This window comes from Moschus berezovskii, chromosome 5 (assembly GCF_049115385.1).
Source record: "Moschus berezovskii isolate FMDL1 chromosome 5, NW_MosBer_1.0, whole genome shotgun sequence".
NCBI lineage: Eukaryota > Metazoa > Chordata > Mammalia > Artiodactyla > Moschidae > Moschus > Moschus berezovskii.
In genome coordinates this window covers 16,277,589-16,854,304 of record NC_142464.1, presented here as the reverse complement: position 1 = coordinate 16,854,304, position 576,716 = coordinate 16,277,589, and positions in this window count along the sequence as shown.

Here is a 576,716-nt window from a genome sequence, read left to right as displayed (position 1 = left end):
AACTTAGAGGTCATTATTTAAAAGAAGATTGATCTAGACCCAGACAGATATTATAACCTTCTGAAAATCACTGGCAAGGAAGTAGAGGCCCTGCAATTAGAACATAGGTTTTCTGAGACTTATATCTGTATTTTTTTCCATAAAACTAACTACTCTTTCTTCTTCTTAGCTCTTAAATTGCATGTTTTTTTTAAATAAAAATGAACATATTCTTTCTTCTTTATATATATATTCCTCAGACATGAGAAATAATATTATGATTGGAAAATAAATTTGTCAGCCGAATTTATATGCAGACAGCATTTTCCTAGCTTCCTGATTCTAAATAATCCTTATACAATTGAACAAATGATTAGGCATTTTTCATATCTCAGGATATAAGACCAATATTGTTAAATCTTTAATCATGCCCGGAGGCAATACATCAAAGGAATCAACTATTGTAATGATGATGACTTCAATTAACTATTTTGTAATCCAATAATGCATTTCATTAGACTACTCTAAGAACTTTCCAGGCATTATTACCATAATCTTCAGTATTCCTATTTCATATTTATTTCAGGTCCTGAGTATAATAAATAGAAAACCACAGTCCCTACTGTCAGACGACTTTCATTTCTTAGTAGAACATACTGCAGAAAAATATGTGTTGACAAGGGAAATATTTGCACCAAAATTTTACTACTGTGGATTAGTGACAGGTCTGTTCTGGTTCTTTATCAGAAAGTAGAGACGAGGGAAAAACAAATGAGGGTTTGTTTCCTTTTTTTTTTTTTTTGGTTGTCAGGAAGCCAGAAAATAATGCCTGATAAATATTAAAATTGTTACAATCTCTGAATGAATGTGAGAGATGCACTTCTTCCACAAAATACATTTGAGATAGATAACAAATAGCATTCATGACCTTTAACTCTGGAGAGTTGAGACATTTACAAACAATAGGATTCTGGACTTTATCATAGTCTTATTATCTCAGTTAATTCTCTTAAATCTAAACTCTGTCTTATTCCACTAAGTATCTCCTTCTTAATTCCTCCTTTAACAGCTCTCTGTGAGTCTCAATATGTGTTTTGGTTTAATAATAACTGTCAACTTATTTAAAGGGGGAGTACCTGGCAATTCCTGGCAGGCAAAATAAATAAGTGACTGTATGCACATACACCTACTATTTTAAAGCTTAGTGGTCTCCCTGACTAACTAAGTTTTTTGACATGTGAAAACTCCACAGAAATTCAACTGCATCTGATGATTGTCTTAAGTGAAAGCATCCTGCTTATCTCCTGTGCTGTGCTTAGTCACTCAGTCATGTCCAACTCTTTGCAAACCCAAGCAAGGACTGTATCCCGCCAGGCTCCTCTGTGTATGGGGATTCTCCAGGCAAGAACACTGGAGTGGGCTGCCATGCCCTTCTAGGTATAGGGAAAAAAAAAAGATGACATTCACATTCAGTTTCTAGCATCATGAGAAAAACTCCAAAAGGAGAGAAAGTAGAGCTCATCCACAAGCAACTTAAGACAAATCTGTGACCACCTGGTGTCTAGGATTGCTGGACTCATCTCTGCACAAATGGTGACATTTCTGTAAATCTATGATGCATGGTTCCTTTATATTTTCACCCCTCTATCTGAAATGCACTTTATCTAAAGTATAGCTTAACTCCTTTCTCTCAAACACATAAAAACTGATCCGAATGACAAAGATGTGAATCCTCTAATTTGAACAACTATTAGCGTGTTACTGTGATTTTTTTGCTCCATTTACCAGGTAGAGACAAAAAGTATATAGAGCATAAATGACATACTGTTTATGAAATCATGTATTAGAAATTATTTTTCTTTTTGTTTGTTTTTAAATTTCAGTTGATGAATCTAATCATTTAATCAGTCATAGAACAAGGAAGATATGACAAAACTAGACAGCACATTAAAAAGCAGAGATGTCACTTTGCTGAGGAAGCCAATAGTAAAAGCTATGGTTTTTCCAGTAGTCATGTATGGATGTGAGTTGGATCAAAAAGAGGGCTGAGTGACAAAGAATTGATGCTTTCGAATTGTGGTGTTGGGGAATACTCTTGAGAATCCCTTGGACTGCAAGATCAAACCAGTCAATCCTAAAGGAAATCAACCCTGAATATTCATTGTAAGGACTGATGCTAAAGCTTAAGATCCAAAACTTTGGCCACCTGAGGTGAGGAGCCAACATATTGGGAAAGACCCTGATGCTGGGAAAGACTGAGGGCAGGTGAAGGAGGTGACAGAGGATGAGACGGTTGGGTGGCAGCACCGACTCAATGGACATGAATTTGAGCAAACTCCAGGATATGGTAAAGGACAGGGAGGCCTAGCGGTCTGTGGTTCACAGGGTAACAAAGAGTCAGCAATGACTTACTGACTGAACAACAGCAGCAAGAACAGTTTCTTTATTAAACCAAGTAAACTATAGACTATCATTGATTAAAACCATAGTATTTTGTTTTAAACACATTCCTTTCTGCCTATCTCCATGAGATATTTCCGAGAACTGCAGCTCCTAGCCTTCTGTACTCCTGTGTGCACGCTTACCCGTCATCTAATGATACTCTTCTCCTTGCTTCCTAGGTAATTATTTTAATTGTCTTTGTATACCTAGATTCAGCTAAGCATGTCCATTCCTTTGGTGCTGTCTTGAGCCTCTATCGTTAACATTTCTGTTCTTTTATCACCTTTATGCTGTAATTAAAAAACAATCATAGAAAAATGGAGATTATGATATAGCACTCCAGTTCACAAGGAGTTATGGCATTAAACCAGGCATCTGAGCAGGTTGCCAAATTGTGGATTAAAGGCCAGAAGAAAAAAAGCACTTTATATGTAACAGAATCTTGATCATTTGAGAGAACAAAACAAGAATGCCATTTTTAGAGCCAGACTACGCAACAAATGTGAAAAGACTGAATTATTTATCCCAAATTACTTTTAAACTACACATGTATGGGAATATATTCATTTCATTTGTTTTCAAATTGTTTTTCATAAAATTGTTCCTAGTATTTTCTTTCTATCTACTTTGATAGTTGGTAGTAATTATTCAAAATATTTGCTTGAATGTGGCATATATATATATACTCACATACATCTATGTATGTATATGTGTATATAATGGAATATTTTTCAGTCATTAAAAGAATGTAATGTCATTTGCAGCAACATGGATGAACCTAGAGGTTATCATACTAAATGAAGTAAGTCATAGGAAGACAAATGTCATATGGTATGATATCCCTTATATGTGGAATCTAGAGAGATGATATAAATGAAATTATTTATGAAAAAGAAATATACTTACAGACATAGACAACAAATTTATGCTTACCAAATGGGAAAAGGGGTGGAGGGTTAAATTAGAAGTTTGGGATTAGCAGACATATACTGCTGCTGCTGCTGCTGCTGCTAAGTCACTTCAGTCGTGTCCGACTCTGTGTGACCCCATAGACGGAAGCCCACCAGGCTCCCCCGTCCCTGGGATTCTCCAGGCAAGAACACTGGAGTGGGTTGCCATTTCCTTCTCCAATGTGTGAAAGTGAAAGTGAAGTCGCTCAGTTGTGTCCGACCCTTAGCGACCCCATGGACTATAGCCTACCAGGCTCCTCCATCCATGGGATTTTCTAGACATATACTACTATATATGAAATAAATAACCAGCAATGACCTACTTACTGTATATCATGGGGAATTATATTAAATATCTTGTAATAATCTATAATTGAAAATAATATGAAATAGAATATGTACATATGTATTCTATTATAAATATGTATTCTATATATAAATTACATATTCTATTCTATATACATACATATATATATATATGTATGTATAGGCTTCCCAGGTGGCACTAGTGGTAAAGAACACACTATATATATAGAAATATGTGAGTATATATATATATAAACATATATGAACATCAATCACTTTGCTGTATACCCAAATTGTTAACCCTGAGATTTGGTATTATTTGTTATTATATCATAACTTAAATCAGTTGACAAATACAATCAATGCTTTGTCCATATACGCAGATGACACCATCCTTACGGCAGAAATCAGAGAGGAACTGAAGAGCATCTTGATGAAAGTGAAAGAGGACACTACTTTGCCGACAAAGGTCTGTCTAGTCAAAGCTACAGTTTTTCCAGTCGTCATGTATGGATGTGAGAGTTGGACCATAAAGAAAGCTGAGTGCTGAAGAATTGATGCTTTTGAACTGTGGTGTTGAAGAAGACTCGAGAGTCCCTTGGACACCAAGGAGATGAATATTCATTGGAAGGACTGATGCTGAAGCTGAAACTCCAATACTTTGGCCACCTGATATGAAGAATTGACTCATTGGAAAAGACATTAATGATAGGAAAGATTGAAGGTGGGAGGAGAAGGGGATGACAGAGGATGAGATGGTTGGATGACATCACTGACTCGATGGACATGAGTTTGAGCAAGCTTCGGGAGTTGGTGATGGACAGGGAAGCCTGGCATGCTGCAGTCCACGGGGTCACAAAGATTCAGACATGACTGAGGGATTGAACTGAACTGATGTCACTTTTTAAATTTGTTCCTTCTCATTGACTCAAATTTTGTTAAACTTCTAACCAGAAATTTGTTTTCTTCATTATTTTCTTCAAAACAAAACAATTTCCCCTTTTACAATCTCTGTTTTATCTTCAACTTCTATTTTGTTGATAGAAATCATCCTTGCTAACAGAAGGTACTTTTGCTTTATCCTCACTTTCCTCTACTTCCTTTGGGCTTATTCTTTAGTTCTTTTCCAATTTTTTGGTGAAGATCATTATCCTTTTTTGTTTTGATATTTCTGTTCTCTAATATATACTTTTTAAATTATACATTCATTTTGCTTCAGCCTACAAGTTTTAATGTACAATAGTTTTATTTGGTTCAGTTTTACATTCCGTTTGAAACTTGAGGTATTTAGAGATATGTCCTTAAAATTCAAAGCAGATGTTTTCTTTGCTTATATTATCTTTATTGACATCTGATTTAATTGTATTGCTCGCTGAGTAAGTGTTCTGTATGATAATGATTTTGAACATTTTAGACTGCTTTTAGTGCCAGGTTTATAGTCACTTTTTATAAATGACCATGTGTGCTGTAGAAAAATTCGTATTTTCTTAATTTTAGGTGCAAGGTTCTATATTCCCAACAAATCATACCTACTGATTTTTTTTAACTTTGATTTTTCACTAATGAAAGGATTCTGTTAAAATTTTCAACCTATATGATGAATTCACCCATTTCAAGGGAGTTTTCTTGCATATTATTAGAAATACAAATTTAGAATTATTATGCCTTTGTGATGAATTGAATCTTTGAGTAAATTCTTTAGAATTTTCTTTTAATTGATTTATTCTCTTTCAGCTATATCTAATGTGCTATTTAATTCATATTTAAAGTGTTTTTCAACATTTGTATTTTTTATTTAAACATACTCTGTTTCTTTTTCAAATATGCTTACTGATTGCTTACCTTTGTCATTCTGATTTTCTGTTCTTCATGCATCCATTCAAAGGAATATATTTACATATATTTCAGATAGCTTTAATATCCAAAGTAGTCTAAATCTTTCCTTTGTTGGGCTAATTCTCATTCATGATATTTTGCTTGATTGTATATTAGTTGATTCTTCATTTTGAGCTCATATATATTTGATCACAAATTCAAAGGAATGTTGAGGCCTAAATTGATGAGATTTTTTTCTCCTCCCACAGGAGATTTACCCTGCTTCCCTGTGTTGTAGAGTCCACTGTGATATTTGATTCATGGCTCCACTTTTTTGCTTCCAGCAACACACTTAGAGCAACCATTCCTTGTGCTTACTCTTCAGCACTGGTTGAGATAACTTCTCATGAGTTCTCTGCTTTCTCGTGAGCCTCAAAATGCTAATTTGTGTGTAATCTGCAGTATGAGGTCCCCAAATTTATATTTTCTATTCAAAGTTCTCTTTTAATCAAGGGGTTGACACATTGAAATTTTGAAAGCTGTTAAAATTCATCTATGTAGTGTTAATTATGTGGATGTACTTTAATTAGTGGATATTCTCATCACATGACCAGTTTATTAAATAAGATATCGTGGATATATGGGTAGGAGTGAAATCTTTAAAATATTAGCTCTTTCTTTGTGATATGTGATAGCTGAGTATTAGTCTAATTCTTTATGATCCCATGGACTGTAGACCGCCAGACTCATCTGTCCATGAACATCTCCAGGCAAGAATACTGGAGTGGGTTGTCAATTCCCACTCCAGGGTTTCCTGACCCAGGAATCAAACCTGAGTCTCCTACATTGCAGGCAGATTCTTTACTGTCTGAGCCATAAGGGAAGCCCATTCTTTCTTTAAACCATATTATACTATACAATTTAAATTCTAAGCCCCCAAACTTAGGAACTCTCTTTCCTTTCACCTAAAATAAAAACTTGATTTAAATAGATTATATTTGTTGGTTTAATGAAAGAAATAACTGCATTAATAACTAATGCTTTGGAGAGTATTTATATAATATAGAAGTCTGCCATCGTATATCACTTTGGTGAATACAAAAATGTTTTATTGGAGGTCATCAGAGCCAGCATAAAAATCAATTACAATCAAAACAAACTGTAGGTGCACACATTTTAAGACTTGAATGAGATTAATATGCTTAATAATAGTTTTACTCTTTATACTTAATTTGAATTTTTAATAGTATGCAGATAAAGTTGAATATATAATTTCTATTCATATTTTTACTAAAAATACATGTATCATGGAATATAAATATAATTTGCAAAGATGTCTTAGTGTGTAACTTAATGTGTAGCAAGGTCTTCCCTAGTGGCTCAGATAGTAAAGCGTCTGCCTGCAATGCAGGAGACCTGGGTTTGATCCCTGGGTTGGGAAGATCCCCTGGAGAAAGAAATGACAACCCACTACAGTATTCTTGCCTGGAAAATTCCATGGGTGGAGGAGCCTAGTAGGCTACAGACCATGGGATTATAAAGAGTTGCACATGACTGAGCAACTTCACTTAATGTGTAATGTCACATCCATTCATTTATAACCTAAAAGTTCCAAGCTAATTTGATGTCTTAGCACTTACTATTTATTGGTGTAGCATACTTATATATGCCAGTTGATAGATGAATATTTTTTAATTAGTAAGAGAAAACCTAAGTATTCACTAGCAAATTCTTAAATCTGTTGCTAAAAGTCAATATTTTTAGCTGTAGGATGTATATATAATTTTTTCAAGTTTTTAAAATACAGGTTTAGAGATAGTTATTGAAGGAATGGGGCTTCCCTGGTGGTTTGGTGGTAAAGAACCTGCCTGCTGGTGCAGGAGATGGAGGTTGGGAAGATCCCCTGGAGAAGGAAATGGCAATCCACTTCAGTATTCTTGCCTCGGAAATTCCATGGATAGTGGAGCATGGTGGGCTATAGTCCATGGGGGTCTCAAAAGAGTTGGACACTACTTAGCAACTAAACAACAGTTCTATTTAAAATCAAATAGAAACTACACATTCTAGCACATAAAACTGAGCGTCCCCCCCATTCAAAGTCAACATATATATTAATACATAGATGAATAAATAGCTAAGTGAAAGTGAAAGTCACTCAGTCATATCCACTCTCTGCAGCCCCATGGACTATACAGTCCATGTAATTCTTCAGGCCAGAATACTGGAGTGGGTAGCCCATCCCTTCTCTAGCGGATCTTCCCAACCCAGGACACAAACCGGGATCTCCTGTATTGCAGTCAGATTCTTTACAAGCTGAGCTACCAGGGAAGATCCTAAAGAGTTAAGTAATTCTGATTATTTCTTTATAGGAACATTCTGCATCTTATAAACATAAATATACATTTCAGGGTATCTTAAGATACATTGATATTACAAAAATCACACTAAATATTTATTGCTTTATATATTATATCTCAACTATTGCACGGTCAAAGTAGTGTATCAAAAATAGTTACAATATTTCATTCTTTGTATCTCTGTAATAAAATAATAATCTCTATAAAATTGTTCTCAGACTAAAAACACAGTTGGTAAATTATGCTTGTATCCCCCAAATTAAGGCCATAACTAATACACTTGAGTTCTTTAAATATATATTTATTTTAGGTGATAATGTATATTTACATTTAAAGTTTTTTTTTTTTGAAGAAATCAGACATTTATTGAGTATATGTTCATTTAATAACACCAGAGAGTGAAAAAGATGATATGAACTCCCCCCAAAACAGAACAAAGCAACTTGAGATTATTCTCACGTTGTATCTGAATCTATAATCTTACACTCACCTTCTCTTTAATAAATGTCAAGACACACAAACTACTTGGTTCTCCTATCAAATTTTGTTTGGCCCCAGCAGAAATAAAAATTCTCTTGGTTCTAGAAGGAAGATACCATCTTTTGATCTAGAACGAACATCAACAACTATGTGCCAGGTAATATATTATATGTGTTTCATGCATTTAATGTCATTTGCCAACCAAACCTAATAGGTAACTACTAGCATTATGGCCCCTTAATATCAGAAAGAGATGCGGCAGATGGAATCTTCAACTCTTTATCCGCTATTAAGCTTGAATCCCTATAAACTCAAGGCTGGGAATGTAAAATATACATTGTAAAGATCTTCTTCCTTTAGACTTTGTATGTTACCTCAGCTTATGTCAAGCACATATAGTCCTGGGAGTCATGGAAGTTAAAAGTGAACACTTTAAAAGTGGCAGCTGCATAGCTCTCTTGAAACTTTTAAGCAAGGTGCTCTTTTTTTTTTTCTGAGAAAATCACTCTAGTGTCCAGAGTCCCTCCATTCAGTGTTGCCAAGTATCCATAATGACTGCTTTGCTTCTCTTGGTTATGAAAGATGTAGCGTGGTTCTTAGCTCAGCAGAAATGTTAGCTCCCTCCCCAAGCCAGCTTTACAATGTTTCTCCAGAGGCTTTCCTGATTGGCCAAACTAAGATCTCCAGTTCTTGAACATTTCCTTATGTCACTTAATCCCTAAAATAGGTTGCTTTCTTAAATTTTGAGGGATTGTGTTTTATGTAACTATAATCTGGTATGTAAATTGGAGAAGGAAACTGAGACAAGTAAAATGTCAAGCAATATTAGGAACATGCTTAAAGTTAGTTAACTATAGAGCTAGAACTTGAATCTAATTAGTGGGGGACCAGAGACCAAAATCTTAAATTATACAGCATTTGCAGGTAAATCAAGTATTTAAGAATATCCAAAACAGACATGTGACATTAGAAAGAGGTATTTGGGGAAATTTGATGAAAAACTAAATAATGTTTATAATTCAGTGAAATGTAGTACCTTATAAATGATCCCCATATAATCCCAGGAATCTGAAAACATATGAGACACGTTCCAGAAGAATGGATGAGTAAACTTAATCCTATTTGAAATTAGTGGCCTGTGTATATGTTTGAGTTATTCAATTTTATTATAAATACTGAAGTAAAACAGAGACTATCTTTTTGAAATCATCACTTAGAAATAATCCAAAACAAGATTAAGAAAACAAAATGCAAAGGGAATATGTGTGCATGCTAAGTTTCTTCAGTCGTGTCTGACTCTTTGCAACCCTATGGACTGTAGCCCGCCAGGCTTTTTTGTTCATGGGATTCTAGAGGCAAGAATACTGGAGTGGGTTATCATGCCCTTCTCCAGGGGATCTCCCCAACCTGGGCATTGAACTTGTGTCTCTTACATCTCCTGCATTAGCAGACACGTTCTTTACCCCTAGCACTACCTGGGAAGCCCCTTAATAAAATAATTTTTAGAAATGGTAAAAATAATCCCAAACATATTAATAAATATATTAAATATTAATGGAGTAAACATTTCAATTAAAAGGCAGAGATTCTTGGGATGTAAAGAAGTAAGACCTTTTTATAAGTTAGGCTAAAAATTTCCATATACATGGAAATCACGGAAAAGCAGGAATGGCTATATTAATATGGCATAATATAGACTTCAAGATAAGGATTATCACCAAAAATAAAGAGGGATAATTCTTTAGGAATAAATTGTAATATTATTTTTGAAAATAGTAGATTTTCCAACTAAACAAAACAAGAATTTGAAGAATTAAAGGGAGTAAAAGACAATTCAAAAATCATATTAGAAAGATGTAAAATTCCTTTGTCAAAGTCTGAAAAAACAATTAAGCAAAAGAAAATAAAGAAATATAATGAAGACAGAGACACAGGTTATCTGGACAACACTACCAACCACCTTGACCAACACTACCAACCACCTTGACCAACTGGTAATTATAGAACACTACACACTATGTGTGGATCGCAATAAACTGTGGAAAATTCTGAAAGAGAGGGGAATACCAGACCACCTGACCTGCCTCTTGAGGAACCTGTATGCAGGTCAGGAAGCAACAGTCAGAACTGTACATGGAACAGCAGACTGGTTCCAAATAGGAAAAAGAGTACGTCAAGGTTGTATATTGTCACCTTGCTTATTTAATTTATATGAGGAGTACATCGTGAGGAACGCTGGGCTGGAAGAAGCACAAGCTGGAATCAAGATTGCCAGGAGAAATATCAATAAACTCAGATATGCAGATGACACCACCCTTATGGCAGAAAGTGAAGAGGAGCTCAAAAGCCTCTTGATGAAAGTGAAAGAGGAGAGTGAAAAGGTTGGCTTGAAGCTCAACATTCAGAAAACAAAGATCATGGCATCTGGTCCCATCACTTCATGGGAAATAGATGGGGAAACAGTGGAAACAGTGTCAGACTTCGTTTTTTTGGGCTCCAAAATCACTGCGGATGCTGATTGCAGCCATGAAATTAAAAGACGCTTACTCCTTGGAAGGAAAGTTATGACTAACCTAGATAGTATATTAAAAAGCAGAGACATTACTTTGCCAACCAAGGTCCATCTAGTCAAGGCTATGGTTTTTCCAGTGGTCATGTATGGATGTGAGAGTTGGACTGTGAAGAAAGCTGATCATTGAAGAATTGATGCTTTTGAACTGTGGTGTTGGAGAAGACTCTTGAGAGTCCCTTGGACTGCAAGGAGAACCAACCAGTCCATTCTAAAGGAGATCAATCCTGGGTGTTCATTAGAAGGACTGATGCTAAAGCTGAAACTCCAATACTTTGGCCACCTCATGTGACAAGTTGACTCACTGGAAAAGACTCTGATGCTGGGAAGGATTGAGGGCAGGTGGAGAAGGGGACGACAGAGAATGAGATGGCTGGTTGCCATCACTGACTCGATGGACATGAGTTTGAGTGAACTCCAGGAGTTGGTGATGGACAGGGAGGCCTGGTGTGCTGTGATTCATGGGGTCACAAAGAATCGGACACGACTCAGCGACTGAACTGAATTGAACTGAAACTGACACACTATGAATGTGAAATGAACATGCTCTAAAATTATTTGGCCATAATACAAGTCTCACTTCATTTTAAATTACTAGGGTATCAACTCAGATCAAAATAAACTACAAAAAAAAAAACTGATTTTTTTTTTTGTGTGCAGGTGCCTTGTTTTGTGAAACTGGTCTTGACGTTTAAGATGTAACCACTCCCCCCACCTGCCAAAGTCTTTAAATATGTAAAATTGAGTAAGAATAATATTAATTTTTTTCTTAATTCAAACACAAATGTAGAACTTTGATTCTTAACTCTTAATAGCAAACTCTGACTCGAGGTTAATAAATCACAATAGGTTCGTTAAGTAGAAAAATATTAATATGATTGAGATTTACCCTTCAGTGAGGAAATTTTTTCTTTAAATATTAGAAAGTTTCAAAACTTTTCTTTAAAACATTGAAAAAAATAATGTTTTGTGAGAAGAAAATTTCTCTTAGTTTTTTATTTTGAGAAAACTATGGATTAGTGGAAAGTTGTAGCAATAGTACAGTGAGGTCCCAGGTACATGCACCCTTAAAATTTCCCTCCCTGATTACATCCTGCATAAACATAGTACATCAAAACCAGGAAATTGTCATGGTGAAACGCGTTGCATATGATTCTATGAAATTTTATCATGTGTACATAAATATTGAGGATATTCCTGTATTAGAAGATACAGAAAAAGTTCATCACCTCAAAAATATTTTGTGTTCCTTGTGTATAGTCACACCCATCACCTTCCAACCCACCATAACAAACCCTTGGCAATCATGAATCTATTTTCATTGCCATAGAGTGAATTTTGCAGATTGGACTCAAGTGAACAAACTGAGCATTTTAATTTTGAAATCTAAATAAGCTGCTGCATGTATCAATATTTCATTCCTTTTTATTGCTAAATAGCATTCCATGATCTTGTTTCTCTTCTCTCTTCCACCAATCTACATATCAATCCTTTTGATAATACCAGAAAGCATTGATTACTATAGACATTTAATGTTTTAATGTCTGGCTAATTCTGCTTTATTCTATTTCAAAGTTATTTTAGCCTTTAGTCAATTCTTTGGGTTTTTCTATACATTTAGAATAAGCTTGACTGTATAAACAAAAACACTGAGATTTTAAAAAATTTATTTATTTTTTATTGAAGGAATATTGCTTTACAGAATTTTGCTGTTTTCTGTCAAACCTCAACATGAATCAGCCTTAGGGATACATATACCTCCTCCCTTTTGAACCTCCCTCCCATCTCCCTCCCCATCCCACCCCTCTAGGTTGATACAGAGCCTCTGTTTGAGTTTCCTTAGACATACAGCAAATTCCCGTTGGCTATCTATTTTACTTATGGTAATTTAAGTTTCCATGTTCCTCTCTCCATACATCTCACCCTCTCCTCCCCTCTCCCCATGTCCGTAAGTCTATTCTCTATGTCTGTTTCTCCACTGTTGCCCTGTAAGTAAATTCTTCAGTACCATTTTTCTGGATTCCATATATATGCATTAGAATACAATATTTTTCTTTCTCTTTCTGACTTCACTCTGTATAATAGTTTCTAGGTTCATCCACTTCATTAGAACTGACTCAAATGAATGCCATTTTATGGTTGAGTAACAACTTCTTTATCCATTCATCTGTTGATGGACATCTAGGTTGCTTCCATGTTCTAGCTATTGTAAACAGTGCTTCAGTGAAAAATGGGATACATGTGTCTTTTTCAATTTTGGTTTCCTCAGGGTATATGCCTAGGAGTGGGATTGCTGGGTCATATGGTGGCTTTATTCCAAGTTTTTAAGGAATCTCCATACCATCTTCCATAGTGACTGTATCAATTTGCATTCCCACCAAAATTAAAAAACATCCCCTTTTCTCCACATCCTCTCCAGCATTTATTGTTTGTAGTCTTTTTGATGATGTCCATTCTGACCAGTGTGAGGTGATATCTCATTGTACTTTTGATTTACATTTATCTAATAATGAGTGATATTGAGCATCTTTTCATGAGTTTGTTAGCCATCTATATGCCTTCTTTGAAGAAATGTCTGTTTAGGTGTTTTCCCCACTTTCTGATTGGGTTGATTATTCTCTGGTATTGAGTTACATGAGCTGCTTGTATATTTTGGGAATTAAGCCTTTGTCAGTTGTTTCATTTGTTATTATTTTCTCCCATTCTGAGGGTTGTCTTTCAACCTTGCTTATAGTTTCCTTTGTGTGCAAAAGTTTTTAAGTTTAATCAGGTCCTGCTTGTTCACTTTTGCTTTTATTTCTGTTACTCTAGAAGGTGGATCATAGAGGATCTTGCTTTGTTTACCTCATCGAGTGTTCTGCCTATGTTTTCCTCTAAGAGTTGTATAGTTTCTGGGCTTACATTTAGGTCTTTAATCCATTTTGAGTTTATATGTGTATATGGTGTTAGGAAGAGTTCTAATTTCATTCTTTTACATGTAGCTGTCCAGTTTTCCCAGCACCATTTATGAAGAGGCTGTCTTTGCCACATTTTATATTCTTGCCCCCTTTGTAAAAAATAAGGTATCCATAGGTGCCTGGGTTTATTTCTGGGTTTTCTATCTTGTTCCATTGGTCTACATTTCTGTTTTTGTGCCAGTATCATACTGTCTTGATGACTGTGTCTTTGTAGTATAATCTGAAGTCTGGAAGGTTGATTCCTCCAGCTCCATTCTTCTTTCTTAAGATTGCTTTGGTGATTTGGGTTCTCTTGTGTTTCCAATGAATTGTGAACATATTTGTTCTAGTTCTGTGAAAAATGCCATTGGTAATTTCATAGGGACCTCACTGAATCTGTAGATTGCATTTGGTAGTATAGTCATTTTCACAATATTGATTCTTCCTACCCAGGAACATGGACTATCTCTCCAACTGTTTATGTCATCTTTGATTTCTTTCATTAGTATCTTATAATTTTCTGTGTACAGTATAGTTCTTTTGTCTCCTTAGGTAAGTTTATTCACAGATATTTAATTTATTTTGTTGCAGTGGTGAATGGGATTGATTCCTTAATTTCTCTTTCTGATTATTCATTGTTAGTATATAGACATGCAAGTGATTTCTGTGTATTGATTTTGTATCCTGCAACTTTGCTAAATTCATTGATTATTTCTAGTAATTTTCTGATATGATTTTTAGGGTTTTCTATGCACAGTATCATGTCATCTGCAAACAGTAACAGCTTTATTTCTTCTTTGTCGATCTAGATTCCTTCATTAGTTTTTGTTCTCTGATTGCTGTAGCTAGGAATTCCAGAACTATGTGGAATAATAATGGCAAAAGTGGACACCCTTGTCTTGTTACTGATCTTAGGGGCTTTCAATTTTTCACAATTGAGAATAATGCGTGCTGTAGGCTTATAATATATGATCTTTACTATGTTGAGGTGGGTTCTTTCTATACCCATTTTTTAAAGAGTTTTAATCATAAATGGGTGCTGATTTTGTCAAAGGCTTTTTCTGCATCTATTGAGATTATCATATGGTTTTTATCTTTCAGTTTGTTAATATGGTGAAACACATTGGTTGATTTGTGTATATCTAAGTATCCTTGCATCCCTGGAATAAACCCAACTTGATCATGGTGTATGAGCTTTTAGACATGTTGCTGAATTGTTTGCTAAAATTGTGTTGAGGATTTTTCCATCTGTGTTCATCAGTGATACTGGCCTGTAGTTTCTTTTCTGTGTGTTTCTTTGTCTGGTTTTGTTATCAGGGAGATGGTGGCCTCGTAGACTGAGTTTGGAAGTGTTCCTTCCTCTGCAATTTTTTGAAAGGGTTTTAGAAGGATAGGCATTAGCTCTTCTCTAAATGTTTAATAGAATTATCCTGTGAAGCTATCTGGTGCTAGGCTTTTATTTTTTGGAGATTTTTGATCACAGCTTCAATTTCAGTGCTTGTAATTGGGTTGTTCATAATTTCTATTTGTTCCTGGTTCAATCTTGGATGACTGAACTTTTCTAAGAATCTGGTCATTTTTTCCAGGTTATCTATTTTATTGCCACACAATTGTTCATAATAGTCTCTTATAATCCTCTGTATTTCTGCATTGTCTGTTGTAACCTCTCCTTTTTCATTTCTAATTTTGTTGATTTGATTCTTCTCTCTTTTTTTATTAATGAGTCTGACTAAAGGTTTGTCACTTTGTTTATCTTCTCAAAAAGCCAGCTTTTAGTGTTATTAATCTTTACTCTTTCTTCCATTTTTTTTTCATTTATTTCTGCTTGGATCTTTATGATTTCTTTCCTTCTACTAATTTTTTGTTGTTGTTGTTGTTCTTCTTCTTATTCCAGTTGTTTTAGGTGTAAAGTTAGGTTGTCTATTTCTTGCTTCTTGAGGTAGAATTGTATTGCTATAAGCTTCCCCCTTAGATCTGCTTTTGCTGTATCCCATAGGTTTTGAGTTGTTGGGTTTCATTGTCATTTGTTTCTAGAATTTTTTTTTATTTCCCTTTTGATTTCTTCAGTAACCTGTTGGCTATTTAGAAATGTGTTGCTCAATTGCCATGTGTTTGTGTTTCCTACAGTTTTTTTTTTTTCCTTGCAATTGATATCTAGTCTTATAGCATTGTGGTCAGAGAAGATGCTTGACATGATTTAATTTTCTTAAATTTACTGAGGTTTGATTTGTGACCCAAGATGTGGTCTCACCTGGAGAATGTTTCATGTGCACTTGAGAAGGTGTATCCTTCTGCATTTGGATGGACTGTCCTGAAGATATCAATGAAATCCATCTCATCTAATGCATTATTTAACACTTGTGTTTCCTTATTCATTTTCTGTTTTAATGATTTGTCTATTGGTGCAAGTGGGGTGTTAAACAGTCTCCTATTATTATTATGTTACTGTAAATTTCTCCTTTAATGTCCGTTAGTGTTAATCTTATATACTGATTTTGAGTCTTGTATTCAAATGTCTTCCTTTGTATGAGTTCTCACTATTTGATACTCCCTAGACTTAGTTCTCTGGTAGTCTAGGGTCTTGGATCTGTGCTCCCAATCCAAAGGCTCAGGCCTTAATCTCTGGTCAGGAACAAAGATTCCACAAATGGTTTGTTATGGCATTAAGTGAGACTAAAACAAATATTCAAAAACAAGAAAGTACGGATGAACCCCAGACAAATGGCAGTTACAAAATCAGGCAAATAATAATTAAAATAATGGAACATGCACATATGCATATATATCCATGAGCAAAGTCAAAACAGTCCAACAAAAATAAAGTACAGTAGATTGACCCGACAAACAAAGGAAATGAAAGATTATATTTACCAGTTAAGAACAAAACTAACTAAAGCACAAACTGGAAAACAAAACTAAAGCAAGGTGCCAAGTGGGGAATACAGTAATGAAAACAAAGCTAACAAATATGTTGAGTGGAAAGGAAAGAAAGAATAGATATGCAAAGTTAAGTAGAAGTAGATGAAGAAGATTTATATACTTTAAAGATTAACTGCAAGGGGCAAAGAACAGTAGGAAAGGCAAGCAAAGGAATAAATGTATAAAAAATATAAGAGGTTTTTAAAAAACTTAAAATTATGAAAATGAAGAAAAAATGGAAGAAGAAAGAAAAAAAGAAAACTACAGAACTGCAAAATCCCAAAGTATAGGCAGAGGTTTATAGCAAGAATAAAATGTGTGACTGAATATACAAATATACATATACACCTGTAAGCAAAATCAACAGTCCAACAAAAATAAAGTACAAAAGATTGACCCAGCAAATAAATGAAACCAAAAATTATAACTACCAGAACAAAACTAACTAAGCACAAATTGGAAAACAACTAAAGCAAGGTGCCAATTGGGGAATAAAGCAACAAAACTAAAACTAACAAATATGTTGAGAGGAAAGGAGAGAAAGAAAAGAAAGAAAGAAAAGATATGCTAAGTTAAATAGAAGTATATAAAGAAGACTTATATATGTTAAAGATTAACTGCAAGGGAGAAAGAACAGTAGGAAAAACAAAGGCATAAATGCAGAAAAAATAGTAATAGGTTAAAAAATTAAAATTGAAAAGAGAGAAAAGGGAAAAATAATAATAAAATAAAAAAACTCCACAGAACTGTAAAAGCCCAATGTAGAAGAAGAAGTTTATATAAACAAGAAACAATGTGACTGAGAAAAACAAAAAAAAAGCTCAAAATCTTAATTGGATTTCATCAGTTCAGTTAATTTCAGTCGCTCAGTCATGTCCAACTCTTTACAACACCATGGACTGCAGCACGCCAGGCTTCCCTGTCTATCACCAACTCCCAGAGTTACTCAAATTCATGTCCATTGAATTGGTGATGCCATCCAACCATCTCATCCCCTGTCGTCTCCTCCTCCCGCCTTCAACCTTTCCCAGCATCAGGGTCTTTTTCGAGTCAGTTCTTTGAATCAGGTGGCCAAAATATTGAAGTTTCATTTTCAGCATTGGTCCTTCCAATGAATATTCAGGACTGATTTCCATTAGGATGGACTGATTGGATCTCCTTGCAGTTTAAGGCACTCTCAAGAGTCTTCTCCAACACCAGAGTTCAAAAAATTCTTGGGCGCTCAGCTTTCTTTAGTCCAACTCTCATATCCATACATGATTACTGGAAAAACCATAGCTTTGACTATATGGACCTTTTTCATCAAAGTAAAGCCTCTGTTTTTTAATATGCTGTCTAGGTTGGTCATAACTTTTCTTCCAAGAAGTGAGCATCTTAATCTGATGGCTGCAGTCACCATCTGCAGTAATTTTGAAGCCCCCAAAGATAGTTTATCACCGTTTCCAATGTTTCCCCATCTATTTGCCATGAAGGGATGGGACTGGATTCCGTGATCTTAGTTTTCTGAATGTTGAGCTTTAAGCCAACTTTTTCACTCTCCTCTTTCAATTTCATCCAGAGGCTCTTTAGTTCTTCGCTTTCTGCCATAAGGGTGGTGTCATTTGCATATCTGAGGTTTTTTACATTTCTCCCAGCAATCTTGATTCCAGCTTGTGTTTCCTCCAGCCCAGCGTTTCTCATGATGTACTCTGCATATAAGTTAAATAAGCAGGGTGACAGTATGCAGTCTTGACATACTCTTTTCCTAATTTGGAACAAGTCTGTTGAACTGTTGCTTCTTGACCTGCATGCAGATTTCTCAGGAGGCAGGTCAGGTGGTCTGAATTTCATAGTGCCAATAAAATTGACAACTACAACAGAGGGGCATAAAAGCGATAAAAAAAGAAAAAAATCCAGAAGAATCTACAGAACAAGTCAAAAAATAAGAATATAAATGTTTTTCTTGAGTCATTGCTATCAGAGTCGTTTCCTATGCTGGGAATCACAGTCCACCTCACCTCCCTAGGATGCTCTCCAACACTGTGGTGATCTCTGCTGTTGGTGCAGCTCAGATTCTAATCTAGTCCTACACCTGTGTGTTCTTGCCTCCAATGTCCACAGCTATCAGAGCTAGAGAAGTTTCTTTTGTTGGAGCTCTCAATGACCTTTTATATATTCCATAGTCACAGAGTCTGCCTAGTTGATCATATGGTTTTAATCTGTAGCTTGTACAACTGGTGGGAAGGTTTTGGGTTTTATTCCTTAGCCACACTGCCCCTAGGTTTCAACTGTCATTTTATTTCCACCTCTGCATGTGGGTTGTCCATTGGAGTTTGCTCCTGAGGCTGCCCTGGAGGACTTTTGTTTGCCCCTGTGAGGGCCAGGTGTGGAGGTGGTGCAGCTGCTTTGGTCACAGGGGTTCTGGCAGCACCAGGTACTTAGGGGAGTTGGTGGCTAGGGCAGTAGGAAATATAGTGCTCTAGAAGGGTATGACAACATATTGGCCAAATACACTCCAGTATTCTTGCCCAGAGAGACCCCCTCCCTGAAAGAGAAGCCAGGCAGGCCACATTCTACAGGGTCACAAAGAATCCTACACAACTGAAGCAACCCTGCATGCATAGACGCAAAACTTTTTTGTCTGAGATACCTCTTCCCCAGTGAGAGCTGAGCTTTAAGGTGGCTCAGGTGCTCGGCCTACAGTGACTCTGGTGGTGCCAGGTGTGCAGGGACACAGATTGCCTCCACTGTCTGAGTTATGGCCCTATCAGAGTCTTTTTCTGAGCCTCTTGCAGCTATCGATCAGAAGGCCTCTTTGGCCAGTCTTTCTCCATAGCTCTGCCCGTTCAGGGACATAGAGGGGTCCCCTTGGCTGGGGTCTTATTCTGTTGATTGGCACATCATGCACTTAAAGGGGGCACCCAGTGTGGGGTCCTACTCTGCAGATCTGCATGTCAGGCACTTACAGGGGCACCCTGGGTGGTGTCCTACTCTGTTATTCAGTGCATCACTTAAAGGAGCACCCAGGGTGGAGTCCTACTCTGCAGTTGAGTGCATCAGGCATTTGATGGGCCAGGCTCCTATTGTTCAGCTGCCGATGCTGGCATGTGGGGAGGGAGAGGCTATGATGATGGCTCCACCCACTTCGCATGACTCAGCAGTATCTCCTTGCTTCCATGCCTCTGGCTTTCCTCAACTGGCAATTCCCACCATGATCTCCTCCCTCACATCCCCTCAATCCTTCTCTCCACAGTCAACAGCAGCCCTTGCCCTGGGATTGCTCCACAATCCCTAAACGCCAGCTCCCAGCTGCTGCATCTTCCAGGGGACAAGCATTCCTGTCCGGGGTATGTATTATTTCAAGGACTGTCTGATTCTAATTCCATTTTGGGCCACCACAGATCAGCTGTTTCACTTTCAGCCTTAAATATTTCTCCTTTGGCTCAGACAATTGCATCAATGTGGGGATCAGTTCCCCCTCCCACCAAGGGCATGTCCAGTCCTACAAATACTCCTGTGTTTTTCCACCTAGTTCCTTCATCCTACTGAGTTTTGCCTGGTTATATATATTCTTTTGTACTGGTCAGGTGCTCCTATCTGCTCTCAGCTGGTGTTCTGCACTCACGTCTGTGTCTAAAGGTGTATTCCTGACTTATCCATGGAGAGAGATGTACTCCACATCCACCTACTCCTCTGCCATTTTGTTCATCTCTATGTTGAGATTTTAATTGGAGTTCTGTTAAAATACATCATTTTGGGCAGAATTACATTTACTGTGATAAGTCTTCCATTTCATTTATTACCAAATTTATGTATAGAGAATTGCATTACCTTATTTTCCTTGTTGTGTTGTGTCGAACTCTTGGCGACCCTCCTCTGTCCTTGGGATTCTCCAGGCATGAATACTGGAGTGAGTTGCCATGCCCTTCTGGAGGGGATCTTCCCAACCTAGAGATTGAACCTGGGTGTCATGTCTCCTGCATTGGCAGGTGAGTTATTTTTCATTACTAGTACCACTTGGGAAGTCCATATATAGATGTATACACATATTTTTAATGTTCTCACTATGCAGGTTGGTTTGATCTAACATCACCTCTTTAGTTACTATCCCAGTGTTCAGTTGTTAGTTTCTTTTATTTCACTGTTCTCTTTTGCATAATGTTGTCTTGATAAAGATTTTTATGTTTTCTGCATTTATAATTTCAAGTGTCTCTTCTGCAAAATAATAAATGGTAATTTTATTCAACCTTTGACTAACTGAGATAGAACTGACTTTGGACCATTTGAGAAATATTTTTATTTTTTTCTTCCATTGAAGACACCTGCCTAAAGAATTTATCATTGGATACTTCCAAATAAATGGTACACAACTATCATCATTGAATAGTTTTCTAGGGAGTTGTACAAGTAAATATTTCTTTTTACTCATTTAACTTGAGATCTGGGAAAAATTTAGGCAGAAGAAAATAAAGCTCTTATGTCAAAATATCACATTTCTGTGTTTCAGTGTCTCAATCAGCAATATGGCAAAAATGGATGCATATTAAATCACTGGATTATGTAAATAATAATGAACTATTTCCAGAGTTATTATATATAAATGGAAGAAAAGAGTTATGAAAACAAAATCTCAATTTCACTTTTCAGTAACAAATACAATTGTAATAGTACAATACTTTGGAAGTCAATCTTTCAGGAGAACATGAAAATTTAATAAGAATACATTTTGCTTGTTTAAAAAGACATTAAAACTATGATAAAAATCTGTAATTATAGAACTGTAGATTATACAGCATTCAAGAGAACTACAGGAGAGATAGGAAGACTTCTTAAATGAGTGATGCAAAGAAATAGAGGAAAACAATAGAATGGGAAAGACTAGAGATCTCATCAAGAAAATTGGAGATACCAAGGAAATATTTCATGCAAAGATGGGCACTATAAAGGACAGAAAGAGTAAGGACATAATAGAAGCAGAAGAGGTTAAGAAGAGGTGACAAAAATACACAGGATAACTATATTTCAGTTCAGTTCAGTTGAGTCGCTCAGTCATGTCCAACTCTTTGCGACCCCATGAATAACAGCATGCCAGGCCTCCCTGTCCATCACCAAGTCCCGGAGTTCACTCAAACTCATGTTCATCGAGTCGGTGATGCCATCCAGCCATCTCACTATATTAGTAAGGTTTTAATGACCCAGATAACCACAATGTTGTGGTCACTCACCTAGAGTCAGATATCCTGGAATGTGAAGTCAAGTGGGCCTTAGGAAGCATTATTACAAACAAAGCTTCTGAAGATGATGGAATTCCAGCTGAGCTACTTCAAATTCTAAGATGATGCTATTAAAGTGCTCCACTCAATATGTCAGCAAACTTAGTAAACTCAGCAATGGCTGCAGGACTGGAAAAGGTCAGTTTTCATTCCAGTCCCAAAGGAAGGCCATGCCAAAGAATGTTTAAACTACTGTACATTTTTGTTCATTTCACATGCTAGCAAGGTTATTCTCAAAATCCTACATGTTAGGCTTCCATAGTACATGAACCAAGAACTTCCAGGTTTACAAGCTGGGTTTAGAAAAGACAGAGGGACCAAAGATCAAATTGCCAACGTTCTCCTGATCATAGAGAAAACAAGAGAACTCGAGAACATCTACTTCTGCTTCATTGACTGCTTAAGCCTTTGACTTGATCAAAACAAACTGTGGAAAATTCTTAAAGAGATGGGATCACCATACCTGTCTCCTGAGAAACCTTTGTGCAGGTCAGAAAGCAACAGTTAGAACCTTACATGAAACAACCAGCTGCTTCAAAACTGGGAAAGGAGTACAACAAGTCTGTATGTTTTCACCCTGCTAATTTAACTCATAGGCAGAGTACATCATATGAGATGCCTGGCTGGATGAATTATAAGCTGGAATGAAGACTTCAGGGAGAAATAACAACAGCCTCAGATATGTAGATGATACTACTCTAATGGAAGAAAGTGAAGAGGAATTAAGGAGCCTCTTGATGGTGAAAGAAGAGAGTGAAAAAGTTGGCTTAAAACTCAATATTTAAAAGACTAAGATGATGGCATCTGGCCCCATCACTGCTTGTAAAATAGAAGGGGAAAATGTAGAAGCAGTGACAGATTTTATTTTCTGGGGCTCCAAAATCATGGCAGATGGTGACTGCAGCCATGAAATTAAAAGATGCTTGCTCCTTGGAAGGAAAGCTATAACAAAGCTAGACAGCATATTAAAAAGCAAAGACATCAACTTGCCAACAAACGTCCATATAGTCAAAGTTATGCTCTTCCCAGTAGTCATGTATGGATATGAGAGTTGAACTATAAAGAAGCCTGAGCACTGAAGAATTGATGTTTTTGAACTGTCAAGCAGAATAAAACTCTTGAGAGTCCCTTGGACCGAAAGAAGATAAAACCAGCCAGTCCCAAAGAATATCAACCCTGGATATTCATTGGAAGGACTGATGATGAAGCTGAATTTCCAATACTTTCACCACCTGATGAGAAGAGCTGACTCATTGTCAATGACCTTGATGCTGGGAAAGATTGAAGGCAAAGGAGGCAGGTTCAACAGAGGATGAGATGTTTAGATAGCATTGCTGACTCAATAGACATTAACTTGTGTAGAATCCAGGAGATAGTGAAAGACAGAAGAGCCTGACATGCTTCATTCCTGCAAAGAATTGAAGAGACTGGAAAACAATGACAAGATGATAACGACAGTTAATTGGCCACCTACAATATAGTTTTCACTCACAGGATTTTTTTACCAAAACACTTGGCAGTAGGTATCAACTCTTATTTGTTTATTAAACAAATGAAGCTTAGGGATTTTAAATAACTTTTCCACTGTCACAGTTAATAAGTATAAGACTCAACTCAGGCTTATCTCTCCAAACTTGTATAATGCAAACCTAACTTCAAACATTATTAATTGTCACCTTAAAATAGGCTCCATTAGCTGTTTAAAAGATCATTTAATTTAGTGAATAACATTTAAATAAAGGAAAATAATATTTCTTTAGTTTTGCCAAGTCTTTCCTCTTCCTTCTTCTTCTTCTTTTCTTTTTTTTTTTTTTTGCGAAAATCATATGTATGATATAGTTTTCTAAATGAAGAATAAGTAATATTCTTACAAAGCATGATGCTTCACAAAGATAGAAGAGTGTATAAGCAAATTTTTCTGAAGTCCTGCTGCTTTCTTGAAGGCAGATTTATGATAAAGTGCAGATAAGATTATTTTAAATGCCTGTATGAAAATTCATATAAAAAATAGCTGAGCACCTTTTAGAGTAGAGAGTGCTAGAGTCTGAAATATAGGAATAGTGTGAGAAACATCCTGTACTATTAGTGTCTTAACTAAATATATCAGGATTTTAAAAATATCAAATGTTTATTTCAGATGTTATTTTTCACAAGCCATAAGAGGCATAATTTGATCCTTTGAACATAATAGAAATTTTGTACACATTTCCCTGAGCATCAAAATATAGATTTACTTTCTTTTTTACTGCTCATTCTCTTCTGTTTTCCTTCCCATACTGACCTATAGGGAGAATCGCTTTCCATCTATCTAGGTCCTAGTAATTATTATTATACTTCTTTTTTAAGAAGTATGAGATAACTTGTCTTAGGGAAAATGAAAAACTGTCTGTGTCCTCTGTGCAAAAATCTTGAAGACACTGAATTTATGATGCCTGGGAGAAGATTCAAGTAGAAAATATTTATGTTCAAGGTTAGTCTTCCTTTGAGAATTTATGACAACCCATCATCTCCAAATTCTAGAGAAAGAAAAAATATATATTTAATTCAAATTTTATGCTTTAAATTTTTGATTTGGTGAAAAAATTATTTTCTATTTTTGTTACAAACACAATAACATTTTTAGTAATATAAAATTTGAAATGTTTCTTAATTGAAGAATGGGGCCCAGTGACTGAGAAATATAGTAGAAGGGAAGAAAAGTCATTTGATATAGCATTATTATAAATGACAATTGAAAATTCCTGTAAAACCTGAAATAAAGTCAGTATTACATATAAGAGTTTTACCATGATTCTATTATTACTAACAGTAATTATAGTAGCTAACAATATCGCATGTGCATTGAGCTAAATAAACCAATTATCTCATTTATTTTTTATTTGGTAGAAATTTGAAATATTTTCATTATGTATATGATAAAATTGAGGATTACATTCAAATAACTCATCAACTGGAAAGAGACTCAGATTTGAACCTAACTGCACTACTTTCAAAACTTATGGTCTAAGCCAGGGTCTAGCTCCCTCTAAATGGTTCCAAGGTCAGTAGAGGCATGCCCACATCCCATATTGTTAAGACAAATATCCATTTTTAGACACTTCTCTTAACTCCATTTTCATGGATCTGCATTTTTCAGATATCATTTACAAACTCTGACTGACCTGAGAATAAAGCATTGCTGCTCCTTTCAGTTGACAACTGATAACAGTCTCTTGGCGTTTTCAACCTGAATTGGAGGAAAGTGTAATTTTCTCAAGCTGCTCGTGGGAGTTTAAACATGTAGTCTTGGAAGGAAAAGAGAAAATACTTTCATTGGTTATATAAAATTCAAACAGTGATATTTATTTTTGATATTTTCAAGGCCCCACTGCATATCACTTTGCTATACCAATAGCAAAGAAATACGAAGACCTGCGGCCAAAATACACGGAATAAGCTAATACTTTCTTTAGAAAATCTAAAGAGTGCTTTATCTTCTGACTCTAATTGCAACATAGCCTTATACAATTTTGTTAACTAGAATAGCCATGGCTCTGTCTTCAAAATACTTTACTTTGGTGATTCAAATCATCACACCTTCACAATAAAGCTAAATATTATTACTGACAAGTTACTCAACAGAAAACAATTCATAATTTTTGAAGCATTCTGATTTTTGTTGTCCTCACGTGTTTTCATGGGAAAGTGAAATAGATTTTATCAGTCCCCACTGTGGTTAGTTGCTCAGTCGTGTCCAACTCTTTGCTAACCTCTAGACTGTAGCCCAGCAGTCTCCTCTGTCCATCAGATTTTTCGGGCAAGAATACTGGAGTGGATTGCCTTTTCTTCCTCCAAGAGATCTTCCCGACCCAGGGATCAAACCCACGTATCCCAAGGTTCGAACCCATGTGTCCCATGTCTCCTGCATTGCAGGTAGATTTTTATGCACTGAACCATCAGGGAAGCCCCACTTCAGTTTAGTTCAGTTCAATTGCTCAGTCGTGTCCGACTCTGCGACCCCATGAATCACAGCATGCCAGGCCTCCCTGTCCATCACCAACTCCCAGTGTTCACTCAAACTCATGTCCACAGAGTCGGTGATGCCATCCAGCCATCTCATTCTCTGTTGTCCCCTTCTCCTCACGCCCCCAATCCTTCCCAGTATCAGAGTCTTTTCCAGTGAGTCAACTCGTCGCATGAGGTGGCCAAAGTATTGGAGTTTCAGCTTTAGCATCAGTCCTTCCAATGAACACCCAGGTTTTATCTCCTTTAGAATGGACTGGTTGGATCTCCTTGCAGTATAAGGGACTCTCAAGAGTCTTCTCCAACACCACAGTTCAAAAGCATCAATTCTTCGGCGATCAGCTTTCTTCACAGTCCAACTCTCACATCCATACATGACCACGGGAAAAACCATAGTCTTGACTAGACGGACCTTGGTTGGTAAAGTCATGTCTCTGCTTTTTAATATACTATCTAGATTGGTCATAACTTTCCTTTCAAGGAGCAAGCGTCTTTTAATTTCATGGCAGCAATCAGCATCTACAGTGATTTTGGAGCCCAAAAATTAAAGTGTGACAGTGTTTCAACAGTTTCCCCATCTATTTCCCATGAAGTGATGGGACCAGATGCCATGATCTTCGTTTTCTGAATGTTGAGCTTCAAGCCACTTTTTCACTCTCCTCTTTCACCTTTATCAAGAGGCTTTTGAGTTCCTCTTCACTTTCTGCTGTAAGGGTGGTGTCATCTGCATATCTGAGGTTATTGATATTTCTCCCGGCAATCTTGATTCCAGCATGCGCTTCTTCCAGCCCAGTGTTCCTCATAATGTACTCTGCATATAAGTTAAATAAGGAGGGTGACAATACACAGCCTTGACGTACTCCTTTTCCTATTTGGAACCAGTCTGTTGTTCCATGTCCAGTTCTAACTGTAACTTCCTGACCTGCATACAGGTTCCTCAAGAGGCAGGTCAGATGGTCTGGTATTCCCATCTCTTTCAGAATGTTCCACAGTTTATTGTGATCCACACAGTCAAAGGCTTTGGCATAGTCAATGAAGCAGAAATAGATGTTTTTCTGGAACTCTCTTGCTTTCTCCATGATCCAGCAGATGTTGGCAATTTGATCTCTGGTGCCTCTGCCTTTTCTAAAACCTGCTTGAACATCTGGGAGTTCACGGTTCACATATTGCTGAAGCCTGGCTTGGATAATTTTGAACATGACTTTACTAGTGTGTGAGATGTGTGCAATTGTGTGGTAGTTTGAGCATTCTTTGGCATTGCCTTTCTTTGTGATTGGAATGAAGACTGACCTTTTTCTGTCCTGTGGCCACTGCTGAGTTTTCTAAATTTGCTGGCATACTAAATGCAGCACTTTCACAGCATCATCCTTCAGGATTTGAAATAGCTCCACTGGAATTCCATCACCTCCACTAGCTTTGTTCGTAGTAATTCTCTCTAAGGCCCATTTGACTTCATATTCCAAGATGTCTGGCTCTAGGTCAGTGGTCACGCTATCGTGATTATCTTGGTCTTGCACTAATTATATGCTATTTCAAATGGAAAACTTACTGGCATCTCTTGATGGAAACAAAGATGACTTGACCCAAGAAAATAGACTTGTATGTAATACTGCATCACTAGATGTCTCTTTTCAAAGGTGTAGTTTCCAACTGCATGTTATTCACAAGGTATTGTAGAGAAAACAAAGGAACTCAGAATTTTTTTTATTCATTTTATATATGCAGAGAAATGTTCAGCCATTGAGGACTTCATCATATTTCACTTGCAGAATTCAAGAATCTAGAGCACAGATTCTTCAAGGCAAAGTTCACATGGAGAACCTCTACTACCATGTGGCCAGGTGTTCTCAGTGCAGATGAAAACACCTGGCAGCTAGTGGTCATGATACTCTGGTAAATTAGGATACCTGGGCTGTACTCTGGAGGACAAGAGAGTGATGTCTCAAGACACTGCAGCATTTCTACAATTACTCCACCACTGTCCTAGCAGTTTTAGCAAATTTTGAAATGCAAATAACTGATAGAGTGCCTACACCATTTCCTCACAAGGATTTGGTGAAAGTTGAGATTCCCCTACCTGTGAAGGTAAGATAATTTTGACTCATGCTTCTAGAAATGCAGTGATTCCATGACTTTAGAACAATCTGACTTCAGGACACTGGTGATGACTGCTCTATATTCTAAGTGAAATGAAGTGTAAGGTGAATTGAGTCTCTTGTGATTTGTTTTCATATCTTGATACTATAAAACTAGAAATTCATTCTTTGTTTTAAAGGAAGGAAATTAAGATGTTAGCTTCTACTAATCAAATATCTCTTTCTATGTATCTATACATCTATATCCATATATCTGCATAAAGATATAGATAAGCGACCATATTATATATATGTTTATATACATACATATATATATATACATATTGCACAATTACACTCATCTCACACGCTAGTAAAGTAATGCTCAAAATCCTCCAAGCCAGGCATCAGCAATATGTGAACCGTGAACTTCCAGATGTTCAAGCTGGTTTTAGAAAAGGCAGAGGAACCAGAGATCAAATTGCCAACATCTGATGGTTCATCGAAAAAGCAAGAGAGTTCCAGAAAAACATCTATTTCTGCTTTATTGACTATGCCAAAGTCTTTGATTGTGTGGATCACAATAAACTGTGGAAAATTCTGAAAGTGATGGGAAGACCAGACCACCTGACCTGCCTCTTGAGAAACCTGTATGCAGATCAGGAAGCAATAGTTAGAACTGGACGTGGAACTCAAAAGGAGTACGTCAAGGCTGTATATTGTCACCCTGCTTATTTAACTTATGTGAAACGCTGGGCTGGAAGAAGCACATGCTGGAATCAAGATTGCCAGGAGAAATATCAATAACCTCAGATATGCAGATGACACCACCCTTATGACAGAAAATGAAGAGGAACTAAAAAGACTCTTGATGAAAGTGAAAGAGGAGAGTGAAAAAGTTGGCTTAAAGCTCAACATTCAGAAAATTAGGATCATGACATCTGGTCCCATCACTTCATGGGAAATAGATGGGGAAACAGTGGAAACAGGTCGGACTTTATTTTTTTGGGCTCCAAAATCACTGCAGATGCTGATTGCAGCCATGAAATTAAAAGACGTTTACTCCTTGGAAGGAAAATTATGACCAACCTAGATAGTATATTAAAAAGCAGAGACATTACTTTGCCAACAAAGGTCCGTCTAGTCAAGGCTATGGTTTTTCCCGTGGTCATGTATGGATGTGAGAGTTGGACTGTGAAGAAAGCTGATCGCCGAAGAATTGATGCTTTTGAACTGTGGTGTTGGAGAAAACCCTTGAGAGTCCCTTGGACTGCAAGGAGATCCAACAAGTCCATTCTAAAGGAGATCAGTCCTGGGTATTCATTGGAAGGACTGATGCTAAAGCTGAAACTCCAATACTTTGCCCACCTCATATGAAGAATTGACTAATTGGAAAAGACCCTGATGCTTGGAGGGATTGGGGGCAGGAGTAGAAGGGGTGACAGAGGATGAGATGGCTGGATGGCATCACCAACTCGATGCATATGAGTTTGAGTGAACTCCGGGAGTCGGTGATGGACAGGGAGACCTGGCATGCTGCGATTCATGGGGTTGCAAAGAATCGGACATGGCTGAACGACTGAACTGAACTGAACTGATATATATATGCATATATATATATATATACATGCACAGAAACATAAACTAATAAGTGGCATTGCATAAAAATAAAACTGATGAATGATTTTCTATGTCTCAATGGGCTTAATATAAAGGTTAGGCAAAACTGAAAGCTATGATAACTCTGAGAGATGAACTTAAACATTGCTAATATTTACTGGATGGAGTCCTTTATATCTTCCTAAACATGGTGTCTTTTTCAACCTCAACCTTTTCTAAACTTATCAGTCATTGCAGATGCCACTTATGCTAGAATAAACAATCATTTTTACCCCAAACCACTGAAACCCTTCTGTTTGGAAATTTTGGCGATCCTGTAATTTTATATCCTCATGTAAAGGGATCCCTTCAAATTTGTCATGTTTTCCATTATTTAGTACATTCATTTTTTCTGTAGGCTTTAGTAGAGTATAAATTACCTATACATAAAGGCAGTAAATATATTGAGTAAGATGCATATCCAGTTTCAGAGAAATTGCAGTCTAGTGCACATATAGCACTGATTTCAGTGTCAGACAGAAATTTTATAATTATAATTATTTGTCCCAACACTTGCTAAAATATATGTCACAGATATTTTGTGAAGAGAAATCAGATGTTTGTGGTTTTTTTTACACTGTAAGGCACAAGATAAGCAGTCATGAATTAAAATCTTTAAATATAATATTTAATAATATAATTAAAATGATGTTACTAAATGAACAGCCTCAAATATTTCTCAATATTTTTCTGATGAATTGTAAAACCAATATTCTAACTTTTATTTTTATCTATTTTTCCCTCCTCTTTAAAAAAAAAAATTGTAGAAGCCAAGTGACTAATTTTTTCTGACCACAAAAGTCATCCAAGTTGAATTAATTTGTATTTTCAAACCTACTTGGTGTAACACATATTTGGCTTTGTGAAAAGACATCTCTTTACAAGTTACAATTATGCTAAAAAAGGAAGAGTATTATATTTTGAAGATATATTTTTTTCAGCAAACTTAAAACAAAAACAATAAAACTATAAGTGCACAAATCATCAGAGTTTAGTTTTACAAATTTTTGGGAACTAAATTCACCCATGTAAGAGTATACAGTTGAAGAAAGAGAACAAAGTTAGGAATACATCCTTGCACCCTTTTCTGTCCTTTCTCAACTATACGTCAATAGAATCATGCAATGTATACACTTTCGTATCTGGCTTCTTTAATTATTTATCTAGTAGCAATTTTTTCATTGTCATGTGAAGAGCCAACTCACTGGAAAAGACCCTGGTGCGGGGAAAGACTGAAGGCAAAAGGAGAAGAGGGAGGCAGAGGATGAGATGGTTAGACAGCATCACTGACTCTATGGACATGAATCTAAGAAAACTGAGAGACAGTGAAGGACAGGAAAGCCTGATGTGCTGCAGTCCATGGGGTCACAAAGAATCAGACATGACTTAGCGATTGAACAGCAACAACCATCTAGCAGTAGTTTATTCAGTATCATTATTATGCGATATTTTATTGCATGGATATAGCAAGGTTTGTTTAATCTATTCTAATGTTGATAGACATTTGGTTGATTCCAGATTTTGATTCTATGAATTGTGATGCTGTGAACATTCTTGTATATGTCTTTCCTAAAAGTATGGCTGCATATCTGTTTAGAACACGATGTACACTTCTGAGTTTGTCTCAATAATATGCTTGTGAGATCCGTCACATCTCTGTTCATGGCAGAAGTGCATTCATTCTCTTTACCCTGTAATGTCAGAATGCTTTGTTTTGATATGTGTTTTTCTTTCTGGTTTTCTCGTGGTTGCACATTTTTCTGATTTAGGTTGAATTTGTCTAGCATGATGTTTGCTCCAGAGAATGTCTGTTAATAGCCTACTTACTCTTTGCCTCCTTACTGCCACACAGAACATCTCCCTCAGTCCGTCAGTTTAACACTTGGCAATCAAAGTTTAGTGGCCCAGAACAATGAACTATTACTGCTGTCATCATGTGAAAACCCGAGAAAATACTCACTCTATACAAAGAGTTAAAAGACTTCTAGCATTTTTAATTAATAAGCTATTGAACTTATGGTTATTTTATTTCCTTTTTGCTTTAGAATCCTTTATAATTATGCAAAATCAATGCCTAATTTACTACAACTTTAAGTTTTTAGTGCTATTTTATCTCACATTTTGATTACCTTCCTGTGTTTCTAGTAATGTAGAAAGTTATGGGAAGAATAAAACATCACTTATTCAAAATTAAAGGTCATGTAAAACTAGGGAAAGAATCACTCAGTTGCATCAATCCTACCAGGTGGCTCTGGACTTATCACCAGCAAGCTTCAGGCTGGATGGTTCTTCAGACATGTTGACTTTATCTCTAGTTTAAATAATTAGTCAAGTCATTTATATTTTATCTTATCTTGATTTTAAGTTTCTGATACTATGACAGCTGTATTATATTCTTAACTTAAATAAAAGTTTATTACTTAAGTAAAATGTTACTGCTCAGGTACTATATTTATTTTTAATTCTAATCTTTCTACTATTAATATATAATTTCAACATTGCTTAGAGATGTTTGCCAATAGTGGTGTTAGAAGTAAGGGTGCTTAATGAACAGTATTTGTAGTACAGAATTCTCAAAAATATATAGATATCTTAAGTTACCTCAAGGATTATTTTAGATTAGGCTGAAAACACAAATGATCACAGTTGCCTTATGTTACCATCTATTTCATCTTTTCCCAAATTATTTTTGGTATAACATTATTGACGGTAGATTGGTATATTTCAATTCTGGTAGGGAAAACAGCAGGAAGGGCATTTGGGAATAATTAATTTAATATTGAAAAATTCTTGAGGATATTATCATATATGAACTGTCAAAGAAAACTTGTACCAGATAGAGTTAAAAAGGCAAGGAAAACTTTATTCAAGACTATTGCAATAGAGGTTAAAACTATTGTAATGGGGAGACATATCATACTCAACTCCACTGAAATCAAATACAAGAGGGTTTTTAAAGAATGAGGTGAGCTAATGTAAAAGTATTGGAGGATATTAGGGATGGAGGTTGGTCCATGTGATTAGGTCATCTCTGTTTGCTAATTGGTTTAATAAAGTTAGGGTCCTACTCCCCTACAGAGATTGGAAGATAGGGGCCCTATCTTATGATTATTTATCAGAGAGATGACTTTCAAGTCCTTGAGACTTGAGGTTGTAGAAGATTTACATTTCATGGAACAGAGGAAGAATTTCCAACAACAAATTTGCTACAGTAGATACTCTAAGAAAAGATAGGTCTGGGGAATATGGTAAAAAAACAAAAACAAAGTTTATTCAAATTGAGGATAAGTTAGGGCTTTCTTGGTCAATACAAATTATTTTCATACAAAGAGTCATGTACAGAATTATGTTTTTAATCCAGTAATGTTTCTCAAAAACAAAAAACCTAATTATCCTTGTAGCTAGTTATGTCTTGAATATGAAAATTGAACTTTACTCTAATTCCTGCTTAGACAGAATTATAAAAACATATAAGAAAGTATTTATTATATAAGGCCTATTTAATCTAAATATATTCCTGTAACTTCAATATAAATATACACTAATTTTCAGGCATAACATTTAAAACAATTTAAAATTCAATCTTAATACCAACTGCTTTCAATATCTCATATTTTTGAAATGAATCCAGTTATATGGGAATTTTTGCAAGGTAGACCTGATTAGTTTAATTTCTTCTGAAAGAAGAAGGCCAAAAGCAGTAACTCCTTCTGTACCACAGATAATTTCCAAGTTGCTATAATTTAGTGTTACTGTCAAATAATAATAAAATTCTTCAGCTACTTTGCATAACATGCAATGAGTATATTTAATCATTATTAAAATGATGCAAGACATTAGACAAGAAAACATGAGAAAGAAATCTTAAAATTACTTTTTGTATATTAATTGTCCACTGTTCAGAGATCTGTCAACACTTAGTGGTTTTGTAAGGATTATATAAGTTACCATTTCCTGTTTTGCTCTTAGTTATAAATTCTCTGATTTCCACAAATGTCTTACGTTCTCTCTCTGCTTGTCAAACTGTTATTTCTAAATTTCGCATTATTACCTACAATAAATAAATGATCAGTTCAGTTCAGTTCATTTCAGTCACTCAGTTGTGTCCTACTGTTTGCAACCCCATGAATCACAGCACGCCAGGCCTCCCTGTCCATCACCAACTCCCGGAGTTCACTCAAACTCATGTCCATCGAGTCGGTGATGCCATCCAGCCATCTCATTCTCTGTTGTCCCCTTTTCCTCCTGCCCCCAATCCTCCCAGCATCAGAGTCTTTTCCAGTGAGTCAACTCTTCGCATGAGGTGGCCAAAGTATTGGAGATTTAGCTGTAGCATCAGTCCTTCCAATGGACACCCAGGACTGATCATCTTTAGGATAGACTGGTTTGATCTCCTTGCAGTCCAAGGGACTCTCAAGAGTCTTCTCCAGCACCACATTTCAAAAGCATCAATTCTTCAGCGATCAGCTTTCTTCACTGTCCAACTCTCACATCCATACATGACCACTGGAAAAACCATAGCCTTGACTAGACGGACCTTGGTTGGCAAAGTAATGTCTCTGCTTTTTAATATGCCAACTAGGTTGGTCATAACTTTCCTTCCACGGAGTAAGTGTCTTTTAATTTCATGGCTGCAATCAGCATCCGCAGTGATTTTGGAGCCCAAAAAAATAAAGTCCGACCTGTTTCCACTGTTTCCCCATCTATTTCCCATGAAGTGATGGGACCAGATGCCATGATCTTAGTTTTCTGAATGTTGAGCTTAAAGACAACTTTTTCACTCTCCTCTTTCACTTTCATCAAGAGGTTTTGTAATTCCTCTTCATTTTGTCATAAGAGTGGTGTCATCTGCATATCTGAGGTTGTTGATATTTCTCCCAGCAATCTTGATTCCAGTGTGTGCTTCTTCCAGCCCAGCATTCCTCATGATATTCTCTGCATAGAATTTAAATAAGCAAGATGACAATATACAGCCTTGACGTACTCCTTTTCCTATTTGGAACCAGTCTGTTGTTCCATGTCCAGTTCTGTTGCTTCCTGACCTGCATACAGGTTTCTCAAGAGGCAGGTCAGGTGGTCTGGTATTCCCATCTCTTTCAGAATGTTCCACTATTTATTGTGATCCACACAATCAAAGGCTTTGGCATAGTCAATGAAGCAGAAATAGATGTTTTTCTGGAACTCTCTTGCTTTCTCCATGATCCAGTGGATGTTGGCAATTTGATCTCTGGTTCCTCTGTCTTTTCTAAAACCAGCTTGAACATCTGGAAATTCACAGTTCACGTATTGCTGAAGCCTGGCTTGGAGAATTTTGAGCATGACTTTACTAGAGTGTGAGATGAGTGCAACTGTGCGGTACTTTGACCATTCTTTGGCATTGCCTTTCTTTGGGATTGAGATGAAGACTGACATTTTCCAGTCCTGTGGCCATTGCTGAGTTTTCCAAATTTGCTGGCTTATTGAAGGCAGCACTTTCACAGCATCATCTTTCAGGATTTGAAATAACTCAACTGGAATTCCATTACCTCCACCAGCTTTGTTTGTAGTGATGCTTTCTAAGATCCACTTGACTTCACATTCCAAGATGTCTGGCTCTAGGTGAGTGATCACATCATTGTGATTATCTTGGTCATGAAGATCTTCTTTGTACAGTTCTTCTGTGTGTTCTTGTCACCTCTTATTAATATCTTCTGCCTCTGTTAGGTCCATACCATTTCTGTCCTTTATCGAGAGCATCTTTCCATGTAATGTTCCCTTGGTATCTCTAATTTTCTTGAAGAGATCTCTAGTCTTTCCTATTCTGTTGTTTTCCTCTATTTCATTGCATTGATCGCTGAAGAAGGCTTTCTTATCTCTCCTTGCTATTCTTTGGAACTCTGCATTGAGATGCTTATATCTATCCTTTTCTCCTTTGCTTTTTGCTTTCCTTCTTTTCACTGCTATTTGTAAGGCCTCCTCAGACAGCCATTTTGCTTTTTTGCATTTCTTTTCTATGGGGATGGTCTTGGTCCCTGTCTCCTGTACAATGTCATGAACCTCTATCCATAGTTCATCAGGCACTCTATCTTTCAGATCTAGTCCCTTAAATCTATTTCTCATTTCCACTGTATAATCATAAGGGATTTGATTTAGGTCGTATCTGAATGGTCTACTGGTTATCCCTACTTTCTTCAATTTAAGTCTGAATTTGACAATAAGGAGTTCATGATCTGAGTCACAGTCAGCTCCTGGTCTTGCTTTTGCTATCTGTATAGAGCTTCTCCATCTTTGGCTGCAAAGAATATAATCAATCTGATTTCGGTGTTGACCATCTGGTGATGTCCACGTGTAGAGTCTTCTCTTGTGTTGTTGAAAGAAGGTAAATGATAGACATGCCTATATCTACATATTCTATTAAAATTTAGTTTTCATGAAGTGATTTTACACTTTGTATCATAAATAATGCAAAAACAGCTGTTTTTAAATAATTTCTCATAGCTATACTATTTCAAATGTAAAATAATGTTTTCTTCTTTGATAAAATAAAATTAGACCACAGACTACATGTTGTTGATTTTTTAAAATAATCAATTTGTGTATCTGAGAATTTGTGCAATATCTCTCATTCCACAATGGTTCACATATTTGCTTCCTGTAATTTAATCAAATATGAATAAATTATGAGAACAAGTGAATGAACATAGATGAAACCTCTTTGGTTTCCCACGATGTTACTGTAAGAATTCATCATAGTTTTTAAACAAAGCAAAAAAAAATACATGTCAATGTATGGCAAAACCAACCAATATATTATTGTAAAATAATTAGTCTCCAATAAAAAATTAAAAAAAAATAAACAAACACAAAATAAACCTTTGTGGAGTTTTGTTTTTGGAAATACACATAATTATCTGGTTTCCATACATCTTTTATAAACATGATTTGATAAACACACTGAGTCACAGATTTAAAAAATTATCTGTGCTTTACCCTTTATGGATTTGTTCTAACTTAGATTCTGATCTACTTACTATTCTGGAGCAACCACGTGAGTCAGAGTTGCATCACAGTGAGAGTAACCTTGAGTTGTCTTCATATAAAGATCTTCAAAATTTTCAGAGAATTTGTCAAGTCTTTTTTAAAATACAGAATTAATTTTAAGCATGTGTATTGTTTGGCTCATTACAGTCCTCAATATTATCTTTAAAAAAGCAAAATAGAGAGCATGTACTACCTCCCTGACAATAATGGTGAAGGGTCTGAGAATTGCTCTCCTTGCAAGCTAACAAGATAATCTGCCACAGAGTTTCATAGATTCTGGAAGAAAGTAAAAGACTACTGGGTCAGAAACAAAAGAGTTTATTACTCACAGCAATAACGTTAGCCAAATGCATCAGCATTTGCCTGTGTGATTCCTCAGGTGTCATTTCTAACAATGCAACAAACACTGAGAGGACAAAATGCTACCTGCACTCGCAGCATAGCACCTTCAATCTTGGGGAACTTGAAGATAATTTGCAGTAAGGATGTCTGTGCTCCAGAGGGAGATGCTATTCTATCTTCCAAACTGTTCACTATAAAAACAGTCTCTTTTCTCTCTGTTTGGTTACCACAATAGGAGATAAATTTTACTCTATTTAACTACGAAGAGTAAAATCAAGATTACAATCTGAGCCAAAATCTGTTTTTTCCTACTGAGCTGAGTCAAAATGTTTTGACACTTGTTTGATGTTATCCTTAACCAGCTTCTTCTCTGCATTATGTTTGCAGTTGCTCGCCATGTTAATATTTAAATATCCACAGCCTGTGCCCTCTTATATGAGTAATGTGAGTCAGAAATCAAATGACTCTTGGACTTTCTGTTTAAGGGATGAAAATTACAATGGCTACAATAAGACATAGTATATGCATGTAAAAATAACAAAATGTAATAACAAATGTGAACAGAGCTAAGTGCCAAGGTAAATATTAGTGCTATATAAAGTCATTGATTTCAGATAAAACTATTTACAAAAATAAGTGCTAATGGACCATCCCTTCTAAAGAATGGGATGGGGAGGGAGATGGGAGGGGGTTCAAGATGGGGAACACATGTACACCCAGGGAAGATTCATGTCAATGTATGGCAAAACCAATACAATAATGTAAAGTAATCAGCCTCCAATTAAAATAAAGAAAAAAAAAGAGTATTTAAATAGAAGTTTTAGTTCAGTTGAACATAAAGGTATAACTTTCAGATGTCAACAGAATTAAATTTGTCAATTTGCTCTCAAAGTCATTTTAGAATATCACTGTCCAACAGGTGAACAATATGAGTCTCACATGCAACTTGAAAAGTTCTACTGTGTGTGTGTGTGTGTGTGTGTGCGTGCGCACGCATGTGCACTCAGTCATGTCTGACTCTTTGCAACCTCATGGACTGCAGTTCCCCAGGCTTCTCTGTTCATGAAATTTTCCAGGCAAGAATACTGGAGTGGATTGCCATTTCCTTCTGTAAGGGATCTTCCCAATCCAGGGAGGGAACCTGTGTCTCTTCCATGTCCTGCATTGGCAGGCAGATTCTTTACTACTGCACCACCTAGGAAAAGGTCTAGGAGGCACATTAAAAATAGAAACAGATAAATTTAAATTTGATACATTTAAGCCTATATATCAAAAGTATTATTCATATTATGTAGTCAACATAGAGGGCTTCCCAGGTGGTGCTAGTGGTAAAGAATCTTCCTTCCAATGCAGGAAATGAGATGCAGGTCTGATCCCTGGGTCAGGAAGAGCACCTGGAGGAGGGCACGTCAACCCACTCGTGTATTCTTGCCTGGAGAATCCCATGAACAGAAGAGCCTGGTGGACTACAGTCTACAGGGTCACAAAGAGACACAACACAGCTGAAGCGACTTGGAACAGCACAGTTCAGTCAACATAGAAATATTAATAAATTTATTTAAATTATTTCTTTATCCTAAATTTTCAAATTCCAGTGTGCATTTTATATTTTTGGTACATCTCAGCTTGAGCAAGACACATTGAAGTGCTCAGTACCCATAAGTGGCTAATGCCTCCTATACTGGACAATGTGAAATACAAAGTCCACTTTTATTTAACTGCTTCATCAAACTCTCAAAATGACTATTAAATTAAAATTGCATGATGTCAAGATACTTTCTATAAATCTACCTGAACAAATTTTTAGATTTAATCTTTGATTAAAACAGAGTGATACCACAGCAAGAACTTTGGATTAAGAGCCTAGAGTCACAAGCTGAAGTTCCTACATATTAGCTATAGGACCTTGAATGAGTCATTTAGACTCTTGTGTCTTATTCCCTATATGTACAAGAAAGGTTTTGGATTTAATGATTTGTAAACTAGTTTTAGTTCTAAGATTCTGCCAATCTATGTGGACCTAAAAAATGGATGGGGGAGGAAATAAAACATCATTAACTTGAAAAATAAGTAATCATGACTTTGGAAAATCAATGGCTATGCTTTACTTCACATAGCCACTAAATTTCCTTTGTATAGGGTCACATAAAAATCATATAAACATACATGGTTAATTTGACATAAAGCAATGAAATAGCCAGAAAATAAACATTTAACAAAAATTATAAAGATTACCTCATGTCTAGATTTGAGGATTAAAAGCCCATCAGGCTCCTCCGTCCATGGGATTCTCCAGGCAAAAATACTAGAGTGGGTAGCCATCTCCTTCTCCAGGGGATCTTCCTGACCCAGGGATCAAACCCAGGTCACCCACATTGCAGGCAGATGCTTTAACCTCTTAGCCACCAGGGAAGCCCTGTATAGGGTCACATAAAAATCATATAAACATACATAGTTAATTTGACATAAAGCAATGAAATAGCCAGAAAATAAACATTTAGCAAAAATTATGAAGATTACCTCATGTCTAGATTTGAGGATTAAAAGGTATATCTTTAGCTGTATATCATCAAAGTTTCTATTGAGCCATTGCATCTAATACAGAATCACATTTCTGTCTTCCAAAATGAACTCAGGTACAATGAAATAAGTCAAATGTAGTAGAAGAGAAAAACAATGTATTAAACATGCTGCAATCTTCCTAGACACATGCATTAACCTGTCTGGTTGAAGGTATTTGCTAATTCATTTAGCCCAAAACACTGTCCTGAAAACTCACAGCTGGTTACAAATTCAACCTTTTACAGAGCTATACACCTGCAGGCACCTGAAAGAAATATTCAAGTTCAACTTCAACTGCAATGGGAAGTTAATCATTAAGTTAACTTCCTCATTTTCTTGGACAATTGAGTCAATCATATTGAATTTTCCCTTTAATATTTTGGCTTTTTCCTGCCAAAATGTGATTTGGCCCTACAAGGAGAAAAAAATAAAAAGACCAGTATTATTTACTTTGCAACCATTGAATCTGTTATTTCTTTGCTGATGACCCACTGTGTTTGATTTCAGGGGAAAAAATTACTGTTCCCTTAATTTTTATGGCAATGTGGGCCTGCAAACATTCAGTGAGAATATGCCCTTGCCCCTTATTTAACCACTATAAATTGTATTACCAAAACATACTTTGTGTTATCTTTAAGAATAAATCCCATTGAATGACCACTGAAAAATCCCTCTATTATATAAGAGTGCTTGTATTTTATACATAAAGACAATGTGTATTTTTTTTTTAAATCCAGAATAGCTGACCTGCTACTTGTCTTACACTTAGGGAACCATGACTTTACTTCATGAAAAGTCAAAGACCTCAGAATAGTTTGGTATCCCAAAGTAGACAGAAATTCTCCAAAACCAAGAAGCACTGCTGGTGAAATAACAGACTTTTAGAATGTCCAATCCTGCACTCCTTAATGAAAGCTCAGGATAGACATTCATTCTACAGCCTTAGTACCTGCTCATTAATTTGTGTCCAAGGAGGTTTACATAATTAATATCTTTAGATGTAAACATTCAGAACAAAACAAAAGCCTTCTAGTCAAACCAATTACCTTTCAAGATTGTCTGTGTGTGTGTGTGTGTGTGTATGCATGCATGTGCTCAGTCGTGTTCAGCTCTTTGCAACCCTATGAACTGTAGCCCACCAGGTTCCTCTGTCTATAGGATTTTTCAGGCAAGAATAGTGGAGTGCATTACTATTTCCAACTCCAGAGAATCTTCCTGACCCAGGGACTGAATCTGCATCTCTTGTGTTTCTTGCATTGGCAGATGTGTTCTTTACCACTAGAGCCAACTGAGAAGCTGCTTTGTTTAAGATTATTTATGATCAAAATGGAGAAACTGACAACAAAAAAATATACAAACCTATGAACATTTTTTAAAAAGGAGTATTATGGCAATTTTAATAAACCTGCCTGAAAATATATATTCAAATTTTAGGAGAATTTACCTGTTATTTGCTATTTGTTTAGAGCTCAGGGACTGTCAAGTTTCATGTTAATGTATACATTTCCTTTTGTAGAAAAGATAACTCCAAGGGCTATGAACATAACTAGTTTGTATGTAAGTTAGCAACATTTTATAATATTCTTTTTAAAAAAGGACTTTCACAAGGGACTATTTATTTTTGTTGTTTAAATGCTTGTAGAGTCACCATTTGACTAGTTCATTAATCAATGAGTTGAATAAATTAATCAATACACACTCATGTATGGGAGTAATGTTTTTAATATTTGAAATTGATACTTTATCACTTAAAACTATCTTGAAAACTGAATTATTCATGTTACTCAGATGTCCTAAAAACTGCTACTGGGAGTCAAACCATACTTCTAAACAGTTTAGTCACTTGGGCAAATACCTCTCCTAACAGGAAAACAGGCTGTTCGCCTAAGCAAACAGGTGATTGCTTATATACTGACTTGCTCACTTTATTATGTCAGAAACTTTGGCCAAGCCCAGATAGTTTTCTGCTTTGAGCTTAGACTGTAAAATCCTGTAAACATACTTTCCTGATTTTACCCCCTTTGACACAACGAAACCATACGACCCTAGATTCACAAACCTGTGTACCCTCCTAACCATCCCTTCCCCAAAACCACAAAGATTCTGTCAAGATGCGTCTTCCCTTAATAAAAGTTCTGATAAACTTAGCTAAACTTGAGCAACAGGTTATTTGGGGGTCTTTTGAAAAGGGAGTTGACAGTTGATATTCTGGGCCAAGACTTGGCTTTGAATTGTTTTGAAGATGTTTCATGTTTGTGAGGATTATGTTAATTAGTGGGTGAAGAGCATGACTTTATCAGATAATAAAATTGTTCTGCTTCTCCAAAATATAAGGTCTATTCTTTAAAACATTTACTTTCCAGATTACCTTAATGATAATTAAAAAGCTCTAGATCCACCTAATTCTTACACCTACAGAAGTTAAGTTCTTTAGACAAGTGGGTAGGATAGTTGTTATGAAACTTTTTCCTGGAACGTCAATAGCTTTAGTTATTTTAAAACGTTTCCCCAGTGTATGCTTGTATGTAAAAATCAAGACTATGGCTGCTAAACAGAGTTTTGAAGTAAGTGAAGTTGCATAAAATGTTTAGATAATAATTTAATTAGTTCCTCCACCCACCCCTTTTTCCTAGTAGATATATTTTTAAGCCCATAGTAATGACTAATGGTTTTGAGAACCAAGGCTTTCAATTACTAAAATGGGCTCTTTGGAGAAAAGGTGTTTTGACATTGCATAAATCATAGCTTTTGAACTGTGGTGTTGGAGAAGACTTGAGAGTCCCTTGGACTGCAAGGAGATCCAACCAGTCCATTCTAAAGGAGATCAATCCTGGTTGTTCATTGGAAGGACTGATGCTAAAGCTGAAACTCCAATACTTTGGCCACCTCATGCGATGAGTTGACTCACTGGAAGAGTCTGATGCTGGGAAGGATTGGGGGCTGGAGAAGGGGACCACAGAGAATGAGATGGCTGGATGGCATCACTGACTCGATGGACATGAGTTTGAGTGAACTCCAGGAGTTGGTGATGGACAGGGAGGCCTGGCGTGCTGTGATTCATGGGGTTGCAAAGAGTTGGATATGACTGAGCGACTGAACTGAACTGAACTGAAATCATAGCTAAAATATTAAATATAAATGTGTTCAGTCACTCAGTTGTGTCCAACTCTGCGACCCCATGGACTGTTGCCCACCAGGTTCCTCAGAATGGGAGAAAATAATAGCAAATGAAGCAACTGATAAAGGATTAATCTCCAAAATATACAAGCAGCTCCTGCAGCTCAATTCCAGAAAAATAAATGACCCAATCAAAAAATGGGCCAAAGAACTAAACAGACATTTCTCCAAAGAAGACATAAAGATGGCTAACAAACACATGAAAAAATGCTCAACATCCCTCATAATCAGAGAAATGCAAATCAAAACCACAATGAGATACCATTTCACATCAGTCAGAATGGCTGCTATCCAAAAGTCTACATGCAATAAATGCTGCAGAGGGTGTGGAGAAAAGGGAACCCTCTTACACTGTTGGTGGGAATGCAAACTAGTACAGCCACTATGGAGAACAGTGTGGAGATTCCTCAAAAAACTGGAAATAGAACTGCCATATGATCCAGCAATTGCACTCCTGGGCATACACACCGAGGAAACCAGAATTGAAAGAGACACATGTACTCCAATGTTCATTGCAACACTGTTTATTATAGCCAGGACATGGAAGCAACTTAGATGTTCATCTGCAGACGAATGGATAAGAAAGCTTTGGTACATATACACAATGGAGTATTACTCAACCATTAAAAAGGATGCATTTGAATCAGTTCTAATGAGGTGGATGAAACTGGAGTCTATTATACAGAGTGAAGTAAGCCACAAAGAAAAAGACCAATATAGTATACTAACACAAATACATGGAATTTAGAAAGATGCAAATGATAACCCTATATACGAGACAGCAAAAGAGACACAGATGTATAGAACTGTCTTTGGGACTCTGTGGGAGAGGGTGAGGGTGGGATGATTTGGGAGAATGTCATTGAAACATGTATGTTGTCATATGTGAAACGAATCACCAGTTCAGGGTCAATTCAGGTTACAGGATGATCGGGGCTGGTGTGCAGGGATGACCCAGAGAGAGGATAAAGGGAGGAGGGAGGTGGGAGGGGGGTTCAGGAAGGGGAACTCATGTACACCCAGGGCGGATTCATGTCAATGTATGGCAAAACCAACCAATATAATATTGTAAAATAATTAGCCTCCAATAAAAAAAAAAAGAGAAAAAAAATAAAATAAATGTATGTTGAAATAAAAAAAAAAAAAAGAAAGAAAGAAATTTCTCAAGCAAGAATACTAGAATGGGTTGCCATGTCCCTCTCCAGGGAATCTTCCCAACCCAGCGATCAAATCCTTGTCTCCTACCCAGGCAGGTGGTTTCTTTACCACTGAGTCACCAGGGAAACTAGTTAAAAAAACATAGTATAAATAATAAATAAAGGATTTGAAGAACACACATGTGTACAAGCTAATTTCTGTCCCAATGGAATGCAATTTTCATTAGTCAAAGTCTCGAGAGGAAGAGTTGAACCGGAGCTGGGCTATTTGCTCATTGCTGGAGAGTGCCTTCCACCTAGGGCCACATAGGTTTGGTGGGAATCTGAGAGAATTGAGTTTGCCCTTTACTTCCTGTCATGGATCCTCCCCCGAGCAGCTTCACCTAGAGCCAGGCCCCAACCTGGCAGAAATCCCTGATTCAATGTAGGAAAATAAAACTCACTGTAGATTGTAGGTTGATAAAAAGTTCTGGCTTCCTGAGCCATGGAAATGCACACAATGTAAAGATTAAGAATGTTTACTTTCAATTCCCCAGAAACATCAAACTCTTTAAATCCCATGAGAACATGGTGTAGCCAGTTGTCTAGTTTAATTGCTCTGACTCAAGAAGGCCAAAAGGTTCCAGCCCAGATGAGGAGCCTAGGTGAAGTCCAAGGTGTCAGAAAGATAAAGAAAAAGAAAAATCCCTAGATTATTTAAGACACAGATATCTAGGGTCTATTTGGGTCTCAGAAAGATGTACTGCATTCTAAAATACTAGGCTGAGAACACAAGATCATTTCCATCCATCTCAAAGAAACACATTCCTCATTCTTTCAGAGGATGAGGGTCAGATCTCTCACCTTTGCATAAACAGAGACTAACCACTGTTCTCCATCATTACCTATAGCTGCCCAGGCACTCTTGCGGGATATTTAACTTGGTTTTCTTCATGTTGCAGTAGAATAAAGCCTGGACCAAGGACAGCCAATATTTATTGGTTATAATATAATTAACAAGAAATTTGTCTCTGCACCAAAATACTTCATAGTACATTCATTATAAAATTAATAAAAATGAATTTTAAAAAAACCCACAATTGTGAGTATTAAGGAAACCACTCTTATGTCCTATGGCAGAATGTGACACTCATGTATTAAAGTCTTCTATGGCCCCTTGAGGGCAAACTTGTAAAAAGACATGAAGTTTGTGATGGGGGTCAGGAAGACAACAATTATGGCCAATAGCAATGGCAGGAAGGCACAAATGTCAAAATTCCATAAAATGTACACATCTCAGTGGTGATGCCAACCTGGACTGAGGTGCACAAAGGACCGGCTGACTCAAGAGTCCTTACCCAGGGCTGTATATCATAGACATGGTATCAATCTTAACCCAACACTTAAGTTAGATCACACTTGGAAAGATGGGAAGGAGAACGCAGAAAATCTTGAGAAGAGACCTGAATTAAAGAATTTTTCAGAGTGCAAGTCATAAATAACAGAATTACCTCGCACTGACAGATTTGTTTTTTATCAACAGTACAGTTCAGTTCGATTCAGTCGCTGTCAGTCCGACTCTTTTCAACCCCATGGACTGCAGCATGCCAGGCCTCCCTGTCCATCACCAACACCCAAAGCATGCTCAAACTCATGTGCATAAAGTCGGTGATGCCATTCAAATATCTTATCCTCTGTTGTCCCCTTCTCCTCCTGCCTTCAATCTTTCCTAGCATCAGGGGCTTTTCCAATGAGTCAGTTCTTCAAATCAGGTGGCCAAAGTATTGGAGTTTCAGCTTCAGCATCAGTCCTTCCAATAAATATTCAGAGGGAACCTTCAAAGCTTCAGTTCAGATCAGTTCAGTCACTCAGTCATGTCTGACTCTCTGCAACTCCATGGACTGCAGCACGCCAGGCTTCACTGTCCATCACAATCTCTTGGAGCTTGCTCAAACTCATGTCCATTGAGTCAGTAATACCATCCAAACATCTCAACCTCTGTTGTCCCCTTCTCCTCCTGTCCTCAATCTTTCCCAGCATCAGGGTTTTTTCCAAGGAGTCAGTTCTTTGCATAGGGTGGCCAAAGTATTGGAGCTTCAGCTTCAGCATCAGTTCTTCCAATGAATTTTCAGGACTGATTTCCTTTAGGATTGAGTGGTTTGATCTCCTTGAGTCCAAGGGACTCAAAGAGTTTTCTCCAGCACCGCAGTTCAAAGCATCAATTCTTTGGCACTCAACTTTCTTTACAGTGGCCACAGGACTGAAAAGGTCAGTTTTCATTGCAATTCCAAAGAAAGGCAATACCAAAGATTATTCAAACTACTGCACAATTGCACTCATCTCACACACTAGCAAAGTAATGCTCCAATTTCTCCAAGCCAGGCTTCAAGAGTACATCAACTTTGAACTTCCAGATGTTCAAGCTGGATTTAGAAAAGAAAAAGGAACCAGGGATCAAATTGCCATCATCCACTGGATTATCTAAGCCTTTGACCATGTAGATCACAACGAACTGTGGAAAATTCTTCAAGAGATGAGAATACCAGACCACCTTACCCACCTCCTGGGAAATTTATATGCAAGTCAAGAAGCAACAGTTAGAACTGGACATAGAACAACAGACTGGTTCCAAATTGGGAAAGGAGTATGTCAAAGCTGTATATTGTCACCGTGTTTATTTAACCTATATGCAGAGTACTTCATATGAAATGCTGGGCTGGATGAAGCACAAGCTGGAAACAAGATTGCCGGGAGAAATATCAATAACCTCAGATATGCAGACGACACCACCCTTATGGCAGAAAGTGAAGAAGAACTAAAGAGCCTCTTGATGAAAGTGTAAGAGGAGAGCGAAAAAGTAGGTTTAAAACTCAACATTCAAAAAACCAAGATCATGGCATCCAGTCCAATTACTTCATGGCAAATATGGGGGAAACAATGGAAACAGTGACAGACTTTATTTTCTTGGGCTCCAAAATCCCTACAGAAAGTGACTGCAGCCCTGAAATTATAAAAGACGCTTGCTTCTTGGAAGAAACGTTATGAACAATCTAGACAGCATATTAAAAAGCAGAGACATTACTTTGCCGACAATGGCCCGTATAGTCAAAGCTATGGTTTCTCCAGTATTCATGTATGGATGTGAGAGTTGGACTATAAAGAAAGCTGAGTGCCAAAGAATTGATGTTTTTGAAAGCTTAGTTAGGTTCATTATAAATAAAGAAGTCATAATATTTTTGTGACTGTGAAATTCATAACTTGTCTGTAAACATAGGAAATTTTTCATTTCTTCCAAGTTTAATTTCTTTTGACTTCCTGGGTTTGGGAGGACAAGCTGATTCTGATGCAATATTGCACAGTCTACCACCCAAATGCAAGTTTTAAGGTTGTAAATATATAGCACACTTCCTAGGCAGATGATTTTTTTGAAGATCTTAATGGATAAATCTAAATTTATGAAATTCATCTTTTATTTTTTTAAATGGGTACCTCATTTTATTTAATAATTACATTACTTCCTGCTTTGCTATATTACATTAAAGGAAGTAGCAATATTAGTATTGATTTCAAAGTCGTAGCTTTTGTGGGAAGACTATTTTCCCCCTGTGCTTTGTATTTACTATGCTGCTTTGTCCATATTAATCTTCAAAAATTCTTTGCAAATTTTTAACATGAATGCAAATATCTAAACTCTTTCCTAGGCATTTTGTTTACTTTTGCTACCTTCGTTATATTTTATTTTAATAAGGCTTTTAATATGTTAATGACATTTTATTTAACAAATATGCATTGAGTACCTATTAGTAGAAAGGTACTTTTCTAGGAGTGTGGGTATACAGAAGTATAAAAAGCAAGGTTTATGTTAAATTAGAAGACAGAGAGCACAAAAATTATAACTGACTTATATTGTGTTTTAAAAGTATTACAATAGAAGATAAAAAGAACACAAGGAACAAAAGGAATATGGGTTGTGTGATAAAGCAATTTTTAAAGGAAATTCAGTTCGGTTCAGTCCCGTCTCTCAGTCGTGTCCGACACTTTGTGACCCCATGAATCACAGCACGCCAGGGCTCCCTGTCCATCACCAACTCCCAGAGTTCACTCAAACTCGTGTCCATCGAGCCAGTGATGCCATCCAGCCATCTCATTCTCTGTCGTCCCCTTCTCCTGCCCCAAATCCCTCCCAGCATCAGAGTCTTTTCCAATGAGCCAACTCGTCGCATGAGGTAGCCAAAGTATTGGAGTTTCAGCTTTAGCATCAGTCCTTCCAATGAACACCCAGGGTTGATCTCCTTTAGAATGGACTGGTTGGATCTCCTTGCAGTCCAAGGGACTCTCAAGAGTCTTCTGCAGCACCACAGTTCAAAAGCATCAATTCTTCAGCGATCAGGTTTCTTCACAGTCCAACTCTCACTACTATACATGACCACTGGAAAAACCATTACCTTGACTAGATGGACCTTTGTTGACAATGTAATGTCTCTGCTTTTTAATATGCTATCTAGGTTGGTCATAACTTTCCTTCCAAGGAGTAAGCATCTTTTAATTTCATGGCTGCAATCAGCATCCTCAGTGATTTTGGAGCCCAAAGAAATAAAGTCTGACATTGTTTCCACTGTTTCTCCATCTATTTCCCATGAAGTGATGGGATCAGAAGCCATGATCTTAGTTTTCTGAATGATGAGCTTTAAGCCAACTTTTTCACTCTCCTCTTTCACTTTCATCAAGAGGGTTTTTAGTTCCTCTTCACTTTCTGTCAGAAGGTTGTCACTGAGAAAGTGAAATCTGAGCAAAGATATAGATTAGCTGAGACAGTTTACATTATCTGAGACAAAATTTTCCCAGTTTTGCCCAGAGGCAAGAACACATGCCAAAGCCCTAAGGCAGGAGTGTGCCTAGTGGATTCTGGGAAAAGCCACTAGGCCAACATGGCTGCAGGAGAGTGAGCTGAGGAGCTCGAATCTAAGGGGAGAGGAGCTCAGAGTGTTGGGGAATGGGGAGGTACAGACCATGAGGACCCACTGAAGTATGTTATGGGTTTTAGCTTTTAATTTATTAGCAGATGAATAAAATGTTGAGTTTTCAGCTACAAAAGGTGTCAATCTTATTTTCATTTTAAAAAGAAACTTCTGATTTCTGAAACACTAATTCTTATAAGGAGAGAAATAAGTAGACAATTTTCTTTCCCTTTTTAATTAACAATTTAAATATTCTAGAGCAGTTTTCACTTCACAATAAAATTAAGAGGAAGATACAGACATTTCCCAGATATCCCCTGCCCCACGTATCTTCATACATTACTAATATTTGTTACAGATGATGAAGCTACATTACATTCAGTTCAGTTCAGTCGCTCAGTCATGTCTGACTCTTTGCGACCCCATGAATCACAGCACGCCAGGCCTCCCTGTCCATCACCAACTCCCAGAGTTCACTCAAACTCATGTCCATCGAGTTGGTGATGCCATCCAGCCATCTCATTCTCTGTGGCCCCTGTCTCCTCCCGCCCCCAATCCTTCCCAGCATCAGAGTCTTTTCCAGTGAGTCAACTCGTCGCATGAGGTGGCCAAAGTATTGCAGTTTCAGCTTTAGCATCAGTCCTTCCAATGAACACCCAGGACTGATCTCCTTTAGAATGGACTGGTTGGATTTCCTTGCATTCCAAGGGACTCTCAAGCGTCTTCTCCTGCACCACAGTTCAAAAGCATCAATTCTTCGGTGATCAGCTTTCTTCACAGTCCAACTCTCACATCTATACATGACCACTGGAAAATCCGTAGCCTTGACTAGACGGATCTTTGTTGGCAAAGTAATGTCTCTGCTTTTTAATATACTATCTAGATTGGTCATAACTTTCCTTCCAAGGAGTAAGCGTCTTTTAATCTCATGGCTGCAATCCATTACAATCACCTAAAGCCCCTAGTTTCCATTACAGTTCACCTTTGGTGTTTTGCATTCTAGGGGTTTGGACAATAAATATGTGATATATACATGCATCATGACAGTACCACAGAGGAGTAGTTTCAGATATCCTTTTTGCTCCTCCAATTCACCTTATTCCCCTTAAACTCAGATAACCTCTGATCTTTTTACTGTCTCTCCATTATTTTGCTTTTTGCAGAACGTCTTATAGTTGAACTCATACAATATGTTGCCTTTTCAGGTTGATTTTTTTCCCCTTTATCAAAATGAATTTAACGTACTTCCATTCTTTTATGGCTTAATATTTTATTTCCTTTTGTGCTGGATAATATTCCATTGTCTAGATATATCTCAGTTTATCCATTCACCTACTATAGGACATCTCAGTTGTCACCAAGTGTTGGAAACTGCCTAGAGCTGCTGTAAGCAACCCTGTGGAAACTGTTAGTCACTCAGTTGTGTCTTACTCTTTGCAACCCCATGGATTATAGCCCACCAGCTTCCTCTGTTCATGAAATTATTTAGGCAAGAATCCCAAAGTGGGTTCTATTTCCTCCTCCTCCAGGGGATCTGCCAAACCCCAGGATTGAACCCAGGTCTTCTGCATGGTGCATGCATGTGTGCCAATTCACTTCAGTCATGTCAGACTCTTTGTGACCCCATGAACTGTAGCCCACCAGTCTCTTCTATCCATGGGATTCTCCAGGCAAGAATACTGGAGTGGGTTGCCAGGTTCTCCTCTAGGGGATCTTCCTGACTCAGGGATCAAACCCATGTCTCTTAAGTCTCTTGCATTGGCAGGCAGGTTCTTTACCACTGATGCCACCTGCGTGGATGTAAGTTTTCAACTCTTGTGTAATTACCAAGGGGCAATATTGATGGTATGATTTTCCCTGTGACCTCCCCCCTTAGGACTCAAAAAATTGTTTATTTTTTCAATGTGTTTAGATTTTACATGTTGGAATAGAATGGTAACTTCCAAGTTCCTAATATGTGGAACTACAAACAGGAAGCTATTTTTTAAAATATTGCATTTGTTTGAGAAATAATATTTTGGAGATTAATTCTTTGTCAGTTGTTTCATTTGCTATTATTTTTTTCCCATTCTGAAGTCTGTCTTTTCACCTTGCTTATAGTTTCCTTTGCTGTGCAGAAGCTTTTAAGTTTAATTAGGTCCCATTTGTTTATTTTTGCTTTTATTTCCAATATTCTGGGAGGTGGGTCATGGAGGATCCTACTGTGATTTATGTCAGAGAGTGTTTTGCCTACGTTCTCCTCTAGGAGTTTTATAGTTTCTGGTCTTACCTTTAGATCTTTAATCCATTTTGAGTTTATTTTTGTGTATGGTGTTAGGAAGTGTTCTAGTTTCATTCTTTTACAAGTGGCTGACCAGTTTTCCCAGCACCACTTGTTAAAGATACTGTCTTTTCTCCATTTTATATCCTTGCCTCCTTTGTCAAATGATAATGGTTTGGAGCAAAGTTATGAGATGTGGTAATTCTAAAAGAGATCAATCCTGGGTGTTCATTGGAATGACCGATGCTAAAGCTGAAACTCCATTGCTTTGGTCACCTCATGTGAAGAGTTGACTCACTGGAAAAGACTCTGATGTTGGGAGGGATTGGGGGCAGGAGGAGAAGGGGACGACAGAGAATGAGATGGCTGGATGGCATCACTGACTCGATGGACATGAGTTTGAGTGAACTCTGGGAGTTGGTGATGGACAGGGAAGCCTGGTGTGCTGTCATTCATGGGGTTGCAAAGAGTCGGACACGACTGAGCGACTGAACTGAACTGAACTGAAGGAAAGCTGAATATGTTCTAAAGTTAGAGTGAATAGAATTTGATGATGGAGCAAACTTGAAACTGGAAGGTTGGAGTTAACTGCTGCTCTGTTTTATATTTGTTTTTTAATTAATAACTGAAAATCAATTATCAAAGTGATAAACAGCTTAAAGAATTATCAATGCTGATACTTCATTTTAAAGTAGAATTTATTTTATATTTAGAACATAGAAATGTATATATATATATTTTTTTTTTTCTGATAAAGTAATAAGAGATTCAACAGAACTAATTTTTGTCTTTTAAGAAAGACTGCGATACTTTTGGAAATATTAGGTAAGTTTGTTTCTGAACTAAGTTGGAAAAAGCATTATTTACAAAAATGTTTACATAGGATACCTTCTACATTGCTACTGCTTGGGTCATTTTACACTGATTATGTTTTGAAGCTAACAGTGATGAGAAAATCATGTCATAGAGAATAGTTTTTAGGTTTTAAAATTATTTGCCATTCTTCTTAATTAACTCGTATTTATTTATTTAGGATTAACTTCATTTTTAGTTCAAAATATTATCACAGAATCCTTCATTATTCGGGAATATAATTAACCAGAACAAATTAAATTTATAGGTTGCCAGTCATTTTTAAAAATTTATTTATTTTTTAATTGAAGGATAATTTTGTTGTTTTATGTCAAACCTCAACATGACTCAGCCATAGGTATACATATATTCTCTCCCTTTTGAAACTCCCTCCCATATTTCTCCCCACGCCACCCCTCTAGGTTGATACAGAGCCACTGTTTGAGTTTCCTGAGACATACGGCAGGTTCCCGTTGGTTGTCTATCTTACAAATGGTAATGGAAGTTTCCACGTTACTCTCTCCACACGTCTCACCCTCTCCTCCCCACTCCCCATGTCCCCAAATGTGTTCTCTATGTCTGTTTCTCCACTGCTGCCCTGTAAGTAAATTCTTCAATACTATTTTTCTAGATTCCATATATATCCATTAGAGTATGATATTTATCTTTCTCTTTCTGGCTTATGTCACTCTGTATGATAGGTTCAAGGTTCACCCACCACATTAGAACTGATGCAAATGTGTTCCTTTTTCTGGCTGAGTAATATTCCATCATGTATATGTTCCATCACTTCTTTATCCATTCATCTGTCACTGGACACCTAGGTTGCTTCCATGTTTTAGCTATTGTAAATAGTGCTGCAATAAACAATGGGATATATGTGTCTTTTTCAATTTTGGTTTCCTTAGGGTATAAGCCTGGAGTGGGATTGCTGGATCATATGGTGGTTTTATTCCTAGTTTTTTTTTTTTTTTAAGGAATCTCCATACCGTCTTCCATCGTGGCTGTATCAATTTAAATTCCCACCAACAGTGTAAGAGTGTTCCCTTTCTCCACACCTTCTCCAGCTTTATTGTTTGTAGATTTTTTGATGATGGCCATTCTGACCGGTGTGAGGTGATATCTCATTGTAGTTTTGATTGGCATTACTCTATTGAGCAATTTTGAGCATCTTTTCATTTGCTTGTTAGCCATCTGTATGTCTTCTTTGGAGAAATGTCTGTTTATTTTTTTTTTTCCAATTTCTGATTGAGTTTGCTGATTTTCTGATTGCTTTTCTGGTATTGAGTTACATGAGCTGCTTTTTATATTTTGGAAATTAAGCCTTTGTCAGCTGTTTCATTTGCTATTATTTTTTCCCTTTCTGAGAGTTGTCTTTCAATCTTGCTTATAGTTTCCTTTGCTGTGTAAAAGATTTTAAGTTTAGTCAGGTCCCACTTGTTCACTTTTGCTTTTATTTCTGTTACTCTAGGAGGTGGGTCATAGAGGATCTTGCTTTGTTTACCTCATCGAATGTTTTGCCTATGTTTTCCTCTAAGAGTCTTATTGTTTCTGGGCTTTCATTTAGATCTTTAGTCCATTTTTAGTTTATCTTTATGTATGGTGCTAGGAAGTGTTCTAATTTCATTCTTTTGCATGGAGTTGTCCAGTTTTCCCAGCACCATTTATTGAAGATACTATCTTTACCCTATTGTATTTTCTTGCCTCCTTTGTCAAAAATAAAGTACCCATGTGTGTATGGGCTTATTTCTTGGTTTTCTATCTTGTTCCATTGGTCTATATTTCTGTTTTTGTGCCAGTATCATACTGTCTTCATGACTGTAACTTTGTGGTATAATCTGAAGTCAGGAAGGTTGATTCCTGCAACTCCATTCTTCTTTCTCAAGACTACTTTGGCTATTCGGTGTCTTTTTTGTTTCCATATGAATTATGAAATTTTTTATTCTAGTTCTGGAAAAATGCCATTGGTAGTTTGATACGGATCTCAATGAATCTGTAGATTGAATTTGGTAGTATAATTATTCTCACAATATTGATTCTTCCTACCCAGAAACGTGAAATATCTCTCCATCTCTTTATGTCATCTTTGGTTTCTTTCATCAGTGTCTTTTAATTTGCTGTGTACAGTTCTTTTGTCTCCTTCAGTTCAGTTCAGTCACTCAGTCGTGTCCGACTCTCCGTGACCCCATGAATCACAGCACGCCAGGCCTCCCTATCCATCACCAACTCCCGGAGTACACTCAAACTCATGTCCACAGAGTCGGTGATGCCATCCAGCCATCTCATTCTCCATCGTCCCCTTCTCCTCCCGCCCCCAACCTTTCCCAGCATCAGAGTCTTTTCCAGTGAGTCAACTCGTCGCATGAGGTGGCCAAAGTATTGGAGTTTCAGCTTTAGCATCAGTCCCTCCAATGAACACACAGGACTGATCTCCTTTAGAATGGACTGGTGGGATCTCCTTGCAGTATAAGGGACTCTCAAGAGTCTTCTCCAACACCACAGTTCAAAAGCATCGATTCTTCGGCGATCAGCTTTCTTCACAGTCCAACTCTCACATCCATACATGACCACGGGAAAAACTATTGCCTTGACTAGACGGACCTTGGTTGGCAAAGTAATGTCTCTGCTTTTTAATATACAATCAAGGTTGGTCATAACTTTCCTTCCAAGGAGCAATCGTCTTTTAATTTCATGGCTGCAATCAGCATCTGCAGTGATTTTGGAGCCCAAAAAAACAAAGTCTGACACTGTTTCCACTGTTTTTCCATCTATTTCCCATGAAGTGATGGGACCAGATGCCATGATCTTTGTTTTCTGAATGTTGAGCTTCAAGCCAACCTTTTCACTCTCCTCTTTCACTTTCATCAAGAGGCCTTTGAGTTCCTCTTCACTTTCTGCCATAAGCGTGGTGTCATCTGCATATCTGAGGTTATTGATATTTCTCCCGGCAATCTTGATTCCAGCTTGTGCTTCTTCCAGCCCAGCGTTCCTCATGATGTACTCTACATATAAGTTAAATAAGCAAGGTGACAATATACAACCTTGACGTACACCTTTTCCTATTTGGAACCAGTTGGTTGTTCCATGTCCAGTTCTGACTGTTGCTTCCTGACCTGCATACAGGTTTCTCAAGAGGCAGGTCAGATGGTCTGGGATTCCCATCTCTTTCAGAATGTTCCACAGTTTATTGTGATCCACACAGTCAAAGGCTTTGGCATAGTCAATGAAGCAGAAATAGATGTTTTTCTGAAACTCTCTTGCTTTCTCCATGATCCAGCGGATGTTGGCAATTTGATCTCTGGTGCCTCTGCCTTTTCTAAAACCTGCTTGAACATCTGGGAGTTCACGGTTTACATACTGCTGAAGCCTGGCTTGGAGAATTTTGAGCATGACTTTACTAGCGTGTGAGATGAGTGCAATTGTGCGGTAGTTAGAACGTTCTTTGGCATTGCCTTTCTTTGGGATTGGAATGAAGACTGACCTCTTCCAGTCCTGTGGCCACTGCTGAGTTTTCCAAATCTGCTGGCATATTGAGTGCAGCACTTTCACAGCATCATCTTTCAAGACTTGAAATAGCTCCACTGGAATTCCATCACCTCCACTAGCTTTGTTCGTAGTGATGCTTTCTAAGGCCCACTTGACTTCACATTCTAAGATGTCTGGCTCTAGGTCGGTGATCACATTATCGTGACTATCTTGGTCGTGAAGATCTTTTTTGTACAGTTCTTCTGTGTGTTCCTGCCACCTCTTCTTAATATCTTCTGCTTCTGTTAGGTCCATATCATTTCTGTCCTTTATCGCGCCCATCTTTGCATGAAATGTTCCCTTGGAATCTCTAATTTTCTTGAAGAGGTCTCTTGTTTTTCCTATTCTGTTGTTTTCCTCTATTTCTTTGCATTGATCACTGAGGAAGGCTTTCTTATCTCTCCTTGCTATTCTTTGGAACTCTGCATTCAGATGCTTATATCTTTCCTTTTCTCCTTTGCTTTTTGCCTCTCTTCTTTTTACAGCTATTTGTAAGGCCTCCTCAGACAGCCATTTCGCTCTTTTGCATTTCTTTTCCATGGGGATGGTCTTGGTCCCTGTCTCCTGTACAATGTCACGAACCTCCGTCCAGAGTTCATCAGGCACTCTATCAATCAGATCTAGTCCCTTAAATCTATTTCTCACTTCCACTGTATAATCATTAGGGATTTGATTGAGGTCATATCTGAATGGTCTAGTGGTTTTCCCTACTTTCTTCAATTTAAGTCTGAACTTCGCAATAAGGAGTTCATGATCTGAGCCACAGTCAGCTCCTGGTCTTGTTTTCGCTAACTGTATACAGCTTCTCCATCTTTGGTTGCAAAGAATATAATCAATCTGATTTCGGTGTTGACCATCTGGTGATGTCCATGTGTAGAGTCTTCTCTTGTGTTGTTGGAAGAGGGTGTTTGCTATGACCAGTGAATTCTCTTGACAAAACTCTGTTAGCCTTTGCCCTGCTTCATTCTGTGCTCCAAGGCCAAATTTGCCTGTTACTCCAGGTGTTTCTTGACTTCCTACTTTTGCATTCCAGTCCCCTATAATGAAAAGGACATCTTTTTTGGGTGTTAGTTCTAAAAGGTCTTGTAGGTCTTCATAGAACCGATTAACTTCGGCTTCTTCAGCATTACTGGTTGGGGCATAGGCCTGGATTACTGTAATATTGAATGGTTTGCCTTGGAAACGAACAGAAATCATCCTGTCATTTTTAAGATTGCATCCAAGTACTGCATTTCAGACTCTTTTGTTGACCATGATGGCTACTCCATTTCTTCTAAGGGATTCCTGTCCACAGTAGTAGATATAATGGTCATCTGAGTTAAATTCACCCATTCCAGTCCATTTTAGTTCACTGATTCCTAGAATGTCTATGTTCACTCTTGCCATCTCCTGTTTGACCACTTCCAATTTGCCTTGATTCATGGACCTAACATTCCAGGTTCCTATGCAATATTGCTCTTTACAGCACCGGACCTTGTTTCTATCATTGGTCCCATCCACAACTGGGTATTGGTTTTGCTTTTGCTCCATCCCTTTATTCCTTCTATAGTTATTTCTCCACTGAGCTCCAGTAGCATACTGGGCACCTACCGACCTGGGGAATTCCTCATTCAGTATCCTATCATTTTGCCCTTTGTTACTGTTCATGGGGTTCTCAAGGCAAGTATACTGAAGGGGCACCAGAGGGCAGACAAACTGAAATCATAATCACAGGAAACTAGCTGATCTGATCACATGGACCACAGCCGAATGTGGTCCCCTGGAGAAGGGAATGGCAAACCACTTCAGTATACTTGCCTTTGTCTCCTTAGGCAAGTTTATTCCTAGATTTTTTTTTCTTTTTGCTGCAATGGTGAATGGGATTGATTCCTAAATTTCTCTTTCTGATTTTTCACTGTTAGTATAGAGACATTCAAGTGATTTCTGTGTATTGATTTTGTATCCTGCAACTTTGCTAAATTCCTGATTATTTCTAGTAATTTTCTGATACTATCTTTAGGGTATTTATGTACAGTATACGGAAAAGGAAATGGCAACCCACTCCAGTACTCTTGCCTGGAATATCCCATGGATGGAAGACCTGGTAGACTAAAGTCCATGGGATCCCTAAGAGTCGGATACGACAGAGTAACTTCACTTTCACTTTTCACTTTCATGCATTGGAGTAGGAAATGACAGCCCACTCCAGTGTTCTTGCCTGGAGAATCCCAGGGACAGAGGATCCTGGTGGGCTGCCATCTATGGGGTCGCACAGAGTCTGACATGACTGAAGTGATGTAGCAGCAGAATGCACAGTATCATGTCATCTGCAAACAGTGAGATATTTTTCTGATCTGGATTCTTTTTATTTATTTTTCTTCTCTGATTGTTGTAACTAAGACTTCCAGAACTATGTTGAATAATCGTGGTGAGAGTGGACACCCTTGTCTCATTCCTTATCTTAGGGGGAATGCTTTCAGTTTTTCACAATTGAGAGTAATGTTTCAGGTCAGATCAGTTCAGTAGCTCAGTCATGTCCGACTCTTTGCGACCCCATGAATCACAGCGTGCCAGTCTTCCTGTCCATCACCAACTCCCAGAGTTCACTCAAATTCATGTCCATCAAGTTGGTGATACCATCCAGCCATCTCATTCTCTGTCGTCCCCGTCTCCTCCCGCCCCCAATCCCTCCCAGCATCAGAGTCTTTTTCAGTGAGTCAACTCTTTGCATGAGGTGGCCAAAGTATTGCAGTTTCAGCTTTAGCATCAGTCCTTCCAATGAACACCCAGGACTGATCTCATTTAGGATAGACTGGTTGGATCTCCTTGCAGTCCAAGGGGCTCTCAAGAGTCTTCTCCAACACCACAGTTCAAAAGCATCAGTTCTTTGGCGATCAGCTTTCTTCACAGTCCAACTCTCACATCCATACATGACCACTGGAAAAACCACAGCCTTGACTAGACAGACCTTTGTTGGCAAAGTAATGTCTCTGCATTTTAATATGCTATCTAGATTGGTCATAACTTTCCTTCCAAGGAGTAAGCGTCTTTTAATTTCATGGCTGCAATCAGCATCCACAGTGATTTTGGAGCCCCCCAAAATAAAGTCTGACACTGTTTCCCCACCTACTTCCCATGAAATGCTGGGACCAGATGCCATGATCTTAGTTTTCTGAATGTTGAGCTTCAAGCCAACTTTTTCACTCTCCTCTCTCACTTTCATCAAGAGGCTTTTTAGTTCCTCTTCACTTTCTGCCATAAGGGTGGTGTCCTCTGCATGATGTTTACTGTAGGCTTATCATATATGGCCTTCACTGTATTGAGGTAGGTTCCTTCTATGCCCATTTTTTGAAGAGTTTTAATCATAAACAGGTGCTGAATCTTGTCAAAGTTTTTCTCTACATCTCTTGAGATTATCACATTATTTTTATCTTTCAATTTGTTAATATGGTATATCACATTAACTGATTTGTGTATATTGAAGAATCCTTGCATCCCTAGAAAAAATCCAACTTTATTATGGTGTATGAGCTTTTTAATAGAGAATAGTTTTAACGTTTTAAAATTATTTACCATTCTTCTTAGTTAAGTAGTATTCATTTCTTTGGGATTAACTTAATTTTTAGTTTAAAATATCATCACATAATCCTTCATTATTCTGGTCTATAAATAACAAGAACAAATTTAATTTATAGATTTCCAGTCTTATTTTTACTAAAACTATCAAATAATCTCTATCATAAACTTTTCTTTAGAATTATGTATAATTAATACAAATGAATAATCAGTGCATATTCCTTTCTTATTTTTTAAAAGATTTTTGGAATTTTGATTGCTACAGAAAAAAAAAAAGAACTACAGAAACAAAAACAGAGGTTCAGAGAAACCATAAACTGGATAATTATTCCTAATTATCTTATACTTGGTTGAAATTTAAAATGAAATTTGATAATGGAAGTCTGATAAACAATTACTGCACTTAGAAAGAGCAGAAACAGTAAATTATTTCATTGGTATAAACAAGATTTTGTCCCAGGAATCTCATTCATAACATTACAAATTTAAAGGAATTACATGTTAAATGATGTTTTTCTGAGATAATTTTCTAATAGTTCAAGCTCAATTAATACTTAATTTTCAAGGCCTGCAACTTAATGATAAATTCACTTTTTAAACAAGGCACCACATCACCTAACAAAGAATAATTTGACATTTTCAAGTATGTAGATTGTAAGGAATTCATAAGTACACAGTGATCACTGTACATTTGTATGTTAATGTTACCAGGTAATCATCTTTAACGACTGGAAAGATTAATACGTTTGGAGCATAAACCAGAGAAAATGTTCAACACTTCATAGTTACAGGAACATTTAGGACAATAGAAAAACATCTGCCCAGCAAATTGTTTTCCAAACACTGAAAATTATAAGTAATTATCAGAATTTCACTAGACTATATTCATAACTCTGACTTAGTGACAGCTTAATTGGTATTAAAATTCATTTTTCAACACCAGGATTTTGTGATAATCACTGCGTTCCTGTAATTTATACTGCTTCTTTTTCCTTCTCTGTATCTGCAGACAATATTTCAGCAATATATTTTTAAGAGGGTAATTAGGTTAGAATATAAAGTTGATCTCTTTTTTTTTTTTAAACTGGTGGAAAGAAATTTCGGGTTACTGTGCTTCCTTAAAATTTGTGATAGAAAATTTTCTCATTTTTAATTTTATTCTTTTATAAAATACTACCAGGCCAATCACGTCTCAGTATCCATTGAGTATAATTTCAATTGCATATGTGCATTAATAGTAAAAATTAAGACTAGTAAAAAGAAAGACAAGTAGAGTGAAGAATTATATGGCAAAGTACAGATTATGTACCAGACCAACTAATAGTCAAATCTTACCTCATCAACTACCATATAACATCTCTTAATCTCAGTCTTAGTTTCATCTGTGAAATGGAAAATATTTCTCCTAGAAGAGACAATAAAATACTGTATATAAACATGTCAAACACTCAATGATAACAATTACTACTGTTGAGCAAACATGCACTTTTGAAAAATAAAGGTTATATCCATTCACTATTATTCTTATCATGACAAAATTTATCTGGTGTTTTATTTTCATTAATATACACTTTCTATATGAAGAGAAAATAAAAGAGGATAAGATCAATGAAATATGTGAAAGTCAAAGATTGTTGGCAGAATGGCAATCAGAAATACCTGTGAGCTTTTAAATAAAATTAAATGGAGAACACAACTCAGCATCCCTGTGTGTAATGTATTTCCTTTCCGATTCTTCAAGCTGCGTTTTAAAAAGTAAAACAAAATGTATTTTTGACGTGAAGCTACATCCCTTTCTCCAATCTGCATAGAGAGGAATTGCATCCAGATAGCAAACATCAGTTAGTTGGTTAGTTCAGTCGCTCAGTCGTATCCAGCTCTTTGCGACCCCATGAATCACAGCACGCCAGGCCTCCCTGTCCATCACCAACTCCCTGAGTTCACTCAAACACATGTGCATCGATTCGGTGATGCCATCCAGTCATCTCATCCTCTGTCGTCCCCTTCTCCTTCTGGCCCCAATCACTCCCAGCATCAGGGTCTTTTCCAATGAGTCAGATCTTTGCAGGAGGTGGCCAAAGTATTGGCATTGCAGATTTAGCATCAGTCCTGCCAATGAACACCCAGGACTGATTTCCTTTAGGATGGACTGGTTGGATGTCCTTGCAGACCAAGGGACTCTCGAGAGTCTTCTTCAACACCACAGTTCAAAAGCATCAATTCTTTGGCAATCAGCTTTCTTCACAGTCCAACTCTCACATCCATACATGACCACTGGAAAAACCATAGCCTTGACTAGACAGACCTTTGTTGATAAAGTAACGTCTTTGCTTTTTAACACCCTGTCTAGGTTGGTCATAACTTTCCTTCCAAGGAGTAAGCTTCTTTTAATTTCATGGCTGCAATCACCATCTGCAGAGGAATTGCAGCCAGATAGCAAACAACAGTACTTACACTTTAATCAAAATGTGAAGTACTGGTGACAGGGTCCTGAAAACTGCAGAAAAATGTTTGATGCCTAATAAATTTTGAAATTTAAGTTTCAGGAAGAGATAAATCATAACAAAAGTAGGTAATGGCTATAAACATAACTTATACTCTTAATTTTAATCAAATGATACTGAAATAATTAAATCTTCAAGTAAAATTATAAAAATAACATAAAATAAACCCACACGATCTATGAAGCTACTTCATTAATCTACATTTTCCTGGGAGACTCTGCTTCATTTTCTTGATACACTTTGAGATTATTGTTCTTATACTGTATTTCAGGTTTTACCCAAAAGAAAATCACACACAAATTTCAAAATTTAAAACTCTACTTATTAATCTCTCATTTATTTACAGACATATGTTGATTACAAATGCTATTTAAATGTCAAGACAACACTGAGTGAAAACATTTTTTGAGGAGCAGTATAGTTGTGTAACTTGTGTTAATAAGGAAAGAAAGAGTATAAAGGAACAGTTTAAACAACTGAATAATATACTACATCATTATCATCATGATAATAATCAATAGTATCATTTCCAATCACTTACAATGATATGTATAGCATTAGGAGAGAAAACTGTTTTATTGATAGACAGATGACTGTCTGCAAAATACTTAAACATATTTTGAGTATAAAATAAAGAGTACAAATTTTATGACTGAATGACAAATTAGAATATTTAATTTTATCTCTTCCAAACTTTCGGTGGTAGTTACTATTTGCATGGTTACAATAACTAGGTGGGACAAATATAATAACTCTGATTTTTTTTAATGCCCACTTATTTGTTTATGAAATTTGGAAACTTAGTTGAAATTGGCAGTTGAGGAAGAATGAGAAATTTGTCACTCAGCAAACATTTCCCAGTGTATTGGTTATCCTCTTCTAGAACTGCCATATGACCCAGCAATCCCACTCCTGGGCATACATACCAGGGAAACCAGAATTGAAAGAGGCACATGTACTCCAGTGTTCATCGCAGCGCTGTTTATAATAGCCAGGACATGGAAGCAACCTAGATGTCCATCTGCAGAGGAATGGATAAGAAAGCTGTGGTACATATACACAATGGCGTATTACTCAACAATTAAAAAGAATACATTTGAATCAGTTCTAATGAGGTGGATAAAACTAGAGCCTATTACACAGAGGGAAGTAAGCCAGAAAGAAAAACACCAATACAGTATACTAATTCATATATATGGAATTTAGAAAGGTGGTAACAATAATTCTGTATGCCAGACAGCAAAAGAGACACAGATGTATAGAACAGTCTTTTGGACTCTGTGGGAGAGGGCAAGGGAGGCATGATTTGGGAGAATGGCATTGAAACATGTATATTATTGTATGTGAAACAAATCGCCAGTCCAGGTTCGATACATGGTACAGGATGCTTGGGGCTGGTGCACGGGGATGACCCAGAGGGATGGGATGGGGAGGGAGGTGGGAAGGGGGTTCAAGATGGGCAACACATGTACACCTGGGGCAGACTCATGTCAATGTATGGCAAAACCAATACAATATTGTAAAGTAATTAGCCTCCAATTAAAATAAATAAATTTGAAAGAATAAACATTTAGCAGTTTAAGAAAATAGAAACAGCTGCATATAACAAATAAACATTTAAATCATATTAAAACACGCTTACTCCTTGGAAGGAAAGTTATGACCAACCTAGATACCATATTAAAAAGCAGAGATATTACTTTGCCAACCAAGGTCCGTCTAGTCAAGGCTATGGTTTTTCCCATGGTCATGTATGGATGTGAGAGTTGGACTGTGAAGAAAGCTGATCGCCAAAGAATTGATGCTTCTGAACTATGGTGCTGGAGAAGACTCTTGAGAGTCCCTTGGACTGCAAGGAGATCCAACCAGCCCATTCTAAAGGAGATCAGTCCTGGGTGTTCATTTGAAGGACTGATGCTAAAGCTGAAACTCCAATACTTTGGCCACCTCATGTGATGAGTTGACTCACTGGAAAAGACTCAGATGCTAGGAGGAATTGGGGGTGGGAGGAGAAGGGGACAACAAAGAATGTGATGGCTGGATGGCATCACCGACTCGATGGACATGAGTTTGAGTGAACTCCAGGAGTTGGTGATGGTCAGGGAGGCCTGGCGTGCTGTGATTCATGGGGTCGCAAAGAGTCGGGCACGACTGAGCGACTGAACTGAACTGAAATTACATTAGCTTTTAAATATCACAAAGCAGTCAGCTATAGTGTCACTTTCACTGAGTTGTACTTTATTGATAGGAACTATACTCTTTTTTTTTTTTTTTAAGAAACAAGTGATTTAAAAAAGGGGGGAATACTATTATAAACAATGATAATTATAGTGCTTTCTTAGGTATTTTCAAAACACAAAACAATACATTTCTGATCTTTTTCATACATCCTTTATAGTTCAAGTTTAAATTTCTAATTCTTTTGTCATACATTAAGAAAATTAGGTGTATTTAGGAAATAACATGGACTGATTGCTAATGTTTACTTTTGTCATCAAAATTATATATTTCCAAGAATATATGTGAAGTTTATCTTACTAGTTTTGTGCATAATTAGTTGAAAGAAGATACACTTTGAATTAAAATTATTTCCCTTGCCAACAAGAAATGAGAGCATGGAAGTAAATATACTTAACTTTTCTATGATTTTTCTTTGAATTAGTAATAATCTAAACATCAGAATTTATACTCAGAAACCTGCATGTTCTGCTCATATCAAAATGTTTCTTCAGACTTTTCTAGATCTCCATCCTAAAAAATAATCCTAAAGGGTAAAAAAAAAATATCCTATATCCAAGCTCAAGAAAGACTGTAATTATCAAAGACAAAATGTTGACACTGATGACACAATCAGAACTTAGCATGACATACCTATAGAGAGCACTGGGCCATACACTTAGTTGTTCATTTATGAGATCACATCTTTATTAAATGTTTTTTAAAAATGAAAGGAGAAAATAAGTAGAATGCAAAAAATTTCCTTAAACTAGAATAACATTGTCTGAGAAGCTAAATAATAGAATAAGTCTGCTGCTGCTAAGTCACTTCAGTCGTGTCCGACTCTGTGTGACCCCATAGAGGAAGCCCACCAGGCTCCCCCATCCCTGGGATTCTCCAGGCAAGAACACCGGAGTGGGTTGCCATTTCCTTCTCCAATGTGTGAAAGTGAAAAGTGAAAGTGAAGTTGCTCAGTCGTGTCCGACTCTTAGCGACCCCACGGACTGCAGCCTACCATGCTCCTCCATCCATGGGATTTTCTAGGCAAGAGTACTGGAGTGGCTTGCCATTGCCTTCTCCAAGAATAAGTCTATATTTGTTAAATAAAAACAATAAAATAACCTGTTGGACCTAAGCATGGAAAAACAGAGAGAGAGAAAACTGAGAGGAGGTAAATAAATAAATGTAAACAACACCATGTCTTTAAATTAGGTTGTATAACATTTAAGCATGCAGTCCGTTCTCAAGCATTTTTCATATATACTCACTCCATTTCATTTTCATGGTCATTATTTTGTCTCAGATATTGGTCAGTTGGCTCTTAGCAACCAAACGTGTGGAATTTCTGTCTCTTTTCTCTGTATTCTACAAGGCATTCTACAAATGGCATTTATTTACTAATGGAAGAAATCTTTATATGGAAATGAAGATATTAATAGTCCACACACAGCCCATTGGCTTGTTTCCTCATGCAGCAAAATAGAAACCAGCATTCCTGTCTACTCACAGGGTATAATTGTTAATTGTCTTTGGTCAGCCAGCAAATGCTTCTTTCCAAAGTCCCTAAAACGTTTAAACTTTTAAATGACTTTTTCTAGTCACTCTTTATCAATAGATATTATTCCACTAAAGAACCACCTTTCTGTTTCCCACTTTTCCAAACTGTCATTCACTCAATATTACTTTCTCTGGCAATTATGACTTACAAAGTAAATTAAAACCAGATTTGCATTTTTCTAGGTCAGTGTTCATTGTCTTGGCAATGTCATCCAATCACATGGTAACAACCCTCCTCTACATGTAAATGGCTTCCAAAGATATCTCTATGTATTATTAACATATTGATCCACTTCTCCACTTGGATCTCCCATATAGATATTTTAAACACAACAAATACAAAGCTAAATTCCTGACCTTTCCTCAAAGCTATGCCATGTGTAGTATGTCCTATCCCAATTGATTTCAAGTTCATTTTCCATTTGCTCCGAATAAAAAATTTGGAATCATCCTTGATTCATTCCCCCTTCCAGCTTTTACCCATTGTGGCAACAATCTGTGCTGATTGTACTTTATCAGTATATTCAAAATACAAATATTGTAATTAATTCCGCAGCTACCCCATGCTTGACTAAACCACAATCATGTTTTACCTAATCCAACATAATAGTCTTTCTCTACCTTTTTTTCTGTGATGCTTCCTTCTCTGGCTATTCAGACTCCCTCTGAATAACATAGGGACCCTTGTTAATACACTCAACTTATTAAGATAATGTAAAATAATATTTCTTTCTCAAGATCCTTGGCTACAAACGCTAAAATATTCATAACTTCTTTGTCAATTTTGGTGTTTAAAGACATCATACTAGTGATAATTTGCTATTAGTACTGATAAGAAACCAATGCAATAATATTCACAAATAGGTAATACTGTCTGCCAGATTTTGAGAACCCTCTGCCTCCTCTATATTGAATACCTAACTAAATACGGATCATAACAATCTGGAAACACTACAAACACCACATTTCACAACTTCTCACCTAACGCAAGCTCAGGAGATGCATATTTATTTTAGCCATATCAGAGGCCAAGTGACCGAGAACCAACATCTCTCTGCTCCGTTCATTTATTCATAGATATAGGTTTGTCTATCTAGTGATTTAGGAAACAGTGAGAGACCTTATTATTTTGGGCTCCAAAATCACTGCAGATGGTGTATGTAGCCATGAAATTAAACAATGTTTGCTCCTTGGAAGAAAACCTATGACCAACCTGGACAGCATATTAAAAAGCAGAGACATTACTTTGCCAACAAAGGTCCATCTAGTCAAGGTATGTTTTTTCCAGTAGTCATGTATGATGTGAGAGTTGGACTTTAAAGTGCTGAAGAATTGATACTTTTGAACTGTGGTTTTGGATAAGACTGTTGAGTGCCCTTTGGACTGCAAGGAGATCAAACCAGTCCATCCGAAAGGAAATCAATCCTGAATATTCATTGGAAGGACTAATACTGAAGGTGAAACTCCAATACTTTGGCTACCTGATGCAAAGAACTGACTCGTTGGAAAAGACCCTGATGCTGAGAAAGATTGAAGGTAGGAGAAGAAGGGGACGACAGAAGATGAGATGGTTTGATAGCATCACCGACTCGATGTTAATGAGTGAGCAAACTCTGGGAGTTGGTGATGGACAGGGAAGCCTGGTGTGCTGCAGTCCAAGGGGTCACAAAGAGTTGGACACAACTGAGCAACAGAACTGAAATGAACTGATCTAGTGATTTTCAAATACATCTAGCCTCATAAATGGAAACTGCTGAAGACTGTTCATGGAATATTTTATATAAGGATTGGGAGTTACTAAAATTTCATTCATATTGTTTTACGCATATAGTGTCATATGATTCCACCTATCTACTAGGTTGCTAGAAAATATACCTTAGAATTATTACTACATAAAAAAGGAAGAATGCAGGTATTGTTGAATGGTAACACTCTTTGTGTATAGCAAAGCATTTTCCCTGATAGCTCAGTTGGTAAAGAATCTGCCTGCAATGTAGAGACTCCAGTTCAATTCCTGGGTTGGGAAGATCCCCTGTAAAAGGGAAAGGCTACCCACCCCAGTATTTTGGCCTGGAGAATTCCATGGACTGTAATAGTCCACGGGGTTTCAAAGAGTCGGACATAACTAAGCAACTTTCAAGCATTTTACTAAGCAATTCACATATACTATTTTCTTTAAATCAAACCACAAACATTTGAAGCAAGATGTTACTAGTATTTCTATTTTACAGTGGAGTACTCTCTTCGAAATATATAACTTATTCTAAGAAAATTAAGTAACATTTTGAAAAGTTCATAGTCCATCCAAGGGAGTGCCATGGTTGCAAATTAGTATAACATCAGAGTTGCAAAGACTTAATTTAGAAAGACTTTCTCTTGTTTTAAAAGTTGTGTTTTAGACTATATATTTTTGCACTATACTATTTACAATAGAACATATATCATATAGAGTAGATTCTATTTGTAATAACTACTAACTTCAAAAGGACAAGGGACAAAGGTGTCTTCTGTGTGTGTGTTTTTTTTCCCCAGTATCTCCAGTACACTAATGACTGACAGATTTACACGTCCAGGAAATATTTATTGTCTAAATGAATTTATGAAAGATTCACCTAAATATCCCTGGACTTCATCCAGAAAGTTTACATTAAATTTAAACAAACCATTTTGAAAGAAGATATCTCTTTTCTTAAATACAGTGAAAATCATCAGACTGCGATGTATTTACTCAGAGTTTAATATGTATAACGTGTTCTGTTGCAAGGTTGCAATCAATGAAATACATGTAACTTGACAAAGAAAATATAATTCTACTGGAAAACAAGGGAGGAATCCAGAATCAGCCCCACCAGATGTTATAATTGTTCTTGTGGTTTAAAAAAGCATTCGATTCATTGGGAGTTATATATTCTAGAATATGTTCTAAATTTATCTTTTATTACAGAATTAAGGCTGTATTTATTTAGTTTAGCAGCTTGTACTTCATTATTTTTTTGCATTCAATCTAGCATCATTCTCCTTAACTTTTTCCTCGGAAAGTTGCTTAACTATGTTGACATATTACATGATTTGTTCAGATTTCCATTTTGACAGATGGTCACAGTCCCAACCCTACTTAACTTATTCATCCACGTGGATCATGAAGTAATTTAAGTACCCTGATGTTGTCTCTTCACTGCAGATCTTCCTCCATCCTTCCCAAATGACCTCATCCTTTCATGTAAAAAAAATGCTGAAGTCCTTAGAGAAAGTTAAAAAGTGAAAATAAAAGTTGAAATATCAGTCTTACAGAATTTATAGTACATATGGGAAATTATAAAAAATATTTTGCACATACATTGTATAATCATATTATATACATATCTTGATAAATTTTAATTGAGCCTGGTGATTAGAGACATGAAAGAAAAGGAAACTCTGAGTGAGTTGACACTTGAGAACAAAGGGGATGATCCTGAGTGTAGGATAAGAAATAGTAGTTCAAAGGAATCAATGGAAATAATGCTACTCTCCAGAAAATTATGTTTTCCAAAATTTACTAGTAATTACCATTATAAGAGCTGGACACGATTGAGTGCCAGAACTAAACTGAACTGAACCATTATAAACATGCCAAGCAGTTACAGCTATCATTACTGAAAAAAGAAAAACTCTTTCTTTACCTCTCCCCAACTCATCAAGAAAAGAGAAGAAAAATTCTGGATCCAGTTAGTTCCTCTATAGTTATTTAGATGATATCATGTGTATCTAATCTGCCAAAAAATTTTCACATAGTAATGTATTCTGACTGTTATTATTGATGAACAACATGGAATTAGTGCACCCACCTTGCCTGTTAGAAAATCTGCAGGATAAAAGGAATATGTGTGTGCAAATCAGTTATCTGTTCATACTACGAGAAGCACAGTTAACCTCTTGCTTTCATGGGACATTTCTTTTTGCAGATATATTCTAGGTATAACTGAAATAATACCTCTTTCAACATCCTGCTTATGGTGTTAGAATAATTCCTCCTAACTACGAAAATAAGTAACAGTTTAAAATATTTAAAAAATTGAAGAACAGAAAATATGGATTCTAAATATTATTCCTTTGTTTTTAACACATATCTTTCCATTACTTCATTCTTAAATGCAATAAAACTGGTGAGTGCAAGGCAATATATTTGAAGGACTAATGGAAAAGTTCATCCCTAAATCATCTCATTTTAATAAAGTTGTCAAACTCAGTTTTCATAGGTCAGAATGATGCTTCAGTTAAAAAAGACCTGTTAAAAGATTTGTATGCTCATGACATGCATTTCACACATCATAAAGTTCTTCATTAAGAGGATTTGCCTATTAAATAAAGAATTTTGATATTAAATGGAAAAATTTAAACTTGTTAAAAGCTTTAAACCTTTTTTTTTTTCCAAATCAAGTGAGTATTAGAGGATTAAACTAGTTCCAGACTTGACTTGATTTCAAGCAAGTAACTCTTCCCAGTGAAAATTTTATCATATACATTACATCTAAAAGTGTGAAAATAAAATGTTTGTATGGTATTAACATTACTTTGCCAACAAATGTCCGTCTAGTCAAGGTTATGGTTTTTCCCGTGGTCATGTATGGATGTGAGAGTTGGACTGTGAAGAAAGCTGATCGCCAAAAAATTGATGCTTTTAAACTGTGGTGTTGGAGAAGACTCTTGAGAGTCCCTTGGACTGCAAGGAGATCCAACCAGTCCATTCTAAAGGAGATCAATCCTGGATGTTCATTGGAAGGACTGATGCTAAAGCTGAAACTCCAATACTTTGGCCACCTCATGCGGCAAGTTGACTCACTGGAAAAGACTCTGATGCTGGGAAGGATTGGGGGCAGGAAGGGAAGGGGACGATAGAGAATGAGATGGCTGGATGGCATCACCGACTCGATGGGCATGAGTTTGAGTGAACTCGGGGAGTTGGTGATGGACAGGGAGGCCTGGCGTGCTGTGATTCATGGGGTCACAAAGAGTCAGACATGACTGAGCGACTGAACTGAACTGAAGATCATCTTTCATTGGACGTTGTCATCAATATTGCAATCATAATGTTTGTATTACTAAAGCTGTTTCTTTATTCTTGGAAACACACACACACACACAAATTCTTCTGTAAGTTTTCCCCCCAAGGAATTTGCTGTGGTGATAATCAACTTTTGATAGGATGCATATAAATTTCTCCCAATTGCACACCTCTTTATATTTATTGCACACAGCTCTATATTTAAAAGTCTTCTGAAAATGACTTTAATGATTTTTTGGCAGAGACAAGTACAGCTAGCATCTGGACAATTTGAAAACCCAGGATAAGCCTGTGGAGCCAAAGAGATACAGATGGAGTCAAGGTAAATACACTTTATGAGTATATATGACTTAAAGTGTATGTGTTCAAAGTGAAGTCACTAAAGTTCCTGAGTTTCTGTCTCCCTATATGTAAAATATATATATAGACAAATAAAAATTTGTCTGGGCTTCAAATGAAATAATGAAAGCAAAAATACTATGCTATGTTATGAACTTTTTTGAATGTATAAGAGGATTTCAAAAGTAGCAAAATGACCACCCATTAAGTCAGATGAACGAACTCTTTTTAACATGCTGACTGAAAGCAGAGAGAAAAATTTAAATAGGAACAGCTCAATACGAGACAGACCTTAGAGACAACCCTACCAATCCCTTATTTTACAAGTAAAGAAAATGAGACTACAACAGCTAAGACATTTGCACAAAGTCACAGAGCCCTGGGCAGGGGCATAACTGCATTTAGAAGCCTTTGAGCAGAGCCTGAGCCATGAGATTTCAGTTTAGAATCATAAATAACTTACCAACAAAACAAAATCACATAATTTGCTCAATGTTATAATCCGCATACTACATTTTCGTGTTTTTACTGCACTGGTTTGAATCTTAAAAATTTCACTTCCAATAACTGTTTTATAAACTCTTTTTGTCAGTTTACCCATTTGAAAGCTGTGTCTTTACCATTTGTGTGTTTTATGTTCCTATAGCCTAAAACTAGTGTTTTAGTAATAATCATGTCTAGTCTTCCTCCTCTTTGATCAGTTCAGTTCAGTTCAGTCGCTCAGTCGTGTCCGACTCTCCACGACCCCATGAATCACAGCACGCCAGGCCTCCCTGTCCAACACCAACTCCCGGAGTTCACTCAAACTCATGTCCATCGAGTCGGTGATGCCATCCAGCCATCTCATTCTCCGTTGTCCCCTTCTCCTCCCACCCCCAACCTTTCCTAGCATCAGAGTCTTTTCCAGTGAGTCAACTCGTTGCATGAGGTGGCCAAAGTATTGGAGTTTCAGCTTTAGCATCAGTCCTTCCAATGAACACCCAGGACTGATCCCCTTTAGAATGGACTGGTTGGATCTCCTTGCAGTCCAAAGGACTCTAAAGAGTCTTCTCCAACACCACAGTTCAAAAGCATCAATTCTTTGGTGATCAGCTTTCTTCACAGTCCAACTTTCACATCCATACATGACCACGGGAAAAACCATAGCCCTGACTAGACGGACCTTGGTTGGCAAAGTAATGTCTCTGCTTTTTAATATGCTATCTAGGTTGGTCATAACTTTCCTTCCAAGGAGTAAGCGTCTTTTAATTTCATGGCTGCAATCAGCATCTGCAGTGATTTTGGAGCCCAGAAAAATAAAGTCTAACATTGTTTCCACTGTTTTTCCATCTATTTCCCATGAAGTGATGGAACCAGATGCCATGATCTTTGTTTTCTGAATGTTGAGCTTCAAGCCAACCTTTTCACTCTCCTCTTTCACTTTCATCAAGAGGCTTTTGAGTTCCTTTTCACTTTCTGCCATAAGGGTAGTGTCATCTTCATATCTGAGGTTATTGATATTTCTCCCGGCAATCTTGATTCCAGCTTGTGCTTCTTCCAGCCCAGTGTTCCTCATGATGTACTCTGCATATAAGTTAAATAAGCAAGGTGACAATATACAGCCTTGACATACTCCTTTTCCTATTTGGAACCAGTCTGTTGTTCAAGGAGGTGTATAAAAGAAATGGAATTTGATTCTTGTAATTTAGTAATGGAGCAAGTAAAATTTTAGTTGGGAAATGCATAATGAACTGATGATGTACAGGAACAAAACTGAAACACATTAATGATCTGCTAAAACATTATTCTTCTAGATACCCCCCTCCTCATTATAGAATATATCCTAGCCATTTATTTATGATAATGAAGTACTTTCAGGGAAAAATAAGATATTGTTTTGAAATGCATGCAATATATTTTACACTGTATTTGATGAGCTCATTTTAAATTTTAAATAAAATTGTCTTAGAATAGCACTGTAACTTCACATCTTTTTTGTTCATTTATTGGATATCTCTTATGTGCTTTGGAACACAGAAGGTGTTGAAGGCAAAATGATGATGAGGTAGAAGTGGCTCCTGCTTTGATAGAGCAAGCAGTCTTACAGGTAAGACTAATTAATGGGTCACCATGGTGGAGAATGTACAGAAACCTGCCAGTAGAGGTACAGGGCTCTCAGGAAGTAGATTTGAGGTTTGCTGACCAAGACTTGGGTGAGTACTAAGGAGGTTTCCATTATGTTACTGACATTTCACTTAAGACAAGGCTTGAGAAAGAGTGCTTCCAAACATGGTTACATTCAGGGAATAAAAACACATTTAGTATGAGTAGAATGGCAGGAAAAAAATTGTTATAAACTAAAAATAAATCATGATATGAAGTATAAGCCACACATTCATGGATTTGAATTCTATTTTCAGAATCACTGGAAGGCTAGGAAGGGGTTGACGTGCTCTTTCTCTTCAAGACTTTGACTATGTTTCTCCATATCTCATTTATGACTGATTCTATACTCCCTCAGCTTTGAAAACATCTGCCCTTCTCTGTGCTGCCATGAGCATAAATTAGCTATCAAAAGTACTGAAATGTGTCCAGAAAACTTGGAGAGATACTAAGTTGTGCTTGTTATTATTTAAAAAATCATGGAAAATAAAAAGCTTTTAAATGTTTTATTGGCTTTAGTTTCCATCCTCCAGCTATACTTTCCATCTACTATCATGCCTAAAAAAGGTAAATAGGGGCCAGAGTTTTAGGCTGTGAAGTCTTAGAGTTTCCTTTGTTCCAAGAGAAGATTTGACATTTTAAAAATTAACTTTTGCCCTAATATCTTGTCAGTTACGCAAACTCAAATGCCAACTGGAATTAGATAAGTAAATCAAATGAGTAAATTGGGTTATATATATATATATATTTAATGAATTAGTAGCTAAAATAACTAACTCTTTTTTTTATTTGGGAGAATACTTGGATATTTTGAATACAGCCAGGGTATTAGATGTTAATGAATATTAGGCTAAATATTAGGTGTAATAATGGAATTGTAACTATACAGAAAAAAGTTCTTTCAGTTTTTATAGAGATGTATACCAAAGCATTTAGATATGAGTATCATGATATTTGCATTTTACTTCAAAACGTTTTGCCAACCAAGGTAAGCATACACTTACTTTTAGTAAGAATGGAACAAAGAATGTTAGGCACTGTGCTTAACTGAGAAGTTATGTAAATTAGGAAGTTATTACTCAGTGTTCTTCACATGAAGAGATGTAGGCCCAGTGTTGGCCAGTTTAATTTTTCAGGAAAAGCTATAAATCCAGATTTTTATATGAAATCACCTGCATTTTAAATGTTGGTACTTAATTAATTAATCTTTAAACATTTTTTATTCCAAACAAAACAATCTTAAGACCCTTAAAAAAAAAAAAAAAGATCTCTGGGGAATCTCTAGCCGAGGCTAACGCACAGATATGGGAGAAATGTGTTCTGGGATTTGAAAAGGAAAGAGGCAAAAGCAACTCACCAAGGAGAGGTTTTGAATGCATTCCCTAAACTACGAAGCAGACTTGAAATGTTTCAGTAGTACATGCTCAAGACATGATCCCATGGAGAGATATTTTCCAGAAAGATGTTAATTTCAAGCCCTCTTTTCTCAAGAAACTTTGTGAGTAGATAAAAATATCAACTTATGTCTGTCTGTTTCTGGATTTTATATGACCCCTAGGATCACTGCCATAATATGGTAGCAGAAGTCCTCCAACAACTTCATTAAGTTTTATGCTCCTCTGGTGAGGCAGAATATAGAATGAATTAAATTTTATTAAGTGGCATAAAGAAAATCTGACATTTATTGTAAGCATTTTGTTGTGTGATACTTATATTTGCTACTGATATTTTACAATTATCATTTTGTCAAAATGCCAACTTTTAAAAAGTACTGGAGGAGACTAAGCCCAAGCATAGTGAGATCACTATGTGGGCCACTGTAGTAGTCCAACCTGAAATTGACTGAAGGGGTAGGTGGTCTGAGCTAGAAATATACTATGGGGATGTTGTTAAGACAGATTTGTTGCTGTTCAGTTGCTAAGGCATATGTCACTCTTCACAACCCCATGGACTGCAGTATACAGGCTCCTCTGTCTTAAGTCGTTATCTCCTGAGTTTGCTAAATTCATGTCTGTTGAGTCAGTGATGTTATCCAACCATCTCATCCTCTGCCATCCCATCCTCCTTTTGCCTTCAATCTTTCCCAGTATCAGGGTTTTTTCCAATGAGTCAGTTATCAGGTGGCCAAAGTATTGGAGCTTCAGCATCAGTCCTTCCAAATAATATTCATGGGTGGTTTCCTTTAGGATTGACTGGTTTGATCTCCTTGAAGTTGAAGGGTCTCTCAAGAGTCTTTTCTGGCACCACAATTTGAAAGCATCAATTTTTTTGGTGCTCAGCTTTATTTATGGTCCAACTCTCACGTCCTCAACATGACTACTATAAAAAAATCATTTAGACTTTAAAATCACTGTAGATGGTGACTGCAGTCATGAAATTAAGTCTCTTGCTCTTTGGAAGGAAAGGAATGACAAACCTAGATGATGGACTTAAAAGCAGAGGCATCAGATTGCAGACAAAGGTCTGTACAGTTCAGTTCAGACACCCAGTTGTATCTGACTCTTTGTGACCCAAGAAACTGCAGCACACCAGACTTCCCTGTTCATCACCAACTCTCAGAGTTTGCTTAAACTCATGTGCATCAAGTTGGTGATGCCATCCAGCCATCTCATCCTCTGTCATCCCCTTCTCCTCCTGCCCCCAATCCCTCCCAGCATCAGGATCTTTTCTAGTGAGTCAACTCTTCACATGAGGTGGCCAAAGTATTGGAGTTTCAGCTTTAGCATCAGTCCTTCCAATGAACACCCAGGACTGATCTCCTTTAGAATGGACTGGTTGGATATCCTTGGGATAGGCAAATGCAATTTTCAAAGAGCATTACTAGTGAGTTAGGTAATTCATGGTGTCATCCACTGAGCTGGAGAAGGCTGTTGAAGAAGCAAGTTTGGGTGGGGATTTTAGACACGCTAATTGGAGATACAAAGGAATTACTGATCGAGATACACATTAATCATTTAAATATAGATTTGAAGCTTAATAGTGAAATCTGATCTAGTGATACAGATTTAAGATTCTTAATTTAGTGATGATATATATAAAGCAGAGAAATTGTTGCATAATGTGCAGAAAAGAAAGATAGTGCATCAGTTCAGTTCAGTTCAGTTCAGTTCAGTTGCTCATTGTGTCCGACTCTTCACGACCCCTTGAACCACAGCACGCCAGGCCTCCCTGACAATCACCAACTCCCGGTGTTCACTCAAACTCATGTCCATCGAGCCAGTGATGCCATCCAGCCATTTCATTCTCTGTCGTCCCCGTCTCCTCCTGCTCCCAATCCCTCCTAGCATCAGACTCTTTTCCAGTGAGTCAACTCGTTGCATGAGGGGGCCAAAATATTGGAGTTTCAGCTTTAGCGTAAGTCCTTCCAATGAACACCCAGGATTGATCTCCTTTAGAATGTACTGGTTGGATCTCCTTGCAGTCCAAGGGATTCTCAAGAGTCTACTCCAGCACCACAGTTCAAAAGCATCAATTCTTCGGTGATCAGCTTTCTTCACAGTCCAACTCTCACATCCATACATGACCACGGGAAAAACCATAGCTTTGACTAGATGGACCTTTGTTGGCAAAGTAATGTCTCTGCTTTTTAATATGCTATCTAGGCTAGTCATAACTTTCCTTCCAAGGAGTAAGCGTCTTTTAATTTCATGGCTGCAATCAGCATCCGCAGTGATTTTGGAGCCCAGAAAAATAAAGTCTGACACTGTTTCCACTGTTTTTCCATCTATTTCCCATGAAGTGATGGGACCAGATGCCATGATCTTTGTTTTCTGAATGTTGAGATTCAAGCCAACCTTTTCACTCTCCTCTTTCACTTTCATCAAGAGGCTTTTGAGTTCCTCTTCACTTTCTGCCATAAGAGTGCTGTCATCTGCATATCTGAGGTTATTGATATTTCTCCTGGCAATCTTGATTCCAGCTTGTGCTTCTTCCAGCCCAGCGTGCCTCATGATGTACTCTGCATAGAAGTTAAATAAGCAGGGTGACAATATACAACCTTGACGTACTCCTTTTCCTATTTGGAACCAGTCTGTTGTTCCATGTCCAGATTATTTTAGTCTCCTCAGTTTCTATTCCTTTAGTCTTCTAGCCCAAGAGTGTGCATTTGACCCAAACTAGGGGGGGGGGATTGGAGGTGGGAGGAGACGGGGACGACAGAGAATGAGATGGCTGTATGGCATCACCGACTCGATGGACATGAGTTTGAGTGAACTCCGGGAGTTGGTGATGGACAGGGAGGCCTGGCGTGCTGTGATTCATGGGGTCGCAAAGAGTCAGACATGACTGGGCGACTGAACTGAACTGAACTGAGACCAATCATAATAGTGCACGTCTCCTGGTTATATTTATTGTTAAAAGGAGTATGCATGTAACCCAAATGATGGTAATCAGAGTTAAAACTAGAGCTGGGAATAAGATTCTTTTGTGATATTTTGAGCTGGGCGTATATGATCTTTGAGGTAGCTCTGTGTGGACAAAGCCAGATAGCAAGGGAAGAGAGTACAACAAACAGAAAGGCAGAGGAGAAGCAGTAAGATAGTCCTGAATGAGTTCAATATCTTGGTTCTATGTTTTCTCAAAGCCTATTTTTAATTGTCTTGATTGGCTTAAATAAAACCTTCCCCAATAATTCTATTAAGAATTAAAATATATCGAGGGCCAAAAGCATGAGATCATAGCTGCAGGGGCAGAGGATGGGTTTGGGTTTAGAAAGAGGTTTATTCATATATGTATTTATTTAGTTTAAAGTTAAACAAATAAGGTAGGTTTAAATGTCTTTAGAAAAGATTAAGTAGTAAAGAGGGAATTATAGTGATTCAAAGTAAATCTGTCAACAGGCTTAATTATGTAACTTACAAATAAAAAATAACTTAGACTTACAATAATATTTTTTCTTTAATAAATAGGGCTATTTTATCAAAATAATCATAAAAGAAAAATATTTTCCAAAAAAAATGACACTAAGTGTTCAAAATGAGGAATTTAAAGACTTGTTAAGAACAAACATCAATTTTAAATCATAATTGGGCATTCAGTGATTTTTTTATTTTGGATCTTTATTTATTTTATGTAAGCAAAGTAATATGCAACTGAAATTACAATTTAATTTTATTGCAATTAGCTGTGTATTACATATTAAATCTAAATTAACAAATTTCTTCAAATTTACTTATTGCAAGTTTGGGGGATTTGCCTTTATCTTATCTTAATATTTAGATAAAAACAAATACTAAATCTTTATTTAGCATGCTCTGCACGTGATCTTGACACTTCTAATTGATGTTAAATTCAGTAGAAATTTGGAAACATTAGGAACTGTGTTGATGTCACAGTATTATTTTAAGGGGAAAGTAAGCCATGCAAATATCCTGGGTTAGGTTGAATAGTTGGTAAAATCATCCATTTTTGTTTGCAGTAAGATTATGCTAAAACAATAAATTTACATTCCCACAAAATGAATTTATATTAGGAAATACTACTTTATGTACTAACTCTGAAGCCTGGGCTAAAACAGTAATAGGAAAAAAAAATTCTGTTTTGAAGATATTTCAGATGGTAGCAGGTAGTTATCCTCATCAGCAGTTTTCTCTGGAATTCTTATGAAGAAGGTAGCCAGCGTAAATGGCTCTTTCTACTCTCTTAAAGTCATTTGGCCACTTCAATTTCCCACCTGAAATTATGTCTCTAGAAATTACTATGAGTCTTATCCCTTTATATGCTTAGTTGCATGAAGCGACTATTTTAGATTTAAAATGATGTCATTACTAAAGTGATTCACACAAAATTTCATTAGTAAATAGGGGCATGGTATGACTCCATTTATTATTATTATTATTTAATAAAATCTGTCTTGGCCTTCTTATTTTCTTTAGCCAGAGATAAATTTCACAGAAAGTAGATCTATTATATTTACTATATTTTAGTTAAGAATCTATGGAAAAAGAATAAAGGTGCATTGTATTTGTTACAAAACATGTTTCCTATGCACTTTCCACTGAAAGACATATATTAATTAATTTAAATATGTACCTTATATTTCTTTAATAATAGGTCAGTAAACACTCAAACTTAATTTTTTGACTGTGTTACAAACAACCTTCTATTATGTTGATGGAATGTACTAGATGTTACTTTTTTAATTTAAAATAAATCTAAGTACTTCTAATGTGTATATTGGCCAATTTGCAATTATGATCTCCATGATGAGATTCTTCCAGGAAATGAGAGGTACATTATAATTTAAATGGAGTTGTAGATCTGGTTGATTTTAATTTGTGACCTAGAGGTCAATAGTTATTGGGTGTAATAACCCTCTGGTAATGGGGAAATTCAAGGCACATTTGTATAATGAGAAATCATAACTACTTATGGTTCAGGGTGATGATTTTTTCTTTGCCATTCTGATCTGCTGTGATTCTGCCTTCATTTTATAGGCTTCTTACCTCTAGAATTTAAGACATATCTTTACTAGGCAATGTTATAAAGCTAGTCTTTGATTTATAATAAAGTTTAAAATATCAGCTATATTCAATGCAGGGTTACTTTTATATGTGTGATATATGTAAATGTATGTTTTATTATCTTTCTTATAACTCTTGTAATTAGTATTTCCTAATACTTTTTCCCTAAGGATTGTCTTTTAGATAATCAGATTTTCCAAGTTATTTATTCATTTAACTAAATTAAAATTTTCTAGATTGAAGAAAATTAGGAGAAGAGCTGTCCTTGTCCAAACTTTTTATTGCACATCAGGACAAAAGTAAAATTTATTACAGCATTAGAAACTGGCATCGCCAAGTTAAATGAGAATTACACAGTGAAATAACATAAAATCTGATCTTTATTCATCATTCTGTGAATCAGAATTTAACCTTAAATTTAGAATAAATAATCAAAATATAGTCAAAACTTTAAAAAGTGAATGAAAAAGACTTTACTGTGTAGGAGGGCTTTTATTCATGATTAACAACAATAATAAGGATAATACATTTTTTTTCAGCTTCCCTACTGGCTCCCTGGTTAAGAATCCACCTGTCAATGCAGGATATGTAAGCCCCATCCCTAGGTCAGGAAGATACCCTGGAGAAGGAAATGGCCACCTACTTCAATATTCTTGCCCAGGAAATTTTTTGGACAAAGGAGCCTGGCAGAGGAGTTCATGGAGTCACAGAGAGTTGGGTGTGATTGAGCACGCATACAATATTAATGCATTTTTTAGCAATTATACTGTTATGTGATAATTACTCTGTAGGTGATTATCATGTAGTCTATCTATAGATACTATAATTATATCCATGTTAAAATGAGAAATTTGATATTTAAAAAGATCAAGTAGGTCAAAATCACTATTAGGTCGATTTAAGTCTGTGGCTTCAAATTCCATGCTCTATAAACCACTTTTATTTGAGCTGTATTTTTTTTTTTTTTTGGACCATCTATTTCAGACCTACTGAATCAAAATATCTGGTTATGGCAATAATAAGCAGCACTAGTATATCTACACTTGAATTTACTTTCTTACATATGGTAGCCTGCAGAAGATAGGACATATCAGTAAATAATTAATAGGGTCTAATTTACTTCAGGCAATGCACTAATTAATGGGACTACAGACAACCCAACAGAAGAGTGAAGATAAACTGTCTATTTTGGTAGAAAAATGCCTATTTTCCATGATACTCAAATGGTAAAATCTTTTGACAGTAATTTTGTTCAATTTTGCTTCTTCTGGTTCATAATGAATTCTTTATAACCTTAAAATGTAGATTTGGGCACTTGTACAATTTACTTATCCCTATGTCACTTTCACTTTTCACTTTCACACATTGGAGAAGGAAATGGCAACCCACTCCGGTGTTCTTGCCTGGAGAATCCCAGGGATGGGGGAGCCTGGTGGGCTGCCATCTATGGGGTCGCACAGAGTCAGAAATGACTGAAGCGACTTAGCAGGAGCATGTCAATAATCTGGGTGAACGAATGCTTGCAGGAACAAGAGCATGTGTTGCAAAAATCCACTCCATTCCCGGTTACATGGAACATTCCCTTCAATGTCTCCTTTTTTTTAATTTCAATTTTTTTTTAATTTATTTATTTTAATTGGAGGCTAAATACTTTACATTATTGTGTTGGCTTTGCCATACATTGACATGAATCTGCCCTGGGTGTACATGTATTCCCCATCTTGAACCCCCCTCCCACCACCCGCCCCATCACATCCCTCTGGTTCATCCCAGTACACCAGCCCCAATCATCAATGTCTTCTAAGGAATTTTGTAGGCACTAGTCTTGCTTTTCAAAACATCACAGTACTTGCAGTCATAATTAGAATTCTTTAATATCATCATTGCTTTCTTGAATTTTAAATAGCTACAATAGGTGAAGGGCTTCCCTGATTTGGGAAAGAATCCACCTGCAATTCAGGAGACCCCGGTTTGATTCCTGTGTCGGGAAGATCAGCTAGAGAAAGGATAGGCTACCCACTCCAGTATTCTTGGGCTTCCCTTGTGGCTCAGCTGGTAAAGAATCTGCCTACAATGCAGGAGACCTGGGTTCAGTCCCTGGGTTGTCAAGACCCCCCCCCCCACCCCGGAGAAGGGAAAGGCTACCTACTCCAGTATTCTTGCCTGGAGAATTCCATGGACTACAGTTCATGGAGTCACAAAAAGTCAGATAAGACTGAGTGACTTTCACTTTCAAGTATTAAAAAGAAACCCAGAAAAATCACCTGTTGGGAGGAATTTAAAAGAAATTAAAATCTGAAAATATCAAAGCAGGAATTTAAATGTTAAGTGCTTGAAATAAGGATGAAAGAAATATTAATTCTGTGTCAGGATTTTAAACAGCTTCAGTCAAATTGTTCGGTTTGGCTTATTGGAATCCTGAGAAAATATTCATATTATAAGGTTTTGTTGGTTAATTCATGACAGCTTCAATATAAGTGACTTTTCTAAGGGTGAAAACACACTTTAAAAATGCAGCAAACACAAAACCAAAAAACTAAGGTTAAAAAATCATTTCAATCTTGTGAATCAAGCTTAAAATAATAAGCTATTGACTATATCAATCTGCCTTTAGGAGCAACTGACTACTTCCTACCGACTGAAAAGACTTCTGCTAAAGTAAATAATCCTTTCAGAAAAGACTAATTTGCTTAGCTTCTCAAATCTTTCAGAGGAACCAGCACTAAATAAACCAGTACACTAAAACACACATATTTCGATACCACAAGAATAGAAGAGGTTCATTGTAGAATATGTAAAGAAAATGTAAGCAAAAGGAAAACAACTAAAAATCACCTGCTGCTGCTGCTGCTAAGTCACTTCAGTCGTGTCCAACTCTGTGTGACCCCATAGATGGAATCCCACCAGGCTCCCCCGTTCCTGGGGTTCTCCAGGCAAGAACACTGGAGTGGGTTGCTATGTCCTTCTCCAATGTGTGAAAGTGAAAAGTGTAAGTGAAGTTGCTCAGTCGTGTCTGACCCTTAGCGACCCCACGTACTGCAGCCTATCAGGCTCCTCCATCCATGGGATTTTCCAGGCAAGAGTACTGGAGTGGCTTGCCATTGCCTTCTCCGAAAAATCACCTACAGCCCTCCAAATAGATATGAAGATCACTCCTTGGTGTATATTAATTATCCCTTTTCCTCTCTACTCTCCAGGACTGATGGAGAGTGATAATGTCTGTCCTTTACTTTATAGTCTGTATTGTATCTTGCCATGTCATAAAATATTCTTTTGTAACTTTGTTTTTAATGGTATTATTCTCTTCCCCAATGGGGATTTTTAAAACACAATAACAATAGTAATAAAATAGCTTGCTGCTGCTGCTGCTTCAGTGGCTTCAGTCGCGTCCGACTATGCGACCCCATAGATGGCCCCACCAGGCTCCCCCATCCCTGGGATTCTCCAGGCAAGAACACTGGAGTGGGTTGCCATTTCCTTCTCCAATGCATGAAAGTGAAAAGTGAAAATGAAGTCACTCAGTCATTTCCGACTCTTAGCGACTCCATGGACTGCAACCTACCAGGCTCTACCGTCCATGGGATTTTCCAGGCAAGAGTACTGGAGTGGGTTGCCATTGCCTTCTCCCATAAATTATCTTATTGTTGAACAAAACAACCACAGGACACAGAATAATATGTAGGTTGTGGAATAGAGAACTTCTTCCAAGTTGAGTGAATGGGATGTACTAAATCTTTGTACGCTTCTTTCCTTATCTGAGTATGTAGATAAATGTCTACTGTCTGGTGAAGCTGTTGGGAGCATTCAGTTCAGTTCAGTTCAGTCGCTCAGTCGAGTCCGACTCTTTGTGATCCCATGAATCACAGCACGCCAGGCCTCCCTGTCCATTGGGTGAGTTAATAACTCTTAAATACAGTGACAAGGATGTATATATATGTATCTCCCTGGATAAGGAAATGGCAACCCACTCCAGTGTTCTTGCCTGGGAAATCCCATGGACAGATGAGCCTGGTGGGCTACAATCCATAGTGTCACAAAGAGTTGGACATGACTTAGTAACTAAACAACTACATATAGCTCAGAGGTTAAAGCGTCTAACTGCAATGTGAGAGACCTGGGTTCTATCCCTGTGTCGGGAAGAACCCCAGGAGAAGGAAATGGCAACCCATTTCAGTATTCTTGCCTGGAGAATCCCATGGACAGAGGAGCCTGGTGAGCTATAGTCCACGGGGTTGCAGAGTCAGACACCACTGAGTGACTTTACTCACTATATGTGTGTGTATATATATATATATATACTTTGTCTCTCACTCCATATATATATACATAAAATTGCCAACATCCATTGATCAGAGAAAAAGTAAGAGAGTCCCAGAAAAATATCTACTTCTACTTTATTGACTACACCAAAGCCTTTGGCTGTGTGGATCACAACAAACTGGAAAATTCTGAAAGAGATGGGAATACCAGACCACCTGACCTGCCTCCTGAGAAATTCATATGCAGGTCAAGAAGCAACAGTTAGAACTGGACATGGAACAACAGACTGGTTCCAAATTGGGAAAGGAGTACATCAAACCTGTATATTGTCACCCTGCTTATTTAACTTACATGCAGAGTACATCATGAGAAACACTGGTCTAGATGAAGCACAAGTTGGAATCAAAATTGCCAGGAGAAATATCAAGAACCTCAGATATGAAGATGACACCACCCTTATGGCAGAAAGTGAAAAGAAACTAAAAAGTCTTTTCATGAACATGAAAGAGGAGAGTGAAAAAGTTGGCTTGAAGCTCAACATTCAGAAAACTAAGATCATGGCATCTGGTCCCATCACTTCATGGGAAATAGATGGAAAAACAGTGGAAACAGTGTCAGACTTTATTTTTGGGGGCTCCAAAATCACTGCGGATACTGATTGCAGCCATGAAATTAAAAGATGCTTACTCCTTGGAAGGAAAGTTATGACCAAACTAGATAGCATATTAAAAAGCAGAGACATTACTTTGCCAACCAAGGTCCGTCTAGTCAAGGCTATGGTTTTTCCCATGGTCATGTATGGATGTGAGAGTTGAACTGTGAAGAAAGCTGATCGCCGAAGAACTGATGCTTTTGAACTGTGGTGTTGGAGAAGACTCTTGAGAGTCCTTTGGACTGCAAGGAGATCCAACCAGTCCATTCTAAAGGAGATCAGTCCTGGTTGTTCATTGGAAGGATTGATGTTGAAGCTGAATTCCAATACTTTGGCTACCTGATGCGGAAGAACTGACTCATTTCAAAGATTGAGTTATGCTGGCAAAGATTGAAGGTGGGAGGAGAAGGGGAGGACAGAGGATGAGATGGTTGGATGGCATCACCCATTCCATGGATATGAGTTTGAGCAAACTTCAAGAATTGGTGATGAACAGGGAGGCCTGATGTGCTTCAGTGCATGGGATAGGAAAGAGTTAGATACGACTGAGTGACTGAACTGAACTGATATATATATATTCTCAGATCCAGAGTTCAGAATCAAATATGACATGGCAATTACTAAATTTATTTCAGAAGTTACAATACTATTACTCCTGGAACAAACCCAGCTAAGGTTTTTGCTTAGTTCTTTTTGTGCTATTTTAAACTTATCTAGTGAGTCAACTTGTCCCATGAGGTGGCCAAAGTATTGGAGTTTCAGCTTTAGCATCAGTCCTTCCAATGAACACCCGGGATTGATCTCCTTTAGAATGGACTGGTTGTATCTCCTTGCAGTCCAAAGGACTCTCAAGAGTCTTCTCTAGCACCATAGTTCAAAAGCACCAATTCTTCGGTGATCAGCTTTCTTCACAGTCCAACTTTCACATCCATACATGACCACTGGAAAAACTATAGCCTTGACTAGACGGACCTTGGTTGGCAAACTAATGTCTCTGCTTTTTAATATGCTATCTAATTTGGTCATAACTTTCCTTCCAAGGAGTAAGCGTCTTTTAATTTCATGGCTGCAATCAGCATCTGCAGTGATTTTGGAGCCCAAAAAAATAAAGTCTGACACTGTTTCCACTGTTTCCCCATCTATTTCCCATGAACTGATGGGACCAGATGCCATGATCTTCGTTTTCTGAATGTTGAGCTGATGCTGGGCGGGATTGGGGGTGGGAGGAGATGGGGATGACAGAAAATGAGATGGCTGGATGGCGTCACTGACTAGATGGACGTGAATTTGAGTGAACTCCGGGAGTTGGTGATGGACAGTGAAGCCTGGCGCGCTGTGATTCATGGGGTCGCAAAGAGTCGGACACAACTGAGCAACTGAACTGAACTGATATCTTGGTTATGATAAGTGATACATAGTATCATTATCTTTGGATAGTTTTTTTTTTTCCTCTTGTCCTCTACATCCATGCTAAGTAGTACATGTTATTATAACTTTATGTTCTGTCTCAGTTGAAATGTACAAATAGCATATCAGTGTTGTCTTAATCATATTTGGTATATTTTTAGATAAACACTTGCTTCTCATTTTGAGCTGTTTATCTTTAGAAGTGTTTCTTCTAGATGCTTGTATCCATTTGTTACTAATATATTAAATCTTTCTTTGTGGTATACTTTGCACCTTTTCTTCATAGTCTGTTACCTTCCTTACCCCAACTTTTTCGTTTTATTTCTTCTTTGTAAGAATAGTGCATGGCATAAGTGTGTCTGTGTGTGTGTACATGTGTGTGTACATGTATTCAGTCAAATCTTACAAATGTATAGATTAATGAAATTTTTATTTCTATAGTTGACATAAAATGAACATTCCAAATTTTAATTAGGTATGTATAGAGTATTACATCACTATATTAATACATTTGAAACTCACAAAATATTAATATCTTCTGACAGTCTTCTAACCTGATTTTGGCTTCCTGTTAAGCCCTATAATTTCTGCAGTAACTCTATATTAATACATATCACAAAGTAAATGTCAGACATTCTGAAAGCAATTTTTTTGTATTATTTACTTCATTCTCATAAGGAGTAGATAGGTATTCTACTAATTGCTTGGTTTTCAAATCAGGCACACAAAGTTTAAGTAGTACCCAGTCCCACAGATCTAGGGCTGGCAGAGCTGGATCACCTTGCCCTCTTAACTACTTTCCAAGAGGACCTCTGCTACACTACATTATCCTGACACCTTGGGAAACCAACATAAAAGTAGTAAAAGATGAAGCAAGGGTGTAAATACCAGGAGCTGGAAGAAGTCTTTGAGATAATTGGCTTGAATACTTCATTTTTTCCATAGTGGACTGAGGTGAGGACCAGAGTGATTAAATATTTTGCTTGACATGTCGTCTAGGTAAGAATTTCAAGAATTTATGTTTGGTTGATGTTTTGGAAACTGCAAGTAAGATAGCTGGATATATTTAAATTAATTATTTGTATGACAATCTCTAGTTTTATTCTTTATATATTTTTAATATTAAAAATTCATATTTTATTGTTTAGGAGTCTCTGTTAATGCTTCCTTTAAGGAAAGATGCAAATAAGCTATCCAAGACTATTATTAGTTTTATTAAGCATAGAAAGTGATGGAGAAATTGTTTGCTGTGTATTATTACCTATAACAAATGCTCTATGCTGTGCAGCATATCCATTCACATATTTTCCCTCTGCCACCAGATTTGTAAATAATATTGATACAAACATTTTCCATAGATAAATCCTGCTTCCAGATAGCTTAACACATGCACACAAAATAGCAGGTTTATTTTTCTTCCTTCTTTTAGAATCAATACCGTGATTGTCAACAGAGCCTACTAAGGCTCTAAGAACATTCATTGCTTTTCAGAGCTGGAGGCAGAGAGAAAATATCAGCAAGGCCCTCAGCAGAATCATTATTCTCAATCTTTTTTATATACCTTGGTTCTCATATTAAAGGAATAATACATTTAGTGGTAAACTAATAATATTTGTTCTGTGTCAGGGCAGAAAAAGATTAAATAAAAGATGCAGTAAATAGAGCCCAAGTCCTTTCTGCTGGTGGCAATGGGAAAAAGCATGTCTTCACTTCCCTACCTCTTCCAGCTTCCCCATCGTTATTTCTCTCTCCACCCACAAAGTCATCTCAAGCTTGTTTCCAGGGCTAGCTGAGAGTAGTAACATACAGCAGTGAACTCTAGAAACAAACAGTGACTTCCTTATGGAAATTTCCTTGAATTCTGGAAGATATTCTAAATGTAAATATCACATTTGAATTAAGTATCTCCTGATTCTTTATTTCATTTGATTTATTCTGAGTTAACAGGTAATTGGAAAAAGAGACAGATGTATCAGGATCTACAGGCAAAACCTAGTACAGGGTAATATTTATAATCCCTCTGAAGTTAAGTCTTTGTTAGGACCCACTCCTCCTGTTTATTAGTCTGAATGGTATTCTTCCATACTCTCAAGTTTTGTAGTTTCAAAACATAGATTTTCCCATTTATTTTGATAATGCTATGTTTTTGATTCTTTGGTTTGAACTTTTTGCCTTTGATTTCACTCCTATTTTGTTTTTTCTCTTCACAGCACCCTCCCTTCCCATTCTCATAAAACTACCTACTGGTTTGATTACCTTTTCCCCCTGCTAACCCATCAAAGCTTTATTTAAAAGTTATCCAAGGACATTCTTACAAAGGACAGCACAAATCTGTGTCCTTGGGGGCTGAGGTTGAATATTTATAGCATATACAAATCTCTGTTAATTCACTTTAGTAATATCTACTGAATGCTTATCTATAAACTAAACACTGTGCTAATGTGTTAAGAAAATTAAGAAGAATATATACTGTCTTTGTTTTGGGAACCCCAATCTCCCTGGTGTCTTTTAACATTCAAGAAAAATGGGCAGTTATAGGATCTCCTCAAATAAAAATTCAAGTTTAAGGTTGCATAAGCTGGTTCCAAATTGGTAAAGGAGTACATCAAGGCTATATATAGTCACCTGCCTACTTAACTTACATGCAGAGGGGTGGTCCTAAGATGGTGGAGGAATAGGAGGGGGAGACCACTTTCTCCCCCACAAATTCATCGAAAGAACATTTGAACACAGCAAATTCCACAAAACAAATTCTGAATGCTGGCAGAGGACATCAGGCACCCAGAAAGGCAGCCCATTGTCTTTGAAAGGAGGTAGGGAAAAAATATAAAAGATAAAAAGAGAGACAAAAGAGGGAGGGACAGAGATCCATCCTGGATCTCTGGATCTGGAACGGAGTCTTAAAAAAGAAGTTTCCAAAACATCAGGAAACACTCTCACCGGTGAATCTGTGGCGAGTGTTGGAACCTCAGAGGGCAACATAACTGGGAGGAAAAATAATAAATAATTAAAACCAACAGATTATGTGCCTAAGGCAACTCCCAGCGGAGAAGCAGTGCAGAGGTTTGTATCTGCCACTAGCAAGCGAGGGCTGGGCAGGGAGGTGTGGACTGCATTGCTGAGAGTAAGGACCAGGCCTGAATGCCCTGAGGGCAATCTGAGGGAACTAACTTGAGACAACAAAGCAGACTGTGGGATAGCTATCCTGGGAAAAGCCCTAACCTAAAACACTGCCAGGCCTGCTCACAGAACAAAGGACTGAGCAGAGCTCGCCAGCTGCGGACCAGCCCATTCCCCGCCAAAGACAGGCAGGTGAGGACAGCCAGAGCTGGAAAGGGGCAATCGCGGCCCCAAAGAGGTATCCTGTACCAAATTGCAAGCAGGCATCGTTGCTAACCAAGACACTTGGATTCTGGATGGTCGACATACACCGGGAGGGTCGCAGCTCTGGCTGCAATCAGCTTCCCAGAGGAGACACACGGCACACCTGAGAAGGTGCACCAGTTGTACACCCAGAAAACCGAGTAGCAGGGATGGGGGAAGTGATAAGTCGCAACTCGCCAAGCACCTGGTCACCTGGGCTGCTTCGACCAGGGAAGGGCACAAAACACAGGCTAAATCAAGCCTGCGCCTTTGTGGAGTACCCAAGAACCTGAACCTGAGTGGCTTTGACCTGGAAAGTGCACTCAACCCAGGGCCCGTCTCAGACAGTTTCCGGCAGAGAAGCCTAGAGCCTGAGCAGTGTAGACTGGAAAAGCACACATGCCATGAGAGGGTGCAAACCCAGTGTGGCCAAGACACTGGGAGCACTCCCCAGTGTTATTTGTTTGAGTGTTCCTATCTCCCCACAGCAGGACTGAACAAGTGAGCCTAAAAAAGTGACCACCACTGCCCCCTTGTGTCAGGGCGGAAATTAGACACTGAAGAGGCCAGCAAACAGAAGCTAAAATAAACAGAGGGAACCGCTTTGGAAGTGACAGTTGCAATAGATTAAAACTCTGCAGTTAGCACCCATTACATAGGAATGGACCTATAGATCTTCAGAAGTGTAAGCCGGATCAAGAACTATCTGAAAATTAACTGACTCCACACTGTCCACAACAATACCAGAGAAAGTCTTAGATATATTTTTACTATTATCATTTTTTAAATATTTAAATTTTTTTTAAAAAATTAAGTCTTCTATTACTCCTTTAATTTTCATTTTTATAACCTACTCTTATTTTGCAAAAAAAAAAAGACCCTATTTTTAAAGCAAACCTCATATACATATATTTTATAATTTTTGTGACTTTGTTCTTTTCTTTAATATTATATTTTTGAGAATCTAACCTCTACTCTAGATTTTTAATCTTTGCTTTTTGGTATTTGTTATCAAATTTGTACCTTTAAGAACTCAATCTACACTACCCATTTTTACTTGGGAGCAAGATTACTGGCTGCATCGCTCTCTCCCCCTTTGGACTCTCCTATTTCCCCACCAGGTCTCCTCTATCTCCTTCCTCCCCCTTCTCTTCTCTACCCAACTCTGTGAATCTTTATGTGTGTTCTGGACTGTGGAAAACACTTAGGGAACTGATTACTGGCTGGATCTGTCTCTCCTTTTGAGTTCCCCCTTTATCCTCCTGGTCACCTCTGTCTCCTTCCTTCCTCTCTCTTCTCTGTGTAACCCCATGAACCTCTCTGCGGGGCCAGACTGTGGAGAGCACATAGGAAGTGATTACTGGCTAGCTTGTTCTCTCCCCTTTTAATTCCCCCTCTTATCCTCCTGGTCACCTCTGTCTCTCTCCTCCCTCTTCTCTTCTCCATGTAACTCTGTGAACCTCTCTGGATGTTCCGGGCTATGGAGAGCACATAGGAAGTGATTACTGGCTAGAGTGCTCTCTCCCCTTTTGATTCCCCCTCTTCTACTCCTGGTCACCTCTATCTCCCTCCTCCCTCTTCTCTTCTCCATGTAACTCTGTGTACCTCTCCGGGTGTCCCTTACTGTGGAAACTTCATCATTAACCTAGATGTTTTACCATCAGTGCTCTATGGATGGAGAAGTCTTGAGCCTAACGTAAGAATAAGACTGAAAACCAGAGGCAGGAGGCTTAAGTCCAAATCCTGAGAACACCAGAGAATTCCTAACTCCACAGAACATTAATCGATAGGATCTCATCAAACACCTCCATACCTACACTGAAACCAAGCACCACCCAAGCCCAACAAGTTCCAGAGCAAGACATACCATGTATATTCTCCAGCAACACAGGAACATAGCCCTGAGCTTCAATATAGAAGCTGCCCAAAGTCACAACAAACCCACTGACATCTCAAAACATTACTAGACACTTCATTGCACTCCAGAGAGAAAAAATCCAGCTCCACGCACCAGAACACTGACACAAGCTTCCCTAACTAGGAAACCTTGACAAGCCACCTGTCCAACCGCACTCACAGTGAGGAACATCCACAATAAAGAGTAACCCCAAACTGCCAGAAGACTGAAAGGCCACCCCAAACACAGCAATATAAACAAGGTGAAAAGGCAGAGAAATATCCAACAGGTAAAGGAACAGGATAAATGCCCACCAAACCAAACAAAAGAGGAAGAGATAGGGAATTTACCTGATAAAGTTTTCCAAATAATGACAGTGAAATGATCCAAAATCTTGAAAACAAAATGGAATTACAGATAATTAGCCTGGAGACAAGGATCGAGAAGATGCAAGAAATGTTTCACAAGGACCTAAAAGAAATAAAAAAGAGTCAATATATAATGAATAATACAATAAATGAGATCAAAAACACTCTGGAGGGAACCACCAGTAGAATAATGGAGGCAGAAGATAGGATAAGTGAGGTAGAAGATAGAATGGTAGAAATAAATGAAACAGAGAGGAAAAAAGAAAAACGAATTAAAAGAAATGAGGACAACCTCAGAGACCTCTGGGACAATATTAAACGCCCCAACATTCGAATCATAGGAGTCCCAGAAGAAGAAGACAAGAAGAAAAACCATGAGAAAATACTTGAGGAGATAATAGTTGAAAACTTTCCTAAAATGGGGAAGGAAATAATCACCCAAGTCCAAGAAACCCAGAGAGTCCCAAACAGGATAAACCCAAGGCAAAACACCCCAAGACACATAGTAATAAAATTAACAAAGAGCAAATATTAAAAGCAGCATGGGAAAACAACAAATAACACACAAAGGGATTCCCATAAGGATAACAGCTGATCTTTCAATAGAAACTCTTCAGGCCAGGAGGGAATGGCAGGACATATTTAAAGTGATGAAAGAAAAAAAACCTGTAGCCCATATTACTGTACCCAGCAAGGATCTCATTAAAATATGAATGAGAAGTCAAAAGCTTTACAAAAGCTGAGAGAATTCAGCACCACCAAACCAGTTCTCCAACAAATGCTGAAGGAGCTTCTCTAGACAGGAAACACAGAAAGGGTGTATAAAGTCGAACCCAAAACAATAAAGAAAATGGCAACAGGATCATACTTATCAATAATTACCTTAAACGTAAATGGGTTGAATGTCCCAACCAAAAGACAAAGACTGGCTGAATGGATACGAAAGCAAGACCCCCATATATGTTGTCTACAGGAGACCCACCTCAAAATGAGGGACACATGCAGACTGAAAGTGAAGGGCTGGAAAAAGATATTCCATGCAAATAGAGACCAAAAGAAAGCAGGAGTAGCAATAGTCATATCAGATAAAGTAGACTTTAAAACAATGGCTGTGGAAAGAGACAAAGAAGGACACTACATAATGATCAAAGGACCAAGAAGAAGATATAACAATTATAAATATATATGCACCCAACATAGGAACACAACAATATGTAAGACAGTCGTTAACAAGTATGAAAGGGGAAATTAACAACAACACAGTAATAGTAGGAGACTTTAATACCCCACTCACACCGACGGATAGATCAATAGAAAATTAACAAGGAAACACAAACTTTAAATTATACAGTAGACCAGTTTGACCTAATAGATATCTATAGGACATTTCACCCCAAAACAATGAGTTTCAACTTTTTCTCAAGCACACATGGAACATTCTCTAGGATAGATCACATCCTGGGTCATAAATCTAGCCTTGGTAAATTCAAAAAATTGAAATCATTCCAAGCATCTTTTCTGACTACAATGCAGTAAGATTATATGTCAATTACAGGAGAAAAACTATTAAAAATTCCAACATATGGAGGTTGAACAAGACGCTGCTGAATAACCAACAAATCATAGAAGAAATAAAAAAAAAAAAGAAATCAAAATATGCATAGAAACGAATGAAAATGAAACACAACAACCCCAAACCTCTGGGACACTGTAAAAGCAGTGCTAAGGGGGAAGTTCATAGCAATACAGGCACACCTCAAGAAAAAAGAAAAAACTCAACTAAATAACCTAATTCTATACCTAAAGCAACTAGAAAAGGAAGAAATGAAGAACCCCAGGGTTAGTAGAAGGAAAGAAATCTTAAAAATTAGGGCCGAAATAAATGCAAAAGAAACAAAAGAGACCATAGTAAAAATCAACTAAGCCAAAAGCTGTTTCTTTGAGAGGTTAAATAAAATTGATAAACCATTAGCCAGACTCATCAAGAAACAAAGGGAGAAAAACCAAATCAACAAAATTAGAAATGAAAAGGGAGAGATCACAACAGATAACACAGAAATACAAAGGATCATAAGAGACTACTATCAGCAACAATATGCCAATAAAATGGACAACTTGGAAGAAATGGACAAATACTTAGAAAAGCACAACTTGCCAAAACTGAGCCAGGAAGAAATGAAAAATCTTAACAGACCCATCACAAGCACTGAAATTGAAACTGTAATCAGAAATCTCCCAGCAAACAAAAGCCCAGGAACAAATGGCTTCACAGCTGAATTCTACCAAAACTTTAGAGAAAAGCTAACACCTATCCTACTCAAACTCTTTCAGGAAATTGCAGAGGAAGGCAAACTTCCAAACCTATTCTATGAGGCCACCATCACCCTAATAACAAAACCTCACAAAGATGCCACAAAAAAAAGAGAACTACAGGCCAATATCACTGATGAACATAGATGCAAAAATCCTTACAAAATTCTAGCAAACAGAATCCAACAACATATTAAAAAGATCATACATCATGACCAAGTGGGCTTTATCCCAGGGATGCAAGGATTCTTCAATATCCACAAATCAACTAATGTAATACACCACATTAATAAATGGAAAAATAAAAACCATATGATGATCTCAATAGACGCAGAGAAAGCCTTTGACAAAATTCAACATCCATGATAAAAACCCTCCAGAAAGCAGGAATAGAAGGAACATACCTCAACATAATAAAAGCTATATATGACAAACCCACAGCAAACATTATCCTCAATGGTGAAAAATTGAAAGCCTTTCCCCTAAAGTCAGGAACAAGACAAGGATGCCCACTCTCACCACTACTATTCAACATAGTTTTGGAAGTTTGGGCCACAGCAATCAGTGCAGAAAAAGACATAAAAGGAATCCAGATTGGAAAAGAATTAGTAAAACTCATTGTCTGCAGATGACATGATCCTCTATATAGAAAACCCTAAAGACTCTGCCAGAAAATTACTAGAGCTAACCAATGAATATAGTAAAGTTGCAGGATATAAAATCAACACACAGAAATCCCTTGCATTCCTATACACTAACAATGAGAAAACAGAAAGATAAATTAAGGAAACAATTCTATTCACCATTGCAAAGAAAAGAATAAAATACATAGGAATATATCTATCTAAAGAAACAAAAGACCTATATATAGAAAACTATAAAACACTGGTGAAAGAAATCAAAGAGGACACAAATAGATGGAGAAATATACCGTGTTCATGGATCAGAATAATCAATATAGTGAAAATGAGTATACTACCCAAAGCAATCCTATAGATTCGATGCAATCCCTATCAAGCTACCAATGGTATTTTTCACAGAGCTAGATCAAATAATTTCACAATGTGTATGGAAATACAAAAAACCTCCAATAGCCAAAGCAATCTTGAGAAAGAAGAATGGAACTGGAGGAATCAACCTGACTGACTTCAGGCTCTACTACAAAGCCACAGTCATCAAGACAGTATGGTACTGGCACAAAGACAGAAATATAGATCAATGGAACAAATTAGAAAGCCCAGAGATAAATCACGCACCTATGGTCACCTTATCTTCGACAAAGGAGGCAAGAATATACAATGGAGAAAAGACGATCTCTTTTACAAGTGGTGCTGGGAAAACTGGTCAACAACTTGTAAAAAAATGAAACTAGAACACTTTCTAATACCATACACAAAAATAAACTCAAAATTGATTGAAGATCTAAACGTAAGACCAGAAACTATAAAACTCCTAGAGGAAGGCACGGGCAAAACACTCTCTGACATAAATCACAGCAGGATCCTCCATGATCCACCTCCCAGAATATTGGAAATAAAAGCAAAAATAAGCAAATGGGACCTAATTAAAATTAAAAGCTTCTGTACAGCAAAGGAAACTATAAGAAAGGTGAAAAGGCAGCCTTCAGAATGGGAGAAAATAATAGCAAATGAAGCAACTGACAAAGAATTAATTTCAAAAATATACAACCAAATCTTGCAGCTCAAATCCAGAAAAATAAGTGACCCAATCAAAAAATGGGCCAAAGAACTAAACAGACATTTCTCCAAGATGACATCCAGATGGCTAACAAACATATGAAAAAATGCTCAACATCACTCATTATCAGAGAAATGCAAATCAAAACCACAATGAGGTTCCATTTCACGCCAGCCAGAATGACTGCTATTCAAAAGTCTACAAGCAATAAATGCTGGAGAGGGTGTGGAGGAAAGGGAAACCTCTTACACTATTGGTGGGAATGTAAACTAGTACAGCCACTATGGAGAACAGCCTGGAGATTCCTTAAAAAACTGGAAATAGAACTGCCATGTGACCCAGCAATCCCACTCCTGGGCATACACTCTGAGGAAACCAGAATTGAAAGAGACACATGTACCCCAATGTTCACCACAGCACTATTTGTAATAGCCAGGACATGGAAGCAACCTAGATGTCCATCAGACGAAATGGATAAGAAAGCAGTGGTACATAAAAACAATGGAATATTACTCAGCCATTAAAAAGAATATATTTGAATAAGTTATAATGAGGTGCATAAAACTGGAGCCTATTATACAGAGTGAAGTAAGCCAGAAAGAAAAAAAAAAACAATACAGTATACCAACACATGTATATGGAATTTAGAAAGATGGTAATGATAACCCTGTATGCGAGACAGCAAAAGAGACACAGATGTATAGAACAGTCTTTTGGACTCTGTGGGAGAGGGCAAGGGTGGGATGATTTGGGAGCATGGCATTGAAACATGTATATTATTGTATGTGAAACAGATCGCCAGTCCAGGTTCGATGCATGATACAGGGTGCTTGGGGCTGGTGCACTGGGATGACCCAGAGGGATGATATGAGGATGGCAGTGGGAAGGGGGTTCAAGATGGGGAACACATGTACACCCGTGCTGGATTCATGTCAATGTATTGCAAAACTAATACAATATTCTAAAGTAATTAGCCTCCAAAAAATAAACAAACAAAAACAAAACAGAACAAAAAAAGAAAAAAAAACTTATATGCAGGGCACATCACTTGGAATGGCAGACTGGATGAAGCATAAGCTGGAATCAAGACTGCTGGGAGAAATGTCAATAATCTCAGATACACAGATGGAACCACCCTTATGGCAGAAAGTGAAGAAGAACTAAAGAACCTCTTGTTGAAAGTGAAATAGGAGAATTAAAAAGTTGGTCTAAAACTCAACATTCAAAAGACTAAGGCCATAGCATTCTGTTCCATCACTTCATGACAAATAAATGGGGAAACAGTGGAAACAGTGGCTGACTTTATTTTGGGGGGGCTGCAAAATCACTGCAGATGGTGACTGCAACCATGAAATTAAAAGACACTTACTCCTTGGAAGGAAAGTTATGACCAGCCTAGATAGCATATTAAAAAGCAGAGACCTTACTTTGCCAACAAAGATTTGTCTAGTCAAAGGTATGGTTTTTCCTATAGTCATGTATGGATGTGAGAGTTGGACCATAAAGAAAGCTGAGTGTCGAAGAACTGACACTTTTGAACTGTGGAATTCGAGGAGACTCTTGAGAATCCCTTGGACTGCAAGGAGATGAAACCAGTGAATTCTAAAGGAAATCAGTCCTAAATATTCATTGGAAGAACTGATACTGAAGCTGAAGATTCAATGCTTTGGTCACCTGATGCGAAGAACTGACTCATTGTAAAAGACCCTGATGCTGGGAAAGATTGAAGGCGGGAAAAGGGGATGACAGAGGATGAGATGGTTGGATGGCATCACCAAGTCGATGCACATGAGTTTGAGCAAGCTCCAGGAGTTGTTAATGAACAGGGAGGCCTGGCATGCTGCAGTACAGGGGGTCCCAAAGAGTTGGACATGACTGAGAGACTGAACTGAACTGAACTAAAGCAAAAAAAAAAAAAAAAAAAGCATAAAGTGCCACGTGGTGTGAAGGGGAGCTCCATGTACTATTTCTACCTACACCTGTGATCCAGTTTCCAGGTGTGTGGCTGACAAGAGCAAATGCTCAAAAAATATTACACTGTGTTAACTGTGCCAAAGGTAGTGATTCTGAGTATCAGCAAGAGTCAGAGTAAATGGAAAATACTGTACAGCAACTCACTCAGAATTGACTGTTGGGGGAGAATTTCTTTGAAACAAAGTTAGAAACACAATACATGATGGGCAAATGGACCTTTCACTCATAGTTTAGAAATTATTTTAAGTACAGACGTGAGTCAATTAAAGAGAACCTTGTGTGCCATAGCTATTTTATAAATATGCTGATTTGATAACAATAACACATATGCTTGTTTATATAATAAGCCCCTTAATATAATAATTTTTAACCACATTCATTTATTCTATAAGAAGAAGGACTCAAGTTTTCATGGACGCTAGAACATTTAAAAAGTACAATGTGCAAAATGAAAGCAAAAGCGCTATGGAAATTTTTTAAATGTATACACTTAATTGTATTTTTATGGCAGTTCTTCACCATGAACATTTTTACTTCAAACCAAGAGTAGGTGTAGAAAAGTGCAGAGTTATTCACAGTAGATCCCTTTCCCTTTTCTTGTCTTTTAAGTGAATGAGTCAAGAAGAAAAACTAAGATAGGGAATTTGAGGTGTTAATATGGCAATTTGATCAATAGGCATTATGCCAAAATAGCACTTTGTGTGAACAACTAAAGAACGATACACTCAAACAATGGAGACAGCTGAAAGCCAAGTAAGGTAGAAATTTTATTTTGGAACATATAACCATGATATTGTTATTGGAGAAGCAGCAGGCTTAGCCAATTATGCTTTTGTGCAATCAGTAGATGTGGTGGTTTCCTTTGGTGTAAAAGCACAAAGTCAGCCTGAGGTTAGCAGAGTGGGTTTTAGGCTTTTTCCCAAGTTCTAATACTAAGAATAAATGGTGTGTGTTGACTAAGTCAGAGAAACAGCAAGAATAATGCCTTTCACACACACACTCACATACACACACACACACACACACACACACACACACACACACACATATGCCTTTCATATATATATGTTTTTGAGATCAATTTCCAATGGAGAAAATATTCATTATTGGGGACTGTCCATCTAAAATTACAATTCAGGATTAAATTTACATAAAATCTTCGGAGAAGGGGGAATGTATTTCCAGGTCAGTTCAGTTCAATCGCTCAGTCGTGTTTGACTCTTTGTGACCCCATAGACCACAGCACGCCAGTTCCTATTCAATACCAATTCCCGGGGTTTTGCCAAACTCATGTCCTTTGAATCAGTGATGCCATCCAACAATTTTATCCTCTGTTGTCCCCTTCTCCTCCTGCCCTCAATCTTTCCCAACATCAGGGTCTTTTCAAATGAGTCAGCTCTTTACATCAGGTGGTGTTTGCATCAGGTGGTGGAGTTTCAGCATCAATACCAGTAATTCCAATGAATATACAGGACTGATATTTAGGATGGACTGGTTGGATCTCCTTGCAGTCCAAGGGACTCTCAAGAGTCTTCTCCAACAACACAGTCCAAAACCATCAATTCTTCAGCTCTCAGCTTTCTTTATAGTCCAACTCTCACATCCATACACGACTACTGGAAAAAACATAGCTTTGACTAGATGGAACTTTGTTGGCAAAGCAATGTCTCTGCTTTTTAATATGCTGTCTAGGTTGATAGTAACTTTACTTCCAAGGAGTAAGCGTCTTTTAATTTCATGGCTACGGTCACCATCTGCAGTGATTTTGGAGTCCCCCAAAGTCAGCCACAGTTTCCACTGTTTTCCCATCTATTTGCCATGAAGTGAAGGGACAAGATGCCATGATCTTTTTTCCAAATTTTGAGTTTTAAGCCAACTTTTTCACTCTCCTTTTTCACTTTCATCAAGAGGCTCTTTAGTTCTTCACTTTCTGCCATAAGGATGGTGTCATCTACATAACTGAGATTATTAATATTTCTCCCAGCAATCTTGATTCAAGCTTGTGCTTCTTCCAGCCCAGCGTTTCTCATGATCGACTCTGCATATAAGTTAAATAAGCAGGGTGACAGTATACAGCCTTGACGTACTCCTTTTCCTCAGAATTTTCCAGTTTATTGTGATCCACACATTCAAAGGCTTTGGCATAGTCAATAAAGCAGAAGTAGATGTTTTTCTGGAATTCTTTTTCTTTTTCAATGATCCAACAATGGATGTTGGCAATTTGAGGTCTGGTTCCTCTGCCTTTTCTCAAACCAGCTTAAACATATGGAAGTTCATGGTTCACATATTGCTGAAGCCTGGCTTGGAGGATTTTGAGCATTACTTTACTAGTGTATGAGATGAGTGCAATTGTGCAGTAGTTTGAGCCTTCTTTGGCATTGCCTTTCTTTGGGATTGGAATGGAAAATGACCTTTTCCAGTCTGTGGCCACTGCTGAGTTTTCCTAATTTTTTGGCATATTGAGTGCAGTTCTTTCACAGCATCATCTTTTGGAATTTTAAATTTCTCAACTGGAATTTCATCACCTCCACTAGCTTTGTTTGTATTTTCAATGCATTGCAAATACTCTATGCAATTCTAAATGCCCCTAGATGTTATTCACTTGAATTAAAAAGAACATTTTGTCATTGACAATCTGACACAGCTAATACAAGGTACCTATGAGATGCATGCGACGAGTTGACTCACTGGAAAAGAGTCTGATGCTAGGAGGGATTGAGGGTGGGAGGAGACGGGGACGTCAGAGAATGAGATGGCTGGATGGCATCACCGACTCTATGGACATGAGTTTGAGTGAACATTGGGAGTTGGTGGTGGACAGGGAGGCCTGGCGTGTTGTGATTCGTGGGGTAGCAAAGAGTCAGACACGACTGAGTGACTGAACTGAACTGAACTGATGAGATGCAAAGGACAACTCAAAATGGAAAAAAAGCAAGTACTGACTCAGGGGACATGCCAGATGCTCCCTCAAGCTTGTGTCTCACATCATCTCTCAGACCCTCCCTATTCCCTCTTGATGAGTAGAAATCATGGGATAATAATTTTTTGCATATTTATTCAAACCATGGAAGAACAACTGTTAATAAAATATTAAGAAATATGTGTGACTATTTTTATTATTTCAGTGTGAAGAATTCTGATGAAAGAAACAATTGTACAAAAGCTAGTAACAGCAGAAAAAAATGAAATGTTTAACTATTAAAGCCTTTTTAGATAAATTGGGTAAAATATTTGCTGTATATGTTGGAGGGCTTGTATCTTTTACACAACAAACATGCATAAGTTAATATAAAAAACAAGAACCCAACAGCAAATAGAAAACAAACATTCACCGATTTTTTTTTTTTAAGAGAAAGGTAAATGAAAACTTTTGGGAAATAAAATGTTCAACGTCAAGCACATTTTTAAACATAAGATTTTTAAAACATCAGATTGCCAACTATGAAAAAGTCTTCAATAACAAGGTGTATTATTGATAAAAAGTCAAGGTCATATGAAAATATTAATAGCTCTTAGTAAATATGAAAAGATCTCAATTAAAGAAGCTCAACAATTATAAGTATGCATGGTTTCAAATCAAATTTATCTATAATCTCCAACTATTTATCCATCTCATCTATCCATCTACCTCATCTTACATGCTAGCAAAGAAATGCTCAAAATTCTCAAGATAGACTTTAGCAGTACATGTACTGAGAACTTCCCGATGATGAAGCTGGATTTAGAAAAGGTAGAGGAACCAGAGATCAAACTGTCAGCATCCACTAGATCATAGAAAAAGCAAGAAAATTCCAGAAAAACATCTACTTCTGCTTCACTGACTATGTCATAACCTTTGACTGTGTGCATCACAACAAACTGGAAAATTCTTCAAGAGATGGGAATACCAGACCACCTTACCTTCCTCCTGAGAAATCTGTATGCAGCTCAAGAAGCAACAGCTGGAACTGGACATGGAACAATGGCCTGGTTTCAAATTGAGAAAGGAGTATGTTAATGCTGTATATTTTCACCCTGCTTATATAACATAAATTATATGCAGAGTACATCACGTGAAATGCCAGGCTGGATGAAGCATAAGCGGGAATCAAGATTGCAGTTAGAAACATCAATAACCTTAGATATGCAGATGATACCACCCTTATGACGAAAGCAGAGGAATAGAGAGTTTCTTGATGAAAATGAAAGAGGAGAGTGAAAAAGTTGGCTTAAAACTCAACATTCAGAAACTAAGACCATGGCACCCAGTCCCATCACCTCATGGCTAACCGATGGTGAAACAGTGAAAACAGTGACAAACTTTATTTTCTTGGGTTCCAAATTCACTGCAGATGGTAACTGCAGCCATGAAATTAAAAGACGCTTACTCCTTGGAAGAAAAGCTATGACCAACCTAGACAGCATATTAAAAAGCAGAGTCATTACTTTGCCAACAAAGGTTCATCTAGTCAAAGTTATGGTTTTTCCAGTGGTCATGTATGGATGTGAGAGTTGGACTATAAAGAAAACTGAGTGCTGAAGAACTGATGCTTTTGAACGTTGGAGTTGGAGAAGACTCGAGAATCTCTTGGACTGCAGGGAGATGAAGCCAGTCAATTCTAAAGGAATTCAGTCCTGAATATTCATTGGAAAGACTGATGCTGAAGCTGAAACTCCAATACTTTGGCCAACTGGTGTGAACAACTGACTCATTGGAAAAGACCTGATGCTGGGAAAGATTGAAGGCAGGAGGAGATAGGATGACAGAGGATGAGATGGTTGGATGGCATCACCGAGTCAATGCACATGAGTTTGAGCAAATTCCAGGAGTTGGTGATGGACAGGGAAGCCTGGCATGCTGCAGTCCATGGGGTTGCAGAGTCAGACATGACTGAGTGACTGAACTGACTGACTAACCTATCTATCTTTCTAATGATGTGGATAGGTAAAAATTGAACAGCTCCTTCTGGATGTTTTTAGAAAGATGTGTGGGATTTCAGGGTGATTAAGATGAACCTCACTAGCCAGTATTGGGAGCCACATGTCTAATCACATCAAAACCAAGTTCCCTTACGTAACCATTTCCCTCATGAGGGATGAGATCAGTTGGCTTGAACCAGTTCATGACAGTTGATCGTGGATGTCAAGTTGTAACTGCTTATTCAGAGACAAATCAGCTTAGTATACTCCATGTTTACAATATATACAGTAAAATAATTATTACACATTACAAATTAGGATTTCTCTCTTTTTCTCTCTCCCACTTTTTCTCTCCTTAATCTACAGATTAAGATGACTGTTAAATATTTATCAGCACATCACAGGATGGAACCATTATAATTGTTTTAGATGACTCAGGATTTACCCTTGTGCATTGAGTTTTATGTAAGAGATACTACTAGTGAAGTCAAGGTTCTTAGCCATTTAAAACAGTGAATGAGTGTTAAACAGTCAGTGAACAGTGTCTACTATTGCAGTACAGAGATCAAGAATAGTAATAATTTCAATATATTCTGGACTAGGTTTACACATTTGAACTGTCATATTGAATTCTTAAGACTCCATTTTAAATATTACAGTGATTAACCAGAGGACTCAAATGAAGAAAAATAAAAGGTGTAGTGTCTAGAACACATGACACAAATGATTATGCAAGGACATATGAATGCTAAGAATGAAACAGGAAAGTATCAAAGAGGATAGAGTATGTTCCTCAAAGGTCCATTTAGAAGAGTGTTTTGACCTTTTCTAAAGAGCAGGGCTGGAATGTGCACATATGTATTCATGGAAACCAAGCTATATTCTTGATAACTTATGTGTCATTAACAGCATGATTATTATGAACTTGACTGGTTCTAAATCATTATAAATACTTTTTGTTTTCTAAACCATGTACAATTTGATAATCATCATAACATATTTTTGAAGATATAATATGATCTTTAAATCAGGTAAGAAAAAGGCATAATTTAACTTCATAAATCTCTTTATATGCCTATTCACATCAACTTCTATTATTATTCAGTGTAAGAATAAATAAATCAGTGTAAGATCAAACAATATTAACACTTGTATAAAAACACATCAGCCTCCACACTTTCTTGTGTAACACATTTCTATGTTAACTATGACTGAATATTTTGGATATTAACACTGAGGAATACAGTAGCTTCTAAGAAAGCATATTTTTACATAGTGCTCCTGTCAGCACAGTGAGAGAAACAAAAATGCTCTCTTATAGTCATTACTGCACACAAGAAACCAGTGCCATGTTCAGGACCAGGAAGGCAGTTCTTAACCCCAGCTTCTCATTTGCTTTTCCTTTGCATTCTCATAGCAGCAACAGCAAATGCTGAAATCTGTTCTCCCTTTTGTATTGGGTGTTTGTCACGCCACTTTTGCAAGAAAGTGAAGCAAATGAAAAGTGCAACCCATAAACAAATAATCTTCTTAACAAAACAACATCACGACTTCTACATATTATTACCTACATTGTACCATACAGATTGCTTGTATTTTGATTATAAAAAAAATTTCCTTTTGTTTGTTTAAATCAGAAGCATAATGGCTAAATGTACATGATTTATAGAGGGGTGTTTAAAGGAGACCATTTTAATTAAGAGAGTTTGGCATTTAAATAAGCTTTTACTTTGATAATGTATGTCCTTCTCTGTTAATATATGCAAATAAGAAAATAAGGAAGTAAAGATTTTTCACATTTTCATTTTAAACCAACCACTGGTATGCAAGTATTTATTGATTCCAATTCGGAGCTGTGTGTGGGTGAATGAGAACAAGGGCACTGCATTTCATTTTATGAGAAATTTTTACATAAAATCTATTTATACTTGAATTCAAATATTGGAGTTAAGAATCAAATAATCAAGAATCAAGTTCAGAGTCTACAAACTTAGGTGAAGACATCACTTCAACACACAAAATTCTCAGTTGTACTATTCAGAATGGAAAAAAAAAATAGCTGTCTCACTTTTCTTTGAAGTTTGAGCATCAAATAAGATACTACTATATACAATTCTAGTTTTAAAATATAAATGTGATATATACACCAAAAATTGTGCTATTTTTATAATTTACATATGAAGCAGAGATTTATTTTGATACTGGTGGGTGGGATTCACAAGGATTGTGAGAGGAGGAAATTGTTAATAGATATATTAGTATAAATTATAATTATCCTTCCACATGCTTTGTCAAGTGCAACAATAGAAGGAAGATTGCAGAACTGAATTTTAAAATATACTTCCCATGTATGTAAAATTCTAGCTTGTAATTAATTTCCCAAATTTATACTTTATAAAATTGGAATGAAAATAAAAGACCTAACAGTGACTTCCACTTACCTTACAGTCATTCACCTTTCTATTTGCTTTTACATTTGATTCATACACACATTCTTAAATATTTCAAGACACATTTTCTTAACTAAATTCAGGATAGCAATGAAAAGAAATAGTTTCTGCCATTGCATCATTTGCCCACTTCTGTGCAGCCACTTTGTTTGCACAATTATTTCATCCAAGGATCTTTCATGTACTGACATTTGGTACTCCTATGATCTTTGCATTCTAGCATGCTATATGCAACAGCTAAACACACATTTTGTATTTCATTAATTTTTTGTTGTTTAGCTGCCCAGTCGTGTCAGACTCTTTGTGACCCCATGGACAGCAGCACCCCAGGCCTCCCTGTCCCTCACCGTCTCCCAGAGCTGGAGTTTGCCAAGCTCATATTCATTGCATCGGTGATGCCGTCCAGTCATCTCGTCCTCTGATGCCCTCTTCTCTTTCTGCCCTCAATCCTTCCCAGCATCAGGGACTTTTCCAATGAGTTGTGTATCCACATCAGATGACCAAAATACTGGAGCTTCAGCATCAATCCTTTCAGTGAATATTCAGGCTTGATCTCCCTTAAGATTGACTGGTTTAATCTCCTGGCTGTCCAAGGAACTTTCAGGAGTCTTCTCCAGCACCACACTTCAAAGGCATCAATTCTTTGGCATTCTACCTTCTTTATGATCTAGCTCTCACAACCATAGGTGACAACTGGGAAGACTATAGCCTTGACTATACAGACTGCTCATTATTTAAACCTTTATTGCAAGGCAATAATGGGAAACAACAGTAGAGAAAGTCATCAGAGGAGAGGTTGAAAATGAAAGCGAAAGTCACTCAGTAGTGTCCAACTCTTTGAGACCCCATGGACTGTATATAGTCCATGAAATTCTCTAGGCCAGAATACTGGAGTGTGTAGCCTTTCCCTTCTCCAGGGGATCTTCCCAACCCAGGGATCAAACCCAGGTCTCCCACATTGCAGGCAGATTCTTTGCCAACTGAGTCACTAGAGAAGCCCAGGAATACTGGAGTGGGTAGCCTATCCCTTCTCCAGCAGATCTTCCTGACCCAAGAATTGAACCCGGGTCTCCTGCATTACAGGGGGATTCTTTATCACCTGAACTATCAGAGAAGCCTGGGGAGGGGTTAATTATTAAATAACTGATTTCTTATTATTATTTAAATCCTGAGCACACATTGAGGACAGTGGGTCAATTTTAGAATCTTTACCTGTTACCCTATATGCGAGAGAGCAAAAGAGACAGAGATGTATAGAACAGTCTTTTGGACTCTGTGGGAGAGGGCAAGGGTGGGATGATTTGGGAGAATAGCACTGAAACATATATATTATCATATGTGAAACAAATTGCCAGTCCAGGTTCGATGCATGAGACAGGGTGCTCAGGGATGGTGCACTGGGATGACCCAGAGGGATGGGATGGGGAGGGAGGTTCAGAATAGGGAACACATGTACACCCATGGCTGATTCATGTCAATGTATGGCAAAAACAAACAAATAGAATATTTACCTGCTAATTTGCTTGAAATTGTGATCTTAATTTTTCCCTCATTTCCCTCTAAATTTACAGATTTGGAAACCAGAAATGTATAGCTTTTTACGAATGAGGATTGATAGTGATCATCAACAGTTACACTTAGGCTTGGTTTACATGTCTGTATAACGTGTTGACTAATATTTGCCTTCCATTTCCCTTGTCCTCAGGGTCTGCTAATTAATGATTATCAACACTAATAATTTTGAGTTACAGGTTAGAAATGTTATTTAGATATATTTAAAAATAATATAAGAAGATGGGCATCCTACATTCTTAACTAAAAAATAAAAACAAAAAACAAAGTCAAAACAACATAAAAGCACAGACGTGTTCATCAGAAAAATGTCAATCCATATGGCATAGAATTCTGGTATGTAAATTACTTTGATTTCAAAACATAGCATGTGTGCTTAATATAACATATACATAAATAAATAATATCCATATAATGTAGACTGTTTAAGGTACATTGAGTATATGGGGAACCAACACTTGGGAGTACTGTTCATTCTGCTTTTCCTTTACCTCTATATGCATTGTTGGTCCTCAGGGGAAGGTCTTTTGCATCTGCTCACAACTTCCCTCCCTCTTTCTCTGGAGAAGGGATTCTGAATTGCTTTTCAGAGGATATATATTTTCAGATTACCCCTCCACATTCTAATGCCCTAATACAAGGAGTTTCCAACCACCAGTATAATAATAAATCTCTGCTTTAAAAAAAGAATTAGAGATGTCATTCACATTTAACCACTAAAAAAATGTATCCCAAGTTTCAAAAAGTGAATATATATATATATATAATTCATTGTGACTATAAAAGAATATTAACACTATTTCCATGATGTGATTGTTAATGGATAACGGTGTGGGAGAAAAAAAAAGAGTTTGTTAAGCTGTTAAGAAGAGCTTGTGTTACATATATTTCAGCTATGTATATCTGTTAAGAAGCTAAGAATTTTGATTCTCAAAATAAAATTGAGATCTATTTTAATTTTGTAATCCACTCTGTCCTCTACTCTGACTACTCTGACCATATAAGTAGAATACTACTTAGAATATTGCTACTTGTTTGGGGACTGAGTAACTTAAGATGTATAGAGAATTGGTGATATTTGAAGGTGAACAATAATGATGTCTATATTTTGAAATCTGATTTCTTCATAGGATGGCATCATTAATTACAGAAATGATCCCCCTCAAAAAAAGATAATAGTGTGATTTAAAAACATTTAAGTATTTCCTTAAGTGCATGAATATTCAAGGTCTATTGACTCTAAAACATATGAACCCAAGAGGAATTTCAACATTGGTGTGAGAAGAATATATTAGAGCTTTTATCACATTTATTTTATCCCATCTGGCTATTCTTTCAATTATTATCTGCATGTAATATGTATATCATGCATACTAAGTTGAGTTAGTCATGTCTGACTCTTTGTGACCCCACGGACTATATCCCGTCAGGCTCCTCTATCCACGGGATTCTTCAGGCAAGCATACTGGAGTAGATTGCTGAGCCCTTCTCCAGGGCATCTCCTGACTCAGGGATCGAATCTGCATCTCTTATGTCGTCTGCATTGGCAGGTGGGTTCTTTACCACTAGTGCCACCTGGGAAGCCCCGATATATATCATATGTCAATATAATAATAGATAATTGTATAAATAATTAACTAAACATTTACATAAATGTAAGCTAATTTTAAACAATTATAAAGTTAGGAGATCAGTGATCTAGAAAATTCCCTTTACACATTACCCAGGTCACAGAAAATTCAACAGAACTCTAGAAAATGTTAATTGTGTAAGAATTAACCTCAATTTAATCATTGAAAATGATGAACAAATCATTTACTTCTGTAGAAAAAAAGGAGAGATGCATGTTTCTTTAACTTTTCAATGGTATAATTATGATTTTTTAATACAGAATTGTGTAAATCATACACCAAGAATATGATTTCATTATATATGAAAGCATATTATCATGCAAGCAAAGCCCAATAGCCATGAAAACAAATTTATGATTTTTTTCTGGTAAATTTTCTTTTTTTTTATCTCTTTTAATAAGAAATTAGGCTATTCTTATCTTTTTAAAATCACTTATTTGTGAAAATGCCAGGTCTACTCTTCGGAAAAAGGCAAGATAATTTATGGGGTTCCTTTTTGCTTTCAAAAACCTGTTATTCTATTTAAAAATATGAATAGAGTGCTATTACTCAAAATTCTCCAAGCCAGGCTTCAGCAGTATGTAAACCGTGAACTCCCAGATGTTCAAGCAGGTTTTAGAAAAGGCAGAGGCACCAGAGATCAAATTGCCAACATCCGCTGGATCATGGAGAAAGCAAGAGAGTTTCAGAAAAACATCTATTTCTGCTTTATTGACTATGCCAAAGCCTTTGACTGTGTCGATCACAATAAACTGTGGAACATTCTGAAAGAGATGGGAATCCCAGACCACCTGACCTGCCTCTTGAGAAACCTGTATGCAGGTCAGGAAGCAACTGTTAGAACTGGACATGGAACAACAGACTGGTTCCAAATAGGAAAAGGTTTCAAGGTTGTATATTGTCACCTTGCTTATTTAACTTATATGCAGAGTACATCATGAGGAACGCTGGGCTGGAAGAAGCACAAGCTGGAATCAAGATTGCTGGGAGAAATATCAATAACCTCAGATATGCAGATGACACTACCCTTATGGCAGAAAGTGAAGAGGAACTCAAAAGCCTCTTGATGAAAGTGAAAGAGGAGAGTGAAAAGGTTGGCTTGAAGCTCAACATTCAGAAAACAAAGATCATGGCATCTGGTCCCATCATTTCATGGGAAATAGATGGAAAAACAGTGGAAACAGTGTCAGACTTTGTTTTTTTGGGCTCCAAAATCACTGCAGATGCTGATTGCAGCCATGAAATTAAAAGACGCTTGCTCCTTGGAAGGAAAGTTATGACCAACCTTGATAATATATTAAAAAGCAGAGACATTACTTTGCCAACCAAGGTCCGTGTAGTCAAGGCAATGGTTTTTCCCGTGGTCATGTATGGATGTGAGAGTTGGACTGTGAAGAAGGCTGACCGCCAAAGAATCGATGCTTTTGAACTGTGGTGTTGGAGAAGACTCTTGAGAGTCCCTTATACTGCAAGGAGATCCAACCAGTCCATTCTAGAGGAGATCAATCCTGGATGTTCATTGGAGGGACTGATGCTAAAGCTGAAACTGCAATACTTTGGCCACCTCATGCGACGAGTTGACTCACTGGAAAAGACTCTGATGCTGGGAAAGGTTGGGGGCGGGAGGAGAAGGGGACGATGGAGAATGAGATGGCTGGATGGCATCACCGACTCTGTGGACATGAGTTTGAGTGAACTCCGGGAGTTGGTGATGGACAGGGAGGCCTGGCGTGCTGTGATTCATGGGGTCGCGGAGAGTCGGACACGACTGAGCGACTGAACTGAACTGAACTGACTCAATCTTATTTTTCTTAGTCTTTGAATAATTCTTTTTAAAAATCAATATTTCTATGTCTATGTCTTCCAAGTAAAACTGAATAGTTCTCCCTATCAAGTGCTAGAATCTTGGCAGAATTAATTCAAAATTATTGTATCTGAAACCTGAAAAGGGTCATGAATGGGCTTGCTGAGGTGGAATTAGATTATTCTTCACTTACCATCTGATCATATTCATTATATTTAGCATAGTATTTCTTCTATGGAGATTCTTGGTTGCCAGTTTTTGTATATACTGTAGGAAGTTGTACTGATTAGATATTATGGGTAGTCAAGCAAATGTATTCTGTTCTGCATTAGGGGTAGCTGTTCTCATTTACACTTGGGAAGTGGCTTCTACAATCACAAAGAAACTACTGACAGTCACAGGTATTGTAGCCTGCTTAAAGAAAGATTTAAATTTTTGAATATAATTTATTTTAAAAATATGTTTTCATTTAGGGCAAATAGAAGATTGCCCAAATTAAATTTACTTTCTCTACGGAGAAAAGGAAGAAAGTACTATAGAGTGTAAAGTGTGACTTTACATTTTACGGTATGCTTTCTGTGGCAAGATGGGGATATACACTCATGAACCCAACTATGACTTCAGGGCAGGAGCCAATTTTTCAGTGGACACTGAAAAATGAAATTTTAGAAATGTCACTTGTATATACATTTCCTCTTCTTTCCCTTTCTTTTCTTTTTCTATAGAAAAACTGATAAAAAAGATATTTGTGAAACACCCTAACAAATTTAAGGATAGTTTCTCATACAAAAAATAATAAAAGTGTTTTGGTATCAAAAGAGATTATGACCATACTAAGCACATTTTGTGCATTATTCTATTTTCTTTTCATGAGCCATAAGTATCAGAATACAAATTCACTAGCTTTTCGAGAAGTTATAAAACTGAGGGATAATATTACCATCTGTGATTCACAGTTTAGACTAACCCTGAAGAGATAGTTAGTTCACCCTCCACACAGTATTTCTATGAAGTGACAGCAGTTTCTTTACATTTATAAGATGTCCCCAAGATAATGCATCAAAAATCATTCAGCAATATAGCATAGGATGAGTTTAATCTCAGCTTCTCAAGTTAGCATTTCTCATTATCACTATCAGTGGGAAAGAGTCAATCATTTACTGCTTAATTCAAGTTTATCAAACTTTCTCAGCTAAATTAATAATGTCACTTTTCAACAACAGCAATCTTATTTGTAGGCCTCACCTGAGTTCCTTGAAAAGCTTATTAATAGACAACTATTTAATACATCCAAGTCTTATTCTCCTTTTCTGAGTCTGGAAAAATTTCTAGGTTATTTTTCTTGAGGTTTTTTTATTGTGCAAGTGATGTTTCATACTTGGAAGCAAAAAATCAGAAATATAATACTCTATCTACTAATAAATTTAATTAAGAATTATTTTAGTATCTACTTTATACATATTATATTGCACAAGCAAACAGAAACATGTAAGACCCTAAACAAATAATATCTGACCTCACTCACCAGCAGGTATTTTTTAAATCCAGTCATAGAGAAAGATGTATATCAATAAATGATTGTATCTAATTCAGTTATGTTAAGCATCTGACCATAAATATAGTCAATATATGTGAAAAAATTCAAATATTTACATAGAGAGCTGAAGTAGCTCGAAGCTCATCTTAAAAAAATTGACAAAATTTAGCACATTTATTTGACAATTTTAGGTATTCAATAGATGTTTTTTTAATTGGAAAAGAATCCTCACCCCCATTGCCTTAATTGCCCAGATTTAGCAGAGTACCCTATTTTCTCCCATTATGTTTCAGGAACACAGGGCAAATTATACATGCCTAGCAATTGAATATGCTGAAAACAGCTTTGCTAATCAGATACGGGCTACGTTCCAGGCACATTCACTTGACATTTACCCTGAAGGCCTTTAACTTTCAGCTTTCCCAGGTGAGTGACATTCAGGATGTAATTGGTCGTTGAATTTTTCTGAGCTCATATTATCTTTAAATGTGGCTATATGAAAAGAATATCACAGAAATAAATGTATTTTTGCAAGTTGCATTTTCAGTGTTATTAGATGCATCTGTAAGTAAAAATGTTGTCTTTTCAGGCAAGTTAGCCTTTGCATTTCTATACTTAAATCTGCAAATTAAGACTGTTTTGAAACCCTAAATAGTATCCTTTCTATTAGAAATATGCCTGAAGGCTGCCAAGTGATTGGAACATCCAATATGCCTAATAAATAATAGATGCGTGTATTGACTATGGTTAATGTGGACCTTGTCTTCCTTCAGGATATGGAAAAACATTCAATTATTAATTTTAAAATTACATTCAAGAAATAAACAGTCTTTAAGGTTTAATCGGAATACAAGATCTATTGCTAAAAACTTGTAGTTTTTTTCTAATGTGTTTTCCTATATTTGTTTCTAATAACCCCTTCTAATATCTTCTTGTCTTTACATTTGGAATCTCCAAAATTCTAGGTCTTTCATGTCCTTTGAAATGATATGTTTTAAATATAGGATGTTACACATTATATGCACGTGTTTCTTATTTATTTATTTATATTGGCATTTTGCATTTTGTATTGTGAGAAAGTGTGATTACTTCTTTCTAAGCTAGATATTTTGATACTAATGAAATTAGTTTAGAGTTTACTCCTATTTGTGACTCTGCAGCTAGATTTGCAAAATACCCTATATTTTAAACAATTTTGTATATGCAAATAATAATCAGCTTTTATTATGTTTAAATTATGTGACTGGAAAAACATTTATTTTGTTCTTACTATATATGATAGAATTTTCTATAAATGTCTACAGTCTCAAGTAAACACTTTGCAATTTCCATGCCTGAGGGCCTTTGCTGGCTTCCCATTGTACCTATGAAACATTCTCATGATTGTTAACATCCTCCCTGTATTCCCTGTATTTCCCAGTTCTTTTAGTACTAACTTGCTGCACATCTTTACAGCAAAACAGCAATGATTCCATGCTTCTTACTCTCTGAATTGGCCTCTTTATCCTGGACTATGATATGGCATCCCTTCCTCATTGTTTCCATGGCAAAATATTAATACAAGTTTCTCTTCAATTTCATCATCATAACTATTTTCCCCTTACTATGTTCCAGGCAGTGCTCTAAGAACTTTGTTTGTTAAGTCATTAATCTTCAAATAACCTGATAAAATAATTATCACCACCACCTTCATTTTATGGATAGGAAAACCGAGGCACAGTGAAGTTAAACGACAGCTGGTTAGTGTCTTTGTTAATCCACTTGTGTTGCTACCAAAAAAAAAAAAATTGCATAAGTGGTTTAAACGTTTATTTCACACAGTTTTGGAGGCTGGTAAGTTCAAGATCTCACCAGACAGATTCTGTTTCCTTGTGTCCTCACATGGACAAGCAAGCTTTTTAGGATTTCTTTTAAAGAGATGCTAATCACTGATAAAGAATCCTCCTGCCAACCTAGGAAACATGGGTTCAATCCCTGGGTCAGGCAGATCCTCTGGAGAAGGAAATGACAACCCACTCTAGTATTCTTGCCTGGAGAATCCTATGGACAGAGGAAACTGGCAGGCTACAGTCCATGGGGTCACAAAAGAGTCAGACATAATTTAGCGACTAAACAAGAACAACAAATCACCTTCCAAAGTCCACACCTCCTAATACTATAATACCTGGAGTGAGAATCTCAACATATAAATTTGAGGTGAACACAAACTTTCAGTTCATAATGGTGGCAGAACAAATATTTGTGTCCAAATAATAAGCTTCCAGAATCAATATCCTTAACTACAGCCTTCTCTAACTACAAGCTCCAGCCTAAGAATAATTTTGTTTATGAAGTATCCTAATATCTTAAGACCAAAAATATTTTGCCTTTCACTGTAGAGTTTATACCCTTTACATTTCTACTTTTTCTCTTATAGTAATTGAGGTATTACTGTAATCATATGTGAATGTGAAATACACCAAACAAGTAAGACTTTGTTATAATAATAACAAGTAATTTATAACCAAGTATCAGCAATATTTAAAATTTGAAAGACCTTCTTGGGACCCTTCCCACGCACCTCTTGGCAAAAATACTCTTTTACCTCATTAATTTTCTTAAAAAGAAAAGCTTTATAAAAACAGCCTATACAAAATTAAATATAAAATGATGAAAATATAAAAAGATTAAACAGTGATTAAAAAGCATTACAAAGTAAAATGTCCCAAGGACATTTGTATATATTTGTCCTTTTATCACGAAATAGTCAGCAGTAGAGAAATCTGTACTGAATTACCTCCTTGACTTTAATCGAAATAGCAATTTTGACCAAATTCACCTGTAGATATCTTTTAAAATATTTGTTCATTTCTCTAATACCTTTATTTGTATTCTGTACATCTTTAGGTATTTAGTACACATTTTCCAAAATTCTTCCCAAGCCTAGAAAATAAGGCAGCCTACTTCTCCAGATTTGCCACACATTCATTGAGTTTCTTTTTCCTGCTTCAAATCAGAATTAGCTTGCCAAAGCAGATATGGTATTGTATACCAGGAATACTTGTTTGTTGCAGACAGACATTTTTTTTCTTAATATGGTAATATGATACTGATTATCTGGCCCCAGTTGAAGCTGAGAGCAATTAAATATCCAGCAGGTATTGCATAATTAGAATTTGGCAGCACAGAGCATAGAGTTGTAAAACAAATAATTAAATAATAATATGTGATCATCTGGAATTGAAGGACACATTAAGAAAAGACTGAAAAATTAAGTAGAAATTGATTAAAACCAATAGTAAAACAACATACCACACCTGTTTTAGAGGAGGAGAACATTAATTATTGGAGGTAGATTGAATTCCTCTAATCCTTATAAATAACCAGAATAATGAGAAAGATAAGCTCAAAACCTATAATTTAATCTCAAAGTATACTGAATCCAAGGACTTCCTATAACTCTTTTAATTTGAAGCCATAAGGCCAGAGCTGTCAAAATTCATATGCAAGGTCTGAATTGGTTGCTTGCCAATTTGTAATTGTTAGTAGGATTTACTATCTCACAGGCTTTAGAAATGAGATTGAGGTTATTTAATAAATTAGAGGGGGTTACTAAGAACTGGAAGGGAGCTCTTGGTAATTCATCTTCGTAAACCCAGGGGGATTGTCACCTGAAGAGCTGGTTCCTTATTACTCAGGAATAGTTCTTGCATTCTTGAAGTGTGTGCAATAACTTAATGTTAGCAAATTACATGTGAGGGAATGCCAATTTTTCTTCTTCCAAACATCTCCTTTCTACACACAACTACAGTCAGGATCTCTTATAAAGTTAAGAGTAAAAGTAGAAGACTTGCCTCACAAAAGCATTTCAAGCACAATGAAGGTAACATTCAAGCCCTTAGTCACTTACTGCTAAAGTTTAGTCACTCAGTCATGCCCAACTCTTTGCAACCCCATGGACAGTTTTTTCCAGTGAGGCCTCCAGATAAAGGCTTTGTAACTGACTAGGGTTGGACTTGAAAAACGACACATATGATTTGACCTCTTCAATTTTCCTGTACATGCTGCACTTTTGTTTTATTTTTTTTTTAATGTTTAAAACTTTTTTGTTTATTTTATAGTGATTAACAATGTTGTGTTAGTTTCAGGTATACAGCAAAGTGATTCAGTTATACATACACATGTATTTATTCTTTTTAAAATTCTCTTTCCCATTTAGTTTGCTACAGAATATTGAGCAGAGTTCTCTGTTTTTTAATGTTGAGTAATTATTATTTTTGTCTGGGCCATATTGAGTATTAGATCATAAGTTTCTGATACTATTTGATTTCCTAGATGCCCTGACCTGCCTCCTGAGGAACCTATATTCAGGTCAGGTAGCAACAGTCAGAACTGTACATGGAACAACAGACTGGTTCCAAATAGGAAAAGGAGTACGTCAAGGTTCTATATTGTCACCCTGCTTATTTAACTTATATGCAGAGTACATCATGAGGAACGCTGGGCTGGAAGAAGCACAAGCTGGAATCAAGATTGCCAGGAGAAATATCAATAACCTCAGATATGCAGATAACACCACCCTTATGGCAAAAAGTGAAGAGGAACTCAAAAGCCTCTTGAGGAAAGTAAAAGAGGAGAGTGAAAAGGTTGGCTTGAAGCTCAACATTCAGAAAACGAAGATCATGGCATCTGGTCCCATCACTTCATGGGAAATAGATGGGGAAACAGTGGAAAAAGTGTCAGACTTTATGTTTTGGGGATCCAAAATCACTGCAGATGCTGATTGCAGCCATGAAATTAAAAGACACTTACTCCTTGGAAGGAAAGTTATGACCAACCTAGATAGTATATTAAAAAGCAGAGACATTACTTTGCCAACAAAGGTCCATCTAGTCAAGGCTATGGTTTTTCCAATGGTCACATATGGATGTGAGAGTTGGACTGTGAAGAAAGCTGATCACCGAAGAATTGACGTTTTTGAACTGTGGTGCTGGAGAAGACTCTTGAGAGTCCCTTGGACTGCAAGGAGATCCAACCAGTCCATTCTAAAGGAGATCAATCCTGGGTGTTCATTGGAAGGACTAATGCTAAAGCTGAAACTCCAACACTTTGGCCACCTCATGCGATAAGTTGACTCACTGGAAAAGACTCTGATGCTGGGAAGGATTGTGGGCAGGAGGAGAATGGGACGACAGAGAATGAGATGGCTGGATGGCATCACCGACTCTGTGGACATGAGTTTGAGTGAACTCTGGGAGTTGGTGATGGACAGGGAGGCCTGGAGTGCTGTGATTCATGGGGTCGCAAAGAGTCAGACACGACTGAGCGACTGAACTGACCTGAACTGATATTTTATTTTTCTTTTATTTTGCAGATTTCCTAGATAATAACATTTTTCTTTCATTGCGCAAAGTTTTAGCAGACAGAGCTGCTTTAGAAGCTGTTTGCTTTAATGATTGACGAAACTTTGATCAATAGTGACAAAAGAGTGATGGACCTAAAATCCTAGATATTGCTTGATGTAATATAGAGGAAAGCAATTATAAGATGTAAGGAAATGTTGGTGTGGAAGTATGTTTAATATGGACAATCTTTGTTAAGCACCTTGTTTTCTTGAATAGATAAAATTATCATTCTCTAAGATTGAGAAAAGGATTAAGGATGTATTTGTAAAAATGAGTTTTAGCCCACATTGAGTCACTCGTGAATTCTACCAAAAAATTAAGGAAGAAATCACACAAATTCTCTGAAACCTCTTTAAGAAGACAGAAGCAGAAGGAATATTTCCTAACTTATTCTATGAGGTCAGCACTACCTTAACACAAGGAAATAAACAAACCATGTTTTAAGGAAAGAAAACTACAGACCAGTATCTCTCATGAATATAGATGCAAAAATTCTCAACAAAAAATTTTTTTAAAACAAATCCATAAAACTATAAAAAATATACACCACAACTAACGGGAATTTATGCCAGGTATACAAATATATTTGATATTTGAAAATCAATTAAATTTATTCATCATATCAACATTCTGAAGAAGAAAATAAAATGATCATAACAATAGATGCAAAGTAGCATGTGACAAAATTCAACACCTATTTAAGATTAAAAACTCTCAGTACACCAGAAAGAAAGAAGAACTTCCTCAATTTGCTAATACCTAAAATAAGACTATAGATAATATTTACTTGACGGGGAGAAACTGGAAGCTCTCCTGCTAAGATCAGTAAGAAGCCAAGACATCTCCTTTCATCATTCCTTTTAATATCATACAGAAGTCTTGACTAATGTAATAAAATAAGAAGAGGATTAAAAAAGAAAGATACTGGAAGGAGTAAATAAAACAGATAATAGGACCATATACACAGAAAATGTGAAAGAATCAACAGAAAAATTCTTAGAACTAAAAATAAATGATAGCAATATTTCAGGATACAAGGTCAGTATATGAAAGTCAAACACTTTCCTGTATATCAGCAATGAACAAGTAGGTCTGAAATTAAAACACCAATATCATATACATTAGCACTTCCAAAATGGAAATAGTTAGTTATAATTTTAACAAAATATGTACAAGCCCTATATGAGAAAAACTATAAAACTCTGAGCAACAAAATCAAATAACTAAATAAAAGATATTCCATGTTCATGGATAGAAATACTGTCAAGATGTAATCTTTTCCTTACATTATCTTTAAGTTCAGTGAATCCCAACTGAAATCCAAGAAAGAATTTTGACAATATTGACAACTGATTCTAAAGTTTATATGGAGAGGTGAAAGACTCAGAATAGTCAAAACAGCATGAACAGAGAATAAAGTCAAAACCCTAACACTCTCTGACTTCAAGGCTTACTATAAAGTTACAGAAATCAAGACATTTAATACTGGCAAAAAATAGCTCTGTGGAAAAAAATAAAAAACCCAGTAATATACTCACATAAATATAGTTAACTGATCTTCAGCAAAGGAGGAAAGGCAGTATCATGGAGCAAAGATGATCTATCCCATATATGATGTTGGAACAACTGGATTATGACATGCAAAAAAAGAAACAAAAACAAAAAGAAGATTAGAAACATCTTATATGCTGTAAGAAAATTAGCTCAAAATGGATCATGAATCTGAATGTAAGATACAAATCCACTAACCCCTAGAAGAAAACAGAAAACCTAAATGACCTTGAGTATGGCATTTACTCTTTAGATACAGTACCAGAGAAACTACACATGAAAGAAACAGTTAATAATCTGTTCTTCACTAAGATTCAAAAAGTTCTCTGAGAAAGACACTGTCAAGAGCATAAGATAAGCCAGAGTGGGAGAATATTTGGAAAGCACATATCTGATAAAAGACTGTTATACAAAGAACTATCATCTGATGAACTCTTAAAATTCAAGAACAATAAAAGAAATAACCTATTTTTAAATGGGCAAAAGACCTGAACAGATATCTCACCAAAGAGGCTGCACAGATGACAGGCATATAAGGAGATGCTCTGCCCTATATGCATTGCTATTAGGTAATGGTCAGGAAGTAACAGTCAGAACTGTACATGGAACAATGGATGACAGAGAATGAGATGACTGGATGGCATCACCGACTCAATGGACATGAGTCTAAGTGAACTCCGGGAGTTGGTGATGGACAGGGAAGCCTGGCGTGCTGTGATTCATGGGGTCGCAGAGAGTCGGACACGACTGAGCAACTGAATTGAACTGAACTGAATTGCAAATTAAAATACCAGTGAGATACCACTACATATCTATTAGAATGGTCAAAATCCAAAACACTGACAATGACAAATTCTGCAGAAAATGTGGAGCAACAGGAACTCTCATTTATCACTGATAGGAAAGTGAAATGGTATAGCCTTGTTGGGAAAAAAAAAAATACTGCGGTTTCTTACAAATCTATACATACTCTTAACTAATGATCCAGAAATTTCATGCCTTGGTATTTATCTTAAAAAGCTGGAAACTTAAGTCCATGCAAAAACCTGCATGAATATGTTTAGAGCAGCTTTATTCATAATTGCCAGAATTTGAAAGCAATCAAGACTTCGTTCAGTAAATGAATGGATAAATAAACTGTAGTACATCTAGACAATGAAATGTCACTCAGCATTGAAAAAGAAATAAGCTATCAAGCTTCAAAAGGACATCTAGGAAGCTTAAATGCATATTCCTAGGTGAAAAAAGCCAACGTGGAAAAGATACATGCTATATTATTCCAATATGACATTCTGGAAATGGAAAATGGTCAATGGTTTGTAGTGACTGGGAGGAGGAGAATGAATAGAGCACAGAAGATTTTTAGTGCAGTGAAACTAGTCTGTAGAATGCTACAACCATGGGTATATGTTATTATACATTTATCAAACCTCATAGAATGCATCACACCAAGAATAAACGCTAGTATAAACTATGGCCTTTGGGTGAAAATGATGAGTCAGTGTAGGTTCCTAACTTGCAACAGATGTACACTGTGATACTGGGTGTCGGTAGTGAGGAAGGTGGTGTGTGTGGGGGAATAGAGGATTTATGGGAACTCTGCACACTATCCAATCACTTTGCTATAAAGCTGAAACTACTCTAAAAAATGAAGTCTACTTAAAACTTTTAAAAATTTAAGACAGGATCTCCAGATACTTAAAATGTTTGTTAGTGGATGTTCTCTGTAGACTGGATATGCATCACATAATATTGCCTCTTAGGATCCTAGGATCAGTTCAGCTCAGTTCAGTCACTCTTGGAAATATTGAATAAAGAAAAATCTTAGTACAAACTGGGAAAGGCTCCTGAAACAGCGTTGTTAGACTATGCTGTGAATGTTCTCCACCTTCTCTAGGGTTCTGGGAATAATTACCAGGCTACCTTTGCTCTAAGGAAATTGAAATACTCAAATGTCTCTAGAATTATAGGAGACTGACACTAATTCCTAAATATCCAGAAAGACCTTTGCTGATCATTGTGATAGCTTATGTAGGGCAGTTACTGAAAGGAGTTTTGTTACACGTCTGACCCCAGGTAATCCTCTTTAGACCCCATAATAACCCCAAGCTTATTTTCAAAGTTCCAAAGTTGAGTATTATAGTTGCAAAAGGTATTTTTAGGTAGAATTATTCCAATTATTTTCTTGCTCTAATGTAAGAAAACAAGACCAGGAGCTGACTGTCGCTCAGATCATGAACTCCTTATTGCCAAATTCAGACTTAAATTGAAGAAAGTAGGGAAAACCACTAGACCATTCAGATATGACCTAAATCAAATCCCTTATGATTATACAGTGGAAGTGAGGAATAGATTTAAGGGACTAGATCTGATACATAGAGTGTCTGATGAACTCTGGACGGAGGTTTGTGACATTGTAAAGGAGACAGGGACCAAGACCATCCCCATGGAAAAGAAATGCAAAAAAGCAAAATGGCTGTCTGAGGAGGCCTTACAAATAGCTGTGAAAAGAAGAGAAGCAAAAAGCAAAGGAGAAAAGGAAAGGTATAAGCATCTGAATGCAGAGTTCCAAAGAATAGCAAGGAGAGATAAGAAAGCCTTCCTCAGTGATCAATGCAAAGAAATAGAGGAAAACAACAGAATGGGAAGAACAAGAGATCTCTTCAAGAAAATTAGAGATTCCAAGGGAATATTTCATGCAAAGATGGGTTCAATAAAGGACAGAAATTGTATGGACCTAACAGAAGCAGAAGATATTAAGAAGAGGTGGCAAGAATACACAGAAGAACTGTACAAAAAAGATCTTCATGACCAAGACAGTCATGATAACGTGATCACTGACCTAGAGCCAGACATCTTGGAATGTGAAGTCAAGTGGGCCTTAGAAAGCATCACTACGAACAAAGCTAGTGGAGGTGATGGAATTCCAGTTGAGCTATTTCAAATCTTGAAAGATGATGCTGTGAAAGTGCTGCATTTAGTATGCCAGCAAATTTGGAAAACTCAGCAGTGGCCACAGGACTGGAAAAGGTCAGTCTTCATTCCAATTCCAAAGAAAGGGAATGCCAAAGAATGCTCAAACTACCGCACAATTGCACTCATCTCACATGCTAGTAAAGTCATGCTCAAAATTCTCCAAGCCAGGCTTCAGCAATATGTGAACTGTGAACTCCCAGATGTTCAAGCAGGTTTTAGAAAAGGCAGAGGCACCAGAGATCAAATTGCCAACATCCGCTGGATCATGGAGAAAGCAAGAGAGTTCCAGAAGAGCATCTATTTCTGCTTCATTGACTATGCCAAAGCCTTTGACTGTGTGGATCACAATAAACTGTGGAACATTCTTCAAGAGATGGGAATCCCAGACCCCCTGACCTGCCTCTTGAGAAACCTGTATGCAGGTCAGGAAGCAACAGTCAGAACTGGACATGGAACAACAGACTGATTCCAAATAGGAAAAGGAGTGCGTCAAGGCTATATATTGTCACCTTGCTTATTTAACTTATATGCAGAGTACATCATGAGGAACACTGGGCTGGAAGAAGCACAAGCTGGAATCAAGATTGCCGGGAGAAATATCAATAACCTCAGATATGCAGATGACTTACCCTTATGGCAGAAAGTGAAGAGGAACTCAAAAGCCTCTTGATGAAAGTGAAAGAGGAGAGTGAAAAGGTTGGCTTGAAGCTCAACATTCAGAAAACAAAGATCATGGCATCTGGTCCCATCACTTCATGGGAAATAGATGGGAAAACAGTGGAAACAGTGTCAGACTTTATTTTTTGGGGCTCCAAAATCACTGCAAATGCTGATTGCAGCCATGAAATTAAAAGACGCTTACTCCTTGGAAGGAAAGTTATGACCAACCTAGATAGTATATTAAAAAGCAGAGACATTACTTTGCCAACAAAGGTCCTTCTAGTCAAGGCTATGGTTTTTTCCGTGGTCATGTATGGATGTGAGATTTGGAGTGTGAAGAAAGCTGATCGCCGAAGAATTGATGCTTTTGAACTGTGGTGCTGGAGAAGACTCTTCAGAGTCCCTTGGACTGCAAGGAGATCCAACCAGTCCATTCTAAGGGAGATCGATCCTGGGTGTTCATTGGAGGGACTGATGCTGAAGCTGAAACTGCAATACTTTGGCCACCTCATGCGACGAGTTGACTCACTGGAAAAGACTCTGATGCTGGGAAAGGTTAGGGGTGGGAGAAGAAGGGGACGACAGAGAATGAGATGGCTGGATGGCATCACCGACTCTGTGGACATGAGTTTGAGTGAACTCCGGGAGTTGGTGATGGACAGGGAGGCCTGGCGTGCTGTGATTCATGGGTCGCGGAGAGTCGGATACGACTGAGCGACTGAACTGAACTGAACTGAACTGAATGTCAGCACCATTATTATAGGATAATTTTTATATCCCTTATTATAATACTTATAATTATATATTATAGATACATAAGTATATTATAAATATAATTATAATAATTACTATATCCACCATTATTATAGGATAAGCCAAAAGCTATCATAGATTTGAAAATACTGATAAAATAAACCATTTAAAGATTATCAGGGTGTTGATTCATATTGTACACCCAAATATGTCTTTCCAGTATGTTGGAATCTTATGAAATATGTCCAGAACAATTAGGATGGGAAATCTTTCCAGGAAGCAGAACTTCAAGGAATATTTTAGTTTTCTCTTTACCTGGAAAATCAAGCCTGAGTAATGTATCTACATTTATGTATAGGCTATCATTTCTTTTTTGTTGCTGTTGTTAGATGATTATGGACTTTGAAGAAGTAATATGTGAGAACTGGATCAAGGTTGTTTGGAAAATGCATTTTAATAGTCTACAGCACAAAAATATAGGTGGCCTATGATTTATCACTGAAGTACTTGTTTGCTGAAAATATTTTTGGAAATCACGCAGATAAATTAACAGATGATTAACCCGACAATTTTTACTGGCTTCTGCCATGTTTGCTCAATGGTATATTTACTCATTCAGTCAGTATTAGGATTACTGGGGAGTTCTAAAGTGCTGAGAACTATTTTAGGTGCAAGGAATACAGAAGGAAATAAATCAGTCAAAACTCTTGACTTAAAATTGAGTGAATCAAATAGGCAACATAAATATATAGTATTTTGTCAGATAGTGCTCTGTTCAGAGTAAGGGGACAGAGATTAAATGAGAAAAGGTGATGGTTTAGACAGAACAGTCAGGAAAGAACTCTGGGAAGAACTCATATACTTGTGGATTTAATCATGTGACGGAAGTTACTACAGAACTTCAGTAACATGTTTCTGTCCTCTTCTCATCATATGAACCAATTTCCCTCCAGTAGAAACCAGCTATGAGCCCACTATGGCAATAAACACCATGAGATCCTACTGCTCCCTACAGCAGTTACACTATAACCTTTTCTGTTATGAATAGGACTATAATATTGCCCTGAAAAATACACGCTTACTCTGAATTTCTTTTTAATTTCCATGTCTGCTTTTCTTTCCTGCAGAATTATTGAACACTTTTGTGGTTATATTTAATGCCTTTGATTATATCATAGTACCCTATCCATATTGCTTCATATTCAGGAACTTATTTGACAGCAAATGGAAGAATTGTTCAAAATATTTGCTGATGTTATCATATATAACCTACTACCCAAATGTACCTAGCCTTACAGAATAAGGGATGCCAACATTAAGCAAGCAAGCATTCAAAATATGATCTGATTAGTGATTCATAGATGAGACAATTTTCCCAATGCCAAAATGCACATATTTTGCCTCTAAGATACCAAAGTGTGATATATCATTCAGTTCAGTTCAGTTCAGTCGCTCAGTTGTGACAGACTGTTTGCGACCCCATGAATCACAGCACACCAGGCCTCCCTGTCCATCACCAACTCCCGGAGTTCACTCAAACTCATGTCCATAGAGTCGGTGATGCCATCCAGCCATCTCATACTCTGTCGTCCCCTTCTCCTCCCGCCCCCAATCCTTCCCAGCATCAGAGTCTTTTCCAATGAGCCAACTCATCGCATGAGGTGGCCAAAGTATTGGAGTTTCAGCTTCAGCATCAGTCCTTCCAGTGAACACCCAGGATTGATCTCCTTTAGAATGGACTGTTTGGATCTCCTTGCAGTCCAAGGGACTCTGAAGAGTCTTCTCCAGCACCACAGTTCAAAAGCATCAATTCTTTGGCGATCAGCTTTCTTCACAGTCCAACTCTCACATCTTTAGCTGCCTTTAATCAGTTGAAAATCTGAATAAGAAAAAAGGAAGTGGCAATTCTTCCAGCTTGACTATTTGAGTTGGGGTATCAGTCTCTCCAAGCCTCTAGACTAAAAGGAACGGTTAGCATTTTCTGGATCTTGAGTCTGCCAGCTTTCAGACTGGATCTTACACCATCAGTCCTCCAGAGTCTTCAGATAACGACACTGCTCAGCCTCTATCAGTGAAATTTTCTCTGGTCTTCAGTATTACTCATTCTGTTTTTCATGACATCATTTTTTTTTCTTAGTGTTGTTAAGATGGTATTACAATGGTGCTAAGGAGATTTTTTAATTTAAACAGTTTACATTCTTTAATAAGGAATATTTTTTATTTTCTATTGTTACTTTTAAAACCCAAGTAAAGTGAACTCAACTCCTCTAGGGCCATAAACATTTACACTTTTATACTTTTCTTTGCAGTGTAATGTTTTTCCCTACTGTCTCTAGTTGTGTTTTTCTGATATTCTGAATGCAATGTATATACAATTCTCAGTGCAAAAGGCCCAGCACTTAAAACTTATTATTGGCTTGCTATCATGCTCTAAAATTTACTTTTGGAGATTATGAGTCCCAGAATTTTCAAAAAGCATTCCATTGTTGCTAACTCCTTTCATTTCTATTTTTTGAATTGTAAAATCACTTGTATAATAGAAAATAAAATCAGATGAGGAGGTGGAGGAGTTAGAAATTGAGAGAAATAATTAACCTCACAAGGTTGTGTTCTTGTCAAGCCCTACATCCTGAAAACATAGGAAAAACAGAAGATTCTAGGTTCCTCATCTGATCTTTGTTTCACAAAATAAATCAATGCTATGATGGGAGCTGGTAGATTTTTCTTATCCTAGTTCTATTTGTCTTAGAATTGCTACTACATTTTAAATTTAGTTATCTGTCACTTTTAATTTTCAGTGTTATGGAGGAGTTTTCATCATTTTCTGTTTTTGCAACTATGTGGAAACCAGTAAAATATCTAAAGGAATTCTAGCAAAATGCCCCTTTTCAATTGATAATTATTTTTTTTTTAAAAAATTATAATTGAAAGGTCAAAAAAAGTGAACGAGGCTATTGTTTAGATGAACCCAGTATCTATTTTTTCAGATTAGGAGCATCCACATTTTAAGAGAAGAAATTGTATTTAAACAAAATTAACATGGTCTCTTACTTCATTATTGTCCAATGCAGTGTGTGTGTGTGTATGAGGAGGATATTTTTATAATTCATAGACTTTAGATTGCCTTGAGGCCAATTTTATAAGCTGCTCCTAAAGTTCCTCAAGTTATTCAGAAACTATTTAGAAAGGACTTTTTAACAAGGTACAATTGTCTTGGATTAGAGCATTGTTTTTAAATTTGGTAAATGAAGAGTAGTCCTATATTGATTGCAATTTATTGACTATTCAATTGAATTATATCCATTCTTAAATAAATTTTTGCATTATTTTTAAAGTAAAATGCTCATATTTAGTCTTTAGCTCATTGTTTTAGCTCAAGAAATTCTCTATATTTTAGGTTCCTTTGGAAAAGGTAATCTTGACTGCCAGGAAACATTGTATTTCTCCTGCCAAAGTTACAAACACTATGCATTCTTGTTGAAATTTTATTCCAGATAGTAAAATTTGACAAACTGATGACAAACCTGGAAAATACACAGATAAAATTCAAATTCATACTTTCATTTTAGAAACTGCTATAGCTAGAAAAGATAAACATATTTCAATAACTGGTATTTATGTTCTTGCATTGTTTTCAGGACAATTGCATTGTTTTCAGGATGCCATTGATGCAGAATATTCTGTTGTTAAATCATTCTTAAAGCTAGAAAAATATCAGTGAACTTTCTCTAGATATATGATTCTCAAGTTCTGAAAATATCTAATAGACTAACTGACAATAATAACTTGGTTTATATATCAGATAAGTCATATATTTTCTTTGAACAAATAAAAAGATGTTGATTATAGAACTTAAGACCAAATATGTTAAAACTGCACATATAGTTTTTTGGATATTAAATTTAAAAGACATTAATTATCATAGAGTATGTAGGACAAACATTTGTTAGCAAAATGGATATCCTCCATAAAACTAATGAGCTGTATTACTGGCATATGAATTATAGTAAAATAGTGTACTTGTCTCTATGATGCTTATTATTAAAGAGACAGAATTTCTAGGATGAACTAAGTCATGTTCTACTCTTAGAACAGTGTTTATTAGATACTTAGCTTTTATTTTGGGAACTTATTTTATTATTGCTGTTCATTTTCATATTCTTTTCAGAGTTAATTGATTTAGCAAAATAACAAGATACTGGTAATTAAAAGGCCCAATAATAAATGACTTTAAAAAATAATAATAACATTTCTCTTCCCATAACACTCCTGTAGTTTTGACCCAAGGTAGTGGTGAAGCCCTGATCAAACAATGTGGTCATCCAGGGACACAGACTGCTTCCATCATGTTCTAGGGCAGGGATCTGTGAACATTTTCTGCAAAGGCTCAGAGTGTAAGCATTTTAGGCTTCACAGGCTATATGGTGTATGGTGCAGCCACTCAGCCCAGCCATTGTGGTCATAGACTCTATGCTATGAATGGACATGGTTATGTTATTATATATATATATATAATTATATAATATTTATATATTTTATATATATATATATATATATATATATTTAACAGGCAGAAGGGGGGAATTTGGCTTGTGAGCTGCAGTTTTCCAACTACTGTACTAGGGCAACGCTACTATTGCATGGTTGAAGTTTGGTCACCACCATGTCTGAGTTTCACTGTGAAGGAGAGGAAAGGAAGTATGAAACCAGTGTAGTGGTTTTATAACATCCAAACATGGAAGTGACAGATATCACATTGGTTTACATTCAATTAGCAAACATTTATTCACCATTTCTAACTATAAGGAAGTCTAGAAAGGATAGTTTAGCTGAGCAGTAATATTTCCAGCTACAGTTCTTTTTTCTTTTCAATGGAAAGTGTAGAGAAAGGATTTTAGTGAAAAACAGCTAACCTCTGTCACAATAGTATATAATTTGGTGAGAAAAATATAGAAAATTGATATCATAATATTCTCCTATCATTATCTAGACAAACAAAAAATAGTATGAAGAATGATGTGTTATTGATCTCCAAAATTTATAAAATTGGCTTTACTAAGATTTTATGTATTATAAAAACTATCTCTCATAACTGGTATCTTTGACACACTGAATAAATTAGCTCTGTTTAAATGCTTAACAACTGTTCTAGATATTACAAAATCAGTAGTTTTTAACTGTCAGCTCATTTTTTTCCCTGAGTTTGTGTGCCTAACACAGTCTTAAACAGAATTTATAATTCACAGTCTGCAGAAATTGATAAATGTATCTATGAAGTTTTGTAGAGAATTTATGCTATTTGAAACAGCTGAATGCAAACTGGGTTGATGAAGCTCTCCAGCTGTCAGTAGTTTGCTGAGGAGTGTCATGCTGCCCACAAATGTGTCAATGTTTTATTAAATATTTTTCCAAAATGCACACTTTAAATCTATTTTCACATTTTTTTAATCTAAATGACAATTAAGCACTAAAAAAGCACTCCTTGAAATTACTAGACTATATGAAGTTAGCTGCCTATACCTGTTCCATGAATAAGATTAAAATGCTAAGACTATATAATCATGTAGGAATGAAATGTGCTATTATGTGTTGTATTTTTATGCTTAGACCTAAAGTGTAAAAACTTTGGGGAATTATTTATACCAAGTCTATAATTGTTCCAATCACTTCACAATTTTTCATTAATATAAAATGATAATCATGTGTACTCACTGCTCTCAAATGGCAAATGCAAGGATACAGTTTTTGACTGTCATGCTGAATCTATATTGGGGTCCACAGACTTCCATTCTTACTTTTGTTTCATGTCGGGTTCCCTCTCTTTCAGTTAATTCGTTCAGTGCTTCACACACTGCATTTTCTCATATTTTTACTGTACTGTTAACAGATAAACCCCCGATCCCCGTTGAGATGTTAAATTACTGCCGAATTTTGATGCCATGGAATACAATATTCAAACTTACATTTTTTTTGTTTCATAAAAGTTTCCCTGTGTTGGTATGATTTGTCAGTACATGATAGGTTTTAAATTAATTTTTGCTTATCTGCCTGACACCAGTACAATGATGACATTTTCTAGAGCAATAAACAAATCTAACATAATGGGCTATTAAATAAAATCTGTCTTTTTGGAGCAGAGAAAAATCTCGTTCCTGTTTTATTTGAAAAGAATAACAATCTAATCATACATCTGAGTATGTGTAATATACTTTTCCAAAAGATTCTAACAAATTTCTTATATTTCTTTTGGAATGTGCATTATGTTCTGAATTAAAATAACACCATAATGGTAGATCCTGGTTTATTTACTCCTGTTTCCACATCACAGTGTTCTTGAGCACAACAAAACTATAAAAAATACTACCACACTACCATGGAAAAATAATGAGATTATGCAATAAACTTTAACAGTTAAAGTGATGAAGGGTTTGAATATTAACTCATTGGATGTACATAAGCATTATTACATTGGAAGTATAAATAATAAGATTTTGGCCTTAACTACTTTTCCCCCTCCATTAAGATAAATATTTTGATGAAGAAATTGAAACTGAAAAAGACTTTATCAGTCTTTATTAAATGATCAATACAGTATCCTTTTTAAAGCTTCTTTCTCACCTCCTCTTTTCTCTTAATGCGCCAATCATACTTTTATCATCCATCCAGATATTGCAGTACTTAGGCTCTCACCAGGTTATAGCTGGAGAGAATGAGGATGGTACTCGGCATGTAGAAAGGTGTCATCCAAGAGCATAAGGTGTTGCTGGTCTGTGTAGGTTGAAGAACTCTTTTTTAATCAGGGCTCTGTCTCAGCCTACCCAGACCAACAACACCTTATGCTCTTGGATGACACCTTTCTACAGGCAGAGCCCTGATTAAGAAAGTCTTTTTTATTCTCTGCATGTTTGGAAAATAATTCAGATTTTAAAGATATTTCGAAAGATACCTTCTTCTGCTTTAACTTGAAGCAAAGAGCAGTAAGGGTTGGTGACATCTTTTTATTTGAATGAACTACATCAATGATTCTCTGCTAGAGACACCTGAATCTAAGGAACAAAGGGGAGGATCATAAGATCAGGCAATGGATAAGATTAAACAGTGCACCATGCCTGGTGACATAGAGAAAACTTTTAGCTACTTAGAAAAATATTTTTAAAATTGGGCTTATAATTAATGCTGACATTTGAAAGGAAATATATTGAAAATAATTAGAATAGCAAGGAGAGATAAGAAAGCCTTCCTCGGTGATCAATGCAAAGAAATAGAGAAAAACAATAGAATGGAAAAGACTAGAGATCTCTTCAAGAAAATTAGAGATACAGAGGGAATATTTCATGCAAAGATGGGCACAATAAAGGACAGAAATGGTATGGACCAAAGAGAAGCAGAAGATATTCAGAAGAGGTGAAAAGAATACACAGAAGAACTATACAAAAAAGATCTTTATAACACAGATAATCATGATGGTATGGTCAGTCGGTAGAGCCGGACATCCTGGAATGGGAAGTGGGCCTTAGGAAGCATCACTACAAACAAAGCTAGTGGAGGTGATGGAATTCCAGGTGAACTATTTCAAATCCTAAAAGATGATGCTGAGAAAGTGCTGCACTCAATATGCCAGCAAATTAGGAAAACTCAGCCGTGGCCACAGGACTGGAAAAGGTCAGTTTTCAGGACTGGAAAAGGTCAGTTTTCAGGACTGGAAAAGGTCAGTTTTCACTCCAATCCCTAGGAAGGGCAATGTCAAAAAATGTTCAAGCTACTGTAAAATTACACTCATTTCACATGCTAGCAAATAATGTTCAAAATTCTCCAAGCCAAGCTTCAAAAATATATGAACGATGAACCTCCAGATGTTCAAGCTGGATTTAGAAAAGGCAAGGGAACCAGAGATCTAATTGACAGCTTCTGCTGAATCATGGAAAATGCAAGAGATTTCCAGAGAAAACATCTACTTCTGCTTTATTGACTACACAAAAGCCTGTGACTGTGTGGATCATAACAAACTGTGGAACATTCCTAAAGAGATGGGAATACTAGGCCACCTGACTTGTCTTCTGAGAAATCTGTGTGCAGGTCAAAAAGCAACAGTTAGAACCAGACATGGAACAATGTGCTGGTTCCAAACTGGGAAAGGTGTATGTCAAGGCTGTATATTGTCACCTTGTTTATTTAACCTATATGCAGAGTACATCATGTGAAGTGCCTGACTGTGATGAAGCACAAGCTGGAATCAAGATTTCAGGGAGAAATATCAATAACTTCAGATATGCAGATGGCACATCTTTATGGGAAAAAGAGAAGAAAAACTAAAAAGCCTCTTGATGAAAGTGAAAAAGGAGAGTGAAAAAGTAGGCTTAAAATTCAACATTCAAAAAACTAGAATCATGGCATCTGTTCATGTCACTTCATGGCAAATAGATGGGAAAACAACGGAAACAGTGACAGACTTTATTTTTGGGGCTCCAAAATCACTGCAAATGGTGACTGCAGCCATGAAACTGTTGGGGAAGTGTGTAATTTCCTCGGTTCTGTCTTGCTGCAGCAAAAATTTGAAGCGACAGATGGAGCAGTGTTATAGCTCAGTTTTATTGGCAAGCAAAGGAAAATAAAGTCTAAAGGTGGGAGGGTGGGCCAATGCAAAAGATGTGAAGAGAAGAGAAGCCCCCAGCTCAATTTTTGCTCCTCTTCTTATGTTTTTTTTTTTTCCTCTCCCTGAACCTGTCCCATGTAAACTGGGCCAGCCGGAGGGCTGTTTGTTTTAGGTGAGGTCCTCACTCAGGTCCTCGGACCTTCCTTTGTTCTATTTTCGAGGACTTTTCCCTTCTTTCTCTTTTAGCCACCACCAGTTTGGACTCTTTTTTCCTATTCTGACTACCTAACATTCCACCCTCAAGAAATGGGAGGCCCATTTCTTTTGGAATGGGGCATCGAGGTCTCTCTGGCTACTTCCTGCTGAGCTGGGCCAGAGAGGGGCATTGGGCCTCCCTCTCTTGCTAGTCTTAAGCCTCAGAGTCCTTATAGCAGTGTCCGTCCAAGGGTGAGTGATATTCTCTATGGTCGGCTGTACTTGTATATATCCTTATTGAACTGGCACTGCATGTTGTAGCCTGTTGACCTGGGCAGAGCCAAAATGGGCTAGAAAATTGATAATACATGGAGCCATCATAAGCAGCATGAATATGGTGATAATAGGGATTAGTAGGGGCATTAGCCAACACCAAATACCCCCTTACCAGGAGTAGAGAGAAACTGTAGCCACCCCAAGAACTGTCCAGCTCATTCTTTGAGATCCTGCTGGATCTAAATATTTTTTGGAGGTATTTACCCAGAAATGACACGTCTCATTCACGATGACTCAACTCCCTCCTTGTTCAGGGATCAAGAGATCTATCTCCTGTCTATTTTTTAGTACAACCCCTGCCAAGCAGTGTTGGCTCTTTAGAACTATCCTGAGAAATCTTATCCCCAGAAACTTAATCTTAGGTGTGTTCATTAAAATGGCACTCATTTGTAGTCCTGAATAGGTATGTGAGATCTTCCAGGGTCTCACAATGTACTGAGTTTCCTCTTCTGTTTTATTCAGTGCCTTGACTTGTGAGTAGTGAATCCAGGAGTTATGCCCTGGTACCCTAACTGCTGTTGGGGTAGAAAGTATTATAGGGTAAGGGTCCTTCCATGTGGGCTAGTGTTGAGCCTTTGGGGACCCATGTTTCCAGACTTTAATTAGTACTTGAGTCCCTGGAACATATAGTGGTGACTCTTTAGAATCTTTTAGGTCCTGGTTTACACCCCACAAGTGTATATCCTGTTGGAATTACCCAATGTCCATGGTATAAAATCAGAAGGTAGGAGGGTCCAGATCTAAAAAGAGGTCATTGACATAAACAGACGGTCTCCCATATAGCATCTCATAAAGACTAAGACCAACCTGTTCCTTAGGGGCAATATGGGTGCAGAAGAGAGCTATAGGTAAAGCCTCCTTCCATCCCAGGGAGATCTCCTGGGTTATTTTTTATTGCTGCTTTTAAGAACTGGTTGGCTCTTTCTACTTTTCCTAAAGACTGAGGCCTCCAGGCACAATGGAGATAATAAATAGTGCCCAATGCTTTAGAGACCCCTTGGGTGACCTTAGAGGTAAATGATGTCCCATTGCTGATTTGCAATAACTTGGGCAGACCAAATCTTGGAATGATTTCATGGAGTAGTTTTTATTTTACCACCTCCTAAGCATTCTCCTATATAATGTTATCAACCTCCATCCATAGTTTTTCAAGCACTCTGACTATCGGATCTAATCACTTGAAACTATTTGTCACTTCCACTGTATAATTTTAAGGGATTTTATTTAGGTCATACCCGAATGGTCTAGTGATTTTTCCTACTTCAATTTAAGTCTGAATTTGGCAATAAGGAGTTCATGATCTGAGCCACAGTCAACTCCTGATCTTTTTTTTTTTTCTGACTGTATAGAGCTTCTCCATCTGTGGCTGCAAAGAATATAATCAATCTGATTTCAGTGTTGACTATCTGGTGATGTCCATGTGTAGAGTCTTCTCTTGTGTTGTTGGAAGAGGGTGTTTGCTATGTCCAGTGAGTTCACTTGGCAAAACCTTATTAGCTTTTGCCCTGGTTCACTCTGTGCTCCAAGGCCAAATGTGCCTGTTACTCCAGGTGTCTCTTGACGTCCTATTTTGCATTCCAGTCCCCTATAATGAAAAGGACATCTTTTGGGGGTGTTAGTAAGAGAAGGACTTGTAGGTCTCCAGAGAACTGTTCAAGCATTCAAATAGATTCAAGAGATTAGATCTGGTAGAGTGCCTGAAGAACTATGGAAGTTCATGACGTTCTACTGGAGGCAGTGATTAAGACCATTCCCAAGAAACAGAAATGCAAAAAGGCAAAATGGCTCTCAGAGGAGGTCTTACAAATATCCGAGAAAAGAAGAGACATGAAAGGAAAAGGAGAAAAGGAAAGATATACACATTTGAATGCACAGTTCCAAAGAATAGCAAGGAGTGATTTAAAAAAAGTGTTCCTCAGTGATCAATGCAAACAAATAGAGGAAAACAATAGAACGGAAAAGGCTAGAGATCTCTTCAAGAAAATTAGAGATACCAAGGGTATATTTCATGTAAAGATGGGCTCGATAAAGGACAGAAATGGTATGGACCTAACAGAAGCAGAAGATATTAAGAAGAGGTGGCAAGAATACACAGAAGAACTGCACAAAAAAGATCTTCACGACCCAGATAATCACGATGGTGTGATCACTCATGTAGAGCCAGACATCCTGGAATACGAACTCAAGTGGGCCTTAGGTAGCATCACTACAAACAAAGCTAGTGGAGGTGATGGAATTCCAGGTGAACTATTTCAAATCCTAAAAGATGATGCTGAGAAAGTGCTGCACTGTATATGCCAGCAAATTTGGAAAACTCAGCAGTGGCCACAGGACTGGAAAAGGTCAGTTTTCATTCCAATCCCAAAGAAAGGCCATGCCAAAGAATGTTCAAACTACTACACAACTGCACTCATCTCACACGCTAGCAAAATAATGTTCAAAATTCTCCAAGCCAGGCTTCAGCAATATGTGAACCGTGAACTTCCAGATGTTCAAGCTGGATTTAGATAAAGGCAGAGGGGAAGACAGAGAATGAGATGGCTGGATGGCATCACCGTCTCGATAGATCTGAGTTTGAGTGAACTCCGGGAGTTGGTGATGGACAGGGAGGCCTGGCGTGCTGTGGTTCATGGGGTCGTAAAGAGTTGGACACGACTGAGTGACTGAAATGAACTGAACTGAACTGAAGAGGAACCAGATATCAAATTACCAATATCTGTTGGATCATCAAGAAAGCAAAAGAGTTCCAGAAAAGCATCTAATTCTGCTTTATTGACTATATCAAAGTTTTTGACTCTGTAGATCACAACAAACTGTGGAAGTCCTAAAGAAATGAATACAAGACCACCTGACCTGCCTCCTGAGAAATCTGTATGCAGGTCTAGAAACAACAGTTAGAACTGGGCATGGAACAACATACTGGTTCCAAATCGGGAAAAGAGTACATCATGGCTGTATACTGTCACCCTGTTTGTTTAACTTATATGCAAAGTACATCATGTGAAATGCCTGGCTGAATGAAGCACAAGCTGAAATCAAACTTGCCAGCAGAAATATCAATAACCTCAGATATGCAGATGACACCACCCTTATGGCAGAAAGCTAAGTACTAAAGAGCAGAGTGAAAAAGTTGGCTTAAAACTCAGTATTCAGAAAACAAACATCATGGCATTGGGTCTCATCACTTCATGGGAAATAGATAGGGAAACATTGGAAACAGTGCCTGACTTTATTTTGGGGGGCTCCAAAATCACTGCAGATGCTTATTGCAGCCATTAAATTAAAAGACACTTACTCCTTGGAAGGAAAGTTATGACCAATCTAGACAGCATGTTAAAAAGTAGAGACATTCATTTGCCAACAAAGGTCCATCTAGTCAAAGCTACGGTTTTTCCATTAGTCATTGTGGATGTGAGAGTTGGACTATAAAGAAAGCTGAGTGCAGAATTGATGCTTTTGGACTGTGGTGTTGAAGAAGACTCTTGAGAGTCCCTTGGACTGCAAGGAGATCCAACCAGTCCATCATAAAGGAGATCAGTCCTGAATATTCATTGGAAGAACTGATGCTGAATCTGAATCTACAATATTTTGGCCACCTGATGTGAAGAACTGACTCATTGGAAAAGACCCTGATGCTGGGAAAGATTGAAGATGGGAGGAGAAGGGGATGACAGAGGATGAGATGGTTGGATGGCATCACCAACTCAATGGACATGAGTTTGAGTGAACTCCGGGAGTTAGTGATGGACAGGGAGGCCTGGTGTGCTGCATTCCATGGGGTCGCAAAGAGTCGGACCTGACTGAGCAACTAAACTGAACTGAACTGAACTGAACTCAGCCTTCTCAGTCTGGGTGAGAAAGCCTTATCCATCCTGTGAATGTATCTGTCATGACTAATAGGTATTTATATCCTTGAGAAACTGGCATCTGGGTAAAGTCCATCTGCCAGTCCTCTCCTGGGTAGGTCCCACGTCGTTGGATGAGCTGAGCCAGCTGGGCTCTAGGAGCTCCTTGGGGATTATTTAATTGGCAAGTGGGACTAGAGGAGAGCACTTGCTTTATAGTGGTCCCTCCTTTTGGAACCATCCCATATGATCTTCTTGAAGCCCCTCACTAAAAGCTAAGGCTTTAAGAGTCTCATCTTCAGTATATGAAGGAGTTTCTGGTAACTTAGTTTATGGAACTAAGGTGGCAACCCCTTTTAGGTCATTGTTTTATAATCCTGCTCTCTTAGCTGCCTGATCGGCTGCTTGGCTCCCTCGTGCCATTTCCATGCTCCCTTTTTGGTGTCCTTTATAATGGAAGACTGAAACCTCAGTGGGCAGATGGACTGTCTCCAAGAGTCTAAGGATTTGATCACCATATTTGATTGGGGACCCTTTGGTGGTCAAGTGGCCCCTTTCTTTCCAAATAGCAGCATGTACATGTAACACCAGAAAGGCATACTTGGAGTCAGTGTGAATGGCTCCTGTTTTTCCTTTGCCCAGCTCTAATGCTGAAGTCAGGGCTATGAGCTCAGCTAATTGGGCTGAAGTACCTGGTGGTAAAGGTTTAGATTCTACTGCCTCAAAATTGGAGACTATCTCATATCCGTCTCTTCTTTTTCCATCAAGACAAAACTGTTTCTATCAGTGTACCAGATTTCCTCAGGATTGGTCAGAGGATCTTTTGACAAGTCCTCTCGGGTCTTTGTCCAGTGGTCCAAGGTTTCTAGGCAATAGTGAAAAGGGAGAGAGCCCTTGGGGGTAGGCAGGAGGGTAGCTGGGTTAAGAACCTCACAAGGGGATGTAGTCAGGCCTGGATATTCCATCAGCACTACTTGATATCTGAGGATCCTTTAATCAGACATCCATAAATGGCCTCTCCCATTTAGAAGTTGTTTCATTTGGTGGCTGGTAAAAATAGTTTGCCCCCAGGAAAGAGTTTTAAAGCATCTTCTATCAGAACTGTAATAGCTGCAAGATTTTGAAGGCAGGGAAAGATTTCTTCCCAATAAGGGAGTAGGACACTCAGGGACTGCCAGAAAGTGGTAGGAAAATATTTGTCCATCCCAGCAACAAAGAAGTGCTTGGGTGAATCTTTCTGTAATTGTTTTTCCTGTAGCACCCCAAATTGTTCAGGTTTGGGAGGAGAAGGCTCCTAAATAGGAGGTCAGGACAGAGAAGGTAGCCCCTGTGTTAACCAAGAAATTCTCGGACTTACCTGCCACATCCAGTTGCACCCTTGGCTCCAGCCCCGTGATGGTTATCTGTGACAGGCAGGCTGGCTGGAGCCGGCAACTTCCTTCAGTCTTGTTGAGCCATCGTGAGGGAAGGCTTGACTCTTGACCTTGAGGCTCTTGGGTCCTGAGGGCAGAGTGCCGCCCAATGTCCCAGTTGATGGCATTTGTAGCAGGCCGTTTTAGGAGACTTGTCACTGTTTGGACACTCTTTGGCCCAAATATGCCGCCTGTCAACAGATTAGGCATTTGCCTCGTGCCTTGTCCTTCAAGGACTCGGTGTTTGCCATAGGGTGTCTCTGGAGGGTGGTCAGCACATAGGCATGTCTTTTCTCTTTCCTTTTATCCCTTTCCTGGGCATTGGCCTCCCTCTCCTGTTCTCTGTTATAAAAGATATTGGTGGCTGTCTGGACCATCTCATCCAAGGCAGCAGGGTCCTGCTGCTGTAGCTGTTGTAACTTTATCCTGATGTCTGATGCACATTGGGATAGGAAATTGTCCTTTAAAATCACCTGTCCTTCGTAAAAGTCTAAGTACAAATTGGTAAACCTTTGGAGTGCCTCTTTTAGACTTTCCAGAAAGGCAGTGGGGTTCTCATTGGGTTCCTGAGTTATTGCTGAGACCAGGTACAGTCCCACAAGTAATAGGCTTTCTTCTATTTCCATGGGTGGACTGCCTTAGGGGTAAGTCTTTCTAAAATTTATCCTACCCAGTACTGTTGCAACCTGAGAGCCAGTCATCTCCAGGTCAGGGTGCAGATCTCCAGGCAGGCTGAGGCGTGATAGCCTCCTAGAGATCAAATCCCCAGGAAGGTTGAGGTAGGTTGGCCTCCTAAGAATTGAGTCCCTGGGCAGGTTGAGGCATGTCGACCTCCTGGGACCACCAGACTGGCGGATCCCCGAGCAGGTTGAGGCGTGACGACCTCCTGAGGACCAGATCTCTAGGCAGGTCAGCCTCCTGGGACCCAAGGCTCAAGTTGGGTGTCCCCAAGGCCCCCAGCATGACTAGTACTGGGTAGGATTAAGGGGTTGTAATCTTAACTCATTGCTGTTTTGTCCACCGCTGATGGGAATAGATATCATGATGCAAAGCAATCCAAGCCTGTGCCTTGAGACTGGGAACCTGGTGAAATAGACATAATCCTTATCCTCTTTGCTCTGAGGGAATGTAAGTCATTGATTTCTTCCCCTAGTCCTTCATAAGAGAAGTTTAGGGTGTTTTCAATAGTAAACATTTCATTGTCATAGACCCACTTTAGGTAATAACAGAAGTAATGACAAAGGGATGGGTTATCTGGTCCTGTTAGGTGCATTAAGAGTGTTTTTTAATAAGCTAGGTGGAGTGATGTTGCCTACAAGGGGGCAGGGTCCTGGTTGTAGGACTTAGTAAGTGGCTTAAGGACACAATGATAAGAGGCAACAGACCAGATGTTCCATAAAAGTGGAGTGGAAATTTGGTCTGGGGGTATGTTTGTAACTTCAGGAGAAGGGTGGCAAGGGTTTTGGCCCAAACGACCTGCAAGGCTAACTCCCAAAGTGGCAAACGTTATCCCTGGAAGCTGAATTGCCCTTGAAGGGATGCCACCAATATATGGACTTCCAGCAGGCATTGCGTGCCTGTCATCTGCCCTAGTGGGTTCACTGAGAGATGCTGTTGTTGCACATATTTTAGGAAAAATGGAAGATGAAGGCCTGAATATCTAGAAGGGTTGGATATTATCCAGAATTTCTCTCCCAAAGACCAAATATTTTCTGGCTGTCTCTCCTGAAGATTGTAGAGGCAACATTGTGGGCGCGAACAGGGCTCAGGAAAAGAGCAGGAAACAGGAGGGAAGCGGGCAAGGCACAACTTTTGCAAAAATGACATAGTCCCAGGGCATAACATAAACCAATTAAAATCAAATGGGTCCAAGATGACAAGTCAAATTCAATGAAATTTTGATCCTCAGTCTGCAAGCTAAATGACATCCCAGAGGTGCCAGGACAGTTCCAAGTCACTGTCAAAAGACAGAGGAGTGGGTTGTTCCCCAGTTGTGGGATGAACCTTCCACTCATTAGCATATGAATTCACCCAGCTTGCAAAATCTAACCACACCACATTCATGGCCACTGCAATCTCCTCTGTGATGGCCCACACCCTGTAGGGTGTGCTTCTCTTTGAATCGTAACAAATCCACCTCTTACCTATTGCTGTGTCTCTCACTGAATTTCTGTAATGAGACATCAGAGCCTGAGCTTCATAAGGTCCTGAAGCTAGGCACCATGGGTTTTGGCAGGGCTCAGGTCCTGGGAGAGAGGAGTTGAAGGACGAGAGGAAAGAGCAGTGGGGTAAAATGTGCCAAGGAATCCCCTTCATAACCTGCTGGAATATCTGCTAAATACCTGACCTATGCTCACCATTTTCATTGGCCTGATTCTTTCCACAAAGATTAAGGATGGAAGAATCCCCACCTGCTTGGCCAACAGCTACTAAGGCACAGCAGATAGTAGAGTCTTCAAGACACCCTGGGGGCAACCACTGCCACTCACATGTTGGCAGGTTATTCGAGGAAAGAAGAAATAAGAAATTGTAAAGGAATTAAGATTTTGTTAGTCATATGTACTTTTGGACATAACAGCGAGTACTTCCTACCCCAACCAGAGGTCTTCTGGAATCTCATACTGAGCTGTACGAGCTTTCTGTTGAGTTTGTTTTTGCTGCCCCAGTTTCCAGCACCCTGGCTTCTTGTCACTTCCACTGTGCTGGGGTTTCTTCACATTCAGCTTCCACAGTAGGAGCTTTTGCCGAGTTGGGCTTCTGCTGTGTTTGGCCTCCGCCTTGCGGGGGCCCAGGCTAAGGTTGTTTCAACCCGATTCAGTCCGAGAAATGGTACCGTAGCTGTTGGGGGAATTTGTAATTTCCTTGGTTCTGTCTTGCCGCAGCAAAAATTTGAAGCAACAGACAGACCAGTTTTATTGGCAAGCAAAGGAAACTACATCCTCCAGGCGTGAGGGCAGACCGACCCAAAAGACGCATAGAGGAGAAGCCCCCAGCTCAAGATTGGCTCCTCTTTTTATATGTGTTCTCCTCCCCTTGATCCTGCCCTATGTAAACTGGGCTAGCCAGGAGGGCTGTTTGTTTTACCTAAGGTCCTCACTCCAGTCCTCGGACCTTCCTTTGTTCTATTTTTGTGGGTTTTTCCCTTCTTTGTCTTTTAGCCACCACCACTTTGGACTCCTTTATCCTATTCTAACTATGTAAAAAAAATTAAAAGATGCTTGCTCCTTGGAAGAAAAGCTATGACTAATCTAGACAGCATACTAAAAAGCAGAGACTTACCTTGACAACAAAAGTCCATCTAGTCAAAGCTATGGTTTTTCCAGTATTCATGTATGGATGTAAGAGTTGGACTACAAAGGAAGCTGAGCACTGAAGAACTGATGCTTTTTAACTGTGGGGTTGGCAAAGACTCTTGAGAGTCCCTTGGACTGCAAGGAGATACAGCCAGTCCATCCTAAAGGAAATCAGTCCTGAATATTCATTGGAAGGATTAATGCTGAAGCTGAAATTCCAATTCTTTGGCTACCTGATGAGAAGAATTGACTCATCGGAAAGGACCCTGATACTGGGAAAGATTGAAAGCAGGAGGAGAAGGGGACCACAGAAGATGAGATGATTGAATGGCATCACCAACTCGATGCACATGAGTTTGAGCAAGCTTTGGGTATTGGTGATGGACAGGGAACCCTGGCATGCTGCAGTTCATGGGGACTCAGAGTCAGACACAACTGAGTGACCAAACTAACTATATTGAAAACTAAAAAGAAGAGCACACTTTTAAAAATGAAGAAAAAATTATTTGTATTTGTATATAATTTGTTCTATGTTCTCCAGTAGGATTAAAGGTATGACTTCTATTATACGATGTAAGGAATAATGAATAAATGACATAATATGCTGAATCAAGAAAATAGAGAAATAAATTAACTGATAAGAAGAGAAACACTACCCCCCCCCCCAAATATTGGAGGGATGAAAAAGGAAACAAAATTATCCATATAGAAGCCAGGTAAACAGATTTAACACTGCAGAAAGTCCAGCCAAATACACAAAGGATAAAGTTGAGACACATTGCTAAAATAAAAAATAAAAAGGCAAAGTAATATGGATGACTAGGATTAGAACGAACAATATTGATGATGAATTCCTTGGGATTTTTTATTGCCTTCCATATATCTCAGACAGAAAACAGCAGAGGTCCTCAATCAGGAACTGCCAACAGACACAGACAAAAATCTCCAAGAAAAGTCTAGGGCTGGGATAACAAGGGTCTAAGGACAGGATACCCTTTTGCCAATATCTATCCTTCCTCAAACTAATACAAACAGAAATCAATCCCCACACATTTCCCTAAGGGGCTGTTCATCCCTCCTCTGGCAGAAACAGGCAGTAATCCAACTCCCCTGCCTAGCAGTGTCTATGGCTCAAGGAGGATGCATATATTCCCTCTCCTATCAACTTGAATAAAGCAACCCTTCTCTGGTAGAGAAGACTGTGCTCCAATCTCCCTACCAGGGTACTGGTAGAGGGGTCAGTGGGAAGAAAAAGAAATGATTTTTGACAAATATGTGAAAACAATTTGTTGGAGAAAGGATACTCTTGAACAATGATGTAAGAGCAATTGTGTTGAGGCAAGGAATATGATATTATTCAGAAAGCCTGCTGACCAAGCCTTAGTTGAGGAATGTGTCTATCACACAAGTTAATTATTGCATTGGTTTCATGCTTAGAATTATATAACTTTAATGATACAATCATTTGCTCTCTTCTATGGAATTATTTCAATAGCTAAAGAGAAAAGAAACAAAATGATATTAACCAAATGTTGAAAATTATGGAAATCATGAAGTTTGTTCCTATATAATTATCAGTCAAGAGAATGTGTTTAAACTTTTATTTTTAAAAACTACACTCATTAATGAAAAGACCACTTTATCCATTGAGATATAATTATGTAAAATGCAACATATTTATTTAGTGAATAAATAATTTTTTTTATGTGGATTACCAAACAGAAGGAAAATCATACATACCACACATATTTTCACTTTAAAATAAACAGCTGTGATGTTAATGGAGAATGAAATGGCAACCCACTCCATTATTCTTGCCTGGAGAATTCCATGGACAGAGGAGCCTTGTGGCTAAAGTCCATGGGTTCACAAAGAGTTGGACATGACTGAATGACTAACACTTGTGATGTTAAGCAATTGCCACTTGTTTTCAACAAATGTTTTTGGAATAAGATTTTTGCACAGAGTAAACTCTGTGTGTGCTAAGTCACTTCAGTCATGTCTGACTCTTTGAGATCCTATGAACTGTAGTCTGCAAGGCTGCTCTCTCCATGGGATTCTCCAGGAAAAAATACCAGAGTGGGTTGCCATGCCCTCTTCTGGGGATCTTTCCAACCCAGGGATTGAACCCATGTCTCTGTCTCCTGCACTGGCAAGTAGGTTCTTTACCACTAGCACCACCTGCACCAGGTCAAGTAAAGACATGCCCAGAGAAGGAAGCTTTTCACCAAGCTTCTAGACAAGTAAAACAGTGAAAAAATCTGAGGACAGGAATTTTGAGGAGCTCCAAACTTGCACTGCCCTGTTCAGGGACCACTTAACAACTTGGTTTCAAAGTTACTGTAATTGAGAGGTCCTGGTTTTTAAGACTTCCACAGACCTAGGAATGAAATATAGAATTAGGACACTTCGGAGAAGGCAATGGCAAGCCATTCAAGTACCCTTGCCTAGAAAATCCCATGGACGGAGGAGCCTGGTGGGCTGCAGTCCATAGAGTTGCTACGAGTCAGACATGACTGAGCAACTTCACTTTCACGCATTGGAGAAGGAAATGGCAACCCACTCCAGTGTTCTTGCCTGGAGAATCCCGGGGACAGGGGAGCCTGGTGGGCTGCCATCTATGGGGTCGCACAGAGTCGGACACGACTGAAGTGACTTAGCATAGCAAAATGCTATGAAGATCACTGTTTTGGGATTCGGCCATTTTTAATTAAATAAACACTGCTGAAAACGTTGATTTTGATACTCTTTGCCATTTTCTCATGGCTTCTATTTAGGAAAAGACTTTTTCTTCTATCAAGATTAATGCTAAAAATTCATAGAAATTTCAGGATGGATTGGTGACTAATTTCAAATATTTATTTATAGTTTGCTATATGGTCAAAATTTCCTATACTAAATACTTATTTTTAAAAGTATTTTTGCTTTTATTTATGTGTTGTGTGCATATGTGCTATAACAAGGGAACAAAATTGTTCTTAGTACTAGGAGCATTACAATAAAACCTCTTTTTAGAAAGAGACTTTTTTCTATCAAGTTTAAATTTCTAGTAACATTTTTATTAAAATTTTTCTTAAATTGCATACCCTCTTACACTGTTGGTGGGAATGCAGACTTGTACAGCCACTGTGGAGAACACTGTGGAGATTCCTTAAAAAACTGGAAATAGAACTGCCATACGACCCAGCAATCCTACTGCTGGGATACACACTGAGGAAACCAGAATTGAAAGAGACACGTGTACCACAATGTTCATCGCAGCACTGTTTATAATAGCCAGGACACAGAAGCAACCTAGGCGTCCATCAGCAGACGAATGGATAAGAAAGCAGTGGTACGTGTACACAATGGAGTATTACTCAGCAATTAAAAAGAATGCATTTGAATAAGTTCTACTGAGGTGGATGGAACTGGAGCCTATCATACAGAGTGAAGTAAGTCAGAAAGAAAAACACTAATACAGTATTTTAACGCATATATATGGAATGTAGAAAGGTGGTAACGATGACATTGTTATGTGAGACAGCAAAAGAGAGACAGATGTAAAGAACAAGCTTTTGGACTCTGTGGGAGAAGGCGAGGGTGGGATGATTTGGGAGAATGGCATTGAAACACATATATTATCATATGTGAAACAGATTGCCAGTCCAGGTTCGATGCATGAGACAGGGTGCTCAGGGCTGGTGCACTGGGATGACCCTGAGGGATGGGATGGGGAAAGAGGTGGGAGAGGGGTTCAGGATGGGGAACACATGTACACCCGTGGCTGATTCATGTCAATGTATGGCAAAAACCACCACAATATTGTAAAGTAATTAGCCTCCAATTTAAATAAGTAAATAAAAGGACAGGAAAAAAATTACACACTTAAGCTTGATCTTATTAATCTGACAAAGCAAATAGGTCTATACAGTTAGTAGCATTTTCCAAATACATATTCTAGTTCTAAAAATGACACAATCATATTTGGAAATATAAGGAAGGCCAAATCTCAATGACCAAGTAAGGTTTTTTTATTAGGACATGATAAAAGATGGAAGACAGGGAAATTAAAAACTTAAGTATATTATGAAAGATTACATCTTCCACATTAAGGCAATAGAGATGACTTTCAGGTTCTAATTGAAGATTTAATTGCGTGAATCACTGTCTGTAACATACTATGCTGGACAGACTTGATTCAGAAATGCCTGACAGCTGTTTATCAAAGACTGTCATCTATGGTACTTGCTTCATGTTGCAAAAAATCAGTAAACAGGATATACCTCTAACAGATGCACAGCATGCCACTAATGAAAAGGACACTGATTTCATGAAGTTTTAAGCCACATGATAACTTTAACGCCTCTTATTCTTAGTTTTAGGTTGTCTTTCTATCAGGTTGCTTTGAGAATGATTCCCATCTTATTCCACATGTTGTATTTAAAGTGCTTATCTCAGTGTCTTTAAAGTGCCAGCTCAGTAAATGCTTAACAGTATGTATTCTTGGTAGTAGTAACATTATTTCATTTAATATTTTTATGAGTTTAAAATTCAAAGATACTACTAATAATTTTATTTTTAAAATTCACATTTATTAATTTAATTCATTATTTTTGGTCACATCATGCAGCATGTGGGGATCTTAGTTCCCTGACCAGGAATCAAACCTGTGTTCTCTGCAGTAGAAGCGTGGAGTCTTGTTCACTGGCCGGCAGAGAATTCCTTCCAAGTTACTACCAACAATTTTAAAGTAATTTCAAAATACATTTGATGTATATATCTTTAAACCCATTCAATGATACTACTTTATAATTTGTAGAGGTCCAAATGATTGATTGATATAGCTTAATGTTATACATTGATTTTATTAAAATTACTTAAGAAAATAATCATAATAGTTAATATTGTATTTTTGATAAACAAGGATTTGTTAACTATTTTTCAAAAACTGACAATGGTAAAATGTCTCAGGACTGACATTTTCTGAACCAGATAAGAATCATCTCAGAAAGATGTTTACATAATTAAAAATGGTTTTGCTTACCAAAACATACTAAATAGATTAAATTATATTTTGCAATATTATGTGGGAATAAATATTAATCTTAACATAACTATGAATGCTTATACATATTATTTTTTAAAAGATGTGTATATTAAAAATACTGGCCTACAATTCCATGAGAATATTGTTGTAATATTGTTAAAAATTTGCATGTAGATCTGATTGAAAAAGTAACCAGAAAAGCACACTACAATCCTTAGCAATAAAATTAGCTTGCCTTAACTGATTCCTGCATCTATCTCTAGAAAAATAAACCACATCACCACACTTTCTATTTTTTATCTTTTCATAACTTTTGTTTCTACAATGGGACTGTACATACACTGTATCTTGTCTACACTTCAGTTTTTAATTATAACAATAAAGTTTTAAAATATTCCGTATTAGTACATGAGTGCATGCAGATATGCCCCATGAGCATATCTGTGTGTGTGTGTGTGTGTGTGTATTATCAGATGCATTGGTTGTGTTCAACCTTTTGTGATCCCATGGATCATAGCCAGGCTCCTCTGTCCATGGGATTTTCCTGCCAAGAATCTTAGAGTACTATAGTTTATTTAATAATCACTTATTTAATTTATTAGCTCTATTATTTATTTCAATTGTATCCTAATTTTGCTATTTCATGCTAATATACATTATAATGGAAAACTTGGAAAACTTTTATAAGGGCATGCTGTCACTCCGTCCTATGTTCAACTCTTGCAATGCCACAGACTGTAGCCAGCCCCAGGCTCCTTTTTGAGTACATTCACAGGAAGTCATTGTAACAGAATTGCTAAGTCAACAATTTGTGAATTTTACACGTTAGTAAATGGTATTGGATAGCTCTCCAGAAAGTTTACCCCAATTTTCACTCCCAACTAATTGTATTTGACTATGCCCATTGCCCCATATTCCACTACAATATGAATATCTAAATTTAAATTATACTATCCTAAATGGGAGTATTGATACTATACTTAGAGCCTGAAAGCTCCCGTGTCATTATTCTGTACAGCTTTGGACTGTGATGTCTAAAATAAAGCATAGTCTCACAAGAAGTCTTTATTTTTCTTTTCTATGCATTCACGACCATTCTTGTATATCCTGTTGATCATTTAGGTATTGAGGGAAGTATAAGAAGCAGGGCTTATGAGTTTTACAAAGCTTTGGTTAAAGCTTGGATTGTGGCAAAGCTTGTTCAATCTACGATTGCTTAAAAATACTCTAGCTTCATCTGAGTGGGTAGCCTACATAAATTTCGCTTGAATTCCTTTTGTCATCCATTCTGCTTCCCCAGAATTGCGCCTATCAAGAATATTTGGAAATATCTAGAAGCCTGAAGCTTTCCCAAGGCTGCTTTATACTTGAATGCAAGGCAGTGATTGATATGATACGCAATATCCTCACAAGCTCTGCAAAATAAAGATTAGTTTCTCCACCAAAATAAGTTTAACTTTCACCAGGGGAGTGCTCAGGCAAGTTACAATAACTTCACATTTTTCCTCAGATTATTTTCATGGGCAATTGAATTATGCAACTATTGGGAGGTTGGTGCACTGACCCGCCCATGCTCAAGTTCATTTTATAGCACCTAAAAATGTCATAAATCACAAGACATAAGACAAAAGTTTTGAAGTGAATATTACAGCTATAAGATGGACTATTCATCACAGAAATAAAAAATGTTAAAGCCTCAGTGTTTAGGGATGAAACAACATAAACTTTAGTTTCAGAGATAATTGTGTAATTTCAGGTGTATTTCAATTAATTACATTAAAAATTTGTATAATGAGTCCTAAATTAGGTATTGGTATCCTTCAGGCTAGTAGTTTTTCTAAGCATAAAATTCTATTGATCCTGTGTCTAGCTTATTGTACTTGAGGATAGAGTACAATCCATTATCGAGGAAAGCAAAACCATTAGACTCCTCATGCATTCAATTAGGCTATTACTTTATCTGTCTTAATTGGTACTGCTAGTAGTATCTTATAATTGCTCTCTATATAGGCAGAAAAAGGGTTGTTAATAAGTCTTATCTAATTCTCAGAATAGCATTTAACTACTATCAGTAGAACTGTACACACATTCAAGATCAATACGTAACTTAAACTGGGTAAATATAATTTACAATGTGTTATATTGTATTTTATTTTGTTTTCAGAGAGCTTTCTTTCTGCTGCTTTTCTTTTCTTGGTGAATGATTATATAGGATATAAACTTGAGGTGTGGATTGATGACCAAATGATACTGAAGTTGGAATAATTTCAAACTTTTATGTTTGAAACTTTTATGTTATTCACAAACTTTTATGTTTAATTATGTCACAAGAAATATTCATTAAAAGAAAACCTCCACTTAACAAATTATATCGAATCAAACAAAAAGATTAGACCCCTTCTATCGGGGACCAGCCTCGATATGGACTCAGGGTATCCTCGGGATGAACAGCGTCAGTGTCAGCGAGAGAGAGAGAGAGAGAGAGAGAGAGAGAGAGAGAGAGAGGCTGATGATTCCTTGGTTTAGGCAGGAAACCAATAAAACCTCAGCATGGGGTTTGCTCTGTTTACGTGGGCTGCAGGCGCCCTCTCGAATCACTGGAGGCACCCCAGCAGGGCACCCCCTCGAGTGGGTCTTAGAAGCCCAGGCAGATAAGTAAACGCAGAGGGCCCAACACTCCAAGGATCTCAACCAGAAAAAGGAGAATAGAGAAAAGGATGGAAAAAGAGAAAAAATGACACGGGGAGACCAAGCTTTGGTGAGCAAGGCCTAAAACTTTATTTTCCAGTGTTGCTTTTATACCCTAAGTTGTGCAAATAATAATAGAGAAAGGGAGGTATAGAGTCGTGCCAGAATCACGCGGGGTCGGCAATCTTGACCCTTATCAGGAACAGGGCTTATTTTTGTATGTCTCGTGATATACAAAAGGTTTAGGTGGTTTACATCATCTTCTGGCCAGGAGGCCTGCTAACAGTTTATGGCCCTCTCTCCTAACAAAGGTCAGTCAGCTAGAAAAAGGCTTATATTCTTTCAAAGTGATTTTCCTAAAGTCAGGCGCTATTCTCCAAAGACACATGACAAGGTTACATTCCTATAAGGCAAGGGTGTAGTGAGCTACAAGAAAAGAATTTATTAACTTAAGATCTGAAGTGGTTAAATCAAAGGCTACTACTTATTTTCGCTATATGTGATTAATATATTTCCAAGGATACAATAGCAAATATGGAAACTTTGCAGCAAGCATTGATTCAACAATGAAATATTTTTTAGTCCTATTCTAATGATTTTAACTTCTTCAACAGGTTCCTGTATTTTATAGGATATTAGGCTTTCTGTCCTTGCATGGCTGGGAGGCTGTAAACAGTCACATTCGTAGTTGTAAGAGCCCGGACAAACTTGTCAGGCAAGTTAGAAAGCTATCAGGGGGGCTTGGATTGGAACACTCCTATTAAGCCGAGGAGAACTTTTTAACTACAGCTCTGAATTAATGTTTTCAGAGAAAGGTGGTTGGGGGGAAGCCCCCATAAGTATTAGAGGACTTGGTAAGAGACGTAAGATAGTAAGGCAGTTAGACTCCGGTTTTCTTTGGGGTAGATGCTCGGGTAAGTCCAGGGGATTCCTCGAGTTCTGATTAGCCTTTGCCCGTCAGGCCTCTTCCCCAATTGACCTTTGCCACGGGTAAGATTTCCCTTGCTGGCTCCCGACACCCTTCAACCTTCTTGAACTTATAAAACTACATTGCATTACGTAAACTGTGTAGAAAGATACTAAGACTAGAGATTGTGCTAAAATATATGATTTTTTAAAATGTTGATCTTTGTTTAACGCAAGTTTCCTGTGAATATAAATTGATTTTCCTGGATGTTTAATTCTATGAATGAGCTACTATTTTAACTCAGCTTTGTGTAATGACATAGTTTCTTTCAGAAAAATAACTTTTGCAGTGCCTAAGTATCTCAGTACCAAGTAAAGCAAACCCTGATACCCAGAGTGGAGAATGTTCTGGACCTGGTGAGGTGAACTCCTAATCATCTGCAGTGGAGGCTGTACTTCTGGGGAGATGGGGAGGGGGCAAAGAGTCCCCCTATTCAAACAAAGCATGCTTTGTTTGAGAAGCACGCTTTACCACTCCCTAGAATTGTTCATTAAATTCTGTTTCATTAAATTACAGCATTGCTGCAGCTGAAAAGAAATTGAGCTGTAAAGAAATGTAGATCCTAGAAAGATTATTTGACTTGTCCAAGGCCTTATCCAGCAGTTAGCTGCTAATACTTAATTAGATTTAGAATTCCTCAGAATGTCATTTAATTTTTTGGTGGGGTGTTTAGATCACTGAACCATGAACTTAATTTAGAAAAAATTTGCATAATATTGGGTTTTTTCAATCAATTTATACAACACATCTGACATGTTTTCAATCTGGATAGAGCATATTTACAGTTACTTTGCAAAAGCAGCTCTAAAATTATTTTATTCTAACACCAAGATGCCCTCACCTCAGAATTTATAATTTTTTTCAAGTATTTCTATTAGTTCTTCCCAATGGAAACTATGAACAGCCTACAGCATTTTTACTGACTTAAACTTTCTGAGCAGCATTTTGCTACTAGACTGGAAAATGAGTGAAGAACGAATTGGAAAAAAAAAAGATCATCTCTCCATTTTCCAGCTCAGCAAAATCCTTTAATGTTACATAAATTCTAAATGGTGTCACATGTGATATTTGAAGAGTGCTTTGGACTTGAACGCTAGATAAGTCTGCTTCTTTTTACAGAGAAAGTGGTTTGAGAACCTAGAGGACATTTCAAACAGTATTACAAAACCACAAGTATGTAATTATCTCATAGCTATTCTTTGTTTTGTTCAGTACAGTTTGGTAATTGAATAATATATATTCATTATGAGGAAAAGTCAGTTTCTCCTTAATAATCACCTCTATCAGTAATCACCTCTTTTTCAGTTTCTTTGAAAACAATTTTCACAGGAATTTAGCCACTTATCTTTTAGGGAAAGTAATGCAGTGTCTATGCCATATATAGAAGATATAATAGGGGCTGATATTTTAATTATTTTTTCCTAGTACGATAGGAAGAGAACATCCAAAAACTTCAATGTATTTGCTAGGATCAACTCTCCAAGTGTTTATCGAAAATGTACTTACAGATAGCTTAGGCTACCACAGGCCAGGAAAGTTTGGGAAAACGACATTCACCTAATACTTACTCCAGATGGAAAAATACCAGATAAACATCAATTCATATCGAATGGTAAACACAGCTTTAGAGAAAGAAAACCGTAATATTGTTTGAATCCTCTCTAGTTTTTATGTATTTGCTCAGTCCTTTAATACAAACCACATTCTAATATTTTGGTAGGAACATTTCTAAAATTTAGTGGAAATATTTTCACATCATCTGTAGTGTATTATATACACACTCAAATCTCTCAATTCAGCCTAAAATAAATACAAACTTCAAAGCAAAATGACACATAAAAACTAAATTTAAAATAATTCAAGATGGATAGAAATAAGTCATTTATGTATTTAATCTAGAGATTCATTAGCAAAATTATATTAGGGAAATCTATGAGACCAAGTGTTGGGTGATGACAATTTAGACAAGCCAAAAATACAACCGTCAAAGAACAAAATGGATAACTTGAATACATAACAAAATTTAAAACCTCTACTGTGCAAAAGACAGTCAAGAATAGGAAAGGCAAAATCTGAGAAAAAATACTTCCAAAATATATATCTGATAAAGGACTAGTATCTAAATTATACAGAAAACTCTTAAAATTGAACAATAAGAAACAAACACCCAGTAAAGAAACAGGCAAAGGATCTGAATAGGGAGTTTACATATATATATATATATATATATATACACACACACAGATGGCAAATAAGCACGTGTGAAAAAATCAGCATCATAGGCCATTGTGTGTGTGCATGTGTGCTAATAAGTCCACTTTAGTTGTATCTGACTCTTTGCAACCCCATGAACTGTAGCCTTCCAGGCTGCTCTGTCCATGGGATTCTCCATGGAAGAATGCTCCTCCAGGTCATATGTCATTAAGGAGTGGCAAATTAAGACAATGAGATATACACATTTTTAGAAGGGCCTAAATCTAAAACACTGAACACATCAAATGCTGGTGAGAATGTACAGCAATAGGAACTCCTACTCATTGGTGGTAGGTGTGCAAAATGGAATAGCCACTTTGGAAGATTGTTTGGTAGTTTCTACTTTTTCTCCATCTATTTGTTATGAAGTGATGGGAATGAATGCCATGATCTTCCCTTACTGAATGTTGAGTTTTAAGCCAGCTTTTTCACCCTCCTCTTTCACTTTCATCAAGAGGCTCTTTAGTTCCTCTTCATTTTCTGCATATCTGGGTGGTATCATCTGTGTACCTGAGGTTATTGATATTTCCTCCTGCAATCTTGGTTCCCACTTGAGCTTCATCCAGCCCAGCATTTCTCATGATGTACTCTGCATAGACATTAAATAAGCATGGTGACACCATACAGCCTTGACATACTGCTTTCCCAATTTGGAACCATTGTTCCATGGTCAGTTCTAACTATTGCTTCTTGACCTGCATACAGGTTTCTAGGCAGGCAGGTGAGATGATCTGGTATTCCCATCTCTTTATAAGAATTTTCCACAGTTTGTTGTGATCCACACAGTCACTGGGTTTAGCATAGTCAGTAAAGCAGATGTTTTTCTTGGAATTCCCTTGCTTTCTCTATGATCCAATGGATGTTGGAAATTTGGTCTCTGGTTCCTCTGCCTTTTCTTCTGGAAGCTTCAGTGCACATATTGTTGAAGTCTGTTTTATGCTTAGTCACTCAGTCATGTCCAACTCTCTGCGACCCCATGGACTTAGCCTGCCAGGCTCCTCTGTCCATGGGATTCTCCAGGCAAGAGTACTGGAGTGGGTTGCCATGCTCTCCTCAAGGGGATCTTCCCAACCAAAGGATCAAACCCAGGTTGCCCACACTGCAGGTGGATTCTTTACCATATGCGACACTGAATCCTAGCTTGGACAATTTTGAGCATTATTTTGCTAGCATGTGAAATGAGTGTAATTGTGCAGTAGTTTGAGCATTCTTTGGCATTGCCTTTCTTTGGGATTGGAATGAAAACTGACCTTTTCCAGTCCTGTGGCCACTGCTGAGTTTTCCAAATTTGCTAGTATATTGAGTGCAGCACTTTCAAAGCATCATCTTTTGGGATTAGAAATAGTTCACCTGGAACTCCATCACCTCCTCTAGCTTTGTTCATATTGGTTCTTTCTAAGGCCCACTTGACTTCACACTCAAGGATGTCTGGTTCTAGGTGAGCAATCACACCGTCACGGTTATATGAGTCATTAAGATCTTTTGTATATAGTTCGGTGTATTCTTGCTACTCTTCTTAATATCTTCTGCTTCTGTTAGGTCCATACTGTTTCTTTCCTTTATTAAAACCATCTTTGTATGAAATGTTCCCTTGGTATCTCTGATTTTCTTGAAGAGATTTCCGGTCTTTCCAATTCTATTGTTTTCCTCTGTTTGTTTGCATTCAACACTGAGGAAGGCTTTCTTATATTTCCTTGCTATTCTTTGGAACTCTGCATTCACATGAGTATATCTTTATTTTATTCCTTGCCTTTCAATTCTCTTTTCTCAGCTATTTGTAAATATGGATTTTAGTTAATAATGAAAGTAAAAGTGTTAGTCTTTCATTAGACTCTTGCTCCTTTTGAGAAAATCTCTGACCAACCTAGACAGTTTATTAAAAAGCATAGATGTCACCTTGCTGACTAAGGTCCATATAACCAAAGTGGTGGTTTTTCTGGTAGTCACATACAGATGTGTGAGTTGGGCCATAAAGAAGGCTAAGCACTGAAGTATTGATGCTTTTGAACTGTGGTGGTGAAGAAGAGTTTTGACAATCCCCTGGACAACAAGGAGAGCAAACCAGTCAGTCCAAAAGGACATTAACCCTGAATATTCATTGAAAGGACTGATGTTGAACCTGAAGTTCTAATACTTTGGCCACCAGGTGCGAAGAGCCAACTTACTGGAAAAGACCATGATGATGGGAAAGATTGAGAGCAGGAGGAGAAGCGGGCAATAGAGGATGAGATGGTTGGATGGCATCACCTACTCAATGGACATGAATTTGAGCAAGCTCCGGGAGATAGTGAAGGACAGGGAGGCCTGGTGTGCTGCAGTCCACTGGGTCACAAAGAGTCGGATATAACTTAGCAACTGAACCAAAATATCAATTTATGGAAGATACTGTCATCAGACCTACTAAGGATTCTGAATATAATAGATAAATAAATAAGGAAATATTTATTCTTAAGATGTTAAAATAAAATTTTTTTCCTATGGTGGAATTTAGTTGAGAAATAATATCTGTAACATATTATTCGACATCTGATTGAATTCTGAAAGAGCCAGAGAACTCTTTTTTCCTAAAGTAACATTGCTGATGTCCCTCTCTATTATGGATGGAATGTTTGTATCTCCTCTGAACTTATATGTTGAGATGCTAAACCCCTCCCCGCCATGTGATGATACTTAAAGATAAGGTCTTTGTGAGATAATTAGGTGTAGATGAGGTAGTGCAGGTGGGACTTCTATGGTGAAATAGTGAGTTCATAGGGAGAGACACCAGAGAGCATTCCCCACCCCAACTCTTGGCATGTACTCAAAAAAGATGCTGCGTGAGCACACAGCGGTGATGACTGCCTGTAAGCAATGAGAAAAGGCCTCAGAGTAAAAGCCAACCCAATTCTTAACTGCAGGAAATAGATTTCTATTATTTAAGCTCTCAGTATTTGGTATGATGTTATGGCAGCCTGAACAGACTATATCCTCCTCATACCCAATTCATTTTATAATTATTTATTCTCCATAACACACTCTCTTATAGCTTATTATGCATTTAGTCATCATTTAAAATTTTTCTTTTTTAACCTAGAAGGTAATCTTCTAGGAACTTGTCCCTTTTACTTTTTTCTACCTAGTAATTAGAACACCGGCTACTGTTGGTATTCAGTAAATTCTAGAGAAATAAATCAATGCAAAAATCAAGAAACTTAAGCCATCCTCTGCAGCATTAAATTTTTGGCTTACTTTTAATATTTTATAGTCATTTCCCCTCCTTTGTCTTATACATATATTCCAAGAATACATTTAATGATGAAAAATCTTAAGATTCCTTAAAAAAAGCATCTCTTTGCTGTCTTGTTTTATAATTATTAGAGAGCAAACGAGAGAGAGGGAATACGGTGCTGTTACTGATTGAATTTTGTGTGATAATACTAATATCATGAACTTTTGTGAGCCCTCAAGTGTAAAAGCTGAACATCAGTGATGACTTTGAAGCTCACCACATGCTCCTTCAAATTCAAGGTCCCATCTCCCTGCTTATCCTCCAAACTGCTAGGCTCTTCTCATTTTCCTTCACACTGCCTTCCTGCCCTCTATTTTACTTTATTTCTTCACTTTTGTCTTCTGATTGACAAATCTCTTTTTGCTTGCTTATTTTAATTCTATATTTAAGATATGGGATTTAGCTTTCCTTCATTCTTTATGTAATTCCAAAGTATAAAGTCTTTAAAGATCTGTGTCTATAGCTTTGCTGAAACTCATTTATAAAGCATACTCTTAAATGGTTTATATATATATATATATTTACAGTGGTACCACATGTTTCATTGTACCCAATTGGTGGCAATGCTAAGAAACTAGAGTTATTCCAAAACCATCTTAGGTTTACTTTTTACTGTAAGTGAATGGGCACAGGTGGGAAGCATTTTAGTATGCTACATGCTGCTGCTGCTGCTAAGTCTCTTCAGTCATGTCCGACTCTGTACAATCCCATAGACAGCAGCCCACTAGGCTCCCGTCCCTGGGATTCTCCAGGCAAGAATAATGGAGTGGATTGCCATTTCCTTCTCCAGTGCATGAAAATGAAAAGTGAAAGTGAAGTTGCTTAGTCGTGTCCAACTCTTTGCGACCCCATGGACTGTCCAGGCTCCTCCATCCATGGGTTTTCCCAGGCAAGAGTACTGGAGTGGGTTGCCATTGCCTTCTCCATATCTTAGAACTGTCTCTTACACATTGCCTCTGGCCCCAGACTTGGTTTTCTATCCTATAAAGTTGTAACTCTAGTTTTATATCTGCTTATTGCTCATGATTCAGGTCTTAGCTTTTTAGCTGGTTTGTTTTTTTGCAAATTTAGCAATGCTTTCAAAAATAGAAGCAGAATATCTCCCATCTTTTTTTATTCTAACAAAGTTAACTCTTTTTTTTTTTTTGTATCACAGTGCCCTAACTTCTTTTTCCATATTTCCCCAGTTAGGCTAAAATCCCTGAAAAAGTGTCGCAGGTCCAGGAAGGAATGCAGATACATGCACCCTCACACGTGCATCTTGCAAAGCTCCATTTGCTTCTCCCAAGAGTTTCCTGAGGTCCTCCCCAGGGGAACCCCTGAATACATTTTTGGGATAATCAGAAGACTTTCTTTCACTCTTTCCCAGGAATGTTTTCCCTCAGAGAACACTCCCTTAAGACTACAGATCACAGTGGCTCTTTCTCAGTCTTCTCACTTTTAGTAATCATGATCTGTGATGGTAACAGTGACACAGACCTCCTTCCAGGGTCCCTGGAGCTGGGAGAATTTATAGTCTATATTTATATTTTATATTTATATTTTTATATTACTTTATCTTGCTTCCCCTTCACTTGTCTAGCTTTCCCCACTTAGCCTCCTCAGGATTAAGTGTGCAAGACTCTTTTTTAAAGAAAAGAAACTAATTCTCAAACAGAAAGGACCATTTAATACTAGGTATCCTGAAATTTTACTTACATCTAAACAGGAACTAATCCATTTTTAAATGCCTAGATTTTCACACTAAAGAAGTCTCTGGTGGGCATTTCCTCCTTCTGTTCCTGACCTCACTTTCCTGCCTCACCAGTAACATTTCCTTCAGCTCTAGGTTCAATGCATGATATAGGATGCTCCTGGCTGGTGCACTGGGATGAACCAGAGGGATGGTATGGGGAGGGGGGTTCAAAATGGAGAACACGTGTACACCCGGGGTGGATTCATGTCAATACATGACAAAACCAATATAATATTATAAAGTAATTAGCCTACAATTAAAATAAATAAACTAAAATTTAAAAAAAAAAGAAAAGAGAAAAAAAAAGTTATTATTCTTACTGCTTTTCTTTGGGAAAACTGAACCTCTTCCACAAGAAGATCCCTTATTCTTTAGCACTTTTGTTTCTCCTTTTCCCTTAACAAAGTTTCATTTTTTTTTGATATGCTGCTGCTGCTGCTGTTAAGTCGCTTCATTCGTGTCCGACTCTGTGCGACCCCATAGACGGCAACCCACCAGGCTCCCTCATCCCTGGGATTCTCCAGGCAAGAACACTGGAGTGGGTTGCCATTTCCTTCTCCAATGTGTGAAAGTGAAAAGTGAAAGTGAAGTCGCTGAGTCGTGTCCGACTCTCAGCGACCCCATGGACGGCAGCCTACCAGGCTCCTCCGCCCATGGGATTTTCCAGGCAAGAGTACTGGAGTGGGCTGCCATTGCCTTCTCCGTTTTTAATATGGTCTCAACTAAAAACTAATTACAATCACCTTGTTTCACTTCTAGTTAGAGGTCAGGTTTTGGGATGATGAGAAACATAGATCGGGGTTGCTGTGCCCTGGTTCTATGGGCTATATTAATGAGTCTCTCTCTGACATTTCCCAGTATTTCTATCACTGAATACTAAGTCGACAGGGGCACAAAAGAGCTTTACAAGTGGTAGTGGTGACACTCTTCATTAAAAGGAATGACAATCTCTATTAATTTCTTCTGATTCCTTCTTTGGAAGAAGAATGGCTGAGTCTGTTAATTTCTCAAGTAATACTTATTACTAGATAATACTGTTTCCTACCTAATGCCACCTGGTCACAAGTTATCATTTATTTTCCGGTTTCTCTTCCCTCAGCTTTTGTTTTGTCCTTCTTCCTCATAACAAAAAGCTTTGCTTTCAGAACCCGAGGATTCTTCCCTTCTCTGGTCACTGGATAATCAACTACCCAGATCCCAACTAGTATAGACAAAAATCAGCCCTTGAGCATAGTTATGAATTGACCTGATTTGTTCCACAATAGGTATTAAAGTTTTTCTCTCTCAGCATTCATAAGTGATGGTGGATATTTTTTGATGATGGATATTTTTTTACACAAAACCTAATATCCAAAATGATTTTAAAATTAAAAAAAACCCTTTTACTTCTATTTATAAAACAATTAAAAGCAAACCAGTTTGAATTAATGTTCACTCTTTTCATGGTTGCATTCTGTAACCATGCATGTTTGCATTCTGCATGTACCTTCCTAAATCTTTCCTCCCTTAAGGACTCTCAGAAGTAGCATAGTCATAGATCTTATATAATGATGTTAAGCACAGAGAAAAAAAAAAACAACAGAAAAAATGATTGTGCATAAATAAAATAATTACCTTTTACTTTTTTATTCAGTATATTGTATATATTTAAATTGTGTTCTTTTAACTTTTTCAGTCTACTCACTGATCATTGCATCTCCCTCAGAGGCTTTCTACAGGCTGAAATTTTATTTATTTATTTTTATCTTTATTTTTTATTTTACAATATTATATTGGTTGGTTTTGCCATACATTGACATGAATTCGCCCCAGGTGTACATGAGTTCCCCCTCCTGAACCCCCCTCTCACCTCCCTCCTCCCTTTATCCTCCCTCTGGGTCATCCCCGCACACCAGCCCCGAGTATCCTGTAACATGCATTGACCCTGAACTGCTGATTCGTTTCACATATGACAACATACATGTTTCAATGTCATTCTCTCACATCATCCCACCCTCACCCTCTCCCACAAAGTCCCAAAGACTGTTCGATACAACTGTGTCTCTTTTGCTGTCTCGTATACAGGGTTATATTTCCATCTTTCTAAATTCCATATATATGTGTTAGTATACTGTATTGGTGCGTTTCTTTCTGTCTTACTTCACTCCAGGCAGAAATTTTAAAAGGTCATGAGGGAATGATGCTGAGATGATAGATTCAAAGAGTTAGAGGATAGGCACATAGGTACACACTTAGTTGAGGTAATATTAAACTAATTAGATGGTATCTAATATTTTCCAAAGTATATCAAGTCTTTTTGTACAAAGTTTTAATTATGTATTCTATTATTGAGTAATGTTTATCTTTCTACATGATATATATATAATATGTATATTATATTCTGCAAGATTATTTTATAGCAGTCATCCTTCACATGGAGTCCTCAGACAGCAGCATCAGTATTATCAGGGAATTTTTCAGAAATGCAATTTCAGTGACACCCCAGACCTCAGAATGGAATGGGCAACCAGGGATAGGTGCTCAAAAATGTGTGTATAAACAAGCCTTCCAGGTTATTCTGATTCAAAATAACTGAGAAAAACTGGTTTAATGTTTCAGGTCAAGAAGCAACAGTTAAAACTGGACATGAGACAAGAAACTGGTTCCAAATTGGGAAAGGAGTACCTCAAGGCTATATATTGTCACTGTGTTTATTTAATTTTGTGCAGAATACATCATGCGAAATGCCAGGCTGGATGAAACACGAGCTGGAAACAAGATTGCCAGGAGAAATCAATAACCTTAGATGATACCACCCTCATGAAAGAAAGTGAAGAAGAACTAAAGAGCCTCTAGATGAAAGTGAAAGAGGAGAGTGAAAAAGTTAGCTTAAAACTCAACATTCAGAAAACTAAGATCATGGCATCCAGTCCCAACAGTTCATTGCAAATAGATGGGGAAACAATGGAAACAGTGACAAACTTTATTTTCTTGGGCTCCAAAATCACTGAAGATAATGACTGCAGCCATGAAATTAAAAGACATTTGCTCCTTGGAAGAAAAGCTGTGACAACCTACACAGCATATTAAAAAGCAGAGACATTGCTTTACCAACAAAGGTACATCTAGTCAAAGGTATGGTTTTTCCACTAGTCATGTATGGATGTGAGAGTTGGACTATAAAAATAGCTGAGCACTGAAGAATTGATGCTTTTGAACTGTGGTGCTTGAGAAGACTCTTGAGAGTCCCTTGGACTGCAAGGAGATCCAACCAGTCCATTCTAAAGGAGGTCAGTCCTGGGTGTTCATTGGAAGGACTGATGTTGAAGGTGAAACTCCAATACTTTGGCCACCTGATGTGAAGAGCTGACGTCTTGGAAAAGGCACTAATGCTAGGAAAGACTGAAGGTGGGAGGAGAAGGGAATGACAGAGGATGAGATGGCTTGATGGCATCACCGACTCGATGGACATGAGTTTGAGTGAGCTCTGGGAGTTGGTGTTGGACAGGGAGGCCTGGCGTGTTGCAGTCCATGGGGTCAGACACAACTGAGCAACTGAACTGAACTGGCTTAATGTTATCCTAAGCCTAAATTATCAAGGCTTTTCTTCAATGAAGAAAATCTTTAATCTTTTTTGGTGCTTTTTCTATCCTCTGACATCATGTACACAATATAAAATAATCTCTTTTATGATTTATAGTTTTGTGAATCTATTGCCTAAAAATCAGCCCAAAGTATTAGAAGCTCTAGGCAGTTATAAATATACCTGAAAACATGTTTATTTTCTTCTAAGATTTTGCTTTTGTTTAATTTATAACCTTTCAATTTAAGCTTTTATTCCTATAAAGAACCTTGCTTACCCAACATAATCTAAAATATACTATAATTCAAATAGCATTGTGTTCTTCCTATCCTTGAGCTCTTATTGTTAAAGTCTATTCACATAGTTGTTGATGTGGAAAATATTTGTAGCTATAATTTATGGCTTCAAGTTAGGGAAAAGAGTAAATGTATCAAGATGATGATCTGAATCAAAATGTCTACTTCCCCTGTCTACTAAAACCCGTTAATATTTTAATATGTGTATATGCATAAACATATTGAAAAGACAAGAATGGATGATTTCAAGGGAACTGCATATTTCAATAAATAAGAGACAAGAGATTGGAAATTTGTATGTCTGAAGTCCTAGTACAAAAGACCAAAGATAAGAAAATTTCTTCCAAAGTATACTCCCAATATTTCTAATCCAGAAGTCATTGATTAAACAAGGTACAAGAAACTCAGCAATTTACATAGATCATCAGACTAAACATTCTTTGAAGAAGGCAATGGCGACCCACTCCAGTACTCTTGCCTGGAAAATCCCATGGGTGGAGAAGCATGATAGACTTCAGTCCATGGGGTCACTAAGAGTTGGACATGACTGAGTGACTTCACTTTCACTTTTCACTTTCATGCATTGGAGAAGGAAATGGAAACCCACTCCAGTGTTCTTGCCTGGAGAATCCCAGGGATGGGGGAGCCTGGTGGGCTGCCGTCTATGGGGTCGCACAGAGTTGGACACGACTGATGCGACTTAGTAGCAGCAGCAGCTAACTAGTCTTCCTTTTTTAACACTGAGCCTAAGGCAGAGATGACATTTGTCTTCATCACAAAAAACAAGCCTGACTTCCAAACACGGTCCTCTGACTTACTTGGAAGTGTTTTAATATAAGTTTTGGGGTTCAAGAAAATAAGAAGCACAATTTGCTACAGTTTTTCACATCCTATTCATAAAAAAAGAATAAAAGGAGGTGGAAAAATGGCATTTTGTTCTCCAGAGAGGTTGTACTGACAAGATATTAGGAGAGACACTGAAGTAGCTTACATTCACCCTGAGAGATGGGGAAACAGGCTTGTTGAACCCCATAACCCCAAATATTATCTCTTCCCAACAATGATGAGAAGCAGGCCACTGATATCTGTACTGGATATTACATACTTCTGTCTCAACTTGAAACCCAATCTACTATGTTGTACTTGAGGATTTGGGGGCTATGGCTTACGAATAACAAAGCTCCCTTGTTAGCTAGCTCCATTATAGGATTTTCCATTATGGGATTCTGAAAACACTGTGATGCCAGACATTACTCAACTTTCAATTCCCTTTGAGCTTTGTTGTTTTTTTAAATTATTATTATTCCAGTTCTGTCACCCTTGTTTTTTTTTTTCCCCACTCTGACAATAGCATGATATCCATTCATAGATAACAAAGCCACAAAGGCGGCACTTTCTCCTCTGATCGGCATCCCCCAATGTGGTGATCCTTCTCCAATTCTACCACTAGGAGAACGGATTAAAAATCCAGTGGGTACACAGTAATTATCTTTCTCTTTCTGAGTTACTTTGTTTTATATAACAGGCTCTAGGTTCATCCACTTCATTAGAAATGACCCAAAAACTGCAGCAGGCACATACAACAGAATACTACACAACAACTATGAAACATGAAAAATTTCATGTAAAAGGCTGAACTTTCTTAGATCCACAAATGATAACAAACATTTTTAATGAGAACATTTGTGGAATAATTAAAATATATGAGTTATAAAGCTAGTTTGAAAGGACCAGATAAGGATAGATACACAAAAATACCATTATTTTAATTAAAAGACTTGAAGATTTGTGGAGTTTAGGACCAATATAGATGGCAAGGTGTTGGTACAAATATCCCTATTTTAATCACACTTGTGTTTTCTTGGAAAACAGTGAAATATTTTTCTATTTTCAGGAAGGAGATAGGATTGTAAAAACTCTATTTTGAATTGTTTCTTCAGTTTTGTTTATTACCAAGTAATGCTCCCAATTATTTGAAATTTAAAGATGCTTGCTTCTTGGAAGAAAAGCTATGACAAACCTAGACACCATATTAAAAAGCAGAGACATTACTTTGCCAACAAAGGTCTGTATAGTCAAAGCTTTGGTTTTTCCAGTAGTCATGTTTGGATGTGAGTTGGAACACAAAGAAGGCTGAGCACTGAAGGACTGATGGTTTTTAACTGTGGTGTTGGAAGAGACTCTTGAGAGTCCCTTGGACTGCAAGAAGATCAAATCAGTCAATGATAAAGGACATCAACCCTGAATATTTATTGGAATGACTGAAGCTGAAGCTTCAATACTTTGGCTACCTGATGCAAACAGCCAACTCAAGAGAAAAGACCCTGATGCTGGGAAAGATTGAAGGCAGGAGGAGAAGGTGATGACAGAGGATGAGATGGTTGGATGTCATCACTGATTCAATGGACATGAGTTTGGTCAAGCTCCAGGAGATGGTGAAGGACAGGGAAGCCTGGAGTGCTATAATCCATGAGGTTGCAAAGAGTCGGACATGACTGAGTGACTGAACAACAACAAATGCCCCAAAAGACATCTGCATGACCTTGAAAAACACATGGCAGGTGTTAGTAACAACCCACGGATTTCTCAAACAAAGACAGCACAATAGGTCATTAAACTTTTGTCTTTTAGGAGATACCCAAATATATAAATTTTGGCATATTTCAGTGGATACAATTTCAATCACAAGGGACTTTCAGCAATTTATTAAATATTATGAGCATGTGCAGTCATTTCCAAGATAAGCAAGTAGAATTACACAGAGTATATTTGGAGACAGACATTAAATATAAATGATTAAGTGAAAGAAAACACTTTTCATGAGGCTATTTACAAACTGGCTTTTTATCTTAATGAATGGCAAACATAATTTTGACTAAATTAACAAAGCCTCTCAAAAATAGTAAATCAGGAAATGTCACCTGTTGCCCTTTTGAGTATAAGGAATTTTTATCAAAAAATTCCAAAAAAATAGTTAAAATTCTGTGATTTCATGTATCATAATAACACTTTGATGCATTCTGTAAATTGCCAAATTTCAATTCAAACAAGTATTTAACTATCGAGGTAAAACAAGCCCCCATTGACTAAATATGGAATTATATCTGTAACAAAAATATATATTTTTGAATTTTAACATACTGGAAAGATATTGCTAACATTATGGCAATGTTTAAAATATTTAAAGCTTTGAGATATCTGGATTAAATTTTTTAAAGCAACATAAAAAATAAAAACAATAGTGTTCAGAGGAAATATCTCAGACAAATATGCCTATCTATATTTGTCGTATGTCCTTTAAAACTTTATTTACAGGGCAGCAGTGGAGACAGAGAGAATAGACTTATGGACATGGGGAGAGTGGAAGAGAGGGTGAGATGTATGGAAGCGTAACATGGAAATTTCCATTACCATATGTAAACTAGATAGCCAATGGGAACTTGCTGTATGGCTCAGGAAATTCAAACAGGGGCTCTGTATCAACCTGAAGTGGTGGGATGGGGAGGGAGATGGGAGGGAGGTTCAGAAGGGAAGGGATATATGTATATCTATGGCTGATTCATGTTGAGGTTTGACAGAAAACAACAAAATTCTGTAAAGCAGTTATCCTTCAGTTAAAAATTAAGTATATTAAAAAAGAGTATCACCACTTGTTCGTATTATAAGCCGTAACATACAAGAAATGCTTCAGTGTGATTTTACCCAATTCTTCATCAGTTACACACTGTCCTTGTTAACTCGGTGTTAATTCTTTTTTTCATTTTAGAAATTTTGCTTGTGGGTTATATTTCACTGTGGCCTTAACCTGAATTTCATTGATAATGGTCTGAACATCTTTTTAAATGTTTAACATCCATTAAGATATCTTTATTTGTGACATGTCAATTCATGTGATTTGAATTTTTTCACCTTTTTTTATTAACTTTTTGTTTTGTTTTGGGACGAAAAGTATTTTTGTTAGTTTTATGTATTGAAAATATTTTCTCCCAGTCACAGATTGCATTTTTACCCTATTAAATGTATCTTTGTATAAACCAAAAATAGGATTTTTTACCTTTGTAATGATTATTTCCTGTGTTTTGATAAAGACATGTCTATTTAACTAAAGGTCTACATTATGACATAACAACAGAAAGATCTCAGTTAGCTTCCAAGGCAAACCATTCAATATCACGGTGATCCAAGTCTATGCCCCGACCAGCAACCCTAAAGAAGCTGAAGTTGAACAGTTCTATGAAGACCTACAAGACCTTCTAGAACTAACACCCAAAAAAGATATCCTTCTCATTATAGGGGACTGGAATGCAAAAGTAGGAAGTCAAGAAACACCTGGAGTAACAGGCAAATTTGACCTTGGAGTACAGAATCAAGCAGGGCAAAGGCTAATAGAGTTTTGTCAAGAGAATGCACTGGTCACAGCAAACACCCTCTTCCAACAACACAAGACAAGACTCTACACATGGACATCACCAGATGGTCAACACCGAAATCAGATTGGTTATATTCTTTGCAGCCAAAGATGGAAAGGCTCTATACAGTTTGAAAAAACAAGACCAGGAGCTGACTGTGGCTCAGATCAGAAAATGCTTATTGCCAAATTCAGACTTAAATTGAAGAAAGTAGGGAAAACCACTAGACCATTCAGGTATGACCTAAATCAAATCCCTTATGATTATACAGTGGAAGTGAGGAATAGATTTAAGGGACTAGATCCGATAGATAGAGTGCCTGATGAACTCTGGACGGAGGTTCATGACATTGTAGAGGAGACAGTGATCAAGATCATCTCCCAGAAACAGAAATGCAAAAAAGCAAAATGGCTGTCTGAGGAGGCCTTACAAATAGCTATGAAAAGAAGGAAAGTGAAAAGCAAAGGACAAAAGGAAAGATATACCCATTTGAATGCAGAGTTCCAAAGAATAGCAAGGAGAGATAAGAAGGCCTTCCTCAGCGATCAATGCAAAGAAATAGAGGAAAACAACAAAATGGGAAAGACTAGAGATCTCTTCAAGAAAATTAGAGATACCAAAGGAATATTTCAGGCAAATATGGGCTCAATAAAGGATAAATATGGTAGGGACCTAACAGAAGCAGAAGATATTAAGAAGAGGTGGCAAGGATACACAGAAAAACTGTACAAAATAGATCTTCATGACCCATATAATCACGATGGTGTGATCACTGACCTAGACCCAGACATCCTGGAATGTGAAGTTGAGTGGGCCTTAGGAAACATCACTACGGACAAAGCTAGTGGAGGTGATGGAATTCCAGTTGAGCTATTTCAAATCCTGAAAGATGATGCTGTGAAAGTGCTGCACTCAATATGCCAGCAAATTTGGAAAACTCAGCAGTGGCCACAGGACTGGAAAAGGTCAGTTTTCATTCCAATCCCAAAGAAAGGCAATGCCAAAGAATGCTCAAACTACTGCACAATTGCACGCATCTCCCACACTACTAAAGTCATGCTTAAAATCCTCCAAGCCATGCTTCAGTAATACGTGAACCATGAACTTCCAGATGTTCAAATTGGTTTTAGAAAAAGCAGAGGATACAGAGATCAAATTGCCAACATCTGCTGGATCATGGAGAAAGCAAGAGAATTCCAGAAAAACATCTATTTCTGCTTTACTGACTATGCCAAAGCCTTTGACTGTGTGGATCACAATAAACTGTGGAAAATTCTAAAAGAGGTAGGAATACCAGACCACCTGACCTGCCTCTTGAGAAACCTGTATGCAGGTCAAGAAGCAAGAGTTAGAACTGGGCATGGAACAACAGACTGGTTCCAAATAGGAAAAGGAGTATGTCAAGGCTGTATATTGTCACCCTGTTTATTTAACTTCTATGCAGAGTATATCATGAGGAACGCTGGGCTGGAAGAAGCACTAGCTGGAATCAAGATTGCTGGGAGAAATATCGATAACCTCAGATATGCAGATGACACCACCCTTATGGCAGAAAGTGAAGAGGAACTAAAGAGCCTCTTGATGAAATTGAAAGAGGAGAGTGAAAAACTTGGCTTAAGGCTCAACATTCAGAAAACTGAATGTCCGGTCCCATCACTTCATGGCAAATAGATGGGGAAACAGTGGAAACAGTTGCTGACTTTATTTTTTGGGCTCCAAAATCACTGCAGATGTTATTTCAGCCATGAAATTAAAAGACGCTTACTCCTTGGAAGGAAAGCTATGACCAACCGAGACTGCATATTGAAAAGCAGAGACATTACTTTGTCAACAAAGGTCAGTCTAGTCAAGGCTGTTGTTTCTCCGGTGGTCATGTATAGATGTGAGAGTTGGACTATAAAGAAAGCTGAGCACAGAAGAATAGATGCTTTTGAATTGTAGTGTTGGAGAAAACTCTAGAGAATCCCTTGGATTGCAAGGAGTTCCACCCAGTCCATCGTAAAGGAAATCAGTCCTCAGTATTCATTGGAATAACTGATGCTGAAGCTGAAACTCCAATAATTTGGCCACCTGAATGGAAGAGATGACTCACTTGAAAAGACCCTGATGCTGGGAAAGATTGAGGGCAGGAGGAGAAGGGGACGACAGAGGATGAGATGGTTGGCATCACCGACTCTATGGACATGATCCGGGAGTTGGTCATGGACAGGGAGACCTGGTGTTTGAGGTACATGGGGTCGCAAAGTGTTGGACATGACTGAGTGACCGAACTGAACTACATCATTATCTTTGAGAAAGTTTACAGTTTTACCTTTACATTTAGATCTGAGTCCAATAAGAGATGATTTTTTTGTATGATGGAAGATTGGGACCAGATTATTTTTTCATGTAACTATATAGTTGACCAGGCCTTCATTTCTTTATAACTAGCAAATGTCTATATAAGGGTGGGCCAGTTTCTGAACTCCTTGTAAATGCCTCCCACAGACAAGAGGCCCCATTTGGCCCACTTCTCCAGGATTCCTTTTCTTTCTTCTCATGCCTTACAAGTTATTGGCCTCTTGCTCATTCTCTGAGGTCTTCAACAAAGATTTTTTGCTTGTTTGTTTATTTTTGTGCCTTTTCTAGTTATTATCAGTAAGTATATAGGTCAGAAATAAACTAATATGCCATAACCCAAAGAACGACATTTTTAATTAATAATGAATATTTTACAGTAATTGTTGTTTCTAAATATAATGAATTACTCATTTATTTCCTTCTTTTGTACTTTGTACAGACTAAATAGACAATACCAAACATTCCATGTTGCACAAGACTGTTTCAGTTTTAGCACTGAAAATCAAGTATCTCAAGAAACTTTGTAAACCAAGGAACTGAGGCAACTGTTTAACCTATTAGTAAGGGAGTATATATTGATAGATATTCTTACATTATACTTTCCAGCTAATTTTTGGGAAAGTCTTACTTGGCCATAGAGTACTAATTCTTCAACAATCACTTGCACTCTGTTAAAATCTAGATTTAAACCAGAGGGATGGGATGGGGAGGGAGAAGGGAGGGGGGTTCAAGATGGGGAACATATGTACACCCAGGGCAGATTCATGTCAATGTATAGCAAAACCAATACAGTAATGTAATTAGCCTCCAATTAAAATAAATAAATTTAAAAAAAAAGACCCAACACAGCCAAATAAATACATATTAAAAAAAATAAAAACCTTTCTAAAAAGGGCTTTATATTAGCTAAGATTAGGTTTGACTCCATGTAACAGATTAAACCACAATAACCATGTATAACAAAATAAATATTTTTGCAAGTTTTGAAATTCTAAAAGTTGTAAGTTCAGAGCTAGTGTGATCAGTTTTCCATGAAGTCAGGCCCCTGATTTCCCTTAATTTTATTACTTTGCCATAAATGGCGATTCCATAGCTCAACTCCTGATCCATGTGGCTGCTAGAGTACCGTCCAACAAGTAGAAAGGGAGGAGAAGGCTTTAATCTTTCCCTTTAAAGGAATTTCCCAGAAGTTGTGCAAAACCACTTCTGTTTGTGTCTCCTTAGCCAGAATATAATCACATAGTCATACCTGGATAAAACAGACATTTAAACTATTTGTGCTTTATTTTGATTCATCATTCGCCTAAACCCAGAATATATTACTAATGAAAGAGGCAAGTGTTTGTCAACAGGTGAATGGATTGGGAAAATGATTCACATATCATTCCACACCAATGCTTCATTGTAAGAAATATAACACACAGCCATAAAAAAGAGAAATCCTATCATTTGTGATAAACCTGGAAGTTATTATAATAAGTGAAATTCTTTATTATCAACAGATTCAATATGCAATTAGAAAAATGTTTGTATGTCATTGCAACAGAAGCAATATACTTTAGCTTGTTTACAGTCAATTTTACAGTTTGCTTAGCTGCCATTTTATATGTTTTATAAACATAGTTGCTTACTATAAATGATATGCTAAAAATGTTCTGTTTATTTTAGCCTCTAATCCACTATTTTGTGTGGATAGCAAACGCAGTGTTATTTTGTGTGGTAAGTACTAAGTAAAAACAAGGCTATTTTTAAACTTCTGAATAAAAAATTCATGATATTTGATAAGGGTGGGTGTTTGTGTATATTTTTAACAAATTATAAAATATATATTTATTGTAAGTTGTATTTCTTATCTTCCTAATAGCACCAGAAGATCCCCTGGAGGAGGAAATGGCAATCCACTTCTGTAATCTTGCCTGAAATATCCTATGAACAGAGCAGCCTGGCAGGCTAAAGTCCATAAGGTCATAAAGAGTGGGATAGGACTTAGTGACTAAATATCAGCAACAACAAAGCACAAAATAAAATGTCACTTCCTTCCCTGTTGATAATATATTTTTAAACACCGTCTAAAATCATACAAGAGTTGGAAATGGCAACCCACTTCAGTATTCTTTCCTGGGAAATCCCATGGACAGAGGAGCCTGGCAGGCTATAGTCAACGGGGTTGAGAAAGAGTCAGACACAACTAAGCAACTAAACAACAAATAACTAAAGTCATATATATTCTTGACAACTGCATGATGTTGTATCTTCTTTTAGCTTGCTTTTGACTAAAGTCTGTGTTGGTCCAGATTCTCCTGAAGCATTTAATTCCATTACATATCTTGACTTCTTTAGGGGGCTTGAGAAACTTACAATAGTGAAGAGTTAGTTGCTCAGTTGTGTTTGACTTTCTGAGTGGGTAGCCATTCCCTTCTCCAGGGGATCTTTCCAACCCAAGGATCTACATTTCAGGCAGATTCTTTACTGTGTGAGCCACCAGGGAATCTCAAAATAGTGAAAGGACCTACTTACATTGTTAAAGATGTATTTTTTTAAGGAAAAAATATTTATACCAAGCCATTTTTAGGGTTTATCTGAATAAATCTATGGCATCCAAAAATTAAGTATCAGAAATTACAGGAAAATAGATATATAAAAGTTTAGAGAAGTGTGTATACCTCTGAGATGGAGAGAGGACATCATTTAGAAGCATATGAGAGATCTTCATGCTATTGGTAATGTTCTTAAACTGAGTAGGTGTTCATTATTTCTCTCAAAATTAACATAACTATTATATACATTCTGTAATTTATTCCTAATTTTATTATAGGACAGTTTTCAAAAAAAAGGTAAAATTATGATCTAATGCTAATAGAAAATTTGAAAATGTGTCAAAAATTTTATTCCATTCATTAACAAAGGAGACAAGTAGAAAGATATTTAGATCAGTTTAAAGTGTTTGAAAAGCTATGTATTTAATAAACGCATGTTATAATAAGATTTTCTGGGTAAGATTCATATTTAAATTTAAATATCATAAATCACAATGCTTACATGGTTTTTTCTTTCATGCATGCATGTGTGCTAAGCCACTTCAGTTGTGTCCGACTCTTTTGCAACCCTATGGACTGTAGTCCGCCAGGCTTCTCTTTCTGTGGGATTCCCCAGGTAAGAAGACTGGCGTGGGTTGTCCTACCATTCTCCAGGGGTTCTTCCCCACCCAGGGATTGAAGTTGGCTCTCTTAATTCTCCTGCATCTCCCCCCATATGATATTGTAAAGATATACCAATCAGAATTTTGCTTGTTTTGAAATTTAGAGGTAGTTTTCCTTAACAGTTTTAAAAATTTGGAATGATTGGGGAGAATGGAACTGTAACATGTATATTATCATAAGTGACCAGTCCAGGTTCGACGCATACATTTTCCTCTGTTCATTTCTTTGCATTTGTGCTTTTTTAATAAAATTCTTTTTTAGAAATAAAAAAAAATAAAAATCATTATTCCCATGAAAAAAAAAATAAAATAAAAAAATAAAAATTTGTAAAAATAAGGTAAAACTAGAGTTGGAGAACAAAGTTTTATATTTAAATGAAAAGATTTCACTTTACTTAAAATTTTCATTGAAATAATATGAATAATTCACATTTGAATAGATATAAAGAAAGATCTTTTCTTACAAGATTTCCCTATAAGTAACCTTTATTATCTGTTTAAACTTGAAACAAAAATAAGAAATTAATAGAAAAATCAGTTAAAATTATCCTTATTTTTTTCTTTTGTATGACTCTCATCTATTAAACAGTTATTTATTGTGCTTCATAGTAGTATGTCCTTTTTTATACCACATGCCACTGTGAGATCTAAGGATACTAACACAAATGTGACAAACTAATTATTTTCTCTCATTGCATTTACAGTTCAGGGGAGACAGTAAATGACACGTAAAATACATAATGGTATTTCAAATAACAAGTGCTACATAAAATTTGAAAATAAATTAAAAATAAAATTAGGATAATGGGAAAGAAAATATCTAGGGATGGATAGTCAGTTCAGTCACTCTGTCATGTCCGACTCTTTGTGACCCCATGGACTGCCCTGTCTATCACCAACCCCCAGAGCTTGCTCAAACTCATGTTCATTTAAGCTGGTGATGCCTTCCGACCATCTCACCCTCTGTCATCCCCTTCTCCTTCTGTCTTTAATCTTTCCCAGAATCAGTGTCTTTTTAAATGAGTCACTTCTTCACATTAGGTGGCCAAAGTATTGGAGTTTCAGCTTCAGCATCAGTCCTTCCGATGAATATTCAGGACTGATTTCCTTCAGGACTGACTGGTTTGATCTCCTTGCAGTCCAAGGGACTTTCAAGAGTCTTCTCCAGCACGATAGTTCAAAAGCATCAGTTCTTCATGCTCAGCCTTCTTTACAGATAGAGAGAGACCATTTTGGAGTAAGGAGACAGTTTAGGTCAGGAAAGCCTCTTGATGATGAAAAAGGCCAGTTCTGCTAAAACCATTTGAAAACTGTAGTTGCCTTCAAACACATTCTTTTTACTGTCATAAGTGATAAAAATACCATGTTGCAACTTAAAAATTATGTTACAAATATATATCATGTTTGACAGATAAATTGAACTTATCTAATAAACTGCTCATTCAAATTTAAAAGTAGAAAAGGTTGATGCTTCAATCCTGGTGCCTGTATTTCAAAGTTTTTGTCAAAATTTAAAACAAAATATAAATTATGGCCTTAAAATATGACTTTTAGGTATGCCACATGTTATAAGATTTAGTTTAACAAGATTCTCAGATCAAGTTGCAAAGTAAATCACTTCAATTATTGAAAAAATGCTGCTAAAATCTTAAGATTGTATTTATCTGCAGATTGTGTTTCATAATTACCATTAATGTTTAGTTGGTTAAAATGAACAATTTCTCGTATTATCCTTTTTTATGGTTATTGAAGGGATGTGTGTACATTTTTAGTGTTTAAATTTTACACATTCTAAGTGGACACTGTATAATCATAAGGGATTTGATTTAGGTCATATCTGAATGATCTAGTGGTTTTCCCTACTTTCTTCAATTTAAGTCTGAATTTGGCAATTAGGAGTTCATGATCTGAGCCACAGTCAACTCCTGGTCTTGTTTTTGCTAACTGTACACAGCTTCTCCATCTTTGGCTGCAAAGAATATAATCAATCTGATTTTGGTGTTGACCATCTGGTGATGTCCATGTGTAGAGTCTTCTCTTGTGTTGTTGCAAGAGGGTGTTTGCTTCATTGACTATGCCAAAGCCTTTGACTGTGTGGAACTGTGGAAAATTCTGAAAGAGATGGGAATACCAGACCACCTGACCTGCCTCTTGAGAAACCTGTATGCATGTCAAGAAGCAACAGTCAGAACTGTACATGGAACAACAGACTGGTTCCAAATAGGAAAAGGAGTATGTCAAGGCTGTATATTGTAACCCTGCTTATTTAACTTATTTGAAGAGTATATCATGAGGAACGCTGGGCTGGAAGAAGCACAAGCTGGAATCAAGATTGCTGGGAGAAATATCAATAACCTCAGATATGCAGATGACACTACCCATATGGCAGAAAGTGAAGAGGAACTCAAAAGCCTCTTGATGAAAGTGAAAGAGGAGAGTGAACAGGTTGGCTTTAAGCTCAACATTCAGAAAACAAAGATCATGGCATCTGATCACATCACTTCATGGGAAATAGATGGAAAAACAGTGGAAACAGTGTCAGACTTTATTTTTTTGGGCTCCAAAATCACTGTGGATGCTGACTGCAGCCATGAAATTAAAAGACGCTTACTCCTTGGAAGGAAAGTTATGATCAACCTAGATAGTATATTAAAAAGCAGAGACATGACTTTGCCAACAAAGGTCCGTCTAGTCAAGGCTATGGTTTTTCCCATGGTCATGTATGGATGTGAGAGTTGGACTGTGAAGAAAGCTGATAGCCGAATAATTGATGCTTTTAAACTGTGGTGTTGGAGAAGACTCTTGAGAGTCCCTTGGACTGCAAGGAGATCCAACCAGTCCATTCTAAAGGAGATCAGTCCTGGGTGTTCATTGGAAGTACTGATGCTAAAGCTGAAACTCCAGTACTTTGGCCACTTCATGCGATGAGTTGACTCACTGGAAAAGACTCTGATGCTGGGAAAGGTTGTGGGCGGGGAGGAGAAGGTGATGACAGAGAATGAGATGGCTGGATGGCATCACCGACTCGATGGACATGAGTTTGAGTGAACTCCGGGTGTTGGTGATGGACAGGGAGACCTGGCGTGCTGTGATTCATGGGGTCATGGAGAGTCGGACACGACTGAGCGACTGAACTGAACTGAACTGAACTGAAGTGGACACAGTGTGGGAAGTAGTCTCCTTTTTGGCCATTGCCATAACTTCAGCTCACTTTTGTCCTTTTCTGTTTCTAGTTTGTCTGACAGTTCAATCTGTAGCTCTAAATAGTATATTATGTAGCTATTCCAAAGTGATTTTTTAGGAGTTGAATTGTATCCCCCTCTCCAGATTCATATGTTGAAGTCCTGGTCTATAGTATGTTAAAAGAAAGAAATATAACCCTAAGTTTTGTCCTACTGTTGATCCCATAAACTGTAGCCTGCCAGGCTCCTATGTCTATGGGATTCTCTGGGCAAGAATACTGGAGTGGGTTGCCATTTCGTTTTTCAGGGGATCTCCCCAATGCAGGAATTGAACCCAGATCTCCAGCATTGCAGGCGCATGCTTTACTGATCGAGCTACGTAGGAAGCCCCATAGGATGTTGGAATGTGACCTTGTTTGGGAGTAGATCTGTCATTGATGTAATTAGTTAAAATGAGGTCATACTGAAGTAAAATGGGCCCCTAATCCAAGTTCAACTGGTGTTCTTATAAAAAACGAGAAATGTGGGCACAGACACTTTGGAAGTAAAACATCATGTCAAGGCTGGAGTTGTTCTTTCATCAGCTAATCTCACCAGAAGTGTGAAGTGGGCCTGAACAGATCCTTCCCGAGCTCCTTCAGAGAAAGCACAGCCTTCAGTTCACTTCAGTTCAGTTCAGTCGCTCAGTTGTGTCCGATTCTTTGTGACCCTATGAATCACAGCACACCAGGCCTCCCTGTCCATCACCAACTCCCGGAGTTCACTCAAGCTCATGTCCATCGAGTCTGTGATGCCATCCAGCCATCTCATTCTCTGTCGTCCCCTTCTCCTCCTGCCCCCAGTTCCTCCCAGCATCAGAGATTTTTCCAGTGAGTCAAGTAATCACGTGAGGTGGCCAAAGTATTAGAGTTTCAGCTTTAGCATCAGACCTTCCAATGAACACCCAGGACCGATCTCCTTTAGAATGGACTGGTTGGATCTCCTTGCAGTCCAAGGGACCCTCAAGAGTCTTCTCCAGCATAGCCTTACTATACCTTAATCCTGGACTTCTAGCTTCCACAACTGTAAGACAAGTCCTGATGTTGTCACTCAGTCTGTAATACTCTGCTACAACAGTCTTAGCAAACTAATTCATGGTTTGTCATATTTATTGGTTTCTTACAATATGCAGGCACATTTAAGTTTTTTACATATGAAACGGTCAGTCGGATAGCATCTCTGACTCAAAGGACATGAGTTTCGGCAAACTCTAGAGATAGTGAAGGACAGGGAAAGCCTGGCATACTGTGGTCCATGGAGTCAAACAGGGCTGAGCGACTGAACAGCAATCATTTAATACTCACCATAGCCCTAATATGTACCTACTACTATTATCCCTATTATGTAAAGAACAATGCACAAGAAGGAGAGAAGTACTTTTCCAAAGGCTACAATCAGTGTGATTTCAGAGCTGCTTATTTAACTGTGCCAACAGGACATTGATTTCTTGATTCTTCAACTCAGTTAACGCTAATTAACTTTTCACTAAAAAGCCTATGAAATTTTGTTTGGCTAAAATAATCTCTTACCATAACCTGAAATGTTTATTAATTTTAATTCATATTTTCTATTCATTACCTTTTTTAAATACTATATTTAGACCTCTACTTCCCATTCAGTTTTAGACATTATTTATCTACAACTCTGTACAGTTAATAAAATAGTACTTCTCCATTTCCTTCCAACTGTTTTTTCCCTTTTTAACTCCCAATCTCTGTCTGTTCTCCTATTATGTTTACATCGTTAAAGTAGTTACATGCAGTATACTTATAACTTGATTAAGTCTAACTAGTTTCAGATAACATTTCCTATTATATAAAGATTCTCTAAACTCAGTAATATAAGTAAATCATAGACATGTAAATATTATTGTATGTCACTAAGCATGCTGTTTCAAATTTCAAAATCAGATGCAGTATATATTCTGACACTTTTTAAACCAATAAAATGTTTAATTTACCTGATTTAAAATTATTCACTTTCTTGTACATATTCTTTTCTAAACCCCACTTTCTCCAAAATTTCCTATGAATTTCCCATTATTTTACTATTCAGTTCGGTTCAGTTGCTCAGTTGTGTCCAACTCTTTGTGACCCCATGACTGTAGCACACCAGGCCTCCCTGTCCATCACTGACTCCCAGAGCTTACTCAAACTCACGTCCATCCAACCATCTCATCTTCTGTCTTCCCCTTCTTCTCCTCCTCCCTTCAATCTTTCCCAGCATCAGAATCTTTTCTAATGAGTCACTTCTTCGCATCATGTGGCCAAAGTATTAGAATTTCAGCTTCAGCATCAGTCTTTTCAATGAATATTCAGGATGGATTTCCTTTTGGATGGACTGGTTGGATGTCCTTGCAGAACAAGGGACTCTCAAGAGTCTTCTCCAATACCACAGTTCAAAAGCATGAATTCTTTGGCGCTCAGCTTTCTTTATAGTCCAGTTCTTACATCCATACATGACTACTGGAAAAACCATAGTCTTGACCAGGTGGACTTTTGTTAGCAAAGTAATCTCTCTGCTTTTTAATATGTTGTCTAGGTTGGTCACAAATTTTCTTCCAAGGAGAAAGTGTCTTTTAATTTCATGGCTACAGTCACCATCTGTAGTGATTTTGGAGCTCAAGAAAATAAAGTTTGTCATCATTTTCATTGTTTTCCTATTTGTTTACCATGAAGTGATGGGACTGGATGCCATGATCAAAGTTTTCTGAATTTTTAGTTTTAAGCCAACTTTTTCACTTTCCTCTTTCACTTTGTCAAGAGGATCTTTAGTTCTTCTTCACTTTCTGCCATAAGGGTGGTGTCATCTGCATATCTGAGGTTATCGATATTTCTCCCAGCAATCTTGATTCCAGCTAGTGCTTCTTCCAGCCCAGCGTTCCTCATGAGGTACTCTGCATATAAGTTAAAGAAGCAGGGTGACAATATACAACCTTGACGTACTCCTTTTTCTATTTGGAACCAGTCTGTTGTTCCATGTCCAGTTATAACTGTTGCTTCCTGACCTGCATACAGGTTTCTCAAGAGGCAGGTCAGGTGGTCTGGTATTCACATCTCTTTCAGAATTTTCCACAGTGTGTTGTGATCCACACAGTCAAAGGCTTTAGCATAGTCAATGAAGCAGAAATAGATGATTTTCTGAAACTCTCTTGCTTTCTCCATGATCCAGCGGATGTTGGCTATTTGATCTCTGTTTCCTCTGCCTTTTCTGAAACCTGCTTGAACATCTGGAAGTTCACGGTTCACATATTGCTGAAGCCTGGCTTGGAGAATTTTGAGCATGACTTTACTAGCGTGTGAGATGAGTACAATTGTGCGGTAGTCTGAGCATTCTTTGGCATTGCCTTTCTTTGGGATTTGAATGTAGACTGACCTTTTCCAGTCCTGTGGCCACTGCTGAGTTTTCCAAATATGTTGGCATATTGAGTGCAGCACTTTCACAGCATCATCTTTCAGGATTCGAAATAGCTCCACTGGAATTCCATCACCTCCACTAGCTTTGTTCATAGTGATGCTTTCTAAGGCCCACTTGACTTCACATTCCAAGATGTCTGGCTCTAGGTCAGTGATCACACCATCATGATTATCTTGGTTGTGAAGATCTTTTTTGTACAGTTCTTCTGTGTATTCTTGCTACCTCTTCTTAATATCTTCTGCTTCTCTTAGGCCCATACCATTTCTGTCCTTTATTGTGCCCATCTTTGCATGAAATGTTCCCTTGGTATCTCTAATTTTCTTGAAGAGATCTCTAGGCTTTCCCTTTCTATTGTTTTTCTCTATTTCTTTGCACTGATCACTGAGGAAGGCTTTCTTATCTCTGCTTGCTATTCTTTGAAACCCTGCATTTAAATGGGTATATCTTTCCTTTTGTCCTTTGTCTTTCACATGTATTTTGCTATTAAAACTAAACAATAATAAGCCACAAGCATCTTTATTTGATAAAACAAATAAGTCTCTACTGACTTCCTTTCAAGTGAGTTATATGACTCTTGTCCTGGTATCTCATTTCAATGCATGCATATCTGGGTTATTTTTAATTCCAATATTTTTACTTCTGTTAGCTCTTTTTTTAAGTAGTATTTCAGCACTTAAGAAATGTATCTGGGTCCTAGCATATTGTCATTTATCTTATTTTATCCATATACCAATGATGAGGCATATTATTTCAGGTGGAAATTTGTTTTTGTTGAAAACTTTGCAGCCCTTGCTTTTTTTCTACAACTACTAATGAAAATCCTTATAAAATTTTATAAAACTATTTTTGTAGTTTACATTTCTCTGAGCAGACTTTGAGGCATGCATTTGATTTTAAATAGTTGATTTTAAGGTGGACCTAAAAAACACTTGAAGAATAGAGAGTAAGCTGTACAGAGATGGGAAGGTGGTCAGTAGAAGCTTTGTTATCAAGTGAGTTACCTCCCGGGTAACTGAAGCCTACCTAATCCCACAGAGTATCCCTCAAGATCAGCTAAGATGATGTTCCTCAAAGTGAATCCATCTGAGGAGTGAAGGTCTATGGGGTCTATTCCCCAGTTTTTTCCAGGCATCAGATATGGAGTTCACTGGATGTGGAACTGGATTTCCTGGCACTGGCACCGATTAGATGAGAAAGTTCTCAGGCAAAGAAAGTCTGGTGCTGGCAGTTGGAAGTTGGGCCTGAGCCAATGCATGGCAGTGGTAGGGGCTGACCCACGGTCAGAGCAACGTCACAAACATGGTCTCCAGTGGGTGCACGTACATTTTATATGGGTACATCCACTGTCAGCTGGTACCTGTTTCCCCATTCCCTATGGAAGATTTTATGATTCTATCTTTATTCTCTGAATCCCCAAATTTTAGGAGAATGTGTATACATATTTATTTTTAAAGGCTCTAACATCTGACAGGGCCTTTTAAATAAAGTACAAAGCCTTTCTTTCACTTTGTGAGAATGTATTCCATTATTATTTTGATTATTTCCTTTATTTCACTATCACTCTTCTTTTTCAGAAACTTCTATTAGACAGATGTGGGTGGATTTCCTAAGCTTTATTTTCTCATACACATTGATTTTTTCTAGACAATTTTGTTTTTATTTTCCATGCTCATTTTCTTGCTTCCTGTTCTTTTTTCATAGCATGTTGTGTGATTTTGTGGATTCATTTTATATTTTTTGTAGCAGGAACATATTCTGAGGGTATTTCAGAAGCGTATTCTGGTTTTCTTACTCCTATCTTTGCACTTGTTCTCAAATTAGTCAAGCATCACTGAACAGACTTTTATTATTGTGACACCTCCTTATGGAGAAATCTCTTTCTTATTCAAGGTCTAGGGAGCAGTTTTTCCATCTCTCAGTTTACATCAGTCACTCTAGCATTTAGTATAGATTTCAAGTATTTGTCAGGGCTGCTTTTTTGCACTGACTTTACAATTGTAGGCTTTCCTCTGCTTTCATGTATTATAAATGCTTATCCTCCCTTTTTCATTTTTTGACCATTTTGCTTGAATTCTAGGGAAGCAAGTGGAATAGTTCCCAAAGTTTGGGCCAGATTAATTCACATTAACATGAATACATATAAAATATAAACATTTTAAACTATAAAACATAAAAAATAAACATTTTAAATATTTTCAAATTATTGAAAACTCCCCTTTATATTTACAAGTTAAAATAATGGCAGTGAAAGTGACACAGTAGGTTTAAACACTTTCCAAAATAATCTTTCTAGCTTTTTCAATATTGGTGTTTCAAAAACTTCTAGTTATACTTTTGTTCTCTTTTCTTTAATTAGGTAACTATTTTTTGTTTCCTACATGTTTATTGAAATCTTCTCTTTTTTTCTGGCCGTTCAAATTATTTGATAAATTTGTCTACATAGATGTCATTTTCAGTAATTTTTGGTTGGAATATTATATCTGTTGTAAAATTCTGCCACTGTGACAAAACAGTTAAAGATCAAGGTTCCCAGCCTTGGAAATGTCTATAGAAATATTGCAGAGAGGGCAATTAACAGAGCAACTTCTTATACAAAGTTCAAGATTTAAGCTAAACATGCAGATCATTTGACTTTAAAAATCTGTATCAAAACTACTTATTTTCTGGAAAATAATCAATGACATTATAAATAATTCTGAAACTCTTACTTAAATTTTACAAAGGAATAATTAAATAGAGCTTCAATAATGTAAAGGCCACTGAAATTCTGTAAAATATATATTAAAGGATTATCTTTTTGCTTATTTTAAAATTTTAATGGGCTTTCCAAGTGGCACTAGTGGTAAAGACCCCTGCCTGCCAATGCAGGAGTCATAAGAGATGTGGATTTTATTCCTGGGTCAGGAAGATCCCCTGGAAGAGGGCGAGGCAATTCACTCCTGTATTTTTGCCTGGAAAACCCCATGGACGGAGGAGCCTTGAAGGCTACAGTCCATAGAATCTCAAAGAGTAGGACACGTTTGAAGCGAGTTAGCATGCAGAATATTCTTTACCAATCATTTCCCAAGACCTTCGTTAACATATTTTCTAATTTCTACTTTATTTTACTTCAGATTAAGTTCCATTTGATATTTGACAATAAAATAATTATTCCTAATTTATTAATAATTATTTCACAAATTATACTATTGTAGTGATGGTGATTATAAGAAAGAAAAGATCAAAGATATAACCAAAGATATTTGAAGTTTGAATATTAATGTTAAACAGAGATAAAATACTTTAAAATATCTGTAAGATAACAAATATGAAGAATGAAATTATATTTCTTCTAAAAGAAATAGCTTACTAGGAAAGAATTGCTATTGTTTTCACAGGCAATTGAAAGTAAAGAGAGGAAAAATGATATTATATATAAATATGTTCAATTAGAGATATTTTTCTTGTATGTTTCTTTGTGGTGGTGTGAAATTATAGTTTCAGAAGTTTGGATTGAATTTGTAGGCAAGGAAATGGCAATCCACTCCAGTGTTCTTGCCTGGAGAATCCCAGGGATGGGGGAGCCTGGTGGGCTGCCATCTATGGGGTTGCACAGAGTCAGACACGACTGAAGCGACTTAGCAGCAGCAGCAGCAGTGACTTTTCTATACAAAGACTCTTCAGTGGGGAATAATCAGAGGAGAGCTGACAGTTGAAACAACAACAAAAGTTGTCCACACATGGGAACTGAGTGGAGATTTAAAAGAGCATATATTAGAATATTAGAATGAGTTTGGGAAACATAAATGATATTCTTCAAAGAATTATCTGAAGGAGGCTGATAAGGATTTTTCAGAGATGTAACAGAGAACAAAGAAATTGTTTTGGCATGAAAATCAAAGGAGGGAAAATTTTAAGACACATGTTAAATATCAAATGTGACTAAAACGAGAAAAGAGAAAATTGAGTTTTAATAAATAATGATTTGAATAAGAGGTGTATTACAATTGCCTTAATTACATGTTAATAAAGTAATACAAGAGGGACTACACTGCACAGAGTCCAGAGGAAACGTAGTAAGAAAATACAGAAGCAATGGACAGAATTCTCATTGGAAAATACGGGAAAAGTAGAATAATAGATATATAAGAAGGAATCACAAAAATGTTGGTGATCCTAGTCTTAATTTGAGCCTGGAAAAAGTATTAACAGGAAAACTTAAATGATAAAATAATAACTCATGATAGTCAATTTTTACACCAAATATTTCACAAATAGTTTTACCGAAATCATGTCAATTTTATCATACTGCAAAATTTTTCAGATCACAATGTGTGTAAGCTATCACTAATATACCAATTGTATGCACACATGCAATGATTAATAAGGTTTTACTATCATTGCAAAAGGATCCTGAATAAGGAAATAAATAAAGTGACACCACAAGGGGAAAAAAGTTTGAGTCATCTTGCTGCTGCTGCTAAGTCGCTTCAGTCGTGTCTGATTCTGTGCAACCTCATAGGCGACAGCCCACCAGGCTCCCCCGTCCCTGGGATTCTCCAGGCAAGAACACTGGAGTGGGTTGCCATTTCCTTCTCCAATGTATGAAAGTGAAATGTGAAAGTGAAGTTGTTCAGTTGTGTCCGACTCTTAGAGACCCCATGGACTGCAGCCTACCAGGCTCCTCCATCCATGGGATTTTCCAGGCAAGAGTACTGGAGTGGGGTGCCATAGGATTAAAACAAAATCCAAGATGCCACCTAGACAGCCAGCATGGGTTATATATATTGGAAAGTGATTTTCTCTCAACTTGTCTTAAATCTAACCTAAAGTTGTGGGTGCTGTATATAAAATCATCATTAACACTGCCTCAGTTTTAAGCATCTCAGTTTCCTTGGAACAAAAGATTGGAAGAGTTGATCAAACAGTATACAATTCTCATGAAATAGTAAACTAGACTTCTTCAAAAATGCAATTTTTTTCTTACATTTAAATTATTTCCCATGCCATATACACTAGCAAAATTATGAAAGTAAAGAAGCTGGGTCATAGTATGTTTGCTTAATGACAAACTGTTACTCTGAAAATTTGAGTAATTAGTCAGTGATTTCCAGCTTCAGACAACAGTTCTCTGTCAGGCCTTTGAAATGTGTAAAGACAGCAGAAGAAATCCTCAAATGTCCTACGCAGTTTGGTATGGATACTTGCTTGCCAGAGGTCTAATGATAGGAAAACCATGAGGCTTCACTCCTGGCACACAGTGGTAATAAGCTATTCTAACTCACTGTAACAATCTGGGTTTCTTTAAACAATTATGAATTGAGCCTGCAAATTTCTTCCTCCTGTGTAACATCAGGGCTGCTATGAAGTTACATAATAAAATAGGCAGCTGTTAGTTTGGCTGTGGGAGGAAAAAGAATCACATTTAAGCAACTTACTTTCAATGGAACTACTACCAGCAAATTTCTTTGGAGAACCTATATTTTAGTCACTAAAAATAGTTCCAAAAAATCTTTTGACTCTCAAACATTCATAGGCTAGATAAATGTCTTTCAGTTTAGTTTGAGTTAGTCGTTTCCAAAATGCATCTATAAGAAATTTTTATATTTAAGGAAAATTTTGTTAGCATGAATGAAATTCACATTGCTAAGTGATCAAATGATTTCAGTAGATTCTTTCAGCAGTTGTTTTTAATCATCAGTTAATTATTTAAAACACGTGAACTGGATCAGACTTTTAGGAGTCCGTTTTCTGAGAAACTTCTGGAAAATAATTGAATTATTCACATTTTTAATGCCTATGTTAGGGGAAGCACACTGACTGAAACCGTCCACCCTGGCCAGGCACCATAGTCACCATTTGCATGAGTTGTTTTACAACAGACCGTCCTGGTAAGGAACAGGGAACTAATAAGCCTCCACCAACCAGAAGAGTTCAGAAAGGTCAAAAGGAGACACCACATGTACAACCACCTCCCAGAATCCTTGCTGGCATCAATCTTGGCTGAACAAGGTGTGCAGCAACAGGAAGGACTCTTCAGAGTGACTGTCTAAAAATAACCCGGAAACTAATCTCATCACCATAAAACCTGAGACTTCCATGTGGCAGAGCTATTCTCCTGGGTTCCCTTACCCTACTGCTCTCCACCAGGGAGCCCTTTCCCAATAAAATCTATTGCTTTGTCAGCACATGTGTCTCCTCAGACAATTCATTTCTGAGTGTTAGACAAGACCCCAGTTATGGGCCCTGGAAGGGGTCCCACTTACTGCAACACCTATACATGCTAGATTAACATTTAGAGAGGATAAAAGTATGTAATTTACTGCATGTGTGGCCATTTTTGATATTGTATGCTTTTGTATGTTATGCTTTGGAAGAATATATTTTGAAAATATGAAATATTATAACTAATTTGCCAAAAATTCCAAATGCAAAAAGTGTATAGTTTTCCCACATATCATTTAGTCAGTTGTCTTAGATAGTAATGGTTTCATGTTACCATATATAAAAAAAATGAGAAGCCCTATTCAAAATGTGTCATTTGTAAATCAATCTAATGAATGAACTTAGAATATAAGATTGTTTTACTGGGCAATGTTTCCTAAAACATGAAATAAACTTCTATACAGATAATTATCTGAATACAAATCTAAAGGAGAAGCATTATTCCACTGTGTATATACATACAGACAATGTATATAATATATGCAACATATATTTACAGATATACATGTGCTAACATTGTATAAGCAAATATATGCACACTTGAAGGAAGACAAAAATGCAATTTTAGAAGGAATTTAATTTTAAGCATATAGGAATAGATGGAAATTCTGAAAAAAAGGGCAATTTTAGAAGTAATTTATCTAGATTTACATCTTAATAATAAGACTGATGGCTAATTACTTTATTCATTGGAGCTGAATGAGGAAAGATTATTACTCCTTTTCACTCTCGGCACTTTAAAATGTTAGCACACATTCACAGAGGCAGGATTCCTTGGTTCTAAAGGCTATTTGGAGGTTTATTATCATTTTCTTCATCTAGTTGCTTCCAAAATTGCTAATACCTACAGTTTGAAAATTATGGGTTACATAGGAATGGTTCTTTCTTTGTGACACTCTTTTAGATTAAAATTGGAAATCATGATTCTAATCCCCTTTTTTCTCTGATTCTTAAATGCAATAACAATTACTCATAAATGTCAGTTTCACATGGAACAAAATCTACTTAAAAATACAGTACATTCAAAAGTGAATGTGTCTTCTTTGTTCTCTCCTACATTCTGAACATTGCTAGAATTTGAAAAATTTTGTTGTTTCTTTTAATCAATTTAAAATTTAGTCTTCTTATATGTGTCATTGAATAAACCCACATTCAGTCTAAAATTCTCTTTAAAACATACCTTTTCCTTCCTACTGTTCTTTTAATTTTGCACATTACAAGCCTAATTCTCTAATCCACAGGTTTACACAGAGGGTGGGGAAATAGCAATTCTCACCCCTGTAGGTGTAGTGCCTTTTTCTGCAAGCTTGTTCTACCGCTCAAGGCCCAGGGGATGTTGAGGAAGTGATGAGTGTTCACCGACAGAGCTATCAACTCCAAGGCTACACAACATCACATCTTAGTGGGTCCAAAATACCGATTGCGTGTATACATGATTGTGTGCCTATGTGATGCTGTGACAACAGACAATGGCTCAATAACTGACATCTCAACACGAGTGGGATTTATGGCTTGTAACAGGAAACTCAAAATGGTTCTGATGTGGAAATAGGGTTTTTCACCCCCTGCAGTTAGTTGTGACGGCACCCCATGGAGATGATAAGGGAAACAGGACAGTAGATGGAGTACGAGCATTTGTGTGCAGTCTTATTATGTTCCATGGTCTTTCAATGAAGTCAATATAACCTCTGGACAAAATTAACTTGCTTTAAGCATTGCCTAATACTGAAAAATTACCAAAAACAGGGCTTAAAATCTGAAAAAGCAGGGAAGCCATTTATTAGATATACTGCTTGAGAAAATGTGGTAATCATTAATTTAGAAAGTCTTGCATTAGGACCTGAAGATTTTGAGAGAGACAAAATATAGATGCTTCACTAGTTAATCAAAATAGAAGAAACAAAGGGAAAACAGATATAAAATTATTACCAACTTTCTATATATTCTTTCATCAAGTAATGAGGATATGGAAAATAGATATTTTTCCTAAAATATTCTTATTTATCTTTAGTTCAAGCCTCCATAAAGTGGAGAGCGAAATGATTAGTTTCATTAATAAGAAAATGCAAACAGATTAGTGTTTTTTTTTAAATCACTTTTTAAATTGCACTCATTTGTGTTAGTGTGATGCACACATTTGTGAAGTGTACAAGCACCTGTGAAGTGCTATAATTGTTTGCTGTAATAGATCCTTCAGAACTAACATCGGTGTTCTGCAATCCCACAATATCTGAAGCTTCCATCTGGATGAAGAACTCACATTTTAGTCAAGTACCCTGTTTCCCCCCATAACTATCATACTGAATCTTTTTGTTAGAACAGATAGATTTCCCGTCTCCAAATTTCTTCAACTTTCTCCTATATCCAGGAACAATGGTGGTCATGGATTCTTAAATTTCCAAGTACACATACAGTTCTTAGGCAAAGAGTAGTTTTAATTCATAGGTCTATTATAATACAGGAACACTATGAAAATTATGGCCTCACCTTCACGCGTAGAGAACCACATATGTGGATGTCTAGTATTAGATAAGCAAAGTGGGGATTAGGAACAAACTGGGTAAGTGGTTGATATTACTGCTCTAAGCACCTACCTCATCTGTACTGATTGAAAGACCACATGTTCTGAGACGGCAAACACTAGATTCAGAATGCTTACATTTTCTTAAAATATGATTATGATACAGTTTTTTTAATTTGCTTGAGCCCCACTTTCTTATAATTTGGATTTATTTTTTTACAAATGTAAAATCTGTGCCAATGTTCAGTAAGCATCAGTTCCTTAGTCTCCTTTCCTTCCCAGTTCCAGATGTAAGTACCAAAATACGAGAACAAAACTGCTATATATGTATAATTTTAACAACATCAATATATTAAAAAACTGTAATATGACTTCACTGTCAGGAAATGTTAATATATATCATATAGAAAGATGTTAGTTTTTAATTTAGTTATTAAGAACTATAATATATAAGACATTGACAATGGATAGACAAATACAAATGAATCAAAACTGTATTTCCAAAAGCATTGCAGATTTTCTCACTTTGGCAAAAAAATGTATACTTATGGCATTTTGTTTCTAATTACAGAATATTTTAATTATTGTAATTGTCACTAGCCAGATTTGCTAAAGGTAAAATAGACTAGGAAAGCACTTCAAGCTCTTTTGAAGTAAATTTGTATGGAAAGAGTAAATGCAATAGTTATTAGAGCTGTGCTAATTGCAGACACAAAAATACTATTTGTTTCTCTACTGCAAATATGCTCCTTTTGCACTCTTTCTCAACCATGGGGTGGTTCTTAGGTGGAGGGACAACAAATTTGCTTTACTGAGAGCAGAGTGGCTTCATCACAACTGGTTTGAGAATATAATCAATCTGAATTTGAACCCATTCTTCCATTCTGGTCAATTTAAATTGTTTCATTTCATTTTTACACAAGCCTGTATTCTTGATGAACACTTCCTTATAGGATTCATAGGTGTTTCAAATTCAAGATGTGATTTAATAGGTTTACATTTTGATATTACAAACTCAACTTCTATTAATGATAGAATGCTATGGGGTCACACAGAGTCGGACACGACTGAAGTGACTTAGCAGCAGCAGCAGCAGCAGCATGCTCATTTGAAGAAGCTTTCTGTAGATTTTATCAAACTATTCTTGAGGACATTAAATTTTCTTTAATATTACTTACAAAAATAATATATAAATTCTACCATGTATGTGCATTGTAAACCAATCATCTAAAATATGTATTGAAGAATTATAATTATATATTAAAAATAAAATAAATTATATTTGTAGATAGGACTCTGCTAATAGTATTTTTATTTCTTTCTGAACACAAAAGGTAAGTTCCTAAGTATAGAAATAACTTCTAATCACTGCATGGGGATTAAGGTGAAACATGAATAAAAACAGGCTTTCCTGGTGGCTCACACAGTAAAGAATCCACCTCCAATGCGGGAGACTTGGGTTTGTTCCCTGGGTTGGGAAGACCCCTGGAGGAGGGTATGGCAACCCCCTCCAGTATTCTTGCATGGAGAATCCCATGGACAGAGCCTGGCGGGCTATGGTTCATGGGGTGACAGTCAGATATGACTGAGCGATTAAGCACAGTACATATGAACAAAAATGTGGAGTGTTTGAGACTTCGCAACAAGTTACTGAATTGAGTTGGAAATTTTTTTTAGATTGTAGATGAAGCAGCAACAGTCTGAAAGCCCTGCCTATTCACTGTAACAATTTTGGAAAATGTGGCATAATAATGACACACTTTGGTCATTCTCTTGCTGAGAATCAAATAAGCACTGTCTTTTAGAGCAATATGACTATTGTAGTAGTGTTAACATTTTCCAAATTTAACCATCTGTGCTTCTAAACTTGTCCTGTTTACAGTGTCACTTGAAAAGATCCAATAATTTTTTTTTTATACATTTGTCTTGACTGTGAATAAAGACTTTCATACTTAGTGGATAGTGTTTGAAAGACTGCATCTGAAGAATAAATGATTTGAAATCAGAGGTTTTATAGAAATCATTTCTAGAAAATGTAAGGAATAAGACAAAACTGTTACCATACTTTACATATGAAGACATATCTAGAAGAAATTATTTACTTGAATTTGTGTAAATGCACCATACTCAGTGGAGAAATAGGATAAAGCCATTTATTCTTTGAAAATTAACAGGGAACACTTTCTCCCTTTAACAACTTGATTTCCATCAGGATAGTATAACATTATATTCCTCATCTTCCTTCAGGTAGCTATTTTATGTCTTTCTTCAAAGATGTATGTGAGTGTGCCTTTTCCTAAAGCAATTGCTGCAGAAACCACACATTTCTCAGAAATTATCTCATAAAATTACTGCTCTATCCTTTCAGTATTTAATTAAGGCCCTGAAATTAGATTGGGCTTTTACAAACACTTATTAGTGGGTCTAATTCTTTTTATAGGAGGAGCCTTCACAGAAGAAGATAGAATTGGCATAGTGTACACATTTAAATTCTAAAAGGAATTATTCATATTCTTTTGAGAGAATAAAAAATCATTTCCTCTTCTTCCTTAGTTTTAATTCATTTCCTCTTTTGGTTCATGAAGGGGGCACAATTAGGTAAGATGTCATGGGAGAGAGACCATGGAGACAAAGGAAGGACAGTCTCATTGATTGAAATTTTATTTCTTGCTCATTAATTATCTGGATGCTGTGCTACCTGATTTGAGAAAAGTAACTTCTGAAAATGTTGGGATTTCTTTGTAACATATTATTTAAAAAGTTTAAATTTTAATTGGATTTTTGGTTACATGACCTTTGTTACTCCTGGCAGAGATGCCACACACTATAACTAGAAAATCCCATTGGAGTCAGAAGGGTTCCAAATGTCGAGATGGCAATGAAAATGGTACAGCCCATGCTTCTGATTTTCAAAACCAAAAAAGCGAGACAAACCAGGCACAGTATATATAGTCAGAGAGACAACGAAAATGAGCCTCCTATCTTCCAACCTATGCATATTTGAAGAAGTAATATAATAAAAAATACTGATTTTTTTGTGCTTAAATGAGATAATATGATGAAGAATCATAGGATCTACTGCTATACATCTGAATCAAACTCTGATTAGATGTTCTTGGAGGTAAGGGAAAGTACTATATCTGATATAAGTTACAAAAAAATCATGTCCTAATTCTGCAAAGCAACCAGGTTTTATATAATCCCTGATGTCTGAATGTACTCTGAGGAAACATTTAGCTCTTGTGTGTGTGCTAAGTTGCTTCAGTTGTGTCCGACCCTTTGAGACGCTGTGGACTGTAGTCTTCCAGTCTCCCCAGGCTCCACTGTCCACGGGGTTCATAGTGGAGTGGGTTGCCCTGCCTTCCTCCAGGGGATATTACTGACCCAGGGATTGGACCCCAGTCTCCTGCATTAGCAGGCAAATTCTTTACCACTAGTGCCACCTGGAAGCCCCGCCACCCTCAACTTGCAATGAGGAGGCGCTGAATGAGAATGTGATACCATGCAGAGAAGGATCATTTGTACCTTCTCAGGAAAGAGGAAATGTGACCATAACAGGATGAATGCTGTTTGAGGACTTTCCTTTTTCCCTAAAAATGTCAATTTTCTCTTATCTTATTTAAAGAAGTCAGCTATCTCTATATTTAACTTCCTCAGGATAATTGTAGGACAGATCAAAAAGTAAAAGAAGCAAGTCTTAATTTTTCCTTTCCAAATGTTTAAGCTCTTGGGGGGGATTCATTGAGTTTGAAAAATTAATAAAACCGAAGAGTGTGCATGCAGACATCAAAATAGTCAGTTCTCAGCCTTTCCTGTAACTAAGAAATTATTCTTGGTTGAAGAGAGACAAACTGGTAAGGAAGAAAACATTTTCTTAATACCATTGCCACTTGTGTGGCGATCCACATCAGGGCAGAGCATTCAACCTTATTATTTGACCTGAGGATTAAAAACTCTAGGCTATACAGTAATATGTTTAGCATGTGTTTTGATGAGAATGCTGCAGATGGATAAGTCTGTTGTTCTGTTGATAAATACACTCAGTATAGCCTACCATTTCATCAGAGTAAATTCTGCCCCAGAGGATCCTTGGCTCTAAAGACTTTCTCTGATTAAGCTGTGTGATCTATTGGTTCCTTCCTTTCAAAATTAGAAAACTAAATCTGAAAGCCATAAACTATTTCCCACTGCACTGACCATATTCTAGCAAATTATAACTATATAGCTTATAATTACTCCTTTGTATACAAGCCTACCTCCATCAAAACATTTACTTTGCCTCAACATTTCTCAAATCAAAGCAACTATCAGAACTTATATTATTATAGCATATGGATTTATATGTATTGACTTTGTGTATATCTATCTTTGGAATATAATTGTGCACACAAACATGAATACATACCTATTTTACATATGTACATTATGTATGACTGGGCAAAGAAGCCAGCAAATGCATTCTATTTACTTTTTAAAATAGGAGGCAGTGATTTCATTGATTATTGATAGATTTGGGGGACATTATTTTTAATATATAGTTATTAAACTTTTATTAGGTATTTGTGAATTGCAAAAATAATAAGCAATATCTTATGTATAAATTTTCTTTTTCATTTCATAATGTACATATTCAAAAGGTTCCATCTTTGTTAGATTTAAATGTAAAATGTAAAACAGTAAAACAAAGCTTCAAGAAGTTAACACAAGAGAATGTCATCATGGACCACTATATAAGCAAGGATTTCTTTATATGACACAAGACCTAACAATAATAGAAAAGATTTATAAATTCAATACCTTAAGAACTACAAAGTTTTATTAAATGCACCATTAAAAAGTGAAAAAACAAACATCAAGAGAGAGAATTTATTTCAATATTGACACTAACTTCGTGTTTCCAGAATATTCAAGAACTCAAATGCAGTAAAACTCAAATTAAGTGAAAGAGAACTTAGGAAAAAAGAGGTGTAAGAAAACATTCTATAAGAACAAACTAATATTCACTAACTGTATGAAAAACTGTTTAACTTCATTAGTGATCAGGGACATGCATATTAAAAGCAAGTGAATACTAATATAAACCCCCCCAAAATGGCAAAATTAAAACAAAACAAAACAAAATTATCTGACAGATACTGTCAAGTGTTACAAAATATGTGGCAATAGTAACTCTCTTACACAGATAAAGAAAATATAAATGTGCAACTTATTCAACTATTACTGAAAACTTCTGGATCCAATCCAATTCAGTTGAAAATATATAAGCCTTACAACTTAACAATTCTGCCCCTAGGTAGAGAACGCATTTGTGCAAATATGGACAGGTACAAGAAGATTCATAGCAACATCATAAAGAAACTAATAAGGAAATATTGGTGAAAATCCATTTTCATCATTAGTGAAATGATAAATTCATTCATTATAATATTAAAACACAATTAAATGAAAATTACTTCTACACTTAACAACAGAGATAAATTTCATAAACATGATGTTGCATGAAAGCCAGATATTACCTATATCTATATGTATATTCTGTGGTTTCGGTATAATTACATAAAAGTACTACACCGAATATGTATGTATATATGAATGCATTTGCTCTTCCCAGGTGGTTCAGATGGTAGAGAATCTGCCTACAATGCGGGAGACCCAGTTTTGATCCCTGGGTCGGGAAGATCCTTTGGGAAAGGTAATGGCAACTCACTCCAGTACTCCTGCCTGACAGAGGAGCCTGGTGGGCTACAGTCCACGGGACCACAAAGAGTTGGACACAGCTGAGTTACCACACACACGTTATATAACATATAAATATATATACATAGTGTTTGTCAAGATGATGATACATAAGTCAAGATGATGATTACCTATGGAAGAAGGAAAGAAATATTAATTTGCAATTGAAAAGGGACAAGATGGCAACTTTATGGGCTTCTGTTTATTTCTAGAACTGAGTCACAAACTGTTTGTGGTAACATTGTGTTGCACGTTTATTCTTTTGTCCATTTCAAGTGAGATATCTTTAGTCAGTTTACAAAAAATGATAATACTAAAGGGACAGTTCGGGCTTCCCTGGTGGCTCAGAGGTTAAAGCGTCTGCCTCCAATGCGGGAGACCCGGGTTCGATCCCTGGGTCGGGAAGATCCCCTGGAGAAGGAAACGGTAACCCACTGCAGTATTTTTGCCTGGAGAATCCCATGGACGGAGAAGCCTGGTAGGCTACAGTCAACGGGGTTGCAAAGAGTCGGACACGACTGAGCGACAGAAAGGAACGGAAAGGGACAGTTCAGTTCCGTCGCTCAGTCATGTCCGACTCTTTGCGACCCCATGAATACACATAAACAAGGCCTGGGCAGGAAAGTGGGCAGGAGAGGAATGAGCAACAGGGCAAGACGAAAGGAGAGACTGGATCCCAACCTGGTGGATGTGGCAGACGGAAATGGCAAATGGCCTTTAAACCTTCAGTCTGTGTGAACAACTAAGAGTGTCCAATTCCTCTCTAAAAGATGAAGAGTATGTCATTAGTTCAATCAATCAGCAACTGCAGTTCCGTAACCTGATTGAATCAGAAAAATTGATGCTCTCAAGGGGCTTTAGTCTTATGGGAGACAGAGAGGTATGAACATAATTTCCAGCTGGAAGATTCTCAGTGCTCCCTAGCCCTAGAAGTGGCCTGTGATGCAGAAAGCTAATTTTTTAGTGACATTTAAATTGCTGCAGAAATGGTGTGGCTTCTCATCTCATTTCAGAGATAAAGTATACATACTGTAGTAGATTCAGTAATGTTTATAAATTTGACCATAACTATAATGAGTTCTTGGGCTTCCCTGGTGGATCAGTTGGTAAAGAATCTGCCTGCAATGCAGGAGACCTGGGTTTGATCCCTGAGATGGGAAGATCCCCTGGAGAAGGGAATGGCTACCCACTTCAGTATTCTGGCCTGGAGAATTTCATGAACTGTATAGTCCATGGGGTCGCAAAGAACCAGACATGACTGAGTGCCTTTCACCTTCATAATGAGTTTCTATGGTTGCCTTTTAAAACATAATTTTGAATTAACTACTGCTGCTACTACTACTATCATTATGAAAATTTAACTACATCTAGCTGATAGTTCAGAGAAGGCAATGGCAAGCCACTCCAATACTCTTGCCTGGAAAATCCCATGGATGGAGGAGCTTGGTAGGCTGTGGTCAGTGGGGTCGCTAAGTGTCGGACACGACTGAGCGACTTCACTTTCACTTTTCACTTTCACACGTTGGAGAAAGAAATGGCAACCCACTCCAGTGTTCTTGCCTGGAGAATCCCAGGGACGGGGGAGCCTGGTGGGCTGCCGTCTATGGGGTCACACAGAGTCGGACATGACTGAAGTGACTTAGCAGCAGCATCAGCTGATAGTTATTATTCAGAATTAATAATTTCCCTCCTGTGTACCCTGAACTGTTTTAAGTGCTTTATGAGTATAAATTATTTTAAATTTTATTTCAATATTTTATTTGTCACAAAAGATTAATGAAGGAGCTACATTTAGTTTTCTATTTTAGAGATGAAGGAGCTAAAAACCAGAGAAATACCTAAAACTAATATATTCCACAAATGTATCATTATAAATAATTCACATTGAAACTGGAGTTTTAAAAATATATACTGTTCTTCAGAGCCTAGAATATTAAGTACTAAATCATCTGAATAAAGAAACAAGCAAATCTTGCCATATATCTGTTAGCCAAGAGTTTATGTACTCTTGTATATATTGTGATGTACAAGCCTTCTTAACCTCAAAAGAAAAGTGAACTCTTAGGTAATGAATTTTCTAGTTAGAGCCACATTGCTCTTCCTTACTTGAATACGACATGAATAAACCTTGGAGTATGTTGTCTATCTATTCTGATTGCCAATAATTTTATTACTATACACCAAATTAATTTTTCATTTTAAATATGTAAGTTTTGATAGGAAAATACCTATATTGAAAAAGATTCTTCTATAAGGTAGAAAAATGTCTCATTACTTTACCTTCTGGAACTTGTCCATTGTCTATTCTTGTTTTCTGTTGTTATTTTAATTATAAAAATGATTTAACACTTTTGGAAGAAACCTATTATATTCACCATGAAAATGTTTGAAAGAAAAGCTGCACCCATCGTATTTCACTTCACAGTCCTAGAAGACAGAAACAATAATTGTGCTATCACCCTGCACTGCTGTAGCACAGTTTCTAAATGATTCACTTTTATGAAAATATGTTTTTAAGACTAGTATGAAAATTTTAAAAAGAAATAAGCATGACCTCATCTTCTTCCATTAAGCCTGTAAACCAGTACAGGACAGAGAAATGTTTTTAAATAATGCTATTTAATTTTGAACTTGATTTTCACAGGGAAGATAATAGAAAGGAAAGCCAAAAGCATAAGGTTAAATCTTATTACTCACTACATAGGCCAAGGTACAAATATGAGGACAATGCACATCCCAAATGAAAATGCCCTATCAAGGCAGTAATTCTGTCAAACATGAACACGATCCTAATAAACACAAATACTGAAGGAACATAGTGTTTATAATCTCTTGAGATTTGTGATGTTTGGATCTAAATTGAGCCATTCCATTTGACTATCTACAGGCAAGGAAAACTTTTCTGCAAATCTACAAGATAAACAGAAACTTGTAAGGAAACGATCACTTGTAACCTACAGCCATAGCACAGGCATATTAAGCCTGTTTTGAACACATTGGTGCGGATCTTGACTTGAGAACATTTTTCATTATCTAGGCAGATGACACTGCAACAAGTCAATTTAACACTTTGGCCATGAAAAATCTCACTCTTTGATCACACTGTGATAAAAATAAGAAGTTCGGAGTCGACATTTTTCTGAAAAGAGAAGCTGCAATCATGCAGTGATTTGTATCCTATGTTTGAATGTTTTCTTTTTCCTCCACATCAACATTCATGCTTTCTAAACAGCAAGAAAGGCGATAACTATTATTTAAAAGAAAGAACTGTGCATTTACTAAAACAAATATAAAAATGTGACTTATCCAACTGGGTGATTATTTATGAATCTCTAATATAATATCTGTATTTTAGTTTCTATCTCAAGGAACTGGAACACACAGTGTTCACTCATCTTAGATTCTGTGAATAGTTATAACACCTGGAAAAGTTTCTGGTCATCCAGCTGCAGTATAACTAGTCTAATCCAAAGTCTCTAAATATCTTTACCAGTCATGAAGTTCAAGCCATCTCAAAAGATACGTGAAGTTTTTATCTTTCCCTTCTATCTGTCAGCATAAATTAATACTTGCCAAAATAAGAATTGAAGCAGCTAATTAAAAAATTAAGGAAAATAGTCAAAGTTTATAATAACATTTATATTTTAAAATACTATACAAATGCATTATAATTACACTAAACTTTTTAATAACACTTCAAGTAAAAGAAATTCATTTCCTTTCCATTATGCATCAGATTATCTGTTTCTCAGAACATCTCTCTGATATAAATAGCATGAAATTTTAAAGTATATAATAAATGAGCAACCAATGTTCACTGAAAGGAAAAATGACTAGCCCACTGTCGGGAGCCAATTCTCCACGGGTCTCTTGCATTTCAGCTCATCTTCTAAGCAAAATGTTGTTTTTTTTTTTTTTTTCAAGATTGTACTGAATATTTATTTTATTTTATTTTTTTTACTTTACATTATTGTATTGGTTTTGCCATACATTGACATGAATCTGCCCTGCGTGTACATGTGTTCCCCATCTTGAACCCCCACTCCCCTCCCTCCCCATCAGAGAAACAGATGTATAGAACAGTCTTTTGGACTCTGTGAGAGAGAGCAGGGTGGGATGATTTGGGAGAATGGCATTGAAACATGTATATTATCATATGAGAAATGAATCACCAGTCCAGGTTCGATGCGTGATACAGGATGCTCGGGGCTGGTGTACTGGTGTGTTTTATTAAGGATTCTTTTCAAGAATGTTTGTAGAGTAAGCAGCCTGTGATTATATTTCACTATATTCTCACTAGAATGGATAAAATTGAAAACATTGAGAAGTCCATGGTTTGGATATGATATGGAGAAACTACAATCTGATTTTAGCACTGAAGACATACTGAAGCTGGACATTTGGTCTGTTTCATGGTTCTATGATATAACTTTACAGTCATAAATGATTTTTAGCATAATATGACCTTTAACTGCAGATGATGTAGGTCTCTCTCTAAATGTTGCTACAAAGACTTTCTGGCTTTTGAGCTATTCCTTGATTTGATAACTGACTTGAATCTGTCACGCTTTTTTTTTTTTTTAAATAAATTAAGTGTTGTTGTCCTTTAGTCACTCAGTCCTCTCCAGCTTTTTTGCAAACCCATGGGACTGTACCCCACCAGATTCGAGCAACTGCAAAATCTTTATCAAAACCACTGCTCTGTAAAACTCCAAGTGCTACAGTTACTGGTATGGGTTACAGAGTCTTGCTTGTCTTCACCCCAAATTCTTGCATCTTCTTCCAGTGCCCATAAAGCTGTGGCAACCTAACTTTTTATCTAGCAAATAGGGCAAATTGTAGACCCTTGCCAGTCCTTGACCATTTTGGTGATAAAGATTTGTTACTGAAAGAGAAACACCTTTCTCAATCAGAAATAATAATGGCTATTTGGTGAAGGAGATATGAGAAAACTCCCTGAGATTCAGTCTCAAAGGTTCTTGCTCAAGTTGTTCACAAGAAGGATTGGTAGAGGGATCTACCTGCTAGTGCGTACTGAAACAGGAGGTGCTTGGGATGCTTTCCTCCTGGCAGGAGAGGGGAGGGTCAAAGGGGTCCCCAAAGATGAAGTAAATCACATCAGCAATGAGGATATAGAGCTTTGTATAAACTGAAAAGTTTACTTAATTAAGTCAAGGAGACAATGTGCTGCTCAAAACAGAAAGTAAATGTAAAGTGTCATTTATGGAACAAGACCACTCCATCCTTCTGTATACCCTAATCACTCTTTCCATCTCAACAGTCTTTCAGAACTGCCACTGAGGAAGATAATCAATGCTTGCAACAATGCAGTATTTAGCAGTTCTTGAGTTCCTAGGTTTACTGACACTGTAATTAACATGTATGGCCATATGAATCCAGTGACCATACATGGCAGTGCAGTAGTTAGACTCTGTGCCTTTGGCTTGTGCATAAACTCTTCCTAAGTCTTAGACTTTATCAGAATGGTAATGGAATCTGTGATGAAAGGAACTTCAGCGCTGACTGTCAATCATCCTCTATGGGGATTGTCATCTTATTCACTTCTCAAAAGGGTTACAGAGTTGTGGAATAGGCACTGGGCTCTAGAGGATGAAAACATAACCACCTACTACACTGCGGATGGATGTGCTCCCAAAACCTCTCCTGGATGGGTCAGGCACACCGTATGGGGGACACTTCTGTTCTTACTGCCTGAGAACTGTTGTGATAATTTGCTAATAAATTCTGTGGATGGCAAAAGAAATAATTCAGATGGCACAGCTTTTTCAAACTGGCACATGTGCAGTAAATTTAATTGACTGCTATGTCTGTTGTCCTGCCATATAACTCTAACGGGATTGCCATTCCTGTTAATCAAAGAAGAAGATAGAAACTGCAGAGATAGTACCTATGTTTAAAATACCTATGGAGGTCTTCTCCAATCACACTCTCCATCATTCCTTTGGGTACATAAATGCCACCCTGGCTGGTAGCATAGGCTAACAGGACAGGTCGGTCTAACTGGTCTCAGGAAGTCCCAGTAAAGAATAATTACACTCAGTTATTCTAAAAGGAAAATTCTCCAAGCCAACTTCAACAGCACATGAACCATGAACTTCCAGATGTTCAAGCTGGATTAGAAAAGTCAGAGGAACCAGAGATCAAATTGCCAGCATGCACTGGAAAATTGAAAAAGCAAGAGAGTTCCAGAAAAAAAAATCTACTTCTGCTTTATTGACAACGCGAAAGCCTTTGACTGTGTAGATCACAACAAACTGTGGAAAATTCTTAAAGAGATGGGAATATCAGACCACCTGACTTGCCTCCTGAGAAATCTGTATGAAGGTCAGGAAGCAACAGTTAAAACCAGACATAGAACAACAGACTGGTTCCAAATTGGGAAAGGAGTACATCAAGGCTGTATATTGTCATCCTGCTTATTTAACTTATATGCAGAATACATCATGAGATATGCTGGGCTGGATTGAAGCACCAGCTGGAATCAAGGTTGCTGGGAGAAATATCAATAACCTTAGATATGCAAATGACACCATCCTTATGGCAAAAAGCAAAGAAGAGCTAAAGAGCCTCTTGATGAATGTGAAAGAGGAGAGAGAAAAAGTTGGCTTAAAGCTCAACATTCAGAAAACTAAGATCATGGCATCTGGTCCCATTACTTCATGGCAAATAGATGGGGAAACAGTGAGAGACTTTATTTTTGGGGGCTCCAAAATCACAGTAGATGGTGACTGCAACAATGAAATTAAAAGACATTTGCTCCTTGGAAGAAAAGCTATGACAAACCTAGACAGCATATTAAAAAGCAAGGACATTACCTTGCTTACAAAGGTCTTTCTATTCAAAGCTATGGTTTTTCCAGTAGTCATTTATGGACGTGAGAGTTAGACTATAAAGAAAGCTGAGCACTGAAGAATTGATGCTTTTGAACTGTGGTGTTAATGAAGACTTTTTTTTTTAATTTTTAAAAAATTTATTTATTTTAATTGGAGGCTAATTACTTTAAATATTGTATTGGTTTTGCCTGAGAGTCCCTTGGACTGCAAGGAGATTCACCAGTCAATACTAAAGGAAATCAGTCCTCAATATTCATTGGTAGGACTGATGCTGAAGCTGAAACTCCAATACTTCGGCCACCTGATGCAAAGAACTTATACAGGAGGAGAAGGGAATGACAGAAGATGAGATGGTTGGATATGGGGAGGCATCACCAGCTTGATGGACATGAGTTTGAGAAAGCTCCAGGAGTTGGTGATTGACAGGGAAACCTGCGGTGTGCTGCATTTCATGGGGTCTCAAAGAGCTGGACATGACTGATTGACTGAACTGAACTGATTCTAAAAGGAACTGGGGCTTTAATGCATTTAATACAGGGAGTGACCATGTGGGAAGTACTCTCAACCTATGTCCCCCTGTGCAAGCCCAACATGGGGAGCCGCAATAAGTGTGAACAGCACTTTCATTTCCAGTGTTTCTTTGCCTCCTCGGGCTCTACTTTCAGTGTGAAAACCAGGCATTAAATTGTCTCTATTGATTTTCATCTTATGTGGATTAGACTAGAGATCTTTAAGTGTTTATGGAAATACCACCTGAACCTTGGAAGGCACTTTTGCAGATTCAACTCATTGTCCAAAATTCTAACATATGACCATAGACTTCCTCCTTGCAAGTCAAGGTGGAAACTGCATAATCCTCAAAACAAATGGAAATTTTCAGTACTACAGTCATGTGACTTTATATGTTGAATAGTGGGGGTTTCATTAATTTGTATACCCAGGACACTGGAGGGCATGACTGAAGTCAGTACTGATGACTGGCCTCACCCTGATGCTTGGCGACCTGCTGATTGCAACCTTAGTTCAATGCTGTCTGAGAAGAACTAATCAGATTCGATTTCAGCTCCTGCTCAACGGATAAATTAGAGTAACACAGAGAGTAGCATGCTCATGGCCAAACTTACCTAAAGTCAAGATGGTTTAGAAACATGGTGTGGTTAATTTTGGAAGATAATTCTCCCTGAGTCTCTTATGTTTCTGTTCTTCTAAACACAGGCTTTCTTTCTTTTTCCTTTTTTCTGGATTCTATTTTCAAGAATCTTTGTATACCAGACATTTCAGAAGGACAGTGAACAGTGTTTGTCTCCAGACAGAGGACAGATTTGTTTTCTGATGAAACTAATAAGAACAATGTCTCCCTCCTGGGCATTGACTGGCCCATTTGCTTGCAACTGTTCTACACAACTGAGAGGTTTTCTTAGCTGGAACTCATTCAGCTGTGAGGTAAACTCACTGCATGTACAGCATCCACCTGGACCACTCCCCACGGAACTCGGGGGTAGGCCAACCAATGCATACATAAACTACATGCTGCCTGGTGTTCTGAGTAAAAGTCTTTTTTAGACCAAGATATATATTTTCTGCCAACATACATGAGACTGGGCACCTATACTGTTGGCTTGAAAAAGTGGAGTGAAAGTGTTAGTTGCATCTAATTCTTTGTGACCCCATGGACTATACCCCATTAGGCTCCTCTGCTCATGGAATTTTCCAGGCAAGAATACTGGAGTGGGTTGCTATTCCCTTTTCCAAGGGATCTTTCTGACCCAGGGATCAAACCGGGTCTCCTGCATTGCAGGCAAATTCTTTACTCTCTGAGCCACCAAGGAAGCTGAGAGTAACAAACCTTATATCCTTTACAGAGTTTGATATCCATATTTACTCCTCTACCATCCCAAAGAAATAGGACAGAAATTAGGTCTCCTATTTCTCAATAATATGTTCCTTATGTACAACCATGACATTTATTGTTACCCTTACAGTGTCCCGGAGAAGGCAATGTCAACCCACTCCAGTACTCTTGCCTGGAAAATCCCATGGGTGGAGGAGCCTGGTGGGCTGCCATTTATGGGGTCTCACAGAGTCAGACACGACTGAAACGACTTAGCAGCAGCAGCAGCTACAGTGCCCAAGGAGAATATATAGTCTCAGTGTATTTTTTGATAGAATAAAAAAAGTATCTTACACATCCTCATTTCTAATGTTTACTTATGAATATTTTTTTTCAATGAAAAGCAATATCTGGAGTTTCACTGACATTATGTTTTCCTGTAAGAAAAGTTCACCATGCTAGTGTTGATCTGAAAATTGGAAAGCTTATTTTTCTATTTCAAATTTAAACTAAGAGATTAATCAGCAACAACAGGGCTGTAGGGGAAAACAACATGCTGAAGTGAAAGTAGCTTTGGTTCTTTGAATTATAGGGATTTACTTTGTTACAAGATTTATGTACAACCTAAAGCAATGAACATTAAAAAAATATTTCCCAGTTGATTAATCTGCAGTCCTCGGAAAAAGCAATGCAGACTTGAAAGTTTTTGATAAAAAACTTTGAACACTGTGTTCTGGATTTATATGTTAGAATTCTAACAGAATTCAAGGTATGAAATTCTCATAAAATTTACAGTAGAACTATTAATTCTTATAATTTGCAATACTATATATGTCTATATATATTAAATGATTAAAACATTATTGATTTTATGACATGAGATTCTAGTATTATTACATATTAATAGTCATCATGTTCAGAGATGCCAGTGTGTTTCACATGTTCCTCACTCTGCCTGGAATGGTCTTCCAAACTTGAGTATGGCTAATTTTGTTTTACTCACTTTGAATATCCACTCTGTGAAGCTTTTATCTATCAGACAAGCTTTAAGTATTCTTTTGATATGTTTTCATGGAATGTTGTAATTACATCCATCATACCATAGAGTCTATTTCATTTTTATGAATAGTCCTTAGGCTGCCAAATAGTAGATGCTCAAAAAAAAAATCATACATGAAAAAAGTGTAACTGGGAAAAAATTATAGGTAATAATTATTACCAGATTTATCCAGTGATGCAGATACATTGAAACATTAACTAAGTGTGGGAGAACTTTTTGGTCTCCAGTATATAAATCAATATATATTTTATTTTCTTTATGATCTTACAGTTCTTATTAGTAGTCATCAATAAGGCCTGGTGTTTCACATCAAAATTACACCATCTCCACTGTAATGTCAGTGAAACCCACATTTTGCCAGGTGAATGGCTAGCACTTGGATAGTATTTCTTACTAAAATAAGAAAGAACTGCATTTTTCACCAAGTAACACTTGTGGTTTTATAGTTTTAAAAATTCAGAAACTGAACAAATTTTTTGCAGATATTTCTCTAATACAACAAAGAAAAAAATTATCCTTACAACAATACTTCAACGATCATGAGAAAAAAAATTGAATTTACGGACTTTCTTTGGTTCTTACATTTACTATGACAAGCGAGTCATTTAAAGAATACATAGTTTGTGCTAAAATACCAATAGTCTAGCAAATTATTCTTACTGCGTGCTTTCAGAACTTGGTAAGTTAAAGCCCTTAATACTAAACTTTCAGTTCCCAAAACTTATCAAAAAAGTTTATATTTCAAATACCTTCCTTCTGCAAGGAAATTAAATTAAAGATACTAAACTATTATTTGAATGCTGTGAAAGAATGCTAATGCATCAAATGTGTAATTCTTCAGGGAAAATCTCAAAGATAGCAAGTAATTAGATTGGCATTAATGGCTAGCTAATGAAAATTTAATATAAGCTGAACAGCAGGATATGAGGAAATTGTGGTGAATTATATTTTAAAAATTGGCATATTGTTGCAATGTTTTATTTGGTTAATGTGAATGTTTCATTTCTAAGGTGGTAATTAAACCAATACAAACACTGAGTTAATGTACCTGGTTCTTTGCAACATTATAAATTTCCTAAAGTCTTAAATTTTTAGAAAAAACTCTATTGAAGAGCACATCAAGTAACTTTAAAAATTATGGTTTTATTTTTCTAATTGTCAGTTTTTGAGGAGTGGTTAGACATTTACTATGATTTTCATAGTAGAGACTTTTGTTGAAAGAATGCTTAAAAACTAAGCCTTCTTCGCCAAATCACTTTGATATTTATCTTTGCATATAAGACACATAGAACATCAAGCCATAAAGGATATGAGCTGAGCAGATAGGTATCTTATTATTAAGGAAGTGTTGCCCTCCTTCTGCGTAAAGTAAGGAGGCTAGGGTCTACATATACCCTCCCCTTCTAGATGCTTCTCTTCTTTCCCAGTGCTGGTTCAGTTTCATGTCAGTCATGTGTGTAACAGAGACTAAAATTATTAGCACCAGTGAGTTTAATGCAGGATCATAATTTATCATTTAAGGGCATGATTTCTAGAGTTAGACATGAAGGTAAGCCTTCATGCTTACTGTGGATCCCTTGCAAGTTATTTAACCTCTGTAAAGTTGAATTTCTTCATCTGTAAAATAGGAGTGATAATTACACATAGCTCACCAGGTTACTGTGAGGTTAATGAGTTGATGAATGCAAAACAAGGAAGAAAACTTTTAGTGGTGAGTACATCTGATCACAAGTTCTGCTTATTCCTACACATTCAGGAGGATGGTATAGCTTTTCTACCTTTCAATTCTCCATGAATATCCTAACTCCCAATTTCAAACAGACGGCAAGTTTTGTTTTTGCAGGGTCTCATTATGTAAGTTGAAGTAATGAGTGAGAGGGGATCTGGAGAGGCCAGAGGAATTCCACAGGAAAATGTAAAGGAAGAGAAAGAGGAAGGAACAGTCCAGAAGGAACTGTATGAGAGATTAGTAGAGAAATTTGGAATATAGGTAAGCAAGATTTTTTTGGAAGCAACCACATTGTGTGTGAGAATTATTAGTAGAATTGGAGAGATGGAGAAGGGGAGTGATGAAATAATTTTTACTGAATTGTGGAGATGTCCTCTTACTTATATAGGTACTTCCTTTCAATTTCAAAAAATAAATTATCCTATTTTTTGTTGACCATACATTCTTTGAATGAAATACCAACTCAAAGTAAGAAGTTATTCCAACTTGATGAAGGTTACATATACATATGTGTATTATATTCAATCAGTAGTTCTGACTATGAAATTTCTTAGTTCAAAGATAAACTGGAAAAAGTCTACAGGTACAATACACTGCTATTTTTCAAGCAACCAACATTCTTTATATGCTCCTGTAAAACTTAGCAAGGCTGTAAGATTTAGAAACTCCCTCCTTTCTATTATAAATATCTGATAAATCATTGTAATTTGCTGGACTAATGGTGCTTTTACTCTACATTTATTTTTTCTGTAGTGAGGCCATCAATTTAGAGACTACTCAGGACTTTTCAAGGAAGAGATCACATGAATGCAACCTGAAAATATTTTCCCACTGAACCGGACATCTTGATTATGCTTCTCCTCTGTGACATAAGCAAATATATCCACTGGCTACAGCACAAGTTTGACTATGCCTAAAAGTCAAAGCCTTTGACTGTGTGTATCACAATAAACTGTGGAAAATTCTGAAAGAGATGGGAATACCAGACCACCTGACCTGTCTCTTGAGGAACCTGTATGCAGGTCAGGAAGCAACAGTCAGAACTGTACATGGAACAACAGACTGGTTCCAAATAGGAAAAGGAGTACGTCAAGGTTGTATAATGTCACCCTGCTTATTTAACTTATATGCAGAGTACATCATGAGGAATGCTGGGCTGGAAGAAGCACAAGCTGGAATCAAGATTGCTGCGAGAAATATCAATAACCTCAGATATGCAGATGACACCACCCTTATGGCAGAAAGTGAAGAGGAACTCAAAAGCCTCTTGATGAAAGTGAAAGAGGAGAGTGAAAAGGTTGGCTTGAAGCTCAACATTCAGAAAACAAAGATCATGGCATCTGGTCCCATCACTTCATGGGAAATAGATGGGAAAACAGTGGAAACAGTGTCAGACTTTATTTTTTTGGGCTCCAAAATCACTGTGGATGCTGATTGCAGCCATGAAATTAAAAGACGCTTACTCTTTGGAAGGAAAAGTTATGACCAACCTAGATAGTATATTAAAAAGCAGAGACATGACTTTGCCAACAAAGGTCTGTCTAGTCAAGGCTATGGTTTTTCCCGTGGTCATGTATGGCTGTGAGAGTTGGACTGTGAAGAAAGCTGATCGCCGAAGAATTGATGCTTTTGAACTGTGGTGCTGGAGAAGACTCTTGAGAGTCCCTTCGACTGCAAGGAGATCCAACCAGTCCATTCTAAAGGAGATCAATCCTGGGTGTTTATTGGAAGGACTGATGCTAAAGCTGAAACTGCAATACTTTGGCCACCTCATGTGATGAGTTGACTCACTGGAAAAGACTCTGATGCTGGGAAGGATTGGTGGTGGGAGGAGAAGGGGATGCCAGAGAATGAGATGGCTGATCCCCCGACTCGATGGACATGAGTTTGAGTGAACTCTGGGAGTTGGTGATGGACAGGGAGGCCTGGCATGCTGTGATTCATGGGGTCACAAAGAGTCGGACACGACTGAGTGACTGAACTGAACTAAATTGAAAAGCATCGGAGGGTTGTACCTGCAATGACAAGATTTAGAGTCTAAATTACATAGTACTTTTTTTCTTCTTGTCATAGTTGCATGTTCTTATACAGAATTCTCAGTCATCAACAGTGAATACAGTACAAGCTTCAGTAAGAAATATTTCTGGATGTTATAGTTGCCATTCCAAAAGAGAGGGGCTAAAGACATGCATCGCTTAAGGAAGCAAGCTTCTTAATTGTCTTCTCAGTACATAGCACTGAAAGGCATTATTCACAGGAAAAAGGGCAAAAAGAAAACAAACTACATTCTGAAATGTACAGAATTCATACTTTGGGTCATTAGAAGCATACCAGTTTTCATTTTGACAGTGCTTTCAAATATAAGTATAAACAACATAAACATGCTTTTATCATTAAATAGGGACTTTCCGGGTAGTTCAGCTGGTAAAGAATCTGCCTGCAATGCGGAAGACCTGGGAATACCTAGGTTGGGACAATCCCCTGAAGAAGGGCATGGCAACCCACTCCAGTACACTTGCTTGGAGAATACCATAGACTGAGAATCCTGGCAGGCTATAGTCCATTGTCAGATTATTAAGCCTAAAAACATCTGTATGCTTTCCTAGAGCTAAGACTATAGTGAACATTTAACCCAATAAAATGGCTATTTAAAAATATATAATAGTAATTTTATATAGATCAATTCACTTCAGTTCAGTTCAGTTCAGTCGCTCAGTCGTGTCCAACTCTTTGTGACTCCATGAACCAAAGCACGCCAGGTTTCCCTGTCTATCACCAACTCCCGGAGTCTACCCAAACTCATGTCCATCAAGTTGGTGATGCCATCCAGCCATCTCATCCTCTGTCATCCCCTTCTGCCCTCAATCTTTCCCAGCATCAGGGACTTTTCAAATGAGTCAGCTCTTCGCATCAGGTGGCCAAAGTATTGGAGCTTCAGCTTTAACATCAGTCCTTCCAATGAACACCCAGGACTAATCTCCTTTAGGATGGACTGGTTGGATCTCCTTGCAGTCAAAGGGACTCTCAAGAGTCTTCTCCAACACCACAGTTCTAAAGCATCAATTCTTTTGCACTCAGTTTTCTTTACAGTCCAACACTCACATCCATACATGACCACTGGAAAAACCATAGCCTTGACTAGACGGACCTTTCTTGGCAAATTAATGTCTCTGCTTTTTAATAAGCTGTCTAGGTTGGTCATAACTTTCTTTCCAAGGAGTAAGTATATTTTAATTTCATGGCTGCTACAATCACAATCTGCAGTGATTTTGGAGCCCAGAAAAATAGTCAGCCAGTTTCCACTGTTTCCCCATCTATTTGCTATGAAATGATGGGACCAGATGCCATGATCCTAGTTTTCTGAATGTTGAGCTTTAAGCCAAATTTTCACTCTCTGCTTTCACTTTCCTCAAGAGGCTCTTTAGTTCCTCTTCACTCTCTGCCATAAGGATGGTGTCATTGGCATATCTGAGGTTATTGATATTTCTCCTGGCAATCAATTCCAGCTTTTGCTTCCTCCAGCCCAGCATTTCTCATGATGTACTCTGCATATAAGTTAAATAAGCAGGGTGACAATATCCTTTCCCAATTTGGAACCAGTCTATTGCTTCATGTCCAGTTCTAACTGTTGCTTCCTGACCTGCATACAGGTTTCTCAAGAGGCAGGTCAGGTGGTCTGGTATTCCCATCTCTTTCAGAATTTTCCACAGTTTATTGTGATATACATAGTCAAAGGCTTTGGCATAGTCAATAAATGCTAGATCAGAGTTACAGAACTGTCTCAGAATTCTTAGCACATTTATGTTATATGCTAACAAATCAAACTGCTTTGTTACTGGAGATGGTAAGACCTTCATTGTGTAAGAATCTCTGAAAGTTTTACAGCTGATATTGCAAGGGGCTTAGCCCAGAAACCACTAGCAAAGGATACAGAAATGCATGTAAATTCTTCTCAGTAGTTACAAGGCCATGGTCAGTATATATGGTCTAGCTACTTTAAACACAGACCCATGTGCACACACACAGTTTAATTTGTGGTTTCTATTATGTCCTATTACTACCATGATGGCCCACAGCACTTAAATTGAGTACAGACATTTTATCACTGCAACTGAAGAGTAAGAAAATGGAAGCAATAACAATGAAATGTAGTTCAATTATAAAAATTCAATAGATTATAAAATATATGCAACCAAAACAACTCACTGAGGAGAATAATTTGAAAATTATAACTGAATGTTATACATATAATTTGGCATAATGCATTAAATATAGCACTTACATAAAATCTCAAATTAGCAAGAAATTAGCTAAATACTGCATTACATGTTACACTTCATATATTATTTTATATTACAATATTTATCTTTATAATGATTTAAAACCAAATTATTAAAACCATTTCTCTGACTAAAAAGAGCCAGAGAAGAGTCTGACTTAGATTAAGTGCTTACTTTCTCTGCCCTGTAATCTCCTTGCCATATGAACTGCCCTATGCTCCCAATCAGGGCCTGACCTGTGACTTGTTTGGGATAATGTCATGTTAGCAAATGGGATAGAAGCAGAAGCCTGATTAGTACTTGCAGAGGGCTAGTCCTCTCATAGCTCCTGGAGCTTCTGCTACCATGAAAAGAAGCCTAGTTAGGCTACCAGATTGATGAGAGACATATGAACTGGTAACTCCATTGACTTGGCTGACAACCTTCAAACCATTCACATGAGTGAGGCCAAACTGGAGTATCCAATAACCAAACTATCAAACTATCATGCAAGAGAAAGCCCAGCAAAAATGAATTCAGCTAGTCCAATTCCAAATAATTGCCAAAAAAGCCTACAAAATTATGATCTAAATAAATGGTTGCAGTTTTAAGCCACCTTGTTTTGAAATGGTCTGTTACACAGCAAAAGCTACTCACACAAAGAAGTACAAACTAATATGTTAGGGATTGTTTAACTGTTATGCAACATGCTGAAATGGAAGGTGGCATGGCAATTTTAATGATTGTAGACACAGATCTATAAACAGCAGAATGAGTTATAATAATAAAACTTAAGAACCATTATGTATCTTTTTAACTTAGAATGCATTTAATGTTGTTTGTTATTTTACACACATGAATCCTTTATATTCATATGTCAACCTGATAAAATGGTAGTATTTTTATCTCTCTCATTTTATATAGGAAGAAACAGAATAAATCAGTTAAAAAAGATGGATGATTGATTTGAAATGAGGCAGTCTGGCTATTGAACCTGTACTTCCAAATATCGTATGGCATCTTGTGACATACTCACAGTACACTGTAGGGTGACTAACACAGAAAACAAAATATTATGTAGATTCAGTTCAGTTCAGTTCAGTTCAGTCACTCAGTCGTGTCCGACTCTCGCGACCCCGTGAATCACAGCACGCCAGGCCTCCCTGTCCATCACCAAATCCCGGAGTTCACTCAAACTCATATCCATCAAGTCGGTGATGCCATCCAGCCATCTCATTCTCTGTCGTCCCCTTCTCTTCCTGCCCCCAATCCTTCCCAGCATCAGACTCTTTTCCAGTGAGACAGCTCGTCGCATGAGATACAACCTACATTTTGGTTTAAAAAATTAATAGTCTATGCAGACTAGACGAGGATAAGAAGTGACATGAACATTAGTTTCTTGTTATTGCTACAAATTACCATCAATCAAATGACTTGAACAACACAAAGCTATTATCTTATAGTTCTCTAGGTCAGGATTCCAGTATGTTTCAGTAGACTACAATCAAAGTACTGGTAGTGTTTCTTTGGGAGAATGTAGCAGAGAATGGATTCCTGCCAATTCATCATTATTGGCAGTATTCACTTCATTGAGGGTGTTGGACTGATGTCCTTGTTTCCTTGTTGGCTCCTAGAGACAGCTGCATTCTTTGTTTCGTACTCCATTTCCTCCATTTTCAAAGCCAGTGATGATGAGTTAATTTTTCAAACTACATCTCTCTGATATGCTTTTCTTTCATTGTTTTCCTCTTAAAACAATTCCTGTGATTAGATTGGGTCCACCTAGATAATCCAGGATAATTTCTTTGTATCAAGATATTTAGCCTTAATTACATCTGCAAAATCCCTATTATTGTATAAGGTAACACAGTCTCAGTTTACCGGGATCAGGACACGAGCATCTTTGTGAGCTATTTTCTGTCAAATGTATCTCATAAAGATATATACCCCAAAGCTAACAACTATAATTTCTGAATGCTTTCACTTTACAGGTGAGTTTTGTTCGCTTCTTTCAGTTTAATAGAATTATCTGGTATTGCCAAAGGGAAATTTATTATAATATTTGTATAAATAATATTTGTAGTCACAGTACATTTCCTGAACAATATTTAGGGTGTTTTTCAGATACCCCTATTTCTATATCTTTTAAATATAAACAATATTATTTAATTAAATTAACATTGCTTAAATATCAAATTCTTTAATTTATTGCTATAGTCAAAATCATTGTGCCATATGGCACAAAATTGGAATTATTTTAAAGTCTACATATTTGCAGGTTATACTGCTTTTCTAGTAGTCACAGATATTAAAGAATTAGGAATTTAAGTTATTCTGATTTTTTTTTTATTAACCTATTATAGTATTACCATCAGTAATACTGATGCTAATGCTGAAACTCCAGTACTTTGGCCACCTCATGTGAAGAGTTGACTCACTGAAAAAGACTCTGATGCTGGGAAGGATTGTGGGGCGGGAGAAGGGGATGACAGAGAATGAGATGGATGGATGGCATCACTGACTCAATGGACATGAGTTTGAGTGAACTCCAGGACTTGGTGATGGACATGGAGGCCTGGCATGCTGTGATTCATGGGGTCGCAAAGAGTCGGACACGAGTGAGAGACTGAACTGAACTGAATTGATAGTATTACCATCTATAAGCTTCTCATTAATAAAGTTAGTAATCCTTCTTAAATATCTTTTTATTTCCTTCCAGAAACTGAGTTCAGTTAATAAAGAAATTTTCAGAAAGCTAATCAAAAGTTTTATTAAAATTTTGGTATGCATATATTAAACTGGTATTGTGACACTGTTGACCTTTTAAGCTCTTATTAACTCATATTCTCTCTGTGTCTCCCTGATTTTTCCCTCTCCTTGGTCTTTTCCACCCCATCTCCTGTCCTTAAAATGTCTCTTTCCTTAATATCTCAGCAGTTTTAGATTCATATTTCTAACTCCATTTCCTTTTTATTTGTTTCGGTAATATTTGGGGGCTGTGATTTAAATGACATATTGTGAGTTTTACTGAACTCTCACAGTATTGGCATTCTGTACACATGACACATTACAAATAATATAAATAATATGTATAATGGGATGGTAAGGAATGTTACGCATGCACATTGCACATATTCCTCTGATCACATGCACGCTTCATTGTTCCCTCACACATCACTTACAAAACTCAAATTAAAAAATAAAATTGTTAAGATGTCACCATGATGGTGACAGCAGTGCGCAGAATTATGGACAGCATCCTTAGCATAGGCTCCATGTGAAAGCACAGCTTGTATATCCATGACACCAGCCCTGTCTTCCTGTTCCCATATAGTTTTCCCCATTTTCTCATTTGTGTTTCTTGTGATTACCTCCTGGACAAATTAATTGCATCCCAAACCTTTACTTATTTTATTTTAAGGAAATCGTACCAAAATGCCAATAGTATTGGTGATCAAACTGAAATGCTGGAATTAGTCAGAGAGCACCAAGAGCCCCATACTGCTGGTGGCAAATCAGGTCAAACTCTTAAACTGATAATGTATGCTAAACTGAAGTATCACAGTTACTTAGATCCTCATTTTCAGAGAATGAAACCATGTGCAAGTAGAACGGAAAATGTTTTATGCAACAGTTCAAACATTTGAAACATACTGGTGCAATAGCCGTTCTAATAATATCAAACTTGGCTACATATTAATATTATCTACTGACCTAGGGAAAAAGAATGACAGATTCATGTCAGGGGACTAGAAACACAAGGCATACTGCAAGTCAGAAATCCTTCAAGGCAAAATTTAGTGAGACCCATATATTTAGTAACCAAAGGTCAGATTTTGCTGAAAATTAAACCCATGTTTTGATTTTAAGAGCTATAGAATCACCAAAAAATATTAAATTCACAGCCTCAGAATGTACTCACTGAAAAACTTAAGCCCTTTATAGAGAAGGAACTGGAGATCCAGGAAAAGACACTGGATAGGTTCACTTAAGTCTGAACTTCAGATTACCCTGAACCCTCTGAGTGGATGGAAATGTGTCCTCATCTCTTGCTATAGAAGGGAAAAGTTGCCAGAAGATCAAAGACGATCTTACCTAAGAGAGGTAGTACCTTAATGATACTTTCCCTCATGATCTTTGCCTTCATTGCCTGCAAATTAATAGCCAAGCATAACTCTCAGCATGTATCAAATGGGAAGTATTGACTACATTATGTGAACAAAAGAGTTACCCATTTGTAAAAGCACCATAAACTGTTCAACATCTAACAGGAGAAGAATCAATTCTGTAATATATAATCAATCCTGGGTGTTCATTGGAAGGACTGATGCTAAAGCTGAAACTGCAATACTTTGGCCACCTCATGCGACGAGTTGACTCACTGGAAAAGACTCTGATGCTGGGAAAGGTTGGGGGCGGGAGGAGAAGGGGACGACCGAGAATGAGATGGCTGCATGGCATCACCGACTCTGTGGACATGAGTTTGAGTGAACTCCGGGAGTTGGTGATGGACAGGGAGGCCTGGCGTGCTGTGATTCATGGGGTCGCAGAGAGTCAGACATGACTGAGCGACTGAACTGAACTGAACTGAATGTAAGATTAAGTATGTAACATGGTGACTATGGTTAATAACACACTATTGTAAACTTGAAAATAAGTGACGGAGTATAGATCCTGAATTCTCATTACACACAAAAAAGTGTTATCTATGTGAGATGATGGATGTGTTAATTACCTTGATCTTGGTAATCATACCACAATACATGTGTGTATCATATCATTACATTATATACTTTAAATATACAACATTACATTTGTCAAGCATTTCTTTAAAAGTTGGGGAAAAAAAACCAGTAGAAGCCAGTTCACTATGAAAGGGAACTTTGAGTATATTGCGCAGAAGAAAGAAGAAAAGACATAAAGCTACTTAGCAAGAGAGTATATAGTTATGAGAGTGATATCTGACTCATTAGGACTAAAAGACCGGCAGGTCTGACGAAATGCCGGCAGCCAGTCCTAATACACTGCTGAAGTAGATCTGTAGCAGTTTTCTACTGTTTTAACAATACTGTAAACAGATAACCACAAAACCCAATGACTTAAAAGGGAATCATTTATTCAGTGTTTTGCTGTTCTAGATCTGGCTCAGTATATGGCCAGTGGATTATCTCTCAGGCATACAATACTAGCAGACAGGTGGTGTGAATGTAGTTATTCTCATAACACCTGAGTTCATGTAGTCTTTCGTCTTCTTGGAGCTTAATTTATACTTCCTTGGATGGTGATGCAGAGACTGAAGAGGAAGAACTGAAGTATGTACTACTCTAGGCTAGATACATATACGCTGTTCCTTCCACTTCATTCTAGTGGTCAGTTCAGGTTAAAGATCCAGCTGGGATTCAGAGATTAAAGAAACAGATTCTGCCTCTTGAGCTGCAAAGTCATATTACAAATAAATTGGTACTAGAAGGAGAAGATAATTGAGCCATTTTTCAAATATCCCATCTCTCTTGAAGCTTGGGAAAAGATAATCATCACTGCTTTGACAGAAAATTGAAAAAAAGGAAGTCAGAAAACTCAGAGACAAGCAGGCTAGGATGAATTTATCGTGTGAGAATAGGAAGACTATCTGCATCTACTGTGCTAGATGCAGTATCTTTAGTGGAATAAACCCACACAGCCTCTTAGTATGGGATGGGTAGCTATTGATCTGGCAAATGTGTTTTTTCTAGTTACTGACAGAAAAGACCTTTTACACGTCTGGTCTTATTCTGAGAACCACTCAGATGTGGGAAGGAGGGTTAAAAGGCCTACTAATTTGAGTGAAGTCCTGGGCAAGAGATGAGTCTGCAGCAGGTTCAGGTATCCATATAAGGAGTAGAGGCCAACTCTGAAAGGTGGGTTGCAGTGCAGATCACTAGGAAGCTGGAGCAAGGTCAAGCCTTCAGCAATAAAGAATCATTAGTAGAAGGGAATGGCTATTCACTGAAGTGTTCTTGCCTGGAGAATTCCACAGACAGAGGACCCTGGCAGGCTACAGTCCATGGGGTCACAAAGAGTCAGACACGACTGAGTGACTTTCACAAACAGTGATTATGATCACTCTTTGAAAAGTAGCCTCTAGCATTCTTCTAGATCCTAGAAGAGACTCAGGATCTGAAAATATCACATCAAGAGCCTATGAAATTGACTCTGTTCTTTATAGGCTGGGTTGTCAGCTATACCGGTTGATAAGTTTAGATGGGCACAGTGATCTCCATCACTCAGTCTTGATGAAGTCAGTCACTGAACAGGTAGAGAGAGCACAGACGAGTTAAAGGAACAGAGTCCAGCATCAGCCACATGTGTTCTCCCTTGGCTAAGAACTAGTTTCACATCATCAGCTGGGGGAGGAGGAAAATACTAAGGACTAGTTCAAGGAGGGGTCAGTGAAATATATATGTGAGCTCAAAATGGACTGCCACCATATGAGTAGCATTGAATGGTAATGTTGAAGGGAAAAACCCTAATGGAAAGAATTTCAAGCAGCATACATGGTCCTCAACTTTGCACAGAGGGAGAAATAGTTTGAGCTACAGATATACATTAACTTATGCACGTGTGTTAAGTCACTAAGTTGAGTCTGACTCTTTTGTGATCCCATAGACCGTAGCCCACCAGGCTCCTCGGTCCATTGGATTTTCCAGGCAAGAATACTGGAGTGGGTTGCCATTTCCTCCTCCAGGGGCTCTTCCTTACCCAGGGATTGGACCCACATCTCTTGCATCTCCTGTATTGGCAGGTGGATTCTTTATGACTGAGTCACTTGGGAAGCCACACATTAACTTGTGGACAGTGGAAAATACATTTGATTAACTGGTCAGGGACCTAGAAGGAGCACTTCTAAACTCCTTGGTGGAACAATTCTCAGGCACAGTCCATGTGCTTCCTCACAATTGTAGGCAGGATCGGTCCCAGTTGCCCATGGCAGTCACTTAGTCACTTCAGTTCAGTTCAGTTCAGTTGCTCAGTCGTGTCCGACTCTTTGCGACCCCATGAAACACAGTACGCCAGACCTCCCTGTCCATCACCAACTCCTGGAGTTCACTCAAACTCATGTCCATCGAGTCGTTGATGCCATCCAGCCATCTCATTCTCTGTCGTCCCCTTCACCCCCTGCCCCTAATCCCTCCCGGCATCAGAGTCTTTTCCAGTGAGTCAACTCTTCGCATGAGGTGGCCAAAGTGTTGGAGTTTCAGCTTTAGCATCAGTCCTTCCAATAAACACCCAGGATTGATCTCCTTTAGAATGGACTGGTTGGATCTCCTTGCAGTCCAAGGGACTCTCAAGAGTCTTCTCCAGCACCACAGTTCAAAAGCATCACTAATGTATAGTTAAGTTCCCCATTCATAGCTTATTCTCCTTACTCCCTCATTTGATTTTCTCATGATTACCTCTCACAACTATCTGAAACAAAGCCTCATCTTAAGAGCTGATACTGCTGCTGCTGCTGCTGCTTAGTCACTTCAGTCGTGTCCGACTCTGTGTGACCCCACAGACGGAAGCCCACCAGGCTCCCCTGTCCCTGGGATTCTCCAGGCAAGGACACTGGAGTGGGTTGCCATTTCCTTCTCCAATGTTGAAAGTGAAAAGTGAAAGTGAAGTAAGTGAAAAGTGAAAGTGAAGTCGCTCTGTCGTGTCCGACCCTTAGCGAGCCCACGGACTGCAGTCTACCAGGTTCCTCCATCCATGGGATTTTCTAGGCAAGAATACTGGAGTGGCTTGCCATTGCCTAGGAGAACCAAAATACTCATTTTTACTGGCAACATTGTTTTTCTTCAAAAGTAATTTGTGAATGTCCTATGCATGTTTATTGAAAATTTTCTATTTTAAGGGTATTGGTTCTCCTTGACTTACTGCAGATTAGTTTATATATTAAACTTCATGTAACATCTTACAAATTTTTCATTACTACATATTTTAACATTTTAGATATTGTCATTTGCCATTCTGTCACCTTCATGACATTTTAATATGAAGAAATTTTAGTCAATAAATCTAACAATGTTTTCTTTCATTTTTTTTCTTTGCTGCTTTATCATAGATCACATTTTCATCTGACATTTTACTTGTAAACCAAGATCAGATAGTCACTTTTATTTTCTTATTTTTTTCAATGCCAAGAATGCTAACTCTCCACTCTTTATCATTTCTGGTACTTCACCTAGTTAGTTTTCCAAAATGAGATCAGAGTGAGATTGCTCCTTTATGAACCTAATCTCCTAAAAAATACTTATAACACTTAGCTGCCTTTCCCCCTTCTTCAACCTCAAATACAACCACCACACTAGTTTTATTCACCACTGAGTATCTGGCACCTAATTCAGTGCCTGCCACAGTGTAGGAGAGTAATAAATAGGTTTTGAATAAATGAATGAATTGACATTCATCTGGATTCAGTCACTTTCTTGAAAATAATTATTTACCATTTAAAAAATTTCTACAACTGTTATTGATCTAATCATTCCCACTCACACTTTTAAGTTGATATTTTAAACTTTCTGCAAAAATGTATTTTTTATTTCAAAGTTGATATAGAATTATGCATATATTTTCTTTTTATTTCTGTGGCACAGAAAAAATTTTAATTGAAATAATTTTGTGCTCAATTTCCTTATTGTCAGTGTTCTCTTCAATGTATTTTGTCCTTGATTTCTGACTTATTTGGTTTCAAATGATCTACAATTTTCATTAATCAATATGAATGAAAACTAAATGTCTAAAAGTTGATTTAATACTTACATTGAATGGTCCGTACTTTAGCATCTTAATTGATATAATTAGCCAAAATAGTTTCATCATCCAATCAGGGGCAACAAATATTATTTCCTATTAAATTCAACACAGATTAGAAAGCATCCGATTGAGTCAGTAGCAGATAGAGTACAAATAAAGTTTTTCTTAGCATGCTGCATCAAGATTTCATATTATTTTTTATATCAGTTATAAATATATACTTATCAAAAGAAATTCATCAATATTGGTCCCATCCTATCTTTTCTGGGGAACCAAATGTTGATATTCCCTAGATAATTTCCAGAAACCTTTACCATACATTCAACAAAGAGTTAAATTCTCTTTATTTTTCAAGTTCCAAATATATTCAGTTCAGTTCATTTCAGCCGCTCAGTCATGTCCAACTCTTTGCGACCCCATGAACCACAGCACGCCAGGCCTCCCTGTCCATCACCAACTCCCGGAATACACCCAAACCCATGTCCATTGAGTTGTTGATGCCATCCAACCACTTCATCCTCTGTCATCCCCTTCTCCTCCTGCCCTCAATCTTTCCCAGCATCAGGGTCTTTTCAAATGAGTCAGCTCTTCGCATCAGGTCACCAAAGTATTCGAGTTTCAGCTTCACTAAGGAATGGTTGATAATGTTGATGTTATTTCAGCATCAATTTTACTTTTCCTTTTTTATTTCTTTTTGCCAGCTTCATTGATTTTCTTCTATACTGACTGAAATTCTTATTTATTCTTTTGCCATTTTATAAAGTTTGACTATAATAAAAGATAATTTCATAGACCATTCTTACCTAAAATCTCTACTCTCCGTTATGAATTCAGTTGCGATATAGCAATTTTTAGTTGGTGTAAGTGTACTACATTAATTTGCAAATTTTGTATTTATATTTATTCTAATTATGAGTGCAACAGAATCAGAAATCAAAACTCTGTTGTTTCTCAGTAGCTTGACATATTTGGTAGTATCAAAGTATTTGGCTAGTTTTTATTGCATCAGAAACATTTACTTTTTTTTTTTTTTGATGTGTGATCACAAGTACAAACAAATAAATTCTTCTAGAAATGTTCAGTGGAAGTGATGTAAAAAGCTATATTTCTTTGGGCATTTTCCATAAATATCAGCAACAGCATTTTCAATGCTACATGCTTGGGAAAGGGTCATTTTTCTTACTTAAGGCAGTGATATCACTTTGTCAATTGCTTCTATAGCTGACGGATTGCTTGTTTTAGCCCTGGCTATAGCAAATACCTAAGTTCACTGGCTTGGATAACTGTCCAGAATTACAAAGAATATTGGATCTTCTCCTCTTGCTTTTTTATACCGGCAGAGTCCCCACTCTCTTGCCTTTAATGATCTTTCTGAGATCATATTCAAGCTCTTTTTTTCCTCAACAAATTAAAAATATTTCCATATCTTGGGGAACACAAAAATTGCATAGTATTGATATAAGACCAGGAAAACTATTAACACTACAGAAGGTTACTGTGAAAATAATGGACAATGGCAGTACAAAGTGTTTCTGCTAAGTGTGCTCCTTAACTCTGTACCAACCACTAGTGTCTCTGTAATCAAATAGAGTTAAAGTCTGAGAGTTAGGATAAAAAATGTGGTCCAACGAAATGAAAATAGTTACATGATGTTTTTCCCTTAGGTCAAATGATATCTGGGAGACCACAAGCAGAATATCCCAGGGCATGAATTCATGAATAGAGATTTTGGAGAATCATTTCCTTGAACAGATTTATGAAGTGTAGAAAGATGACAAGAGGTTGAATAAATAAGCAGGGTGACAATATACAGCCTTGATGTACTCCTTTCCTGATTTGGAATCAGTCTGTTGTTCCATGTCCAATTCTAACTCTTGTTTCTTGACCTGCATACAGATTTCTCAGGAGGCAGGTCTGGTTGTCTGGTATACCCTTCTCTTGAAGAATTTTCCACAGTTTGCTGTGATCCACACAGCCAAAGGCTTTGGTCAAAGGCTTTTGGTCAAAGGCTTTGGTATAGTCAATAAATCAGAAGTTGGGGTCCACTTAAGTTAGTACCTGAACCCATTCTGTAAGTAGTTTTCAAAATCCTCTGACAATGTACCTGATATGTTCTAGTAGCCAGAAAAAGAAAAGAAAGAAAACCATACTGAATATCCAAACAGATAAGCCATTGTAAATTAGAATTTTGGAAGAGAGAGGTGGCAATTTGAACAACAATGATAGGAAAGAGAAAGACAGTGAGGGATATTGAGTTTAGGATGTAAAATGAAAACCAGAGCCAAACTTAGTAAAGAGAAACTTTATGTGAAAGAATATTCCAAGAAGAAGAAAAGTACTGTTTCAACATGGGAATGGCACTATTGCAGCAGGGAGAATATTCTGATCATAATATTAACAAGTGTCTCAAGGGTTCTTTTATAGAGTGAACTGAACAAGGTTAGAAGGAACCAAGTATGGGCAAGTGGGATGGATGGAAGGGGCATGATTGGGCAGAAGATCAGAGAATGTTTTACCTGAACACTGGCTTATTCTCAGGGGAGGCTGAGGAGGGCAGGTACGCTGGTTCAGGTTGAAGGTAGGTCAAAGTTCAGGTACCTTTGGCAGGGAGAGAAAATTAATCAGAGTTTGTTTAAAAAGTGTTTTGTTCCAATTGATCAGCCTGTCATTTATGAGACAAAGAATGAGAATTTGAAGGATCAATGTCTGGTCTTGTTATAAGTACACATGGAAAAGGTGTCCATGAATTTTATTTAAATTATATGGGGATATAAGTCCTTTGCAGCAAACCCTTTTTCAGAACACAAAGGGTGAGAAGATTTCTTAACCTTGGCTGTTTTCTAGGATTTCACATAAATGGCAACATTCAGTTTTGTCAGGGAGTACTTTTATAGCACAAAACAGTCTGTGGGATTTAAGAAATACATATTTCCTGAAAATAATCAGGAGATAAATTGAAAGAATTTTCTCTATTGGATAGATAAACTCTTACATGAAAGATTAAATGGAAGAAATATCATAAAACTTTGGTTAAAATTTCAGAAAGTTAAAAATCATGAAGAAAGAGACAAAATAAGTAGAGCAGATAATGAAAACTAGGAGAAGGAAATGGCAACCCACTCCAGTGTTCTTGCCTGGTGAATCCTGTGGTCAGAAGAACCTGGTGGGCTGCTGTCTATGGGGTTGCAGAGAGTCAGACATGATTGAAGCGACTGAGCAGCAGCAGCAGCAATGTAAAAGCAGTTTTTACATTGTAACTAACATAAAAACAGTTTTTAATTATAAAGGATACGTTAAAAGAATCAAATTAAAGAGAGAGAGCAATGTGGGTTCAATCCCTGGGTCAGGAGATCCCCTGAAGTAGGAAATGGAAACCCACTCAAGTATTCTTCCCCGGAAAATTCCATGGACAGAAGAGCCTGGCGGCTTTCAGTCTATGGGGCTGCAAAGAGTCAGACATGACTGAGCATGCACGCACATTACTATTTTCAAATTAAGACTTACACATCTGAATTACCCTAGATAGAAGAGATCAACTCTAAAGTTGAAGCTGCCTACAAAGCAATGAAAATAAGAGTACATTTTACATCAGCACTTAAACCTGATGAATTTTGAGAAACACTCTCACTGTAAACAAGGTATTCCAATTTTATCTGAAGCTAATTAACAGAGTCCTTGAAACTCTGTATGCAGCTATGGAATAGGCAGGTGTATTTTCCCCTCTGACTGGCAAGGATGGTTAGAATGAAGAATGAGGGGAAGACAGACATCACCTACTCAGCATTGCACTTAACTCTCAGTGGTTACATTTCCTCATGGCTCCACCTCTTGCCTGCCTGCGCCACCATGATTCTGCATTGCCTCTTTGTATTAGTTTGCTGGGGCTGCCAAAGGAAAGTATCACAGACTGCGCAGCTTAAACAAAAGGAATTCATTTTCTCCTAGTCTAAGAGATAAAGGTGTCCTGAGGTTCAGTTTCTCCTGAAGTCTCTCTCCTTGTCTATCAGAAGGCCACTTTCTTGCTGTGTCCTTACATGACCTTTCCTCTGTGTGTGTATATCGCTAGTGTTTCTCTGTGTCCAAATTTCTTTCTCCTGTAAGGACACCAGTCAAATTGGATTAAGGTGCAACTTAATGACCTTATTTTAACTTAATTAAATTTTAAAGGCTCTATTTCCTATTCTTGGGGGCTTCCAAGTGAGGGCTTTAACATATGAATGTGAAAACAACTCAGTTCAGACACAACATTCTTTTATTTAGTTTTTAGCCAAGGAGCGGTAAGAACATCTGAAGGTAATTAAACACCAGGCCTCTTCTGTTAGCGTTTGTGTTCTTTGATCAACTTCACTTTTCAGTTTTAGAAACATTTAAAAATTATACTTAACTTCTGGCGGCGCAGGCGCAGACGCGGGAGACGCCCGGCTCCAGCGGCGCAGGCGCAGGCGCGGGAGACGCCCGGCTCCGGCGGCGCAGGCGCAGGCGCGGGAGACGCCCGGCTCCGGCGCAACCGACCACGTGCAGAATCGGGACTGAGAGGAGCTGCCCCGCGCCCAGGGTTAGGGCGGTGGCCGAGAGGAGCTGTACCACGTCCAGGAGGCGGTGGCTGCTTGGGCACTGGAGGGCCGAGAGGAGCTGATCTACATTCAAAGCAGGAGGCGCGGCCTTGAGGAGATACCCCTCCTCCAAGGTAAGGTACAGCGGCTGCGCCTTGCTGGAGCAGCTGGGAAGAGATACTCCACGGCCAAGTGGAATATAAGAATCCAGTGTTCTGGGGAGGAAGGAACAAGATGGCAGAGGGATAAGATGGAAAGACCACTTTCTCCCCCACAAATTCATCAAAAGATCATTTGAACGCGGAGTAAAGTCCACAAAACAACTTCTGAATACTGGCAGAGGACATCAGGCTCCCAGAAAAGCAGCCCATTGTCTTCTAAAGGAGAGAGAAGAAATCCAGCTCCACCCACCAGAACACCGACACATGCTTCCCTAACCAGGGAACCCGGACAAGTCACCCGTCCAACCCCACACACAGCGAAGAAACTACGTAATAAAGAGAACTCCACAAACTGCAAGGAGAGGGAAAGGCCACCCCAAGCAAAGCAATATGAGCAAGATGAAGAGGCAGAGAAATACCCAGCAAGTAAAGAAACAAGATAATTGCCCACCAACACAAACAAAAGAAGAAGATATAGGGAATTTACCTGATAAAGAATTTCAAATTTTGATGGTGAAAATGATTCAAAATCTTGAAAGCAAAATGGAGTTACAGATAAATAAGCTGGAGAAAAGGATTGAGAAGATGGAAGAAAGATTTAATAAGGACTTAGAAGAAATAAAAAAGAGTCAATATACAATGAATAATGCAATAGATGAGATCAGAAACACTCTGGAGGGAACAAACAGTAGAATAACAGAGGCAGAAGACAGGATAAGCGAACTAGAAGATAGAATTGTAGAAATAAATGAAACAGAGAGGAAAAAAGAAAAACAAATTAAAAGAAATGAGGACAATATTAGAGTCCTCTAGGACAATGTTAAACGCTCCAACATTCGAATCATAGGAGTCCCAGAGGAAGAAGACAAAAAGAAAGACCATGAGAGAATACTTGAGGAGATAATAGTTGAAAACTTCCCTAAAATGGGGAAAGAAATAATCACCCAAGTCCAAGAAACCCAGAGAGTCCCCAACAGGATAAACCCAAGGCGAAATACTCCAAGACACATATTAATCAAATTAACAAAGATCAAACACAAAGAACAAATATTAAAAGCAGCAAGGGAAAAGCAGCAAATAACACACAAGGGGATTCCCATAAGGATAACAGCTGATCTGTCAACAGAAACTCTTCAGGCCAGAAGGGAGTGGCAAGACATACTTAAAGTGATGAAAGAAAATACCCTACAGCCCAGATTACTATACCCAGCAAGGATCTCATTCAAATATGAAGGAGAAATCAAAAGCTTTACAGACAAGCAAAAGCTGAGGGAATTCAGCATCACCAAACCAGCTCTCCAACAAATGCTAAAGGATCTTCTATAGACAGGATACACAGAAAGAGTGTATAAACTTGAACCCAAAGCAATAAAGAAAATGGCTGCAGGATCGTACTTATCAATAATTACCTTAAACGTAAATGGGTTGAAATTTTCAAAAAGGCTAGGAAACAATTCTCATAGCCATCAATAGTTCAGTGTTGAGTTCATGAATAGTTTTTAAAGTTTGGGACAAACTGTAGTATTTGCTATTTGAAGTACTATTTGTAATTGGCATATTACGATGTAACATTGGTCTTCATTTCCATCTTAAAACGCCTAAAAATGCCTAACAGGTTTTTAGATTTGTGAATTTTAGTTGAAATGTATTTTACAATGTTACTAAACCTGCAGAAATATTGAAATATTTCAGAGAACTTATTCACTGTACATTTAATTTATTTTATTTATAAAAGTTATGAACTGTAGAAAATATTACTTGTTGGGTCAAATGCTTGTTGCTTCAAATGCTTGTTGCATTTGAAGTGCTAGTTACAAGAAAATCAAATACCTTCAATGTATAAATGCTATTAAGATTTTAAAGGACTCTGGAGTATAAGTAAGTTTGTTTAAAGAAATTTAGTCTGTTCAACTTGAAAAAAATAAATAAAATTGGAAAAAAAAATAAAAATTATACTTAACTTCATTATCAATTTTAATACTTTAAGGAAAAGGTAACTTCATCTCATTTCTTACATAACTCATACATCTGTTAACCCACCAACATGCTTTTATTATTACCATTTTAATTACCAAGCCCTCTTACTAAATGCATTTGCTTAGTATCAATAGATATCTCAGATGTATATGAATTTTTTTTCCAGTTTTAAAATTTGAACAGTATCATTTTACTGTTTTCCATGACATGACAACAGGACCTAGAGATAAAGACTAACCATGATAGACTGGCTATTCAGTGTCATTCTCAGCAAATTGATGTTCATCATGAAAACATCATAGTGACTTAATGACTATGGGTCAAAACTATTAAGAATCATTAAGATAGGTTCACAAGACAAAATACAGCACTGAGGCTGAAGGGTTCTAGTAATGATTTAATAGACTGTGTTTTAATTACTTGAAGGTTCTCTAATTCTTATAATATTACTCTTTATAAAAGAATTCTCTATTTTCACTCTCATTAATAAAATAAAGACAGAAAACATTAGCTCTATTTGTGACAATAATGTTGTGTAACAAACCAGCGCAAATCTCATTAGCTTAAAACAATAATCATTACTCTCATACATCTGAATTTCCATTGATTGTTGGCTGGTCTAAGTTGGACTTGGCTCCAACCTCCACGTTGGACCCAGATCTGCTTTACAAGTCTTATTTATTTATTTATTCTTGATAATTGACCAGAAAAGGATAAGTTTTTATTATAAGATGGAACAAGAGAAAGAAGCAAGCTCATTGGCACAGGCATATTTCAAGCCTCTGTTTACAAATTAAGTCTGGTATAACATCCTGTCAGCCAAAGCAAACCTTATGATTAGCCCAAAGTTAACAGGCAAGGAAGCACTGTCTTTGTCTAGGGGACAAACTGTAAAGTCACATTATAAAGGAGTACATAGAATGAAGGAGGAATATTTATTTTGCAAACGTTACTAAATATTAACAGGTTCTTAGCATTTACAGAGATTGTTCAATATTGAATTCAACCCTCAACATTGTTCTCAGAATATTAAACCTGACTTCATATTATCAGTGTTATAGAAGAAGCCCAATGATCTAACTCTAGTGTTACTCTAGTGTTAGTCACTCAATTTTGTCCAACTCCTTGCAACCACATTGACTGTACCCTTCCAGGCTCCATTGTCCATGGAATTTTACAGGCAAGAATACATGGGTTGCCATTCCTTTCTCCAGAGTATCTTCCCAACCCAGGGATCAAACTTTGGTCTCATTCATTGCAGGCAGATTCTTTACCATCTGAGCCATCAGGGAAGTTTGAAATATTACACTGGCTTCATATTATCAATGTTATGGAAGAAGCCAAACAATGTAACTAGTTGCATATTTTTACTATACCTGCTTGCATATATGCACATTGTAAATAATCATTGTTTAATAACCATTCAAAGAAGACTTTCTGCTTTCATATCTTCTACCCTTTATATCTCTGCTTGACATTTTAAGTATAATGTCTGAATAGCCACTTCCTACTGATTATAAGATAAAGGATATTATGGAGGATGAATTCCAGCATGATAGCTACTAAATTAATCTATTGAGTCAAGATGAAGTTCTTCTTTTATACAAAAGCAAATATCAGGACATTAATTTTATTGCTTCAAAAATTTATTTCTTTATTATCAAGTCTTAAATGATTCTTCAAAAATATTTGTGAGAAGAAAAACAAGCTGTTGATCATTGGGAATAAGCCTTACAGAAGACTTTTGGTTAGAGCACTCAAATTGTATGAGTTTGATTATTCTATCCTTGAAGAGAGGATAAATGTATGGACTCTTTGAAGCTTGGGTAACTGAATTATTCTATATATTAAAAAAATTTTGATTACTTGTTTAGTTTCACGGCACTAGTTGAAAGTAGATGTGTAGTAAAAAAATTCTAACTCTCTGTAAGGAAATAAATAAAAATCCTACTGATAGCTTTATAATATTTAGAAGAAACAGTCATGAGTTGTTTTGTTTTTCTTTAAGATTCGACATTTCCAAAATATATAATATTGATTATTTAAAACATTCTTTAAAGTAAATTCAGATAATATACCCAAATATAACATTTGTTGTCAAGAAAAGATTTTATTTAAAACATAGTTAAAGGTATATTAAAAATAATTATTCAAAGGATAATGAGCAGAAGGCCATGCTTCAGTATCACTGCATTTTCGTCTTGTTAGGGGCTTGTATTGTTTTGTGTTTTTAAGCAGAATTTGCTTTTCAGTAACTATTACCCAGAATGACGCCACAATATATTTGCTGAGTAAATGCATTCATGAACAGAGGCAAAAGATTAAAAAAAAAGGATTCAAACTTGAAATATTCACTCCAAACATCTTTTCTGAGGCTTACCCGTCACCTATCCTTTAATACTTTCCTTTTCACCTAGTACTATCCTCTGTCTACAAACATTTTCAAGAAATGTTAAAAAGGAAAGTTGTCCTTGATCTTGGTTTTGTTAGAACCTCAAAATACTATCCTGTCTTAAGTTTTGCAACAGACGTCTTTGTCCAGTAATGCTCATTTATGGAGTAAGGAGATTTAGCAAATCTGAGGCTTGAAAACTTCAGACCTTTGAAATTCAGATAAAGTCTTTTGTCTTTCAGAGGCTGCCATTCCTCATGTCTTTGTCCAGAAAATACTAAGGACTTAGAGTGATAAAATGCATTGGGAAATATGAAAGGGTTAGTCTCTGAAAGGCTTGATGGCAGACTGATTTGCCATGGATGTCTCCAATAGGAATATTCTAAAATGGTCTTCATTTTCAAGCTAGATGGCTGTGGCTTGTATGAAAAACCAGGCTTGATTTGTCCACAAAGATGGAAGTCTACAGAGTTTGTCTTAACACAAAACAGGATATGTGACCCATTATTAAAATTTCCTTAATTTTTTAAAAATTTCTTTCACTGCTGCTGGTTTTCCTTTTGACTCAGTGTGAGGTTAGGTGTGTTTTTCCTCTTGTTGGCAAGTGAGACTAAGATGCTTGCAGAGTTTGAGGAAGCACTGTCTGTGAGCTAAATATTACACAGTCACCATTTTTCCCACAACACAAATATATCTTCCTAAGACTTTAGAGTATTTACTGTCATGAAAGTCTGTGGTATTCATGAAACTTGAGGACAAAAATGGAATAACAAAGGAAAAAGAAACACACAACAAACTGAGCATTACTCTTAGTATGACAGGTGATAAGCAGATCACAAATATAATCCTTATTCATAACATGCTTGCAAAAGGTACTGCTAAGTCATATTCAAATGAGGACTGCTTTATATAGTATGTAATTATTTATAGGGTACATTATTAAACCATAGGTTGAATATATACATAGATACCTAAAATATTTTACTGAATTTCCTAATGATAGAACACAGCATGTGAAAAATGAAGTGTTAAGCCAAAGCCAATAAGAGTTAAAATTTGTCCACTAGATCACTCTTTTGATGGGATAATCCCTTGCTATTGAATCTGCTCTGTGTAACATAGGATGCCAAACAGTATGCCTCTCTCCCTGGTGCTGGGTTAGTTGGTAAAAATGTTCCTACAGTGCAGTAGACCCAGGTTCAGTCCATGGGTAAGGAAGATCCCCTGAAGAAGGGAATTGCAACCCACACTGGTATTCTTGCCTGGAGAATTCCATGGACAGAGGAGCCTGGAGGGTCAGTGGGGTCACAAAGAATCAGACACAATTGAGCAACTAACACTAACACCACTAGGCCACTACATGCCATTAGTAATTCTCTACTCCAATTATGACAAGAGAAAGTATACCTTTACAATTAAAAACTTAAAAAAAAAATAAGTGTTCAAAATAAAGATATACTTGGGAAGTATCACAATATTTTATTTTCTTGTAAAATATTTAATTCTCTTATAAAATATCACATTTCTCCAAGGGAAGTAAAATATTCATGGTTGATGGAGTTTTTATCAAAAAATGTTGCAAGAAGTTTTTTTCTTGATAAACATTTCACAGTAGATTTTTTGGGATATTGACATAAAGATTTGTCTTATTATTGCAGAGCTTATAAGTGATGACCCTCTGCCAGAATCATTTCAAGGGCATCTATTGTTGACACTTCTCTTTATGGTTTACAGGGTCAATGCCAATGATGTTCGTGGGAAAATAGATATCTTTGTCTTCCTGCTGGCATGCCTTTCCCATTCTTTCCATTTGTTAGTTCACATAAAAAAACAGCATAAAAATTATCCAGCAAATTAATACATAAAATATATTTAAAAATTTATATATATATGAAGAATGAAGATAGAACTAAAGTTATCTCAAAAAAATATTTGGCACAATTAACCTCTTTTTAAAAATTCCCATTTAGTTTTCATCCAAATGGTAGAAAAAAAGTGAAAATTCAGTGATGATTCTTGTTTTCACTTTTTCTTCCAATATTTCCCTCTAGTACATGTCCCACTGTAAAAGTCTTTGAATTTGTCATTCATGAGGATTAGAAAAATGACCTAAACTGATGTTGCTAGGAACATTTCTATTACTGGGATTTTATTATAATGATGCCCTGGGGAAAAATGTATTCTCATAAGTTGTTTTCTGTTCTTGCTTCAGATTTGTTTGGCCCTTGTAAATAATGAATCAGTTCAGTTCAGTTAAGTCACTCAGTCGTGTCTGACTCTCCGCGACCCCATGAATCACAGCACGCCAGGCCTCCCTGTCCATCACCAACTCCCGGAGTACACTCAAACTCATGTCCACAGAGTCGGTGATGCCATCCAGCCATCTCATTCTCGGTCGTCCCCTTCTCCTCCCGCCCCCAACCTTTCCCAACATCAGAGTCTTTTCCAGTGAGTCAACTCGTTGCATGAGGTGGCCAAAGTATTGCAGTTTCAGCTTTAGCATCAGTCCCTCCAATGAACACCCAGGATTGATCTCCTTTAGAATGGACTGGTTGGATCTCCTTGCAGTATAAGGGACTCTCAAGAGTCTTCTCCAACACCACAGTTCAAAAGCATCGATTCTTCGGCGATCAGCCTTCTTCACAGTCCAACTCTCACATCCATACATGACCACGGGAAAAACCATTGCCTTGACTAGATGGATCTTGGTTGGCAAAGTAATGTCTCTGCTTTTTAATATACTATCAAGGTTGGTCATAACTTTCCTTCCAAGGAGCAAGCGTCTTTTAATTTCATGGCTGCAATCAGCATCTGCAGTGATTTTGGAGCCCAAAAAAACAAAGTCTGACACTGTTTCCACTGTTTTTCCATCTATTTCCCATGAAGTGATGGGACCAGATGCCATGATCTTTGTTTTCTGAATGTTGAGCTTCAAGCCAACCTTTTCACTCTCCTCTTTCACTTTCATCAAGAGGCTTTTGAGTTCCTCTTCACTTTCTGCCATAAGGGTAGTGTCATCTGCATATCTGAGGTTATTGATATTTCTCCCAGCAATCTTGATTCCAGCTTGTGCTTCTTCCAGCCCAGCGTTCCTCATGATGTACTCTGCATATAAGTTAAATAAGCAAGGTGACAATATACAACCTTGACGTACACCTTTTCCTATTTGGAACCAGTCTGTTGTTCCATGTCCAGTTCTAACTGTTGCTTCCTGACCTGCATACAGGTTTCTCAAGAGGCAGGTCAGGTGGTCTTGTATTCCCATCTCTTTCAGAATGTTCCACAGTTTATTGTGATCGACACAGTCAAACGCTTTGGCATAGTCAATGAAGCAGAAATAGATGTTTTTCTGGAACTCTCTTGCTTTCTCCATGATCCAGCGGATGTTGGCAATTTGATCTCTGGTGCCTCTGCCTTTTCTAAAACCTGCTTGAACATCTGGGAGTTCACGGTTTACATACTGCTGAAGCCTGGCTTGGAGAATTTTGAGCATGACTTTACTAGCGTGTGAGATGAGTGCAATTGCGCGGTAGTTTGAGCATTCTTTGGCATTGCCTTTCTTTGGGATTGGAATGAAGACTGACCTCTTCCAGTCCTGTGGCCACTGCTGAGTTTTCCAAATCTGCTGGCATATTGAGTGCAGCACTTTCACAGCATCATCTTTCAAGACTTGAAATAGCTCAACTGGAATTCCATCACCTCCACTAGCTTTGTTAGTAGTGATGCTTTCTAAGGCCCACTTGACTTCACATTCCAAGATATCTGGCTCTAGGTCAGTGATCACATTATCGTGACTATCTTGGTCGTGAAGATCTTTTTTGTACAGTTCTTCTGTGTATTCCTGCCACCTCTTCTTAATATCCTCTGCTTCTGTTAGGTCCATACCATTTCTGTCCTTTATCGAGCCCATCTTTGCATGAAATGTTCCCTTGGAATCTCTAATTTTCTTGAAGAGGTCTCTTGTTTTTCCTATTCTGTTGTTTTCCTCTATTTCTTTGCATTGATCACTGAGGAAGTCTTTCTTATCTCTCCTTGCTATTCTTTGGAACTCTGCATTCAGATGCTTATATCTTTCCTTTTCTCCTTTGCTTTTCGCCTCTCTTCTTTTCACAGCTATTTGTATGGCCTCCTCAGACAGCCATTTTGCTTTTTTGCATTTCTTTTCCATGGGGATGGTCTTGGTCCCTGTCTCCTGTACAATGTCACGAACCTCCGTCCAGAGTTCATCAGGCACTCTATCAATCAGATCTAGTCCCTTAAATCTATTTCTCACTTCCACTGTATAATCATAAGGGATTTGATTGAGGTCATATCTGAATGGTCTAGTGGTTTTCCCTACTTTCTTCAATTTAAGTCTGAACTTCGCAATAAGGAGTTCATGATCTGAGCCACAGTCAGCTCCTGGTCTTGTTTTCGCTAACTGTATAGAGATTCTCCATCTTTGGTTGCAAAGAATATAATCAATCTGATTTCGGTGTTGACCATCTGGTGATGTCCATGTGTAGAGTCTTCTCTTGTGTTGTTGGAAGAGGGTGTTTGCTATGACCAGTGCATTCTCTTGACAAAACTCTATTAGTCTTTGCCCTGCTTCATTCCATGCTCCAGGGCCAAATTTGCCAGTTACTCCAGGTGTTTCTTGACTTCCTACTTTTGCATTCCAGTCCCCTATAATGAAAAGGACATCTTTTTTGGGTGTTAGTTCTAAAAGGTCTTGTAGGTCTTCATAGAACCGATTAACTTCGGCTTCTTCAGCATTATCGGTTGGGGCATAGGCCTGGATTACTGTAATATTGAATGGTTTGCCTTGGAAACGAACAGAAATCATCCTGTCATTTTTAAGACTGCATCCAAGTACTGCATTTCGGACTGTTTTGTTGACCATGATGGCTACTCCATTTCTTCTAAGGGATTCCTGCCCACAGTAGTAGATATAATGGTCATCCAAGTTAAATTCACCCATTCCAGTCCATTTTAATTCACTGATTCCTAGAATGTCGACGTTCACTCTTGCCATACCCAATGGGAAAGATTTTGAGTTAGTTAGCCTGGTTTTTATGCATAATATTACTATATTTTTAAACATTTTAGATACATTGTTTCATTTGAAAATGTTATGAAATGTATAAAATAGAATTAATTCATAAGCAGTAATGATGTTGAAAAGAAAGTTATTACTTTTTTTACTTCATTAATTATACTTTAAACATTATATTTGTCTTTTGATGTTAAAAAGACCTCTTTTTAAAATAACAAATATTTCTTTCCTTGCATTCCTCTAATGTGTTAGTTAAAACATTTTTCAGAACAGACATTTTGAAATAATTTTCTACATGGGTGTACCTATAGCTAATTCTTGATGTTTGAGATAAAACCACAAAATTCTACAAAGCAATTATCCTTCAATTAAAGAAATAAAGTGACAAAAATCTTTTCAAAACTTATATACATTAGCATTTACGGTTTCAGAACATGAGATTACCAAACTCTTTTCTAGTTTTGTAGTGCTTACTGCAGATTGAGGTAATAAACAATATAAAGAAAAAGAATCGATGTTTCATTATTATAATTAATTTTGTCATTTTCTGAAATGTCAAAATATACTTTGATTAAATTGCTTTTATCGCATATAAATTCATACAAGAATTGAATTTAACACTAAATTTTCTCCAGTAACTGGAAGATATTATGGCTATATATAGAGATATTTCAGTTAAAGGCTTTTAGTTAAATAACCAGAATTGAGCTGACTTAAAGTTATCTATTCAGGATTAATTATGCTGCTAATGAATATAAATTTGAATTCATCAATGCCACTCCTATTTATCAGCTATTCTGATAATTATCAATTTTCTAAAATACATTCATCATCATTGTTATATCATTATGGATACTATATTGTTTTGATAAACCCCATCATGTCTCTTTTTCAAAGAGAATATTACAAAGGTAAAATCACATTAAAGGTAAAACATCATCTTCTAATGTATGTTTCATTAATTCAAAATTTTGTACTTTACATACTAATGCTGCTGCTGCTGCTATGTCGCTTCAGTCGTGTTCGACTCTGTGCAGCCCCATAGAGGGCAGCCCACCAGGCTTCCCGGTCCCTGGGATTCTCCAGGCAAGAACACTGGAGTGGGTTGCCATCTCCTTCTCCAATGCATGAAAGTGAAAAGTGAAAGTGAAGTCGCTCAGTCGTGTCCGACTCTTTGCGACCCCATGGACTGCAGCCTACCAAGCTCCTCCGTCCATGGGTTTCTCCAGGCAAGAGTACCAGAGTGGGTTGCCATTGCCTTCTCCCATACTAATGCAGGGGACATCAATTATACCTCTTTTTCAAAGTGAATTTATTTCATGATCATCTATACCTTAAATAGGACATACAGTTTTTCACATGCTTTTAAGTGGACTTATTGTGGCTCTCTGGAATCAAAATAACTACTTCTCAATTTAATTTTCTTTTCCACCTAGATCAAATCTACTTATTTAGTTGTCTCCATTTCAATTCTCCCACTTCTTATGTCCATATATATTTTGCTAACCATTTCTTCAATTAAATGTTTTTCTTAAATCACTTCAAGACTTAATTTGGTCAGTTCTAATCATTATATTGTATATAACTCTAAGACATTCCTGAATCAGTGACATCAAATCACCTTTTTAAATAAATGATATATAAAACTGATTCCCAATGTATTAGAGGAGACCGTAATAATGATTTTAAAACATTTCATTAGTAACAACATCTCCTAATAAAGACAGTGATTCTTGAGAAAATGTGTGATATAAGAGGGAGAAATATAAATTAAAGTTTTTTTTATCATTAAAATACAGTATAAAAGAGCAAATGTGATGTGAAAACAATGCTTAATTTTAAACATAATGCTGAATGCAAATTTTAATCAACTATAACCAGGGGATAAACATTTAAACTATGCTCCAATGTCCTCTAGTTACCATCTGGAACATGTAATCATTATCTCCCCAATAAGGAATGAAAACACAGGCTAGTTTTCACTGACAAATATATTGGTCCAGAACTAATACCCATCACTTTTCTAAAACCAGACATAGTTCTGCCTAACTTTTAGGGGTCAAATAAGCATGATCCTCCAGTAGTCCTGGAGAAAAAGGAGAAACAGATGTGGTAAACAGTAAAACCTTCTACCAATGAAAGTTTCTGCCATAAAGACCAAGAAAGATATAAATACATAAATCACAGAGCAAATCAGGATGGATCACATCCATGTTTAAGAGAATCCTAGGTGCTGCTTTGAGGAGTCTACTGTATGACAGAATCTTTGGGTGATATTTCAGTCAGCCATCGGTAATCACAGTTTGAAGCTGCTCACCTCACATGAGATTTGGTGCACAACAATGCCTTGCAGATTTCCGCAGGGCATTAGAGTAGAGATTAAGTACCTTACTCCATCCCCAGACCGGCCATACTCAAGCACTTGATCCTGGCACCTCTATTCAGAGGCTATATCAGAGGAATTGGCCAAGGGATTTTTCAATAGTTTGATTCACTAGCTTTCTTCTCCTGGTCCTTCCAAGACAAATAGGTCCATTAGCAGGAATGGGGGCTTCTGGCAAAAAGAAGATACCCCATATCTGAGTTGCATCCACATGACCCTTCCTGGTGCCATTCTGTGCGGGGAAGATTGAACATTGGGCAGCTGGTCCCTTGCTTTTTTTCCTTCTTGCTCACACTGTTGTGGTGATTGACTAAAGGCCTGATTGTTACTTTCACATTGACTCATTGCTCCAGCTGACCAACTTGACACCTGGTTGTTTGGCATTTTGAAGAGCAGAAAACAATCTTATAAATCTTGGGAAAGAACTAGAAGTCTCTTTGGAGAAAACGTACTCTGAGATCTCAGATCTGAAAAAGAAAAACTGAGCTGCAGATGCAGCATCTTAGCAAGTAACAGTCTAAGTGCTGTGCTGCTTCCTCCTGATGGTAAACATTACTTAAAATGTAGAAAATAGAAAGTGGCTAGTTTGATTTTAAATTCATGAACATGGATTGAGAATTGCTTCTATAAGATTACATGTATTTACACTGCTTTCCTTTAGTTTTTAAATCTTCACCTTTATTTAGTATAGAATATGTTCTTGCAATGCATGAACATTTTTTAAAACAACTAAACATTTAGAACCCTATTCTAAATATTTCAAACCCTAAATGTGATGCTGTGAAAGTGCTGCACTCAATATATCAGCAAATTTGGAAAACTCAGCAGTGGTCACAGGACTGGAAAAGGTCAGTTTTCATTCAAATCCCAAAGAAAGGTAATGCCAAAGAATGCTGAAACTACCGCACAATTGCACTCATCTCACAGGCTAGTAAAATCATGCTCAAAATTCTCCAAGTCAGGCTTCAGTGATACGTGATCTATGAAATTCCAGATGTTCAAGCTCGCTTTAGAAAAGGCAGAGGAACCAGAGGTCAACTTGCCAACATCTTCTGGATCATTGAAAAAGCAAGAGAGTTCCAGAAAAACATCTATTTCTGCTTTATTGACTATGCCAAAGCCTTTGACTGTGTGGATCACAATAAATTGTAGAAAATTCTGAAAGAAATGGGAACACCAGACCACCTGACCTGCCTCTTGAGAAACCTGTATGCAGGCCAGGAAGCAACAATTAGAGCTGTACATGGAACAAAAGACTGGTTCCAAATAGGAAAAGGAGTACGTCAAGGTTGTATATGGTCACAATTCTTATTTAACTTATATGCAGAGTACATCATGAGAAACGCTGGGCTGGGGGAAGCACAAGCTGGAATCAAGATTGTCGGGAGAAATATCAATAACCTTAGATATGCAGATGATACCACCCTAATGGCAGAAAGTGAAGAGGAACTATAGAGCCTCTTGATGAAAGTGAAAGAGGTGAGTGAAAAAGTTGGGTCAACATTCAAAAAACTAAGATCATGGCATCTGGTCCCATCACTTCATGGGAAATAGATGGGGAGACAGTGGAAACAGTGGCTGACTTTATTTTTCTGGGCTCCAAAATCACTGTGGATGGTAAATGCAGCCATGAAATTAAAAGACACTTACTCCTTGGAAGGAAAGTTATGACCAACCGAGACAGCATATTAAAAATCAGAGACATTACTTTTCCAACAAAGGTCTGTCTAGTCAAGGTTATGATTTTTCCAGTGGTCATGTATGGATGTGAGATTTGGACTATAAAGAAACTGAGTGCCGAAGAATTGATGCTTTTGAACCGTGGTGCTGGAGAAGACTCTTGAGAGTCCCTTGGACTGCAAGGAGATCCAACCCGTCCATCCTAGGGGAGATCGGTCCTGGGTCTTCATTGGAGGGACTGATGTTGAAGCTGAAACTCCAAAACTTTGGCCACCTGATATGGAGAGCTGACTCATTTGAAAAGTCCCTGATGCTGGGAAAGATTGAGGGCAGGAGGACAAGGGGACGACAGAGGATGAGATGGCTGGATGGCATCACCAACTTGATGGACATGCGTTTGGGTGGACTCAGGGAGTTGGTAATGGACAGGGAGGCCTGGCGTGCTGCAGTTCATGGGGTCACAAAGAGTTGGAAACGACTGAGTGACTGAACTGAACTGAAATATTTAGAAAAACAACTGTTTTTCTAACCATAGGAGTACCATTTATATAGACTATACACCACTAATAGAAAATAAAGAATTTCACTGCCTATCTCCCTTATAGGTATTAAAATAATCATGTATTTTTCTGAACATAAAGGAAATTTGAAGTTTTTTTCATGTTCCATAGCAGTTCATACAGTAGGATGAACTAAGTTCTAATGAATTTGAATATATATATCGATTTAAAAATTAAGGTATATGTTTCAACTAAAGCCTCTGTAAATTGTTGTCAACTTTTTTCTACTGTACATTTTCTTATCTCTCAGAAATTAAACAATGTCATAGGCAGAACAGATTACTTTCTGTATTTTAAAAATTATGCAAATATTAATTTTACACATTTTAAAATAAATAATAAAGTGACCACATAAACCTATCTACACTAATAATTAGAAACATTCAGAACCTGCAACATTTCTATGACTGCCTTGGTAAGGTGGCTGGGAGCTTATCAAGATCCATTCTCTACCACTTTCCTGCTAAGAGTTGCAGCAGGGATTGGCTGACTGGCTGTGAATTTTCCAGCTCTTATGAAAGCTAAGTGTAGGTATTTGATTTAGTTCTTCCCAATGTTAGATGAGAAGAGATGTATACTTCTACACTGGGCCTAAAAGAGAAAACAAAAAAACCCAATATTTTCAGTGTTCTTTCCCTTTGCACAAACTAGAACATGGAAACACCCACAAAACTGTTTCATACATAAAAATGAAACATTGAGAAGCTGATGGAAAGATAGATGAGATTTTGATCCATAAATAACCATGTGAACCAGAGTCACATGCCATTTGAATTGTCACATTTTAGAGAAATAAGCATTTCTTTTTCATTAAGCCTCTGAATTATTATATTTGATTTTTACAGTTGAATTTTACAAAGCCAGCACAAATACACAAGTGACTAATGTCATGTGATATAAATACTAAATAGGCATTATTAGTAAAATAAGTTTAAAGAATTAGCAGAACACAAATGATCCCCTGAATTCTCATCATCCCACAAAAAGATACACTAGGTTGGGCATAGCTAGACAATTACTCAACAGCATCAATCTGGTGCTTGGTACTCAATTAAAAAATATTATATTTATATTTATTCCTCATTCCATTTGGTACATTCCATATTAATTTCATCTTTTTAATTAAGTTCTGTGTGCTTATTAATTATTTTGCTTTATATTTTGATTTATTAAGTTGGATATTCTAAAATTTGACATTACATTTCAATAAAAGCATCTAAATATCTACAAATATTTTAACATAGTATACTGAAGAGCCGACTAATTTGAAAAGACCCTGATGCTGGGAAAGATTGAGGGTAGGAGAAGAAGGGGACGACAGAAATTGAGATGGTTAGATGGCATCACTGACTCGATGGACATGGATTTGGGTGGACTCTGTGAGTTGGTGATGGACAGGGAGGCCTGGCGTGCTTTGGTTAATGGGGTCGCAAAGAGTGGGACACGACTGAGCAACTGAACTGAAATGAAAGAATTTAAGAAGTATTATTATTTCTAGATAATATATGATTTCAGTTTAAGTTTCTTAAAAATTATTCTTAAGTAGTCTTATTTGACTTTTATTCTCTACATATTTAATGCAAAATTTAGACACAATTTCAAAGATATAGGAAAAGCATCATATTGGTTGACTATAAGGATAAAGAATATCATTTTTTCTATTTTACTTTTTTTCCTGCTAAACTTGTTTTAATCATATTTTGTTCTGAAAGAATTTTTTGTTTTCTGTATTTTACTGTTTCTATTTTACAAAACCATTGTAATTTTATTTTTCCTTGCTTTATAATGCTTTTAGCCTTAATTTCTACTTTTTCTCCCCAGAATACTGGAATTTTTATTTATTTAATTTAATTTAAATTTTGTTTATTTGTCGGTGTTTGGTCTTAGTTGTGTCATGAAGGATCTTTCATTGCAGCACACGGGCTTAGCTGCCCCACGGCACATGGTGTCTTCCCAGACCAGTGATAGAACTCTGCATTGCAAACAGATTCTTGACCAACAGACCATCAGTGAAGACCTTAACTTCTTCTCTGATATTAATGTTTTAGGCACAATTTGTATCTTTCTATTATATTGGAATACCTTTTATTTTATTGGAATACAAATAACATTATTTGACAGGACTTTCTTCTCATTTAACTTACTTTGACTATCTATAGAAATTACATTTACCTGTTCACCTTTACAAGATGCCAACACAACATCCACCCTGTCTCTGTTGTAAATTCTCTGTTGAGATCTTTTCTCTAGTTCAGTAATGTCAGTCATTTATCTAGTACTGACCCCAAACAGAATGCACAAGAGGTATAGCAACTTATCCCCACTTGAAAAGAAGTATTGGAATGCTTCTCATTTTGAGTGCCATTTGATCAAAAAGTTCATTATATCATCAGCATTCCTGCTCCATTGCCTAGCAATAACCTCAATCTTGACTTTTATATTGTGCTTCAATTCTGAGTCATCTTTACTGGCAAAAACAGAAATGTTATTTAATTTAGAGAAATGTAGAATGTCTGTACTACATCTCCTATTGAGCAAAGTAATTTTTTAATACAACGCCTTGTTCAAGATATTTGTTTCTTTAACTCAAAAAGTTTAAAACATTTATCCCTAGAACCATGTGTGTGAGTAGGGTGATGCTATGCCCTAGTAAAGACACCTGCTGCTGCTGCTGCTGCTGCTAAGTCGCTTCAGTCATGTCCAACTCTGTGCGACCCCATAGATGACAGCCCACCAGGCTCTGCCATCCCTGGGATTCTCCAGGCAAGAATACTGGAGTGGGTTGCCATTTCCTTCTCCAATGCATGAAAGTGAAAAGTGAAAGTGAAGTCGCTCAGTCCTGTCTCACTCTTTGCGACCCCACGGACTGCAGCCCACCAGGCTCTTCCGTCCATGGGTTTTTCCAGGCAAGAGTACTGGAGTGGGGCGCCATTGCCTTCTCCGAACAGCTAGTAAAGACAAAATTTTCCTCCTTTTTGCACCGTGTCTCTGTCAATAAAATGTATGAGACGTACTAAGATCTGTATATAGTCAAACACTTTATAAGGACATTATATTACAAAATATATCAGAGATGAGATTTCTGAGTCCTATTAAAAATAGTCATGCAATACCCAAATTTTTATAATATTTCTTGTTACATTATTTCAAGGAAAATGATTATTCCAACTGAAATTTGTCCTAATTAATGAATAATAACTTGATTCTCTAAGGAACTCAATTGATTTCTACATCTGAGCTGAAAAACAAATGGTCTATTAACACATAATAAAAGGAAATATATTAATTCAGAAATGGCAGATGATATAAAGAGCAAGGTGAATTACTAAGGTATTTTTGTTCTTTTCAATTTTTAATATTGATGGTAAGTTGACTACCACTTAATATTTTACCATTATTTCAGATTGTGTTTGTTAACAAACTTCAAGTTTGGGAAAAAAGTAATATGCTAGGGAAGACATGTGATTATATTATGACTTTAATATTCAATTCTGGTTGGTTTAAATATTTATGGGTAATAAAATAATGAACAAAAGAACAAAGGCAAATATAGAATTATAAAACTGCAAAAATAAAAAACAAAAAAGAATACCTTACACTTCAGTCTTATTTTTTCAATACAAATTATACTAAAATAATTGAATCATTTTTGCATGAAATTTGCCATCTAAATGCAAATGTAAACTTGTATTTTCTGTGTGAAATTAGAATAAAAATAATACAATTATCATGGCTTATAAAACATATATAATTGCAAAACCATGTCTATTACACTTCCAAATGCTTTGCTTAATCATGAAAGAGTCATGGGAAATAGAAGATTTATATCACACAGATGGCAGACTTATACCATTCATCATGATAGCTTCACATTTTGGCAGTTGTCAAATATTTCACCTCATACATATACATACTAATGCTTTTACATAGTTAATCTTATTATAACATTAAAAATTCTAGCATGTATTTAACTCAAAATAAATTTTGCCTTATCTATATTCTTAGTGTTGCCTTGCTTTCAGATTTTCTTAGATGATTTTCCTCTTTTACTAAAATTCTTTACATACTAAAAGTAAGTTATACATTTAATGCTTATTTTACCCAGAAATACGAGAAAATAGAGAAACTTTGCAGTATGGTATATCTGGATCTCTTCTCTTGTGTTGAAATGTTTCATTGTCTTTTCCTTGGAGAAACCTGGTGCTCCTCAGAGAATTAGGTTCTTTTTTTTTTTTTAATTAAAAAAATTTTTTTAATTAATTTATTTTAATTGGAGGCTAATTACTTTACCTTATTGTATTGGTTTTGCCGTACATTGACATGAATCCTCCCGGGGTGTACATGTGTTCCCCATCTTGAACTCCCCTCCCACTTCCCTCCCCATCCCATCCCTCTGGATCATCCCATTGCACCAGCCCTGAGCATCCTGTATCATGCATCGAACTTGGGCTGGCGATTCATTTCCCATACGATAATATGCATGCTTCAATGCCATTCTCCCAAATCATCCCACCCTCGCCCTCTCCCACAAAGTCCAAAAGACAGTTCTATACATCTGTGTCTCCTTTGCTGTCTCGTATACAGGTTCTTATTTGATTTTTAGGACAAATTTAGGTTGGAATAATAATTTTCTTTGAAATAATATAAAAAGTAATATTCTCAAAGTTGACATTGCATGACCACTTTTTAAAGGGCCCAGAAATTTCAACTCTGACATATTTTGTAATGCAATATACTTATTAATTTTTGACTATTTATAGATCTGCTTATAGAACCTCCAAAACATGTCTGTCATAACCAAATAATGAAATACTTATTTTTCTTTGTTAGAATCATTATATGATTAAAAAGGACAGTAAACTATTTAAAATAATGAAATAAAAAGTTTTATCACTGGTAATATTTTACCAGTATTAACTATCATCTTGATAATACTGTTATAAAATTCAAACATTATAAATCTAAAGAAAATAGCCATATATATCATGAATTGGGATACAGGTATCCCTGAAGCATGTCTACTGTACAATGTCATGAACCTCCGTCCAGAGTTCATCAGGCACTCAATCAATCAGATCTAGTCCCTTAAATCTATTTCTCACTTCCACTGTATAATCATAAGGGATTTGATTGAGGTCATATCTGAATGGTCTAGTGGTTTTCCCTACTTTCTTCAATTTAAGTCTGAACTTCGCAATAAGGAGTTCATGATCTGAGCCACAGTCAGCTCCTGGACTTGTTTTCGCTAACTGTATACAGCTTCTCCATCTTTGGTTGCAAAGAATATAATCAATCTGATTTCGGTGTTGACCATCTGGTGATGTCCATGTGTAGAGTCTTCTCTTGTGTTGTTGGAAGAGGGTGTTTGCTATGATCAGTGCATTCTCTTGACAAAACTCTATTAGCCTCTGCCCTGCTTCATTTCGTGCTCCAAGGCCAAATTTGCCAGTTACTCCAGGTGTTTCTTGACTTCCTGATGAACTCTGGACGGAGGTTCGTGACATTGTACAGGAGACAGGGACCAAGACCATCCCCATGGAAAAGAAATGCAAAAGAGCGAAATAGCTGTCTGAGGAGGCCTTACAAATAGCTGTGAAAAGAAGAGAGGCGAAAAGCAAAGGAGAAAAGGAAAGATATAAGTATCTGAATGCAGAGTTCCAAAGAATAGCAAGGAGAGATAAGAAAGATTTCCTCAGTGATCAATGCAAAGAAATAGAGGAAAACAACAGAATAGGAAAAACAAGAGACCTCTTCAAGAAAATTAGAGATTCCAAGGGAACATTTCATGCAAAGATGGGCTCGATAAAGGACAGAAATGGTATGGACCTAACAGAAGCAGAGGATATTAAGAAGAGGTGGCAGGAATACACAGAAGAACTGTACAAAAAAGATCTTCACGACCAAGATAGTCATGATAATGTGATCACTGACCTAGAGCCAGACATCTTGGAATGTGAAGTCAAGTGGGGCTTAGAAAGCATCACTACTAACAAAGCTAGTGGAGGTGATGGAATTCCAGTTGAGCTATTTCAAGTCTTGAAAGATGATGCTGTGAAAGTGCTGCACTCAATATGCCAGCAGATTTGGAAAACTCAGCAGTGGCCACAGGACTGGAAGAGGTCAGTCTTCATTCCAATCCCAAAGAAAGGCAATGCCAAAGAATGCTCAAACTACCGCGCAATTGCACTCATCTCACACGCTAGTAAAGTCATGCTCAAAATTCTCCAAGCCAGGCTTCAGCAGTATGTAAACCGTGAACTCCCAGATGTTCAAGCAGGTTTTAGAAAAGGCAGAGGCACCAGAGATCAAATTGCCAACATCCGCTGGATCATGGAGAAAGCAAGAGAGTTTCAGAAAAACATCTATTTCTGCTTCATTGACTATGCCAAAGCCTTTGACTGTGTCAGTCACAATAAACTGTGGAACATTCTGAAAGAGATGGGAATACAAGACCACCTGACCTGCCTCTTGAGAAACCTGTATGCAGGTCAGGAAGCAACTGTTAGAACTGGACATGGAACAACAGACTGGTTCCAAATAGGAAAAGGAGTACGTCAAGGTTGTATATTATCACCTTGCTTATTTAACTTATATGCAGAGTACATCATGAGGAACGCTGGGCTGGAAGAAGCACAAGCTGGAATCAAGATTGCTGGGAGAAATATCAATAACCTCAGATATGCAGATGACACTACCCTTATGGCAGAAAGTGAAGAGGAACTCAAAAGCCTCTTGATGAAAGTGAAAGAGGAGAGTGAAAAGGTTGGCTTGAAGCTCAACATTCAGAAAACAAAGATCATGGCATCTGGTCCCATCACTTCATGGGAAATAGATGGAAAAACAGTGGAAACAGTGTCAGACTTTGTTTTTTTGGGCTCCAAAATCACTGCAGATGCTGATTGCAGCCATGAAATTAAAAGACGCTTGCTCCTTGGAAGGAAAGTTATGACCAACCTTGATAGTATATTAAAAAGCAGAGACATTACTTTGCCAACCAAGGTCCGTCTAGTCAAGGCAATGGTTTTTCCCGTGGTCATGTATGGATGTGAGAGTTGGACTGTGAAGAAGGCTGATCGCCGAAGAATCGATGCTTTTGAACTGTGGTGCTGGAGAAGACTCTTGAGAGTCCCTTATACTGCAAGGAGATCCAACCAGTCCATTCTAAAGGAGATCAATCCTGGGTGTTCATTGGAGGGACTGATGCTAAAGCTGAAACTGCAATACTTTGGCCACCTCATGCAACGAGTTGACTCACTGGAAAAGACTCTGATTTTGGGAAAGGTTGGGGGTGGGAGGAGAAGGGGACGACCGAGAATGAGATGACTGGATGGCATCACCGACTCTGTGGACATGAGTTTGAGTGTACTCCGGGAGTTGGTGCTGGACAGGGAGGCCTGGCGTGCTGTGATTCATGGGGTCGCGGAGAGTCGGACACGACTGAGCGACTGAACTGAACTGAACTGAACTGAAGCATGTCTAGCACTCAATTGACTAGTATGTTTTAATAATTAATCTGATTAATTCAAAATTTACAAATATTGTATCCTTTACTTTGTCATTTATTTGAATTTACATAACTGTAAATCAGTTAATGTTCACATGAGTTTATAATTTATTATTTTAATCATATAATTAGTGAATACTTTTCTGTATATTCACATTAGGTTTCGACTGGAGAAAAGTTCTGTATTGCTTTATTATTTATTATAGTTATCTCTTTTCAAAAATAAAAGTGTAGTTGATTTACACTGCTGTTTGGTTCAGCTGCACAGAAAATTGATTCAGTTATATAGCTGTATATTTACATATATTTATATACTTGTTCAATTTAAACAAAAAACACATATATATGAGTTTTTAAACAAACAAAACACATATAACCACAGTTTAGTTCAGTTGCTCATATATATATGTGCATGCATATTTACATATATTTGCATATATATATCTATTTTTCAGATCCTTTTCTGTTATAGGTTATCACAAAATATTCAATATACTTTCCTCTGCTATAAAGTAGGTCCTTATTGGTTATCGATTTTGTATATAGTTCAGTTCAGTCGCTCAGTTGTGTCCGATTCTTTGTGACCCCATGAATCACAGCACGCCAGGCCTCCCTGTCCATCACCAAATCCCGGAGTTCACTCAAACTCATGTCCATCGAGTCGGTGATGCCATCCAGCCATCTCATTCTCTGTCGTCCCCTTCTCCTCCTGCCCGCAGTTCCTCCCAGCATCAGATATTTCCAGTGAGTCAAGTCGTTGCATGAGGTGGCCAAAGTATTGGAGTTTCAGCTTTAGCATCAGACCTTCCAATGAACACCCAGGATTGATCTTCTTTAGAATGGACTGATTGGATCTCCTTGCAGTCCAAGAGACTCTCAAGAGTCTTCTCCAGCACCACAGTTCAAAAGCATCAATTCTTCGGTGCTCAGCTCTCTTCACAGTCCAACTCTCACGTCCATACATGACCACTGGAAAAACCGTAGCCTTGACTAGATGGACCTTTGATGGCAAAGTAATGTCTCTGCTTTTTAATATACTATCTAGTTTGGTCATAACTTTCCTTCATAGGAGTAAGTTGTATATAGTAGTGTGTGTTAATTCCAAACTTCTAATCTATTCCTTACATTCCCCTTTGGTAACCATAAAATTGTTTTCTATGTTTGTGAGTCTATTTTTGTTCTGTAAGTGTTCATTTGCATGATTTTTTAGATTCCACATGTAAGTGATATAATATGATATTTATTTTTCCTTGTCTAGCTTACTTCCCTTAGTATGATAATTTCTAGGTCCAAGTATGTTGCTGCAAATGGCATTATTTCATTCTTTTATATATGGCTGAGTAATAGTCCATTGCATATATATATCACATCCTCTTATCTATTCACCTAAACAACCATTGACAGATAAATGGATGCTCATTGCATTTAAACCAGATATAATTATCATATATTACTTTATATGGAAGGAAGTAAATACTGAATTCACAAGTTAACAGATTGCTAATAAATACACTAATGTGTTTTATCTAATAGTTTATGTCTCAAAATTTTTACTCTCTGAACATATGTCCTTTTATATCATTAAAAAATCTACAACCAATAAGTGCTGGAGAGGGTGCAGAGAAAAGGGACCCTCTTGCACCATTGCTCAGAATGTAAATTGATACAGCCACTATGGAGAACAGTATGAAGGTTCCTTGAAAACCTAGGGATAAAACTATCATATGACCCAACAATCTTACTATTTGGCATATACCTAGAGGAAATAGTAATTGAAAAAGACACTTGTACCCCAATGTTCATTGAAGAACTATTTACAATAGCTAGGACATGGAAGTAACCTAGATGTCCATCAACAAATGAACAGATAAAGAAATTGTGGTACATATATTCAATGGAATATTACTCAGACATAAAAAGGATTTGAGTCAATTCTAATGAGGTAGATGAACCTAGTGTCTGTTATGCAAAATGAAGTAAGTCAGAAAGAGAAAAACAAATATCACATATTAATGGAATATTAGAAAGATGGTACTAATCAATCTATTTGCAGAGTATCAATGGAGACACAGACTTAGAGAACAGACTTGTGAATGCATTGGGGGAGGAGAGGGTGGGATAAATTGAGAGAGTAACTTTAAAACATACACATTAATACATGTACAATAGATAGCCAGTGGGAAATTGCTGTATGATGCAGGGAGCTCAAGCCCCATGCTCTGTGACAATCTAGGGGGATGGGAGGTAGGTTCAAGAGGGAGGAGACACATGTATTCCTATGGCTGATTCATGTTGATGTGTGGTAGAAACCAATAAAATAATTAATTTAAGAAAAGAAAATAATGTGGTATTTCACTCAAGAATTTGTAAAAATCAAAGACACCATCAAAAATATAACAAATATATATTTCCAATGAAAGCCCATTCAATTGATTTCATCATGGTTAGATAGAAGATATCATGACCAACATTATTTAGCCTGCATTTTATTAATAACTGATGATTTAAATAATTTTAGGATTGTCAGGCAGGAAAAAAATGTATATATATATAAAAAAGCACACTGCTGAATTCTACTAGACTATTAAGGGCTTCCCTGGTAACTCAGTTGGTAAAGAATCTGCCTGTAATGCAGGAGACTCCAGTTGGATTCCTGGGTTGGGAAGATCCCCTGGAGAAGGGATAGACTACCCACTCCAGTATTCTTGGGCTTCCCTGGTGGTTTAGATGGTAAAGAATATGCCTGCAATGCAGGAGACCTGGGTTCAATCCCTGGGTTGGGAAGATCCCCCTGAGGAGAGAGCATGGCAACCCACTCCATTATTCTTGCCTGGAGAATACCCATGAAGAGAGGAGCCCAGCAGGTTAAAGTCCATGGGTTCACAAAGAGTCAGACACAACTGAGTGACTAAGCACAGCACAACACTATTAAATTATATATTTATATATATAAATGGACTGTAAATATATAAATATATATATAAGTGGACTATTAAATTTATATATTTGAATATTATTTAAACTACTGCTATGATGTGCTGTATGATGCTATATTATCAAATCATTTAAGATACATACTTTTCATTTTATTATAAATGAAAAAGTAATGCAAGGAAATTATATGCTTTGCTTAGAATGATATAGTTCTGTGTAGAGTTCAGCTACGCACTGAGTTTACAGCAAAGGGATAGGCTTATAGAGCAGCATAACTTCAGATAGACATTTTATGGAAAATTCATTAGATGAAGGAATATCATCAAAGCATGATATCAGGAAGACCCAATTGATATTTGACATTTATGAGAAACAGGAACATATGAATCAATATGACTATAAAATTTGCATTACTTTCTATGCATTGCAGTCTCTATTTCTTCAAAGAAGAGAATATAGAGACAAATTTTCTTCTGACTACAAAATCATACTAGGTAACATTTCCTCATATAAACTCAATTTATAAGTTTCATATATTATCCATGAATGTCATTAATTTAAATATTGCATTAACTCAGAAAATTGGCAGTAGTTCTTCCAAACCTGTTATAGCTCATTGAGTGGTAAATTGGGCAAAGGCAATTCTTAATTAAATTCATATGTGGTGGCTCTTTGCTAAATTAGCAACAAATGAGGATACTCAAGATTTTCGTTTTGCAAAATAAATAAATAACAATTTCTCTAAGTATTGTTTCTCTTGAGAGTAATTTTAATAATAAAAGTCTGTCTATATCATGGAGCACATTTGATAATGAAATCCACAAAAAGGAATAAAAAAAGTACAAATTCTTCATAGTACTTTACTCATTAAAGGACTCAATTGGGCACCACTTCAACCTTTTCTCATTAAAATAATGATTACAAGGTAATGTTACCTATACAGCTTTATATTAAAATGAATAAAAGAATAGTCAAGTTTTAAAACTATTCAAATATATTTTCCTTTAATTGAATTTTTATTTTGCAGAAAAAGACTGCTTTTTAATGTATTATATGAATTGTGGCTTGTAAAAGAAAGCAGTAAAATACCTTGAGACTTAAAAATGAACTGTTTTCATTTTATTTACTGGCTAAAAATGTTTTTCTATTTAGTTTTCTGAATATATTTAAATTACTGCCAGACCAACTACCTTGTGTTCAAGTCTGCTTTCAATTTAGCCACATGTGATGATAATAATTCAGAATAATTTTGTACTCTTTATAGATGGTATATTTGCTATCTCTATTTCTTCAGAAATGATCAATAATATAAACTCCATCAGGGAAGATCAGAGCTTAAAATGAAGCTTCACATCTAACTGGTATTTAACAAGTGTTTTCTGAATGAATGCACAAGGGATATTGCCATTCATTTATTGCTCCTTTGTGCCAAGTACTCTTCTGGGGTCGGGATAGAGCATTCAAAAGTTACATGGAATATTCCATTGCAATATTACTAAAAATGTGAAAAGTGAAAGTCACTTAGTCCTGTCGGACTCTGCAAATTCTCCAAGCCAGAATACTGGAGTGGGTAGCCTTTCCCTTCTCTAGAGGATCTTCCCAACCCAGGGATTGAACCCAGGTCTATCCTCATTACAGGCGGATTCTTTACCAGCTGAACCACAAGCAAAGCCCAAGAATACTGTAGTGGTTAGCCTATCCCTTCTCCAGCAGATCTTCATGACCCAGGAATCAAACTGGGGTCTCCTGCATTGAAGGCAGATTCTTTACCAACTGAGCTATCAGGGAAGCCCCCAATATTACTGAACTGACTTTTGCTTATTATTACTTATAGTGTTATTTATCATTACTTATTATTTATTATCATTTTATATATTACTATACTGACATTTATTAAAGGCCTTTAGAAAAATTACAATATTTTAGGCACTGCACTAAACACTAGTAGTGCAATATTAAATAACATATACTCTCCTAAGAGTTCAGTCCTCACTAACATTTTCTCAGAACTGAAAATTCAGTATGGTTTAGAAAGAAAGTAAAATCTCTATGTAGTCAAAACACAAAAACAAGGTTCCATTTCTACGAATGACTGAGTTCCTACAGAACTGTTTTCTCTGAAGAAAACAATTATAAAATCTAGTCATAAGGAAAACCTGGAGGATCTAGAGAGTAAAACACAGCAAGCAAATTCTTGTTGAGCATACACACTCAGAGGAGCAAATCTTATTCAGTGAGTTCTTGCTTTCACAGTTTTTAGCCTTTTGCCAGTCACACTCTAGTGTGACATCTGGGGTGTTTGTACTGGTGGAAAATATGCAGTTATTCATGCCTGAGGAGTCAGAAACTTGAACTGAGAGAGAAACTTCTGGGTAAGTAGGTAGGGAATCTCAGGTAGAAAAAAGCCATAGAAAAGATCCCCAAATTCTCTCTACCCACATTTTGGCGAATATGAAGGAAGCATATGTTAAACAGAGTCAAAGAAGCTCAATGAAAAATACCGTATCTGACAAGACTGAAATATTTGATCCTAAATTGACTTTGGAGAGTGATGTCAGCAAGATGGAAGATTAGGAAGCCCTACTTCTCACTCTTCCACTAAAACTGTGGCACTGATACTAAAGTAACTTGAAGAGAAATTCAGTACACAGATAAGGAGCAGAACTCTGGAGGAGCACAAACTGAGAGCCATCAAATTTCAATGGGTAAAAAGATCTACTGCACTTTCTCCCTGACGGTCCCTTCCTCAAAGCTGCTTTGTTCTGAGAAAAAGTTCCTCTGTGATGTGATCTGCGGGGAACATGAGATTTTAGACTGAGCTCCTGGCCTCTTGGTGTATCCTGCATGAGGCCAGGTTCTACGTCACCTTATCTGGAGTCCTGAGTGACCTGCAATCCAGGTCACTGCACTCATGGACAGGGAGGAACAAAGGGAAGGGAAGCGAATTCCCCGACAGCCAAGCGTGACTCTGTGAGACTGGGAATAGGTACAAAACAGAGGTTATTTTTCTTCAGTTAGAGCTAGAAGGAGTTGAAGAACCTTATTCCAGCATTTTAGAGCACTCTCCATGAAGCCAATTTTGTCTTGCTTCATACCAAACAATGAACAACCTACAGAACACAGTGGCCTGGAAGTTAGCTATAAAGACAAGGTGCAAACATCCACTCTGCTCTGCATCATTGGGATAAAAGCACAGAACTGAGAATTTTCCTATGTAAAATTTATATATATATATATATATATATATAGAGAGAGAGAGAGAGAGAGAGTATATGAACGTTTACTCAATTGGTGATGGACAGGGAGGCCTGGCGTGCTGTGATTCATGGGGTCGCAAAGAGTTGGACACATCTGAGCAACTGAACTGAACTGATCATCATGAAAATGCAAATTAAAATCACAATGAAATATCACCTCTACTTCTTAGAAGATTATCATAAAAAAATAAAAGATACAATTGTTGGTAAAGATATGGTGAAAAGGAACCCTATTGCACTGTTGGTGGATTTGAAAACTGTAACAGCCATTATGGAAAACAATATGGAATTTCCTAAAAAATGAACAGTATGATCCATCAACCTACTTCTAAGTAGACACTAAGTAGAAAGGAAATGGAAAAGGTAATGACAACCCACTCCAGTACTCTTGCCTGGAAAATCCCATGGACGGAGGAGCCTGGTAGGCTGCAGTCCATGGGGTCGCGAAGAGTTGGACATGATTGAGTGACTTCACCTTCACTTTTCACTTTCATGCACTGGAGAAGAAAATGGCAACCCACTCCGGCGTTCTTGCCTGGAGAATCCCAGGGATGGGGGAGCCTGATGGGCTGCCACCTATGGGGTCGCACAGAGTCAGACACGACTGAAGTGACTTAGTAGCAGCAGCAGCAGAAAGGAAATAAAATCAGTATATCAAAGAGATATCTACACTCTCAAGTTCATCACTGCACGGTTTATGTTAGCCAAGATATGAAAACATTAGTTCAGAGAAAGATTTGTATATAAGAAACATTTTATTGCATTATTGTTTTTAATAGAGTTTCATACAGGTCAAATATCCATCACAGGTAAATCAAAAGATAGTGTTATATCTACACTATGTGTTTATCAATTTACAGAGTAGAGTATTCATGAACTAAACATGGATAATCATCAAAAACTGACATGTGAAACACCAGAAGTACATACTGTATAATTTGATGCTTTGAAAATCTAGGAAAGAAAAATTAGTAATTGAAACAGAACTGTGGTTGCCAGAGCAGAAAGCTGAGGGTGGAGCTCAGCTTAAAAATCATAGGAGAAAATTAAAGTTGATGTAAATGTTCTATATTTTGATTGTCATGGTGTTTACATGACTGTAGAAATGGCAAAATTCATTAAACTGTATATTTAAAATAGGTGAGTTTCATTTTATATAAATTACACATCAGTAAAACCACGGGAAATACAGCAGCTGCTTAAGCAGAACGTAAACACAGAGAAGACAAGACATATGTCTAATTTAAACCTCAGTCCCTCACTGTACCTGGACTATAAATGATAATCAATAAACAATAACTGTACAATTAAAAGTAGCCATGAATTATATTCTTACCTGTCTCTATAAAATATATACAATGATTTACTATTTGTACATATTCTTTTACAAACTTTTGAAGGCTGAATATATTTGAGGTCAAATAAGCTTTACAAGTGAGCGACTGAACTGAACTGAAGCTTTAATTTACTACAAAGAGAATATGTGAAATTAATTATGTAATTTGATAATGGAAATTACAAAACCATGGAAAATTACAAAACTGTGGAAAATTCTTAAAGAGATGGGAATCCCAGACCACCTTATCTGCTTCCTGAGAAATCTGTATGCAGGTCAAGAAGCAATAGTTAGAACTGGACATGGAACAATAGGCTGGTTCCAAATTAGGAAAGAAGAATGTCAAGGCTGTATATTATCACCCTGCATATTTAACTTATATGCAGAGTACATCATGTGAAATGCCAGCCTGAATGAAGCACAAGCTGGAATCAAGATTTCTGGGAGAAATATCAATAACCTCAAATATGCAGATGACACAACCGTTATGGCAAAAAGCAAAGAAGAACTAAAGAGCCTCGTGATGAAAGAGAAAAAGGAGAGTGAAAAAGTTGGCTTAAAGCTCAAGATTCAGAAAACTAAGATCATGGCATCCGGTCCCATCACTTCACGGCAAATAGATGGGAAACAGTGGAAACAGTGACAGACTTTTCTTCTGTGCTTCAAAATCACTGCAGATGGTGATTGCCACCATGAAATTAGAAGACTCTTGCTCCCTGGAAGAAAAATTATGACCAACTTAGTCAGCTTATAAAAAACAGATACATTACTTTGCCAACAATGTCCAGTTAGTCAAAGCTATGGTGTTTCCAGGAGTCAAGTATGGATGTGAGAGTTGGACATCCAACTCTCATAAAGAAAGCTGACAGCTGAAGAATTGAAGCTTTTGAACTGTGGTCTTAGAGAAGACGCTTGAGTGTCCCTAGGACTGCAAGGAGATCCAACCAGTCCATCCAAAAGAAATCAGTCCTGAATATTCATTGGAAGGACTAATACTGAAGCTGAAACTCTGATACTTTGGCCACCTGATGTGAACTGACTCATCGGAAAAGACCAATGCTGGAAAAGATTGAAGGGAGGAGGAAAAGGTGACGAAAGAAGATGAGATGGCTGGATGGCATCACCAACTTGATGGACATGAGTTTGACTAAGCTCCAGGAGTTGGTGTTGGACTGGGAAGCCTGGCATGCTGCAGTCGATGGAGTCACAAAGAGTCAGACACTGAACTGAATTTGGTAATAGATTCTTACAGTTTGTCATTTTGACTTTTTTGCCTTGTGACTCTTCTTAGATTCAGTGGTTTACTGATTTGTAAATGAAAGTGTGAAATAACAGTTCACTGCAATCAAGGTGGAAACAGACTGGCACAATAGAAAAACAACAATCAAAAGCATTTCTTTCTTTTTTTTTTTTAAACTGTGCTTCTATCTCCCCTAATCCCTTGCTTTTTTCAGTACTTATTCTTTCCCCATCCACAGTAAATCAAAGCCAATGATTCAAAGAAAAGACAAATCTTAGTGTAACAAAAAGTCTGACTTGTAGAAGAAATATTTCATCTTTAAGTGTCTGAAAGGGAGAGGAAAGAGAGAAGCAAGGTGCTGGGATACACTGTGGAAGAGTATTTAGTTTAATCAAGCCAGTTACCACAGAGTAGCTCAGAGACAGGGGAGGGGATGTGAGGGAAAGTACCATTGAGCTTGCATGCAGCTCTTGTTTTATCTGTGGGCTGCCTATACTGTCACACTGAAAGACATTTCTAAACATAGTCCTGCCCTGTTCCAAACCAAAGGAAGACAGGCGCTTTGCACACCCTGTGTGTGGTGGTGGTCTGAAAGGAAAACCTTATCCACTGACAAGTTAAGAAATCAACAGAACCACAGGAGAAACTTCTCATGAACATGGGCAGTGCATGCCATGTACGACTGTTATTCTTCTTACAGGAATAAAGAAGAGCCTCTTCAGTCTAATCAGATCCACTTAATGTAGTACCCCAGAAAGGATGAGATACATGCCCAAAGAGGCAAGCTGAAATACTTGGTTTGACATCCAGATGCCTCTTTACAATGAATCAACACTAGTTGTCTTGTGACTTTATCAGGAGAAAAAAAAAAATCTCTTTCCCATTATATCCATATGCTACTCAGAAGTTTCTTGCCTGTCCAAAATTATTTTTGAACATTTCAGCTTCCCCAGCAATAATTTGGCAGGGTTAGCAACCTCCACTAAGTCATTGCTGAAAAAGAACAATTCATCTTTGCTGGGTTAGGCATCATTTTAACTTGTTTGCCACTGTTATTTCTGTTTTCCACATCTATGCCTTGGTGAATTCAGCTGTGTGTTGGTGCATCCTGGCAATATTTCTCTTACCTTCATTTAAAAAGAAAAATACCAGCTGTTCAGACACTGTGCTTTACATCTGTCTTCTTATCCTGCTCTGCTCTCCAAATTCTCAATTCTATCAAGATCATTACCATTCTTTCCAATCACTCTGGATCACAATTTTAGCATTACATTTACCCCTATTACTGCTTCACCTCCAATCAGATTACTTATCAAATTTTCTTTGTTATTGGATTCATTTTTTTTCTATTTGACTTGTTAGAACAAGATTCTCCAATCTCTCTTCCTTTTGCATTTGCCAGACAGATAACTTTTACACTGTTTCAGATTAACACTCCATTTAACATCACTTTCAGCACTTATTCCCTTGGTCAGAAACTTTCTTCTTCAATTGTCCAGCATATTGGATACAAATGGCTTGACCTCGCACCTAATTTTTTCTTGCTGTCCTTCACCCCGCTTCCCATGCTTGCTTGTATTTCTAGATGTATAGTCCTTTCTTGACTGTGAAGTCTTACCTAAGAGAGATGTGTCTTCTCACGATATACATACTTGCCACACATTTTGTTTTCAAGGTGATATATAGCAAGTCTCCTCATTTGTGGGGTTTGTGTTCTATAAATTTGCTGTGAACACTGAATTACCAAATGTTGGAGCATTACTCCTTGGAGAAATCATATATCCATATCTAAATACCTATATCCACACATACTTGTCTCACACAGATTATAATCTTAAATCCTAAAAATAATTCACCCTGGTAGTGTTTGTGTGTGTGTATAATTTTACAAAAGAAGAAACAAGGTTTAGATGTTTTAAGTGACTTGCCTAAGGCCAAGAAGGCCAAGCGTTTCTTGTACTCCACTGCTCCGACCATTTCCATTCTCTTCTCATTTCTGTATGAGAGTGGAAATAATTGCTTTGTGTGACCTCTCTGCCAGGAGCATGAGCTTAGTAGTAGTGATAGTCGCTGTCGTGTCCAGCTCTTTGTGACCCCATGGACTGTAGTCTGCCAGGCTCCTCTGTCCATGGGATTCTCCAGGCAATAATACTGGAGTGGATTGCCATTCCCTTCTCCAGGGGATCTTCCCAACTCAGGGATCGAACCTGGGTCTTTTGCACTTCAGGCAGATTCTTTACCATTTGAGCTATAGGGAAGACACTTACATTAGCTTAGCATGACAGAAATTTTGTGCTCCTCTACATATACCTGCAAATGTCCTTGAAAACACTGTGAATATTAATTTTAGGGTTACAAATACCTTGCTTATAGTAAGAATTCATTAATAATGATGATCAACTGAATATCTCTCTTCTGTGAGCTCATAACTTAATATCTGCAGCAGCATAAAAATATGAATTCTAATTCTGTTATATTTTTATCTCACCATATTTTTTAGCAATTAATTTAAGATAACAACCATATAATTGTGTGTGTGTGTGTTTCAAAGAGCTCTAAACAGTGGAAAGAACACAATAGATACATCTATTAAGCACCACTATACAATCAGCTGTACATTGTTGTTATAAGCCTTTCCAAAATGCTCATTGGCCAGACTTCAATACAAAACTATTCATCTTGTAGTCATAAAATAAAACTCTTAGGGTGGTTCTTCTAGAAGTTTTCATCTAAAATCCATGCAGATGACCTTTATGACATTTATGTTAGTAATGATAATGACTTCAAGTGTTTAATGCATATCTACTCTTTGACTGAGGTATTATCCACAGTACTTTATATATAGTAGATTTTTTTAAACTCCCATCAATGTGACCTAAGTCCTTTCATGTTTTCTAAGTCAAATACTTGGGAAAGGAAGAACACGCTACTACTGCAGGTTTTCCTAATTGTAGAAAACATCTGAAGTGCATGTCTTTGTATACGGATATCTCAAAATCCTCTGCTTATAATCTCTGTAAAACTTGACAATGTGTCGTTAACAAAATTCTTTTAATACAAGAAAGGTATTCTGAATAATTTTTACGATTAAATTTGAATGTGCTGATTGAACAAAGTCAAAAGTCTCCAAGGGATATAAGGTTTTAGCTTGCAGATATAGAATGCTTGAAAGAGTGTCACTGTGTTGCTCCACATAATAAGGAAAAAGATGCACAAACATTCCCTTAAGTCATTAGACAACTGCAGTCACAGATAAAAAAAAAAAAAAAAAAACAACTTTAAATTTGGAGAAATATAAGCACCTGCAGGGAGAATAAAAAACTTGAGAATCTACTACCTGGAATAGATTCTACTGGATGTTACACAAGTAGTATTCAGTTAGAAATGTTTTTTGTTGTTGTTCAGTCACTCAGTCATGTCTGACTCTGAATCTATGACTGCAGCATGCCAGGCTTCCCTGTCCTTCACTATTCCCTGGAGTTTGCTCAAACTCAGTCCAGTGAGTCAGTGATGCCGTCGAACCATCTCATCCTCTATGCTCCCCTTCTCCTTCTGAACTCAATTTTTCCCAGCATCAGGGTCTTTTCCAATAAGTCGTCTCTTTGCATCAAGTGGCCAAAGTATTGGAGCTTCAACTTCAGCATCAGTCCTTCCAATGAATATTCAGGACTGATTTCCTTTGAATTGACTGGTTTGATTTCCTTGCAGTCCAAGGGTCTCTCAAGAGTCTTCTTCAACACCACAGTTCAAAAGCATCAATTCTTCAGCGCTCAACCTTCTTTATGGTACAACTCTCACATCCATACATGACTACGGGAAAAACCACAACTTTGATTATATGGACCCTTGTCAGCAAAGTGATGTCTTTGCTTTTTAATATGCTGTTTAGTTTTGTCATAGCTTTTCTTCCAAGGAGCAAGCATCTTTTAATTTCATGGCTGCAGTTACTGTCCACAGTGATTTGGGAATCCAAGAAAATTAAGTCTGTCCCTCTTTTCTCATTATATGCCATAAAGTGATAGGATCAGATATCATGATCTTAGTTTTTTGAATGTTGAGTTTTAAGCGAGGTTTTTCACTCTCCTCTTTCATCTTCAACAATAAATGTTTTTAAAAACTGCTAAAGACTGATTGTGGACTAGCTGGGTACATGAAGTTCCTTGGAATCACAGAAATAGGGAAATTTTCACTATCTTAACTTTTCTTCAAGAATCCCAAGGGATTCACAGGAAATATTGGTGAGAATCTTGAAAAAGTTTTCCCTGGGGTGCTGTGGACAGAAATAACAGCTACTGCCAAAATAAGCCTAGATCCATTTTCCTTCTTTCCCATATGGAAAAGCAGACTTTGCTTATAGGGAGAATGCCAAGGGAGAAAGTAGCCTGGGACACTCGTGGATACCCATTGGAGGTGGGGAACAGAATAGCAGAGACAACTGAAAATATGTCTTTATCTATCTTCTCTACCCTAGAGAACAAAGAGGTTTACAGTGCAGGGAAAATGGCAACAAAATAAAAAGTTGGAACAAAGTATAAACCCACTGAAGCAGGAAGGAGGGAATAGGAATTAAAAAAAAAAAAAAAAAACAGAGAGAGAAAGAAATAAGGAAGGAAGCGACGAAGCCTGAAAACATTATACTTGAAGAGTCAGTTTTATCCCCTTTGCCCAGGGTTACTTCTGGAGAATGGATAGAAGCACTGGTGAAGTCCAAAACTCACAATGCCTTCTTAGGACTGAGGCTTACTCAGAATATCAGAGACTGACTTCCCTACCTCATATCTGTCATCATGCTAAGAAGCATCAAGTGAAAAAAAAAAAAAAAGCAGAATACATCTGGGGAAGCTGCAAGTGATGGAGTTTCTCTGTTAACCACAAAGTGAAAATCTAGAATCAGATGAGATGTAAATCAATTAAGCAAAAAACATTTAATCCCAGCTCAATTTCTGACTGCATGAACACAAAAACCCCACCAAAGGCTAATCAGGATGACAGTATACTCATCTTTATGCAAAAAATAATATATATCTTAGTTTCTATCTATCCCATACAATATGACTGACTTTCAACGAAAATTTATATGATGTAAAAAAAAAAATAAGAAAATCACAGTCAGAAAATGAAAAGGAATAAAAAGACCCAGACTCATATTAGAACTATGAGAGAGAGAGTTTAAATTAAGTAAATACATATATAAAGGCTACAATGGACATGGAAGACAGCATGAAAGATCAGATAGGTAATTTCAGCAGAGGTAAAAATCATTAGAAAATATCAAACAGAAATGTTAGAAATCAGAGACATATTAACATACCTTTGATGAGCTCATCAGTAGGTTCAAAGAAGGAATTGGTAAGTTGAAAAATAGGTTATTAGAAATTATTCAGCCTGACATGCAAAGAGAAATGGGGTGGGCAGAGGTATAGTGTATCCAACAACTGTGTGACCATAGCAAGAGGTCAGCAGACAAACTGAAATCTCAGAAAGAGAAAGAGAAAAATGGGGAGAATAAATGTGAAGAAATAATGGCTGACAGTTTTTTTAGTGACAGATTCAGTTCAGTTCAATTTCAGTTCAGTTCAGTCGCTCAGTCGTGTCCGAATCTTTGTGACCCCATGAATCACAGCACGCCAGGCCTCCCTGTACATCACCAACCCCCGGAGTTCACTCAAACTCATGTCCATCGAGTCGGTGATGCCATCCAGCCATCTCATTCTCTGTTGTCCCCTTCTCCTCCTGCCCCCAACCTTTCCCAGCATCATAAAACCAAGAAGCTCAGAGAACATCAAGCAGAATCAAAAGAAACAAACAAAAACTCTAAACCAATGCATATTATTCTAATTGACATAAAATACATATTACCTAAAAAAGAGTAAGTGTAACAACTATAGGAAACTTCTTATCAGAAACTATGCAAGCAAAAAGATGAGTGACACCATTAAAGTACAAACAATATTCAAAACACCTCTTAGAACTGAGTATCCTAATGCCAGTGGAAATATTGGTCAGAAATGGGGTTTTTGAAGACTTGTTCTGTAAGAAATATTAAAATAATATCTTCAGGTAGAAATGATACAATGTGGTCAGAAAGACTTATCTACATAGGGAAATGAAGAGTACCAAAGAATAAATAAAGGTTAAACGTCATTTTTCCTTATTTTTTGTTACTGTAAAAGATAGTTGATTGGTTAGAGCAATAAGAGAAACAGTGCTGCGTGTGTATGTAATGTATATAAGACTGAAATATATGAATACCATTGCACAAAGGATGGAAGGTAGGAATACCAATTTTTGTAAAGCTTTTCATGAAATAGAAGAGAGAATACTTTCATGTTTATTTTATGAGGTCTGCATTGTTCTAATACCAAACACATTACCATAACAGAGAACTAGAGACCAATATCACTTATGAATGTAAAAGCAAAAGCCCTTGACAAAATATTAGTAATTTGAATTCAGCAATATATTAAGAAGATATAGCATAACAAGATGGAGTTCACTCAAATAATGCAAAGTTGACTCTATATTTGAAAATCAGTTGATGTTATTTCACCATATTATCAGACTGAATAAGAAACTCATAGTTTCATCAGTTAGTACAAAAATAAGTCTCAATAAAATTCAAGATTTATTTATGATAAAAAAATTCTCTTCTAAGTTTGAATAGATGATAAATCTTGTAACCTAGTAAAAGACATCTACAAGAAAACATCAGTTCAGTTCATTTCAGTTCAGTTGCTCAGTCGTGTCTGACTCTTTGTGACCCCATGAATCACAGCACGCCAGGCCTCCCTGTCCATCACCAACTCCCGGCGTTCTCTCAAACTCATGTCCATCGAGTCGGTGATGCCATTCAGCCATCTCATTCTCTGTCGTCCCCGTCTCCTCCTGCCCCCAAACATAAAAAGACATAAAGAATGGTGAGAAATTAGATGTTTTCTCTCTAAGATCAAGAGCAAGGCAGGAACTTTTGCAGCACTTCAATTTTACAAGAAAGATTGGTAATTTTCATAAATTGAGAAAAAGAAATGAAATGTCCACTTGGAGAGGTAGAAATAAAACTACTTCCCCCTTCATAGAAGTCATAACTATCTGTGTAGGAACCCCCCCAAAATCTATAAACTTTAAGAATAAATTGTATATTCAAATAGTCTCAAAGTATCATTTTAAAAATATTCATTAATATTTATGGTGGTTTTACCATATACTTACAGATATTCTATATTTTTCTCTCCAGGAGGTAGAGCTTAATTACCTCTCCTTAAATATATGTTGGACTTAGTGACTTGCTCCCAAAGAATTGAATATGAAAACTGAAATATAGTTATTTTAAAGTAGAGAAACCTGAAGGACACAACCTTACTCAAGAGATGAAAATTAATGTCATCAGCAATAAGTTGTGCTGATATCATCTATCCTCTACTGTAATACTAGAGAAAGGGCACATCTTTCTGGGTATTTCAAATTGAATTTGAGGGATATCCCACAAAATACCTAACTCATATTCTATAAAAGTGCCAAGGTCAGGAAAGACAAGGAAAGATAGAGAAACTCTCGCAGATTATAGAGATGTGATGACTGAAAACAATGTCGTATCTTAGGCTGAATTTTAGGACATAAAGAAAATATTTGTAAAAAATCTCTTATAAGACTCAAGTCTGCGGTTTGGTTAGTAGTACTGCAGAAGCATAAATGCTAGTTTTATTAAATATAAAAAAATTGTGCATGATGTGAAAGGGGCTTCCATGGTGACTCAGTGGTAAAGAATCCACTGCCAATGCAGGAGATGCAGTTCGATCCCTGGGTTGGAAAGACACCCTGGAAAAAGAAATGTAAACCCATTTCAAATATTTTGCCTGGGAAATCCCATGGACAGAGGAGCCTGGCAGGCTACAGTTCAAAGGGTCACAAAGAGTTGAACACAACTTAGTGAATAAACAGCAACAACATACTGTGAATATTAAGGGAAACTGGGGGAAGGGTATACAGGAACATTGTACTGCACTTTTGTCTCTAAATCTAAAATTATTTCCCCAAAAAAGTTTTTAGAAAGTCATGGACAAGGAAAATGTGCATGATGTCATTACTAATAATCATGGTTAAATTCATGAACTCACCATATCCACCACAGCTCAAGAACTCATCAGAAGCATTTAGTACACTGGTACTCTAGCATTCAGGTGACTATAACAAATAAAGAGACTTTTGACTTTAAGGCCCATAAATCAAGGTATGATTACCTTGTGCCTCTTTAGAAAAGAGCAGAAATTTAGTTAAACAGCAAGAATAATTAAGTTCTAGTAGAATCAAAAGACTATTACTGAGTCCTATACAATTTTGAGTTTTAAAAATCATTTTTATAAGAAGTTTTTATGTCAATGTACCTGATTAACTTGTATATAATTTTAATACTGGAGTAATTTTGGAAATCACTTAAATGTCTTAAGTATAACAAAAATCTGAGACTCTATGCCCTGGGAAACAGTTTTCTGATTAATAGTCTAAATATTTTTCTTTCTTTTTTTTTTTTTTTTTACAGTATATCCTTTAGTGACAACTTTACATAGTGATTCCAATCATAAACTGCTTCAGTAAAACAGAGTAGTTCAGTTCCAAATTCCATCATGCACATGATGAATAAATTTGTACATGTTTCTTAGCATATTTTGATCACTTTTTCATTTATTATTAGATGATAATGATGATGGAGATGAGGATATTTTCTCCACAGAGATAGAAAATTGAATGACAAAACATGTAAATCACTTAGAAGAATATGTTGCATGAAGTTTAGTTGCCATCATTAGTAATATTCCCAAATGCTATGTATTGAACTGTGTTCCCCTACAATCCATATGTTGAATTCCTGACTCCCACTGTGACTGTATTTGGAGAGAGGGACTAAAGGAGATACTTAAATAAAGTCATAAGCATGGGACTCTGACCTGATAGAAATAGCATCCTTCTAAGAAGAGACACAAGAATGCTTGCTCACTCTCTCCCTCTCCACATGCACTCACCAGGAAAAGCCATCAGAGGACCCAGAAAGAAGGCTAGGGATAAAAGCCTCATCAGGAACTGAACTATGCTCAAATCTTGGTCTTGGACTTCCCAGCCTCCAGAACCACGGAAAACAAATTTCTGTTGTTTAAACCACACAGTCCATGGTCTTTTATTAAGGCATTCCAACCAGATGCACTAGTCTCCAGGAACTGCTTCTTGACATTCCCACACTGTTTACATTCTATCTTTGATTTGATCCCAGACATTGTGATGAGTGTATCATTATGAAAAGCATAATGCCTAAATGTGCTCATGGAAAACCCTTAATCCAATAGTATCAATTAAAAAAAGAATAGGACTGTAGCCTGCCAGGCTCCTCTGTCAATGGGATTCTCCAGGCAAGAACACTGGAGTGGGTTTACCATTCCCTTCTCCAGGGGATCTTCCTGACCCAGGGATTGAATCTGTGTCTTGCTCATTGCATATGGACTCTTTACCATCTGAGCCACCAAGGAAGCCCTTCTATAGGCCACCTATTATAATCACTTCATTCTGCAGCAGTCATAATTTTTCACATCATTACATAGAGCTTCCCTGGTGACTCAGTGGTAAAGAATCCTGTCTATGTAGAAGACTCAGGAGACTCTGGGTTGAATCATGTGTCAGGCAGATCCCCTGGAAAAAGCAATGGCAAGTCACTTCAGTATTCTTGCCTGGGAAGTCACATGGATAGAGGAGCCTGGTGGAATACAGCCCATGGGAATCACAAAACAGTCGGACATAACTTAGCAACTAAACAATAACATGTGCTTGAAGAGCAAATTCAATCACTTACTGTAATTTTATTCTCAATTTTTAAAGATTTGTAGTATTCTATTTGTTACTTCAGTGTGATTTGCATATCAACATACTATTTTTGTTTTGAATTCAGTATTATTTTAAACATTAAAATTTTCTCAGTAGAACTTTTATGCAAATATACAGGATAAAACTATTCAGTGCTAAAAACAACAATGCATTTAGAAGTTGGGACAGTTTTGCTTGCTTTCTTTGGTGCATAAATAATAGTTTGTTACAGTATAAACTCATTTCAATTATATGTAATCCAATAGTCTTCTCCAGCACCACAGTTCAAAAGCATCAATTCTCAGGCACTCAGCCTTCTTTATTGTCCAACACTTACATCAATACAAGACTACTGGAAAAATCATAACTTCGACTATATGCAACTTTCTCGGCAAAGTGATCTCTCAGCTTTTTAATACATTGTCTAGCTTTGTCATAGATTTTCTTCCAAAGAGCAAGCGTCTTTTAATTTCGTGATGATAAGTCAACGTTCACATTGATTTTCAAGCCCAAGAAAATGAAACCTGAAAGCAGGTCAGTGGGTGTCCAATATACTACTGGGAAAGAGCAGAGAAATACCTACAGAAAGAATGAAGAGGCTGAGCCAAAGTGGAAATGATGCCTGATTGTGATTGTATCTGGTGGTGAAAGTAAAGTCTGATGCTATAAAGAACAACACTTCAATAGAACCTGTAATATTAGGTCCAAGAATCAAAGTAAATTGGAAGTGGTCAAACAGGAGATGGCAAGAGTGAACACTCATATATTAGGAATCAGTGAACTAAAATGGACCGGAATGGGCAAACTTAATTCAGATGACTGTTGTATCTATTACTGTGGGCAAGAACTCCTTAGAAGGAATGGAGTAGCCCTCATAGTCAACAAGAGTCTGAATTGCAGTTCAGTTCAGTTCAGTCGCTCAGTCGTGTCCGACTCTTTGCGACCCCATGAATCACAGCACGCCAGGCCTCCCTGTCCATCACCAACTCCCGGAGTTCTTTCAAACTCATGTCCATCAAGTCAGTGATGCCATCCAACCATCTCATTCTCTGTCGTCCCCTTCTCCTTCCACCCCCAATCCCTCCTAGCATCAGACTCTCTTCCAGTGAGTCAACTTGTCTCATGAGGTGGCCAAAGTGTTAGAGTTTCAGCTTTAGCATCAGTCCTTCCAATGAAAACCCAGGATTGATCTCCTCTAGAATGGACTGGTTGGATCTCCTTGCAGTCCAAGAGACTCTCAAGAGTCTTCTCCAGCACCACAGTTCAAGAGCATCAATTCTTCGGCGATCAGCTTTCTTCACAATCCAACTCTCACATCCATACGTGACCACAGGAAAAACCATAGCCTTGACTAGATGGACCTTGGTTGGGAAAGTAATGTTTCTGCTTTTTAATATGCTATCTAGGTTGGTCATAACTTTCCTTCCAAGGAGTAAGCGTCTTTTAATTTCCTGGCTGCAATCAGCATCTGCAGTGATTTTGGAGCCCCAAAAAATAAAGCCTGACACTGTTTCCACTGTTTCCCCATCTATTTCCCATGAAGTGATGGGACCAGATGCCATGATCTTCGTTTTCTGAATGTTGAGCTTCAAGCCTAACTTTTCACTCTTCTCTTTCATTTTCGTCAAGAGGCTTTTTAGTTCCTCTTCACTTTCTGCCATAAGGGTGGTGTCATCTGCATATCTGAGGTTATTGATATTTCTCAGTACTTGGATGCAATCTCAAAAATGACAGAATGATCTCTGTTCGTTTCCAAGGCAAACCATTCAATATCACACTAATCCAAGTCTGTTTCCCAACCACTAATGCTGAAGAAGCTGATGTTGAATAGTTCTGTGAAGAACTACAAGATCTCATAGAACTAACACCAAAAAAAGATGTCTTTTTCATCACAGGGAACTAGAATGCAAAAGTAGGGAGACAAGAGACATTTGGAATAACAGGCAAGTTTGGTCTTGGAGTATAAAATGAAGCAGGGCAAAGGCTAACAGAGTTTTGCCAAGTGAACGCACTGGTCGTTGCAAGCACTTTCTTCCAATAACACAAGAGATGACTTTACACATGGCCATCACCAGATGGTCAGTACCAAATTCAGATTAATTATATTCTTTGCAGCCGAAGTGGAAAAGCTCTATACAGTCAACAAAACCAACTGTAATTAGGCATTTAAATTTAACTATGATTAAATATAGTGATTCAAATTGTTCAACATATTCTTTCCATTTTCAATATGATATAACTGTTGATGGTTGTGGTTTAGTTGTTAAGTCATGTCCAGCTCTTGGGACCCAGCTGACTGTAGCCTGCCAGGCTCCTTTGTCCATGGGATTGCCCAAATAAGAATACTGGAGTGGGTTGTCATTTCTTTCTTCAGGGGACCTTCCGAGCCCAGGGATCAAACCCACATCTCCTGCATTGCAGGTGGGTTCTTTACTGACAGAGCTATGAGGGAAGATTCCCATAACTGCTAATAGAAATCCTTTCTTAATATTTCAAATGTCTTATTTTGAAAACTCTTTTATAAATATTTGGTGGTTTTATCCTGGACTATTCAGGTTCTGAATGTGGAAATTGGTAATACTGAAGACAAATGAGCACTGTACCTCTGAGGATTCCTAACAGAAGATAAACAGCATTTTGCATACCTAAATATCTGATCATCTGTTCTCTGTAACTCTTCAAGAGAAAGTGTTTGTTTTAAAATGTTTCTTTATTATGAGATTTAAAATAAAATTAGTAATATATTAATAAGCACAATATTAAATCTAAGTCATATTTTACTATTTCTGCATAGCATGTTTAGATAAATGCATCATCCCACACAGAAGTAGTTTCCTTTTTAATAAAGTCTGAACTTTCGGCCTGGAATATGATCTATGTTGTCCTCATAAACATGCCTGGCATAAGCCACGTGAAATGCTAACTTAGCTTAATTTATTGTACATTTTCGTGAATGGAATAATTTAAGGATCTGCATTATTCAGCTGATTCTTAAAAAAAAAACATTAGACAAGATATATCCATTTGTTCATTATATCAAGTCTTTCTTAAGAACTTTATATACAATTATCTGTTCTTGGTTATAAGGACAGACTTTTAAAAGCAAAGTTCCATCTTAATGGGCAATACCTCTGATAATTCAATGTTAATAAGGTTTAAATATATAAGGCTTCCTTATATTATATGGAGGAATAATGCATTCCTAAAGACAGTCATAGAAATTAATTTTTAGTTACTTGGCTAAAGGTAAGACATTACTTTGCCAACAAAGGTCCGTCTAGTCAAGGCTATGGTTTTTCCTGTCGTCATGTATGGATGTGAGAGTTGGACTGTGAAGAAAGCTGATCGCCGAAGAATTGATGCTTTTGAACTGTGGTGTTGGAGAAGACTCTTGAGAGTCCCTTGGACTGCAAGGAGATCCAACCAGTCCATTGTAAAGGAGATCAATCCTGGGTGTTCATTGGAAGGACTGATGCTAAAGCTGAAACTCCAATACTTTGGCCACCTCATGCGACAAGTTGACTCACTGGAAAAGACTCTGATGCTGGGAAAGGTTGGGGGCGGGAGGAGAAGGGGACGACGGAGAATGAGATGGCTGGATGGCATCACCGACTCTGTGGACATGAGTTTGAGTGAACTCCGGGAGTTGGTGATGGACAGGGAGGCCTGGCTTGCTGTGATTCATGGGGTCGCAGAGAGTCGGACATGACTGAGCGACTGAACTGAACTGAACTGAACTGAAGATGGTAATATAAGTCTACAAAAAGACAAATTGAGATAAAATCCTAATTACCACAGTGGAACAAAATCCATATGAAGGTAATGGTACATTCCATTTTTGTCTCACTATTACTGACTCACCAGAATTCTACATAAAGTGGGGAAATTAATTAGTGCTATTTAAGGCTGTATATTGTCAGCCTGCTTATTTAACTTATATGCAGAGTACATCATGAGGAATGCTGGGCTGGAAGAAGCACAAGCTGGAAGCAAGATTGCCACGAAAATATCAATAAACTCAGATATGCAGATGACACCATCCTTATGGCAGAAAGTGAAGAGGAACTCAAAAGCCTCTTGACGAAAGTGAAAGAGGAGAGTGAAAAGGTTGGCTTGAAGCTCAACATTCAGAAAACTAAGATCATGGCATCTGGTCCCATCACTTCATGGGAAATAGATGGGGAAACAGTGGAAACAGTGTCACACTTTATTTTGGGGGGCTCCAAAATCACTGCAGATGCTGATTCCAGCCATGAAATGAAAAGACGCTTACTCCTTGGAAGGAAAATTATGACCAACCTAGATAGTATATTAAAAAGCAGAGACATTACTTTGCCAACAAAGATCCATCTAGTCAAGGCTATGGTTATTCCCGTGGTCATGTATGGATGTGAGAATTGGACTGTGAAGAAAGCTGATCGCCAAAGAATTGATGCTTTTACTGTGGTGCTGGAGAAGTCTCCTGAGAGTCCCTTGGACTGCAAGGAGATCCTACCAGTCCATTAAAGGAGATCAGTCCTTTGTGTTCATTGGAAGGACTGATGCTAAAGCTGAAGCTCCAATACTTTGACCACCAAATGCGACGAGTTGACTCACTGGAAAAGACTCTGATGCTGGGGGGGATTGGGGGCGGAGGAGAAGGGGACGACAGAGAATGAGATGGCTGGATGGCATCACTGACTCAATGGTCGTGAATTTGAGTGAACTCCGGGAGTTGGAGATGGACAGGGAAGCCTGGCGTGCTGTGATTCATGGGGTTGCAGAGAGTAAGACATGACTGAGCAACTAAACTGAACTGAACTGAACTGAATATGCTTATATGTAATTTCAGTAGAAAGCCATTGAGATTATATTTTTCTTCTTATCTTTTTAAACATCAGTATCATCACTTTGCATCAGTATCATTGACAGTGTCATTATCATCATCATCTTCATCACCAATTTTACTGTTTCTCATTAAACATATATTGAATTTTACTTTGTGGTTAAGATATTTTGTGCTAATATACAGTAGGAAAGGTCTCCCTACAAATTCATCTCAGTAAATAATTTCCCAATTCATCTTACTGATCAAAGCAGTTTTAATATATTTAAGATTCCTCATATTATCATTGGAGAAGGAAATGGCAACCCACTCCAGTGTTCTTGCCTGGAGATTCCCTGGGACGGGGGAACCTGGTGGGCTGCCATCTATGGGGTCGCACAGAGTTGGACACGACTGAAGTGACTCAGCAGCAGCAGCAGCCTATTATCATATTTTGCATCAAAAAGTGAAAGCGAAGTTGCTCAGTTGTATCCAACTCTTTACTACCCTATGGACTCTAGCCTGCCAGGCTCATCCTTCCATGGGATTTTCCTGGCAAGAATACTGGAGTGGGTTGCCATTTTTTTCTCCAGGGGATCTCACCCACCCAGGGATGGAACTCGAGATTCCCGCATTACAGCCAAACTCTTTACCGTCTGAGCCACTAGGGAATCCCCAAACAAGGCACCTTGCATCAAATCCATCAGCAAATTCTGTCTCTTTTGCTACCAAAATGAAGCTGAACTTTCTTCTCACTATAACCTGTCCTACCCAAGTTCAAATGCCCATGTCCTCTCCCCTGAACTACTGAAATACATACCCGACTTTTCTGTTTCCACTCTTGTTCCCTACATGTCATCCTTCACAGTAGTTGAATGCCTTTCTTAAAGTGTTAATCAGATAAGGTCATATTCCTTCTGGACTCACCGGAGTCATCTTCACCATTAGGTTTTTGCTGTTGCTGTAAAAAAATTACTACATGCTTAGTAGCTGAAAACAGTATGTTTTACTATGTCAAGTTTGGGAGTTCAGGTGTATGAAACAGGTTTCACTGGGCTAATATCAAAGTGGATGCAGTTGTGTGCTTCTTGCAGAGGCTTTAGGGAAAAATCTGCTTCTTTGGCTTTTCCAGCTTCTAAATGCTGATTTAAAAGCTTCTAAAAGCTTCTAGGGCTTCCCTTGTAGCTCAATTGGTAAAGAATCTGCCTGCAATGAAGGAGACCCGGGTTTGATCCCTCGGTTGGAAATATCCCCTGGATTCTGAAATGGCAACCCACTCCAGTATTCTTGCCTGGAGAAACCCATGGACAGAGGAGCCTGGCGGGCTACAGCTCTTGGGTCGCAAAGAGTCTGATGCAACTTAGCGATCAAACCACCACCAAAGGCTGCTCATCTCCTTGGCTTATGTCCTGCTTGCATCTCCAAAGCCAGCAATGGCCAGTCAAGTCTTTTTTGTGCTACAGAGCCCTGACCCTGACTCTTCTGCTTTCTTCTTCCATATTTAAAGACCATTGCCATTATATTGAATCCACTCAGAAAATTCAGCTTGAGGTCATCTGATTAGCAAACTTAATATTATTTTCAACTTTAATTCCCCCATACCATATAACAAAATAGCCACGATTCTGGGGATTGGGATGTTCCTGAGGATTATTACTCCACCTACTACATTCATTTATTATAAATTCATATAATCAACCCTTGGTGAGCTTTCTACTTTTCATGTCATATTATTCTGTGCCTTACTTGATACACTAAGGTTGTTGTAATCTCCTTTTTGTTCTTTGAAAAATGTGGATTTCATTCATTGGCAGGGATCTTATATCATTTCTTCATTCTTCCTTGAAGAAAATTTTTCTCAAAGATGCATGCTTCAAATACTCTTTTGTGTTATTTCATTGTTCAAATTTCTCCTGTTTTCAAAAAGTCCTTCACTCACCAACCTATGTAATACAATATTTTCTAAAATTATAATTTCCTTCCCCTGCTTTACTTTAGTCATAAAATATATGTACTTATTTCTTTTATTACTATCTGAATCTCACATAACAATTTAAGCACCATCAGGGCAGAGATTCAATATGTTTTGATTTACCTCAGTGACTGTTAGAGAACAAGCACTCAAATATTTTTATATAAATGGAAAGGTGTACAAATGCTTGCTTTTCATGCTCAGATCTATGGTAGGTATTTCACATTTGATATATCACTTCATCTCCGTGGCTTTCTGATGAAGTCATTTATCATTAATATTTTATAGCCCAGCTGTTCATAGAAATGATTTTATCTGAGTCTCCACAGTAGCAGAACTGGGACAGTTCAGTTCAGTTCAGTTCAGTTCTGTCCCTCAGTCGTGTCCGACTCTTTGCGATCCCATGAACCACAGCACGCCAGGCCTCCCTGCCCATCACCAAATCCCGGAGTTCACTCAAACTCAAGTCCATCGAGTCGGTGATGCCATCCATCCATCTCATTCTCTGTCATCCCCTTCTCCTCCTACCCCCAATCCCTCCTAGCATCAGAGTCTTTTCCAGTGAGTCAACTCGTCGCATGAGGTGGCCAAAGTATTGGAGTTTCAGCTTTAGCATCAGTCCTTCCAATGAACACCCAGGATTGATCTCCTTTAGAATCCAAAAGGAGAAATCCAAACTGGTTGGATCTCCTTGCAGTCCAAGGGACTCTCAAGAGTCTTCTCCAGCACCACAGTTCAAAAGCATCAATTCTTCAGCACTCAGCTTTCTTCACAGTCCAACTCTCACATCCATACATGACGACAGGAAAAACCATAGCCTTGACTAGACGGACCTTTGTTGGCAAAGTAATGTCTCTGCTTTTTAATATGCTATCTAGGTTGGTCATAACTTTCTTTCCAAGGAGTAAGTGTCTTTTAATTTCCCTGGGACACTTACTCATATATGTCTGATTTCCTATTCCATATTGTTCCACAACAAAGTCTATGCTGTTCCACTGTACTATGCTACTTTGTAGAGATGATTATGCCTATCCATTCCTTCCAGGTGACTTCAATTTTATTGGAGATGTTAGATATTATATTTATATCTATATCAATATATTATTATACCATGATATCTATCAAGGTATAATAATTAGACTATGGAAGATATCAAGGTATAATAATTAGACTATGGAAGAAATAGTAGAGTATTTGTTATACAGTATGTTTCCATACAATTTTATTGAATACTTGTGGAAGAAAAATCAAGTGATTTAAGATTCCAGAGAAACTACATAGGCACTAAAAATTTGAGCTAACTGTGACACCTTCACAAAAGAGGTATATTTGAACAACATAAGAAGAGGAGGGAGGGGGGTTCAAGATGGGGAACACATGTACACTGGCGGCATATTCATGTCAATGTATAGCAAAACCAATACAATAATGCAAAGTAATTAGCCTCCAATTAAAATAAATATTTTTTTTAATTATAAAATAAAGAAAAAAAAGAGTATACAGTTCATGTACTTTGCCTCACCACTCTCACTTATGTATTATCTGACGGTATCATTAGTAAGTGAATTTACCTATATTGAGCATCCTGATAGAGAACAGAAAGACCCTGGTCATGATTCATTTAGGATATTTTATAGTACAGTGTTCTCCACTCTGGCTTTACATTATAATCATATAATTTGTAAGGGAAACCTTACAAATACTTCCCCAAAATAACTCCCCCCATATAAAGATCTAATTGGTACCAGAATCTTCAAAATTTCCTCAAGTGGTTCTAATGTTTAGCTAAGCCTGGGAACCAGTGAGATAGTGTATGTGCCATGAGAATAATTAATAAAGGCCAGGGTCTGCATACAGTCATAGAAATGCTTCGACTTTAGAGGTTAATGGTTGCCTTAAACTATGATTTGTTGAAGAGAGATTTAATAAGAAACATTGTACTGCATTCAATCTAATTTTTGTATGTCATAAATGAATACATAATTTAATTTAGATACCCAATGACTGAGTCATCAAAAACCTATATATATCTTCCCATTATTATTGAATATAAATTAATGGGTTTTATGTATAAAATGATCTTTTCATGCCTTCAAAATAAAGTATGACTTCCTTCAAACTTTTCACTGGTGTAAAATTCCCAGAAGCAATAATTTCTTTTGTTTTTCCTGGGTAGAAGTTTTAACATATGTATCTCACAGAAGTAGTAATTTCATTTAAAATGACAGATGGGATACTGATATAGAAATCTGAACAACTGAGGACAGACATCTTAAATGTCTTAGGTAATTCTACTGATTCCACTTACTATTCTTGAGAGAATGCTTCTTCTAAAACTTCTGTAAATAAGGTATGAATGTAAGCTATTTTCTCTATTTTTGGCTTTTTAAAATAATAATCATTTTCCTGTAAAGCCAGATAAACTGAGTGGCAGAATGCAACTTAGCTTTAATAAAAAACTATTATATTTTAATACTTTTAAATGCTATTGTAATTATTATCTCCCCCACCAAAGAGGTACTTAGTTACCTTAGTTTAAAAAAAAAGCCAAAAAAAAAAAAGGACTGCTTAATTAAATAAACTGAAGGTTATACGAAGAAAAGTTATCACCAACTTTTCATGGAAGATCACTGAATATCTGAATATGGTCACCATTTATATTTATAAGTAATAACTACTACATAAAATAGCAAATAGCTCTAAATTAATGTAAATTCCTGTTTCTGCTGTATGGTAAAAATAGAGTAAAACTATTTAAATCTGTGATTTGCTTAATAAATAATTTTCACTCCTTTCAAGTTTTACATATTTGCCTTTCCTATTATATTAAGACTCCTCATTAGTCTTCATGTTCTGTCACTATTCCTCAGAAGAGCACTCCTTGACATCAATGAATGGGTTTCTGTTGACGAATCACAATTGAATGCATTATCAAAAACCATGAAGAAAACTTTCATTCACAATGAAGACTGAAGCCAGGCAGGGCAACAGCACTAGCTATTTCAGGGTTTTTAAAATCATAGGTTCTCTGTGAACTTTTCAATTTAACTTTCTGTAAGTTAATTACTTAAGCAGCAGACTTTTACACATAACATCCTTACAGAAAAAGCATAAATGAGAGTATGCTTGAAATTATCACCTAAAAGTTGAAGTCAAATGGCAGCACCTATGACTGAAAAGTGAAAAACAAAGAGAAAAAAGGTAGAGCTATAGATTTGGGTGTATGGTCAACCAGTTATCAAGGTAGAAAAATACTTCACTGCTATAGCAAAGGGGCAGCAAAATGGACATTTTGAGATTAACTCAGCAGGGGCAGAAACCAGTCAATGCCTTCAAGCACTGCTTTGTACATGTCATTGGGAATAAATGTGGACTTCACAAACACATCTGAAAGAGGCGTCCAGCCAAGTGAATGAATGTTTGCCTTCTTACTTATTCAGTTGCTTCTTTTTCCTATGTCTCTTTAAGTATAAGCAAACTACTCACAGAAGCATTTCAGGCTACATTGTTTAATTCTCTGTTACTTAGATGGGCCCTCACCAGGTACTTGACTTCAGTTCAGTTCAGTTCAGTTCAGTCGCTCAGTCGTGTCCGACTCTTTGCGACCCCATGAATCACAGCACGCCAGGCCTTCCTGTCCATCTCCAACTTCCGGAGTTCACTCAAACTCACCTCCATCGAGTCGGTGATGCAGTTATGAATAATAATGCCTGTGGTATTGTTCTGAAAAGAAAAAAAAAACATTAAAAAAATTCTGATTGGTCTTTCTTGCTTGGATTTCATTTTCCAATAACGAGAGTTGAGCTGCAGTTTCATTATGAAGCTCAACCTTAAGGTTATCATAAAAAATTTAGGAATACTTTAATAGATTAATAAGAAGTGAAATGGAGGTAAATTTAGTATATTTTACTTGAAACTTTGAATTTTTTTCATTTTCTCTTCCTCTTTTCTTCTTTTTACCCTACTACTCTTCTCTCATCACTTTTTTCCCCTTCCTTTCTCAATTCCTCCTCTCTCAAATATTTCAAGTCCTTTTTTTTTCACAGTGGTGGGGTTGATTGTGGTCAAATAAAGTACAGCTGAAACTTGGATATAGGCTAGGGAATGGCCAGGGAAGTGATGGCCATCTTAAGATTAAGATGCCTGCTTAGCCATGCTGTGCATATTCTCTTACAACTGGAAGCATTAGACATGTTGAAAGTGCTGGCTTGAATACTTGTGTGTTAAGAGAAAGTTCAATATTTACATTGAAAAAATTCAAATATACTTAGAAAAGACAGAAAATACATAAAGGTATTATGACAATGAAAGATTTCATTAATAGAATAAGTTTTATAAAAAGTCTGACACAACTAACTTATCATATCTGTGAATAATATATGCAATTATGTTCCTTTGGTTCAGCTCATAAATCTTAGATATGGACCTAAGCTATGAAAGATATGAAAATAAATACTATTATTGCAATTTGAATAATTATCCTCAATTTTAAAAGAAAATACATCTTTTCATTTTATTTCCTTGGTAACAAAATTAAACCAAAATATTAAAGCCTATATTTAGTGTTTCCTTGTAAGGGGCATATGCAATTATTTTCCTAAAATTACTATTGATTATATAAAATCAATTTATAAAAGGTCATTTCGAATTGGTCATTCTTATTATTCAAAAGCTTATTATTCTAATTTGAATTGAAATGAACATTTCTTATTGTGGCATATATAGAATGTCACATTATATATCATTAAAATCTCAATTTTTGCATTCAAGAAATACAAAAAAATAATATGGGTAAGTTTAAAAATAATATTTTAAGTGTATTAATCTAATCTTGCTTCCCAACATTTTCAAATGATTTTTATCCATGGACTTTTGAAACGCTCTTTATGTGGGAACTATGACAGAGATTGCACATTATCTTTTGACAGTTCTCTCCTTTCACTTCAGTAACTCAAACTGTAATGATAGATATAAGAATATGCAAATAAATTCAGCAATAAAAAAGTCCTTCATTTCTTGGCTTTCCTTTGAAAAAACGAGTAGTCAGAACATATACTGCAAAGTCATTGAGTGGGACTTTGACGAAGAGCAGCTTCATTCCTTTTCACTCTCCTTAACTTATTTTTCCCTGAGTATAATTAGGAATTAGTGGTTAATACTATAGTATCGATCTTGTTGAATAGAAAGAAACTTGAATACTAAAGATGGGTTTGACAGAGGACAGTGACATTGTTGAGACACAACTAGTCCTGAGTTTCCTGCCTAAAAATTTAGTTATATTTTAAAGCACTTTTATTTCAGGTCCATTTCTCTAGAAGCAAACACTATTTATCATTAATACACTACAAACATTTTAATTTCAACTACAGTTCCAGGTGGTTCTTTTACATTTGTATTCTGAGGGACAAAAATTCAGTAAACTTGATTGTTTATGGTGTGCTTATGGCTCTGTTCTACCACTACCCAGACCAATGAGTATTTTCAGATTTCCACGTGGGTACATAAATAAGAGATTATGGAAATTTCAGTGATGGAACAAGGAGGCAGGAAAGCTAGAGTCTTGATGTTTATTGATTTAAACTTGAAACTAAAATATGAATTAGTAAATAAAAGTTTAACATGCAGACAAGTAATCACATTAAGATGATTTTTTTAAAAGATTTAAAGAACTATTTCTCTGGGGAGGTTTTTTTTTTTTTTTTATAAACATTTTAGTATTCTTCATTGTGCCTCATGAGCTTTTCCCCTAAAAGTTTGCTATGTTTCTTTCTGCCATGTTAATTTATATGGGAAAAAAATAGATGTATACTTTGATAATCTTAAATGCTATTTTCTTAAGTTTAATAGTATATTTTTATAGGACAAACTATTGCGTTCATATGTTGTCCACACAGAAAAATATAAGAAACAAGAATGAGATAAGAAATCTGTATGTATTTGAGAACTGACGATTATACCATAAAACATATTTTCAAATATCAGTATCATCTATAACTGTCAATTTTATAATTATGGTAATAATATGTTGATTGTAGGTTTTACAGAGATAAAAGCAGAAGTTTATAGGAATGAAATTACATAATAAGTGATTTGTTGTTCAATCACCCTGTCCTGTCCTACTTTTTGTGACTCCATGGACTGCAGCACACAGGCCTCCCTGTCCCTCACCATCTCCCAGTTTGCCTAAGTTCATGTTTATTGCATCAGTGATGCCATCATGCTCTCAAATTATTCACATAAATAGTAGTGAATAAATAAATATTACAAAATCTTAATAATTGTTTAACCTAAGTCATGGTTATATGGGATTTTAATTAGATTGAATTGGAAATAATGATAAAATCCAAGTATCAGCAGATCATTGGAGATAGTTTCTTAAAAATATATGAGCAAAATGATGCTCTACAATTTTAATATCTTTCTTGTGTCACTTATGTTTCTTATATTTAACATCATCTTATGACTCAGAGAATTTTACACAATATTGTAGATGTAACCTGAGGAGTAAAAATGGACCTGGCCGGAGGCATAATATAATTAGCATATTAATAGTCATATGCTTTTCTGTGTTGTATTTCTGTTAAAGGAGTCAAAACCTATCATAGCAAGTTCATACATTCCTCATGCTAGTAATTCATAGTATAGTTTAATCAAATATTTTTTGAAAGATATATAAGAAAATAAGATGGAGTCTGTTGCTGAACAAGTTAGGTTCCATTTCCACAAGAATAATGCCTTGTGCTGTAAGTTCTTTATCTCTAAACCCACTGCTTAATTGTTTCTGCAATAGCCCACTCTTCCAGCCTGTTAGGTTATTTTTGATTCTAATATTTCCATCAGAATAATTTCCTGTTATTCCTAGCTCCTTTAGTTCTGAACAATCTGTCTATGGTTTCACCCAAGTTTCATATAATGATATATAAGTATGAGGTCTGCTACATTCCATTTAAATATAACACATTACTATTACTAACAAAAATAGCAAGATCACTGGAAACAAAGGCCTGGTCAACAAAAAAGCTATCTAAATTCACAATGGATTATCAAACAGTGTCTCTAAAATAGTATGAACTATGTAATAAAGTGTTGTTGTTTAGTCACTAAGTCGTGTCTGACTCGTTTGCAACCCCTTGAACTGTAGTCCGCCAGGACCCTTTGTCCATGGGATTTCCCAGACAGGAATATTGAAGTGGGTTGCCATTTCCTTCTCAGGGGGTCTTCCCAACCCAGGGATTGAACCCACATCTCTCAGGCAGATTCTTTACCATGGAGCCACCAGCAAAGATAGAAATAAATGAAATAGGTATAAATAATGAAAGCTTCTGCTCAGTCCTTTTGCATTTGTTTTCACTTTATCCACATATAGTTTATATAATTTCCATGAATTTCTTTTGTTTTCTACTACCACCTTTCTGTATTCCTTTTTTTAAATTTTATTTTATTTTATTTTTTTTAAAGTATTTTTATTGAAAAAGCACAAATGCAAAGAAATGAACAGAGGAAAATTTATGCGTCGAACCTGGACTGGTCACTTATGATAATATACATGCTACAATTCCATTCTCCCCAATCATTCCACCTTCACCCTCTCCCACAGAGTCCCAAAGACTGTTCTAAATGCCTATGTCTCTTTTGCAGTCTCTTATACATGGTTCAGGTTACCATTTTTCTAAATTCCATATATATGCGTTAATATACAGTATTGATGTTCTTCTTTCTGGCTTACTTCACTCTGTATAATTGGCTCCAATTTCATCCACCTCATTAAAACTGATTCAAATGCATTCTTTTTGATGGCTGAGAAATACTCCATTGTGTATATGTACCAAAGCTTTCTTATCCATTCGTCTCAAAAATTTAGAGAAGAGCTAACACCTATTCTACTCAAACTCTTCCAGAAAATAGCTGAGGAAGGGAAACTTCCAAACTCATTCTATGAGGCCACCATCACCCTAATCTCAAAACCTGGTAAAGACCCCACAAAAAAAGAAAACTATAGGCCAATATCACTGATGAACATAGATGCAAAAATCCTTAACAAAATTCTAGCAATCAGAATCCAACAACACATTAAGAAGATCATACATCGTGACCAAGTGGGCTTTATCCCAGGAATGCAAGGATTCTTCAATATCCGCAAATCAATCAACATAATACACCACATTAACAAACTGAAAAATAAAAATCATATGATTATCTCAATAGATGCAGAGAAAGCCTTCGACAAAATTTAACATCCATTTTTGATAAAAACCCTCCAGAAAGTGGGAATTGAAGGGACATACCTCAACATAATAAAAGCTATATATGACAAACCCACAGCAAACATTATCCTCAATGGTGAAAAACTGAAAGCATTTCCCCTAAAGTCAGGAACAAGACAAGGGTGCCCACTCTCACCACTACTATTCAACATAGTTCTGGAAGTTTTGGCCACAGCAATCAGAGCAGAAAAAGACATAAAAGGAATACAAATTGGAAAAGAAGAAGTAAAGCTTTCACTGTTCGCTGATGACATGATCCTCTACACAGAAAACCCTTTCTGTATTCCTAAACTAACTTTACATATATACATAAATACACATACATAAACATATGTGCTGTGCTTAGTTGCTCAGTCATGTCTGACTCTGCGACCTCATGGACTAGAGCCCACCCGGCTCCTCTGTACATGGGGATTCTCCAGGCAAGAATACTGGAGTGGATTGCCCTGCCCTCCTCCAGGGGGGTCTTCCCAACCCAGGGATCGAACCCAGGTCTCACACATTGCAGGTGGATTCTTTAACATCTATATATATTTTCCGTGTTTTAATAGTCATATGCTTAATTGTAGTTTATATATTCTCTTCATGTTGTCTTTTATAATGTTTTCTATTAAAGTGTTCCCTACGTTTAATGTGTAACAGCAATAACTTTCTCTCATCAAAGCTGATGGTCTCCTATTCATATTGAGCATTGTCTTACCAGCAGCAAAGGTTAATGCCATGGTCTTTTAAGGAGACCAGCCAATGTCTTTGTGACAAGTTGATGAAAGTGCATCCCTTCCACCCTGGAAATAATAGCATTTCATCCTAATTGTGTTTGTATATATTGCAGTTATAAGTTTGCCTCTCCTGAACACAGATTTCACCCAGCATCGCTATCAGAGGCTCACAGAAGTCTCATTTACTATATCATTATTCCGCCTAGCATCCTTATACTCGAGCGATATATTTTATGCAAAATGTGGTGCTGCAGTGGGTACAGTGTCATGAATACACTGGTCCCAGCAAATGCTATACTATTCAGAGTTTTCATCCTGAAAAAGCAATGGGAGGGCCTCTTGACAATGTAGCAAAAACACCGGCTTGAATACGATATTACATGAAACTGGTGCATTATCTTTCATGGTGCAGAATATTCCTTAAATCAATGGACATTTTACGGCTCTGACATTTCAACAGGTAGAATAAACGGGCCTGGGAACAAGGCACTTAACAAGGAGTTGCCCTGCTTTCAAAGACTGAGTCACCATCAGTGACCTACTTGGAAAACTGAAGTTATCTTAGTCTTTCTGAGTGGAGTGTTATAAGAGGGACTTGAATGAAGACCATGATGAAGAACCACACTCCAGACAGAGGGAACAGCAAGTACAAAGTCCACATGTGTCTTAAGCAGTGTGAGCCACACAGAGTATTAGTGGTTCATGGGATTCTTCTCACAGGCTCATAACCAAGATGAAAAATAGAAAATCTTGATTTTTTTCCTAGCTGCGATATAGTATCTCTTTTCCTTATTTTTTCTAAGATCCTTTTTCTGTGATTGTGTTCTCTCAATCAAATTTGTATATTTACATTTTTCACAACAATTAAGATTTCTAAGATTTCCTATACTCAAATTCTCTCCAATAAGTCCAGTGATCACATGCCACATCTAAACTTTAATCTTTAGATTATACAGAACTGTGACTTGTATATTGTTAACCATCCAATCCTTGAAATTCCTGTTAACTTGTACAAGAAAGTGGTCTCCTGTCATTCAGTAAAAGGAGCAATGTGGTTAGAAAGAACTAGCCTGGGAAGATTTATGACTCCACAACTTGCCAGCCTCACAGGTATGATTCTAGGTCTATCTCTGCTAGGCATATTAACCACTGACAGAATGGTCTACTTTATTCAGATGCTGGCCTAAACATGCTTGATCTCCTAAGAATATGATCTTAAACACTCCTACCAAAAGTGGCTGCTCTTCCTCATTGAACTGTTTAGTCTATTGGAATTAGTTTCAAATATTTGTTGTGTGAATACATTGTTATTATTTACAGCATTCCTTTTTTTTTAACTCTCAGCCTGAAGTTTGTTCATATATTTATAAATCATTGCCTTCTTCCTACTGTTCTCCTATGTACCTAATTTTACACTATTATTTAATTTATTAAATCTACTAATCTCTCCTGGCTTTCATGATCTGGTATAATAAGATTTTGCTATACTTGAGTGATGATATTTTCCACTATTTCTCAGGCACCTAAAGCAAGCTCTAGCTTGCTACATTTTCACCAGGGACGTTCCCAGGATTTTAGTCATCTATTCACAGTTTCTGTTTTTGAATGACCACCAAGTATCATCCTCTCCCACAAAGCCTTTTCCAGTTAAGGCCACACATTTTTCTTCTCTGAAGTATAAATCATTTTAAAACAAAAATAACGTGATTTCAGTTATTTGTCAATATTTTATTATTTTCTAATTCCTGCTGCTGCTGCTGCTAAGTCGCTGCAGTCGTGTCCAACTCTGTGCGACCCCATAGACGGCAGCCCACAGGCTCTTCTGTCCCTGGGATTCTCCAGGCAAGGACACTGGAGTGGGTTTCCATTTCCTTCTCCAGTGCATGCATGCATGGTAAATTGCTTCAGTCGTGTTTGACTCTGTTTGACCCCATGCACAGCAGTCCACCAGGCTCCTCTGTCCATGGAATTCTCCAGGCTACTGGAGTGGGTTGCCATTTCCTTCTCCATTCTAATTCCTAAGCCAGTTCAAATAGAATATACCTTTTTAGGCTTTAAAGTGATTCCCAAAAAAGTATTCAAATGTATTTGAGAATATAATACTTATATAAAGTTGATTATAGGAGTCCATAAGCAAAGTAAGTCAAGGAAAGTATAAAACAGTGTGTTCATAGTTAATTGTTAAATACATAGCATAGGATAGCAGTTAACTATGAATGAGATGCTGAGTGTCTTAATCAACTTGATATGCCTTTGGTATCCCATTTAGAGTACATTTTTTAAAATGCATTATGTTTTGTCTAAATGCAACTCATGGCACTCAACATAAGACATGAAGAAATCAAAGCACAAAATTTTTCATAGATGCCTAAGGGCTTTTGATAGGGAAACATTTGGAAAATAAGTAGATGCAACAAGTTAATGCTAAAAGCAGCAGCTGTATTTTTAGAGTTATCTGAATGGCACAGTGTCATAGGTAATTATAAAATATTCTAAATATCTAGGATCTCCAGCATTCCTAGGAAAAGTTTGTTGGTTATTGGCAAGCTATATTACAAGCAAGAGATTTATATTTTTTTTAAAAAAAAAAGCACACGCACACACAAAATGATCAGTTCCTATCCTTGACTTAACTACAAAATTAAGAAAAATGTCTAAAGGGAAATAACAACTTAATGGAAAAGTGCTGTATGAGACAGAAATAAAAATTATAATAGGTAAAATTTCATAAATGTCAGAAGAGCTTATCAGAAAAAATAAAACTTTCATTATTCCATTATGACATAATCTTGCATGTAGAAAATCTAATCTTAAGGAATTCCCTAGTAAACGATTATAATTAATAAGTGTGTTCAGCAAGTTTCAGGATACAAGGTTAACACAAAAATCCATTGTGTTTCCAACCTGCCAGTGAATAATTTGAAAAAAAAAAAAAAACTAAGAAAAGTTACATTCACAAGATTATTAAAAGCATAAAATTATTAGGAATAAATTTAACAAAAACTGTGTAAAACATATAATGAGAAAACTACAGAACGTTGTGGAAAAAATTAAGAACTAAATAATGAAAAAATCCCCATGTTAGTGGACTGGAAAACTTAACTCTGTTAAAATGACAATACCCCCCCGTCCCTCAGAATATGGTTTTTACTTCTATGGGTTTAATAAAAAGCTTTTCCAATTGGTGTGCATATACACACACACACTTTGGTGCATAATTACTACAATCAGATTAAGAAACATATTCATCAACTCTCATACTTAACTCTGTGTGTGTGCATGCGTGTGTGTACGTGTGTGTGTGTGTTAAGAGTACTCAAGGCATACTCTCCCAGCAAATTTCAAGTACATAATACAACATTATTATCAGTATGCTGCACATTAGATTTATAGAGTTTATTCATAGTATACTAGGAGAATTATAAAAGTTAAAAGAAATTTGCTGCTGCTGCTGCTGCTAAGTCACTTCAGTTGTATCCAACTCTGTGTGACCCCATAGACGGAAACCCACCAGGCTCCCCCGTCCCTGGGATTCTCCAGGCAAGAACACTGGAGTGGGTTGCCATTTCCTTCTCCAATGTGTGAAAGTGAAAAGTAAAGTGAAGTCGCTCAGTAGTGTCCGACCCATAGTGACCCCACAGACTGCAGCCTACCAGGCTCCTCCATCCATGGGATTTTCTAGGCAAGAGTACTGGAGTGGCTTGCCATAACTTTCAGCAAATATCCCTCTCTTCTCTTAAAAGTAAGGTATGATCATGGCAGGTTGAAATGGCAGCTGTTGAAATAAAACCCTTAGGAGTTTCAGTGTGTAGTGAAAAGTGGTGTTAAAGGAAAAGAGGAAGTCTTGGTCAGTAAGACTTTTATTGGAAATTATGAGGGAGGTTAAAAAAAATAGGGATTATATATATAAGTAGATATATATATTCATGTATATATATATACACATCTATACATGTGTAAGACTTTTACTGGAAACTATGGGGGATGTGGAGAAGGCAATGGCAAGCCACTCCAGTACTCTTGCCTAGAAAATCACATGGACAGAGGAGCCTGGTGGGCTGCAGTCCAGGGGTCACTACTAGTCGGACACGACTGAGCGACTTCACTTTCACTTTTCACTTTCACACACTGGAGAAGGAAATGGCAACCCACTCCAGTGTTCTTGCCTGGAGAATCCCAGGGATGGCGGAGCCTGGTGGGCTGCCGTCTATGGGGTCGCACAGAGTCGGACACAATTGAAGCAACTTAGCAGCAGCAGCAGCAGCATGGGGGATGTAAAGAGGTAATGATTAAATATATATATACAGAGATAGACAGATGTGTGTGATTATATCTATATGTGTGTATATATACTTATATATATATATACATACACATATGTGTGTGTGTGTGTGTGTGTGTGTGTGTGTGTGTGTGTACACTGGCTTTCCAGGAGGCACTAGTGGTAGAAATCCTGGCTGCCAACAGGAGACTTAAGAGATGCAGGTTTGATCCCTGGGTTGGGAAGATCCCCTGGAGGAGGGCATGGTAATCTACTCCAGTATTCTTCCCTGGAAAATCCCACAGACAGTGGAGCCTTGTGGGCTACAATCCTTAGGGTTGGAAAGAGTGAGATATGACTGAACAGAATTAACACAAGCAGATATGTGTATGTGTGTGTATATATATAGAGAGAGTTTTATATTTTTGTTTCATTTATTTTATATATATATTTGTTTTATGTATTTTTATATATAATGTATTTGTTTTACATATTTTATAAACAGAGTTTTATATATTTGTTAGGGCCAAGGTTAATAGAGTTTTGTCAAAGGAACACATTGGTCATAGCTAACATCTTCTTCCAACAACACAAGAGACGACTCTACACATGGGCATCACCAGATGGTCAACACCAAAATCAGACTGATGATATTCTTTGCAGTCAAATATGGACAAACTCTATACAGTCAGCAAAAACAAGACTGGGAACTGACTGTGGCTCAGATCATGAACTCCTTATTGCCAAATTCATACTTAAAATGAAGAAAGTAGGGAAAATCACTACACCATTCATTAATGATCTAAATCAAATCCCTTATGATTATACAGTGGAAGTGGCAAATAGGTTCAAGGGATTACATCTGATAGAGTGCCTGAAGAAGTAGAGATGGAGGTTCATGACTGTACAAGAGGCAGTGATCAAGATCACTGCCAAGAAAAAGATATGCAAAAAGTCAAAATGGTTGTCCAAGGAGACCTTACAAATAGATGAGAAAAGAGAAGCAGAAGTCAAAGAAGAAAAGGAAAGGTATACCCATCTGAATGCAGAGTTCCAAAGAGTAGCAAGGAGAGATAAGAAAGCCTTCCCTATGTGACCAGTGCAAAGAAAGAGGAAAACAATAGAATGGGAAAGACTAGAGATCTCTTCAAGATAATTGGAGATACCAAAGGAACATTTTATGCAAAGATGGGCACAATAAAGGACAGAAGCGGTATGGAACTAACAGAAGCAGAAGATATTAAGAAGAGGTGGCAAGAATACACAGAAGAACTGTACATGAAAGATTGTCATGACCCAGATAACAACGTTGGTGTGATCACTCACCTAGAGCCAGACATCCTGGAATGCAAACTCAAGTGGGTCTTAGGAAGAATCACTATGAACAAAGCTAGTGGAGGTCAAGGAATTCCAGCTGAGCTATTTGAAATCCTAAAAGATGATGCTGTGAAGGTGCTGCAATCAATATGCCAGCAAATTTGGAAAACTCAACAATGGCCACAGGACTGGAAAAGTTCAGTTTTCATTCCAATCTCAAAGAAAGACAATGTCAAAGAATGTTCAGACTACTACACAATTGTACTTATCTCACACACAAGTAAAGTAATGCTCAAAATTCTCCAAGCCAGGCTCCAACTGTACATGAACTGTGAACTTCCAGATGTTCAAGCAGGATTTAGAAAAGGCAAGGGACCAGAGAGCAAATTGCCAACATCCGTTGGATCATCTAAAATTTAAGAGGATACCAGAAAAAAAAACACATCTACTTCTGCTTTATTGAATACACCAAAGTCTTTGATGGTGTGGATCACAGCAAATTGTGGAAAATTCTTCAAGAGATGGAAATACCAGATCACCTTACCTGCCTCCTGAGAAATCTGTATGCAGGTCAAGAAGCAGTAGTTAGAACTGGACTTAGAACAATTAACTGGTTCCAAATTGAGAAAGGAGTACTTCAAGGCTCTATTTTTTCACCCTACTTATTTAACTTATATGCAGAGTTACATCATGTGAAATGCTGGCCAGGATGAAGCACAAGCTGGAATTACGATTGCTGGGAGAAATATCAATAACCTCAGATACGCAGATGACATCACCCTTATGACAGAAAGCAAAGAAGAACTAAAGAGCTTCTTGATGAAAGTGAAAAAGGAGAGTGAAAAAACTGGCTTAAAACTCAATATTCAAAAAGTGAAGATTATGGCATCTGGTCTCATCACTTCTTGGCAAATAGATGGGGAAACGATGGAAACTGAAAAACTTTATTTTCCTGGGCTCCAAAATCACTGCAGATGGTGACTGCAGCCATGAAATCCAAAGACACTTGCTCCTTGGAAGAAAAGCTGTGACAAACATAGATGGCATGTTAAAAAGCAGACACATTACTTTGTTGACAAAGGTTTGTCTAGTCCAAGCTATGGTTTTTCCAATAGTCATGTATGGATGTGAGAGTTGGACCATAAAGAAAGTTGAATGCCGAAGAACTGATGCTTTTGAATTTGGTGCTTTTGAAGACTTTTGAGAGTCTTTGGACTGCAAGGAGATTCAACCAGTCCATCCAAGAGGAGATCAGTCCTGAATATTCATTGGAATGACTGATGATGAAGGTGAAACTCCAATACTTTGGTCACCTGAATGCAAAGATCTGACTATTGGAAAAGACCCTGATGCTGGGAAAGATTTAAGGCAGGAGGAGAAGGGGACAACAGAGGATGAGATGGTTGGATGGCATCACCGACTTACTGGACATGAGTTTGAGCAATATCTGTGTGTTGGTGATGGACAGGGAAGCCTGGCGTGCTTCCGTCCATGGGGTCACAAAGAGCCAACCATGACTGACTGAGTGAACATATATATATATATACATATATATTTTACATATATACATATATCAATATGTATATTTCAAGCATTTATTTGTTGACATATGCAAACTTTCTATAATTAACAACAGGTCACATGGCACAGTAATGTGATTGTTTCAAGAAGCTTTCAAAAATCAATTTGAACTAAGAATAGTTATTTTAGATAGCTCTCTTTATCTCATGAGATCAGACTAACACTAACTCAAGCCTTGCTGTCTTACTGATAAGAACAAATAGATTATAAACTTGATTTGTAAGTCACGTGATAATCAGCAATGAATGGGTTTTCTATGCCATGTAATAAACGTGTTTTGAATTTAGAAATTTCTAGTACAGACACAAAGGCTGATGAGATGACAATTTGCCAGAGTTATAAATCATTATGTTTTTATTGTAGAAGCAGTTATTCAGTTCTTTGTTGTGATAGAGTTATTTGGCTTATGTCTCTTGTTTATGTTTGTATCATTATTATTATCTTATTTTTATGGAGACAAAACAGTTGTGTTTTCTTGAGACTGACAGATTAAATTCTCTTTTAAGAAAAATTTTAGCTACTTTTATAGGCCTTCACTTTGTGAGTATATTTTGCAAGTAGTGATTACCAAAGTACAGTTATTCCTCAATTCCTAACACATCTACAATTGTACAAAGTGGCAAAACGTTTTGCATATCCCTTCAACCTCTTTAATGAGTGTGTAAGAATTTCTATTTTTGATGTTTATGCCTCAAAGATAAATGTATTATGTATTTACAGCAGCCACAGATCAGCTTAAACAATGCACATGAAACTCATTATTAAGTATTACTTCTTTTACCAAATTTGCTCTTTCTCTGCCTAAACTGACAGAATTCTTGACTTCTTACGCATCCTTATTGCTTAAAAATATGCTTTTTTGTATATTTTTCTACTGGTTTATTTTATAGAGAAGTGCATGCTCAAGCATAAATGTTTTCAAAAAGTTCTTTTTAGCAGTGGGTTAAAACATTTATATCTTTATATTTGTGACAATTGGGGGAAAACTTTAAGTCTACAAATTTTTCTGTGCTCAGAGGCTAACCAGATAGCATTTTCTCTTAACGATTTCTAATCAAGGAGTTTTTATTGTTTATGAATTTAAGAATAAGACATATTTGGAGATAACTTGAAGAAGGGAAAACTTCTCTTTGAAAAAACATTATTGCCACTTGATGTTCCATGAATGCTTACAAGGTGTTCGGATTTCTCCAGGCACTTTAAGTGTGTATCTTAGGTTCCAAAGCAGCTTATTAACAAATTCAACTAAGCGAGAGAGAATTTAAGTAAGTTCCACAAGATCACACAGGTAATAAATGGTAGAACAAGAACCCAAACTCACACATCTGTACAGCAAAGATTGAGCTCCTGATCACTGACTTTAACTACCTCCCAAGGGAACAGTGAAAGGAATAATATGTTATCAATAACACTGATGAAGCTCAGAAATCTACTCCTTTAACATAGCACTGAATACATGTTTAAGGTGATGAAATTTGCTGAAATGGCTCAAGTTTCATACAGAAATTTAAAGCATATGATAATAAAAAGATACTTTACTGAGGAGGAGATATGACACTTGATATTTGGACTTAATTTTTAAGTACCTATTTTTAAAGAGTTCAGAAATACATGTAGATTTGTAAGAATGAGCATAGAAAAAAATACTGTGTTAGATCTCTGCAGTGCCATATCTAAAGTCCAAAACAGACCACTTCTTCCCCGTGTTACATACAACCTTGAAATGTATGCAATACCTTTGTAATTTTATTCTACATTTGCATTGCTATTTGTCTGCACTTAGAAATCCAAATATAGAATAATCTCATGAATTTATTAATAACGAGGTTTTGAAGTTGAGTGTTTTGGTGCCACCTTCTGGCATAAATTATTGTATAAAATGTTCCAAATTTCAACAAAGTTTCTAACAGATAAGTTAAAGTACATGATTTTATGTCTATCACGTACATAAGTTTCTACTTCAAGGTAAATTTACTTGTACTGAGGTCAATTCAGAAAAGAAAAGTGTGAAAGTGACTTGAACTGTGCAAAGGCAATATTCAGGCTCCAGTATATTATTTATCATGTACACAGAGGAAAAATCTAACAGGAAAAGTAGTGACATTACACAACACCACTTTATAGATTTTTTTATTATCTTTATTAACTGAAGGCTGCCACTGAATTTAAATTTTTTCTGAACTAAATATAAAACTCAATACCTTTAATTGTTCTTTGAATTAATTGCATTTGATCCAGTGCTTTAACTTTTAAAAACTACTTTATAACTATCAACTTATTTTTGTTTTATTAGTTTGTCATTTAATCCACAAAACTTATTCTTTCTTTATTTACTATACATTGCTCTAATTAAAATATGAAAACAACTTCAGAAAGGTAAGGGAAAGGTAAGGTAAGAAAGTTTTCTCCAATGATGGTGACCTATTTTCCAGGAAGCCATTAGCATCTGATGCTATTACAGTTAGAATTTAAAAACAAATTCAGTGTACCCTAATAAATACGCATTTGCGTCATTCCAGTCTTAATATTATGCATAATTTACAGTGAATTTAACCACTCACTAGGAAACCAAAATGGAAAATTCTGAGTACAAGCAATTTCTTTGCTTTTTATTATTAACTCTTGTCATCATTGCTATTAGCAATAGCAATATTTGTACACCTTTTTTTTTTTCAGTCGCTCAGTCGTGTCCAACTCTTTGTGACCCCATGAATCACAGCACGCCAGGCCTCCCTGTCCATCACCAACTCCTGGAGTTCACTCAAACTCATGTCCATCGAGTTGGTGATGCCATCCAGCCATCTCATTCTCTGTCATCCCCTTCTCCTCCCGCCCCCAATCCTTCCCAGCATCAGAGTCTTTTCCAGTGAGTCAACTCATCACATGAGGTGGCCAAAGTATTGGAGTTTCAGCTTTAGCATCTTTTATAAAATTGAAAAAAAAATTTTTTTAGTGTTTTCTTTTAAATTTAGAACACCATCTAATCTGGATTCCCTACATATGCCTTCTAAAATATTTTACCAGCTATTTTCCTCTATCTGAGTTTATTTATTTCTTCATATTTAGCCTTCATTGTGATTACAGTTAAAAATCTCTTCCTTCCTTCCCTCCTACTTTCCTTCCTTCTTTCCTTTTTCTCTTCCTTTAGAATCCAAGCACATATTATAAAGATCACACATCATGATCAAATGGACTTTATTCAAGGAATGAAAGGATTCTTCAATATTTGCAAATCAATCAATATGATACACCATATTAATTTCATTGAATTGAAAGATTAAAAACAATATGATTATTTCAACAGATGCCTTTGACAAAACTCAAAACCCATTTGTGATAAAAATTCTCCAGGAAGTAGGCATGAAAGGAACATACCTCAACATATCAAAAGCCATATATGATATATCAAGCATTATCCTCAATGGCAAAAATATATATATATATTTCCTCTAAAATCAGGACAAGATAAGGGTGACCACTCTCTCCACTACTATTAAACATAGTTTTGGAAGTCCTAGCCACAGCAATCAGAGAAGAAAAATAAATAAAAGGAATAAAGATTTGAAAATAAGTAAAACTCTCACTGTTTGCAAATTACATGATACTCTATCTAAAAAATCCTGAAGATGCCACCAGAAAATTACTAGAGCTAATCAATTAATATAGTAAGGTCATAGGATATAAAATTAATACACAAAAGTCCCTTCCATTCCTATAGGTTAATGTTGGAAAATCAGAAAGAGAACTTAAGAAAACAAGCCTGTTCACCATTGCAACAAAAGATATAAAATACTTAGGAATAAATTTACCTAAAGAAAGAAAAGACTTGCATACAGAAAACTTATTTTTCTTTTTCTTTCCTTTGTAACTTTATTTTTAAAGTTTTAGTTTTTTTTTTAATATATATTCATAAATTTCCTTTCATTTTCTTAGAAAACACTGCCCAGGAGATTTGGTCTAATAACCTCAATATAGATTTCAACTATCTATATGTATGTGTCTATATCCGTATCTATATGAATGCATGTGTATATCTCTGTATGTATCAGATGCCCTTGACATTATGATATTTTCAAACTGATTAAATGATTTCAGTACATGGTTCTTTAGTTAGTATTTTGTCAATAATGTGTCTTTAAGATTTACATAATTAGATAGCTAAGTCACAAGAGTATCTAAATTACAGTACCCTAGAAGATACTTCCGGAGAAGGCAATGGCAAGCCACTCCAGTACTCTTGCCTAGAAAATCCCATGGATGGAGGAGCCTGGTAGGCTGCAGTCCATGGGGTCACTATGGGTCAGACAGGACTGAGCGACTTCACTTACACTTTTCACTTTCACACATTGGAGAAGGAAATGGCAACCCACTCCAGTGTTCTTGCCTGGAGAATCCCAGGGACGGGGGAGCCTGGTTGGCTGCCGTCTATGGGGTCACACAGAGTCGGACACGACTGAAGTGACTTAGCAGCAGCAGGAGATACTTCATCTGAAGTATTTAACCATGTTTCAGTTCAGTTCAGTCGCTCAGTCGTGTCCGACTCTTTGCGACCCCATGAATCACAGCACGCCAGGCCTCCCTGTCCATCACCAACTCCCGGAGTTTGCTCAAACTCATGTCCATAGAGTCGGTGATGCCATCCAGCCATCTAAATTAATTACTATCATTATTAATACTTCATTTACATATGGAATTTTTAATATTTCTATATATATTAACTTAGATTATTTTTATAATTAACCTAAATTTCTTTTTATTAATCTCAAATTTATTAAAAAATGGCTCAACTTCATTTGAACATATGTTTTGTATTTCTATATTATGTAGTCAACAGTTTTCTTCCTAAATTTAGTTTAGGTGTTGTTGCTGAAATTTAGTCAATATCAAAAGAGGCTTTTCCAGCTAAAACATCTGTAATGCATAATTTATGAAGACATAAAAGAAAATTTGAATACCAAAAGTTAAATAAGGAAATGTTAAATAATGGACTAAATATTTAACTAAATATATACAAGTGGGATGGAGAAGGCAATGGCAAGCCACTCCAGTACTCTTGCCTAGAAAATCCCATGGATGGAGGAGCCTGGTAGGCTGCAGTCTGTGGGGTCGCTAAGGGTCGGACACGACTGAGCGACTTCACTTTCACTTTTCACTTTCACACATTGGAGAAGGAAATGGCAACCTACTCCAGTGTTCTTGCCTGGAGAATCCCAGGGATGAGGGAGCCTGGTGGGCTTCCGTCTATGGGGTCACACAGAGTCGGACACGACTGAAGTGACAGCAGTAGCAGCATACAAGTGGGAAACTCTTTTTTCAAGATACTGCTAGATATCTTTACATAAAACATGGCACTATGGTACAGTCACTTTAGAAAACAGTATTGAGGAAGCTAAAAATTAAAAAATAAAGCTATCATATCCAGAAATTCCACTTCTGGGAATATACATAATGAAACATAAATGACAACTCAAAAGATATCTGCACCCACATTTTCATAGCAGTATTATTTACAATAGCCAAGACATGGAAACAAGTGTCCACCAAGGGATGAATGGACAAAGAATCTGTGATCTATATAATACAGTAGAATAATATTCTACTGTATGTATGTATGTGTACACACAGGGACCTCCCAGGTGGCACAGTGGTAAAGAATCTGACTGCCAATGCAGGAGTAGCAGGAGATGCAGGTTCAGTCCCCTGGTTGGGAAGATCCTGTAGAGGAAGAAATGGCAACCCACTGCAATATTCTTGCTGTGATAATCTCATGGACAGAGGAGTCTGGTGGACTATAAAACATGGGATCAGAAAGAGTCAGATGCAACTGGGAGACTGAGCTTGCATGTGTGTATATACATACACACATATACACAATAGAATATCATCCAGCCATAGAAGAATGAGAAGCACCTACCATTTGTGACAACACCGGTAGAAATTGAAGGTACTATGCTAAGTGAAATAAGAAAGACAAATGCTATATGATCTCACTTACATATGGAACCTAAAGTAACAAACAAAAAACCTAAACTCACAAAAAGAAATCCAATTTGTGGTTACTGGCAGTGAAGGGTGAGGTGAGGGGAAATTGGAGGAAGATGGCTAAAAGTACAAAATTTCAGTTACAAGATAAATAAGTACTAGTTACCGATGTATGAAAAACAGGAAAGTTGTTAAGAGAGAAAATCCTGAGTTCATATTACAAATTATTTTCTCTCTTCTTATTAACTTTACTGTATGTATGTGAAAAGATGGATTTTAGATGAACCTATTATAATTCTCTATCATATATATTTTTGTTTATGCATACCTATGTAAATCAAACCATCATGTTGTACACCTGAAAATTATATAAAATATGTAAATTAATTCTCAATAAAACTGGGGAAAAGCCTGTTATCTAGAAACTTTCCATTTATAATAAATCCACATAAAGCCCCAAGGAATTATTTGTTCACTCTTTGCTCTTAACATTGCCTCAGTTATATTGCATTCAGTATCTTTATCTTAAAATAGACAACCACACGCTGTTAAAGCCAAAAATGTGAAGACATGATAACCAACCACAGTTTTCAGATTACCAGGTGTGATGCGAATGTTGTTAAAATGTTAATGTCTTTGATGCAGATGGAACAGAAAAGAAATGTGAACTTTGTTCTACTTCACTTTAAAGCTAATAAAACAAATAAGCAGACAAAGCAAGAGCTAATTTAAATTTCTGTTAATTATTTTTGCATGTAGCCTTCCATAAATTCAGTGAATCCTGGAAATGAATTTGAACATGCCACATACAACAGCATAGATTCTTTTTCCATAAAAGGCAATCTAAATTCTGGAGCTCTTTTTCCTATTATTAAGACTTCATTCTCGTTTGAATTCTCTAATAATTTAATTATATAAACCATTGACAATTTGTTTTGAATAATTTACTTAACAATATGCTGTAGATTGAATGAAAAATATTTCACTGAAAATATCTGGTACTAACTTCTTGTGTGACCATGAAAATTCTTTTATCTTCTCTAAGGCTTTGTTTCTTCATTTGTTGGGGGGAAAAAGGAGTTTGGAGTCAATAACCCTTTTAATCTTATCAGCTCTGAAATTCTCTGAGCATATTCTTCTGCCAACCAGAGGAATATGAATGTAACTGGACACTTTATTGTATGCATTTAGTTTGTTCTGGTGGCTGGAGGAAAATCTCAGGATAAATAAATAAGTAGAATGGACAAACCTCTGTGTATAGTATGGTCTTCATGTGTTTCATGGTTGTACTAATGAATTCTAAGCTTCAGAATCTCAAAGAAAACTTAATACCATCCTATATATTATCCTTATCCAAAACTTTGTGTAGAAGCCTTTACCATTGATAGACATTCATCAGAGTAGAGAGGAAGAGGATGTACATGTTGATATTTTGTTTAATGAATTTCTCTAAGATGAGATTCAAGAGTGAGTGGGTTTCATGATTGGTAGAAACCTCTTAAATGCAGGGCCTTTCACCAGTGTGCAGTGTGTGTGTGTGTGTGTGTGTGTGTGTGTGTGTTGAAATGCTTACTAATAAGAATCCATGGGAAACAAAAAACTTATCTTGCCCAGTGCTTACACAGAGGAATAGAGCTGCTTAAATGCTCATATAGATTATGGGCATTTGGAATTACAGGAGTAGCAAACATTACAGTTTGCTACAGAAGTTAGAGTCCATTTCTTACATTTTATGTGCTGGATAAAGTTTCTAATATTATTGTACTTTTAAAGAAAAAACTATTTTTTCATAAAGATTGGTATTGTAGGAATTGTGTGTGTTTGTGTGTGTGTTTTATGTTAATTGCTCAGTTATGTCTGTCTCTTTGCAACCCCATGAACTGCGGTCAACCAGTTTCCTCTGTCCACAGGGATTCTCCAGGCAAGAGTACTGGAGTGGGTTGCCATGAACTTCTCCAGGGGATCTTCCAGATGCAGGGCTTGAACTCAGGTCACCTGCATTGCAGGCAGATTCCTTCTAAATTGTCAGTCAGTCAGTTCAGTCTCAGTCATGTCCGACTCTCCGCGACCCCATGAATCACAGCACGCCAGGCCTCCCTGTCCATCACCAACTCCCGGAGTTCACTCAAACTCATGTCCACAGAGTCGGTGATGCCATCCAGCCATCTCATTCTCTGTCGTCCCCTTCTCCTCCTGCCCCCAATCCTTCCCAGCATCTGAGTCTTTTCCAGTGAGTCAACTCGTTGCATGAGGTGGCCAAAGTATTGCAGTTTCAGGTTTAGCATCAGTCCTTCCAATGAACACCCAGGATTGAACTCCTTTAGAATGGACTGGTTGGATCTCCTGGTGGTACAAGGGACTCTCAAGAGTCTTCTCCAACACCACAGTTCAAAAGCATCAATTCTTCGGCAATCAGCTTTCTTCACAGTCCAACTCTCACATCCATACATGACGACAGGAAAAACCATAGCCTTGACTAGACGGACCTTGGTTGGCAAAGTAATGTCTCTGCTTTTTAATATACTATCAAGGTTGGTCATAACTTTCCTTCCAAGGAGTAAGCGTCTTTTAATTTCCTGGCTGCAATCAGCATCCGCAGTGATTTTGGAGCCCCAAAAAAATAAAGTCTGACACTGTTTCCACTGTTTTTCCATCTATTTCCCATGAATTGATGGGACCAGATGCCATGATCTTTGTTTTCTGAATGTTGAGCTTCAAGCCAAACTTTTCACTCTCCTCTTTCACATTCATCAAGAGGCTTTCGAGTTCCTGTTCACTTTCTGCCATAAGGGTAGTGTCATCTGCATGTCTGAGGTTATTGATATTTCTCCCAGCAATCTTGATTCCAGCTTGTGCCACACAGTCAAAGGCTTTGGCATAGTCAATGAAGCAGAAATAGATATTTTTCTGGAACTCTCTTGCTTTTTCCATGATCCAGCGGATGTTGGCAATTTGATCTCTGGTGCCTCTGCCTTTTCTAAAACCTGCTTGAACATCTGCGAGTTCACGGTTCACATATTGCTGAAGCCTGGCTTGGAGAATTTTGAGCATGACTTTACTAGCGTGTGAGATGAGTGCAATTGTGCGGTAGTTTCAGCATTCTTTGGCAATGCCTTTCTTTGGGATTGGAATGAAGACTGACCTCTTCCAGTCCTGTGGCCACTGCTGAGTCTTCCAAATTTGCTGGCATATTGAGTGCAGCTCTTTCACAGCATCATCTTTCAGGATTTGAAATAGCTCAACTGGAATTTCATCACCTCCACTAGCTTTGTTCTTAATGATGCTTTCTAAGGCCCACTTGACTTCACATTCCAAGATATCTGGCTCTAGGTCAGTGATCATGTTATCGTGACTATCTTGGTCGTGAAGATCTTTTTTGTACAGTTCTTCTGTATATTCTTGCCACCTCTTCTTAATATCTTCTGTTTCTCTTAAGTCCATACCATTTCTGTCCTTTATTGAGCCCATCTTTGCATGAAATGTTCCCTTAGAATCTCTAATTTTCTTGAAGAGATCTCTTGTTTTTCCTATTCTGTTGTTTTCCTCTATTTCTTTGCATTGATCACTGAGGAAGGCTTTCTTATCTCTCCTTGCTATTCTTTGGAACTCTGCATTCAGATGCTTATATCTTTCCTTTCCTCCTTTTCTTTTCCCTTCTCTTCTTTTCACAGCTATTTGTAAGGCCTCCTCAGACAGCCATTTTGCTTTTTTGCATTTCTTTTCCATGGGGATGGTCTTGGTCCCTGTCTCCTGTACAATGTCACGAACCTCCGTCCAGAGTTCATCAGGCACTCTATCTATCAGATCTAGTCCCTTAAATCTATTTCTCACTTCCACTGTATAATCATAAGGGATTTGATTGAGGTCATATCTGAATGGTCTAGTGGTTTTCCGTACTTTCTTCAATTTAAGTCTGAATTTGGCAATAAGCAGTTCATGATCTGAGCCACAGTCAGCTCCTGGTCTTGTTTTCGCTAACTGTATACAGCTTCTCCATCTTTGGTTGCAAAGAATATAATCAATCTGATTTCGGTGTTGACCATCTGGTGATGTCCCTGTGTAGAGTCTCCTCTTGTGTTATTGGAAGAGGGTGTTTGCTATGACCAGTGCGTTCTCTTGACAAAACCCTATTAGCCTTTGCCCTGCTTCATTTCGTGCTCCAAGGCCAAATTTGCCTGTTACTCCAGGTGTTTCTTGACTTCCTACTTTTGCATTCCAGTCCCCTATAATGAAAAGGACATCTTTTTTGGGTGTTAGTTCTAAAAGGTCTTGTAGGTCTTCAACTGTTCAACTTCGGCTTCTTCAGCGTTACTGGTTGGGGCATAGGCCTGGATTACTATAATATTGAATGGTTTGCCTTGGAAACGAACAGAAATCATTCTGTCGTTTTTAAGATTGCATGCAAGTACTGCATTTCGGACTCTTTTGTTGACCATGATGGCTACTCCATTTCTTCTAAGGGATTCCTGCCCACAGTAGTAGATATAATGGTCATCTGAGTTAAATTCACCCATTCCAGTCCATTTTAGTTCACTGATTCCTAGAATGTCTATGTTCACTCTTGCCATCTCCCGTTTGACCACTTCCAATTTGCCTTGATTCATGGACCTAACATTCCAGGTTCCTATGCAATATTGCTCTTACAGCACCAGACCTTGCTTCTATCATCGGTCACATCCACAACTAGGTATTGGTTTTGCTTTTGCTCCATCCCTTTATTCCTTCTAGAGTTATTTCTCCACTGAGCTCCAGTAGCATACTGGGCACCTACTGACCTGGGGAATTCCTCATTCAGTATCCTTTCATTTTGCCCTTTGATACTGTTCATGGGGTTCTCAAGGCAAGTATACTGAAGTGGTTTGCCATTCCCTTCTCCAGTGGACCACATTCGGCTGTGGTCCATGTGATCACGTCGACTAGTTTCCTGTGATTATGATTTCAGTGTGTCTGCCCTCTGATGCCCCCTCGCAATATCTACTGTCTTATTTGGGTTTCACCTACCTTGTATTCCTCCCAAATTAATACTTTGAAGCCTTAACCCACATGAAAACAAATTTAGAGATGGGGACTTAAGGAGGTAAAGTTAACTGAGATCATAATGGTGGGGCTTCAATCCCACGAGACTGATGTCCTCATAAGTAGAGGAGACACCAGAGAGTTCTCTTCACATATACACAGAGGTAAGATTATATTGGGGCAGTGACAAGGAGGCCAAAACAGGAAGAGCAGTTTCCCCAGAAGTCAACCCTACTGACACCTTGATCTTGCACTTTCAACCTCCAGAACTGTGTGAAAATAAATGCTTATTGTTTAAGCCTCCCATTCTTGTTATGGCCGCCTGAACTAACTAATATAAAGACTAATCTCCGAATTCAATCAGACTAATCATTAGGGGTTCTAAATTTTATTAAGAAATCCCATACTTGTTCATGGAGTAACATTTCAATTCATTTCTCTAACAAGTACTTTGAACAGTGTTTGACCTTAAGCAGAGATAAAGAAAAATAAAATTTTATTTTCTTCCTCTCTATAAGTAAGGTATTTTAATTTTCCTCTGAATTCTTTTAAGTTTTGTGTTGTTGTTGTTGTTGTTTTGTATTTGGTTTTCTTTAGTTTAAACATGTTACATCTAGTTTAAATATGTTACACCTAGTAACCTATATAGTCTCTATATAATCTCTGACATTTTTCCTGCTTGGAGTGTTGTCTGAACATCTGGATCTATAGTTTGGTGTCTGTAATTGTGTAAAATTCTCAGCTACTAGTTTCTTTTTATTTTAAATTCTTGCTTCTTTTTGTTCTTTCTCTCTCTCTCTCTTTCTTTCTTCTGCTTCTGATATTCCAATTACACAAAAGGAACACATTTGTAATTGTCACAAAATTTTTGGATATTATGTTTTGTCTTTTCATTCCTTTTTCTCTTTGTATTTCAATTTAGAGAACTCTATTCATGTATTTCATGGCAGATTCTTTAACACTGAACCACAGGGAAGCCATTCTTGACTTTAGCTTCCCTAAGGATATATTTTATTTAAAAAGAAAATGAAGGGATTTTTTTTTTCCTTTTATACACAATGATTTGCAGATAAAATTTTTAAAGTAAAGGCCACGAAAGTAATATGTGTAACTGTTATTATTAGTAGTAATTATATTATTACTATTTTAAATATATTATTGAAAGAGTTTCCTAAATGATAAAACAGATGTTGTTTTGAAAATGCTCAGAGCCAGTTTTGTTAAGAAATACCTCATTAAATATTTGACCTAATTACAGGAGTTTAGATCTAGAATAGTATTTCACTTTCTCTGATTGCTTTAGAAATTCTTCTAGAATAATTCAGAAATTAATTTAGAAAATCTGATTACTTTAGAAATTTTTTTATTTAAAGTATCTTATTAGAGAAGCTAGTCAGATTGCTTTCTGAAAACTTCCACTGCATTTCAAGTCAGGGAAAGCACCTTTCTGTCAAAGAGAGAGAAATTCTCTGATTAAAAAAAAATAATTCTTTCCTAAGATGCCATTCATTCAATGAGCATCATTTACCAAATTTTACTCAAATTTCACTCATCATCTACCTACAGATGGGGAAAATAGCTGAGGGAAAAAGATCAAGCATGAAGCTAGGTAAGCAGTTTCATGCCAAACCACAGGGCATGAGTGTACATATGAAGAATCAAGTATCAGAGAACACAAGAAATGCATCGATCCTTAAATGCTATATACAGGTTCATTGCTTCCAAAGTTTTTTTTTTTTTTTTGTAATTTTGAAACTCTATTCCCTTAAAATCTGAGAAATACAGAATTTGTATTCAAATGAGTTTGGAAATATTTTGAGCCATATGTTCTACCTCACTCATTTGCTTAGCCTAGGTTCAAAAATGTCTCATGCTAACTTGGTTTAAATCATGCATTACCAATGAAAGCTATATCAGTCCCCAAGGGATGGATGTTGGTTCACAGGACTGAAAAATTATTAGATAATATAATAGTTTATGGCCCTCCCAAGCAAATTCTACTGGACAACACAAATAGATATTTGTTTATGGTATTAAGATTCCATGGATGGGGAGGGGAATTAAAAAATATCTGAAAGCTTCCTTAATGAAGAAAATAGATTGTAAAACATTATTTTAAAACATTTTAACTTAAAAATGCAATGTATGACACTTCTATAAAAATGAATAACATCTCCTTTCCTTTGTACATATATTAAGGAACTTCTCATAACAGTATTATTTATTTAGATAGCCATTGGAATTTTATGTGATCTTTTGGGAAAAAAGAAGTATACTCAATTAACATCATAAATCCTGAAATTTCCTAAGGTTTAAAAGAATAAATGTTTAGAAATTACAGGCTTACTTTTCAAGCAAATGAGTAAGAGGAAAATAGACAAAAGTGAAAACAGAGATGCTTACTCTGACTGCAACATCTATTCTGTTATACTGAATTTTCTCCAAGAATTTGATTCTGCTTCCTTAAAAAAGAAGCAGATGTGTACCTGTGTACCCATGGGTGATTCCTGTCCATGTATGGCAAAAATCACTACAATATTGTAAAGTAATTAGCCTCCAATTAAACAAATTAATTAAAAAAATAAAAGAAGCACTGAAGACTTTTCCCTCCCTAAGTAAACTACTGGGCTTTCTTCACAGGGGAAACAACAAGCCCTACGATTTCCACAGGCTACCCATTGGAGTGTGTTCGACGGCATTGCCTAGGCTGTGACTTCATCCCTTTGCTTTTTCCTCTATTGGCTTCCATTCCTTTACATGTCTTCTACAGATTCACCAAATTATTTTCACTGATGAACATATTCTTCTTCACGTAGCTCCTTTATTTTTTCAAACCACTATTATAACTTCACTAATGCTAAAGCTGAAACTGCAATACTTTGGCCACCTCATGCGACGAGTTGACTCACTGGAAAAGACTGATGCTGGGAAAGGTTGGGGGCGGGAGAAGGGGACGACGGAGAATGAGATGGCTGGATGCCATCACCGACTCTGTGGACATGAGTTTGAGTGTACTCCGGGAGTTGGTGATGGACAGGGAGGCCTGGCGTGCTGTGATTCATGGGGTCGCGGAGAGTCGGACACGACTGAGCGACTGAACTGAACTGAACTGAACTGAATGTTTCAAAGGAGACAAGACAAAATGCTTCTCTCAATCTTCCATGGGTAAACTTCTTGTGAAGTGTTAAATAATAGATAAAATGTTTTATTTTCTCCAAGCAATCTGTATTTTTACCAATAGTTACCCTATCTAAGAGAGCCTTAATTTCTCAGTGTTGAGCAGGATTTTCCCTGCTGGCACTACTGAATGTGGAGAATTTGAGGCAGAAGTTTTATACTTGCAATGCTTCTGACTTGTTTTAGATCACAAATCCACAAAAATTAGCCTTAGCCTGTCCTTGTTTTTCATAATTTTATATGGTTTTACTAAATCTGAAACACATAATAATTTATTTTATAAACTATATGTACCTCTAAAAAATGGCTGAAGGTATTTAGACATTTCAAAAAATTCAATTAAAAACTAATACATTTATATACTAAAATATTATCTTTATTTACACAGATTTATAATATTAAAATTCAAACAATATTAGAATCTTATAAAACAAATGGGAATGTATTTACATCAACATACATACAAATTTCAGCAGAAACGTTTTTAATTAAGGACGATTTGGTGGAGCAAAATTGAATGAATATATATGTATGTAATGAAAGTGCATATAAAATTGAACATATATGCATATCATGTATTTATATTTTATTTTTATATGTTATTCAGTATGAGATGTTTAATCCTACAGATAATTTTAGCAAGAGTACTTCATATAAACAAAACTTGTGTATGGATATAACGTATTATACTTTTAACATGCAATACCATAAAATAAAATTCAATATAAGAACAAATTATGTAGTAAATAGGTTGGTTTTTTTTTTTTTAATGCAAAGTCTTTGAAAATCTGCTGTTACTGAATGATCACTTTAGAATAAATTATGAGTGTTTTGAAATAACAATTATGTGTTATTGAAAATAGTAAGGAAAAGCAACATTTTCAATACCTCATTTGCATTGATGTCTCTTTTATTACTTCATTAAAAATGTGTTAATTGAACAGAATGTACATTCATTGAGAAAACTAACTCTGTTATAGTATGTATGGTTCATACTATAAACATGTGAATTTAAGCTCACAATATATATCTGTTCCTTAAATGATAATGGGGAAATTAGCTAACATTTTTTCTGGAGCTACCATGAAAGCATGGGTTACCATATTCTAACAACAGAGATTAATTTTAAGTTTTTATTATTTACTGGAAAAGTATATGTTTTCAGTGGCACCCAAACATATAAATAATTTATTACTAGCCTTTATGTAACAATTCAGTTCAGTTGCTCAGTCGTGTCCAACTCTTTGTGACCCCATGAACTGCAGCATACCAGGCCTCCCTGTCCATCACCAGCAGCTGGAGTTTACCCAAACTCATGTCCATTCAGTTGGTGATGCCATCCAACCATCTCATCCTCTGTCTTTCCCTTCTCCTGCTGCCCTCAATCTTTCCAAGCATCAGGGTCTTTTCAAATGAGTCAGCTCTCCGCATCAAGCGGCGAAAGCATTGGAGTTTCAGCCTCAACATCATTCCTTCCACTGAACACCCAGGACTAATCTCCTTTAGAATGGACTGGTTGGATCTCCTTGCAGTCCAAGGGACTCTCAAGAGTCTTGACCAACACCACAGTTCAAAAGCATCAATTCTTCGGCGCTCAGCTTTCTTTATAGTCCAACTCTCACATCCATACATGACTACTGGAAAAACCATAGCCTTGACTAGACAGACATTGTTGGCAAAGTAATGTCTCTGTTTTTGAATATGCTGTCTAGGTTGGTCATAACTTTCCTCCCAAGGAGTAAACGTCTTTTAATATCATGGCTGCAGTCAGCATCTGCAGTGATTTTGGAGTCCAAAAAAATAGTCAGCCACTGTTTCCACTGTTTCCCCATCTATTTGCCATGAAGTGATGGGACCAGATACCATGATCTTAGTTTTCTGAATGTTGAGCCTTTAGCCAACTTTTTCACTCTCCTCTTTCACTTTCATCAAGTGTTCCTCTTCAGTTTCTGCCACAAGGGTAGTGTCATCTGCATATCTGAGGTTATTGATATTTCTCCCAGCAATCTTGATTCCAGCTTGTGCTTCATCCAGCCCAGCATTTCTCATATATATTCTGCATATAAGTTAAATAAACAAGGTGACAAATATACAGCCTTGATGTACTCCTTTTCCTATTTGGAACCAGTCTGTTGTTCCATATTCTGTTCTAACTCTTGATTCCTCACCTGCATACAGATTTCTCAAGAGTGGGTCAGGTGGTCTGGTATTCCCATCTCTTTCAGAATTTTCCACAGTTTAACAGTAAGACATTGTATAAGGACTCTATAACATTAGCAAGAATTATAGTGTGACAGTATTCCATATATAACTGATAAGTGTTGGACTCTTTCTAAGAAAACTGCATTAAAAAGACCTGTGGCACACCTTGGTAATAGTCTAGTTTCACCTACGATGAAATCATATAACATTCAACACTAGAAAGCATTTTAACAAAGAAAAATAGAAATCACTTTTTAAAGTATATTATGACACTTCTTTTGATGGTGTTCTTTTGTGATATTTTTCTGTATAAATTCTCTCAAAATAATTTTCCAGTGTTTCTCTGTTTCCCAAACAGAGACATTACTTTGCCAACAATGTCTGTCTAGTCAAGGCTATGGTTTTTCCAGTAGTCATGTATGGATGTGAGAGTTGGACTATAAAGAAAGCTGAGCGCCGAAGAATTGATGCTTTTGAACTGTGGTGTTGGTCAAGACTCTTGAGAGTCCCTTGGACTGCAAGGAGATCCACTTGAAAAATATCCCTATCTACAAACAAATTATTTTTTGGACCTGTTTTGTTTTCTACACTCACTCTCTTCACAAGAGTTTATTATGAGACTTCAAAGAACAACTGAAACTTGCAACTCCCAAATATTGTCTTCAGTCTGGATTTTTTTCCATGAAATTTAGTTCCATATTTAACACCTCCACTTGGATACCCAACAAGCAATTTAAGCTTAAAATGTTGAATTTGCTCTATCAAAGCCTTCTCATCTCAATTATTGCCAGCCTTTTCCTTTGATTGTTCAAGTCAAAAATATTGGAAACATTCTTGACATTTATTTATTTTAGACAATCAGGAAATCCCCTTGCTTCTACAACTTGCCACCATTTCCATTGTTCTGTCACCATGGTCCAAACTACTGTCATCTGTAGGCTCTGCTATTATATGTCCACTTCTATTCTTGCCTCTTGTAGATTACTAATAACAGTTAAATAGAGTTCTTCTATGATGCTATTATATCAGGTCATCCTCTCAAAACCATTAAAATTGCAAACTGCATCAAATCAGTTGCCTCTAGAATCAAACCATTCTGGCTTCATTTTCTTCTATTCTTGGTTCCAGCCACTCCCTTGCCTTTTCCCCCCTCATTTATATTAAAAAACATGTCCGTCTTAGGTCTTTGGCATTTCTTTTTTACTCTTATGGAATATTTCTCTCCCAGATTTCCAAATATTTAGCTGCTTGAACTCCATCCTTTCTTTTTTTTTTCTTTCCCTAAAATGTCATCCCCTCCTAGATAATTTTTATTTACTATCTCAAAGAACTTTCAAATTATCGTCCTCTTCCATGAACTTCTTAATTTCTTAATATCTATTCTGCTTTGCTTATCATTCATTTCACCTCACTAGATTGTGAGGTTTATGAGATCATTACTTCCCTCCTAGTTGTATAGTCTCTGACATTGGTTACTAAAGTGAGGTTAAATTAAAAAAAAAAAATCATCTGGACCAAATAGATTGCTTGACTGGAAGAAATACTTCCATAGGTTTGCAGGTAGTAACCACAGTTAGTGTGAGACTGTAGGAATCTTAATTACCCAGAGAAGGGAAAAAACCTGAGGATTCATGCCTTTCTTTCTTTACAAAAGAAAATAGGTCTTAAAAATCACTCTATTTTTTAGTATGAAAGGTTAATTCCCCAGATGTCCTCAGTCTCCTTAAGGGTTTACAACAACATTTTAACAGCAAGTGTATTCTTCTTCCAACAAGGGTCAATAAAGTCCGTGATTTATTAAAACATTTCATCAACGCCTTCAGGAATAAAGAAGGAGGCTGAGCCCTTGGTATAATATCTAGATCTTCAAAAGTCTGGCCTCAGCCAAAATATCAAGTCAGAGCCCCTGGTGGCTGCCTGCAATGCGGGAGACCCAGGTTTGATCCCTGGGTCAGGAAAATCCCCTGAAGAAGGAAATGGCAACCCACTCCAGTATTCTTGCCTGGAGAATCCCATGGACAGAGAAGCCTGGTAGGCTACAGTCCATGGGGTCGCAAAGAGTTGGATACAACTGAGCGACTTCACTTTCTTTTCTTAACATATGTCAAATGAATTCATGTCATGAGTCTAAGATATAACTCCCCTGGGATATATTGGGCTTCCCTGGTGGCTCCATGGTAAAGAATACACTTGCGGTGCAGGAGATGCAGGTTTGATGGAGACACAGGTTCAATCCCTGGGTCTGGAAGACTCCCTGGAGAAGGAAATGGAAACCCACTCCCATATTCATGCCTGGTCAAGTCCATGGACAGAGGAGACTGGGGGGCTATAGTCCATCGGCTTGCAAGAGTCAGACACGACTTAGAGACTAAACTATCATCAGGCTTTATTACTGCTGTCAAATGCCAGAGAGGTTTTCACTGTGGATTCAATCTTCCCCAAACTCCTAGACTCCATTGATACCACAATGTTTACACCCAGTATTGTGAATATACAGAACTATTTTTATCCTATCTCTTCTATGATTTCATTACTCACCAAGAGAAAATCCCAGACTCCCAGATCATCATTTACTGCTACACTCTAAAATCCAGAGTTCTGCACAGCCACTAGATAGCAGCTACTGGCTTTTCAATTCCACTATTGATGGATATTGGGCTGTTTTCAGATTTTGATTTCTATTATTATTAGTAATGTTAGGAACATTGCTGTACATGTCTCCTTAAATCTGAATTTTAGATAAACAAGTATTTTTTATTATAAATAAGCCCAAAGTTTCTTCCAACTCTACTCTCTTAAATTTACAGTTCAAGTTTAGCAAAATCACTTATATTATCTACTTTTTTTCTGAATTATCCCTTGACTTTCAAGTAGTGACTGCTTTTATTCTCTGAGAGTCCTTACACCCCCATGACTGGAGGTTGGTGGACATCTTTTTTGTTCTTTTTTTTAAAAAATTTTTATTTAATAAATGGTACAAAGCACAATGTCAAAAGCATTAACAGTTAAAATTTCACCAAATGAAAAAATACTATAGAATACACAGTTGTAAAAAGCTACATTAAATTATTTTACAACTGCCTCAAGCTTCAAAAAGAAGAAAAAACCCCAATACCATATCTAAGATATCCCTCTCTCAAAATAATGCCATTTATGTTATAAACCATGAGCACCCCATCAAAAGAGAGGAATTGCTTTTGTTAATTTATATATATATATATCAGTTCAGTTCAGTCGCTCAGTCGTGATCGACTCTCCGCGACCCCATGAATCACAGCACGCCAGGCCTCCCTGTCCATCACCAACTCCCGGAGTACACTCAAACTCATGTCCACAGAGTCGGTGATGCCATCCAGCCATCTCATTCTCGGTCGTCCCCTTCTCCTCCCGCCCCCAACCTTTCCCAGCATCAGAGTCTTTTCCAGTGAGTCAACTCGTCGCATGAGGTGGCCAAAGTATTGGAGTTTCAGCTTTAGCATCAGTCCTTCCAATGAACACCCAGGATTGATCTCCTTTACAATGGACTGGTTAGATCTCCTTGCAGTCCAAGGGACTCTCAAGAGTCTTCTCCAACACCACAGTTCAAAGGCATCAATTCTTCGGCGATCAGCTTTCTTCACAGTCCAACTCTCACATCCGTACATTACTGAAAGAGATGGGAATACCAGACCACCTGACCTGCCTCTTGAGAAACCTGTATGCACGTCAGGAAGCAACAGTCAGAACTGTACATGGAACAACAGACTGGTTCCAAATAGGAAAAGGAGTACGTCAAGGCTGTATATTGTCACCTTGCTTATTTAACTTATATGCAGAGTACATCATTAGGAACCCTGGGCTGGAAGAAGCACAAGCTGGAATCAAGATTGCTGGGAGAAATATCAATAACCTCAGATATGCAGATGACACTACCCTTTTAGCAGAAAGTGAAGAGGAACTCAAAGGCCTCTTGATGAAAGTGAAAGAGAAGAGTGAAAAGGTTGGCTTGAAGCTCAACATTCAGAAAACAAAGATCATGGCATCTGGTCCCATCACTTCATGGGAAATAGATGGAAAAACAGTGGAAACAGTGTCAGACTTTATTTTTTTGGGCTCCAAAATCACTGCGGATGCTGATTGCAGCCATGAAATTAAAAGACGCTTACTCCTTGGAAGGAAAGTTATGATCAAACTAGATAGTGTATTAAAAAGCAGAGACATTACTTTGCCAACCAAGCAAGATCCGTCTAGTTAAGTCAAGGCTATATATATATATATTATATAATATATTATATATATATATATATATTGCTCCACACATCCAAGTCTCTGCTGTTGTCTCGTATAAAGGGTTTTCGTTATCCTCTTGCTATACCATATATATGTGTTAATATACTGTATTGGTGTTTTTCTTTCTGGCTTACTTCACTCTGTATAATGGGTTCCAGTTTCATCCACCTCATTACAACTAATTCAAATGTATTCTTTTTAATTGCTGAGTAGTACTCCATTGTGTAAATGTACCACATCTTTCTTATCCATTCATCTGCAGATGGACATCTAGTTGCTTCCATGTCCTGGCTATAATAAACAGTGCTGCAATGAACATTGGAGTACATGTGTCTCTTTCAATTCTGGTTTCCTTGGTGTGTATGCCCAAGAGTGGGATTGCTAGGTTGTATGGCAGTTCTATTTCCAGTTTTCTGAGGAATCTCCACACTCTTCTCCAAAGTGGCTGTACTAGTTTGCATTCCACCAACAGTGTAAGAGGGTTCCCTTTCTCCACACCCTCTCCAGCATTTATTGCTTGTTGACTTTTGGATAGCGGCCATTCTGACTGGCGTGAAATGGTATCTCATTGTGGTTTTAATTTGCATTTCTCTGATTATGAGTGATGTTGAGCATCTTTTCATGTGTTTGTTAGTCATCTGTATGTCTTCTTTGGAGAAATATCTGTTTAGTTCTTTGGCCCATTTTTTGATTGGGCCGTTTATTTTTCTGGAATTGAGCTGCATTAGTTGCTTGTATATTTTTGAGATTAATCCTTTATCAGTTGCTTCATTTGCTATTATTTTCTCCCATTCGGAAGGTTGTCTTTTCACCTTGTTTATAGTTTCCTTTGCTGTGCAGAAGCTTTTAATTTTAATTAGGTTCCATTTGTTTATTTTTGCTTTTATTGCCAATATTCTGGGAGGTGGGTAATTGAGGATCCTCTTGTGATTTATGTCGGAGAGTGTTTTGCCTATGTTCTCCTCTAGGAGTTTTATAATTTCTGGTCTTACATTTAGATCTTTAATCCATTTTGAGTTAATTTTTGTGTATGGTGTTAGGAAGTGTTCTAGTTTCACTCTTTTACAAGTCGTTGACCAGTTTTCCCAGCATCACTTGTTAAAGAGATTGTCTTTTCTCCATTGAATATTCTTGCCTCCTTTGTCAAAGATAAAGTGTCCATAGGTGCATGGATTTATCTCTGGGCTTTCTATTTGTTCCATTGATCTACATTTCTGTCTTTATGCCAGTACCATACTGTCTTAATGACTGTGACACTGTAGTAGAGCCTGAAATCCTGCAGGTTGATTGCCCCAGTTCCATACTTCTTTCTCAAGATTGCTTTGGCTATTCGAGGTTTTTTGTATTTCCATACAAATTGTGAGATTATTTGTTCTAGCTCTGTGAAAAACACCGTTGGTAGCTTGATAGGGATTGCATTGAACTTATAAATTACTTTGGGTAATATATTCATTTTCACAATATTTATTCTTCCAATCCACGAACACGGTATATTTCTCCATCTATTAGTGTCCTCATTGATTTCTTTCACCAATGTTTTATAGTTTTCTATATATAAGTCTTTTGTTGCTTTAGGTAAACATATTCCTAAGTATTTTATTATTTTTGTTGCAACAGTGAATGGAATTGTTTCCTTAACTTCTCTTTCTATTTTCTCATTATTAGTGTATAGGTATGCAAGGGATTTCTGTGTGTTGATTTTATATCCTGCAACTTTACTATATTCATTGATTAGCTCTAGTAATTTTCTGGTAGAGTCTTTAGGGTTTTCTGTGTAGAGGATCATATCATCTGCAAACAGTAAGAGTTTTACTTCTTCTTTTCAATTTGAATTCCTTTTATGTCTTTTTCTGCTCTGATTGCTGTGGCCAAAGCTTCCAAAACTATGTTGAATAGTAGTGGTGAGAGTGGGCACCCTTGTCTTGTTCCTGACTTTAGGGGAAACGCTTTCAATTTTTCACCATTGAGGATAATGTTTGCTATGGGTTTGTCATATATAGCTTTTATTACATTGAGGAATGTTCCTTCTATTCCCGCCTTCTGGAGAGTTTTTATCATAAATGGATGTTGAATTTTGTCAAAGGCTTTCTCTGAATCTATTGAAATAATCATATGGTTTTTATTTTTCAATTTGTTAATGTGGTGTATTACATTGATTGATTTGAGCATATTGAAGAATCCTTGCATCCCTGGGATAAAGCCCACTTGGTCATGATGTATGATCTTTTAAATGTGTTGTTGGATTCTGATTGCTAGAATTTTGTTAAGGATTTTTGCATCTATGTTCATCGATGATATTGGCCCGAAGTTCTCTTTATTTGTGGCATCTTTGTCAGGTTTTGGTATCAGGGTGATGATGGCCTCGTAGAATGAGTTAGGAAGTTTACCTTCCTCTGCAATTTTCTGGAAGAGTTTGAGTAGAATAGGTGTTAGCTCTTCTCTAAATTTCTGGCAGAATTCAGCTGTGAAGCCGTCTGGACCTGGGCTTTTGTTTGCTGGAAGATTTCTGATTACAGTTTCAATTTCTATGCTTGTGATGGGTCTCTTAAGATTTTCTATATCTTCCTGGTTCAGTTTTGGAAACTTATACTTTTCTAAGAATTTGTCCATTTCTTGCAAGTTGTCCATTTTTTTGGTGTATAATTGCTGATAATCGTCTCATGATTCTTTGTATTTCTGTGTTGTCTGTTGTGATCTCTGCCTTTTCATTTCTAATTTTATTGATTTGGTTTTTCTCCCTTTGTTTCTTGATGAGTCTGTCTAGTGGTTTGTCAATTTTATTTACCCTCTTAAAGAACCAGCTTTTGGCTTTGTTGATTTTTGCTGTGGTCTCTTTTGTTTCTTTTGTATTTATTTCTGCCCTAATTTTTAAGATCTCTTTCCTTCTACTGACCCTAGGGTTCTTCATTTCTTCCTTTTCTAGTTGCTTTAGGTGTAGAGTTATATTATTTAGTTGGCTTTTTTCTTGTTTCTTGAGGTATGCCTGTATTGCTATGAACCCTCCCCTTAGCACTGTTTTTACAGTGTCCCACAGGTTTTGGGTTGTTGTTTTTTCATTTTCATTCATTTCTATGCATATTTTGATTTCTTTTTTGATTTCTTCAATGATTTGTTCGTTATTCAGCAGCGTGTTGTTCAGCCTCCATATATTGGAATTTTTAATAGTTTTTCTCCTGTAATTGAGATCTAGTCTACTGCATTGTGATCAGAAAAGATGCTTGGAATGATTTCAATTTTTTTGAAATTACCAAGGATAGATTTATGGCCCCGGATGTGATCTATCCTGGAGAAGGTTCCGTGTGCACTTGAGAAGAAGGTGAAATTCATTATTTTGGGATGAAATGTCCTATAGATATCTATTAGGTCTAACTGGTCTATTGTATCGTTTAACTTTTGTGTTTCCTTGTTAATTTTCTGTTTAGTTGATCTATCCATAGGTGTAAGTAGGGTATTAAATCTCCCACTATTATTGTGTTATTGTTGATTTCCCCTTTCATACTTGTTAGCATTAGTCTTACATATTGTGGTGCTCCTATGTTGTGTGCATAAATATTTATAATTGTTATATCTTCTTCTTGGATTGAGCCTTTGATCATTATGTAGTGTCCTTCGTTGTCTCTTTTCACAACCTTTGTCTTAAAGTCTATTTTATCTGAGTATTGTTACTCCTGCTTTCTTTTGGTCTCTATTTGCATGGAATATCTTTTTCCAGGCCTTTACTTTCAGTCTGTATTTGTCCCTCGTTTTGAGGTGGGTCTCTTGCAGACATCATATATAGAGGTCTTGTTTTTGTATCCATTCAGCCAGTCTCTGTCTTTTGGTTGGGCGTTCAACCCATTTACGTTTAAGGTAATTATTGATAAGTATGATCCTGTTGCCATTTTCTTTATTGTTTTGGTTTCGAGTTTATACACTCATTCTGTGTTTCCTGTCTAGAGAAGGTTCTTTAGCATTTGTTGGAGAGCTGGTTTGGTGATGCTGAATTCTCTCAGCTTTTGCCTGTCTGTAAAGCTTTTTATTTCGCCTTCATATTTGAATGAGATCTTTGCTGGGTACAGTAATCTGGGCTGTAGGTTATTTTCTTTCATCACTTTAAGTATGCCCTGCCATTCCCTCCTGGCCTGAAGAGTTTCTGTTGAAAGGTCAGCTGTTATCCTTAAGGGGATCCCCTTGTGTGTTATTTGTTGCTTTTCCCTTGCTGCTTTTAATATTTGTTCTTTGTGTTTGATCTTTGTTAATTTGATTAATATGTGTCTTGGGGTATTTCACCTTGGGTTTATCCTGTTGGGGACTCTCTGGGATTCTTAGACTTGGGTGATTATTTCCTTCCCCATTTTAGGGAAATTTTCAACTTTTATCTCCTCAAGTATTTTCTCATGGTCTTTCTTCTTGTCTTCTTCTTCTGGGACTCCTATGATTCAGATGTTGGGGCATTTAAAATTGTCCCAGAGGTCTCTGAGATGGCCCTCATTTCTTTTAATTCATTTTTCTTTTTTCCTCTCTGCTTCATTTATTACTACTATTCTATCTTCTAACTCACTTATTCTATCTTCTGCCTCCATTATTCTACTGTTGGTTCCCTCCAGAGTGTTTTTTATCTCATCTATTGCATTATTCATTGTACATTGACTCTTTTTTATTTCTTCTAGATCCTTATTATACCTTTCTTGCATCTTCTCAATCCTCGTCTCCAGATTATTTATCTGTAACTCCAATTTGCTTTCAAGATTTTGGATCAATTTCACTACCATTATTTGGAATTCTTTATCAGGTAGATTCCCTATCTCTTCCTCTTTTGTTTGGATTGGTGGGCATTTATCCTGTTCCTTTATTTTCTGGCTATTTCTCTGCCTCTTCATCTTGCTTGTATTGCTGTGTTTGGGGTGGCCTTTCCGTCTTCTGGCAGTTTGTGGAGTTCTCTTTATTGTGGAGTTTCCTTGCTATGGGTGAGGTTGGACGGGTGGCTTGTCAAGGTTTCCTGGTTAGGGAAGCTTGTGTCCGTGTTCTGGTGGGTAGAGCTGGATTTCTTCCCTCTGGAGTGCAATGAAGTGACCAGTAATGAGTTATGAGATGTCAATAGGTTTGGAGTGACTTTGGACAACCTGTATAGTCACTTCCAAGGTGATTACCTCTGTTTTAGCTGCTGTTTGCTGGTCTCTTCCGTGTCTAATTTCTGCCCTGACACTAGGTGGTGGTGGTGGACACTTTTTAAGGCTCACTTGTTCAGTCCTTTCTGGGAAGGGAGGAACGCTGCAGAGAAATATCTCTGGTGTCTGTGGGGAGTGCTCGCAGTGTCTCGGCCACACTGGGTTTGCCTCCGCTCATGGCATGTGTGCTGTCCCAGTCTTCACTGCACAGGCTCTAAGTTGCTCTGTCGATAACCGTCTGAGTCCAGTGCTGGGTTGTATGCACGTCCCAGGTCTAAGCCACTCAGGTTCAGGTACTCGGGTACTCCACAAAGGCACAGACTTGGTTGGGCCTGCGTTTTGTGCCTTCCCTGGATCAAGCAGCTCAAGTGACAAGGTGTTTTGTGAGCGCAGTCGCTGCGACTTATCACCTCCCTGGTCCCTCCCACTCGGTTTTCTGTGTATACAACCAGCACACCTTCTCAGGCGGATGTTAACCAGCCAGAAACCCAAAAAGTCTTGGTTAACACTGAAGCCTGCTTGCAGTTTGGTATCGATGCCTCTCTGGGGCCGCAATTGCCCCTTTCTGGCTCTGGCTGCCCTCCCCTGCCTGTCTCAGTGGGGGATGGGCCGTCTGCAGCCAGCGAGCTCTGTTCAGTCCTTTGTTCTGTGAGTGGGGCTGGCAGAGTCTTAAGTTAGGGCTTTTCGCCTTTTTGCGGGGTAGCTACCCCACAGTCTGTTCTGCTATCTCCAGTCAGCTCCCCCAGACTGCCCTCATGGCATTCAGGCCCATTCCTCTCTTAAAGCAGTTCAGCTGACTCCTCCCTGCCCAGGCCCCACTTGTTAATGCCGGATGCGGGCGTCTGCTCTGCTTCTCTGCTGGAAGTTACCATTGGACTCGTACGTAAGCTGTGAGGTTTAATTATTTCTTTCTTTTTCTCCCGGTTTTGTTGTCCTCTGCGGTTCCAAGTCTTGCCACAGACTCACCTGAGAGAGTGTTTCCTGGTGTTTGGAAACTTCTCTCTTTTTTTATGCCTCCCTTACCGGGACGGAGCTCTGTCCTTACCTCTTTTGTCTCTCTTTTTATCTTTTATGTTTTTTCCTACCTCCTTTCGAAGACAATGGGCTGCTTTTCTGGGTGTCTGATGTCCTCTGCCAGCATTCAGAAGCTGTTTTATGGACTTTACTCAGTGTTCAAATGTTCTTTTGATGAATTTGTGGGGGAGAGTGGTCTTGCCGTCCTATTCCTCCGCCATCTTGTTTCAGCCTCCATCTTCTTTGTTCTTTATTGTTAATTTAAAATCATTCTCCTTCCTTCCTCCTTTAAATCCCTAGTTCTGAAACATATGTTTTCAGATTATATTTTCCAGTATTGCTCACTTAAAGTCTAATTAAGCAATTCTTTAGTATAACCCCACCCCCACCCTGACAATTCCTTTAAGAGTTTAACTCCTAGCTTGTAATGATTTCCTCCGATGACAATCACATTTTAATGTTTGGAGATTTCAATAATTATATGACTGACACCTTCAACATTGTGGCTCCAAGTCTTTGAAGCCTTCTCCTCCAATAACCTCAGCTACCCATTCCTGTGATCACACCTCACACATGGTTATTACTAAAAATGGCAGCTCTCTTGGTTTTCATCATGTCTTTTGGATGATTACATATCATGTTCTTTTTCTGGATCCTTCTGGCTCCTTCTCTTCTCCCAGACATGACTGTCAGGATGCTCAGTCCTTGGCAACTTTCTTTGGCATGGTGCCCTCTCTTTGGGGTGCTTCCAGTCTTATACCTTTAATTAGCATCCATTTTATGATTAAAATCTACATTTACATTATTTATATACTAAGCTCAGACATCAGCTCTAAATTCTGAAATATCATATATCCTTTTTAATAACTACAGACATCTCAAGCTTTACATTTAAAACTGATCTCTTCATATTCACCTAAACTTGCTCTACTTGCACCTTCTTCTTCATAATTTAAAACAACTGCTTTCATGAAATTACTAAGGCAAAAATTATGAGTAATCTTTGAATTTTCTTTCTTTCATATTAATATCTATTTTAGCAGGAAGTCCTCCTACTTCTATTGACAAACTAGATTCAGAATCTTATGGCTTCTCATCATCTCTGTTGCTGTAGCCCTGGTTCAATTCACCATCCTTTCTCACTCAGATTATGGGAATACCCTACCAATCCATTTTCTTAATTCAATCCTTGGCCAGTCAAAAGTCTGTTTCCTACATTCCAGCCAGAGATGTACAATTAAGACATGTTTCAGACTATGCTAATTTTCTCTGGAAAATTCTTAAGTGGCTCCCATTTCACTCAAACTAAAAGTAAAGTCTTTAAAATGACCTGTAATTACTTAGAGATTTTGGCCCCCAGTTATCTCTGACTTCATTTTCAATCTTCATTCCCTCACTTTTCTCTGGCCATACTGTCATCTTTGCCAGACCATGAATCCACCAGGCAGATGCCTCCCTTAGGTCTTTGCAATGGATCTTCTCTTGGCCTGGTGCACTCTTACCCGACTTATAGGCAGACCAATTTCCTCATATATTTTGTCTTTTCTCAATTATCATATCCTCAGTGCCTGACCACTATGTATAAACTCCATAAATCTCCTCTTATTATTGCCAATTTTCTACACTCTATTCTATTTAGCAGTAATATTATATATATATATATGTCATCAATTAATCTATTACAGTTGTTATTTAACTACTTCCTCTCTTTGTAATATAAAGTTGAAGAGAGACATAAGTGTGTGGTGCCTGGCACACAGTGGATGTTCCATACATTTTTGTTATATTAACAAAATAAATATTCCATTGAGTAAACTAGGGATCTTTACAACAGTTATGTCACCCCAATCTTGCCGATAGTTACTAAACATCGTTTTCTTATGGTAACTAAATACTGTTATTAATTCATGTCCACTGACATGTAGAGACAGTTTGTTGAGAGTAGTACTTACAGCTTCAAGTTCTGAAACTAACTGATTGCACAAAATTATATCCAGAGCTGGAGTATTTATCTTGTCCTTTCCCATTCCCTCTTCAATGAACTAATTATATTTCAAATTTAGCATTCCTTCAAAAGAGATGTCCCTGTACCCTCTAATTAGATAAAGTTATTCATACCACTGTAACCTCTTTATCATGCTTTACTTCACTCTAATAATACTTTTAATCATTGTAACTAAATAATTGCTTCATTCCCTATCTGTCTCGTCCCAATAAATATAAGTTCCATGAAAACCAGGATTAGCCATATTATATTTCTTAAATGTCCATTTGTAACTTGTCAAGTTATCCCTAATAAATATTGAATTTTTAAAAATATACCCAATAATTATTTTTTGAATGAATAATTTTTATAGAAAAAGATCAATGACATTTTAATAAGCACTACTTTATTTCTTGACATATAATCAATCATTATTTTTTTGCTGATGACTATTACAAAGCATCCTCAATAGTACTGATTACTAAGAATAATATCCCATATCACCTAAATTTGAACTGGACAAAATTTTTAATATATTATGTATTATATACATTTATAGAGACATAAAACTTACATTTCTTAAGTGTTTGATAAATGAAACATTCACTTGTTAAATGATTGGTTTAGCCTAATATGAATGTTAAAATTGTATATTCCAGCTTTACTTACAAAAAAGATCTATCTAGAAACTGAGTGGCTTAGAGAAGTTATATATCTTTCAGAATTTACTCCAGTTATATTTATTTTTTCAATTTCAAAATATGAAATGTTTAGCCTTACATTATCATTTACTATGATATTTTTATAAAGCTCATAATTTTGATATATGATATATCCTATTTTAGTAGAAATCGCATATTACTAATTCATAATATTGTCATTCAAAGTAAGTTATTTTCTTAATCACACATGGAAAAAATCTTCCCAAGGATTCCCGAAGACAATCTCTAAAATTAAAAATAAATAAACTCATGAATTAGTTTAGCTTCTAAAAAAGGCAGTAAAACATATGGCCTTTTCATCTCAAGAAAGAATAAAATACATAACAAAAACAATACTATTATGCAATTGATACATTCAATAATCTACTATAGAGTATAACACTAATCTCTATAGGAATACTTATTTTTATCAATCAAGAATAATAAACAGGAATGACTTTTTCATCAGTCTCACCCAGAGCAGTTACACCTTTCTAGTTTGAAATCTAATATAAAATATATCCTTGGCTATCAAATCTCTGTTTTAAGCAGAGCTGAAATGCTAGCTTGAATTAGTTTGGGAGAGGGCAAATAGCTCTATTTGGTCCTGAATGAATTTTAAAAGATTTACTTAGATTAGAAAATTGGGTAAAAGTCTACTGTCTCTAAATTCTACATTTAATAATCTTCTTAAATTTTATGGTGAAAAAAACCATGTTCTATACATTTCATCCAAGTCTTCATGAGAGGTAAGTATAAAGTGATTACGATTTGTGATGTTTAATATTTTTAATTTATTTTTATTAAAAATGTAGCAAACATAGGACACCAGAAGAGACATAATACGTTTTGTAATTTGCATGAAGGAAACATATTGATACCATTTGATGGTGGAAAATCTTGTTAGAAAATTTCATCTACTGGTAGCCTTTTTGCATTGACTGTGATTCATGGGGTCGCAAAGAGTCGGACACGACTGAGAGACTGAACTGAACTGAACTGAAAGAACATGATTTAGCATACATATAGAAACATGAAATAGAGTGTCTGTTATTCAGGACCCAGATTTCCTTGAAATATATTGACTTCACATTTTAAATTACAGTTTTAACGAATCTACTATCACTTTCATTTGATTTTTAAGCTGTTATACTAATTTACATTTTGAAGCAAAACTTACAATTTAAGTTAAATCTATTTTTTAAATTCAGTTTCCAAAAAGGACCTGTAAGTTTTAACAAAAGCAAAATGTACAAAAGATAAACAATGAAACATTCTACTGAAGTATTAATAAGGTCCAGAAATTGTTTCTAGAATTTACAGGAAAAATTTATATAATACTTTTCCCTATTTACATATTCACAGAAAGGTCTGAGGAAACAATGTAGTCAATTCCTGAACAGCAGATAAATGTAAACTAAGTGACTGCTCTGAGGTCATATGAACCATATGAACCAGCAATAATGGACAAGGACCATGTTGCCTGACATCCAGTATTCTACAAGTACAACTTACTTAATTTTACATCATAAAAATAATATATACTAGTTATCAAGAATATGAGTTAGTAAAATATTAGGAAATCCTCCCGTAATCCACCTAACCAATACAAGCCTCCTGCTGTTCCTCAAAAACACTAAGCAGGCTGCTAGACTAGGCTGTAGTTTTGATATCCATTATTATAGGCTCTGAGACTTCCCTGGTGACTCAGACAGTGAAGAATCTGCCTGTAATGCAGGGGACATGGGTTCAATCCCTAGGTCAGGGAGATCCCCTGGAAGATGACATGGAAACCCATTCCAGTATTCTTGCATGGGAAATCCTACAGACAGAGGAGCCTGGCAGGCTACAGTCCATGGGGCTGCAAAGACTCAGACACAACTGAAGCAATGGTTCGCAGCACACACACAGCATACTCTTTGAACACTCTCCTTAAGGCAGAGTTACATGATTCACTCCCATTCTTCAGATCACATTGGCTCAAGTTCCCTTAACACAGTTCTTTCCTGGCTACTTGATATTAAAATGGAAACTCTTTCATGCCCCCATCACTATATGTGTACTATGGTTTTATCTTTTCTAGTTTTTTCATCACTCAATATATTACATATTTATTTACTCTATGTCTCCTCTCACTATGTTCCAATCACAATAAAATTTTGTTCACTTGATTCAACACTTTATCTCAATTCCTTGACAGATTCCTGGCAAGTGGTAGATATCTATATCTATACATCTATATCTAAATAGGTAGGGAGATAGAGAGATAGATAGATTAATCTATCTATTTATCTATTTATATCAATAATCTGCACCACTCCCTCTGCAAAAATTTAAATTTAAATGTTTCTTCTACTCATGATCTGGGCAACATAAATTAAGAGCATGAAGAACAAGAGGGGGAAGAAATTTCTAGAACCAGAGAAAGAGTGTATTGTGTGGAGAGAAATGGACTAGAGATGAAACCTCAGTCTGAGGATGCTTCTAGGAACATACAGTGAAGACATATAATGAACAATAAATGAATTGCCATGTAATAAGAGTAAATAAGGAGCAGTTACACATACTGACATGAAATCTAGAGAAGAGGCAGAAATATGTATTATTTAAAAATATCTAAGAATAAGTTACCAAAATATACTCAAGTAAAATTTGGCGGAATGTCATGTTTTTACCACTGAAATAAAAAATAGAGTTTAAAAGGATGTTTTCTAAGAGAAAAGACAATTGAAAATATGGAAGGAAAAGAAAAGAAAAACTAAAGAATAATATCTTTGCCTAAAAACAAAATCCAACAAATGCAAAATATTTTAGGTTCAGTTCAGTTCAGTAACTCAGTTGTGTGTGACTCTTGAAACCCCATGAACTGCAGCACAACAAGCCTACCTGTCCATCACCAACTCCTGGAGTTTAACCAGACTCATGTCCATTGAGTCAGTGATGCCATCCAACCATCTCATCCTCTGTCAATCCCTTCTCCTCCTGACCTCAATCTTTCCCAGCATCAAGGTCTTTTCCAATGAGTCAGACCTTCGCATCAGGTGAACAAAGTATTTGAGTTTCAGCTTCAACATCAGTCCTTCCAGTGAACACCTGCAATTGATCTCTTTTAGGATGTACTGGTTGGATCTCCTTGCAGTCCAAGGGACTCTCAAGAGTCTTCTCCAACACCACAGTTCAAAAGCATCAATTCTTCGGCGATCAGCTTTCTTCACAGTCCAACTTTCACATCCATACATGACTACTGGAAAAACCATAGCCTTGACTAGAAGGACCTTTGGTGGCAAAGTAATATCTCTGCTTTTTAATATACTATCAAGGTTGGTCATAACTTTCCTACCAAGGAGTAAGCGTCTTTTAATTTCATGGCTGCAATCAGCATCTACAGTGATTTTGGAGCCCCCAAAACTAAAGTCTGACACTGTTTCCACTGTTTCCCCAACTATTTCCCATGAAGTGATGGGACCAGATGTCATGATCTTTGTTTTCTGAATGTTGAGCTTCAAGCCAACTTTTTAACTCTCCTCTTTCACTTTCATCAAGAGGTTTTTTAGTTCTTCTTCACTTTTGCCATAAGGGTGGTATCATCTGCATAACTGAGATTATTGATATTTCTCCCGGCAATCTTGATTCCAGCTAGTGCTTCTTCCAGCCCAGCATTCCTCATGATGTACTCTGCGTATAAGTTAAATAAGCAGGGTGACCATATACATCCATAACATACTTCTTTTCCTATTTGGAACCAGTCTGTTGTTCCATGTACAGTTCTAACTCTTGCTTTCTGACCTGCATACATGTTTCTCAAGAGGCAGTTGAGGTGGTCTGATATTCCTTTCCTTCTCTTTCAGAATTTTCCACAGTTTATTGTGATCCACAAAGTCAAAGGCTTTGGCATACTCAATGAAGCAGAAATAGATGTTTTTCTGGAACTCTCTTGCTTTCTCCATGATTCAGCAGATGTTGGCAATTTGATCTCTGCTGCCTCTGCCTTTTCTGAAACCTGCTTGAACATCTGGAATTTCATGGTTCACATATTGCTGAAGCCTGGCTTGGAGAATTTTGAGCATGACTTTACTAGCATGTGAGATGAGTGCAATTGTGCGGTAGTTTGAGCATTCTTTGGCATTGCCTTTCTTTGGGATTGGAATGAAGACTGACCTTTTCCAGTAATGTGGCCACTGCTGAGTCTTCCAAATTTGCTGGCAAATTGAGTGCAGCACTTTCACAGCATCATCTTTCAGGATTTGAAACAGCTCAACTGGAATTCCATCACCTCCACTAGCTTTGTTCGCAGTGATGCTTTCTAAGGCCCACTTGACTTCCCATTCCAAGATGTCTGGCTCTAGGTCAGTGATCACGCCATCGTGATTATCTTGGTCGTGAAGATCTTTTTTGTGCAGTTCTTCTGTGTATTCTTGCCACCTCTTAATATCTTCTGCTTCTGTTAGGTCCATACCATTTCTGTTCTTTATCGAGCCCATCTTTGCATGAAATGTTCCCTTGATATCTCTAATTTTCTTGAAGAGATCTCTTGTTTTTCCTTTTCTGGTGTTTTCCTCTATTTCTTTGCCCTGATCACTGAGGAAGGCTTTCTTATCTCTCCTTGCTATTCTATGGAACTCTGCATTCAGATGCTTATATGCTTTCCTTTTCTCCTTTGCTTTTCACTTCTCTTCTTTTCACAGCTATTTGTAAGGCCTCCTCAGACAGCCATTTTGCTTTTTTGCATTTCTTTTCCTTGGGGATGGTGTTGGTCCCTGTCTCCTGTACAATGTCACAAACCTCCGTCCATCATTCATCAGATACTCTTTCTATCAGATCTAGTCCCTTAAATCTATTTCTCACTTCCACTGTATAATCTTAAGGGATTTGATTTAGGTCATATCTGAATGGTCTAGTGATTTTCCCTACTTTCTTCAATTTAAGTCTGAATTTGGCAATAAGGAGTTCATGATCTGAGCCACACATACCATCATTATAACAACTCAAATGAATTTAATGTGCTCTCATTCATGCTTTTTGTAAAGTTTTTGCATGCATATAAAATAGGAGAAAAAAGAATAGAAGGTGTGTTTGACAGAAAGTCATGATTTCTATATTTAGTCCTAATCCATCCCTCTTTGAACAACCTTCTTAATCATTTGAAGCACATTTTACTAATCTCTAAAATGTATGTTTTTCCAATCTATAAGAAATCTCCAAACTTTAGGTTAATGTTTCTGTGAGAAGCCTGATAAATGACAACTAATAAAAGATAAAAGTAGAAAACAAAATAATTAATCAAACCATAGAACTACTTCTATTTGTATTTTTAAAGTTTTCTAAGACTAAAAATGCTTAAATCGAATTAAATTAATTCAAATGAGACTGGGAGGGCTTGGTTTTGCTTTGATACCTAATTATCAACTCTAATGCATGTTACCATGGCATCCCAAGGACTTCCAATGTAACTGCCCAGTATAGTTTTTATTTTTTTCTTTCTTTAATTACAAGAGTCATTGACTTTATTTCTTTTTAATTTTCATCATTAGCTTTTTAACATAAGCATTTAATTTTCTCTAAGAGATGTATTTTGTGTGCTATTTGTAAACTGTTTTATTTATCCACTTTTGTTTTTGTTTAATGGCCACTTTTTATTTTTTGCTTTAATCTCTTACATCATTCAGTTTTAAGTATTTCTTGAGTATCAAGAAATCAACCTAATATCAAATAGGCACTGGGGTATATTTCTTGTCTTGAGACTAGATTTTTTTAAAATGTGCTCTTTTCAACATAAGCATATCTTTCTCAATTTTGTTTCATAAATATTACATTTGGTTTTATCATTTATTTTGTGATTTTTTTTTAGTTCTATTTTATTTCTGTATACTATCATTTGCTGAACCATACAAACTTTGTAGGCCCCCATTATCTATACTTAGATATGCAACTTTCTTTAAAGTAGATTAAAATTTACCTCAACATTTTAAACCACACATTCACCAGAGACATTCTTAAAAATATATTCAACCTACAGTTAAACTATCTATCAGAACAATTTTTGTTTCTTCTTATTGGAGCATATTTTATTTTCCAAATTCATCTATTCTTTCAAATCTCTGCATTAAAGAAAACACTAATTTCTCTTATGAGTAAACAATTATGCCATCTAAAAATGTGCCAGGTGTGGAGCAGGCCCATACTCTCTTGGCAGGTGGCACCAAAATGTTAGAGTAGTTAAAGTTCTGATGGTTTCACTGCTTCATTAGTCAATATAGCTCCTCGACAAGCACATTAGTTTTATAGAACCTTCCCAGAAATTATGGACACAAAAATTAACTGAATAAAGAAAACTAGCACCAACTTTTTGAATCTTATTTTTTTCCAGAATCACTTCCATAGTTTTCATGTGGTTTCTACTATTGTAAGAGTGAGAGTGTGTGTACATTTTCTTGATATAAAAAAATGTCCAGTAAGGCTTCTCTTGATATCCTTAACTTCAGCTTTAAAATAAATCCACTATTTTACTTCCCCAATTTAGCTAATACAATTAAAATATGTAAAAATGGAGTTTAAATAAAAATAAAAATTATCACAAAATAATGTTAAATAATTATGAATATTTACATATTCTCAGATTTTTATATAACTTTGGGATACCACTGACAAGCTAATCTTAAAATATCAAACATCACAATGGAACCTATTGCACATGGTAAATACATAGCTTGCTAAATATTCAATTTACATAAGTCTGACAGAACTCTGGATGTTTAACGTTTTCTGAGATAGGCCGATTGATAATGTACTTGCATGTAGCATCCATGCAAAAACTCTGAAATTTTTTTCTAATTATTTTTTTCTGAGTTTCTGAATTTATCTAGTCCTGGATGGGTAACGAGTAGTTTGGCAACCAGCACTGTTGTGCAGGCTGCACATTTAGTCTTAATCATAACCTTGGTATCTCAAAAACATACCCCTTAACCAAGGAATTTACATAATTACCAAAAAGTGGGGCTATCAGTTCATATGCAAGAAATCACGGGTCTTAGTATGCTCCATCACCTAGAAGCAGTTCACCTGGTAAAATTGCAAAACAGCCTACTTCAGAATGTTTTATGATGTCAGGAAGCAAAGAGAGTTCCCTGAAAGCATAGGGAACTGCTCTAGAGAATTTACTCTTTGCCTTTAATGGGTTGATTATGTAACATTATGGAAACCAAGATGTTTTCAGAGGGAAAAGAGCAACCACTCAAAGTCTCAATATGGTAATGAACAAAAGGTGTGGCCTGGTACTGCCTTCAGAACATAGGGAACTGCAGTCACTGTGAGCCAATATTCAGTGTGATCTCTCCAACAGAAAGGAAGCAAAGGCCCAGAATCCATGGTGGGGGTGGTTAAGAATGCCCCTCCTTACTATTATATCTAACAACTCGCTTAAAACTTTTTTGCATTCAACTTCTGTGATCCTTCAGTTCAGTTCAGTTCAGTCACTCAGTTGCGTGCAATCTTTGCGACCCCATGGACTGCAGCACTACAGGCCTCTCTGTCCATCACCAACTCCCAGAGCTTACTCAAACTCCTGTCCATTGAGTTGGTGATACCATCCAACCATCTCATCCTCTGTCATCCCCTTCTCCTCCTGCCTCAGTCTTTCCCAGAATCAGGGTCTTTTCAAATGAGTCAGCTCTTCGCATCAGGTGGCCAAAGTATGAGAGTTTCAACTTCAACATCAGTTATTCCAATGAATATTCAGGGCTGATATCCTTTGAGATGGACTGGTTGGATCTCCTTGCAGTACAAGGGAATCTCAAGAGTCTTCTCAAACACCACAGTTCAAAAGCATCAATTCTTCAGTGCTCAGCTTTCTTTATAGTCCAACTGTCACATCCATACATGACTACTGGAAAAACCATAGTCTTGACTACACATACCTTTGTTGGCAAAGCAATGTCTCTGCTTTTTCATATGCTGTCTATGTTGGTCATAAGTTTCCTTCCAAGGAGTGAGTGTCTTTTAATTTCGTGGTACAGTCACCATCTGCAGTGATTTTGGAGCCCCCCAAAATAAAGTCTGCCACTGTTTCCATTGTTTCTCCATCTATTTGCCATGAAGTGATGCGACCAGATGCCATGATCTTAGTCTTTTGAATGTTGAGTTTTAAGCCAACTTTTTCACTCTTTTTTTTCACTTTTATCAAGAGGCTTTTTAGTTCTTCTTCACTTTCTGCCATAAGGGTGGTGTCATCTGTGTATCTGAGGTTATTGATATTTCTCCTGGCAATCATGATTCCAGCTTGTGCTTCATCCAGTCCCGCATTTCTCATGATGTACTCTGCATATAAGTTAAATAAACAGGGTGTATTATACAGCCTTAATGTACTCTTCCTATTTGGAACCAGTCTGTTTTTTCATGTCCAGTTCTAACTGTTGCTTCCTGACTTAAAATATTTTTGCATTCAACATTTGTGATTATTCAGTTCAGTTCAGTTCAGTTCAGTCACTCAGTCGTGTCCGACTCTCTGTGACCCCATGAATCACAGCACACCAGGCCTCCCTGTCCATCACCAACTCCTGGAGTTCACTCAAACTCATGTCCAGAGAATCGGTGATGCCATCCAGCCATCTCATTCTCTGTCGTCCCCTTCTCCTGTGATTATTAGTATTGCTCAATTCTCTCAGACCCAAAAAGAAATGCTTTCAGCAGGAAACATAAATACGGGTTTATTTTATTGAAACCTAAGAGGCCCACTTCCTAATTGAAGTTTTACTACTGAACTGAGAGGAGTTAATGTAATAGACAAAGTGATAGATGCTTATTACTAATGGAAAAGATAAGCTGCTCCTCCACAAAAGTGTCAATAACACATGTATTATTCTAATGATAAAGTGAGACAGAGTTCAGTTCAGTTCAGTTCAGTCACTCAGTCGTGTCCAACTCTTTGCAACCCCATGAATCGCAGCACGCCAGGCCTCCCTGCCCATCACCAACTCCCGGAGTTCACTCAAACTCATGTCCATCGAGTTGGTGATGCCATCCAGCCATCTCATTCTCTGTCGTCCCCTTCTCCTCCTGCCCCCAATCCACCCCAGCATCAAAGTCTTCCAGTGAGTCAACTGTTTGCATGAGGTGGCCAAAGTATTGCAGTTTCAGCTTTAGCATCAGTCCTTCCAATGAACACCCAGGACTGATGTCCTTCAGAATGCACTGGTTGGATCTCCTTGCAGTCCAAGGGACTCTCAAGAGTCTTCTCCAACACCACAGTTCAAAAGCATCAATTCTTCGGCAATCAACTTTCTTCACAGTCCAACTCTCACATCCATACTTGACTACTGGAAAAACCATAGCCTTGACTAGACAGACCTTGGTTGGCAAAGTAATGTCTCTGCTTTTTAATATACTCTCTAGGATAGTCATGACTTTCCTTTCAAGGAGTAAGCATCTTTTAATTTCATGGCTGCAATCAGCATCTGCAGTGATTTTGGAGCCGAAAAAAATAAAGTCTGACACTGTTTCCACTGTTTCCCCATCTATTTCCCATGAAGTTGATGGGACCAGATGCCAAGATTTAGTTTTCTGAATGTTGAGCTTCAAGCCAACTTTTTCACTCTCCTCTTTCACTTTCATCAAGAGGCTTTTTAGTTCCTCTTCACTTTCTGCCATAAGTGCCTCCTGTTTCCCATAGGAGATAACAGTGGTCACCCTGGTAAACAGAGGAGCATGGGAAATGTTTGTCTCAGGGGAATGGAGATTTGTATTATGTTAACCCTCCACATGGGCTTCCCTTATAGCTCAGTCGGTAAAAAATCTGCCTGCAGTGCATGAGATCGGGGTTTGATCCCTGGGTTAGGAAGATCCCCTGCAGAAGGAAATGGCAACCCACTCCAGTATCCTTTCCCGGAAAATCTCATGGACAGAGGAGCCTGGTGGGCTACAGTCCATGGTTTTGCAGAGGTGGACAGGACTGAGTAACTAATATTTACTTACTTAACACTCCACATAAAAAAATCTCCAACCAGTTAATACACTTATAGAAGGTAAGAAAACATGCAATAAATGATATAAGAAGGAATACTAAATTGCTTCATAAATCAACCCTGCTTTATATTAATTTGTCATTTCCATTATTCTTCCATGTTATATGTCTTCCATTCAAAACATCTGAGTTGACACTGAGGGAAAAAGGGGGAAAGGAGAAGTAGGTTGTACAAGTTATTCTCTATTTGTCCCTCCAGCTTCACTCTTCCATCTATTTTATCTTGCTACAAACACTGAACATCTCACTTCTAAGGGCTAACAACTAACAAAGCTGTTATTTCCATCTTTCAGGAGAGTTATCAAATAGAGAGCAATGGAAAGCACTCAAGGGCAGTTGGGAAGAAAAGTCAGGGTATTAACTAACTTCCGTCCGTCCCGTCGCTCAGTCGTGTCCGACTCTATGCGACCCCGTGGACTGTAGCCTACCAGGCTTCTCCGTCCATGGGATTCTCCAGGCAAGAATACTGGAGTGGGTTACCGTTTCCTTCTCCAGGGGATCTTCCCGACCCAGGGTTTGAACCCAGGTCTCCCGCATTGGAGGCAGACGCTTTAACCTCTGAGCCACCAGGTAACTACCTTGGTTGATGCAATTTCTGTTTGGTTGCACTCTGGCAGTGGTTGCTCACCACTATTATTTTTATTATTGTTATTTTAACTAGCTACAGCCATCAGATATAATAACCACTAGCTGTAAATCCCTACCAGCCTAGGGGTGATAACAGATGACTGCTATTGCTAGTCCTGTGGTGATTCACCATCCCTTATTAGTTTTTTTTTTAACCTTGTCTTTACCTCCATATATAATGTTTCATGAAACCCTCTTCATTTATACTTTTTTGAGATTGTAATTTGTTTCATGTAAGAATTTTGACCAAATGGACATTTTATGCTGTGATTATAAAAATATATTTATCTATACTTAATTATAGTTTATTCTATACAGAGGATAATTATGGTAGTAAAGATACAAGAAGGCAGAATCTAAGTTTTAAAATAAAAGAGAACTTTGATACAAACAAATGAAAATTTATTTTCTACTTTATATCTGTATCTAGGCTAAAGTTATAAACACAAACATATATATATGCACATAAATTTACATGTATTGATATATAGCTGGAAATTTTTGGTTCATGAAAATAATCACAATCTGCCTAGGAATAAAGACCTGAGGATATAGTTTAACAAAATGTAAAGGGAGAAAAGAGGACAGAGATAAATTGCTTTGCACATGAAAGAATGTTTTTAAAGTAGGGATATATTGTCACCCTGCTTATTTAACTTATATGCAGAGTACATAATAAGGAACACTGGGCTGAAAGAAGCACAAGCTGGAATCAAGATTGCCGGGAGAAATATCAATAACCTCAGATATGCAGATGACACCACCCTTATGGCAGAAAGTGAAGAGGAACTCAAAGGCCTCTTGATGAAAGTGAAAGAGGAGAGTGAAAAAGTTGGCTTGAAGCTCAATATTCAGAAAACAAAGATCATGGCATCTGGTCCCATCACTTCATGGGAAATAGATGGGGAAACAGTGGAAACAGTGTCAGGCTTTATTTTTTGGGGCTCAAAAATCACTGCAGATGCTGATTGCAGCCATGAAATTAAAAGACGCTTACTCCTTGGAAGGAAAGTTATGACCAACCTACATAGTATATTAAAAAGCAGAGACATTACTTTGCCAACCAAGGGCCGTCTAGTCAAGGCTATGGTTTTTCCGGTGGTCATGTATGGATGTGAGAGTTGGACTGTGAAGAAAGCTGAGCTCCAAAGAATTGATGCTTTTGAACTGTGGTGTTGGAGAAGACTCTTGAGAGTCCCTTGGACTGCAAGGAGATCCAACCAGTCCATTCTAAGGGAGATCGATCCTGGGTGTTCATTGGAAGGACTGATGCTAAAGTTGAAACTCCTATACTTTGGTCACTTCATGTGAAGTGTTGACTCATTGAAAAAGACTCTGATGCTGGGAGGGATTGGCGGCAGGAGAAGAAGGGGACGACAGAGGATGAGATGGCTGGATGGCATCACCAACTCGATGGACATGAGTTTGAGTAAACTCTGGGAGTTGGTGATGGGCAGGGAGGCCTTGCGTGCTGTGATTCATGGGGTTGCAAAGAATCGGTCATGACTGAGTGACTGAACTGAACTGAACTGAAATAGAGAAGGGAGAATATGGGATGTAAATCAAAAGGAGGAGGGAGTGATAAATCAATGACGTAGAAAGCTAGAAACAATAAAAGTTCATTGAGAGGGGTTGTCAGCTAACACTTCATTAATATCAGAGATACGTTATACTCACTTAGGGTTGTTTGTCTTGTTACATAATAAAACTGAACCATCTACTCAAACATTGAGTAAAATGTGATTAAGTCCAGGAAAGCCTCAAATTATGGTACTGGGTGCAAAAATATCACAAAGAAGTGCTATTCACCTCTGATATTTACACCTCTGCTTCAATTACAATGTGGAAGCCAGTGCTGAGAAGAGTAATAGGCTTGTCAGATCCTTCCTGCCATGATAGTAAGTAGAGTCAATGTGGTAAATGAGAATGGCACAAAGAAGCAGCCACATCTTAGAATCACCCTGGGAAATGAATAAAATTAATTCTTTTCTGCCCAAATACTCTAGGGAAAAGAAGAGACTGATGATCAGGTAAGTTTCAAAAACTTAAAGTCTATAATATAAAATTGCATAAATCAGAAAACATGTTTAATGGCTGAAAAGTGAAAGTGAAGTCACTCAGTTGTGTCCAACCCTTTGTGACCCCATGGACTATAGCCCACCAGGCTCCTTCGTCCATGGGTCTCTCCAGGCAAGAATACTGGAGTGGGTTGCCATTTCTTTCTCCAGGAGATCTTCCCGACCCAGGGATTGAACTTCTGTCTCCTGCATTGTAAGCAGACGCTTTACCATCTGAGCCACCAGGGAAGATTAATGGCTGAATAATGGCTGAATCATACATTTCTAATACATATGCTAACTTTGAATAAACTATCCTGCATAAGAGACCATAAAGTATTTTATAGTATTAACATATATAGGTTTAAAGCATTTTGAATAAACTAGACGCTATAAGATATACATTTTAAGTTTATTCATTATCTTTTCAAACTTTCCACTTGAATAAAATTGCATACACGTTTGTTTTGATGCTAAAGCTGAAACTGCAATACTTTGGCCACCTCATGCAACGAGTTGACTCACTGGAAAAGACTCTGATGCTGGGAAAGGCTGGGGGCAGGAGGAGAAGGGGACAACAGAGAATGAGATGGCTGGATGGCATCACCGACTCTGTGGACATGAGTTTGAGTGTACTCCGGGAGTTGGTGATGGACAGGGAGGCCTGGCGTGCTGTGAATCATGGGGTCGCGGAGAGTCGGACATGACTGAGCGACTGAACTGAAGTGAACTGAACTGAACTGATGTTTTGTTTTCTCACTTCCTTGCTCTACATATTTCTGATTTTTGTTTTAGCCCCTTCCATATGACAGAGGAAGCTTCAGGACAGTAATGAAAACACAGTGAAGGTTTACAGACACCAGCACATATGTGTATAAATATATATACATACATGCATACATACAGACACATGGTAGATTCAAAGTTTCTGCCTGTTTCCATTAGGTGGTACTTATGTGGGTTTTATAGAGAATTCCATTCTCTCTTAGAAGTTAGTGATGCCTCTTCTATCTGGGTGCTCTTCCTACAGCCTTAGGATGGTACCATGATCTGTGTACCCTAGCCCCCTGCATTCATTTCTACTGGACAGAAATGGGCCTGTCAGTCTCCTTAACCAATTTTAGAGAAAATTACATGCGTCCTTACCTATTCCATTTCTGGGGCAGCCAACTATCCATGCTCTGCTGCTAAACAGTAGCAACTCTAGTAATTACTGTTTACCCTAGATTTGACCAGATGGACTCAGATATCCCCTGGACTCTAGTGAACATATGGCAAGTTTTCCCAATGATTATCTTGAAGTCCCTCAATGTCTTGATATATATATATACATATGTATATGTGTATATATATATATATGCATTTTCTTACATTCCCCTTGACACGGGAGAGAAAATACAAAATACACCAATAGCTCAAAACAATTTAAACCTTCCTTGGCCACATAAAGAATTCATATATACATCTTAACTATACAAATGACCTAGTTTAATCCCCTCAGGCTTATCTTTACTTTTTCTTATGAAGCGTGAGGGTCGTAGGCAATATGCTATTTCTGAGAGTACCCTTTAACTTCCATTTAGTATTCTATAAAGGTGAATCTAAATGAGGATTTTGCATTGCAAACGTATTTTTTATTTTTTCAGCGATATTAACTCAGGCTCTTTATTTTTTTCCCATGTTATTTTTCACACCTTGTTCTTCAATTCTCATTCAATACTTAGGACTTTTGGCACTCATTTTCCCCAGGAAGGATGCTACCATAAATGATTTTAAAAAATTTTTTTAAAGTTACTTTTAAGCTTTGTTTTCCATTAACTCAATCAATTTTGAAAGACTCTATTCATAAGCAAAATGTTTGATAGATATTCAGAATTTATATAGTAATGGATCTGAGAAATAAGCAGATTTTTTCTGAAGACTAGAAAATATTATCCTTGGAAAAGGCAAAAAAAGGTCAAATAGTAGAACAATCTGTTCCAAAGTAGTTTGCATCTTGTGATTTGAAAGAAACAGAAGCCCTGTGCCCTCCTTTCTATAGAAAGAGGTGTTCAGTAAGAACTTTAAAAAATAGAGATTGTGAACCTAGTCATTTTGGACTGTAAAGAGCCTGTCAGCTATTTTCTTACCTTGTATGATGGAAAAGTATCAAAGTTAATCTTAACTATAGCATGAGATGATTGCAAAAAGCTGCTGGACTCAAGAGTCTTTATTAGAGACAATAGTAAAGAACAAACATTTACAGATTGGAAACAAAGAGATGGAATGATGCATCTCAATGGGTCAGTTCATATGTATATAGACACATGATACAAGGATTACATAGGCTTCCCTGGTAACTCAGATGGTAAAGAATCTGCCTGATATGCAGGAAGGGATAGGCTACCCACTCCAGTATTCTTGCCTGGAGAATTCCATGGATAAAGGAGCCTGGAAGACTATAGTCCATGCGGTCCCAAAGAGTCAGATACCACTGAGAGACTAATACTTTCATTTTCATGCTCCCAACTACTTGTCAGTGAAAACTCCTCCCAGAATTTTTTCTGAGCCTTGAAAAAAGGAGATAAATGGCAGGTTAAGATTAATTTTCTCCTACCTTGATTGAAAAGTAATTGAAAATAAAAATTAACCTGAGTTACAGAAAAATTGAAATGAACAATAACGCATATCAGATTTAAGCCTGAAAACTAAAATGTGCATCTATGTGTGAGAAAGAATATGCATTAAATAAGTACAACTATTTGCAAAGATAATATATATCACAATTTACTTGCTTATACAGTCAGGATTAGTGGCAAATAAATTGAAAGTTCATATAGGATAATGAGTAATAAAGTTAACATTCATAAATAATGTAAATCTAAGTTATAATACAGAAACAATCTGTGTTGTTTCACAGCACAGAGCATTTTCTAAAACCTGCAAAGGGCAGGGTGATGTTTTTCATTATCACTCTGAGTTAAAGTTCACTGCATGCAATGCCTTAGGTGTTATAAATTACTCAATTCTGAAAACATTATTTATGTCACCAGATGCTGTATTTTCATAAAAATCAATTTCCCATACTTTCCAAAATGATTAAATTATAAGTAAAAATATCATAAGAATGCATACAAAAGAAGTTAATCTCAGAAATACTTTTATGTCTAATTATTTTCAAGTCACTCCCTTATGGAAAAAATAAAATGAATGACAGAGAAGTTAAATAAGAGAATATTAAACAATCCTTTTTAAAACACTGGTTAATTTGCCTTTTGAGTATAATTTGTACAATGTGCATATCTCCTCCTAAAACCAACAGATCATCCACCCAATTCTCTCTAATTGCAAAGCTGTCAGGCTCCTTACCTTGGCAAGCAGTGCCCTGTTACAATGGCTGTTCAAAAAATCAGTGCTGATGAGAAGACTTGTGCCAGAAACTGTAAGCAATTAATTTCCACATTGATCTCTGGAACTCATCCAAACTTTTCAAAACTGAAAAGAGCCTTGCCATACTGTCTCTCAGTCAATGTATTTCCAACTAGACTGTCTGATAACTTTGCTGTGAAAAGGTGGGATTAACTGGGTCTAGTATTAAATTATGTGGCTCTTATTGTTATGTGCGATGTGTAATGCATGTTTTCATTAGTGAAAAAAGTATTTTTAAAAACAAACAAATGAACAAGACTAGTAGTTGTTAAAGCATATTTTGGACTAGAGAAAAAATCTTAATTTCAACAAGGATAAAAATGAAACATGACAATTAGCACCTTGGGTTTATCTTTCCTCAAAAGATGAATTTATTTCACATCCCATATTCACCTTGTCAGGAAATCCTTATGGCTCTAATTTCCTAGTATATATTAGTACCTAAATATCAATGGCAAGCCACTCCAGTACTCTTGCCTAGAAAATCCCATGGAAGGAGGAGCCTGGTAGGCTGCAGTCTGTGGGGTCGCTAAGGGTCGGACACGACTGAGCGACTTCACTTTCACTTTCCACTTTCACACATTGGAGAAGGAAATGGCAACCCACTCCAGTGTTCTTGCCTGGAGAATCCCAGGGACAGGGGAGCCTGGTGGGCTTCTGTCTATGGGGTCGCACAGAGTCGGACACGACTGGAGTGACTTAGCAGCAGCAAATATCTGCTGCCATTCCCCACACCTCCTTAGCCCATTTCACCAATATTTCACTCAGTGGTACCTGTTAGTACTACTTGTAAACCTACTTTCCTAATACATGTTTTCTACATATTTGTCAGAGTCTTTGTATTAGTTTTCTAGGGCTGCCATAACAAAATACCATACACTCGGTAGCTTATAAAAAAGAAATATATTTTCTCACAATTTTGTAAGCTAAAGTTCCAAGATCGAAGTGTCAGTAGGGTTGGTGTCTTTCAGATCTTCTCTCCACGGCCTGCAGAGGCCTGCCTTCTCACTGTCCTCACAGGACCCTTCCTCTGTGTGCATGCATCCTGGGTGTCTCTCTGCATGTCCAAATTTCCTCTTCTTATCAGTCATACTGAATTAGGGCCAATCCATATGAACCCATTTTACTTCAGTTGTCTCTTTGCAGGCTCTATCTTCAAATGCACTCACTCTCTAAGGTACCAAGATTTAGGAGTTTAATTTATGAACTTTGGAGGAACATACTACAGTTTATAACAGTCATCATATTCAAGCAAAAGTAATATTCTGTCATAACTCTGCTCAGAATCCTACTCTAAATGAGAACCCTACATCTAAAATGCAAACAGCACCTAGCTCTTTCTCTCCCCTATGGCTTTCCTCTTCACTTACTCTACCTCAGGCAAATTGGCTCTTCCCTTTCCATGATACAGAAAGCAAGCCAGAGCACCAGAGACACTCCACTGGTGGCCAATCTGGAAGAACCATCTTCCAGATGTTACTCAGAAGTACTCCCTCTGCACATTCAAGTCTTTATTTTACATTTCTTCTGATACAGAGGCATACTTTATCATTCACCTAAAATACTACTCTACCATTTCATCTGATTTCCTTTTGTTGTTTTATTACTACTCCCAAATATTTATTTAAATATCTATTAATTATATGTTAATATGTTACTGGCACTAGGCTATAAGTTCCACGAGGCCAAGGAAAACTCAGTTTCTAGAACAGCACGTGATGCATGGTGCAAAGTCATTTGTTAGAGTGAGTGAATGAATCAACTGATAAGAAGTGTTCCTGATATATTTCAATCATTAAATCTCTCTTTGAAAAAGCTATATATTTAGACAAATTTAACAATATTGTCTTTACATTTTCCAGGTCAGTCAATGTTTCCTCTAAATGCTTTTTCATATAGAACTCAATGACTTCCCACAGATTCTGTACTAATGATCCACTCAACTGTCTCTGAGAAGTATCTTAGCTTTAGGTTTCTGTTTATATAAATGCATTTTAAAATCTATTATTTTTGTAGTTTTAGTCATACACTGGACTCTTCTAGCTAGTTTCAATGGTAGATATGATCTAATAAACATATTTCAATAAAAACACAATAATAACTATTTTTCACCTACTATATATTCACCTATTTCCAGCTTAACAACCCTAAATAATATTGAGTGGTAAAATTTCAGATATCAGAAATAGGATGGTTTTGTCAGATTCTGGGTTCTGTTCTTCCAAGACTGGTTGAAACAGAATTTCAAGGAGAAGTTCATCTACCCCTCTAGTAAGTATAAACCTCATTTCTCATATTTTAATTCCTGTGTATTTTTAAAATTTATTTATTTTAATTGAAGGCTAATTACTTTACATTATTGTATTGGTTTTGCCATACATTGACATGAATCTGCCCAGGGTGTACATGTGTTCCCCATCTTGAAGCCCCCTCCCACCTCCCTCCCCATCCCATCCCTCTGGTTCATCCCAATACTTACAAAATGTAATCTCTGAAGAAAATAAAAGCTACACAAGAGTCTTTGGAAAAAAAAATTCATGCATATTGAGATCTGCACTTTTTCTCAATGAAACACTGTTTTCTTCACTGTTAGCTTACAGTCTGATCTTTCTCTGAGTAGGGTGTTTATCCACCTAGAAGGTCTTCTGTCCTATTGATATTTTCTCCCATGTTTTATCTTGGGAAAAGGTTACATTTATTTCCTGTATCTGCCATAACAAAGTACCAATAACTTGGTAGCTTGAAACAACTGATACTTATTTACTAAATTCTGGAGACTAGAAGTACAAAATTAAGATTCTGAGCAAAATCATGCTACCTCCAAAGACTCAACTGAAGAATCCGTTCGTTTCTCCTAGCTTCTGATAGCCACCACAGGATCACTATGCTTAAGGCCTCATTACTACAATCTCTTCTATCTTCAGATCATTTCTCCTCTGTGTACTGATCTCGTTCTAAAGGTGCTTGGGACAGCATTTAGTACTATAACAGACAGCTGAGTTAATACAGGATTACATGTTAGACCTGCCTCTTGAGAAACCTGTATGCAGGTGAGGAAGCAACAGTCAGAACTGTACATGGAACAACAGACTGGTTCCAAATAGCAAAAGGAGTACATCAAGGCTGTATATTGTCACCTTGCTTATTTAACTTATATGCAGAGTACATCATGAGGAACGTTGGGCTGGAAGAAGCACACCCTGGAATCAAGATTGCTGGGAGAAATGTTAATAACCTCAGAGATGCAGATGACACTACCCTTATGGCAGAAAGTGAAGAGGAACTCAAAAGCCTCTTGAAGAAAGTGAAAGAAGAGAGTGAAAAGGTTGGCTTGATGCCCAACATTCATAAAACAAAGATCATGGCATCTGGTTCCATCACTTCATGGGAAATAGATGGAAAAACAGTGGAAACAGTGTTAGACTTTATTTTTTGGGGCTCTAAATACACTGCAGATGTTGATTGCAGCCATGAAATTAAAAGACGCTTACTCCTTGGAAGGAAAGTTATGACCAACCTACATAGTATATTAAAAAGCAGAGACGTTACTTTGCCAACCAAGGTCCGTCTAGTCAAGGCTATGGTTTTTGCGGTGGTCATGTATGGATGTGAGAGTTGGACTGTGAAGAAAGCTTATCGCCAAAGAATTGATGCTTTTGAACTGTGGTGTTGGAGAAGACTCTTGAGAGTCCCTTGGACTGCAAGGATATCCAACCAGTCCATTCTAAAGGAGATCAGTCCTGAGGTGTTCACTGGAAGGACTGATGCTAAAGCTGAAACTGCAATACTTTGGCCACCTCATGCGACGAGTTGACTTGCTGGAAAAGACTGTGATGCTGGGAAAGGTTGGGGGCGGGAGAGAAGGGGACGACCGAGAATGAGATGGCTGGATGGCATCACCGACTCTGTGGACATGAGTTTGAGTGAACTCCGGGAGTTGGTGATGGACAGGGAGGCTTGGTGTGCTGTGATTCATGGGGTCGTGGAGAGTCAGACATGACTGAGCGACTGAACTGAACTGAACAGAACATCTTAGAAACTTGAACTTAATCATATATTCAAGAATCTATTTACAAATAAGTATTGACAGCATTCACAGGTCCAAGGATTTAATGTGGATATCTTTTGAGGATCTGTTTTTCTGTTACCATAGAAACGTTTCCACGACCAAGGTAAGAGAAACCCAAATAAGACGGTAGATATTGGGAGGGGGCATCAGAGGGCAGACACACTGAAATCATAATCACAGGAAACTAGTCGATCTGATCACATGGACCATAGCCGAATGTGGTCCACTGGAGGAGGGAATTGCAAACCACTTCAGTTTACTTGCCTTGAGAACCCCATGAACAGTATCAAAGGGCAAAATGATAGGATACTGAATGAGGAATTCCCCAGGTCGGTAGGTGCCCAGTATGCTACCGGAGATCAGTGGACAAGTAACTCTAGAAGGAATAAAGGGATGGAGCAAAAGCAAAACCAATACCCAGTTGTGTATGTGACTGATGATAGAATCAAGGTCCAGTGCTGTAAAGAGCAATATTGCATAGGAACCTGGAACGTTAGGTCCATGAATCAAGGCAAATTGGAAGTGGTCAAACAGGAGATGGCAAGAGTGAACATAGACATTCTAGGAATCAGTGAATTAAAATGGACTGGAATGGGTGAATTTAACTCAGATGACCATTATATCTACTACTGTGGGCAGGAATCCCTTAGAAGAAATGGAGTAGCCATCATGGTCAACAAGAGTCCGAAATGCAGTACTTGCATGCAATCTTAAAAATGACAGAATGATTTCTGTTCGTTTCCAAGGCAAACCATTCACTATTACAGTAATCCAAGTCTATGCCCCAACCAGTAATGCTGAAGAAGCCGAAGTTGAACGGTTCTATGAAGACCTACAAGACCTTTTAGAACTAACACCCAAAAAAGATGTCCTTTTCATTATAGGGGACTGGAATGCAAAAGTAGGAAGTCAAGAAACACCTGGAGTAGCAGGCAAATTTGGCCTTGGAGCACGAAATGAAGCAGGGCAAAGGCTAATAGAGTTTTGTCAAGAGAACGCACCGGTCATAACAAACACCTTCTTCCAACAACACAAGAGAAGACTCTACACAGGGACATCACCAGATGGTCAACACCGAAATCAGATTGATTAGATTCTTTGCAGCCAAAGATGGAGAAGCTGTATACAGTTAGCAAAAACAAGACCAGGAGCTGACTGTGGCTCAGATCATGAACTGTTTATTGCCAAATTCAGACTTAAATTGAAGAAAGTAGGGAAAACCACTAGACCATTCAGGTATGACCTAAATCAAATCCCTTATGATTATACAGTGGAAGTGAGGAATAGATTTAAGGGACTAGATCTGATAGATAGAGTGCCTGATGAACTCTGGACAGAGGTTCGTGACATTGTACAGGAGACAGGGACCAAGACCATCCCCATGGAAAAGAAATACAAAAAAGCAAAATGGCTGTCTGAGGAGGCCTTACAAATAGCTGTGAAAAGAAGAGAAGTGAAAAGCAAAGGAGAAAAGGAAAGATATAAGCATCTGAATGCAGAGTTCCAAAGAATAGCAAGGAGAGATAAGAAAGCCTTCCTCAGTGATCAGTGCAAAGGAATAGAGGAAAACAACAGAATAGGAAAAACAAGAGATCTCTTCAAGAAAATTAGAGATTCCAAGGGAACATTTCATGCAAAGATGGGCTCGATAAAGGACAGAAATGGTATGGACCTAACAGAAGCAGAAGATATTAAGAAGAAGTGGCAAGAATACACAGAAGAACTGTACAAAAAAGATCTTCACGACCAAGACAGTCACGATAACGTGATCACTGACCTAGAGCCAGACATCTTGGAATGTGAAGTCAAGTGGGCCTTAGAAAGCATCACTACAAACAAAGCTAGTGGTGATGATGGAATTCCAGTTGAGCTATTTCAAATCTTGAAAGATGATGCTGTGAAAGTGCTGCACTCAATATGCCAGCAAATTTGGAAAACTCAGCAGTGGCCATAGGACTGGAAAAGGTCAGTCTTCATTCCAATCCCAAAGAAAGGTAATGCCAAAGAATGCTCAAACTACTGCACAATTGCACTCATCTCACACGCTAGTAAAGTCATACTCAAAATTCTCCAAGCCAGGCTTCAGCAATATCTGAACCGTGAACTCCCAGATGTTCAAGCAGGTTTTAGAAAAGGCAGAGGCAGCAGAGATCAAAGTGTCAACATCCGCTGGATCATGGAGAAAGCAAGACAGTTCTAGAAAAACATCTATTTCTGCTTCATTGAGTATGCCAAAGATTTTGACTGTGTGTATCACAATAAACTGTGGAAAATTCTGAAAGAGATGGGAATACCAGACCACCTGACCTGCCTCTTGAGAAACCTGTATGCAGGTCAGGAAGCAACAGTTAGAACTGTACATGGTACAACAGACTGGTTCCAAATAGGAAAAGGAGTATGTCAAGGCTGTATATTGTCACCCTGCTTATTTAACTTATATGCAGAGTACATCATGAGGAATGCTGGGCTGGAAGAAGCACAAGCTGGAATCAAGATTGCTGGGAGAAATATCAATAATCTCAGATATGCAAATGACACTACCCTTTTAGCAGAAAGTGAAGAGGAACTCAAAGGCCTCTTGATGAAAGTGAAAGAGGAGAGTGAAAACGTTGGCTTGAAGCTCAACATTCAGAAAACAAAGATCATGGCATCTGGTCCCATCACTTCATGGGAAATAGATGGAAAAACAGTGGAAACAGTGTCAGACTTTATTTTTTTGGGCTCCAAAATCACTGCAGATGCTGATTGCAGCCATGAAATTAAAGACGCTTACTCCTGGGAAGGAAAGTTATGACTATCCTAGAGAGTATATTAAAAAGCAGAGACATTACTTTACCAACAAAGGTCTGTCTAGTCAAGGCTGTGGTTTTTCCCGTGGTCATGTATGGATGTGAGAGTTGGACTGTGAAGGAAGCTGATCGCCGAAGAATTGATGCTTTTGAACTGTGGTGTTGGAGAAGACTCTTGAGAGTCCCTTGTACCGCCAGGAGATCCAACCAGTCCATTCTAACGGAGATTGATCCTGGCTGTTCATTGGAAGGACTGATGCTGAAGCTGAAACTGCAATACTTTGGCCGCCTCATGTGACGAGTTGACTCGCTGGAAAAGACTCTGATGCTGGGAAGGGTTGGGGGCGGGAGAGAAGGGGACGACGGAGAATTAGATGGCTGGATGGCATCACTGACTCTGTGGACATGAGTTTGAGTGAACTCCGGGAGTTGGTGATGGACAGGGAGGCCTGGCGTGCTGTGATTCATGGGGTCGCGGAGAGTCGGACATGACTGAGCGACTGAACTGAACTGAACTGAATAGAGGGAATTTTTCAGCATGACAAAGGAAATGTGTACCTTCCAAACTGAATGGTTCTTTTTAGTGCAATTGAGATGAATGAAAAAAAGTAAAATTGCATTGCGCAGAATGTAGGACTGAGGTTCCAGGTTTCTTGCCAGCTGGTGGCTGGAGGACACTCCAGATCCTAGAGACATCATGCAGCTCATAGAAACCTCCCATAATATCTTGCCATGGACACTCACCATCATCAAACAGCAAAACAAAGTTCTAAAGAGACTCTACAAGCAATATAGAGTCCCATGTAATGAAACACTATCACGGAAATGACATCCCATTAATTTTTCTATATTAGTTAGAGATCTATTAGTTCTGTATATTACATGGAATGGATTATACTTAATCCCAGGAAGCAGGCATCATAGTGAGCCATCCTAGAGTTTGCCTGCCACACTGTGTTACTGTAGTGAAATATATTTGCATAATTCAAAAATTATACATACTTTTAGTATATTTAAACTTACTAAATCAACCTACACATGAAGCATGGAAGGCAAGAGTTATAAAAGAAAGATATAACAGACACAACTTCAGCAATATAAAACACAATTTAGAGAAATGATCCTAGAATTCTGAGAGCATTCACCCTGAATAATTATGCTATATCCATGTCATTCGTGAATTTTTTTGTCTTTGCTGATATTGGTATATGATGAAAAATTATCAGCACATTTGGTACATGCTATTATAAAAATCTCACAAGATGAATGATGAATTCCCTCATCAAATTTAAAATGACCATTGAAGAGATCAGTCAGATCCTGATCATGGCACAGTCCTTTGCCACCACAAACAAATGCAAGATTATGGGAATGTACAACAGAGCACACCATATTCACTAAGGCCTAGTAATCTGTTGATAAATAGAATCAAGAAAAGTCTTTCAACTTTGCTCCACTCCTAACACCTCTAGTAATGAAACTAAAGGTGAGTCATGTGAGTTTCTTTTCAGATAACTGAAAATCAATCACAACAACACAGCAATGAGAAGATGGAGCTTAAAGTAAGAGAGCATGTGTAGGGAGAGGGGTCCCTGTGTGACAACTGATTATAGGAAACAAATCCAAATTGGTAGAGTGGGATTCATAATATGTGTAAATCACAAAATATATAAATTTATTCTATATAAAGTTATGATCCACAAATGGATTAAAACAAATCCAACAGTAACATTGCCCCAAGAAGTCTAATCATATATCAGGAGTGATCACATAAGGCCAATGCTTTCATTAAAATAATTTCATCTCACTTCATTGTTACTCAATTTCCAACCATGAGTATAATATATGTATATACATATATATATATATATAATTTAAAAGTTAAAATAGAACATGCTAGCACACTATAAAACTAAAATTTCAAAGAACATATTGCCAAAGATGGAAAAAAAAATTCCCTTATCCTTAAACAGCAGGATTAAAAAGAAAAATCATGAGTTAATCATGCTTTACCTAAAGGAAATTCTTTAAAAGAAAATAAAATATATTTTAAAAAATAATATTTCACTGTAAGATATAAATCATATTTAATATTTTGTGGGGATTTATATATATATGTACATATTTTGAAAACAGGGGATGAGATGGTTAGATGGCATCACTGACTCGATGACATGGGTTTGAGCAAGCTCCAGGATTTGGTGATGGACAGGGAAGCCTGGCATGCAGCTGTCTATGGGGTTGCAAAGAGTTGGATATGACTGAATGACTGAACTGAACTGAATTGAGATATATATACATATATATATATATATATATACACATAGATTATAAATTATCTTTATGTATATATTTAATTTATATATATGTACATACATACATATATATACATATATTTTATGTATATACACATATACAATAATATTCATTAAACTTTTAAAATTATCTTTGTCTTCATTTGTCTGCTTAATTTCTTCAGGATGAATCAAATATGTAGCCTACTAAAATTGTGCTTTTGCCTTTTTTCATACTTCTAAAGAGTTTTGTTTTATATAATTTATTCCATTCCCTTTACTTTGTAATTGTTAAGAATTAACCCAAACTTGCACATAAAATGGGGGGGCAGTATATTCTTTAGATATCAAATCTATATAACATCTAAATGTCCTGCCCAAGGACTATTTAATTCTCTATTAAAACATACCTATTGAAACAAATAAACAAACAAAACAAGCTCATAGTTTCAGAGAAAGAATAGATGGGTGGTTGCTAATGGGGTAAAATGGGTGAAGGGAGTTAAAAGACAAACACTGTTAAAAAATAAATGTTAGATTATAAAAGTTTTCATTAAAAGAAAAATTCTGTGTGCATGGTGAGAGATATCAACTAGATTTATTGTAATGATCATTTCACAATACATACAAACATTGGAACATTATCTTTTACCCTTGAAACTAATATAAGGTACAGTGAATTATGCTCTACTTTAATTTTTAAAATAAAGAATACACCTATTATCAACATTGTTATTTGCTCTTATGATCTCTCTGGTGCTCAGTGGTAAACAATCTCCCTGTCAATGCAGGTGACCGAGTTTGATACCTGCATTGAAACAATCCCATGGAGAAGGGAATGGCAACCCACTCCAGTATCCTTGCCTGGAAAATTCCATGGGCAGAGGAGCCTGGCAGGCTACAGTCCATGGGCTTGCAAAGAGATGGGTACAACTTAGTGACTGAGCAACACAGGATACCCAACATGAGAAATCCCTTGTTAATTTACAGATTAACTTGCAGATTATAAAGAAAAAAAAACAAGACAATTAACTGGATTTGTACCTAACCTAGCAATTTTTAACAATTTTTGTGCTCTTTGAATGAATTTCACCATTTTACTGGTGCCAGTGTGCATGCTAAGTAGCTTTAGTTTTGTCTGACTCTTCTCAACATTATGTACTGTAGTCTGCCAGACACCCCTGTCCATGGGATTCTTCAGGCAAGAATACTGAAGTGGGTTGCCATGTCTGTCTTCAGGGGATACTCCTGACCCAGGGATCAAGCTCAGGTCTCTTGCATTGGTAGGTGGATTCTTTACACTAGCACCATCTGAGAAGCCCTAACTGGTGCCTGGTTAATGGCTTTCACAGAGTTTTGCTTTTTGCCTTTGGCTCCATGTTCATTGATATTTGTATGACAATTACATTTTAACTTAAATTGTATACTTTGACGTACATTTTGTCTCAAATTATGGCCTTCCAAGATTTCTTTTAGCCTTATATGTGTCTGATGAATCTTCAAAATTTCATTTACTTTAACCTTGATATTCCTCTGGTTTAAATGTCCATTTTTCTATTAATTGAAGAATTTAATAAGCTTACATTTATGGTCATAACGAACTTTAGTGGCCTTATACTGTCACCTTGCTTTATTATTTTATTTATTTTATTTTTGGGAGTGGCTTGAGTCTTTTTTTTAATTTTAATTGGAGGCTAATTACTTTACATTATTGTATTGGTTTTGCCATATATCCTTATTTTTTTTTATACAAGCCAATTTTGAACTTTTATGGAAAAATGTAAGTTTAGCAAACTGCTTAATAGAAAGAAGATACATTACAGTTTAGAGATTATGGGAGCATCATTAGTCTAAATGTTTTACATGTATCATATAATTACTGTGATATGTCTGTAATTGCTATACTGAAAAATTTATTCATATAAATATATTCAAATGGGTGGTGATATTAATAAGGATCTCTTTTCTGAATTCAGACAAAAAATATTTAAAGGGTACATTTTGATTTTTGCCAACTTTTTTAAAAATCTCAAAATATTAGTATCCAAATTTGTATGGGCATATATGGTCCCATCACTTCATGAAAAATAGATGGGGAAACAATGAACACAGTGACAGACTTTAATTTTTGGGCTCCAAAATCACTGCAGATGGTGACTGCAGCCATGAAATTAAAATATGCTTACTCCTTGGAAGAAAAGTTATGACTAACCTAGATTGCATATTAAAAAGCAGAGACATTGTCAACAAAGGTCCATCTAGTCAAAGCTATGGTTTTTCCAGTAGTCATGTATGGATGTGAGGGTTGGACTATAAACAAAGCTGAGCACCAAAGAATTGATGCTTTTGAACTGTGGTGGTGGAGAAGACTCTTGAGTGTCCCTTGGACTGCAAGGAGATCAAACTAGTTCATCCTAAAGAATATCAGCCCTGAATATTCATTGGAAGGACTGATGCTGAAGCTGAAACTCTAATAATTTGGTAACCTGATGCAAAGAACTGACTCATTGGAAAAGACTCTGATGCTGGGAAAAGATTGAAGGCAGTAGGAAAAGGGGATGACAGAGGATGAGATGGTTGGATGGCATCACCAATTCAATGGGCGTAGATTTGAGTAAGCTCGGAGAGTTGGTGATGAACAGGGAGGCCTGGTGTCCTGCAGTCCACGGATTCGCAAAGAGTTGGACATAACTGAGCGACTGAACTGAACTGAACTGAAAAAAATATATACATTATTTTTTAAAATAGAAAATAATTTCATAAAATTAGTATCTCAATTAGTATAGTAATTTACAGGTATCAATATGACACTTTTAATTTCTTTCAATAGTAGAATATTTAATTGATAAAGCCTAAACGTATAGAAGCTAGCCATTTTAAAATAAAAGTAGAATTTTATTATGCTATCTGTAGGAATATTTAAATCTTCTTTGTGATTCATTTTGTCAATTTAGAAGAAAAAAACATTCATTAAGTAGTTACAGGTGCTCAATTGTATTTATACATTTGAGGGTTTTTTTATTTTTTAATTTTAATTGGAGGCTAATTACTTTAAAATTTGTATTGGTTTTGCCATACATTGACATGAATCTGGCCCGGGTGTACATGTGTTCCCAATCTTGAACCCCTTTTCCACCTCCCTCCCTCTGCATCATCCCAGTGCACCAGCCCCGAGCATCCTGTATCATGCTTCGAAACTGGACTGGCGATTCATTTCACGTATGATAGTATACATGTTTCAATGCCATTCTCCCAAATCATCCCACCCTCGCCCTCCCCCACAGAGTCCAAAGGACTGTTCTAAAATCTTGTCTCTTTTGTTATCTCACATACAGAGTTATCGTTACCATCTTTCTAAATTTTTTATTCTGCTTTAAAAATACAACAATCATTCAACTATAAACTACTTCTGATACTACCTCATAGAGATTTTCTATATGAAATACTGAATGGTCTGACAATGACTTTTTTCTTTCTTAACTTTCAACATTCAGGAAAACTGAAGAACAGCTTTGTAATATCAATTCAGTTCAGCTCAGTTCAGTCACTCAGTCGTGTCCAATTCTTTGTGACCCCATGAATCAGAGCACGCCAGGCCTCCCTGTCCATCACCAACTCCTGGAGTTCACTCAAACTCATGTCCATCGAGTCGGTGATGCCATCCAGCCAACTCATTCTCTGTCATCCCCTTCTCTTCCGGCCTCCAATCCCTCCCAGCATCAGTCTTTTCCAGTGAGTCAACACTTCGCATGAGGTGGCCAAAGTACTGGACTTTCAGCTTAAGCATCAATCTTTCCAATGAACACCCAGGACTGATCTCCTTTAGAATGTACTGGTTAGATCTCCTTGCAGTCCAAGGGACTCTCAAGAGTCTTCTCCAACACCACAATTCAAAAACATCAATTCTTTGGTGATCAGCTTTCTTCACAATCCAACTCTCACATACATACATGACCAGTGGAAAAGCCATAGCCTTGACTAGACGGACCTTTGTTGGCAAAGTAATGTCTCTGCTTTTTAATATGCTATCTAGCTGGTCATAACTTTCCTTCCAAGGAGTAAGCGTCTTTTAATTTCATGGCTGCAATCAGCATCTGCAGTGATTTTGGAGCCCAAAAAAATAAAATCTGACACTGTTTCCACTGTTTCCCCATCTATTTCCCATGAAGTGATGAGACCAGATGCCATGATCTTAGTTTTCTAAATGCTGAGCTTTAAGCCAACTTTTTCACTATCCTCTTTCACTTTCATCAAGAGGCTTTTGAGTTCCTCTTCACTTTCTGCCATAAGGGTAGTGTCATCTGCATATCTGAGGTTATTGATATTTCTCCCAGCAATCTTGATTCCAGCGTGTGCTTCTTCTAGCCCAGCGTTCCTCATGATGTACTCTGCATATAAGTTAAATAAGCAGGGTGACAATATACAGCCTTGACATACTCCTTTTCCTATTTGGAACCAGTCTGTTGTTCCATGTCCAGTTCTAACTGTTGCTTCCTGACCTGCATACAGGTTTCTCAAGAGGCAGGTCAGGTGGTCTGGGATTCCCATCACTTTCAGAATTTTCCACAGTTTATTGTGATACACACAGTTAAAGGCTTTGGCATACTCAATAAAGCAGAAATAGATGTTTTTCAGGAACTTTCTTGCTTTTTTCACGATCCAGCGGATGTTGGCACTTTGATCTCTGGTTTCTCTGCCTTTTCTAAAACCAGCTTGAACATCTGGAAGTTCATAGTTCACATACTGTTGAGGCCTGGCTTGGAGAATTTTGAGCATGTGAGATAAGTGCGGTAGTTTGAGCATTCTTTGGCATTGCCTTTATTTGGGATTGGGATGAAGACTGACCTTTTCCAGTCCTGTGGCCACTGCTGAGTTTTCCAAATTTGCTGGCATATTGAGTGCAGCATTTTCACAGAATCATCTTTCAGGATTTGAAATAGCTCCACTGGAATCCCATCACCTCCACTAGCTTTGTTCGCAGTGATGCTTGCTAAGGCCCACTTGACTTCACATTCCAAGATGTCTGGATCCAGGTGAGTGATCACACCATCATGATTATCTTGGTCGTGAAGATCTTTTTTGTGCAGTTCTTCTGTGTATTCTTGCCACCTTGTCTTAATATCTTCTGCTTCTGTTAGGTCCATACCATTTCTGTCCCTTATCAAGCCCATCTTTGCATGAAATGATCCCTTAGTATCTCTAATTTTCTTGAAGAGATCTGAAGTCTTTCCTATTCTGTTGTTTTCCTCTATTTCTTTGCGTTGATCCCTGAGAAAGGCTTTCTTATCTCTCTTTGCTCTTCTTTGGAACTCTGCATTCAGATGCTTATATCTTGCCTTTTCTCCTTTGATTTTCACTTCTCTTCTTTTCACAGCTATTTGTAAGTCCTCCCCAGACAGCCATTTTGCTTTTTTGCATTTCTTTTCCATGGAGATGGTCTTGATACATGTCTCCTGTACAATGCCACGAACCTCTGTCCATAGTTCATCAGGCACTCTATCAGATCTAGTCCCTTAAATCTATTTTAAATATCAGTATAACTTATTTGTTATGCCTCAGGAAACAAAAATATACATTGCCACATACACTGCAATTGCACTCACGACTGCAATCATCTCACACTCTAGTAAAGAAATACTCAAAATTCTCCAAGCCAGGCCTCAACAGTACGTGAAAAATGAACTTCCAGATGTTCAAGCTGGATTTAGAAAAGGCAGAGAAACCAGAGATCAAATTGTCAACATCTGTTGGATCATCAAAAAAGCAACAGAGTTTCAAAAAAACATGTACTTCTGCTTTGTTGACTATTTCAAAGCCTTTGACTGTGTGGACCACAACAAACTCTGGAAAATTCTTATAGAGATGGGAATATGAGACCACCTGACCTGCTTCTTATGGAGAAGGCAATGGCGACCCACTCCAGTACTCTTGCCTGAAAATCTCATGGGCAGAGGAGCCTGGTAGGTTGCAGTCCGTGGGGTCGCTAAGGGTCAGACATGACTGAGCGACTTCACTTTCACTTTTCACTTTCATGCATTGGAGAAGGAAATGGCAACCCACTCCAGTGTTCTTGCCTGGAGAATCCCAGGGACGGGGGTGCCTGGTGGGCTGCCATCTATGGGGTCGCATAGAGTCAGACACGACTGAAGCAACTTAGCAGCAGCAGCAGCAGACCTGCCTCTTGAGATATCTGCACGCAGGTCACGAAGCAACAATTAGAACCGGACATGGAACAACAGACTGGTTCCAAATAGGAAAAGGAGTACGTCAAGGTTGTATATTGTCACCCTGCTTGTTTAACTTATATGCAGAGTATATCATGAGAAACGCTGGGCTAGATGAAGCACAAGCTGGAATCACGATTGTCAGGAGAAATATTAATAACCTCAGATATGCAGATGACACCACCCTATGGAAGAAAGCGGAGAAGAATTAAAGAGTCTCTTGATGAAACTGAAAGAGGAGGAGAGTTAAAAAGTTGCCTTAAAATTCACCATTCAGAAAACTAAGATCATGACATCCGGCCCCATCAGTTCATGGCAAATAGATGGAGAAACAATGAATACAGTGAGAGACCTTATTTTGGGGGGTTCCCAAATCACTGCAGATGGTGACTGTAGTCATGGAATTTAAAGATGTTTGATCCTTGGAAAAAAACTATGACCAATCTAAACAGCATATTAAAATGCAAAGACATTACTTTGCTACCAAAGTTTGTCTGGTCAAAGCTATGGTTTTTCCTGTAGTCATGTATGGATGTGAGAGTTGGACTATAAAGAAAGCTGAGTGTCAAAGAATTGATGCTTTTGAACTGTGGAGTTGGAGAAGACTCTTGAGGGTTCCTTGGACAGCAAGGAGTGCCACCCTGTCCATGGCTTAGGAAATCAGTTCTGAATATTCATTGGAAAGACTGATGCTAAAGCTGAAACTTCAATAATTTGGCCATGTGATGCAAAGAACTGACTCATTTGAAAAGACCCTGATGTGGGAAAGATTGAAGTCAGAAGGAGATCACAGAGGATGAGATGGTTGGATGGCATCACCCACTCAATGAACAAGAGTTTGAGTAAACTCTGGGAGTTGGTGATGGACAGGGAAGCCTGTCGTGCTGCATTCCATGGGGTCGCAAAGCGTCGAACACGACTGAGCTACTGACCTGAACTGAACTGACATACACTGCCTTTCCAGAACATGTTGTTATGAATGAGACTAAGTAGGAGATATGCAATTTTACACAGGATTTTCTTAATAAATATGTATCACGCAAGAAAGTTTCTGAATGTTCATGTCTATGGGGAAGGTAGAGGAGGCCAGGGCAGGAGCTAGCAGTCTTAGCCAATTGTTTTTCAAAGGGCTGCTTGTAGATATTTAGAATCATACCATCATCTTAATATTCCCAGATGTTTTAATGAGTTTTCACTCAAACTAAATGTGCGACTTGCAGAGATCATGGGTGCCAGATTACTATGACTGGCAACAAGCTTTCCTTGTTCAGTAAAATTTTACATCAGTGAAACACATCCATTTTTCAATAGTTTCATTGTAGATGAAGTCAGAGTGTATTTCAATTAAATAACTTACATTAAATTGTGAAAAAAACCAAGAACAGTATTTAATTAAAAACTTTAGGGAAGCAAACGTAAAGAGAACAGAGGAAATATTAATAAAACTATATTAACCGGGCAGGAAAACTGATGGGAGAAGTGAAGTCATCAAAGTTCAGTATTAACATTTCATGCTGGAATGTCAGACTGTTTCTGAGAGTCAGCCATGGTGTGTCTACATGTTGCTTGCATCTCTTGTTAGTGATTCATTAACACAAAATATATTTTGCTGGTAATAATGTTAAAAGATGCATTTTGCATTATTTGGTAACTTAGATTAGAAGTCACTTTTAAAAGCATCTTTCAAAATCCACTGGAAAAATCACACATTTTAAATGCTAGAACACCTAAAATATATCTCAGTTCAGTTCAGTTCAGTTCAGTCGCTCAGTCATGTCCGACTCTTTGCGACCCCATGAATCACAGCACATCAGGCCTCCCTATCCATCACCAACTCCCGGAGTTCACTCAGACTCATGTCCATCGAGTCGATGATGCCATCCAGCCATCTCATCCTCTGTCGTCCCTTTCTCCTCCTGCCCCCAATCCCTCCCAGCATCAGAGTCTTTTCCAGTGAGTGAACTCGTCGCATGAGGTGGACAAAGTATTAGAGTTTCAGCTTTAGCATCAGTCCTTCCAATGAACACCCAGGATTGATCTCCTTTAGAAGGGACTGGTTGGATCTCCTTGCAGTCAAAGGACTCTCAAGAGTCTTCTTCAATACCACAGCTCAAAAGCATCAATTCTTCGGTATTCAGCTTTCTTCACAGTCCAACTCTCACATCCATACATGACCACTGGAAAAACCATAGCCTGGACTAGATGGACCTTTGTTGGCAAAGTAATGTCTCTGCTTTTTAATATACTATGTAGGTTGGTCATAACTTTCCTTCCAAGAGTAAACGTCTTTTAATTTCATGGCTGCAATCAACATCCACAGTGATTTTGGAGCCCCAAAAAATAAAGTCTGACACTGTTTCCCCATCTATTTCCCATGAAGTGATGAGACCAGATGCCATGATCTTAGTTTTCTGAATGTTGAACTTCAAGCCAACTTTTTCACTCTCCTCTTTTGCTTTCATTAGGAGGCTTTTTAGTTCCTCTTCACTTTCTGCCATAACAGTGGTGTCATCTGCATATCTCAGGTTAGTGATTCTTAAATTTTACTTTTTTATACTTCATCCATTTTAAATTATTCTGGTATAGCCTGTGTTAAAAATAATTTATCAGTTGTTTTCTCGATATTGATATTGTATTAAAGATGGCCAAGTAGGTGTACGTTTATCACAGGTTATCTATAAAGACACTTTAAAGTGCCATGCAATAGATATCATGTTATCATATTTCTGCCCAAATGTCCATCCATTTTAAGTTTGTCTCCTAATAAGGAAGATATACATGAGAAGCAGGATAATATGTTCCCCATTGCTTTAATGTGCTTCACAAAAAAAAAAAGTGAAAAAAATAACAGAAATAATCCACAGAGAAGAATATAGGTCATGAAGGCACAGTATTTAGGTCAGCAATATGTGGAGAGAGCCAGTCCCAGGTTATAATGCAACAGGTTGCAAGGCTTTTGCAGAATGTATCAGAGGGCACAAATGTTTCAGGAAGACAATTGAAAAAGACTGAATTTAAAATGAACTTTGACCCACCTTATAACAGATAATGATATTTTTTTTTCAAAGTAAAATAAGAATATCATGCCCAAGTACCAGGGTTAAACTGGGTCAGTAATATTCAGACAGGGATCCACAGAAGATAATCCTGGTTAAAAGAAAAGAGAGAATTTTTAGAAAAGGAACATTCATTATATAAGAACTACATTATATTTTGTCATAAATAATTATTTAGAAGTTAAATGTATGCTATTACTGCTTAGTTTTACTAATAGTAAGGACTGATATTTTCTAAAGGAATCATTTACAAGATTACTTTTTTTTCTATTTCTTGATGTGACACAATGATAATCTCTGTCCATCAGTTCAGTTCAGTTCAGTTGCTCAGTCGTGTCTTACTCTTTGTAACCCTATGCATCACAGCATGCCAGGCCTCCCTGTCCATCACCAACTCCCGGAGTTCACTCAAACTCATGTCCATCGAGTCAGCGATGCAATCTCTATCCATAGTGTTGATTTTCATCTAACCTGGCTGTAGGGTCTTTTACCACAATAATTGCAATTATCTTATAGGATATTCATTCTGAAGAAAGGAGATAGCACAAGCTGTTGTACATGGAGGGATGCCACAACCTACAATTGCCTTCTCTGTAGAAAAAGGGAGAAAGAGCTATCTTTTCATATCGGACCACAGGAATTAGGAAGGTGGGATGACTAATGCTGTTAGATTATGTAAAGATCCAGTGGGATGGAAAAGGGAATAATGAAAGAAGAATGAGCGGGAGAGAAGGAACTTTCATCTACTCTTCAAGGCTGAATCTTGTTCAAAAGTGCCAGTCAGAAGACTTATGTTCTTTCCGGTAATGATTTCTTTACTCCTGTTTTGGGTAAGGATAAACAATAAAGGACAGTGCTATATTTTAAAGAATTCATAGTACAATTTATGCTTCTCATTTTCCTTCTTTTTCTCCTTCTCCATATATTAAATCAGGTAATCAGAATCTCTGAAGGAATAGACTTGTATTCAGATTTAATTCTCACTGAATGTATATAACAGAAGATTCGAAACACTGGCAGTAAAAGTAGATGCCCTTTATTCACCATCTACTAAGTTTCAGACACTGTTCTGAGTGCTTTAAAAGGATTGGATGATTTGGGAGAATGGCATTGAAACATGTATGTTGTTATATGTGAAACGAATCACCAGTTCAGGGTCGATGCATGTTACAGGATGCTCAGAGCTGGTGTGCGGGGATGAACCAGAGGGAGGATAAAGGGAGGAGGGAGGTGGGAGGGGGGTTCAGGAGGGGGAACTCTTGTACACCCGGGGCAGATTCATGTCAATATATGGCAAAACCAATCAATATAATATTGTGAAATAATTAGCCTCCAATAAAAAGTAAATAAAATTTTTTTAAGTAATTTATTTTCTATTGGAGGCAAGTTATTTTACAATATTATATTGGTTGGTTTTGCCATATATTGACATGAATCTGCCACGGGTTTACATAAGTTCTCCCTCCTGAACCCCCCTCCCGCCTCCCTCCTCCCTTTATCCTCCCTCTGGGTCATCCCCACACGCCAGCCCCAAGCATCCTGTAACATGCATCGACCCTGAACTAGTGATTCGTTTCACATATGACAACATACGTGTTTCAATGCCATTCTCCCAAATCATCCCACCCTCACCCTCTCCCACAGAGTCCCAAAGACTGTTCTATACATCTGTGTCTCTTTTGCTGTCTCGTATACAGGGTTATCATTTGCATCTTTCTAAATTCCATATATATGCATTAATATATTGTATTGGTGTTTTTCTTTCTGGCTTACTTCACTCTGTATAATAGGCTCCAGTTTCATCCACCTCATTAGAACTGATTCAAATGTATTCTTTTTAATGGCTGAATAATACTCCATTGTGTATATGTACCAAAGCTTTCTTATCCATTCATCTGCAGATGGACATCTAGGTTGCTTCCATGTCCTGGCTATTATAAACAGTGCTGCGATGAACATTGGAGTACATGTGTCTCTTTCAATTCTGGTTTCCTCGGTGTGTATGCCCAGGAGTGCGATTGCTGGATCATATGGCAGTTCTATTTCCAGTTTTTTGAGGAATCTCCACACTGTTCTCCATAGTGGCTGTACTAGTTTGCATTCCCACCAACAGTATAAGAGGGTTCCTTTCTCTCCACATCCTCTGCAGCATCTATTGCATGTGGACTTTTGGATAGCAGCCATTCTGACTGGTATGAAATGGTATCTCATTGTGGTTTTGATTTGCATCTCTCTGATTATGAGGGATGTAGAGCATTTTTTCATGTGTTTGTTAGCCATCTTTATGTCTTCTTTGGAGAAATGTCTGTTTAGTTCTTTGGCCCATTTTTTGATTGGGTCATTTATTTTTCTGGAATTGAGCTGAAGGAGCTGCTTATATATTTTGGAGATTAATATTTATATATTTTGGAGCTGCTTATATATTTTGCTTCATTTGCTATTATTTTCTCCCATTCTGAAGGCTGTCTTTTCACCTTACTTATAGTTTCCTTTGCTGTGCAGAAGCTTAAAAGAAAAAAAAGTGTTATTTCATTTAACACTTAAAACTTCCCTGAAAGTATGTATTATTTTGCCAATTTATTAAGTAGAAACGTTGCTCAGAGCATCCAAGTTTACATAGCTGGGTGAAAATTGAATTGAGGTTTTATTAACTGCAAAGCCCTTTCTGCTAACATCACACATACACACATGTGGGCGTGTGTGCACGTACACATACACACACACGCCCCCAAAATCTCATGACACATCAGATTTGAAGCTGCCTCTGCCCTGCTGGATTTGGAGCATTATTTTCAAAATCAAATATTTTTCTCAAGTAGCATACATTATAAAATTTTACGGTGGACTGTACAATTCCCCCCAAACATAAAAATACTTGAACCTGTTCTTGCTGAATTCCTCAATTTCATTCATTTTTGTTAATTTCATATTAGCAAACAGAAAGGTCATCTTTTCTGTCTTGTCCTAATACTAAATAAATATTCCCAAACTTCTGCTACTCCTGGAATTTCTCTTCTTCTTGAATCTTTTTTTCCCTCAGCTCCTGGGATTCCACTGTCTTCTGAATGTTTCTCCAACTTCCTGGGATCTCCATTTAATTCAGGTTTTTGCTAGTAAACTTTACATTTTTTCTGGAAGCTCTATCCTTGGCCTTATACCTTGACCACTAGATAGTCAATCCCTGATCAACAGTATTTATTTTTCTGGTCTCATCAAATGATCTTGATGCCTTATCAAGCTGTGACAAAATTATACACTATATTCATTCAAAATTATTTCATTCAACACTCATCCATGCAATAAAATTTCAGGAAGATACTAAGGTGTTGGTGGTGCTACTGGTAAAGGACCACCTGCCAATGCAAATGTAAGAGATCAGGTCCAATCCATGGGTCAGGAAGAATCCCTGGAAGAGGGCATGGCAACTCACTCCAGTATTCTTGCCTGGAGAATTCCATGCACAAAGGAGCCTGGCAGGCTACAGTCCAGAGTCACACAGAGTTGGACACAACAGAAGCAACTTAGCATATACGCAAGGCATTGTAGACACAGTTGTTGACTCTGGGGATACAGAGCCAATCACCTCTCTCAAGAAGTTTGGATGTTCCATTGATATCTCGAATTAATTATGTTCGAAATCAGACTTTGCCACTTCCTAAGAAAATATTTTTCTCTTATAGTCTCTAAACAATAACTAACTTGTTATTCTTTTTTTTTTTGGTTGGCAAAGTAATGTCTCTGCTTTTTATTTATTTATTTTATTGGAGGCATGGAGAAAGCAAGAGAGTTCCAGAAAAACATCTATTTCTGCTTCATTGACTATGCCAAAGCCTTTGACTGTGTGGATCACAATAAACTGTGGAACATTCTGAAAGAGATGGGAATCCCAGACCACCTGACCTGCCTCTTGAGAAACCTGTATGCAGGTCAGGAAGCAACAGTTAGAACTGGACATGGAACAACAGACTGGTTCCAAATAGGAAAAGGTGTACGTCAAGGTTGTATATTGTCACCTTGCTTATTTAACTTATATGCAGAGTACATCATGAGGAACGCTGGGCTGGAAGAAGCACAAGCTGGAATCAAGATTGCTGGGAGAAATATCAATAACCTCAGATATGCAGATGACACTACCCTTATGGCAGAAAGTGAAGAGGAACTCAAAAGCCTCTTGATGAAAGTGAAAGAGGAGAGTGAAAAGGTTGGCTTGAAGCTCAACATTCAGAAAACAAAGATCATGGCATCTGGTCCCATCACTTCATGGGAAATAGATGGAAAAACAGTGGAAGCAGTGTCAGACTTTATTTTTTTGGGCTCCAAAATCACTGCAGATGCTGATTGCAGCCATGAAATTAAAAGACGCTTGCTCCTTGGAAGGAAAGTTATGACTAACCTTGATAGTATATTAAAAAGCAGAGACATTACTTTGCCAACCAAGGTCCGTGTAGTCAAGGCAATGGTTTTTCCCGTGGTCATGTATGGATGTGAGAGTTGGACTGTGAAGAAGGCTGATCGCCGAAGAATCGATGCTTTTGAACTGTGGTGTTGGAGAAGACTCTTGAGAGTCCCTTATACTGCAAGGAGATCCAACCAGTCCATTCTAGAGGAGATCAATCCTGGATGTTCTTTGGAGGGACTGATGCTAAAGCTGAAACTGCAATACTTTGGCCACCTCATGCGATGAGCTGACTCACTGGAAAAGACTCTGATGCTGGGAAAGGTTGGGGGCGGCAGGAGAAGGGGACGACGGATAATGAGATGGCTGGATGGCATCACCAACTCTGTGGACATGAGTTTGAGTGTACTCCGGGAGTTGGTGATGGACAGGGAGGCCTGGCGTGCTGTGTTTCATGGGGTCGCGGAGATTTGGGCACGACTGAGCGACTGAACTGAACGGAACTGAACTGAATTATTTTACAATATTATATTGGTTGGTTTTGCCATACATTGACATGAATCCGCCCCGGGTCTACATGAGTTCCCCCTCCAGAAACCCCCTCCCACTTCCCTCCTTCCCTTGTCTTCACTCTGGGTCATCCCCGTGCACTAGCCCCGAGCATCCTGTATCATGCGTCGAACCTGGACTGGTGCTTTGTTTCACATATGATAATATACATGTTTCAATGTCATTCTCCCAAATCATGCCTCCTTCGCCCTCTCCTACAGAGTCCAAAAGACTGTTCTATATACCTGTGTCTCTTTTGCTATCTCGCATACAGGGTTATCATTTGCATCTTTCTAAATTCTATATATATGCGTTAGTATACTGTATTGGTGTTTTTCTTTCTGGCTTACTTCACTCTGTATAATAGGCTCCAGTTTCATCCACTTCATTAGAACTGACTCAAATGCATTCTTTTTAATGGCTGAATAATACTCCACTGCGTATATGTACCAAAGCTTTCTTATCCATTCATCTGCAGATGGACATCTAGGTTGCTTCCATGTCCTGGCTATTATAAACAGTGCTGCGATGAACATTGGAGTACATGTGTCTCTTTCAATTCTGGTTTCCTCAGTGTGTATGCCCAGGAGTGCGATTGCTGGATCATATGGCAGTTCTATTTCCAGATTTTGGAGGAATCTCCACACTGGTCTCCATAGTGGCTGTACTAGTTTGCATTCCCACCAACAGTGTAAGAGGGTTCCCTTCTCTCCACACCCTCTCCAGCATTAACTGCATGTAGACGTTTACATAGCAGCCATTCTGACTGGTGTGAAATGGCATCTCATTGTGGTTTTGATTTGCATTTCTCTGATTATGAGGGATGTAGAGCATTTTTTCATGTGTTTGTTAGCCATCTGTATGTCTTCTTTAGAAAAATGTCTGTTTAGTTCTTTGACCCATTTTTTGATTGGGTCATTTATTTTTCTGGAATTGAGCTGAAGGAGCTGTTTGTATATTTTGGAGATTAATTCTTTGTCAGTTGTTTCATTTGCTATTGTTTTCTCCCATTCTGAAGTCTGTCTTTTCACCTTGCTTATAGTTTCCTTTGCTGTGCAGAAGGTTTTAATTTTAATTATGTCCCATTTGTTTATTTTTTCTTAAATTTGAATTTTCAATTTAGTTTATCATTTAATTGACACATTCAATCATGTCAGTAAGTCCACAGGTTCTATCAATCATTATAGCACAAACCCCATTTCTCCCACAGCTACAGTTCAGACTCTCATGGATTCTCATGTGGAGTCATCAGGAAAAGCCTCCTGACTATTTCCCTAATCTCTCAGGTGGCTCCTGTGTAATCTGTTTTCCACATTAATTCTGGAATGACCTTTCTAAAAAGCAAATTTGATCAAGGCATTTCCCTGCTCAAGAGCCTTCCCAAAGCGCTCAGTATAAAGTTCAAACAGCTTAGTGTATAAAACTTTGTCTTATTGTCTCTCTTCAGACTGAGTTTCTCCTTATAAATACAATCTTATATGCATCCTTGCACGCTGTATACAATCACATAGTGCAATTTTTCAGTTCTGTGTATTTGTTCATTATGTCTTTCTAAATAAAACTTTCTCTAAGCCCATCTTGATACATTAGATAAATCTCTGTTTCCGTTCACATTCAATTCATCTGTAAAATCACTTTGGCATTGCAATTTAATTAATTTTTTTGATTGTTTTACAGTTTGAATCATGAGTGTATTGAATACATTTAAGATTTAGGAACTGTAGTTTAGGAACTTAACTTGTATTTCTAAACCTATTACACTTCCTTGGGCCTTGAAATCCACTCAACAGGTACTAAATAATGTAAGGAATAACTGTACTCCTGATGCATGCTCTGGAATTAGCCCAAGGCTTCATGTAAGAGTGGAATAGATTAAGTACACACACTGTTTCAGTTGGTGTTGAAGAGAAAAGCTTTTTAATAAAGCAATGTCATGTAAAAAGGGACAGACACACATTTAAAATACAAAGTAAAGTATAAAAGATAAAGTAAATACACTAACCTATTGAGAGATTGTGTCTGTAGCTTGATGGCTTGAACTGTGCAATGGGGCTGACAGATGGGATCAAATGTAATGAAAATCTTTGGAGACTGCTTTTTCTTTGTATTCTTCCACCTTCCCTCTTCCTTCCTTCTTTCCTTTCTTCCTTTCCTTTGGTTGTCTCTATTAATTCCCTTTTTCCTTTTTTTTTTCTTTTCATTTTCTAAAGACACATAAAAAAGAAGCCCTCAAAGTACAATGTTTTTCTATTATTTGATATCAAAGCTTTTCAATATTATGCAGTCTTTTCTCTAGTGCATGTTTCCTTTCCATTAGATCATGTGGAAAAATTTATTTACTTTCTCATCTGATGCACACAAACATAAATTATGACATACAAACTAAAATGGGGGGCATGCCATTTATCCTGTCTGGTCCTGTTCTACTGTTACATATTATGAATCAAATCTTGAATTCAGACTTTATGGTCTTCTGTTTTATTTTGCTTCCTCTTTTCTGTTATGTGGATTATAAATTAAACTTGTGCTTCAGAGGTTCTTGGCTTGATTTTCAAAAGCATATTTTGAGGTTGCTTGTATACTGGACTTATACCTAGTCTCTTCCCCAAGATTATGTTTCTTCTATTTCCTTTCCTCCATAACACTACCTTATAGAACATAGAAATCTAATGCAGCATGATACCTAAGAGCACAGTCTGTGGAACAAGACTGTCTTGGTTGAAATAACAGTTCTGATCCTTACATGCTCTGTGACACTGTGCAAATTACTTAACATATCTGTGCAGTAGCAATAAAGTAGAAATAACAATATGACCCTCATAGGGAAGTCACAAGGTTTAAAATATTTGATATACATAACACACTTAGAATGACTTTAGAAATACAATAAGAACTAAGAAGATTTATATGTTAATATTCTTTAAAATCATCACCTCTTGCTAATGACAAAAAGATATATATAATTTTTAAAACGTGAGGTTTATTTAAACACTTAGAATGCTGTCATGGCTTGGTTGTTCTATGTTTTCTTCTTTCTACATAGGTTACAAGTGTTTCAGCATTTTTCTTAAAAGGTCTTTACACTTTATTGCTCATTAGTTGATTGCCAATGCAATAGCATTTTCTTTCCATCATCATGAGTGACAAGATGTCAAATGGAGGCATTTCAATACTAATTAAAATGGTCAATTATGTATCTTGATGGCTAATGAACCCCTAATCAACAGTGTTAGAAGGTTTATGTGCATTCTATTGACATTCATCAGCACTCTCTGACATCCCAATATGATTAAGCATATATCTCTATGCTTATAGATTTAGAGATAGAGATAGATGTATCATTAAAGCAATTATTATTGGTAGGGAAATAAAATTCTCATAAATTAGAATATATATTTCTTGGAGAGTAAACAGGTTCTGACTTTCTTTTTTTGAATACCTCATTTGAGATATTATGTTGTAGGAACTTAGAGCTATTTTAATATCTTCTATTTGAAACAACTTTTTTTTTTTTATTGGAGGCTAATTATTTTACAATATTATATTGGTTGGTTTTGCCATACATTGACATGAATCCGCCCCGGGTGTACATGAGTTCCCCTTCCTGAACCCCCCTCCCACCTCCCTCCTCCTTTTATCCTCCCTCTGGGTCATCCCCTCACACCAGCCCTGAGCATCCTGTAACATTCTTAACCAAGAAGGGCCATTGATAGTAAGCATTATAATGTCAATAATCACATTAAATGTAAATGGTCTAAATGTTCCAGTTTATTATGTAAATTGTTATAACTTGCAAAGAATATTTTAACCTGGGAAATAAACACTTTCACCCAAGACTTACAAAGCTGAGCAAAAGTGTAAAACACTAATTTGAAAACATGCTGCTGCTGCTAAGTCGCTTCAGTTGTGTCCCACTCTGTGCGACCCCATAGACGGCAGCCCACCAGGCTCCCCCGTCCCTGGGATTCTCCAGGCAAGAACACTGGAGTGGGTTGGCGTTTCCTTCTCCAATGTGTGAAAGTGAAAAGTGAAAGTGAAGTCGCTCAGTTGTGTCCGACTAGTAGCGACCCCATGGACTGCAGCCTACCAGGCTCCTCCATCCATGGGATTTTCTAGGCAAGAGTACTAGAGTGGCTTGCCATTGCCTTCTCCGAATTTGAAAACATACATGCACCTTAATGTTCATAGTATTATTTGCAATTTTCAAGATATTGAAGCAACTGAAGTGTTCATCAACAGACAAATGGATAAAGAAAATGTTCTCTGCAAGTTATAACAATTTCCATAACAAACTGGAATTTATGTAATACAGTCAGCCATAAAAAAGAATGAAATTTGGCCATTTGCAATAACATGGATGAACTTAGAGTATATTATGCTAAGAGAAATAAATCAGACAGAGAAAGATAAGTACTGTGTGATATAACTTATATATGGAATCTAAAAAAATAAAACAAACTAGTAAATATAACAAAAAAGAGACTCACAGATACAGAGAACAAAATAGTGATTATCAGTGGGGAGAGAGAAGGAGGGGACGGGCAGGAAAAGGGTAGGGGATTAAGACATATGGACTATCATGTATTAAATAATTAAGCTACAATGATATTGTGTACAACACAGGTATTATAGTCAACAATTTATAATAACTATAAATGGAACATAATTTTAAAAATTATGAATCACTATACTGTACACCTGAAACATGTCACACTGTTCAATTATACTTCAATACAATTATAAAATAATTGGAAAAATTTAGTTGCTATTAAAAAAATTTCAGTGCAAAGAAAAGTTAAAGCCTAGCTCGGATAGATAGAAAATTTGCTAGAACTGCTCAAATTAATTTGGATTTTTGTTTTTTAAAATTTGATTTGATATTATGTAAAAAATATGTTTATTTTCACTTTCATTTCCTCTCATGAGTTATTTCTTTAAATAATTTGCATAATAAAATTATTGTCAGCTATTATTTATTGCATTTAATTTTAGATGTAAATATGTAGTAGTATAATCACATATATCACATAGTCATATATATAAAAAATATTTACTTTTCTTTGCCATTAGTATAATATTTGGACCTTAGTTTTAGTGGTTTCATGGCTATGTGGTTTATTTGCTATTTACTCACTAAGTCATATCGAGCTCTTTTGCGACCCCATGGACTGTAGCCCACCAGACTCGCCTGTTATGGAATTTCCCAGGTAAAAATACTGGAGTGGGTTGTCATTTCCTTCTTCAGGGTATCTTCCCAATCCAGGCACTGAACCTCCATCTCCTGCACTGGCAGGTGGATTCCTTACCACTGAAAGTGAAAGTCGCTCAGTCATGTATGATTCTTTGCAACCCAATGGACTATACAGTCCATGAATTCTCCAGGCCAGAATACTAGAGTGGATAGCCTTTCCCTTCTCCAGGGGATCTTCCCGACCCAGGGATCAAACTCAGGTCTCCCACATTGCAGGTGGATTCTTTACCAGCTGAGCCATGAGGGAAGCCCAAGAATACTGGAGTTTTTAGCCTATCCCTTCTCCAGGAGATCCTCCCAATCCCGGAATTGAACCAGGGTCTCCTGCATTGCAGACAGATTCTTTAGCAACTGAGCTATCAACAAAGCCCTTTTAAAACTGAACCTCCAGGGAAATTTATGATTAAATCATATAAATTTATTTCTATTTATAATAAAATACATGCTCAGGTTTAATTTTATTGTTTTCCACAAGTAGAAAGATTGTCATATCAATTTCATATATTGAAACCTATCCTTCCCTGGTGACTCAGATGGTAAAGAATCTGCCTGCAATGCAGGAGACCTGAGTTCAACCCCAGGGTTGGGAAGATCCCCCGCAGAAATAAATGACAACCAACTCCTATTCTTGCCTGAAGAATTCCTGGACAGAGGCGCCTGGTGAGCTACAGTCTGTGGGGTCACAAAGAATCGGACATGACTGAGATACTAATACAACCTATGTATATATATATATATTATAACATCATACTAATTATTTGGTACTAATACACAACAGCATATATTGACATTGTGTACTACAATCTGTTTCTAAAATTTTTATATCTATTATTTCCTTATGGTCATTTCAACACCAAAATCACATTTCTGTTAATTTTTAACAGTTTTATTGAGGTTAATTGATATAAAAGCATTGCATGTATTTAATGTATACAATTTTATGAGTGCAAACATATGCATACACTCATGATACTATCACCAAAATTAGTGTAATACAAGCATGTTTCTCACCTCCCAGAGCTTCCTTGTGCCCCTTTGCTTTTGTGTTTGTGGTAAGAATGTTTTAACATGAGATGTGCTCTTTTAACAAATTTTTAGGTTAACAACATCTTATTGCTAACTACAGGCACTGTGTTGAATCTCTAGGACTTATTCATCTTGTATAATTGCAATTCTATACCCAGTGAACAAAAAGCTCCCCATTTCTCTCTTCCTCTATCTCTAGGCGATGACCATTTCATTTTATGCTTCTATAAGTCAGGTTCGGAGAAGGCAACGGCAAGCCACTCCAGTACTCCTGCCTAGAAAATCCCATGGACGGAGGAGCCTGGTAGGCTGCAGTCCATGGGGTCGCTACTAGTCGGACACAACTGAGCGAATTCACTTTCACTTTTCACTTTCACGCATTGGAGAAGGAAATGGCAACCCACTCCAGTGCTCTTGCCTGGAAAATCCCAGGGACGGCGGAGCCTGGTCGGATGCTGTCTATGGGGTCACACAGAGTCGGACACGACTGAAGTGACTTAGCAGTAGCAGCAGCATAAGTCAGGTTATACATCATCTCATACCTGTTGAGTGGCTATTATAAAAAATAAAATAAAAATGACAAGTGTTAATGAGAACATACAGAAATTGGTACACTTGCACAGTGTTGGTAGGAAAAAATATGGAGTTTTCCCCAAATTAAAAATAGACGACCATATGATCCAAACATTCTACTATTGGGTATGTATCCAAACAATGGAAATTAGGACTTCGAAAGGATATTTACACTCTCATGTTTACTGCAGCCATAATTCACAAAAAAGATATGGAAACACCTCAAATCCCCATCAACAAACAAATGGATGAAGAAAACATATTTATCTTCATGTTTATCTATCTCTACCTCCATCTATATACCATGAATTGTTAAACATAAAAAAGGAAGCCTACCACTGAAAACAACATGGATGGATCTGAAAGACATTATGCTAAGGAAATATGTTAGTTACAAAAGGACAAATACAACATAATTCCACACTTCTGTGATTTTTATAGCATATATAAATTGATGCTGTATTTCAAATTAATTACATTTGTCACATTCAATCATTCATTTGCTGTAAATTACTTCACAGTATATTATTCTTACCAAAATTGCTTTGTATTCTTTTACTTCTTTTTTTCATTTTTCCTTGGCATATCCTTGAATATAAATTTATTTAATTTTTAACAGAACACTTTGTCATGCTGCCTTTTCCCAAGGCTACCATAGTATCTTCTCTCAGCTAATATGCCTTTCTAGAATCTCACTAATTCTCCTCACAAATTACTGTATAATCTTCTCCCCTTGAATCTGAATGAGTTTTTAAATCATTTAAAACTATCAGAATGTGTCAAAAATTATTCAGCACAACTTCCAAGGATGGGAAGTGAAAGACAGTGAAACTTCTGACTATTTACCTGAAATATTGGGATACTCAGTTTTGAACCTTCAAGTGCCATGTACACATTACAACTGGCATATCATCATGCTCTTAGGAAGATCAAATTATCATTCTATGGAGAAAGACCAGCCAGACTAAGCACCAGCTCATCCAGCACCCAGACCTCACCAACACTCCAGTCTTAGTCACAGTTAGACTAGATCTACATAAAACCACAGGTCATGGCCATTCTGGTGAACGTTTCCTGAATCCATTATTCACAAAAACCATGAGAGATGATAAAATACTTGTTTTGCTTTATGTCAGTGAATTTTGAGGAGATATTTTAGTTATCAACAGCTAACAGGAATGAAATTTGATAGCTGGAATTAGGAATCTGATAAAAGAGAAATTAAAAATTCTGTCATTGAGCTTGGAACTGGATGGTTTATGAAAATTAGAAAAAACTGAGGAGGCTATTGATGAAGACTACAGATTAGAGAAGAAAATTTATGGGACACTGGATAAGATGAGACCTAAAAAATACTTTGAGCTTCCCCCTAAATTATCAGTCTTTGTGCAATAATTTGATATCCTATCTCTGATTATAAGCAATGGATGATATTTAAAAACTTTATTTTTAAATAGCTTTTTTGAGATGTCATTTATATACTGTAAAATTAACTCAAGTGTACAGTGTAATACTTTTAGTGTATTTACCAACAAAATTTACAAAATCTAATTTTAGACATTTTCACCCCAAACTAAATCCTATGCCTACTAGCACTCACTCCTCATTAATCTACATTTTATATAGGCAGGTTTGACTATACTAAACATTTCATATAAATAGAATAAAAGATGTGCTTTTTAATTTTTTTTACTTAGAGCTTTTCAATGTTCATCCATGTCAAACTATGTGTCAGTTCATTCTTTTTTTAACACCAAAACAATTCATTGTATGAATCTACCACATTCTCTTTATCCATTCTTCAATTGGGAGACATTTTGATTGTTTCCACTTTGAGGCTATTACATTAATAAATAAAGCTGCATTTGTTTACAAGTGTTGGGTGAACATCTGTGTTTATTTATTATAGGTATATAGCTAGGAGTGGCTCAGATGTTAAAGAATCCTCCAGCAATACAGGAGATCTGAGTTCAGTCCCTGAGTTGGGAAGATTCCCCTGGAGGAGGGTATGGCAACCCACTCCAGTATTCTTGCCTGGAGGATCCCATGAACAGAGGAGCCTGGCAGGCTACAATCCTTGGAGTCACAAAGAGTTGATCATGACTGAGAAAATAAGCACACATGTGGGTAGGAGTGGAAATGCAGGGTTGGATAGTAATTCTATGCTTATCATTCTGAGGAACTGAAGAATTTTTCTGAAGTGGCTAATCCATTTTACAGTATCAGCAGCAATGTATAAGAGTTCCAATTTCTCCATTTCTTTACCAAGTTAAGAATTATGATCGCTCCAACTTATTTTTTTTCAGACTTCCTTTAAATAGTCTGGGTCTACTGTGTTTCCAAATAAATTTAAGTGTCAGCTGTTGATATCTGCCAAACATTTTAACAATAAAATATGAAGGAAGACAATAAAGAAGGGGAAATGGTTTTATAGGGTTTGAATCTGTAGATCCACTTGGGTAATGGTGAAATTTTAGAAATAGGTCCTTCAAGCTATGAGTATGGGATGTTTTCCACCCTTCAGAAACAGGATGAAAAAATTGGGAAATGGAAGTAGCAGTTTCCCATTTTAAGGATATATTCTGGAAGTGACTGTTCTGAGTTGCCAGTGCTTTTCAGAGCTTGACTACTACAAGGGAGACTGGGAAATGCAGACTTGTGTTTGGTCTGCATTACTTGCTTTTTATCAAGATAGATGCCGGGCTTCTGTGACTAAAGTAGAAGGGCACATATTCATACTGTACTTTCAGATTTCTGCCTCCTGCTGTGTAGTGCTGTTTCAAGGAATCAGACAAGGAAATTAGAGTCATTTTCCTTCAGATTCTTTTTGAGAAAAGCCTCCATAGTGTGATATTACTCAGGTGTGTTTGGAAGGAGTAACTATTGCAAGTCATTATTAAACTATTCTTTCCCACCTTTTATTACATTTTCTGAATGTATCCATTCTAAGGAATGTATCCTTACAATACATTAAATGATTTACGTGTTGTTTGGAAATAGTTAACATTGCCTTCATGCTTTTCTAGCCAAATAACTTGCTTTAATGATTTTTATGAAATATTAATAATCAAATGTTGTTGCCTGCTTAGCTTTATATTATACTTAAGATAGCTATAATTTTGTTTGTAAATATATATAAACAATAAGTAAAATAAATCATAATTATATTACAAAACATTTCATTGAAAAAGTAGGAAATGTGGAATTTCCATAGCTGTGCATTGGAGGGAAACATGAAAATTAAAAATTTATTTTTGGTCATGCTGAGCTTGAGATATTGATCATACATTTACTTGGAAATGTCCTATAGACAAAACAAATATTTGAAATAGAAAATTGAGGCTTGAAATAATGAGACTTTTGAAAAGCAGATAGCTGCTCTAAATGATTTTAAATATCTTGATCTCTATGAATTATATCTTAAGATACTAAAAGAACTGGCAGTTGAGCCTGATAACCTTTTAAAATATAGGCAATATGTTATTAAACTGGAAGTACCAGAAGTTCATGTGAAGTAAATAAGGTTGTGGTTCCACAAGGGAGAAAAATAGAGTTACAAAACAATCTATCCCAGGGAAGAGTATCGAGTACACTGCTTAAAAGATCAATTTCTCAACTCTAAAAATGTAATTAGAATCTTGAATCTTAAAAAAAAAAATAAGTGATTATCATAGGAACAATAAGTCATAACAGTACATATTTTGGGGTAGACTCCCAAGGGAAGTGAAACACTAGCAACATTGGCATTGAGGATAGTTGATGCAGAAAATCATGAGAGAAACACCCTGGGTCTTGGATACAATTATGAGGTGAAACACAGCTGACTGAAGCACCTTGAGAAAAATGTTTTACTAGTCACTAAACATGATTGCGTTTAATGGAAATAACATGCTTTACTTGTTGGCATGTGCTGTTTCTTGTGTAATAAATCACAGCTTTCACTCAGCAAATTCCAAAATATCATTTGGAGGAACTCAGGGACTGTTTCTTCCATTAAGGATTATTTAACCCCAGCCTAAGGAACACCGTTACCACTTTCACAGCACCATATTTTGGCTTTTTTTATTTTTGAGAATTTGCCCATTTGCTTGGGATGTTTGTTTATTTTGATCACACTCATTTGCTGTCCCTAGATTTAGAGGAATTCTGACTCTTAATTTTTTGTCAGTAGCTTGGAAAAGTACTTTGCTGCTATGCTGATGAAGAAGCATGGAAGTGAAAGACATAGCAATATTTTAAATTAAAAATAAATCATTCTTTTACAAGTGGCTGACCAGTTTTCTCAGCACCACTTGTTAAATAGACTGTCTTTTCTCCATTTTATATTCTTGCCTCCTTTGTCAAAGATAAGGTGTCCACAGGTGCGTGGATTTATCTCTGGGCTTTCTATTTTGTTCCATTGATCTATATTTCTGTCTTTATGCCAGTACCATACTGTCTTGATGACTGTGGCTTTGTAGTAGAGCCTGAAGTCCGGCAGGTTAATTCCCCCAGTTCCATTTTTCTTCCTCAAGATTGCTTTGGCTATTCGAGGTTTTTTGTATTTCCATACAAATTGTGAGATTATTTGTTCTAGTTCTGTGAAAAATATCGTTGGTAGTTTAATAGGGATTGCATTGAATGTATAAATTATTTTGGGTAGTATACTCATTTTTACAATATTTATTCTTCCAATCCATGAACATGGTGTATTTCTCCATCTATTAGTGTCCTCTTTGATTACTTTCACTAGTGTTTTATAGTTTTCTACATACAAGTCTTTTGTTTCCTTAGGTAGGTATATTCCTAAGTATTTAATTCTTTTCATTGCAACAGTGAATGGAATAGTTTCCTTAATTTCTCTTTCTATTTTCTCATTATTAGTGTATAGGAATGCAAGGGATTTCTGTGTGTTGATTTTATATCCTGCAACTTTACTGTAATCATTGATTAGCTCTAGTAGTTTTCTGGTAGAGTCTCTAGGGTTTTCTGTGTAGAGGATCATGTCATCAGTGAACAGTGAAAGTTTTACTTCTTCTTTTCCAATTTGTATTCCTTTTATGTCTTTTTCTGCTCTGATTGCTGTGGCCAAATCTTCCAGAACTATGCTGAATAGTAGTGGTGAGAGTGGGCACCCTTGTCTTGTTCCTGACTTTAGGGGAAATGCTTTCAGTTTTTCACCATTGAGGATAATGTTTGCTGTGGGTTTGTCATATATAGTTTATGAGGTGGATGAAACTGGAGCCTATTATACAGAGTGAAGTAAGCCAGAAAGAAAAACACCAATACAGTATACTAACGCATATATATGGAATTTAGAGAGATGCAAATGATAAATGTATACGAGACAGCAAAAGAGACACAGATATATAGAAAAGTCTTTGGGACTCTGTTGGAGAGGGTGAGGGTGGGATGATTTGGGAGAATGGCATTGAAACATGTATGTTGTTATATGTGAAACGAATCACCAGTTCAGGATCGATGCATGTTATAGGATGCTCGGGGCTGGCGTGTGGGGATGACCCAGAGGGAGGATAAAGGGAGGAGAGAGGTGGGAGGAGGGGTTCAGGAGGGGGAACTCATGTACACCTGGGGCGAATTCATGTCAACGTGTGGCAAAACCAACCAATATAATATTGTAAAATAATTTGCCTCCAATAAAAAATAAATAAGTTAAAAAATAAATAAATAAAATAAAAAAATTTAAAAATAAATAAATAAATCAAAGGACTTTGCAAAGTAAGAACTGGATATACCAGGATTAAATGAAATACCAACAATTTAAATTCATATGCATAAATACACAAAATACCAAGAACAGAAGAACTGAATAGGAAATATATTCCTTAACAGTAGTGCTTATGAAAAAGTAAAGAATATTTAACTGATTTTAATCTCAATATATTTCAACTGTGTAAAATAAATATTGCAGTTTTCTGAAGTGTTTTAGAAACACGTCCATTAAAACTGTCTAATTCATAAAAATACTATACTTTGGTCAGTACACTTAAATTCTTTATATTTCATTTATATTTTGAATCAGTATTACATTTATTTAGTATAAAAGGATGTCAACATTGAAAAGACTTCCTGAACCACAATCCTTCACCTTCTCAGTTTCTACCCTTCCCAAACTCTTCCTTGAGTTTTTTAAGGATATACAAGAAAATGTTATTATAGATTATCAACACCACTATTTTGTTTATATACATACACCTTGTCTGCTTTTAATTAAAAATATATTTTATAAATATTTCCATATTAATATAAAAATCTTCATTATTTTTACTGATGCTTAACATTTTATTGGCTAGATGGCCTGAATTGTATCTAGTACCATACTGATGAAAATTTTTATTCAATTATTCAAAGTTGTAAATGTCTATTAAGTAAAAAATATTGTAAATACTGTGTTTCACATAATCACATGTGTGAAGTCACATAATCATGTAGGATATTCTTAGATGTAGAGTATCTGAGTCACAGTGTATATGGTAGCTTTTGCAATTGTAACACACATTATCAAACTGCCATCTTAGTATCTCATATTTTAAATATATTTTGGTGTAATGTACATATCTTTGTATATTATTCTACTTGGTTATTGATCATTTATAATCATTCTGTAGAAGCTTCCAGTTCTTAGAGAAGGTAATAATTTTTGTGCTATCAGTTGTCAAATTTTTGCCTTTTGCTATTTGTATTTTAATGGTATATACATATATATATTTCAGCTAGTCAAAAACAGTTAATTTTGGTAGTTGTCTGTTTTTCAATCTTTTCACATCTGTTTCTAGCTTGTGTCATAGCTTTAATATAAAATTTTCTCTAATTAGAAAAACCATGTCAATGTATTGAAAAACTAATACAATATTGTAAAGTAAATAAATGAAACTGAAAAAAAAGAAAATCCTGTTCCTCTAGTGTTTTTTACTTCATTGTTTCTGTTAAGATTTTTGATCTATTTGGAATTAATTATCCTGTTTTATAGTTTGAGTTCTATATCCAACATTTTTCTCACAATCACTACTCCATTTTTCCAGTAATATTTCGTCAGTTGTCCCTCCCTCCATCTTCAGTGTTTGTAGATGTTACCTCTGGCAGAGAGAGTTGACACTCAGTAGATGGTCCAAATGTTTCCCTACATATTTCTGTCAGCTTTGCTATTTGGCTAGAGCTGTATATGTCTTTGTGTTCAAAGAGCAATAATTAGTCATATTATCACTTCTCAGTAGGAGGTAGTTGAAAACTGGTATAACTCACCCATCTCTCCTTTCTCATTTCATTCGGACTTCCAATACCACATGTTTCAAATTTCAGTTCCAAGCTAGTCAAGCCTGCCCATCTACCTAGTCATCTGAGTAAGGAGGCATAACAGAAATCTACCAATCCAAGCTAGCCATATAGTGTAAGCAAAAGACAAACCACCGAAGTTTGGAGGTTAATAACAGCAACACAGTCTCGACTATCTGGAACATTAAGCCCAATTTATCATATACTAAAAGCCCATGGATATTTGGACCTATTTCTGGATGTCTGTTACTTTCTAGTATTCTGTGAGCAAAGAGATAGCAAAATAGATCTGGAGATGCCTCTACTTCCCCTTTTTAAATGGCTTAACAGAAAACTTGGGGGTAAGTTAGTTTCAAGTAGGAAAATGGCAATAGCACAGAATTCTGGAGAATTTTTATCAGAACTATTTTTTCTTCAATCAGACAGCTAGAATTTGGAAGGTTTTAGGTATTTATCAAATTCCTTTTGAGTACCAAGATGTTTTTGAAAAATAATATTTGGTTAAACTGATGATATTAGTGCCCAAGACTATAAAAGTATATTCTCTATAATAAAATGCTGCATTTGAGGTTTAAGACCACCATCATTAATATAAACCTTGAGTATCTTTTTATATTAAGCTGTTCTAAATAAATCAGTGGTTAACATTTATTCTTTAACACATGGTTATAATGAGTTGATGTAAGCAATTCTGGACAGTTCTTGCATTCATACCCAAAATTCATACTTAAAATTGTGCCAGAGAGCTTTAAAATATGAATCTGCATATAAACATGGGCTACTAATAATCTGCTTTCCTAACAAAAAAAATAAAAATAAAACCAACAGTGAATGTCTTTAAATCTGTAAGTTTAGAGTACTTGTTTTTACCTGATTTATGTTGTGAAAATCTTTAACAACTGAATATAAGTTAGGTAAGTTTTAGAGATGGGAATCCCAGACCACCTGACCTGCCTCTTGAGAAACCTGTATGCAGGTCAGGAAGCAACAGTTAGAACTGGACATGGAACAACAGACTGGTTCCAAATAGGAAAAGGTGTACGTCAAGGTTGTATATTGTCACCTTGCTTATTTAACTTATATGCAGAGTACATCATGAGGAACGCTGGGCTGGAAGAAGCACAAGCTGGAATCAAGATTGCTGGGAGAAATATCAATAACCTCAGATATGCAGATGACACTACCCTTATGGCAGAAAGTGAAGAGGAACTCAAAAGCCTCTTGATGAAAGTGAAAGAGGAGAGTGAAAACGTTGGCTTGAAGCTCAACATTCAGAAAACAAAGATCATGGCATCTGGTCCCATCACTTCATGGGAAATAGATGGGGAAACAGTGGAAACAGTGTCAGACTTTATTTTTTTGGGCTCCAAAATCACTGCAGATGCTGATTGCAGCCATGAAATTAAAAGACGCTTGCTCCTTGGAAGGAAAGTTATGACCAACCTTGATAGTATATTAAAAAGCAGAGACATTACTTTGCCAACCAAGGTCCGTGTAGTCAAGGCAATGGTTTTTCCCGTGGTCATGTATGGATTTGAAAGTTGGACTGTGAAGAAAGCTGATCGCCGAAGAATCGATGCTTTTGAACTGTGGTGTTGGAGAAGACTCTTGAGAGTCCCTTATACTACAAGGAGATCCAACCAGTCCATTCTAGAGGAGATCAACCCTGGATGTTCATTGGAGGGCCTGATGCTGAAGCTGAAACTGGAATACTTTGGCCACCTCATGCGACGAGTTGACTCACTGGAAAAGACTCTGATGCTAGGAAAGGTTGGGGGTGGGAGGAGAAGGGGACGACGGAGAATGAGATGGCTGGATGGCATCACTGACTCTGTGGACATGAGTTTGAGTGTACTCCGGGAGTTGGTGATGGACAGGGAGGCCTGGCGTGCTGTGATTCATGGGGTCGTGGAGAGTCGGACACGACTGAGCGACTGAACTGAACTGAACTGAACTGAAGTTTCCAAAAAGGGGGAGAAAAACACAACTAAAAAAAATTTACAATGTTTCACAGAGTTCATTGTCCATAGGATTTCCCGGGTAAGAATACTGAAGTGGGTCACCATTTCCTTCTGCAAGTGATCTTGCCAACCTAGAGATCAAACCCACCTCCTGCATCTCCTTCATTGGCAGATGGATTCTTTACCACTGAACCACCTGGGAAGCCACAGAGGTCACAGAGCCTATTATGTCCATAAAAGAGGCTCAACCTGTAAAGTTAGGATAGCCACAGATAGTTCTTGCAAATGTTTTGAAATGTACATGACACACAAAAAAATGTTTGAAATAAATGTAATTATAGGTACTTTAAAACTAGGATTAAATCAAATAACAAATACATAAATCCTTTCAAAGAAAATCTCTGGGACATAAATGACAATAATTATCATTACTATTTTTAACAGTAAAAATTTCATAAACAGTGTATATGAACTGAAATACATTTATAGTATAAGCACAGGTTTAATATGATAGCTTTAAGTTTTTAGATGTAATACAAGTAAATACTTTAAAACATATTCAAAAGTTGAAAGGTATAAAAAATGTCAATTTTTATTACTTATCTAAGTTTTTGTTGTTGTGTTCTATGATGTTCAATATTGAGAAATTAACATTTAATGTATAAATCCAATCACATTGTTCAGACTCTTCAGTTTTCCTTCACCCTCAGTACATCCATTAATAGTGATTTCATTTAAAACCAAGTAACAGACTGGCCATCTTTCTAAAGTCTCTAGCACAAACCTTTGCACTGGGGAGCATGGGAGACATGAAGAAGCGAGAAATCAAGTTGCAGTTTTCAGAAGGGTTAGACAATGATTTGGAGGCCATAAAAAGCTTTGCATCACTTGTTCTAAGGCTACTGATTGAGAATCACTTATAAAAATAAAATGTGAAACTGTTCATACATTGGTTTTATGTTTGTTTTTAAATTATATTAGGTATAAAGGCTTTATAATTGATAAGATATTCTTTATATATTCTTTCAAAATAGTGATTTATAATGATGGCTAATATTATTAAGAGAAAAATAAATCATGTTCCAACTTGTTGATGTCTGTGTTTGTCCTGCTTTTTATGTGGCTATTGCTTTTCATTCCAAAATTTGGCCATTGCCAGCATTTTTAGTTGATTTGATTTACAGCACCTTCTGCAGTTATATAATTGCTGTACTCTTGCCAACCATTATAAGATTCATCTTGTGCCTGTACTCTCAATTTGTTCTGGAAATTAGTTGGCATGAATTTCTCTTCTCTGTTTTTATTTGATAATTTTCCAGATTCATCAATTAAAATTTGCCTGAATTTTGCTAAGTCCATTTCACTTTTTTCTTTTGATTTTCATGAACTTTATAACTTTCCTGTGATATGTTCTACATCTAATTCTACTTAATTATCTGGAAGAAATTCAAAGTGTGAAAGATTATAAATTTGAATGTTGCTTCCACTGAAGGCTAATGATCAGGTTTTAAAATTTTGATTTGATTTCATAAGTGATTTAGATTACAATACTTTATGCATCTTATATATTGCATTTTAAAAATCAGTATAAAATATATACCTTGTATGTAATATATATTTCATTTTCACCTATCTATAAATTTCTTGTTCAGTTCAGTTCAGTTCAGTTGCTCAGTCATGTCTGACTCTTTGCGACCCCATGAATCACAGCATGCCAGGCCTCCCTGTCCATCATCAACTCCTGGAGTTCACCCAAACTCACGTCCATCGAGTCGGTGATGCCATCCAGCCATCTCATTCTCTGTCGTCCTCTTCTCCTCCCGCCCCCAATCCCTCCCAGCATCACAGTCTTTTCCAGTGAATCAACTCTTCGCATGAGGTGGCCAAAGTATTGGAGTTTCAGATTTAGCATCAGTCCTTCCAATGAAAACCCAGAACTGATCTCCTTTAGAATGGACTGGTTGGATCTCCTTGCAGTCCAAGCGACTCTCAAGAGTCTTCTCCAGCACCACAGTCAAAAAGCATCAATTCTTCGGAGATCAGCTTTCTTCACAGTCCAACTCTCACATCCATACATGACGACAGGAAAAACCATAGCCTTGACTAGACGGACCTTGGTTGGCAAAGTAATGTCTCTGCTTTTTAATATGCTGTCTAGGTTGGTCATAACTTTCCTTCCAAGGAGCAAGCGTCTTTTAATTTCATGGCGGCAATCACCATCTGCAGATAATTTTAAGATAATACTTTTGCTTACTGTCTCAAACTTTTTTCCAGAGCATAATTGTAAGTCTTTAATATGCTGTACTCCATCTTCCTCAATTTATATGTACTATCTCTGTTATTTATAAACTCAGATTAATAGATTACTGATTACTCACTGATTTTTTTCCAGGATCAAAAAATGTCAACATATTCTACCTCTGTGAACACATACACGTGGAAGTAATTTATGTTACATTTATGTACAAAATATTATCATAGCATCAGTCTTTTCTATTATTCATTTTCTCATTCACCAATAATTGTTATTATTTTCTCATATCAACAATCTTTCACTCTATATTCCTATTTTGATATTGACTTCGAGTTAGTCACTTACTAGTATGCAGTGAAAATATAACTGCCAAAGTGACTATTATTTCTTGTGTAATTGTAGAAGGTAACAAAGTATAAGCAAAAGTTTATTAACTAATTAGAAGAAATCACTTAAGAATGAAAAAAAAAATCAAAACTGTATATTATTTTTGAATTTTTCCTCATGAGTCAGATCTACTTAAAACAAAGGCAGTAGACAGCAGAAGTTAAAACTAAACAGCCTTGCGTAATAAAGGCTTCATTTTAAACTTCAGGAAGATTCTCATTCTTCAGCAATGCAATCACTCTTTGTCTTAATTTCCCTCTCAACAAAAAAAAAGGACAGTAATAGAATCACATCAGGATGATTGCAAGAACAAACTGAAGCAATACACGTGAAATGTTGACACTGGTACCTGGTAACTAGTTAGTATTCAGGGAATCATGCTATGCCTATAAAATTGTTACTAATAAATTGTTATTATTCCTGGCTGGTATTAGAACAAGAGAGATTACATGGTCCAAATATTAAATGACTACAAATTCTGAAAGTCTATTCAATAACCACATGATAGAAATGTAGGTATTACTGAGGGGACTGTTAGTTTTAAATTAACATAATTTCTTCCCTAGTGATGATCCATAAATATTCAAGTTCTGATTGTTTCAGTGTTCCTGTATATCTTGTCTAGTATACAGATAGACACTGCCCAAACTTCTTTGTCTCACGTTTCCTATTCTTGTCTCCCATGACTTTAAAACTTCGTCGAACATTTATTTCTTGGATGGATAAATTCACTCATTCATATTCTAGCCAAACTTTGCTGACCTGAGAACTACTCTATTTGTCTCTTTTGACATATATCTTATCAGATATATTATTTCAATTATTAGATTTTACAGTTTAAATCTTAGAGAAAATCTCACTTTTCTAACAAGTTTTTCCAGCATTCCCACTAAGTTAAGGGACCACATTTATGGTACTACCTACCTGTGCAGCTCATTTATTTCCGTAACACATCACACAGACTTGGAAATTCAAATGTGGTAACATAAAATAACTTCTTTCTGGGCATAATTATTGATAATACTCGTGTAAAAAACTGCCAATTGTAGGTAACATTTTGTTAGTTAAACCGATCCAAGCTAACTTTCTTCTATTGGAGCTGTCATTAGGCAATTTGGTTTTGTTTCTCCATTTAGATGCTCATTTTCCTGATTTTCTACTTAGTTAGGCATTTCATATACCTTGATCTACCCTTCTGAAACTTGACATTTATATCCGTTTTCCTCTGAGTGATCTATCATACAATGTGTTGTTGTGGTTGGTATTTGTGATTCTCTTTTATTTTCCAATTTACTAGCATACATTATATGTGAAAGGTGTTTTTTAGTTATGAAGCTATTAATTCCCCATACTTGAATTTATCAGTTTCTTTTAAAGATGTAGCAGGCAATATGACAAATGGAATTTTTCATGTTGTTTACTTTGTGTACCCATATATGAACAGCTAATAAAGCATCTCAATGTCCCTTCAAAGTAGCTTATGTGTATTTCTGAACAGGCAGATTTCCTGATCTCATAGACATCTGGTTTTATGGCCTTTAACCTAATTTCAGGAAGTGAAGAGACTTTTACCATAAGTCATTATTTTGTAAAACAGTAATTCAAGGAATTTAGATTTTACCTACTGTTTGGCTCCAAAATAAATATAAATCCAGATTAGTTCATGAGGAACCAGATTATGTTACCAGAGTAGAGAGGTGTGAAAGGTAAAATACCTTCAGAGATGGTGGCTTTCCCAAACTGAAGTGGTCTAAACTCATCTACTCTTGTGTCTTCTGACCACTTGCTGCTGAGGTCTGAAATAAGTCTGGCTTCAAAGCCTAGTCTCTTAAACACTTGGTTATATCCTTCTCTAATGAGATTTTACAGATCTTTGGAAAAATCCTATAAAATATGCATTAATAAATGACTTCCAGTACTCTGTGGTGAACTAAATGGGAGGGAAATCTTAAAAAACAGGGGATACATGTACAGATATAACTGATTCACTTTGCTGCAGAGCACAAACTAACACAATTTAAGGCAACAAAACTCCAATAAACACTTTACAAACTAATAAATGACTCCCCAGATCATTCATTCAGAAGTTAGTAACTAACAAAATGAAGATTATAACAAAGACGACATGAAAACTAATATCCAAATTACATCTTTGATTATAAACTTTCGTCACTGAATTTTTCCAGAAAACCATCAATATCCTTTAACATTGTACTCATTTTGCTATGTAATTGAATTTATGTATTTTTTTAAACAAAATAATATACTTTTTGCCTTTCTACACCCATGGTTATATATTTTCTCATTTCTAAGTTAACCTAATTTAGTTAGCTTCCTCTCCCTTGTATCTTTGACCTCTGCAATCTATCTATATTTTATTTATGGTTTACTTAAACAAATATACAATAAGTTATTTATTTACTTTTAAATAAACTAGTTTGGGATTCTCTTCTCATTTCTATATATTAGGTTTTTTTTTGTAATTAATTTATTTTTTATTGGAGGCAAATTATTTTACAATATTATATTGGTTGGTTTTGCCATACATTGACATGAATTCGCCCCGGGTTTACATAAGTTCCCCCTCCTGGACCCCCCTCCCACCTCCCTCCTCCCTCCTCCCTTTATCCTCCCTCTGGGTCATCCCCGCATGCCAGCCCCGAGCATCCTGTAACATGCATCGACCCTGAACTAGTGATTCATTTCACATATGACAACATACGTGTTTCAATGACACTCTCCCAAATCATCCCACCCTCACCCTCTCCCACAGAGTCCCAAAGACTGATCTATACATCTGTGTCTCTTTTGCTGTCTCGTATACAGGGTTATCATTTGCATCTTTCTAAATTCCATATATATGTGTTAGTATGCTGTATTGGTGTTTTTCTTTCTGGCTTTCTTCACTCTGTATAATAGGCTCCAGTTTCATCCACCTCATTAGAACTGGTTCAAATGCATTCTTTTTAATGGCTGAATAATACTCCATTGTGTATATGTACCAAAGCTTTCTTATCCATTCGTCTGCAGATGGACATCTAGGTTGCTTCCATGTTCTGGCTATTATAAACAGTGCTGCAATGAACATTGGAGTACATGTGTCTCTTTCAATTCTGGTTTCCTCGGTGTGTATGCCCAGGAGTGAGATTGCTGGATCATATGGCAGTTCTATTTCCAGTTTTTGGAGGAATCTCCACACTGTTCTCCATAGTGGCTGTACTAGTTTGCATTCCCACCAACAGTGTAAGAGGGTTCCTTTCTCTCCACATCCTCTCCAGCATTTATTGCATGTAGACTTTTGGATAGCAGCCATTCTGACTGGTGTGAAATGGTATCTCATTGTGGTTTTGATTTGCATCTCTCTGATTATGAGGGATGTTGAGCATTTTTTCATGTGTTTGTTAGCCGTCTGTATGTCTTCTTTGGAGAAATGTCTATTTAGTTCTTTGGCCCATTTTTTGATTGGGTCATTTATTTTTCTGGAATTGAGCTGCAGGAGCTGCTTGTATATTTTGGAGATTAATCTTTTATCAGTTGCTTCATTTGCTATTATTTTCTCCCATTCTGAAGGCTGTCTTTTCACCTTGCTTACAGTTTCCTTTGCTGTGCAGAAGCTTTTGATTTTAATTAGGTCCCATTTGTTTATTTTTGCTTTTATTTCCAATATTCTGGGAGGTGGGTCATGGAGGATCCTGCTGTGATTTATGTCGGAGAGTGTTTTGCCTACGTTCTCCTCTAGGAGTTTTATAGTTTCTGGTCTTACATTTAGCTCTCTAATCCATTTTGAGTTTATTTTGGTGTATGGTGTTAGGAAGTGTTCTAGTTTCATTCTTTTACAAGTGGCCGACCAGTTTTCCCAGCACCACTTGTTAAAGAGACTGTCTTTTCTCCATTTTATATTCTTGCCTCCTTTGTCAAAGATGAGGTGTCCATAGGTGCGTGGATTTATCTCTGGACTTTCTATTTTGTTCCATTGATCATAATTCTGTCTTTATGCCAGTACCATACTGTCTTGATGACTGTGGCTTTGTAGTAGAGCCTGAAGTCCGGCAGGTTAATTCCCCCAGTTCCATTTTTCTTCCTCAAGATTGCTTTGGCTATTCGAGGTTTTTTGTATTTCCATACAAATTGTGAGATTATTTGTTCTAGTTCTGTGAAAAAGATCGTTGGTAGCCTGAGAGGGATTGCATTGAATGTATAAATTACTTTGGGTAGTATACTCATTTTTACAATATTTATTCTTCCAATCCATGAGCATGGTATATTTCTCCATCTATTAGTGTCCTCTTTGATTGCTTTCAGTAGTGTTTTATAGTTTTCTATGTACAAGTCTTTTGTTTCCTTAGGTAGATATATTCCTAAGTAATTCTTTTCATTGCAACAGTGAATGGAATAGTTTCCTTAATTTCTCTTTCTATTTTCTCATTATTAGTGTATAGGAATGCAAGGGATTTCTGTGTGTTGATTTTATATCCTGCAATGTTACTGTAATCATTGATTAGCTCTAGTAGTTTTCTGGTAGAGTCTCTAGGGTTTTCTGTGTAGAGGATCATGTCATCAGCGAACAGTGAAAGTTTTACTTCTTCTTTTCCAATTTGTATTCATTTTATGTCTTTTTCTGCTCTGATTGCTGTGGCCAAAACTTCCAGAACTATGTTGAATAGTAGTGGTGAGAGTGGGCACCCTTGTCTTGTTCCTGACTTTAGGGGAAATGCTTTCAGTTTTTCACCATTGAGGATAATGTTTGCTGTGGGTTTGTCATATATAGCTTTTATTATGTTGAGGTATGTCCCTTCTATTCCCACTTTCTGGAGGGTTTTTATCATAAATGGATGTTGAATTTTGTCAAAGGCTTTCTCTGCATCTATTGAGATAATCATATGATTTTTATTTTTCAGTTTGTTAATGTGGTGTATTACGTTGATTGATTTGCGGATATTGAAGAATCCTTGCATTCCTGGGATAAAGCCCACTTGGTCATGATGTATGATCTTCTTAATATGTTGTTGGATTCTGATTGAGGCTTAAGCCCGAATCCTGAGAACACCACATAACTCCTGACTCCAGGGAACATTAATCAATAGGAGCTCATCATACGTCTCCATACCTACACTAAAACCAAGCACCACCCAAGGGTCAACAAGTTCCAGAGCAAGACATACCACGCAAATTCTCCAGTAACACAGGAAACTAGCCCTGAGCTTCAATATACAGGCTGCCCAAAGTCACTCCAAACCCATTTACATCTCATAACTCATTACTGGACACTTCATTGCACTCCAGAGAGAACAAATCCAGCTCCACCCACCAGAACACCGACACAAGCTTCCGTAACCAGGGAACCTTGACAAGTCACCTGTCCAACCCCACACACAGCAAGGAAACTACATAATAAAGAGAACTCCACAAACGGCCAGAAGAGGGAAAGCCCACCCCAAGCAAAGCATTATAAGCAAGATGAAGAGGCAGAGAAATACCCAGCAAGTAAAGGAACAAGATAAATGCCCACCAACACAAACAAAAGAGGAAGAAATAGGGAATCAACCTGATAAAGAATTTCGAATTTTGATGGTGAAAATGATTCAAAATCTTGAAAGCAAAATGGAGTTACAGATAAATAACCTGGAGAAAAGGATTGAGAAGATGGAAGAAAGGTTTAATAAGGACTTAGAGGAAATAAAAAAGAGTCAGTATACAATGAATAATGCAATAGATGAGATCAGAAACACTCTGGAAGGAACAAATAGTAGAATAACAGAGGCAGAAGACTGGATAAGCGAGTTAGAAGATAGAATTGTAGAAATAAATGAAACAGAGAGGAAAAAAGAAAAACAAATTAAAAGAAATGAGAACAATATTAGAGACCTCTGGGACAATGTTAAATGCTCCAACATTCGAATCATAGGAATCCCAGAAGAAGAAGACAAAAAGAAAGACCATGAAAGAATACTTGACAAGATAATAGTTGAAAACTTCCCTAAAATAGGGAAAGAAATAATCACCCAAGTCCAAGAAACCCAGAGAGTCCCCAACAGGATAAACCCAAGGCGAAATACTCCAAGACACATATTAATCAAATTAACAAAGATCAAACACAAAGAACAAATATTAAAAGCAGCAAGGGAAAAACAGTAAATAACACACAAGGGGATTCCCATAAGGACAACAGCTGACCTTTCAATAGAAACTCTTCAGGCCAGGAGGGAATGGCAAGACATACTTAAAGTGATGAAAGAAAATAACCTACAGCCCAGACTACTGTACCCAGCAAGGATCTCATTCAAATATGAAGGAGAAATCAAAAGCTTTACAGACAAGCAAAAGCTGAGAGAATTCAGCATTACCAAACCAGCTCTCCAACAAATGCTAAAGGATCTTTTCTAGACAGGAAACACAGAAAGGGTGTATAAACTCGAACCCAAAGCAATAAAGAAAATGGCTATGGGATCGTACTTATCAATAATTACCTTAAACGTAAATGGGTTGAATGCCCCAACCAAAAGACAAAGGCTGGTTGAATGGATACAAAAACAAGACCCCCATATATGTTGTCTGCAAGAGACCCACCTCAAAACGAGGGACACACACAGACTGAAAGTGAAGGGCTGGAAAAAGATATTCCTTGCAAATAGAGACCAAAAGAAAGCAGGAGTAGCAATACTCATATCAGATAAAATAGACTTTAAAGCAAAGGCTGTGAAAAGAGACAAAGAAGGAAACTACATAATGATCAAAGGATCAATTCAAGATGAAGATATAACAATTATAAATATTTATGCACCCAACATAGGAGCACCGCAATATGTAAGACAATTACTAACAAGTATGAAAGGGGAAATTAACAATAATGCAATAATAGTGGGAGATTTTAATACCCCACTTACATCTATGGATAGATCAACTAAACAGAAAATTAACAAGGAAACACAAACTTTAAATGATACAATAGGCCAGTTAGACCTAATAGATATCTACAGGACATTTCACCCCAAAACAATGAATTTCACCTTTTTCTCAAGCACACACGGAATCTTTTCCAGGATAGATCACATCCTGGGCCATAAATCTAGCCTTGGTAAATTCAAAAAAGTTGAAATCATTCCATGCATCTTTTCTGACCACAATGCAGTAAGATTAGATCTCAATTACAAGAGAAAAACTATTAAAAATGCCAACATATGGAGGCTGAACAACACGCTGCTGAATAGTGAACAAATCATAGAAGAAATCAAAAGAGAAATCAAAATATGCATAGAAATGAATGAAAATGAAAACACAACAACCCAAAACCTCTGGGACACTGTAAAAGCAGTGCTAAGGGGGAAGTTCATAGCAATACAGGCACACATCAAGAAACAAGAAAAAAGTCAACTAAATAACCTAACTCTACATCTAAAGCAACTAGAAAAGGAAGAAATGAAGAACCCCAGGGTCAGTAGAAGGAAAGAAATTGTAAAAATTAGGGCATAGATAAATGCAAAAGAAACAAAAGAGACCATAGCAAAAATCAACAAAGCCAAAAGCTGGTTCTTTGAGAAGGTAAATAAAATTGACAAACCACTAGCCAGACTTATCAAGAAACAAAAGGAGAAGAAACAAATCAATATATATTAGTTTTTTTAACATTTCATTTAGTCAGTTTTTAGATTTAGCAATTTATGTTTCTAGAAAGTTTCAAATTTAACTTATTTTTCTAATATTTTTAAAGTATAGTTTCTATTCTTTTTACTTAAATAATAAAGTCACTGAAAGCTAAATTTTTTCCTCTGAACAAAATTTCCCATAGGCTTTCATTGAAATGTTTCTTTTTTCATTGGTTTGTGGAGAGAATATAATTTTACTTTGAATTTCTTCAGTGACAAAAGAATTATTGAAACTTGTATTTCTTAATTTCTAAGTATATAACATGCAATAATTTGTATTAATACCTAATTTCATTGGCTTATAGAATGTAAAATTTTTAATGTATAACTTTAAATACTTTAAAATTTTCCTTGAAGTCTACTACAAGCATTTTTTCTGAAAATATCTCTAAGACATTCCAATTACACATTTCACTTTATGTTTAAATTTAAGAGAAGTATTACTGTTTTGTTTTGCTGTTTTAAATGTTCTCTTGGATTCCCTTTTATTTTTAACATTCTCTCAATATAACATAATAAGTGTATTCATTTCAATGGCAAGATTGTGCAGAAATAATTGAATGGTTTCAATTTCCATGCTATTTATTAATTTCTTACTAATATTTTTCTATTTTAAGAATTTTTAATAACCATGGATAAATAATTATCACACATCTCAATTATTTTAAATATATGTAAACACTTACATTAAAAGGTTGGTTTCTCATTGTAAATAACTTAAAATTATTTAGTCTGATTTTAACATCTCTATAGTTTCTTTTCCTTTCTTGACTTCTTATTTCTTGAGTATTTCTATAATATATTCCTCAAATTGACATGCATGGGGATTACCATAGTTATAGGTAGGTTCATTTTTGTTTGCTCTTTAGCTTTTTTTCTTTCTACTCATCCTTCACTTCTCAGTTTTCATTCCTACTGACTTAGATTTAGGCCTCAAAATTTACACTCTGATTTACTTTAGCAAGGTTTGTTTCTCATTTTAATCTTGACCTAATATGTATAACTGGAGAAGGCAATGGCAAGCCACTCCAGTACTATTGCCTAGAAAATCCCATGGATGGAGGAACATGGTAGGCTACAGTCCGTGGGGTCGCTAAGGGTCAAACACGACTGAGCGACTTAACTTTCACTTTTCACTTTCATACATTGGAGAGGGAAATGGCAGCCCACTCCAGTGTTCTTGCCTGGAGAATCCCAGGGACGGGGGAGCCTGGTGGGCTTCCGTCTATGGGGTCACACAGAGTCGGACACCACTGAAGTGACTTAGCAGCAGCAGCAGCAATATGTATAACAAGTATTTAAGATTTATCACATTTGTATCCATTTATTTTTTTATTCAATCAATGTTTATTGAGCGTCTAATGTCAAGACTTGAGTGAAGCAGTAAAATATATTGTTTGGGAAGTAGAAATGTTATCCAAAGCATCTTGTTCTTATTGGAGATCAAATTACTTATCACTAACAAGCATAGTAGGGCAGACAAAAATTACAGTGCATAACAAGAAAAGTCTGATTCTTCAATGATGCCAATCAAAGTAATAACCATTTCTTATTTTAGGAGCTTCATGTAGCAGAAGTACTTTCCTTAAAATTTGTTTTTATTATTATCACATTTTGTATTAACAAAATTGTATCAACATTTTGAAACAACTATTTATAAAAAAACATATTCATGGAACTATACAATTATGTTAATCAGTTTGAATTTTATTTACATTAAATTGAAAACTGTTGCTCAGTTCAGCCACTCAGTCATGTCTGACTCTTTGCGACCCCATGGACAGCAGCATGCCAGGCCTCCCTGTCCATTGCCAACTACCGGAGTTTACTCAAACTCATCTCCATTGAGTTGGTGATGAAATTGTTGCTGCTGCTACTGCTAAGTCGCTTCAGTCGTGTCCGACTCTGTGCCACCCCATAGACGGAAGCCCATCAGGCTCGCTCATCCCTGGGATTCTTCAGGCAAGAACACTGGAGTGAGTTGCCATTTCCTTCTCCAATGCATGAAAGAAAAAAATGAAAGTGAAGTCGCTCAGTCGTTTCCAACTCTTAGCGACCCCATGGACTGCAGCCCACCAGCCTTCTGCGCCCATGGGATTTTCCAGGCAAGAGTACTGGAGTGGGTTGCCATTGCCTTCTCTGGAAATTGTTGCTAGAATATATGAAAATGTTTCCTGAAGGGGTCCATGACATCAGCCTTTTGGAAGCAGTTATAATAATTATTTATACTCATTTGAGATAGCTGGAGTCTAAATTAGAGAATAGTGATCATAATATCCTTGTGCTTATCTAGAATATGGCTATTTCCATAAGAAAGGAATTTATAAATACATCTTTAGTGTAAATAAAATATTTACTGCTTCATTAAATCATTTTGGCCTTATATAAGCCACATGTCACAGAAAATTAGGAAAACAAAAAGAGGAGAAAAACATCAAGTTTGCACTGACAATATGAATTCCTAACAAGCCTTTTAAAGTTGACACAATTTTAAGCATAAATTCAAAATCAAGTATTAAACTTAAATCCCTAAATATGCCACCTACCTTTACAAATTCAAAAGCAGAAACAACTCTTTCCTGTTTATTTTCTTCCAATTGATTCCATATTGACCATCTTCCATTTGTTAGAAGGTGTATTTTTTCTCTTGGTAACAGCTTTGTTGAGATATTCATACAACCTACCCAATTTAAAGTGTACAAGTCAATGGTTTTCAACAATTCACTCATTTACGTGTACAATTCAACATTTGTATAAGATATTCAAGAGTGGGTAACAATTACCACAATATATTTTAGGATATTTTCATCACCTCAAAAAGAAAATACGTACCATTAACTATCACTGAAAAGTTACCCTAAGCCTAAAAGTCTTAAGCAAATATTAATCTCCTTTCTGATTCTTCAGAGGTTTATTTTAGACATTCAACATAAATTGAATCATATAAAATATCTTTTGTAGCTTTTCCCTTAACAGGATGCTTTCAAGTTTCCTCGATGTTGCACTGTAGTATATGCCAGAAGGTCATCATTTTTCATGATCAAATAATATTACTATGTATCTACATATCACATTTTGCTTATCTGTTCATCAGTTGATGAATATTTGGGTTGTTGCTACCTTTAAGCTTTTCAGAGAAATTCTCATATAAACGTTCTGCATCTTAAACAAAATTGTAATTCTTCAATTTTAAATTATGCTTGCATGATATATATCTTTTTTCCCACTTTGTTATTCCGTCTATTTGTATCTTTGAATCTAAAGTGTGTTTCAAGGAGATGCCATATGCAGAGCACTATTTTTAAAAATCTTTTGATCTCTCTGTTTTGATAGACTTGTTTAGTCAATTTACATTTAAAGTTATTATTAATACAATTTAATTTGTCTGCCATTTTACCTCTTATTTTCTGTCTCTTTGTGTGTTTATAGCTCTCCCTTTTACTGCTTTACTTGCAATAAGAGGTTATTTTCTAATTTGACATTTTAAATTCTTCTATCATTTTCCATTTTAGTTTTGAGTTAATGGTTTCTCAGGGGTTACCACATGAATCATAACAGAATCTGTTTCAGATTTATTCCAGTGTGATATGAAATGGGAGTATTAACATACATATTTCATCTATATATATAACACTCAGGGTATTATTATAATTATTACTTATAAAATTTGTGCAATTTTACATATTTCAAAGAATATGATAAAAGAATGGAGAGTAAGTACATATTTATAGCTTTTGTAATAATAACTGTCTATTTGCTAATTTTGTTGCCCTTCATTTTTTCCAGTGGGTTTCAGTTACTTAGCCGAATACTGCCTTGCTTTCATCTGCCTCTTTTGTGCTAGTATTGAAAAAAATATATGTTTTTATATGCTATATGCTCAGCACTATTATGAACATATTGTTTAATGTAATTGGTTTTTAAATCAGCTAAGAGAAGAAAGGAGACGAGATATACATTTACACTGTCTTTCATAATTGCATAGTTGTCTTTACAGGTGCTTTTTGTTTTTTCATGAGTTTGAATTACTGTCTGGAATCATTTACAGAAAGCCTGAAAAACTTCCTCTGGCATATTTAATAAAAGTGGGTTTACTAATTACTGCAAATTCACAGTTTCTGCTTTTCTTATAATGTCTTTGTTTCATCTTTGCTAAGGTGGTTTTTTGGGGGATATTGAATTATTTATAAGCAGGTTTTTTTTTTTTTCTTCCATTTTCATAGTTTGAGTATGTTATCCTACTGCCATCTGGCCTTGATTGTTTCTTGATTGCTTCCCAGGTGGTGCTAGTGGTAAAGAACCTGCCTGTCAATGTTGGAGGCATAAGAGATGTGGGTTAAGTTCCTGGGTCAGGAAGATCCCCTGGAGTAGAAAAGGACAACCCACTCCAGTATTCATACTGGAAGAAACCTATGGACAAAGGAGCCAGGCGGGCTAGAGTCCATGGGGTTGCAAAGAGTCGGACACAACTGAAGCGACTTAGCACACAACACAGAAGCAGTATTTTTCTCTTGCTGTCTTTCAAATTTCTCCTTGTCTTTGGTTTTTGGCATTTTTACTCTGATAAGTCTGTGAATGGTCATGGACTGGCAGGCTACAGTCCATGGGTTTGCAAACAACTGGACAAAACTGAGAAACTGAGCACAGCACAACACACAGCCATTATATATAATGGCTACTCTAAACTCTTTCTTTTAAATTCAATATATGGTTACTCTCACTGGCAGTTTCTGTTGTTTGCTATTTCTGTCCAGCTATGCTCAGTACTCTTGCCTGGAAAATCCCATGGACAGAGGAGCCCCATAGGCTGCAGTCCCTGGTGTCGCTGCAAGTCAGACACAACTGAGGGGCTTCTCTTTCACTTTTCACTTTCATGCACTGGAGAAGGAAATGGCAACCCACTCCAGTGTTCTCTCCTGGAGAATCTCAGGGACGGGGGAGCATGGTGGGCTGCTGTCTGTGGGGTCACACAGAGTCGTACACGACTGAAGTGACTCAGCAGCAGCATGCTCAGCTTAATTTGCTTCTGCTTGTATAATTTTTGTTGTAATCTAGACATTATGTAATACAATGTAGTAATTTTCATTTCTGCCCCAACTCCCATGGTTTGATATTGTTATTTGCTGCTTTATTTGTTACTTAACTTCTCTGATGGCATCCCTGGTGGCTCAGATGGTAAAGAATCTGCCTAACATGCAGGAGACCTGGGTTTGATACCTGGGTTGGGAAGATCCCCTGGAGAAGGCAACAGCTACCCACTCCAGTATTCTGGCCTGGAAAAGTCTATGGACAGAGAAGTCCATGGGGGTCACTGAGTTGGACATGACTTTCACTTCACTTTTACTATTTAGAAACATTTATCTACTCCTCCCTAGATATAGATATAGGTTAAGGGATGAAGTTGCTAGTATTCTCAGTGTGCAGAGTTCAAGGTAGAGTCTCTATCCTATGAAAGCAAACTGGGCAGAAAGACCCACTTCCAAATCCAAAACACACACACAGAGAGGCTATTTCTCTCTTTCTCTCTCTCTCTCACCTCTATTGGCCTCATTCGGTCAGGACATGGCTGCTCTGACAGGCAGCTGGGAGAATAATGAAAAATATGGATAGCCTTCCCTGGTGAGAACACATCACAGCCCTTCAACTAGGAGCTGGGGGAAGAGAGACTCTTTTGTTTGTGGCTACACCTATTTTATTTATTTATCTGTTTGACCTTGCCATACATGAGATCTATGAAGGCAGCAAACATTATTTTTTTTTATATAGCCATAGGAATTAGACTCAAAAGAATTAGATTTTGTTCTCAAAATTTAATGTTAACTCTGTGAGTTAATTTGCCTTAATAAATTAATAGCTCTTGGCTTGAGTTTTCTAATATTTAAATTGTATGGAAGAATGGTTATTTTCTAAGATGACTTTCTTCTCTCAGTTGTAAGTGATAACTTCTGCTGTAATTGTCACATTGTCTTTTTTAATATCTGATTGCTTGCTGCTTAGGTTTATCTATTCCTGAGCTACTTCCCCTTATCTTCAAGACAGAAGATAACTTCTAACTTCCATTACTCACAGAAGGTAAACTAGACAATTTAGCTTAATTTTAAATAGTCTTGAAATAACCTTCAGTGTTTTCTGTGTTTGAATAGCTGATAATAACAGAGAACCTAAGAAAAAATGATAATGGATGAAATTTATTCAAAGAAGACCAAATGTATCCCATATTTAAGCATTATCCTACACACAGGCTAGAATACATTGCTTATCTCTTTTCAAACTTATGCTACTATATGCTTCCATAACACATGGATAGTAAAATTTTCAACTTCAGTTCAGTTCAGTTGTTCAGTTGTGTCCGACTCTTTGCGACCCCATGAGTCACAGCACACCAGGCCTCCCTGTCCATCACCAACTCCTGAAAGTTCACTCAAACTCATGTCCATCGAGTCGGTGATGCCATGCAGCCATCTCATACTCTGTCGTCCCCGTCTCCTCCCGCCCACAATCCCTCCCAGCATCAGAGTCTTTCCCAGTGAGCCAACTCTTCGCATGAGGTGGCCAGAGTATTGGAGTTTCAGCTTTAGCATCAGTCCTTCCAATGAACACCCAGGACTGATCTCCTTTAGAATGGACTGGTTGGATCTCCTTGCAAGAGTCTTCTCCAGCACCACAGTTCAAAAGCATCAATTCTTCGGAGCTCAGCTTTCTTCACAGTCCAACTCTCACATCCAAACAAGACCACGGGAAAAACCATAGCCTTGACTAGACGGACTTTGTTGGCAAAGTAATGTCTCTGCTTTTTAATATGCTATCTAGGTTGGTCATAACTTTCCGTCCAAGAAGTAAGCGTCTTTTAATTTCATGGCTGCAATCAGCATCTGCAGTGATTTTGGAGCCCAAAAAAATAAAGTCTGACACTGTTTCCCCATCTATTTCCCATGAAGTGATGGGACCAGATGCCATGATCTTTGTTTTCTGAATGTTGAGCTTCAAGCCAACCTTTTCACTCTCCTCTTTCACTTTCATCAAGAGGCTTTTGAGTTCCTCTTCACTTTCTGCCACAAGCGTGGTGTCATCTGCATATCTGAGGTTATTGATATTTCTCCCAGCAATCTTGATTCCAGCTTGTGCTTCTTCCAGCCCAGCGTTCCTCCTGATGTACTCTGCATATAAGTTAGATAAGCAGGGTGATAATATACAACCTTGACGTACTCCTTTTCCTATTTGGAACCAGTCTGTTGTTCCATGTCCAGTTCTAACTGTTGCTTCCTGACCTGCATACAGGTTTCTCAAGAGGCAGGTCAGGTGGTCTTGTATTCCCATCTCTTTCAGAATTTTCCACAGTTTTTTTGTGATCCACACAGCCAAAGCCTTTGACAAAGTCAATAAAATTCCTGAAAGATGATGCTGTGAAAGTGCTTCACTCAATATGCCAGCAAATTTGGAAAACTCAGCAGTGGCCACAGGACTGGAAAAGGTCAGTCTTCATTCCAGTCCCAAAGAAAGGCAATGCCAAAAATGCTCAAACTACTGCACAATTACACTCATCTCACACGCTAGTAAAATCATGCTCAAAATTCTCCAAGCCAGACTTCAGTAATACGTGAACTGTGAACTTCCAGATGTTCAAGCTGGTTTTAGAAAAGGCAGAGGAACCAGAGATCAAATTGCCAACACCCGCTGGATCATAGAAAAAGCAAGAGAGTTCCAGAAAAAACATCTATTTCTGCTTTATTGACTATTCCAAAGACTTTGGCATATATACATAAAATCTATTAAATTTTTAGTATAAATTAGTAACATGTAAATGTGCATCATATACATATCAATAAACTATCACTTTTTCATGCTTTGCTTTACACTTAGATATTTAACTTACTCTAGTTCTTACGAATTTTTCAGGGTAAAGTTTATATTACTGTGTTGCCCAATGGTTTTCAAATTTTATAAATTTGAACTTGGACTTACCCGGGGTACATGACAGTGTATAGAAAATCATCATCAGAAATACTGGTTCAGTGGGTTTGTAGCAAGGAACAGAATTCTGTAATTTTAACTAGTAACTATTGAGAAATGCTGACCTAGTTTTTCAGATTCCTTCAAATGGAAATGAGTTTCAATGAAAGGAAACAATAGAAACAGCTTTCCCTGTATTGAACTGAAGAAACAAAACTATTATTTTTTGAGAATCAAAGAAAATATAACAATGAATAAAATATTTCTTTATTCTATGCTTAAGCTATAATGCCATCATGTATTATTTCTTTTTTTTATTTTCACTGTGAGGTTTTTTATTCAGTGAGAGGTAAGGCAGAGACAGTGTATCTACTCATTTTTTTAATTATTTTATTGGAGGCTAATTATTTTACAATATTATATTGGTTTGTTTTGCAATACATTGACATGAATCCGCCCCGAGTGTACATGAGTTCCCCTTCCTGAACCCCCCTCCCACCTCCCTCTTCCCTCTGGGTCATCCCCGCACACCAGCCCCGAGCATCCTGTAACATGCATCGACCCTGAACTGGCGATTCGTTTCACATATGACAACATACATGTTTAAATGCCATTCTTCCAAATCATCCCACCCTCACCCTCTCCCACAGAGTCCCAAATACTGTTCTATACATCTGTGTCTCTTTTGATGTCACATATACAGGGTTATCATTTGCATCTTTCTAAATTCCAGACATATGCATTAGTATACTGTATTGGTGTTTTTCTTTCTGGCTTACTTCACTCTGTATAATAGGCTCTAGTTTAATCCACCTCATTAGAACTAATTCAAATGCACTCTTTTTAATGGCTGAGTAATACTCCATTTTGTATATGTACCAAGCTTTCTTATCCATTCGTCTGCAGATGGACATCTAGGTTGCTTCCTTGTCCTGGCTATTATAAACAGTGCTGCAATGAACATTGGAGTACACGTGTCTCTTTCAATTCCGGTTTCCTTGGTGTGTGTGCCCAGGAGTGTGATTGCTGGATCATATGGCAGTTCTATTTCCAGTTTTTTGAGGAATCTCCACACTGTTCTCCATAGTGGCTGTACAGCCTTCAGAATGGGAGAAAATAATAGCAAATGAAGCAAGTGATAAAGGATTAATCTCCAAAATATACAAACAGCTCCTTCAGCTCAATTCCAGAAAAATAAATGACCCAATCAAATAATGGGCCAAAGAACTAAACAGACATTTTTCCAAAGAAGACATAAAGATGGCTAACAAACACATGAAAAAATGCTCAACATCCCTCATAATCAGAGAAATGCAAATCAAAACCACAATGAGATACCATTTCACACCAGTCAGAATGGCTGCTATCCAGAAGTCTACATGCAATAAATGCTGGAGAGGGTGTGGAGAGAAGGGAACACTCTTACACTGTTGGTGGGAGTGTATCTACTCTTAAACTCAGTTACTGAAATTTTCTTAGGTGCCAATGAAATCATATTTCTGATGAAGGGAATAGAGATTAAAGTTCACTCATTTAATTTCATATTTTCAGTTAAACTCTTTAAATTTCCCAACGTTTTTGTTCTTGTTTTGGTCTAATGTCTTAAAAGATACTTTTGCCCTTATTTCTTTACAAGTTTTCTGTTAAGGTTAATAAAAATGACTTCGGTGATTTATCTTGATATTTGCCGTTCTCTTAATTCCACCCCATTATTTTCATTTATTCCTTCTTTCACCATGGTGAAGTATCTCTTTCTGCCTCTAATGTTTACATATGTCAAAAGCAGATGCATTGTTCTACATTGAAATGTGTACTGTGGCAGCAATAAACAAAAGAGTGATGAAACAATGCAATAAATAGGCCCTAACTAAGCATATACGAGGATTTACAAATCCAACTGCAAAGATTAAAAGTCACTATAGAGCACTATAAAGTCTTTGGTTGTCTTTTCCTTAATTGTTGGTCACGCTTCAGTGCAAAAACTTCGTTGCAGAAGTGAATATCTAGCAAATCTTTATTACTTATGTCTCAGGCTATTGTAAATACAATCAGTTATTTGCATTATTTCATATTTAGAAATGTATTGTAACCAAGAGAAAAATCTCCATCCTTTTTTTACATAATTCTTACCTTAGCCTATCTAAATTTAAGGACATATATAAACAGCTATAGCTAGACAACTCTCCCACACCCACTTTTTTTCCTTGAAACATTTCAAAATGTGTGAACTGATATAGAAACACATATAACATGTTAATTTTACATATCTATAATTGTTCAAAATAAAAACAATGTGAAATCCTATGTATTTTTATTTTCTCATTCAAATGTGTGTAATCTGGCAATTGCAAGATTAATATGTTTGGTTAGAATCATTTTGCTTCAATGTTATGTAGGATATTGGGATTCTCTGAGAGCTCAATTGGTAAAGAATCTGCCTGCAATGCAGGAGACCCCGGTTCAATTCCTGGGTTGGGAAGATTCGCTGGAGGAGAGATAGGCTACCCACTCCACTATTCTTGGCCTTCCCTTGTGGCTAAGTTTGTAAAGAATCCACCTGCAATGCGGGAGACTTGGGTTCAATCCTTGGGTTAACATGATCCCCTGGAGATGGGAAAGCTACCCACTCCAGTATTCTGGCCTGGAGAATTCCATGAATTGTATAGTCCATGGGGTCGCAAAGAATCAGACATGACTGAAAGACTTTCACTTTCACGATATTTCAAGTAACATTACAGTTCCTTGGGCTCTTACGTAAAAACAGGAAACTCCATATACTTTTAGTTTCAGAATTTGATATTTCTTTTAGAGAAAACTTAAAATTCATTTTCTTTCTTTTTTTTAATTTATTTTTATTTTTTTTAATTGGAGGCTAATTATTTACAATATTATATTGGTTGATTTTGCCATACATTGACATGAATCTGCCCCGGGTGTACATGAGTTCCCGTTCCTGAGCCCCCCCTCCCACCTCCCACCTCCCTTTATCCTCCCTCTGGGTCATCCCTGCATACCAGCCCCGAGCATCCTGTAACATTAATCGACCCTGAACTGGCGATTAGTTTCACATATGACAACATACATGTTTCAGTGCCATTCTCCCAAATCATCCCACCCTCACCCTCTCCCACAGAGTCCCAAAAACTGTTCTATATATCTGTGTCTCTCTTGCTGTCTCGTATACAGGGTTATCATTTGAATCTTTCTAAATTCCATATATATGCATTAGTATACTGGTGTTTTTCTTTCTGACTTACTTCACTCTGTATAATAGGCTCTGGTTTCGGGTGTGGAGAAAAGGGAACCCTCTTACACTGTTGGTGGGAATGCAAACTAGTACAGCCACTATGGAGAACAGTGTGGAGATTCCTCAAAAAACTGGAAATAGAACTGCCATATGATACAGCAATCACACTCCTGGGCATACACACAGAGGAAACCAGAATTGAAAGAGACACATGTACTCCAGTGTTCATCGCAGCACTGTTTATAATAGCTAGGACATGGAAGCGACCTAGATGTCCATCTGCAGAGGAATGGATAAGAAAGCTTTGGTACATATACACAATGGAGTATTACTCAGCCATTAAAAAGAATGCATTTGAATCAATTCTAAAGCAATTCATTTCTTATCAATTAAAAATAAACACTGCTGGCAATATTTTTTGCAGAAATGTAATACTGCATTTTCCATATCCATGTATATCCATGTTTTCTTTTCCAGTCTGTAACAGAATTCCAATTATATCCAGTGAGGCAATGTCAAGTTACAATAATTTTATTATCCTTTCTTGCAATTAAGCTTGAGTAAAGATGTTGTGGTGCTGGAGAAGACTCTTGAGAGTTCGTTGGACCGCAAGGAGATCCAACCAGTCCATTCTAAAGGAGATCAATCTTGGGTGTTCATTGGAAGGACTGATGCTGAAGCTGAAACTCTAATATTTTTGCCACCTCATGAGACGAGTTGACTCACTGGAAAAGACTCTGATGCTAGGAGGGATTGGGGGTGGGAGGAGACGGGGACGACAAAGAATGGGATGGCTGGATGGCATCACCAACTCGATGGACATGAGTTTGAGTGAACTCCGGGAGTTGGTGATGGACAGGGAGGCCTGGCGTGCTGTGATTCATGGGGTCACGAAGAGTTGGACACGACTGAGCGACTGAAATGAACTGAACTGAACTGAAATATGCTGCAATAGTTGGAAAAGATTCTAGAAAGACTCCTTAAAAATAGCACAGAGATATTAAGAATAAAATCCTCAGAAATATGTGCTTATTGTTCCCTTCCTTCGTCAGTTTTCAGTTAATATCCTCCTGCCAGTGGCTCTCTTTTCCCGTTCATTTTGCACTACATTTCTTCTGTGCTCTCATGATTATAAACCCAGATAGTACTAATCTCACCCACTGTCTCATTTTCAGGTTTTTTTTTTTCTTATATTTCTAACAATCCTGAACTCTACAGTCTAATTAAATTGCTTTAATTTTTCCATTGTTCTGTTAGAAATACTTATTACCTCTGCATTGCCATACACATACCTTATTTTGTAAGACTCTTTTCTACTTGGCTGCATCATAACTTTCCATTTCTTTCATCTACTTTACAATATAAACAATTTGTTCCTGTGAGAGCAGCCTATTCAAGATCATCTGTTTTACATGTTTTGTACATGGAAACGTGCCTTACCTCATTCTGTATTCAGATCCAATTATTGTCCCTTGATTATTTCCTACTCTAAGACCTTATCTTCTATGTGGCTGGACACACTTGTATACCATGAATTTTCTTCCTTTAGATGTTTATGCAAAATATAATAATCATAATAATATAACATAATATACCTGTTAATGGACACATTCATGTAAAATCAGTTGGATAAACTTTATATTGCTAGAGAAATGAACATTTTCCTTATCTCCCCAAATGCATCTAAGACAGGAAACATCTCTTACACCGTTTTGTATACTTTATAGCCCATATTCACAACACCCAACATATCCGTCTCTGAGCACTGAAAAAGGTAATTTCATGTCTTTAAATATCCTTCTTCATAGTTTTCATTTGTTCAATACAGCTCAGTTCAGTTCAGTCGCTCAGTCGTGTCCAACTCTCCGTGACCCCATGAATCACAGCACGCCAGGCCTCCCTGTCCATCACCAACTCCCAGAGCTCACTCAGACTCAAGTCCACAGAGTCGGTGATGCCATCCAGCCATCTTATCCTCGGTCGTCCCCTTCTCCTCCCGCCCCCAACCCTTCCCACCATCAGAGTCTTTTCCAGTGAGTTAACTCGTCACATGAGGTGGCCAAAGTATTGCAGTCTCAGCTTTAGCATCAGTCCTTCCAATGAACACCCAGGATCGGTCTCCCTTCGAATGGACTGGTTGTATCTCCTTGCGGTACAAGGGACTCTCAAGAGTCTTCGCCAACACCACAGTTCAAAAGCATCAATTTTTCGGTGCTCAGCTTTCTTCACAGTCCAACTCTCACATCCATACATGACCACGGGAAAAACCATAGCCTTGACTAGACGGACCTTGATTAGCAAAGTAATGTCTCTGCTTTTTAATGTATTATCAAGGTTGGTCATAACTTTCCTTCCAAGGAGTAAGCGTCTTTTAATTTCATGGCTGCAATCAGCATCTGCAGTGATTTTGGAGCCTAAAAAAATAAAGTCTGACACTGTTTCCACTGTTTTTCCATCTATTTCCCATGAAGTGATGGGACCAGATGCCATGATCTTTGTTTTCTGAATGTTGAGCTTCAAGCCAACCTTTTCACTCTCCTCTTTCACTTTCATCAAGAGGCTTCTGAGTTCCTCTTCACTTTCTGCCATAAGGGTAGTGTCATCAGCATATCAGAGATTATTAAAATTTCTCCTGGCAATCTTGAGTCCAGCTTGTGCTTCTTCAAGTCCAGCATTCCTCATGATGTACTCTGCATATAAGTTAGATAAGCAAGGTGACAATATACAGCCTTGACGCACTCCTTTTTCTATTTGGAACCAGTCTGTTCCATGTACAGTTCTGACAGTTACTTCCTGACCTGCATACAGGTTTCTCAAGAGGCAGGTCAGGTGGTCTGGGATTCCCATCTCTTTCAGAATTCTCCACAGTTTATTGTGATCCATACAGTCAAAGGCTTTGGCATACTCAATGAAGCAGAAATAGATACTCTTCTGGAACTCTCTTGCTTTCTCCATGATCCAGCGGATGTTGGCAATTTGATCTCTGGTGCCTCTGCCTTTTCTAAAACCTGCTTGAACATCTGGGAGTTCACGTTCACATATTGCTGAAGCCTGGCTTGGAGAATTTTGAGCATCACTTTGCTAGCGTGTGAGATGAGTGCAATTGTGTGGTAGTTTGAGCATTCTTTGGCATTGCCTTTCTTTGGGATTGGAATGAAGACTGACCTCTTCCAGTCCTGTGTCCACTGCTGAGTTTGTCAAATTTGCTGGCATATTGAGTGAAGCACTTTCACAGCATCATCTTTCAAGACTTGAAATAGCTCAACTGGAATTCCATCACCTCCACTAGCTTTGTTCGTAGTGATGCTCTCTAAGGCCCACTTCACATTCCAAGATGTCTGGCTCTAGGTCAGTGATCACGTTATCGTGACTATCTTGGTCGTGAAGATCTTTTTTGTACAGTTCTTCTGTGTATTCTTGCCACCTCTTCTTAATATCTTCTGCTTCTGTTAGGTCCATACCATTTCTGTCCTTTATCGAGCCCATCTTTGCACGAAATGTTCCCTTGGAATCTCTAATTTTCTTGAAAAGATCTCTTGTTTTTCCTATTCTGTTGTTTTCCTCTATTTCTTTGCACTGATCACTGAGGAAGGCTTTCTTATCTCTCCTTGCTATTCTTTGGAACTCTGCATTCAGATGCTTATATCTTTCCTTTTCTCCTTTGCCTTTCGCCTCTCTTCTTTCACAGCTACAGATGTTTAATACAGCAACTCACAACTTTCCTCTTCACCCTAACTTCTCACTGTTGGTTATCACAGAATATTCTATTCCGATTGGTCTTTGAGTTCTACTTGACTGTTGTGAACCTACATTAACTGTTGTCTTCAACTGTTCTAAAGAGTTTCAAGGTTGCTGGGAAACACATATGCATATAAATAATAATACATTATAATTTTAAAATAAATATTCAAGCAAAGATCTTCAATTCCTTTTTTTAATCTACTGATAGTTATGAAATGCATACTCAAAGAAAGCCTGGCTGATCAGATTACTTTCCTAGGTTTTTCTAATTGGAGATAATTAGGAATTGTTCCCATTCATTTCTTGGTCAGAAGTTATGAATGTAACCTCAAAGAGAGCAGTCACAATAGAGAATGGCAACAAAGCAACAATAGAGAATGGCAATACTAAATAATGTAAACAAGCAGAATCCTATGGGGTCTTCCCAGGACAGACTCCTCCTCATGTCCTCCATCTGCTTTTTGTTTGTAGAAAATCAAGGTTCCTAGGCCTTCCCTGAGTTAATGACTGAAAGAATGTTAGCACGTTAGAAACAAAATACATGGCAGTTGGGATAGGAGGACTGGTAACAATTTCAACAGTAAATCTGCCATATAGCAGTCACGGACTCTTTAGTTCCTCACTAAGGAACATAGATAGCAGTGCCTGATGCACAACCCTGAGTTGTTTTCAGTTGTTTTACAAATAAAACTGGAACCAGATAGAATAAGTTAACTGCATGATAATCCTAAACACATAGTTTCCAGACTGCCTGGCACATGATAATGTTAACCTGTGACTCCATCCAGTGACGTCACCATCAACCAATCAGAGAATTGTGCATAAGCTGATCACACACCCAGAGACTCCCCTCCTTTACCTTGCATTTAAAAACTCTTCTCTGAAACACATTGGGGAGTTTGGTCTTTTGAGCACTGCTGCTGCTGCTAAGTCACTTCAGTCGTATCCGACTCTGTGTGACCCCATAGATGGAAGCCCACCAGGCTCCTCCGTCCCTGGGATTCTCCAGGCAAGAACACTGGAGTGGGTTGCCATTTGAGCATAGCTGCCCTTATTCCCTGCTTGACCCTTAAGATAAATGCTGTACTTTCTTTCACCACAATCAGCTGATATGCTTGTTCAGTAACAGTATGATCCTATAGGTTTTCCCATACCATGTAAAAGTGGGATATAAAGAAACATAGCAAAAGTAATTCAGTTCCTGTTCTAGAGACTAAATTACCTGGAACTCTACTGATTCTTAAAAGTTTTCTTTCCCATAGTATCTTAATAAGTTCCTTCTTACGGCAAGTTGAACGGAATGTCTGCCAAACACAGCTTAGATAGTTCTAATTAATTTAATTTCAATGTCATTTAAGTGTTTTGAAACTTAAATATTGTTACACTCAATGTGAAGTACTTACTATGCATCCTTTCCAGTGGTGGACCAACAGTGGGTCAGGTTAAAGTGGTTTGTCCAAGCTGTGGGGGAAAAAAAAAGAAAAGAATTATCTATGGGAAATACATAAGCAGTGATAAAATCAATTCAACACTGGACTTTAAAAAAAATCATTTTTTGTTGCTAATCTTATGGTGGTTCAGATGGTAAAGAATCTGCCTGCAATGAAGGAGACCTGGGTTTAATCCCTGGGTTGGGAAGATCACCTGGAAAAGGAAATGGCTACTCATTCTAGTATTCTGCCTACACAATTTCATGGGCAGAGGAGCCTAGCTACAGTCCATGGGGTCACAGAGTCAGACATGATTGAGTGACTTTCAATGTTATTAACATTATTGATTAAACATTCTTCTAGTAAAAATATCATATGTTATTAGAGAAAATTGCTGCAGTTAATACTGATGAAAATATATAACTGAACTTCTAATCAGTGCATTTATGTTATTTTTGCTTTAGTAAAAACTGTAGTCTATGTGGATGTTAATTTGGAGAACTCCCAACAATAGAGTGAGTCCTAGACACAACACAGCTTTGCCACATGAATCCCCACTGAGAGTTAGTTCATAACATTCAGAATCACTTGTGGTTGCTTGGGGCACAGTTCACATCTCCATGTCTTGTGATGCTCCATATTCCATTTCACTGTTTGGATATAAAAATAAACAACAATAACACAGCAACTGTAAATTCAAAGAAACAGAACTCATGAATGAAATCATTGTGAATAGCATTCTTTGTACACTGTAGAGTGTACTTTTTGACAGTGTTTTTCATTTCATATTTATATACATTTTTCAAAAAATACATTAATGTAATAAAATCCTTCTTCTTTCCCATATTTATACTATATGATTACTTCCAGTTATGTGTATTTAATTTCTCAATTTATATTTTCATTTTATTTTTACTCAGATGATTAATATAAAATAAAATGTCCTCTGCCTTCCTTTATAGACATTGCTATTATTTGGCTTTTTTCATGATTATTTGTGAAGAAACTGGTTAAAAATTATCTCTTAATAAAAGTGTTAAATACGCCCTACTCCTTATCTAAGAAAATCAAACTAAGAGGTAGAAATAATAGGAATACATACACATACAAACACACACATATTTATACATATGTGTGTATATATATATATATATAGGCACCTAAGTTAGAAAAATATGTGTGAGTCAACTGTGAGAAGTATGTCTCATTAATTCTTTCCTTAAATTTATCTGAGTCAGTAAATTTTAATATATCAATATTTTATATCTAACTACTATTTCCAAAATGGCATGTGCATTTGTTTTCATTTTTATCTTCTTTATTTCTATTTTCTATAAGTTGTTTTCCACATACGCTTTTTAAAAAAGAAAAATCTCCACCAGCAGCACCTGTCTTGTTTTGAAAGGCAAGATCTTATCACTGACAGCTAATCAATAAAAACAAATGAAAAGTAATAACGTCAGACTTGAGAAGTAAGGTTTTTATTCCTAGCCTGAAGCGAGGGTTCACCAATATGCTAAAATCAATCAATCTTTCCCTCAGACTGAACCTAAAGCCTAATCGTTAAATCTTTAAAAGGACCATATGCAGGGCGCCCTGCTGCTGGCCTCAGAGCACAGCACAGAAAACACCCTGCTGCTGGCTCTCGAGCACGGCACAGAACAGACTGTCTGCCGTTCTACCACTCAGGTCTTCATGTCCAAGACAGATCGCTGCGCAGGAAAACACCTGACCCTGAGGGTAGAGGGAGCAAGGCATCTGCACAACTTTTCTTGCTAAACAGATTATAAGCAACCTCCTTGCACCCCCTGTGATGAAAGTCATTCTGAGCTTTCTGAGAATCAGGCAGAAAGCTGACTAAATGCAAAGTTGGATAGTGATCAAATGCAATGGAAGTAATGGCCAAAGGGCTGTAGGTGTACTTGCATATGCATCATAATCTCTACCAGTAAGACGTGAAGCAGAGCAATGATTTTGCTGGAAATGCTTACTTCATCAAATGAGAGAAACAAAATCATGAAAGCTTCAAGCTAATGTTTGGAAATGTTCTTGCATATGCAACTTGCATATATTTTATTCTCAAAAAATACATATTCTTTGCATGTACCCTAATTCTGCTGAGTCCTGAGTCTGCCCTTTAGCACTCACACAGAATTGTCCTAATCATCCAACACAGCTAATTAGAATATCAGTGCACTTGAAAGAAGTCAGGGTATGCAGTGTAAGATAGGATATTTGACAAAATTAATAAGGTACATATTCTTATAAGAGCTCAGAAACAGTCTTATTTATTTTATCCATTAGTTCTCTCTTATACATAATGGAAAAGTATTTACTTGCATTCACATGATCAGATTTCAAACACTAAAACAATTCTATTTTTACACAATTTCTCATAGGAAAGGTGAAATATATAATTTAGCAAATAAGATATTTTTCAATGACAGTTGTGGCAAAAATTATTTATCTGCAGAGTGGGCTCAGACAGTAAAGAATCTGTCCATGGACAGAGGAGCCTGGGGGGCTACAGTTCATGGGGTCATAAGGAGTGGACATGAGTTTGAGTGTACTCCGGGAGTTGGTGATAGACAAGGAGGCCTGGCGTGCTGTGATTCATGGGGTCGCTGAGAGTCGGACACGACTGAGCGACTGAACTAAACTGAACTGAACTGATTGACTAACTTCCATGTTTCATTTTTATCTTCTCCTGGCATTTTCCCCCTCCACCCTTGGGAAAAAAAGCTAAAACTTTTTTTTTTTTTTCTATTCTGGAGAGTAAAATACCACCTTATTTCAGAGCAAAGTGATTGCACCTGCAACAATGTTATTGACAACAAACAGAATAAAGGGTCCACCTCTATCTTCTTTCTAATGCCTCCATATCCGGTTTCCTGATTTTAGCTGTCTTAATGGTATGGACCTAACAGAAGCAGAAGATATTAAGAAGAGATGGCAAGAATACACAGAAGAACTGTACAAAAACGATCTTCACGACCAAGATAGTCACGATAACGTGATCACTGACCTAGAGCCAGACATCTTGGAATGTGAAGTCAAGTGGGCCTTAGAAAGCATCACTGCGAACAAAGCTAGTGGAGGTGATGGAATTCCAGTTGAGCTATTTCAAGTCTTGAAAGATGATGCTGTGAAAGTGCTACACTCAATATACCAGCAGATTTGGAAAACTCAGCAGTGGCCACAGGACTGGAAGAGGTCAGTCTTCATTCCAATCCCAAAGAAAGGCAATGCCAAAGAATGCTCAAACTACCGCGCAATTGCACTCATCTCATACGCTAGTAAAGTCATGCTCAAAATTCTCCAAGCCAGACTTCAGCAGTATGTAAACCGTGAACTCCCAGATGTTCAAGCAGGTTTTAGAAAAGGCAGAGGCACCAGAGATCAAATTGCCAACATCCGCTGGATCATGGAGAAAGCAAGAGAGTTTAAGAAAAACATCTATTTCTGCTTCATTGACTATGCCAAAGCCTTTTACTGTGTGGATCACAATAAACTGTGGAACATTCTGAAAGAGATGGGAATCCCAGACCACCTGACCTGCCTCTTGAGAAACCTGTATGCAGGTCAGGAAGCAACAGTTAGACCTGGACATGGAACAACAGACTGGTTCCAAATAGGAAAAGGTGTACGTCAAGGTTGTATATTGTCACCCTGCTTATTTAACTTATATGCAGAGTACATCAGGAGGAACGCTGGGCTGGAAGAAGCACAAGCTGGAATCAAGATTGCTGGGAGAAATATCAATAACCTCAGATATGCAGATGACACTACCCTTATGGCAGAAAGTGAAGAGGAACTCAAAAGCCTCTTGATGAAAGTGAAAGAGGAGAGTGAAAAGGTTGGCTTGAAGCCCAACATTCAGAAAACAAAGATCATGGCATCTGGTCCCATCACTTCATGAGAAATAGATGGAAAAACAGTGGAAACAGTGTCAGACTTTATTTTTTTGGGCTCCAAAATCACTGCAGATGCTGATTGCAGCCATGAAATTAAAAGACGCTTGCTCCTTGGAAGGAAAGTTATGACCAACCTTGATAGTATATTAAAAAGCAGAGACATTACTTTGCCAACCAAGGTCCGTCTAGTCAAGGCTATGGTTTTTCCCGTGGTCATGTATGGATGTGAAAGTTGGACTGTGAAGAAAGCTGATCGCCGAAGAATCGATGCTTTTGAACTGTGGTGCTGGAGAAGACTCTTGAGAGTCCCTTATACTGCAAGGAGATCCAACCAGTCCATTCTAAAGGAGATCAATCCTGGGTGTTCATTGGAGGGACTGATGCTGAAGCTGAAACTGCAATACTTTGGCCACCTCATGCGGCGAGTTGACTCACTGGAAAAGACTCTGATGCTGGGAAAGGTTGGGGGCGGGAGGAGAAGGGGACGACGGAGAATGAGATGGCTGGATGGCATCACCGACTCTGTGGACATGAGTTTGTGTGTACTCCGGGAGTTGGTGATGGACAGGGGGGCCTGGCGTGCTGTGATTCATGGGGTCGCGGAGAGTCGGACACGACTGAGCGACTGAACTGAACTGAACTGAATTCTGTGATGTTCTTCATGATTTAGTCATAGGGTGGATGACTATGACTGAAAGAAAAAATATATATATATATTATTTAACAGATTTATTTTCATCTGGTAGAGTAGCTACAATGAGCAGCTAGAATCAAGACCATCTGATTTTATGCCTCATTATACCACTGCTGCTGCTAAGTCGCTTCAGTCGTGTCCGACCCTCTACGACCCCATAGACAGCAGCCCACCAGGCTCCCCCGTCCCTGGGATTCTCCAGGCAAGAACACTGGAGTGGGTTGCCATTTCCTTCTCCAATGCACGAAAGTGAAAAGTGAAAGTGAAGTCTCTCAGTCGTGTCTGACTCAGCGAGTCCATCGACGGCACCCGAACAGGCTCCTCCGTCCATGGGATTTTCCAGGCAAGAGAACTGGAGTGGGTTGCCATTGCCTTCTCCACATTATACCGCTAAGGTACCTGATACCTAGAAAGGGTAAGAGGTTAGGGTCATAAAAATTTACTTTTCACAGTTACCTGCAATCAAACGGACCTATGTTTGCTGTCCAGATGCTGAGAGCTCAATCTGTCTTTTATTTTTATCTTTTATTTTTTATCATTTTATTTTTATGTATTTATTTTTTTATTGGAGGCTAATTATTTTACAATATTATATTGGTTGGTTTTGCCATACATTGACATGAATCCCCCCGGGGTGTACATGAGTTTCCCCCTCCCGACACCCCTCCCACCTCCCTCCTCCCCTTATCCTCCCTCTGGGTCATCCCCGCATACCAGCCCCGAGCATCTTATAACATGCATAGACCCTGAACTGGAGATTCATTTCACATATGATAATATACATATTTCAATGACATTCTCCCAAACCATCCCACCCTCACCCTCTCCCACAGAGTCCCAAAGACTGTTTTATACATCTGTGTCTCTTTTGCTGTCTCGTATACAGGGTTATCATTTGCATCTTTCTAAATTCCATATATATGCGTTAGTATATTGTATTGGTGTTTTTCTTTCTGGCTTACTTCACTCTGTATAAGAGGCTCTAGTTTCATCCACCTCATTAGAACTGGTTCAAATGCATTCTTTTTAATGGCTGAGTAATACTCCATTGTGTATATGTACCAAAGCTTTCTTATCCATTCATCTGCAGATGGACATCTAGGTTGCTTCCATGTCCTGGCTATTATAAACAGTGCTGCAATGAACATTGGAGTACATGTGTCTCTTTCAATTCTGGTTTCCTCGGTGTGTATGCCCAGGAGTGAGATTGCTGGATCATATGGCAGTTCTATTTCCAGTTTTTGAGGAATCTCCACACTGTTCTCCATAGTGGCTGTACTAGTTTGCATTCCCACCAACAGTGTAAGAGGGTTCCCTTTTCTCCACACCCTCTCCAGCTTTTATTGCATGTAGACTTTTGGTGGACTTCAGGCTCTACTACAAAGCCACAGTCATCAAGACAATATGGTACTGGTATAAAGACAGAAATATAGATCAATGGAACAAAATAGAAAGCCCAGAGATAAATCCACGCACCTATGGACACCTTATCTTTGACAAAGGAGGTAAGAATATAAAATGGAGAAAAGACAGTCTCTTTAACAAGTGGTGCTGGAAAAACTGGTCAGCCACTTGTAAAAGAATGAAACTAGAACATTTCCTAACACCATATACCAAAATAAACTCAAAATGGATTAGAGAGCTAAATGTAAGACCAGAAACTATAAAACTCCTAGAGGAGAATGTAGGCAAAACACTCTCCGACATAAATCACAGCAGGATCCTCCAAGACCCACCTCCCAGAATATTGGAAATAAAAGCAAAAATAAGCAAATGGGACCTAATTAAAATCAAAAGCTTCTGCACAGCAAAGGAAACTATAAGCAAGGTGATAAGACAGCCTTCAGAATGGGAGAAAATAATAGCAAATGAAGCAATGGACAAAGGATTAATCTCCAAAATATACAAGCAGCTCCTTCAGCTCAATTCCGGAAAAATAAATGACCCAATCAACAAATGGGCCAAAGAACTAAACAGACATTTCTCTAAAGAAGACATAAAGATGGCTAACAAACACATGAAAAAATGCTCAACATCCCTCATAATCTGAGAAATGCAAATCAAAACCACAATGGGATACCATTTCACACCAGTCAGAATGGCTGCTATCCAAAAGTCTACATACAATATTTTTATCTTTTTTAATTTATCATCTATCTGTATATACATAGTGCATATGTAAAGACCAAGTGCTTTTTTTTTATCCATTATAGACACAATGAGTTGACTTGACTCAACTGGAGTCAGGCTCTTCTCCCCCTTAATAGGCTCACTCTTCAGCTTAAGCTTGCAGAAAGAAGCATAGCATTCTATGCTTAAAACCTTAAACCCTTAAAACATTCTAATAATTGACTGACTTCAGAAGAGAATATATCCCTGTTAAACACCCCTATCATGCCATCTGCTCACTTCCATCTGCTTGCCCTACTCCATCACAAAGTGCTTGCTAGCCTTGCTTACACTTCCCTACAAAGGAAAAACCTTTTTTTAAATTTAATTTAGAAACATTTCTAGACCTAATGTTCCAAGCATTCTCCCTATTGCAATAGTCTTTTTGCACTAAGTTTCAAAAGAGACTCTTCTCAAAAGAAAAGTTCTTTTCACCAGCTACCAAATTGTAGCTTCATCACTTTCCATGTTCCTGTAGAATGAGCTTTGCACTTTCAGTTTACAAAATCTGCTTTCTTCAAGCTCGCAAGTCCATTCTAATAGCCTATTATCAATTCTCAACCTGCGTGTACTCTTACAATGCATTTACACTGTAACTGTCCCTTTCACATAATACATATCTTGGCTCTCATGAGAATAACATTTCCATTTTCCCCTGTGACTATATCTAACAATATATGGGGACCTTCAGTCTTTCATTTCCTTGTCTCTTCTGTTGAGACATTTCCTATTTGGTCACAGTTGATTAACGTTTCTTTCATAGATTCTTACAGAAATCATAGGTCTTTTTAAATTGGAGTTTCCTTTCCAAAAAGTTTGCTTTTCATGGTCTTCTGAGATATTCAAACTATAGCTTTCTATCTTTATAGGTGGGCTTCTCTGGTGGCTCAGATGGTAAAGAATCCACCTGAGATGCGGGAGATCTGGGTTCGATCCCTGGGTTAATCCACATGTTGACATTCATCCAAAGTTTTGACCAAGTAAGTCAAAATTATATTTTCATAGAAATAAATGAACATATGCAAACTGCTGAAGATGAGGTAAGGTAAAAACTTCTGAAAGTTTATAGTATTTTTGAGGTGTGCTTTTGATGTTGTTTAGTTGCTGTGTCCAACTCTTTTGCTACCCCAGGTGTGGGTATCTCTCCACAAAATTTTCTTTATTGAACTATGTATTTTATTATTTCTTTGAAATATCAGAGAGGTAGTAGTGACTGTGGCAACTTCACTAATTTATATCCTGAATTTTTCCCAATATGGCTTATAAATAATATACTCATTGTACCTACTCTACCAGATGAAAATAAATCTGCAAAATAATATATTTATTTTCCTTCAGTAATGTTGTGGATTTTAAAATTTAAATACGAGCAGCTTGTGACTTACTTCTGAATCAAGACACATTTTAGCAGGGCAACAATCGTGTGTGTATATGTGTGTGTGTTTGTTTTTTGCAGAATTGTTTCTCAAATATAGGTCCACTGATCTCTTGCATTGGTCTCAACACAAACCTTTGGGCTTCACACCAAATAGCTCAATTACAATTTTCTGGATGGGGGCTCAATTTTTTTTTTAATAGATTATCCTGGTGATTCTTCTTACATACCTTAAACTATGATGATCACTGACACTGAGAAATGAATTAATTTAACTCCTATCTGCCCCCTATCTAGAGGTGTTAAAAGAGAACACAATCAGTGAAAAAGCATACTCAGCTCTCCATCTAGCCCAATAAGGCACATCGGACGCAAATCTTCCTAGCTTCAGAATTCTCTACTCTCATCTGTCTCAAACCTGCTAGCACCTATTAACAGGAAGGATGCCAGAAGACACTGCCAGGGTGCCACTCCTAAATGGCGTGACCGAGACTGAATCAGGCTACAGGGCCCTACTCATAGGCTGGGGAGTGGGCCTGCTTCAGATGTCAACCCTTGCAACCGGAAGTGATGCTTCTACCCCTGCAGCTGTTTCACTCTTCACCTAAAGTCCTAGCCAAAATCTCTTCTGAAAATAAATGGATTCTCTATTCAAAAGATCTAAAATATGACATCTTTAGATCCACAGGGTAAGATTCAGTGGCCTATATATCCTTTGAAATTGTCTGTACCAATATGGTCAGTTCCTATGAAATTTTGAATTTCAGATTAAGAACTGTATCTGGGTTACTTTTTTGAGTCTCTTAAGAGTTAAGTTTTTTTTTTTCTTACTTCCGTTTTGGGCCAGTAATGTTGCATCTTAGCCTAAGATTCATTTTTTGAAAATGATCTTTTAGCTAACATTCAAGCTTCAAAATTCATTAATTCAATTTACTGTTGCAACCCAACGCCTAATATCCAACAAAGTGGTATATTAATATTGCTTAATTTGTATTGGATTATTCAAGTGAAAGACAAAGAACATGCTCTAGGCAGCAGTAAAACAGGCTCCAGAATTATTTTAGAATGAATTAGGTATTAAATTTATTTATAAAAGAAGTCATTATAGAAAATAATCTTTTAGGGCATTTTATTTTTCTTACAAAATAAACATTTTTTGTCACTGAATTATAAATGGCTGCAAAAATTTCCACAATATTTTTATATTTGGAGCACCTAAATTTCTAATCATATATATGATGATTTCTTATGAGTAAAGTTTATCTAGTCATTTATTCTTTGATTATAGCAGTAGATATGATTATATAAACCCAATAATTATTGCTGCTGCTGCTACTGCTGCTGCTGCTGCTGCTGCTGCTGCTGCTAAGTCACTTCAGTCGTGTCCGACTCTGTGTGACCCCATAGACGGCAGCCCATCAGGCTCCCCCGTCCCTGGGATTCTCCAGGCAAGAACACTGGAGTGGGTTGCCATTTCCTTCTCCAATGTGTGAAAGTGAAAAGGGAAAGTGAAGTCACTCAGTCATGTCTGACTCGTAGCGACCCCATGGACTGCAGCCTACCAGGCTCCTCTGTCCATGGGATTTTCTAGGCAAGAGTACTGGAGTGGCTTGCCATTGCCTTCTCCGCAATAATTATTATTAGCATTTAATTTACAACCAGTGCTCTAACCATTACCTAAGTTAATATACTGTCATTCTGTATAGAAAACATTCATATACAATCATTTTTCTTCCGTCTATGGGGTCACACAGAGTCGGACACGACTGAGGTGACTTAGCAGCAGCAGCAGCAGCACACCTGCTATTCTATTTTTGAATATATGGTCATTATCACTTAATACTGCATCTGTATAAAGCTGGCCAAATGTTATCAGTTAAAATGACACAGGTTATCTAATTATAAAATGGGCATAACTGATTGCTAAAATATTACATATACAAATATATATAGAAATAATAGCTAACCTTCATAAAGGTTCGATTTAGATAATTGATAATGATGAAATCATAATGTAAAATAAAGTAAAAAAGTATCTGATACAACACCATTTCAATCACAGAAATCATAGATAAAACTCCTGTTGTAAGCTAAGATTAAACAAAGGAAACAAAACTATTAAAGCTAGGTAGAATATATGAAAGATGGAAATGCCATAATATTCAGAGGAATATTCTATATACAGAAATCATTTTAATCCAGTATGTTAAGACTGGTTTGAAGTAAGACTTTCAAGGTAACAGCAAGAATAATTTTATTAATAGCATAATAAAGTAAGAACATAGAATATTATATTACTATTTTCTATTTTCATAGTACAAAGTAGTCTCTTTTTCCAATTTTATTGACTTGATATTTCAATTCTTTTGATATGGTTCAATTTAAGTCATTGGCAAATGATGATATATCTAACATCCAATGTGTGAAACATCCAAAATAAGATATTAGATCATGCCACTTCTTTCAAAGTAAACATAACATGATTCATGTATGAAGAGTGTTAGACTGCTATTGACTAGACTTCAATGTATATTTATTTTTGTTGCATTTATAATCTTTTGCAAGGAGGTCATGAATTTGTTATCAGTTATATATACATAACTCACCTTTTCCTTGTAGTAAGCACCAACATAAATTTGTGAGATTATCATAATTAAGAGTAAAACTTACACTAATAATTATTACAATAATAATTTGTACAAAGTTAACTGAAACATACATGGGATGATTTTTCTTAATGAGTTTGATTATTATCCAACAAAATAAGAAAGATAATTTTAGCTAAGTTTTCTCATGGACTTAACCATGATGGGTGAATAATGGCTGAAAGCAGATATCTAAAGCAACGATGACACATTTGACACGTATACTATTGTTGTTGTTCAGTCACTAAGTTGTGTCTGATACTCTGTAACCCCATGGACTGTAGCCCACCAGGCTCCTCTGTCCATAGGATTTCCCAGGCCAGAATACTGGAGCAGGTTGCCATTCCCTTCCTCAAGGGATCTTCCTGACCCAGGGACTGAAAGCGCTTCCTGCATTGCAGGGGGGTTCTTTACTATTGCTCCACCAGGGGAGCACTGACACGTGTATACATGGTCCTAATGAAATGAGACAATAATGAAAATGAAAGATAAGGAAAATAAAAGTTTAATGCTAATATCTGACATAGTGCACTCTTAGTAAACATTTTCAGGTAATAAAAAGAGGGTCCTATTATTTTTGGAATTGACAAAAAATAAGATATTGTAGTCTGTGATGGACATTTGGGCACTGAGATACATAGCATAAAGGTGAAAATATAAAAAGAGTAATTGATTAATTAGGCAATAGGTATTGAAATACATATATTTTCAAACAAAATAAAATGTATGAAACATCTAAGATATAACATATATAATCTGTAGAGTTAATATACCTGTTCATTCACTGTACCCTATCCCACATGGTGAATATTTCTACTTTCATCTATTTCCTTTACTTCTGTCATCAAACATCTTAAAAGTCTGTTTATATTTAAGATATTTAAATTTTTGTTATGTTCACTTTCAATCACTGCAACATTTCTCATGGTCCTTCCTGCTTTCTTTTCATATCCTTCATTTGAAATGCCACATCTATATTTCCCATTTCAACCCTGATGCTTCCAAATCTATAACTTCAGCTAAGACCTCACTATTGAGTGTCTGACCTACATAATCAGCATTATTATTATAAAAATTTAACTTAATCTAAATATAAGTGAAAAACCTAACCACTATTTCCCCTTTATCTATATTTTATAGCTTACCATTTCTCAAGTCCTTCTTAGAGGTCAAGAATGCTACTCTCTCTTCTCCTCTTCCCACATTTCATTAGGCATAGGGTCTGACTTTCTCTGTTAAATACATATGTTTCTGTTTCCTTATTAATTCAATTCATCTTGTTTTAATTCATGACTTCTCTACAATTTCCTACCTTTTGGACATCACAAAAATTCAATCTCTGCTATCAGACTAATGTTTTTAAAGACATAATAACCATACTCCTCCATTACAGTTCTTCATCAATCTCCAGTGTATCATCAGCCTTCAGGATAAAACTGTGCATTGTCAGTCTCTTTTTTGCACAATGAGTAAAATATAATAGTTGATTGGTAATTCTTTTCCTTTTTTCATTGTTATTGTAATCTCATTGATACTCACAGTTCAGTTAAATCTGGGGAAACTTAGAACCTATACACAAAAGCTCAGGTTGTAAAAGGATAGGCATTGCCAGTAAATGCCAAGAATTTTGCAATGATAGGAATACTTGACCTGTGGATACTTTACTGCAAAGATGCTCAAAGGGAGAAAAATATTGGTAGGGATGTATTTTGCCAAATGTGGGAAAGTCAATATAAATTAGCATAGACCAAATGGTGATCTATCTTGTTATATTGATAGTTATGTGTGCTATTATTTTACCCCATCCCCATCCCTAGTAATTGTTTCTCATTTGTTCAACACTTTTATGAATTTATATCACATTGGGCACTAAACATAGGAATCCGTGAAGAAAACATGTGAGTCAAGAGTAGAAGATTTAATGGAGTGGAATCATAGAGATACAGGAATAGGGTAAGGTGGAGAAGCTTATTCTAGCTCTTAAGAGCGGGAAAGGCTTTTGGTAGCAGTGTCTACTATGCACAATGAGCAGAAAGGCCAAATGTGGCTGGAGTTAAAGAAGTAAAAATAAATTTCTGAGTATTTCATTTGCTGGACTTAAACCTTAGAAGACTGGCCCTCAAGCTGAATGACCCAGGGAACTGAAGAAATAAATGCTTCTTCTTTCATGTCCTGTGTCCTCAGATATAATCGAAGATGACCTAAATAATCAACCATTATGATTTTAAAAGAAGAATGACAGAGAAACCCTTAAACACAAAACCGTGGATGTGAGAATCATAAGGGAGGGCTTTATCTTGGTGAGGAAAATGTCATTGTTTGAATGCTCCAACATACAAATCTTCCAAATCTCTGTGAGTCATTTACAATTTAGTGTTTAAAATTTTTTTTCTTCCTAGAATTGTACTTCTTCCTACTTTATCTTTGAGAATTCTGCCACTGACTCAAGATAGGATATTCTCAGTCATATTTTTCCTCTCTCATGTATAACTGTTAAAACATCATATCTTACTGATTTCAACAGTAATGTATCGTTAACAGAGGAATAATGCTGACTCCATATTGGATCTATTCCTTTAGCTCTTACCTTTGTGCTTGGCTGCCTATGCTTAGATATGCTGGCTCTGCACCTTTGTAAAGGTTGTTGCCTACAGCCTGAAAGATATATGATAGCCCATTCTCAAGGCCCTGCCTCCCAGACTTGACTCTTTAAGGTGTAACACTTTTCCATTTATTCAGAGATTTTTAAAAGTTGAAGAACAGAGAATATTTGTCCTTTTGGAGGATTACAGGAGCATCTTAACCAGACCTAAAATGGACAGTTGCAAGAACAAAGAATTAGCACATCCCCTCCAGGATCTGGCCTGAACCAAGAACTCTGCAGCAATCATATGTCCCCTCCATTTTTAAGATAAAAAAATCCTAACTCAGGGAAAATGATTGTTTGGTACACTATTCCACCATTTCCATCTGCTGGCTTTCCAAATAAAGTAATTATTACTGGTCCCAATAACTCATGTCTTGATTTATTGGTTTGTCGTGCAGTGAGGACATCAATATTCATTCCAGTATATATATTTTAAATATAACTCTTAATTTTAGGAACAGTTAGGGGTACACATAATCAAGCTTCATGATCACATATTAAATCATAATTTTAGAAACCAAAATATAAATAGCATGCCACTCACTGTTTTCTAAGTACTATTTCCTGCTCTATGCACAGGAAAATGCTGCAAGGAACTTTAGTAAGCATGTCTATGTTTCACAAAGGATGACCTTTTACATAATTGGAGTAAGTTTTCCACAATATGCTGTGAAAGCTCTTAATAGTCAAAATATGTCAGTCATTGCCTCTTATAAGTGTTTGATAGTCAACCATAACTATTTGGCCTAAATGAGGTACTTATGTGAACAGATGTCAATACTAACAAATTGACTTATCAGATTTTTCTCCTTATAACCAGCATTGAGCATGGGATGGGAATTTAATTAAAAAGATGAGAGAATGGCTGCTATCCAAAAGTCTACATGCAATAAATGCTGGAGAGGGTGTGGAGAAAAGAGAACCCTCTTACACAGTTGGTGGGAATGCAAACTAGTACATCCACTATGGAGAACAGTATGGAGATTCCTCAAAAAACTGGAAATAGAACTGCCATATGATCCAGCAATCGCACTCCTGGGCATACACACCAAGGAAACCAGAATTGAAAGAGACACATGTACTCCAGTGTTCATCGCAGCACTGTTTATAATAGCCAGGACATGGAAGCAACCTAGATGTCCATCTGCAGACGAATGGATAAGAAAGCTTTGGTACATATACACAATGGAGTATTACTTAGCCATTAAAAAGAATGCATTTGAATCAGTTCTAATGAGGTGGATAAAACTGGAGCCTAGTATACAGATTGAAGTAAGCCAGAAAGAAAAACACCAATACAGTATACTAACGCATATATATGGAATATAGAAAGATGCAAATGATAACCCTGTATACGAGACAGCAAAAGAGACACAGATGTATGAAACAGTCTTTGGGACTCTGTGGGAGAGGGTGAGGGTGGGATGGTTTGGGAGAATGTCATTGAAACATGTATATTATCATATGTGAAACAAATCACCAGTTCAGGGTCGACGCATGTTACAGGATGCTCGGGGCTGGTATGCAGGGATGACCCAGAGGGAGGATAAGGGGAGGAGGGAGGTGGGAGGGGGGTTCAGGAAGCGGAACTCATGTACACCCGGGGCGGATTCATATCTATGTATGGCAAAACCAACCAATATAATATTGTAAAATAATTAGCCTCCAATTAAAAAAAAACAATAAAAAATAAAAAAAAAAAAGATGAGTGGATAATCATATTTTGAGGGCATTGCCTCAGGCGGGTAGACCTCAGAGAGGAGCTGGGTGTTAATATGAAGCAGCCAGTGCATTAGAGAAAAACTCAGAACTGTGGGGGCCTAAGTGTCAGGAGAGGATGATGACTTTTTAATTAAGTTGTATTTAAAATTATTATTTTTGTAGAACATGTATTAAAGCAACTGTTCCTTGCAGGTTTTTCTCCGTTTATTAAAGTGATTTCCATCAGTAAGACAATTTGACTTTGAACAATAAGCTGGTTTTATAAGATTTTAAGGGAAGAATATTGGCTTGGAGGGGCATGAAGAGATGTCTGAGTTATCCAGTTTATCATCTCACATGTACAAAGGGGCTCAGGGGATGGGGCCACAAGGACAGCTATGAGGGAATTGAGTGGAACTCTGTGAAGATAAGGATTAACCTCTACCTCCAGTGAAGCAGAGAAGAGGATGCTGAAGAGACAGGTTTTTATATGCATATTTCAGCATGCAACATAAAGTAATATTATGGATGATGTTCCTACAATTTGTCCTTCTTTACCTCGTTTACTATAATCTTTGTGACCTACAATTTAAATTATTTGCCCTCCTTGGAGATTTATGCTTGAGATAAAATTTTGCTTAGTTATATGGTAGGGCATTGATATAAAAATCCTTGTATTTCCAATTTTCTCCTTTGAGCATACCTTATTTCGGTATATTTTTAAAATGACTATGCTGGCTTTGCACAGTTTTGTTTTGTTATAGCATGGCTTTTGTACATGATTTCAAATGGAAGTCATTTTAAAAACTGATTTTATTTCCCAGTGACAGTTTGTGTAATTAAATATAAAGCTCTCATAGTACATATAGGACTGACATTGTAAAATGCCACTTTAGTCATCAGGTCTTATTTATTAATACCTGTTTTTCATTTAATAACCAGCTGTGACAACTTCAACGCCAAAAACATATAATTGTTTATTACTCTACTGACATTGCGGTGTGTGTGTGTGTGTGTGTGTGTGCGTGCGCGCCCGTGTGTGGATCTTACAAAAGTATACATTTGTGAAGGTCATTTTGTAGAAATTTTATTTGGGAAGATTCTGTCTTAGTATGAGTAGGCAGTTTCAAAATTTCCACTCTTAATAAATCATTCATATACTCACATCTTATCCATTTCTCTTTTGTTTATTTAGCACCGTGATGTGATGATGAACATAACTGAAAGGACAAGAGGTTCTTTGTCACAAGGGAGACAAGTTCTAGAATAAAAGATTGTAATCATAATTTTGAGTTTCTCCAAAAGTAGAGATAAATCAAAATGACTTCATTGTCAAGAAAGTGATTATTGTGAGCATTAAGTTACATTTGTGACTGGACTTAACATTACAGAAAGGTTACGGTCATATGAGCATGTTTTTCATTTTTATTCCTAATCAATCTTGTACTGGTAGTCTTTGTGCTAATAATTGTCAAGATAAGCCACAGTAATGAAAAAAAAAAAGAATCAGGTGACATATCCTGATTGTTTAACATTAATTATGTTGATCTTCTGAAAGACACATTTGATTTTTCAGATGAACAACAACTGATAGAATCTTAAACAATATCTCAATGAATGACTATAATTTAGAGTAAGACAAAAATAATGGTCTGTGTTTAGCAAGAAAGCACTGTCAAAAATCTTTTTAAAAAACACTAAGAAGCACTGTTGCCATTAGAAGCAGAAACAACTTTTTTTTCCCCTTTAAAGAATATAGATGAAACTACTTTGCAATACTTTAGGATATAGATTGAAAGTAAGCACTATCAATTAATGCATTTATACTTTTTATACCTTAAGAGAAGGACAAAACCAGTGAAGAGGAAGAATAGTGTAATAAAGCTTAATGACATATGCAGTTATTAAATTGGTCTTTGATTTTAAAGAACCCAGAGTGAACAGTGAACCATGTAACAGAAGATTTAGCTTATAAACTGCCTCACCATCCTTTAGAGCTGGTACCAATTGCAAACTGCCTTCAGCCATTTTTTGTAATAATTGCCATGTTATTTTAATAATAAAAATGGCCTGCGATTATTAGAAGTTGATGGGAACTGCTATGGTCTGAATTATTACCCCCAAATCCATATGTTGCAGACATCATGCTCAACATAACGGTACTTTAGGTGGGACCCTTGCAAGGTACTTAGTCTATGACTTAAAGGGGGCTCTTGCCCAATCATACTGGTACCCAGATCTTGGACTTACAGTCTTTAGAACTGTGGAAAAAAATTTTTTTATATCCTAATCCAGTCTGTGGTATTTTGTTATAGCAGTATAAATGGGCTAAGAAGCTTTGTTTTTTCTCTTTAGTATGTCTCTAACAGTTTACATGGTATAATGCAACAAAATAAAGCTTCCAATGGAATCCTACTCTTAATAAATATAATTAGAAGGCAGCATGAATGTAGACATAAACCTGGTTAGGTATCTACTTATTAATAATTTCTTTTGAGGCCTTCTGATAAGAAACCCTCCATAAAAGTATCAATTTGAGGAGAATAGGGCAATGTTCTGATAGTAAGATGCACTAACTATATTCCACACTTCTTAACTATAATGAATGCAGTTTCTTCTTTTGCCAAAAAATAATTTTAATGTAACTTTTACTATTTTAATATAATAAGGGCTTCCCAGGTGGTGCAGTGGTAGAGAATCTGCCTGCCAATGCAGGACATCCAGGTTCTATCCCTGGGTTGGAAAGATCCCCTGGAGTCACAAACGGCAACCCACTCTAGTACTCTTGCCTAGAAAATTCCATGGAGAGGGGAGACTGATGGGCTACAGTCCACGAGGCCACAAAGAGTCAGACAAGGCATAGCACACTGGACATGAGCATTATTATTATAATATAAAAATTAACTGATAATAGGAAAGAACAAATCTGACTCTATAATGGATCTTTTAAGTTTCTTAAAAGTTTCTTATAAGCTTCTTTTACTTTATACTTTGTATTCTATTGCTTTTGCTGTAAGTCAATCACTAAAGCAATGTTGCCCATCAGTTCAGTTCAGTCGCTCACTTGTGTCCGACTCTTTGTGACCCCTTGGACTGCAGCACGCCAGGCCTCCCTGTCCATCACCAACTCCCAGAGTTTACTCAAACTCATGTCCATTGAGTTGGTGATGCCATGCAACCATCTCATCCTCTGTCATCCCCTTCTCCTCTTGCCTTCAATCTTTCCCAGCATCAGGGTCTTTCAAATGAGTCAGTTCCTTGCTGCCTATAGCCTAAAGTATACATAGAGACTCATCCCCTGGAACCCTGTGTCCCAGGCATGTGTGTGTGCTCAGTCATGTCTGACTCTTTGCAACCCCATAGAGTGTAACCATCCAGGCTCCTCTCTCCATGGAATTTTTCAGGCAAGAATACTGGACTGGATTGCCATTTCCTCTTCCAGGGGATTTTCCTGACTCAGGGATCGAATGTGCATGTCCTGCCACTGGCAGACAGATTCTTTACCACTAAGCCACCTGAGAAGCCCCCTGTGTCACATGCCTGAGTGCTAAGCTAAAATACCTTTCTTTAGCTCACAGGAAACATCTTGACCTGGCTCGATTGTGAATGATTGCAGGAAAGAAGAAATTGACATACCTCTCCAGAGTATGGCCAGAACCAGGAATATTTGAAACAACTGTTATAGCCTTTTTTCTTTACCTCCTTATTTATCCCTCTTTAATCTATTGAAGAAACCATGACCCAAAACCAGACAAGATGGTTCATTGCGACACAAATATACCATCTTCTTGGCCTGCTAGCTTATCGAATAAAGTCACTATTCCTTCAAATAACAACTCCTCCTGATTTACTGGCCTGCTATGTGGTAAGCAGTATAAGACTGATTTCTGTAATACTGATAAACATTTCCTATACACTTAATTAAAAAAATAAAATGAAGATTTTGTTATGATATAAGGGAGAGATAAAATAAAGACAATTTATAGTTGACATTCTAGGAACCAGTGAACTAAGACGGAGTGGAATGGGTGAATTTAACTCAGATGACCATTATATTTACTAGTGCGGGCAAGAAACCCTTAGAAGAAATGGAGTAGCCATCATAGTCAAACAAAAGAGTCCAGATAGCAGTTCTTAGATGCAATCTAAAAAATGACAGAATGATCTGTTTCCAAGGCAAACCATTGAATATCACAGTAATACAAGTCTATGCCCCAACTAATAATGTTGAAGAAGCTGAAGTTGAATGGTTCTATGAAGAACTACAAGACATTTTAGACCTAGCACTCAAAAAAGATGTCCTTTTCATTATAGGGGAATGGAAGGCAAAAGTAGGAATTCAAGAAACACCAGGAATAAAGACATATTTGGCATTGGAGTACAGAATGAAGCAGGGAAAAGGCTAACAGAGTTTTGCCAAGAGAATGCATAGCTCATAGCAGACACCCTCTTCCAACAACACAAGAGAAGATTTTACACAGTGACATCACCAGACGGTCAACCCCGAAATCAGATTGATTATATTATTTGCAGCCAAAGATGGAGAAGATCTATACAGTAAGCAAAAAAAAGACCAGGAGCTGACTATGGCTCAGATTATGAAATCCTTATTGCCAAATTCAGACTTTGAAGAAAGTGGGGAAAACAATTAGATCAATCAAGTATGACTTAAATCAAATCCCTTATGATTATACAGTGGAAGTGAGAAATAGATTTAAGGGACTAGATCTGATAGAGTGCCTGATGAACTATGGATGGAGGTTCGTGACATTGTACAGGAGACAGGGATCAAGACCATCCCCAAGAAAAACAAATGCAAAAAAGCAAAATTCTCTTTTGAAAAGAAGAGAAGCAAAAAGCAAAGGAGAAAAGGAAAGATATAAGCATCTGAATGCAGAGTTTAAAGGACAGCAAGGAGAGATAAGAAAGCCTTCCTCAGTGATCACTGCAAAGAAATAGATGAAAACAATAGATTGGGAAAGACTAGAGATCTCTTCAAGAAAATTAGAGATACCAAGGGAACATTTCACTCAAAGATGGGTTCATTAAAGTGCAGGAATGGTATGGACCTAACAGAAGCAGAAGATATTAAGAAGAGGTGGCAAGAATACAAAGAAGAACTGTACAAAAAAAGATCTTCACAACCCAGATAAACACAATGGTGTGGTCACACAAAGAGCCAGACATCCTGGAATGTGAGGTCAAGTGGGCCTTAGGAAGCATCACTACAAACAAAGCTAGTGGAGGTGATAGAATTCCAGTTGAGTTATTTCAAATCCTAAAAGATGAAGCTCTGAAAGTGCTGCACTCAATATGCCAGCAAATTTGTAAAATTCAGCAGTGGCCACAGGACTGGAAAAGGTCAGTTTTCATTCCAATGACAAACAATGCTCAAACTACCACACAATTGCACTCATCTCACAGTCTAGTAAAATAATGCTCAAAATTCTCAAAGTCAGGCTTCAACAATACATGAACCATGAACTTCCAGATGTTCAAACTGGTTTTAGAAAAGGCAGAGAAACCAGAGATTAAATTGCCAACATCTGTTGGATCATCGATAAAGCAAGAGAGTTCCAGAAAAACATCTATTTCTGCTTTATTGACTGTGCCTATTCCTGTGATGAGTTGACTCACTGGAAAAGATTCTGATGCTGGGAGGGATTGGGGGCAGGAGGAGAAGGGGATGACAGAGAATGAGGTGGCTGGATGGCTTCACCGACTTGATGGACATGAGTTTGAGTGAACTCCGGGAGTTGGTGATGGACAGGGAGGCCTGGCGTGCTGTGATTCATGGTGTCGCAGAGAGTCGGACACCATTTAGTGACTGAACTGAGACTGATTCATGCTATGTTGCTTCAGTTGTGTCTGATTCTGCAACAATATGGACTATAGACTACCAAGCTCTTTCGTCCAAGGGATTCTCCAGGCAAGAATACAGGAATGGGTTGCCATGCCCTCCTCCAGGGGATCTTTCCAGATATGACTATACTGATACACATAATAGAATTTGTCTATTTATAAGACAAACACCAATTTATAAGCCAAATACTTTGTTTTAAAAATCATTTTGTATAAGATGTATAAGAAAATTTAAAAGCAGAAGTATGAGTGGACATTAGAGTAAAAGTAGTTATTGAGAAAAGCAATAAAACACATGGTCTATCTGTATATAGTAAGGAAAAAGAATAAAGTATGCTATTCCTTTTGATGACTCAGAACTTACTAAAAGTGACATGATAAAATAATTCTTGATGTTATGATGTACAATGGCAAAATAATGAATTAGCACAGAAACCCTGAAATCCCAAAGTATACCAAGAAATATACTCAGCTCCCAGAGGTTAAAAAAGACCTTGCAGACCATATTGTTTGAAAAGTGACAAAGAACATAGGATTAACTGGGAAAATAAGCAATGGGTGAAATGCTATGATTATTATATGGAGAATTCTGGAAAGAGCAACCAAGTAAGATTGGGGGAAAAGAAGACAATACAAAAATTCATAAAATGTCAAATGAAATTTTTACAACATTAATATTTTATGCTACAAATATTTAAATATTAAGAAATAACAAAAATGGGAAATATTTTGAAAATTACCTTTATTAATGACATTGAATGAGATGGCTGGATGTCTTCACTGACTCGATGGACATGAGTTTGAGTGAACTCCAGGAGTTGGTGATGGACAGGGAGGCCTGGCGTGCTGTGATTCATGGGGTCGCGGAGAGTCAGACACGACTAAGTGACTGAACTGAACTGAACTGAACTGAATGAGATTGAAAAATCTAACTGCACTGCACATGTCTTTTCAAATTTAAAACTTCCTGTTCAAAGGAATCTCAAGTATCTTCTTTGTCTTGTTTGAGTACAAACCCTTTTGCAATTAGATTAAATTTCATCCACCTCAAAATCATTTTTATTCCAATTTTTTTCTATAGCATGCCAAAATACTCTGTTGGTTTTGCTTTTTAGTTGCTAAGTTGTGTCCAAATCTTTTGTGACCTCATAGACTGTAGCCCAAGTCTATAACTGTACTAAATTCCTCTGTCCGTGGGATTTTCCCGGGCAAGAATACTGGAGCAGGTTGCCATTAGGGGATCTTCCTGACCCAGGGATTGAACCCATGTCTTCTGCATTGGTAGCTGGATTCTTTACCACTGAGCCACCAGGGAAGTCCAATATATTCTATACCATGGTGTTATATCACAAAGGTACAGAAAGCTTAAAATCAACAAAGCATAATTTTCATAGCATCCAAATAAGAACAATATAGTTATAAATATAACTAGTATAAGTACATCCTTTTATAACTGTAGTTGAGCTGGAAACTGGAAATTTCTTGAAGATTAATATTGTTTTTAAATAATGTGTCTATGAAAACCATGGTCACTCTGTTCACCTTAATATGACTGAAGCTTCATTGTCCTTGAAGCTTCAAAACACATGATTAAACACTGCATATATTTGAAAACTTTTACATTATTTTTAATATTTAAACCATATATTTAACTATTGTTTGAATAAAATTGCTATAACATTTAATAGTGAATAAGATTTTTTTTAATTTACTTAACAGTTTGATTCCTTTGTGTAGAAAAACACATTAAATGTCTTCCACACTGATTACAGAGTTCTCAAATTATTCAAAGCAATGTTCTTAGTGTTATATCTAATGCTTTTAATGTTATATCTAATACCATAGGTAACATTCCTTGATTTGTGAAGTCCTTCACTGAGATTTCTTTGTTACTATGTGTCATATGTGAAGAGGGCAATGGAATGCCAAACCATTTGCTGCTACATTTTTAAGTTGGCTGAAATCTACATTTCTGACCAACCCAAAATGAGTCTTTCTCTGTACAAAAATGCAGTTTAAAAAACATTTTTTATGTTTCTGAAATAAATTTTCCTGTTTAAAATACTATAAACAATGCTTCCTCTGGGACTTTTTACTTCCTTATGGACGTTATACATTCTGGCAGTAAAGCTTAATTTTTCAAGCAAGATGCTTTCATCAACTGGTAATGAAAATCTGCTTGACAAGATATTATTATATAGTTGACATGTATTTGACATAGAGTTGACACACAGCTGACACTATTTGATACCCATTTGAGATCTCTCACTCTTTTGTACATTCTTCTCTAAACACTGTCAATGCTTAATTGAATAAAATTATTTCATTAGATTTTCTTCCATAATTATCCTTGCTCAGATGAAAAAGCATTTTTTTCAACATTTTGGGATTGCTGCTTCTATTTTTCACATTTTCTATTATTCTGAAGAAAACTAACCTTCATACTGAAGATGGTAGAAGTATCTTATTCATTTCCCAACTTCTTAAGCATAGTTCCTCGAAAAGTGTTTAGTCTTAATTTTGCCTCTAAAAAAAAAAAAAAAAAAAAAAAGATAGAAATGCAAGCACGTTGGGTAACTGTATTTGCTAGTAAAATTATAAAGTCTATTTGGAAGTATCAGTTGAAATATTACTCATACATTTTTTTTCAGTTGGCACTTATAAAATGAAAACATTTTCCCTGTGTATATGTTTTGAATTCCATGAATGCTGCAACTACAAATAAAGACTGATATAAGTGTTTTGTATTGACAATAAAAATACATAGGCATTTCTGCCACTGAAGTAATGATTTTTCCTACTAGTGAACAAATCCTGGTATGTAACAAAATCACAGCCCTGTTTCAATTTATATACATGCTTTCTTTTTAAAAAATCTTTGTTTTTTAAACTTCTATAAAAATTACTATGTTAATATGTGAAAGAATTGCTTCCAGGCACAGAATACTTTGGCCACCTCATGCGATGAGTTGACTCAATGGAAAAGACTCTGATGCTGGGAAGGATTGAGGGCAGGAGGAGAAGGGGACGACAGAGAATGAGATGGCTGGATGGCATCACCGACTCTATGGACATGAGTTTAAGTGAACTCCGGGAGTTGGTGATGGACAGGGAGGCCTGGCGTGCTGTGGTTCATGGGGTCACAAAGAGTCCGACACGACTGAGCGAGTGAACTGAACTGAACTGAACAGATAAACAGAAGGCATTTCTTTCAGATTAATGTGTGAATGTAAACTTAAAAGTTGTCCAGGAAAAAAAGTTCTCATTTTTCAGGAATATCTTTAAAAAATAAATAAAAAAAAATGTTTGCTGGTGGTCAAGACAGAATAATATAGACAAACTTCATCTTTCTGAAATAATATCCATAATGATTAAAACATGTTTTAAAATGGTATTCAGATATTGCATATCAAATGACCCATGCTATGCTTTCTGAGAGAGGGGGATGAATGAAACACTGAAAACTCAATGAAAGCTTTGGGGTTTCAGAAAGGGAAGGGGGAACTATGGTTATCTCCCTGAGTTGAAAAGATGGAGTGAGAGGCTTAGAGGATATGAGTTTTAGAGTTCACAAGTCAGTACTTGTTCTTCAAAAGTACTGAAGAAGAGAGAGTCAAAGGGAGGGAAGGATGGAAGGGGAGGATGAGAGAGAGAGATGAGCTAACAGTTCAGTTCAGTTCAGTTGCTCTGTGTGGTCCAACTCTGTGCGACCACATGAATTGCAGCATGCCAGGCCTCCCTGTCCATCACCAACTCTCGGAGTTTACTCAGACTCATGTCCATTGAGTCGGTGATGCCATCCAGACATCTCATTCTCTGTCATTCCCTTCTCCTCCTGCCCCCAATCCCTCCCAGCATCAGGATCTTTTCCAATGAGTCAACTTTTCACATGAGGTGGCCAAAGTATTGCAGTTTCAGCTTCAGCATCAGTCCTTCCAATGAATACCCAGGATTGATCTCCTTTAGAATGGACTTGTTGGATCTCCTTGCAGTCCAAGGAACTCTCAAGAGTCTTCTCCAACACTGCAATTCAAAAGCATAAATTTTTCGGAGCTCAGCTTTCTTCACAGTCCAACTCTCACATCCATACATGACCATGGGAAAAACCATACCCTTGACTATATGGAACTTTGTTGGTAAAGTAATGTCTCTGCTTTTTCATAGGCTATCTAGTTTGGTCTAATTTTCCTTCCAAGGAGTAAGTGTCTTTTGATTTCATGGCTTCAGTCACCATCTGCAGTGATTTTGGAGCCCCAAAATATAAAGTCTGACACTGTTTCCACTGTTTCCCCATCTATTTCCCATGAAGTGATGGGACCAGATGCCATGATCTTAGTTTTCTGAATGTTGAGCTTTAAGCCAACTTTTTCACTCTACTCTTTCACTTTCATCAAGAGGCTTTTTAGTTCTTCTTCACTTTCTGCCATATCTACCTCTGTGGCAGGAATCCCTTAGAAGAAGTAGAGTAGCCATCATGGTCAACAAAAGAGTCTGAAATGCAGTACTTGGATGCAATCTCAAAAATGACAGAATGATCTCTGTTCGTTTCCAAGGCAAACCATGCAATATCACAGTAATCCAAGCTTATGCACCAACCAGTAATGCTGAAGAAGCTGAAGTTGAACAGTTCTATGAAGTCCTACAAGACCTTTTAGAACTAACACCCAAAAAAGGTGTCCTTTTCATTATAGGGGACTGGATTGCAAAAGTAGGATGTCAAGAAACAATTGGAGTAACAGGCAAATTTGGCCTTGGAGTACGGAATGAAGCACAGCAAAGACTAATATAGTTTTTCCAAGAGAATGCACTGGTCATAGCAAACACCCCCTTGCAACAACACAAGAGAAGACTACACGTGGACATCAGCAGATGGTCAACACCGAAATCAGATTGATTGTATTCTTTGCAGCCAAAGTTGGGGAAGTTCTACACAGTCAGCAAAGAGAAGACCGGGAGCTGACTGACTATGTCTCAGATCATGAACTCATTGCCAAATTCAGACTTAAATTGAAGAAAGTAGGGAAAACCACTAGAACATTCATGTATGACTTAAATCCCTTATGATTATACAGTGGAAGTGAGAAATAGATTTAAGGGAGTAGATCTGATAGACACAGTGCCTGATGAACTATGGACGCAGGTTCGTGACATTGTACAGGAGACAGGAATCACAACCATCCCCATGGAAAAGAAATGCAAAAAAGCGAAATGGCTGTCTGAGGAGGCCTTACAAATAGCTGTGAAAAGAAGAGAAGCGAAAAGCAAAGGAGAAAATACCAGCTATGGAAATCTGTAAAGTGTCCCTGAAGCATTTGGTCAATAAGAATCAGTGCACTTATATAACAAAATTGAGCTTGGGAAATGAACCAAATGAAATAGCAGAGGGATTTCTGGAGCTCATGCAAAACCAGGAATAGTTTCTACTTCAATGAACCATAGTGGAAAACATCATAGTTCAAGAGAATCCAGGGTGGTTTTTCGTCATTAGTGTTACAAAATGAGCCCTACACTAATAGTTGCTTTGGTTCCACATATCAAAACATAAAACAAGATCCAGATGGGTCAAATGTTTTTCAAGTATAATGTAAACCTTGTCCAGAGAACAAAGTAAAACTCACAATGGCTGGTCCCAAATAAAAGCTATTATGTTGCTGCTGCTGCTGCTGCTAAGTCACTTCAGTCGTGTCTGACTCTGTGTGACCCCATAGACAGAAGCCCACCAAGCTCCCCCGTCCCTGGGATTCTCCAGGGAAGAACACTGGAGTGGGTTGCCATTTCCTTCTACAATGTGTGAAAGCGAAAAGTGAAGTCGCTCAGTAGTGTCCGACCCTTAGCGACCCCACGGACTGCAGCCTACCAGGCTCCTCCATCCATGGGATTTTCTAGGCAAGAGTACCGGAGTGGCTTGCCATTGCCTTCTTATATGTATAGAAACAGAAAAACATGAACTATAATTAAGAAACTATCAATCAATAGAAGCAAATTGAGAATAGAATTTCCTTACTCTATCATAAAAATGATAGAGTAAGAAAATATAGGCATAAGTGACTATGAAATGTATTTGGTACTTTCAAGATGTCAGAGGAAAAATTGAACATATTAGCTAGACACATAGAAAATACATACCTAAATGTCCAAATCAAATTCTGTAGATGAGAAATATAATATCTGAGATGAAAAACTCACTGGGTAGGAATAAAAATGGATTGGAAACTGTAGAAGAAAAAAAAAAAGTTTCCTTAAGATATAGTATAGTATAGTGATAGTCATTCATTCTTGTCCACATCTTTGTGACCCCATGGACTATAGCCCGTGAAGTTACTCGATCCATGGGACTTCCCATCCCAGACAAGAATACTGGAGTGAGTTGCCATTTCCCTCTCCAATGGATCTTCCTGACTCAGGATCAAAGCTTGGTCTCCTGCATTTCAGGCAGATTCTTTACCATCTGAGCCATAATAATGAAATTTTCCAAAATAAAAAATGGAGACAAATAGTGAAATCAAAAATTAAAATAGCTGTGAGGGAGCTGTGGGACAACTTTAAACAACCTGATATAAATGAAGTCCTGGAAAGGGGTGGTACAGGAAAATATTTCAAAAAATAACTGTTGCATGTTTCCCGAAAGTATGAAGTATATAAATTCACAGATCCAAGATACTTGACCGTTTCCAGATCTTAGACAATGAATAAAATTACAAGCAAACGTTAATCAAGTTCCTTAAAATCAAAAATAAAGAGAATACCTGTAAAGCAGTAAATGGAAATAAACATACATGCAGAGGAACAAAAATAAGAGTTGTAGCACTGTTTACATTATGAATAATGCGAACCAGAACAGACTAAAGTAGCATTTTAAAATTACTTAAAGATAAAATAGCTATTGGCCTTGACTCATTATAACAAAAATAACAGAAAAAATCACTTTTCAAAACAAAGGTGAAATTAATATGTTAGACATAAAAAGCTGAAAAAATTCATGACCAGCAAATTTGCACACTTTTCACTGTTAAAGGATGTCATTCGAGCAAAAGGAAAATGATACCAGGCATGAATCAGCACAAGCATGGGTGAATGCTCAGTCACTAACTCTGGCTGACTCTGTGTTACCCTATGGACAGTAGCCAGCCAGGCTCCTCTGTCCATGGGATTCTCCAGGCAAGAATATGGGAGTGGGTTGCTGTGCCCTCCTGTAGGGGATCTTTCTGACCCAGAGATCAACCCATGTCTCTTATATCCTCCTGCACTGGCAGGTGGGTTCTTTACCACTAGTGTCACCTGGGAAGCCTAAGAATCAGTACATTCACACAAAAAATAAGAGTTCTGGAGATGGTAAAAATTATGAGTAAATTTAATTTTCTCTTATCTTTTAAAGTCTTTAAAAATAAAAGACTGTTTAAACCCAAAATAGGGAACAGTCTGGTTCTAAACAGGGAAAGGAATACATCAAGGCTGTATATTGTCACCCTGCTTATTTGAATTATTTTCAGAGTACATCATGAGAAATATTGGATTGGATGGAGCACAAGCTGGAATCAAGATTGCCGGGAGAAATATCAATAACCTCAGATATGCAGATGACACCAGCCTTATGAAAGAAAGCGAAGAAGAACTAAAGAGGCTCTTGATGAAAGTGAAAGAGGAGAGTGAAAAAGTTGGCTTGAAGCTCAACATTCGGAAAACTAAGATCATGGCATCCAGTCTCATCACTTAATGGCAAATAGACGGGGCAACAGTGGAAACAGGGACAGATTTTATTTTCTTGTCCTCCAAAATCACTGCAGATGATGATTGCAGCCATGAAATTATTATTATTTTTTTAACTTTTTTTACTTTTTTAAATTTTTTTTTATTTTTTCAAAAACAATTTTAGGAATTTTTACTTAAAAACAACCTTATCTTAAAATGGAGTAACTTTGGTTTTACAAGCAGCAAGCAAAGTACAGAAGCAAAAATGCATTACAGGAGCATTAAGTTCTACATTAGGTCACAGCATCTAATCTGAAATCACACCCGTAATATCATTTTTCAGGATATCTGGGAAATAGTTATTTCCCAGGATGTCTGAACCATAGCTACTCTATTTTGACTTTTAATTGTAAAAAAAAAAAAAAAAAAATTAATAGCCAAAGCAGATTTCACCATTAATGACGTCAGTGTTTTTCTAGGTATGAGAAGATGCAAGAATTGGAACTCATAAAACCTTTTTCTGAAAAGATCTAACTATCTGAAGGCCTGTTCTGCCAGTTTTTTTTTTTTTTTTTTTTTTTCCAGAGCACAGAGTGCCTCATTCCTGATTTTCGCCCTGAACTTCTTTCAGGGGGTGTTGAAGTTCAGCAGCTTGCAATGGTCATGATGTAATCTTTGTAGAGGCAGCTGGCAAGTACCAACTTCCAGTCAGCAGGGTCCCTTCATAGCCACATATCTGACCATGTGACACCATTTCATGGCCATTGTGTCCCGTGGTGCTGGGAAGGCTCATTCCCAGGTCTAGGGAAGTGAAGGGCCACTCAGTGTGCTAAAATTGGACCAGGCCTTTCAAGTAGCAAAAGTCTCTGGACCACTGTCTTACTAGCCTCCTGATCTAGGAAAATATTCCCTCTTGTTGCTTTTTCCCATACCCAGAGTCACATTATTACAATTATTGATCTCATATGGAACTGTCAGTTCAGCATTATATCACAGGCTCAGTGAAACAAGTGACATAGAAAATAATATAGCCATAGCTAGCAGTTATTAGTAAAATAAAAATTATAAGTCAAGAACTTTCATTAGATAAAGCCTGGTACACCCCAAGTCACCTGACTTCATTCGTTAAATGATTATAGTCTGGTGTTAATCTCTTGGTTGTACATTATGAAGCATCCAACCTTTATCTGAAGATTGGTAACTGAGATAAGCCTTAGAAACTAACCTACAGTGTCCTTTTTAATAACTTAATTAAATCTTTTAGCAGTATCACGTAACAAGGAACTGTCTCAGCAGTGAGTCTTAGTAAACACTAGACATTAACAAAACTAGAAACTTAACAATTTACAAAACTTAATATTCCGTGATTTTTCATTATGGAGGCCCTGTAGCCAGGGAGGCTTTAACCCATCAAATAAAACTGAGGTTTGTCAGGGAGCTGGGAAAAGCCAAGCAGCCATCTTGGATTTCCCATAGCCCTGACTCTGATTTCCAGCTATTGTTTTTAATTTTTCCAATTTAGAAGCAGACTGTTGCCATGGTTTAAGGACATTAGGATGGCACAAGTCTAGCAGAATTTTTGTATAAGCAGAATGAGCTTTTACATGTCTACAAACCCGACAATTGGATTAATTTATAAAACTAGCGTAGGATCAGGCCTATGGTAGAAAAGCATTTGATTTATATGCAGAGGGCTAAGAAGTCAAGAAAACATTATAAATGATCATACGAATCAGGTCCAGCATCTTGGGCAAGCTGTCTACCTCTGATGTCATCGTCTTCTCATCCTGGTGTGGTGTAGTTTCTTCTGAAAAAAGTCCTTCCATCCAGGTTGGAGACAGTCCTTTAAATAATTATGTCTTTTTTTTTTTTTTTAGTCCTGGTTGCAGGTCACAAGGCATCTGATCTTCATCCAAAGATAGATCACTGAGATAAGCTTCAGAAACAAACTTAGGGTGTTCTTTAAGAATTCAATTAAATTTTACATTAATATCACATAACAGCAAGGAACTATCCAAGAAATGAGTCTTACTACCTCCTTTGGTAGACCGCCATTAACAAACTGGGATTTAACATTTATTGAAACATCCTTTTCTCCCTAAAATCACCCTCATTTTTACCAAATATAACCAAATTAAGACTTGTTTAAAAAATAGATCTGTTCTCAATAAACTTGACCTGATTATTTATATAACCATAGACATCCCCCCTTTTTTTTTTTGCTGAGACTTTTATGGAGTCTCAAACTTTTTTTTTTTTTATTGGAGGCTAATTATTTTACAATACTATATTGGTTGGTTTTGCCATACATTGACATGAATCCGCCCTGGGTGTACATGAGTTCCCCCTCCTGAACCCCCTCCAATCTCCCTCCTCCCTTTATCCTCCCTTTGGTTCATCCCCGCACACCAGCCCCGAGCATCCTGTAACATGCATTGACCCTGAACTGGTGATTTGTTTCACATATGACAACATACATATTTCAGTGCCATTCTCCCAAATCATCCCACCCTCACCCTCTCCCACAGAGTCCCAAAGACTGTTCTATACATCTGTGTCTCTATTGTTGTCTCGTATACAGGGTTATCATTTGCATCTTTCTAAATTCCATATATATGAGTTAATGCTTGCTCCTTGGAAGAAACATTATGACCAACCTAGACAGCATATTAAAAATCAGAGACATTACTTTGCCAACAAAGTTCTGTCTAGTCAAGGCTATGGTTTTTCCAGTAGTCACGTATGGATGTGAGAGTTGGATTATAAAGAAAACTGAGCATTGTAGAATTGATGCTTTTGAATTGTGGTGTTGGAGACGATTCTTGAGAGTCCCTTGGACTGCAAGGAGATCCAGCCAGTCCATCCCAAAGAAAATCAGTCCTGAATATTCATTGGAAGGACTGATGCTGAAGTGGAAACTCTAATACTTTGGCCGCCTGATGCAAAGAATTGACTCATTAATAATATCATGATATTAACAATGCTTAAAAAGGCAAAAAAAGAAGATGATGTAATATGAATATAATAATGATAGATTTAACGCTAGATATTAGAAACCATTATCACAGTAAATGCAAATATTCTGGACAATTTAATTAGAGGCGGGTGTTGTTAGCTGAATTAAATCAAACTGTATGATGTCTAAAATAAAACTAATTTTAAAATGCAAGCAAATAAGTACACTAAAATAAAATGATGGGAAAACGTTTTCAATAATAATAATCAAAAGAAAACTTGAAAAGCTATATTAACATAAAACAAATTTGATTTTACAGCAACAAATATTATTAATCATGGAGAAGTTTCTTTCATGGTGACAGGAATCAATTTGTATTTGCCCTATCTTAAGGTCCGTCTAGTCAAAGCTATGGTTTTTCCCATGGTCATGTATGGATGTGACAGTTGGACTGTGAAGAAAGCTGATCACCAAAGAATTGATGCTTTTGAACTGTGGTGCTGGAGAAGACTCTTGAGAGTCCATTCTAAAGGAGATCAATCCTGGGTGTTCATTGGAAGGACTTATGCTAAAGCTGAAACTCCAATACTTTGGCCACCTCATGCGACGAGTTGACTCACTGGAAAAGAGTCTGATGCTCGGAGGGATTGGGGGTAGGAGGAGACGGGGGCGACAGAGAATGAGATGGCTGGATGGCATCACCGACTCTCTGGACATGAGTTTGAGTGAACTCCGGGAGTTAGTGATGTACAGGGAGGCCTGGCGTGCTGTGGTTCATGGGGTCGCAAAGAGTCGGACACGACTGAGCGACTGAACTGAACTGAACTGAACTGAAGGGCATATATCTGGCCTCTTTACCCATGTTATAATCTGATCTACTCAATTTCCTCCTAATCCTGACCTTTTCTAAGGCCCCAGTGAGGCTTAAGAAACTATTATATCAAAGAAAAACAAGTACATGATCATATTGTAATTTTTGCATTATTATGCTTTTACTCTGTGTTTAAATGGTTGATTATGGTCTGCCTTTGTGTTGCCATTAGCATAGACTTGACATGCAGTAATGAACAAAAAATTTAAAACCTCAGTCACCTTGCTAATGCTCTGAAAATGTGCAAGCACTTTTTTATAAATAAGGAATGTGAAGTCAGCTTTCCTGGAATGGCAATATCCTTTGCATCCTTTTATTTTTAATCTTATTCACACACTCCAGGTTATGGCCCATTGTACCAGGTTAGTAAAGGGAATGATGATGGATATGAAGAAATTTTTCCTGACATTATGAATAGTACAGTTAGAAGTTATTTCACAGAGCTGTTTAATTATGTGAGAGTGTGTGTTTGTATGTGTTCCTTATGTCTATAAAAATTGCCAATATGTCTTCACTAATCCTGCCTGTCCCTTATTAAAATAAACTATTTGTGCACAGAAATGTAAACAATATTCCAATACAGTTTTCTAATGCTTTTGTAATTTATTTGAGCACAGGAGAATAAACCCTACTTTGCATAGAGTAACACTGTTGGACTGATATATTTAAGATATCTGAATTCTAATAGTGGCTTCACTATGATTTAAGGATGTCCTTGATCTTCTCTAGGTCATCAGAACTTTCCTGATTCTGCCACTAAAGCAGTTTCTCTTGGCATCAGAGTCCACACTTTGCAACAAATATAGGGATTGCCTAGCAAGCTCTCCAAGGGTGTGGCAAGGTCTCTGCTTGGGCAAACCAGGATTGGTATCATTGCTTTCCCCAAATATCTAGTTACTTCCCAAATTTAAATCCTTTCTCATCTTTATATACAATACTATGCTCCTAGGGATAAAATAATTTAAAAAAAATCAATTTTCTTAATAAAATATATACATGATAGGTTTCTCAAACTAACTTTTGGAGATTTTTTTTATATTAATCTCTCAGGTAAAAAGAATCAAGAAAAATCCTTTTCTCCTCACTGACTTTTGCTTGGTAAATATTTTAACTTTTATGAAGCTAAATTTGTATGCATTTTCCTCTATAATTTTGAGTGTACAATCTACAAAATCTTTGCCACTTATCTCCTCAAAATATCCTGTGTTTTCTTCTCGAAGTTTTATAGTGAAGCTTTTAATGTTTTTATTCATTTATAATTCAGCATTAAAATAGCATCAGTTCATATTGTGACATGAAGTATCAAGTATCATTTGTCTTTTATGAATACTTTATTTGCTACCACATCATTTGTTAAAGACTTCTGATTTCTCAAATAAATACATTTTCCTTTTTTCGAAAAATTAGTTCAGCTCAGTTCAGTTCAGTCCAGTTCAGTTCAGTCGCTCAGTCATGTTCGACTCTTTGCGACCTGGGTTCAGTCCCTGGGTGGGGAACATTCCCTGGAGGAGGGCATGGAAACCCATTTCAGTATTCTTGCGTGAAGAATCCCATGGACACAGGAGCCTGGTGGGCTACAGTCCATAGGGTCTCAGAGTCGGACACAACTGAAGTGACTTGGCATAGCATATATGCAGTACATGGATGCATATCAAAAGCAAGATGTTAACAAAATAATCTAAACACTAAAGAAAGTAAGATAGCAACTTGATTTACATAAAATCAAGAAGCACTAAAACTAACCTGTAGTTTTGAACATAGTAATAGTTGACTGTGAGGGTTGAGGACTGAGTAACAAAGGCATGTAGTCTATCTTGAATGAGGAACTGAATACACAGATAAAAAAGTTTGTTGTTTTTTTAACTCACCAAATTTTATGCAAAAACAGTTATCTAAACATTATAAAGGAAACTGAAGATGATCCAAAGAAATCGGAAGACATTCCATGCCCTTGGATTTGAAGAATTAATGTTGTTAAAATTACCAGACTACCCAAAACAATCTACAGATCCAATACAATCCCTATCAAATTACTATGATACTAGTCACAGAACTAGAACAAATAAACCTAAAGTTTATGTGGAACCACAAAGGACCTAAGATTACCAAAGCAATCCTGAAGAAAAAGAACCAAGTTGGGATGTATAACTTTTTCCAGACTTCAGACAACTCTACAAAGCTACAGTAATCAGGCCTGCATGATTTTGGTACAAAAACAGACATATGGATCAATGGAACAGAATAGTAAGCCCAGAAATAAACCCCCACACTTACAGTCAATTAATCTCAGGCAAAGGAGGCAGGAATATACATGAAGAAAAGAAAACATCTTCAGCAAGTGGTGTTGGGAAAACTAAAGAGCTGCATACAAATCAATGAAAATACTCCCTAACACCTTGTAAAAAATTAACTTGAAAATGGCTTGAAGAATTGAAGATACAACACCATAAAAATCCTAGAAGAAAACATAGGCAAAACATTCTCTGACAAAAAAAAAAAATAGCAATATTTTCTTCAATAAGTATCTCAAGAAGAAAGAAAAGTAAAGAAATGTAAAAATAAACACGCTTATAAGCTTTTGCACAGCAAAAGTATCAAACAAAATGAAAAGACACCCTACAAATGGAAGATAATATCTGCAAACAGTGCAACCAACAATGGCTTAATTTCTCAAATATACAAACGGCTAATACTATTCTATATCAAAACAGCAAACAGTCTAGTCAAAAACTGGGCAGAAGACCTAAATAGACATTTCTCTAAAGAAAACCTACAGTCGGCCAAAAGGCTCTTGAGAAGATGCTCTTCATAGCTAATTATTAGAGAAAAACCAACTAAAACTATAATAAGATGTCACTTCACACCAGTCAAAGTGGCCATCATTAAAACATCTACAAATAATAAAATAATAGAGAATGCGTGGAGAAAAAGGAATATTCCTACTGTTGCTTGTAAAGTAAATTGCTGCATCCACTGTGGAGAACAAAACAAAACAAAAACTAAAATAGTTTAATCCTGAACCTTCAGTTCAGTTCAGTTCAGTTCATTCGCTCAGTCATGTCTGACTCTTTGCGATCCCATGAATCACAGCACTCCAGACCTCCCTGTCCATCACCAACTCCCAGAGTTCACTCAAACTCATGTCCATCAAGTCGGGAATGCCATCCAGCCATCTCATTCTGTCGTCCCCTTTTCCTCCTGCTCCCAATCCCTCCCAGTATCAGAGTCTTTTCCAGTGAGTCAACTCTCCACATGATCCAGCAATTTCATTTTGGGCATATAATCCAAAAAAGATGAAAACTAACTTGAAAAAATATCAATACATATACCAAATGTATATCGCGGCACTATTTATAATAACCAAGACATGGAAGCAGCCTAAGTTGTCCATCAATGATGCATGGATAAAGAAGATGCGGGGTGTGCGTCTGTGTGTATCCATACATATGTATATATGTGCACATATACAATGGAATATTACTCTTCCATTAAAGGATGAAATACTGCCATTTCAGCAATGTGGGTAGACCCAGAGATTGTCATACTAAATGACGTAATCAGACAGAGAAACAGAAATATTATATGATATCACCTACACATAGAATCTAAGAAACAATACTAATAAACCTACTTGCAGAACAGAAAAAGACTCACAGATAGAGAAAGTGGATATATGATTAACAAAGTGGAACATGAGGAGAAGGGACAAATTAGGAGTATGAGATAAACTGGTACACACCACTATATATAAGATAGATAAACCAGGATGATTGATGTATAGCACAGGTAACTATAATAATGGAAGAGTCTGAAAAAATGTATATGCATATATATATATATATATATATACACATATATACAGTCTGTTATATATTTGAAAATAATGCAATATTGTAAAGCAGCTATAATTTAATAAAACCTTCATATATATATACATATATAAATAAATAGCTTCAGGAAATAAATTTAAAAATTATACTATTTAAAATGCTTAGGAAAAAATTTATGTCTATAAACAGATGAACCCTTGTTATGCACTTCACATATCAGAAAAGCATTACTAATATCTCTAATGCAATCTATATCTCTCATCCAAGAATTTCTATTTCTTGATCATAAACTATTAGAGAAAATTAAATAGTGAAATATGTTATATTACTAAAGATGACATGATGATATGAGATGGTTTATAATATTTCACAAGCAACATGTGTATAAGTTAACAAGGAAATTAAAAGCAGAAGATTTTAGGCAAATAAAGTAAAACCAAAGTTGAGGATATGTCATGTGTCATATCAGATATGAAAACATATGTGATACATCACAAAGATACATGTCATGAATCATAAGTACCTGATAGATGATGCTAAAAAATTGTCTCTGAATTTTCTATTAGTCATTACAAGAAAAGACACATAGCTATAAGTTCCACAAAGGAAAAAAATATGGTTTGAAATAAGAAAGCAATTTTTCTTACTTTGAAACAGGACATTAAATTAAAGCATGTCTTAAAAGAGATACTGAGTGAGTAAATGGGCACTATCATCAATTTCATCCTTAAAAAGTTAATAGAAAAATATATTTGACTCTTTTTCCAACTATTCTTCTAGGTTCAACTATTTTTTTTCTTCTGATTTTTCCAGTTAGAAAGACAGAATGTCAAAGTGTATTAGAGTGAAACTTGTCCTTCAAAGGAACAAAATACACAGTCTGAAGTAGTAAATCTATAAAACGCTTCTAATGATGACTGTAATTTAGAAGAATGATACATGGTATATTTAAAGCAGTATTGAACTTTTTTTTTTCCTTCCCTGCTTAACATATAGTAAAGTTGAAGAACCTTGTTAAAACTGCATTATCTACAATGAACCCAAATACTAATTTGGTCTAGCTCCGTATTGTTGAATATTCAGTGAATTGCATGATGACTGGGAGAAAAAAAAACAGAGCTACTATTTTTTTGGTAAAATGAGTAATTTTAAGGAAACAGAATTTTCATTTATAACCTATATCAAGATAATTAAACTGTATCATCATTGAAGATATATTTCTCTACAAACACAGAGACTACAGAACACTGATTTCTTAGGGGTAAAGTGCCTAAAACCTGACTCTCAAACAACTTCAGTAGTATCATCATAAAATATATGATAAAACATGATACATACTAGTAAGTATCACAATAAAACATAAAAAGATACATCAATCTTTTAAATAAGAATACTGACATGGAAAAATAGACTGGTTCCAAATAGGAAAAGGAGTATGTCAAGGCTGTATATTGTCACCTTGCTTATTTAACTTATAAGCAGAGTACACCATGAGGAACGCTGGGCTGGAAGAAGCACAAGCTGGAATCAAGATTGCCGGGAGAAAATTATCAATAACCTCAGATATGCAGATGACACCACCCTTATGGCAGAAAGTGAAGAGGAACTCAAAAGCCTCTTGATGAAAGTGAAAGAGGAGAGTGAAAACGTTGGCTTGAAGCTCAACATTCAGAAAACGAAGATCATGGTATCTGGTCCCATCACTTCATGGGAAATAGATGGAAAAACAGTGGAGACAGTGTCAGACTTTATTTTTTTGGGCCAAAATCACTGCAGATGCTGATTGCAGCCAGGAAATTAAAAGACGCTTGCTCCTTGGAAGGAAAGTTATGACCAACCTAGATAGTATATTAAAAAGCAGAGGCCTTACTTTGCCAACAAAGGTCCGTCTAGTCAAGGCTATTGTTTTTCCCGTGGTCATGTATGGATGTGAGAGTTGGACTGTGAAGAAAGCTGAGCATCGAAGAATTGATGCTTTTGAACTGTGGTGCTGGAGAAGACTCTTGAGAGTCCCTTGGACTGCAAGGAGATCCAACTAGTCCATTCTAAAGGGGATCAGTCCTGGGTGTTCATTGGAAGGACTGATGCTAAAGCTGAAACTGCAATACTTTGGCCACCTCATGTGACGAGTTGACTCACTGAAAAAGACTCTGATGCTGGGAAAAGTTGGGGGTGGGAGGAGAAGGGGACGACAGAGAATGAGATGGCTGGATGGCATCACCGACTCTATGGACATGAGTTTGAGTGAACTCCTGGAGTTGGTGATGGACAGGGAGGCCTGGTGTGCTGTGATTCATGGGGTTGCAGAGAGTCGGACACGACTGAGCGACTGAACTGAACTGAACTGACAGTATACAAAGATGGTTCCATGCTTCTGACATATTAAAAATGAGATGTTTTTCTTGAGTATATTTACTAAAAATATGTATTATACAATTATACTAATTTTATATTTATTATGCGTACACTTTGTTTTATTAATTTATTTATTTTAATTGGAGTTTAATTACTTTATAGTATTGCAGTGGTTTTGCCATACATTGACATGAATCAGCCATGGGTGTATATGTGTCCCCATCCTGAACCTCCCTCCCATCTCCCTCCCCATCCCATCCCTCAGGGTCATCCCAGTGCACCAGCCCTGAGCATCCTGTCTCGTGCATAAACTTTATATTCAAAAACATTTTCCGTATTCCATAAATTACACTTATTCTTTTAAAATTTGTAAATAAATTATCATATTAATAAAACATTTGAGTACCCAAGATAAAATGTAAACAGTGTTAGATTTAACATTTAACTGATTAAGATATAATGAGGATAAAATGAAAAAAAAATACAGGATAAGAACTTTAAAATATTCAAGTATATATTGTGAATAGATCCAATTTCCTCTCTAAATGTCAAATACTAAATGTATGTTTTACGGGGAACAAACACTGAAGGGTGCTTTCTAATATACTTCTGAAATGACATTTTCTTAGTATGACCTTTCTTTCTAACAATAACTTACATTTTAATTAAATTGGACCATTTTCATTACATGCCAAATATCTCTGATATATATTATCATTTTCCTTTGTCAGAATTGATAGCTAAAGTTCATAGACTTAAATAATTATTGAGATTAACAGAATTGGTAATTAAATGGCATAGACCTGGTAGTTATTCTTTCAGAAAAGTGAAACTTTCTAATGTTTGAACAGGTTTGCAAAAAAATTAGAAGAATGAGATGACTTAAATAATCATTAAAAAACTCAAAATTTGAAAATTTGTGTCTTTTAAATTTATATCTCCATATTCTTAGCTTAATTCTCATTTTTAAACCATAAATATATGCACTGAATTAAGTTGTAAACCATCCTATCCATTTGACAAAGACCATGAAAAAGAGTGAAACAACATGGTTAATGATTATTTTCATCATGCAATAATTTACAATCTTAAGTATAATCAAAACAAATTTAAATTAAAAAATTACCATCAACAAATACCTCCTTGATTGTCCAATTTTTTATTTTAGTTAAATTTTATTTTCATTTTAAAAACTGTTCAAATGAAGTATCAAATACAATGGTAATATGTGAAAAAGACAAAAAAATATGGAATGATGGAGCTGTTATCCTAGTATTTTAACATTCAAAATGTTAAAAAATAGACAACTTCATATCAGCCATACATGAAGTATTCATAATTAAGATCAAACAATATCACTTATAACTTCCTTTATTTAATTGTATATAATTTTATAAATATATTTATTTTACATATTTAAATTAACCTTTTAAAAATTCAAAGGTATTAATATTTTACAGCAAAATTCATTTTATTACTTCTTTATGTCTGCCCTCCCTCTTTTCTCTAATCCCTTCTTCCTGTAAAGTTAACTGCTATTACTACTCTCTTTTGTATCTTCTGAAAATTTATTTATGTGTATAACAGCAAACAAGAAATACTTTTTGAAAAGAACAGAAATAATGATGTACAATGCAATGTGTTCTGTACTTTTCTTTTTCAACTAAATACACGTTGGTGTGTATTTTAAAAGAAAATCATAAGAGTGCTTTTCTATTTACTCTTTCATAGAAGGCAATGGCAAGCCACTCCAGTACTCTTGCCTGGAAAATCGCATGGACAGAGGAGCCTGGTTGGCTGCAGTCCATGGGGTCGCTACTAGTCGGACACGACTGAGCAACTTCACTTTCACTTTTCACTTTCACACATAGGAGAAGGAAATGGCAACCCACTCCAGTGTTCTTGCCTGGAGAATCCCAGGGACAGCGGAGCCTGGTCGGCTGCCTTCTACGGGGTCGCACAGAGTCGGACAGGACTGAAGTGACTTAGCAGCAGCAGCAGCAGCAGTCTTTGCTGCATGGATCAATTTATCATAACATTTAATTCAATCTCCTATAAATAATTATTTTGACCTTTAAGAAATGGAAATGCAAGTAATGTTAGAATGATTAAACTTGTAAATAGAAGATCATTCAAATCAACAAGAAAGAATAAATAATAAAAATAAATAATCTATATCAACAAACAGTTAACATAAAAAGAAATATAAATGGTTGCCAAACATATGAAAGCTGTTCAACTTAACCAATAAAAATGCAAATTGAAACCACACTAGAAACAACTATTTGCCTAAGTATTGGTGAAAATTCATCTTTGGTAATAAACATTTAAAGTAAAGATGCAAGAAAATAGAATGGGAAAATAAGTGCTTTCAAATATTAACAGTAGGGGTATAGAGTGAAACAACCACTGTGAATAGCCATATTATTTTGTCTAAGTATTATATATACATAAATAATTTTTACTCAGTAGAATAAAATTATACACACATTTATCATTCAATCTGTATTCCCAAATGCATTTACCATTTGATCTGGATTCCCCATTGTGGAGATCTTTCAAACTAATGTAAACGTTAAGACAAATGCATGAGGCTTAGCTCCTATAACATGGGTTTGTTTTAACCAGAGGTTTGAAAGAATGTAAATATCCCTAAAGTGAGGGATTGTTTAAATCATGGTATAGTCTATTTAATGTACTATTAACCAGTCAAATACAAAAATGACAAAACAAAATTAGATGATATGTAAGATAAGATACATCATTAAGTTAAATGAGCAACATGTATAATTTTATACATAATGACATATTTTGTGGAGAAATGGGAGAATTAACACGGGTAAATATATTTGATTATATTGTATAGTGGTTTTTGCAAATGGTCTCAGATTCTTTAGCAATCCTTCATCACAAGATGAGATGCATGTATTCACCCTTTAAACCTGGTAAGATTGAGACTCACTTGTTAATGAAATCAGTTCAGTTCAGTTCAGTTCAGTCACTCAGTTGTGTCCGACTCTTTGCAACCCCATGAATCACAGCACACCAGGTCTCCCTGGCCATCACCAACCCCCGGAGTGAACTCAAACTCATGTCTATCAAGTCGGTGATGCCATCCACCCATCTCATTCTCTGTTATCCCCTTCTCCTCCTGCCCCCAATCCCTCCCAGCATCAGAGTCTTTTCCAATGAGTCAACTCTTCACATGAGGTGGCCTAAGTATTGGAGTTTCAGCATTAGCATCAGTCCTTTCAATGAACACCCAGGATTGATCTCCTTTAGAATGGACTGGTTGGATCTCCTTGCAGTCCAATGGATTCTCAGTCTTTTCCAGTACCACAGTTCAAAAGCATTAATGCTTTGGTGCTGATCTTACTTCACAGTCCAACTCTCACATCCATACATCACCACTGGAAAAACCATAGCCTTGGCTAGACTCACCTTTGTTGGCAAAGTAATGTCTCTGCATTTTAATATGCTATCTAGGTTGGTCATAGCTTTCCTTCCAAGGAATAAGCATCTTTTAATTTAATGGCTGCAATCAGCATCTGCAGTGATTTTGGAGCCCCGAAAAACAAAGTCTGACACTGTTTCCACTGTTTCCCCATCTATTTGCCATGAAGTGTTGGGACCAGATGCCACGATCTTAGTTTTCTGAATGTTGAGTTTTAAGTCAACTTTTTTACTCTCCTCTTTCACTTTCATCAAGAGGTTTTTCAGTTCCTCTTCACTTTTTGCCATAAGGGTGGTGTCATCTGCATATCTGAGGTTATTAATATTTCTCGCGGCGGTCTTGACTCCAGCTTGTGTTTCTTCCAGCTCTGCATTCCTCATGATGTACTCTGCATGTAAATTAAATAAGTAGGGTGACAATATACAGTCTTGATGTACTCCTTTTCCTATTTGGAACCAGTCTGTTGTTCCAGGTCCAATTCTAACTGTTGCTTCCTGACCTGCATACAGGTTTCTCAAGAGGCAGGTCAGGTCATCTGGTATTCCCATCTCTTTCAGAATGTTCCACAGTTTATTGTGATCCATACAGTCAAAGGCTTTGGCATAGTCAATAAAGCAGAATATGATCTAGCGGATGTTCACAATTTGATCTCTGGTTCCTCTGCTTTTTCTAAAACCAGCTTGAATATCTGGAAGTTCACGGTTCACGTATTGCTGTAGCCTGGCTTGGAGAATTTTGAGAATGACTTTACTAGTATGTGAGATGAGTTCAATTGTACAGTAGTTTGAGCATTCTTTGGCATTGCCTTTCTTTGGGATTGGAATGAAAACTGGACTTTTCCAGTCCTGTGGCCACTGCTGAGTGTTCCAAATTTGCTGGCATATTGAGTGCAGCACTTTCACAGAATCATCTTTCAGGATTTGAAATAGCTCAAATGGAATTCATCACCTCCACTAGCTTTGTTCATAGTGATGCTTTCTAAGGCCCAGTTGACTTCACATTCCAAGATGTCTGGCTCTAGGTGAGTGATCAAACCATCATGATTATCTTGATCATGAAGATCTTTTTTGTATAGTTCTTCTATGTATTCTTGGCACCTCTTCTTAATATCTTCTGCTTCTATTAGGTCCATACCATTTCTGTCCTTTATCAAGCCCATGTTTGCATGAAATATTCCCTTCGTATCTCTAATTTTCTTGAAGAGATCTCTAGTCTTTCCTATTCTGTTGCTAATGTAATAGAACGTGTCAAAAGTGATGCTATATTACCAAAGGCCAGCTTCATGGACATACAACCTGTCAGTCACAAAGAAACCTATGATTATAATGGTCTCATGTTCAGTTTAACACTCTACCATCAGAATCTTGAAATTCTTAATAATCATTGAAAAAACTAGGTCTGTATTTTCACTTCGTACTAGGTTCTGTGTATAACTATTGAGGCTAGGTCATAGCAAATGCTGCATGTTTGCACTTGGAGTCCTGAGATACTTCCTAAAAACCCCAACAACCTTGAATGCATTTTGTGAAATACAAGCTATGCGGAGGGGCCATGTACATGTGCTCTGATGGACCGTTGAGTCATTTGAGCCAAGGGGCACACTTTGTGACTGAATGAGTCTTCATGGATGCCAGGAGCCAGCTACAGGATTACCAGCCTTTGAGTTGTGTCTGGGTTGAAAATGCTGATGTCATGTACACAGAGACAATCCTTGCTGTCCTGAGAGAACTGATGACCTATAGATACTATTCAATTTAAAAAATAAATGGCTGCTTCAAGCCACCAATGGGGTAATTTGTTATGTAGAAGTAGTGGCCAGAAAAATTTTATATAAGAAACTCTGGAAGGAATATAAGAAACTAAACAAAATTTATTTATGGAGTATTGAGGTGGAATCCAAGAAAGGAGGGGAAGAACAGGAGTGGAGAGAATATTTCATTGTGTATCTTTTTTATTTGTTTGGATGTTTGGACCAAGTGGGTGTATTTTTCTTCAAAAATCAGTAGAAATATGAACAAAAATGAAAGATTAATTTAGGATGTGTGGGTTGAAGAAAAAATATTTTTGTATTAATGCAGAGGTGGAGTTTTCTGAATATATTTTGCTGAATACTTGGGATCCTTGTCTTAGAGAAAGCCTTGGGAAGTTATTTATAACTCTATAGACAATTATAGAAATCCAGAGAAACTTATCTAACTAAAAAAAATGCATTTTTACATTTCCAGGGAAAATGATGCTTGAAACTTTGAAAACATCTCTAAAAGCCTGTCAAAGCCAATGACACTAGAGTTTACTGACTTTGAGAGGTGTATTTCATTTCAAAAGATTTCAGTGAGAACCCAGAAGTCTTTCACACCTTCATCATGACACAAAGATTTTTCTCCTGCCTTTTCTTTCTCTATGTAAGCAGAGATTATCTATTTTTCTCCCCTCAGTTATGGATTTTCATGCTACTCACAGAGGGTATTTTTCCATCTGGTTTTCACCACATTGCTCCAATGGCTTCCCTGATGGCTCAGACAGAAAAATCTGGCTGCAATGAGGGAGACATGGGTTTGATCCCTGGGTGGGGAAGATTCCCTAGAAAATGGCATGGGAACCCACTCCAGTAATCTTGCCCAGAGAATTCCATGGACAGAGGAGCCTGGCGGGCTACAGTCTATAGGGTGGCAAAGAGTCAGACACGACTGAGCAACTAACACACACATAGACACACATAATAAAAAATATGTCTCTGATCTAGAATATCTCACATGTACACTGAGGATAAAGTTAATAAACATTAATTTTTAAAATATGTATATACATATACATACTTTTGATAAAAGTATATAAAGCTACAAGTAAAAAAAAATTAGAGAAGTTATTTCAAGGAAAGGTACTGGTTTGATTCAAAGTGGGAAAAAAGAGAGATGATGGAGTGTTAAGCACAACTTTTCTTGAGTATTAGAATGCTGGATGTTCTTTTCATTGATTTCTTTCACAATTCACATACGTTTCATATTATTTATGGATAATACACACTAAATTCAAGTATATACACAATTTTATTCTATTTTTATTGATATATAATTGGCATATATATAAGTTTATGCATAAGTTTAAGGTGTACAGCACAGTGACTTGACTTATACACATCATGAAATCATTACTACAGTAAGTTTAGTGAATATCCTTCATCTCATATAGATAAGAAATGAAAGAAGAAAAGTTTCCTTGTGATGAGGAAGAAAAACAAACAAACGAAGAGATATGTATGGCAGAGTCAAGAATATGATCTGACATGCACCACTAAGTTCATAGCAGCACTATTCACAATAGCAAAGAAATGAAAACAACCTAATTATTCACTGAAAGATGAATGGATAAGAAGGTGTGGAAAGCTATTCAGCCATAAAAATGAAATAATGCCATCTGTAGCAACATGAATGAACCTGGAGATGATTATCACACTAAGTATATCAGAAAAATAAAGATATCATATATTACTTACTTGTGGAATCTAAAATATGACCCAAATGAACTTAATCAAACAGACTTGACTTATGCAACAGACTCGGAAACATAGAGAACAGACTTGAAGTTACCAAGAGTGAGGAAGCCAGAGCAGAGATGGATTAGAAGTGTGAGATTAGTGCATGATTGTGTGCTTAAAACTCAGTTGTTTCCGACTCTGTGTGACCCCATGGACGACAATGCTTCAGACTGCACTGTCCGAATTTTCCAGGCAAGAATACTGGAGTGGGTTGCCATTTCTTCCTTCAGATTCTTCCCAACACAGGGATCAAACCTTCATCTCCTGCATCTCCTGTACTGGCAGGTGGATTATTTACCACTAAGTCCCTTGACTATTATGTACAGATGGATAACAATAACATCCTACTATATAGCACAGGGAACTATATTCAATATTCTGTGATAAATCAAAATGGAAATGAATATGAAAAAGAATACACATATGCACACATATATAACTGAATCACTTTATAATAGAAATTAACACAACATTGCAAATCAACTATACTTCAAAAAAATAATTATTTTTTAAGAAAATAAAATGATCTGGAAGGACAATTAGGAGGTTACTCCATATCCCCTTGAAAAGAACATGTAATCTTGGACTAAGGAGGTAAGAAAAAAATAGAAATTGTGAGTTGTATTTAGATTTGAGATATATTCGGAAGATTGTTATAATAGAATTGAATGGTGGACTGGATAAGCAGTAAGAATGAGAGGTTGAGAAAAGATTACCATATTTTTCACTGAAAAACTGTATTAATAGTTTTCAAATTAATTTACATAAGCAATAATGGTGGAATTCTGCATAGTTTAAGAACATTTCTTTTCATCATTGAATCATTGATCTAATTTTGTTAAAAAAAGATAATAAAAATGCGATATGACATTTAAAATAGGAATTCTCTTCTCCATTTTCTATTCTTGCCTCCTTTGTCAAAGATAAGGTGTCCATAGCTGTGTGGATTTACCTCTGGGCTTTCTATTTTGTTCCATTAATCTATATTTCTGTCTTTATGCCAGTACCATACTCTCTTGATGACTGTGGCTTTGTAGTAGAGCCTGAAGTCTGGCAGGTTAATTCCCCCAGTTCCATTTTTCTTCCTCAAGATTGCTTTGGCTATTCGAGGTTTTTTGTATTTCCATACAAATTGTGAGATTATTTGTTCTAGTTCTGTGAAAAATATCGTTGGTAGCTTGATAGGGATTGCTACTACTGCTAAGTCACTTCAGTCGTGTCCGACTCTGTGTGACCCCATAGACGGAAGCCCACCAGGCTCCCCCATCCCTGGGAATCTCCAGGCAAGAACACTGGAGTGGGTTGCCATTTCCTTCTCCAATAGGGATTGCATTGAATGTATAAATTACTTTGGGTAGTATACTCATTATTACAATATTTATTCTTCTAATCCACGAACACGGTATATTTCTCCATCTATTCATGTCCTCTGGGAAAACTGGTCAGCCACTTGTAAAAGAATGAAACTAGAACACTTCTTAACACCATACACCAAAATAAACTCAAAATGGATTAGAGAGCTAAATGTAAGACCAGAAACTATAAAACTCCTAGAGGAGAACATAGGCAAAACACTCTCTGACGTTAATCACAGCAGGATCCTCCAAGACCCACCTCCCAGAATATTGGAAATAAAAGCAAAAATAAACAAATGGGACCTAATTAAAATCAAAAGCTTCTGCACAGCAAAGGAAACTATAAGCAAGGTGAAAAGACAGCCTTCAGAATGGGAGAAAATAATAGCAAATGAAGCAACGGATAAAGGATTAATCTCCAAAATATACAAGCAGCTCCTGCAGCTCAATTCCAGAAAAATTAATGACCCAATCAAAAAAATGGGCCAAAGAACTAAACAGACATTTCTCCAAAGAAGACATAAAGATGGCTAACAAACACATGAAAAAATGCTCAACATCCCTCATAATCAGAGAAATGCAAATCAAACCACAATGAGATACCATTTCACACCAGTCAGAATGGCTGCTATCCAAAACTCTACATGCAATAAATGCTGGAGAGGGTGTGGAGAGAAGGGAACCCTTGCACACTGTTGGTGGGAATGCAAACTAGTACAGCCACTATGGAGAACAGTGTGGAGATTCCTCCAAAAACTGGAAATAGAACTGCCATATGATCCAGCAATCTCACTCCTGGGCATACACACCGAGGAAACCAGAATTGAAAGAGACACATGTACTCCAATGTTCATTGCAGCACTGTTTATAATAGGCAGAACATGGAAGCAACCTAAATGTCCATCTGCAGACGAATGGATAAGAAAGCTTTGGTACATATACTCAATGGAGTATTACACAGCCATTAAAAAGAATGCATTTGAACCAGTTCTAATGAGGTGGATGAAACTAGAGCCTCTTATACAGAGTGAAATAAGCCAGAAAGAAAAACACCAATACAATATATTAATGCATATATATGGAATTTAGAAAGATGCAAATGATAACCCTGTATACGAGACAGCAAAAGAGACACAGATGTATAAAACAGTCTTTGGGACTCTGTGGGAGAGGGTGAGGGTGGGATGGTTTGGGAGAATGTCATTGAAACATGTATATTATCATATGTGAAACGAATCACCAGTTCAGGGTTGACGCATGTTACAGGATGCTCAGGGCTGGTATGCGGGGATGACCCAGAGGGAGGATAAGGGGAGAAGGGAGGTGACAGGGGGGTTCGGGAGGGGGAACTCATGTACACCTGGGGCGGATTCATGTCAATGTATGGCAAAACCAACCAATATAATATTGTAAAATAATTAGCCTCCAACAAAAATAAAAATAAATAAATAAATAAAATAGGAATTCTCAATTAAAAATAAAGGTCGGAAATCATATTGCCAAACTCTTTAGTTCTTCTTTGGAAAATAGAAGGTGACGAAACAACATTAATTTTGGTGATTAAATGATAACTATTTTTACAAAACTTTTATTTCCGCCAAATATGATATAATGGGTTATTGAATAAATTTCCAAGTTCTTTTAAAATAACAATGCTAGAAATTACAGAGATTCCTCTAAAATTTAGCTGCAAATACATTAATTGTTCAAGTTATATAAATTATTGTCTGTTATGATGAGGTTTGGTCTTCCCTGGTGGCTCAGAGGTTAAAGCGTCTGCCTCCAATGAGGGAGACCCAGGTTCGATCCCTGGGTCGGGAAGATCCCCTGGAGATGGAAACGGTAACCCACTCCAGTATTCTTGCCTGGAGAATCCCATGGACGGAGAAGCCTGGGAGGCTACAGTCTACGGGTCGCATAGAGTCGGACACGACTGAGCGACGAAACGGAACGGAATGATGAGGTTTGCTTGGAAAGCAAAATACAGACTTAATTTGTACTATTACTTTGTTCTATTTCTCTCTAGCTGCCTCTCCCCTGAAACAGGTTCCTTTTACTTCCTGCTTCTATGCCTGCCTTCCTCACATTGTTTTCAACATTTTTTCCTCACCCTGGAGGAAGTAGAATAAACAGCAAATATCATCCTCAACACTGCAACACTATTATATCATAATATTAAAACAATGTAATTAAAAGTGATAAAAGACAGATGACTCATAAAATGACAAAACTGCGGCTGTTTGAGTGTACTCCGGGAGTTGGTGTTGGACAGGGACGCCTGGCGTGCTGTGATTCGTGGGGTCGCGGAGAGTCGGACACGATTGAGCGACTGAACTGAACTGAACTGAGACTTCCTAACTTTGCACCTAAAATATATTGAGGTATATTTCCTTAATCCAGTTAGGCCCCATATTTTGTACAGTTAATAGTGATTAAGGCAAATATTTATCCAAATATGTGTATTTGAATATATACAGATCAGCTTAATTCAGTCACTCAGTTGTGTCGGACTCTTTGTGACCCCATGGACTGCAGCATGCCAGGCCTCCCTTTCCATCACCAACCCCCGGAGTTTGATAATATATGTGTCTAATGAGATGGCTGGATGGCATCACCGACTCTGTGGACATGAGTTTGAGTGTACTCCGGGAGTTGGTGATGGACAGGGAGGCCTGGCGTGCTGTGATTCATGGGGTCGCGGAGAGTCGGACACGACTGAGGGACTGATCTGATCTGATCTGTTCTGATACATATATATACATACATATGTTTATACACATAAACACATATATTATCTGCATCAGTATCAGTAATAAAATATGAGAACTGTATACTAATATATAAAACTCACTCAGGCATAAAGCCAAAGTTTATCTCTTTTCAACTATTAGCAACAAAAACACTTTAATTTAGTCTACGTATCAGTCATTATTCTTAATACAAATCCAAAACCTCTCTAACAAAATTAAGCATAAATATAATTTATTAGTGAATACCTACAAATTGAGAGAATTAATATCTGTCTGCAAATTGGTTTTAGGAATAGAAATAGTACACATGAAGTGATATATAGACAAGATAATTAATAGTTTGGATTTATTAGTCAAACTAGAGTATTAAAGAAGTAAACTATGGCTTACAAATGAATTTTATAGTTTTATATTCATCATATTAAAATTTTTCAAAAGCACTGAATTATCAAGAACTATCTTCCCAATTACATGGACTAAATAGTCCAGTCAATTTACAATGTCTCTATTTTCATCTTCAAGGCAAATGTTATTTCTTATAATTATGATAAAAGCCATATTATCTCTATTCCTTAAGTAGCTCAATATTATAGAAAACTTTACTCACATAAACTCTAAAAAATAACTTTTGTGCATGTGTACTAATACATGTATAATATTCTTAAATCTATGATCATAAAAATATATCAAGAGATGCAGTAATCTGATAATCAGTAGCCATGTCATTTATACATATTTAAGGAAGATAGAATATGTTTGAGTACTGTAACAATTCAGAGTTGAGCACCCTCTTGAGAATTGAATCCAATTTTGTTTTCTTAAGGCTTGTATTTATTATCTTATTAGGAATGCACTGAATGATAGTTACAAAAGGTGAAAGTGAATAGACAAATTCAACTTGAATCAAAGGAATTTAAATGAAGATTACTCTTTCCTGAATATCAGATTCCAGGGAATATAGAGAACAAAAGGAAAAAAAAAAAAACAAACCTCATTTGGCACACATCTCTAAACTGTTGGCTTCTGAAATTTATATTAGGTGATTTGGCAGGGTAATCCTTAAGAAATATTAGTACAACAAACATATTGCAATACTCTAAACTGGGTAGGATATAAGTCTGTATATGATAGATTGTGACTACAGACATGCTGTAGGGAGAGCTGAATCCTTTCATAAATATTTTAGCCTTAGTACTGCAAAAGCCATCAAGCAGTGATTGAGTTAGAAGATGTCTGAAATGCTGTTAACAGGAGAATAATAGCCTGCCTTTTACTCCTATGGGCATCTGAGGCCTAGAACTAATACAATATTGATCTGGAGGAGTCATAAACGCAATCAACTCGAGTGATTTCCTATGAAGGTGTTTTCTTTCTTCTGTGAACTTTCACAATTATTATTCTGCACAAACCCTACAGAACTGGGATACTTATATTCTAATTTCAATGGTAGTGCTCTATTCCTAGTAAAACTTGTAAAATTACTCAATTCCTATTTCAGATTTGTGTACTTTAAAAAACTACCCAACCCATAACTCTATTGTTAACATTTATGAAGTAATTATTCTGTGTATCAATCTCATACACATACTATTCTTTCAATTAGATTCAAACTCTTTTAAGAAGTTGTTTAATATTCTATTTTGATGCACTTCTTAAATCCTGGTTAAAAGATAAAATAGCTTGTGGATTATATGTATGTAAATGTGGCATTTATATACCTAACTACATATCTATGCATATAGTTAGGTGTATCAATGTTTATATATATGTAATATGACATATATCCAACTCTTTATTTATGAGTATTTAGTAACTTTTACCTATGTATTTCGAATACATGCATCTTCATATAAGTGAAGAAAATACTATAAAATCTATGGAGTCAGTTTGAGTTGGTCTGTGCCATTTAATTATTCTGTGATCAGTATCAGTCTAAGCTTTCTGATTCTTCATTTCTCCAATTGTAAAATGGGTGAAAGTATAAATAAATAAATGATTCATAGATGGATTTATATCTATATATTTATATAGAATTATATATTTAGGATAATAGATTTAAAGTTATTGAAGAAGCAGCAAAGTGATGCATATAAGGCACTAACCATTGTCATATTCACACAGTAAGCTCTGAAATGTTATTATAACTAGAAAAGGAAAAGATGGACTTTTTATAAATTCATATATTTAAAAAATTCGAATTAAAGTATCTTACTTTAATGAGGTTTAAATGTAACTTCAAACTATGAGACCATAATATATATTACTACTATAATAAAAATAATTTGTCATATCTAAATTCATACCCTTCTTCTTGAGATTTAAAAAATCTGTATTTATAAATTGCTTGCTTATCAAAATTAGATATAAGTGTTATTCCTGTTCTTACTATTTATCTTTGTTATTAAACAATAAAATCAGAAACAAATATTCAAAGAATTAAAACTCCTTACACATTTGAAAATATAAGGAGTCACCCTAGACATTGTATATTGTAAAATCATAAAAAATAAAGATTCACAGGGATATATATTTTAAATATTGTTTTCAAAGGTTATTGCATCTTAAATTGAATGCAAAGAATATGTATTTGCTTTGTATGTATTGTGAATATTTTACAGAGTAAGAAAACAACTTTCCCTTGATTCTTTCTGTAAAATATTTAGAAAGTTACCAATGACAACTAATTTTAAGGAATTTTAAGAATTTATATTTCTTTGAAGCGAAAAGGAAAGCTGGAAAAAATGTACCTAAAGTCAGTTGATATGATAGAAAAAAAAAATGTGCTTTTATCTGTTTAGTTTTTATTCAACTCCCATTTAAGAAATAATAATATATAATAAAGTCATACTTCAAAAGTAATTAGCCTCCAATTAAAATGAATAAATTTTCAAAAACAGTACCAATAGGAATGCATGTAAAAAAGAAAAATATATATATATACAATTTATTTAGAGAACTTCAGATTTACAAGCTGTGTTTAGAAAAGGCAGAGAAACAAGAGATTAAATTGCCAACATTCACTGGATCATAGAGAAAGCAAGGGAATTCCAGAAAAAGAACATCTACTTATGTTTTGTTGATTATGCTAAAGCCTTTGACTGTGTGGATCACAGCAAACTGTGGAAAACTTGTAAGGAGATAGGAATACCATACCTTGCTACCTTTCTCCTGAGAAGCTTGTATGCAGGTCAAGAAGCAACAGTTAGATCTTATGTGGAACAACTGACTGGTTCAAAATTGAGAAAGGAGTAGAGCAAGGCTGCATATTGCCACCCTGCTTATTTAACTTTATGTAGAAATATCATGTAAAACACTGGGGTGGATGAAGCACAGCTCGAATCAAGATTGCTGGGAGAAATATCAATAACCTCAGATATGCAGATGACACCATCCTTATGGCAGAAAGTGAAGAGGAGCTAAGAGCCTCTTGACAAAGGTGAAAGAGGAGAGCAAAAATGCTGGCTTAAAACTGAACATTCAACAAATGAAGATCACGGCATCCAGTCTCATCATTCAAGTCAAATAGATGGGGAAACAATGGAAACAGTGACAGACTTTATTTTCTTGGTGATGGACAGGGAGGCCTGGCATGCTGCAGTCCATGGGGTCACGAAGAGTCAGGTATGACTGAGCAACTGAACTGAACTGAAAATAACTGCAGATAGTGACTGCGGCCATGAAATTAAAAAATGCTTGCTCCTTGGAAGAAAAGTTATGACCAAACTAGACAGCATGTTAAAAAGTTGAGACATTTTACCAGCAAAGATCCATCTAGTCAAAGCTATGATTTTTCTAGTAGACATGTATGGATGTGAGAGTTGGACCATAAAGAAGGCTGAGCACCAAAGAACTGATGCATTCAAACTGGTGCTACAGAAGACTCTTGAGAGTCCCTTGGACAACAAGGAGGTCAAACCAGTCAATCCTAAAGAAATCAACCCTCAACATTCATTGGAAGGTCTGATGCTGGAGCTGAAGCTCCAGTACTTTGACCACCCGAATACAAAGAGCCAACTCATTGGAAAAGACTTTGATGCTGGTAAACAGTGAGGCCAGGAGCAGAAAGGGGTGACAGAGATGGTTGAATGGCATCACCGATTCAATGGACATGAGTTTGAGCACACTCAGGAGCTAATGAAGGACAGGGAAGCCTGGCTTGCTGCAGTCTGTGTGGTCTCAAAGAGTTGGACATGACTTACAGACTGAACAACAAAGACTTGTTAAAACAGTACTATGATATATATATATATATATATATATATATACACACACACACTGAATAATATTAAAAGAAATATGAGAAATATTCTAGTAGCTTAGATTAAGAATAAAGTTAAATTTCTACTTCAATGTTATATTTTCAAGTTTTCTTAAATTGTAATCAACTGCTTTAACACGTGGTGAATTATTTCATTTTCATAACTCATCTAGAGATTATGTGACTTTTCTTAGAATTTAGGGAAAATGACTTTAACTATGAACATAAAGTGAGTGTGCAAGGTTTTTTAATTTTAATTTAGGTTTCATTGATTTTTTTTTTTTTTTTTTTTGACCACATGTCATGGCTTTTGAGATCTTAATTCCCCTACTGGGGATTGAACATAGGCCCTCTGCAGTGAATGCATGGAGTTAACCATGAACTATTAACCACTGGACTGCCAGTCCTTAACCATTGGACTGGCATTCCAGCAAGTGTGCAAGGCTTTAGTTAAAACAAACCTGATAAAACTGGGAAACCTGCAATTTGGTCTCTAATCTTTGATTTGATTTAAGATTAATTCACTTCAAGAATAACTTTTATACACTAATGAATATGTTGATGTTGCAGCTGTGTATACTCAGATATTTTACTTAATACTAAAAATAATCAAGTGAAGTTTAAATGTTTCAATTTATTATATATTAAATAATTTATTTCCAACTTTGATGTCAAAATTATTATGACAAGAGAAGAGAACTTGCTTTTTCTACAGTGTTTTATCCTAAGAAAAACCAAATAAGCCCTTCCCAAAATAGTTCATTAAACTGACACTGCCAGTCAAGTTTCCCTAAGAGTCAAAGTGGATGAAAACGTCAAAGTTTTATATTTATATCTTGGTTCACTCTGTTTGGATTTATCACATTGTGACAAATTTATTACCAGAGCTTTACCCACTCTGAAGATCCTGAAGTGTTTCATTATGAAATACAAAATATGTCTACAGTATCATAGAAATACCCAATGATTGAATGCAATCTTTGCTAGATATTAGAAAATCTACATTGTATCCATTGTTGATAAACAGCATCTACTTTATATCCTTGATTCTATTTTTATGATGATTCTGTGTTTATGATTTTATGAAGGCTTTTAAGATGGTGTCCTATCTCTACTCTTTTCTAATATTTCCACAATTTGTCACTGAATAACTTTTGACATGGTTTTTAAATTGTCTGCTTATGAGCATCTGGTAGTTGGTGTAAACAGGATCACTTCGCTGTGTATTTTCTCTAGAAGTTACAATTATTTCAGTTCTTCTGTTCCATTTTAATGTACAGTTCAAATACAGGTTGTATTCAGTTAAACTGAACAACAATGTCACATACTATAACTTCTCATCCAGAAAGTACTGAGCACACTGCAGAGATAAATGTCACACTGGGCAATACAAAAAGCAGTTTACGTTAGAGAAAAATAAAACTTAAAATTGAAATCACATGAACAACAAATGACATTTATACTTTTAGAGAAAAAAAAATGCCTAGAACTATTTAATTTGAACTTGCCATAGGGAGATGAAAATTTTTTGACTGCTCCTATCCATCCACCCATCTAAGATAATTTTAATACTTATAAAAACATATTTTAGCAAAAAAAACCCTTCTGGAATCCAGGATTAGAAATTATATAGAATGCTGTTCATTAGAATTTCTGGTTTGTCTATCTGTATAGAATAATTTGTGATACTTTAGAGCTATTCTGTCATGAAGTATTTGAAATATTTAGAGAGGGTTAGTTGGAATAGCCCGACTAGGAAATTCTTTCGTTGAAACTGCAGATCTCTAAAAACAATATTTCGAAGAACTAAACCTGTCTTTACCATGATTATGTGATCCAGCCTTAAATTTCATATAGTATGCACATAGACTGTTAATGGAAGACATATAATTTAATAGTCAGATTAATGGAATTAGAAATTTAATCCATGAAGTGACAGATAGCTTAATAAATCACTTACTACTCTAAAACAAATCACACTTTACTATATTTCTACAACATCAATACAATAATGTAATTAGCCTCCAATTAAAATAAATAAATTAAAAAAAACAAAAAAAATTAAAAAAAATTATGTTAATTATAAACTTAGAAAGGAATTTCATAAACAATAAATTTAATGAAAGTTAAACTTAAGAACTCTCTTGCTTTTCCCATGATCCAGCGGATGTTGGCAATTTGATCTCTGATTCTTCTTCCTTTTCTAAAACCTGCTTGAACATCTGGGAGTTCAAGGTTCACGTATTGCTGAAGCCTGGCTTGGAGAATTTTGAGCATGACTTTACTAGCATGTGAGATGAGTGCAATTGTGCGGTAGTTTGAGCATTCTTTGGCATTGCCTTTCTTTGGGATTGGAATGAAGACTGACCTTTTCCAGTCCTGTGGTCACTGCTGAGTTTTCCAAATTTGCTGGCATAATGAGTGCAGCACTTTCACAGAATCATCTTTCAGGAATTGAAATAGCTCAATTGGAATTCCATCACCTCGACTAGCTTTGTTCATAGCGATGTTTTCTAAAGCCCACATGACTTCACATTCCAAGATGTCTGGCTCGAGGTCAGTGATCACACCATCGTGATTATCTTGGTCGTGAAGATCTTTTTTGTACAGTTCTTCTGTGTATTCTTGCCACCTCTTCTTAATATCTTCTGCTTCTGTTAGGTCCATACCATTTCTGTCCTTTATCGAGCCCATCTTTGCATGAAATGTTCCCTTGATATCTCTAATTTTCTTGAAGAGATCTCTTGTTTTTCCTATTCTGTTGTTTTCCTCTATTTCTTTGCATTGATCACTGAGGAAACCTTTCTTATCTCTCCTTACTATTCTTTGGAACTCTGCATTCAGATGCTTATACCTTTCCTTTTCTCCTTTGCTTTTCGCTTCTCTTCTTTTCACAGCTACTTGTAAGGCCTCCTCAGACAACAGTTTTGCTGTTTTGCATTTCTTTTCCATGGGGATGGTCTTGGTCCCTGTCTCCTGTACAATGTCACGAACCTCTGTCCAGAGTTCATCAGGCACTCTATCTATCAGATCTAGTCCCTTAAATCTAATTCTCCCTTCCACTGTATAATCATAAGGGATTTGATTTAGGTCATATCTGAGTGGTCTAGTGGTTTTCCCTACTTTCTTCAACTTAAGTCTGAATTTGGCAAAAGGAGCTCATGATCTGAGCCACAGTCAGCTCCTGGTCTTGTTTTTGCTAACTGTACAGAACTTCTCCATCTTTGGCTGCAAAGAATATAATCAGTCTGATTTCGGTGTTGACCATCTGGTGATGTCCATGTATAGAGTCTTCTCTTGTGTTGTTAGAAGAGGGTGTTTGCTACGACCAGTGTGTTCTCTTGGCAAAACTATTAGCCTTTGCCCTGTTTCATTCTGTGCTCCAAGGCCAAATTTGCCTGTAACTCCAGGTGTTACTTGACTTCCTACTTTTGCTTTCCAGTCCCCTATAATGAAAAAGACATCTTTTTGGGGTGTTAGTTAAAAAGGTCCTGTAGGTCTTCATAGAACCGTTCAACTTTGGTGCTCTTCAGTGTTACTGGTTGGGGCATAGGCTTGGATTACTGTAATATTGAATGGTTTGCCTTGGAGACGAACAGAGATCATTCTGTCGTTTTTGACTATGCTAAAGCCTTTGACTGTGTGGATCACAATAAACTGGAAAATTCTGAAAGAGATGGGAATACCAGACCACCTGACCTGCCTCTTAAGAAACCTGTATGCAGGTCAGGAAGCAACAGTTAGAATTGGACCTGGAACAACAGACTGGTTCCAAATAGGAAAAGGAGTACGTCAAGGCTGTGTATTGTCACCTTGCTTTTTTAAGAGTACATCATGAGGAACGCTGGGCTGGAAGAAGCACAAGCTGGAATCAAGATTGCCGGGAGAAATGTCAATAACCTCAGATATGCAGATGACACCACCCTTATGGCAGAAAGTGAAGAGGAACTAAAAAGTCTCTTGATGAAAGTGAAAGAGGAGAGTGAAAAAGTTGGCTTGAAGCTCAACATTCAGAAAACTAAGATCATGGCATCTAGTCCCATCACTTCATGGCAAATAGATGGGGAAACAGTGGAAGCAGTGTCAGACTTTATTTTCTTGGGCTCCAAAATCACTGCGGATGCTGATTGCAGTCATGAAATTTAAACATGCTTACTCCTTGGAAGGAATGTTATGACCAACCTAGACAGCCTATGAAAAAGCAGAGACATTACTTGGCCAACCAAGGTCGGTCTAGTCAAGGCTATGGATTTTCCAGTGGTCATGTATGGATGTGAGAGTTGGACTGTGAAGAAAGCTGATTGCGGAAGAATTGATCCTTTTGAACTGTGGTGTTGGAGATGACTCTTGAGAGTCCCTTGGACTGCAAGGAGATCCAACCAGTCCATTCTAAAGGAGATCAGTCCTAGGTGCTCATTGGAAGGACTGATGCTAAAGCTGAAATTCCAATACTTTGGCCACCTCTTGTGAAGATTTGACTCACTGGAAAAGATTCTGATGCTGGGAGGGATTGGGCGCAGGAGGAGAAGGGGACGACAGAGAATGAGATGGCTGGATGGCATCACTGAGTAGATAGAGGTGGGTTTGAGTGAACTCCGAGAGTTGGTGATGGACAAGGAGGCCTGGCGTGCTGTGATTCATGGGTCACAAAGAGTTGGACATGACTGAGCGACTGAACTGTACTGAACTGAAACTTCAGAAAGGAAATAATTCTTTAATAGTATAACCAAACAGGACTCTATAGGGCTTTTCCTGGAGAGACCTCCCCTCCCCCCTGTGTCTTCCACTTGTATCTCATTTGTAGAAAAGGTTTAGTCTCCCAGGCTTCCTTTCTGAGTCACAGAAATTTGGCTCAAGGGTTATGATTGGGAAAATGTGAACACCTAGTAACAAAAAATAGCAGTGGGGCCAAAAGAACTTGTAACAATTTGAACAACAGATAAGTCATATAGCAGAGTCTTTAGTTCCCCTCAAAGGGCACAGATAACCGTGTCTGAAGCACATTCCTAAATTGTTTTCAGTTCAGTTCAGTTCAGTTCAGTTCAGTCGCTCAGTCGTGTCCGACTCTCCGCGACCCCATGAATCACAGCAAGCCAGGCCTCCCTGTCCATCACCAACTCCCGGAGTACACTCAAACTCATGTCCACAGAGTCGGTGATGCCATCCAGCCATCTCATTCTCCGTCGTCCCCTTCTCCTCCCGCCCCCAACCTTTCCCAGCATCAGAGTCTTTTCCAGTGAGTCAACTCGTCGCATGAGGTGGCCAAAGTATTGCAGTTTCAGCTTTAGCATCAGTCCCTCCAATGAACACCCAGGATTGATCTCCTTTAGAATGGACTGGTTGGATCTCCTTGAAGTATAAGGGACTCTCAAGAGTCTTCTCCAACACCACAGTTCAAAAGCATCGATTCTTTGGCTATCAGCCTTCTTCACAGTCCAACTCTCACATCCATACATGACCACGGGAAAAACCATTGCCTTGACTAGACGGACCTTGGTTGGCAAAGTAATGTCTCTGCTTTTTAATATACTATCAAGGTTGGTCATAACTTTCCTTCCAAGGAGCAAGCGTCTTTTAATTTCATGGCTGCAATCAGCATCTGCAGTGATTTTGGAGCCCAAAAATATAAAGTCTGACACTGTTTCCACTGTTTTTCCATCTATTTCCCATGAAGTGATGGGACCAGATGCCATGATCTTCGTTTTCTGAATGTTGAGCTTCAAGCCAACCTTTTCACTCTCCTCTTTCACTTTCATCAAGAGGCTTTTGAGTTCCTCTTTACAGGTACTAAAACCCACACTAGATGGAAGAAGATAATTGTATGATGACCATGAAACTCAAAGTCCCGAGGCCAGCCGGAGCCCAAGGTCTGATGACATTAACCTCTGTGGCATCACCCTATTACCTAACCATCAACCAATCAGAGATCATACAGGAGCTGATCACATACCCTTTGACTATCTCCCTCACCTTGCCTTTAAAAATCCTTCTATGAAATCCATTGGCGAGTGCTGGTCTTTTGTATATGAGCCATCCATTTCCCTTAATTGGCCCCATGTTAGACATCTTGCAATAAACACTGTGCTTTTCCTTCACCACAACTTAGTAGATTGGCTTCACTGAGCCTGGGCAAGCAGACCCAAGTTAAGTTCAATAACAGAAGGACTGAGAATTTTTTGTTTTAATTTATAAATTTTGATTCAGTTTAAAACTTCAAATTATTATCAGTGTTGTGCATTATGTTCTAGTTTTATATTTAATTGCATTTAATCACAAACCATACATGACATGCTCTTTAGATTTTGTTGTTTTGGGTCCACATGGGCTAAGTCACTTCAGGCATAGCTAACTCTTCGCGACCCTATGGACTATAGCCCACCAGGCTCTTCTGTCCATGGGGTTCTCCAGGCAAGAATACTAGAATGGGTTGCCATTCATTCCTCCAGGGGATCATCACAAATCAGGGATTAAGCCAGCATCTCATGTCTCCTGGACTGGCAGGCAGGTTCTTTACCGCTAGCGCCACTTCTCTTTGTTGCTTTAATTTAGCTTAAATCATAAAGGGCTACACTGATGGCTGAGCAGGTAAGGAGTCCACCTGCAGTGCAGGAGACACAGGACATGGGAGTTCAATACTTGGGTCAGGAAGACCACCTGGAGGAGGAAAATGGCAACTCATTCCAGTATTTTTGCCTGATAAATCCCATGGACAGAGTAGCGTGGTGGGCTAACGTCCATGGGGTCACAAAGAGTTGAACATGACTGAGTATAGACATTTAAATTTTTTTCTAGATTAATTTAAGTAATTGATATTCACTGTGGGATTAACTCTGTTTCAAATCAAATGACTGGCACTTAACTGGCATCATCTTTGGCACTATATTGAATCTATGACCATCTGCCTTATTGTCAAAAGTCTAAAAAATGTTGCTATGAGGTTTGAAAGAGTTAACATTTATTAAGAGTTTAGATAATTGCCTGGCAAACATTTAACAGAATAGAATTATAATGTAAATTTCATCTATTTGTATATTTTTACTAGTAAGTAGTCTTTTCATTATCAAAGATTTCATATCTTATTTGTTTTCTAGGTTGATTTGATAATTCTTATTCAAATCTTTTCATTCTTCTCTTAGAAATTTTTCTCAATTCCTCCAATTATTTTAAAAATAAATGTTCCCTTGGATTTCATCTTATCCTCACTTCTGCATCTACATGCTCTGCTTAAAGGATGTCCTACAGTGCTCTGGCCTTAAACGCCATCTGTATAACAGCAACTGGCAGATTTATAGATACAATCCCGACTTTTCTCTTGAACCACAGAATCATATGTACTACTACCTGCTATATTTCCATTAGTTTGTCAAACTAGCCTCTGAACTTAAGGTGCCCCAACAGAATTCTCGTTTGGCCACACTTTTCTCAAGACATAGCTTCCCCTTGATCTTCCCTGTGTTTGTAGATAGCAACTGTACTACTCTCCCCCAGGTGATCACCCTGAAAGCCTAAGAGATACCTTGATTCTACTCATTCCTTCTCTTCCACTCTTAATCCTTCAAAAAGCTTTTAGACTCTCAACCTTAGAGTAAATGCCTATTGTGTTCTTGTCCTTCCATCTTATCTATAATCACTATCATTCAAGACTCTTATTTTTTCATTTGAATTATTTTTAATAGCCTATTAACTCAACCCCCTGCTACATTCAGTCCTCTTTTAACATATACTTATTATAAACCCAGAGGGATTTTGTATTAGATAATTTCTCTCATCTGTTAAAACTCTCCAGGTTAGGTTTCATGCTTTTCTACTTTTGAAGACTATTTTAAAGTATAAACCTACATGATCTTCTAACTGCCTATATTTCAGGTTGCACCTCAGTGATACTGTGGTTTATAATAAGAGATATATATTTGCTCTTCCTAGTTTGTAACAGAACTGAAACACTGAATTTCCTAAGTGATGATAGCAACAAAGTTATCCTTTGTTGTGTGAATGAGCTGACTTTGGAAAACATCTAAGGACAGGGCCTGGTTACCATGAAAGCTAACCAAGAATGGAGGACTGAAACATTCACTCCCTCCCACTAATTTCCTCACAGTTCTGAGAGGCTGCTAAGTCCAAGATCAAAGCACTGGCAGATTCTGTGCCTGAGGAGAGATCACTTCCACATGGAGGGCACTTTCTAGCTGTAACTTCACATGGTGGAAGGAGCAAGACAGTTCTCGGGTCTCTTTTATTAAAAACATTACTCTCATTCATAAGAGCTCTGTTCCCATGACTTAACTGCTTCCAAACTGACCTACCTCCTAATACCATAACATTGGGAATTAGGTTTAACATGTGAGTCTTTATGAACAAACATTGAGATCACAGCATTAACTAATGTATTAAACATACATAAACTAATACTTATATGTATGAATTTACAAGATGTGAAGTAATATTAACAAGAAATCTATGTTTAATGTTATTCTTATTAATCTCTGTCTTATAAATAATGAAAATGCAGCATAAAAGAGTCAGATAATGCTCCCACAATTATAAAACCTGTAAATCAAGAATCAGGATCAAATTCAGACATTCTGAAACAAGAGCCCATAGACTTCATTTCTAAGCGATGAGATTCCTAAAGACAGAATTAATTTTGTGCTTGCTGATATGGAATGCTGAACTTTTACCTTACCATTCTATTTTTACTAAGATACATATTTTTCAATCAATTACTGCATCAAATTTCTTTGCTTCCATTATCGACTATTCAGACTCCCTACCATAAGGTTAAAAATACTTCTTAGTGATACAGATTACTAAAATAACTACATTTGAAATACAAAAATAATGCTCATCTGTATATTTACCAACAAATTCTAAGGAAATAAGAATGTGATGCTACATTTCTCAACTCATTTCTGATGACTGAAATAATGTTTACTGAACTGATATATTTATATATTGACATATATATCCAACATATTTTAAAAAGCTAGGGAAAAGAAACCTGTTCCCTCTAATATGATTCTTTGTTTTCACCATTCTGCTCAGTGAATTTCTGCAGCACAACCATACCATGGTGTACTTGGTGTTTCAATCGTCACAAAAATTATATTAGGAAGTAGAAGAGTTGTCAGCAACAATCCATCAGAGATATCAGGAAAAGAGATTTTTGTATTTAAAATAATCATCCTTAGATGCTGAGGTCATGAGCCTCAAGGAAAATTTTAGTATGCCTTTTTTTTTCTTATTTATAATTTATTGAATGTGATTTATCTTCATCCATTTAGAGAATTCCTGCTGCTAGCTTTATGGCAGAATTTTGCATATATTTTGCTATAGGTGACATTCATTTCTTGTACATATTTTATTCATGTTTAATATGAAAATGTTTCTCAAAGCAAATTACCATATATATTTGATAAAATGCAACATGTTATTTTTAAAAATTAAAATATGATACATATTTAAAAGAGGCAGAGTACTGTCTTAAGAGAGAACTTTAAAACTTATCAGTGTTTAATATATTTGCTATTTTTCTTGTTGTTCAGTTAACCTCACAAGCTGTAACACTGACCTTGGTTTCTACTAATCTTAGCACAGCACTCAGCAAGAGTTTCAAACTGCTAACAAAGCTCGCAGCCATGAAATTAAAAGACGCTTACTCCTTGGAAGGAAAGTTATGACCAACCTTGATAATATATTAAAAAGCAGAGACATTACTTTGCCAACAAAGGTCCGTCTAGTCAAGGCAATGGTTTTTCCCGTGGTCATGTATGGATGTGAGAGTTGGACTGTGAAGAAAGCTGATTGCGGAAGAATTGATCCTTTTGAACTGTGGTGTTGGAGATGACTCTTGAGAGTCCCCTGTACCGCAAGGAGATCCAACCAGTCCATTCTAAGGGAGATCGATCCTGGGTGTTCATTGGAAGGACTGATGCTAAAGCTGAAACTCCAATACTTTGGCCACCTCATGCGACGAGTTAACTCACTGGAAAAGACTCTGATGCTGGGAAAGGTTGGGGGCGGGAGGAGAAGGGGACGACGGAGAATGAGATGGCTGGATGGCATCACCGACTCTGTGGACATGAGTTTGAGTGAACTCCGGGAGTTGGTGATGGACAGGGAGGCCTGGCGTGCTGTGATTCATGGGGTCGCGGAGAGTCGGACACGACTGAGCGACTGAACTGAAATGACTGAACTGAACAAAGCTCTGAGTTTTGAACAGACCTAGGAGTCACAGTAATACTTTTCTATTCTGGACTAAAATTGGATACCCCTTCCAATTTACATTATCAATACTGCATTAAATATATTATGGTTGATTTTAATAAAGAAGATCATAAAAATTAATGTTAGAGTCTGAATTTTATGGCAAATTGTATTTTACAAGCTAAAAAACTATAACTTCTTTTTTTCTGCTTTCACGTTGTCACAATTGCTATATATATCAATCTCAAATTTTTCCCACTATAACAAATGTATTTGGCTCCCAGCACAATCTTCTAAAGCTGATATCATTCTGAAAATTCTTTTTTCCTTTTTTATTTTAATGTCAATTTTCTAACATAAATTGATGTCTAATGTCTCATTATTATAATTCACTAGTTTATTATCAGTTCAGTTCAGTTCAGTCACTCAGTCATGTCCGACTCTCCGCGACCCCATGAATCACAGCACGCCAGGTCTCCTTGTCCATCACCAACTCCCAGAGTTCACTCAAACTCATGTATTATTATAGGTGAGGATTAATTTTTGTATTTCATACCAGTGTTGTTGTTGTTTAGTTGCTAAGTCATGTCCAACTCTTTGTGACCCCATAGACTGCAGCACGTCAGGCTTCCCTGTTATTCACTCTCTCCTGGTGTTTGCTCAAACTCATGTCCATTTGGGTCAGTGATACCATGCAGTCATATTAACATTATTAATATTTTAATTGCAAGTAAATACAATTATGTGATTTCTTTAATTTTCTAATGAGCATAAATAATATTATTTACTTCCTTGATAACTTCATTTTACCTGAATCTTGAGAGGCAAAATTGTAAAGCAGATACTTTGTTATAAATTATGAGAACAGTTTTTTGGTATACCATATTAACCTTTTGGAACTTGCTAATTTAACCTGTTTTACTATAAAACACAAGTGTGCTTTTTCCATTTAAGGCTATGGTTCAAATTTAATAAAAAATTAAAATAAAATGAATATCCAGCTTTCCAACATTTCTTTACAAAAGGGCCAAAGTTTGTATCCAGCATAGTCAAAGATGAATGAATTCTGGGATGAAAAAAAGCCTGTTTCCTTCAATATTTTCAATGAGCAATAGCAGACTAAAATTTCAGTAGGTCTTAAAAACTCTTTAAATCGTGATTTAACAAGCCTTTTAAAATATGCTGCTTCTGTGCTCCCTTCTCTCTTCCTGATTTTTTTCCTCTTCTCCCTCCTCCTCTGTCCCTTCCCTTCCTCTTCCCTCTCTTCTCTCTTGTCTTCCCTTCCCTTCTTGTCTCTTCTTTTCTCTACAATTTAAAGCCAGTAAGCTGAGCACACACAGTTTATAGGTAACATGCACTCTGGAGTCAGACTTATTGAGGTAAAATCCTTGCTCAGTGTCACAGCACTGTTGGCCTTTCTACTTTGTTAACATGAGATGTTTCTTTTTTTTGGGGGGGGTGGGCTTTGGGAGGGTCTTTATTAAGTGACACTTAATATTAATCTTTATTAGTCTGAGACATGAAATTTTATAATGATTGTCTTTTATGATGTTTGCATTCAAAACAATTTTAACAAAGTTATATTAGCTTTTGTATGTTCTGAAAATATCCACTACAGGGGAAAAATGTTACTCTTAGTAGAGAGAAAACAGCAAGATAAATATTTTTAATGACAAATCTGTAACCAGTTTTACACTCGTTTTCTAACTTAATCCTGAAAATAGAACATTGAAATCAATCTTCACAATGCCCATTATATAGTAAGGAAGGAAGCTGGAACTAGTTGCTAAAGTCATCTAAGCCAGTACCTATAGTGTACTATAGTTCTCTATGGTATTCCAAGGCAGAATTTACATATGCTACTCAACATACTCATTTACAACAATCCTTGATTTCAGAAAAGACAGAAAAGAATATGCTTGTATCTACTTTCTAAGATTGTTTTCTGTCCTATACTTTACTTAATCCAAAGTAATTCATCAGTAGAAAGTTAAATGGTATTCATAATATTTTTTTTGGATTTTAGGACAAAAATATTACATGAGATACAAACATTCTAAATATGTAAGAGGCAACTTATTTGCATTATAATTAGCTATTCTTCCTTAACAAGGTGACTTGACATTGTGAAGTATCGATGCTGCCATTAAAATGCCTGTGAAGTCATGTTCTTTATTACTAATTAGAAAGTCTTTTAATAGAGCTGAAGTCCATTGTCACTAATTACTACCCTAATAAAGTATGTCTGTATACATACTGATTGCTTGAAATACACTTTGCTTTTGGTGAGAATAGAAATGATCGGACAGGGATGCTGTCTTGGCTCATCTTTTCTTTAAACAGCAAAGAGGAGGAGGATGAAAAACAGGAGAAGGGGAAGAAAGAGGTGTAGTGTGGAGGAGGAGGGGAAATGGGAAAAAGAAGAAAGGATGGAGAAGGGAGTAAGGAAGAATGAAAAGAAAGATATACAGTGTATTTGGTTATTATAAATCCCAGAGCAATAGACTGAGTTGGACGGTAGTGAATATAACATGTAAACTTCCATTAAATCATTTTATAAACCTTTGATGGCATATTTTAGTTCTCATGTATGCTTGTGCTAATATATCCACTTTTTCTGGAGCAATTTGCATCTTTTTGACTCTGTATATTTTACCTAACAAAAATTCTCCCCCACTGCATAAGGAAAGAATATGCATCCTCGGCTAGATTTTAGTCCCATCAACAGTTCCCACATTATTGAAGCTATTACACTCTCTGTGGCTATAGTTCCAGCATATATACAGTGAAATAATTGAGCTAAGTAAAAACATAGGTGATTTTCAGTTATATAATTTATGATGATTTCAAATATGAAAGGTCATTTAAGGTATTATCAGAGAGAGTGATTGACAGAGGAGTGGATAAAGAAGTTGTGCTACATATGTACATTGGAATATTACTCAGCCATGAAAAAGTCATCTGCACCAACATGGCTGAACCTGGAGATTATCAGAGTGAGTGAAGTAAGTTAGAGAAAGACAAATATATGATACTGCTTATATTGGAATCAAAAAAATAAATACAAATGAACTTATTTACAAAGCAGAAATATAGTCACAGGTGTAGAAAACAAATGTAGGGTTACCAGTGGGTAACAAGATGGGAGGGATAAATAGGGAGATTGAGAATGACATACACACACTATGAGGTATAACACAGGTAACTAACAAGGACCTACCATATAGCACAGGGGACTCTACTCAATACTCTGTAATGACCTATATGGGAAACGAATCTAAAAAAGAATGGATATATGTGTATGTATAACTGATTCACTGTGTCATACACCTAAAATTAACACAACATTGTAAACAAACTACATTCCAATAAATATTTTAAAAAGAAAAGAAAGAAAAAGAAAAAAAAATGATGTAAATGTCAAGATCAGATAGGTTAAATTATTTTCTGCTACCTCCCTCAGGCTCTTCCCTTTTATTAAACTCCACTTTCTCAGTATGCTTAGTGTTTCTTGGCAATCTGTATTTTGAATCTTGCCCCAAGTAGAGTTGATGCTGCTGGTTCCAACCACACTTTGAATTTCAAGGTTCCAAGGAATCAGATGCCATCAGTTTAAATCTCCTCTCTGTTATTTCCCTATTATAAAATATTGTTTTCTTCTTTTTTATAAATATACTTACTTCTTAAATGCTAGGTAAAATTATAGGATTGCCTCACAAATCTGAGACTTAAGAGTCTACTTTAAAACATGTAGGGATAAGGTATAACTTTTTCTCTTAGTTATTACAGGGAAGATATCTAACTCTGCATCCCAGACACTATTTAGCAAAGCAGAGTTTCATATATATTGCTGTGATTTAAAAAACATAAAAGCATACATGGGTAGCTTTGTGTTTTTAGGCAATCCAAATACTAGGTCCAGACACTGATGAAGGTTTCATTCTTTTCTACAGGTGATTTTCTTCAACTATTGTACCTAATAATAAGAAAGTATCACCTGTCACATTTGCTTTCTAATGAGTTCTTTAAAACCTTATGGGGGCAGCTAGCTTTTCACCCTGAAGTATCAAATAGCTGTCATATTGCACTAAATTATTCTCTCCCTTCCTGAATCTAGAAAGCCTAAAAAACTTTTTATCCTTGTCTATTTAATATTTTAAATTCTTTGCAGAACACTTTTCTGTTATTACGTAATTGAACTGAATATTAAACAGAATAATTGAGGCTTTGAAGATATTCCTTATACCAATAAGAATAATTTATTTGTGCCATTAAGATTATTATACCTTTCTGATGTACTCCCTGAAATTAGACTCCAGAAACAAATATGTTGACAGAGTTAAAGTGAAAGTCACTCAGTCATGTCCAACTCTTTGCGACCCCATGGACTCCATAGTATATGGGCAGTATACATAGACAGTATATAGACTGTATAGAATTCTCCAGGCCAGAATACTGGAGTGGGTAGACTTTCCCTTCTCCAGGGGATCTTCCCAACCCAGGGATCAAATTCAGGTCTCCCACATTGCAGGTGGATTCTTTACCAGCTGAGCCACTTGGGAAGCCAAAGAAACTGGAGTTGGTAGCCTATCCCTCCTCCAGCAGATCTTCCCGACCCAGGAACTGAACTGGGGTCTCCTGCATTGCAGGTGAATTCTTTACCAGTTGATCTCCAGTTGAATGTTAGCAAATTAATAAGAGTCCTCTTTAAGTCAAAGTTAAGTTGACTTATGACATCAAATCTGATCAAATCTAACTGATGTTTTTCAGAAAACTCTATAAGATATATTTTTGAAAAAAAAAAAACAAAACTCTTAAGCAGTTTTCTTTCTTTAGTGAGCAGAAACATGAAGGAACAGAGAAACAGTCCATGTAGAGTGGCAAACCAACATAGAAAAGCATATTGGTGGCTGAAAGTCCACCACCATAATGTTTTGGGGAGCCCTCTACTCACAGGTTCATGTGTCTAATTATTGAGATAGAGAGCAGACCAATCAATTTTGTTCACAGACCAAATTAAATGAATATGGACAGCCTTTTCACATAAAATCCCCCAAAGACATGAAGTCTGGATTCAAACCCCAAAGAGAAATTGTTAAATTTTCTCTCCATGACCACACTCCTTTACAAATAACAACAATACAAGATTCAGTTCTTTTTGTGGAAAAGTAATAATGTGGTCACTTATAACACATTTTTTGACTTGTACCTAATTACTTCTCAGCCATTAAGAGTCACGCTTATCAATGAGAGTCAGATCTTCATTGTGAATTTTATTCAGTTTCCATTCTAGAATTTGTGTAAATATGTCTCTAAATTATTCAGAAGCCCCATGATCATCCATTATATTTTAAATAATCTCAAACTTTATTTATAATACTAAGTGATTTAATTAATGACATGTTTAAGAAAGTGACTTTGTTATTAATTTATAACCATGCAGAACCAAAGAAAAATAAGTGAGAAAAGAACACACAGATAGAATTTTTCAATTTTAATAGAACAGTAGCAGAAAATAAAAATCTAAAGAGATAATTTTTTTCTATCTAACTGAAAGTTTTCTTGGCAAGTTATCGTGGCACTAGAAGCTAAACTTTTCCTTTCTTAAACTGAAGAAATTTTTGATTGGTTAATTAGTTATTCTGGAATAAACACTTAATAAGTCACAATTGGCAGGATAAATACTGCTGACCTTACAAGCAGTTCGAAACCTGTTTGTGAAAGAATTTTTGCAAATATCTGTATTCATTATTATGTTTTGTAACTGTAATTAGAAATTCAGAGGAATGTTAAGCAAAGGTTAGGTCTGAAGTAATCTCCAAGTATATTTTATATTGCTGTGTGCATTACTCTAGTTTAAAGTGATGCATTTATCCTGACATCCACAGTACAGATAGACAGCTCTTTTGTGGTAATTCTGAGAATTAGGAAAACTGTCTAATATTCATATGGTTTGAAAAGTAATTTGCAATATATGCAATGGATTTGCATTTATTACCATTGCTGTATTGTTACAGAGAATTTTCCATGTATTCTATTTGGCATATGCTCTAGTGCACATAGGAATTTTTTTTTTTCCTTCAACTGACAGATATTGAATGGAGTGAAGCCAGTCAGTACAGTTTAGCTCTCTGACTCTAGTAAACTCTGCAATGATTCTCATGGGATATGCTAAGGTAATGCTAAAATAGGTTATTATAAGTCAAAATATCTTTGGGCAAAACTAAATTGCTTCCAGAGTCATTAAGCCTGCTGACTAAGGATTTTTAGCCTGTTAAACATGACTCCCCCTTTTATACAGCTTTTCTTAATTCCTCTCAGTTTTATTGCAGCTTCCATTTATTAGTTGACTCACAATTGCACTAGATCTTAGTTTTCTTTTTTAACATATCTGAGTTGAATTACTTTCATTGATTGAAGGACTTTAGAAGGGATTTGTGAAGGAAATACAAAACTTTCTCAGGAACCAGACATAAACAATGAGTAGGGAATAGACATAAGACAAAGAACTGTACTAAGGAGTGGTACATGGGTGAACAGTCACTGTAATTTCTACTCTTGCTCAAATTATTATTGTCTTCCAGTTATTGGACATATTTCATCTGCAATATTCCCAAATGTGCTGTATGTATATAGTAATTTAGCACTGATTTTGTATTATGTGCCACCATTTGGTATCTGTACCATTTTGACAACTTGCCAAAAGTTATAAAGTTGCTAGGATATGTACCCTCATCTATAAGGACATAACCTTTTCAATAGTAAGGTTGCGTCTCTGATTCAGAACCAGTAATTTAATTTGAATGAAGGGCAGACAAGAATCAGCAGAACACCGGGCTGGACTTCAGTAAGGCATAAACGTGAAGTGTCACAGGAGGTCATCTGGCAGATAGGGAAGCAGTGGCCTGGCATCATTGAGACACAGAAGAAAGTATATCACACCGTGATTTTGGGGAATTTTCAAATAATTCATGACTTTTGATATTTAATTTAATGAATTTATCTCACCGTTTTATATTCACATATTTACCAAGTACCCTAGTCACCATTTGGAGCGTGCATACTATATGGAAATGCTGACACTGTATCCAGACTCATTCAGTTTTTAATTAACAAATAATGAGTGAGCAATGGCTCCACCTTAGGCAATGACAAAAACCTTACTTTAGATCTGTCATAATAATTTAATAAAAAGAAATAAAGATGTGCATGAAAGTAACTATAGAGAACAGAAGGATCTTGTGACTTATTTTAATATAAATCCTGATAATGAAGTCAAAGTGAGAGAAAGAAAATAATACTTGCATTGTGAAGTAGAGACCAGGTGGTGGTGGTGGTATAGTCATTAAGTCATGTCCAATGCTCGAGGCCCCACTGAATGTAGCCCACCAGGCTCCTCTGTCCATGCAATTTTGCAGACAGGATATGGGAGTAGATTGTCATTTCCTTCTCCCCGGGATCTTCCTGACCCAGGGATTGAATCTGCATCTCTGGCATTGTAGGTGGAGTCTTTTACCACTGAGCTACCAGGGAAGCCCCAGAGACGGGACAGGGGTTAGGATAATTTCTGAAGTGAGGCATTTTGGTTAGGCTTTTAATCATGTTAGAATTAGCTTTAAAGTGTATGTGCAAAAGGTGGTAGAAAAATATAATTTCATAATATATGAAATACAAGCTTAGAAATGCTAGCAATATATTTTATATAATACATCACTTATATAATATCAATGGGATAACTTATTCAGTAGATCAAAACCTTTTGGATAGTCTATTTTGATTCTGGGTCAATTACTATGTTAAGAACAAAAATGAAGAATTTAGAAAATATATATTAACCTTTAAGGAGTCCAGTGGGGGAAATAAAGTCTATTAAAATAACTGCAGAATGTGAATGAATTAAAAAACAGAGGTGAAATGTGCTGAAGAAACATATATTTGACTTTAACCAGAAGCCAGAGGTCTCTGCAGAAAAAAAATCTTAGCAGAACTTTAAAGCATGAAGAGGAGATGGTGGACTGTTGGAAGCATGAGGAAAGAATATTCAAATAGAGAAGAGTAAATTTGTAGTCACAGAACCTAAAAAGTACTTAATATTCAATAAATTGAAAGTCCTCTGCTATTTTAAATATAACAAAAAATAAAAGGTTACGATGCAGTCAGGGGACTAAATTTTGAAGGTACATTCAGGTCATGAACATCAACAGGTAGCCAGAACCGAAATCAGATTGAATATATTCTCAGAGAAGCCATATACAGTCAGCAAAAACAAGACCAGGAGCTGACTGTGGCTCAGATCATGAACTCCTTATTGCCAAATTTGACTTATATTGAAGAAACTGGGGAAAACCAATAAGCCGTTCAAGTATGACCTAAATCAAATCCCTTATGATTACACAGTGAAAGTGACAAACAGATTTAAGGGACTAGATCTGATAGATAGAGTGCATGATGAACTATGGATGGAGGTTTGTGACATTGTACAGGAGACGGGATCAAGACCATTCCCAAGAAAAAGAAATGCAAAGAAAGCAAAAGAGCTGTCTGAGGAGGCATTACAAATAGCTGTGAAAAGAAGAGACGCGAATACCAAAGGAGAAAAGGAAAGATACACTAATTTGAATGCAGAGTTCCAAAGAAAGCAAGGAGAGATAAAAAAGCCATCCACAGCAATCAATGCAAAGAAATAGAGGAAAACAATAGAATGGGAAGACTAGAGATCTCTTCAAGAAAATCAGAGATTCCAAGGGAACATTTCATGCAAAGATGGGCACAATAAAGGACAGAAATGGTATGGACCTAACAGAAGCAGAAGATATTAAGAAGAGGTGGCAAGAATACACAAAAGAACTGAACAAAAAAGAACTGCATCACCCAGATAATCACGATGGTGTGATCACTCACCTAGAGCCAGACATCCTGGAAAGTGAAGTCAAGTGGGCCTTAGGAAGCATCAATGATGATCAGAGATGACAATGGCAAGCCACTCCAGTACTCTTGCCTGGAAAATCCCATGGATGGAGGAGCCTGGTGGGCTGCAGTCCATGGGGTCGCTAGAGGTCGGACACGACTGAGCGACTTCACTTTCACTTTTCACTTTCACACATTGGAAAAGGAAATGTCAACCCACTCCAGTGTTCTTGCCTGGAGAATCCCAGGGACAGGGGAGCCTGGTGGACTTCCATCTATGGGGTCACACAGAGTCGGACATGACTGAAGTGACTTAGCAGCAGTGGAGATGATGGAATTCCAGTTGAGCTATTTCAAATCCTCAAAAAAAAAAAAAAAAAATTATGCTGTTAAAGTGCTGCACTGTATAAGCGAGCAAATACGGAAAACTTAGCAGTGGCCACAGGACTGGAAATGGTCAGTTTTCACTCCAATTCCAAAGCAAGGCAATGCCAAAGAATGTTCAAATTACTGCACAATTTCACTCATCTCATATGCTAGTAAAGTAATGCTCAAAATTCTCCAAGCCAGGCTTCAGCAATACGTGAACCGTGAACTTCCAGATGTTCATGCTGGTTTTAGAAAAGGCAGAGGAACCAGAGATCAAATTGCTAACATCCACTGATCAATGAAAAAGCAGAGAGTTCCAGAAAAACATCTATTTCTGCTTCATTGACTATGCCAAAGCCTTTGACTGTGTGGATCACAATCGACTGTGGAAAATTCTGAAAGAGATTGGAATACCAGACCACCTGACCTGCCTCTTAAGAAATCTATATGCAGGTCAGGAAGCAGCAGTTAAAATTGGACATGGAACAACAGACTGGTTCCAAATAGGAAAAGGAGTACATCAAGGCTGTATATTGTTACCCTGAATATTTAACTTATATGCAGAATACATCATGAGAAATGCTGGGCTGGAAGAAATACAAGCTGGGATCAAGATTGCCAGGACAAATATCACTAACCTCAGATATGCAGATGACACCAGTCTTAAGGCAGAAAGTGAAGAAGAACTGAAGAGCCTCTTGATGAAAGTAAAAGAGGAAAGGGAAAATTTGGCTTCAAGCTCACCATTCAGAAAACTATGATCATGACATCTGGTCCCATCACGTCATGGCAAATAGATGGGGAAACAGTGGACTTTACTTTTTTGGGGCTCCCAAATCACTGTAGATCATGATTGAAGCCATGAAATTAAAGTACACTTACTCCTTGGATTGAAAGTTATGACCAATCTAGATAGCATATTAAAAAGCAGAGATATTACTTTGTTAACAAATGTCTGTATAGTGAAGGCTATGGTTTTTCCAATAGTCGTGTATGGATGTGAGAGTTGGACTATAAAGAAAGCTGATCGCCAAAAAATTGATGCTTTTGAACTGTGGTATTGGAGAATACTCTTGAGAGCCCCATGGACTGAAAGGAGATCCAACCAGTCTATCCTAAAGGAAATCAGTCCTGGGTTTTCATTGGAAGGACTGATGTTGAAGCTGAAACTCCAATACTTTGGTCACCTGATGCGAAGAGCTGACTCATTGGAAAGGACCCTGATGCTGGGAAAGATTGAAGGCAGGAGAAAAAGGTGATGACAGAGGATGAGATTGTTGGATGGCATCCCTGACTCTATGGACACGGGTTTGGGTAGGCTCCGGGAGTTGGTGATGCACAGGGAGGCCTGGCGTGCTGAGGTCCATTGGGTTGCAAAGAGTCAGACATGATTGAGCGACTGAAGTGAACTCCTATATCTGTGCTCATATGCACAATTTTTATTTTATTCCAAAGAAATAAGTGGTTTAAAGTTCTTATTTTTTAATGTCAAAAAGATACAACAATCTTTGCAATAAAAATTTTTTCTCTTTGTTGTGCAATATAAATTGTTAACGGTTGTGTGAACTTAAGTGCTTTGGGTTATTCTCTAATTATCGAATGAAGAACTTTCTGTGTGTGTCCACATGCATCTGTACACATGTCATTTAGATTACATATGTTAACTTTGCTTTACAAATATTCTGGATCCCTGTATTACTTTAACAACTTGATTTATTAATTCTTATAGTAATGGTGAATTATTCATCTTACTCTTATGTAACAACCTTCTTCAAACTGTAATTCCTCTCAGTCAGTAGATAGTCTAGCTCTACTTAGTATGCAACTGCCAAATGCAGCATACAACTCCAAATACTTTCATCAAATGTTCTCATGAACACGAAATACTGTAAAAATACTTGATTTTAATATCTTTTCAATGTTACCCTACAGTTAAATTAGTTAAAAGTTAAATTCCGTTCAGTTCAGTCGCTCAATCGTGTCCGACTCTGCGACCCGATGAATCACAGCACACCAGACCTCCCTGTCCATCACCAACTCCTGTAGTCCACCCAAACTCATGTCCATTGAGTCGGTGATGCCATCCAAGGATCTCATCCTCTCTCATCCCCTTCTCCTCCTGCTCTCAACCTTTCCCAGCATTAGGGACTTTTCAAATGAGTCAGCTCTTCGCATGAGGTGGCCAAAGTATTGGAGTTTCAGCTTTAGCATCAGTCCTTCCAATGAAACCCAGGACTGATCTCCTTTAGGACAGACTGGTTGGATCTCCTTGCAGTCCAAGGGACTCACAAGAGTCTTCTCCAATACCACAGTTCAAAAACATCAATTTTTCGGTGCTCAGCTTTCTTTATAGTCCAACTCTCACATCCATACATGACCACTGGAAAAACCTTGAGTTAAATTAATGATTTTCTATATTTTTCCTAATGATTGTTATTTCTGTTTTCTCTTTTGTCTTGTCACTGTTTGACTGAGCATTTTTATGATACCATGTTTATCGCTATCATTTTTTTAGTATTTATTTTTCCATAAAACTTAATTATTACCCTAGGGTTTATTCTGCATATATTTAATGTTTCACAGTCTAATTTTCTGGGGACTGTGCTTGTGGGCTGTCACTTCCTGACCAGGGACTGAACCTAGTCCAAGAGAATCTTAAGCACTAGCTGCTGCTGATGCTAAGTTTCTTCAGTCGTGTCCAACCCTGTGTGACCCCATAGACAGCAGCCCACCAGGCTCCCCCATCCCTGGGATTCTCCAGGCAAGAACACTGGAGTGGGTTGCCATTTCCTTCTCCATCTTAAGCACTAGACCACCTGGGAACTCCCTCACAGTCAAATTTCAACTAACAAATGCTGACTCCCTTCTGGGATGAAGATGTGAGTTCTTTAGGGATTGCCAAAGAATGCCACACTACTGTCTTGGGGAATGTACTCTCTTCGTTTTTACAGGATGTATTTTGGGTCATGTCAACAGAAGAAGGCTGCCCTATTTTGTGTCTATATTCAGTCATGTCCAACTCTCTGTGTCCCCATGGATGATAGCTGGTCAAGCTTCCATGTCCATGGGATTTTCCAGGCAAGAATACTGGAGTGGGTTGCCATTTCCTCCTCTAGGGGATCTTGCCAACCCATTCATTGAACCCACATCTCTTATGTCTCCTGAGTTTGGTAGGTGGATTCTTTACTGGCTGAGACAACAGGGAAACTTTCTATTGGTGGGTATCAATAGTGATTATCTCATTTTCTTCTATATTTAGTTAGTACACAGGAAACATATAGTATACACCACACTGTAAAATAGATGCCAATAAGTGATAGCTCAGGATGCCTATCCCTCTCTGTTCTCTCTCTATTTTGACATCTATGATTCCTCCATGTGATCAGATTGGTTTTCTGGCAAAGATGGGCACAAAAAAGGACAGAAATGATATGTACCTAATAGAAGCAGAAGATATTAAGAAGAGGTGATAAAAGCACCCAGAAGAACTGTACAAAAAATTACTTCATGACCCAGATAACCACAATGGTGTGATCACTCACCTAAAGACAGCCATCCTGGAATGAAAAGTCAAGTGGTCCTTAGGAAGCATCACTATGAACAAAGCTAGTGGAGGTGATGGAATTCCAGTGGAGCTATTTCAAATTCTAAAAAAAAATGATGCTGTTAAAGTGTTGCACTCAATATGCCAGCAAATTTGGAAAACTCAGCAGTGGTCACAGGACTGGAAATGGTCAGTTTTCATTACAATCCCAAAGAAAGGAAAGGCCAAAGAATGTTCAAACTACCGCACAACTGCATTCATCTCACACATTACCAAAGTAATGCTCAAAATTCTCCAAGACAGGCTTCTACAGCTCAGGAACCATGAAATTCCATATCGCCAGGCTGAGTTTAGAAAGGGCAGGTCAAGAAGCAACAGTTAGAACCAGACATGGGACAAAACACTGGTTACAAATCAGGAAAAGAAGTATGTTAAGGCTGTATATTGTCACCATGCTTATTTAACTTATATGCAGAGTAAATCATGAGTAATGCTGGGCTGGAGGAAGCACAGCTGGATTCAAGATTGCCGGGAGAAATATCAACAAACTCAGATATGCAGATGACACCATCCTTATGGCAGAAAGCGAAACTAAAGAGCCTTTTGGTGAAAATGAAAAAGGTAAGTGAAAAAGTAGGCTTAAAACTCAAGATTCAGAAAACTAAGATCATGATATCCGGTCCCATCAGATCATGGCAAGTAGATGGGGAAACAATGAAAAGAGGGACAGAATTTATTTTGGGGCTCCAAAGTCACTGCAGATGGTGATTGCAGCCATGAAATTGAAAGACACTTTTTCCTTGGAAGAAAAACTATACTAACCTAGACAGCAAAATAAAAAGCAGAGACATTACTTGGCCAACAAAGTCCAGCTAGTCAAAGCTATGGTTTTTTCAGTAGTCATGGATGGATGTGAGAGTTGGACTATAAATAAGCTGAGCGCTGATGAATTGATGCTTTTGAACTGTGGTGCTGGAGAAGACTCTTGAGAGTCTCTTGGATTGCGAGGAGATCCAACCAGTCCATCCTAAAGGAGATCAGTCCTGGGTGTTCATTGGAAGGACTGATGTTGAAGCTGAAACTCCAATATTTTGGCCACCACTTGTGAAGAGATGACTCACTGGAAAAGACTCTGATGCTGGGAGGGATTGGGGGCAGGAGGAGAAGGGGATGACAGAGATTGAGATGGCTGGATGGCATCACTGACTCAATGGACATGAGTTTGAGTGAACTCCGGGAGTTGGTGATGGACAGGGAGGCCTGGCGTGCTGTGATTCATGGGGTCGCAAAGAGTAAGACATGACTGAGCGACTGAACTGAATTGAACTGAGGATATTTTTAAAAAGTATCTTTATATTTTGAAGCCACACATGCTTAGCGTTTTGTTTAATAATAAATTTTTTAAATTGTTGTCCAAATATATATCCATATTTCTTAAATTAATTGTAAACTTTCATCAAAATTTTAAAAAGGTATTTTATCATCATTTTATTTGAAAATAATGGAAGAAGCAATGGAAAGGGAAAGGAATACAAATTAGATAAATTCATAAATCAATTATGATTCTTTATGCAATACCAGAGAAGACACTATCTATATCACAAACAAGACACTCTCCCCTATCACAAGAATATATGTTTATACATATTTATCTCTATAATGTCCTTGCTATCAAGACTACAACTCCAAAGTAAACACTTCCAGTAGGATAGCCAATCAACAATTAAAATTCACAATGAACCAAATACAAATATCCTTCTTGCTTTCATTATCTTCATTTTATTTTTCAGTCTGAAATCGCCTTCAAAATCTATAAAATCCTTGATTCTACAAGGCTTTTTCAAACATCTGCTGCACAATTGTATTTCTATCCTTTGTATATTCTTGAGATTTATAACCAATTAAATGCTATATGAGTTCTGTTTTCAGGTAGAATATAACACAACTGATGGTAGGAGTCTTATTTATTTTCTTTCCACATATATCTCATGCTTTGTGTTTGGTATCCCAGATACTCAAAAAATGTTAGTTAATTATTAATTAAATGGTATGATCATTTATAAAATTTTTATTTACATTGATGAATTTATGTAAAATTAACAGTATAACTGTTCATAATCATTGAAGCATGTTAAGATTAAGTAGTGTTCAAAAAGATTTTGTGCACTATTTGTTACATCGAAGATATGATTAAACTTTTATATCAATGAAACAAAACAGAAGATACATGGCTGAGCCTTTAAAAAGAGTATTTGATATGTATTACTAGTAAATTTTGTACTAATTGAGAAATTTACAAGGGACAGTATGTCATCATACTTTATCTTTAACAGGTATCACTGTAGGAAGTTGTACTTTCTGATATCTTGTATTTTCCTCTTCCAGAATGTGACGTCACTTGCAGAAGCATATTTACAATAATTAAGCATTGTTTTCAAATTACTGTTATCAAAATTAAAATAAACTTCAGAACTGAAATTATTCTAATCCTACCAAAGTTATTACTCAAACAAATGAGTATATTCTAGAACATGAAAAGAAAGAATACCACATGTTCCCAAGGAACAGAAAAATAATTTATAAAACAGTAAGATGCAGAACACAGGCCATGAAACAAAACATTAAGCAAAGTGAAGAGCAGCTGTTGATCTGTATTTCAAGTACTTCTAGCTCTAAATGAAATATGCTGATATCAAAATGAATAGAAAGAAACTTTCTTTTTTTGGCAGATATTGTTTCAAACCATCAAATAAATGGAAACCATGAACTTATCAAATTAACCTAACTTGTATTGCCATCTAATGAAAGATAAGCAAATATCTGGCTTAATAATATTCAGATTAAAGCAAATCTATAATGTGTAATAATATAGATTAGTAAACGAGCAATGTTATATCAGCAGTTATAAGGGTGAAAATATTTCACAAATAATACTAGAATATTATATTTGACTTTTTTATTTATATTATTAACAAATATTATTAGTTAATGAATATAATAAATGAATGGAAGATTATTAAAGTTTGAATATTTGAAAATAACATGAAAAATAACTTCCATACCTCATCATCTGCATATAAATTCTTTCACTTTTAAACACTTATCAGAGCCAACTACAAAATGAATGCTTATAGAAAATCAACGAGTTTGATAAGCTGTAGACTAGAAATTCAGAAAATCAGTGGATGTTTTGATGTTTTTTTTTAATCTGTTCTGCTCCTTATCTCTTTTAGTTTTATTATAACTTGTTGTTTTTTCTTCTTTTTCATTTCCATTTATGAACAAATATTTCTTCAGTACTAAATGAGTCATGTCCTGTTACAGATATTTAGAGTACATCAGTGAACAAACAAACCAAATTCTACATGCAGGGGCCTTCTATTCCATTAGTAGAGATCTAATAAACCCAGTGAATGAGTAAAATATATATTGCTTCTGAAGATGACAATTTCTATTGACAAAATTGAATAGTAAGAACACTAAAGAATGTGAGGGAGAAATAACATTTTTAAATGTATTTAAATGTGTTAACTCACATTTAAGCTCAGAACAATTTATCCATGATGCTGTGACAGTGCTGCACTCAATATGCCAGCATATTTGGAAAACTCAGCAGTGGCCACAAGACTGGGAAAGATCAGTTTTCATTCCAATCCCAAAGAAAGGAAATGCCAAAGAATGCTCAAACTACCGCACAATTGCTCTCATCTCACACCCTAGAAAAGCAATGCTCAAAATTCTCCAAGACAGGATTCAACAGTATGTAAACCATGAACTTCCAGATGTTCAAGCTGGATTTAGAAAAGGCAGAGGAACCAGAGATCAAGTTGTCAACATCCACTGGATCATCAAAAAAACAAGAGAGTTCCAGAAAAATATTGACTTCTGCTTCATTCACTATGCCAAAGGCTTTGACTGTGTGGATCAAAATAAACTGTGGAAAATTCTGAAAGAGATGGGAATACCAGACCACCTTACATGCCTCCTGAGAAATCTGTAGGCAGGTGAAGAAGCAACAATTAGAACTGGGCATGGAACAATAGACTGGTTCCAAATCAGGAAAGGAGTAAGTCAAGGCTATGTATTGTCACCCTGCTTATTTAACTTATATGCAGAGAACATCATGAGAAAGGCTGGAACGGATGAAGCACAAGCTGGAATCAAGATTGTGGGAGAAATATCAATAACCTCAGATATGTAGATGACACCACCCATATGGCAGAAAACAAAGAAAAACTAAAGAAACTCTTGGTGGAAGTGAAAGAAGAGAGTGAAAAAGTTGTCTTAAAGCTCAACATTCAGAAAACTAAGGTCACAGCAACTGATGCCATCACTTCATGGCAAATAGATGGGGGGCAATGGAAACAGTGACAGACTTTATTTTGGGGGGGGATCCAAAATGACTGCAAATGGTGCGTACTGACATGAATTTAGAAGACGCTTGCTCCTTGGAAGGAAAGTTATGACCAACCTAGACAACCTATCCGTCGTTGCCAACAAAGTCCAGCTAGTCAAAGTTAAGGTTTTTCCAGTGGTCATGTATGGATGTTGGACTATAAAGAAAGCTGATAGCAGAAGAATTGGTGCTTTTGAACTGTGGTGTTGGAGAAGGCCCTTGAGAGTCCCTTGGGACTGCAAGAAGATCCAACCAGTCCATCCTAAAGGAGATCAGTACTGAATATTCATTGGAAGGACTGATGCTGAGGCTGAAACTCCAATATTTTGGCCACCTGATATGAAGAACTGACTCATTTGAAAAGACCCTGATGCTGGGAAAGATTGAAGGTGGGAGGAGAAGGGGATGACAGAGGATGAGATGGTTGGATGGCATCACCGAGTCAATGGACATGAGTTTGAGTGAGCTCAGGGTGTTGGTCATGGACAGGGAGGCCTGCCGTGCTGCATTACATGGGGTCGCAGAGTCAGACATGACTGAGTGACTGAACTGATTTGCCTATTATGAGAAATCTTTTCATTTATTCTTAGAAACTGGCTATATTTATATGGAAACTTGATTGTTTTTATTTAAGAAGTGTTTGGTGCATTTTAAAATCTTTCTATTGAATTCTTTTTTGCATTGAAAAAATTTTAAGTAGGCTTTTTACCAATTTCCTGTTTTCAAACTGTTGACTTTTCCCTTAAACTTTAATGATTTCTTCCATTTCATAAAAGCAACATCTCTCATATCTGGAGTACATTAACTATATATTTTACTTATTTCTTATTGGAAATGATTAGATATTTCTCACAGAAAACTATTTTTTATCTGTATCCTATTATTACTTGATTACAAAGGAAACATTCCCTCTCATTTATGATTTTTATTTTGGAAATATTTAATCATTGTACTAGTTGCCTCTTGCTATGAAACAAATTATCACAAATGCTTTAGCTTAAAGCAACACGTATTTATTATCTCACAATTTCTACGGGATAGAGTTTTGGGCATACAGTTTAGCTGAGTTCTCTCCTTCAGTGTCTCACCAGACTGCAATCAAGGGGGAGCAAGGGTTAATAAGAAATCAGAAACTTTGCCTAATGATCTGCCTCTAACCTTCTTTGCAGGTTCCTGGTAGAACGCATCCTTCTGTGTCTGGAGGAATGAGCTCCCCCCCACACTTTTTTTTTTTCTGGCTACTGGCAAGTGACCACTGAGCTCCTAGGGGCTCCCCAAAATTCCCTGGAACATGTCCCCCTCCACTGGCAGCCTATTTTTCAAATGCAGCAAAGTAGAGAGTCATTTTCATCATTTGTACAAGTGTGACAGCGCCTATAAATAACATATGAGGAACATGAGAGTGACCATACATCAACAATGTCTTATTGTTGATGAAACAAGACCTTACCAAGGTCTTCTTGGCTTCAAGGTCTTCCAAGGGCTTCCCTGGTGGCTTAGAGGTTAAAGTGCCTGCCTCCAATGCGGGAGACCCGGGTTCGATCCCTGGGTCGGGAAGATCCCCTGGAGAAGGAAATGGTAATCCACTCCAGTATTCTTGCCTGAAGAATCCCATGGACGGAGAAGCCTGGTAGGCTACAGTCCACGGGGTCGCATAGAGTCAGACACGACTGAGTGACGGAACGGAAGGGAAGACCTTACCATATTCAAAGGGAGTATAGAGCATGAACTATCCTAGTGTTGGCTGTGTGTGCTTAGTTGCTCAGTCATGTCCGACTCTTTGTGACCCTATGGGCTGTAGCCCGCCAGACTCCTCTGTCCACGGGGATTCTTCAGGCAAGAATACTGGAGTGGGTTGCCATGCCCTCCTCCAGGGGATCTTCCCAACCCAGGCATCAAACCCAGTTCTCCCGCACTGTAGGCTAATTCTTTACCATCTGAGTCACCAGGCTGGCCTGCCACAATGATAACTGCAAATGTTTCTATTCATGTCTAGTGGTTTTTAATAGGAAACACCCATGGGATAGCCTTAACTCCCTTCCCTTTCAAACTTGCATGTTTTGACCAATGACCTTTCAAATACAATCCTCAAATCATATTATTTGTTTAGACTACCAGGCATCCATATGCTGGTTTTCTGTGATACAGTCTGATTATTTGGTCCTCTGACAAGACTAGAGAATAGTTAAAGCTTAATAAACTTTATTTTACTAATATAATAATTTTAAAACTGTCTTGTTTTCTTTTGCATTTTCATACAACTATTCCCCTTTATGCTATGAGTACCAGGATACAATATGTTATAAAATTCCTCCCCACTTTAAACTTTATTGTAAATGTAAATATCTATAAATAGACTATAAATTAAAAGAACTAATCTTTTTAATGATGTAGAGTTGAACACACGGATTGACGGCTGAAATTTATTGTCTAACTGATTTGTAGGATAATACCTACACATTAGATATGATCGTTATATTCTAGTTATATCAACTACAATCTCAAGTTAGAACAAAACAACAGAAAAAGTCAATGTCCATCTCTATATAAAGTGGAGCATCTTGTTAATTACACATGAGAGTATGGACCTTGTAGCTGGAATGCAACTGCTGATGTGATTAGCAAATGTCCCCAGGCATTTTTTATTTTACCCTCACTTGAATTTCCTTGCAAGTTCATGAATGGGATTTTACTTTATTAAATATCACCATGGCCATTATAAGGGTAAATTGATAGGAGATATATTAGGCATCACATTAAATATGGATTTTTCCACTTAATATTGAGTTTATTAAAGTAATAATGTTAGTTACAAGAATGTTTAAATTTAATGAGTATTTAATACTTGTTATTTTACCATTCTGCATTTATACTGTAAGTTTTAAATCCCAATTTTATGATAACCTCTCTCTCATATTTTTTAACTGTCTATATATAAAATGATGATAAATTTATTATAATTATTACTAATTGTGCTATATATGTTTCAAGGTTTATTTACTGATTCATGCAATTTAAGTTTATAATTTAAAAAAAAAGATTTATTTAAAAAACAGTATTCAGTTCAGTTCAGTTCAGTCGCTCAGTCGTGTACGACTCTGCAACCCCATGAATCGCAGAATGCCCGGCCTCCCTGTCCATCACCAACTCCCGGAGCTCACTCAAACTCATGTCCATCAAGTCGGTGATGCCATCCAACCATCTCATCCTCTGTCATCCCCTTCTCCTCCTGCCCCCAAACAATCCCATCATCAGGTCTTTTCCAGTGAGTCAATTCATCGCATGAGGTGGCCAAAGTATTGGAGCTTCAGCTTTAGCATCAGACCTTCCAGTGAACACCCGGGACTGGTCTCTTTTAGAATGGACTGGTTAATCTCCTTGCAGTCCAAGGGAATCAAGAGTCTTCTCCAACACCACAGTTCAAATGCATCAATTCTTCGGTGATCAGCTTTCTTTATAGTCCAACTCTCACATTCATACATGACCACTGGGGAAACCATAGCCTTGACTAGACAGACCTTTGTTGGCAAAGTAATGTCTCTGCTTTATAATATTGTATCTAGGTTGGTCATAACTTTCCTTCCAAGGAGTAAGCATCTTTTAATTTCATGGCTGCAATCAGCATCCGCAGTGATTTTGGAGCCCCCCAAAATAAAGCCTGACACTGTTTCCACTGTTTCCCATCTATTTCCCATGAAGTGATGGGACCAGATGCCATGATCTTTCTTTTCTGAATGTTGAGCTTCAAGCCAACCTTTTCACTCTCCTCTTTCACTTTCATCAAGAGGCTTTTTAGTTCCTCTTCACTTTCTGCCATAAGGGTGGGGTCATCTGCATACCTGAGATTATTGATATTTCTCCCAGCAATCATGATTCCAGCTTGTGCTTCTTCCAGCCCAGCGTTCCTCATCATATACTCTGCATATAAGTTAAATAAACTGGATGACAATATACAGCCTTGATGTACTCCTTTTCCTATTTGCTGTGAAAAGAATAGAAGCGAAAAGCAAAGGAGAAAAGGAAAGATATAAGCATATGAATGCAGAGTTCCAAAGAATAGCAAGGAGAGATAAGAAAGTTTCCTCAGTGATCAATGCACAGAAATAGAGGAAAACAACAGAATAGGAAAGCCTAGAGATCTCTTCAAGAAAATTAGAGATACCAAGGGTACATTTCATGAAAAGATGGACTCGATAAAGGACAGAAATGGTATGGACCTAACAGAAGCAGAAGATATTAAGAAGAGGTGGCAAGAATACACAGAAGAACTGTACAAAAAAGATCTTCACGACCAAGATAATCATGATGGTGTGATCACTCACCTAAAGCCAGACATACTGGAATGTGAAGTCAAGTGGGCCTTAGAAAGCATCACTATGAACAAAGCTAGTAGAGGTGACGGAATTCCAGTTGAGCTATTTCAAATCCTGAAAGATGATGCTGTGAAAGTGCTGCACTCAATATGCCAGCAAATTAGGAAAACTCAGTAGTGGTTTTCAATGCCAAAGAATGCTCAAACTACCGCACAATTGCACGCATCTCACACGCTAGTAAAGTCATGATCAAAATTCTCCAACCAGGCTTCATCTATATATGAACCATGAACTTCCAGATGTTCCAGACGGTTTTAGAAAAGGCAGAGGAACCAGAGGTCAAATTGCCAACATCCACTGCATCATGGAAAGAGCAAGAGAGTTCCAGAAAAACATCTATTTCTGCTTTATTGAGTATGCTAAAGCCTTTGACTTGTGGATCACAATAAACTATGGAAAGTTCTGAAAGAGATGGGAATACCAGACCACCTGACCTGCATATAGGTTTCTTAACCTATATGCAGGTCAGGAAGCAACAGTCAGAACTGGACATGGAACAACAGACTGGTTCCAAATAGGAAAAGCAGTATTCAGTTCAGTTCAGTTCAGTTCAGTCCCTCAGTCATGTCCGACTCTTTGCAACCCCATGAATCACAGCACGCCAGGCCTCCCTGTCCATCACCAACTCCCGGAGTTCACTCAAACTCATGTCCATAGAGTCAGTGATGCCATCCAGCCAGCTCATTCTCTGTCGAACCCTTCTCCTCCTGCTCCCAAACCCTCCCAGCATCACAGTCTTTTCCAGGTAAGCAAATCAACTGGGATTATGTTTTCTAAACTTTCCTACTAGGTGGTAATAAGAAAAGTTTTCATAAATAATGGTAAAGAACTATATCAGACACTTCTTTCCAAAATGTATATAAACTATTAACTTGGATGAACCATTAATGTGTGTTTTTAACATTTTAAAAAATTTGACGATTTGAAACGTTTTAAACTAGACTTTTAGTGTTACAACTGAATGAATTTAGAAAATTTTTACGGTGTTGTGATGTTACCAATTGGGCAAGAAGATCATACTGTTATCCGTTTAAAATCTCACTCATATATAGGTCATTAGAGTGCTCTTCTTTCTTCAGTACTAGGTGTATGAGCAGGAGACTGTGAAGTTGCGGGTAAACATAAATCTAAATCAATAATTGAAAACACTAATTTGTGAGGAAAGGTAACTTTTTATTAACAAGCAATGATGAAGCTGTTATATATTTTCACCACTATTTGAATAATATATTACTGTATGGTAGGGTGTTGCAGGGTGTTGAGTAGATCTGTTAAAAGAACTACAGATTCTTTAAGATAGAAACCAATATTGCAATGAACAATTTATTTTCTTTCCTATTTTATTCAGAAATTTAAAATATACATTATTTCCTCAAATTTCTCACATATCACTGTTTTATTAGCCTGAAGAAAATTGTGACCACATACTGTTCTCTTGAGATTATGCGATTATATTTTTGCCTAATGGGGACAGTATTTAAGTATTTGTTGACAGCTTTAACAGGAAAGCACAGCAAAAAAAACAAAGCAGATATCATTTTGTTATTCATTACTCTGTTTATTGATAAATATTTTTAATTATTAAGTTATTTGCTGTAAATAGTATTGAATTGATTGTTATTTATGATCTGTTAAATAATAATATGGATCACTAAATCCAGTACCCTTTGGGACTGAAAACAATTAGTGCCACAACCTGTCTTTCATGGCATGTTTGCTCTTATAAGGAGAACAAAGAATCACTATGGTGTATCTCTACTTTCAATTTAATTGATATAATCTCCTTTCCTATTTGTCTTAACCTTAACTTGAAGAGTTATAGGGTGATCTTTCTGAATTCTTTGTAATCTCCCTATTAAAGAAATATTAACCACACTTTAACTCTACTATTTCTGGAAATTATATGCCAAGTTTTATTTTCATACAGTTCAGTCTAATTCTGGGAAATTCTAACACATTAAGGATGAGTGAAAATACAGAATCATGTCACACTCACATTTTACATTCTCCTAGAGAAAACTGAAGCATTTTAAAGCCTCATAAATATCTCCCAAAAAGAAACATTTTTGTAAGAATGACAGAACAAAGGCCTAAGATATGCAAGAAAGGGGAAACAGAGATCATTATAGATGAAGCAGAGATAGAACAGATAGTAAGATAATATTATGACTACATTCCAAGAATTTTTAAGCATAAGTTAAAATGGGGAAATGCCCAGAAAAAAGTCAACAAAATTTACTTAAGATGAAATTTAATAAAAAGCTTGAGCTGTCCTATAAGATTTCAATAAATGTAAGCAGTGGTTAAATATCTGCACTGAAAGAACACATCAGACTCAGATAATTCCATAAGACAAATCCTCCTAAATTCAAGGAATGTTCATCCTAATTTTATATTACTTTTCCCCAACTTTTTATTTTATAGTGGAGTGTAGCTGATTAACAATGTTGTGATAGTTATAAGTGCACAGCAAAGCAACTCAGCCATACACATATATACACATATACATTCTCCCTCAAGCTCCCTTCTAATCAAGGCTGCCATTTAACATTGAGCAGTGTTCCCTGTGCTATACAGATCCTTGTTCGTTATTCATTTTATTTTTATTGTTATTATTTTTATATAGTGTACATGCAAACCCCAAACTCCCTATCTCGTCTCCCAATCCTTTCCTTAGTAACCATAAATTCATTCTCTAAGTCTCTGAGTTTGTGTCTGTTCTGCAAATAAGTTCATTTCTATCATTTCTTCCTAGATTCTGCATATATGAGATATTATATATTTCTCTTTCTCTGTTTGACTTACTCTACTCCGTATGACAATCTCTAGGTCCATCCATGTTGCTGCAAATGGCATTTCATCCTTTTAACAGATGAGTGATATTCCATTGGATATATACACCATATTTTTTATCCACTCCTCTGCCAATGGACATTAAGGTTGCTTCCATGTCTTGGTTACTGTAAATAGTGCTGCAATGAAAACTTTGGCACATGCTTCCTTTTGCACCAAGTTTTTCTCTAGCTATATGCCCAGGATTGGGATTGCAGAATCATATGGTAGTTCTAGTTTTAGTTTATTAAGGAACTTCCATACTCTTTTCCATAGTGGCTGTACCAATTTTAAATTTCCACCAAGAGTGTAGATTAAAATCTGTTAATTTTATATTACTTTTTTTGATAAAAAAGAGAAAATCCCTTACAACTCAATTAATAAGATCTGCTTAACCTAATAACCAAAGCAGGCAATGTGCCACAAGTCAATTTCTTTCAGATTTCAAGTTGTAAAATTTGTAAAATTAAAAAAAAAAGGATAAACTAATACCAACAGTGAGTCTAAAGATAACTTACAATCACTAAATTTTTAAATCCCATTTTTCTTGGATGGTATACTATTTTAAATATCCATAAATGTCATTTGCCAGATTAACACATCAAAGCAATTAGGCCTAAATTAAAACAGATTAGAAGTGATCCCTTTAAAATCATGAATAGCATAAAGACACCCATTAATATCTCTTCTATTCAGCATGATATTGGAAGACCTAATCAGTTCAATAAAACAAGAAAACATAATTAAGACATACTATTAGAAAGGAGTGGAGAAGGAAATAGCAACCTACTTCAGTATTCTTGTCTACAGAATTCCATGGACAGAGGAACTTGATGGGCTACAGTCCAGGGAGTCACCAAGAGTTGGACACATCTGAATGACTAACACACATTAGAAAAGAGTGAATAAAACTCTTATTACTTTAATACACTATTATTATTTAATGATTAACCCCAAATAATCTATACTTTTAAAATACAGGAGAGTTTAGAAAATCAGTTGGAAATTCAAATAATATATAAAAGTCAGTTGCATTGTTTTACATTTAAAGTAAACAAATAATCTACTTATAGACTGCATACTATTTACTGTATTATTTGAATACTATATCATTTCCTAGTAATTAATACAACTTAAATGTGAAAATGTACATTAGAAAAATTACCAGATTTTTGAGATCTAAAATTAAATGTAAATAAATGTGCACACATACATGTGTCCTATCAGAATATATACTCCAATACGATCTATTAATAGTTAAGATACTGAGTTACGGGCTTTCATGATGACTCAGATAGTAAAGAATCTGTCTATAATGCAGGGGACCTCGGATTGATCCCTGTGTTGGGAAGATCCCCTTGAGGAGGGAATGGCAACCCACTCCAGTATTCTTGCATGGAGAATCCCATGGACAGATGGGCCTGGTGGGCTACAGTCAATGTGATCACAAAGAATTGGACACAACTGAGCAACTAACATATACATACATACTGAGTTACAGGAAAATGCATATCAAATCAGACAAATAAATAAATCAGATTTAAGATCTGATTTCATGTATGTGTGTATACATATATACACACACATGAAACTTCAGTACATGAAGGATATTGGATTTCAGACCATTTTCTATACTACATGTAAGAGTTTACGAATAGAGCTGGAAATGGTAATCAATACGAAATAAGATGAAACAGGGTCTCTAAATCACATTATATGGTCTATCCAAGATAGACTAAAGTTATTGACGTCAAAAACAGTATTTTAGCACTCCTAGTAAAAATGTATACTACATCCTATGAACTCCATACTTCTTCAAATCTTACATAAGTTCTACAGTTTGCTTCTTTCAGACACATCATTGCTATACAAATATAGTTCTATGCTGATTAGAGGCAATAAATCTAGATTTTTTTTTCAGATATTGAGCAATGTTCTCTTTCTTGTGACATGGCAAGAAAATTGAGAGTACGTGGAAGGAAGTGACTATAATGATTTATCATGATGTTTAAAGACCAGAGAGGTGTAAAAAGATTCAAGGAAGTGAAGAACAATGCGAAAGAGGCAGGAACAATAGGTTAGAGGACCTAGGTGAGACAGCAAGTCTTGGAGTGAGTTGAAACTATAGTGGGTCCCAAGTTGATATATATGAATGTAAGACTGCAGTAAGTTCTGAGGTGTTCTCTGCACCCTGGGAACAATCTGATCATTTGAGGAAAGGAGTTCAAAGAAATGAGTGGCAAGAATGCCAGAAGAATTATTTATGTGTACAGTGAAGCTGCCAATAATTGAGAGAGAAGGCAATCAGTATGTGGAGAAGGAAATGGCAACCCACTCCAGTAGTCTTGCCTGGAGAATCTCATGGAGAAAAGGAGCCTGGCAGGCTACAGTCCATGGGGTTGCAAAGAATTGGACATGACTGAGAGACTAACATACACACACACACACACAGAATCAAAATGAATATATTGAACACATTGAAAAAGGACTGAGCACATTGAAAAAGAAGAGGAATATCCTGATGGGTATCTAAAAGATATGAAAAGATATCTGAAAAAGAATTTATCAGAATTTGTTGCATGCAGCTGAAGGTGCTCAGTGCAAGTAAATACAATCTGGAATCTTGAATAAGGTATGAAAACAAATAACGGACACCAGCATAATTTTTTTTAAAATTTGAACAAAATCCGTACTTTAGTGAATCATACTGTGTTGTGCTGTGCTTAGTCGCTCAGTCATGTCCGACTCTTTGAGACCCCATGGGTTGTAGCCCATTGGGTTCCTCTGTCTATGAGAATTCTCAAGGCAAGGATATTGGAGTGGGTTGCCAAGCCCTCCTTCGGGTACCTTCCCAACCCAGGGATCAAACCCAGGTCTCCAGCATTGCAGGCAGGTTCTTTACCAGCTGAGCCACCAGGGAAGCCCATGAATACTGGTGTTGGTAGCCTATCCCTTCTTCAGGGGATCATCCCCACCCACAAATTGAACCCAGGTCTCCCACACTGCAGGTGGATTCTTCACCAGCTGAGCTACCAGGAAGCTCTAACAATACTGTATCACATGTTAATTTCCTGTTTTTTGTTTGTTTGTTTGGTTGGTTGTTTTACAACATAGTATTTACTGATACTCTCAGAATTGAGTTAGCAGTTTCAAGTCTCATTAATTTAAACCTTCTAGACTTTTAGCAGTAATACTAGATGCCAGAATAAATGCAACTATATCAAATTTTTGAGTGAATATAAAATATATAGCTAGCATTTTATTTCTACTTAGTCAAATGAGTGGACCCAAATGTCACAAATTTTTAGTTAAGCAAAAATTCTTAAGTTTTCTAAAATAAATATACTATACATACTATTTACTACAGGATAAACTTTTACTTTAATCTAGTTTGTTTCACTGTTTCTATTTTATATTCAGAGCTCCCATTTCATTTAGTTTATGTTTTCCAATTTCTCCATTTTATTGTTGATATTGTTCTTTCTCAAGCCTTTATGATGTGTCACAGAAAAGGTCTTATATACATATAAACTTATAACATTTTGCATAGTAAAAGAAACCACTGACAAAATGAAAAGACAACCAACTGAATGGGAAAAGATGAGAAGATATTTGCAAGTGATACGATGGATAAGGGATTAATATACAACATACATAAACAGCACATACAACTCAACACCAGAAAAGAAAAATAAAATCTAATCAAAATATGGGCAGAAGAACTGAATATACAATTTTCCAAACAGGAAATGCAGATGGCCAACAGATATATAAAAAACGATGCTTAACACTGTTAATCATCAGTTCAGTTCAATTCAGTTCAGTCGCTCAGTCATGTCTGACTCTTTGCCACCCCATGAATCACAGCATGCCAGGCCTTCCTGTCCATCACCAATTCCCAGCATTCACTTAAACTCTTGTCCATGGAATCGGTGATGCCATCCAGCCATCTCATTGTCATCCCCTTCTCCTGCCCCCAATCCCTCCCAGCATCAGAGTCTTTTCCAATGAGTCAACACTTCACATGAGTTGGCCAAAGTATTGGAGTTCAGCTTTAGAATCAGTCCTTCCAATGAACAACCAGGACTGATCTCCTTTAGAATGGACTTGTTGGATCTCTTTGTAGTCCAAGGGACTCTCAAGAGTCTTCTCCAACACCACAGTTCAAAAGCATCAATTCTTCAGCGATCAGCTTTCTTCACAGTCCTGTATACAAGACAGCAAAAGAGACACAGGTATATAGAACAGTCTTTTGGACTCTGTGGGAGAGGGCGAGGGAGGCATGATTTGGGAGAATGGCATTATAACATGTATATTATCATATGTGAAACAAAGCACCAGTCCAGGTACGATGCATGATACAGGATGCTCAGGGCTGGTGCATGGGGATGATGCAGAGAGAAGATAAGGGGAGAAGGGAGGTGGGAGGGGGGTTCAGGAAGGGGAACTCATGTACACCCGGGGCGGATTCATGTCAATGTATGGCAAAACCAACCAATATAATATTGTAAAACAATTAGCCTCCAATAAAAAATAAATAAATAAAAAAGAAAAAAAAAGTATTTATTTTAATTGAATTTAAACTGTTCTCTTGATTTTGATTAATGAAAATAAGCTTATAATATATTGTCCATTTAAAGCAGTTTATTAACAAAAAAAAAGAAAATCATCAGGTCCATTCAATGTTGATAGTTTTTAAATGGAAATAAAATATATTTTGACAAGTTTTTCTTTAAGAATTTTAAAGAAATTCCGTTTGTCCTCTTTATTTCAATTTTTTATATAAGGTAATCCAGCCCTCCTTTGTATCATTGTTACTTTATATATAATATGGTGTTTGTGTTCAACTATTTTCCAAATTTTCTCCATTTTTTAAATTAGTTTATGTTGCACCTATTTATCTTACTATTTTGGGGTTAAGATACAACTCCTTGCTTTGGGTTAATAAACTCCTTACACATATGAAAGTTTTTGTTTTTCATAAAATTTGGGAATTTTCTACTCTTTAAAAAAAAATCCCTTATTTTTTTTCCAATTGCCTCTGAAATTCTAATGGCACATATGCTAAATGCTTGATACTGTTTCACATCTTGGTGATGTACCTTTCTTAATGTTTTTAAGTCTTCATGCATATTCAATATTTCAATATCTATAGACTATCTTCAATTTCAATTATCCACTTTTCTGCTACCACCAATCTACTGTTAACTCTATCCATTAGATTTTTTTACAGGTACTGTACATTTTTTCTATAATTTACATATCTTTAAAAACAATTTCTATTTTTCCACTGTAGTTCAGTTCAGTTCAGTCGCTCAGTCGTGTTCAACTCTGCGCGACCCCATGAATCACAGCATGCCAGGCCTCCCTGTCCATCACCAACTCCCGGAGTTCACTCAAACTCATGTCCACAGAGTCGGTGATGCCATCCAGCCATCTCATTCTCCATCGTCCCCTTCTCCTCCCGCCCCCAACCTTTCCTAGCATCAGAGTCTTTTCCAGTGAGTCAACTCGTCGCATGAGGTGGCCAAAGTATTGCAGTTTCAGCTTTAGCATCAGTCCTTCCAATGAACACCCAGGATTGATATCCTTTAAAATGGACTGGTTGGATCTCCTTGCAGTACAAGGGACTCTCAAGAGTCTTCTCCACCTGTTAATTTTTTATATCCATATTTTTTTTAATTTCTTAAATGCAAAATGCGATCCTTTTGCCAACTTTTTATTGACTGCTTTTTTCCTTAACTATAGTGTAAAATTTCTTCTCATGTCTAATATTTTTGCTTCTTGTTCATTTTTAGACTAGATATTGCAAATGGCAAATTTTTAGAAATTTTTGATTGTGTTAGTTTCTTCTGCATATGAATCATGTTGGTCTATGTAATATTTATCTATACTGGACTTAAACTCCAAATGTTGTCTTCCCTGTAGTGAAATGCAGCTGAATTCTTTGCTTATGTTTTTCAATCTTTCAGTTATACCTTTTCTTTTTGAAGCCTGATATGGCTCCCACCTATGTGGAACTTTCCCCTTTTATGATCCCCTCCTTACTAGAATACATCCTGTTTTCTTAGCAACAGCTCTGCAAGCTCTTGATTTTGTAACCAGCAATGCCATGGCTTTTTGCTGGATTTCTACTTGCTCTCTAGTGTACAAACTTCAGTGTGCATTTATGTATAAAGCCATATAAATGTAAATATTCTATTATATAGTAACCTTCTTTTAACCACATATTCATTCCTAGGGTTTTGTTTTGTTTTCATTTTGGTTGCTCTCCAGTTCCTCTGGATATTTGGATTTTCAAAATGTACTTTGTTCACAGTTAATAATAATTATTCTGAATACCTGGAAATAGAACCCAATGTCATTCTTTTACAGCATAGAAAATAAAACATTATAGTGCCTCTGTGTCTTCTAAAGTCTAAGAAAAGAAATCCTCATCAGTTTCAGGCTAAATCGTGTTATGCAAACAAACACATAATTAGAATATCACTAAACTAATGTGATTATAATTAATGTAGCACACCTGCAAAGTAATTACCTAAATTAGTCTAAATTAAATGTCCTAGGTACTTACTTTACCATTAACATAAAATCAGAACTTTTATATTTCATTTTGTTTGAAGAAAAAGAATGACTCATTTGTGTTTGGAAGTCCCAGAATAGTGATTATTGTTGCATTACACATTGACAGTACCTCTAAATGTGCAATGAGTGCTATTTCATTTCATATGTAATTTGAAGTCCTCATAGGCTATTAAGAAATATTGTTAACATTTACGGAAAAATAAGAGAAATGGTTTACTTTGTGTTTAACATCTCCCTAGAAGGAGGAAGAATGACAGAAAAAAAAAAATGGTAATGCACACAGAGCTTTGACTGTCTCAGAGTAATACACAACATATCCATGATTTATATCTATTATTACTTTCAAATAATATTTCCTGACATAAAATAAACAAGAATATCCCTCACTTACTAGTGACCTATTTTTACCACTCTTTCCATTCCTGTTACTAAGCAACCAAAAGACCCTAAAAATATTAAGAAGATCTGTGACATTTTTACATATCTCATATGCAGCAATGTACCTCAAATGTGCTCTAAAAGGAAATAAAAAATAATCCTTTCCTATTTGTATTTTTGAGGATTTATAGGATTATCACAACATCATATACCAAAATTTTCTATCACAATATATTTTATATAGAGTTTTACTTGAGGAGGAATTTTTTCTATGTAAGATCCAGAAGATTCAATGCTTTAAAAATCTTTTAAAATGGAAATTTTACTGTGAGGATTTAAATTGTCTTTGCTTCCTTCCTGACTTTCAGTAGTAAGAATACCCAAAGTCCTTTCACATTCTTTCTGAATATATCTGTCAACTTCAGCCTTCCTTTTGTTTTATGTATCCTATCACTTCATTCTCGATTATATTTTTCTTATCAATATTGTCTTCTCTCCTTAAAAAAATAGATAAATAAAAACTATAATATTCCCAGCCCAGCAATCACTGCTTTAGTTCTTAGTAGAAAGATCTGATCCAGCTCTTGCATTTAGTATAAAATCTAGATAGGATCTTGTTACTCAATAATAGACTCAGTAAGTAAACTTTATGAAACAATATAACATTCTGCCATGGGTTCTATATGTATTATTTTCCTTTTCTTGATTAAAGATTATACATAATTTTTTAGAAAATTAAACATATAGAGAAAAAAATAATTGAAATTATGATGTCATCATATCAGCAACAGAGTAGTGAGGTTTTTGAGTCCTTTTGTTTTTTAATGTGTAGGGAAGTATGAGGAAAATCAGCTTTCCTCAGTTAGCTTCAACAAAATCTTCAGCTCAAAATTTTCTGTTGCTTAATCGACACTCAGAAGCATATATCTAAAAATATCTTTGGCAGTACCATATTTTTTCTATGTTTTAGAAATCTTGTTAAGAGTGATACACATATATGACTGATATGCGATGTCAGTATACATAGCATTTGAATTTAATACTGAATTTTAGCATACTTTTAAGAGAGGTTTCCAACTGTATGTTAATGATTTATGTTACCAACCAACCCACAGCATTGGTATCACTGACTTTCATTTTATTCTTGGATTTCACTCTAACTTAATCTCTCTTTCTCATCCAATTCCATTCCATATTTGAAACAGTAAGAAAAAAGATACTATGGCATTTCACTTTTGAGAGACATTTATCACTAGGAAATTCTCACCTTTTATATCAAGGTATGGCCCAACATTAACTGTGGATTTTATAGTTTTCAAGCCTTAAGCTTTTCAAAGATTTCTGCAAATTTGCTAAGTCATGAATTTTATACTTTCCATGGCTCTGGATTCTGTGTCCTCAAATGTTATATTTATACCACCCTTCAGTAGTTGAAACAAAAGCTGAGTTACTGTAACAAGTGAAGTAAAAGTTGCTCAGTGGTGTCCAAATCTGTGCGACCCCCATGGACTGTAGTCCAATTCTCAGGCCACAGTATATAGCATAGCTATTCTCTTCTCCAGGGTATCTTCCCAACCCAGGGATCAAACCCAGGTCTCCCACATTGCAGATGGATTCTTTACTAGCTGAGTTACTGGTAAAGTAGTTACCAGGGAAGCCCAAAAACTGCCACAAATTCACTTGCTTGTTGATAGAAACTGTTTATCTCCATGAAGTTAACTATATGAATCATCCAGGTCTGCATGCATCTCTGCTCTAAATAAACTCTTTAAGAGTCCAAATTTCTTCCATTTCAAGGCTGCATCATCCTTTAGGTCATTTTTGTTGTCAAGCTGGTCAAAGAATCACATTGTTCTATTTAGAATACTGCTGGTTGGATGGGGAAAAAGAGGGGAGTAAATCAGTGATTTAGGATTCTGAGGTATCACAAGTACCCATTACTTCTGGTCATATTCCATTGGGCAACTATAACAGAAAGTAGATGACAAAGTGTTCCCAGAAATCTTTGTGACCCAACAACTAAAATTCCAAAGAAGAGAAAAACAAAATATATGTGTGTGTGTAATGGTCTCCTAATATTAGGCCCCCTCTGATGACATTTCTACCTATGCACACAATTTTATTCCCTCCTAAAGTGAGAAAATCAAAAGCTCATATATTTACTATATTCAATTCAAATTTCATACCTAGAGGATGTAGAATTCTCTGTATCAATTTAGATGTAACTCCTCATGACCACCCACTCAACCAAAGTTTAGCACACTTTCAATGTATAGTAGCCCAAAACAGGTTATTTATACCAATACTGCGCAAATACTTTAGTAAAAACAATCAAATAAAAATGGAGAGACTGGGAAAAAATTATTGATTGCAATTTTAAAATTTATCTTGGCAGGATTTATGAAACTTCTTACCATAGCATGAGATAAATTCTTTCCTTAGACAATCTAGCCACCCCTGGTTCTTCTGTCTGGAATAATTTCATTCAGTTCAGTTCAGTCGCTCAGTCGTGTCTGACTCTGCGACCCCATAAATAACAGCATGCCAGGCCTCCATGTCCATCACCAACTCCCGGAGTTCACTCACACTGATATCCATCAAGTCGGTGATGCCATCCAGCCATCTCATTCTCTGTCGTCCCATTCTCCTCCTGCCCCCAATCCTTCCCAGCATCAGAGTCTTTTCCAGTGAGTCAACTGGTCACATGAGGTGGCCAAAGTATTGGAGTTTCAGCTTTAGCATCAGTACTTCCAATGAACACCCTGGACTGATCTCCTTTAGAATGGACTGGTTGGATCTCCTTGCAGTCCAAAGGACTCTCAAGAGTCTTCTCCAACACCACAGTTCAAAAGCATCAATTCTTCAGTGATCAGCTTTCTTCACAGTCCAACTCTCACATCCATACATGACCACGGGAAAAACCATAGCCTTGACTAGACGGACCTTGGTTGCAAACTAATGTCTCTGCTTTTTAAAATACTATCTAGGTTGGTCATAACTTTCCTTCCAAGGAGTAAGCGTCTTTTAATTTTATTGCTGCAATCAGCATCCGCAGTGATTTTGGAGCCCAAAAAAATAAAGTCTGGCACTGTTTCCACTGTTTCCCCATTTATTTCCCATGAAGTGATGGGACCAGATGCCATGATCTTTGTTTTCTGAATGTTGAGCTTCAAGCCAACATTTTCACTCTCCTCTTTCACTTTCATCAAGAGGCTTTTGAGTTCCTCTTCACTTTCTGCGATAAAGGTGGTGTCATCTGCATATCTGCGGTTATTGATATTTCTCCCAGCAATCTTGATTCCAGCTTGTGCTTCTTCCAGCCGAGCGTTCCTCATGATGTACTCTGCATATAAGTTAAATAAGCAGGGTGACAATATACAACCTTAACGCACTCCTTTTCTTATTTGGAACCAGTCTGTTGTTCCATGTACAGTTCTGACTGTTGCTTCCTGACCTGCATACAGGTTCCTCAAGAGGCAGGTCAGGTGGTCTGGTATTCCCATCTCTTTCAGAATGTTCCACAGTTTATTGTGATCCACACAGTCAAAGGCTTTGGCATAGTCAATGTAGCAGAAATAGATGTTTATCTGGAACTCTCTCGCTTTCTCCATGATCCATTGGATGTTGGCAATTTGATCTCTGGTGCCTCTGCCTTTTCTAAAACCAGCTTGAACATCTGGAAGTTCACAGTTCACGTATTGCTGAAGCCAGGCTTGGAGAATTTTGAGCATGGCTTTACTAGTTTGTGAGATGAGTGCAATCGTGAGGTAGTTTGAGCATTCTTTGGCATTGCCTTTCTTTGGGATTGGAATGAAAACTGACCTTTTCCAGTCCTGTGGCCATGGTGAGATTTCCAAATTTGCTGGCATATTGAGTGCAGCACCTTCACAGTATCATCTTTCAGGATTTGAAATAGCTCAACTGGAATTCCATTGCCTCCACTAGCTTTGTTCATAGTGATGCTTTCTGAGGCCCACTTGACTTCACATTCCAAGATGTCTGGCTCTAGGTGAGTGATCACACCATTATGGTTATCTTGGCCATGAAAATCTTTTTTGTACAGTTCTTCTGTGTATTCATGCCACCTGTTCTTAATATCTTCTGTTTCTGTTAGGTCCATATGATTTCTGTCCTTTATCGAGTCCATCATTGCATGAAATGTTCCCTTGGAATCTCTAATTTTCTTGAAGAGATCTCTTGTCTTTCCTATTCTGTTGTTTTCTTCTATTTCTTTGCATTGATTGCTGAGGAAGGCTTTCTTATCTCTCCTTGCTATTCTTTGGAACTCTGCATTCAGATGCTTATGTCTTTCCTTTTCTCCTTTGCTTTTTGCTTCTCTTATTTTCACAGCTATTTGTAAGGCCTCCTCAGACAGCCATTTTGCTTTTTTGCCTTTTTTAGAACAAGTACATTAGAGCTTCTACAATAAAATGCTACAGAATGGGTGGTTTAAACAATTAACATTTATTACTCACAACTCAGGAGGCTGCAAAGTGTTGAGTATCTGAGGCTGCTTCTCGTTTATTTATGGCCATCTTCTCTTTGTGTCCTAAGGCAGTGGAAAAGATAAGATAGCACTCTGGGGTCGTTATTTATAAAAGCACTAATCCCTCTCATGAGGGGCCTACCCTCATAAACTGATGAACTCCCAAAGCCCCACCTCCTAATGCCATCACATTGGAGGTTAAAACTTCAACATATGAATTGGGGAAGACACAAACACTCAGTCTGTATATATAAAATCCTTTATATTTTATGAACTGTGCTTTTGCCCTATGTGGGGATAAATAATATATAACCATCCATGTCTACTGTCTGCCATTACACCTTTTGCAGTAGATGTTGGAAAATACACCTTGCCTTGTGGTGTTTATGGTGGCTATGAAGACCGGGTTTATTATCTCTTTAACATACAATTTCCAAAGCTTAGTAGGCTTCTAATTTATTGTCTTTAAATCAGCACTGTCAGCTAGTTTAGTGCAGTTCAGTCACTCAGCCATGTCTGAAGCTTTGTGATGCCATGGACTGCAGCCCTCCATGCTTCCCTGTCCATCACCAACTCAGAGATTGCTCAAACTCATGTCCCTAGAGTCAGTGATGCCATCCAATCACCTCACCATGTGTTGTGTCCTTCTCCTGCCTTCAAACTGTCCAAGCATCAGGGTCTTTTCAAATGAGTCAGTTCTTCGCATTGGGTGGACAAAGTCTTGGAGCTTCAACTTCAATATCAGTACTTCCAATGAATATTCAGGACTGACTTCTTTAGGATTGATTGTTATCTCTCAGCAGTCCAAGAGACTCTCAAGAGTCCTCTCCAACACCTCAGTTTGAAAGCATCAATTCTTTGGCACTCTACCTTCTTTATAGTCCAAAACTCACATCCATGACTAATGGAAATACCATAGCTTTGACTAGATGAACCTTTGTTAGCAAAAAAAAGTCTCTGATTTTTAATATGCTGTCTAGGTTATTCATAGATTTTCTTCCAAGGAGCAAGTGCCTTTTAATTCATGGCTGCAGTCACCATCTGCAGTGATTTTGGTGCCCAAGAATATAAAGTCTGTCACTGTTTTCCTCATTTCCCCGTCTATTTGCCATGAAGTGATGAGACCAGAGGCCACGATATTCATTTTTTGAATGTCAAGTTTTAAACCAGCGTTTTCACTCTCCTCTTTCATTTTCATCAAGAGGCTCTTCAGTTCCTCCTCACTTTCTGCCATAAGGGTGGTTTCATCTGTGTATCTGAGGTTATTGATATTTCTCCTGGCAATCTTGATTCCAGCTTGTGCTCCATCCAGCCCAGCATTTCACATGATGTACTCTGCATATAAGTTAAAGAAGCAGGGCGACAATACAAAGCCATACTCTTTTTTATGAACTGTGCTTTTACCCTGTGTCAGGATAAATAATGTGTAACCATCCATGTCTACTGTCCACTATTGCACATTTTGCAGTAGGTGTTGGACAATATGGACACACTCCTTACCCAATTTGGAACTGGTCTGTTGTTCCATGTCCAGTTCTTGACCTGCATACAGATTTCTCAGGAGGCAAGGAAGGTGGTCTGGTATCCCCATTACTTGAATAATTCTCCAGTTTACTGTATTCTACATAGTCAGAGGTTTTGGCATAATCAATAAGGCAGAAGTAGATGTTTTACTGGAATCCTCCTGCTTTTTCTATGATCCAGAGGCAATTTGTTGGCAATTTGTTCTCTGGTTCCTCTGCCTTTTCTAAACACAGACAGAACATCTAGAAGTTCATGGTTAATATACTGTTGAAGTTCTTGGTTCCTGTACAGTTGCAGCCTGGCTTGGAGAATTTTGAGCATTACTTTACCAGCATGTGAGATGAGTGCAATTGTGAGGTAGTTTGAAAATTCTTTGCCATTGCCTTTCTTTGGGATTGGAATGAAAACTGACTTTTTCCAGTCCTGTGGCCACTGCTGAGTTTTCCAAATTTACTGGCAAATTGAGTTCAGCATTTTAACAGCATCATCTTTTACGATTTGAAGTAGCTAAGCTGAAATTCCATCACCTCCACTAGTTTTGTTTCTAAGGCCCACTTGACTTCACACTCCAGGATGTCTGGCTCTAGGTGAGTGATCACACCATCATGGTTATCTGTTTTACGAAGGTCTTTTTTGTATGGTTTTTCTGTGTATTCTTGCCATTTCTTAATATATTCTGCTTCTGTTATGTCTATACCATTTCTGTCCTTTATTTAGCCCATCTTTGCTTTTTTTTTCCTTTTTTTAATTTACTTATTTTTATTGGAGGCAAATTGCTTTACATTAATATATTGGTTGGCTTTGCCATACATTGACACGAATCCGCCCCAGGTGTACATGTGTTCCCCCTCTTGAACCCCCCTCCCACCTCCCTCTTCCCCATATCCTCCCTCCAAGTCATCCCCGTGCACCAGCCCCAAGCATCCTGTATCATACGTTGAACCTGAACTGGTGATTCATTTCACATATGATACTATACATGCTACAATGCCATTCTCCCAAATCATCCCACCTTCACCCTCTCCCACAGAGTCCCAAAGACTGTTCTATACACCTATGTTTCTTTTGCTGTCTCGTATACAGGGTTAAGGTTACCATCTTTCTAAATTCCATATATATGTGTTAGTATACTGTATTTATATTTTTCTTTCAGGCTGACTTTGCATGAAATGTTTCCTTGGCATCTTTAATTTTCATGAGAGATTTCTAGTCTTTCCAATTCTATTGTTTTGCTCACTTTCCTTGCATTGATCACTGAGGAAGGCTTTCTTATTGCTCCTTGATATTCTTTGGAACTCTGCATTCAAATGGGTATATCTTTCCTTTTCTCCTTTGCCTTTAGCTTCTCTTGTTTACTCAGCTATTTGTAAGGCTTCCTCAGACAATCTTTTTGCCTTTTGGCATTTCTTTTTCTTAGGTATAGTCTTGATCACTGCATCTTGTACATTGTCATGAACCTCTGTCTATAATTCTTTAGGCACTCTGTCAATCAGATCTAATCCATTGACTCTATTTCTCACTTCTACTGTATAGTCGTTAGAGATTTGATCTAGGTCATACCGGAATGGTCTAGAGGTTTACTCTACTTTCTTATATTTAAGTCTGAATTTGACAATAAGGAGTTCATGATCTGAGCCACAGTTAGTTCCCAGTCTTGTTTTTGATGACTCTATAGAGCTTCTCCATTTTTGCCTGCAAAGAATATAATCAACTTGATTTTGGTGTTGACCATCTAGTGATGTCCATGCATGGAGTCATCTCTTGTGTTGTTGGAAGAGGGTGTTTGCTATGAAAAGTGTGTTTTCTTGGCAAAACTCTGTTAGCCTTAGCCCTGCTTCATTTTGTACTCCAAGGCCAAATCTGGCAGTTACTCAAGGTATCTCTTGACTTTCTACTTTTGCATTCCACTCCCCTGTGTTTAGAAGGATATCTTCTTTTTTTTTTTTTTTTTTGAGGTTAGTTCTAGAAAGTCTTGTAGAGCTTCATAGAACCATTCAGCTTCTTCAGCATTAGTGGTTGGGGCATAGACTTAGATTACTGTGATATTGAATGGTTTCCCTTAGAAACAGAGTTCATTCTGTCATTTTTGAGATTGCACCCAAGTACTGCATTTCAGACTCTTTTGTTGACTAAGAGCTCTACTCCACTTCTTCTAAGGGATTCTTGCTCACATTAGTAGATATAATGGTTATCTGAATTAAATTCACCCATTCCAATCTATTTTAGTTCACTGATTCCTATAATGTCAATACTCCCTCTGTCATATCCTGTTTGACCACTCCTAATTTACCTTGAATCATGGACCTGGCACTCTATGTTCCTATTCAATACTGTTCTTTTTGGTTTTTATCATCACTTTAGTTTTTATTTTATTTTTAAATTTATTTATTTTAATTAGAGGCTAACTACTTTACCTTGTTGTATTGGTTTTGCCATACATTGACATGAATCTGCCCCGGGTGTACATGTGTTCCCCATCTTGAGCCCCCCTCCCACCTCCCTCCCCATCCCACCCCACTGAGTCATCCCAGTGCACCAGCCCCGAGCACCCTGTCTCATGCATCGAACCTGGACTGGAGATTCGTTTCACATATGATAATATACATGTTTCAATGCCATTCTCCCAAATCATCCCACCTTCGCCCTCTCCCACAGAGTCCAAAAGACTGTTTTACACATGTGTCTCTTTTGCTGTCTCGTATTCAGGTTTATGGTTATCATCTTTCTAAATTCCATATATAAGTGTTAGTATACTATATTGGTGTTTTTCCTTCTGACTTACTTCACTCTGTATAATAGCCTCCAGTTTCATCCACCTTATTAGAACTGATTCAAATATATTCTTTTTAATTGCTGAGTAATACTCAATATTGGTCTTTACATCATCTGATTTTACTTCCATTGTCAGTCAAATGTACAACTAGGCACTGTTTTTGTTTATGCTCTAGCTTACCTTATTTTAACTTCATAGGCTCTACTCTGTTGGCTTTAACTCAGCACTGCTGCCAACAAAGGTCCGTCTAGTCAAGGCTATGGTTTTTCCAGTGGTCATGTATGGATGTGAGGAGTTGGACTGTGAAGAAAGCTGAGCGCCGAAGAATTGATGCTTTTGAACTGCGGTGTTGTTGAAGACTCTTGAGAGTCCCTTGGACTGCAAGGAGATCCAACCAGTCCATTCTAAAGGGGATCAGTCCTGGGTGTTCATTGGAAGGACTGATGCTAAAGCTGAAACTCCAATACTTTTGCCACCTCATGCGAAGAGTTGACTCACTGGAAAAGACTGTGATGCTGGGAGGGTTTGGGAGCAGGAGGAGAAGGGTTCGACAGAGAATGAGATGGCTGGATGGCATCACTGACTCGATGGATGTGAGTTTGAGTGAACTCTGGGAGTTGGTGATGGACAGGGAGGCCTGGCATGCTTTGATTCATGGGGTCGCAAAGAGTCGGACACAACTGAGCAACTGAACTGAACTGAACTGAACTTATGTGCAAGTAGTACATATAATGCTCAACCTTACTTTATTTTTTGGTTTGTACTCTGCACCAAAGTCCTTTTCTCTCATTTAAGAGGAAGCTACCCTATACGTCAAGGCTGTATATTGTCACCTTGCTTATTTAACTTATATGCAGAGTACATCATGAGGAACGCTCGGCTGGAAGAAGCACAAGCTGGAATCAACGTTGCTGGGAGAAATATCAATAACCTCAGATATGCAGATAACACTACCCTTATGGCAGAAAGTGAAGAGGAACTCAAAAGCCTCTTGATGAAAGTGAAAGACGAGAGTGAAAAGGTTGGCTTGAAGCTCAATATTCAGAAAACAAAGATCATGGCATCTGGTCCCATCACTTCATGGGAAATAGATGGAAAAACAGTGGAAACAGTGTCAGACCTTATTTTTTTGGGCTCCAAAATCACTGCAGATGCTGATTGCAGCCATGAAATTAAAAGACACGTACTCCTTGGAAGGAACGTTATGACCAACCTTGATAGTATATTAAAAAGCAGACACATTACTTTGCCAACCAAGGTCCGTCTAGTCAAGGCTATGGTTTTTCCCATGGTCATGTATGGATGTGAAAGTTGGACTGTGAAGAAAGCTGAGCACCGAAGAATTGATGCTTTTGAACTGTGGTGTTGGAGGACTCTTGAGAGTCGTTTGGACTGCAAGGAGATCCAACCAGTCCATTATAAGGGAGATCGATCCTGGGTGTTCATTGGAAGGACTAAAGCTGAAACTGCAATACTTTGGCCACCTCATGCGACCAGTTGACTCACTGAAAAAGACTCTGATGATGGGAAAGTTTGGGGGCGAGAGGAGAAGGGGACGACAGAGAATGAGATGGCTGGATGGCATCACCGACTCTGTGGACATGAATTTGGGTGAACTCCGGGAGTTTGTGATGGACAGGGAGGCCTGGCGTGCTGTGACTCATGGGGTCATGGAGAGTCGGACACGATTGAGCGAGTGAACTGAACTGAACTGAACCCTATGCCATTTAAAACAATAAGCTGCCTGTTGAAAGATGCATCTTTGATACTTGCACTGGGGTAACCCCCCCCGAATGGCATAGTAGACTTAACATTTGAATAGCCAAATAACCTGCTACTTTGGAAATAGGAACATTTGGTTTCTTCATACTGTGGTGCCCCAAATCTCTAAATTCTTTTCCTTCTATTACTGCTTACTAACTGACAACTTTTTACCTGAGTTCATGTCTTTTCTGGCTACTTCGCTAAAGCAGCAAGGAGCAAACACTCCTAAATTTCTGGATACTTGCCCTCCAGCTATATCTCAGTAAACACAGGGTAATTAACAGTAAAAATGTTATCTAATATTTTTCCCAAAGCATTGTAAGTCTAATCAAGTCTAGAAGTCAAATTCTAGTTGCAAAAGTTTTTCCTTACTGTCAACTTAACTTGTCAGCCAATTCTAAATTATTTGTTTTTGTCACATCAACTGCTTTCTGAGATCAAGTATCTCTGCTAGAGTAAAAGAATAGCTTCAAAAGGAAAAAAAAGAGCCCTGAGAATAAGCATTTGAATAAATAAAACTTTTATTTTTCTCTCTTCCAACAGTCCTGTTCTCAGGAAATGACATCTCTTTCATTTGGAGTTTCTAACACCTTTTAGGGCAGGGATTATCAACATGCAGTCTGTATTAGTGGAATTCTGGGAATTTCTGAGATTTTCAGGTGACTTCAAATTCAAACTAACTTGCACATTAATACTAAGATACTATTTACCTTTTTATCCTGTGCTTATATTTGTACTTTTGCATTTCACTATTCACCACCATGCAATTACAATAAATAAAGTTTTAAATGCAGTGTTGTTTAACAATTGTTTTGATTAAACAGTAAAACTATTAATTTTCTTAAATATCATTAGGCACACAATTTTATAATATTCTGTGTAACAAAATTGTAAATACACATAAAGAAATTCTGCAAATTCTGGAAAATATGATGATTTTCTCTAAGTAAAGCATCTGTGTGATTTTTCTGTTTGTGTGAGTGTGTTTTGCATTTGTATTTTTTGTTGTTGCTATGGAAAACCAATTTTATTTGAAAAAAAAGTTGATGGATGAACTTTGGTACAGACTTGGTTATTTGACAGATTGTTCAGTTCAGTTCAGTTCAGTCGCTCAGTCATGTCCGACTCTTTGCGACCCCATGAGTCACAGCACGCCAGGCTTCCCTGTCTATCACCAACTCCCGGAGTACACTCAAACTCATGTCCATCGAGTCGGTGATTCCATCCAGCCATCTCACTCTCTGTTGTCTCCTTCTCCTCCTGCCCCCAATCTTTCCCAGCATTAAAGTATTTCCAGTGAGTCAACTCGTAAAGCTTTGATGGTATATCAATAATTCCCAATTATTGAAAAATGTTAATAAAGTATCTCTATTTCTATCTCATATATTTTGACCAAAATAATATATTTTTATCTTACCATCAGTTAAATAAATAATTAGGAATGAAAATTTCTAATGAAATAATTAGAATTCAAATGCCTTCTTTGAAACCAGATATTAATGAGACTTGGAAAAAAAAAAAAAAAAACTAGACTGCTGTTTTTTTTCAATAATTCTTTTGGAAACATAATTTTCTTCATAAAATGTGCTATTCACTTGTAGTTCAGATGATAAGTCATGTTCAACTCTTTCTGACACAATATCTATGGATGAAAACCTAGAATACATATTCCAGCTGCTTGGCCAAGACCACTTATCTACTATTGTTAGGGAGGATTTTAATGGACTTTATAGCTGTTACTCTTCTTTTTCACACAGCCTGCTATGATAGAAAAATAATATATTCCAATTAGATTTTTTACCACCATCAAATATTATTTGTGGAAAAAGTGGCTCTTTCTTAGTAAATAGGAGAAGTGGAGAAAGGTATTCATAACAAAAAACAAAAGACCTAAATTAAATATTTATCATCTCCAAAAATTCCTTAAGAGTTGACCACTCAGCAGCCTCTTTCAGCCACTGACCTCTTGATGGTTAATGTTTCCACCAATGTGATGGTTAATGTATACCTCAACTTGGCTGGGCCATCATGCCCTAATAAAATGCATGAAGAATATGAGAAAGGGAGAGAGAGAGATTTAAAGGAACTGGTTCATAACAGGTAGGCTTATATATGCATTTATAAATATATAAATGCATTACCACAAAGGTACCTACCTCCTGAGAAATCTGTATGCAGGTCAAGAAGCAGCAGAACCAGACATGGAATGACAGACTGGTTCCTCATTGAGCAAGGAGTACGTCAAGGCACTATACTGTCATCCTGTTCATTTAACTTATATGCAGAGTACATCATGGAACGGAGAAGGCAATGGCAAGCCACTCCAGTACTCTTGCCTAGAAAATCCCATGGATGGAGGAGCCTGGTAGGCTGCACTCCATGGGGTCGCTAAGGGTCAGACACCACTGAGCGACTTCACTTTCACTTTTCACTTTCACACATTGGAGAAGGAAATGGCAACCCACTCCAGTGTTCTTGCCTGGAGAATCCCAGGGACAGCGGAGCCTGGTGGGCTTCCGTCTATGGGGTCACACAGAGTCGGACACGACTGAAGTGACTTAGCAGCAGCAGCAGCAGCACATCATGCAAAATACTGAGCTGGATGAAGCACAAGCTGGAATCAAGATTGTCAGAAGAAATATCAGTAACCTCAGATATGCAGATGAAACCACCCTTAAGACAGAAAGTCAAGAGGAACTAAAGAGCTTCTTGATGAAAGTAAAAGAGGAGAGTGAAAAAGTTGGCTTAAAACTCATTCAAATAAACTAAGATGTCAAATAGATAGGGAAACAATGGAAACAGTGACATACTTTATTTTCTTAGGCTCCGAAATCACTGATGGTGACTGCAACCATGAAATTAAATGACACTTGCTCCTTGGAAGAAAACCTTTGACCAACCTAGACAGCATATGAAAAACAGAGACATTACTTTGCCAAAAAGGTCCATCTAGTCAAAGCTATGGTTTTTCCTGTAGTCATGTATGGATGTGAGAGTTGGACTATAAAGAAGGCTGAGCACCAAAGAACTGATGATTTTGAAATGTGGTGTTGTAGAAGACGCTGAGAGTCCCTTGGACTGCAAGGAGATCAAACCAGTCCATCCTAAAGGAAATCAGTCCTGAATATGCACTGGTAGGACTGATGCTGAAGCTGAAGCTCCAAGACTTTGTCCAATTGATGCAAAGAACTGAAAATCATTGGAAAAGACCCTGATGCTGGGAAAGATTGAAGGCAGTAGGAGAAGGGGATGACAGAGGGTGAGATGCTTGGATGGCATCATTGAGTCGATAAACACGAGTTTGAACAGCTCTGAGAGTTGGTGACGGACAGGAAAGCATGGAGTGCTGCAGTCCATGGAGTTGCAAAGAGTCAGACATGACTGAGTGACTGAACAGACTGATTACCATAAAGTAATAGATATTATATTACATTGCTATTATTTTTCTAATGATACCGCTAGTAAAACACTAAATTCTACCAACTCTTAAAAACATAAATATGTTCAAGTGAAAATTTAACTATATTTCATGAAGGATTCATTATTCATACTCTCATTAATATATTTAAATATGTTCAATAATCTATTTAACACACTTACAGTGGAAATATGCAGTATATTGGAGTTAATGTTTCTGATATTCAGGGATAAAAATGTGCCTCCTCCCCAAATCTAATATAATAAAATCCACTTTTCCTTTGAACTTTAATTTTTATTTTGCTTAATTTGAGCACAATACAAATTTTAATATATAGAATATAACCTTTAAATCTCATCTTACATATTCTGTGAAAAGTTCCATATGAAAAAAAAGAAATATGTCTATTTGTCTGTAGCACTATAGATTTTAAACACCACAATCTTTATTACAATTATTGATTAATAAGTCCAATTGCTGATGGATATAAATATACTCCAAGCAAAGAAATATGTCTGTCTCCACTCTTACTGTCATTTCTTATTTTAGTATAATATAGTATAATAAAAAATTATACTATAAATTCTCATATTAGTATTTTGAGTGGCAGTTGATAAAGACATTTCAAATGCATCCAATCTTTTGTATGTTTCATACCTGGCAGATATGACAACTAGCTATTGCAACAGTAAAGACTGATGTGAAAAATTCCATTCCAATGCCCTTCATTTTATTATTTGACGGCATATCTATTATTTTATTTTTAAGTAGATTTCTCTTCTTTGTGTGATTGCTTTATTAGCTTTATCATTCTTATACCTAACAGGCTTACACTCTGAATGATGTGCATTCTGTTCTCAAGCCTTAACATTTTTATTCTATCAAGAACTCTATATTTTTCTTGTTTCTACAAAATTATCACTGTGAATCCTTCTTATATACGTTTCTGGTTTGTTCCGTAATTTCTTGTTCACATGATATATAATATCCTGCATACTTTTCACATTCCCCTAGTTACATTTAAGAAATTCATTCTCCATAAACTGGTTTGGCATATGGCTAACTGCACAATTTCATCTTTATAATTTTACTTTTTCATACTTTTCCTTCTGTTTTTCTTTTTTTTCACTTCAATTCCTCAATTAATCGTCAATTATTTCAAATCATGAAATATCTTAAATTTACATTTTTCATGTCAGTATAATAATTTATTTGTGTATTTCACTCATACCTAGCTTAAAATGAACTAAGCTGAAGTCTTATTGTTACTGTTTAGTCATTAAGTCATGTCGGACTGTTTTGGGACCCCAAGGACTGTAGCCTGCTAGGCTACTCTGATAATGTGATTTCCCAGACAACATACTGGACGAGTTGCCATTTCCTTCCCCAGGGATCCTCCTGACCCAGGGAGTGAACATGTGCCTCCTTTGTTAGCAGGTAGATTCTTTTGCCACTGAACTGCCTGGGAAGTCTGTAAGTTGCTGTCTAATACCATCTACAGTTTGGGTCTCTGGTTGAGAAATAGTGTTTTTTTCAGTCCAATTTTAACAGTCTTTATTTTTTGGCTAAACACATTCAATGGTGCAGGAGTGACAGCGAGGAGCTACCCCACATCCAAGGTCAGGAGCAGCGGCTGCGCTTTGCTGGTGCAACCATAAAGAGATATCCCATGTCCAAGGTAGAAAGTAAGATGGTAGGCTCTGAGAGAGGGCATCAGAGGGCAGACAGAGTAAAATCACAATCACAGACAACTAGCCAGTCTGATCACATGGACCACAGCCTTCTCTAACTCAATGAAACTAAGCCATGCCATGTGGGGCCACCCAAGACAAATGGGTCATGGTAGAGAGGTCGGACAGAATGTGGTCCACTGGAGAAGGGAATGGTAAATCACTTCAGTATTATTTGCCTTGAGAACCCCATGAACAGTATGCAAGGTCAAAAAGATAGGACACTGAAAGATGAACTCCCCAGGTGAGTAGGTGTCCAATATGAACTGTAGATCAGTGGAGCAATAATTCCAGAGAGAATGAAGGGATGGATTGAAAGCAAAAGCAGCCCCCACTTGTGGATGTGACTGGTGATAGACACAAGGTCCTATGCTATAAGAGCAATATTGCATAGGTACATAGAATGTTAGGTCCATGAATCAAGATAAATTGGAAGTGGTCAAACAGGAGATGGCAAGAGTGTATTCCACATTCTAGGAATAAGTGAACTAAGATGGACTGGAATGGGTGAATTTAACTCAGATGACCATTATATCTACTACTGTGGGCAGGAATCCCTTAGAAGAAATGGAATAGCCATCACAGTCAACAAAAGAGTCGTTGGATGCAGTACTTGGATGCAATCTCAAAAATGACAGAATGAACTCTGTTTGTTTCCAAGGCAAAACATTCAAAATCATGGTAATCCAAGGCTATGCCCCAACCAGTAATGCTGAAGAAGCTGAAGTTGAACGGTTCTATGAAGATCAACAAGACCTTTTAGAACTAACATCCAGCAAAGATGTTCTTTTCATCATAGGGGAGTGGAATGCAAAAGTAGGAAGTCAAGAAACACCTGGAGTAACAGGCAAATTTGGCCTTGGAGTACAGAATGAAGCAGGGCAAAGGCTAATAGAGTTTTGTCAAGAGAACGCATTGGTCATAACAAACACCCTCCTCCAACAACACAAGAGAAGTATCTACACATGGACATCACCAGATGGCCAATACTGAAATCAGATTGATTATACTATTTGCAGCCAAAGATGGAGTAGCTCTACAGAGTCAGCAAAAACAAGACCAGGAGCTGACTGTGGCTCAGATCATGAACTCCTTATTGCCAAATTCAGACTTAAGTTGAAGAAAGTGGGGAAAACCACTAGATCATTCAGGTATGACCAAAATCAAATCCCTAACGATTATACAGTGGGAGTGGGAAACAGATTTAAGGGACTGCATCTGATAGACAGAGTGCCTAATGAACTATGGACAGATGTTCGAGGCATTGTATAGGAGACAGGTATCAAGACCAACTCCAAGAAAAACAAATGCAAAAAAAAAAAAAAAGAGCAAAATCGTTGTCTGAAGTGGCCTTATAAGTAGCTGTGAAAAGAAGAGAAGCCAAAAGCAAAGGAAAAAGAGAAAGATATGCCCATTTGAATGCACAGTTCCAAAGAATAGCAAGGAGAGATAAGAAATCATTACTCAGCGATCAATGCAAAGAAATAGAGGAAAACATTAGAATGGGCAAGACTAGAAATTTCTTCAAGAAAATAAGAGATACCAAGGGAACATTTCATGCAAAGATGGGCTCGATAAAGGATAGAAATGTTATGGACCTACAGAAGCGGAAGATATTACAAAGAGGTGGCAAGAATACATGGAAGAACTGTACAAAAAGAATCTTCATGACCCAGGTAACCATGATGGTATGATCACTCACCTAGAGCCAGAAATCCTGGAAGGTGAAGTCAAATGGGCCTTAGGAAGTATCACTATGAACAAAGCTAGTGGAGGTGATGAATTCCAGTTGAGCTATTTCAAATCCTAAAATATGGTGCTGTGAAATGTTGCACTCAACATGACATAAAATTAGGAAAACTCAGCAGTGGCCACAGGACTGGAAAAGGTCAGTTTTCATTCCAACCCCAAAGAAAGGAAATGTCAAAGAATGCTCAAACTACTGCACAATTGCACTCGTCTCACACACTAGCAAAGTAATGCTCAAAATTCTCTAAGCCAGGCTTCAGAAATATGTGAATCGTGAATGTCCAGATGTCCAATCTGGTTTCAGAAAAGGCAGAGGAACCAGAGAACAAGCTGCCAACATCTGCTGGATTATCTAAAAAGCAAGAGAGTTCCAGAAAAGCATCTATTTCTCTTCATTGACTATGCCAAAGCCTTTGACTGTGTGGATCACAATAAACTGTGGAAAATTCTGAAAGAGATGGGAATACCAGACCACCTGACCTGCCTCTTAAGAAACCTGTATGCAGGTCAGGAAGCAACAGTTAGAACTGGACATGGAACAAAAGACTGGTTCCAAATAGAATAAGGTGTACGTCAAGGTTGTATATTGTCACCCTGCTTATTTAACTTATAGGAAGAGTACATCATGAGAAACACTGGGCTAGAAGAAGCACAAGCTGGAATCAAGATTGCAGGGAGAAATATCAATAACCTCAGATATGCAGATGACACCACCCTTATGGCAGAAAATGAAGAGCTAAAGAGCCTCTTTTGAAAGTGAAAAAGTTGGCTTGAAGCTCAACATTCAGAAAACTAAGATTATGCCATCTGGTCCCATCACTTCATGGGAAATAGATGGAGAAACAGTGGAAACAGCGTTAGGCTTTATTTTGGGGGGCTCAAAATCACTGTGGATGATGATTGCAGCCATGAAATTAAAAGATTCTTACTCCTTGGAAGGAAAGTTGTGACCAACCTACATAGCATATTAAAAAGCAGAGTCGTTACTCTGCCAACAAAGGTGCATCTAGTCAAAGCTATCGTTTTCCAGTAGTCATGTATGGATGTGAGATTTGGACTATAAAGAAAGCTGAGTGTTAAAGAATTGGTGCTTTTGATCTGTGGTGTTGGAGAGGCCTCTAGAGAATCCCTTGGACTGCAAGGAGATCAAACCAGTCAATCCTAAAGGAAATCAGTCCTGAATATTTACTGGTAGGACTGGCACTGAAGCTGGAGCTCCAAGACTTTGTCCACCTGATGCCAACAACTGAAAATGATTGGAAAAGCCCTTGATGCTGGGAAAGATTGAAGGCAGTAGGAGAAGGGAATGACAGAGGGTGAGATGGTTGGATGGCGTCACTGAGTCGATGGACATGAGTTTGGGTGATGTTCTGGAATTAGTGATGGACAGGGAAGCCTGGCGTGCTGCAGTCCCTGGGCTCACAAAGAGTCTAACACGACTGAGCGACTGAACTGAACTGAAATTTTATATATTTTTACTTTTTTTCACTTTCTATAAAGAGAAGAGGGTTAAATTTTCTGACTGTATTTTTATATGTTTATATTTTTAACATTATCAGTATTGTTTATACTTAATCTTCTTTTAGAGGTCATATAGATAGGGAATTTTAATATTTATCTTTCTTTAGGTTAAAAATAAAAGAGGATGTATTTTATATTAGGTGATCTATATACGTACGTGCATGTACATGTGTGTTTTTGTAATTGCTAGTTAGTGAGATAATAAATTAATGAGCGTTTTTTTCTATTTACCAAATAGGAGTTTTCTATGCTAGAATTCCTCACATAAACTTTGTACTTTAAATTTTTTAGCTATTTTGAATTGAATATTTCTGTTATGTGGAGTTGAAAGCATTTTGAGTATTTGATTGTAGTATATAGAGCAAATATTAGATGATGCATTGTATGTGTACAAGCAATGAAGATCTGATACCAAGATATCAGTGCTTGGCAAGGAGTGGGTATCACAAGAACTTTATCTTACAAAATCCATGATTGCTTGGGAGCAATAGTGCACAATAAATTTGGGGATAACAGGAAACTAAATACATCGGATTGGTAATAATGGCCTCAAGAAGGGCATTGCTGCTGCTAAGTCACTTCAGTCGTGTCCGACTCTGTGTGATCCCATAGACGGAAGCCTACCAGGCTCCCCCTTCCCTGGGATTCTCCAGGCAAGAACACTGGAGTGGGTTGCCATTTCCTTCTCCAATGTGTGAAAGTGAAAAGTGAAAGTGAAGTCACTCAGTCGTGTCCAACCCTTAGTGACCCCACGGACTGCAGCCTACCAGGCTCCTCCATCCATGGGATTTTCTAGGCAAGAGTACTGGAATGGCTTGCCATTGCCTTCTCTGCAAGAAGGGCACTAGTGCTAGTGTAAATACCAACTTTCAGTATCTTAAAGGCAACTTAATGAAATTAGATAGAGAAGCCAAAACAGGAGAGGAAGAAAACTGAAATGAAATCAGTTCTTGGCAGGAAGAAAGTTTCAACTGATAAATGCTTAATATGGGAGACGCCCCAGTTTAAAGATCCTCAAAAATCATTTAGGACCACATTTCATAGCAAAGCAGAGGCAAGGATTCATCAGTCAAGTCATCAGAAGCTTAAACCATTATAATCTAGGTAATAAAATTTAGTGGACACTTCTTTATGTTTACTAGATAGATGAATCAGATGTGTGGAAGTGAAAAAAAACTGGTTAAACAGAAATGCAGAAATGCAAATAAATTAGCTTAATCATAAAAATCCATATGTTCATTAAAATAAGTCTATACCAAATTTCAACAAAAATATTTTGAAATGGTGCAAAGTAACAGGAAAGGATTTAAGGTAGAAGAAGAATTTGCTGCAGTAGCTCTCAGCTGGGAAATAGGCTGATGTATTTGAAGAACAGAGAGAGACTGTAAATTCTGGAGGATGATTAAGAAGAGAGGGCTTTGGCATGAAATTATATTAGATTGTGGCCATGAATTCATGACACTGCATGTTGTCATAAATTTTAAATATGATTCAAAGAAGTAAAAGGCTATTAAACATTTACACTTGGAAGTCCTATAATTATTATTATTATTTTTTAGTAAGATACCTAGCTTTATCTTTGGAAAAGAAACAAACAAAAAAGAAAAACAGGGACCAGGTTGTAGACTCTTAAAATAATCTAGTCATGAGAATTGATGATATCTTTACCTTGTTGGCTTTGACTAGCATGAAAAAAGTGGAAAGTTGTGGAAGTCATTAAGTTAGGAATGTATTTGATAGAAAAACTAATAAGGATATATGAAGTGGGTGTGGGGATGATATGCATGAGAAATATGAAAAATCATGTCTAGATTTTTGACAGTAACAACTGGATAAGGGCACATTGGGGGATGAAGTGTTCTGTTAATAAATTCTTTAAAAAATGGGGAGCAGGAGGCCCCTTTAAGAATCAGATTAAAATTCTGAGACAAATGCTTATATCTGAACATATTTACAAGACATATTAAGGTATTTACATCCTTGAAAATGGTCCCAAGAAGCAGAGTTCAATGAACTCAATTATGGCAGGTTTGCTATTAATCAACGATACTTCTTTTGACAGAGCTCTGGCGGGTCATATGGTTGGTTGGCCATGGATTTTATTTCTCAACTATCCCTGTAGGCAGCGGCAGCTGCACCACTCGGTACTGATCAGTAGCACCTGGGTGAAAATGATGTGCACACCTGATGCTTAAAAGGGATACAAATGAAGTTATTTTTGCCCCACACTTTCCATTCTCTTATTACTATTTGAAATATAAACATGGCAGTGACCATATTTTCACTGTAGATATGAAAATAAACTAGTAATGAAACAAAAAAATTGAATCTAGAGGAGAGTACATCTACTCCTCTTAGACTAGACTCTTACATGAAAGACAACCTCCTACCATAAGTCATTTTTAATCACTTAGGAAGTGATTAAAAAGTGATTAAGATAAGCCTATGGAAAAGACTCTAATGCTGCGAGGGATAGGGGGCGGGAGGAGAAGGGGACAACAGAGAATGAGATGGCTGGATGGCATCACCAACTCGATGGACATGAGTTTGAGTGAACTCCGGGAGTTGGTGATGGACAGGAAGGCCTGGAGTGCTGTGATTCATGGGGTCGCAAAGAGTCGGACACGACTGAGTGACTGAACTGAACTGACTGATATCTTAACAAATACCTACTGAAATACATGAAAAATATTGAGTTGACATGGACTTTGTAAAGATAGATTTATAGCCTGAATCACATTTTCAAATATCCCAATATGATTAATTACTTGCTGCTCTTAATGATTTGAAAATTAAGTTGGAAAGGCGAAATTCTTTAACATATAGATCATTTAAATCTATAAAATTCTCTGCAGATTAGGAAAGAAACAAAAAACAATATGACAACAACTAAACACCAGTAACTAAAACTTCTTTAAATGATAATCTCTTCTCTAATTTACAGTAGCAATGTGTGAATTAGCTTTGGTTTACATGTTAGCAAATAAAAAATCGAGAGGTCATCTTCTTCTCTACACAGATGCCTGCTTAATGAACTTGGAACTGGCATTGCCACAGGTGCATAGAATCTGAGAATGTTTAATTGCTTGTTCTTGCAAAACCCTGGCACACTAAAGCCAATATGTTTTACTTGTATATGTCACTTATAAAATCTTGCTTACTCAAGCAAAGTCTGTATCTCTTACACCTGTGCATGTCAACATGTCATGACGACAAGGTTGTTCTGGTCACTGAAAGCAGTAAAAGAACTGGTCAGTTATTATAAGAAAAATGACAATGTCAAAGCACAATAATGACTGGCTGACTCCAGCAGCTCAGCTTTTTATCACTTATTCTGTTTCTCATCCTATTAAAATCTCATATCTGAGATGTCTGTAAGGGCTATTGTTAAATTTAGTACTTGAATACTGTTTCTTGATCAATGTTGATCAATAAATTGTGCATTTTTATGAGTCTAATGGGAACTCACTCCCATATTATTGCCTGGGAAATCACATGGACAGAGGAGCATGGCAGGCTGTAGTCTATGCAGTCACAAAAGAGTCAGACATAACTTAGTGACTAAACAACAACCACAAAAAATAATTGCTTTACAAGGTTGGGTTACTTTCTGTTGTGCAGCAAAGTGAATCAGCTATGCTGCTGCTGCTAAGTCACTTCAGTTGTGTCCGACTCTGTGTGACCCCATAGATGGCAGACCACCAGGCTCCCCCATCCCTGGGATTCTCCAGGCAAGAATACTGGAGTGGGCTGCCATTTCCTTCTCCAATGTGTGAAAGTGAAAAGTGAAAGTGAAGTCGCTCAGTCATGTCTGACTCGTAGCGACCCCATGGACTGCAGGCTACCAGGCTCCTCCGTCCATGGGATTTTCTAGGCAAGAATACTGGAGTGGCTTTCCATTGTCTTCTCCGGAATCAGCTATACGTATACATATATCCTCTCTTTTATGGATTTCCTTCCCATTTAGGTCAGTAGAGTCTTGAATGGGACAATGGTAGGGGAATCCACCTGCAATGCAGGAGACCGGGGTTTGATCCCTGGATCAGGAGGATATCCTGCAGGAGGGCATGGCAACCCACTCCAATATTCTTGCCTGGAGAATCCCCATGGACAGAGAAGCCTGTTGGGTCACAGTCATAGGGTCACAAAGAGTCAGATTCAAGTGACAGCATGCATGCACACAAAGCGTTGAGTAGAGTGCCCTCTGTTATACAGCAGGCTCTCACTAGTTATATAGTTATACATAGTAATGTTTTGTTTATCCACAATAAAATAGGGAACTAGGGAACAGTTTACTATGTATAAACTACATAGTTTTTACATGCCAGGGAAGCCTGGTATGCTTCAGTCCATGGGGTCACAAAGAGTCAGACACTACTGAACGACTGAACAAGAACAAATTTTCCAGATAACTATTTATACTGCATTAATTGTCTATTTTGGTAGGCTAATACAAATCACTGTGTATAAACTTAAATAAGCCTCAGAGCAGATTCAGTTCAGTTGTGTTCAGTCGCTTAGTCGTGTACGACTCTTTGTGACCCCATGAATTATAGCACCAACTATCAGAGTTCACTCAAACTCATGCCAATCGAGTCGGTGATGCCATCCAGCCATCTCATTCTCTGTCGTCCCCTTCTCCTCCTGCCCCCAATCCCTCCTATCATCAGAATCTTTTCCAGTGAGTCAGCTCTTTCAATGAGGTAGCCAAAGTATTGGAGTTTCAGCTTTAGCATCAATCCTTCCAATGAACACCCAGGACTGATCTTTAGAATGGACTGGTTGGATCTCCTTGCAGTTCAAGGGACTCTCAAGAGTCTTCTCCAAAACCACAGTTCAAAAGCATCAATTCTTCAGCGATCAGCTTTCCTCACAATCCAACTCTCACATCCATACATGACCACCGGAAAAACCATAGCCTTGACTAGATGGACCTTTGTTGGCAAAGCAATGTCTCTGCTTTTTAATATGCTATCTAGGTTGGTCATAACTTTCCTTCCAAGGAGTAAGCATCTTTTAATTTCATGGCTGCAATCAGCATCTGCAGTGATTTTGGAGACCCAAAAATTAAGTCTGACACTGTTTCCACTGTTTCTCCATCTATTTCCCATGAAGTGATGGGACCAAAGAGCAGATCTTTGTTTTCTGAATGTTGAGCTTTAAGCCAACCTTTTCACTCTTCTCTTTCACTTTCATCAAGAGGCTTTTTAGTTCCTCTTCACTTTCTGCCATAAGGGTGGTGTCATCTGCATATCTGAGGTTATTGGTATTTCTCCCGGCAATCTTGATTCCAGCTTGTGCTTCTATCAGCCCAGCGTTCCTCATGATGTACTCTACATATAAGTTAAATAAGCAGGGTGACAATATACAGCCTTGATGTACTCGTTTTCCTATTTGGAACCAGCCTGTTCCATGTCCAGTTCTAACATTGCTTCCTGACCTGCATATAGGTTTCTCAAGAGGCAGGTCAAGGGGTCTGGTATTCCCATCTCTTTCAGTATTTTCCACATTTTATTGTGATCTACACAGTGAAAGACTTTGGCATAGTCAATAAAGCAGAAATAGATATTTTTCTGGAACTCTCTTGCATTTTCCATGATCCAGCGGATGTTGGCAATTTGATCTCTGGTTCCTTTGCCTTTTGTAAAACCAGCTGGAATATCTGGAAATTTGCGGTTCACGTATTGCTGAAGCCTGGCTTGGAGAATTTTGAGCGTGACTTTACTAACGTGTGAGATGAGTGCAATTGTGCAGTAGTTTGAGCATTCTTTGACATTGCCTTTCTTTGGGATTGGAGTGCAAACTGACCTTTTCCAGTCCTGTGGCCACTGGTGAGTTTTCCAAATTTGCTGGCATACTGAGTGCAGCACTTTCACAGCATCATCTTTCAGGATTTTAAATAGCTCAACTGGAATTCCATCACCCCCAGTAGTTTTGTTTCTAGTGATGCTTTCTAAGGCCCACTTGACTTTACATTCCATGATGTCTGGCTCTAGGGCAGTGATCACACCATTGTGATTATCTTGGTCATGAAGATCTTTTTTATACAATCTACTAAACTTCTAGCATAACCTTAGTAACTACAAATAGGTGAGAAAAATAAAACTGAGAAATAAAAACAAGAAAATGGTATAGTTTCTCAAAGGGAAGTTTCACTGTTCACTGATTTATAATCATTTTCACAGAAGAAAATTTTCACTATAATATTGACATTCTGTGATAGCAAAGTAAGATATAGTATGCTGTTGTACACATTCATGTATACATGCATATATATATAAATACACTATATAATATACATTATATAAAGTAATATATTAAAACAAAACACTTTATATAACTAATGTGTGTAAATTTATTAACCCTGTTAAAATCACATTGGATACTCTTCATAAAATATCTCTTTTTACCTACATTTCTCTGTTTGTTCTTTAGTATTGCTTTTAAATGCTGAAATAATTATAGTACACTATAACTTCAGTTCAGTTCAGTTCAGTTCAGTCGCTCAGTTGTGACCAACTCTTTGTGACCCCATGAATCACAGCACGCCAGGCCTCCCTGTCCAGCACCAACTCCTGGAGTTCACTTAAACTCATGTCCATCGAGTCGGTTATGCCGTCCAGCCATCTCATTCTCTGTCGTCCCCTTCTCCTCCCGCCCCCAATCCTTCCCAGCATCAGACTCTTTTCCAGTGAGTCAACTCTTCGCATGAGGTGGCCAAACTATTGTAGTTTCAGCTTTAGCAACTTAGCAGTATGCATTCCTGATTTATATTAAAATATTTGTTTACTTTTGGTTGCTTATTCTTATCTGTGATTTCAAAATCAGACTTTAACCCTGAAGTTGGTTTTTGTGCATAGAATTTAAGAAATATTCTAAATTTAAGGAACCAAAATCTGAGATACTCGGAAAAGAAGTATTTATATTTTTTTCTTCTTTTAGTACAAAATCAACTTTATTATATGTTCTTTTTTTGCGTGAGAATTCATTGGGATAATGCATTAAAATACGGTTAATAGAATTCTAATATATTTCAATAATAAAGCATTTTTTCCCCAAATATTTTTAAATTCCATTGGGAAATGACAGAAATTAGATTTTGACTAGAAATCTCTAAAGTCTGTTATGGACTCTGATTAGTTTCACTTTGTGACAGGTGCATTTTTTAAGAAACAGAAACCGTGCTATATGTGAGTTGCTACTGACACTCCCCTATCGAAGCAATAAAAGCAGTGTGGAGGAGGAAAATTATAGACTGTGATAAAAACTATGCAGAATATTATGAGAAGAAAATCTTGAAGAGAAACAGAAGTAGGAGAATAAGAGACTAATCAGTTTCTTCCAAAAAGAATGTTAAGATATGGTAGTGGTCAGTTCAGTCGCTCAATCATGTCCGACTCTCCGTGACCCCATGAATCACAGCACGCCAGGCCTCCCTGTCCATCACCAACTCCCGGCATTCACTCAAACTAGTGTCCACAGAGTCGGTGATGCCATCCAGCCATCTCATTCTCTGTCATCCCCTTCTCCTCCTGCCCCCAATCTTTCCCAGCATCTGAGTCTTTTCCAGTGAGTCAACTCGTCGCATGAGGTGGCCAAAGTATTGCAGTTTCAACTTTAGCATCATATAAAAATGATTAATATTAAGTTAGAAGATCTAAACATGACAAATTATTCTGAACCCCAAAATGGAAATACATATATATACTAGAAGAAGCAACAAAAACAGGAAAATATCTATCAATATTTGTGTTTTTTTTTTTTTTTTTTTTGCTTATACAGAGTAAAAAGAGATAGAGGCAAAACCAAAAAAAAAAATTCTATGTATTTCATATATAGCAGAAAAGACAACATAAATGCTATTACAAGGTAAGATTTGGTAGGAAATGCATTTCATAAAAACTGAGTTTCTAAGATATGTGTATGCATATATCTTCAAATAATGAATATACAGTAGGGATGACTACAGGATTCCATGTTGTAAATAATGGTTAAATAACATCTGAACAAAGTTAATTATTTATGGAAAGTTTTGAAAAAATTGACTTTATAAGATTGAAAGATACTTTTTTTAATCAAATAAAGAAAAAGCAATTTGCCTAATACAATCTAGCTAAAACTTTCTTAAAAGAATCCAAGAGAAGTACCAGATAATTTAGTGTAAACGTTGAAATGTTATTGCTAAATGAATAGATTATGGAGAAATAAGATAAGTACCTCATTGAAGAACTTTTATTTATAAAAGATAAAATGTTAGTTAATAAACAAGAGCGCCTCAGATAAACCACAGCTAGAGCATAATTAAATAAGCTTCTGTACAGTGTTTTACTTTTGAAGGCTAAAGACACAACTGGGCTTCTTTCAAAATGGAAAGAGAATTTTATGTTTTAAAATATGATTCATAAGAGGGGGAAAGTAAAGTAAGAGTTATTTGCTCAGACATTGTAAATGGTAAAATTACCTAAAAATGGGGATAATAGGGAGAATGAGAGAATACACCCCGATGTTTAAGTGTTCTCAGCACCCCTGGGAATTTATTTATCCCAGAGAAATAAAAATTTATGTTGACATAAAATACTACACACAAATGTTTATAGCAATTCTATACATACTAGCAAAAACTGATGACAACCCAATGTCCTTCTGTGAGTGAATGGTTATACACATAGATTTGGTACATACACACTGTGGAATACTACTTAGCAGTGATAATGGTGGAAACTATTAATATTCAAAATAACTCAGATCTCTAGAGAATTATGCCACATGAAAAATGTCAACTATGTATGATTCCATTTATATAATACTCTTGAAATGACAAATTTATAACAATGGAGAACAGATCAGTTGTTGTCAGAGGTTAAAGAGGAGATGGAGATGAAAATCAGTGTGGCTATAAAAGGGCAACAGGAGGAATCCGTATGTTAATGGAACTGTTCTGTATGTTAACTATCAATGTCCATATTCTAGATATGATATATAGTACTATAGTTTTGCAAACTGTTACAACTGGCAGAAACTGGGTAATGGTACTGTACTTATTTCCTACAACTTTGGATGAATCACCACATTCACAAGAAAAAGGATATGAAGAACAGAAGATTTGGGGATGTCTTCTGAGTTCAGAATAGTACTTAGAAGAAGGAAGAGAGAGAATGTTTCAGAAGGAATTCTGAAATATATAAGAAACTACCATACTATTAAAAAATTCTCAAGGTCTGGAGCCAAGATGAACTATAGTTTTGGATTTTTTGTCTTTATTTTCATATTCTAAAGTAAATTCAGTTCAACAAACATCTGGGCTTCTGATATACTATTATTATGGTCAAACATGTTTGCAAAGTTTGTTCTATTTTGTCTTTACTTGTTTCATCTAGTCCCAGTCCTTAATCACCATCAGCACCCTATCTTTAGTGTTTAATGTATTTTTTAATACACTCTTGATCTGATTATTTAACTTTGCATGCACGCACATACACACCACCAACATGTATACATGCACATGTACATATACACACAAAATATTGATTTATGTATCTAAACATTTTATAAATAAAATTGTTATAAAGTTACCTATTGATTTTTCATTGATAATTATATTTTCAATATATGCTTTTATTTTAATATGAAGCAATATTCTTATTCTCTGATTACAACATCTTATTAAAAGTATATATATATATATAAATTCTAAACAGATCTGCAACAATCAGGTAGGTTACTGTCAACATTTTGCTCATAAAAATATGGTAATAAATATTCTTATTTTCCTGTGTAATATCTTTCTGAAATTGCTTCAGTTAAGTTCAGTCGCTCAGTCGTGTCCGACTCTTTGTGACCCCATGAATCACAGCACGCCAGGCCTCCCTGTCCATCACCAACTCCCAGAGTTCACTCAAACTCATGTCCATCGAGTCAGTGATGCCATCCAGCCATCTCATTCTCTGTCGTCCCTGTCTCCTCCCACCCCCAATCCCTCCGAGCTCTTTTCCAGTGAGTCAACTCGTCGCATGAGGTGGCCAAAGTTTTGGAGTTTCAGCTTATGCTTATATGATCTTAAATTTTTTAAATATGTCTTGATGCAAAAAGCTGAAATATATCAACATTATAAGATAATGCAGTACAAAATCAAATATGAATATGAAATATTGATTCCTCTGCTTTCTTAATAATCTCATTTGTTTGATATATTATTGTTCATTAATTAATTTTTAACTCTTCTCATTTTGTTTTTAGATGTCTCTTAACAACAGACAATGAGATGGCTGGATGGCATCACCAGTTCGATGGACATGAGTTTGAGTGAACTCCGGGAGTTGGTGATGGACAGGGAGGCCTGGCATGCTGTGATTCATGGGGTCACAAAGGGTTGGACACTACTGAGCGACTGAACTGAACTGAACTGAACTGAACTGAACTAACCTAGCATAGGGCTTCCCTTGTGGCTCAGCTGGTAAAGAATTTGCCTGCAGTTCTTTACCTGCAATCCCTGGATTGGGAAGATCCCCTGGAGAAGGGAAAGGCTACCCACTCCAGTATTCTGGCCTGCAGAATTCCATTGACTCTATAGCTCATGGGGTTGCAAAGCGTTGGACATGACTGAGTGACTTTCACTCACATCACTCACCTATCATAAAGTGATTTTTTTTTCAGTTTAGCCCAATTTTCTCTGCTTTTTAATTAAAGAATTTAAAAAATTTATATAGCATATACTATTTTTTCATTACTTATTGAAAGACTTTTGTTTTGTTTTTTTTTTTGGAGTGACTTACAAAGTTCTTCTCTAGTATGCATCCCACTTTCTAAATATCTATCCCATTTTCTATCCTAGAATTCATGAGTGTTAAAACTATTTTGCACTGTAAACTCAGAAAATTTTAATACACAAAAACAGATATATTTTCATCTGAATTTGACAAACAGCATATCACATTTTCATTCCTCCACATACTGAATTCCCTATATTAGAGTTATCCAGGTGTTTATTACATTTCCTTGTTCATTTTATAAATTTATGCAAAATAACTTACATCAAATTACACTTTGAATATTTCTTTTCTCCCCGCTTGTTATAAGGTGAAATGTTTCCACTCAAAAATTTATATCTTAAAGTCCTAAACCTTTAGCACCCAGAATGTTAACTTATTTTGAAATAGAATTATAGAAAATTAATTAATAATTAATGTTACACTGAAGCAAGGTGCCTGCCTAATCCAATATGTCATGTGTCCTTAAAAATGGGGAAATCTGAACAAAGATTTGCACACAGAATGAACCCGATGTGAAGATAAATCTAGAGACTAGGGTACTGTTTCTACAAGCCACTGAATATTTAAAAATTGTCAGCAAACCACCAGAAACTGAGAAAGGCATGAAACAGATTTTCCAAAGAGTCAAAAGAAACCAACCTTGTCGATACCTTGATCTTGGACTTCCAGTCTCTATAACTGATATAATAAATTTCTGTTCTTTAAGCTACCTAGTTTGTAGTATTTGGTTGTGGTCACTCAAGCAAGTTAATATACCACCATTTTGAAAGTATATTTTAATCTTTTCCTCTCTGCTTATCTCTAGCTCATGTAATCATTCTCCCACACATTTCTGTGTCAAATATTCTTATCTCCTGTCTTCCTGTGCTATGCTCAGTCGTGTCCAACTCTTTGTGACCCAAAGGACCATAGCCTGCCAAGCTAAATGCTCTATCTACTCTGCTTCATTTTCACATCTTACTTTGCCTATCAAGGTTGTCAAAACAATCCCGATGACAAAATAAGTCCCTCACCATCATTCTCATCTTACTTCAGTTTATCTTCTGCCTTGCTTCCTCTTCCAAACCCAGAGCCCAATATTCAGGCTTATAGGCCCAACTTTTACTTCAGTTTTGCACAGTTCATACAACTTCATCTATTGGAGTCTTCTGAAATCATTTTATATCATATATAACTCTGATGATCTGTGCTTTGATTAAGCAGATCTCAGAAGTAGTTTACAGTTTTTGATTTATATAATGCATAAAGGGCCCTGTCTTTCAACATACACTGCTCTGATCATTCTTTGTTTCTGAAAGTATTTTTAAAGCTTTGTCAAAGCAACTGAGCTTATTTGGAGATTTTTTTTAACCTTCTCTTTTCTCAGATGTACTGTTTTTTGAGACCTTGTTTTTTTTGGAAGGTGGGATTGGACATATAGAAGTATAAATCTGATGTAGTCTAGGTGTGTCTTTCTGATTCTGTATCAACTGATGGAATCATATATTTAGAGAGATAATTGGATGCCGCTTGAGAGTATCCATGAAATAAAGCTTTTAACTACAACCATTGGAACCATCTACATTTTTTTGTCTTTGAGGAGAGGTAGGGCTTACATAATAAGATAAGCATGTATATTAGTCCAGAAATATGCCTCCCAATCCAGATAAATCAATGATTTAGTGGCAGAAATCCTTGGTACATGGTCATTTTTAAAACAGAGCTTACACAGCCAAGATTTATCTTTTTTTCCCTATCTATTGTCAACTTAAAGTAAAGTTAACAGAATATAAATCAGACATGTTTAGTTGATTGAAATGGTAATATCCAAGGTCAATTTCTTTTGAAAACTGTTTACTTTGTGCTATTCATGAAACAAAATCAATTATATTGAATAACAAATTTGTCATTTTATTTCACTTTCACAGTTATTTCTATATATACTATAATAAAAGTATAAATATTTTTTAAAAGAAAACTAAAAAGAATAAAAAGTCCAATACTTTTCCTTAATATGAAGGAACTTCCTGTTTTAAATATTGGGAAGTAAATTATAACTATTACTCAAAATCTTAAAATATTATTTAAAGAAAAATATTTATTAAACTAGTTACTAGGTATATGACCTATACTTTTTTTTTTGCTAAAAGATGACCTTTTTTACCCTGTTATTTTTTTTTGAGACAATAATTTTAATTTTTTTTATCATATACCAGTTTTCAATGCACCTACATTTCACTTATACAGTGAATGAGTATTTAGTCATAACCCCTGTTGGAAAAAGTTTGAAGCTGAGTTCACACAGTGAGGAGAAACATTAGAATACAATTATTTACTATGGGTTAAATTTATTTCCCATAAGTTTGGAGCATCACATCAGCTCCTACAGAAAATCAAATGTTTTTTTGTCTTGTTTTGTTTGGGTGGAAGGAATCTTCATTTCCTAGGTTCTCTGACATCTTGTCTAGTTTTTTTTTTTTTTTATTGGAGGCAAATTACTTTACATTAATATATTGGTTGGTTTTGCCATATATTGACATGAATCTGCCCTGGGTATACATGTGTTCCCCCTCTTGATCCCCCCTCCCACCTCCCTCTTCCCATATCCTCCCTCCAGGTCATCCCCGTGCACCAGCCCCAAGCATCCTGTATCATGCGTCGAACCTGGACTGGTGATTCATTTCACATATGATAATACACATGCTACAATGCCATTCTCTCAAATCATCCCACCTTCACCCTCTCCCACAGAGTCCCAAAGACTGTTCTATACACCTATGTCTCTATACACCCTGTTATATTTTAAACAGAGCTTTAACACTCCATGGTATTCCTAATTGCATGAAATATATATTGAAGTATATTTCCCTTTAGGGTTTTTTTTTAAGCCAAGGTAGTCTGATGTGCAGCATGATGATACAGATAAATTGGTAATGACAGATATAATTTTTTAGAATTAATTTATGTGAAAAAGAACCTAAATAAGGCTCTTGGGAATGGTGAACATTATGTATAAGCTATCTTTTTAAAATCTCTTTCTTTAGACAAAAGTTTCATAGAGCAAGGTAATATTCCTTAAATCACTGAGCCTATAATTGAGTTCCAAATTGACGAAAATACCCAAAACTCTACGAGAACTATAGTACTACTTACAGTTGTACTCACTGGGAAGTCACTATGTGAATTGAAATGTGCATTTTATTCTCTATTGGATCTTTTAGAAATTAAAAAAAAAGTCAGTTTAATAGTAAATGGTAAACTGAAATCAATATTTAATACATTTTTTACAATCAGCATGCTTAGTCAATCAGTAGTGTTCAACTCTTAGTGACTCAATGGATTGTAGCCCGCCAGATTCCTCTGGCCTTGGGATTCTCCAGGCAAGAATACTAGAATGCGTGAAGTGAAGTGAAAGTCGCTCAGTTGTGTCTGAGTGACACGATTCAGATACAAGTCTGAGAGTCTATGTTTTAGAGACCACGTGGAATATACAGTCCATGGAATTCTCCAGGCCAGAATACTGGAGTGGGTAGGCTTTCCACTTCTCCAGGGGATCTGCCCAACCCAGGGATCGATTCAACCCAGGTCTCCCACATTGCAGGAAAATTCTTTACAATCTGAGCCACTATAGTCAGCATATTTGAAGTTAGAAAAGCAAAAAATAAGAGATACTGCTTTATTCTTTTTTAAATATTTATTTATTTGACTGCATCAGGTTTTACTTGCCTCATGCAGTATATTTTCTTGGGGTGCAAGGGCTTCTCTAGGGGCAGGGCATGGATTCAGTAGTTGGGGCCACCATGTTGAGGTGCCCTGCAGGGTGTGGGATCCCTGTTGTTTCTGTTGTGTATCTGCTATGTCATGTTGGACTCTGTGAGCCTGTGGACTGTCTCCCGCCAGATCTGGGATCAAACCCATGTCACGTTTATTGAAAGGTGGATTCTTAACTACTGGACCAACAAGGAAGTCCTCATGTTTTGTTCTATGCTGAGCCTTAGCCAAATAAATCAATAACCTGAATTAGCTCTAAGTAGAATCAATCAGTTGGGCCAGTTTTCAATAAGCCCAGTCATCTGACTTAATTTAAATAAGTTCCTACATCAAACAAGGGTTTTGCAAATAAGCACTGAGAGCTCTCTTGTTTCAGGTATATATTTCTATTTGAATGAAAGTGCTTACAAAGTCTGAGTCTTCACTACAGGTATGGTATTTAGCTGCTGTGACTGGCATGTCTGTCCAAGTTCAGTGATGAAATGAGACTAACTTCCTTTTAATTTTCAGTTCAATTCAGTTCAGTCGCTCAGTCGTGTCCAACTCTTTGCAACCCCATGAATTACAGCATGCCAGGCCTCCCTGTCCATCACCAACACCCGGAGTTCACTCAAACTCATGTCCATCGAGTCGGTGATGCCATCCAGCCATCTCATTCTCTGCCGTCCCCGTGTCCTCCCGCCCCCAAACCCTCCCAGCATCAGAGTCTTTTCCAGTGAGTCAACTCTTTGCATGAGGTGGCAAAAGTATTGGAGTTTCAGCTTTAGCATCAGTCCTTCCAATGAACACCCAGGATTGATCTCCTTTAGAATGGACTGGTTGGATCTCCTTGCAGTCCAAGGGACTCTCAAGAGTCTTCTCCAGCACCACAGTTCAAAAGCATCAATTCTTCGGCGACCAGCTTTCTTCACAGTCCAACTCTCACATCCATACATGACCACTGGAAAAACCATAGCCTTGACTAGACGGACCTTTGTTGGCAAAATAATGTCTCTGCTTTTTAATATACTATCTAGGTTGGTCATAACTTTCCTTCCAAGGAGTAAGCGTCCTTTAATTTCATGGCTGCAATCAGCATCCTCAGTGATTTTGGAGCCCAAAAAAATAAAGTCTCACACTGCTTCCACTGTTTCCCATCTATTTCCCATGAAGTGATGGGACCAGATGCCATGATCTTTGTTTTCTGAATGCTGAGCTTCAAGCCAACCTTTTCACTCTCCTCTTTCACTTTCATCAAAAGGCTTTTTAGTTCCTCTTCACTTTCTGTCACAAGTGTGGTGTCATCTGCATATCTGCGGTTATTGATATTTCTCCCGGCAATCTTGATTCCAGCTTGTGCTTCTTCCAGCCCAGCGTTCCTCATGATGTACTCTCCATATAAGTTAAATAAGCAGGGTGACAATATATAACCTTGACGTACTCCTTTTCCTATTTGGAACCAGTCTGTTTTTCCATGTCCAGTTCTAACTGTTGCTTCCTGACCTGCATACAGGTTTCTCAAGAGGCAGGTCAGGTGGTCTGGTATTCCCATCTCTTTCAGAATGTTCCACAGTTTATTGTGATGCACACAGTCAAAGGCTTTGGCATAGTCAATGACTTTAGAATAAAAGAATTTTTAACAATTTAGTGTAATAAAGTCGAGTCAAGTGTTTGAAATCACATTTACTCTGGAGAAGAATGTCTCATTCATAAGAAGAAGCTGCACTGGAACCATAGTGAAAAAATGAAATTAGGATGATAACTAATGTGGATTTATTGTCTGTGAGTTTTTTGGATGTAACTGATTCTAAAGATTAGATTTGTATATATCACGAATGAGAAAATAAAACTGCATAAATTTCAGACTTTTTTTCACCTAGACAAGCCCTGGTATTAAACTTTGTATATTGTCTAGCACAACAACAAGCACATAGTAACCTTGTAAGTCATAAGTAAGATAAGCATAGAATTTAACCAGAGTTTCAACCACTTTTCATTTTCCATCCAGTTCCACAATTTCACATGTAACCTGCATGCAAATAATTCCTAAATTACTCTTGAATCTCAGATATATGACTTAACAGTAAGACAGGATGTTTCAGTTCAGTTCAGTTCTGTTCAGTTCAGTCGCACAGTCATGTCTGACTCTTTAAGAAGAGGTGGCAAGAATACACAGAAGAACTGTACAAAAAAGATCTTCACGACGAAGATAATCATGATGGCGTGATCACTCACCTGGAGCCAGACATCTTGGAATGTGAAGTCAAGTGGGCCTTAGAAAGCATCACTATGAACAAAGCTAGTGGAGGTGATGGAATTCCAATTGAGCTATTTTAAATCCTGAAAGATGACGCTGTGAAAGTGCTGCACTCAATATGCCAGCAAGTTTGGAAAACTCAGCAGTGGCCACAGGACTGGGAAAGGTGAGTCTTCATTCCAATCCCAAAGAAAGGCAATGCCAAAGAATGCTCAAACTACCGCACAATTGCACTCATCTCACACACTAGTAAAGTCATGCTCAAAATTCTCCAAGCCAGGCTTCAGCAATATGTGAACCGTGAACTTCCAGATGTTCAAACAGTTTTTAGAAAAGGCAGAGGAACCAGAGATCAAATTGCCAACATCCGCTGGATCATGGAGAAAGCAAGAGAGTTCCAGAAAAACATCTATTTCTGCTTCATTGACTATGCCAAAGCCTTTGATTGCGTGGATCACAATAGACTGTGGAACATTCTGAAAGAGATGGGAATCCCAGACCACCTGACCTGCCTCTTGAGAAACCTGTATGCAGGTCAGGAAGCAACAGTTAGAACTGGTCATGGAACAACAGACTGGTTCCAAATAGGAAAAGGAGTACATCAAGGTTGTGTATTGTCACCCTGCTTATTTAACTTATATGCAGAGTACATCATGAGGAACGCTGGGCTGGAAGACAGGATGTTTAAAAGATGGCAATTTAGCTGGAAAAAGAGATACAGAGAGGAAAGGATGATAGGCATACACAAATTAGAAGTGTGAACTCTACTGAAGAATAAAGTCAAATAATAATTGTTTACATAGTGCTTCAGTAAGAATCCTAAAAGGATTAACTATTAAAGCTCAAAAGCGGGAATACTAAGTTCAAGAGTGGGTACTCCAAATTCAGACATGAACAAGGAAGTCTGTAGGAAGGGCTGCTGAGATCATTCTTGGAGTGCAGGAACAATAAACTAAGTGACTTTGATATTGGACAGATAGTATGCACTGTTATTTACATCATTCTAGATGACAGTAGGTCATAGGTTTAGAAGGAAAGATTAAACTCTGTTTCAAAGTTTTCAGTGAAGGCAGATAAGTTTTAAAGAAAGGAGTCAATAACAACAAAATTCAATCTGTCTCAAATAAGTTGTGTTTGTCTCAAGAAGATGGGTTAGTAAAATGATCTGATACTTTCAGTGACAACAGAGGACGCGAGCTCCTGACCATGATGCATGTGACTGAGATACTGAAAAATAAAAATCCATAACTTGAGAATTTTGCAAGGGAAGGGCAGTCAAGATGGATGACTATATTCCAGTTAAGGTATGTGTTTGTAAACAAGATTCACAGAGGAATCAAGGGTAAGGAAGAATTTCGTAATTACTCAAGACAAAGTCAAACAAAAGCGTTATGTCCATGATTAGGGAGAGAAAGGAAAACTGTTAAATAAGAGAAGTACAAAGCCGAAGAGGCACTTTTGTTCTTATTCACTCAGTCCTGTTCAACTCTTTGCGAAGCTATGGATTACAGAACACCAGGTTCCCTATCCACTATCTCCTGGAATTTGCTCAGATTCATGTCCATTGAGTCGATTATGCTATGTACCCATCTTATCCTCTGCCTCCCCTGTCTCCTTTTGCCTTCAACCTCCCCCAGCATCAGGATCTTTTCCAGTGAGTCTGCTCTTCATATCAGGTGGCCAAAGTATCAGAGATTCATCTTCAGCATCAGTCCTTCAAATGAATATTCAGTATTGATTTCCTTGAGGATTCATCTGGTTTCATCTCCTTGCTGTCCAAAGGACTCTCAAGAGTCTTCTCCAGCATAATTTAAAAGAACTGATTCTTAGGCACTCAGCATTTTTGTAGTCCAGCTCTCAAATCTATACATGACTTCTGGAAAGACCATGGCTTTGACTCTACAGAACTTTGCTGACAAATTGATGTCTCTTAATTTTTATGTTTGTCATAGCTTTTCTTTCAAGCTGTAAGCATCTTTTAATTTCATGGCTGCAATCATGGTCTGCAGTGATTTAGGAGTCCAAGAAAATAAAATCTGTCACTGTTTTCAATTCTTCCCTTCAATTTCCTATGAAATGATGGGACCAGATGTCATGTTGAGTTTCAAGCCAGCTTTTTCACTCTCTTCTTTCACCCTCATCAAGAGGCTCTTTAGTACCTCTTCATTTTCTTCCATTAAAGTGGTATAACTGCATATCTGAGATTGTTGATATATCTCCCAGCAATCTTAGTTCCAGCTTTGATTTATTCAGCCTGCCACTTCACATGATATACTCCCTGGTGTCTCAGTGGAAAAGAATCTACCTGGAGTGAAAGAAGTTACCTACATGAAGGAGATTCTGTTTGATCCCTGGGTTGGGAAAATCCCTTGGAGAAGGAAGTGGTAACCCACTCCAGTACTCTTGACTGGGAAATCCCGTGGACAAAGGAGCCTGGAGGCTACAGTCCATGCTGTTGTAAGAGTCAGACAGGATTTAGTGACTAACCCACCACCACCACCATTCTGCATATAAGTTAATAAGCAGGGTGACAATATACAGCCTCGTCATACTTCTTTCCCAATTTTTAACCAGTCTGTTGTTCTATTTCCAGTTCTGATTGTTACTCCTTGACCCACATACAGATTTCTCAGGAGACAGGTAAGGTGGTCTGGTATTAACATCTCTTGAGGAATTTTCCAGTTTGTTGTGATCCAAACAAAGGCTTTAGTGTAATCAATGAATCCGAAGATGTTTGTTTGGAACTCCCTTGCTTTCTCCATGATCCAAAAAATGTCGGCGATTTGATCTTTGCTTCTTCTGCCTCTTCAAAACTCAGCATGTACACCTGGACATTCTTGGCTCATGAACTGCTGAAGTCTAGCCTGAAGGATTTTGAACATTACCTTGCTAGCATGTGAAACAAGCACAACTGTATGGCAGTTTGACAATTCTTGGGCATTGCCCTTCCTTGGACTGGAATGGAAACTGATCATTTCCAGTCCTGTGGCTACAGCTGAGATGTTCAAATTTCCTGGCGTCTTGAGTAGAGCACATTAACAGCATCAATCATATAATTTTAAATAGCTCAGCTGGAATTCCATCACACTCACTAGCTTTGTATGTAGTAATGAATCCTAAGGCCTACTTGACTTCACACTCAAGGATGTCTACCAAGATTTCCCAGTTAGGGAACCTTGTGTCAGTGTTCTGGTGGGTGGACCTGGATTTCTTAACTCTGGAGCGCAAGGAAGTTTTTTGGAGAGCCATACTAACAAAGCTACAGTCATCAAGACAGTATGGTACTGGCCCAAAGACAGAAATGTAGATAAATGGAACAACATAGAAATCCTAGAGATAAATCCACGAACAGATGGACACCTTCAGTTAAGTTCAGTCACACAGTCATGTCGGACTCTTTGGGACCCCATGAATCACAGCATTCCAGGCCTCCCTGTCCATCACCGCCTCCCTGTCCATCACCAACTCCCGGAGTTCACTCAAACTCATGTCCATCAAGTCGGTGTTGCCATCCAGTCATCTCATTCTCTGTCGTCCACTCTCATCCTGCTCCCAATCCTTCCCAGCATCAGAGTCTTTTGTAATGAGTCAATCCCTCTCATGAGATGGCCAAAGTATTGGAGTTTCAGCTTTAGCATCAGTCCCTCCTATGAACACCCTGGACTGATCTCCTTTAGAATGGACTGGTTCGATATTGTTGCAGTCCAAGGGACTCTGAAGAGTCTTCTCCAGCACATCAGCTTTCTTCACAGTCCAACTCTCACATCCATACATGACCACGGGAAAATCATAGTTTTGACAAGATGAACCTTTCTTGGCCAAGTAGTGTCTCTGATTGTTAATATGCTACCTCGGTTGGTCATAACTTTCCTTCTAAGGAGTAAATGTCTTTTAATTTCATGGCTGCAATCAGCATCCGCAGTGATTTTAGAGCCCCAAAAAATAAAGTTTGACACTGTTTTCACTCTTTCCCCATCTATTTCCCATGAAGTGATGGGACCAGATGCCACGATCTTAGTTTTCTGAATGTTGAGCTTCAAGCCAACCTTTTCACTCTCCTCTTTCACTTTCATCAAGAGGCTTTTCAGTTCCTCTTCACTTTCTGCCATAAGGGTGGTGTCATCCGAATATCTGAGGTTATTGCTATTCCTCCCAGCAATTTTGATTCTAGGTTGTGCTTCTTCCAGCCCAGCATTCCTCATGATTTACTCTGCATATAAGTTAAATAAGCAGGGTGACAATATACAGCCTTGACATACTCCTTTTCCTATTTGGAACCAGTCTGTTGTTCCATGTCAGTTCTATCTGTTGCTTCCTGACCCGCATATATATTTCTCAAGAGGCAGGTCAGATGTTTTGGTATTCCCATCTCTTTCAGAATTTTCCAGTTTGTTTTGATCCACACAGTCAAAGGCTATGGAATAGTCAATAAAGCAGAAATATATGTTTTTCGGGAACTCTCTTGCTTTTTCCATGATCCAGCGGATGTTGGCAATTTGGTCTCTGGTTCCTCTGCCTTTTCTAAAACCAGCTTGAACATCTGGAAGTTCACAGTTCACATATTGCTGAAGCCAGGCTTGGAGAATTTTGAGCATGGCTTTACTAGTGTGTGAGATGAGTGCAATCGTGCAGTAGTTTGAGCATTCTTTGGCACTGCCTTTCTTTGGGATTGGAATGAAAACTGACCTTTTCCAGTCCTGTGGCCATGGTGAGATTTCCAAATTTGCTGGCATATTGAGTGCAGCACCTTCACAGTATCATCTTTCAGGATTTGAAATAGCTCAACTGGAATTCCATTGCCTCCACTAGCTTTGTTCATAGTGATGCTTTCTAAGGCCCACTTGACTTCACATTCCAAGATGTCTGGATCTAGGTGAGTGATCACACCATTATGGTTATCTTGGCCATGAAAATCTTTTTTGTACAGTTCTTCTGTGTATTCATGCCACCTCTTCTTAATATCTTCTGTTTCTGTTAGGTCCATATGATTTCTGTCCTTTTTCGAGCCCATCTTTGCATGAAATTTTCCTGTAGTATCTCTAATTTTCTTGAAGAGATCTCTAGTCTTTCCTATTCTGTTGTTTTCTTCTATTTCTTTGCATTGATCCCTGAGGAAGGCTTTCTTATCTCTCCTTGCTATTCTTTGGAACTCTGCATTCAGTTGCTTATATCTTTCCTTTTCACGTCTCTTCTTTTCACAGCTATTTGTAAGGCCTCCCCAGACAGCCATTTTGCTTTTTTGTATTTCTTTTCCATTGGGATGGTCTTAATCCCTGTCTCCTGTTCAATGTCACGAACCTCCATTCATATTTCTTCAGGCACTTTATCAGTTCTCGTCCCTTCAATATATTTCTCACTTCCACTGTATAATAATTAAGGGATTTGATTAATGTTCTAGTGGTTTTCTTTACTTTCTTCAACTTAAGTCTGAATTTGGCAATAAGGAGTTCATGATCTGTGCCACAGTCAGCTCCCGGTCTTGTTTTTGCTGACTGTATAGAGATTCTCCATCTTTGGCTGCAAAGAATATAATCAATCTGATTTCGGTGTTGACCATCTGGTGATGTCCATGTGTAGAGTCTTCTCTTGTGTTGTTGGAAGAGGGTGTTTGCTATGACCAGTGCATTCTCTTGGCAAAACTCTATTAGCCTTTGCCCTGCTTCACTCTGTAATCCAAGGCCAAATTTGCCTGTTCATCCAGGTGTTTCTTGACTTCCTACTTTTGCATTCCAGTCCCCTATGATGAAAAGGACATCTTTTTTGGGTGTTAGTTTTAAAAGGTCTTGTAGGTCTTCATAAAACCATTCAACTTTGACTCTTCAGCATTACTGGTTGGGGCATAGGCTTGGATTAGTGTGATATTGAATGGTTTGCTTTGGAAACGAACAGAAATCATTCAGTCATTTTTGAGATTGCATCCAAGTACTGCATTTCAGACTCTTTTGTTGACCATGATGGCTACTTATTTCTTCTAAGGGATTCCTGCCCACAGTAGTAGATATAATGGTCATCTGAGTTAAATTCACCCATTCCAGTCCATTTTAGTTCACTCATTCTTAGAATGTCAATGTTCACTCTTGCCATCACCTGTTTGACCACATCCAATTTGCCTTGATTCATGGACCTAACATTCCAAGTTCCTATGCAATATTGCTCTTTACAGCATTGGACCTTGCTTCTATCACCAGTCCCATCCACAACTGGGTATTGTTTTAGCTTTGGCTCCGTCCCTTCATTCTTTCTAGATTTATTTCTCCACTGATCTCCGGTAGCATTTTGGGCACCTAACAACCTGGGAGTTCCTCATTCAGTATCCTATCATTTTGCCTTTTCATACTGTTCATGGGGTTTTCAAGGCAAGAATACTGACGTGGTTTGCCATTCCCTTCAAAAGTGGACCACATTCTGTCAGGCCTCTCCACCATGACCCACCCGTCTTGAGTGGCCCCATACGGCATGGCTTAGTTTCATTGAGTTAAACAAGGCTGTGGTCCATGTGATCAGACTGATTAGTTTTCTGTGATTATGATTTCAGTGTGTCTGCCCTCTGATGCCCCCTCGCAATACCTACTGCTTTACTTGGGTTTCTCTTATCTTTGTCATGCTATATTTCTTCAGGGCTGTTCCAGCAAAGTGCAGCCGCTGCTCTTTACCTTGCACAAGTGGTATCTCCTCACGGCCGCCCCTCCTGACCTTGAACGTGGAGTAGCTCCTCTTGGTCGTCCTGCGCCCATGCCTCTGCAGCTACTTGCATGCGGGGTTGCTCCTCTCGGTCTCCGCCCTGACCTCGGGTGTGGGGTAGCTCTTATCGGCCACGCTTCTGCGAGGTCCGTTGCAGCTGGTGTGCTTCTGCTTTATCTTTGACAAAGGAGGCAAGAATATATAATGGAGAAAAGACAATCTCTTTAACAAGTGGTGCTGGGAAAACTGGTTAGCCACTTGTAAAAGATTAAAACTAGAACACTTCCTAACACCATACACAAAATAAACTAAAAATGGATAAAAGATCTAAATGTAAGACCAGAAACTATAAAACTCCTAGAGGAAAACAGGCAAAACACTCTCTGACATAAATCACAGCAGGATCCTCTATGACCCACCTCCCAGAATATTGGAAATAAAAGCAAAAATAAACAAATGGGACCTAATTAAACTCAAAACCTTTTGCACAACAAAGGAAACTATAAGCAAGGTGAAAAGACAGCCTTCAGAATGGGAGAAAATAATAGCAAATGAAGCAACTAATAATTAATCTCAAAAAATATACAAGCAGCTCCTGAAGCTCAATTCCAGAAAAATAAATAAGCCAATCAAAAAATGGGCCAGCCAACTAAACAGACATTTCTCCAAAGAAGACACACAGATGGCTAACAAACACATGAAAATATATTCAACATCACTCATTATCAGAGAAATACAAATCAAAACCACAATGAGGTACCATCTCATGCTGGTCAGAATGGCCACTATCAAAAAGTCTACAAACAATAAATGCTGGAGAGGGTATGGACAAAAAGGAACCCTCTTACACTGCTGGTATAAATGCAAACTAGTACAGCCACTGCGGAGAACAGCGTGGAGGTTCCTTAAAAAACTGGAAATAGAACTGCCATTCGATCCAGCAATCCTACTGCTGGGCATACCCAGCGAGGAAACCAGAATTGAAAGAGTCACATATACCCCAAACAGTTAATCACAGCACTGTTTTCAATAGCCAGGACATGGAAGCAACCTAGATGTCCATCTGCAGACGAATGGATAAGGAAGCTGTGGTACATATACAAAATGGAATATTCAGTTCAGTTCAGTCGCTCAATCGTGTCCGACTCTTTGCGACCCCATGAATCACAGCACGCCAGGCCTCCCTGTCCATCACCAACTCCCGGAGTTCACTCAAACTCATGTCCATCGAGTCGGTGATGCCATCCAGCCATCTCATTCTCTGTCGTCCCCGTCTCCTCCCACCCCCAATCCCTCCCAGGATCAGACTCTTTTCCAGTGAGTCAACTTGTCACATGAGGTGGCCAAAGTATTGCAGTTTCAGCTTTAGCATCAGTCCTTCCAATGAACACCCAGGATTGATCTTTAGAATGGACTGGTTGGATCTCCTTACAGTCCAAGGGACTCTCAAGTCTTCTCCAGCACCACAGTTCAAATCACTCAGCTATTAAAAAGATTGCATTTAAATCAGTTCTACTGAGGTGGATGAAACTGGAGCCTATTATTCAGAGTGAAGTAAGTCAGAAATAAAAACACCAATACAGTATATTAACGCATATATATGGAATTTAGAATGATGGTAACGGTGACCCTATATGTGAGACAGCAAAAGAGACACAAATGTAAAGAACAGACTTTTGGACTTGGTGGGAGAAGGCGAGGGTCAGATGATTTGAGAGAATAGCATTGAAACATGTATATTACCATATTTGAAACAGATTGCCAGTTTAGGTTTGATGCATGAGATGGGGTGCTCAGGGCCGGTGCACTGGGATGACCCTGAGGGATGGGATGGGGAGGTAGGTGGGGGGTTCAGGAAGGGAACACACGTACACCCATGGCTGATTCATGTCAGTGTATGGCAAAACCCACCACAATATTGTAAAGTAATTAGCCTCCAATTAAAATTAATTAATTAAAAAAAAAAGAAGGATGTCTGGTGCTAGGTGAGTGACCACAGCAGTCTGTTTATGTGGGTCATTAAAATCTTTCTTGTACAGTTCTTCAGTGCATTCTTGCCACCTCCATCCTTACATGAAATATTCCTTTGATATCTCCAGTTTTCTTGAAGAGATCTCTAGTTTTTCCCATTATGTTGTTTCCCTCTACTTCTTTGTTATAAACTATATTTAACTAAAGCATATCAAATTTGGGATATTCCTAAGATATTACTGTTCTTACCTAACTTTTTACACCAAATTTGGATCCCCTTCTTTTAGTATTTTTAAAAATCTTATGTTTGGTATTTATTTTATATTTCTCTCAAAATAATATATACATTTTCTGTACAGCACAGGACTTCTCAACTCTGATAGCACAGAGCAATTACTTGAGGATATGTGAAAATAAGTAAAAGATGATACCCTGATCCCATCCCAGCTATTGAATTTTTGATAGGATCAGTGCTGGCACGTATGGAAATCTCCTTCAATGGTTTTAATGTGAAGACAGAGATGAGAACCATGCAAGTCAATTATCTAATAGAGATCCACCACTCCTTCTTCCTCTACATGTTTTTTGTGAACTCCAGAGTCACCTCTGGGCTTCGATGCCAGCACCACAGCAATACTCCAGTAAAGACATGGCTGCAGATAGCACGGCATGCTGTAATACTACTCACAAATGGGAAACTGTACAAAAGGCAATCAGCAACAACATTCAGAGCTTCAGGTGCTCAGTAACTATCACAGACTCCTTTTTGGAGGAGTATGTAATAGCTTAGTCACTTGGTCCAAAAAACTTGAATGCTAAATCACAGACAGCTGGGTCCATATCTTCCCCATTGTTCATTCTTGAATAAATACACACAGTAATAAACTATAGTAAATAAAATTAATCACACATGCTTATGTACATAATATGAGCCTGCTGAATGTTGGGCTGTTTTGAATCTATGGGTCTGTTGAAACAGTCTTTGTGGGTAAACAGTCACAGATGGGCACATTTTCTCTATTAAAAACACCTGCAAAAGGTTGCTGGAAAAGTTTCAAAAAGCTTCAATGATTTCAAATTTTATTTTACTCCACCTGGTGATTGATGGGTTTGCAGTTTTTCCCTTAGGAATCCGTGTATCATTAGAACATTCTGATAACCTCACTGATGCCATCAGAGGAAAGTGGCAAGGTGAATATTGTATCCCTATCCTTCCTTCCTTTATGTATTAACCTCTTCCTTTTGTCACTCAGTCACTACTTACTTACTATATAGAAAGATCGCTGTAGGTAAGTGAGTAAAATGCAAATAAATCTGTCCCAGTTATATTTCTTTCATATTATTCATCCTAATGAACAGAATTATGTAGAAACTTGAACAAATAATTTTATCTTATTTATTAATCATGTGAAACAATCTTTTTCCCTAGGCTCAGCATTGTTCCTACTTAGATTCTGAGATATTTCCATTCCTGAATTAATAATAAAAGAAGAAAGTGATCCTTCTCAACCTTATTTTCATTTACTCTTTCTTTACCACACTCATTCTACTCTGATTCTATCATATATCCTTAAATATACTGTTGATTCAAGTACAAATTTTGAGAAAAAAAAATATATATATTAACCCTGTACAGAGAGGAGGCATCAATAAATTTTGAACTTCCAAAACAGCTATGACCATTACCAAGTACAAAATAAAAGAGGACTGTTGCTGCTGCTGAGGCTGCTAAGTTGCTTCAGTCGTGTCCGACTCTGTGCGACCCCATAGACAGCAGCCCACCAGGCTCCCCCGTCCCTGGGATTCTCCAGGCAAGAACATTGGAGTGGGTTGCCATTTCCTTCTCCAATACATGAAAGTGAAAAGTGAAAGTGAAGTCGTTCAGTCGTGTCCGACTCTTAGCCACACCATGGACTGTAGCCTACCAGGCTCCTCCATCCATGGGATTTTCCAGGCAAGAGTACTGGAGTGGGGTGCCATTGACTAGTAACATATTAATGAGATGAGAAACTCTCTTTTCAAATGTATTTTATAAGTAAAGTTGTACTTCTGCTGTACTGAAGCCATGTTTAATTGATGTTTTTCATTTTTCTTCTCTCTCTTTGAAACTTTTAGACAAAACAAAGAAAGAAACATTGTTGTATTGTCTGTATTTTATTCAATCTGCTTTGTGTTCTAATATCCCTCTTGATCATATGTCAATTTAAGGGAGATTATGGGATGTCCCTAAGATTCTGGAAGTATATATCTATGGAATTGGACAAAGGGGATTCATGAATAAATATTACTGACAGTCAAGGTGTTTAACTTTATTCTTATTTTATGGATACAAATTGTAGTTCACCTTCCACCAGTTATAAAATAAAGGAGAAGTGAAAGTTTTATTTTACTATATGCTTAGCATAAAGCTTTGGTCTATTAAATTTCAATTACATAATTAATTTGTATATTGATAAGTTAATTGGGGTCCTCAAAAAAAACAATGAAAATGTATTATTAAATCTTATAGTTATAATTACAGATTTGCATTTCCCTAATAATGAGTGAGTTTGAGCATCTTTTCATGTGCTTCTTGTCACCTGTGTGTCTTCTTTGGAAAAATGTTTATTCAGTACCTCTGCTTATTGTTTCATTGGGTCATGTGGGTTTTTGTTTTTGTTGAGTGATATTAAAGTTTTAATATATTTTGGATATTAAAAACTTATAGGTTATATACTTTGCAAATCTTCTCCCAATCAGCAGGTTGTCTTTTTGCATTATTAATGATTTCCTTTGCTGTGTAGCAGCTTTTTTGTTTGATGCAATCACATTTGTTTACTTTCATTTTTATTTCCCTTGCCTAAGAAGACAAATCAAGAAACATATTTTAAAGACCATGTCAAAGAACATACTGCCTAGGTTTCCTTCTAGGAGTTTTATGGTCTTTTACAAATGTTGAGCTGATGAGTGTGTACAGTGTGAGAGTGGTCTAGTTTTGTGTTTTTTTTTTTTTTTTTGGCATATTGCTATCATGTTTTCCCAACTCTATTTATTACAGAGACTATGCTTTCTCCATCTGCCTTTGTTTTTTTTTTGCTCCTTTGTCATAAATTAATTTTCCATACATGTGTTCATTTCTTCTGGGCTCTAAATTCTGTTCCATTGTATGTTCTATGCTACGTATCTTTCTGCCAACACCATGCTGTTCTGTTTAATCCAGCTTTATAATGAACTTGAAATCAGAGCATATGATACCTCCAGCTTTGTTATTTTTCTCAGGATTTCTTTGCCTATTAGGGGTCTTTGGTGCTGCCAAGTAAATTTTAGAATTTTTTTGTTCTCATGTGAAAAAATATCCTTGGGATTTTGATATGGATTGCACTAAATCTGTTGATTGATTTAGGAAATATGGACATTTAAACGATGTTAATTCTTCCAATCTGTGAGCACAGAGTATCCATTTGTTTATGTATTTTTCATTTTCTTTATACAATGTCATATAGTTTTCAGTGTACAGATTTTTCACATCCTTGGTTAAATTTATTCCTATGTATTTTATTATATATGTTGCTATTATAATTAGGATTGTTTTCTTAATTTCCCTGCCAGCTCACTGTAAGCAAACAGAAGGGCAAAAGTGTTTTGTATGCTGATTTTGCTTACTGAAACTTTACTGTATTCATTTATTTCTGTGGAGTCTTCAGGGTTTTCTATATATAAAATCATGTAATCCACAAGTAGTTAAAGTTCTACTTCTTCCTTTCCAATTTGGATGCCTTTTATTGATTTTTCTTGCCTAATGGTTCTGGCTAAGGCTTCCAATATTCTGTTGAGTAAGTGTGGTGAGAGTAGGCACTGTTGTCTTGTTCCTTGGTGTAGGACAGCTTTCAGCTTTTCACCACGGAGTATGATGTTAGCAATAGGTTTGTTATAAATGGCTTTTATTATGTTGAGGAATGTTCCTTCTACAGTTTATTGAGAATTTTTTTTCATAAATCATTATTGAATTTTGTCAAAGTTATTTCTTCATCTACTTAGATGATTCCAGATTTTGATCTTTCATTTTGTTAATGTGGTCCACCATGTTGACTGATTTGCAAATATTATCACTGGAATAGGTCCGTCTAGTCAAGGCAATGGTTTTTCCCTTGGTCATGTATGGATGTGAGAGTTGGACTGTGAAGAAGGCTGACCGCCGAAGAATCGATGCTTTTGAACTGTGGTGTTGGAGAAGACTCTTGAGAGTCCCTTATACTGCAAGGAGATCCAACCAGTCCATTCTAAAGGAGATCAATCCTGGATGTTCATTGGAGGGACTGATGCTAAAGCTGAAACTGCAATACTTTGGCCACCTCATGCGACGAGTTGACTCACTGGAAAAGACTCTGATGCTGGGAAAGGTTGAGGGCGGGAGGAGAAGGGGACGACGGAGAATGAGATGGCTGGATGGCATCACCGACTCTGTGGACATGAGTTTGAGTGAACTCTGGGAGTTGGTGATGGACAGGGAGGCCTGGCGTGCTGTGATTCATGGGGTCGCGGAGAGTCGGACACGACTGAGCGACTGAACTGAACTGAACTGAATCATGATATGTGATACTTATTTGTTATTTAGTCACTAAGTTGTTTCCTACTTTCTTGTGACCTCATAGACTGTGGCCCATCAGCCTCCTCTGTCAATGGGATTTCACTTTGGAGAAGTCTACCACTTCCTTTTCAGGGGATTGGCCCAATTCAGGGATTGAACATACATTTCCTGCTTTGGCAGGCAGATTCTTCACCACTGAGCCACCTAGGAAACCTTGATACTTCTAATACATTACACCATTTGGCTTGCCAATATTTTGTTGAAGACTTTTATATCTGTGTTCATCAGACATATTGGTTGTAATTTTCATTTTTTTTATATTGTCTTTGTCTGATATTGGTATCAGGGTGATGTTGGTCTCATAAAATTAGACAGGAAGTGCTCTCTCCCCTTCAGGTTTATGGAATAGTTTGAGAAGGACGGGTATTAAATCTTCTTTGACTGTTTGGTAGAACTCACCTGTGGAAGCCATATTATTCTGGCCTTATATTTTGGAGGAGCTTTTAAAGTATTTTTTAATTTTATTTATTTTTGGCTGTGCTGGTCTTTGTTGCTGCACAGAGCTTTTCTCTATTTGCAGGAGGCAGGGGCTACTCTCTAGTTGTGATGAATGGGCTTCTCAATCAGTGGCTTCTCTTGTTGAGGAGCACGGGCTCTAGGATGCATGGGCTTCAGTATTTGTGGCACATGGGCTTATTTGCTCCACAGAACGTGGGATCTTCCCAGATCAGGGATTGAATCTGTCTCCTGTACTGGCAGATGGATTCTTTACCACTGAGCTACCAGGGAAGCCCCAGTGGAGGAGCTATGTGTTTAATGTTTTAATCTCTGTACTATTGATGAATGTATAAATTTTCTATATCTTCATGGTTGAGTCCTGAATGTTTGTACGATTTTAAGAATTTATCCATTTTTTTTCTAAGTTGTCCAATCTGTTGTGCATAGCATAGCAGTTCATATTGTTCCCTTATAATCCTTTTTCCCCCCTATGGCATCCATTGTAATTTTCTTCTTTCTCCTCTGATTTTATTTATTAGCACTTTCTTTGTTTTCTCAGTGAGTCTAGCTAAAAGGTTTGCCAATTTTGTTTATCTTTTCTATTGTCTTTTGAAGTCTATTTACTTCCTTCCACTAACTCTGGACTTCATTTGTTCTTACCTTTTCTAGTTCCTTTAGGTATATGGCAAGATTCTTATTTGAATTTTTTCTTGTTTCTTGAGGTAGGCCTGTATTGTTATATGGCTATAAACTTTCCTCTTAGTACTATTTTTTCTTTTTTTTGCACTAACTATATTTTAGTTTGTTGTACTGCTGTATTTCATTTTTATTTGCCTCCAGGTATTCTTTTCCTCCTTTGATTTCTTCATTGACCAAATAGTTGTTCCGTAGCACACTATTCTGTCTAAATATAATTCCAGTTCTTTTTTTTATAGCTTATTGCTACTTCATGTTGGAAAAGGCACTTGTTATAACTGCTATCTTCTTAAACTTACTAAGACTTGTTTCACGTCCCAACATATGATCTATCTTGAGGAGGTTCCATGTGCACTTCAGAAGAATATGCATTCTTCTACATTTGGATGGAATATTCTGTAGAAACATATCAAACTATCTAGTTTAATATTTCATTAAAGGCAGTTTTTCCCTGTTTCCTGTTGACTTTCTATCTGGATCATCCATCCACTGATGAAAGTAGGCTGTTAAAGTCCCCTAATATTATTATCTTGTCAATTCCTCCCTTTAGGTCTGTTAATTATTGTTTTATATATTTTGACTGTCCTATGTTAGGGGTATATGCATTAATAACTATTGTGTCTTCTTGATGAATTATCACCTTTATCATTATACACTCTTCAAATTTGTCTCGTTATCTCTTTGGCTTGAAGTCTATTTTTCATGATATGAGTACAGCTACACCTGCTTTTTCCAGCTGTCATTTGCTAGGAGTATCACCTTCTATACCTTCAATTTCAGCCTCTTTGTCTTTAGAACTGGTGAATGCCTTGGAGACAGCATATATTGGGTCTTTTGCTTTTTAATCCATCTAGCCACTGTTTCGGAGAAGGCAATGGCAAGCCACTCCAGTACTCTTGCCTAGAAAATCCCATGGATGGAGGAGCCTGGTAGGCTGCAGTCCATGGGGTTGCACAGAGTCGGACACGACTGAATTGACTTAGCAGCAGCAACCACTGTTTGTCTTTTGACAGATAAATTCTATCCATTTATATTTAGTGTAATTGTTGATAGTTGAGGATTTAGTATTGCCATTTTATCATTTGTTTTCTGGTTGTTCTGTATACAGATTCCTTCTTTTTCCTTCTGTTTCTGCCATTTTGGTTTGGTGGTTTAAGTGATATTTTTCTCAATTTTTGTTTTATTATTTTATGTCTCCACTCTGGACATATTTTGTGGTTACTGTGAGGTTTGTTTAAAAGTCTCATATTTAAAATAATAATTTTTTTCTGCTGATAGCATCTTATCTTCATTTTCATATATAATAGATCAGTTCAGTTCAGTTTAGTCACTCATTCTTGTCCGACTCTTTGCGACCCCATGAATCACAGCACGCCAGGCCTCCCATCACCAACTCCCGGAGTTCACTCAAACACATGTCCATCGAGTCAGTGATGCCATCCAGCCATCTCATTCTCTGTCGTCCCCTTCTCCTCCCACCCCCAATCCTTCCCAGCATCAGAGTCTTTTCCAGTGAGCCAACTTTTCGCATGATGTGGCCAAAGTATTGGAGTTTCAACTTTAGCATCAGTCCTTCCAATGAACACCCAGGATTGATCTCCTTTAGAATGGACTGGTTGGGTCTCCTTGCAGTCCAAGGGACTCTCAAGAGTCTTCTCCAGCACCACAGTTCAAAAGCCTCAATTCTTCGGTGATCAGCTTTCTTCACAGTCCAACTCTCACATCCATACATGACCACTGGAAAAACCATAGCCTTGACTAAATTAGGCCTTACCAAATCAATTTCCTCATGACTCTTTGGAAAGTCACCATTCTTTTCTATCTGTGCTCACCCTCTGTCCATTACGCTCATTCCACTGGATCAGAAAACAAACCTGAGAAAATTGCTTCAAAAATATTCCTGCTAAAATATTAATTTAATGAAAAGAGAGATGTGTTCTGCAACTCTCACCTTATCACACAACTGAATTTAACATTCTAATTTTAGAATCCAAAACATGGCCTGAGAACTTCACTGAAGAAAAGAAAATTAAATTTCAAAATGTTCTGTCTATAAAATGGTAGTTTTGAAGAAGTGGAATTCTGGTAGAATATAAGAAGATAATACTGGACACAGGTAGATTAAGAGCATGAAGTATAATGGAAAGTTAAGGGATATATGGAATGTGACTTTTACTTGAATCAATGATTTAAAAAAATAGGTTTACAAAAAATTGTACAATTTAAGAAAACTTTACGTTTGAATTTCAGATACATATTTGTTATTGGATGTAAGGCTTGGTGTAAAAAACACTGAGTTCTTCCTTACTGTATTTTCCTTTGCTAGAAAATTCAGGTCATGTTTTGCAAATTTATAAAACTTTGAAGGTCAAAAATATTAAAAACCATAGTCTTCAGATTATCATGCAAAACAGAGTATCTCCATTTTGGGGTGTAAAGAAACACAACTTGGTAGCTACCAGCAATGATAAATTTAAAATTAAAAAATAAAAACATGAATTTTATTTGCACACTGTACATTTTCTAGTACTAAAAAAAGATACATCTCAAGAGATTAAATAGAATAAGGGAAATATCAAAATTAACATTTCCATGGTGACATTTAAAGTAATTACTAAAATATGTGAGTGCAACATTGGTTAAACTATTTTAAATAACAAGGGTAATGTTAGCACATTTTTTCCTTTCATGAAAAGTTGAGTTTATATTTAGAATCAGAATTTCGTGCTACACACATGTAAAACTATTTCTGAAGAAATTAATCAAAACTACTAAAAATGTTTTACTTTTTAAAGACTTTTTTTAAATCACACTACATATATAAGAGCCAATATTACAAAGGGAAAGCAAAATAACAATTTATACCAATAATAATTAGCTTGGTGCTAATTAAAATTAAATACAGTTTCTTTCTAAATTAAAATTACCCATCATATTTAATCTCATTAACAATAAACTTTATCCAATTGACAGAGCCTGCAACTTTATATTTGGTGTAATTTTGATAAAAATTATACATTTGATCATTCACTTAGAGCCAGACATCTTGGAATGTGAAGTCAAGTGGGCCTCAGGAAGTATCACTAGTGGAGGTGATGTAATTTCAATTGAGCTATTTCAAATCCTGGAAGATGATGCTGTGAAAGTGCTACACTCAATATGCCAGCAAATTTGGAAAACTCACCAGTGGCCACCGGACTGGAAATGGTCAGTTTTCAGTAGAATCCCAAAGAAAGGCAATGCCAAAGAATACTAAAACTACCACAGAGTTGCACTCATCTCACACGCTAGTTTCTTGACTTCCTACTTTTGCATTCCAGTCCCCTATAATGAAAAGGACATCTTTTTTGGGTGTTAGTTCTAAAAGGTCTTGTAGGTCTTCATAGAACCGTGCAACTTTGGTTTCTTCAGCATTACTGGCTTGGGCATAGGCTTGGATTACTCTAATATTGAATGGTTTGCCCTGGAAATGAACAGAGGTCATTCTGTCTTTTTTGAGATTGCATCCAAGTACTGCATTTCAGACTCTTTGATTGACCACTCTGGCTACTCCATTTCTTCTAAGCGATTCCTGCCCACAGTAGTAGATATAAAGGTCATTTGAGTTAAATTAACCAATTCCAGTCCATTTTAGATCACTGATTCCTAGAATGTCAAAGTTCACTCTTGCATCTCCTGTTTGACCACTTTCAATTTGCCTTGATTCATGGACCTAACAGCATTGGACTTGCTACTATCACCAGTCCCATCCACAACTGGGTATTGTTTTTGCTTTGGCTCCATCCCTTCATTCTTTCTAGATTTATCTCTCCTCTGATCTCCCATAGCATATCGGGCACCTACCAACCTGGAGAGTTCCTCATTCAGTATCCTATCATGTTGCCTTCTCATACTGTTCATGGGGTTTCAAGGCAAGAATATTGAAGTGGTTTGCCATTCCCTTCTCCAGAGGATCACATTCTGCCAGACCTCTCCACTATGACCCACCCATCTTGGGTGGCCCCACACGGCATGACTTAGTTTCATTGAGTTGGACAAGGCTGTGGTCCATGTGATCAGATTGACTAGTTTTCTGTGATTATGATTTCAATGTGTCTGTCCTCTGATGCCCTCTCGCAATACCTACCGTCTTACTTGGGTTTCTCTTACCTTGGTCATGGGGTATCTCTTCACAGCTGCTCCAGCAAAGTGCAGCCGCTGCTTCTTACCTTGGACGAGGGGTATCTCCTCACAGCTGCCCCTCCTGACCTTGAACGTGAAATACCTCCTCTTGGCCCTCCTGTGCCCGGGTAGCTGCTGCTACTTGGACATGGGGTTGCTCATCTCGGCCCTCCGCTGCTGACTTAGGGCGAGGTTTAGCTCCTCTCGGCCACCGGCCCTGACTTCCGAAGTGGGGTAACTCCTCTCAGCCACCGCCCCTGACCTCACACATGGGGTAACTCCTATCCACCCCACTTTTACATGGTCCATTGCAGCCAGCGAGCTTCTGCACAATCCTTCACAGCCGGCGACAAATTACCTGGAGAAACAGACAAACGTGGCTTTGGAGTATGGAATGAAACGGGGCAAAGGCTAATAGGGTTTTGTCAAGAGAACGCACTGGTCATAGGAAACACCCTCTTCCAACAACACAAGAGAAGACTCTACACATGGACATCACCAGATGGTCAACACCGAAATCAGATTGATTATATTCTTTGCAGCCAAAGATGGAGAAGTTCTATACAGTTAGCAAAAACAAGACTGGGAGCTGACTGTGGCTCAGATCATGAACTCCTTACTGCCAAATTCAGACTTAAATTGACGAAAGTAGGGAAAACCACTAGAGAATTCAGATATGACCTAAAGCAAATCCCTTATGATTATACAGTGGAAGTGAGAAATAGATTTAAGGGACAAGATCGGATAGAGTGCCTGATGAACTATGGATAGAGGTTCGTGAATTATACAGGAGACAGGGTTCAAGACCATCCTCATGGAAAAGAAATGCAAAAAAGCAAAATGGCTGTCTAGGGAGGCCTTACAAATAGCTGTGAAAAGAAGAGAAGTGAAAAGCAAAGGAGAAAAAGAAAGATATAAGTATCTGAATGCAGAGTTCCAAAGAATAGCAAGGAGTGATAAGAAAGCCTTCATCAGTGATCAATGCAAAGAAATAGAGGAAAACAACATCAAGGGAAAGACTAGAGATCTCTTCAAGAAAATTAGAGATACCAAGGGAACATTTCATGCAAAGATGGACTCGATAAAGGACAGAAATCATATGGACCTAACAGAAGCACAAGACATTAAGAAGAGGTGGCAAGAATACACAGAAGAACTGTACAAAAAAGATCTTCACGACCAAGATAATCACGATGGTGTGATCACTCGCCTAGAGCCAGACATCTTGGAATGTGAAGTCAAGTAGGCCTTAGAAAGCATCACTATGAACAAAACTAGTGGAAGTGATGGAATACCAGTTGAGCTATTTCAAATCCTGAAAGATGATGCTGTGAAAGTGCTCCACTCAATATGCCAGCAAATTTGGAAAACTCAGCAGTGGCCACAGGACTGGAAAATGTCAGTCTTCATTCCAATCCCAAAGAAAGGCAATGCCAAAGACTGCTCAAACTACCGCACAACTGCACTCATCTCACATGATAGTAAAGTCATGCTCAAAATTCTCCAAGTCAGGCTTCAGCAATACATGAACCATGAATTTCCAGATGTTCAAGCTGGTTTTAGAAAAGGGAGAGGAACCAGAGATCAAATTGCCAACAATACATCTATTTCTGCTTTGTTGACTATGCCAAAGCCTTTGACTGTATGGAACACAATAAACTGTGGAAAATTCTGAAAGAGATGGGAATACCACACCACCTGACCTGCCTCTTGAGAAAAATATATACAGGTCAGGAAGCAACAGTTAGAAATGGAGATGGAACAACAAACTGGTTCCAAATAGGAAAAAGAGTATATCAAGACTATATATTGTCACCCTGCAGATGACACCACCCTTATGGAAGAAAGTGACCAGGAACTAAAAAGCCCCTTGATGAAAATGAAAGAGGAGAGTGAAAAAGTTGGCTTAAAGCTCAACATTCAGAAAACTAAGATCATGGCATATGGTCCCATCACTTCATAGGAAATAGATGGGGATTCAGTGGAAACAGTGTCAGACTTTACTTTTTTGGGCTCCAAAATCGCTGCAGATGCTGATTGCAGCCATGAAATTAAAAGACGCTTACTCCTTGGAAGGAAAGTTATGACCAACCAAGATAGCATATTAAAAACCAGAGACACTACTTTGCCAACAAAGGTCCGTCTAGTCAAGGCTATGGCTTTTCAAGTGGTCATGTATGGATGTGAGAGTTGGACTGTGAAGAACGCTGATCACCGAAGAATTGATGCTTTTGAACCATGGTGTTGGAGAAGACTCTTGAGAGTCCCTTGGACTGCAAGGAGATCCAACCAGTCCATTCTAAGGGAGATCAGTCCTAGATGTTATTTGGAAGGACTGATGTTGAAGCTGAAACTCCAATACTTTGGCCACCTCATGCGAAGAGTTGACTCACTGGAAAAGACTCTGATGCTGGGAGGGATTGGGGGCAGGAGGAGAAGGGGATGGCAGAGAATGAGATGGCTGGATGGCATCACCGACTTGATGGACATGAGTTTGAGTGAATTACGGGAGTTGGTGATGGACAGGGAGGCCTATCATGCTGTGATTCATGGGGTCACAGAGAGTCGGACATGACTGAGCAACTGAACTGACTGATACATGTTGAGTAAAGCTCAGCTACATTTTCCCAAACCTTGAAACCTTTTTAAACATACACTATTTTCATTTTCTTTCCAGTTCTTCATTACTGTCAATAAGGAGTACATGTATGAGTCTATACATTAACCATAATCATAAATTCACTTTGAAATTTGGGAAATAGAAAAACTGTTATTCAGTTTAATTCATATTTTCTAGGTTTTTTTCTAGAAAATCTAGTTATAGGAAAACCTAATATAGGTAAACATTAAGAGGTAATTGTTTAAAAGTATAAATATGCCACATTTACTAGTTTGGGCTCAGGTATATTCTTCAATTACATCTATAACAGTTACATAACTTTAGTTTGCATATCTACATATCCTGGAAGTAACCCAGTTGCTTTTTAGTAAATTGACCCCATCATTTTCTGGAATTCCTTGCAAAACCTGATTTTCTTAACCTGATTACTACTTCTCCTCATTTATCCAGAGTGACTGGCTAAAAAGTGGCAATAAGCCTGTTTTGTTGAATGAAACATTAGGAGAAATCAGCTGCAGCTCCTTAGAATTTCCATTCAGATACTGCAGATTCTACATGGAAAACCTTAGCATCAGAGGTTGCTGCCAGTCATTTTCCCACCATAAGCAAAGTCAGCCTTAGAATATAGTATGTATGTTACAAAACAACCAGCTTCCCTGATGGCTCAAATGTAAACAATCAGTCTGCAATGCAGGAGTTGCAGGAGACACAGGTTCAATCCCTGGGTCAGGAAGATACCCTGGATGAAGGCATGGAAAGCCTCTAGTATTCTTGCCTGGAGAATCCCATGGACAGAGGAGCCTGGTAGGCTACAGTCCATGGGGTTGCAGAGTCAGACATGGCTGAAGTGACTTAGAATGCGCACGCATGCACTACAAAACAACCGATTACAGAAGAAGAGAGTTTGCCTTTCCTGATACTGTCAAATCTAGATCAACATCAAGTTGACCCAGTATGTAAGTTTTTCAGTTGTTGAGTCAATACAGGAAAATTTTTCTGGGTCTATTTTTTACTGTTTCACTTAGAACTAAAAACTTCCCCCATTTGTTTCTAAAAGTTAACTTTTTATAAATTCTTTTTTAAATCAAGACATAATTACAATAACATCTATACAGCAAAATGTGCAAATCTAGGAAGCTGATCATAGGAAGAGATAAATGTTTAAACTCTTTCCATTCATCATTTTTTATAGAGGTTAATTTACACATAAAAAATTTATAAAATTGCTTTACTTCTCTTGGTTTATCTATCAATTTCTTGGAAGTGCTAGTATTCATAGATTTTTTACAGAGCAAATCAAATAATAAATGTCATATTTGAGATCCTAACTGTTAAAAGAAATCATGTGTATTGAATAGGAGCTTTAAGTGAAAGTTTCTCAGTCGTGTCCGACTCTTTGTGACCTCATGGATATACAGTCCATGGAATTCTCTAGGCCAAAATACTGGAATGAGTAGCCTTTCCCTTCTCCAGGGGATCTTCCCAACCCAGGGATTTAAACCAGGTCTCCCGCATTGAAGGCAGATTTTTCAACAGCTAAGCCACAAGGGAAGGCCCAAGAATCCTGGAGTGGGTAGCCTATCCCTTCTACAGCGGATGTTCCCGATCCAGGAATGTAACTGGGGTCTCCTGCATTGTAGGCAGATTCTTTATCAGCTGAGCTACCAGGGAAGTCTTTAGAGGGAGCTTTAGAGGAGCATTAGAGGGAGCTTTAGAAGGCTTAAAAATTAATTAATGATTATATTTATTTACAATGTGTCTCTTCAGTATTTCAATAAAAACTAATCTAAACTATTTAATAATAATAATAAATAATCTAAAGTGATTCTTTTGTACAAAATTAATGCATAAACAGTTTTGCATCATAAAATCACAGTATTGATCACATGCTGCCTTCTAAAGCCTGTATTTGAGGACTTGAATTTTGTACACTGTGAAATTGTAATGCATATTGAAGAGGATTAGAGCCATGTGTATTGCTGTTTAAATTTGATTACACTTATAGAGTCCTCTCCCTTCCCCTACTGTATTTTGCTACATATTTCTGCCCATTTCTGGTAATTATTTGTAAAACAATGAATTAGGTCTCACCTACCTGTCCTAGATTTCAAAATCTCATAATTTATTAAGGAAGAATTGGATTAAAAATCATCATTTTTGTCTCTTAACTGATAGCTGTAAAATTTCTTAAGATATTGGCCTTAAGATGCATTCTAACTGTTGAAACTTTAAAATATCTGAATGAAAGAGACAAGGAGATTTATCTCAGAATCAGAACTCAGTTTTGACAGCCTGTTGCAGAGGCAAGCACTGTGTAACTCTAAGCTTGGTGTTATATCTTCCCTATAAAGAACTCAAGCAATTAAAATGTTTTATTATATCCACAACATAAAACCAACTGAATAAAGATTAGGAAGGGGTTGGTTTATGGAGATACAAATAGAGTCACTCTTTCAATTATATTTATTTTTTTGTAAATGGATACTCATCATAATAAAATATAATCCTAAAACTCTTTTAAAGAATATACTTCATCTTATTAAAATAATAAAGGGTAAAATATTTACATTTGTTTTAAATACAAGAATTAGAAGCATGGAGATAACTTCTTCATTACCAGGAAATACCTCCTAAAATCTGAAATGCTTAAACTGTATGTAAATGCTAATAATATCAATTATAGTTTTACTATAGCTTTATAGTTTTAAAACTATATCAATAGTTTTAAAAGGAGCATTGTGAGGAGTATATCATGAATAGATGAATTATATAAGCAATGTGACTTACTCTTGGTATATAAAATCTTCCTTTCAAATAACTTATTCATTTAATACAATTTGAGCAACATACACGTATATTGTATAAACTATGTATCTGAACATATACACTTTCTTCTTAAAAACATAAACTTGGACATAATTTTAATATTAGAAATGGTATATTTAAAACTGATTCCAAAATCACATATTTGGAAGCAGTCTCTCTCTCTCTCTTTTTTTTTTTTTTTAAATTTTTTCAGTTACAAAACCCACTGACTTGGAATCCAACCACCTGCTACAGCAGATGAGCACCTCTTCCTCTCTGAAAGGAGAGTCCCTCCATCTGTGCCTTGGAACACTTTTTGGCTATCTTTCACTGATTATTATCTATTCTTTCTCTTCAATATGTAATCAGATGCATGTAACTACATTTTTCTCATTTTTAAAAATATATATTCAAACCACATCACTCCAAAAATCAGTAACAACAAAAGCAGCAAAGCAATGACAACAAAATTCTGTGGATCCCACTCTTCTTCCTGTTCCAAATAAGAAGTAAGCTTCCCTTCATAACCGATGTTCTCAAAATGTTCTCCTATTTTATTGTTTTGATTCTATCACCCACACGACTTGTGACTGACCACACTGGTTTTCACCTCAATGACCAAAACAGTCCTACTACTGGATCCAAACCACGGCTCCCCTGTCACTAAAACCAGCCTTCCTTCTACCCAGAGTGTGGCTCCTTCCCCACCCATTCCTGAACTCCCATTTGCTTTACATTCTCTTTCGTAATATTCTCATGATTTTCTTTCTTCCTCACTGAACCCAAAGTCACAGTCTCCTTTGCAGATTTGTTTTCAAATGCAATACACTTTGAAGTTGAGTCCCACCAGGTTTAGACCTAAAAAGACTTTTCTTCTCAATTGATGTCCTCTCTCTGGATGATCTTACCCATATCCTTGGTTTCAAAATACACTTACAAAAATATGTCATCAGTTCTGATCTCTCCTCGAGATTATGATGGAAAAAGACTCTTTGGCATCTCTGTTTGAATTTCTTAAAGATATTTCATCCTCAACATTATAAACCATAGCAGAAAGTTTACATTTCACTATGTAAGTAAACATTTTGCATGTTAACTATTAATAAAAGATATTTCCAGTTATTCTGATACACAAGATAGAAACTTTGGAGATACTATTTAACTCTTTCCTTCTCTCAGTTCAGTTCAGTTCAGTCGCTCAGTCGAGTCCGACTCTTTGCGACCCCATGAATCACAGTACGCCAGGCCTCCCTGTCCATAACCAACTCCCAGAGTTCACTCAAACTCATGTCCATCAAGTCGGTGATGCCATCCAACCATCTCATTCTCTGTCATCCCCATCTACTCCTGCCCCCAATCCCTCCCAGCATCAGAGTCTTTTCCAGTGAGTCAACTCTTTGTATGAGGTGGCCAAAGTATTGGAGCTTCAGTTTTAGCATTAATTTTTCCAATGAACACCCAGGACTGACCTCCTTTAGAATGGACTGTTTGGAACTCCTTGCATTCAAAGGGACTCTCAAGAGTCTTCCCCAGCACCACAGTTCAAAAGCATCAATTCTTCAGCGATCAGCTTTCTTCACAGTCCAACTCTCACATCCATACATGACCACAGGAAAAACCATAGCCTTGACTAGACGGACCTTTGTTGGCAAAATAATTTCTCTGCTTTTTAATATGTTATCTAGGTTGGCCATAACTTTCCTTCCAAGGAGTAAGCGTCTTTTAATTTCATGGATGCAGTCACCATCTGCAGTGATTTTGGAGCCCAAAGAAATAAAGTCTGACACTGTTTCCAATGTTTCTCCATCTATTTCCCATGAAGTGATGGGACCAGATGCCATGATCTTAGTTTTCTGAATGCTGAGCTTCAAGCCAACTTTTTCACTCTCCTCTTTCACTTTCATCAAGAGGCTTTTGAGTTCCTCTTCACTTTCTGCCATAAGGGTAGTGTCATCTGCATATCTGAGTTTATTGATATTTCTCGCAGCAATCTTGCTTCCAGCTTGTGCTTCTTCCAGCCTAGCGTTCCTCATGATGTAAGTTAAATAAGCAGGGTGACAATATACAACCTTGACGCACTCCTTCTCTTATTTGGAATCAGTCTGTTTTTCCATGTACAGTTCTGACTGTTGCTTCCTGACTTGCATACAGGTTTCTCAAGAGGCAGGTCAGGTGGTCCAGTATTCCCATCTCTTTCAGAATTTTCCACAGTTTATTGTGATCTACACAGTCAAAGGCTTTGGCATAGTCAATGAAGCAGAAATAGATGTTTTTCTTAAACTCTCTTGCTTTCTCCATGATCCAGCGGGTGCTGGCAATTTGATCTCTGGTTCTTCTGCCTTTTCTAATACCAGCTGGAACATCTGGAAGTTCACGGTTCACGTATTGCTGAAGCCTGGCTTGGAGAATTTTGAGCATGACTTTACTAGCGTGTGAGATGAGTGCAGTTGTGCGGTAGTTTGAGCATTCTTTGACATTGCCTTTCTTTGGGATTGGAATGAAGACTGACCTTTTCCAGTCCTGTGGCCATGGTGAGATTTCCAAATTTACTGGCATATTGTGTGCAGCACTTTCACAGCATCATCTTTCAGGATTTGAAATAGCTCAACTGGAATTCCATCACCTCCACTAGCTTTGCTTGTAGTGATGCTTTCTAAGGCCCACTTGACTTCACATTCCAAAATGTCTGGCTCTAGGTGAGTGATCACACCATCATGATTATCCTTCTCTAGCCATGCCCAAATCAGACCCAGCATCAAGTCCAACTGGTATAACCTAAATTATATCCATTAAATGTAATCATTTTATTTTGATAGTAACTCTCCCTCCCTGCCCCTCTCCAACCACACCCACAAAGTAGTTCAAGTTGCAAGTGCTCATTACGTATCTTAGATAACATTAGTTATTCTGCCAAATCCACTTTCCCTCTTTCATTTCATTCCCCATTTTTAAATTGGGAATTCTAAAGTACAAGTGCGATGCTGAGATGAAGCCCTTTATTAAAATATGTAAATGGCTCTTCAATACCTTATACATAAACAAAAATCTATAATATTTGCCTCATGAAAAAATGCTATGTTATTTGACCTCTACTTGTCCCCAGAATATTTTGGCAATGTGATACCATGATCAACACTAATGGTTTAAATAAACTTATTTATTGAGGTATATGATACATTCAGAAAAAAAGAATAAATTATACCTACATCCAGATGAGTTTTCGTTATGTAATCACATATATACAAAGATAATTTTCTTGAGAAACAGAAACCTTGAAAACATTTTCTAGGTCCAAGAAGGAGTCATTCTGCCTGGGGTGCCATAGCAGCAAAGTGAACTTTCCTGTTCTTATAAATGCTCCTCTTAATCCGAAACAGAGAATATCTAGTCAGTTAATCCCGAACCACCGAGCCAACTTTGAGCTCTATACATATTTCCCTTTTCCTGATCTTTCTAAAGATGTTCAACCATGCAACCCCAGTCAAAACCATGCCATCTCTGCAATTCTGCTTGAGACACCCTATAAAACTTGCTCTTGCCTAGACATCTGTCAGAAAGAGTATCCCACTGCTTGTGAGCACTGACTGAACTCTCCCAATCCATAGAGAGTTTTCCTTGAATAAAGGATATCAAACTCATTATTAAATTGTTTTATATTTTTTTTGTCATTTAACTTTTTTTTTTCTTCCTCTATATATATCATTACCTGTGTATTTGATGTTGATTTGCCTCACTGGTTACAAATTTTCTAAGTAATTTCATTCTTCTATTCAATTTTTCAGTTTCAATTATTTTATTTCCCTAGGTTAACTTTTCCAGTGAGTTTAGGTTTGTTTGTTCATTTGTCTTTTGTTTTTGTTGGCAGTGGTTAGCAATCCACTGACTATTTATTCTCCCTCTTTTTTTAAATTTTATTTTATTGGTTGGTTTTGCCATACACTGGTGTGAATCCGCCCTGGGTGTACATGAGTTCCCCCTCCCGAACCCCCCTCTCACCTCCCTCCTCCCCTTATCCTCCCTCTGGGTCATCCCTGCATACCAGCCCCAAGCATCCTGTAACACGCATCAACCCTGAACTGGCGATTCGTTTCACATATGATAATATACATGTTTCAATGACATTCTCCCAAACCATCCCACCTTCACCCTCTCCCAAAGAGTCCCAAAGACTGTTTTATACATCTGTGTCTCTTTTGCTGTCTCGTATACAGGGTTATCATTTGTATCTTTCTAAATTCCATATGTATGTGTTAGTATACTGTATTGGTGTTTTTCTTTCTGGCTTACTTCACTCTGTATAAGAGGCTCTAGTTTCATCCACCTCATTAGAATTGGTTCAAATGAATTCTTTTTAATGGCTGAGTAATACTCCATTGTGTATATGTACCAAAGCTTTCTTATCCATTCATCTGCAGATGGACATCTAGGTTGCTTCCATGTCCTGCCTATTATAAAAAGTGCTGCAATGAATATTGGAGTACATGTATCTCTTTCAATTCTGGTTTCCTCGGTGTGTATGCCCAAGAGTGCGATTGCTGGATCATATGGCAGTTCTGTTTCCAGTTTTCTGAGGAATCTCCACATTGTTCTCCATAGTAGCTGTACTAGTTTGCATTCCCACCAATAGTGTAAGAGGGTTCCCTTCTCTCCACACCCTCTCCAGCATTTATTGCATGTAGACTTTTGGATAGCAGCCATTCTGCCTGGTGTGAAATGGTATCTCATTGTGGTTTTTATTTGCATTTCTCTGATTATGAGGGATGCTGAGCACTTTTTCATGTGTTTGTTAGCCATCTTTATGTCTTCTTTGGAGAAATGTCTGTTTAGTTCTTTAGCCCATTTTTTGATTGGGTCATTTATTTATCTGGAATTGAGCTGCAGGAGCTGCTTGTATATTTTGGAGATTAATCCTTTATCCGTTGCTTCATTTGCTATTATTTTCTCCCATTGTGAAGGCTGTCTTTTCACCTTGCTTATAGTTTCCTTTGCTGTGCAGAAGCTTTTGATTTTAATTAGGTCCCATTTGTTTATTTTTGCTTTTATTTCCAATATTCTTGGAGGTGAGTCTTAGAGGATCCTGCTGTGATTTATGTCAGAGGGTTTTGGCTACGTTTTCCTCTAGGAGTTTTATAGTTTCTGGTCTTACATTTAGCTCTCTAATCCATTTTGAGTTTATTTTGGTGTATGGTGTTAGGAAGTGTTCTAGTTTCATTCTTTTACAAGTGGCTGACCAGTTTTCCCAGCACCACTTGTTAAAGAGACTGTCGTTTCTCCATTTTATATTATTGCCTCCTTTGTCAAAGATAAGGTGTCCATAGGTGTGTGGGTTTATCTCTGGGCTTTCTATTTTGTTCCATTGATCTATATTTCTGTCTTTATGCCAGTACCATACTGTCTTGATGACTGTGGCTTTGTAGTAGAGCCTGAAGTCTGGCAGGCTAATTCCCCCAGTTCCATTTTCCTTCCTCAAGGTTGCTTTGGCTATTCGAGGTTTTTTGTATTTCCATACAAATTATGAGATTATTTGTTCTAGGTCTGTGAAAAATATTGTTGGTAGCTTGATAGGGATTGCATTGAATGTATAAATTACTTTGGGTAGTATACTCATTTTTACAATATTTATTCTTCAATTCCACGAACATGGTATATTTCTCCATCTATTAGTATCTCTTTGATTACTTTCACTAGTGTTTTATAGTTTTCTATGTACAAGTCTTTTGTTTCCTTAGGTAGATATATTCCTAAGTATTTAATTCTTTTCATTGCAACAGTGAATGGAATAGTTTCCTTAATTTCTCTATTTTCTCATTATTAGTGTATAGGAATGCAAGTGATATCTGTGTGTTGATTTTATATCCTGCAACTTTACTGTATTCATTGATTAACTCTAGTAGTTTTCTGGTAGAGTCTTTAGGGTTTTCTGTGTAGAGGATCATGTCATTAGCGAACAGTGAAAGTTTTACTTCTTTCTTTCCAATTTGTATTCCTTTTATGTCTTTTTCTGCTCTGATTGCTATAACCAAAACTTCCAGAACTATGTTGAATAGTAGTGGTGAGAGTGGGCACCCATGTCTTGTTCCTGACTTTAGGGGAAATGCTTTCAATTTTTCACCGTTGAGGATAATGCTTGCTGTGGGTTTGTCATATATAGCTTTTATTATGTTGAAATATGTCCCTTCTATTCGTCATACTTTCTGGAGGGTTTTTATCATAAATGGATGTTGAATTTTGTCAAAGGCTTTCTCTGCATCTATTGAGATAATTATATGATTTTTATTTTTCAGTTTGTTAATGTGGTGTATTACGTTGATTGACTTGTGGATATTGAAGAATCCTTGCATCCCTAGGATAAAGCCACTTGGTCATGATGTATGATCTTCTTAATGTGTTGTTGGATTCTGATTGCTAGAATTTTGTTAAGGATTTTTGCATCTATGTTCATCAGTGATATTGGCCTGTAGTTTTCTTTTTTTGTGGGATCTTTACCAGGTTTTGGGATTAGGGTGATGATGGCCTCATAGAATGAGTTTGGGAGTTTCCCTTCCTCAGCAATTTTCTGGAAGAGTTTGAGTAGAATAGGTGTTAGCTCTTCTCTAAATTTTTGGTAGAATTCAGCTGCGAAGCCGTCTGGACCTGGGCTTGTTTTTGCTGGAAGATTTCTGATTACAGCCTCTAGTTCCATGCTTGTGATGGGTCTGTTCAGATTTTCTATTTCTTTCTGGTTCAGTTTTAGAAAGTTGTACCTTTCTAGGAATTTGTCCATTTCTTCCAGGTTATTCATTTTATTGCCATATAATTGCTGATAGTATTCTCTAATAATCCTTTGTATTTCTGTGTTGTCGGTTGTGATCTCTCCATTTTCATTTCTAATTTTATTGATTTGGTTCTTCTCCCTTTGTTTCTTTATGAGTCTGGCTAGTGTTTTGTCAATTTTATTTACCTTTTCAAAGAACCAGCTTTTGGTTTTGTTGATTTTTGCTATGGTCTCTTTTGTTTCTTTTGCATTTATCTCTGCCCTAATTTTTACAGTTTCTTTCCTTCTACTAACCCTGGGGTTCTTCATTTCTTCCTTTTCTAGTTTCTTTAGATGTAGGGTTAGGTTATTTAGGTGACTTTTTTCTTGTTTCTTGACCTGTGCCTGTATTGCTATGAACTTCCCCCTTAGCACTGCTTTTACAGAGTCCCACAGGTTTTGGGTTGTTGTGTTTTCATTTTCATTCATTTCTATGCATATTTTGATTTCTCTTTTGATTTCTTCTATGATTGTTCATTATTTAGCAGCGTGTTGTTCAGTCTCCATATGTTGGCATTTTTAATGGTTTTTCTCCCATAATTGAGATCTAATCTTACTGCATTGTGATCAGAAAAGATGCTTGGAATGATTTCAATTTTTTTGAATTTACCAAGGCTAGATTTATGGCCCAGGATGTGATCTATCCTGGAAAAAGTTCCGTTTGTGCTTGAGAAAAAGGTGAAATTCATTGTTTTGGGGTGAAATGTCCTATAGATATCCATTAGGTCTAACTGGTCTATTGTATCATTTAAAGTTTGTGTTTCCTTGTTAATTTTCTGTTTAGTTGATCTATCCATAGATGTAAGTGGGGTATTAAAATCTCCCACTATTATTGCATTGTTGTTAATTTCCCCTTTCATACTTGTTAGTAATTGTCTTACATATTGCGGTGCTCCTATTTTGGGTGCATAAATATTTGTAATTGTTATATATTCTTCTTGGATTGTTCCTTTGATTATTATGTAGTTTCCTTCTTTGTCTCTTTTCACAGCCTTTGTTTTAAAGTATTGAGTATTGATACCCCTGCTTTCTTTTGATCTCTATTTGCATGGAATATTTTTTTCCAGCCCTTCACTTTCAGTCTGTATGTGTCCCTCATTTTGAGGTGGGTCTCTTGTAGACAACATATATGGGGGTCTTGTTTTTGTATCCATTCAGCCAGTCTTTGTCTTTTGGTTGGGGCATTCAACCCATTTACATTTAAGGTAATTATTTATAAGTATGATCCCGTAGCCATTTTCTTTATTGCTTTGGGTTCGAGTTTATACACCCTTTTTGTGTTTCCTGTCTAGAGAAGTTCCTTTAGCATTTGTTGAAGAGCTGGTTTGGTCATGCTGAATTCTCTCAGCTTTTGCTTGTCTGTAAAGCTTTTGATTTTTCCTTCATATTTGAATGAGATCCTTGCTGGGTACAGTAATCTGGGCTGTAGGTTATTTTCTTTCATCACTTTAAGTATGCCCTGCCATTCCCTCCTGGCCTGAAGAGTTTCTATTGAAAGGTCAGCTGTTGTCCTTATGGGGAATCCCCTTGTGTGTTATTTGCTGCTTTTCCCTTGCTGCTTTTAATATTTGTTCTTTGTGTCTGATCTTTGTTAATTTGATTAATATGTGTCTCGGAGTATTTTGCCTTGGGTTTATCCTGTTGGGGACTCTCTGGGTTTCTTGGACTTGGGTGATTATTTCTTTCCCCATTTTAAGGAAGTTTTCAACTATTATCTCCTCAAGTATTCTCTCATGGTCTTTCTTTTTGTCTTCTTCTTCTGGGACTCCTATGATTCGAATGTTGGAGCATTTAACATTGTCCCAGAGGTCTCTAATATTTTCCTCATTTCTTTTAATTTGTTTTTCTTTTTTCCTCTCTGTTTCATTTATTTCTACAATTCTATCTTCTAGCTTGCTTATCCTGTCTTCTGCCTCTGTTATTCTACTGTTTGTTCCCTCCAGAGTGTTTCTGATCTCATCTATTGCATTATTCATTGTATATTGACTCTTTTTTATTTCCTCTAAGTCCTTATTAAACCTTTCTTCCATCTTCTCAATCCTTTTCTCCAGGTTATTTATCTGTAACTCCATCTTGCTTTCAAGATTTTGAATCATTTTCACCATCAAAATTTGAAATCCTTTATCAGGTAGATTCCCTATATCTTCCTTTTTTGTTTGTGTTGGTGGGCATTTATCTTGTTCCTTTAATTGCTGGGTATTTCTCTGCCTCTTCTTCTTGCTTATATTGTTTTGCTTGGGGTGGCCTTTACCTCGTCTGGCCGTTTGTGGAGTTCTCTTTATTATGTAGTTTCCTCGCTGTGTGTGGGGTTGGATGGGTGACTTGTCAAGGTTCCCTGGTTAGGGAAGCTTGTGTCGGTTTTCAGGTGCAATGAAGTGTCCAGTAATGAGTTATTACATGCCAGTGGGATTGGAGTGACTTTGGGCAGACTGTATATTGAAACTCAGGGCTATTTTCCTGTGTTGCTGGAGAATTTGCATGGTATGTCTTGCTCTGGAACTTGTTGACCCTTGGGTGGTGCTTGGTTTTAGTGTAGGTATGGAGGTGTTTGATGAGCTCCTATTGATTAATGTTCGCTGGAGTCAGGAGTTCTCTGGTGTTGTCAGGATTCGGGCTTAAGCCTCTTGCCTCTGGTTTTTCGTCTTATTCTTGGAGTAGTCTCTAGACTTCTCTTTCTGTCATTTGCAAGGTGGTTCCCTCTGTCTTAGCTTCTGTTTGCTGGCCTCTTCAGTGTCTAATTTCTGCCCTGACACTAGGGGGTGGGTGGACACTTTTTAAGGCTCAGTTGTTCAGTCCTGTTCTGGGAAGAGAAGAACGATGCAGACAAATCTCTCTGGCATCTGTGGGGAGTGCTCACAGCGTTTGGGCCACACTGGGTTTGCCTCCACTCACAGCGCATGTGTTGTGCCAGTCAACACTGCACAGGCTCTAGGTTGCTCTGCCAGGAACTGTCCAAGGCTGGTGCTGGGTTGTATGCACTTCCCAGGTCTGAGCGGCTCAAGTTCAGTTTCTCGGGTTTCCACAAAGGCGCAGACTTGGCTGGGTCTGCGTTTTGTGCCTTCCCTGGTCCGAGCAGCTCAGATGATCAGGTGTTTGGCGAGCGCGGTCACTGCGACTTATCGCCTCCCCAGTCCCTGCCACTTGGTTTTCTGGGTGTACAACCGGCGCACCTTCTCAGGCGGATATTGACTGGCTGAGACCAAGAAGTCTTGATTAGCAAGAAGCCTGCCTGCAGTTTGTATCTGATGCCTTTCTGGGGCCGCGGTTGCCCCCTCCGGCTCTGGCTGACCTCCCTGCCTGTCTCGGCAGGGGACGGGGGATGGGCCGACTGCAGCTGGCTCACTCTGTTCAGCCCTTTGTTCTGTGAGCAGGGCTGGCAGAGTCTTAGGTTAGCGCTTTCCGCCTTTTCATGGGGAAGCTATCCCAGTCTGCTTTGCTATTACCAGTTACTTCTCTCAGATTTTCTTGCGTCGTTCAAGCCCAGTCCTCTCTCTAAGCAGTTCAGCCCGCTCCTCCCTACCCAGCCCCCGCTTGCTAATGGCGTATGCAGGCCTCTGTGCTGCTTCTCCACTGGGAGTTACTGTTCGGCGGGTAATCCATGGGTTTTAAATATTTCTTTCTTTTTCCTCCCAGTTATGTGGCCCTCTGAGGTTCCAAGGCTCACCACAGACTAGCCACTGAGAGTGTTTCCTGGTGTTTGGAAACTTCTCTCTTTTTAAAGCCTCCCTTCCCAGGATGGAGCTCCATCCTTACCTCTTTTGTCTCTCTTTATCTTTTATGATTTTTCCTACTTCCTTTTGAAGACAATGGGCTGCTTTTCTGGGTGCCTGATGTCCTCTGCCAGCATTCAGAAGTTGTTTTGTGGACTTTACTCCACATTCAAATGTTCTTTTGATGAATTTGTTGGGGAGAGAGTGGTCTCGCCGTCCTATTCCTCCGCCATCTTGATCCTTCTCTCTCTCCCTCTTTTTTGATAACAAATGTTTGGCAAATTTTTCCATTCTCCATTTTAACACCTATTTTCTGAATAAATTAAGCATGGTTATTTTAAAATCCATGTATGGTAATTTTATTATCTTATTATCTTCTGATTTTCTTCTCCTCTCTGTTCAATCCTCTACCTCTTTCTTTTCTTCCTTCTTCCTCTTTTGCACTTAACTTTTTCCATTAACATGATTTATGATCTTTTATTAAAAATTGGCTGTTTGGTATGAAAAATGATGGAGATAATTTAAATTCTTTCTAATGGTACCTTCCTCTAAACATTTAATTTTGCTCTCTAGCTCACTACTAATATATATGGAGATTGGGGCCCATCTGGAACTAGATTTCAGCCTTTGTGAAGATTAGTTTATTGCCTGTTTCAACTTAAAGGGAAGTCTGTGATATGATGTTTAGCACTATTTCTATAATTTCGTGAACCTTGAAATAAATTTTAACTATTGCTTTTGCAAAATTTTTAGTCCCTTGGTCCTGTTCACTAAATACCAATGCAAAGTGTTTGTATTTTATATTTTACCTCTTTTTGCAATTATGGAAATGGTAAATATCTTTTTAAAAATCATATATTTTTCATTCTATCATCTTTTACTTGAATATTATTATGCTTATGATCATTTTTACATTACCTGTCATGTATCTTAATTTCACCATATTCTTCTAATTATATACCTGGACTATATTTTAATGTCTTTACATTTTTTTCAAGTACAATTTATTAATTGTTTCTTCAAGTTTATCTTAGTGTGCCTCTTAAAGAGTCCGGTATGATTTAATAACATGTATCATGTTTTTTATTTCTAGAATTAGTTAATTTTTTAAATTATCTTAGACTTTCTGTAATTCTTGTTTTTAGTTTATCGTTTAAGTTTTTGATTTTGATTTGAGTTGTGTAAATTTTATCTATATTGCATTCTATATAAAATCACAAAAACAAAGAATTTACTTTGTTTTGTGTTTTCCTGTGTTTCTCACTCACGGTTCTCTTTTGAATGCATGTGTTTTGACATGAGTGCAAATGCTTCGGAAGTGAATCTACATTCTTTGAGGTCTGTTTTGAATATGTGCTCTTCCAGAGAGAATTTGAACTTCTAGTTGGCTAAGTGTGATAACAACTTAAACAACTTTATATAAAAATGCCCGCAAGGAACCCTCCTACACTGTTGGTGGGAATGTAAATTTGTGTAGCCACTATGGAGAAAACAGTATAGAGGTTCCTTAAGAAACTAAGCATAGAGGTGCCATATGATCTAGTGATCCCACTCCTTGGTATGTATCTGGATAAAACCATAATTCTAAAAGAAACAAGCACCCCAATAGCAGCACTATTTATAATAACCAAGACATGGAAACAACCTAAATGCCCATCAACAGATGAATGGATAAAGAACACATGGTACACATATACAATGTAATATATAAACTCAGTCATAAAAGAAGAATGAAATAATGCTATGTACAGCAACATGGATGGACCTAGAGACCCTCACACTAAGCATAGTAAGTCAGAAAGAGAAGGAAAAATACCATATGATACTGTTTATCCATGGAATCTAAAATATGACACAAATGAACTTATCTATGAAATAGAAGCAAACTTACAGACATAGAGAAGAGACTTATGATTGCCAACAGGTAGAAAGGATTGGGGAGGGGTGGACTGGGAGTTTTGGGTTAGAATACACAAAATATTACATATAAAATGGACAGACAATTAGGTCCTATTGTATAGCACAGGGAACTATATTAAATATCTTGTGATAAACCATAATGAAAGATAATATGAAAAATAATGCATATGTATATAACTGTACATATACATACTATACAGTGTATATGCTGTATGGTATATACAGTATAAATTAGCACAACACTGTAAATAAAGAACACTTCAAAACAATTTCTTAAGTGGCCTCATTTTATTTTTATATACTTCACAAATTAAAGCTTAATTTTATCCATGTAATTTTATGACAGTTGTCTTCTCTGCAAATTAAACACAAATTTTTTCCCCACCTACTCAATAAAAGAATCAGGACAAGAAAAATTCTTTAAAGATATCATTTTCACAGTGGGTTAATTTTTTCTTGAATATTATAATGGAAATATATGAAAATGTCTCTCTTTATGATCCTACTTCTATAAAAGTTTCTACTAGACTCCCTAATATGGACAGACATTATTTTCTGAATAATTTTAAAGCAAAGACTTCAAAAGAGATGTCTAATGTCTAAATTTACTAGAACTTAGCTGGTATCTTAAGGGTGATATCTGGCCAGGATAGAGTTAAATAATACTACACCAAATATTGTACATTGCAAGTGGATTCTTAACCTGTCTGAGTGACCAGGGAAGCCCTGCACCAAAGATTTTAGATCTCCTTACATAGCTTAAAATGTTACTGAGATATTATTGATCAACCAGGATCCACCTTATCTTGGCTCATGTATATTATTTAGGTGTGGTGTTGTGACCAAGTGCTGCACAACAGAACATGTGCAGAAGTAATAAATGAAAGTTCCAGATCTAGACCTTAAAAATATCTCACAGAGCCATTTAATTATTTTTTTCAGTCCCCTGGTCAGTGTCCATGTGCTGACAATGGCAGAGCCATAGGACTATAGAAGAGTAGATCCTAAATCACCTAAAGCATAGCCTCCAATATAATTTATTTAACTTTTCATAAACAAGAAGTAAACTTTCTTGTGTTAAGTTAGTGATGTTTTAGGTTTAACTCTTACAGTACCGGCATTACTTTATCTAATCTATAAATTGGTCACGTGCAGTGCTTTCATAAACCATGGGACATTTCCTTAACGTTAGGTGACAACAGCTAAGATTCATAGAAGATGCTGGTAGAGGCGTCATAGAACACATAAAATCATACAACTAGAACAAAGAAACATGGATCTATTGTAGTAGTAATTACAGATGTTTCCCAGTATTTCTGTCTCAGCACATTTTCTACATACATATGTTACACTTCCCAGTTCCTTCGTGGTTGGAGGAGGTCCTCCTTAACTAATCTCATCCAAATGGGCTTCCCAGGTGGTACTAGTGGTAAAGAACCTGCCTGACAATGCAGGAAACATAAGAGATGTGGGTTCAATCCCTGGGTCAGGAAGATCCCCTAGAGGAGGGCATGGCAACTCACTCCAGTATTCTTGCCTGGAAAATCCCATAGACAGAGGAGCCTGGCGGGCAATAGTCCATAGTGTCACAAAGAATCAGACATGACTGAAGCAACTTAGCATGTAACATGCTTAGTCACGTCTGGCGGGTTCCTCTGTCCAAGGGATGTCCCAGGAAAGAATTCTGGAGTGGATTGTCATTTCCTCCTCCAGGGTATCTTCAGAACCCGACTCAAACCTGAGACTACTGCCTCACTTGCATTGCTGGCAGATTTTTCAGCTACTGAGCCATCATTATGTCATCTTTACTTGTAGCTCACTAGTTCAGGAGGACCTCATTTGTAGTTGAATGAGGTCCTCCTGAACTAGTCCCATCCAATGAGCTACAAGTAAAAGTAACATAACACTTTGGGACTACAGCATTAATTAGATGGTATTAGTTCTACAAAGCTCTCTCTCTCTCTCTCTCTTTTTTTTTTTTCTGCTCAACTGACCAGCAATCTTCCTGGAAGTAACTGTACTATCAGCTTTGATTTCAGAGTAAAGATGTCGCAAAGCAAAACTCAGAGTCACACAGTAATTTGATATATAATGGTAATCAATGAAGGAGAAATATTTTGTCTCATTCCACTGCGGTATGAAGTTGTTTGGTTCTATAGTGTAACCTGCACTATACCCATGCTAAATAATGCTGAGATATATAAGTTGCAATATAGACCAAGTGCCTAATAAGCTAAAACTGTAGAAGAAATTGAAAATGGTATTTTAGAAGGATATTGGTAGCAAATCGCTACATTTAGCAACACATTAGATATGAAACTGTTGAGCTCAAGAGGATTTGCTCTTTTTACAAGCCAAGTAAAATGGAATAGAGGGCAAAAATGTTGTGCCAGCAGAGCTGCAAAAGGTAACTGATTATAAGCCGAAAACGTAAGCAATGAACTCCAAGTCTCTGATGAGTGTCTATGTGTAAGGAGTAATTTTAGAATTACTACTTGGAATTCATCACCAGACACTTGCATTGAATTGCCCTATAGAAGAAGAAAAAAAAAAATGAAGTTCTAATATCTTAAGTCTCTGAGATTTTGGGTTTGTTAAAGCAGTTATTTGATTCTAACATACTAAAACTTTTTATTTCTATATTCATTTTCTCATCTGATTATTCCGTATTATCCTGTGAAAGTAAATACATTTGTAAACATACACTTATATTTATATTTTAAGAAGCTCTTGTGTTTTCCCCCCACTGGGAGAATTTTGAAACATATATAAGCCATCATATTAACAGAAGTAGAAGTATGTTCCTTCAGATTTTAACAAATAATCGCTAATTCAGGGAAACCTTCTAGGTTTCACTATCTAACATTCTATTCCAGTGCAGCAATTATGTAAATTTAACTAAACCACTTACCATTACTAATATTTATATTTACAATTTTTCTGGGAAGGTATTTTTCAATTACCAATCTACCTCACTTTAAGATCAAGGAAGCAGAGGCTTATTTCCTTTTAATTTACTTCTGTGTCTGATGAATCTATTAGAGTTCTTAAGACATGAAAAGATAATAAATATTTATAATTTCTCTTATATATTATCTCTTAATTAATTACCTTTTAAATATTATTATTATTATTACTTTAAACAATGTAAGTACAGGAAGAGGTTTTTCTGATATGGAAGTTCCAACCTCAAATGTATGAAAGCATTCACAAAAATATTTTACCAAATAATGCCAATTATAATATCAAAATTGAAATACAGCCCAGTACATATCTGTTTGTCACATCTATGTTCAAGGCAGTATGCAGAAACTTAAAGAAGGAAAAGGTACCAATGGGAAGACTTAGCCTTAGCAGTCAATTTAATTAAAGTTAAAATGAGTGTACAATAACTCATACCAAAGCAGAACACAGAGGTATTGCTGGAGCCATACAAAATGGGACAATATACTATTATTTGTCTTACTTGGGCAATTCTGTGAGTAAAAGGAGATGCTGCTGACAACTGTGCTGGTACAAGCATAATCTGGAACTAACCCTAGCTAACTGGCTGGTCTATACTGATTTACAATTTCAGCATCAAATAATAGAAAAGAGCTTTTTCTCTTGAGAATAAAAAATATGAGAGTATTTTTTTGGTTGTTATTGGTAATTGATTAAGAAAACTGAATAGAAGCACTAAAAGATTTACAGGTACACAAACTCATACAATAAAAGGCATTTTACCCAAAAACTCTAGGAAATTTCTATGAACAATTAAATGGTTTATTTAATACATAAAGATGGATATTTTTACAAAGCTCCCAATTCTGTAGAGACCAATATTATTCTTATTTTAAATTTAAGTAAATAAATTCAGAAAAATTAAGGCTCATGCACAAGTTATTAATAACACAGATGTTAAATTGCACATTGAATTTTAGTCCCAGTGAAGATATATTTTTTCCAGTAGTCATTTATGGATATGAGAGTGCAACTATAAAGAAAGTTGAGCACCAAAGAATTGATGCTTTTGAACTGTGGTGTTGGAGAAGACTCTTGAGAGTCCCTTGGACTGCAAGGAGATCCAACCAGTCCACCCTAAAGGAAATCAGTCCTGAATGTTCATTGGAAGGGCTGATGTTGAAGCTGAAACTCCAATACTTTAGCCACCTGATGCAAAGAGCTGAAAAGACACTGATGCTGGGAAAGTCTGAAGGAGAGAAGAGACGGGGACAACAGAGGATGAGAGGTTTGGATGGAATCACTGACTCGATGGACATGAGTTTGAGTAATCTCTGGGTGTTGTGATGGACAGGGAGGCCTGGCATGCTGCAGTCCATGGGGTCACAGAGTCAGTCACAAACAACTGAGCTGAACTGAAGATCTATTTGGCACTAGAATAGTCTGTATGAGAAGACAGTACAGGATGTAGTGAATGTGAATACCAAAATTGTGAAAGAATACATCATTTTATAGGTAATATTAATTCACTTAAAATTTGATTAGGTTAATGGTGTGTGGTTTCAATAGCAAGATGTTCATAGTATGCTGCAGTGAACTGCAATTACACAGATATTATATTAAGGGTAAATTTAAGTGTTAAAATAGTAATAGTCTCATTAGACACTGCTGATCTTGTGGGATTTGTTACTTTACTAACCTGTAGGAGAAAAAGATGTTCAATCAGTACATTCTACAGATGCTACTGTTGACAAGAAACAATTATGGTTAAGTCAGAGTAAGGAACTCACCTCTTTTTATCTCCTCCCATATGCCTCATAAAACACTATGAACTGTATAAAATTCATGCCAAAGTAATTTCTCAAAATAACTAAGAGAATTTGGCTAATGCCTCTGATATTAGTAACAGAATAACAAACTTACATGAAAAACTGCATTCAAGTAATGCCACTATTAGAAACTGATCTTGAGCTAATGCACAAATTCACAAAATACCAACTTTGGTTCAAAGTTTTAAGAATCACAAAATACATGAACTCCTGAAGGCTGTTTCTTAAAGTGTGCAGCATAGAGCATTTAATTGAACATACATGAAAAGTAAAACTAAATAATTTCTAGGATACTAAGAAAGTTTTCCTTTGAAGATGTAGATGTGCTTTCATATTTTAAAAGTGTGCAATATGCCATCATGAAAGGGTAAATACCTTAAATTTTAATTATTCTAACTATATGTTTTTCTTCTCTTCCTTAGCATTGTGCAAAAGAGATTTTAAAAGGAAACTCATCATTTGCAGTTATTTTCTTCCGATCACTTTTATGATATTCATGCCCACTGTCCTGCTCTCAGATTTGTGCAGTGCCATGAAAATGCCCAAGAACTTGCTCTACCCCAGTGAGAGATGTCTAAGACCACACTAATTGTATCTGGAATCTGGTCATCCATTTCTACCTACATAGGATGCTTCGTGTGTATTCTCTTGTCATAAGCATTTGTTCTGATTTCCTTCTTTTTTAAACTTGTATAACTTAGAGTTATACCTAGTAAAAGTTGCTGTCATTTTCATTTTTCTCATATGTCTGGCTATCTATACTTTTAAATACTTCCATGAGTATAAAATTCTCTTTGATTATGTTTTTATACTTCCTGTTTTCCTTGACCAGTGTTTCTCATAGACATTCACCTGCTGCTCAATTTCATAAATGCAGGCTTACTGTGACCTCTGGAATGTTTTAAACAAATTTTCTCTAAAATTTTCTCCATTTCCAGCCAGTCTCCCAGTAGGTACCTGTCCATTAAATGTTTTATTTTCAATTACGGTAATATAATGCCAAGATGCATATAATATGTACAATTAAATGGTCTAAATTGTGTGTATTGGCATATCAGAAGATGATGAAAATGGCACAGAAACAATATTTAAAGAATTAAAGCCTGAGAATCATCCAAAAATGGTGAATATCATGACCAACAAATTTAAGAAGCTTGATAAATATCAAGTAGAGTGGAGGTGATGAAATTCCAGTTGAGCTATTTCAAATCCTGAAAGATGATGCTGTGAAAGTGCTGCACTTAATATGCCAGCAAATTTGGAAAACTCAGCAGTGGCCACAGGAATGGAAAAGGTCAGTCTTCATTCCAATCCCAAAGAAAGGCAATGCCAAAGAATGCTCAAACTACCGCACAATTGCACTCATCTCACACGCTAGTAAAGTCATGCTCAAAATTCTCCAAGCCAGGCTTCAGCAATATGTGAACCATGAACTCCCAGATGTTCAAGCAGGTTTTAGAAAAGGCAGAGGCACCAGAGATCAAATTGCCAACATCCGCTGGATCATGGAGAAAGCAAGAGAGTTTAAGAAAAACATCTATTTCTGCTTCATTGACTATGCCAAAGCCTTTGACTGTGTGGATCACAATAAACTGTGGAACATTCTGAAAGAGATGGAAATCCCACACCACCTGACCTGCCTCTTGAGAAACCTGTATGCAGGTCAGGAATCAACAGTCAGAACTGGACATGGAACAACAGAATGGTTCCAAATAGGAAAAGGAGTGTGCCAAGGTTGTATATTGTCACCCTGCTTATTTAATTTATATGCAGAGTACATCATGAGGAACGCTGGGCTGGAAGAAGCACAAGCTGGAATCAAGATTGCTGGGAGAAATATCAATAACCTCAGATATGCAGATGACACCACCCTTATGACAGAAAGTGAGGAGGAACTAGAAAGCCTCTTGATGAAAGTGGAAGAGGAGAGTGAAAATGTTGGCTTGAAGCTCAACATTCAGAAAACAAAGATCATGTCATATGGTCCCATCACTTCATGGGAAATAGATGGAAAGACAGTGGAAACAGTGTCAGACTTTATTTTTTGGGGCTTCAAAATCACTGCGGATGCTGATTGCAGCCATGAAATTAAAAGACGCTTACTCCTTGGAAGGAAAGTTATGACCAGCCTAGATAGCATATTAAAAAACAGAGACATTACTTTGCCAACAAAGGTCCGTCTAGTCAAGGCTATGGTTTTGCCTGGAGTAATGTATGGATGTGAGAGTTGGACTGTGAAGAAAGCTGATCGCCGAAGAATTGATTCTTTTGAACTGTGGTGTTGGAGAAGACTCTTGAGAGTCCCTTGGACTGCAAGGAGATCCAACCAGTCCATTCTAAAGGAGATCAATCCTGGGTGTTCATTGGAAGTACTGATGCTAAAGCTGAAACTACAATACTTTGGCCACCTGATGCGACGAGTTGACTCACTGGAAAAGACTCCGATGCTGGGAAAGGTTGGGGGCAGGAGGAGAAGGGGATGACAGAGAATGAGATGGCTGGATGGCATCACCGACTCTGTGGACATGAGTTTGAGTGAACTCCAGGAGTTGGTGATGGACAGGGAGGCCTGGCGTGCTGTGATTCATGGGGTTGCGGAGAGTCGGACACGACTGAGCAACTGAACTGAACTGAACTGAGGATAAATGGAAACTAAATCACATCTCGTCTTTTCTTAGAACGCTGAAAAGACAATACAAGCAGAAAATCTTAAAACTCGTCAGAGTTAATAGAAACAATAATTTCAAAGCAGCAACAATAAGACTAATGCCTTCCTTAACAGAAAATATGAAGGCAGGAGACAATAAAATGATGTCTTTAAAGGTATGAAAATGACAATAAATGTAGCAATAACACCTGTGCACTTACCAACCTAAAATTCTGTGCCTACCAAAATGGCACAAAAGTGAAGGTGAATGAAGGCTTATTAATAAACTAAAAAAGATTTTTGTTTCAAACAAGTCTCAATTTTAAGAGAAGGTATAGGAATTTTCTTCAGGATAAAGTCAGTAATTTCAGATGAAATCATAGAATTGAAACAAATAATGAAATGTGCTAAAATAGGCAAACATATAATTAAATATAAAAGTAGCAATGATCTGTGGCAGTAATTATAACAATGTCTTGTGGGTTCCTTTAACATATATATTATATATATGTATGAGTAAAATTTAGTGACTAAATAATTGAAAAGAAGGAATGGGAAATGGAGTTGAATTATGTTAAGTTCAGTTATAAGAGGTGAAGAATGTAGTCTCAAGAATAATCAATAAAATATTTATATAAGATGTGGACATTAAAAATTAAAGGAAAAGTATGTAAAAGTATGTAAAATGAAGTTGAGAAATGAGGAATCCAATGGCAATGGACAGGACAGGAAAAAAGAAAAACAGGTAATGGTAAATTAAGCTCAACTAATTTAGAAATTTATACTCATTATGAAAGGACTTATTTCTTTACTGAAAAGCTAAAGTTTGTTGCTGCTACTGCTAAGTCACTTCAGTCGTGTCCGACTCTGTGTGACCCCATAGACGGAAGACAACCAGGCTCCCCCTTCCCTGGGATTCTCCAGGCAAGAACACTGGAGTGGGTTGCCATTTCCTTCTCCAATGTGTGAAAGTGAAAAGTGAAAGTGAAGTCGCTCAGTCATGTCCGACCCTTTGCGACCCCACAGGCTGCAGCCTACCAGGCTGCTCCATTCATGGGATTTTCTAGGCAAGAGTACTGGAGTGGCTTGCCATTTACATTAGATAAAAAATATAATGCATTAAAATTCAAAGCTTACAGATTTAAAAAATAAGGACATGCCTAGTTTGAAAGTAAAAAGCTGAAAACTGTAACTAGAAATAAAATGCAAACGTCTATACTAATATCATACAAAAGAGATTTAAATGAAAGAGGTATTACAGACACAAAGAGACATTCCATAAAGATGAAAAAAAGGCCAATAAATAGCAAACATATTAATAATATGAATCCCAAGCTTATTTTTTAAAAGGGAACATCAGAGTAAGAGAAATAGATAAATTACAAACATAATCAGATATTTTAACACACTTCTTTTTGATAGTGAAAGAACAAAACTAAACATCAGTAGGGACTATGTCTAGTGTATTTTAAGAATGCAAATCTGTGTTATGAATTGCTAAAATCACTGCATTAAGAGAATAAAAGAAAAATAGTATATTTCAATATACCTTATGATAAAATTCCCAGTAATCTAGTGAAAAAGTGAAAGTCAAAGTTGCTCTTTGCATCCGACTCTTTGTGACCCCATGGACTACACAATCTCTTGAATACTCCAGGCCAGAATACTGGAGGGGATAGATGTTCCCTTCTCCAGGGATCTTCCAAACCCAGGGATCAAACTCAGGTCTCTAGCATTGCAGGTGGATTCTTTACGAGCAGAGCCACAAGGGAAGCCCAAGAATACTGGAGTAGGTAGCCTTTCTCTTTTCCAGTGGATCTTCTCAACCCAGGAATCAAACCACAATCTTCTGCATTGTGGCAGATTCCTTACCAGCTGAGCTATCAGGGAAGCCCTAGAATTATCAGGTAAGTAATCTAGAATCAGATGCAAATCTTCCCAAAGTTACAAAAAATGTCTACAAATACCCTATTGGCATCTTTTAACTAATTGTTAACTATCAAACTTGTCCTTAAGACAAAAGATAAAGATGCATTTTGTTCACTCTTTGGTTTATTATGAGGGACTTCCTAACTAATGTAATAACACAGAATAAAGATTTAAAAGACATAAAGCTCTTGTGCAATTGACATGAATGTATGAAAACTTTAAAAGTACCTATAAAATGCACTATTAGTAATAAGTCAACTAAATTGCTAGATATAAAGTCAACACATACAAATCAACTATATTTCAATATACTGACATGTGAAATTAAACATGTAATCTAAAATTTCTTTTAAAATAGCCTAAATATACCAATTATCAAAGAAGAGTCTAATATGGTCAGATCATGATGCTGACAGAAATTTAAAAGACAAACTCAGCTGATACCATATTTCTTAATTAGCAAATAACTTAGGATGCCAATTCTCTACATGTTATATTGATTCAATAAAATATATCACCAGTCCAGGTTCAATTCATGAGGCAGCGTGCTCAGGGCTGGTGAACTGGGATGACCCTGAAGAATGGGATGAGGAGGGAGGTGGGAGGGAGGGTCAGGATGTGGAACACATGTACACCCATGGCTGATTCATGTTAATGTATGGCAAAACCCACCACAATACTGTAATGTAATTAGCCTACAATTAAAATTAAAAAATATTTCAGCATAAATAAAAACAGATGTAATTAAAAAAAATACAATCCCAAGGAGCTTTAACAGTCTTATAGTTGTGAAATTTTGCAACATGATCTTAAAATTTAGATTTGAATAAAATTGCTTTAGAATAGCTTAGACAATCTTGAAAAAGAATTCAAAGTTGGAGGATTTATTCTATCAGATTTTGAAAGTTACAATCATACAATATTAATTATGAGGGTATGATTCTAATGTGAGTACAGAGATGGGATCAAGTAAGTTGCTCAAGAATATATACATACCTGTACATATATCAATTATTTTTTACAAAGATATAAAGAAAAATCACAGGAGATGGTTGTTGTTCAGTCGCTCAGTCAGAAATGGTTAGTCATTTAAAAAAAAATGGTGTTGGATCAAATAACCTTAAGAAAAGATAATGCAAAACACATTTTGGTCACTGCATGATTGTTAGTTCAGTTATGTAGGACTCTATGCAACCCCATGGACTGTTGCCTGCCAGGATCCTCCAGTCAAGAATACTGGAATGGGTTGCCATGGCTTCCTCCAGGGGATCTTTCCTACCTGGGAATGGAAACCATGTCTGACTGAGTCTCCTGCAGGCCAGTTCTTTAACCACTGAGACACCTGGGAATGGTTAGTGAGCTTCACAAACTCAGTGAACAAACACTTGAGCAAACTCCAGGAGGCAGTGAAGGATGGAGGAGCCTGGCATGCTGCAGTCCATGGGTCACAGAGAGCCAGACATGACGCGACTGAACATCTGCTGGATCATGGAAAAAGCAAGAGAGTTTAAGAAAAACATCTATTTCTGCTTCATTGACTATGCCAAAGCCTTTGACTGTGTGGATCACAATAAACTGTGGAACATTCTGAAAGAGATGGGAATCCCACACCACCTGACCTGCCTCTTGAGAAACCTGTATGCAGGTCAGGAAGCAACAGTTAGAACTGGACATGGAACAAAAGACTGGTTCCAAATAGGAAAAGGAGTACGTCAAGGCTGTATATTGTCACCTTGCTTATTTAAATTCTATGCAGAGTACATCATGAGGAACGCTGGGCTGGAAGAAGCACAAGCTGGAATCAAGATTGCTGGGAGAAATATCAATAACGTCAGATATGCAGATGACACTACCCTTATGGCAGAAAGTGAAGAGGAACTAAAAAGCCTCTTGATGAAAGTGGAAGAGGAGAGTGAAAACGTTGGCTTGAAGCTCAACATTCAGAAAACAATGATCATGGCATCTGGTCCCATCACTTCATGGGAAATAGATGGAGAAACATTGGAAACAGTGTCAGACTTTATTTTTTTGGGCTTCAAAATCAATGTGGATGCTGATAGCAGCCATGAAATTAAAAGACGCTTACTCCTTGGAAGGAAAGTTATGACCAACCTAGAAAGCATATGAAAAAGCAGAGACATTACTTTGCCAACAAAGGTCTGTCTAGTCAAGGCTATGGTTTTTCCAGTGGTCATGTATGGATGAGAGAGTTGGACTGTGAAGAAAGCTGATCGCCGAAGAATTGATGCTTTTGAACTGTGGTGTTGGAGAAGACTCTTGAGAGTCCCTTGGACTGCAAGAAGATCCAGCCAGTCCCTTCTAAACGAGATCAGTCCTGTGTTCTTTGGAAGGACTGATGCTAAAGCTGAAACTGCAATACTTTGGCCACCTCATGCGAAGGGTTGACTCATTGGAAAAGACGCTGATGCTGGGAAAGTTTGGGGGTGGGAGAAGGGGACAACAGAGAATGAGATGGCTGGATGGCATCATCGACGTGATGGACATGAGTTTGGGTGAATTCTGGGAGTTGGTGATGGATAAGGAGGCTTGTTGTGCTGTGAATCATGGGGTCACAAAGAGTCGAACACGATTGAGCGAATGAACTGAACAACAAAAATCATACCAAGTAAAGAACGACCTTTATTATTAATATTATTTTTTTACTTTACATTATTGTATTGGTTTTGCCATACATTGACATAAAAGCCACATTCCTAATGATCATTTCACCTGAATATGTATTTTCAAAGTGTTTTTCTACTAACATATTTAAGCAGCCACTTAAATGCTTTTGAAGCACGGTGCAAATTTTAAGTTTGAAAATACGGTCTTTTATGATTCAGTGGTCTCTTGAAAAATTCCTACAAAAACATAGCATTTTATCTCATCTCTTTGAAAACGGCCTCTTTCTTTAGCTCTTTTTCCAAATAATTTACAAACAAAAGTATTACTTATAAACAAGAAGGATGGACCAAGATCAACAGTGTTTACTTACCTAAAACCCTGCTGGAGGAGGTCACGGAAAGGACATAACGGCTGACTGAACCGGGAGCAGGACGGGAGGAATCCCCGGGGCTCGGACGGACTAGCAGGCTCGCAAGGCACCATCCCCGCCTCCTGGGCCTCGGAATCTAGGCCCCGCCCACTGCCCCCACTGCGCAGCCGCAGCTCTGAGGCGCAGCCTGAGGAGAGCTCTGCACTAGTGACACAGTTTAGAGAGAACTGAAGGGTGATGGAAACGCATTAAGGATGCTTTAGTGAAAGTTCTAAGTTTCTGGTTGGCAAGAGCAGAGGTCTACCTACTCACTTGTTGCCACCAAAAGACGAACCTCATCTGTAAGCCGCCTTGCTTATTAAAACTTCAATCCACCCCATTGCAGTCTGAGGTGGTCTGTCACTCTCAGTCCTCTCCTCGCCCTCCTCAGAAGGGGGGGCCGGCTTTGAATCTCACCCCAACTCCCCAGATTGTGAACCAACAAATCTATCTCTTTCAGATTTGTTTCTGTTCTCGGCTTATTGGAAAAGTAACTGGGAGTTTGCGGAAATGTATATTTATAGAGTGCAACTTATTTCACGATTTAAAATGACAGGTGGGAAATGACTTTTGCTTCGCTTTGATGTTTCAGATAAGTGCTATTGAGGACAAATGTATAAAAACTAAATTATATATTGAAATTTGACTTATTTTAACAATTTTTGGTAATAAATTGAGTAAACTATATCCAGGAAAAGGCAGTGAAAACTTTGCCTTAATCATTTAAAATAGATCAAATAGATAACGTCATATATTGTTGATAATAATGGAGTTATAGTCGCGTCCTTACCTTTCATATCTAATTCACATTATATCACATTTCCTAAATCATTCCAGGAGATCAGTTTACAGGGCACTTATAATGAGGTGTTTGATATGAGACCTTCTCTTTAACATATGCATTTAAACAGCTATAAATTTCCTCTAAGCTCTGATTTGCTTTCCTACCACAAGTTTCAGTGTTTTACATCTCAAAATGTTTTCAGGATTTTTCTTGTGATTTCTTCATTGACTCGTTGTCTCTTTAGGACTGTAATGTTATATAATCATCACATGGTTTTGATTTTTAATTTTTTTATTTCAGTTACTCATTTCTGATTTTATTCTATTGTGGTGTGAGAATAGGCATTGTATTGTTCTGTGCCTTTTAAATTAATTGAAATTAGTTTATGGTCTAGGATTTCAGCTGTTCTGGATTGTGTCCCATGTGTACTTGAGAATAATCTCTGTTGTGCTATTTTATGGTGGAATATTTTATTTATGTCTGGTCTAGTTTATAGTTATAGTTTATAGTGTTGTTAAGTTATTTTATTTCTTTATTGATCCTCTGTCTAGTTGTCCAATCAACTGTTGAAAATTAGGCATTGAAATTATCATTGCTGTGTTGTCTCCTTCAATTCTGCTATATCATGTATTTCCCTTAATTTTTATTTTATATACATAGGGGTTTTGTTTTTATGTATACATATTTTTGTAATTGGTATAACTTTTTG